This window comes from Jaculus jaculus, chromosome 8 (genome assembly GCF_020740685.1).
Source record: "Jaculus jaculus isolate mJacJac1 chromosome 8, mJacJac1.mat.Y.cur, whole genome shotgun sequence".
Taxonomy (NCBI): domain Eukaryota; kingdom Metazoa; phylum Chordata; class Mammalia; order Rodentia; family Dipodidae; genus Jaculus; species Jaculus jaculus.
In genome coordinates this window covers 89,767,682-90,216,632 of record NC_059109.1, presented here as the reverse complement: position 1 = coordinate 90,216,632, position 448,951 = coordinate 89,767,682, and the positions used below count along the sequence as shown (strand labels likewise).

General features: G+C 40.4%; 1 protein-coding gene across 10 annotated transcripts; it reads right to left on the bottom strand.

The window, feature by feature from the left end:
- Positions 1-19,897: 19,897 nt before the first annotated feature.
- Positions 19,898-429,596, bottom strand: Plcb4 (phospholipase C beta 4). 10 transcript variants are annotated; one of them, XM_045156593.1, is made up of 40 exons: positions 429,558-429,596; positions 345,145-345,214; positions 267,434-267,492; positions 180,328-180,426; positions 153,512-153,592; positions 152,419-152,478; positions 150,574-150,717; positions 127,282-127,361; positions 124,387-124,440; positions 116,883-116,964; positions 116,054-116,154; positions 115,386-115,443; positions 110,701-110,809; positions 105,065-105,275; positions 102,354-102,447; positions 98,146-98,225; positions 97,537-97,621; positions 94,731-94,821; positions 93,682-93,777; positions 89,201-89,301; positions 82,437-82,472; positions 80,265-80,406; positions 79,411-79,495; positions 78,990-79,114; positions 77,074-77,125; positions 75,728-75,830; positions 74,619-74,783; positions 66,898-67,102; positions 58,830-58,918; positions 57,428-57,578; positions 53,327-53,376; positions 53,109-53,174; positions 41,065-41,180; positions 36,563-36,638; positions 34,337-34,512; positions 31,587-31,688; positions 27,840-27,897; positions 27,320-27,406; positions 23,527-23,563; positions 19,898-21,454 (listed from the first exon to the last, which is right to left on the bottom strand). In XM_045156593.1, the coding sequence occupies exons 4-40, from the start codon at positions 180,409-180,411 to the stop codon at positions 21,366-21,368; spliced, it is 3,621 nt and encodes a 1,206-aa protein (XP_045012528.1). In that variant the 5' UTR covers positions 180,412-180,426; positions 267,434-267,492; positions 345,145-345,214; positions 429,558-429,596; the 3' UTR covers positions 19,898-21,365. The 10 variants fall into 10 exon arrangements, with proteins under 10 accessions (XP_045012528.1, XP_045012526.1, XP_045012527.1 ...); XM_045156591.1 differs by lacking the exon at positions 429,558-429,596 and adding an exon at positions 429,082-429,099 and having other exon boundaries at positions 267,434-267,493; XM_045156592.1 differs by lacking the exon at positions 429,558-429,596 and adding an exon at positions 406,837-406,854 and having other exon boundaries at positions 267,434-267,493.
- Positions 429,597-448,951: the final 19,355 nt, after the last annotated feature.

Here is a 448,951-nt window from a genome sequence, read left to right as displayed (position 1 = left end):
AGGCAAGGGTTATGAGCAAAAGAAAAGAAGGGACAAAAAGGGAAAGCGGGGCTGTAGAAATGGCTTAGTGGTTAAGGTGCTTGCCTGCGAAGCCTAAGAAGTCATGTTTGAATCTTCAAGTTCCACATAGCCAGATGCACAGTGATATAAGCACAATGCTGCAAATGTGCACAAGGGGGCATACATGTCTGGAGTTCATTTGCAGTGGCTGAAATCCCTGATATGCTCATTCTATCTCTTTCTTTCTCTCTGCCTCTTTCTTTCCCTCACAAATGAATAAATTAAAAAAGGGAGAGGTATGGCAGTCGTGGGAGTAGAGACAGGGGGCCCTCAAGTTACTGATGTGATTGGTAAGAGGGAGTCAGGCTTTTTTGTATTTTCTCTTTTTTTATTTGAGAGAGAGAGAGAGAGAGAGAGAGAGAGAAAGAGAGCAGAACCTCTTGGAAGCCTGTTATAAATTATGAGAGAGGAACAAGAGCTGACTAGAAGGAAAGAAATATCACAAGGAAATGCATATAGTATGAAAGCAGAGAGGAGAGAGGAAACTAATTTGGGGGAAGGGCAAAAGTGGGAATGGGATGGAGAACAAGGAAAGAAGGGAAACAAAAATATGTCTTTGACAACACAGTAATGAAACCTAATTCTTTGTATGTTTTTTTTTTTTTTTTTTTTAAAGAAGGCCTATTTTATTTACACTCCTGGCTAAATCAGTCTCTGGAGGCAGGGCCCAAGAATCTGTTTTAACAAGTCTTGGTGGGGGGAGGGGGCGTTCTGATGCTCATCAAGGCCAAGAGTCACTGCTTCAGACATATCACACATTTCACCACATAGAATAACATCTGGTTCTCCCAGGTTGTTGTCCTCTACTATCCCTGGCCTTTGACCATCTTGGGAACAGAGTCTGCCTCTCAGGTCTTCTAGACCCTCCCTGGAAGGCCCTCTTGAGCCAGGCTTAGGATGACACACCTTCCTCTGCTTCTGAAGAGCATGTGCCCCATTGTTTCATAACTGTTGACTTATCTTTGGGCTCCCTCTAAAAGACATGGATTTTTATCTTCCTTCACTTAACAATTTTTTGTTGTTGTTGTTGCTTTTAGAGGTAGGGTTTCACTGTAGCCCCGGCTTACCTGGAATTTACTATGTAGTCTCAGGGTGGCCTTGAACTTATGGTGATCCTCCTACCTCTGTCTCCTGAGTGCTGGGATTAAAGGCATGCATCACTATGCCCAGCTCATTTAATAAAAATTTAAATGCCTATTATGTTTCAAGACACTAAAGAATTATTTTGGAGAAAAAAGAGATTAAACAAAAAATAAGTAAATTAATGAATCTCATTGATTCAAAACCATAATATTTCTTTCCCTCTTTAACTGAGATTTAATCAAATGCTTGCAATTACTTAATTAATAGCATGTTTTGATCTTTGGTACCACATAAGCTAATAGTGTGTCTTATAACAGTATGGAATTTTTCTGTATGAAGTACAAAATTGACAAAGAGGGGACAACAGCCTCAAAGGAGTCTTGTTGTGGAGAGAGATGGTGTCATTAAGAAAGACCTCCCTGAGACTATGACATTTTAAGACAGACCTGGGGGAAGGAGGTGATACAGTCATGGAATTCCAAAGAAAAAGGTGTGGAAAGAACTTTCCAAGTAAAAGGAACAGCAAGTGCAATGTACAGGGACAAGGACAATAGCTGGCAATCCTGTTGATCAAATTAGATTTTAGAATAGCAGATCTAAGAGTATCTGTGAATTGCAGCTCACCACTGGTAATGTAAAATACTTTTAGAAATTCGTGATTTCTGAGTATTTTAACTCTGTTCATGCTAGCATTGGTGGCTTATGGAAATAAAAAGTTGTGATCGATATGTGTAAATTCAGAAAACCACTTTTGCATCTTTTCCAAGTTAAAGTGCAATGTTTTACATGATTCTAGACCTCATGATAGGTGCTATAGAGGCAGATATATATTAAATATGGTCTTTGCTCTGAAGAATTTCTCTTCCTCCACTTCTTTCTTTTTCATTGTTGTGACTTTTTTTTTATGGTGTAGGGTCTCACTCCCAGCCTCTTACTGACCTGGAATTCACTCTGTAACCCCATACTGGTCTCAAATTCCTGACAATCCTCCTACCTCTGCCTTCTGAATGCTATAATTACAGGTGTACACCACTATAGCCAGCTAAGAATTTCTTATTTAGCATGCAAAAAGAGAAAACCATAACATAATACGACAAAGGTAATTGTGTTTGTGTGTGTGTGTGTGATGTATTATTTTAGACACAAGAAGAAACAGTCTCTATGTAAAGATTTTCTTGCATTCCCATCCTGAATATGTCCTCTGGGGGTAAGGCAATTTCTGATTGTCAAATCACCTTAGATTGCAGATAACACACAGGACATTTTTAAGAAATAAGATCACCAAAGTGGGTTGATACCTTAATGTTTGCATATTTTGCTACAATTGGAATTTTTTAAGTAATAATGGAGGCCAGAAATGTAGCTCAATAGTTGGCTTGCCTTGCCTATGAGAAGTGCCTGAGTTTGATAGGATGCCTTCCAAATGCAAATTGCCACTGTGTTTCAGCCAGTGACACCTCCAAGCCCATAAAATGAATTTCATCCTCATCTTCTAAAAGGTGTGGAGGGAGTTTGGGGGACTGATGGACAGCTGGCTTTCAGTACAGCTGAGTCAGGGAGTAGATTCCCTCACTGATGGTTTCCCTCTCTCAGTTCTCAGCCTCCCTGGCATACTGAAATTACCAGAATTCCATGAAGGAAGAGCTTTGGATATATTTCTTCCAGACAAGGGTGTGCTGTAAGGAAACCTTAACAGATGTCTGTGTTGGAGCAGCAACAAAACCAAAGAAATCTAGTCAACATCCTTTCAAAACCTGATCCCGGGCTGTGAGGTGATCAAAGCACAGTACTGCATGATCAAGACTCATGTTCTAGCATGTGCTCAGCATAGTGATGATGCAGGGGGATGTCAGGGCAAGGGAAGAAAGTAGCAAGAAGCTTTTCATTTTCCCAATATGTGGAATCAAATGAGAGATTTAGCCATATTTTCTTAGGTCCGAGACAAAATAATCACTTTGCTTTGTATCAATAGTTGCCTTCTTAGTTTTTGAAATTATTTATTGATTAATTTTGATTTAAGAGAGAGAGGGGAGTGCTGTGGGAGTGCCAGGGCTTCTCGTTGGAAAGAAACTTTAGATATATATGCCACTTTATCTGACTTCACATTGCTACTGGGGAATCTGACCCAGGTCAGAAGACTTTGCAAGCAAGTACCTTTAACCACTGAGCAATCTTCCAAGCCCACCCACTTGTTCTTTAGAAGATGAGAATGAAATGTAGTACATTTTTTTTCTCAGCCTTGTGGTAGAAAGAGAGATCAGGAAGAGATAGAGAATGATGTTGACCAAAGCCAAGAAATTTTAAAAGGTGAATGTTCTGAGAATCAAAAGTTAGAGGACAACTTAGAAGAGACCAATTCAAAGTTGTAGAGTGGCTCTTGTAGTTAACTTCTCATTGTGGGATGAGGCACCCAACCAAAAGCAGCTATTTGGAGGAAAATTGTTTATTTTGGTTTATCTTTTCATGATGGCAGTGGAAATCATGGCAGGAGTATATACTAAACATCACCACTGCCATAGCAGGTGGAAGACAGCAGCAAGATAGTGGGCCAACTAACTCTAGTAAGATAGGGACCAATAAACCCCAAGGTTCACCTCCAGTAATGTACCTCCTCCAGTAAAGCTCCACCTCCAAAATTGCTACCAAGGGTTCAAGTATTCAGAACACATGAATTTATAGGGTCACCTGACTCAAACCACCACAGTCCACTCCTGGCCCTTGTAAACTGATGATCATCCATGATGCAAAATACAATGCATTCAATCTAATATTTAAAAGTCTCTCTATATTTTTTTAACCAACACCAAAGTTTCTGTAGTTTCTTTAAAAAAAAACAAAAAACAAAACATCAATCCCAATACTGTCCAAACATCCCTGTAGTCCAAGTTCTCTTAACTGTGAGCCGTAAAACAAAAGGCACATAATATCACAGAGTAAACATTCACACTACAAAAGATGACACTGGGCATAGCAAGAAAAGACTGAACCAATACAAGAACTAAAACAAACAAGGCAAGCATCAAATCCTATAGCTCCAAGTCCCACATCTGTAATCAGTGATGAAGTCTCTGGGGTTCCAATTCTTCCCATCCATATCAACTTCCATAGCCCAGGGAACAATCCATCCTGAGCTAACAGTTCTCCTTAGCAGCTATACCACAGTCATTGTTTCTTAGTAAAATCTTAGAGTCTCCACTGTAACTCCAACTCCATCCTCATAGCTCTATTAGGTCTCTACGAAGGTACTTTTGTGTCACCTAGTCCAGTGTCTGTTTCAAAAAAAAAAAAAAAAAAAAAAAACACCACACATTTCACATCCAATGACCCTCTCTTTTTTATATTTGTTATATTCCACAGTACCATATGGGCTACAAAATTGTTAATTAAGGAGAGGAATAAAGCTGACTTTGAAAAGCAGATCATTCCATCAGCATTCAGGCCCTTTACTTTCAAGAGTCAGCATTCCTTCTGCTGTCCCAGGACAGGACATCTAGCCCAGTCTTAATGGTGTTAAACTCTCAAACAATTGCAACTAAATGGGCAGTAGTTTAAGCCCAAAGATTTCATTTTATTTTTCTGTACCATATCCATCTGTTCACACTATTCTAAACTCAACCCTGTTCTCAGGACATGGGAACAATACAGTAAGCCTCTCATACAAACTGCATCTATCCCATCCAGACAAAAGTTTTTTTCCCCTTACAAGTCAAACCTCATCCACAGTGGTTACTGCATTAAGGTCTTTCAAACTCTAACAAAAATTGTCCATTAAACTCTGCTTATAGCACTGTAAGCAATGTCTTAAGCCAAGGTTTCAAAAATCCTTCTATATCCCTCTTACAAGTAAGTTCCAAAAGGCTAACAGCCAGACAATCAGCATTTTGGAAGTAATGACCCCATTCCACCGGTACCAATTTCTGTGGTAGTTGCCTTTGTTGGGACAAAAGTACCTGATTAAAAGCCGGCTCAAGCCGGGCGTGGTGGCGCACGCCTTTAATCCCAGCACTCGGGAGGCAGAGGTAGGAGGATCGCCGTGAGTTCAAGGCCACCCTGAGACTACAGAGTTAATTCCAGGTTAGCCTGGACCAGAGTGAGACCCTACCTCGAAAAAAAAAAAAAAAAAAGCCGGCTGGAGTTTTCTTGGTTGGATATGATGAAATGTAATTTTTTGGTCACTCAAACTAGTGCAGGTGCTTGTGGCTGAGTGGCCTTATTGGATGGATCTACGCTAAGCAGACACTCAAGGACTCTGGATGCCCTGTCTTGTAGTTCTGCCATCTTGTGGCTTTAGAGTCTTACTAGTGTCATGATTTTAACCCATAGTCACTTGACGTATAGCAAAGCTACTTATAGGAGCCAGGAAGGAAAAAAGGGAGAAAAAGGGGGAAAGGAAGAAGGGAGAAGAGACAGAGAAAAAGAGAGAAGAGAGTTTTCTGCTTCATTCTTGGCTGACTTTGTGCGTTGTTTTTTATAGGCCAATATAACAGACCACTAGAATATAGTAGACTAGATGCTTTGTGTTATGGTTTAGTAATATCAACTTAAAACTCTATTTTCAGGTTTTAAAAAAGCTGCTTGAGTCTGATTCTAGATAAAATGCCCGGAGGCCATGTAGAGAGGGAGTTCCTAGGCAGTCATTCCAGCTGAGGCAGATTCAAAAGTAAAGCCATGATGCACTCCTGCCCCAGCTGGATTCCCAACCAAGTGTAGTCATAGAATGAACTGTATTCTTATGAAGGACCCAGCCAAATGAAGCAGAAGAGCTGGCCAGCTGAGTCTAGCCATATCCAGAGATTATATATTTTTGTTGTTTTAAGTACTGAGCTTTGGGGTCATTTGTTATGCAACAATAAATAACTGAAACAGCAGGAGCTAGATCACATGAAGGTTATACACGTGGGAAAGGAGTCCAGTTTTTATTCTTTTTTTAATGTTTATTTATTTATTTGAAAGTGATAGGCAGAGAAAGAGGCAAAGAGAGAGAGAGAGAGAAAGGGAGAGGGAGAGAAAGGGCACGCCAGGTTCTCCAGCCACTGCAAACGAACTCCAGATGCCCCCTTGTGCATCATGCTAACGTGGGTCCTGGGGAATTGAGCCTTAATCTAGGGTCCTTAGGCTTCACAGGCAAGCGCTTAACTGCTAAGCCAACTCTCCAGCCCAAGTTTTTATTCCTAACACAGAGAAAGTTGTTATAGAAGTTTAAGCAGAGGAGTAACAATATGGTCTGATTTCTGCTCTTCTGCTACTGTGACTGAGAAAGTGAATGAAGATACAATGGGAGGTGGTAACAGTGATTAGTCATAGTAAGAGTGATAGTGGCCATACCTGGGGTGGTTATCCTAGCAGTGTTGAGATATACTAGTCCAGACATATTTTAGAGTAACAGTTGATAATACTTATTTACCAGTTGCACCAAGAAGATGAAAGAAAGTAATCAAACATTAGTATTAAAATTTCATCTCAGGACTAGAAAGATGATTATGCCATTAATAAGTAAAATAGAAGTGCATGGGCAAGTTTCCAGGAATTCCATTTTGAATAAGTTTGAAATGTGTATTCTGTATCAACAGTAACTGTTAGTATCTACCGATGAGATAGTAGAACACCACAGGCCACATGAGCTGATAAGACTAAGAACTAAAGATGCTTCTTGCCACTTCATTGTATGGTTCTGTCACTCTGCCTTGCTCCACTTTTCTAAACAAATGCAAAAACACAGTGAGCCCAAATATTAGACTTTCACATTGGGAATTAAATTTGGAAAAACACATTGCCTTTGAGACTAAGTCTCATGGGTTTCTTGGCCCCTGGCCTGCATAGCGAGTGGACTTGGTATAGTTAATGGACAAGATTGTTCATGACCTACTTAAGGTCTGTTTTGTTCATCTAAACCCTTTGAAATCTGCCTGGCTAGATTCCATTTCAACTGGAAACACTACCATCATTTTTCCTTTAAATTATAAAACAAAATAGAACAGAACCCACAAGCCAGTCAGCAGTATAGGTTTTGTTTGACTACATAGCACCTGCTTATCTTTTGTTTTATGCTCTTTTAGCTAAAATCTTCCCAATAGGAAATAAGGCTGAAGGGCTGAGCAACTCTCACTGACTTTAGCAGTCCATGTTTTTCAATGAAGAGCAACTTATTGTGGATTCAGACTTTTGTTGACTTTTACATTTCTTACCAAAACCATCCTAACAAGAGGATAGGCGCAGTGTCAGTTACTTTTTTGTGGCTATGACAAAATACCCAACCAGAAGCAGCTTAAAGAGGGAATGGGTTTATTTTAATTTGCAGTTTTGATGGGAGATCCCTCATGTTTGGGAAAGCATGGAAGTGGCAGAAGCTGGCATCACACCTTCCCATTAGCAGGGAGGAATGAGAAAACACAAGAGCACCAAGAGGGATTGTACTCTAGCACATCCAAGCCAGCACCTAGTGACAGACTTCTTCCATCAGAGCTCTACTTCCTAAAGTTTCTTCAAACTTCTCAAACAATGCCACTATGTGGGAAATCAAGTATTCAACACAGGAGTCCATGGGGGACATTCCATACCCATATCACCAAAGGAAATGATAAGGAATATTATTGATCAATAATTACTAATTTCCCTGATAAAATAATCCTTTTTGTATGGCACTGAGGAGTCTGCCATCTACACATAACTCGTACATCTGACATACCCTGGCAGATGGTGTACAATTTCGTTTTTTAAGCACAAAAGTAAAATTTTAATGTCTCCTTCCAATGCCATAAACTCTTCAAGGCTGAGGGGAAGCCAAGTATTGCAGAGACTCTTGGTACTTTGCTCATATTCCATTGTTCCTTTCTCTGGCTTAGTACACCATTCTAGTCAGAGCTGTGGCTACCTAAAGGATTTCTCTGGCTCCAAGAGCATCCTCTTCCCACAAGTCGCAGGCTACCAATGCTGTGGAAACTCTTACCTATGAGAAGAGAAAGTTGGTTGATAAATAATCCTTATTGTAATCAGGTCTATGTTGTTGGGATAAACATATATACTAGACACACTTTATGGGAGGAAGGGATTTATTTCAAGCCTATAGATACAGAGGAAGTTCCATCAAATGGCAGAAAAAGCTGGTTCCCATTCATAAATTCAAGCAGAGAGCCACCACAAAACAGCCAGCACCACAAGCAAGCAAGCACAGCCAGTGCTCAAAACCTGTCTTCATACCTTTAGGCTGGAGTTCAAATACACCCACAGTGACATGTACCCCCACCCCACCCTGTAGCAGGAGTCTTCCTGCCATGGGCTGAAGCTGCAAACTCAATTTTAACAAAACACCTAAGTCTGTGGAGGACATACATTCAAACTACCACATTTCTTGTTCTTACCTTGGATGGGATAATTCTCTGGTTTTTGTGATACTGTGCTGTATTTCACAGAGTCCCCAGTGGGACTGTGCCCTTATCCCCACACTTCAACCCCACACTGATTTCTGGGATCATTTCCTGTGGTGGTTAGAATCAGATGTCCCCCTCACGCCCATGTGCTTTGAATGTTTTGGCAATGTTGGGAGCTGGAGCCTTGCTGGAAGAGGTGTGTTGCTGGGAATAGGGTGTTATAGTCAGCTCCCCTTACCAGAACTTGGCTCACTGTCCTGCTGCTGCTTTCCTCCTGCTATGGTAGAGGTGTCCAGAGTCTGCTCTACTATCTCCCCCACCCCCACATCCGAAAGCTTCCCCTGAAGACTGCAAGGCAAAATAAATCCTTACCTCTCATTAGCTGCTTTTGGTTAGGTACTTTGTCCCAGAAATGAGTAGGTGACTATAACACTTCCCACATAAAATACTTATCCTCAGATTTGTGCCTGAGGGTCATTTTTGAAGAGCTCAGATTGAAACATTTGGAATCATGGAATTGTCTGCTTCATAACTATACAATGACACAAGAGCTGTGAAATCCTGTGTAGTGAAGGGACACCCCTTGTCTCACTCCCAAAGGTCAGCGCTGTCATTGTCCTTGCTCCACTACTGCTTGGACATTAACTTTGTGTCCAAGAAAGTCTTCTGTCTAAAGCACCATTTTCTATGAATGCTTATAAGGCAGCAGGCGCAGGATCATTAAAAGCTCCTCCCTTTTGAGGTTCTGCCACTGTCTGGACTTGGGGGTCTCAGAAGCCTGTGTCTTTAGAGTCCCCAGGAGCCTCTATTGCTCCTTTCTTCAAAAACTAGAGACCTGCTCTTAGGACTCTGCTCCTCAATTTCTATTTTCTACTTTTTTACCTTTGTCTGCTCTTTTCCTGTCAAATTGGGCTGGACGAATAGCTGGCAAATGTCTGTGTACAGGGAAAGATAATAAACGTTTTAAACTTTTCCTGCCACACCATCTTTGTTGCAACAATTTAGCCCTGCTGCCGTGGCATGAAGGGAATGAACTATTATATAGGAGTGTGGTTATGTCCCAATATAACTATTTCTTTAGCAGCTAAATAATTTTTAAGAATTTTTTTTGGGGGGGTTAAGGTAAGGTCTCACGCTAGACCAGGCTGACCTGGAATTCACTCTTTAGTCTTAGCCTGGCCTCAAACACACAGTGATCATCCTACCTCAGCCTCCTGAGTGCTGAGATTAAAGGCATGTGCCACCACACCTGGCTTAAAGAAAAATTTATTTGATTTTTATGAGTCATAAAATCTTTAAGATTTTTTCACCAATCATATAAAAATGCAAAAATTGGTCTTAGTTCATACAAAATAGGCTGCACAAAAGTAGGTAACAAGCTTGGTTTAGCGAGTGGGCCACACTGTGTTGGCCTCTTGGCTAGATTTTCAAAAATAAAGTCCTGTTTAGATTTTATTATCTTGCTGAAGTCCTTTCTCATGAGTATTATTTGAATCAAGCCTAATTAATGCTTGAAATGCAATGGTATTTATCATACTGTGATGTGTCATTAAGAAAGAAATACTCCAGGGTAGGGGTAATATTCCTCATATGATGACTTACATGAATTTATGATAGCATCAAAAGCAGGAAGCTTGTTCATTGTTCTGTACTGTGCCAAGTGCTATACTGTGGGGCTCACTCAATCATTTTGTCAGCTGAAGACATGGCAAACCTATACTAATAGGCTGCCTTGACAATTAAATGGCACTATGCCTTTAGCAAAGGCTCTTTGTTAATTGAAAAATGTCAGGTGACATTGTGGTCATGGTGTTTAGGTATAAAACAGGATGATCTCTGTCACAAAGTAGTGGTTAAGTAGAGAAATGAATTTGGATACTGGAGAATAAACAGGATTTATTTTTAAATATCTCATTATATTACCATATGTCCTTGGACTCCATGTCTGTTCAATAATGATAATGTTCTTGACTTGTATGTAATGTGGACATTGAATGAGAGTAATTGTTGTAATTGTTAAATGTTACTAACATGTAAGAGTTGCCATTTGATATCTGTGCTAGGTGTGTGTGTGTGTCTAGGCAAAAAAAATCAAAGATGGCAAAAATGGGCTCCAGTTTTCTTGTCCCTTGTACATGACTGAGTTTATATACTCTGCATAATCCCTTTCTTTTGTCTTCTGAGGTAAAGCTTCATTCTAGTAGGTGAGGCTGACCTGGAACTCACTATGTAGTTCCCGGTTGGCCTTAAACTCACAGTGATCTTCCTGCTTTTGCCTCCTGGGTGCTGGGATTAATGGTGTGAGCCACCATTACCAGACAAATCTGAAAGAATTTTTTAAGTATAATTAAAGTACCAAACTACTTAACTTTGGGTCACTTGAAAAAAGAGATTATTTTGGGTGGGCCTAACCTAATTGAGTATGTCCTTAAAAGGGACTAGACTCTTCCTGAAGGAAGGGGTAAAAACAGAAATTCAGGAGCTGATTTTAAAAAGAAGGATGCAAATCAGGCAAGGAGGTACATACCTCAAGGACAGCCTGGGATTACAGATTAAATTCCAGGTCAGCTTGAACTAAAGTGAGTGTGCCTCCAAAATAAATAAACAAATAAAAATAAATAAATAAAGGCAGAATATGGCAAGGAACCGAAGGATATTTAGGAACTAAGACCAACCTCTGTCAAATAGCCAGAAATAGGGTGGGGATGTGAGCCCTGTAACTATGAGAAACAGCTCTGCAAATGATTGAACTTGGAAGAATATCTTGAACTTCAGGTAAGAACACAGCCCAGAGGGTACTTGATTTTAACCTCATGAGACCCTAAGCAGAGAATGTTTTGTGTTGTATCCAGAATTCTGACCTGCAGAACTGTGAGCTGATGAATACCTTGTAATAGGAATGTGGTCCTTTGCTATACAGCAATAGCAGACAAATACAGTACTAACTTACTATCCAGAGTAATGAATGTTAGCCTATAAAAGGTTAGCACTAATTTCTAATAGACATGACCTGGATCACAAGTTCTGCCTCACATTTTGAGAATGATAAATTAGGGAAGGTGTGGGGCAGGGATGGAAATTTCCTGGATGACAGAGTCCTGGTTCACCAGCTCATATGAAAGGAAGCATCCTTGGAGAAGCATCTTTAACACTGAAGCATGAGAAGCTTCAGTCTCCTTATCACATGAGGCCATGGAGATAAGAAAGGAAAAAAGTCTTAAGATTGAGGCATTGATTGGTTGTGTCAAACACTGCTGAGAGGTTTGGAGGAACACGTAGAAGAGACCTTTGGGACTTGGCTGGGTGAGATGCATTCATATCCTGAACAGTGTCCAGGGGCATGAAGGAAGGTAGGCAGTAACTGTGACCCCCACACTGTAGCCCACTGATACTTGTCAAGAGTGTTTAAGCAATTCAATGGAGAAAACATTCATTTCAACACTGGTAGTGGGACAACTACCTATCATTATGAAAAAGGATGGAAGTAAAACTTTGTATCATATACAATTAAAATAAAAATGGATAAAGGTATCAAATATAAGAGTTGCAAGTAGAAAACTCTTAGAAGAAAATAGGCAAACATTTTAGAAACCTTGGATTATGTGTTTGTTAGATATGACACCAAGAGCATAAGCAACCAAGAAAAAAATTTATTGGCCTTCACCAAAAAATAAAAAAGTGTGCTTCAAAGTCTACATGATCAAGAAAGTGAGTGGACAACTGATAGAATGGGCACAATATTTTGCAAGTCACATATCTGCAAAAGGACTAGTCCCTAAAATGTATAAAGAATGCCTGCAATTTAATAATAGGATAAATATTCCTATTTAGGAGGGGAAAAGGCTCTCGATAAGACATTTCTGTAAAAACACACACAAGAAATCTATGCATATAGCTAATAAGTACATGGAACAAAGATGCTAAATACCATAATCAGCAGATCAATGTAACTCAAAACAAACATACATACATACACACACACACACACACACACACACACACACACACACACACACACTTATACACACTGCTATTATGAAAAAGGCAAATATTAACAAGTGCTGTTAAAGATGCAGGGAAATCAGAATCCCCATACACTGTTGGTGGGAATGTAAAATGATGCAGGGAAACAGGCTATTGGTTCCTCAGAGTAAAACTGAATTAACATAGGACCCATTAATTCTACTCCTAAGAGAAATAAACTCATAGTTCCATATAGAAACCTGTACATGAATGCTCACAGTAGTGATTTTGATTGGAATTCAACTCAAATGTCTGTGAGTCAATTAAATGGTGTTCCCTTTGAAGCTTGCTGTATTGAAAGAAGTGGCAATTCTCTGAAGATATCTGATGATAAACAACTTATCGAATGATCTTTCTCTACTGATTTTTAAAAAAAATTATAAAATCATGTCTTCCTATACCATACAGAAATAAAAGAGATGTGGTATGGCTTAAGATTCCTTAATGGTTTTCTGTAAATTACCTATTACTGTGAACTGCTTGGAGTTCATAGTTTTAAAACAGTCATCAATGATCTTTAAAATACCACTCACTGAGCAATTAGGAGGTTTACACTCTACACTCAGGAGCTTGTTTAACTCTCACAGCAGCTGTCTGTGGAAGATTCAAGTTCAGCGAGGGTGGTGGCAGGTCTGTGCATACAGCAAGCAATTAGCAGAGCTGGGATTGAAACCCAGATCATTGCGATCCCAAACAGACTCATTGAGGTCCTACTGATCTCTGCATGTAGGAGGTTCCATCTGTCTTCAATGATGCAGTTTTTTCATTTCCACTCCAGAGTTTCTCTTCCCTTGGGATTGTACATATCCAGTTTATTTGCTTTCTATTTCTACTGTGGCTGACAGCTGCTACCTTTTCCAAGACTTGTCCTTTACCATCAGTGTTACATTTTTTCCCATGTCAGCAGCCTCTGTTGGGCTGAGATCCTTTTCCATGGCTAACTTGGAGAGTTGTCTGGGAAGAAGCAGGGAGGGAGGAATAGAGAATGTCATCTGCAACAGCCCCTCAGCTCCTGCCTCTCTGCACAGGCTTGGTTGTTTCTAAGAGTGTTTGGAGCAGCCCCTCCACAGAGAAGCAAAGCCTGCTGATTTCATTTTGTGCTACAAAATTCCTCTAGATAATTCTGCTTCTTAGCTGGCACCCATTAAACAACAAATTTCAGAGGCAAGCTTTGAGATTTTGCATAATTCCTACTGTGTACTACATTTCTGTGTACTAAATTACATTTTTATCAATTTAGGTTGCAACATAAACATATTTCTATATCATTATTTTGAGATATATACATCTCACAAGGCACATGAATCCTGTTAGGTCCATAGCACCTTCACTATATTCAAGTCATAGCCCAGCAGTTTTCAAAATCACTAGCCTTATGACTCCTTCACACTCATACCATTTTAAGAAACTTAGTCTTTAGGACCCAAGACTCAAAACAGGAGAACCAATCCAAAAACAATTAATGAATATTAGTGTCAAGACTGCAGCATGTTATTTGATATGCCAAAGACCTCAAAAGAAGGAAGGAGATGGTTGGAACACAAAAGAAGTAACAGGTGAGGCAGTCAGGTAAAGAAAGTGACTGCCAAATGACAAAGTTAGTTTTAGAAAGTATCAAGGTTCAGTTCAGGTTCTAGGAAGACAACAACAAATGATCAAATGTTTATTTATAAAAGGAAATAAGGTTGGGTACATCGAGACACAAGAGAATGACACAAGACTGATTAATCCATGATTACCCAGTTGAAAATCCAGCTCCTTCTTTATCAGTGATTCCAGTGGTCCAGCTGAACTGTTTCCGGGAGTTTTGATGAGACTATTTTTATCCTCCTACTCTCAAGGTTTCATGGTATCAATTAGTCACTGGTGTACAACAAAATATCTCAGAACTCAGTGTGATTTCTCATGAGTTTATGGGTTAGCTGGCTGGGTCTACTCATTTGGAAAATGCTTAGCTGGTCATCTGTCTGTTCCTGCACCAGCTGTCTGCTGGTGGAATGGATGACATTACAACTCTTTTCAGCCACTAGCAGGACGCTGTTCACTTGTTCTGATAGCATTGCAGACATGGGAGGGGGGAGGAAACCATCTTTGCTTGTGTATACTTACTGCTTTCATCAGCGGTAAGTATACTCATCAGTATATATATGGTCCAGCTTCAAGTCACTGCAGAAAATCAGTACCAAAGGACATGGGATCAGGAAAGCATACGAGCACAGTGCCATGATGAAAGCCAGCTCCCACATGTTCATGGCTAAATGCTACCATTTAAAATGAGTTAAAAAAATCGTATATTACTAGTCCAAAGCCAGTTGAAAATAAAGAGAACAAGAGTGGAATTTCAATAAATACTTGATCAATGAATAGAGTTCAATGTTGAAGGCCTGCACAAAATAAACTTAATTACTAGTTACAGTAGTCAAACTCATAATACAGTGTCAAGCTTGTACAGTTCAATACACTGTGTTATAGTACCACATTTTAACAGGAATCCCCAGTTCTTTTCTAAGGAAGCACCAAGGCTGAAGTACTATACTGTGTGTAAATCTTGAACTATACTGCTAGTAAAATGGAAACAAAACTGGGCGTGGTGGCACATGCCTTTAATCCCAGCACCTGAGTGTCAGAGATAGGAGAATCGCTGTGAATTCAAGGCCACCTTCAGACTACATAGTGAATTCCAGGTCAGCCTGGGCTAGAGCAGAGAGCATTTTGATGCATCAGCATAACATCTCTTCATTTAACTTGAACATTCCCAAAGTTCACACATGACTCATGGTTATGTTCTTCCTTTCCCATTATGTTTTTTGTGTAATTTAATTCATTTATCAAATGTGCCTCTATCTCAAACATTTCTCTAAATTTTATTGTATTGTGGGGAACATTCCAAAATTTTCAGGTTAAAGCAGTTCAAGGACTGTCCTTCACCTTGAATCTCCAAGGAATGGAAAAAGTCACCAACTCATCTATTGACATAGGTACAGATGCCCTGATCTTTCCATGTAAAAGATTTATGATGACAATGAAAGTACAATTATTAATGCATGTGTTTGGAATTCTGCAGAAATTTTGGAGCATCAAAGAGAAGTTGAAAAAAGGATGGTTGTTCCTCTGTCATATATACAAAAGTTATGATGAAGGAGAAGCTATTTAGGGTTTGAAATGATGTGCCCTAAAGCAATCTCAACAATAAAATGTGGGAACCCCTCTGCTCTCTTAATGTTGATGGACTTACCTATTAGATGCCTGGTGGTCTTTGTGATGGTTGGGGTATTTCATTTTATTTATTTTTTTACAGTTCTGAATAGGGTTAAACCCTGAACATTGTACATACTAGGTAAACTTCTAACACTGATGTACTTACCCATACCTGGATTATTTTAACATGATGCTATTATGAGGGTAATTGTTTTTAGAGTTGAGATATACTGCAAAGAAACCCCACTTATTTTAGACTTTCATTAAAGTTTTTCAAGATACTTCCTACTCAAGATGTCATACAATCAGAAATTTTAATTTTTTTCCCTCCAGAAAAATAATTTAAGCAGTTCTGTGATGGTCATTGACTACACGTTCTGTGAAAACAAACTGATCTGGAATGGAAGAAAGGCTTATTCTCAAATAGAACACTTTTCAGAGTATCAACAGAACTTGTATAAAGTGGGAGGTTATTTCTTGTTTGGGAGAATAAGAGAGGCTTGAGGAGGTGGCATTTTGGGGTGCACCTCTTAAGGATTAATAGATCATTACCTAGTGGAGTCTAGAAAAAGATGTGTGCTATTTGTGAATAGAGAATAGTGATAAGTTCGAACTGACAGGAGGAAGCCTGAAGCTAGGACGTGAATGCTGTTATCTGTAACTGGAACAATGTTCTTTAGATGATATATAGGAATTCTTACTTCAAGGCAGAGTGTAAATGTGATTAGGGCTGCCATTTGGGGATATTAATCTCTGCCTGGAAGGAATTTGAAGGGAAAAAAATTTAATAGGAAGCTAACACTCCTGGATGCTAAGGAATGGGAGAAGTAGTAAGAGGAGAGAGAAGCTTCCAGGTAAGGGAGTTAGAACTCACAGGATTTGTCAGCAGCTCCGGATGGGAGCAAACACAATGCAGCAGAATGAGACTGCCCTAGGATTAGCACTGGTTACAGACTGCTAAAATAAAGAGAGCAGATGGAGGAAGGGCCTCTATCTTTTTAAAATGCATACAATGTAAACACAAACAGCCTATTTAACTCTTGACAACCTAGAAGGAAGAAACATCTTAGAAGATGAATGATTCAAGCAAAATTTACAGGTATGAGGACCATGGGAAGAAATGTATAAATTGAAGGCCAATGATTGAATGGGACTGCTAAGGAAAGATAGAAAGATTTTTGAACAGATGACAAATTATAGATTGCTTCCTTGTTTTTGAATTGCTTTTCAGGAAGCTCATTACTAAATCTGAAACCTAGTTGTAAAACTGTTCATTATGTTTTCAGATTAAAAGATTCTTTTGACCCGAGCATGGTGGTACATATCTTTAATCCCAGCACTCTGGAGACAGAGGTAGGATGATTGCTCTGAGTCCAAGACCACCCTGAGACTACATAGTGAATTTCAGGTCAGCCTGAGATAGAATGAAACCCTACATCAAAAAAAAAAACAAAAAAAACAAAACAAAACAAACAACAACAACAACAAAAGGCTCTTTTGTCCCTTCAATTTTTAAACTTTTTTTAAAGCTTGGTGTTTGAAAATTGTGGGTAACATGTTTGAAACACTGACACATCTTTCCCATGATTCTCATTATTGCTCCAAGGTAAAAGAGTGGTCTACTTAGGGGAAGGGAGTATAATGCATCATGGGTGTCCTGATTGGGCACCAATGTCCTCCAAAGAAGAACAAAAATAAGAACTGAGACACCACTCTGTTAGAAACTCTCAGATTTGACAAACATCTTCAGAAAAGCAGCAACATATGAGACCAACATAGGAAAACCAGTAGCTTTTCTACATACCAGTAATGAACACGTTGAGAAAGAAGTTACACAAATAATGATATTCATAACTCCCTCAACAGATGTACAAATAGACACACAGACAACCTAGGAATAAACCTAAGCAAGGAAGTGAAAGACCTCTGTGATGAAAACATTAAAGCACAAAAGAAGGAAACCAGAGAAGATACTAGAAGATGGAAGGGCCTCCTGTACTCATGTATAAGCAGAACTAATACTGAAAAGATGGTTATCATGCTGAATGACTTATAAACTCAATGCAATCTGCATCAAAACCTAAAATAAATAGAAAAAATGATTCTAAACATAGAATTAACATAAGCATAAATGACCCCAAATAGCCAAGGCAATTCTGAGCAAAAACAATGGTGGAGGTGTCCCAGTATCTGATTTCAAGTTATTCTTCATAGCCATGCCTTAACATTGAAAACAGCATCAAAAACAAACACAGCAATGGAACAGAACAGAGGATGCTGATATAAATTCACACTGATACATCCCTGACATTTAAAGAAAACACATTTTTATTTTTATTTATTTGAAAGAGAGAGGGGGCTAGAGAGGGGCAGATAGGGAGTGAGAGAATGGGTGCGCCAAGTCCTCCAGCCACTGCAAATGAATTACAGACATGTGTGCCACTATATGCATGTGACTTATGTTGGAACCTGGGTCCTTAGGCTTTGATTTTGCAGGCAAGTGCCTTAACTGCTAAGCCATCTCTCCAGCTACCCTCCCTAACTTAAAAAAAATAGTTTATTTATTTGAAAGGAGAGGACAGAGTGTGAATCCAGTTTCCTGGGTATGGAAGAAGCAAGATACAATAGAAAATCAAGTAGTGGAGACAACCAGTTGTGGTGGTTTCAATGTAAAATGCCCTCATTGCTTCATGTGTTTGAATGCTTAACTACTAGCTGGTGGTGCTTTGAGAACATGGTAGAGTTTGGAAGGTGAAGCCTTGCTGGAGGAAGTGTGTCACTGGAGGAAGCCCTTGGGGTTTTATAGACTAGTTACCATATCTCACTCATCCTCACTTCCTCCCTGCTGCTGATATGTGATTCTGACTTTCTGCTTTTACCATTGGGATAGCTATCTCCCCTTAAAACTGTAAGTCAAATTAACCCCTTTCCTTCCATAAGCTGCTTCTGGTCAGGTATTATGTCCCAGCAATAAGAAAGTATAAGCAGACTCTTTTCTTCCTTCCTAGGGCATAGCTCTAGAAACCATCAAGCCCCTGGGATTTCAGTCTCCACTGTATTGGAACAAGGTGCTAACACATAGTCAAAGGTTGTATCTGGATGGATGAATCTAAGCCAGCACCTCTGGTTCCCAACAGTGCTCAAAGATAAAAAAGTTTTGCCTACCACACAAGGATGCTGAAATAAACTAAGCCAAGGATGAGGACCCATCTCATCCCTGGAGGTGGAAAAGCCCACTTTGCTAGGCTGCTGGCGTGGGTGGTTAGGCCTGGTTGGACAGTGGGGAGACCAGATGCTTCTCCCAACTTGCTAGGACTCAGATCTTCCCATTTTAGCCAAATGCCACCTGTTGAAGGGCACAGGTGAGTTCCTGGATTCTGAGGACTCTAAATGGGGACAGGACATGAAGGTAATATGATGATATTCTCAGTGCTGGAAGAGATAGAAAAGTCTGAGTTATTTTACTTGACATGTTTCTTTCTTCATAAGTGAAGATGTAGATTTTAAGCACAACACACTAAGTAGAATATGTCTTTTGTTGTACATTTGAGCTCTGTCTACTTTAATCTTACTATAATGGAACCTTCAGCAGTAAATATATCTCAAATGCTGAAAGGCATCTGGATTAACAGAAAAAAAATCCTGCAAAATACAAAAAAATTATGGTATAGGAGATTTAAAATCCAATGAAGGTATGGTCAGGAAAATGGGAAAATCAGTAGCACTTCTGCAAAGCAGAGATAAAAGGCAAGTGGTTGGTTTAGTGAAGGGTTAGATAACAGACAGCTCAATAGGGCTCTTAGAAGGAGCCACTGGATTTGAGAAAGAGAATCTATCAGACTAGCTGCAAAAATGCCATCCAAATGTGGTGATATTTTATTAAATGGGATGTTCACACTGGAAATATGCAATCAGATTCGAGTTTTACCACATATAAGACAACCAAGATTTAGAGAAATTTTATAGGGGCATGTTCTAATCATAAATATGAGAAAAAGAAAAGCAACTGCCTGATTTAGTAGGTTAAGCAGAATCTGTGTCATCTAGAAGAAAAATATATTGGGAATATGAAACAAAACTCATTTTGAAAATGATGAAGAGACCATGTGTGGAAAAGGCAGACCACTTCCTTGAAAGCACTGCAGGAGTAATTACTCTGACACGTGTTGTGTGTTTTCACTTTTTATTAGAGAAGTTGGAAGTTAAATTTCAGTCTGAATTATATCTTCATTTTCTCTGCTTGTTCTGAGGAACACACAGATTCAATTTGTACAAGCATATACAACAAATCAGTTGGCATTTTGTGTCCTAAAATCAGGAATCTGATTCACTCCAGGCACCCGCTCTCCACGTGCTCCTCCCAGTTTCAGTGGTAGGAAGGAATCTCAGCGCTGCACTTCATGCGTTGTCTGCAACGCAACTACAGCAGGCTTAAAGACCATGCAGGTTATCATGGTAGCAAATCGTTTGGATATTTAACAGACATAAAAAGGTTATTTCCTGATATGAAAGTCTGAAAATCTGCATAAATATTTTTGTGTAAAATTAAATTAGTTATGTATTTTTTTCAAACTAGAACTAGAAGTATCAAGAATGCCCACATAATTCATATACACATATATATAGACTTTTTCTTTATGCTAAAAGTCTTGATAGTCAAATTATATTCTGTGCCATATATTTACTTAACTGGTATTTATTTGGTATGAGGTTAAGTAACTGTCTGAACAGGTTAGTCATAATCGGTGCTTGTGTATCATGCAAAACGTAGTTCTAGTATCCCTGTTTTCTAATCTTGTCATGTGGCGAAGCTTAGATGATTTTGCACTACAACAGTGTGAATTAAGGAGTATAAATACTTTGTACATGGTCACATTTACAAACATTTGCCAATAACCACTTCACAATCTTTACAGTGTAACAGTGAACTGTAATATCTGGAGTTTGCAGAAGCGATTCCTATAAAGCGGTGTTAGATGTAAACTTTCTGAAACGAGCCTAATGAGTCCCCTGCTTTGAGCACTGATGAGTTTTGGCACAGGTAGGTACACTCTTTGATTTCCCTACTGTTCTAATAAAATTCCACAAGTTTTTACAGAAAATAGCTTCTGATGGCATGGTAAAGACATGGCACTTACTGATGAGGTAACTTAGGTGTAGAAAACTTCTGCAAAATTATTTGTCTAGCAGACCACCACTTCTGCTAAGGAATTTGTAGACGGAGCTTCTGTTTGTCTTCTAGTGCATGCGCTTGCTATTGAATGACAATGCACTATTTTTGATGCAGCTCAAACATGTTCTAAGGCATCACAAAGCAGAGGTGTTGACACCAAGCTCATTAACTTGTGATGATATATCATAGCAAACATGTTTAAGTTGTGTTACCAGTGGTTCAACTCTGTCTCTGTGGAATAAGAGATTTTTGTGGATTCATAGCTACTTTTTGCTGGCCAATGGATGTTCAATACTCAATACTCAAATTGTTAAGCAGAAGAACCTTAGGTCATCCCAAGTCCCTGGTTTCAGGTAGCATCTTGTCTACACAGAAGAGAAATGCTAAAGGAAACAGCTTCAGCCCAGGGAGTCTCTGTCAGAAGTCAGGGTGATATAATGACATTCCGTGAGTTGCCTGCTTCAGTTTGCATTCTGGAGCTTCACACCACTGTTGTTGGTCTGCGGTCCATCTCGGCTTCCAACTTCACCATCTGCTGCATCTCCTTCGCCTAAAACATCAGAAACATGGCTTTACAAGGCTGCAGCCTTCCCCCAAAAGGCACTTTACTGAGCTGGCCTCTATTCCCACTGTGTCTGATGCTTGTTACTCCATCCTTGCTAGGACTTAGTGTGGACAGGGGACTGACAGCTTCCACATTTCCTGGGATATCCTCACAGAAATGCAGAACCTCACATTTGTCAATGACCTACTGAATTTGAATCTACATCTTTCACAAGATCCTCCAGGAAGTCCACATGAAAAGAAGTTGAGCCAGAGAAAGGCTAGCTGGACTATGTTACATCAAACCGTTGATTCAGTGTACACAGTTTGACATGTTGCTTTGGTTAAGTGTATGTATCTAAGTATGAGTGTATACTTTTCAGCATAGTGTTGCTTATTATAGTTTATTCCCCCAATAGCCCCAGGTTTAATTAAAAGTAATTACCTAAGAACCTGATGAATGATGCAGAAGATCATGGAAGCACATATATGTTACACCAATTTGGTTATAATGTCCTCTGAATAGAGAATTACAGGAGCATGTAAGATTGCAGGAATCTAATTATCTAAACTGTATTCCAGAGAGCTCTCACTTCTCTGGGATAATTAACATTTGTATATACTTCCAGGAAGTAAGCCATGGAATATTCAATCTCATGAATTAAGATGGTCACTAAGATAGCCAGTTTATTCAAGAAGTGGAAAGGGGCCCTTGGAGGGAGGTTCTGGTGAGAAGTAGCATTGGGAAAATCAAATAGTTCATTTCAACTTTTCATTTCCAGCTGATAATCTAGGTGTTTCCTCACAATCCATATGCATATACCTTTGGGAGAGATAAAAAAGCATCTCTTTTGTCAGCGATAAACCACTTTGAAATAAAGGGCAGGTAAAAATGGAAACATGGAAATACACAGATATTAACTGGGAGGATGGTTCTGTTGTACTCTGATGACATTATTCACACCTGCTTTGATATTCAGCTAAATGGAAGGACAGAGGGTTGGCTAACTTGAGATCACACTAGAAGTATCTAGTCTCCCAAATGAAGTCCCATGACAAAGTTAGTTTAACTCACAGTCCATAGAATGAGTTTCTCCTTACTTTTATGTTGTGGCTTTCAATGTAATTTTGGCAAGGATGGTTATAATAACATCAAAGAAATATATACCACTGCACAAATTTGAGATGAAGGGTACCCTCTTACCCAGAGAAGTTTTGTGTCTGATGTATAGTAATACTCATAGGAAAATGAAGAAATGGAGAAAAAATACAAACATGAAACTATGACACAAATAGTATTCCTAAGTGGTGACAGTGACACATTATCAGCATCGGAAGCTAAACACTCTGATGTTCAGTAAATAGTAATAAAAAATTCCCTACATCTCACCCACTTTTGCATTTAAAGACAATATTAAACATAATTTAAAAAGAGAAATTATATCACATGAAAAGATTATTCTGAGAGACAGGTTCTTATATGAACTGGGTGACCATTCATTTCTATTTTGCCTGGGACAATTTAGCAGATGCCCGGCTATAATGGACACTGCTCCATTTCTCAAAAGCTTCTTGTTTTTGTTTCAAACAATAAATAATATGGTCACCTTATAAGGGGTGATTAGAGCCATTGGCAGTCTGGATTTAACAGCATGAGAAAAGACACTGCACAATGTTTCTTTACACAGAGCATAACTCTCCATCATTGAATACCAACAACACACTTTTAGTGGGGTTCATTAACAATTAATTCATTGGTATTACATTATCATTGTAAATTATCTCACTCTGACCCAGGTCTTAGCTGTGGTGGTGATATGAAATTGTATATTACTATTCTTAGTGTCTGGAAATGCTAGCTGTAATTCCACCAGAAATGATTTTCTGAGGATTTGGGGTATTTCAATATAAGTAGTATGAGAAAACCAAGCATGAACTAGTCAGGTTTGTAAGTCTACACCTTTAAGATATTATTAGTTAGTCATGACCAGATGTGAGTCATCAATGGAGATCGTACCTAGAACACTGACAAAGCCAAGAAGGAAAGCAATGTCTTGCTTATCAAAATTTCAGTCCTACCTTGTGTTTGGGATACTGCATGACAGGATTTCAAAAGCTGTTTGTACAAAAATAGTAATGTCAAAATTGAGTCATACATACAAAACAAAGGATATAAATGAATATTGAAGTGAATTTGAGAAATGAATGCAAAACCATACACAAAAATCAAAAGGCTAAGAGTAAAACATGTACATACCAATTAATGACAAAATTTCCCCAAACGAAGCCCAACAGAAAACATTAAAAGAACAACCAACTGATGTCTATAAGCCCCGAGTCCACCTCACTCCTGTAAGAACCTGGTCTTCAGTTGAATCCCTTACCTCAGTTTATTAAATGATAGGACTGATGGGAAAAATCAATTTATAAGACTTAACTGTGGCAGTAATGGAGTTGTTAATGCTTGAAATGGCACATGTCAAGACAGATGAGATACTGTGTGGCTGGGAGGACTGTGGGATAAGCTGTGTAGGAAGAAAGTCTGAGCCAGTAATTGGCTGACCAAGGAGGCCAAGCCAGAAAGTATCTTTCAGGGTACACAGTCCAGCGATCAAGACTGAGTCATAGGAACCCTGGAGCTGTCTTTCCCAGTGCTCTTGACATTGGTCTAGTTGAGGAAGTAGAGTCACCCAGGCTTTGGGGTTTGTACGGCATGGCAGGGAGGAATGTAGGGTCACAAGGGAGCAGCAAGACACCACAAAAGAAAGGCTATGAAAGGACATTTAAATTAATTTATCTTGGGTCTATAAACAGGAAAGTTGTCTTAGAGTTCAATGGTTTGGAAGATTGTTCAGGAAGTCTGGGGTTTTCTGAAGATAGTGAACTGACTTTGCTAAAGAAATATTAATTGGTTATAAATGGATCTGTAGGACATGGCTCCAGTCCTGTCTCTTTCTGAACTGTGCTTACAAGACGTGTTGTATCAGCAGAATAACTCTGGATGGGGTGCTCTTTGACTTTCAAGTTCAATCTAGGATTGAATTAAATATGGAGCAAGTGATTTTTGTAAAATGATGCTTCACATAAAAGGTCAATTCTACATCTGCACCTTCCAGATCTTCTGTGATATGTTGGATTCTTTTACCTTGAATCACATTAAACTTTCAAGATTCAAGCTTTGTGATGTTCGGTGCTTTCCTAAGTCTCTGTGACTCAGAACCTCAGCTGTGGGTGGTAGGTGTTCCATATGACACATTAATAGTCATCACAGGAATTTTTAGAAAGCCAGCAGCATCCTTCCAACATGATCCAATCAACACAACTGTCATTAACCCAGGGTTTTAATGCAAGATCTCTGATGTGGTTTGAATTACTCGTGCATTAGTATAAAAGCTCAGTTATTTCTTTATTATGCCCTCAAACTAGCAACATTAGACAACTGTATTCTCCAGCTCTGATCTGCACCACTATTGTAGTGATGAGTAATTTTTAGCACATTTACATTCTTTAGTCAAATGTGTTGCTAAGCAACAAAATAATTTCTAAATAGTTTCTTAATTTAGACAGTTAACATATAACTGTCTCGTCTTTCATCATGCCCGTCTTCTAAGAAGGACATGCTACAGGCTTCTGAAAGGCATTATTACCCTTTGCTACCCTTTGAAGAGGGTTCTAAGGCTTTGGCAGATGAGCTTTATGCTTTCCCCAGCCTCATTTCCTCGCCCCCTCACCCCCAGGGACACTGTCCTCTCTGAGAAGGGCACTGAGAGAAAAACCCATAAGTTAGGAAACATGTACCAAAGCATGGTGGATCTATGAACTGGCCAAACAAACTGGACTTACTGTAATAGTCAACAGTCTTGCCTGCCTTGGGGAATCAGTGTACTATTCATGAATAGAAGCAATTAGAAGAAAAGGAAACATGGAACAATTCAAAAGTTTAAGATGACTAAAATTTCTATTCACCAGAGAGTAACAAGTTTGAAACCAGAGGCTGGCTTTGCTACCCAGTAAAGCAAAACAAAAACCAAACAAAACCACTTTATGGTTGCGTGTGACTTTCTTAAGGGGACTTTTTAATGTAATTCCTTTGTAAGTATCCTTCAGCAAGAGCTAGTTACTTTGAAAAAAAATATGCATGCCTTAGATAGGATTTCTTCCTAAATGGGAGGAAATAGAAAAGAACAATGTTGCATGAGTGCATAATTCATTGAAATTTCTTTAGTTTCTAAATTGAAGTCAATTATGGAGAAAGGACAACTCCTAAACCAGGGTGAAAATGAGCTGAGATTTAAACCTTCTTGAGCGGCTCTCGGCCATTGAGCTAAAGGCATTTCCAGCAGGCTGAAAAGGCTCAGGCAAGGCTGATAGGCCTCTGGCTGCTACTGTACTTGCAGAGTGAAAACACATTTATCTTGGCGTTGGGAGCTATGGTGCTGGTAACTAAGCAGACAGCTGATAACTAGTCAGTATGCACTTGTTTCCTTAGTGTTTTTTTTTTTCTTTTTTTAAATTTAATTTATTAGTTTTCTTTTCAGTAAATAGAGGCATTTTGGTACCATTGTTTAGGCTCATCTGTGATCTACCCCATCCCATTGGACCCTCCTTGTTGATGTAAATGGGTCGTGCATTGTGGAGTTAGCCCCCAGTTATTGGTATGATAAATGTCTCTGCAAATCATGACCCAACATGTGACTCTGACATTCTTTCCGCCCCCTCTTCCGCAAAATTTCCCTGAGCCATGTTGGGTTCATTTTTGGTCTGCTTCAGTGCTGAGGTGTTGGGGGCCTCTAAGGCTCTGGCTCTCTGATTTGGTAGGAGTTGATTTTTCTCTGCATTGGTCTCCTTCCCTTTGTGTGTACAAGCAACTCATTGTTTAACCTAATTAGCAACAAATAACCTGATGTGATGCCCACACAAGTGCAATAGTGGTACACAGCCACGGTGAGGAACCAACTGCTCTTGATTTGGCTAACTGATCCCCTCAGTGGTACTAGACCGATAGCTGGAGCTGGGAAACAAGTCAGAACCATACCCAAACACAAGCCCACTCTACAATATCAAGCTACCATCAATCACGGGGTATAAGAGGGCCTACACCTATCAAACTGTCTATCAAAAAAGTAAGTGTTATCTCAATTTTCCGGGTACTAAGTTACTCTCCATTGGAGAATCTGCTTCTCTTTTTCAGATAGATGCAGATCCTAAGGAGAGAGCTGCCCCAACATACCTCAAAAGGGGCCCAACTGAAACTAAGGACAACTGGCAAAACAAGCAAGGGTGATGTTTTCCAGTGCTTGATTTTTATTTTATTTTTTAGAAGTAGCAGAGGGAGGAGGAAGCCTGCTCACGTTGGGTTGCTGGCCGAGTTTAAGAAGATTTAGGTCCCATTCATAAACCCTAGAAAGGTTTTATGACTCCATTGTTTAGAATGAAATTGAAAACAGATGTTTCCTTTTATTCTTTTAATATAGTATCACTTGCCTGTAGGTTGCAAATTATAAAATTAAATGAAAAGGGAGAAGTGTTTTGTAACTTGTTTGTTCTTCCATTCCCTTTCAGTGAAGTCCCTCTTAGAATTCATCCCATAATATATTTAAATGAGGACTTCTCATCCCATTCCCACCTCCATAGCCATTTGCTTCTCCCACTCCTTAAAAAAAAAAAAAAAAAAAAAATTGGTATTTTCTGTTTTTTTTTTTTTTTTTTTGGAAGAAACAAAGGAACTACACTGAAACAGGCAAGTTCTTCTCTTTACCTTCCACTAGACTCTCCAGCCACTGGCCTTTTCCAAGGGTCCCTGTGGGCCAGAGCACTGACAGCCTGGTACTGCCTGCCTGCTTGTATCTTTTCAGTGCACCAGGTGACATACCTGCTCGTTCTGTTTCTCTAGGAATTCGAGGTGCTCAAGCTGGACTTTTTTTAACTGATCCATTTCTTTGGACTGCTTCATTGCAAGCTAGAAAAAAAAAAAACTATGATCAACTTTTGGTCATAAAAGTTATGGATGATGGATGCCTTAGTAAGTTCATAATGTAAATGAGAAAAATCATAAATTTTTTAAAAAGCAAGGAAAAATAGTCTAAAAGCTGGAAAAGCTTAAAGACAACACTAGGATGATTTTCCTGCCCAAATCTTAGAAAATAATAGTGTACTTATGCTTAACTGAAAATTGGCTTCATGTCCTACATAAAATGGTGTCAAATAATTACCTTAGAGAGTCTACTAAACAATTACTTTGACTTTCAGGGAGCAGATTAGCTGAAATATTTATTGTATAGGAAAGAAATCAAATCATGTTAATTCACTCAAGGGCTGGGATCCAAACACCAGTTATTGCTTATAGATTTTCCATACAAGGAAGAATGCCAGGAAAGACTTGAAATACTCACCCTCTTTCTTTCTTCTAGAAACTTTTTAGTGTTGCTGCTGTTTAACTCCCTGACTCGCCTGAGAACAATGGAGATAATAATTGGGATGACACTGAATGCAATTAAAATTATAACACTAGGAACCAGTCATATTCCTTGAATTACCTGGGTAGGATTATTGCTTCTTTTTTTCCCAACAAATTTTATTGCAATTTTTTTCTTTTTTTGCAAAATTTTTAAGCACACACGATATAGAAAAAATACAAAAATCATAAGTGTACACATCATTCAAATTAACCAATACTAATCTTTTGTTATGATCTGACTTTACAAAAATTTTTCCTTTTCTTTTTTTGGAGCAGGGTCTCACTCTGCCCAGGGTGACCTGCAACTCACAATGTAGCCCAGTCTGGGCTTAAACACACAGTGATCTTCCCACCTAAGTGTCCCAAGTGCTGAGGTTAAAGGTGTGCACCACCATGCCTGTCTTCTGTCTCATGCATTTTCTTAAAATTTCATTTATCATCCATCTATATATTTACTGAGGTTGAGAGACAGGAGAGTATGGCTGAACCAGGGTCACTTGGCCCTGCAAACAAACTCCAGATACATGTGCTATGCTGTGCATCTGGCTTTATGTGAATACTGGGGACCTGAAACCAGGCCAGCAGGCTTTACGAGCAAGTGCCTTTAATAGCTGAGCCATCTCCCTAGCCCCATGTCTCATGTTTGTAAAGAACACAAGGTACTGTAGATATAATTTGAGCTGCTTTTGCATTTTTCCCAATCCTGTTTGCTCTCTGCTTTCTCTGGAGGTACACTGTTATGACTTTGGCATGGGCTTACTTAAGCATATTTTAACAATTTTAACTACAAATGGATATATCTACATGCAACATATCTAAATGTATATCAAACTTTTATGTACATATTAAGAACCTGGAGGAGCTATCAGACACATAGAGTACCCATGTATCCCCTATAGAGTGACTTAGTGGTCTGCTGGGCCTGAGAATCTGCGTTTCTAATGAATTCCACATAATATGCTGCTGCTGCCATTATTTGGTGTGTTCTCAAATTTACCTGAATAGAAACATATTCTAGGATTGTTTCCTAAAACTTATCATTTAGTCTCAAGTTGTAGAGATGTATCTATGTTTCAAACTATTCCATTATTTTTCCTACTGTATATGGATTTTGAAATACATAAAGAGATTTATAATATCTCCATTTTGCCATCAAAAAGCACTGATACCAGGATCTGGTACCCAGGAGTTCACCAGCCCTAGCTCATTAATTTTCACATATTTTAAGAAATTCATAAATCTAAGCTATTCTTTTATCTAAAAGCCACTTTCACTATCTTCCATATATCAATATTGCATAATTTTTGCATATAATGTCATGCATGTGTATATGTATGTGAGTGTGGAAGGGGCCATGTGAAATGCTATCTTTAGTGTCATCTTCAAGAATGCTGTACACTTTTTTTTTTTGAGACAGAGTCTCTCATTCATCTAGAGCTCACTGATTAGGCTAGACTGGCTGGCCAGGGATTCTCTTGTCTCCAGCTCCCTAGAACCAGGTTTACAGGCACATGTTACCACACTTGATACTTTTGTTGTGTGTGTGTGTATGTGTGTGTGTGGCTTCTACGTGCTTTTGTATGTGTGGGAGTGCATGTGTGAAGGTGTTTATGTATGTGTGTGTGTACAATGTGAAGACCAAATATCAGGTTTTTTCCTCCATTGCTTTCTACCTTATTTTGTTTATTTATTTATTTGGGATGGAGAGAGAAAGAGAGAGAGGCAGATAGACAATGGGCACACCAGGGCTTCCAGCCATTGCAAATGAACTCCAGACGCATGTGCCACCTTGTGTATCTGGCTTTATGTTGGTCCTGGGGAATTGAACCTGGGTCCTTTGGCTTTGCAGGTAAAGCCATCTCTCCAGACCTCCACCTCATTTTTTGAGACATGATCACTCCCTGAACCTAGAACTCACCACTGGATAGACTAGCTAGCTACACAGTTAAACTCAAGGATTCCATGTCCCTACCTGCTTGACACTGGGATTACACCCAGGACTGTACTCCTGGTATTTTATGTAGGTGCTGAGGACAGAACTCAGGTTCCTACATTTGTGCAGAAAGCACTTTACCCTGATTCATCTGCTGAGCACTGCTCCAGGCATATTTACATAGGTACTGGGGTCCTCATGCTCATACTGCAAGCACATTACTGACTAAACTAGCTCCTCAGCTCTTACTATTATTAATTTAAAAACAGCAATTTGTTGATGTGTTGGAAACACATAGCATTGTATATAAAATTTCAGTGTATAAGTATAAAGAAATTTTTTTGAGGTAGGGTCTCACTCTAACTGAGGCTGACTCATTCTTTAGTTCCAGGCTGGCCTAGAAGCCACAGCAATCCTCCTACCTCGGCCACCTGAGTGCCTGGATTGGATTAAAGGTTTGCACACCACACCCAGCGGTAAAATATATTTTTAACAAAACATTGCAAATTAAGTTAGCAGCAACTTAAAATTGAAGATAATTTGAAAGCCACACCTGGTGGCTCACACTTGTCATCTCAGCACATAGGAGGCTGAGTAGCGAAGATCTCAGCAAGATGGAGGAGGCCAGCCTGGGATAACAGAGTGAGTTCCAGGATATCCAGGCCAGCCTTGGAACTTAGTGAGACCTTTTCTAAAAGAAAAACAACAACAACAGAAAGAATAATTTGATCTCAGCTGAACTGCAGTCCACTCTGAAGTACTTAAGGCAGTGTGACCCTGAGCTCCTTTACTGTTGGCACATTCACCATGCCCACTTCATTTGTCTCTTTGGACACCTTAAATCAATTCAAATGTAACAACAACACAGTCAAAAACAATTCAAGTTAATTAAAATTAACTTTTCAACCATGACTGGAATGTATGAGATTTTTATGCATGCTACTACATGTGTGTGCTGTGTATGTTGGTATGTGCATGAGTGCGTGTGTGCGCGCGCGCGCGTGTGTGTGTGTGTGTGTGTGTGTGTGTATGTGCATGTGGATGATAGAGGCTGACGGTGGTGTTTTTACCTAGTTCTTTGAGCTAGGGTCTGTCTCAAAGCTCACTGATCTGGCTAGACTACCGAGCCAGTGATCTCCAAAGATTCCTGGTTTCCACCTCCCCAGCCCTAGGATTTTAGACGTGTGACACCACAACTAGCTTTATGTGGGTGTTGGGAACCCAAACTTGGGTCATCATGCTTGTACAGAAAATCCTTTACCACTGACCCATCTTCTTGAACTCTACTGAAAGTTTCTGAGGTGAAGATCATATCATTTCCATGAATGAAGGACAGTTCAAGGCAAATCAAGGGGACAAAACAACTTGTTATTCAGAATTGTCCCTTCCAGAATAGGCAGACACCAGGCAGGACAGATACTTGTGGGGTGACCAAGTAGAATGCAAGAAGGTGGCTTTGGAATTATACTGACTAGTATATCGTGCCTTATATTTTTTGTGTGGATGTAAATTTGTTTTACTGGTAGTGGTAAACAATCAGAAAATGCTGGAAACGACTTACTATACTATGGTAACAATATATATAATATATAATATAATAATAATATAACAATATATTTCCATAGAAATTATTCTTAGAACACACCAGTATTTTCTCTCAGATTTATGTGGGTCCGTATACACACATGAATGTTGCTGAGACAGCCTCCATGTCACTGCTATGTTACTCCTCAGCATCCTAAGACTTACCTTTCTCGTTCTGCTTTATTCTTGATAGACTTATCTTGACTGATGGCTTTGCTGTTTTCCATAGAAATCTTAGCCTGGTGGGCTCGCATCTCCTTGCTTTCCCTATGGGTGAAAAACAAGAAAATGGGGAGGAAGGATGATGGAGAGTTAGTATTTAATGAGCATAGCGTTTCCCTTGGGAAAGAAAACTCTGGAAGTGGGGGGTGATAGGTAAGGAACACTGTGAATGCACTTAATGCCAAACATTTAAAAACAGTCCCTCTGATGTCATGTATATTTAAATTTTTTTTAAAAAAAGGACTGGAGGACAGGCTTAGTGGTTAAGATGCTTATCTGTGAAGCTTAAGGACCCATGTTTCTTCTTCAGGTCCTATGTAAGCCAGACACATAGTGATGCCAGTGCAATGTTGTGCAATGTGCATGCATCTGGAGGTAGACTGCAGTGGCTAGAAGTCCAGGTGTGCCAATTCTCTCTCTCTCTCTCATGAAAAAGTTAAAATATAATAAAAATGTGAAAAATACAGATTTGACATGTAACTGTATGACTAGTTTGGCTTTTCCCCATGATTCAGCTCACTGAGTCCTGTTTTACCTGGGGAAAGGAGGGAAGCTCCAGTGGCTACTCACCCTTGAAGAATAGTGGATCACCTAGAGGTGAACTGTGCGATGGCCTATGAACATTTTTCATAAACTACACACTTGTGCAGCTGTGTTCCACATGATTTGGGACTCAGTGAGATGGAAGTGACAGGATATTCTAACCTTGAATAGTAACCTTCATTACATTGCCAAAAGCCCATGGAAATGAAGGGACTAAACAATTTCAAGTAGGCACAGGAAACAGAATGAATAAATGTTCACAGGTGATTAATCTGTGTGTGATGAACACTCTTGTCTTTAGATTATTTATTTGTACAATGGAGACACACAATGGGAATACCGAACTGAACGTGAGCAGAAAGAATTACTTTTCTGGAACCTTTGGTAATCTCCTTAAACCTATCCTGTAATGGAGCAGCCAAGGAGGCGAGTTATCCAATGCCAGTGGCTTGCTCCCCATCAACAAGGTGCACAATACTACAGGGAGAGCCCTGCAGGGGGACCCTCACAGTCCCAGAAGGAGGAGGATGCAGACACTGCACTGGAGGAATCACTCTCAGATAATTCCATACCCTGGGAGGAAAGTGACTGCATCTTCATTTATTCGTCTGTTCATTCATTCAGAAAACACTTGCCAATGAATATGTCCACTGTTAAGTTTCAAAGAGCATGGCACATATAGAAGCAAAACCATCAGGCAGAGGAGAAAAAACTTCAGCACTGCTGCTGCTTGGACTTGTCTTTTAAGGTAAGTAAGCAGCTGATTGGTGGTTTCTTCCTAAATAATACAAAAATTACTTTTAAATGTCTTTCAGACAATGCTTATTATTGAAGCCTAACATTTTTTTCTTTATTTGATAACAAAGATGCGGATTAGAAAAGTGCCTTTTAACAGGTCGATTTTAGTCATGGTTGTACTCCTTTTTAATAGTTTCTTCTAGGTATTTTTACCAACCACATAAGCTGCCCTGCTCATACTTAAGAGAAGCAGTAGTGGATAATTCTAGAATATGTGCGCCACTTATATATTTTTTTCTTCAAGAATTTGAACTGGTTTCTCCATTTGAGTGAGTGGGGGCTATCTGCATTGTAATGGTCACCATGACAGTGCCAGAATTCTTATTCCTGCTGCTGAGGAGCCCCAGGGGATCCCTGGATTATTACCTTCTTCCTTAGATTCACCCAGGCAGTCCTTGGGCCTCCTAGCAGTCTTTATTTTCATGAATTAAGTTTCACTAGGCTTCTGTTCTGTGTACTGATATGGTTCTAACTCTGTTTACTGATATTAGGAAAATAAAACATTTGTATAGTTTTTACACTGTTAAAAAAAAAGTACCTTTTTCTTGGAAATATCTCTGAATAAGGCTAGGATAACTAAAATCTGATATTGTAGTCATGGTCAAAGGCAGAATGGAAAACAGACCTTTTCCATATTGAGTCAAGAGCATTCCTAAAGAAAAGACCACTCCTAACCCTGCACAACAAGGCCAAAGACCTGCAGCTGCACAGGGTGCAGGCAATGTGCCATGTTGTACTTCATTAAGTTGCTTCTAATGAGGATTGGAAACTATGGCAAAAACACAGTGTTTATTATATGCTTGTCTGTAAAGAAACTCTTCAGCTTCATATGATCCCAATGGTTGAGTGACTGTTTAAGAACTTGAGCCATTGGGGTTTTATTCAGGAAGTCCTGCTTCCTAAAGTGCATAGAAGTCCTAACAATGTACTGAAGGGAAGGGAGACTCTCTCCACGCTTTGCAATGGGTCATCAGTGACTCTAGGAACTCCATTGGCCAAGATTGCCTCCATCTGTCTTATCTTGCTATGGGAATTCAGTTCATTTTCAAAGGCTTTCTATAGAGAACCCAGAACCACTTGGAGGAGGTATTCCTCTGAGGCTGGATGGTATTTAGTGCTTGTGTAGTAGCAAGTATTATAGACATATTGTCATTTGATGTAACTTTTGTGAATGTAATATCTTACTGACACTGAGCTCTGTGATGGCAGAGACTACTTATACATTATCTTGCTTTCACACTGATGGTACAATGTGGCATACATAAGAACAGTCGGTTCCCTGTGCTCTGCTGGTGTGTGCATGCATGTGCACATGCCAACCAGGCGTTCCACTGGGCAGCTGGCTCTCCTACCTGTCGTGAGAGAGCTTCAGCTGCTGGGTTTGCTGCTCGTGAGCGTTGATGAGCAGCTTTCTCAGCAGCTCACACTGCTGACTGAGGTGCAGGTCCCGGATCTCCTGCTCCTCAGCACTGTGGGTGTTAATCATTTCTGACCACTCCTTCGTGTGCTGTGCCACAATCTCTTTGACCTGTTTGCAGGAAATGAGATGGTATCATCTGGAATCTCCCTGGGTCAGGTAAGAACTGACAACACAATACTGTCCATGCAGGCCGAAAACCTCCCAACTTACCTGAAGAATCAGTAGACACATACAACCCACAATACAGTATTTCCAGTCAACAGGAATCAGGAAGCGGCTGATCCTTAAAGTAAATCCAGCCCCACTGGTGCTATCTATCTGTCTGTGACATGTTCTTTCACTGCCTAACCCGTGCACTGGCGAGCCTCAGTTCCATCAGTCTTCCCTTCATTGCCACACATTTTAGCTTCACCAGCCTCATTTCTCTGAGGCCACAGGTCTGAGTGGAGGTGAAGTGCTCTCTTATTCCTGGGCTATGACTTATGGAGATAGAAAGTCCTCTAATCAGCCCCTCCAACTCAGTAGTCACATTCTGTGCAATGTGGCTTTGGAGATCTTCTTGTCAATGGCTAGATACTGTTTCTCCAACTCCTGGAGCCTGCTGACTTTGTGACCTTCTTTGACAATGAGACAACAGTAAATGTGCTGAAAGCAGAGGCCTGGAGAGGGCTTCCTCTGCTATTATGGGTGGTGCCCTGTGAGTGAGCCTGACTGCCCTGATGGAGTTTGACAGAACATGTAGGAAAAGACAGCCAGCAGTCAGAGTCCTACTAGACACACACAGGAGGTCAGCAACCCCAACTGACCGTAGACACAAGGTGAGTGAGCCCTGAACATCCCCAAGTTCTGCCCTGTGACATTATGAACTAATGAATGCTAGGCATTGATTTTTGGCAGTGTATTACTCAGCAAAGGTGAAACATGACTGTTGATAGTCACTACTTTTATATGTAGGAAATGCATCTAAATTTCATGGCAGAGCACAGAAAACATAAATTCTCAAACACTCTAGTTAAGAAGACATAGCATGGGGAGCATCTATCAAAGACACATGTCTTCCTGCCTGTCTGCACTTCATGCCATATCCAGTGCACAGCACGAAGAAGAGCGTCACCTAGCACAGGGAGGTGGGTCTGTGCACATAGCACAGCCCTTGTACTCGGTGATAAAGCTGCAACTGGTCACAGTTTTAGTATAGGGGAGATTTCTTCAACATTTTTTAATTTTAAATTTATTTTTGCTGGGAGAATGCTTGTGTTCCCCACTGAGTTTTTGCTTTAATTCAGGTCTTTCAAGATTTGATTAAAACTCTTTAAAAAAAACATATTTTATTTATTAATTTGAGACACAGAGGAAGAGACAGAAAGAGGGAGAATGGGCACATCAGGGCCTCTAGCCACTACATATGAACTCCAGATGCATGCACCACTTTGTGCATCTGGCTTTAGGTGGGTACTGGGGAACTGAACCTGAGTCCTACGGCACCTTAACCGTTAAGCCATCTCTCCAGCCTCAATTAACTCTTCTTTTGTTCGTTTGTTTTGTTTTTCGAGGTAGAGTCTCACTCTAGCTCAGGCTGACCTGGAAGTCACTATGTAGTCTCAGGGTGGCCTCAAACTCACAGTGATCCTCCTACCTCTGCCTCCCCAGTGCTGGGATTAAAGGGGTGCAATACCACACCCTTCAATTAACTCTTGATTTACAGAAAATGTAAGTCATTAGGCTCATCTCTTAGAATATCAACCTGTTTTGTTTTCCCACCTCAAAATTCCCAGCAAAGATGGGATAAGTAAAAATAGGTACTCAACCCATAATCTGGGTGATTTTTTGCAATATGTTTATTGCTATTCTATAGGGAAGTTGTCCTATTGTACATAGTGTTTCCTTCCCTCTTTCCTCACTGTTTTACTTGATGCCTCAGTGTCAGACTACTGCATAAATAGGGTTAATATGTTTCCCCAGACAAGATGAAAAGATGCCTCATGAAGTAGCACTTCTCAAAGGCAGAACGCTGAGGCAAACATGAACTTTGGATCATTTGTCTTCCATACAAGCCTCAGGCTATGGTTTCTGATTAATAACAAACAAGTTAATCACTCCTATAATAAGCCACAAGGTATCTCCTACAAGGCACTGTATAAAATGGGTGTTTTCTTACCTTAGATTTGTGATCTGATGTCAATGTTTGAATTTTAATTTCTGTTTCCTTTTTCATCTCCAGGCAATTACTTCCCCTGAAAATGGAAAATTGCAAATGTATGCTACAAATTAGATATCTTCCAGTTCCCTTGGGCTCTGCAACAAAGCTTTCTGATGAAAACAATATATTCATCAAATGTGGGATTTTATGGTTCGTTGGGCAGCATCAGTTTTTCTAGTAATAGATTTATACCTTACAAAATATTATCTGTGTCATGATTACCCACTTCAACCACTACACAAAGAGACACTTCCGACCTACCAATTATTTCATTGTTGGGAGTCTGTTGTCAGGGTTTCCATTTTGGTTCCTGTTTTTCTTCAAGCTATTTTCCATTTACTCAATAAAATGTTATTAGGGATGAAGTTGGGAATGTATAATCAGCCTTGAAATGAATTTCAAATTCTTACATTTTGGTTATAAAGCCAGATTTATATTTTGTCTTTGAAATGTGCCTGAGAGGAAGAAAATAGCATTTCCTGGTACCACAGGTAATTTTTGCTTCTTATCTTATTGTGAGGAGGAAGTATATGTCAGGCAACTGCCCAATCCCCCAGCAATGCATCTTTCAGTATTGTTGCTTTCCTTTTCATATCCTGGAGGAACCCAGAGCAGGCCTTAGGCTTCTGTCTTCATCATGTGTGCTCTGACTTATGATAGCTTATAGCACCTAGCTTCTCACTGCTGGGACCAATCACTTGATCTATAGAAGCTATCGGGAGGAAAAGGTTTATTTCAAGTTTATAGTTTCAAGAGGAAGCTGAATCAGTTCAGAGAAAACCACGGCAACAGGCTCACAACTTCACATCCACGCAGCAGAGACAGCAGCAAGCACATGCTTGCTCTGAACACAGTAGGCTAGACTAGCCAACCTCAAGGTCCCTTTCAGTGACATACCTCTGCCGGCAAGTTTCCACCTCCCTAAGGCTCCACCAGCTGGGGACTAAGTAGGAAGCTTAATCATAAACATCTGAAGCAATGATTTTAAATTCAAACCATCATAGAGCCCAAGTTAGAACATTTGATAATAATGTGTATACTCTAAGATTATGGTGTCTCTCATCAAATCCATGACTTTTTAATGATTGGCATGGAGTATGTCTCTTCTCTTCTCTACTATTTGGTGGGCCTGGAACATTGCTAAAACATTTCTCTGCCTAATTTCTAGACATTCTTCATAGAAAATGCAGAGATAGATAGCTTTTATTCATCACACTTACTGTTTGTCGTAAGCTAAGAAACCTGAGATACTACAAATCAAGACTGCGTATTTGTTTCTCTCATATATCACCTTTTTATTAATTTTTGTCTGTGCAAAATAGTCTCTGTAATTTTGATTTACCCAACTTTAGCTTATCCTTCCTGTGTCTCCCCCATTCATCTTCTCCCTGTTACCTTAAAGACACTGAGTAGAGAACTCTGGAAGGACATAATTGTCATGCCATTATGCAACAGCTGTACAGCTCTTGAATAGCTCTTTATTTTCAACTCCAATCACCCCCTTCAGCTACAGGGTGAGTAGGAAACCTCCACAGATACTTCTTAACTTGCGATAGAGTCAAGTTTGATGAACACATGTGGAAGGTAACAGAAACCCAAAGTGCATTTTACACAACTTACCCTGCCAACCACCCTGGCTTAGCCAACACAAGTCCACTGTGCAGCACCAGCTGTTTCCCTTCATAAACATGACAAGTAGATGTAGCACAACACCACAAGATCATCCCACCATCTACCAATTACCCCAAAAAAGACCCAAGTTCATAATTGAAGTGCACTTCCTGCTGGATGCATGTGGCTTCTGCACTGCTAATCAGGCTGGAAAATGGTAAATTAGGCTATCTTAAGTGAAAGGGCGTCTGTGTCTGTTCTAGAAATGGATCCCACTATAGAAACCTCCAGAGATTGATGATGTTACCCGTTTCACAGATATTTCAGCAACTTGGAGGGAGTGCAAGACAAGGTAGCAATTTTCCTCAGATCAGGCTATCCAGAAGAAAGCATCTTATGTCAGGCTCTGAAGGAAACTTAAATGTATTGTTAAAATTTCTATTTCAAAGATTTGCAAAATGCTCTCTGCAAAGCCTGGAGGCAGTGCTGAGTTTGGCTATCTAGGCTCAGAAAGAAGTCTCTAGGCAGGCCACCTCAGTCTCATCTACACTTAGGGTAAAAAAGGGCTTCATGAGTTGAGAGGCCTCATGTCTGCTTCCTAAGCTGACTCGGGCTAAGTCACTAAGAACAGTCTGCGGAACTTTCATGACACTGTATCTTTGACACTAAAAACCATAATGTGGAACAGTAATACTTTACCCATTCTTTGATACTGGTTAAGAAAACTCATAATGTTTTCTAAAAAGCAGAACAAATGCCATGGGGAAGCCAATGGCAGACTGCATAACCAAGATGCTCCACAGTTCCTACCTTAATGTGTGTTCTTCTGGAAAATGCAACTGCAACACAGATGAAGGTGTGTCTCAAAGAGTGAATGCTCTTCTCCATCTACCCCTCTCTCTCAAATAAATATTAAAAAACATTTAAAATGCACTGGAGAGAGGGCTTAGTGGTTAAGGTACTTTCCTGAAAAGCTTAAGGACCTACATTCAATTCCTCATTACTCATGTATAACCAGATGCACAAGGTGGCACAAGCATCTGGAGTTTTCTTGCCATGGCTAGAGGCCCTAATATGCCCATTTTCACTCTCTCTCTGCCTCTCTCCCTCTCTTTCAAATATATAAATAAAAGTAAAAAAATATATATTAAAAAAGAATGAGTGCTAAGATCAGGGCAAATGTATGTAATTACCCACCACTGACTCCTCAAGCAAGTAGGGTTGGTTTCACATATCCAATTATATTTTTGAAACCAAAACATAAGTACTCCGTTCTGGGTTTGGAACCTTAGTTTTCTATGCATATCTTGACTTTATGTCAAAAAGGAAAGAAGAAAAGAAGGAAGGAAGGGAAGGAAGGAGGGAGGGAGAGAGGGAGAGAAGAAGAGAAGGAGGATGAGAGGAAAGGAAATAAAACAGGCAGGAAAAGTTATTTTCTCTTTCTGTCCATATCAAAGCTGTGGGAAAACTAGCTGATATCAGCAGAAATTTCAAAAAGGTTACAAATCAGGAATCCACTTAATGTGGACAAAGCTGGAGCAAAAACAATATCTGAGAGACATGGAATATACATATGATCTCTACAATATCATCCCCAAGATATTCCCTTATTCCAAAATGCACATTGCAGCACAAACATCTGCCTGGTTCTCCCTCAACCAGGCCAAGTAGGTCAACATTACCATCTATGAAACACATCATCACATCCCCAATGTCATGACAGAGAAGGAGGTGACATCGCTTCTGGGATGTGCTCATTAAAGATGCATAACCACCCTCTGCTCCTGAGAAAGTACCAAGGCAGGAAAATAGGCATTCTACAACATAACTGGGCAGGACTATTGCAAAGGGAAAAGGCCATGAGAGACAGGGAGAATGAGTTAACAGTCAAAGCAGTAAGCATTTCTAGATTGGATCCTAACGGAAAAGGGGCATTGTGGAGAAATGGTGAAGTCTGAAAACTCACTGCACTTTAATGACAGTACTGTATTGATGTCAGTTTCTTGGTTTGAGAATTATACTATATTTGTGTGACATTTTAATATTGACAGTATGGAGTTAAGTGTATATATAACTGTGGGCTGTTACTGATTAAAGATCCATGGGATGCATGTTCTAAGACCTCTAGTGAATGCCTAAAACCATAGATTGTACAGAGCTATTCTCTTGTTTTCTCTCTACATACATGTCTATGCTAAAGCTGAATACATACACATTAGGTACAATTGAAACAACAGCTAATAACGGAACAGTTATAACAAAGAAGATATTGTTATACAAGTTACTTAAATTTGATGAGTTGGATATTACTAAAATTTTCTATTTAATGTTTTTGGGCCATAGTTAGCTACAGATGACTGACACCTTGGAAAGTGACACTATAGATAAGGGGGGGCTAAGTGCATAACAGGAAGGGAGGGGATGAGGGAGAGATAGATAGATAGATAGATAGATAGATAGATAGATAGATAGATAGACAGACAGATAGATAGGGAGAGAGAAAATGAGTATGCCAGGGCCTTTAGCCATTGCAAATGAACTCCAGACACATGCAGCATCTTGTGCATCTGGCTTGCATGGGACCTGGAGAATTGCATCTGGGTCTTTAGGCTTTGCAGGTAAGTGCCTTTACTGCTAAGCCATCTCTCCAGCCCTGAGTATGCTTTCTAAACTGCAGCTAAGTTGGCCAGTGCCTGGCCCTGCTAGGCTGCTAGAGGGCTTCAAATGAATGGGGCTCTTATTTTCTCAGAGTAATTTCTAATGACGAATACTGAACTGGCCCTAAGTTCTTCCTTGGCCTACACAAACTGCAAAAAGGATTAAAAAAATCTTCAAAATCTTAGTCTTACCCCTTCTTCTTCATTGCCTTCTCAAGTGTTTTCTCATGAGTTGACTTCTCCTTGTCATACTGCGCCACGATCTTGTCAACTTGTGTGCAGTGTAGCTTCTGCATGGTGCTGTGCTCCTGAGTGAGAGGGATTTGCAGTTAAGAGCTGACATTTACACTGCTGGGCTGAATTCACCTTTCATAAGCTGTCCACATGTCTTTGCTCAGAAAGTCAAGAAATATTGCAGTCTGTGGAGTAGGCAGACTTTTGTTTCTCACTCCAGTAGGAGTTTCCAGCTTAAAGTGTCCCACTATAGAAACCCAGCCTCACCCCCAACACCTCAGCACTGAAGCAGACCAAAAATGAACCCAACATGGCTCAGGGAAATCTTGTGGAAGAGGGGGCGGAAAGAATGTCAGAGTTACATGTTGGGTCATGATTTGCAGAGACATTTATCATACTAATAACTGGGGGCTAACTCCACAATGCACGACCCATTTTCATTAACAAGGAGGGTTTTATGGGAGGGGGTAGAACACAGATGAGCCTAAATAATGGTACCAAACTGCCTGTATTCACTGAAAAGAAAACTAATAACTTAAATTAAAAAAGAAACCCAGCCTCAGTCTATGAGCATGCTCACTCACAAGGTATCCCTCCTCACAAGTGGTGTGCCCATCAACTTAGAGCCCTCTAGTGTGTGCATATCTTAGTATAAACCCCTTTCATTCATTTATCTTTGGAAGTTTTAATCTTACTATATTATTCAGGATGGTCTCAAAATTCTAGACACAGGTAATTTGCCTGCCTCAACCTCTTACGTATGTGGTGCATGCTACCATTTGCAATTTACTTATTCATCTTTATTCTAGTATACTGTTGCTTCTACACAGTGGTTCTCAAACCACCAAGGTCAGCTGCCATATTTCTTCTTTTTGGTTAAGTTTAACTGTCATATGGCATGTTTTCTAAATTCCTAGCACATTTTGGAATATCTTAAATACTGTCATTACACAATGAGAATTGTCAACTGTGGCTGTCACCATCAGCTAGACTTCACATTACGAGAAATTGTCACTGACTTCTTCTTCCAGATGCAATCACAGAAATGACAAGTGTTCCCTGGTCTTCTGTTATACAGACATTTAAAATATTTTCTGATTTGTTTCATTAACTACTGAAACTAAAGTTTAAAGACTTGGAAAGTAACTCCCTGTAAGTATTCTTTTCTTCTGAGCAACAGAAAAGGGATCTGGTATAGCCAGTGGCTCTTAGATTCCAGAGCAGAAAGGAAATGAGAACACCAGGAATGCCCACATGTAAGTGACATGTGATGGTGTCACCTAGCCTCGCTCTTGAGAAACAGGCAAGTGGGAGTGACATGTGATGGTGTCACCTAGCCTCGCTCTTGAGAAACAGGCAAGTGGGAGAGAATTTGTGCTGGGAATGGGTTGACACCGTTCAAGTTACATAAATGCTTTCATGGTAACTCTCTCTTTAAAGCAAGTGACTCAATTTTAAACCAATTCTCTAAGGCAGGCCTGACTTTAAAAAATCTAATTCATGAGCATTCTTGAAAGATTTCATGACATATGAAGGATAAAGGATTTTTAAACTTTAATAAGACTTACTTATTATCCCAGATCTGTTAGTAAATTGTTACCATAGATTTAATCTATACTCTGCTTATGTACAAATTCTTCAGAAATACACTGACAGACAAGGCCTTGGCATTTTTGTCTCTGGGAGAGAGTCAAAGATGGTAATGCCAGGAAGAGAAAGGAAGTCAGAACAAGAGTGATGCCACCTTGTTTTGGATTTAGGTTTAGTGAGTCATGTTTAACACTGAAGGTTAATTTGTAGTTTGAACACCAATAAATATACTGGTATTGCCAATATGAATACCTGTGTGTTATGAACACATTCCAATCACAGCTTCAACAAAGTGGCACTGGGTCAAGAATAGAATTCTGCAGTGTCAAGCTCTACAGCAGGTCTGTCATTTTATAATTGGTATGGTAATACATCATGGGGGTATCTGGGTAAAAGCAAATCTAATAAAAGTAATATTTCAATTACCTTTTATACCTCATTCAATATGCAGTGACAAAAGGATCTATTTTCACTACTCAATACCCATGGTATTGAGAATCGAGAATGACTTGGAAATCAGATTAATTAAATCGTAAACCCTTTGTTCAAGCTTAGCCTACTGTTCTTGGAATGGAATAACTCATCAACGTATAAATGAATATGTTTACTATTCTTTCAGTGTCTTGAGGTAGGGAAACCCTTGCTAGAATATGCTAGTCTTCAAGATTTGGAAGTCATCACAGTTGCCCAGCACATGTGCTCATTTTTCTACTTCAGCAAATTTCAGGTGTGTGTGTGTGTGTGTGTGTGTGTGTGTGTGTGTGTATCTGTGATGTGCATGCATGTTGGCATGCACATGGAGACCAGATGCTGATATCTGCTGTCTTCCTCTATTGCTCTCCACTGTATTTACTGAAGCAAGGTCTCCTACTTGGACCCTGGGGCTGCTGATTCAGCTTTACTAGCTAGCTTTCTCTGGGGATCCCCTACCTCTGCTTCCTAAACTCTAGGAGGAATTTTATGTGAGTTCTGGGGATCTGAACACTGATCCTCACACCTGTGCTGCAATCATTATCCAGTGAACCACCTCCCCTGCTCAGGTAAGAGGCTTTCGGCAAGATTCCAGACATACTGAAGGAGACACATCCCTGTATCTTGCAAATGCCACTGATGGGAGGCTTCAGACAACTGGTAATAAAATCTTTAATGACTTTCTATGAGAGGAAAAGCTGAGGATGTGAGGCTGGAAATAAACTAACAGAGATAAAATATTCTGATGAACCTTATTAACGAAATTCAATGTGCAGGGTGAGTTTGTGCCATGGAGTTGTTCACAAGGAATTCAATTCTATTAGATAATACTCCACTATGGGCAGGGTAAAACTCTGTGTACCAGTCTACCAGTGTCTAAAGCCAGGTGCTAAGTAGGTATTTTACAAATATGTAAAGATTTATAGCATAAATAAAAATTAGCATTGAGAAATACCAAGCAGACATTGAGTTCTGGTCTCATCTCCGTTAATCATTAGCCAAGTGGTCTTATATAATACACATAAATCCTTCCAGGTCTCAATTTAGTTATTAGAAAACTGTAGAGGAAGTCTTTGATAGCCTCATTCCTGGGTTACTTTAGAGTTGCAAAGCTACCTAATATATGTAGAAATAACTTGAAAATGTAGAAGTATGATATATGATGGTTAATTCTGACAAGCAACTTGATTGAATCCTGAATCACCTAGGAAACAAATCTCTGTGAGGGAGTTTCTAGAGCAAGTTAATTGAGGTAACAAGACCCACCCTAACTGTAGGTGACTCCATTCCATGGTTAGAGTTGTGGAGGACTGAATTAAAATAAGAAAGCAAGCTGAGCACCAACATTCATTGCTCCCTGCTTCCTGATTGTGAATGCAACGTGACTGACAGCTTCATGATCCTGCCACCATGTCTTTTCCACCACAACGGACCTTGACCTATAAAAAGAAATAACCCTTCTTCCTTTACATTGCTTCTTTTCAGCTATTTTGTCACAGCAATGCTAAAAGTAACACACAGATTGAATTTAAATGATTATAGTTAATTCAAATAAAAAAGATGTCCTGAACTATTGTATGTGTACTTCACTGTATACCAGGAACTCCATCCTCCTGTGGTAGTCAAGGAGGACTGAAATACTTCGGGATGATCTGGTTCCCAGACTCTGCCCCACTCAGAAGGGAAGTAGATCCTAATTATTGGTTCATACTATACTCTGCTCAGGCTACAGCTTTGGTTCTATAGAACTAAGGACTTGCTCGGGAAATGCTCTTAAAGCCCATTTAATTTTTTTATTTTTAATTTTTTTTTTGAGGTAGAGTCTTAGTCTAGCCCAGGCTGACCTGGAATTCACTATGTAGACTTAGGGCAGCCTGAAACTTATGGCCATCCTCCCATCTATGCCTCCCAAGTGCTGAGATTAAAAGTGTGCATGACCATGCCCAGCTGAAGCACATTTTAGTTCAAATATGTCAATCACTGATTTGAGTCTTTAGGAACTTAATGAAATCAAGAGAATATCAAAGAAACATGTTCATGCATTCAAGTCAAAAGGACATAATCAAATATGATGACTTAAAGTCACTTTTCATTGGGACACTATCAGGGGCATGAAAAATGTAATGAAAAACTTTTAGCATAATTTTTGTTTCTCATCCAAGACAATAACAATATAGTCAAGAGCTTGGTTATGTCACTCAGTGGTAGAGCACTTGCCTCAGTTGCCCAAGGCCCTGGGTTTAGTCCCCAGAACTAAAAAACAAAATTAAACAGATAACTAAAAATTAAACAAAAAATAGTAAGCTCAAATTGACCCTCTTTTGGAGAAACAGCTGCTTTGTATCACACTGTGACATGTGACTACAAGTATGAATTAACACTCCACAGATGGTGCTGATAATCTGAGTAAATCCTGCTGGTTTAGCAAGTAGCCCAGATTACTCAAAGGCTGACAGTGGTGGCCGCTGGTCACTGCCCCCTTCAACTTCTTAGCAGAGTTAAAGTTCTGTTCCTGAGGTCTCAGCATGGATTCCAAGTGCTGAATTTAGCAGTAGTCTCGGAGTTACAAACTATATTGCTTTCATTGCAATGAACAGATTTTCCATCACTTTAGCAGAATGCTAGATTTTAGTAGGTGTGATGGTTTGTGTCCGATGTTGCCTTTAAAAATCATGTGCATTGAATGATTGGTTACAAGGTGATGGCATTTGGGGGAAGGAGCCTTGCTGGAGGAAGTGTGTTTCTGGGACCAGGATTAGAAGTATTGTAGCCAGTTCCCCCTCGTCAGAGTTTGGCTTACTCTCCTGTTGCTGTTTTCCACCTGCTGTGTCAGAAGTGATGTCCAGCCTCTGCTCATACCAACCTTTCTTTTGCCATCATGAAGCTTCCCCTCAAAACTGTCAACAAAAATGAAAACTTTTCTCCCATCAGCTGCTTTTTGTCCTAGCAATGAGAACATAGCTACAATACTTCTGAGACTTTTTATTTTACTCATCTACTATCTATGCCATCTACCCACGGAATGTAACACCCTCCCCATAACCTCTCTTTGCTGGGAGGCCTACCTGTTAAAAAAGATTGAACTAGAGGCAAATATTATGAGGACATAAAATTTGCTTCAGATTTAAGGTTTTATGATTCTTCTCTACAGAACCCAGATGGCCCTCACACTCTGGAGCAATAGGAACAGTTTCACTTGCCCTTAGACAGGAATGAGTGTTCACCATTTTCTGGAGTCTAGACCTAGCCAACTTCCCTCACTTAGTTTCCCCTCAGCCACTACATGAATTTGAATGGCAATTGTTCTTAGACATACAGCACTGGAACTCCCAACTAAGCCCTCTTCTAAGGCACTTTACTGGCAGCTGGATTATTTATCTAATTTTAGATTTAAGAATTTCTGCTTTAAGGATGTGGCCAGCTTGGACAACTGAAAAGCGTGTCTGTCTTAAGGACAGAAGCCCCAGGTCTGGACCTCAGTGACTCATGTGCTAGGGTGGAACTTTGTTTGTTTGTTTAGTACTAGTTTTTCTGTCTGATCTAATGGACTGTTGAGAACCATTACCCTAGTTTCCACTTCAAACTAAGGAGAGGTTTCCAGGAGTCTAATTACCTGCTACATTCAGAGTGTCAAAGGAAAATGACCACTAACACATTCGCAAAACTGGGCATTTTATGAGCACCTAGATCTCACTGGGAGCCCCAATGGCCATCACCCCTATATTTTCTTCTCAGTAGGATCTTCTTAATAGATCACTTACTGTGGAGGTTTGAATGTAAAATGCCCCTCACACTCTCATGTATTTGTTATTAAGTCTCATATTTATTTCCCAGTGGGCAGAATCTTTGAGGTGGAGCTGTGCTGGGGAATGTATGTTACTAGAGGTGGGCTTTGGGGTGTTATAGCTCAGCCCCACAGAGTTCAGACTCCCTCTCCTGCCCCGCTGCTGAGAGGCAATAAGATGCTCTTCTGTCTGCTCCTGCCATGCTTTCCCTGCCAGGATATTTCCCATTGAAACTGTAAGCCAAAAGTGAACCCTATTCTTCCACAAGCTGCTTCTGCCTGTGTGTTTTGTACTGATGAAAATGTCATGATGCATGCATATATTTCCTTGGTTCTCTTTTGCAAATGGCAGAGTCTCTTGTTCATACTATATTCCTTTTTCATCCTATATCCAATTTTCATGTTTGGACATAAAATGTCTTTTAAACCATTTCTTTCTTAAACCTAGGATTCAGTTCATGGGTCCCCTTCTTCTCTTAGGGCTAAGAAGGAGTAGAATTATCTATCTTGTAGTTGAAAGGGATCATCCTAGGCCACCTTCACTCTTACGTCACTGTATTAATAATGAAGGTTTGAGAGGCATGTCATAGTCCCATTTTAGTCAGTTTCCAAACTGTGCAAAAAGAGCTGTTGATTATTTTGTTTGTGAAAGGCTGGGAGGATTTGTTTTAACTGCTGAGTGATAAGAGGGTGAAGACTGTTTACTAAAAGAGGCCTGATCTGTATCTTGCAGAATATTAGTGTTCCAGTATGGCTGAGGGACAGAACAGAACAGTAACATTCCTAAAGAAAGGCTTAGGTGAGACTGTGTTCAAAATGCATTTTCCACAACTTGCTTGGACACTGTAACTAACTGTCAACTGGTACAAGAATATGCATCTTTGTGAAACCTCTAGCTCCTGGCCCAATAATCCTATGTTGAAAAACCAGGCCAACTTCGTGAGACCTTGCCTCAAAATTAAAGGTAAAAGGAAGGATAGGGAAACATTTGAATGTTATAGCACTTGGATAACATGAGTTTAATCCCCAGAACCACACAAATGCTAGTTCCAAGATGTCAAGACAGCGTGCTCTTGAAGTCTCACAATTACTGTGAAAACTTGTTCTTTAGCCCATGCAGAAGATGATATGTGGAAAGAGAAGCTAGTGCGGGACAATTCAGAGGCAGCTGGGTAAAGTGGCTAAGCTCCTGCATTCTCAAGTCATATTTGGTTCCAATCCTGCTTCTACAATTCAAATAGTAGGTGATTTAATGGGAAAGTGTGGGGGTGGGGAGGGAGGGAATTACCATGGGATATATTTTATAATCATGGAAAATGTTAATAAAAATTAAAAAAAAAAGAAATCAAATGACAAAAAAATAAAAATAAAATAAAAAAAATAGTAGGTGATTTAGGCAAGTTTTTCACTCTTACTGCATGGATGATGTCATCTTTACTGTGGGTTGAGTCATGTCTGCAAACATGGTCTCAATGACTTCCCTCTCTATATCTACCCTGCTTAGTAATGTGACTTTGTCACCTCTCAAGAGAAAAGTCTTTATCCCTCTAAGTGAGGAGGGAGTGAAGGTATGGTAGGGCTGAGCTGATGTCTCAGGAAACCTAACGTGGTCTGCTTGGTCTTCTGTTACCTGTACCATTGGAACCAAGTCGGAACTATCCTGTAGGAAGATGAGTGACATATGACAGAGTCAAGAAATACTCTGACATAGAAGACTGTCAGCCAGATCACTAACTTTCCACTGCTTGCCAGGCTGGCAGACACAGCAAATACATGTGTGAGTTGGCTGAGACCAGTAGTGTCCCCAGCTGAAGCCAATCCCTATTGTTGGCCCACAAAACTGCAAGCTAAATAGATGAGCTGTAAGTGCATTTCAGGATTGTTAATCAGAAAAAACTAACTGGTACAAATTAATGAACTACAGCATTCCATTATGTGTTTTTCATAAGAATACCTAAGAATAAGTGCTTAAGTAAACATCAGTATATATTAGCTAGTATTAGCATTTAAAAGAATGTTGTCAGGGAAGGAAATTGGTAATGGTTAAATAAAGTCAATTAGCGATCAAATACCAAATTTATCCAGTGGTAACAGGTTCAGTGCATCCTCTCATTGTCTTCATTAGTTTTCACTTTTCCATGTTAAAGAAAAGCATATTTTCAGACTAAACTTCAGTATACATAGACAAGTAAATACTCATATATATTCTTCATCTTTGAAGTTGGCTGAGATGAAGCAGTAGGAAAATAATATAGTCTGAGAAACTATAGAATGTCTATAGACAAGGTATGGTTTATTAGAACAATGTTCTTTCTAAAGATCTAATGTTCTTTGGATAGCTCAAATATCAAAAACGTGTGTGTGAATATGTGTGCATGTGTGTGACATGTATGTACAGGGTGTGTAAATAGACATGTCCCATAAACATGTATGCAAAGGCCAGAAGAGAATGTTGTGGGATGTCCTCCTCTTATTGCTCATCTGCCTAGTTCTTTGAGAGGGAGTCCTTCCCTCAACCTGCCACTGCTGTCCATCAGGGAACCCCAGCTATCCAGTAACCCTGCAGCCTCCACCCCCTCAGTGGACTGGGGTATACCAGCTTTTTTTTAATTGTATAAGAGAGAAAGAGGGAGAGAGAGAAGGGGGGGCAGAGAAAGAGAAAATGTGCACACCAGGGCCTTTAGCCCCTGTAAACCAACTCCAGACGCATGTGCCACCATGTGCATCTGGTTTATGTGGGTCCTGGGGAGTTGAACCCAGGTCCTTTGGCTTCTCAGGCAAGTGCCTTAACCACTAAGCCATCTCTTCAGCCCCCATATTTATTTTTTCCTTCCTTCCTTCCTTCTCTCCTTCCTTCCTTCCTTCCTTCCTTCCTTCCTTCCTTCCTTCCTTCCTTCCTTCCTTCCTTCCTTCCTTCCTCCCTCCCTCCCTCCCTCCCTCCCTCCCTCCCTCCCTCCCTCCCTCCCTCCCTTCCTTCCTTCCTTCCTTCCTTCCTTCCTTCCTTCCTTCCCTCTCTCTCTCTTTTCTGAGAAAAAGAGGCAGAGAGAGAGAGAGAGATAGGGAGAATGGGAGCACAAAGGCCACCAGGCACTGCAAAAGAACTGCAGATACATGTGCCACTTCATGCATCAAGCTTACATGGGTCCTGGGGTATTGAACTGAGGTCCTTTGGCTTTGTAGGCAAGTGTCTTAACTGCTAAGCCATCTCTCCAGCCCTACACCAGATTGTTATGTGGGTTCTGGGGAGTTCAATTTGGCAGTCTCCAGCCCAAGGGACCCTCATGCTTAAGTGGCAAGTGCTCTTAGCCACTGAGCTATCTCTTCAACCCTTGAAACATTTTCTATATGAATAATGTGGCAAATAGTAAGATATGGGTATTAAAAGCAGGCCAACAGGACTGGTAGCTAATATAAAACTAGTTACATTACTCTCAGCAAAGAATGTTCCTTCTCTGAATTTCATGTCCCTAAAAGGTTTGGGGATATGTAAAGATGTGAAAATGTATACATCCAATGCATGAAACTGAAGTGGCACACTATAAATATTAGCCTTATTTTCAGCAGTAGTTTATAGAGAAGACTCTAGAATCCATATTTCCTATACTGTACTATCACTGCAGGCTGAGTAACACAGTATATTTAAGGTGGAAAAAGGGATCTGTTACTTTTTTTTAAAAGAATTTTGCAAGTTAATTCTCCTCTGCAAATTGCATAACGCCATTACAAAAGTCCACCCAACTTTGGATAGTAGGTTTCAGGGAGATTTAACATTTTTGTTTATGTCCTACTACATACAACATGGGGGCTTCAAGAACATTCTGGTTATTTTATGCAAGTGAAGGTAACTTCAGAGGCATGGATTCATCCACATATAAGTGATTAACTGATTAATGAGTGACTGGACATTATTTTTTCCTGCCAAGCTGAGAAGAAAATAGATGGCATAAAGCCTAGGGCATCTTGAAATGGAGGGTTATCTACTAATGTCACTCAGTCTCAGAGAAAAGCAATTTCAATTCTTTTTTATTTTTTTTAAGGTACGGTCTTGCTCTAGCAAAGACAGAGAAGAGAGTCAATGCTTGCTCACTTGATTTAGCATGTAGATCTAGTTCCAGAGAACTGAGAAGCATCCTTCTGAGGTAACTAGCTATTGCACTGACACTGTCTAAGGTAGCTGGAGAATGTCCTTAATGTGTTATCACTGTATTTGATCCATGGAGGAGACACTTGTTAACCATCCAGTATCCTATGTGAATAACGCAGTCAGAGTACTGGCTCTAGATTCCAAGGATTTGGGCTCAATTATCAGCTCTGCAGCTCCCAATGTGAGGACATTAATTAAATGGCTTAACTTCACTAATCCTTAAATTTTTCATGCACACCTTACAGAGTAGAGAGTGGTGAGACAATACATGTAAAACAGTAAACATGGTGTCTGGAAAATATAGAACATGAGAAACTTCTAGTAGAGAGTGGTGAGACAATACATGTAAAACAGTAAACATGGTGTCTGGGAAAAATGGAGCATGAGAAACCTGTAGCAGCTGTTCCTATTTTTGTTGTTATTATTATTATTATCAGTCACAGCAAATTTCCTGGTTAGGCCTTAAGGGTTTGTTAAATGAGGCCAAAAAATATTTATGTTTTTGCCTAACTCAATGGCCATTAAGAGGTCTGTGCAATGACAGAAATTCAATTAAATGCAAGGAAAATTTGTTGCATAAATCTGTGGCATATGGACACCAACTCCATTCCTAATGATTAAAGTCAGTTAAGTCACATCCTTTTTTATTTCCTCTAAGTTCCCTTTATGTTGCCTTTTCCATAGTCGAAATTATTGTAAACAAGCAACAAACTTTAAATCTAAACTTTAACTATCTCAGCTTCTAACAGACTTACATGTACAAAAATCTGTGTTATTTTCCCATTAAACCAGGAATGGAATCTCACCAAATGGGATTACTTATAAAACTTGAAGAGCTTTATGCATTGTGGGAACAGCAGTTATTTTTGGGTGGAGAAAAACAGAATGGGGGCAGGGATGAAGGAAAAGAGGGGACCAATACATGATGTATAACAATAAACATATAAACAAAATGAAACAAAACAAACCTAAGGTACCTGTGTGTCAGAAAACATGTTTAACCATCAATTTATCAGCACAAGGAACACAGGCCAGGATGAAGCCTGTCCTCTCAAAGGAGCATGATGCGCAGAGAAATGACAAGCTTCCTGGCCATGCCCTTTGCACCTCAGCATCTGGAATGAGTCACCGGTCATTCCCAAAGGAAGAAGTGTCTGGGTGCAAGGCTAGAGTAGGAAGAAGTGGGGATGTGAGATCTATTTGAAAGAGCTCAAAAGTCATTTCAAATTAAGAAAGGAAGTTTCTCCTGGTTTCATTGCCTTTCAGGGCAAGGACACACATATTCTTGCCAGAGGGAGCAGCAGTTGTTAGAAACCTAGGAGGGAGGGAGTTTGACCTTGTTCTCTTCTCCACAGGAAAGAATGGAGGGATGCTTGAGAGCTGAGAATCTTTTCAACCTACTGGAGAATTCTTTGGACCACCTTTTGCTCTGCTCTTATATTTGCAACTATTGTAATGTTTCTCCCAATCACCAATGTTAAAAGACTTTTTATGGGTAAAAACAGGAAAAATACATAAATGTTAGGCTTCTGGACAGGGTTCACATAGCCCAAGGGAAGATGTGAGAAGTGCCCACTCTCCATGTGTCAGGAGTGGGAATTTCAGGCTTTGCTGGGATCTTCCTCAATGACCACGTAGGGTGAACTATTTTAAAGTGGTGATGGAATTTAGACACCAACAATGAAGAGTATGATCTAGTCTTCAACAGCTGGGCTACTGTCAGTATCTCACCTAGTCATATGATTAACGGAACAATCTTTAAGTGAAAGCATCTTTATTCTTTTGAAGCAACTGTCAGAAATGCAGGCTCCGAACCAGTGACAGCCCCCTAAAGAGTCCACATTGTAATTTCCTTGCTAATAAGTTTAAGTGAAAGTCAAGCAATAAGCGGTATTCTGGGCTATGAATGATTGACTGTGACACAGAACAGAAGTAGCGGTCTTTATCACAGAGCTAACAGTAAAGCACACAGAAGCCAATAAAATGCAGGTCCATGCAAACAAGACACTATACCTTTGCGTGTTTCTTCTTCAAAGAATTTAACTCTTTCTGCTGCTTTTTTAAGTGCTTCAAGTAAGCCTGTGGGCAGAGGTATAAGAATCTAAAATAAGTTTTGTTTTATAGTCAGAATGATTATACTTGGTGAGAAAAAAAAAACATATGTATCTTATTCATGTCACTAATATGCTTAGTATAAGAACATTTATAAAGCCTCTAGGTAAATTTACTACCTTCATTTGCTTTAAATCTTCTATCCTCACTTGAGGGATAAGTTCAATACCTTAAAGAAGACAAAAATGTCATTATGCATATTAGACATAGACAGAATAGCAGAACATACAAAATTCAGTTTTAAAATCTTAAATCTTATTTAATGACTCTGAAGTAGTTTTACACATAATGTTATGGATAGAAATACCTTAAATTCCCATTACAAAGCACTTAACAGGACTGCAAAGCTTTGTGTCTTAGGTTCCCTACCAGTATAAGACAGACTCTTGGGAGAAATCCCTAAAAGAGGCCTGGCTGAAGATAGTGTGCCCCTCCAACCTCAGCCAGCCAGGAGCTCTGCAACTCTTTATCAATCCAGCTATGTTAGGAGTTGCTCTGCCTGGATGAAAGGAGAGTAGGCTTTTGTGAGTTCAGAAAAGCCAGCTAGGAGCTTCAGAGGTTTGTAAAAGCTTCCAGGGAAGGGATATCCCATGGTCTCTGAGCAACTGTGGAGAAGGAATACCTGTATTTCCCAACCAGCCAACCTTTTAGCAGTATGGGACAGGCTAAGTGGGACAGGCTAAGGGACCCCTAAAGGAGATGCGGTTGGGTACAACAATGACAGTTACAACTACCTTCATCTTTGTATTTCAAAGTTTATTGATCAACTAACTCCCAACTTAATCTTTATCACAAACAACATGTTTTTAGCTTTCTTTCCCAAATTCAATCTTGGTATTTAAGCAACATGCTATTAAGCACAGCAATGCTTTTAACACACAGGAAATAATGAAATCAAACTGCGGTTTGCCTGGAGGCAGCCACGAAAACCCAGAGCCATGAACTAAGTCAGCCTGCTGTCCTAGTGACCACTGGGCCAGGAGTTGTCATAGCAACCATGGTTGTAGAATTCCTAGCAGGATTTGTTTTGACTGCAGATTTTCATCTTAGGTACACAAAATGAATGTACACTGTGTACTATAATTGGTTTCTATTAAGATCCCACAGGCTAGGCATGATCCACTCAGAAAAGCTAGGCATGGAGCGTCAGGATCCTGTTAATTAATCTTAAGACTTGCATACCCAATGTGAGGGTGGGGAAGGCTGTAGATGGAAAGCTCTGGCTGGAGAAATCTCCATTGAGATCAGTGATACTGTAGGGTAGGGCATGAAAGGTATACAGGACTCTTTTCTGATTTCTTGCCTGATGTCACAAGCCACTGCCCCTGTCTCATGGCATACAGTGAGCAAGAGGCAGTGTGGACAGGGAGTGAATCCTGGTGTGGTCAAGGGTTTCCTATATCTAGGTCTCAGTTCTCTTATCCAAGAGAATGAACACACAGGGTCTGGGGAACTATAACGTCCTACAAATATCAAACAAAAGACTGAGGCATCTTTCTCGGCTTGTTTAGTTTTAATCAGATGTTGAGGAACAGTAGCCTGCAAAAAAAAAAACATATCCCTGTTTCAACCACATTTTGTATTGATTGGAAAAACACAAATGAAGGGTGAAAACTCATTCCTTTAAGTAATTTTTTTAGTCTATCCCCACATTATACAGAACAGGAATTGGTTATGTTCAGTTCAATATGCCTAGAGGTAGGATTGATGTATGTTTGAGGCCAGCATGAGACTACATAGAGAATTCTTGGTCACAGGAATACAGCGAGACCCTACCTCAAACAAACAAACAAAAAGATATCTCACAAGAATGGGAATGTCCTATGTGTGAGGTATCCAACTGGTATTGGTATCCACCAATACCATGTGGCTGCTGAGACCCTGAAATGTGGACAGTATGAGGAACTCAAAGCTTAATGTTTATGCTTAAGCAAAGCACACTGGAGAATCCATGTGCGGCTGCACAGCTAACTTGAGAATATGCTTATCTTCTGGCTTGTTGGTATGTAAGAGGTTAGGCAGCACATTTTTGGTTCCAAAGATTCTGGTTGAGATTTCACTATATAAAGCTTCTGGTCTCATCAACACAACTCCTTAAAGTAACTCATTTTCTCTCAAACTCCTTTGCCTGTGTTCTTTTCCAGGACAACTTGCAGCTTAACCTAGACCTTCCTTGTCACTATCATTCATTAGCCACTTTATTCCTAAGAAAAGAAACAGCTAGGTCTTCCCCAGGCTAGGTTTCAGGGACACATTGATGATAAGGATGCTTTCACCTGCATTAGCCTCTGCAATAGCCACATGCACCATGTGGAAAGGGTTAGAATACAGTCATGAGTACCAAAATTCTTAGTGGTCCTTAACAGCTGTCCCTTTCAATAAATTCTAATGCCTGTAATTGTTGCTTCCATTGCCATCTTGGAGTGATCCCAGAATTCTTTCCAGACCAGGGAATGTGAACGGCTTGCCACTACCTATTGTTAAGCCCTGGGTCACCGTTCTCTTCACCTAGCCATGTTCTGTACTGCATTCTCCTAGCATCTCTCCTTGGGCTTCTCCACCCATCTTTTCCTGGTCAAGCCAGACCTATGACTTAAGGCCCAGCTCAACGGGGATCTTATCTCTGAATCTTCTCAGGGACTCTTGCTGTAAGAAATGCCCTCTCCTCTCCTGTTCTGACTAGTCAGCCTTCATTGTACCTGCTTGGGCTCTGCTTTAAAGGAGCCTGTACTTTCCCTGGCCACAAGTTATGTGAGATGACCTCAAGGTACACAGGCAATTCTTACATAATCCAGTCCAGTGACTTTGCAAAGTCTCCCATGTCTTCTGAATAAAATAAAAAAGGAAACAACCTGTAAAACTTTTCTTGGGACATCCGAGGGAAAAGACTAGAGTGGAACTGGGAGCTGCTCAGCTCCTTCAAACCTTGTTAGGAACCAAGGATGAGGTAGCATGAAACCTAACTAAGCATAGCCTTTTCTAGATCTGAGACTGTTTTTGTCTTCTGGAAGCTGGTCATGACACACATACCACACACACACACACACACACACACACACACACATGTTTTTTTTAGGCTACTCACACTATAATTACTAATACTCTAATTCACTTATGTGTGTGGAACAGGGAATATAGCACACCTCTCTCATTTTCCACTGCTTAGCTCTCTGGGAGTGGTGGTGTTAACACTAACCAAGGCTGGAATGGAATGCCTTAGCCTGTGTCATTACCTTGCTCCATGTTCTTCTCAGAGACAAACAGCTGCAGGGCCAGAACAAACTGGGATACTTTGTGCAGTCTCATTTTCTAATTTGTTTCACAAAGCTCAATGCACACTTAGTTTCCTGCTAAATTACTAGGCTGCTTCAGTTGGGAACGATCTTAAATTGCAATACTGTATGTACTCATGTGAATGAACAACTTAATTTACTATACCAAGGACATTAAACTCACTTGTGAATACTAACTACATAAGCACTGAGGAAGAGAGAACAAGAAATTCTTACTAAAGTTAGAAGAGCAAGTTAAGTAAACTATTCAAAGTCAAGGAGAATATTTAAAATATATAACTGTGACTATGAGAGGGGTACCCTCCAATCAGCATGAATGCCTGCGCAGCTTGAATGGAAGCCAGCTTTAACTACATAGCACAGTGACTTCCCCTCCATGGGGTATGCACTACCACAGAGGACGTATGATGCTATGTGATGATGCTTCTCACAATCTTTTGTTTCATACACAGACATCCCCATGAAAATAGCCATTAAATTCCCACCTGATCATTTCATAAAAATAAACAATAGGGCTAAATACCTATGTATGGGAAAAATTATCCATGATAGTTGGTTCATGAGTCCATTCTATCCTTGTAAGGTCGCACCACTATCTGAAAGATGTTGGTAATGTGTTAGCTATCAGGATCACTCTGCGAAGTTATCTCCCCTGAGCACCAAATTTAAACACTGAGAAAAACTATGGATAATTTTTCCTGTCTAACTAAGGAGCCATGACTCTAGCAGATGAAACACAAATGTTAATTCATTATTAAGAACCCAGAGAAGGAAATTAAGTAGATTGTCCCAACCATAAGAGAATATGCTGCCTTTGGGACTTAGGACATGAAAACTGGTAGAAGTGACAATGCTCATGAAGTGTTCATGAAGAGGCTAAATCTGCAAGGGAGATAAGGAGTCTGAAAGCCCCCCTCCTCCCCTCACCTTTCCTGGTTTCTTGGCTAGAGCCCAGGGCAGCTGCGGTGGTCGGTCTGAGCTCGGAGCTACTCTGAGGGGTCACATTTGCTTTGGCCGGGTTGGCTTTGCCTTTCTTGTCATTTTTAGAAGTGTCGCTGGGCACATCAGCTATGTCACTCTGGAACAGAAACATTCAGACTGAGTGAAATGAACGTCACTCAAGGCACATCTTTACTTTATTGGAGCCAGTTGGAAGTCCTCAGTGTCTCTGTTGCCCTTTCCACACTTCTATTCTCTTGCTTGCCTGGAGTAGAGACTATGGTTTTCCTAGGCTAGAGAAAAGTATAAAATAGAGGTAAGAAGATCTAACTCCTTTCCAAAGAAGGTATTCTGCTCCTGCAGACATGCTGGCTTGGCTCAACCAAAGAGTCTAGAAAGGCCACATTTAACAACAAAGAAACAAACAGAGGTGTGTTGGAATGAAAGATAGTTGGGGTGAAAGGATGAAAACAGTATCTAGTAATAAATGTCATTTCCACCTGTCCACTAAAATCCTTTAGTTGAAATTTCAATGTTACAAGGTATCCAATATTTAACATCCTGATGTGGGGTGGTTTGAGTGTAAACTGTTCCCCCTAGATTCATGTGTATCTGATTAAGCTTTTAATCCTCAACTGGTGAAAATATGGGTAGGTGGAACCTTACTGAAAGAAGTATATCTCTGGGGGAGGGCCTTGGGATATTACAGCTCAGCCTCACTTGCCACACTGATCTCAGTCTTTCTACTTCCTCTCTGCTGATACAGAGATGTGACATCCAGGTGTCTTCTCCTGCCATCATTAAATTTCCCCTCAGAACTACAAGTTAAAATAAACCCTTTCCTTACATAAGCTTCTGGGTGTTTTTTGTTTGTTTGTTTCTTTCTTTCTTTCTAGCAATAAGAAGATACAAATGGATTCCATTTCACTTCTTTAAAAAATATTTTATTTATTTATTTATTTATTTGAGAGGGGGGGGGCAGAGAGAAACTAAGAGGGGAGGATGGGCGCACCAGGGCCTGCAGCCACTGCAAACAAACTCCATACCCTGTACGCCCCCTTGTGCATCTGGCTTACATGGGTCCTGGAGAGTCAAACCGGGATCCTTTGACTTTGCAGGCAAATGCCTTAACAGGTAAGCCATCACTCCAGCCCTCCACTTAACTTCTAATGGAACACATATCTGAGAAGTGCTAAGCCACTTATATTGAAGTGTTTTTTTTAATGGTGGCCACATTTTATTAACCATCCTACATTCTTGTAAACCTGTCAAACTAATGTTGAGTTGACCTTTAAACTTGCTATTAATTTATTGCTTTATCTTGTTTTTATAACTGCCTGATAACCAATTTCCCCTACCTGGCTGTCCAAAATCAACCATTTCTACTTACAGTTTCAATGCCCATAGCTCTCATTTGGTCTGCTCTCTTTTCTGTGATTGAAAGAAATTTCTTGGGATCTGATAAAGCATCCACAATATCTGAAACAAACAAACAAACAAACAAACAAACAGCTGTTAATTCTCTGTTTTACTGAAAATACCAAGAAAATATAGCCAAATTCTTGAGAAATAGTTATGAAAGCACAACTAGTTGCAGATAAGAAACAAGGAAAGTCAAAGGAATCAAAGGCTAGGAAACTTTCTTTTCACTCTTTAGCTTACCTCTGAATAATGAGGTAGAGTAGCAGAGCAAACATAGTGGATTACCGAGGAACTCGTTACTTTCTTTAAGACAAGGTCTCACTCTATAGCCCAGACTAATCCAGAACTCATTGTATGGCTCTGGTTGGCTTTGAGTCCATGTTGATCCCTCTACCACAGTCTTCTAAGTATTAGGATCAAACACAATTTCTATGAGTTCTTGACTGAATATTTATTTGCATTGCTTTGAGCCCATTGATCAATGTCCCTATCCTTAGTTTTTCCATCTAAAAATTAATGCTTATACTAACTACCTGGGGTTATTGTGTCAACTCACGGAGATCATGAACTCAGATTAGAATGGGTCCTAAATTCAATGACTAGCATCTTTACAAGAATAGGAAGCATCCAGAAATAAAGAGAAGGCCCTGTGATGACAAAGGCAGACACTGGAGTGGTATAGCTACAAGCCAAGAACTTCTGGGGAGCACCAGCTGGAGAAGAGGCAAAGGTGGATTCTGCCATTCACACTGAGAGTGCAGCCCACCGACTCATTGGATTTATACTTCTGACCTCTAGAAGTGTAAGGAATAAATATCCAGTGCTTCAAATCACTCAGTCATTTGTTATAGTGGTCCAAAGATGGCAAGGAAAACCATTCTAAATGTGATTGCCAATAGTGACTGAATAAAACAATTTTGTATCTTAAATTTGTGTGCATGGATCTTTCACACAAATGTGCTTAAACTTCCCAGACAGACTTCATTAACAGGGAGATACCCATACTTCCCAACTCCCTGCTTCCTGTCAGGAATGGATCTTAGGGACCCATTCTAGAATCTTAGTGGTTTTCTCCCTGTGCACTACAGCTTGGAATAAACTTGCAGAGCTGATTTGATACCATGCTGACTTATTTGACCTCACATTTTGTTGACCTCACATTTTGTCAGTTTCTCATAGGCAAGCTGACTGAGGTGTTCTCATCAGCGACTTGCTGAAGAGTTATAACCTTATTGCTTAGATTACACATAAAGTCGGTCTGGTGATGTGGCACGGTGGTTAAATGCACTTGTTTGCAATCCTGCAGATCCAAGTTCAATTTCCTAGCCACCAACATAAAGCTGAATTCAAAAAGTGGTGCAAGTGTCTGCAAGGCCAAAAGACATTAGCACCACTCCCCTAACACATAAACAAACAAATTAGTTAAAATACAGAAAGTACACATAAAAAGATAGTGCAGATTTATTCATTTGTTGTGCAAATATTATTAAATGCATTGTGAATTGTCAATATTAACAATTCTAGAAACTATTGGAATTTCTGCCACCAGAACCTGAACTCTTGCCTTATTTGAGCCTTTTTTTTCTTTTTGAAATGTCTTATTTGCAGCTATACATTGCCTTTAAAGATATATAGTAGGCTAGGCTAGGGAGACGGCTGAGTCAGTGAAGCACATGCATGAGGACCTGAGTTAGGAACCCTAGTACCCAAGAAAAATGCTCAGTACATAGCTATAATCCCAGTGCTGGGGTCACGGAGACAAAGGATCCCCAAGACATGAGGCTAGCTACTCTAGATGAATTGGCTGACTTCAGGTTTGAGGAGACATTGCTGCAAAAAATAAGATGGACAGTGATGGAGTCACCTGACTTTGGCCTCTGTCCTTCACTTGTACTACACTCTTGTTCATGCACAACTCCCACACACTGATGCACCCACACACACACACACATACACATTCACACATTGAACACACACATATGCAAAACTAAAATATCATGGAATAAAACATAACAGTATTCCTGACCCAACTGCAACTAAGGTGTACAAAGTATGATTCAGGTTTGTTCAAATGAACTTACATGAGACAAAGGAGGAGATCCCAAAAAGATTAAAAGCCTATACAAGCTAACGTTGTCAGATTATTTGAGATGGGTGCTTTATTCCTGGCAATGTCAAATCACAAACTGGATCCTTGGAGGATGTGTAATTTGCCATGTGGCAGCAGTGGCCCACTCTGAAGCCAGAGTTACAGATCATGGGAGAAGGTAGGAATTTAATTCTCAGGGAAGTTCCATTCACATGTTTCAACAAAGAGCAAAAGGCTCAACATTAGGGAATGAAGGCATGTCCTGGCCCATTGTAACTCAGTTTCTCCTTGTAACAGAGACATATACAATGAGCACACAGATGGCCACATATCAAAAACTGAAATCAACTTTTAATAGCCATATTATAAAATAGCACAGAGAAGGAGAAGTTAGACATCAGGCACTTTTTCTTTACCATAGTAAAGAAGAGCAACTTGAGGAAATGTCTGAACAAGCCTGAGAATTAGCTTGTTGGTGTCTTCTGCTGAATCCAGTACAACACTGAGCTTGCTTCCTTTAGTAGGGGACAGTGTCTAGGTCTATCCCATTAATTAGGTGTGTTGCCAGACAAAAAAACTAAACACTGATCAGTGTTCATCAGTAAGTGAGCAGAGCTGTCTAGACTGGCCACACTGAATCTCCAGCAGCACAGAGCTGCTCACACACTAACTACTGACCTCTCAGAACGCATGAGCTAATAATATACTTCAGGGATTCAAGGCTACAGCAGGAGCTTCAGAACTTTCCCTTTAAAAATGAAACCCATTTGCTTGATCTCATCTGTATATTTCTTCTAGATTGAGGTAATGATATATTTGTTAATATATTTTAAGATTACCATCTATTTCTGGGTTTAGTGCCATTTCCAAAAGACTGGTGTCTCCTAGTGATGACTCCACACAGACCATTTGCCTCCTCCGTCCCTCCACCCATCCTCCCTCTCTTCTATGTAGAGTTGAAAGCATCAATTTAGGCATTCAAAAGAACTAAAGGGAAAAGAACAATTCATAAGTATAGACTTCCACATTCAAGCTTCTGAGGAAAATACAGGTTTTTTATTTGTTGGTTTGTGTGTTAGTTAACTATTGCTCTTTGAGATGTTTTGATGTGTTGGTGCTTAGAACAACTTTCAGCCCCTCTTCACTGCTGAGTATGCCCCAGGTTCCCTCAGAGTCCCCCACTTCATTATTCCTGTTATCAAAAAAGAGGCAGCAGCAGAACACATGGTCCCCTGTAAGCTTCAAACTGGTGGTAATGAAGATAACCAAGCTCTCAACTATGACTCAAACTAGCTCTGTTAGCTTCTGCCAAAGGATGAGCAGGCCATCATAGGCTGTAAAGTCTGGAAGACTACACTGCGCAGGTGCTCAGGGCAATGGTTTGAGACCACCAGGAAATGTGTATGCTTCCCTACATCATCACACTCACAGGACAGGTTAGGGCAGTATGTAATAAGGAGCCTACTTTGTGCAAGTTATAAATTTCCAGTATTTTCTTTGTGATTTGTTTATGGTGCTGAGGACTAAACAGGCCTTGTACGCTGTACCACTGAGCTCCTTCCCCCACTTCTGGCTTCCACCCCACTGCACTGCCCCCATCCAATTCCATTCCCTTCCCTTCCAGAGCTGTTCTTCTTGCTCTTTCTACATACAAGAAAAGGTTATTCACCCTGGGTTCAACACCTAGCACCTCCTAAAACAATATTAATTATATTATGCGATTTGAATTTTTAACAAATATTTAATAGACTGTAACATTTTAGCTTCTATAAGGGAGATTTTTTTTGAGGTAAGCCCATGGACAGATCTCTCCTTTTTATGTGTGTGAGAGAGGCAGGGCATGGGGTAGAATTGGTATGGTAGGACTTCCAGCTACTGCATTTGAACTTCAGATGTGGGTGACCCCTTGTGTGCATGTGTGAGCTTGCGTCACTTTGTGCATCTGGCTTATGAGGGACCTGGAGAGTAGAACATGAGTCATTAGGCTTCACAGGCAAGTGCCTTAACCACTAAGCCCTTCTACATGATTTTTAGCTGTATTTTAATTTGCAATCATGACATGTGGGTGAAATTCCTTTTATAGAAACAAGAAAAGTGTACTTCAGGCTTCTCCAAGGTAGAACAGTTCCTTAGGAAAGGCATTTCCAGAAGCTTCTGGCCATCTATGTATTGGAGTTCCACTCTGCGAAGTCACCACAGATGACAGCTTGGCTTGCAGTTGTTCAGACCCTAGTCTGGTGCTTCTTAGAGCGTTTGAGCTCCACGTAAAGCCAGAAACACATGCATTTGGAGTTCATTTGCAGTGGCTGGAGGCCCTGGGATGCCTATTCCGTTTGTCTATCTCTGTCTCTCTGTCTCTCTCTGTCTCTCTCTGCTTGTAAATAAATAAAAATATTTTTTATACAAAATCAACAAAACAAATACAAAAACTAAGAGTAGTGAGCAGGTTGCCCAGTGGTATAATTCTTGTCTATCATGTGTGACATTTGGTTCAATCCGCAGTAGTATAAATAAAGAAATAAATAAGAAAGATGAGAGGTAAATAGAAGTTCACTCTAGACAGAGGATTTATAGGCAACCCTTCTTTGTGCTATAAGAATCTCTGTATGGCTGGGCATGGTGGCACACACCTTTAATCCCAGCACTTGGGAGACAGGGGTAGGAGGATTGTCATGAGTTCAAGGCTACCTGAGACTACATAGTGAATTCCAGGAGAGCCTGAGCTAGTGTGAAACCCTACCTCAAAAACCAAAAAAAAAAAAAAAAGAATTTCTCTATGATTTTATATTCCTAGCTACCTTATCTTTTATGGACAAACTTGCCACCCACCCACCCACACACGCACACATACACACACCTTTGTGGGATGAACTAATGACGCCACTTAAACTTTTTTATCCAAATGACGTTCTATGGATACATATGGGCAATTTGCTTTGGTTGGTTTTTATTCCTAGAAAATGTTGGAGTATGATAGTACAGTGTCATTTTGAACTTGTATGCAGTCAGTGAGAATATAAATATACTAGGGGACATAGATTACAGATGTTCTTTTCTACTGGTTGAACAGGTAAACTTTCAGGTTTGACTGTGGAAGAGTAACTAAACAATAAGATATGGGCATGTTGTTTAAGTTCAGATATTGTAAAGATAAGGAATTAGAAAAGTAAGAGTTCTCATATTCTTCATTCATTATCTTCAGGTAAAACCTCTAAAATTCATGTCTTCCCTTAGTTTCTTCACATATAAAAGAAATGACCAGAGAGTTCCAAGTAAACTGTCTTTAAATCAAGTCTGAGGCTAAGACATCTAGAGCAGAATTTCAGTAGAGAGCTCCTAATGCTTTGGTAGAAAGGAAACAGTCAGAAGGTACTTGCAGGACTGTCATTAAAGATATTCATTTGCATCAGGTTGAATGTTGAGATCAACAGATGTGCATTACATTACAAATACACATGCTTCCTCAGCACACACCTACATATGCCCAATCATGCCAGAACCATTTCATGTTTTGGGACTCTCTTTATACAAGCTTAACACAAAGTAGGAGCTGAGCAAATGATTTCTTTCCTCTTTCTGAAATGGCTCATTTCCCAGGAGAATTGTTTCATTTGAAATTTAACCCATTGCAGAAGCACAACTTAAAGAAATTTCCAACAGATGTGTTCATATAACACATCATAACATGCAGTAGGGATTAATTACACTGTCTCTGCTTTCTTTCCTGTAGACTATGACTTCTTTCTGACCCTTCAGGCCATGGCCATGCTTACACCAGGTGCTTTCTGGGGCTTGATGTGAAGGGGAAAATGGCTCCACCTTACAGGCCTCCTGATTCCTTCTTGGGCCCACCCACTCAGCCCTAGGCACCACGTTCCAGCCACTTTTATAGGTTCTTACATCTGTTACTCTATGCTGTGGATTCTACTAGCTTCCTTTCTCATTTTTAAGAATATTTTGTTTTTATTTATTTATTTGACAGACAAAGAGAGGGAGAGAGAGAGAAAGAGAGAGAGAGGGAGGGAGAGAGGGAGGAAGAGAGAGAGAATGGGTGTGCCAGGGCCTCTAAGCCACTGCAAAGGAACTCCAGACACATGTGCCCCCTTGTGCATCTGGCTAATGTGGGTCCTGGAGAATCAAACCTGGGTCCTTTGGCTTTGCAGGCAAATGCCTTAACCACTAAGTCATCTCTTCAACCTTTAATTTTTATTTTATTTTTTATTTATTTATTTTTAAACATATATATATGCATATATATTATTTTTAAACACACACACACAAACACACACACACACACACATATGCACACATACATACATACATATATATTTGAGAGAAAGAGGCAGAGAGAGAGAGAATGGGCATGCCAGGGCCTCCAGCCTCTGCAAATGAACTCCAGATGCATGCACCCACTTGTGCATCTGGCTTACATGGGTACTGGGGAATAGAACCAAGATCCTTTGGCTTTGCAGGCAAATGCCTTAACTGCTACGCCATCTCTCCAGCCCCTCATTTTTATTTTTAAAAATATGTTTGCTGATTTATTTGCATGCTGAGAGAGATAGACAGACAGACAGACAAGGAGAGAAAGAATGGGCACTCCAGGGCTTCTACCAAACTATCTCCAGATGCACACACTACTTTGGGCATCTGGCGTGACATGAGCACTAGGGGATCGAACCCAGCTTGTTAGGCTTTGCAGGCAAGTGCCTTAACCACTGAGCAATCTCTCCAGCCCCCCTTTTATTTTTTAAAAGTATTTTTATTTATCTTCAAGCACACACACAGAGAGAGGCTGAATGAATTAATGAATGTATAAGGGTGTGCCAGGACCTCTTGCTACTTTAAACCAACTCCAGAAACATGTACCACTTTGTTCATTGGCTTTATTTGAATACTGGGGAACAGAACCCAGGTCATCTCTCCAGCCTGTTCCTTTTTTTGAATGAAAAACATAAATGGGGATAGGATGGAGTCATAATACACTCTATGACTAAAACACCTTCATGAGTTAATTTACTTTTTGAAGCTCTAATCACATTGCTAAAAGTTGTGGGTTAACTGCAGAAAAGCTGCTGCCCAGAGAAATGTGCACTATTAAAAATAACCATTTAACCTCAAACTCTCCCAACAAACCAGTGATGTGTTCCAATATGGTAAGGGGATCTCACTTAGCTATGAAAACACGCCATGTGCATGCACACTCCCGGTCCTTACTATGCTGGACAGTGTCCTGTTAGGATGAGAACTTAACCCAGAGGTTAACAAGGAGATGGTCACTGCCTTCACATTGCCCAGCAAGGGACTTAAACCGTGGCTAATGTGATAGAGTCATCCTACTCTAGTGCTTCCTTGTGGTTCATAAACACTGTGACAAAGAAAACTTTGCTTTTTTAAAAACATTATTAGCTCATTGGAGGACACAAAGCAGCCATCGATTTGGTTGTAGTGAAATCCTATGTCTTGATCTAGTTTGGGTTCACTGATTCTCTTAGTAAAGCCAAGATGGACTGATGGCAGATTTTTTTTTTTTTTTTTTTTTTACTAAACTCTCCTGTGGATTGGGAAGAAAATTCAGACATGTTGGTAACTGAATTTAATTTAAAAATTTTAGAATACTGATGTATAATATATGCTTTCTTATGATTTTTTGTCATTTTAATTGTGAGTATAAATATATCCTTCAAAAACCATTTATAAAATGTTACCCAACATAAAAATATGATACTTTAGAATAAGACTTTAAGATACTCAAGCCTTGTCCTTTCATTTCTTAGTGAGAAGCCTGGGGTTACTATTTACTCTGGGTTTCATCAATGCCACCAGGGTTCCCAGCATTGGCAGAACAGTTATCATTATTACTACTGGTTTTAGGCACAGGCAAACTGTTCCACAGTCTTACAATGCAGGACTCCATCTATATCGAATTCTATTTCTAAATGCTTACCTCCAAATCCATCAGGCACATATGTTTTAAGAACAATATTGCAGAAAATTGTTGGCAGTGATAACGGTTTGTTTCCTTCATTTCTCAGGGAAATGTGTCTGTATCCCGCTTGGAGGCCATCCAGGGGCAGGATCCTCTGGCCAATCAGCTTGTTGTTGTCGTCATATACTGCTATTCTCAAGACAGCCAAATCTGGCAGGATCACCTGCAAACAAAAGCAAGAGAACATTTGCTCTGGGGAGCTGACTCAGTGGGTGGAACACTTTTTGCAGCACAGCTCTGAATACCAGTGTCTGGATCCCCCAACTTCGTGGAAAAGTTGGAGGCTGCAGTGGGCTTCTGTCATCCCAGTATGCCTACTGTGGGAAGGGAGGCAGAGACAAAACCACCCTGAAGCCCATGGACTGGCTAGCTTGGTGAATGGAGCAGTGAATAATGAGACCCTACTTCAAATGAGGTCGAAGGCAAGGACCAACATGAAAGTTGTCCTCTAGTGTGCTGTGGCTGCACACCTATAATAACACACATACACACACACCCCTATATAAATATTTTTAAATGATAGTTTAAATTTAATTTAATTTAATTGTAATGCAGCTCCCAGGATCCATGACTAGGAATTTAGACCAAGTCAATTTTGCTTTTAAATATCCTTTTACTGTGCAAACATTCCAATGACTCATTTCCATTCCTAAAGTATGCTGTGTGAGCTCTTGATGTCCAAGACAACTGGAACAGGTCTTCTTGGAAGTCATCTCTTCCAACAACTTAAATAGATGGATGACGAATATTGCAACTTCAATGCCTGGCTTTTCCTTCATCTACCCAAGTCACAGGGGAGAAAAATGTGACCTCAATAAACAAAGTGACTTTTCTTGTTCTCAGAGATTATGAGTGACACAGTGGAGCCTGGGAGCTGGGCTCTTGAAATTTAATCCTCTGATCTGTCTATGATCAATCTGTCATGAGTTGCTTCTGACATTCAACACAGCCTGTTTTTCACAGTATGGAAAGAATTTCTAAGGAAATACTTTCTGTATAAGACAATTTATTTGTCAAGTTAAGTACTCCTTGTTTCTTGCACTTTAATTTCTGGTCATATTTTATGATATTAAATAGCATAATGTAGCAAAACTAAAATACATTAATATACACTGATTCTAAGAAACATTAATATATTCTGATTCTATCCCTATCACATCTAAACCAAATAGAAGGATCTAAATCTTATCTGGCAAAAATCCCTAAGATACAAAGTACTAGAGAGGGAATTACACAAAAACTAACAAGGATCAGTTCCATAGACACCATTATTCAGTCCTGACAGAAGCGGTAAAGCTTAACCTTAAAACCATGGACTGTGGCCAACCCATCCTAGGCCTGGAATTGGGTCCTCCCCCATGCCTCACACACACAACAGCGAACTGTTGGCCTGGGAGACCCATGAGGTCCACAAAACAATGCAGACCATTGCCCCAAACACTTAATTACCTGCCAGAACTAAAAGGTAAGACCCTATCTCTAAAGCCTCCACAGGCTGTGGTCACAGGACACTAGAATGTCATGATGGAACCTAATGGGAAACTAGCCCCCTGCTGGCTATCCCACATTGTGCTGGAAAGCACTATGGGAGCTTTGAGAAGAAAATGTTCACCAGCAACTTCAATAAGCAGGGACCATGCAGACTGTGAGATCAACCAGCCAGACAAGAAGTACACCCTTGTACAATAGTGGCATGCAGCCCCCCCTGCTGGTAACCAACTATTCTCTGACTGGACTTGAAGCCTGCTCAGTGGGAAAGAATTTGTGTCTGGTACTGGGAACCAAGTCAGAATCTCATGGCCAGGAAACTCAAGACTTCAGAAAGAAGCCCTCACTGCTCTCTTAAACAACTTTACATAACCCCTTTAACCCAAGCTTTTCTCACCATGGTTGGTGTGGTGGTTTGAATAAAATAGATGGCCCCCAATATATTCAGTTCTTTATTGTTTGTAGTTTGCATCTGCTGTCTACCTGGCTGGAGACAAATGTCACTGGGTGGATCTTAAATTGTGGTGGTGGGTTTCAGATTTCAATCTAAAGATATACAAAGTGTGCCTAGCTGGAGTTCCTGAAGTGTGCTGTGGCTTTTGACCTTTTGGCTTGTGCTTCTCTCTCTCTGCTTGGTCCTGTGAAGGCAAGCCAGCTTCTTCTGCCATTTATGGAACTTCCACTGGATCTGTAAGCTTCAATAAATATCCCTTCCTCCACAACTGTGTCTGGCCTGAAAGTTCATCTCAGTGAACCTGAAGCTGTCTGTTACAGTTGGAGAATCTGCTTTTTATTATATAGATGCCAGAGAAAATGGAGAACCAAATTCACTGATAAGACAAGAAGACAGCTGACTATCCACCATAAGATGTGCTGCCAGGGCCCAGGAGAAACTGCAGAGGAAGTGGCGAAATGAATACTGCTCTTAATGCTAGCCTGACAACCAATTCCAGGGTGATAGTGACAGACAAACTGATTAATCAAAACCTACCAAAGCAGAAATCCAGAGGCTGCAGTGAATGCAACACTAAATCAGACTGCCAATAGGCCTTCCATGGCTCAGGGAACATCCCAGAAGGGAATGGGAAGATCAAAAGAGCTAGAGAGTAGATAGAAATATCCCAAGACACTGTCCCCCTACTACCCCACAGGGACTGAGTGAGGTTTCAATGACTCCAGAGTGAATACAATAACCCCAATGGAGAAAGCCCCCAGAGTAACAGGTGCAGAGATGAAGGGATAAAAGATATATATATATATATATATATATCTCAAATAAATAAATTTTAAAAAAATTTTAAAAATTTTTAAAAAAATAAATGCAAATAATTTTTTTAAAAAAGAGAAAAAACATACAAACTAGAAGCATTACAAAAGAAAATGTGATGAGTTTAATGAATAATGCCTCCTTATTGGCTAAAAGCAGCGAGGACATCTTGGATGATCTGGCCACCATGTCTGAAGCCAGACTATAGGTTGCTTGTCTGATACAATCTATAGGATATAATTTAATCATAACTGTACACAGGAGAAATCATGCTAAACTTCAGCCAATCTCTTTCACTCTTGATTCTCATGTGGTAACTGGGGGAGGAAGGGCTTATGGTTTTCTATTCTTGCCTTGTTATAATAATGCAAGAAGCAAAACAAAAAAAAAAAAATAGAAAGAAATAAGACAAATTAAAGAGCTGAATATCAGTAAAAGGCAATTAACATCTCAATAAAAGCAAATGTTCCAGAGCTGGCATCATGTTTCTGGAGCCAGAAATAGAACATATAAAAACCAAGTTGAAACATAACCAAACTGTTTTTATGAAGCCATTATTATCCTGATACCAAAAGCAGATAAAAGAAAATTAGAGACCAATTTTCCTGATAAATATAGATGCAAGATTTCTCAATTAAATACTGGCAAACCAAAGTCAAGAATATATACAATGATCAAGTTGGCTTTATTTTAGCGATTGGGGATATTTCAACATATGCAAATAAATGTAATATACCACATATATGGATCCAAGGACAGAAATCATGTTATTGTCTCAATAAATGAAGAAAAGGCTTTTGATAAAATTTAACATTCCCTTCATGATAAAAGTACTAAAGAAACTAGGAACAGAAGGAACATATCTCAGTATCATAAAGGCTATATGTAGAAAGCCTATAGCCAATATTCTACTAGAGGGTTTGAAAGTGTCAAAAAATTGCCAGTAAAATCAGGAGCAAGACCAAGGTATCTATTTCTTGCACTCTAATTCAATAAAGTGTTATAAATTTCAGCTAGAGCAAATGTCAAGAGAAGTGAATAAAAGTTAGGGTTACACAGGTAGGACAAGAAGAAATCAAATTCTCTTTACTTGTAGATGATACTTTATAATTAACAGACTCTAAAGAATAGAGAACTTTTAGAACTGATGAACATATGTAAAAAATAGTAGTTTTCCTAAGTACCAATAACAAACATAGTGAAGAAGACACCAGGAAATTAGCCCACTTACTATTGTCTTAAAAATATTAAATATCTCAGAATAAACCTAATCAAGAAAGTAAAAGGCTACTACAAGGAAAAATTTTAAACACTCCAGAAAGAAACTTAAGAAGGCACTAGAAGACAGAAAGACCTCCCATGCTCATGGCTTAGAAGAATATTATTAAAATTGCTATTTTACCAAAAGCAATCAAGAGATTTTATACAATCTCCATTAAAATTTCAATGCCTCTCTTTACAGAAATTTAAAAAAAGGAATCTTAAAATTCATATGGAAGGACAAAGACCTGGGATAGCAAAATATAACCTAAGCAAAATAATGCCAGAGGTATCACTATAGCTGACATCAAGTTATATCATACAGCCATAGTAACAAAAGCAGAATGATACTATCACAACAGCAGAATGAATAGAAAAGAAAAAGAGAAGAGAAGAAATAATAGAGAACACAGATATAAATCCATGCTTCTACAGTCACCTGATTTTTGATGAAAAATATCAAAAATATGTATTGGAGAAAATACCCTTTTCAACAAATGGTGCTGGAAAACCTAGATATTTGCATGTAAAATAATGATACTAGAGCCTTATCTCCTTCTGCACAAAAAATCAAGTCCAAATGAATAAAAGATCTTAACATTAGATCCAAAATTCTGAAATTTTTAGAGGAAAAAGTAGGCGAAGCACTTCATGATTTAGGGATGGGGGTGGGGAAGGTTCAGTTAAAGGCGCTTGCTTGCAAGATTGCTGGACCCATATTTGATTCTCTCCAATAGCCACATAAAGCCAGTTGCAAAGAGGTGTGCGTGCTTCTGTGATCCCAATATGCCTACAATAATGGGAGTTGGAGACAGAATCTTGAAGCTAGAAAGCCAGTAAGTCTGGCACACACACTGGCAAAACAGGAGACCCTGTCTCAAAGAAGATGGACCTTGAGGTTATCCTCTGATCCCTACATACGCTTTGTGGCATGTGTGCACTCATACATATACATACATACATACACACAATAAAAATAAAAGATATATATAGATATAGGTAAAGGCTTCCTGAGTAGGACTCTTGTTGTTTAGGAAATGATGCCATCAAACAACAAATGAGATCTTATTAAATTAAAAAAATACAAATAAAATCCCAGCACTTGGGAGGCAGAGGTAGAAGGATCACCGAGAGTTCGAGGCCACTCTGAGACTACATAGTGAATTCCAGGTCAGCCTGAGCCAGAGCGAGACCCTACCTCAAAAAACCAAAAATAAATAAATAAATAAATAAAAATAAGTAAATAAATAAAATCTTCTGGGCTGGAGAGATGGTCCAGCGGTTAAGGCACTGTAATGCGCCATACCCCGTACCCATGTAAAGCTAGAAGCACGAAGTCGTACATGCATCTGGAGCTCATTTGCAGTGGCTAGACATCCTGGCACACCCATTCTCTCTCTTTTCTTGCAAATAAATAATATTCAAGCAAAAAAAAAAAAAAACCAAAAAACCTTCTGTGTAGAAAAAAACACAACACAGTAAATGGAGCGAAGAGTAGGTCCATGAATATGAGAAAATCCAGCCAGAATATACAAATAAAACAAAACAAAACAAAAACACCTTACAAAACAGCCCAATCAACGGATAAGCCAATGAAATTAACAATAAATTTAAAAAGATGGAACACAAATGGCTTAGATGTAAAAACATGTCTAGGGCTGGAGAGATGGCTTAGCGGTTAAGCGCTCGCCTATGAAGCCTATGGACCCCGGTTCGAGGCTCGGTTCCCCAGGTCCCACGTTAGCCAGATGCACAAGGGGGCGCACGCGTCTGGAGTTCGTTTGCAGTGGCTGGAAGCCCTGGCGCGCCCATTCTCTCTCTCTCCCTCTATCTGTCTTTCTCTCTGTGTCTGTTACTCTCAAATAAATAAATAAAAAATATTTTTTAAAAAAAACATGTCCAACCTCACTATTCACCAGAGAGACACAAATTAAAACTACATTTGAGATTCCAACTCAAATGGCAGCTGTGAAGAAAAGCCACAGATGCTGGGATGATGCAAGAGCAACATGGCCAAACTTCTAGGGGATGGAAAGTGGTCCGGCTACTACAGAGTCTCCTCACAAAACTAGATCTGCCATATGTCCCAGATACATCACTCCTGGGTATTTCTCTAAAAGTCTCTAAATGGACACATCACAGAAATTCTTGCACATCAGTTTACTGAAGCACTATTCACAACAGCTACATTATGGAAACAGTCTGGATATCCAACAGAAGAATGGGTGAGGAAAATATGGTATACATACACAGTGCAATTTTGTTTCATACACAGACATACACAAAATAAAATATCTGGGTCTATGCAGAAGAAAAGTTATGTCATTTGCAGGAAAATGGATGCAAGTGAAAATAATCATATAAAGTGGGTTAAGCCAGTTTCAGAAAGGCAAACGTATATTATCTCTCACTTGTAATTTAATTTTACATTGTTACATAGAGCCACATTTGTATCCGCAATACAAAACTGTCTAGAGACTGACAGGAAAGGTGCCAGGGAAAAAGGGAAGAGTAGGGGGACATGCGGGGTATACTCAATACACATCATCAACTTGTATACAAATGGCCTCGTGTGACACAGTACCATATACAATGAATGCAAACACAATAAAAACATTTTTAAAAAGGTATAAAAACCAAGTTAGGTATGTACTTATTTATCTAAAGAAAGTATGATGGGGAGAGATGCTTGATGCCTGAGAAAACATTCTGAATCTGTACAAATGTGTATAAGAACTATTTATTTTGTCAAAGAACAGTGTTTCATACCAGAAACAGATAACACTACACAACTGAAAAAACTAGGGAACCAAAAAAGACTTCAGTGATAACTTAGACCACATCCTGTCAGGAACAGAGAGGGTAACAATGCAGGAGGTGGGTAATCACACTCACCTCACAGTGGGGAACCAAAGTTTGAAAGTGGCCTGTTTTGTCAAACCCACTTTGGTTTCTCTAAAAGGGGTGACTCTGTCCTGAAATAAACAGTTGCTATTTTGTTAAGATCAGAGCCTGATTCTCTGTGTTGAATGACAAACAGATGGGGCAGAAGCACCTACAAATCCTGTGCCTGAAAACACAAGAAATCACCGTGGCCAGGGCAACAGACCCAGCGAGGAGGAAAGCAGGCATCATGGAGTAGGCACTGTCCACGGGTGGACTTTTCAATGCATCTTTCAGCTGACAAGACAAGGGGGTGATGGGTGATGAGAAGATGAAGAACGGTATTAGAGGGGACAACCGCTTTTTCTTAGGACCCAGAAGATGGAAGTGGGAGAAGCGAAGCCCGAGAAGCAGACACCTCACTCCTGAATGGACAGTACTGCACTTGTGACCCACATTATGACATTTTTTTGCTTTGGTTTTGCCTGAAGCTTCCTGCCTGACCTCTTAACTAACAGCAGAGTCACTAGCAGGGAAACCCTTGAAGGCACAATGGTGGTCACCAGTGAGGACATAACTGATGCAGACTGCACACTTGGAGGTAGGCACTGCCACATGGGAGGTGGGCATGGATAACCACTATGTAATAGTGATAGAAGGGGCCTACTCATAGAAGGGAAAAGGTAGACATGTGGGGTGAATCATACATCATGTAGGGTCTATGCACAAACTCAAGACCCCAAATCTTTCCAGTGACTGTGGCATATTGATAAAGCCTTACCTTCCGGAATACAAATGATTCTTCATTGTAAACTGGGTTGAGTCCATTGTTCATAACCATGCGGGTTCGGAATTCCTTCCGAATGGTGTCGGTGGGCAACCCATACATATCTACCTCCACATACGTCCCAATCTTCTTATCTGATAAGAACTGCCCTGATATAACCTGTAATAACAGACATAGGTGGAAGAAAAGGTGACTGTGGCATTGGTGGCAATGAATACAGAGGAAAGATGAAATCCTGTTGGTAAGGGAGGTATTTCAATTAAACACAGAAGTTCTAACTTTTAAAACTACCCCCCCCCCAAAAAAGAAGGAAAACAAGCATGATAATACATTATAAAGACCCAGGAATGGAAGTGATGCATTTGGGTACACCCTGAGATCTCCTAGCATCTCCCAACTTCATCAGGCTGTCCTCATAACTGAATTCTTTAAAAAGTCTTGAAAAGGGACATACAGCAGGAAAATTGTTGCTAGATTTTGTCCATTATTCTTTACAAATATTAACAGTGGTCAGCTGTGAGAGTGTTATTTACCTGTAAAGACCAATATTAAATTTCATCTGCTATTAAGTTACTATGTAACTTTTTTATTTACTTTCCAAATAGATATAGCCATTTATTTGCTTTGCTTTTACATTATCTAACAGCTAGTAATTTTGAAAACTTTTTAGAAGTTTAGTGTGCAATGGACTATACATATAATTACACAATTAGATCAGCTTTGACAGTGAATACATCTGTGAATCCAGTTAAAATAATAAGCATTTCTATCATCTCAAAAAGTTCCTTGGAGCCCTTTTGTAGTTCATCACTTCTTCCCTTTGCATCTAGGAAAATCTACTGTTTTACTTTCTGTGGCTATTGAACATATTTTCTGGACTCTTATATAAATGTAATCACATATTAAATACATTTTTAATGGTGTTTTCACTTATAATAACACAATTTTACTACTGGAATTAGGTGTTTCAGAAAAAAAAAACAGAAATATTGAGAGCAACATAAGATCTTACAACATGACATCGGCTATTTTAGCTGGTTTCTTTCTAGGCACATTTGCCTATACATGCACAATCATATAACCAGTAATGCACTGGCTCTTACCTGCACTGAGCAAGTGGCTGCAATCACCCCATCAACAGGGGTTTCAGAGAAGGGATCAAATGTCCGATCAGGCCGCCTCATGAAATCTGGTTTGAGAAGGTACCTGACAGAACAGAAGCAGAGCAGGGAATTTTCCTGGGAACTTGTACAAAGACTAAAACACTGTTGAAACACTAGAGGCATCCTTTTCCCTGCTGTAGCTTAGGAGCTAGGCTTTCCCACAAAGGACCTAAGGATTGCAGACAACAACCTTGTTCTTCTGGAAAATACTGAAGATCATCAGATAATAAACACGGGGCACATAGGGTTCAAAGGAAATAAAAATGTCTCTTTCCTTGAACAAGGGGAAGAGGGCATGATAACAGCTCAGTTTTGACCCAAAACTCAGATCCTGAATCTTTTCACTTGGCTGACTTTCTCCCTTCTCCTCTTATCCTGGAGAATCTAGGCTGAGCAAGAACCCTGACAATAGTGGTTAACATGGGCTTGTGTCAGACAGGCACAGAGACAGAATGTACACACTGAAGTCATTCCTACTGCACAACTACTGAAAAACTGAATCTGCCCTTGTTGTTTACAGTAATGAAGGTTAAGAAATCCTGGTAGGGCCAGACCTAGAGAAAAGTGTCCCTGTGGGAAAGGGAAGCACTCCAGGGAAGGGGATTTATGGGAGAGATCTTTGGGTCATGGTCTGGGGTTACTCAAAGTGCTGCTTAGGGATGCAGGTCAGGGCAACAAAGGACATTGAGTTTTGTTATCTTTATAGAACTGTTCCTTCAAATTTTTGTTTCAACTTTCAGTGTTTCAACAGAATTAACATTTCCTCATTTGCTTCTTGGCTTGTGGGTTTTAAGCAGGCTACTTAAGTAAACTAGAACACATTCATAGTATTATATAACTGCTAGTTATAACACATGCAAAAGAATCAAGGGAGGACAAGGGCTATTACCAACTGAATTAAGTTCAACTTGATACCCACAGCTTCATTTGATATGAAATTAACTTCACTTCCATATTTATCATCAGTAAAAATGCACGTATTTAATGTCTGTGTCCAAATGAGTGGTGATCATTCATTCACCTGCCTCCACTATTGAATTTAAAATAAAAGGATTAAACTCTACAGTGTGTATGCTGAACTGCTTAACTTGTAGTTCAAAGAAAAATAAGTAAAAAAAATGTGTATTCGTGAATATAATCTATCTAGGTACTTCATTTACTTCTGCCCTGTCTGCGCTCACCCCTCACTCACACCCAACTGCCCCTAATTAAGAATGGCATGGTCTCATTACAGCTGCAGTACAGAAGGCTGAAGCAAGGTGACAATGGCTTATCCCATTACTCACCCGCACGATCCATTATACTCAAATTTTCCCTGATTCAATTGCATCGCTAAATCTGTCAAGAGACAAAAATAATTTAGTATGTCATCTCCCTGGACAAAGAAGATCCTGATGTGGAGACTAAACCAATACAATTCAAATTGCTTCCAGTCCCACAGGCCCAACTCCACCATCCTTAACTCCATACAGCACTGCCAGCTATGTTTTGGGTGCATGACTCTCTTTCATATTAAAATGACCTTGGGTTTAATTAAAATTAAACAGAGTATTTTCATAAAGGCCATTACAGAAGTGCATATGATGGTCACAGGGAGCAGGGAGAAAGGGGTTATCAAGGAATGACAGATGCACAAAAAGTAGAAAAGATCCCCCAGGTAGGCATATATTTGGGAGTATGCTCTTACAGCAAAATGGTTCTATTTTATTTTGTGGTTCCCCCCCCCGCCCGCCAGATTTGTAATTGTGTGTAGTGTGCCTATTTCTGTGTATATGTAGGGGGCATGTGCATGTACACAGGTAATTGTGTGGAAGCCAGAGGTTGACACTGGGTGTCTTCCTCAATTGCTCTCCACCTTGTTTTTGAGACAGTATCTCTCTCTGAACCTGGAACTCACTGAATTGGATAGATTAGCTAACAAGCAAGCCCCAGAGGTGCTCTGTTTCTGCCTCCAGAGCACAGGGATTTACATGCATGCATTGCTATGCTTAGTTTTTACATGGTACCTGGGGATCTGAACTCAGCTCCTCATGTATGTTACTAAATACTTTACCAACCAATTCCATCTCCCCATCCTAGTTTGAGTTTATTTTGCCAATATTAAAAGTCATGAAGAAGAATATCATATATTATTTATTTGTATTATTTATTTGATCTATTCAATTTTTATTTCTGACTATAATACTGTGATCAGAGGGCCTTAAGCAAACTGCTGTTATATGTGCACTTATACAAATTTACTCCTTTTAGAGAAAAAACAATCAGTATACATAGGAAACCTATCTTTTGGTATACTTTATGCAGAACCACATTATAGATTAGTACCTCTAAAAATATCTAACTTCTTATATACCATCTTACAGAATTTATGCTGCAATATTATATTCTTCTAGGGGAAGTACTATTGTGTCATTGGTGTTTGCTAAATGGCCAGAAGTTGGGGTATGTGGTAATTTGAATGTTTGTCCCCAAAGACTCAGGTGTTTTATTAAAGCTTGTAATGTGGGTCTCCAGCTGTCTGGCTGAAGGAGGTATCACTGGGGTGGATGTTGGGGTCCAGCCAAAAAGTGTGTCTGTGGGAGTATCTGCATTCCAGCTCACAGGTGAGCAGACAGGTCTGAACTTGGGCGTTTTGTATGCTTGCTGGCTGCTAGTGGTCTTTCTCTCTCTGCTTGGATTCATGAATGGGAGCTAGCTTCTTTCACCACTGAAGGAACTTCCCTTGGATATGGTAGCTGAAATAAACCCTGTTTCTCCCATGAACTGCATATAGCTGGATATTTGTCCCAGCAATATTGAAGCTATCTACTACAGGGTGATTCCCAAAAGAGGAAGGAGGCTTAGTTACTCTACAAAGATATTCAATTCATCTCACTCAGTTCTGCCTTTGGAAACTAAGACAACAATATTGCTCCAAAAGGAAAATGAGAAATTTGTTAAAATAAGGGAGATCTATTTAGCAGAACAGTCATGGGACTTATGAAAAGAACTAAAACCAAAACATCATATCTTACTATTGCTTCATTGCTTCCTTTTGGGATTTTGCGATATCACTCACCATTAGATAAAGCCAAAATAGCATTATTTTGCCATCTGTCTATATACTTTAAAAAATACCCTAAGGAAATGAATGACAACTGTCAATGCCACCCTGTCCAGTTGTTCTCATGGAATTCAGGGGTCATTGGACATCAGCTCCTACCTGGGGTTTGGTAGTTCAGTGAAACCATCTGGCAGCCAGCGTTCCAGAAAATCTGAGGCATGTAATTACTAGAATCCACTCGGCCTCCCTTGGGATAAATGCGGCTCATTTGCCGTTTATTGTAACTGGGAAACTTATTAAGGAAATCCAAAAGCAGTCTGTACAAAAACAACAAAGCACTAAAGCCATGAGTGTGCAGGACAACAGTGACAGACATGTCAACAACGCAGAGCAATCGTATTCAGAAAATCCAGTCACAGCGTGGACCCTAGGAAACCATCATATCTGGCTAGGTCACCACAGATGTCATGGTCTTTCTCATACAGTATTTTATCAGTTCTAAAATCAAAATTATGAATTAGCTGTGGATCTATTTTTACCCAATAGAATGCCACCTACTTCATTCAGAGAATAAGGATACTTTACAAATTCAATCGCATGTGTCTTCAAGTAGCCAAGACCAACAGATTCGTTAAAAGAAGACATGTTATAATGAATATTGCGTTCTGCAAAAGAAAAGCAAAGAAGCACTCAGAAACTGTCTTCACACCCTCACAGAAAAAACAACCATAAATATAGAGTCACATCCCGAATCAGGAAGCGTGCATGGCCCATGCTATGTGATCTTGTCAGTTGTTCTGAGTTTCACTAACATTCTGTGGATGTGCTGAATTAACTTTGGAATCATTAAACAAATAAACAAATTACATATAACCTGATTGTCACAGTCCCTCCTGAAATATGCTGCTTTGATGATAATGAGTTTTCCAGGCCAGAAACTATTGTAAAAATATTTTTATCTGGTTTGTATGTTGTGGGAAACCAGCTTTTGATTAAGTCTTGTGCCACAGAAGAGCAGGACTTATTTCTTCTAATTAAATGAGCCCAAACTTCTGCCCACTCTCTGCTAACCACAGATTACCTGATGCATCCACAGATAAAGATAGATATTGCTCCCAATAAAGATTATAAATGCTATTTGTCAATCCATCAAAAAGTAAATTAGTTCTGTTTTAAAAAGACTACACCATGAAAGCACATGGAACACAGCAGGCTGTCACAGTCTCCCTTGGCCACCTTGTGGATGATGTAGAGAAAGACAGCACATGATCACACCCTATGCCAGGGACAACTGGCTCTCTGCGAATCAAAAGTAAGATGAGGTGGAGCAATTCCGGGCCCACAGGAGAAAATGACAGTAAGTCAGATCCGAGCTCACCAGCATAATAAAAGAGAAGCAGACAGAAAGCTACTGAGTTTAACCTATGCAGTTACCTTCAGCAACATGGAAACCTTGGAACTTCACAGGTTGTGCGTAGTTGATCATTGTAGACAAGTATGGATGAATGTTTGTGGTAGCACCTACGTATTTATAAGATGCCATCCATGCCTGCTCATCTTCTACTGTAACCAGACCCTGTGAAGTACAAGGACAAGATCATATTAGCTGGTAGCTTCAGTGGGATTCAAAGATTCACGCTGCAGGCTTTCTTCTAAAAAGAATTTGCATATACACCAGTTCAAAGGTAAGAGATCTTTTTGTGCTTCAACTTTGTTAAAAATTAATGTCTGTTACAGCTCCAACTAATGCATAAGGAGGTAATCTGAAAATACTCATATTAAGGCAATGTCAGATTTTCAAAGGACGTTAAAATATCCAAGAAACTACATTGGCACCTCATTCCCATGCTGATAATGATAGCAATATCATAACTTAATTTGGTAAAAAAATTTCAAAAGCACTGACTCAGCACTGGTGCATATCAGAACTACCCAAAGGGCTTGCTAAGCAGAAATTTTGGCCCCACAGGCTGAGGAGAGGAGAAGTCACAGGATTTGCAACATTACTGCTAATTTTCTGGCACTGAGGGTGGGCTGGCCTGGAGACCACACTTTATAGTAGCACTCTTCTGCGATGTTAGGCACATAAGTAAATGGTTTAGGTATTTTTACCAAAAGTTTTATTATTAAAATAGTTTGGTAACTTGTTATGCAAAACATGTTGAAAGTGCATATTACTTTACACAGAGGAAAACCAACCTCAAATTATTTTATTTACAAAACCACAACAAAACTAACACAATCAACAACAAAATATAATGCCTTCATAAGTAACCAACCAACATCTTGTTGAGAACTGGTCTAAATTATTTTCCTCAAAGAGATGAACCCAGGTAGAGAAACTGCCCTGTCACATGATGATTGAAATGATGGTTAGCTGGGTCAGCTGCTTATTGTCACTGACATGGAACCTTTGAGATCAGCTTGCTTTCAACAATCAAAGCCTAAGGTAAGCAATCTAGAAATGTAACTTGCTTTGGTTTCCATTCTTTTATTTGTCCTAAGCTCCAATCACCACCCCAAACATGGGCAGGGGCTCATCTCTTCCTTGTGGTGTGTTTCCTGCTAATAAGAACACCAATGCTGAGAATCACGATGAAGTCTTGCCTGGGTAACAGTGTTACTGTCATGCTGGTCACTGGACAAGACTGAGTTCTTGAAGAACTGAAATCATCCTACTAATACATGGTGGAGACCAATATCAGTCAGTCTGTGCACTGTTCACTCCATGACCTTGTGAAATTCCAGTCTGTGCAGAGGGTCCTCATGCAAACTTGGAGAGCACTGGCATCGGATTTAAATGATAAGAAGAGAGGGTTTCACCCCAAATACAATAGGACCCCACACACAGCCAGACAGTATTCTCTTTAGCTCTGAAGTATGAGAATCCAGGGACAAGGCAAGTTTCTGCCTGTGACTGTCATCAATCATAATATATATCAGAAGACACACATATATGTTATAAATATAAATATATATATATATATATATATATATATATATATATATATACACACACACACACACACACACACACTATATACATACATACATACAAGAAAATTTGATCAGCACAAAGTACTTTGAAGAGGATAAAAGAAGATCAAAATGTAATCTGCCTTTTTCACAATAAAGCCAATGTTGAACAGCATTGACAAAGAACCCTAGGAGGTATGCAGTGTGAAGTCAATTAATGGTCTTTTATAGCATCAACATGGTCACAACCAAGATCACTTTTGCACTACATTATTATATTCTTCTAATGATGTAGTAGGTCATTTTTATTTTCAAATTCAATGTGCTAATGATCTCTGTATCTGTCTCCTAGGACTGAAAACTCTCATTCCATGACAGAAAACAACTTATTGTATTAAACACCTATTTTTTAAGGAAATTATCTGCTCTAGTTTTGTGATTTTTTAAATTCAGATTTAATCACTTTATCACTATGATATTTTTCGTTTGATGACTGAAAGAGTTTGGTGAATCAGACCCATGAATATTACACCTGTAAACACTAAACCTGGATAAAATGTTCATTATTAGAGGGTCGCATGAGAGTGTCTTCTAAGGAAAGCAAAATGCTTGAGATAATTATTTTGTTACCTTTTTGCTGTTTTCATGTTCAGGGTCATCTGGTGTCTAAATTAGAGAAAGAAAATGATTTGTTTACCTCTCTAAAGGGCAAATTCTAAATTCATTAGTCGTATCCAAGTAAAGATCTAAGTATACATATGTAACCTTGTTATTGGTTTTGGTATTGGTATTGGTTCACATGGTCAATTATTGATGACACAAAGCCATCCACAAAAACAAGATTGTTGATCTCACTGCTCTGTATCCTAGAAGTGCTCACCTTCTGACAATCTTCACATACTCAGGGGCTGCACTACCAAACTTTCACTAGTGATTTAGTCATGAGGCTGGGAAAATGGGTAATCAATGTGGCCACGTTTCCTGATATGTAAAGGGGAACATGAATGTAACTCTTCAGTAAGCCAACATTCATATCTGAGTATCTTCTATAGACTCAGTGACTATCCCCACCAAATTGACTTGGTTGAAACTAATTCCTAATGTGATGTATTGATGATGGTCCCCAACTTAATGATGGCTTGATTTATGGGTTTTTGGTTTCATGAAGGTATGAAAGTGATATGCATTCAGGTGAAGCTGTGTTTCCATTTTGATCTTTCCTTGGCTAATGATGTATTTCACAATGTCCTCTTGCGACACTGGGAAGAGACACATATCAGCCATGCGATCGTGGGTAGACAACCTGTATGTACATAATACTGTGTCGCTATGCTATGATGGTCAGCAGGTTAGGTGTATTAAATGCATGTTCAAATTACACTATTTCAACTTTAAATAAGTTACATTTTCATACAGGTATATATTGAATTTGAGCATATTTCCTACCCCACACATTCCCCCTGTCTTCCCTTTTTACCCTATGTCCCCTTATTCCCTTAGACAGTTTGGCTTCTACTGTCACATTTTACATGTGTGTGTGTGTGTGTGTGTGTGTGTGTGTGACTTTATGTCACTATATAAAATCTAGGAACAACAAATGAGAGACAACCTGAGTTTGTTTATTTGCTTTCTGAGACTAGCTTTATTTGCTAAATATGATTATTACCAGACACATCAATTTTCCTACATATCTTCATTCTTTATGACTGACAAAAATTTCACTGTGTGTATATGCCCCATGTTCCTCATCCATTCCTCTGTTGTTGGACACATAAGCTGGTTTCATAACTTAGTTACTGTAAGTAACTAAGAAGCTGTCTTTTCTCCGAAGTGTCATTTTGGCATCTTTGTTACAAATCAGGTGGCTGTAGAAATGTGGGTTTATATGTAGATTTTCTATTCTGTTTCAGTGAGCTTTGTGTCTGGTTTTGTGCTAGTATTATGTGTGTTTTTTCTTACTATGGCTCTGTAATAGAACTTGAAATCAGATACAGTGATGCCTCCCGTGTTATTCATTTTGCATGTGATTGCTTTGGCTATCCAAGGTCTTTTGAGTTTCCACATGAATTTTGAGTTGTGTTTCTATTTCTGTGAAGAATAACACTGGACTTTTGATGCACAGTGAATTATATTCGTATGTGGAAGGATAGCCACATTCATGATATTGATTTTTCCAATCTGTGAGCATGGGAGGTCTTCTCGTATTGGTATCTTCTTCAATTTCTTTCATAAGTGTTTCAAACTTTTCATTATAGAGGTTTTTCACTCTGTTAGTCAGATTTATTCTGAGATATTTAATTTTTTTGAGTCAAGTGTGAATGGAGTTGTTTCCCTGATTACATCCTTGCTATATTTGTTATGGTATATAAGAAGGCTACCATTTTTGTGTTAATTTTGTATTCTGCCATTTCCTGAAACTGTGTATCAGTTCAAAAAGTTCTCTAGTGGACTATTTAGTGCCTTATGTATAGAATACTGTCATTTGCAAATGAGGATACTTTGACCTTTTCTTTTCCCACCTGGGTCCTTTTTAGTGGCTTCTCTTGTTTTATTGCTCCAGCTAAGACTTCCACTACTGTATTCATAAGCGACCAAGGTAAACTCCCTGGTTGTGTTCCTGACTGTACTGCAGACACTTTGACACTTCGATCATTAATATAATATTGCCTATAGATTTGTCAGATACTGCCTTTATGATATTGAGGAGTGGCAGAAGCCTTTGTCAGTAGCCTTTCTGTATGTGAGATGATCATGTAACTTCTGTTCTTGACTTCATTTATGTGAGGTATTGCATTTACTGATTTGTGTATACTGAAACATCCTTGCATCTCTGGGATATAGCCAACTTGATCATAATACATGATATTTGCAATATGTTCTGGAATTTGGTTGCAAATATTTTCTGGAGGATTTTTGCATCAATGTTTATTAGGGAGCTTGTTCTATAATCTTTGTTTGTTGTTCTGTCTTTATCTATGTGTAATAGCAGGATAATATTGGATTCACAGAAGAGTTTGAGAAGCAACAGTATCATTTCTTTTTAGAAAGCCTCATAGAATTTAACAGAGAATTCATCTTGGCCTGGACTTTTTTAGTCATGGTTTTTTAAAATATACTGTTTCAAACTTTTTGTTTACTATAGATCTATTTAAGTGACTCTAAGAAACACACCTCACCATTAAAGACAGGCTTATTTTATTTATTTCTTTAAGAGACAAAGAAAGAGGGAGAAAGTGAGAGAAGGAGGGAGAAGATGGACAAGCCATGGCCTTCAGCCATTACAAACCAACTCCAGATACATGTGCCATATTGTGCATCTGGCTTATGTGAGTCCTGGGGAATCAAACTTGGCAATTTGGCTTTGCAGGCAAGTGCAGTAACCACTAAGCAATCTCCACAGCGGCCCCCTTTAAATATGACCAGCTAGTCTATGCTATGTGTGAATTTTGCCATTCTTTTGATTTTGTAGTGTTGGGCCTTCCTATTTGTCTTTTACTTACCCATTATTTAACCAAAATTTATTCTTGTTGATGGTCTCATGGATGTGTTTCTCTTTCCATCAGTCCAAAAGATCACTTAAAGTATTTTCTGTGTATCTGGCATAGTTGATAATATCGTTCAATCTATATTTATTGTGAAGTTTTTCTTTCTCCTTCAATTATGACATAGTTATGCTTATTATAGTAGTCAGTTTAGGTTGGCAGTTGTCTTTCCGAACTTGATATGCACCATCTTAATCTCTCCTAGCTTTTAAGTTTCTGTTAAGAAATCTGTCATCATTTTGATGGAGCTGTCTTTACATGGGCTTATTTTTCTCTTGCTGATTTCAATTCTTTTTTCTATATATTTAGTGGTTTAAATATAATAACATAATGTGTGAATGTCTTTCTCGGTGTAGTCTTTTTGGTGTTCTTAATGTCTCCTCTATCTGAATTGGCTTTTATTTCTCTAAATTATGGATATTTTCTGTTATAATTTTGTTGAAAATGTTTTCTATGCCTTTAGAATACATTTTTCTTCTATGCTCAAGATTCTCAGATTTGGCTAACCCCACAGTGCATGACCCATTTACATCAACAAGGAGGGTCTAATGGGAGGGGGTAGATCATAGATGAGCCTAAACAATGGTACCAAACTGCCTGTATTTGATGAAAAAACTAATAAATCAATGTTAAAATTTAAAAAAAAAGATTCTCAGATTTTGTCTTTTCTTAGTGTGCCATACATCTCAAAAGCCCTGCCTATATTTTCCTGTTAATTGTTTGAATTTTCTCATCCCTCTATTTTGTCTTCAAAGTGCTGTCTGTCCAGACCTTGATCCACTCAACTGGTGAGGCTTTGTATAGAATTTTTTTTTTTTTTTTTTTTGAGGTAGGGTCTCACACTGGCCCAGGATGACCTGGAATTTACTTTGTAGTCTCAGGGTGGCCCTGAACTCATGGCAATCCTCCTACCCCTGCCTCCCGAGTGCTGGGATTAAAAGTGTAAGCCATCATGCCCAGCTTTGTACAGAACTTTTGATTTTTGACTTATTGTGTTTTTCATTTCTGGTATCTCAATTTATTTTGTTTTTAGTATTTCAATCTCCTCTTTATTGAATTTAATTTTCATTAAATTATTTGGAGACTCTGGCACTTTGTGCCCAGGTATCATCCACCACCTTGTCTGCTCCTTTCACAATGGGTTTATCACAAACCTATTGTAAGTCGAGGAGCACTGATTCTTGGACATGGGTACTTTGGGCAGCCATTAGGTCTGAAAGTGAAGTCCTCAGGATGAGATTTTAGCTCTTATGTGGAAAAATTAAAAAAGGAACTTGCCTTTCCATTTTCTTTTCACCATGGGAAAGAAAAGAGAGCTTTCAGTAGAAACTCATTGGCTGGCACCTTAATCTTGGACGTGCCAGACTCCAGAACACTGAGAAAAAAATTTTCGTTATTTAAAGTAGTTGGCCTATCATGTTGGTGTTATAGCCACCTAAACTAAGACAGTACTGATGCATACTTTATGTAGTACAATGTCTTAACTCTTTTTATGATCAGAACTTCTCAAAATACCCACAATTCCCTATATCACAAAAGGTAGGGAACAATGACAACATTTGACTCCACTTATCAGGCAAATCCTCTCTTATCTTCCTACCACCAAGTCCTTCTACCTGAATTTTCATCCATTGTCTTTATAGAACAAGCATTTCTGCTTCCATCAAAGACTACAGCCTCATATCTCCACCCCCTGTCACATCTCATCTATTCTCATCTTCTAAGAGGTTGCCCTGGCAGTTAGACTCCTCTCTCATGGAAGCCGAGCTCTCCCTTACCCACGTACTCTTTCCAGCAGTGTGCCAGCATCCTCTAGCCTCATTCATCCTAAAAGCAACCTTTTCATTTCGAAGGCACTAACCATTATTTGCTCCTTTCACAGCAAAGCTCTCAAAGCACAGTACCTACTCATTAATCTCTATGAAACCCTGTCTCCTCAACAGGCATCACCAAAGTTTCTCTTCACAGTCACTGTGGCCTCCATCTACTAGAGGCTCCAGTCTTTATACCCAGTCACTCAGTAGCACTTGGCAGTTGATGGCTTGGTCCTCTGACAATAGCTTTTGTATTTTCGTTTTTGTCATTGCCTGATTGCCCTTATGCTTCTCTGACAATCTCTTCCTCTTCTTTCCTGGCTCCTCTCCTGTGAACTCACTTTTAACTACGGGTCCAGTTTGGCCTTCTTTCCTGTCTCTACCCATGTATCATCTCAGCTATTTACACGACTTCAAACACCATATCTTGAACTAATATCTCTTGCTCAATGTCCTTTTGTAGATCCAGGTGATGATTATATTAGTGATGATGATAATGACCATGAAGATGAAATAGGGAACAGCAGTGTCACCATGTGCCAGGCTCTATTGTTGCTAATTGATTTTTTGGTAAATACAAGACAAAATAGCTATTATTACCTTTATTTTGCAAGTGAGGAATCCATGGAAAAGAGAGGTTAAGAAACTTACCCAAAGTGAGACAGAGAGTGAAGCCAGAGAATTAGATGTCAATGACGTACAAATTCCTCCTTAACACTTCCTCTGAAACAGCTCACAGGCATCTCTGATTGCCCATCTCCCCTGAAACTTGAGTCATTTCTCATCCTGTCTTCCTTTCTCCATTAAATAATATCACTGCCTACCCTGTTCTTCCAACAGAGATTTTGGTTGGGGGGGGAGCTGTTATTTTGCCTATTTCCCTCATCCATCATATTTAATCCATTAGTAAGCATTCCCATGTTTCTTCCTCAGTACATCTTGGGCCACTCTCTCCTTCTATTGTCTAGTTTAACCACCACGGGTTCTTTCTAACAGTCCTCAATGATTTTCCTGTATTTACCCTTATTTACTTTTAAAGGAAGCTTCACATGGGAACTCTATTAGTATTCTAAAATTCTAACCAGGCTACATTGCCCTCTTTCTTTAAATGTTGTCCACTGGCTTCATATTTCACCTAAGGTTTGGGTTTCTCATAGGTGCTTCCAAAATTCTATTGAATCTAGTTCCTACCTCCCATCCCTTCTCATCTTGCTTCTGTCTACACTAATTCCATCCATTTTTGTAGCTATTAGTTTGTTCCCTCTATGTAAAAAGTTATCCTTCAAGTTGTCTGCATGACAAATTCTCCTTTTTCCTCTTTTGTTTTTGTTTTCTTATTTCTGTCCCTTCATTTTATCACTATTCTCAAGTTCAGCACTTGTTTTTATTTTTGTAATACTACATGCTACAAACTGAACTGTGTCATTCCTTGACTTTTACATATGCCATTTCCCATCTCTTTCCCTAAACTGTACGAGACCTACAAAAGTCACTAAAGGGATAAGTTCTAGTATGTTTTAATACTTTTAGGATACTATGGCCCAGGAGGGGCTGTACTTGACCAACAGCATGTACCTAATAAGTCTTTTTGTGTTGTTTTTGGCTGAATGGCTTGAAATCTTCTCAGGCTTACTCCATATTAGGACTCCTCCTAATCTCCTCCTAATCTCACCAGCAGGCTTGGTTCTGTACTGAAGCTGGGTTTATAATGTACATGAGTCATTCTCCTGATGATACTCCATAGGATTACCTTTGGTCCTAGGATGCTATCTTCCTAACCAGTAGTACAATAAGTGGTAAAATTGAAAGGAGAATGACCAATTTGGTAGTGATCATTATTAGGCACATTTTATAAATTAAATGTCCTCCTAAACTTAATATTGTGTGTGAGTGTTACGTTCATACCCAGCAGATTCTGTGCATCTAGAAGGGTAAGCTTTGGTTACCTGATGCTCCTCTACTTCTCACATTTCCTCAACTTCATAATAGCTGCTACGCTTTAAAAGTTATGAAAAAGCAGGGAAACAAAGACTCTGACCTTCTTGACACTGTTTACAACAGTTTCCTTATGACCATAGTCATCAGCAGAAAGTTCATTTCCAAATTTGTATTCGGGATGAGCTTCCTCCTCTTGGTCAGCTGTTTGAAAGACAAAAGGAAAATCCATGAAGCCATTTTACTGCCAGTCAGACCTCACTCCTAATCTTGGGTGAACATGACAGAATGTTTCTATGACTTATATGAAACCAGTATTTGGAAACTACTTATCATCCCACTGGATCATTCTTAACTTGAAAATCTGAAAACCAAAGTGTTCCAAACTCCTAAACTTTTTGAGCATCACATCAGCAACCAAAATGTTTTGTATTTTACAACATTTTGAATTGCACATGTTTTTTTGTGTTCAAATGAAAAAAAAGTATATGGAAAATACTTCAAAATCTGAAAATCTGTTCTTGGTGTTGTGGCCTGGGAGTGGTTCTTGAAAGACTAAAGCAGGAAGGTCATGAGTTGGAGACCAAACCCTTGTTTTTTAAAAAATGATTAAGTAACTAAAATTAAAAAAAAAAATTGAATGCCCATGAGACCTGAAACACTTGTGCCAAACAGTTTGGATAATGGCTACTAACACTATGTATACTACCATATGCTGATAGACATATAATGATGATATTTTGGGGGATTTTAAAATTTAGTATTTTATTTATTGGAGAAAGAGGTAGTTAGAGAGAAAAAAGGGAGAATGGGCATGCCAGGGTCCCTAGCCACGGTAAATGAATTCCACATGCATGTGCCACTTTGTGAATCTGGCTTTACATGGGTACTGGGGAATGTTAGCTTTGCAGGAAAGCACCTTAACTGCTGAGCCATATCTCCAACCCAACAATATTATTGTTCTTTTGAGGCAAGCCCAACAGACTGGACGAGAGAGAGAGAGAGAGAGAGAGAGAGAGAGAGAGGGGTTGTGCCAGGGCCTCTAGCTACTGTAATCAAATTCCAAACACATGCACCACCTTGTATACATGTGTGACCTTGTATGTCTGGCTTACATGGGATTTGGGGAGTCAAACATGGGTCCTTAGGGTTAGCAGGCAAGCACCTTAATTGCTAAACCATCTTTCCAGTCGCCCCAATAACAATATTTTCAAAGTTACATGTGAATACATGTTATCATTTCTTGAGCATACACAGGTGTACATGCACACCCAAAGCTATATATAGTTTTGGTATTGCATACTGGTTCCCTCCTGAGAGCTATTAGTCCTTGTGAGTCTCCATCCCACCTGCTGTTGGGACACGTGTTTTCTCTGAGAACTTTTCCTATTTCCTAAATCCTCCAGGCAGAGCTTTTCTCTTTGCTCATGCTTGATTTCCTTTGCCTATATTGCTTATGTATTTCAATCAGAGACTACAGTCACCATGCATAGCAGGATTACACTATGATACAAGGTAGTTATAGCTAGCTGGTTGACCAGAATTTAGGCTAGCTGTTGCAGTTACTTTCTTGTTGCTGGAATAAACACCCAACCAGAAGCAGCCTATGGGAGGAAAGAGTTTATTCTAGACTTACAGACTCCACGGGAAGCACCAGCAATGGTAGAAGAAGCTGACTCACCTCCATAGATGCATGGTAGAGAGACACGATCAAACAGCCAACAAACAACTAAAGTTAGAGCTCAAACACTCTGAAGACACCTTAGAGCTGGACTTATGATCTGCCCCCAGTGACACCCCTTCCAGCATGTTGCAGGAGACTTAAGTAGGAACCTTCATCAAAAATACCTGAAGCTGGGCTGGAGAGATGGCTTAGTGGTTAAGCGCTTGCCTGTGAAGCCTAAGGACCCCGGTTCGAGGCTCGGTTCCCCAGGTCCCATGTTAGCCAGATGCACAAGGGGGCGCATGCGTCTGGAGTTCGTTTGCAGAGGCTGAAAGCCCTGGTGCGCCCATTCTCTCTCTCTCCCTCTATCTGTCTTTCTCTCTGTCTCTGCCGCTCTCAAATAAATAAATAAATAAAAATTTTAAAAAAATACCTTAAGATACTGGGGGTATAAATCACATTTAAACCACCACAGCAGCTATTACTGAAAGAAACTAAAAACCACGTACATAACATGGACAGAAGGATTTCTGTGTCCTTAATGAGACATTTAGTAGATGAGTTTGTATTTTCAGGAATGTTCCTACTGGTACCGCATTCCATATGCTACTTTCTCTGAAAAAGTTAACAAGATCTCAAGTGTATTCTGGAATAACATGGAGTCACTAGGGGAATTTTTTTCTTGTCCAGAGGAATAATGGAAATATGTGTATAGAAAGTATGGGAAAGTGTTCTTACAAAATGATAGAAACACACTGATCCTCATTTTAGATTACTAAGATGTACTGGGGAAATACTATACCTGATTTTGATCAGTATATTCTTTTCCTTAAAACATTTTAACAACTACTTTGTACATTTGTATTTGTGTATTCTTCAGAGTCCTTTATAGTAAAAAGGCAGTATTATAAGATACAAAATGTTTTGACTCTGGAGTCCCCCATTTCTGGTACATTTCTTGGTACCACTGCCTCCAAACTATGGGGATAATGTGTGAAATATGTGCCCTCTTTAAGCTTCATATGCACAGAACAATGAGTGTGAAAAGGCTATTTCATTGGTGTATAGGAAGACTTGATAAGGCAAAGTTTGGTATATGCTGTCTGGTCCACACTGATACAACAATGGAAGTAGTTATGGTTATTTTTTCTTATTAATTAATTCTATTATTTCTGGTTTGTCTCACTGGCTTAAAGTATCAATGCCTTATATACTTTTGGTTACTATCAATGAAAACCTAAACTAAGGAGCTGATTTTGTTTAATATTAATATTTTCATTTTAGGAGTATTTTGTTGATCTTTTGACATATACATATGTTCTAATATTTTATTCTTAAATATCGTTATTAACTTAAACATGAGAAAGAAACAAATGACAGTGTTTGAAAGATAACTGCACTGATACTTAATCTTGGTCATTCATCTGCCCTCCTGAACTTGGGAAGACCTAAGACTGCTTGGATGAATAAAGTAGCATGGAAGTATGGCTGAGTCGATCCATGAACAACTCTTACATAATTTAGCAGCTCTTACTGTTTCCATCTTATAGCCAGGCTCTTGGATGATCCAACCAAGGACTTAAGAGTCACTGTGTTGTGAGAGATCTAATCACACAGAGGCCACAAGGGGGTGCTGTGTTCAGCCAGCTGGGCTGAGCTCAGCAGACAGTGTGCATCAACAGCTAGCCGGGTGTGAGAGGCACTTTAGCTAACCTGTCCATCAAGCCTCAAATGACACCTTCCAGGAACTATGTGAGTAAACCAAAGGAGACCCAGAGCAATGATCCCACCTGACCCAAAACACTATGAGAAGTAATTATAGCTGCTGTTTTAGGCTGTCACTTTTGGAGGTGGTAGGTTGCACAGTGAGCGTTAATCATTGCAGGGATCAATCAAATAGCGTGAGATATCCTTGCTCTCTCTTATCCTGCCTGCCACATAAAACTGTCATTTTTCTTTGACAAAGGAGTCAAACCCATGGTTTAGATATGCAAGCGACTCACCTGCAGTCTCTTCCACAAGAAGGGGTCTTTACTTAGGAATGACACATATGATTAGTTAATTCTCACAGCTCTTAGGTTATTAATCTGTGTGGTCTAAGCTCTCCTAAAACCATAATTCAAATGTATGGATAGTAAAAGAGTTTCTACAAGTATTTCTAAATTGTTTAGCCTTAAACCAGTATACAACCCATTATCTGAATCATAATCACTTTCTGAAAACATTTCCAAGTTCTTAAATGACCCTTGTATTATCATTAATTATTGTTATCATCATCATCATCAGTAGTAGTGGTGTTTGTGGTGGTAGTATTTTCCAGTGCTCATGTTAGCAAACATTTTGACTGAGTTATATACCTAAAATGAATTTTAAACAAAATGTCATGGTCATGACTATATGGGAAAAGCAAAGTAAGTAATAGCAAGTATTCAAATAGTTTAACTAAGGCTGAAACAACATTTTAATACAGGGTTTTCTTTTGAGTTTCAAGTTCATTTTGTGCACATAAAATAATGGCAGGTCATCTCACCCTACATTCTTTTCCTTACTACTATCACTAACAAGACTGAAGTTTATGCTTTTACTTACAGGAAGGGATTATAAAATTTACATTGTTTCCAACCTTTACATGATGTAGCAAGTGTCTCATGGCTAAATATTTGGCTGGGAATTTCTGTTGAATAGATGAATGTATACAAGAAGGGAGATGACTAAGCCCCTAACATCTAACACCCAGATAAATTGGAAGTAATAATATTAAAAAACTAAGCAGATTAGGGCTGATCCAATAATACATTTTCTGTTTGTTAAGCAAGATAATGTCAACAATATGTAAAGGGGTCCATTGAGAGAAGCTCATGTTTTCTTACTTGTAATATAAATATATTTTTTGTAACATGTAACTAGAAATGCAAACTCACCGCTTTCTATTTCCTCTTCATTGTCATCCTCTAGGATGCTAGCAGGGGCAGCAGATTCTCCAGCTTCCATCATACTTTTCAAAGCTTCGAGTTGTTCTGTTAGTGAAGAAAACAAGATGACAACAGCCACTACATCATTAAAAAAACCTGGCGTTTAAGTTCCTCCCCAAGAAGACACAAGCGGAATGCCACAATTTACACAGGAGTCTACAACCCATGCTCCTGAGACCCAGTGGTAGCCATGGCTGCATCTGTTCCTAATGTGGTTGGTCTTGTGAGGAATGTACAACCAATGGATAACACACACATGAGGGAAAACTAATGCACAAAGAGTGAATTTCCCCTCATTTCCAGTTACCAGGTCTGAGAGGAGAGCTCAGGATACAAAGCCAGGTAACAAATGTTCATAATTTGGAAAGTCTGTTCTAGACTAAGACTGATGAGCAATGATGGGACATGGTAGAAAACTGACATACCCACTGGAGATGAACAGTTCTCCAGGAAGACAATACTTGCAACTCACATAATCAAGGTTGGTACAAGTTAAGAGGTGTTTAAGTCAGCAAAGTCAAGTGGTGACTTTTTTAGAGATGGGGAAACACACAGGGACAAACTATGATATACAATTAAATTAGTTATCAGAAACACAAACAATATATTATTTTCTCATTTTCTACAAGGCTTGTATCCCCAGCATTGGAAACACTGCTGGGAAACATTTTCTCATGTATCACCAAAAGCAAGTGTGAGTACCTTTCTGAAAGAAAGTATAACAAGATATATCATAATGTAAGTAGTATTTCTACTTCTCATTTTTCCTTGGGATACCTCCAAATTCTGCAACAGAACTATACAAATATGATTTTTGCAAGTCAGGAAGCAGTCAAGGAAACTAAACTTAGAAGGAAATGTGGAGACTCTGCTCTGAAAAGCATACGTAACACAAACATTCTACGCTTCCTCTCTAGCGTCTACCCTCCATTTCATCTGGAAGGCTGCACTGCCCAAATACGTGTGCATTGTTTCATTTCTGTGTGCAGTCAACTTACTTTTTTCAACTTCAGGTTTTAGCCTTTTATTTTTGATGAGTATTTTTCTTTTGAGATCATTGGGGGAAGGCAAGGGCCTGCCTGGTTCAAGCTAGAGATACACAGAAAGAATCAAATTAGTGACTTCTCCAGTAATCCTCCATTCTCATTCCCAGCACAGGATTCCCTGAATCAGCACAGGAGTCATACATGCCAATGTCCACTAGATGTCAGTCATCAGGCAGGGTGTCTTCATGCTCCAGCCCCATCAGTTCACTGAATTAAATTACACTGAGGACCTGGAATTTACTCTACAGAAATGTACAGTCTGGGTCCAGTTTCCCCAGTATGGCAGTGCTCTGACCTATGGGTTAAGGTGGTGGGGTAGGAAATTCTGCTTTAATTCAGACTTCTGACCTTTTAGGTTCTTCATAAAGTACTGAGGATCACTGTGTCTACTGGGACTAGAACTGATTTTACTGGGGAAAGGCTTCCCCAGTCTTCCCTCTACCCCTGTGTCAAGCTGTAAGACTGGGTCTGTCTGCTCACTAGGCTTATTCAGCTACATGTTTGCAATTATGGCTAGGTGGGTTCACTAAGGGAATCAGAATGGAGGTGATCCTAATTATTGGAATCTGAACTCTCCTCCATTTGCTTATATTTTTATCTGCATAGGAAGTGTGTCTCTTTAGGCTACTGTCCATGTTCTGTGGAACTCCCCTATTGGTAGTTATCCACTCCTCATTCCTCACCTCTCCATCGATACCCTTATTTATCTACCTTCCCACATATCCATTTACTTTCACACATCCTAAGTGGCAATCACACCCCTAGACCAGTGAGCCACTCCACCCATTCACTTTCCAAACTCATTTTTATGCTATATATGACAAGCAAATCTCTGTGCTGTTTTGCCTCAAGTGAAACCTTTTAATGGAACGGTGCCTCCTACAGGCATCTAGAGGAACTGACCCATTCCTCAGGGATCTCTAGTTCCCTAGCACTTCTCCAGCAAATATTCAGCATAACAGAAAGTGACACTCCCTTTTTATACATTTGTTTTTGTGTCTGGTTCTCACCTCTATCAAGACTAAAGGTTCTTTACAGCTTTATGTGTGTATTACCCAAGATTCCCAGAGCCCTTCTCATTTATGAGTACATCTTCATTAAAGATACAACAGCCTGGGCTGGAGAGATGGCTTAGCAGTTAAGAGATGCTTGCCTGTGAAGCCTCAAGACCCAGGTTCAATTCCCCAGCACCCATGTAAGCCAGATGTACAAGGGGGATATGCATCTGGAGTGCATTTGCAATGGCTAAAGGCCCTGGCATATCCATCCCCCCCCCTCCCATTCTCTCTCTCTCTCTCAAATAAATAAATAAATAAATAATAAATATATAAATGGAATACAACAACCTTTCCACAATAGAAGACCTCTTCCATTAACCAAGAAGATAGGCACATGGCCAAGGTTAAGAAAATGATAGTAACAGTTTGTATTCTCTTGGAATTAGCCTCTTAGGTAAAGTTTAATCCACCAGAAAAGTATTTAGGAGGTGGCCCCAGAAGACTCCAACAGAGAGTGGAAAGTGAGGGGTAGAAAAGTCAGACAGCCAATCAAGGATGCCTTATCTCTAAGTCATCACTGTAGATAGTTGAGGTGTGATTCTGCTGGGGAGCCCTGAGGACAGAGGAGAACAGGCCAGTGTCAGCCCTTGGAAGTGATGGAGCAGGAGGCTAGGTGTTCATTCTTCGGCTTGTCTTCAAAAGACATGTGTGGGCAGTGACCAGAGGTCAAGCTCTAGTAAAAAATTATGACACTGATAGCAGCCAGTCAGGCTAGGGTGCAGGGGAAGAGGGGGAGCGCTGGAAGGACCGGGCAGCACCTGCCAAGATGCTTCAGCAGGCTGCAGAGAATCAGGTGGGGAGCAAAGGATGTAGCCTTGTCTCCCACGGCTTCCAGTTCCCATACACACTTCTGGAAAAAAGTCATGGTTAAACCAGCAGGATTACTCACAAACAGTGTAAGTGTTCTCAGTTACTGTCCTGTTTCTCTCTCACTGCTTTATACTACCATGCCAGTAGGAGGTTGCATATTACACTAAAGTACTTTAATTTTAATTAAGCTTTGTTTCCCATAACCTCTTAGAGGTCATAGAGTCTTATGAAAATGTAATAAACTCTCTGGAATGATTGTGTATGCATTCAGATCCCATAAAGCTCATCTATTGGCCCCAGGTTGATAATTTTTGCTTTATGAAGTAATTGGCATTTATAAAATGAAATTATCAAAAATGCCCATCTGACACTGCCCAAGGATTTATTTGGGGGTTGAGAACCTGAACTTCAGGTTCTGTGATATCAGTTTGGGATACTTCCCAAAGCAGCAAACTCTCATGAGTTCTGAACCATGGGAATACAACCCCTTCCCCATGCAGAGCTTTAAAAATATATCTGCTAGTGCTGGAACCAGGGACAATTATGCCATCCTGTGCAGTTCCTTAGCACAGGTGTTGTTGTAGTTGTCCTCAGTGATTCTAACATGTAACTATCACTGGGAAGCACTATGGAACCTTGGCTCTTGGCCTGGAAGCTTTATGAAAAGTTAAAGCATGAGATCCTGTGAGTGTGCACATTAAATTGAATCATATGTTTATTTTATATCAACATCCTTCTTGACATTGTTCGCAAGCATGATAAAAGCTTTCTGTACTGAAGAATTTAAATAAATATAAAAATCTTTAGGATCTGTCCTCTTGTGCTACTTGACCTCTGAAAAACGAATTTCAAAACAAATCCATGCTAGAAATATGGCTAAAAATACATACTGGATGTGATTCAAGTGCTTGTTTCAACAGGAGGTCCCCAAATAGATCTTCACAATATTTGGACATCTTGTACTGTTGATATTTGCTGAAGAGAAAGAAATGGCATTTGTAAATTCAATACCCATTAACCATCCAAGAGTAATGTCCATTCCTAAGCAATTAAAGACTCCTACCCTGCAAAATGCAATATTGTCTTCATCACATTAACAGAGATACATGTTTGAAGGCCACATACTTTCACCGATACAATTTTAAAAAGAAGTCCTTAAACCAAAAACTGGTAAAAAGAAATTAAAAAGTCTTTCAAGTTATTGACACGTCTTCCAGCATAAAGGAACTTTAAGGCAGGTGTTGTGGTCTCTCACTTTTGTTTCCAACAAGCACTGCTGAGCCCCATAAGAAGTGCCATCTTTGGAAGAGGGAGCTTGACACCCTCCATGTCTTCCATGGAAGATTATTTGTGAGAAGGAGTTTGAATGACTACGTGTCCCCCATGGAGGACTGTTTGCTACACACAACACTCAGTAATTTCAACAAATACACAGCAGGATGTGGGGCTAGGGGCAGGAAACAATGCCAAGAGGGACATGAGGAGAATGAATCATATACCTGCAATGGTTTTCAAAGGAGAGAATCACAGGATATTCAGATGTGACAAATGCAGTTTCCTTGATGGCCTGAATTACATCCTTTAAAGGCAAAGAATGTTAAATGAGAGAAAAGTGCAAAAAGATTTAAGGCATGCCACGACACTATTTATAATTTCAGAATGTCAACTATAGCAATTTTGACCTGGAAAACCCATTTACCTTGATACGTCTCCAGGGTACCCTGGGTGTAACTAGCATTTCTCAAAGCTTTTTATTATTTCTCCACAACTATGGTACCATTGAGTTGTAAGAGATTGCATCTGTGGCCTGCCAGTTATTTGACAGTATGCCAAGCCAGTTTATCATTCTCTCTCCTTTTTTAAAATTATCTTTTCTTTTATTTTCTTTCTCCCTTCCTTCCTCTCTTCTCTCTTTCTGTTTTACTGGGAACCCAGGGCCTTTTGCATATTAGGCAAGTGCTCTAATCCAAAGCCACATCCCCCACCCTCAGCATCCTTTTTTTTTTTTTTTTAAATTTTTTTTTAAAATTTTATTTATTTGAGAGCGACAGACACAGAGAGAAAGACAGATAGAGGGAGAGAGAGAGAGAATGGGCGCGCCAGGGCTTCCAGCCACTGCAAATGAACTCCAGATGCGTGCGCCCCCCTGTGCATCTGGCTAATGTGGGACCTGGGGAACCGAGCCTCGAACCGGGGTCCTTAGGCTTCACAGGCAAGCGCTTAACCGCTAAGCCATCTCTCCAGCCCTCAGAATCCTCCTTGACAGGCATGTAAGTAAGCCCAGACACAGAGATTTTCATGGCAGACTACTCTTCATTTCCTCCCACATCTAGAGAATTGTGTTAATAACCTTCGGGTTGACCGAAGCTTCTGTTTGGGAACTGTAATTGGCTATATTTCTTCAATTTATTGTAGATGGCTATGTACTCATGTGACAATCTCAACATTATCATAGTGAAAAGGGGGTTCCCTTCTGTGGTAAAACAGGAGAAGTTCTGTGCTCACTTTGCACTTAAAACAACTTTAGAGTAAGCTGACCACACCCATCCCCACCTGACCATTTATGAAACAGAAAAGGCTGCAGCTGATGGTTGGCCCAGGTCTCTGTTTTAGGAGGAAAAGATTTCAAACCCACATTTCTATGATCATAACATCACACTCCATAAAAGCCATAAATTTTTACTCGTACATAGCTAAATACAGGGTGAATCTCAACAAATCAAAAACTATTTCAGAAACTTTATTTAGGAAACAGCATTTGATATGGCAATGTTTAATGTTAGATAATTGTGTGTGTGTGTGTGTGTGTGTGTGTGTGTGTGTGCACATACGTGCACTTGTATGTATGGTTTTTCAAGGTAGGGGCTCGCTGTAACTCAGGCTGACCTTGAATTCACTACATAGTCTCAAACTTCCTGAAACTCACAGTGAGCCTCCTACTTCTGCCTCCTGAGAGCTGGGATTAAAGGTGCACGGGCCCATGCCCAGCATCTTGGAGTATTTTGTTAAGGATTTCTTGGTCTCATTCAAGGCTGAGGTGGTCATTTATTTACTCTTGCTGTCACTTGAATGTCCACTCAAGAATTGCCCTAGAGAAGAACCGGCTTGGCCTGTGGCTTCTGCTCTGCTTCCTGACTAGGCAGGCGCCTTGATCCTCTGAAGAAGACAGTACTCTTTGCCAGGTGTTTGGCTGTATAAATCCATGGCTTCCCAAGGCTCATACACTCTTGGTTCTGCTCAGGAAGCCTGAGCTCGAACAGATGCTCATCAAAACTCACCAACATCTTAAAGAGAAATAGTATGTGTGGGAGATTTTGGGTAGAGGGCCGAGGCATCTGTGCTTGTGAAGCTATCTCTGGTGATTTCACTTTTAGGCATAGTTGGAAAATCACTGCTTCTGATGTTGTAATATCTACCCTGACCTATGCACACCAAAAGGCACTGTCTAACCAACCACAGGTTCTTTATTTTGATCTGCCATACATGGGCACATGGAATACTCTAAGTAATCCTTCAAATTGCACTATGAGATCAGCAAAAGATCACCTGAAATGCCTGGCCATAAACTACATCTTCCTCTTGATGAGGGACCCTGTGGAGAATCTTCTTGCTGGCGTTGGTATTGGAATGACTGTGCTTCTCATTTATGGGTCCTGGGAAGCACAGGTTTTTCCTTGACATGAATTCTACAATGTGTGGAGCCCAACGGTGGTATGGCCTCCAAGAAGATTTCTTGACAAGCATTCATTGATGCTAACTTCATTATCTTATTCCTATAGGCTCTCTGTGTTATCTTTTTATGCCACCTTGAAGTCCTTCAGGAATTAATATAAAGTAAGTAAGCAAATTAGTAGATATGAACATGAAATCATTTTGTTTATTTTGTTGAGACAAGGCCTCATTATGTGGCTGCCATATGTTATATTAGTAAACTGCCACATGCTGTTATAGCTTGTTGAGAGCTGCTGATTCCGGGAGCCAAAAGCCCCTCTCCCCCTTATCAGACCCAAGAATGCTTGAAGCCCAAGGGTTGAAAACTCTGTACCCTTGAGAAAAGTTAGAAGGTAAACTATTTCCCAGGCTGTCTGGCACCTCTCCTAAATATTCAGGCTTGAGGAAAGATCACTATTGTTTATCCCATGGCATAAAAATGCTTCTTGGGGGAACTTGTTAATTGGAAGCCTCACTGAGGGAGCAGACCTCGGCTTGGGACTTGTGAGGGATCAGGAACACATGGACTCCTGCAGGGCCTCTCTGGTCCTTTCTGCTGGGTGCTGTAAACACTGGATCTGATGGTCTCTTATTTATCTATTGTTTTCCACTTGGGTTTTCCACTTTTCAGGGATTACTCAAGTCACTTCTGCTGGCTGCTCTTCCGTGCCCAGATTGCTGTTCTGTTCTTTACCTACCACTTGCTGTTTCTTCTTTGACTTTTCCTTGCAATGTTCCTAATAAACTCACTCATTTGAAACCCAAAGTAAGGCTCCGGTAGATCATTTTCCTGCACAAAACAGTTGTACATGCTGTCACTGAAATCCTGGACTCAAGCAATCATGCTGCTTCAGTCTCTGAAGTAGCTGGAAGTGGAGGCCCACCCCATTGTAGTCTCAGCTTTGGTAAATAGCACAGTTCCACCTATCCCTGCTTTTGATAAGATTGTAGGGAGCCATTTTGGCTGGACTTGTATCCATGGCTCTGGGCTTCTGGCAGCAAGACATTAGCAAAACTATAGCAGCCTTCCTATAAGCAAGATTATGTATCTTCAGTGTTGGGAAGCCATCTGGCAGCAAGACATTAGCAAAACTATAGCAGCCTACCTATAAGCAAGATTATGTATATTCAGCCATTTGGCTGGTCTTTTGTACTGAGAAGTGATTGAAATGCAAAAACTCTGTAACAGGAAGGTTTTTTGGTAGGAACTTGTAAAGATCATAAAATCTTTGTCCATGGAAAAAGTGTATGTAAAAAGATATAAAAAGGAATACTGTGAAATAAACCATGTCTTCAGTCCTGGCTTGAGGCCTTGCTTCAGCCCTGGACTGGAGTCCATGCTTTCACTCTTTCTTCTGTCTTAATCCTGACTCCCCATCAGGCTGGAACACTTTCAGCTGGCAGGCTCCGGCATAAGATTAAAAAACTAAGATGCAGGGCTGGAGAGATGGCTTAGCGGTTAAGCGCTTGCCTGTGAAGCCTAAGGACCCCGGTTTGAGGCTCGGTTCCCCAGGTCCCACGTTAGCCAGATGCACAAGGGGGCGCACGCATCTGGAGTTCGTTTGCAGTGGCTGGAGGCCCTGGCCGCCAGTTCTCAATTTCTCTCTCTCTGTCTCTTTCTCTCTCTGTCACTCTCAAATAAATAAATAAATAATGAACAACAACAAAAAAAGAAAAACCAACCAAACAAAAAATATTTGAAATAATGAGACAAAGCAAGCAGGAGTTAAAACTGCTCTTTAAAAAAAAAAAACTAAGATGCTGAAACAAAGAAACCTCACCATGTAAGTTAGTCACTATTTGAAATTGGGACAATCCCATGATGGGATATTAAATGATCACAACATTTGTCTTGAATTTCTTCCCAAAATGGGGAAAAAGGAAATATGAAGTTACCATGTTAGCGAAAATAAAAACTTTTCTTGTTTCTGTCTTCTTAATTCCTACATTTTCACAATAGCCTGAAAAAGTTATGAGATGCCATTCTGAAACATACCTTAAACAGGATATCTGTACACATCGCTTTCCCATGAGTTATTATTGGTTCTTGGTCTTCACCTTTCCCATCCCAACAGTCAAGTTCAACACACCTAGGAGTACAGTGAAATTATAGTAGTGAATTGTTACAATTAAAGTGTGGGTACAAATTTAAAGATTCAAAATAAGCTGCTTTCTCATAGGTTAGAAAACCAAATGAATAATATGGCTCTCTTATGCCACCTACAGGTCAAAGCCACACTCCAATTCTCAGCACAATGGTAGTATCCAAACAGGACTGTGTTGGTGAGGGGGTAAGACTCAATGAGCAACACCAAAACATAGTTCTGGATGAACTCTTATTTGGGACAAAGGTGTAATAAAAAATAATTTGAGAACAAGCAGAAAATTTGCATGAGGGCTGGGTTTGGATGACTTTAACATTTATTTAAAATTGTATTTGGGGGCTGGAGAGATGGCTTAGCGGTTAAGCGCTTGCCTGTGAAGCCTAAGGACCCCGGTTGGAGGCTCGGTTCCCCAGGTCCCACGTTAGCCAGATGCACAAGGGGGCGCACGCGTCTGGAGTTCGTTTGCAGAGGCTGGAAGCCCTGGCGCGCCCATTCTCTCTCTCTCTCCCTCTATCTGTCTTTCTCTCTGTGTCTGTCACTCTCAAATAAATAAATAAATAATGAACAAAAAATATTTAAAAAAAAAAGAATCATTTCTTCAAGTAGACCTATTCTAAAAAAAAAAAATTGTATTTGGTAAAATAATGTTATGTTTACCATATTAAAAAATGTTCTTGAGCTGGTGGTCAACCAAGCTTGTAATCTCAGCTACTTGGGAGGCTGAGGCTCAAGGATTAAAGTTCAAGATTAGCTTAGTCTGTAGAATGAGTTCAAGAACAGGTTGAACAATTTAGTGAGAGCCAATCTCAAAATAAAGAAGCAAGCAGGGGCCGCAGCTATAACTAAAGCAGTAGGGCCCTTGCCCAGCACACATGAGGCTGTCAGTTCAATTTCTAGAACCAAATCAGAAATGTTCATGTTATTTTAGTGATTCATCCTCAAGCATTCTGGGAGAGTTTGTGAATGGAGTTGTGTAGTTAATTCCTCTTACAGTACTGCCACACTCAAAAAAGTAGTGAGGTAAAAACATAAATGAATCCAAGAAGAAATCATAATGTAAATACATTTTCTCATTTTTTACTTTTAACAATTTTGTTATATTTAAACTTCAAAATTTGTTTGTCCCTGTGAAACAAAAACAATTTTTTTTTCTTTTTTTGTCTTTTTGTTGAAATAAAAGTAATTTTTAGAAACCTCAGAGAACAACAATTTTTGAACTCCTAACATTAAAAAAGTACTTATTTAGGGCTGGAAAGATGGCTCAGCGATTAAGGCACTTGCTTGCAAAGCCTAAGAATTCATGTTTGAATCTCCAGGTTCCACATAATCCAGATGCAGTGATGCAAATACGCAAGGTCGCAAGTACACAAGGGGCACATGCATCTGGGGTTTGTCTGCAGTGGCTAAAAGCCCTAGCATGCCTACTCTCTCTCTCTCTTCCTCCTTCCCTTTCTCTTTCAAACAAAATTTGAAAAACCTATTAAAAAATATCAATTTAGATAATCTTTTTAAGGGAGAAGTGTTGAAGATTGAACCCAAGGACACATGCAAGCTAGGCAAATACTCTACTATTGGCCTATATTTCCATCCCTTTTTGTAACATTAAATACAATTAAATTTGCAAGTATTCATAACTAGTATAAAACATAACATGACTTCTTGAAGTTGGGGAGCATATTTTAAAATTGAGAAAAAACACATCCTTTGAACCACAATACGACTATACACTTTCCTAAGAGATACTCTCCAAGATAAATGTCTAATGGAATCCTTTAAAGAAAAGAACATATGCCCCCTTTACTCTTATTACTATTTCCTATTCAAAAGAAAAGCATATTACAATAGTTCTTCCTCATCCATGGCTCAGTTTCCTATGGTCAACAGTAGTCTGAAAATACAAAATGGAAAATTCTAGAAATACCTCCTATTTTTTTTTTTCTGAGATAGGGTCTCACTCTATCCCAGACTGACCTGAAATTCATTATGGAGTTTCAGGGTGGCCTCGAACTCACAGTAATCCTCTTACCTCTGCCTCCCGAGTGCTGGCGAGTGCTGGGATTAAAGGCGTGTGCCACCACGCCCAGTGGCCTAAGTTTTAAATCACACATCCTTGTAAGTAGGGTGATGATATCATTCACTGGCAAGGTGTCCTTCCTGGGGTGTGAGTCACCCCAGTGACTAGCACATCACTTTATACATGCTTCAGCCTTAATGGCTCTCAGGCACCTTAATCTTCATGCTGGCTATCAGACCAATCACTGTATCACAGTGTCATGCTTTAGGAAATTTCATAACACTGGCCCTAAGCACAAAGGTAGTGATGGTCACAATGTTATGATAATGTATTGTTATTATAACTGCTTTATTTCTATTGCTAATCTCTTTTGTGACTGACTTGAAAATTAAACTTTATCATAGGCATTTATATATAAGAAAAAAGCACAGCATATATAGAGTTAGGTATAATCAATCCACTGTGTCATGTGTCCATTAGGAGTCTTGAAACACTGGGCCCAGTGGATAACAGAGGGAATAATTGTATATCTAAGTGCATAATATACAAAAAGAAAAACCCCCAAAAATGGCATATTGAGTTTCTGACCTGCAACCAGACAGAAGAACTTGTCTGTACATTTCTACCGAAGATTTCCCCCCGAACTGCCGGCCTGTGAGATAGGTATTGTGGGAAGAACTGATGAAATAGTGAGCCAAAGGGTGGTCCATTTCCTGGTAAAGTTCTAAGCGATCTAGGAAGACTGGGGCATTTTCATCTGACATCAGGTATCTGCAAAACCCATCACTTGATATGAGTCCTAGAGAAAAAAAGAACATCTTAGTAGCATTTCTGGCTCTGAAGTTGTACAACTTATGTTTTATGGAGCAAGATGAGACCACTTTAGACAGTATGAGTAAAAACAATACAGTCTTTTCTGAGAACCTTCCCTTTCCAGGCTTGAATAGATCATAGAGCTGCATATCATAGGAACCTAAGCGTTCTATAAGCAGGCAATATTCTTCCTTCAGAGCCGTGATGGCAGAAGTTCACAATTCCCCAAGGAACTCAGTGCTGTGAAATGTGGTGATGAGGGGTCAAGGCCAGTTTCTGTAGCTCTGCTTCTGCCATTCTCTCCTATACTACTTGTCTCCTGGCTTCTATTCTGGTGAGTGTAGAAATACTGACCCACCTGCCTTCTAGGACATTATGAATCCTAAATGGGAATACCTATGAGATGTGCTGCATTTTTTTTTGTGTGTGTATGTGTGGTGTGCATGAGTGTATGCACATCTGTATACATGTGGAGGTCAGGAGTTGACATGAGGTGTCTTTCTTATTCAATTTCTACTTTATTTACTGAGGCAGGGTCTCCCACTTGAACCTATAGTTCACCATTTCAGCTGGTCGCCTCATGAACACTGTGCCCCTACCAATCACTACCCTCTGAGCACTGGGATTACAAGTGGGCCACCATGCTCACCTGGCATTTACCTGGGTGCTCTGGAACACAAAGCACTGGACCTCACACTTGTGTTTCAAGTGCTTCCTCTGCTGAACCATCGTCCTAATCCCAGTGCTTGGCACTAATTGTAAAGTACTGCTATTCTCACTCAGCTGGATGAGGGATTATTTTTTCCTTCTTTCTTTCCTTTTATTTAATTTATTTATTTATTTATTTATTTTCTTTTTTGGGCTTTTCAAGGTAGGGTCTCCCTCTAGCCCAGGCTGACCTGGAATTCACTATGTAGTCTCAGGGTGGCCTCAAACTCAGGGCACTCCTCCTACATCTGCCTCCCAAATGCTGGGATTAAAGGATGCGCCACCACACCCGGTGAGGGATTATTATGGGAGCTGGTGGCCTCTCCAAATTTAAACAATTTTGTAAGAGCTTCTTTTTTAATTTTTATTTATTTATTTATTTGAGAGACAGACACAGAAAGACAGATAGAGGGGGAGAGAGAGAATGGGCGCACCAGGGCTTCCAGCCTCTGCAAACGAACTCCAGACGTGTGCGCCCCCTTGTGCATCTGGCTAACGTGGGACCTGGGGAACCGAGCCTCAAACCGGGGTCCTTAGGCTTCACAGGCAAGCGCTTAACCGCTAAGCCATCTCTCTAGCCCAAATTTAAACAATTTTAATTTTCATAACTTATCTAAGAGGTAAGGGGTCTGGAGCTATGGAGAAGAGTCAATGAAACATAGTGCCAAGAACTACTGCTCATTTCAGACACTCTCTTCTGGAGTAGGGCAGGGTCCTTATCACCTGGAATCAGTACTTACACATCTGCTAGCCTAATGACCTTTGGCAGGCCTTACCTTATTTATTTATTTAACCAGTTGTAAGTAATACAACAGTTTCATGCTCACAGGAGAAGCACAGGTGACAGCAAAGTACATAGCCAGGAACCCAGGCACAGCTCTGTCAGGCATTCACACTTTGCTTTACTGCCTTGACCTTGATAAAGGGAGTCCTTACTAACAACGGCATTGCAGTGCCTGGCTCCACAGCTCTATTTTCCTACTGCCTGGCACTAACCACCATCCTCATTCTTGTGAGTCCTGCACTTTTACTACATGTGGTCCTACAACACACCATTTTGAGTGTTTTCAAATTTATACAAAGGCTATCAAACTGTGCATTAGAAATTGCTATTGTTAATATACATATTTTGGGAGTTATCCAATGGAGATAGGGTTAGGGTTATATATAGTTCATTTATTTTTTTCAGTGAATATATGTATGGCAGTCAATATGGGAATATATCAGAACCCATTATTATGTTCACAGTTATTTAGGCTACTTGTAATTGCAGTGGGAATATTTAAATAGATGTTTCTATACCTTTCTTCTTGGGCACACTCATTCATTTTAATAGCAAGTACTTTTGAGGCATTGAGACAGATGCAGTGATTTAAAAAAAAAAAAAAGGAAACATGCCCAACTTTTACAAACCTCATGTATTATGGGTAAAAGTGATAGGTAAATAAACATAAACATGTCATGAAAGTGCCTGAGGGACAAGGAAAGGTGATTCAGAGGGGTGGAATTCTGAGTGAGACTTGTGACCAGTGAAGGCCTTTTGAGATCACATATAAGCATGGGAGCAGAGGCAAGCCACACACACATCTGGTGGGGAAGGAGGCTTCCAGCAGATCAGCAAGTACAAAAACCTTGACAGAGCAGTATTGTGTCAGGCCCACTTAACGACAGCAAGGTGGCATAAGCAACCTCTGGGAAAAGGGGTGGGGGTGGAGCTAGAGAGGGAACAAAGCACCCATCAGCTGGGCACCTATTCCAGTTAGGTCCTGGGGATTTTATTCTAAGTGTGAAGAAACTCTGAAGAGTAGGATGACAGCTGTGAATATGTTTTTAAAAGGTTTGCTCTGGCTGCCGTGTGGTGCACATGCTGAGTAGACAGGAAACAAGGAGTCATGTCTTCTTTGGTACCATAGCCCTTGCAAGGAGAAAGGATGGAGGCTTGATTAGTCTGGGAGGGTAGAGCTATAGAGAAATAATTTATGTTGATGCTGGATCTTGCAAACTTCTTTTTTTTATGATGGGCCATATGTGATGAATTAAAGAATTAAACAAGTTCAAGCTGAGTGACTAATAGTTAGGACCACTTTATAAGCTTGGGAAGGGACAGAGCTGGAGATGGGAAATCCAATCATGTTGCACATATGAATGGGTAATGCCCATTCAACATTCAGATGGTCAGGGCCACCACAGGCCCATAGTATAAATTAGAGGTTAGGACCTGAACAATTCTATGTCTACAGAAGAAACTTATAGCCACTGGAGTGGGCATGGACAGAGCTGAGGAAGCATCTGTAAGGTGCACACTGTGAATTCAAAATGCTGAGCTGTCAGACAGGTGTATTTTCTATATTGCCAAGAATCCCAAGCTGGTTGTACCTACTTATATTCCCAGCAGAAGCTTACAAAAATGCTTTTTGTATTGCGTCCTCACACTCACTGAACAGATTTTAAACTTTCAGTCCTTTGTGAAATGGAGAAGCTATATTGTTACATGGTGTCAGTGGTAACTGAAGAGTTTTAAGAGTTGGGAGGACTTTAGAAATAACAAAGAGACAAATTTATCATAACATCTATCACATAGCCAAGGAGCTGTTGTTGTGTATCTTTTCTCTGCAAAGATCACAACTTCCTCCAAGGAAGTTCTGTATTCCCAGTATTAAAGCTTGAATATGCAAGGTTGTAATGTGTTGGACCACCTAATCCTCAGCTTGCAACACTGTTTTGGGAGTTTACAGAACCTCTAGGAGATGGGGTCTGACTGGTGTGGGTAAGTTGATGGGGACGGGTCTTGGGTGGTATAGCCCAGCCCTGACTCCTGTGTGGCTCTCTCTGCTTCCTGGTCTTGGCATGGTATGACTAGATGCCTCACACTCCTATCAACATGCTTTCCTCTGTGATGGGCCAAAATCTTCTGAAAAGTGTTCAATGAAAATAAATCCTTCTTCACTTAAGTTATGCTCTTTTATTGTTATGTTATTGTTTTGGTGACAGTGACAACAAAAGCATAGTGCTTAGAACCCTAGTCAGCCCATCACAATTAAAAAATAATGTCACTGGGGCTTTGTAGTGTAGCTTAGTGGCACAACATATGTTTAGTATGCACAAGGCCCTGGATTCAATTTCCAGCTCCACAAAAGATGAAGTAGAGAAGAGAACCACTAACAAATGACTGCATGAGTCCTACTATCATAGAAGCAGAGAAACGGAGCTCTAGCAGGCTATTTCTTTGCCTGAAGTCATAAAACAACAGTGCAGTGACAGGAATTTCATCACCTTCTACTGCTGCTCCACCCTCTGCTTTCACATGATGTGGAAAGAAATGACAGCATTCAGACCATTGATGGAACAGTAAGTAATGAAACACTTGCTGAACACAGACTGACTCTATGGCCTCAACATAAGAAATCAATGTTTGACTTTACCAAGGAGAACTTGTCAGGTCTCTAGAAGACCATGTATAACCAAACAGATTACTTCTGGAAACATGTCAACCTGAGCCACCTTTATTGGCAGTTGAAACAAAGAAGAAATTTCTTAAAAGATAAAATTGAGGCCTCAGGAGCCATGAGGCTGGCAGCCTGGCAGAACTTCAGCATTAGTTCCCCCATGTTCTCCTGTGGTATAAACCTCCACATCTTCTCCCTGCCTCCCCTTTGACCCATATTTGGATAACACACTGTTCCCACTAGGAGGAGCCAAAGTCAAGACAACCAACAATTTGCTAAAGTGATACTTGCTTAATTTCATATCCAGTTGGGTGTGGCAGCATATGTCTTTAATATCTGCACTTGGGCACAGAAGTAGGAGGATCAACATGAGTTTGAGGCCATCCTGAGACTACACAGTGAATTCCAGGTCAGCCTGGGCTAGAGTGAGACCTACCTCAAAAAACAAAATTCATATCCACTATTTTTATCTTCCATTCTAGAGGTCAAATGAGAGGTGAGAGGGGATATTAGATCATGTGTTCAATTTATTTGGTTTGGCAAAAGGAAAGGGAGAAACAGAAGACATAGACTTTTATGTGGCAGAAATTGTTTTCAAAGATTAAAAAAATAGAAACTGGCTTTGGTATTTTTATATTCTAAGCAGTATTTAAAACTAAAACAATATGAGCACAGGGGGAAATATCACTACAATGTGTGTAACAGCACAATACAAGAAGCATCATTCTTCAGACAGCATGGACTCATTTTGGTGGTATATAGAATCACAGTAACAACAGCAGGAGAACAATACAACAGTAACTACTCTCTAGATCTTCACAGCTCCAAAGCATTTCATGTATGTTTAGTGGGCTGGGGTGTGGCTCTCTCGGTGAATCACTTACTGCTCAATTGTGAAGTTGTAAATTCAGATGAGCACCCATGTAAAATGATGGTCCTAGCCATGCACACCAGTAGTCCCAGCACTGGGCAGGCAGAGAAAGGAAATCCTTGGGGGCCATTGGCTAGCAAATTTAGCCAAATCAGTGTGTTCTAGGTATAGAAAGAGACCTTGTCTCAAAGAATAAGGTAGGGAGCAACTGAGGATGACACTTGATGAATGAACACACATGCACACACACATGTACACCACACACACACACACACACACACACACACACACGAGATACTTTCAATTGTAATTCAAGGGGTTTAAATGCTGTAAATTTTCTCATTTAATGCCAAAAATTTAATTAATTATATTTTAATTTATATTACCTTTTTTCTTCAAATCTTCATCAGGCTCATACATCTCAATGATCTGCATTGCCCTTTTAGCATCATAAAATGGGAATAAAATTTCATTCAGCCGTGGGTCTCGCTGATGCTGTGATGAGAAAGCAGCTCATTTAGGCTGACCTTTCTTGCCCTTGAGGCCCTTTCATGCTCCCCAGTGTACAACTTCTAGAACAAGATTCATCTAGACTAATATAGTTATAATGACAAAGATCAGACTTAGCTGCCTTCCTGCCTGTCTTCCTGAAGCCTATGCCAAAAAGTTCAAATTTGAGAGTTCTCACTTGGTTCCTCATGTTTAACAGCACAGAGAAAATGGGGTTCTCCCTTTAAAAGTAGAATGATGCATGGCAGTATGTATGTTAACTGTACTACCTTCCAGTTCCAGGGCACACATAATAGATTTACTAGTGATGTCTATAAAAATGAGGTAAGAAAATCTTAAAAGTTTAATGTTAAGACTAGTTGGTAAAAGTAAAAACTAAAAAAAAAAAAAAAAAAAAAAAAAAAACCCAAATCAAACAAATACCCAGGTCATATAAAGTGGTCAAAACCGCCAAAGGAGTAACAAAAACCCTAATGTTAGACAAGTAAACATTATACATATTTCATTCTAATGTGAGTTTTTTCTATTAATTAGCACTTTGAGTACCCTGAAAACTTCCTTTCCTTGAATTTATTGCCTCCAGAATGAACTAACTGGGTGATAAAATTAATCAGCACAAGGATACTTACAGCTATAAACCATGCAAAAATTTAAATTTAAATATCAGTCGTTCAGAGCATGTTTCACTATGAAATTGAACTCACTTTGCCCTAAGACAATTCCTCAGGCAGAGTATAAGGAGGAAGGCATTTGGGGAAATTGGTGACATAATCTTTTCAAATTGGCACCTAAGATGCTCCTGGTACTGTGGGAAACACCAGGAACAATGTGCTTCCTGTAGTGATGTCATCCTGACTTCCTGGGATAGTGAGAAGTTTATTAACTAGGTAACTCAGTGTGTGTGTGTGTGTGTGTGTGTGTGTGTGTGTACACACATATATACATATACACACATATATATGTGTGTGTGTGTGTGTGTATGTGTGTATACACACATACACACAGGGGGGAGTGTGTGTAGAGGCAGTGGGCCCATTAACCTTCCTTATCGTTCACCATGTATGACAGAATTGCACTGTATCTCTGGTCAGCTCTCAAATGGATAACTAAATAAAGCAAACTTCCATGTAATAATAACAATCAGATGTCAGACTTGGTCAACAAGTAACATCTTGCAGTGAGTAGCAATAATGCTGTAACCAAATATATGCACATATTCTGAAAATATTGCAAATTATATGTTTAAGAAGCAACTGCTAAAAGTTCATATGGATTTCCCTGCACCACTTGTTTTGAGATAATCATGTAAAGAGAATGTGATATAGAATGGAGACTTTTGGCCAATGGGACCTTTTGCTTCATTTCCTAAAATGTTGATAGCTCTAGATTTTTCTGTCCTCTCCTGTTTAGTTAAGAGTATTAAAGTATTTGGAACCAGTATCTTTGTGACAGTTTATCCGGTTAAAACATTCTTCTCTTATAATCTAGGGAGTTATAATTACAACTGTGCTAGACATGCTAAAGTGTAAACTTATACCAGTAACAGGCCTTGACACCATCAAGAGCACAAGTGATAGGCTATTTAGGGAAAGAGAAAGTGACATGGGCTAAGTGGGTAAAGGTATGCTTCACCATACAGAGGAAGTGATGCCACCATGAACTATAGCTGAGTGTTCAAGGGAGCCAAGGACTCCACTCTGGATGAGGATGAATTGCTTGAAAAGCGAATGAATAAATGAAATTAAAAAAAAAAAAAAAACAGTTCCTAGGCACATCTTTTTTCCCCCCATAAACAATATTATGGAAGAAGATGGATAATGGAAGGAAAGCATCTATTTTAGACTCGCCACATAGTTATATTCATAACTAGGTTTCTCTTGTCTAGTAAAGTCTTTCAACTTTTGTTTTTACATCTACTCTGCCACATCACATAATCTTTTGCTTCCCCTGAAATTTTTCATTTTCACAAGGCAGCAGAGCACCATCTGAAGAACCTAGAGGCAAGAAAGCAAAGCTGAAGCTTGCTGGGTGAAACGACAACATCATATCTAGGCAATCTCAGAGCAACAGGGTATAGAGGTGTAGAGCAGATACCAAACAGTGAAGCTAGCTGCTCACTGCTCCGAGGCACCATCAATCTCACTCAGATAAACAACATGCTCAGTAGAGTCACCTTCTGGAATAAGTGCTTTCTAAAGTGAGGTTCTAAATATCTTCCAAAAGTAAGTCACAGAAAAATGTGCCCAAGTAACTGATAAGATAGATAACAGTACCTAGAAGTCTGTCCTGCCTTACTGCAAGAAAGCACCCACTGACTTCAATAAGTAGCACTGGGAAAGATGGGCATAAGTAATAGTCAAAAAAGACATACAATGAGAAAGAAATAATTGGTAACTTTACTCATACAATGCAAACAATCTCCTCTACTTTGTGTGTTCATTAAAGAGTAAATATTCCTTAAAAGCCCTTCCACCAAGACAAGGCCCTTCAAAGGTTAGGCCTAGCCTTACTGTTCAAGATAAGCTAAAGAGGAGATAATGTAAAGAACAAAAGGGTATTATTGTCCATGCAAGAGAAGGATAAAGGCTTGCCTCATAATAGAAAACAGGAATGGCAGAGCAAGAAGGTATGAGGGGAATATTTTTGTTAAGTGCTTTTAATTGTTTAAAATGTAAAAGCTTAAAAGTTCAAAATTAAAAAGAAAACAATCTTTCAGGAATTACTAGAGTGATTGCTGTGTAAGCCAATAAAAATAACAGAGAGAGAGAGAGAGAGAGAGAGAGAAAGAGAGAGACCCACCAGACAAGAGCATGTGATGGTAACACCTAGCCTCAGAACTGCTTCTGAAACAGGACAGCAAAATCCAGTACAAAGAGCACTTCTTAATAGATGGCTGAGGGCCAGCTTCACCCCAAATTTTGGCACAGAGACCTTATTGTAGGAAGTGATGAATCAATGATGGGATATTCTCCTCACTACCAAACCATCTTTCTGTTAGTAAGAAGCTGGATTTCTGCCTATTTCATCAAATTTAAAATTAATAACCAAAGTGCACGAAGAGGCTAAGGGAAATAGCCAAACAGATAACAAATGGAAGAAGGGGGAAAAGAGTAAGGAAATGGAGCAAGGCACCTCAACTTCCGTGTACATGCAGCACAAGGATGTGGATGGTATCTGGATAAAGATTATGAACACAGTCTGTGCAAGACTAAGATCTAGTGGAGTGGAAGAACTTGAGATGTTTTTCAAGTAAAATAAACATGGCTTTGTACTGAAAGGATTAGTTAAAAGTGGAGGTATCTGTGTGGATGCATGGAATCTTTCTTTCTTGCCCCAGTGCTTTTAAGCTTTGGTTACCACTGTTTCTCAAGTATAACCCTGTAATTGTAAGCCACTGGATGAGGGAAGGGAAGACTTTTGACAGACATGTGTTTGTTTCTACAAAGTGGCAAATCGTGGACTACCTGTTCCCTTTTATTATTTTATTATTTATGTGTGCCTGTGTCTTTTTTTCTCTCCTTTTCTTCTCTCTCTCTCTCTCTCTCTCTCTCTCTCTCTCTCTTTCTCTCTCTCTCTCTTGATGCTGGGTTTCAGACAAAGGGTTTGTGCATGCAAAATGTACTCTAAATGTACTCTACCATTGAGCAACACCATCAACCCCAATCCTGTCATCTCAAATATTTTCCTTTATGTAGTATGATTGTTAATTGTGAAGAAAAATATGGCATCTATTCCTCAACCAAGTCTTCTAACATGTGTTGGGGAAAAAAAGTGAATTAGCCTTTGCAGATTATAAAGAGCCTGGTGTGTTTTGCTGAAAACACTTTTTAGTACATGTAAAGAAAAAAAAGGTTTATTTTAGTTATACTAGAAGTCACAACTTTTAGTTTTCTAAAATACTTTTCCCTTGTGCGTAGGCAAATATTTTTAAGCCAGTTTTTTTAATTGTTATGTTGTTCAAAATTTAGCTCTGAGCTTGTTTTAAAAATAAAAAACTAAAAAATTTACTTCAATACAATTGGTCTAATACTATTTTTTTTCACCTAGGAGCTCAAGTGTTTTGTTATCAAAATATTCCATTTGAACCTCCATATTTTTTTACATGCAATCTATTAAAAGACAGAAAAAAAAAACCCAAACAACAACAAAAAAACTTCCAGTCCATGCAATTTATGAGATTGAGTTAGCAATGGAGAATCCAACTACAGTGTGATAAATTCAAGTTTCTTTCTACATATTAGATCAGAAAAATATCTTAAATAATATCTTGCAAAAACATAGATACATTAATTAAGTAAATATATTACAAATTTCACACATACACGCAGAACCAGAGCGAGAAACCGACAGAAAGTGGTGAGCAGAGCCAGCGTGGAGTAAGCATACAGACACAGGCAGCAGCTGACTTTTGCACCTGGTAAAGCCGTCATGGAAAGAGGAGCAGGTCAGAAGCTAAGCAGTGAGGGGAGAGGGGCAGGACGCAATGCAGGCATGCTGTGAGGACGGAGGAGGCAAGCCACTGCACACAGACTTTATGGAGTTAATGTATGAAAAAGCTTACTTCATTTAGAAAGCTCACTAATTGGTCTACCGTTAAATAATCAGTTTTGTCTCCATTGCTGAAAAGAAATTTATTAGAAAAAGTAAGTTTTTGTATATGATGCTACAGCAGGTACGATTTACATGTTGACATTTGTGAATGATAATTCTAAACTCATTTTCTAACCCTAAAGTATCATAAATTCTTTAAGTGCCAGAGACTATAAAAACCCATCAACAATGACAAAGGAGAGAGAACATTCCCACAAGGGCACAGAACATGTCTGAATTTCTTAGCATTATCAGAAGATACTCTTTCAGAAACAACATGTAAGTCATCCATTTGAAATAACTGGAATGAGTGAACTTTTCAACCACATACTAACATTCCAAATTGACTAGTTAGTTCACATAATGGGTTAATACCTAAAGGAGCAGGTTAAAATTGTAGGTCGTTAGTAAAGCCAATGCCAGGGGGAAACGTTCCAGGTGCTTTAATTCATTTTATGTCAAAGAATCTCAAAGTGGACTTTTACACCATTAGACTAAGGGGTGAAAATGTAACTCTGACTAGATTTTCCTAGACTATCAACATACTATATTAAAATATTATTGTAAAAACAACTGTTACAAAATCTCAACAGATGGCAAAACACTTCCAAAGTACGCTTTCTAGCCTCTAGAACTTACATTTTTTTGAAAAGATCTTCTATGTCTGTCCGAGGACATATCTTCTGTGTGAGTTCATAGAACTTCTCATAGGTGAACGCAGCGGGCTCAATTTCATCGTTCTATGGAAAATAAATGAATATCATGATGAATGAAATTATTTTCCCTCCTTACAGGGTGGGGGTCTACAGTATCTGGAAGCAAAGTGACCAACTTTCAGGCCACACTGTTTGATCACAGTAGGTAAATGAGTATCTAGTTAAGAGGACGTGAAGAAATCAAGCCCAATATTTAATTATGCTTATTTTATGAATTTTTATAAGGATGCACACAGAGGCGCTTAGGATGATCACATAAGATTTTACTTCAGTAATTTTCAATAGGACTTGTATAGGTAGTCACAAGCTTCAATATTTATTTCAGTTCATAATTTTAATAACTTAAATCTGGAGGTCCATGAACACAATGATCAGTGTGGGGAGAAATGGCTTAATAGTGCAAAATCACCTTAATGAACACCATAGGACCACTAATTATTCATGCTGATGCTGTGCTTGGTTAAGGCCATGTGGCCAGGTGTCTCTAAAATAAACTCCTTAAACTGTGCAAAGAACTGCCTGGCTTTCATTTTCTGATCTTAATAAAGTTGATAAAAGTTATTTGGAAGTAAGCTAGTTAAATTTTAAAACACCTAGGATAAAATATTAATAGAGAAAGAGAAGAGAAAGATTAACTGTACTATGTATCACTGAATCTCATTGAAATTGGTATAATATAAACAATCCAGCTTACCACATATGTAAGCACAAGTAAACATGGCTTTAGAAGCATGCTAGTAATAAAAGAATACCTTTCCACTGGGAAGACCTAATTCCTTGAGAGCTTGAAAGATCACCTTTTCTGTTTTCCCCGATGCAAAGGTTCTGGTAATACTAGGACAAAAAAGAAAAGAGAAAGAAAAAGAAAGAAAGAAAGAGAGAGAGAGAGAGAGAGAGAGAGAGAGAGAGAGAGAGAGAGAGAGAGAGAGAGAGAGAGAGAGAAAGAAAGAAAGAAAGAAAGAAAGAAAGAAAGAAAGAAAGAAAGAAAGAAAGAAAGAAAGATCCAAGTTATTGTTTATTCTGCTTTCTCTGATGCAAAGATCCAGATATTCTTAGGAATAGTGGGACTGGGGAAAAGGAAAAGGAGAATAAAACTATGCTGTTATTTGTAGGTTCAATTCCCCAAATAGCTCTACCTTTTATCCCTCTGGTTACCAGGGTGGATTCTGCCACTGATACAACTTGATTCTGAGACAAGTGGTTCCCCTGGCAGTTTGTGAACAAGGAGGACAGATGTATGCTCTTAGACAAAAGCCGTGATACATTTTGATCCAGGGAAATGATGTCCTTAGGACAAAGGCATGAAGCAGATGGCACAGCAGCTCTCAAGGCACTTAGGGAAAGCCCCAGGCCACTAGGAAGGCCAGGCAGCCAGGCCTGGGATTGCTGCTATTCTGGTTTTCACGTTCACATACATCATCAGACAGACTTTGACTTCATTTTCACACTAAGCACTCTTGAGTCACTCTTCCATGCAAGCTGCCCAAGGATACCATTTTGAACGCAATGGGGAGGGAGCAATTCTTTAATGTTCCCACAGAATCTTGGCACTGCCTGAGATATGGTGTTTCTGAGAAGTTTGTAGGGAGCACAAGGAGCATTGAGGCTGGTCTAACATGTAATACTTAAATGAACATATTTCCTGTAAGTATGAAGAAGAGACCCCCTCATTATAAGTACATTGGAGACTCTTAGAAGGAATGGTATCAAGGGGAGGTGTGATACCCTAGAACCTCACCCTTGGCTCTCAGCTGTGCTTTTGCCATTCAAGAAACCTTTATTTAGTCCCTGACTAAAAGCCCAGGTCATATGTTACCATGATCATAGAAAGTTAAATTCAGAATGGCAGTCTTGACTTAAAGATGGTATGTGTGTATATGGGGGGGGTGTCTTTCACCCATGAAGTGAGGCTTTGGAACAGAGCACCTGCACATCCCGCCCATTCCTCACAGCACTGCTGGCTGCTGGTGTGCAGTGAGCATGAGCACCTACAGCCAGTCCTGTGAGTGGGGAATGCAGCACTGCTCTCCCAACACAGACCCAGAGGAAAGAGGTTTCGGTAAATGAGTTCCTTCAGACAGTGACTGTTTCACACTATGTCCAAGAACACTTCAAGTGCATCTATAAGAATGTTACAGGGCTGAGGATGTGACTCAGTTAGTAAAGTGCTTGCCTAACATGCATGGGACTCTGGATTTAGTCGTTAGCACCCAAAGAAACTGGCTGTAGTGATGCATGCCTATAATCCCAGTACTGAGGAGTTAGGAGTAGGAGGATCAGAAGCTCAAGGTCTCGTACAGGGCTAACCAACTGCTCTGTGATCAGACTGGAGGCATGTTCCACAAAGGTGAATTCATGCCTGGTACTGAAAACCTAGTTAAAAGCCTATGGCTGGGAAGGTCATTGCTCTAGGCCTTATGGGTTAATGGGTTAAGGTTAATACTGCTGTTTGGCTAAATGCATATATCATACCCACCAAATTGCTCTCTAAATATTTAAGTTTATATCCATATATTAGCACTGCCCTCACTTTTGGCTATAGAAGCTTCTCTTTTCAGATGAAAATAAACGCTGGGAAGACACAAAGCTCATCAAAGTGCTGAGAAGTGACACTTGTGTGTTCAGTACTATCATGTAACTACACAGAAACATCTCTATCACACCCGCTGAGGCTCAAGGACCACTGCAGAAAAAGCGTAAGAGCCAAAGGATGGGGAGGCGTGCTTTAGGAACTCTTCCAGACACAAACTGGTGGTGGCACTTATGCTGTCACAGAAGCTGGCTGACCTTATCTGCATATATTGTCATGGAGGACCCAGGAAGACAAAAAAATACGACATCAAAATAGAAGAAGGGACTAGTTGGAAAGAAGAGCTTCAGTGGAAGAACGGTTAAGGGGAGGGCAGAACAAGGGGGGGGGGGCGGTGCTGGGAGAGGATTATGATCCGGGCATACTGTGTGTATGTATGGCGGGTGTTAAGATATAGAAAAATAGAGTACAGGGGATAGAAGTGTTTGCAATAAATAAATGAATTTAAATTAAATTTTAAAAAGTCCAAGGTTTTATCCTTCAATTCACAGTAAGTTTGAGGACAGCTTGGGCTAAATGAGACCCTGCTTAAGGCAGATGCAAAAAAATTGTTTGAGATAGTTGTATAACCATATAAGGAGGCCTGGTAGGATGGAACACTGGTATGTTGTAGCACTCAGTACACTGGTTAACAGATTTCTGGTATAGAGTTCCATGTCTGTACTTTCTTATGTCTTGAGAGTTCATGAAACTTTTAGACACTGAATTGGGGTAAATGCACTTTACCTAGCAATTTCAACTTATGTAAAAGTGGCCATTCAGGCCATCTTTCTTGACAAAAGTATGTGTTGAGCTAAGAAATACTGACTGTAAGACCAGGGACTTTTATTTAGGAGGAAAATGTTGTGCATAGCAATCTCTGTAGCATATGCTAGCCACCTCAAGGCTGCCAGGTTAGATAGGTCTGGATGTAACATGGTGAGAACTGACTACCACACCATGCAAAGGTAGGTAAGGAGCAGAGCTTGGGCACCATGAGGTGTGAGGAGTGCAGGGGTGATCTTATGGGGAATGTGTGGCTGGTTGCTGAGAAAGAGCACATCTAACAAGACTGGGGAACAAGGAGAGAAGAGAGGGACTAACTTTTTGAGTCCATCTATGCACACAGAGGCTCAGGCTGAGTACCACACAGATTCGCTCACATAACCTATAAAATAATAAACCCTGGGTGGAAGATAGGAGTGGGGAAGTCAAATAGACCCTTTCCCTGGAGTTATGCCTCTTCCCTTTATTCCGGCACCTGACTGACAAGTCTGACAATAGATTCACAGGGGTATGGAGGCCATGGAGTGAAAGCAAATTATTGAGGTTTCCAGAAAGATGGCCTTTAACCAGTGTTCTGAAAAACATACTTATCATAGCTGGTGACATTTTTGACAACATCATGGCAATACAGCATGCTTATAGAGTGCTGGTAAAGTGTCTGTGACTTTAGTCAACTCTTTGTAGACAGCCTCATGGTCACAGAGGTCAGCTGAGTGTTTCATAGAGACTCAAGTAGAATTCATGAGCTGGAGGAATGGCTTAGTGGTTAAGGCATTATTCGTTACCACAAAAGAAACTGTCACCCCTTCCCTAAAAGAAAATATACTTGAGTGGTACCCAGTTTTCCCGAGTTCAGGTTAAATTCTGTGTTCCAGGGGATCTTGCAAATGACTAAGAGAACAATGATCCTAGAAACTAAGAGAATCCCACCTGCTGGCACAGTGGTACAGGCTTTGCAGTTTCCTGAGGTTGTGTGTGTGTGTGTGTGTGTGTGTGTGTGTGTGTGTGTGTGTATGAGAGAGAAAGAAAGAGAGAGAGAGAGGCAAAAATGCAGATAGAGAATGGGTATGCCAGGGCTTGTAGCCACTGAAAATGAACTCCAGAAGCATGTGCCACCTGGTGCAACTGGCTTACATGGGTACTGGGAAATTGAACCTGGGCCTTAGGCTTCACAGACAACTGTCTTAACCACTAAGCCATCTCTCCTGGCCTGTCCCGATGGTTTTAACAGTCAGGTTTGACTCCTGGAGTACAAGAGCGGCGAGTCCTGCTCCTCACAGACCACTGCTGTCTCAGGGCTTGAGTGCTGCGTACAGACTGGGCTACTGGGAACAGACTGGAGGCTCCTGGCCATTTTTGGTGCAACTGCCTTCTTCAGCCATTATCAACAACCACTGCATGGCTGCCCATCACTCAGTTTTCTAGTTTTTTTTAGTTTAGTTTATGTGTTTTTTTTTCTTTTTTTTTTTTTTTTGTATGGTTTCACTGTAACCAAAGCTGATCTTGAACTCACTCTGTAGCTTAGACTAGCCTTGAACCCATGGTCCTCCTACCTCAGCTTCCCAAGTGCTGGGATTCAAGATGTGAGCCACCACTCCCTGAGTCATAACTCACTTCTCTAGCCATTGAGCCCCACTCCAGGTTACAGGGGATGGGAGAGAGCTCTGGTGTAGGTGGGAGGATAAACTGTATGTGAGTTTACAAATTTGAGAGAAACGAAGATTTACAAGATTACTTACCTGAAAAGAAAAGACAGACATGAGGAGGAAGGCATTCTGCAACAGTTATTCATGTAATTTCCTCAATGTTATACTTTTTTGTTTGTTTGTTTGTTTGCTTGCTTTTTTGTTTTTAGAAGTAGGGCCTCACTCTAGCTCAGGCTGACCTGGAATTCACTCTGTTGTCTCAGGGTGGCCTCAAACTCACAGCAATCCTCCTACCGCTGCCTCTCAAGTGCTGGGATTAAAGGCGTGTGTGCACCACCACGCCTGGCTTCGATGTTAAACTTTGGTTTAATGCTTAAGCAGGGGCCTTTCCCAAGCTATGCACTGTCTAGGAAGCCAGGTCCCTTTTAACATGATGTACCCTATTTTAATAGTTTCCATTTTTAAATCTGTAGTATGATAGTGATGAAGTGACATTTTAAAAGTGTTTACTCTTCTTATCCATTAAAACCTTCAGAACAATTTCCACCTAACTCTTGGCAGTTCATCTACCAGGAAAGTGATCTGCTTTTCACTGGCATGGTATCAATTCTCCATAAATTCTAATAAACTGCCCCCAAGTCACAGATGTCTCATGTCAGACACCTGTGAGAACTGGCAAGCACCAAAGAATGGACGTCAAAGAGAGCTAAAGAAGATGCCAAAATACTTAGGCTATTTCTGTCAAAAAAGTAGTAATAGTTTTGTATCCAACATGCTGCGCTGAGGCCCATGGAATGAGAAGAGGCTCCCACACTTTTGAAGCCAGGGCTTGATGGGTGACAAGCATGCAGATGAAACCGTGCCAGTAGAAGCACTCTGATCATAATCTATGTGATTCTACTTTGTACAGTTCCTGAAATTGTCATGGAAGAAAAAGCAGGATAGGAAGACATAACAAACAGACCTAACTTACACTTCTGCTCATCTTATCACCATCTATACTTTCTAAACTTTGGACTTCTTTCCTTCAATAATAGTTTCAAATAAAATAGATGCCCTACCTACAAGACAGCAGCTATAGGGTTGCTGGAATGCACGGAAGTAACTGCCCTGCTGTTGCTCAACTGAACAGAGTTTTCAATAAAATCAGGGCTGGTGTGAAAGGCCTTTGCCAAAAACCAGGAGGCAAGGGTGCTGATCGGGCCTTTGCAAACTTCTAAGTTTAGTAATCTGCTAGTAAGTCAGTAAATAAGAATCAGTGACTTGTATGGAAAGACTTGTCAGGCACCACAAATGCAAGAAGCTGGTGATGTGTTCAGTCCTCATGAAAGGGTGGCTACACAGAATGCTGCACAAGGTCATCTTCACAGTTTCTACGCATCCCAGGTTTTCTCGTAGGCATTTCAGCCATGCCACTTGGTACTTAACTTCATTATTCCTATTGTGGTGGTTTGAATGTAAAATGTCCCCCAAAGCCTCATGTGTTTGTGATCAAACCTCATACTTAGTCCCCAGCTGGTGGAACCTTTGGGAAGTGGGGGTCTTTTGAAGGAGGTATGACACGTGGTGAAGAAACTGAGGCTTGTTGGTTGGGCCCCACTACCCTGCTGATGTGGAGTTGTGACTCCCTTGCCTGCTCTTGCAAGTTTTTCTCCTTCATAATGAACCTTCCTCCTTAAAACTGTAAGCCAAAATAGATTCTTCCCCTCCATAAACTGCTTCTGGTTGGGTATTCTGTCACAGCATCCAGAAGTTAACTGCTACAGTATGGACTTGAGAAAAATGATCTCACCTAGGATGATTCTGCTCAATGTCATAAGAATAACACGTGGTAAAGGAGAGCAGGGTGGCAGCTCTGAGGAGAATGAAGAGGCTGGGCAGGGGACAAAAGAAGAAGAGCTGGGAATGGCTGAGATGAGCAGCAGGCAGCTGCTAAACTTCACCCAGTCATCTACTATGTGCTTAGGGCCCTGTTTGTCTAATGGGAGAAAGAAAGGTGATGTCTATGACTGTATTCTGTGCAGGTGTTGTGGGTTTCATGGTTTTGCCAGTCTATTGCTTTGCTAAAAGAGGTATCCTGAGAATACATCAACATGAACTTGAGTCTGGAGAGCCTGGGAAGAGTTGGTACATGAGGACCAGGTGTCTGCTTCAGGTTCGTGTCCCCAAGTGCCTCCTAACTTCACATGGATAGCTAATGCTCTGGGATCAGACCCAGCTTCTGATGTCCGTGCATGATTACATAAACACCAAGCAAAATGGTCCTGGAACATTTACTAAAGAATTCCCACTGCTTCCTTTACAAGTACTTCTAACTATACACACAGACGATTAGCAAAGCCCAAATTGTAAGAGGAAGTGAGAAGCAGAAAAGAGGGATGCATGGGGTTCCTCAGAAGATGAAATATGTCAGAACTCCTACAGCACACATGAGGAGGATGTGCCTGGTTTGTGAACTCTTCCTTTTGGCTTCGGTTCTTTGCACTGGTAAGTAGGGCGGAGTGAGGGAGGGCGCAGCAGCTCTGAAGTGTGTGTGTTGGGGGGGTGGGGAGAAATTCGGATACCCATGTGATGGTATTGGGGGCTGGGACCACTGGTTGGTGGTTTCTTCAAGGGAGGTGGGGACTCTCAGGAGTGGGATTAGTGTGCATATGAAAGAGACCTCAGAGAACTCTCTATCCTTTCCCCAGATGAGGACACGGCCATGAGACAGCGATCTGCAGCCTGGAAGGTCTTCAACAGAACTGGACTGTGGTGGCACTCTGACCTTGGATTTCCAGCCTCCCAAGCCGTGAGATATGAGCTTTTTGCTATATGGAAGTCAAAGTTGACTACTTCATCGGGGTGGCCAGAACAAAGGCAGAACCCCACTTTCTCTGCAGATGAGCAGAAAGTCTGCTGTCCTGAGGCAATGGTTCATCCACTACCACTGCCAAAGCCCCACAGGGATTCTTTAATCATAGCAGTGGCTGCTCAGGCAAGTGGGGAAATCCTAATGCTCTACTTATTTTAAGGTTTGAAAATGATGCCATATTTCAGATGTTTGTTATTAGCGCTAATGCCACCTGGTCAGGGGAAGTTGCAACTTTACTTCCATATGCCATTTTTATAAACTGAACACAAAATGATAGAAATTAAGCTTCTAGAAATATCTTAAAGACACAGGGCACGAACAACTTGTAACAGGCTGTGTTTGGTTTGGAATGGTGAAGGCTCATGCTGGGCAGGAAGCATAACCAAAAATGACTGACTTACCTCCTCACTGGAATTTTACCAGTTGTGTTGGTCAGAAATGCTAGTTTCATCCAGCTGGAAAACAAGAGCAAGACCATGTGAGTTCCTTAGAAGGACCTGATTTATGCTCATTAAGAACTGTGAAAGGAAGAATGTTCAAAAATGAAACATTTGGGCTGGAAAGATGGATTAGTGGTTAAGGTACTTGGCAGCAGAGCCAAAGGACCTAGGTTCAATTCCCCAATATCTATGTAAAGCTGAATACACAAGGTAGTGCATTCATCTGTTGTTTGTTTGCAATGGCTAGAGGTCCTGGCATGCCCATGTTCTTTCCATCTTCTTCTCCCTCTCTCAAATAAATAAGTAAAATGTTAAAAAAAAAAAAAAAAAAAAAAAAAAACAGGGCTGGGGAAATGGCTCAGCGGTTAAGGCATTTGTGTACGACGCCCGAGGACTCCAATTCCCCATGACCCACATAAGCCAGATGCACAAGGGGGTGCATGCGTCTGGAGTTTGTTTGCTGGAGGCCCTGGCATGCCCATTCTCTTTCTATCTGCCTCTCTCTCTCTGATAAATAAATAAATAATAAAAAGAAACTGATTTGTGAGGAGAGCACAAAGATACTCAAAAGAGCAACAAAAACAACCAAAAAAGCACAAAACATTCACTCTAAAACTCAAGAGATAATTATGCTGTATGAAATTTATTTAGGTCTCAGATTTAATAAATAAAATTATAGTACTCTCAGATAAATTGAGTCTAAGACAGGCAATATATTTTAGTGTGTTCTGTGTAATGTTTAGAACATAGTTACAATAAAACATTATCTGTTACTTATCTGAAATTTAAATTTAACTGAAAGTGTTCTATTTTAAAAATTACAGCCTTGGCAAATCAGAGTCACATGTAACTGGGGGCTAACTCCACAATGCATGACCCATTTACATCAACAAGGAGGGTCCAATGGGAGGGGGTAGATCACAGATGAGCCTAAACAATGGTACCAAACTGCCTGTATTTACTGAAAAGAAAACTAATAAGTTAAATTTAAAAAAATAAAAAAGATTAAAAAAAATTACAGCCTTGGTTGAGCTAGGAACTGGGTCTTGCACTGAGCAGACCCCCACGCCAGCCTTGTTTGTGTTTGACGCTGCTCGAGTGGCACTCGGGAGGTACGAGGTAGGCCCGTTCTGAAGATGCAGTGGGTTTGCTGCTCCCAGCCTTCAGCAAGAAGTGGAGAGTAAATGGGAACTTGCACAATCTTCACTTGTCAGCAACAGTGCTCATAAGGTTGGGTAACTCTTTGCCTATCCTGGTTCAGGACACATGGGGACTAGTTAGATCATGGAACTAGGAACCATTCTGAACTAATGCCTCCCATTCTCTTTGTTTCCAGTCACAACAGTCTGACAATCTGCAGAACATTGTGACTTAGTAAACTTTTTGTCTAAAGTCTGAGAAACCCAAGTCACCATTTGGTCAAGAGATGAATGTAAGACAATGGGGAAAATGAGGCAGATTCATAGTGAAAATGCTTAAACAAACTAGTGGCTTCAACAAGATTTTAGTGTGATCTTATGGGATATGCACTCGCTTCAGTGGCACAGGGTTTGGTTTTGTGGACCCTTTCAGCCTTTCACTGACTATGCGTTTCTTAAAGGAAGAGACAGTACAATAGAACAGGCTTGGGGGCTCCCATTTAACTGACTGGAGAAGTGGTCACATCTGCACCCTTGGTGGGCCATCAATGGCTGGATGAACAAACAACTGTCCCTTTGCTTTAAGCTCTAGTGTCTGGTCAGCATTCATGTATAACTGAGCCTTCCACAAGTCTTTGGTCCCTTAAGACTCAAATCACCCAAAGCAAAATGCAAAATTCACTAGGGTTCTCTCTAAGAATATGCCAAAGGCATTGCTAAGGAAAAACAAATGCAGCTACACAGTAAAGTGGGATCTACAGGCTTGAGTAACCTCTCTCCACTGAGAGGATGGAAAGGAAGTTAGAGGGAGACTATAAAATACAGCAACTAGTACTGCACAGAGAAATACTGGGAGCCCAGCAGTGGGTTAAGGTCTTTCCAATTCATCTACATGGTAATTTTTATTCAGATATGGACAGTGAGGCTAAGAATTTGCCTGAAGTGGCAAAGCGAAGATCCACAGGCCAGAGTTCCTACTGTTAAGTACCTGCCACATGACCAGGAAGCAAGGGTAGAGGGTGTCTACAGGTCTGACCTGCTTGGCAACAAGTCAAAGAATCACATTCTTAGTACCAGGGCCTAATTTTAAGAGATGCAAGCTTATACCACAATTTGTCCATGAGTACCTTTGCCACCCCACAGCTGCCTGCCACTAGAATATACTTTCAGCTGAACCTAACAGGCTGTTTTGACTGAGGCTAAAATCTACCAGTGTAATTCTTCAATGGATTTTAGACCAAGTGAGCTGCAGCAATATGTTATAAGGTACTTAGCAGAACATTTGACTCTTATCACATACTAAATAAGAAGCATTATACTTGGGGTCAAGATGACCAGTTTGACCTCAGCAATGCTACTTTACCAAATGTTTCTTCTGATTCTAAGTTTCATGCAGTGGAGGCTTGAGCTACTGCAGTGCCCAGCTATGCCTCCAAGCACACACAAGTAACTATCCGTAAGACTTAATGTGGTGATAGGAGTCTGAGTGGCCAGTAGCTTTTAAACATCAAACTTCCATTTGATATGGATGTGGGATTGTGGATTCATTGTATAACAGTACAGGTGTGCGTTTGGACCAATTTCTTCTCCAAAGTCAGGAGTATGGACTGAAGGGCAGAGTAGAAGGGCAAACATGCATATAAATGATACAGCTTTAATCTCGTAGGTTCCCTTGCTTGGTTTCCAAGAACAAAGGGCAATGCAAGGGAAAACTCACTGTTTCTTGAGGCATGTCATTGGACTGACGTTGTTTGCCCTGAAGTTGTGTATGATTGATCTCAGCCCTTCTATCCATTGCTGAAAAAGAGAAAAAAAAAATGTTCTCAGTGAACAAAAATGCTGCAGCCAAATATGGTGATTTTTTTTATTAGACAACTTGCATTCAGTTTATATAATAAAACTATAAACACTCCTCTTATCCCCTTACTGACACAACCGTCTACATTTTGTGTGCTAATATTTTATTCTTTAAAGGGCAGCTTCCTTTCTTTCCATGAAGATAAATGTGGCATCTATGGTATTGCAAAGTCTATAAAATACTTGGTTGCCTTGAAGGAATGCTGCCCCTCTGATTGGCTCATTAAGCTTTCTATTTGTAGCCTGTCTAAAGGCAAGCCCTCTAATAGCTGGTAACCTCAGTTCTTTTGCTGATCTACTTACCTGTTCCCATTTTAGAGGATGGAGGCGGAGGAGTGTTTCATTGCATTCTGTGACTCTTTCAGTCTGCATTTCTTATATATCTTACCTGTGTTTGACTCTGTTTCCACTAAACCCTTAAAAAAGTAAGACTCCTTGACTGCGAGGGTAGCCAGGACAGGCAGCCATGTGCTCACATGTTTGTACAAGTACTTGGACCTCACTGTTCATGCCATCACTCCATGGATTTACAGGGCAAAGAAGAGAAGGCAGACTGAACAGGGAAATGAGGGAATTTGGGCCTGTACAGGGCATTTTACTAGAAAAGGCTGGCCCATGAATTAAGGGAGGCTCTGCTCTTGGATGCACTAACCGATGCCAATGAATGTCATAAAAGAATGCTGCCTCAGCAGCAGACTTTGTACCAAACTGATAAGATAGGATGTGAGCAGGGTGTCATGCATAGCTGACTCCTCACCTTGTCAGGTGGACAGCCTGGCCACTTCGGCTCATGACTAGTGCTGAAAAGGGGAAAATACTTGGGAGTAGACAGCAATGTGGACATCAGCTCTATTGGCACTGTAAAATTCAGATTGAGTTAATGTAAAATTGAGTGTCTCGGCTACATACTTGAGCACTCCAAAGCCAGCACGGGGCTGACAGGCAGTGCACTGCAGAGTACAGGACTGGGAACACTTCTATCATCAAAGACGTTTCTGTTGAGCAGCAAGACATCAATACTTCCAGGGTTAATGCACATGGGTCAAAAGATTTAATATCGTTGGGTGTGGTAACAGACACTTTTAATCTCAGCACTTGGGAGGCTGAAGTAGAGAATCACTGTGAGTTCCAGGCCAGGCTGAGACTGCATAGTGAATTCCAGGTCAACCTGGTCTAGAGCGAGACTCTATCTGCAAAACAAGGGGGGAGGGGCTGGAGAAATGGCTTAGTGGCGAAGGCACTTGCCTACAAAGCCAAAAGACCCAACTTCAATTCCCCAGGATCCACATAAGCCAGATGCACAAGGGGGCACACACATCTGGAGTTTATTTGTAGTGGCTAGAAGCCCTGGCATGCCCATTCTCTCTCTCACTGACTATTTCTCTCTCTCTCAAATAAATAAAAAAAATTAAAAAAATTTAAAGCTGGGTGTGGTGATGGCACATGCCATTAATCCCAGCACTTGGGAGGGAGAGGCTCAAGGCCACCCTGAGACTACATGGGGAATTCCAGGTCAGCCTGGGTTAGTGCAAAACCCTACCTCAAACAAACACAAAAAAAGAATAAATTTTAAAAAATAATGTCTGCAAGGATCAGAAGCAGTGGCTGGGTTATAAAGATGCACTTTTGGTTTTCCTATTTAATTTCTTTTCATTTCAGTTGTGATAAAATACACAGAGCATAAAATGTGCCATCTTAACCACTTTCAAGTATAAGTGCACTGAGCGTGTTATGTGGCCATCACTACCACGTACCTGTACAGCTGTTTACATCCTACAAAACTGAGCCTATACCCATCAAACAGTAATTCCCCAGCTGACTTCCAGCCTTTCCCTCTGCAAGTAGTAGTCTACATTCTGCCTTTTGATTTTGATTATGGGTATCATACAAGTGGTATCACACAAGATTTATCCTTTTTGGGCTGGTTTATTTCATTTGGCATAGTGGCATCAAGGTTCATCTATATTTTCAAATGTGTTAGAATTCCTTATCTTTCAAAGGGTAAATACTATTTCCTTTTTTGTGCATACCACATTTCATGCATCTAGTCCTCTGTCAATGGGCACTTGCTTCCCCTCTTAGGCTACTGTGAATAATTCTATGAGTGATTTTGGATTGTACCTATTTATTTACAGATATTTTTTTTTGTGTGTGTATGTGTGTGTGTGTATATTATATACACATACACATATATATATATATGGGGAGAGAGAGAGAGAGAGAGAGAGAGAGAGAGAAAATGAGGAGTATACCAGGGCCACTAGCTGCTGCAAACTCCAGATGCATGTGCCACTTTTTGCACCTGGCTTTATGTTGGTACTGAGGAATTGAACCTGGGTTGTTAGGTTCTGCACACAAGTGCCTAAACCACAGATCCATCTCTCCAGCCCAGTTGTATGACTGATTCTGAATAAACACCTACAGATGGGCTGGAAGGATGACATGGTAATAAGACTACTGCCATTTCACATATCTACTGATAATACATGAATGGTCTAAATTTTCCGTATCTTCACCAGCAAAGAATATTTCTTAATAGAAGCCATGCTGATGGGTGTGATGGCCTTTACTTTCCGGTGTGTTCCAGTCACTCCTAATAGCTCTCTAAAGAAAGTCTGAGAGCTTTAAGAGCAACATTTCCTTTTGCAAGTAGCAAAGGCCATTGTTCTGAGAACTGTAAATAACCTCAAAAACTTTAGCAAATATGATGGTGAGATGGGGCTGCGAGGGAGAAGGAAGAAATGAAAGAGGAGCATTAAAGAATGCCTTATTTTTCATCACCAGACCTCTCTTCCTGTCAGGCTAAATATGGACTTAACTCCCAGGAGATTATCAAATATCCTGTTATTGGCCTAACAAACCACAGGCCCACACAGAATTTCCCAAGACCAGACAGAAAAAGCACAAATAATTTGGTTGGCATTAACTGGGAAAGCGTCCTTTCAACCTGAAGGTTTGTGGTGTGTTCCAAAACAAAACAAAGTCTGCAGTTTTGGGGGGCACGAAAGTGGACAATTCACTAAGAATGTCACTGGTTTTTTCTGACCACGCTAATTCAGTTGTTTCTAGAAATAAGTTGCAGAGGTTGAGAGGGCTTAAGTAGCCTTCATCTATCTTCGGAAAACAGCACGGGAGAAGAAATTTGTTTACTAGAATGGAAAGGTCATGGAAAGTGACCTCTGAGGTTACCACTCAAGTGACAGGGCCCACAATTTAGTTAGTAGTAAATGCCACCAGAGTCCTCAGAGGCCTCATCAGACCCTGAGAGGGGAGGCTAAGTGGTTTTCTCCTTCGAATGAAGAAAGCAAGGTCAAGTGCTTTGCCCAAGGGTAGCCCTTCATGTTAGGATCACCTTCCTTCAAGACCCTGTCCACCCCTCTCCCTGTCACAAAGAAAGACTCTTTCTTCCTTGTTCAGGTGAAACATACCAAGTACAAGGGGACTCAAAGACTGGGAAAAAATGGAAATGCTTGTCTTGTTTTGCTGTTCTTCTGAAACATCAAATAGATGCAAAGCCAGCAGGTGTCAGTAGAGTCCTAGAGTTTCCCTGGAAAGTTTTGCCAGGAGAAAGCCTATCAATTCTTTGATCACTTCCAGATTAACAGGTACAAAAAAGTGATAATTTTCTTTTTGAACTGGAAAAAATAAGCATGTATATGTTATCCACATAACACATGTGAAGGTGCCTCTGCGAGCCTTTGGGATGAGCACATTGACTGGGTGGGGATAGCCTCATGCTAGGTCTCTGCCACACTGACACTTTTTTTCTGGCCTAGTTGTTGAGTGCACAGAGTGCTGGGTGCTGCTGAACCCAGCCATGGCAGGAAGATGCACCTGATGTCAGGAGGGGCATGGCTTTCCCACTTCCCCACCAGGCTGTACTATTACTGATTCCTTACATCATACTATTATCTCAAACTATGGTGTTTTACAGAATTTTATTAAGTACTTTATATGTGGGACTTCTTGCAGCTGCAAACAAACTACAGATGCACGCACCACTTTGAGCATCTGGCTTTAGGTGAGTACTGGGGAATTGAACCCAGGCCAGCAAGCACGTTTAGCTGCTGAGCCATCTCCTCAGCCCTGTTTGACAGCATTTTTTTCAAGTAACTTGAGATTTATTGTTGTCCTTAGGAAAATGGGACAAGGGAGAGGGGTCGATCCTATTGTGAAGAATTTTGCAGGGCATTTTAGGAAGGGAGAGACAGGAGCTACTTCTAATTCCCAGGAATGCTCGATATCTCTTCCAGGACACTTAGACTTATTTTTACCATGCTGACAGCATCCAGCCTCCTGGCAAGTGTCTGAGCCTTCTCACGACTTGCCTTAGTGTTGTCTAAACACTAGGACTGTCACAAGCAGACAGCATCCCTTTCCCATTAAAAGAATAACTGGGTGTGGTGGTGCATGCCTTTAACCCCAGCAGTCAGGAGGGAGAGGTAAGAGGATCACTGTGAGTTTGAAGCCAGCGTGAGACTACAGAGTAAACTCCAGGTCAGCCTGGGCTAGAGTGAGATCCCACCTTGAAAAACAAGCAAAAACAAACAAAGAAACAAACAAAGAATATAAAAAGCCATAAGTAACAACTAAACACACCAACTTATAGTGGGTATAAACATCAGTGCTTTCCTTGAAAGACATTAGTTGCAGCAAAGGCAGAAGGACTACAAGTTCTAGGCTGGCCTGGTGTACATAGCAAGTTCTAGGGCAGCCAGGGCTGTAGTTCAGGTTTGCCATGCCCTTGACAAAAATATAAAGCAAAGACTAAAACAGAAAAAAAAAAAAAGCATCAATCCAAAATATCCTTATGCACAAAAGAAACATCCAAGAGCATTTTTGTTTTTTTCCCTATACTCTATACAGATAGGCTTGTACTCTGACGATAACCTGACCCTCAAACAATCAGTCCCAGCCCTGTATACTTTAGGCAGAATGCTCTTTCTTCACCTTGGTCTTATCTGCAAACTTTCTTCCACAATTACCCCTTTTAGCCTTCAGTCAAAGAAGTGAATTAAGGAGGGGAATAAGAACAGAAGCACTCTCCAAGTCTGCCCTGTAGTATCCTCCAAAGGGACAGTCTAAAGTGGGTTCTGGGGAACTGAACCTGGCTCCTTAGGCCTTAACCACTAAGCCATCTCTCTAGCCTTCTTGTTTGTATTTTATCCCACACAATCTGTCCTAAGCAAATCGGTGTTTTCTGAAAAAGAACAACTAACTTGTATGTTGAGGGGACTCAATTTAACATTTCTTGCTGGTAGAAACAAGATTCTGTCAGCATTCACTTCACCTTCTCTGATATAGGAGAATACTTGATAGTAGGGTTGTGATAGTTTGAATATTAGTGACCCTCTGACAGGCTCATATATTAAATATTTAGAACCCAGATGGTGGCACTTTTTTGGGAGGTTCTGGAAACTATAATAGTTGAGTGTAGTTAGAGCAGATAAATCACTGGGGTTGGGTCCTGTGAGGTATGTTAGCTGTGGTTTGATTCAGGTGTTCCCCATAAACTTATGTGTTCTGTATGCTAGGTCCCCAGGTGATGGCAATTTGAGAATTGGAGCCGCCTGGAGGAGGTGGGCTTATGAGTGTTATATCCAGCTTTCCCTTGTTAGTGTTCGGCATACTCTCCTGCTGTTGTTGTCCACCTATGTTGGCCAGGAGGTGATGTCTACCCTCTGCTCATGCCATTATTTTCCCCTGCCTTCAAGGAGCTTCCCCTCAAGCCCTTAGGCCAAAATAAACCTTTTCTTCCCACAAACTGCTCTTGGTCGGGTGTATTCTACAAGCAATGTAAACCTGACTGCAACAGTTAAAACTTGTACTGAGAAGTGGGGTCATTGCTGCTAGAAACATGACTATGTGGCTTTTGGCCTTTTGGAACCAATTTGAAGGAGGAAAGTAGATGGATTTGAAATCTTAGCCTAAGAGATGCCTTGCAGTGCTGTAAGTACATTCTTGTAAGAGTTGAAAGACCAGAATGCAATAAGAACTATGAACTATGAGGTTTGGCTTATGAAGGGGAGAAAAAAATTGTCAAGACTGGTTGGTCTAGAAGTAATTTGTGTGACAGACTTGCTACATTCTGCCTGCCTGTTTCCTGTAAACTTGTGCAGGGTTTGATTATATAGAAATGGACTAGTGTAATCAGAGAGATATGGCACAGGAAAAAAGGAAATCTTGGGGCTGAAACTTCTGCCCATTCAGCTGCAACTGTTTGAGAGATTACAACCATCAAGATTAGGCTGGCTGATATGTATTGGGACAACAGGAAATAGGATTCTTTTGAAAGTCAGGGCCTGAATGCTGAAGGACTGTCCAATTCTTCAAACTCTGCTTTGTCCCCCGCACCCAAACCCGGATTAAAAAACTGGTAGCTCACCTGGTCCTATGGAGTGTAACAAATGCAGGAAAGGGCAGGTCATTGAATTTGCAGCATGGTTTTGTTTTTCAAAATGACCATAGGCAGTATAAAGCAGGCTTGTTGAATTACCTGTGTGGAGGCCAATGGAGCCATGTGGATGGATGAACCATGGGTTGCAGTGAAAACTCAGTGGCAATGCCAGGACTATGGGATGTCTGCCAAGCTGAACTGCTGGTACACAATAAAGTTTTCCAGGACTGTGAGTAACCTAGCTGGACAGGGTGGAATTGGTACTCCAGAGACTTGTCACTGGATAGAATTATCAAACTCGGAGACTTGTCACTGACTAGAGTTATGGGACTCAGAGCCACAGAGTTTGATGTTTTCCCTGTTTGTTTTAAATCTTGTATTGGTTGGCTATTTCTTTGCTATGCCAAATGCCATATTTTGCAGTGTGAATGTTTATTATGTGCCATTAAGGTTTATTATTATTATTATTATTACTGCTTAGTTAAAAGACCATGGACTGTAGGACTGATAAAAATTATGGGGACTTTTAAAGTTGGACTGAATGCATTTCATTTTATATAATAAATGGTTATCAGTTTATACAGGCCAGAGGCAGAATGTGGTGGTTTGATTCAGATGTCACCCATAAACTGATGTGTTCTGAATGCCAGCTGATGGCAATTTGAGAATTGGAGCCTCCTGGAGTAAGTTTATTATTGGGGGCATGCTTATGGGTGTTATAGCCAGCTTTCCCTTGTCAGTGTTTGGCACATTCTCCTGCTGATGTTGTCTACCTTATGTAGGCCAGGAAGTGATGTCCTGCCTCTGCTCATGCCATCATTTTCCCCTGCCACCATGGAGCATCTCCTCAAGTCTGTAAACCAAAATAAACTCTTTCTTCCCACAAGCTGCTCTTGGTTGAGTGTTTTTTTTTTTTTTTTTTTGCCAGCAACATGAACCTAACTGCAACACTAGCCGCCTTGTCTTTCGCTGTCTGTTTCCTCTCCCATGATGTGAAGAACTCTTCTGTCCTGGGAGCCTAACACCACAATATTATGCTCAATGAAGGGACTAAGCCACCAGGAACTGAATCCTCTGAAATCATAAGTCAAAACAAATCTTCCCTTCCTTTAAGTTGTTCTCAAGTATTTTAGTCAGTGCCACAAAAGTAACTAATACAGGAGCTATGTGAAATATTTAAAACCTATTTCAATTTGCTGTTCATTATGTGTCCAAGTATTGTATTAATTCAATTTCATATGATCAAATAAAGTCAGAAATTTATAACTTAAAAATACAGCTTTTAGCCGGCATGGTGGCACACACCTTTAATCCCAGCACTCGGGAGGCAGAGGTAGGAGGATTGCGATGAGTTTGAGGCTATCCCATGACTACACAGTGAATTCCAGATCAGCCTGGGCCAGAGTGAGACCCTACTTCAACCCCCCCCCCCAAAAAAATTACAGCTTTTAAACCCTTTGTAGTGAGATCTGCTGAGATTAAAGGACACCAAAGGATAAGAAGACTCAGTTCCTGGTACTTGGTGCAAACTGGAAGTTTTCTGAACAAAGAATTCCAGAAAGTATGATATTCTCAAAAATAAGATTCTTTACAAAGTGCTTAGGATGTGTGATCACAACATGTCATTGGGCTGCAGGTGAGTACTATTCAGTGGAATAGATATATCTTTATATTACACACTAGAAACTTGGCTTCAGAAAACATTTAAGCTATACACAAGCCAATAGCTCTGATTCTAACATGAAAAGACTACAGATACAATGCCAACACAGTTCCTCTTTTAAGTCTATAAAAGCATGGTGATAGAAATTGCTTCATTTAAACCAGATGAAGGTATTAGTTAGCATTAAATTTTTAGTATTTAACTTTGGGGAAGGCTAAAGCTGGCACATTGTTAAAAGAAAACCCTAGGAACAGACTAGATTAGTCATTCCCAGATCTCTTCATTAGCATTACCTAAGGAGCTTGAGATATTTTGGAACCCCAGTTCCATGCTTGGAGATTCTGGTGAACAAGAGTATGTCTGGGCCATCAACCTATGTTTTAAACTCTATAGGTAATTCTAATGTGAACCTGTAATTAAGAAACACTGAACTAGATGATGTGAGTTAAATTTGGTTCAAGGTGTTTTAAGAACTTTCTTGTGCACTGGGGTCACCTGGAGATTTGGTTGACCTATCTGGATTCAAAAGGTCTGGTACTTGCACTGACTTCTGCATTTCCTAACAAGTTTCCAAGAAATGTTACTTAAGGTATGTTCGATTCTTGTGAAGTGTTCATGTGAGAGCAATAAGCCTTGTATGTTATTTCTAGACAAACTGTACATGCTGAATACCATGAATAAGTCCATAAAGGAAAGGGTAGTTCTATCTCTTGCAGGCCAGGTCTTATGGCTTGAACATGACATGTCCCTGTCAGGCTCTTGTGTTGAAGGCTCGGTCCCCAGCTGTTACTTTTATTCCATGAAGTACTGGAACCTTTAGGAGGTAGGGTCGAGCTGGAGGAAATAGTTCATGGGGGTGAGTCCTTGGGGGCTGTATCATGTCCTGGGTCCCTGAGTCCATCTGCCTCAGCTTCTTGTGTTCCCTGAGGTGAAAAATACCCTCTGTCATATGTTCCCATTGCCATGACATTTTGCCAAGCCACCATGGACTGAACCTTCTGAAGCCATGAGCCAACATAAATAATTCCTCCCTCTGAGTGGTTTTCTCAGGTTTTATGGGCACAGGAAAGGGAACTAATACATCAATGATTCTTTGGGAGGTTCTCCAATCAGTAGTTGGAGCACCACATAGGAGCTTACCATAAGTATCTTTTCTGGACCTAATGAATCGGCAGTTACGCAGATGAGGCCACTGATTTGCACACTCACAACTCTGCAGGTGGCTTTAGTGCAGGAGTATGTGCTGGCATCAGAGTAACTGGTGCTAAAAAGAAACCAGGATAACTGGAGAATGAGAATGTCTTAGGAGATCAGTGCCTCATCCATGGGTGCTGGGTTGAGGAGTCTGTCTCATTTTATTTTTGCATGTGTATGTGTGGGGGTGCATCTATGTGTGTGTAACAGTGTCCTTTTCAATCTATAGAATCTTATCCTTGTAACTCTATCTACCTCTAAAAATAGACTGATATATACAAGGATGAAAAGTGCACAGCAGTATCTTTTGCTTGTATGTGCTGCTTTCAGATAAAGAACAGAAGGCAGTCGGATGTGGTTGTGTACACCTTTAATCCTGCTCTAGGGAGGCAGAGGTAGGAGGATAGTTGTGAGTTTGAGGCCAGCTTTAGACTACATAGGAAATTCCAGATCAGCTGGGGCTAGGCAAGAGCCTACCTCGAACCAACCCCCCCTCAAAAAAATCCACACCACCACCAACAAAAAATACAAACAGGGATGTTACTTGGTGCCTTAGTCCACAGAGGAGTACCTATGTCCCTACAAACTCCTGCCATCATTCAAAAGGAAAAGGAGGTATTACATTTATCTTATGTAACACTTGACATTCCTATGGAAAGCTCTAAAATAATCAAAGAACTTCAGAAATTCTAAGAAAACCAAAAGCATCAATCTTCATATTTCAGAAACTAGCAGCTTTTTGTAATATTCAGATTTTGTTGACTGTCAGTTCTACATAATCCTAGCAGTGAGGAATAGTAAATAGATGGTACACGAAAAGAGTTGATGCACATGCATCTTTGGTTGATGGCTGAATTTACTATGTCCTAGGTCACCTTCTTACTGACATGTGCCAACTGGCACTGTTGGAAATTGACTTCAGGCCAAGATAAATAGTATTTCAACCCACAAATCACCTTAGCTGCTGAGTCTCTGTGATATTCAAAATCAGCCAAGGGGTCTCTGACCTACTCTAGTCTAGGCGGTGTCAACCTGTTTAGTGTAAAAATATCAAATCTGTAAGGTGATCCTATAAACCAAAAAGGATTCTCAACAGAAGAGGTATTAAAAATTATAAATTAAATCTGGGCGTGGTGGCACACGACTTTAATCCCAGCACTTGGGAGGCAGAGGTAGGAAGATCACCAGGAGTTTGAGGCCACCCTGAGAATACATAGTGAATTCCAGGTCAGCCTGGGCCAGAGTGAAACCCTACCTCAAAAAAAGAAAAAAATTATAAATTAGTGGGCTGTAGTTTTATTACCTAACATTCTGATTCTGTCTTTTGGGCAAGGTCCCTCTACATAAACATCCAATAAAGGGAAAAGAGGGTCAGCAACACAAACCCTAGGACAATAAACAGAATATTTATAGTGCCTCACTGTTTCATTACTTGTCTAGCTGAAGAATGCTTCTATGACATCATGTACTGACTTGACCTGTACAGCAACAGTCCTGAAGGATTTTAATAGGTGTCTCCCTTTCTAACTGGTAAAAAGCTACAGGAAACAGGTATTACCCTCCTTTATGCTAAGATGTACCCTGGGGTAATAAACCTTCTGAAGATGTTAGGGTCAGGAAACAGGGCTAGACAAGGCTTTCCTTGCTTGCTTGATCACACAGCCCATCAAATGAGTTTGTCTATCCATACTATTATGTGTGTTATACATTTCTTATTTACATAGCTGAAAAGTACTTTTATAGAGTATTTTTACTGAACCAATATCTTTACTGACATGCCATGTGAGGTCAGTTATGAAATTTCATAGCTCTTAAGACTCATGTTTATGATAAAAAATTTTTACATAGTGGAATATTTTCCAATTTATAATTCTAGGATTGAGGATGTTCAACTTGTATTACTGTTAGGACCAGAAAACTTCTTAAAAAATGAGAAAATTTTAGCTTTGGGGACCACATGTGTTCTTCAGCACATGTAAAAATTTATGCCAGGATATATACTAAGGGCTATACATGAAACCCCTGGATTATGATTAAATTACTTGTTCCAGGCAATAAGCTCAGAGGAAACTTAGGTACATGTAGAGTGAATTGGTTACCCACCCTCTCATTCCAGATTTTTTTTTCTTTTGTTTAGTTTTTTGGGTTAGGTTCTCATTCTAGAATTCACTATGTAGTCTCAGGCTGGACTCAAACTCAAGACAATCCTCCTACCTCTGTCTCCCAAGTGTTGGGATTAAAGGTGTGCATCACGTTGACTGCCTTTGTTTTTTTAATTTCTTTATTTCTTTGTTTATTTATTTATTTGAAAGAGAAAGAGAGAGAATGAATATGACAGGGCCTTTAGCCACTATAAATGAACTCCAGACATAAGTGCCATCCTGTGCATCTGGCTTATGTGGGTACTAGGAAATCAAATCTTGGTCCTTAGGTTCCACATGCAAGTGCCTTAACCACTAAGCCATCTCTCTAGCCCACATTCTAGTTTTCAGTTATATCATAAGAATTAAAATATACAAGCACATGTGTATCCATGTTATACACATGAAATGTTCCCAACAGCAATTTTTACTAGCCATGAAAACTGGAGCTGTATGAAAAATGGAGAAATGATATAAAACTAGTGACATTTTTCTCTCCCAGAAGCCAAAAGGCAAAATCCTAACTTCCCATTATGCTTCTGATGTGAATAGAGTGCTATATCCCCTGGTGGAGCTTTTGGTCACCTGCAGTTAGGACAACGTGAGCTGCTCTGGTTTGGTCTAGATGCCATTCTTCAACTGTTCAAGCTTTGAAATACGAGAGAGTGGTTCTAGCAATGAAATGCATGGCCCCAATGAGCACCTCAGCATTTCAAACAGAACTGCCCAGGAGGCTGAATACTTTATGCAGAAAAATGGGCTAATCATACCAAGAAAATCCCTCTCAAAGATCAGGGGGATTTATAGTGACATTAAAGTGTAATACAAAAATTTAAAGACTAAGAAAATGCATGTGATAACCCTGTAAGTTATAAAATAAAATATATTAAAGTCTATAAATAGTTAGAGACTAAGTTGATATGAGAGAGAACTGCATGTGCATAAAAAGGCACATTAGGATGGCTGCCAGGGGTTGCGGCAGGGGGAATGCAGCTCCCTTTGGAGTGATGAAAGTGTTTGGAACTAGGTAGCAGTACTTGCAGAGCACTGCAGAGTACTAAATGGCATGGAATTTGTTCATATCAAAATGCTTAATTTTATATTACATGCATTTCACTGCAGTTAAAGAGAAAGGTGGGAGCTTGAGGAAGACATTTTAAGCTTTCTTGTTACTCTGCTGCACTCTCTATATAGAACATGGGGCAACTGATGCTTCACCATGATCCGTGTTCCTTCTGCACTCAGAAAATGGAGGCCAAAAATGCAATCTACGTCTGTGGCTGAGGAGATGGCTCAGCGGTCATAGTACTTGCCTGCAAAGCATAATGACCTGGTTCGATTTCCAAGTACCCAGGTAAAGCCAGATGCACAAAGTGGTATATGCACCTGGAGTTCATTTGTAGCAGCTGGTAGCCCTGGTGTGCCCATTGTCACTGTCTCGCTCTCTTCTCTCTCTGCTTGCAAATAAAGAAATAAAAACATTTTTAAAAATGTAATCTTGGGCTGGAGGGATGGCTTAGCAGTCAAGGTGCTTGCCTGCAAAACCAAAGGACCCAGGATAGATTCCCCAGGGCCCATATAAGCCAGATGCACGAGGTGGAGCAGGCGTTTGGAGTTTGTTTGCAGTGGCTGGAGGACCTGACATGCCCATTCTCTCTCTCTGTCTACCTCTTTCCCTCTTTCAAATAAATAAATAATAAATAAAATGTAAATGATTAAAAATGATTTGGCCACTAAGTTTAGTGAATGGACCACAGGGAATTAAGGCTGGGTACAAGGCTTCTTTTTCATTTTGCTATGCTCACTGCCCAAGGAAACTTCAGTGATGCTAGCGATAAAACTCCATGAAGAAGCCGGGCATGGTGGCATAAGCCTTTAATTCTAGCACTCGGGAGGCAGAGGTAGGAGGATCGCCCAGAGTTCAGGGTCACCCTGAGATTACATAGTGAATTCCAGGTCAGCCTCGGCTACAGACAACAGCAAAACTTTCACTAGTGCCAGTGTCCCTGTCCCTGGACAGGTATTTTGACAAGAACCTTTGCTTTTAAGTAGTCTGGAACTAAGAATGACAGTTAAGGGCTTTTAGACGAAAACAAAGATTGTATGTTTTTCACCATATCGAAGGGTTAGAGGTGCAGAGCACAGCTTTGGCCTCACCAGCTCTGTGCTCTTTCTTCCTCTCTATAATGTGGGTGAAGCCAAGAATGGCTGATTTTCTCAAGTTCTGCCCCTGGACCTTGAAAACCTTAATGTGCATAGGGAGCACTGGGCATCTGGCTGTAGTGCAGGTTCAGTTCAGCAAGCTGGGATTGGGTACTAGCTGATGATAGGATCCTTGATCGTATTCTGGGCAGCAGAGCTCTCAGCCCCATGTTGTCTCCATGCAGTACTCCTCATATAAGGCAAAGCTCCTGTAGAGTTACTCCTTCAACACATGTCAAGATCTTCCAGAACCTCCACAGACTCTTCAGGGCAGATTCGGTAAGAAGCTTACTTGGTGGTGGTCAAAACTGGCCACAGTCTGCCAAACGTTTTAAGCACATACAATGTTCACTCTGGCATTCTCACTAGATCCTACATGGTGAGCTGTGCACTCCTCTGATTCTGTCTTTGTTCATGTCCCACCTGTGCAGATAGGGATTTGAGCATGACAAATCTAAATTCAACGTAGGAAAAAAAATTAACAATAAGATAGGTCATTTTTGAGAATGCATGTCCAGTCATTTACGTCAGGCGTCTTCTAATGTCCCTCATTGAATTGTTTTCATGGAGAGGAAAATAAGCAAGAAAATGGCAACTCTCAGTCTTTAGGGGCATGAAGCACATGTTTACTTGAACCTCAAAAATCTGTGAGGCAATGTGTTGAGATGTGGTGAGTATTCTGGGGTGGGTGAGTGGGTGGTTGGGTTGGATAGTGGACAGGAAATTCAGATTCGCAGGGCAGCTACTTAAAGGCAAGCTCAGGAGATTCTGGCAGTAGACCAGCAAGATAATGTGAGCCCTCCCAGGCTTCTTCAAGACAGGCAGGCTATCAAGGCTAGTGGTGGAATGTTTCCACACAGCTCTAGTTTTTCACACATGAGTGTGCATCACAATCACCTAGAAAGCTAGTTAGATAAAAGAACATGGGTTTCTGACTCAGTAAGGCTGGGCTGGCCTGTATTTCTAATGCTCCCCACTACTGCTGGGGCTTCTAGAAGTCTAGAAACCACCAGCCTATATGCTAAAATTAAAAATGCATGTTAAGGGGTGGAGAGATGGCTTAGTGGTTAGGTGCATGCCTGGGCAGCCTAAGGACCCAGGTTTGATTCTCCAGGTCCCATGTAAGCCAGATACACATACATGGTGGTGCATGTGTCTGTAGTTTATTTGCAGTGGCTGGAGGCCCTGGCATGCCCATTCTCACTCTCTCTCTTGCCCTCTCTCTCTGACTCTAATAAATAAAAAAAATAAAAATAAAGGAAAAAATGCATGTTAATGGGGGCTGGAGAAATGGTTTAGAAGTTAAGGAACTTGCCAGCAAAGCCAAAGGACTCAGATTTGATTCCCCAGTACCTATATAAAGCCAGATGCACAATGGCTAGAGGCCCTGGTGTTCCCATTCTCATTCTCTCTATGCCTCTTTCTCTCTCCCACATAAATAAGATACTTTTTAAAAATGTATGTTAAGAAGGAGTGGTGGCAGGCGTGGTGGCGCACACCTTTAATCCCAGCACTCAGGAGGCAGAGGTAGGAGGATCACTGTGAGTTCGAGGCCACCCCGAGACTACATAGTGAATTCCAGGTCAGCCTGAGGTAGAGTGAGACCCTACCATGAAAAACCAAAAAAATAAGGAGTGCAAGCACAGCACATGCCTTTAATTTCAGCACTTGGGGGCCAGAGGTAGGAGGACCACTGTGAGTTTAAGGCCAGCCTGAGACTATAGACTAAATTCCAGGTCAGCCTGGGCTATAGCAAGACCCTACCTTAAGAAACCAGGAAAAAAATAAAAAAAGAAAGAAAGAAAGAAGGAAAAGAAGTAGTGGCATTCTGAGGTTTGGAGGTGGTGTAACTCAGTGGTATAGCATAGAAAAACAAAACAACACAAATAACTTAAAAGATTACTTTAAGAACAAGATTTTAACATGGGGAACATTAAAAACAAATATTTCTAGACATATAGAAACTGTTTCACCTCAATGTTCCATCCCTGTTCTTCCTTGAAAGGTTCTAATCGATGTCTGAGCTGATGGAACAGGTAGCTCCACTAGGTTAACTGAATGCTGCAGTCAATTTGATGAAAACGTGTTTGGGTTCAAAACTAGAGATTTGGGGTCTAAATCTACTTGTATCCTAATGCAATGGGCTCAAACATCTCTTTCTATTAGGTTACCTGGGAGGCTTGGTCAAACATTACTAAGCTCTACCCATGAGTGTCAGATTTATTAGTCTGCGCTGGGGCCAGAGAATCTGCATTTTTCAGAAGCCTTTTTTCGATATCCACACAGGAACTAGCTGGAAGCAGAGAGGCTCTGCAGTAGGAAACCTGACTTTTTTTCCCAATAAAACAAAGACTCAACTCCTTCTCTCGAATCTGCTGAAGTAGGCCTTCCAGTCAACATAAATCAAGTTCAACCAGAGTGATTTTAACATTCAACTCAGTTTGTTAAAACAATATTTATCACCTGTAACAAATCACCCTCCTGGATTTTTCATTTTTATACACAAAAAGAACATATACTATTTTTCATAACTTGATTTCTATAGTAGTTATTCATGTGCTTGTTTGGCATAAAGTATAATTTATGAAGTTCACCAAATATTTACAACCTGCAGAAAGCATAATGAGCAGTGTGGAAATTGTCTCAACTCAGTCCCAATCTTTGCATTTGGAACCTCATAATAACAGCTTATTTTTGTAATCAAAGGAAAATTCAAGTTGGTATAAAATAACTGACTTATTTGTGGAAATGTTAAATGTGGGATGCATTTACTCTTGTGACTAATTTCAGTCTGCTATGCAGCACCAGCTGTAACTTAATGAAAGAAATCTAACCCCCTTCCACTTGCTGGAGACTGAAATCCTTCTGAGCTGGTACCATTCTGAGAGCACAAAAACGAAAAAAAAAAAAAGAGTGAAACCCGAGCAGGTTTTCTAACTAAGTAAGTTGTTATAATGCTTGCTATTAAGTAATTTACCTAGTTAATGTAAAATAATGGGCAAAGAGATGAATATGATTCAGAAGGGAAAATGAACTTTATTACAGTTTAGAAAAAGATGGGGCAATGCCTTCACCATGTGGTGCCTTTACTCTCAAGTGTTTTAAGCTTCAGGACATTTGAGACACACTGGGTGTGGGGTAAAAGTGGTAGCAACTGGTAATTCTTTTCAGTAGCAGGCTTTTCAAGACAGGAAATGAAAGCTAAAGTTTCCTGACTAGAAGGCCAGGAAGGATTTAGGTAAGCAGGATATAATGATGGAGGCTGGGAAGAGGCCAAAACCTCAGGGTCAAAACCTTTAGCTTGTTGTGGGTGCTGCAGTAATCCCATTACATCCTGAAAAATGACTCGAAAAATAGTACTTTGGGATTACAGAGCTTTTTGTTGCAGACTGTCATCAAATCACATTCTTTCAGTCTTCTTGTCAAAAGACCATTTTCTTGGGCTAGAGAGATGGCATAGCAGTTAAGGCAATTGACTGCAAAGCCTAAGGACCCAATTTCAATTCCTCAGTGCCCACGTAAACCAGCTCTACAAAGTAGCACATGTGTCTAGGGTTCGTTTGCAGTGGCTAGAGGTCCTGGTATTTGCCCAGCCTCTTTTCTCTCAAATCAATAGAAAATAAATAAAAACAAAAGACCATTTTCCTAACTTTTTCTAACCTAATCTGTACAAAATCAAAGTATAGTAGCACTAAAGTGATATAGTAACTCCCTTTAGCCAGTGACACTTAATGGTGTTAGATACCCATGGTCCAAAACAGTAGATGAAAATCTGCAGAATTAAGCTACTTATAAGTCACAACCTGCACATCTTTCTCTGTAGCAGAAGGAAACCGCAGGTTCTTTCATTCTGTCCTACCTAGGGTCTGAATCAGTCCTCTGCTCTGTAGGCCACAGTGTAGGCACTACCTTCTTGATAGACATGTGCTAGCTACCTCTGTTGTCAGATCAAATGCCAGAGTACCACAGTGCTTACGTTCAAGTGGTTCTTATTTTACTTAATAATGGTCCCCAAGCACAGTGTAGAGATGCTGGCAAATTTATTGCAGTGAATAGTCAAATGGTTTCTCTTTTATTATTAGGTATCACTACTCTTTTTTATAAATTAAACTTTATCAGAGACCTGTTAAGGAAAAAAAGAACTTATATAGATATCAGTCACCATCCATGGTTTTAAGAATTCACTTGGGTGTCTTGGAATCTATTCTCCACTAATAGCAGAGAGATTACTATCCATATTTACCACCTGGGTTACAATTTGTTCACTTAGAAAACATAAATATCTCCAGAAAATAAGTAATGATAACTTACTAAGCACTTTCTAAATAATGCTTGATACTGGTTTCCGGCTGCTAAAGAGACAGAAGTGAATATAAAAGTCACCCTCCTGTGGACACAGGAAGAGAATAAACATACATATGAAAAGACATGGTATGTGAACAGTGCTGGCTCTTTGAAGTTACAGCAAGCAGGCAGAGTGGGGCTCAAGGGTACAAGAAACAGAGCTGCTGTTGAGTGACATTCCAGCAGGGATCGGAGGAAGACAAGGGAGAAAGTTCCACATGTAAGTGGGCAAAAAGAGATATTGTCCCACCCAGGGGATCACCCAGCACAGATTCCCAAAGGCAGGAAAGAAAAGTGACTGAAGAAAGGGAGATAGGGGTAGAACAGGGCTGGGTCTTACATAAACTTGGCATCCTTGGAGGATACTGGGTAATCAAGGTCCCTGGCCTGAGTTCCATATTAAAAAAATGTCCTGGTGTTATTATGAGAATGGACCACAAGGGGCAAGACTATAGTACAAAACCTCTTAGATCAGAAGAGGGAGCAGACAAGATGTGGAGGGTGGCGATGGTAAAGCAGGTAGACTCCAGGTAGTGAGGAGTTGGAACTAGAGTATTAGGTAAGGGACACAGACATGGCATGAGAGGAACGTGTTCGTGGTCTCAGGACAGAACTGGTAAGATGAGGACCACTGCACAAGGAGTAAGAAAAGCAAGTGAAAGGTTTGGTTTGATACTTAAATTTGGAATAGCACTCGGTGGAGGAGAAAGGTAAGTCAAATTTGTTTATCCAGTACTGAGAGTAGCTGAAGGAATTACTAGCTGAGCTACAGTGATGTCTTTTATAATGCCTTCATTGTTGACTGATAAATTGACAATCATTTTCAGAGACATATGACTAAAAAACATTAGATACTAATTTGAAATGTCAACTTTGAGAAACTCAAATCATCTGGATCTTATTGACTCTAAAAGGAGAAGTGAAGGGGTAGAAAAATAACTGAGACTCTTTAGGAAGTAGAACAAAAACAGTAGAGATTTGCTCCAAGTCAGAAAATGTTTCCTGTGTGAAAGCTGGCCCTCCATGTAGCCTCTACTAAGATCCAACATGGCCTCTTTGTTTGGGCTAAATGTTTGGGGAGGTGAGTTCTTCCTAACAGTGAGAATGTCAAGGTAATAACAGCCCAGGAATTTGGACCCGCCTGAAGAACTATGGGGTAGACAGACGCTTGCTCCTAAGTACATGCTGTGCTAGAAGCTCTCCGAAGTTATACCTCACTGGTCAGAGCATGACTCACTTGAATGTTCCTAAGGTAGACAAAACACACTGAATGCGCAGGAATGCTGAGCTCTCTGGTAGGAAGTACTTGCTAATGTATCAAGTCCTTTTGCCCTCACCTTACACACTCAACATGAATTACTTGTATTTATTTCCAAACCTTTTGTTCCACTTGTAATAAGAAATTACATTTAACCAATGAAATATTCTAGTGAAAAGAAAAAAGGTTGTTGACTCTCTAGTGAAATATTCATTCTGGAAAGATTTCCTTAAGGTCAAATTGCAATATGTGTGTGTGTTTTTCCTTTTCAAGTACTATGTGGACAAGACAAGTACTGTACCAGAGAAAGAAGTCACTCAACTATAGGAAATTTCACTTAGACACCTTCTGCACCATGCACATCCTTAATGTCTCACTTCCACTTTAAAGAAACCAGATTAGGTATCTGAGGTAATGCATTAGTGGTGAGCTGTAGACAATAAACCTCCCATTATATTCTGTATTTACAGAAAAGTCTGTAGATCTCATATCAAAAGCTCTGACCTTAATGGCCAACAGCTAGCTGAAGAACAAAGCTATCATAGTTGAGGTACATAATGCCTGTGTGTGTGTGTGTGTGTGTGTGTGTGTGTGTGTGTGTTATGTGTAGCACATAAACATGTGGGTACATATGCATATACCCCATGCACACTGTGTGTGGAGACCAAAGAAGAATGTGGAGTCCTCCTCTGTTTTCTTCCAAATTGTTTCCTTAAGATTCTCAGAGTCTCTCAGAGAACATAGAACTACCATTTTCTTGGTCAAACAGGTTGACCAGTGAGCCCCAGGGACCCTGCTGTCCCTCATGGGAATGCGGTTACAGGCATGCATGGCCAAGCCTTTGTACATAGGTATTGGGGGTTGAACTCAGGCCCTCATCTGTGTGCAATAAATCCTCACCCACTAAGTTATCTTCCAGTAATGCTAAGTTTAAAAGTGATTTGCATGATTGTGGGTGGAAGGTTGTGTACTATGGAAAGTAGCTACACTACTCCGTGAACCTGATTCTCCTGTCTCAGCAACCATTAGCTACTCGGGAGACCTGGTGTTTCATATCTACTTCTCCCATCAAGGGTGAAGTACTGGCAGGCTCAATTTTACATTGGAAACCACAGCTGCTGCTATGACTTCTTGACATAACAGCCATCTTACATCCAGAAGACAGTGTTTCTCAACCTTTCTGTCCATCCTTCTGCTCTTACATTGCTTCTGCCCCTTTTCTGTGAGGTTCCCTGGGTCTCAGGAAAGGTTTGTGGTAGTTTGAATAGATAGCCCCCAATATATTCAGTGTTTTATTAGTTTGTAGTTTGTATCTGCACCCACCTGGCTGGAGGCAGTGTCATTGGGTGGATGGATCTTAAGATGTGGTGGTGGGTTTCAGATTCCAATCTAAAGATATGCAAAGTGTGCCTAGCAGGAGTTCCTGAAGTGTGCTATGCAGTGTGACTTTTGGTTTATAGGTTGTGCTTCTCCCTCTGTATTTGGTCCTATGAAGTCAGGCCAGCTTCTTGTGCCATTCTGGAGCTTCCCCTGGATCTGTAAGCTTTAATAAATATCCCTTCCTCCATAACTGTGCCTAGTTTGGAAGTTCATCTCAGCAAACATGAAGCTGTCTCCTACAAGGTGGTTTAGATGTCCGGTTTTGAGGCTGAGCACACAGTACTCATTTATTCTTGGCAAACTTGTCAGCTGTGCATCTCTGCACTAATCACTGCCCACTGTAGTAAGACACTTCTGTGGTTGAGGCCCAAGCAGTGGTAATCTATGGGAATAAATACATTCAGAAGGCAGTTTGACACATCTCTGTTATCAGTATATCAGTATCTATATATCATGTAAACAACCCTAATTTAATTCAGTGAGCTTTTTTTTAAAGTGTGAAAATAAGAGAAATAATAGGGAAGAAGGGTGTTAGGGGATAAGAGAAATTGGGGGGAATAAGATTAAAAATACATTATATACATGTACAAAATTTCAAAACTTGGGCTGGGGAGATAACTCAGTGGTAAAAGTACTTGCTTGCAAGGCCTGCTGGCTCAGTTTCATTTATCCAGAACCTGCATAAAAGCTACAGGTACTGGTCCACTTATGTGCTTCTCCATCTCTAATAAATACACAAAGTATTTTTAAAAGAAAATGTCATGGTGGCACATGCCAGAATCCTCCATCAGGAGGATGAAGTTTCTAAGTTCAAGGTCAGCCTGAGACAATATAGCAAATTCCAGGTCAGCCTGGGCTAGAGTGAGATCCTACATCAAAAACTGTGTGTCATAAAATGTGTGTGTGTGTGTGTGTGTGTGTGTGTGTGTGTGTGTGTGTTGTCAAAAACTGAAAAAAAAGTTAAAATTTAGAACAGTGATTCTTTGCTTCTAACTGTCTTTTGAAATAAATTGTCCAGAAAGACATCTTTCCATTCTGTGGGCCAGGAGGGTAGCTGGCCGATTATATGCCCATAATTCTAGGGTTTTTTGTTATACTAGCACTTGAGTGGTACCATCGAGTCTCCACATGCCTCTCCAGGTACAAGGGAGGGTTCTACTTTTCTGAATGTCCTGATTTGATCTATGAATTCCACCATGGTTTTGACTTGAGCACATCTGTATATATTTCATATAAATACTCTCACTTTCATGGCTTTGTATTTTGTTAGAGGTGGTAACATATGTAGGAATAAAATAGTGATAGAGTCAATGCAATCAATACTGGAGGCTGTAAATAAACTAATCTGGATTAATAACAGTTTTTCAAGTTTTGAAATCAGGTCATAGGTGGTATTATCCACATACGTGTGTGGTAAAATTTAGTTAAAAAGTCATTATATTACGTGTCGTAAGGACAAATGAAGTATTTAATGCTGTCATTGAGTGTTCATCAACCAAACAAATATGAATTAATAGGCTGTCCAGTCTGAATAATGAGGTTTAAGTTTATATATGGTATCATTAATAAAATACAAACTTCTAAGGAATAATTCTAGCAAACTTAAATGTATTGAGTCTGAATTTATAAATCAGCACTAGATTATTTTATATCTTTACTTGTTTGGCTACCTGCCTATAAGTTTCAATTAAAATCCTACTTAGGGGAAAACTATTTTTTAAGTCTGCTACTCACTCTGTTTCCAGCCATACATAACCCAGTCATGAATGTTTGTCCCAGAACATGCTTCTTAAACACAATAAGTCCAAGTTACAGAAAGCAAAAAACATATGAGGTTACTTATGTGAGCCTTTTCCCAGGACTCAGGGCCTACGGTGGTATAGCCAGCAGCAGGTAAGGCAGCAAACAGCCTGGGGGCTAGCCTGCACTCTGCCCGCCCTGCTGTGTGGTCTTAGAGATCCTTTATATACATGACTCAGTTTCCTCATCTGAAAAATGGGGCAATGGGACACCCATCCTGAGCTCCCTTCCCAGCTCTCACGCTCAGACTTTGGGATCTGAACAGCTCACAGGAGAATGACCTTGAGCATTTTCCATGGCATTAATCCCTGTTAACCCTCATTATTCCTATGGTAGGGACTTTGTACAGTTATCACTTTATAGAAGAAAATGGGGCCCAGAGAGGTAAGTTTCATTCTATGTTACATAGCTGGTAAATCCAGGCCATCTGGCCCCTAAACATGGATTTTTGTACTGAGATGGTGTCATACTGTATATGACTTGACAATGTCAGGTGAAAAAAGCCCAGAAACACAACTGTACAAAACTTTTTTGCAAAATTTCAAGTGGTTTTCCCAACATTCCACTCTAGGACCTCAGACTATTGGCCTACATGAGTGACATCTAGATGAATATCATGCTTGCTGAATGTTCTACAAATATGCTAGCAATGCAATGAAATTTTTAAAAAAATTAAATGATCATATGATTATAAAATCTGTATGAAAACTATATTGACCATAAAATCATGCAGGCACATATAATATGGGAGAGCGAGACTGTCTGGGGGCTACCTTCGTTACTTCTGCATTTTCAGCCACCATGTATGTGAAACCAATGTTCACCAGATCTGTTCCACTGCAGACACAAACTATCCGTCCTTCCAGATCATTTTCAGATTTTCCTACAGCTTCAAGGGCAGCAAGAATTTTGGGATCCTGTAAATGTATAAAAATAGGAAAAAATATGTTATATTGGGATCCTGTAAATGTATAAAAATAGGAAAAAATATGTTATATCACAAAGCATGAAGGAAATCATGGTAAAAATAAACCACATTTGAAATAAAAAATAAGCTAAAGGGAAATGGTTACCACTGACCCCCTTATATAAAATGCCTAGTGGGCTGGCACTATTCCCAAACCAGGAAAGGTGAAATTCTAATACTTCCCCTTTAGAAGGGTTTACACAGTTTTTGCTTTAGACAACTAGAATGGAGGGGTCTTTGTTTATATGGTTTTGTAAGACATGATTGGAAGATCTGGGATTTGGCAATGGAACAAGAAACACTGATTGGGATGTGACTGTGTCTATGTCACAAAGATCCAAGGGGCTCTCACCACACAATAGTCACAGGTTTTCCATGAAAAAAAATTGGCCTTGTCACAGCCAGTTCCCGTAGGTTATTCTTAAAAACTGAAGTTAAATCTTTCCAGTAGCCTGGATACAAAGACTGAATGTTTTCATCTCTACATCCTTATTTAAAGTGAAAGCTGTAAAAGTTTACCCCAATTCCTAAATAAAATACTGTCTTTGTTCTCCAAAATAACCAAGGAAGAAATGCCAACATGTAGTTATATCAGAATTTTAGCTCACATGAGAGAGGAAGGCTGAAATAAAAATAGCACAGTTAGGAATGGGATCTTGCTTTGGATGTCTTAGAAGAATTCAGGACTATTTACAGAAAAGGGATTATGCATGGGGAATACAAAGTGAATGCAGAGAATGATCTTTTTATTTTTTTTAAATTTTATTTATTTATTTATTTATTTATTTATTTGAGAGTGACAGACACAGAGAGAAAGACAGATAGAGGGAGAGAGAGTGAATGGGCGCGCCAGGGCTTCCAGCCTCTGCAAACGAACTCCAGACGCGTGCGCCCCCTTATGCATCTGGCTAACGTGGGACCTGGGGAACCGAGCCTCGAAGCGGGGTCCTTAGGCTTCACAGGCAAGCGCTTAACCGCTAAGCCATCTCTCCAGCCCGAGAATGATCTTTGTAATTGCTAGTGCCACCATGCAGATATCTACTCACTCAAATCACTAACTGTGAAGAACATTGACTTCTGTGCTCTGCGTGAGCACTTGTCCTGTCAAAGCCAAGCTGAGCTTCTGGGGGAGCCAAAGCAAGTGCAGGGCATCAAAGGAGCTAGTGCAGCCACTTACACTCCCACATCAGCCCCAGGGGAAAAGGGAATTGCTGTTTGATACTAAGGAAACAGGTTTTTTTTTTTTTTTTTGAGGGAGGGTCTTACTGTAGCCCAGGCTGACCTGGAACTCTCTCTGCAGTCCTAGGCTGACCTGGAACTCACAGCAATCCTCCTAACTCTGCCTCCTGAATGCTGGGATTAAAGGCATGTGCTACCACATCCAGCTAATGATGGCTTTTAAAATTAATTTATAAGCCAAAGGCCCTGTCTCTTTGATGTGGATATCATACAAGGGGCTTAGACAGCTCTAACACAATTCAATTCAAAGCACCCAAATTTTAGCTGAGATTTGTAAACTTGGTCCATTCTTAATTCACAGCTGGCATTTAGGGGTCAATAACAACTGAAGTTGTATCCTAGAGACCATTTTCCAAGCATTACACATCTATGGTTAACAACAACAAAAATAGCAAATACTAAACACAAGTACCTTTGGTACAGCTCCCAGCCGAATACTGTTGATGAGGGAGCATTCCAGAACTTGTCCTTCCTGAAGAGAGAGTACACAACCCAGCAATAATCTTAAATTTCACAGACCCATGGCAACAAGGGATTAACAAATATTTCTGATGATAAATTAAATGTGACCAAAGAAGAAATGCAAACCAATAAACAACAATGATTATTCTTTAAAATCAGATATAAAACCCCAAATTTCAAATATATACAGGTATAGATATATAAATGTAACTGTGAAAGACATTTTATAAATCTCTATTTATGTGCTATTACATTTATATATATATATATATATATATATACATATATATACATATATATATATATATATAATGTTGTGATTAATGATAATTAAACATAAAGTTTTACACAAAATATTAAGTGGGATAATGGTAACTTTAAAAAATATATATTTTATTTATTTGAGAGAGACAGAGAGAGAGAGAGAGAGAGAGAGAGAGAGAATGGGCATACCAGGGCCTCCAGCCACTGCAAATGAACTCCAGATGCATATGCCCCCTGGTGCATCTGGTTTATGTGGATCGTTGGCTTTGCAGGCAAATGTCTTAACTGCTAAGCCATCACTCCAGCCCAATGCTAACTTTTATATAATTCCAATTCTATCTTTCTTAGTTTTAGCTGAAATGGTCATTAAAAGTGAACACTGTGCCCTATGTCACATTAAGTGCCAGGGCATAATGAGATGAACATTCATTTAGTGCATCTTTTAAATTTCAGTTTGAAATTCCTTTTCTGGGAAATCTTCCTAACTTCCAAGATTAAATCAGACCTGAAAAAATGTAAACTTCTCCTTTATAACCCTCAGTGATTTGTCATTCTCTTAAAATGTCTGACTTTGCTCCTACACTAGAATACCTTGAGAATTAGCATAAGGTCCTTGATGCCCACTCTGACTCCAATGCCCAATACATGAATGCATGTTTAAAGGTGGTAAATGGAGGATTAAGAACAGGGTCCATCCCTCAAAACCACTTGGTCTACTTGTTAAGAAATGAAATTAATTCACCCAGAGAGCAAGAACACTTGCTATTGTTATGCCATACCTTGCCTTCACTTTTCCATGTCAGAAAGAAGCCAAATTCGTCGACTTTGAAGAGGCAGTTGGGTTCAAACACAAAGGATTCCTGTTAAAAAGAAGTGAAATGATTTTCAAAATGTAAAATATTTTGAATCTAATACAAATGCAAATATCTTTGTACTTCCAAATAGGGAAATGAAAATCTACCCTTTTGCATCTATGTACTAATAACTCCATTTCCTTTGATATTTTGGAATGTTTTCATTTTGAAAATTCTGCATTCTTTTTCTATATTGACAGGCTGTTCAATTAAACAGAGTCTCTTCATTTAGAACAGTCTAGAACAGGTTTGAAATTAAATGATACTGATGTCCTGAAATTCACACAGCAGAGCATTTCCCCTAGATCTCAGACAAAGAGTTCCTGGAGGGAAAGACACCCAGATACAGCTCTTGTCTCCCATGCAAGGTAACCTGTTGCCTGTGTCCAACACAATGTTAAGCCAGGACCAGTGACGTGCTCCTATACCCCTCCCTTCCAGGGGTCCTGATGCCCACTGAAGCTTGAGAACCATAGCCATGCATGTTGAAACTGTGAAAACTAGACTCAAAATTTAACTAGAAAGGTGTTCACCAAACAGGGGCACCAGAGCAGCTCTGCCCTGTTTGCCAATGGGCTCCTGATCTTTAGTAAGAAAGCACCACTGTGTTGAAGAAAATCTGTACAACTCTATGTTAATAAGAGAAAAAGAGTGACCAGGAAATGAACTCAAATGCCCTGTGCTCTTTGTTTGCATTACACAAACACTTGTCACCATGCTTCAATAACCCATACACTCCTTTCATAATCAAACTTGTCTTCTTAAATCATTGTAATGCCAGCAATTGGAAACCAATCCAATCAGTGGAGGGTGGGGGAGGAGGTGATCAAGGCAGTAAATAAATAAATAGCAATTATAGGATTAACATTTTAAGGACATTTTTTTTTAAATTATTTATTTATTTATTTGAGAGCGACAGACACAGAGAGAAAGACAGATAGAGGGAGAGAGAATGGGCGCGCCAGGGCTTCCAGCCTCTGCAAACGAACTCCAGACGCGTGCGCCCCCTTGTGCATCTGGCTAACGTGGGACCTGGGGAACCAAGCCTCGAACCGGGGTCCTTAGGCTTCACAGGCAAGCGCCTAACCGCTAAGCCATCTCTCCAGCCCTTTAAGGACATTTTAAACTCTTAGTTTCACTCATCAGAATTTATCTTCATAAATTGTAAGAAAAGAGCATGCATCAAGGCTAATACAATGTCAAGAGTCTGAGCCACCATTATGTGGCAGAATTTAGAATCCTGGGCCATGAGAAGAGTTAGCCTTCAATCTATTCGGGTAGTTTTCTGCCAAAGAACTGCCTCATGTGCCACAACTCTGTATCAAGCACATAGTGAGCACCACAGACAGAGCACTGAATAAGAGGCAAAATCCAATTCCACATTTTCTCTTTACCTTCTCCTAGAAAGACCACTTGTGTCTCAGAATCTTGACTCCTGGAAGTGTTTACCCCACACTGTGAGTGTGGCATTAAAATGAGACAAGGGACACACTGATACAGCAGAATTGCAGCTCAGCCAGCAACAGCATCATTGGCAATGCACAGTTCAGAAGTGCAACTGTGGCAAATTACTAACAATATGAAACTGTCTCCTCAAAATAACATTTTTGGGTAGCTCAATCTTTTTTGAAAAAGCTTAACATAGAAGCTGATACTTTGGGTAGGTCTCTCCATGCCAGGCAGAGAAAGTGATATTTGTAGATATGTCATCATCATCTGATACCACAGAGGGACTTCAGGGGAGTTTTGCATAAGAATGTGATAGGGACAGAGATAGGATACTTATGTAAGAGTTAGGTCACTGCACAGCTCTTCTATGTCACAGAAAAGGCACTAGACTTTATCAAATGGCCATGGCAGTCTTATACTGCTACTAATAAAATGAGAATTACCAGCAAAGCAAGACACAAGACTTGACTTTAGAATACTTTGTAAGTAATACCCTTGTGACAATGATGAGTTCAGGCTCAGTGTTCAAAAGTATGCCTTAAAATGTGTTTATATAATAAAGCTATGATGAATCAGTTACTAGTATTACGTATATGGATACTATCACCTAATTTCAGTATTTGAGATGACCCATACAACATTTACAACTTGTAAATGTAAATAAAGTAGATGGTTTTTCAGCTGAGTTTGAAGCTAAGCTTTCACTTCCTTCACCTTGTATGTAATGATTTCTTCCTTCTTCTCCTGTGTATGCCCCAGCTTGGTATCACTGCTGGAGATTCTGATTGCTAGCATCTCACACTTAAGTGCTTTGATCTACAGGCCTTCCATTCCTGTACTTGGCTCCACATACTCCTATTCATTCTTCCTACTGGTCTCTCACCATCCATTGGACTCCTCCTCCTTTTCCTACCACCTTTACCTAGGTTGTGGCCATGGTCAATGACCACAATCATTCCTTCACAGATGTTAGCATCTCCAACATCTCATGACGTTTTATTGACCAAAAATATCAAGTCCATCCTAGTCATGCGGTACCACTGAAGTTGATTAGGATCAAAATATCCAATAGTCTGGCTTTGGTTTATATTTAAGATGGTCAGCATCAAAAAAATCAATGACTACTTTCTATTGCATTGACAATTTTCATACATGTACAGTGAGTATTTTAATCATAATCGCTTTTGATGGCTTCTTTCAATGTTATTTCTTTTTCAGTAGCTTACCCCTCTGTGAAACTCAGTTATCTCCAGTCAATTAAAATGCTTCACTGTATAAGAAGGCATCAAATGGAAACCTTCATCTAGCCGAGGTGCCCACTCTTGCTCTAGGTTTATCATTTTCCTTGTGCACTTGGGCACAAGGGCACACTTGGGTGTTTCTCCACCCAACACACAGTTGGTTGTTTTGTTCTAGTTGTTCCTACGTCTGCTCCCACGTGCGACCCATGTCTCTTCTCCCCCTCATAGCTCAGTGTCTTGATAAATACGGCAGTCTTCACAGGTCCCATGGCACCCTTGATCAGATCTATTTGGCTTCCTTTTGTAGCATCTTCTAAGACTTCTCTGGCCAGCCCACAAGCTGTCCAGTGCAGTGCACAGATGTGATATATTCGCTATTCCTTTCCTTTTAAAACACTCTCCACCCGAGATGTTGGTAGTGCTCCATACCCTTAGTCTCATGTCTTGCTTTTTTCTTATACACCCAAATTCTACATGTTCCCTAGGACACAGATGTGGGAATTCTTATTCACACTGTGATCCTAGGTTTCCTTAAATCCTATGCCTTCAACATCAACTTATTACTGATGTCTCTAAAATTTAAAATAGAACCCAAAACTCTTCAAGTCTCAGTTCAGATAATTAACTTTCTATTTGGCATCCCAACTTGAATGTCTCAAAATTAACATGTCCATTTCTGAATTTTTAACCCCATATCCTTTACCCAAGCTTCTCTATCACCAGCTATCCTAAGTTTAATAAATATGACTAGCATCTGCTCTGAAACTGACAGTCACCCTTGCATTTCCCTCTTCCTTTCCTTTCAGCTCTGTACTGAGTCTACTTGATCCCATCTCCACTGTTACCACCATGGTACAAATCCCTATCACTTCTCCCACAGTCTTCCCACTTCTTTATTTTTTTTACGATAGCCATATTAATTCTTCAAATTTTGAATCAGTTCACTGAAGTCATAAAAAAAGAGATTTCTATTATATTTGGGATAAAATCTCAATATCTGTAGGGTCATGTGTTCTTCATGGCTTACTTTAGTTACTTCCTGTTTGCTGACAGTCTTTTTGTTCACTACCATCAGAACCTGTTTCATTGAACCCCTCAAGTGCTTCCCAGCCTGCAGCCATCACATTCTTCCTTTCCAGAAAAGTCAAGATGTAGCCAAGAGGTTTCCAGACCAAACGTGTCCAAGCTACCCATGAAAAATTAGAGTGCAATCCCAAGGGCTAAACGACAGTGAGCTGAAAGGGACTAGAGTGAATAGGCTCTACTTAGGTTTCTCTACCTCCCACCAACAAAGCCAGGACTGAGCTCTCTCTGGTGGGAGACACATGATCTCCATTCTTCTTCCTCTAACAGTAGTTTCCCATCTACATGATACTACTCCCTGTCTCAACCAAAGCAGGGACATCTTAAGAGGTACAGTCAGGGACATTCTCCCCATCTCACACTGCAGGAAACCTTGTGAAAGGAAGCTAGGCTTTGTCTCTTTTGCAAATCTGTTCCTTTTCAGCTGATAGTAACAGAACCTTCTGGGAAGGAAACAAACCACACTGGTATTTGTTTCAGACAGCCCAGGTTTTCAGTACTCATGACTTCACAGTCAGCTACTAAACTCAAGGACCCATTTGGTTATCCAGCCCAATGGTTTCCTTAGGTCACAGGAAGGCAAAAGGCCAGACACTCTTGTGAAAATACTGGACAAGTGGTAGCCAGAGGCCATACTGCTAAACAGAGGCAGAAGTACCCCTCTCACTGGCAAGCCACTGTTAAAATCTATTTCTGGCACCAGGATCTCTGCTCAGAAGGGGCAGTGCCATGGCAGGTTTCTGGAGACACTGCCCATCTCAGAAAGCACAGAGTATATGTTTAAGCTGGATGCTATTTTTTTTAAATATACTTTGTCAGCATGAACTATTTCTCATTATTTAATACCACAGCCTATCAAATGACTCAAATTACTTTCGAATTGATTTAGATTGAGAATATTTTTCCATTCTTTCAATTTCAAAAGATATTCTATCAAATAAAATTTAATACCTTTTCTTCTTGGAATGAATGGTGGGGGACTCAGTAGACTACATTTTCTGATTAAAGAGGACGTAGTGTTTGGCAGGGTATCTGGAAAATAGGCATCTGATTTTGTTTTTTCTGTGACCCGTGGTTCTTCTTCCTCTTGCTGTCCTGCCCCTTCTCTGACCATGGTTGCCCTAGTTAACTGCAAATATCTATATCTTTCTACTGTGGGGCTTGAATCATAAAACAAGGTATAGTTGCCAGGTGTGGTGGTGCACGCCTTTAATCCTAGCACTTAGGAGACAGAGGTAGGAGGATTGCAGTGAGTTTGAGGCCACCCTGAGACTATATTGTGAATTCCAGGTAAGCCTGGGCTAGAGCAAGACCTTACCTCGAAATACCAAAATAATAAAAATAATAAATAAGGCACAGTCAACAGAAGGCATTACTTCATTAGGGCTCATGACCAAACTGTCCTGTAAGCACTTTTAAAAATGTTTATATCCAAATATTAATGCTACTCTCACTTCTGGTTAGAGAAGCTTCTCTTTTAAGATGGTGGTGACCACTGGAGTGAGTCAAAAGTCACCATGGTTCTCAGAAGAAGTGACAGAGGAGTGTTTATCACTAAGACATCTCTATTACACCTTCAAGGCTCATGGTCCACTGCAGAAGAGGTGGCAGAAAGAATGTAAGAGCCAAAGAAAGTGTTGGACTGCTTATAATGCAATCTTCTAGACACAAAAAGGCCTGGATGTTCATGTCCTCTCAGTGCCTGAAACTACTTACACAAGATCACCACAATAGAAGGAAAAGTTGATACCAATGAACAAGAGACTAATTGGAAGGGGGAAGCTTTCCGTAGAAGGTGAATTTGAAAAGAGGGAGAATGGGAGTAAAGGGAAGGAATTATGGTTTTGTTGTCTATACTTATGGAACTTGTCAATATAAGGTGAAAACATATAAGGTACAGTCAAGTCTTATTTACAATTTTAAGTGGTTAATAAAAGGTTTAACTGGAGTGTATTTAATGAGTTGCCCTGGGGTTCCTCTTTGGTAGTTGTGATTAAATGGGGAAATTAGGGCACAGGAGCAAAAGGGGGTGAGGGCTTCAGTATTCTATCACAAATCTTCTGTTTCCTGAGAAAGAGCACCTTCAAAGGGGGTGGCATGTCACTGTGACTTGGGGGCCCAAGTCACCATACCAGGCACCCGCTGGACTGTCTTGGCAGCGGCTCAGTTTTTCTATGTGAAAATTGGGAAAATGGACACCAAACTCACAGGGCTTTCAAAGAACTAAACATAAGGAAGTCTAAATAGTTGATACAAGGTGGATACAGAGTAAACCACGACGGCAGACTTTACGGCTGGTACACAAGACATGTCATAAATACTGTAGTGCCCAGCATATGTAAGACCTCTGCAGGCTTTAGAATAGATAACTGTCCAACAGATTTGCCATAATGATGCAAATGGGCCAGGTGATCACCATGAAGTGCTTGAAATGTGGATGTGCAGCAGAGGTGCAGTTCTTTTAAATCAACAGGCACATGTGGCTACTGACTACCATACTGGTCAATGCGGCTTTAGAGAGTGGGGGAGAAGAAATGTTTATAGGAGAGAAAATTCTTCAAAGAAATAGAAGATAAATAACAAATCTGGACTTTGAACTAACTTCTCTGATTCCAAAGCCCAACAGTTTGTGAGACAGACAATAAATGAATACTACACAGGTAGATATCACCTGGTGTACACATGGGGCCCACTCTATTTCCTGGTTTGATAAGAACTGGGTGGAATCAAAGAAGACTTTGCCAGAGTTGGAGGGAAACAAGAAGTCTGAGGAAAAGGCCACAGAAAATCTGACCCAATTTTATCACTATGTAAATTAACTACTACCTCCAAAGAGACTTCATCAAAGTCCTGGATCTTCAGTCTATGAGTGCAGACAGGCTTTTTAAGGGGGTGGTGTTGGTCATTATGCCAAATACTTTCTAAGAATTTTCTTTCATATACTAGTACCAGGAGAACTCCCCCCCACCCCCCGCACCCCTCATAACATACTGCTTTGCTTGCAATGTCATGGACAGTGACTTTTGACCATTTCCTCCTGGCACTGCTCAGGAGAACCAGGGGCAAATCCACAGCCCATGACCATCAACTTAACAGAATATTTTTGCTGCCTACAGAGTGGATACCCTTGTCTTGGTATCTTTTCCATTGTTTTATCTAGTGGTATAATTTTAGCATAATAGCTTACTTTGGACAGTAACACAGTCACATAATATACAAAACCTTTCATAAGTACTAGAAATGGCTGGGCATATGATATCGCTGTTAGAATGGGGTCTGGTTTAAATATGGTAGGTAGACACTACTTCCTCAGCACTAAAATGAGAGACAATAACATCACTATAGTACACATTTCACAGGTTTCCTTAGGCATTAAAGAGTTCCACACATAATCAGAACCAAAACCAGGCTCTGTGGTACACACCTCTAATCCTCGCACTGGAAAGGCTACAGTGGGAGGATTGCAAGTGTGTGGGCAACCTGAGATGACCTAGTTAAGAGTCTTCACTCATAAGAACAAAACGTGGTGATGCTTGGTGACTCATGCATTTAATCCCATCAATCAAGAGGCTGAGTTAGGGCTGCAGAGATGGCTTAGCAGTTAAGACATCTGTCTGCAAAGCCTAAAGATCCAGGTTTGATTCCCTAGTACCCATGTAAAGCCAGATGTACAAGGTGGTGCATGCATCTGGAGTTTGTTTGTAGTAGCTAAAGCTGCTGGCATACCCATTCTCTATTATCTTTCTCTCTCTCTCTAAGAAATAAAAATAAAATATTTTTTAAAAAGAGGCTGAGGTAGACTGTCATGAGTTCAAAGTCAGCCTGAGCTACAGAGTGAGTTTGAGGTCAGCTAAGGCTAAAGTGAGACCTGGCTTCAGAAAACAAACAGCAGTGAGGAGATGGCTCAGCAGTTGAAGGTAATTTCTTGCAAAGTCTCCTGGCCCAGGTCCAATCATCCCCAGCCACTCAAGGAAAACTGGACATAAAAGTGGCACAAGTGCCGGACATTCATTTGCAGTGGTGAGACCCTAGAGCATACACGCAAGCACACAGCATGCAAATAAGTGAAATTTAAAAAACTAAACAAAACTTTAAACAAGTAAATGTTGCTCATATCAACCATCAAATAAACAAATAATATAAATATCACTGTTTCTACCTCAGAGGAGGAAATTGATCTTAACTGAGGTCAGGCCAGCTCCCCCAAAGGGCACAGCTCTTACAGAACATGAGGATGAGCTATGCTGTGTTTCCACAAAGAATCCATTTCTATTTGGTGGATCTTACAAAGAGCAACAGTTTTTGTTTCCACTGACCTAGTCACCAGTTCCCAGGAGCCCCAAATTTACAATTAATGTTGAATTAGCCTCAGTGAATGTTTGGTTTCTAATGGAGAGAGGAGTTTGGGATTGTTCTTCTCTGCCTCAGCCACCTCAGCTAAACCTACCTCAGTCAACATTCCCATCTAGAGACAGCTGGCACAGTCAATGAGCGGTTCATGGACAATGTTGTGCCACTGCTTCCTCCAGGCTGGACATGACCACTGCCATCTTGAATGCTAGTAACATTTCCTCATGGGACAGGAAGGCTCAAGTGGTTCTGGAGCCTCATAAGATCCTCAGATGGACTTAACCCTCCTTGCAGTTATCAAAAAGATGAAGGATTGATTGGAGTGGGACTCTTCATTAGTATAGCTGTCCTTAGGTTATATAGGAGACTCTCTGATGGTCTAATTGCCTTTATGTAATCCATGCCCCTTTAAGTCAACCCACAATTGTCTGCCAGTGTCTGCCTATCTGGGATGAATAGACATGTCTTTATGTGTCCTCAGGAACAGGCATTGATAGAGGTTTGAGTGCCCCCTCCTTTCACAGGCTTGTTGGGGACAGTTAGAAAGAGAGATCACTCATGGTGGGGAGCCCTACCCCATGTCCCTGGACATAGTGATCACAGATCATACTTAGGGAGGAGGACAGTCTTGCTTTAACTTCATCAGCAAGTTTAAAGTTGAGAATAAAGAGCTTAAGTTTTTGTGACTGAATGTGTGAGGCCAGCCAGTCTGAACTGCCAAACTCTGTGTTTGCTCTCTGCAGGGCCTGAGATATGGGTGTTTCGAAGAAAAAGGATGCTTGGATTCCCAGAGGGCCCATGGGCTATACTGGAACATGAGGTGGGTGTTGTAGGGGGACATGAGGTTGGTACAGTCTCTAATTATTCACAGAGTATGTAATAAAAAAAAAAACTATTTCTAAAGTATCCAACAACTTTGCCTTCACATACAGAACAACAAACATATCTTCAAGGGGAGCAAGAAGTCACTCGAAGTAACTTTGGGGTAGGGCAGGAAAAGTGTCATATTAGGCGAAACATTTGCCTTAGCAAATAAAATAAGAAAAAAGAGAAGGGGATCAAGCAAATCAAGCAAATAAATAAGATTTATTAATAAATATTATTAATTATATAAAATTATAGAAACATATTTATTATGAAAGATTAATAGCAGCTATCAAAAATATACGTCACTGCCCCCACCTCTCCGGACCCTCCAAATTCTAAGAACAGGAGAGGTGTTCCAAACATGATGTCCTTCAAGCATGATGATAGGTTGATAAAATCCTTGTTAGTAACTTTTTCTAATTGAAATAAGATTCATTCCAGTATAATAAATCACACCAAGTCATTAAGTACAGAGAGGAAACCATGCATCTGAAACTGCAGGTCTAGGGAAGAACATTTTAAAGTATGATTCTACGGACATGACAATGATGAACAGGGTCTTGAAAAGAGAGGATTTTTATGACTTCAGTGGGACTACCCTTGAATGAATGCATTTCTGTTCATAAGAACGCAGCTTTGGAAAATGTTCTTCACAGCAATCCCATAGTACGTCTCTTTATTTTTTATTTATTTTTTTGCTTCTCTGCATATAATGTGGTGTGGTATGGTGTGTGTGTGGTGTACTATGTATGAGGTATGTATGAAGTATGGACTTGTAGGTGTCCTTGCAGTGTCCCATGTGCTTGCCTGTGGCAGGGGGTGTTTATGTGCAAGTGGACAGAGCAAAGTATCAGGTGTCCTGCTCCATTTCTCATCTTCCTGCTCTTATCAGAGCTGGATTCTCATACTGACACCAGAGCTCTCTGTTTTTCACAATGGGGTGATTCCTTGGTCTCTATTCCCCTTTAGGGAACTTGGATTACAAGCACATGTGACTACACCCATCTGTTTATGTGGAATCTGGCCCTCATGCTTGTACCCTTAGGAGGTACAATGAGCTGTTGAGTAATCTCTCCAGCCCCAAGAGGTGCTTCTTAAACTGTCAGTAAGTGGTGAATGAACTTCCTACTCAAAAAATAGCAATAAGTAGAGATAAAGTCTTTGCTGTCAAGCCCTATGTGTTACCTAGATTTTGCCAATGAATAAAAAACAAACAAACAAATAAATAAATGTGAAGATAAAAAAAATTCCAAGGCAGTCATAGTGATTCATGTCTTTAATCCTACCACTGAGGGAGGTTGAGGTAGGAGAACTGCTATAAATTCGAGGCCAGCCTGGACTACACAGTAAGGTTCCAGGTCTGTGTGGGCTAGAGAGACCCTACCTAAAAATAAAAATTTACAAAAAGGCCTCTTGGGGGTTGGAGAGATGGCTCAGCAGTTAAGGCATCTGCAAAGCCTAATGACCCAGGTTCGATTCCCTAGTACCCATGTAAAGCCAAATGCACAAAGTGGGACATACATCTGGAGTTTATTTGCAGCTGCTGGAGGCTCTAGAGGCTCTGTCTTTTCCTCTTCACTGTATCTCTCTCTGCTTGCAAATAAAGAAATAATTTTTCTTTAAAAAGCCCCTTGGAGAAAGTAAGAATAAGCATGAAGTAAACCAGGATGACTGATGGGAGGGAGGGAAGGATTCCAGAGAAGGAGAGGCAAGTACAAAGGCCCTGAGGTCAGAGTATGCCTGGTATGATCATGGAGCAATGACCGAGCAGTAAAGCCTTGGGTCATGGAAAGGACACACAAGCCACAAAAGGAACTTGGAAGTAATTCGTAATTATGTGGGAGACTACTGAAGGTAGAGGAGAGGCATGCTATGACTTTTATCTTACCCATTCCTCATAAAGGAAACCCAAGGTAGGCATTTTCATTCCCATTTTCAAATAAGGAACTATGTGCCTAGTGGGTTTAGGATAGATTCAAAGTCACATCTCTTAGTAGCCAAGCCAGAACCGAGCCTACTTCTGTTCAGCTTTAAGTCCATCCTTTTAACCAACTATATTTTAAACTTTGGGAAGGATCTCTATGGCCAAGGCATTGGTCATGCCACTTAACAAAAGAACCATTCTTTATTTGTAAATTGCATTCTGGCTGCTTGATTCTGTTGAGCACTGACAGCAAATATTATAAGGGTCACTCTCTCCTTGGGGCACGTGTTAGAAAAAGGAGAAGCAGAAAAGGGTGGAGTGACTTCAGTGCTGCTCGTGGGTGACAGAAGGTCAGCCCAGTGTCCCCGGAGGCTGTACCATCTCTAACCAAACACTCCCATACCTCATTCCACAAAGCATCGTTTCAGGGTAACTGCTTCTCAGGGCTTTAAGAGAAAGAAGCTTGAGATACATGTACTCTTGAAAATTATTAGCACAAATATCAAGTATTAAAAAGACAGGCTTTCCTACTTTTATCTTGTGTCTGTTTTCATCAACTAAAAGGAAATACCATGTTCTTTTAATAAGGTACATTTTGCCTAACTTTTCCTCTGCAAAATAATTAGCCACTGAAAAATCTCTAGTTAACACTTTTCTATCATTGATTTTTCTTGATCATTAGGGGTTCTGTTATTGCTGCTTGGGGCAATTATGGACAATTATATGAAAAATAAATTCTTTCCATTCTCATTTTCCTAAAAGAATTAGAGTAAGAATGTTATGGTATAATCATCATTGTCTACAATAGTTAAAGCAATAGTGAATAAAAAGTGAGACAGGCCATTGGAGACTGGGATGTCAATAAAAGCTTGGAACTTGCCTGGTATGAGTGCAGTGAGTTCCATTCCTAGCACCAAACATTAAATAAGTGTGCACACAAGCAGATATGTGATTGTAACTTCCACTGCTGAATTTTAGGAAGACTGCTGTGAGTTATTGATTTCTTGCATTCATATTTAATGTTCAAAATATGTTTTTTCTATGGGCAGCCATTTGGTGTTGTAAGGCCAGTACATTCTCCTCAACTTGTCCATTCTGGTGCCTGACTCCACGTATTATGTACTAGCTAGCAGGCAATTCCTTAGATGACCTAAGCTCCACTTTCCTCACCTCTAACCTATGAAAAATAAGATCATTTAATCCACAAGCACCTAAGGGTTTCAGGAAACGAATGTCAAATGCATTTCCTGGCACACAGAAGAGCTCAGTAGAATCTCTATGCCCAGCCTTTCATTCAATAGCTATACTTTCTTTAATCACACTGCTTGAGGAAGATCAGCTGCAAATAATTTCAAATGCATTGAATTCGTTCCCACTCCCAAGCAAATCTAAACTCCCTACCTAGCCTGGTGCCCAGTGGTGCTCAAACTCCTGCGGCATGGCCAGAATGGCTGGGAGGGCTCCTGACACACAGACTGCTGGCAGCCCATCTTTGTCCTCTGAATTTACGATTCTGGAGGTCAAGAGTTGGCCCAACAAAATCTGCATTTCTTTCCTTTTAAAATTTTTGTTATTGCTTTTATTTATTTATTTGGAAGACAGAAACAAAGAGAAAGAGAGAGAGAATGGGCACGCCAGGGCCTCTAGCCACTGCAAACAAATTCCAGACTCATGTGTCACCTTGTGCATGGGGCTTTATGTAGACCACATGGAGCACCACAGGAGACAGGTGTTATAGAATCTGTGTTCAACCCATGACCATCCTAGATAACCTTAAGCAAGGACTTTTTAGCCATTTAATGTCCCTGGTTTGTAGAGCATATAATGATGAGTGAAAAACAAAGCTACCTAACAAGGTTGTTATGAAATTTAAATAAAGTAATGTTATATGCTTTTTACAGAGTACAAAGTCTAGCACTTAGTGAGTACTGAGCACTCACAACAGTGTATTTCTACTGACATAGTTGAAAAGCAATACACTCACCAAGGTTAATTTACACATTTACTTGTCTGGGCCAGGGGATGCCTAGAGAACTGATAAAGTATGTCTTTGTGGTATGTGTGTGTGGGAGTGACTAGCATTTGCTGATAGCCCCAGTAAAAATGTTGGGCCAGCACAAGTGCATGGGGTGTGATCAAATTCCTAGAAGGCAGAAATAGCAAATGGTGAGGAAGGGTCAAAACACCCCCTCCTTTGCTGGAGCTGGGGTGGCTGTATCACACTCTGGGCTTTTTGTGCTCCAACTCTCAGCCTTGTGGTTTGGATCAACACTCAAAGCTCCCTGCTCCCAGACCTTCTGGTTTGGACTTTGCTGGGCCTCAATTTATACATGGAAATCCATGGACTTTTCAGCCTCTGTATTCACATGCGTAAACTCATCATAACTAATCACTACCTGTCTCTGCATCTATCCGTTCATTCCTTCTGGAGAAAGTGAACAACGCAGTGCCTTCTCTAAAGCCATCAAGTAACAATAATAAAAAGCACTTGAGGACTTCCAGTTAAGATGCTGGCATAGGCACCGCCCCAAAACAGCCTAGGGGGGAAAAAGACCAAAAAAAAAAAAAAAAAAAAAAAACCCAGCAAGCTACACACTTTTACTAAAAAGTGAGGTGTATAGGAAATTGAAACAGCAGCGGAGAAGTAGAAGAGATCCAGAGCATCCAGAGCCCGCAAAGGCCAGCAAAAGCGGCCCTGGCAAGTCCGCAGACCACGGTAGCAGCGGCACACCAGAAAGCCGCCAGGCTCGGCTTGAGCCGCGGGAAAATCCAGGTGAGGGGAGCTTCCACTCACACCAGAGTGCTCCGCAAACTCCAGAAACATGAAGGGAGAGCAGAAGTGAACAACAGAGGAGTGGATCACAAGGTAGAAGAACACGTGGAACGGTGAGAGAACTAGAGCAGCATAGATTCCCTCCCCTCCCCCACCACCTGTGCCCAGTTCCAGTGAACAGAGCAGCGGTCACGCCAACTTGAGCCGACAGCGGGATCCAAGCAGGAGCAGAGTCCAGCAGCAACATCAGCGGCTCCAGCACCAGCAATAGCAGACCCAGCGGTAGCAGATCCAGCAGCGGCAGCTTCAACGGCAGCAGTGGCCGTTACAGCAGCGGCAGCTTCAGAGGCAGCAGTGGTGGATATAGCAGTGGCAGCTACAGCAGCAGCAGCAGCAGCAGCGGTGGTGGTGGATCCAGCAGTGGCAGCTTTAGCAGCAGCAGAGACAGATCCACCAGCAGCACCTTCAGCAGCAACAGTGGTGGTTCCAGCAGCGGGGGTGCCAATCTGCAGGGCCACAGTTGCCAGGCTTGGTTTGCCCCGCAGGAAAAGCCAGTGCCCAGCTCCAGAAATCAGAACAGCAGCCCAACGACCCAGCCAGCAACTTGATTGAGACCAAAATCATCCATAAAGGTAATTGGGATTGCACCAGGGAAGGGTCTCACTTGGTCATAAGCTGACTTGGATCCCTCAACAGACCAGAAATCTTAACCTCTTTGTTGATAGAGGATCTGGTTGTTATAATACCTACTGATGCATAAATACTCAGTGATATTTTTAATTGAATGTGTACAATGTCTAGTTAAATTTTAGATGATGAGAATCAGGTAGTACAGAGTTGATCCTACACACATTAAGATTTCTGGTCTGTTGAGGGATCCAAGTCAGCTTATGATCCACACAGCAAATGTCATATACTTAGCTAGGAAGGCAACAAACTATAGTGCCAAGTGGAAAATGTAGACTTGCAAACATTTTCAAAGCTGCTTGTTTTTTAAATCAAATACAAAAATGTATTTATTTACTAAATAAGACATGATGTATTGAAATTTCTCTAGAAAAACAGATACTAGAATATTTATACATAATGAAAGAGCTTTATTAAGAAGACTTTACTACAATAAATTCTGACTAAATAGAACTGAAGCACTATGCATATGTGTTTTGCTATATACTTTTGGTTACCAAGGTAGATAACACATATGGATCAAATTGGGCATTCATAAAAACCTAGAAAATACTAAGAAAAGAGTTTCAAGAACAAAAACAATATTTTCATTCAATTATGCATGCTCTCACTGGGTAAGATTTGTGTCTCCTATAAAATTGATCCATGGGCTGGAGAGATGGCTTAGTGGTTAGGCGCTTGCCTGTGAAGCCTAAGGATCCCGGTTCGAGGGTTGATTCCCCAGGTTCCATGTTAGCCAGATGCACAAGGGGGCACATGTGTCTGGAGTTCGTGTGCAGTGGCCGGAGGCCCTGGCGTGCCCATTCTTTCTCTCTCTATCTGCCTCTTTCTCTCTCTGTCTGTTGCTCTCAAATAAACAAATAAAAATAAATGAGCACTCGGGAGGCAGAGGTAGGAGGATTGCTGAGAGTTCGAGGCCACCCTGAGACTACATAGTGAATTCCAGGTCAGCCTGAGCCAGAGTGAGACCCTACCTCAAAAAACCAAAAAAAAAAAAAAAAACCCAAATAAATAAATAAATAAAAATAAATGAAAAAAATAAAATAAAATTGATCCATATTCTAAGAGAATATTTTCATTTGTCTTGGTGTATTTTGGTTTTTCTTTTACATTGCATTATCTGCTCTATTTTGGTGCAGGGTCTGCAGTTTTATGACTAAGCTTTGTAGTGATTTTCAGAGTCAAAAATGTTGATTCAATCATCCAGTCCTTTTAAACCCTGTCTCTTCACAGTCCTAACACATTCCCTTTTGTCCCTTTAGACCCCATCACCAGATTAGAGGTCAGGCTCCATAGTTGGAAGGAAAACCACGCTTCCTCCTGTCCTCTGCCACCTCTAAGGCTGAGGCTTTCCCCTGTAGTTGCTAAAGCGTGAGGTGGTTGTTTCTCCTTAGGGAACCAGGTTCACTTCATTGCAGGCATTGTGGATCCCTTCTGGCACCAAATTCTAGGAGGTGAAGCCCTGTAACCTTGCTGTGACTCTCATTTAACAAGTATAGTCTCTTGCCCCAACCAAGATATACCTTTGTTTTTTATCAAAAGTGCTTCTTCGTCTCTCTAGCTCACAGACAGAGGCAGCTTTGAATGGAAGATGGTGTAACAGAGTGTTAGGGGTTCAAGAAAGTCCTTGAACCCCAAGCCCTAAGCTTGTGTCTAATTTTAATCAAAGAATTGAATCAATTAAGATTGAGAAGGATAATTGTTAAATTACTATATTTATTTATGGAAGTACAGAACCAAGGGAAGAAGATGAATACATCCACATGGCATGAGAGCCCATGTGGGTGGCCTGGCAAAACCATAGAGAGGACAGCAAAGACAATACAAAGAGCTGTTGCCATGTGGAGGGCAAGAGAGGACGAAGAGCCCATGTGGAAAGTAGGGGCAAGGAGGTTCTCCCCTGAAGCATAGGAGAAACTCGCCAGGAGTGATGAATGAGCTGTCAAGAAAAAAGAGGTGTATCCTCTCACACACATCTATTTATAACCTTATGGTAGTAGGCCCTACCATCTGGCTCAGGTGAGCCAGATAGACAGTGATTGGTCTAGGCTAGAGGCTATCTCTGGAACAGGACAGATAAGACACCAAGTCCTGGCGGATGAACTTGATCATCCACAATGTTAGGGCTAGATTTAAATTCTGGGAGAGACTTCCCTCCAGGAGGGGCCCAGGTTATTTGTGGAAAACAGACCTAGGGAAGAGGTAAGAAATCATATTTTGATCTCTAGCAAAATGGAAACTGCAAGGATAGGCCCAAAGACATTCCTGTTTCTTACTTTCTGGGGTTCAGTTACCCTAACTGCCTTACAAAGCTACCTGACTCCCTCTCAGTGTAGCCAGAAACTTAAGGATTTGAAATGGCTATGCCAACCTTGTCCACATGTAAAGTAGCACATGTACCTCAGGAATCTACATAGCAAGCCACAGTTACTTTGGACTGCTGCTAACCAAAGCCCCATTCTGAGCATGAGCAGTCAAAAATGGTCAAAGTTAGGTTGGAGAGATGGCTTTGTGGTTAAGGCACTTGCCTGCAATTCCTAAGAACCCAGGTTTTATTTCCCAGTGCCCATGTAAGCCAGATGCACAAGGTGGTTCATGCATCTAGAGTTTATTTGCAGTGGCTGGAGGATGGAGGATCTGGTGTGCTCACTTGTGGCCTCCCCCCCCCCCCCGCCTCTTTCTCTCAAATAAATAAACAAAATACTTTTAAAAAAATGGTCAAAGCTATGAAAAGTCAAAAGTTATTTAGTACCAGAAACTTCAGAGTTTGGTTATCAGGAATCTGCTCAGTAAGAGCAGGCCAGTAACTGCTTTCAGTCTGTAACCATGATCACTGACTCCTTGCCTGGGTGTCTTGTTGACCCTGGAAAAGAACTTGGAACAAAAAACTGGAGAAAGTTTCTACCATGATGGAGTCTTCATTCTGAAGAGGCGTCTCCACACACTGAGAGCCTCCTCTCCTCACAGGACATTCTGATATCCAGGTGCTATCTGCATTTCCTCAGACAAGTGAAAGGAGTTACTCAAGGCCTTACTGGTAAATGTCAGGGTTATGGCTCATACCAAAGTCCTTTGTCTTCAGGTCCACTTACTTTCCAGAACTTTCCAAATTACATGACCCTTTCATTAAGCATCATATGCTTGAATGACAATGAGTTCTGAGCTCTGGGAGTAGGAAAGCCTAGATAACATTATCAACACTGTCATTTCAAAGGCTGGTCTAGAGGAAGGAACTAACCTGCGTGTTTTTGCAAAAGCTTGGCAGACAGTAAGTCTTGCATTACTGGGTTCTTTCAGCATTGGGGCCAAGCAATGCAATGCCTAGTTACTTGGGCATAGCCTTTTGATCTCATGAAGGTTGGGGCTGTAATGAAGAAAACTGACTGAAGGCAGGTGGTGTAAAATCAGAATTATCACATTAAAAACATGATGTTTTCAGACATACCTATCATACAACCCCTATTTTCTACCAAAGCAATGTTCAGAAAGTTGCTTGTGGTGGCTAGAATATAGCTCAGTGTTAGTGCTCAAGGTTCTGGAGCTGGGGATGGTGACATGTGCCCGTAATTCAGGAGGTTGGGGCAGGTACATCACTTGAGTCTAGGACTTTGAGCCTAGTTTGAGTAGCACGATGAGATTCAGCCTTAAATAAAACAAGCAAATAACAAGCAAATAAGCAAACAGGAAATTGCCAGTAGAGCTGTAACCAGTAAGAGGGAGGGTTAAGAATCAAGTTCACTGCCCTTAAAGTGCAGATGACCCCCAACCACAGACCCCTATTATGGTATGTGCTCACTGGCTTATTGCCTATCTCCCATTGGCATGTAGAGTCCTCAAGGCCTGACTGTTGCTTTTTCACTGATTACTGCATGGGGGGATAAAAGCAGGTATCATGTTTAAGTGTCACTGGCAATGGCTTAAAAAAAGTGCCATTTATGTTTTCTAACCCACTATAAATTTCATCTAAGAAAATGTTCATTTCTTCTCTCAGAACCTTATAATGACAGCAGATGTAAGTAACAGAAACTCTGCTTAAACAAAGTACATTTCTGAATTACTTAAGGCTCATGTGCACCCTACACTGTTTAACTCTGATGCATGGTAATGGAGATTGTCATGGCCCAATGAATGGGTGATACATACATAAAATATATGTTATATACAATAGAGTATTCTAGTCATGAAAGTTTTCTTTTTCAAATCATCCTTGATAAACAGGCTCTTGAGTCAGTCTGGTGAATCCTCAACAACAATAATTTACTCTGAGATCATCATCCAATGGAATAGCATCAGTAAAGTTCCAAAAAATTTACCCTTCAGGCAGTGTGGTCCTCAATGTGAGCCATATACTAGACTCACCTACACAGACTGATTTTCAGTTTTAATGCCTCAGCCTTTAGCCAGTGGGACGTTTCAGCATATCTTGGGAGAGAGTGGGCATCAGAGTTTGTGAAAAGCTCTCCAAGTGATTGCAATAGACTGATAGGTGGAGGCCAAACTTCAGGAGACTAATTGTGGTTAACACTTAGCCTCCAGATACCCAAATTCATCTCATATCATTCCCATCATATACAGAAGGTGAGAGAACCATGCTAAAAATCTAGTTATGCCACTCTATAATAATTATTTGGCAGAAAATATCTATCATTAACAGAATGTTTCAGCTATGCATGGTGTTGCACGACTTTAATCCAAGAACTCAGGACCCAATGATAGGAGTATCACCATGGCTTTGTGACCACCCTGAGACTATATAATAAATCCCAGCATAGGCTAGAGTGAGACCCTACTTGTAAAAAATCAAAATAAATAAATAAATGAAAGAATGTTCCAATATTTAAAAGAAAACATTCCTGTCCCCTGGAAACAGCGCCATGCACCACAAAGGCTGTGTGGAGGAAGCTCTCTAGGGTCCCAATCTGAAATGCTGCAAGGATGCCAACCATCACCCTAGGAGGAAGGTAAATGCAGACATTTCCTCATTCTCTTAGGTGTTTTAGTTTTTTTCAGTTTCCTTTATGCTCAACTTATTTTTGACTACTACTTGTAAGTCCTTCTTAGCCATTGAAGACGATATAGTGAAAAATTCATTGGTGTTAGTTTCTCCCACTTCAGAGATTAAAAACACTAAGTGTATCCATAAAGGTACCATTCTCCTATAGTCTCTCTCTGCCTCATATCACAGCTGCCCAACTCTGTGTGTCAGAAACCAACCTCCTTTTCCTCTTACATTTTCCATATACAAGGTTAGAAAATCCTCTCCTATTTCTCAATATGCCTGATCAACTGCCCATTCAGTCCTTCAACCCCACCTTTACCCTTCCAGACTGCTGCCATAGGAAACTGGTCACACACCCTTTGCAAGTATCATCCAGCCCCTTTTGTTTCCCTGACAACATGCCAAAGGTTCCCTGTTGCTTTCAGAATCTAATGCTGGAAAACAAAGACATTTATGGTGTGCACAGTGCCCATCTGTAACTTCACCTCTGTTCCCCACCACCCTGAGCCAGGCGAGGCTGAATAAGCCTTGTCCCCTAGTGTAACTGTAGCCACCCTAGACCTCTGCACAAGTTCAGATCTAATCTTAACTGTTGCCAGATGGGTTCATTGACTTGTCAGTCAGAACTCAATCTGAATGAGGCCCCTTTCCCCACTGCCCCTTCTTTTCTACAAATTATACCACCTTCCTCTTAGCATGACTCCTGGGAGAAGTGGAACAGAGAGGGAAGAGGAATATCAGGGGCTACTTGTGAGGGCCTGAAGGGTCACACTGAGAACCCTTTACATGTAGGTGGCTAATAACGTGACATGAAGACCTTTTCTTTTTAAATGATCAATTATAGTAGGGACTGGAGACTGAAAAATGCAGAGCTCATGGAAAGGTATCCAGTAACTGAACAAATTATCTCCCAGGTGCCTGGAATCATGGGCTTGAGATAAAAATACAGAAATTTAAATCCATTCCACTATTTTCCTACTTTTTCTCCCCATCCTGTAGTTTTGAAATTATATTATTCTTTACTTTGTGATTGGCTAATTTTGCTCCCTTCTGCACTTTAAAAATAGACCTTTACTTCATGTATTCTCAACCATCAGCTGTATCTCCCACTGAGGATATAAACTTCATGCATTCTCTTTCCAAACTGTGTATGAACCCAGTTGTTTTGTTGTTGGTGGTGATGATGTTCTGTTTGGTCAAAAGAATTAAACAGTACTTTTTAGTTGATCCTGAAAGTTGACAAACTAGCCAGGCGTATTACATCCACCATGCTGGCACTGTTAAGTATTCTTCAGTATAAATACACGGTGCCACAATCTTTACCCCTTAAGCCCAATATCTTGAACTTGTAGGTATAAGCTAAACTAGCCCAAACTAGGAAATAAGATTAAAAGATTGCTCTGTATTTTCTTAGTGCCACATGAAAACATGTTTAAGAGGCTCTCCCCAGAAAAATGATTTACTTCTACAAAGGTATTTATTGTTGTTTGATGGGCCATGTACCACTCTTTAGGGCCAGATATTTTTGACATTAAATAGCTAAGTGACAAGAACAGGCTTTCTGGATTTTTGTTTGGTTGACTGGTTTTTGGTTATATCATGTGAATTGCTTCTAAGAGTCAAAGAAGACCCCATGATAGGTTATGGTTTTATTGCTCTCCATGGTATTAACCTGTTCAGTATCTAACTGATAAATCCCATGTCAGCCTTCCTTTCTTTTCTGCCTCTCTGTAACTGTCTTCCTCCAGTACTCTCTTCTTCCAGTACTCCTGTGACTACAGTCACCATCATGTGCTTATTCCTACTAAGGAGTTACATGTAAATCAAAATACTTTACATGGAAGTCGTGTGTTCAGATTTCTGGAAGCTCTGTTTGGAAAGGCTCTGCCTCACTGATGAGCAGCTGGTAGGGGCAGGTTGCCAGGCCTTTTCTAGATTTCATGCTGTGGCAAAAATTTGATTGCAGAACTGCCTTGGGAGGCAGCTGAAGGCAGTTGGTCTCACCTGCCTACTTTTCCCCTGCTTCTGGCCCCGGTGTCTGCAACAGATTCCATTTTCCAGGTAGCAGTTGTGACCACTGACAGCCTCTGCTATGTGTGTACAGGGGAGAGGCCTAGAACAGGGTGGGGATGCTACGTACAGACCAATACTTTGCCAGTGTTAGGAGAGCATCACTTATCTCTTATTCCGGCCCTAATAGGCAAGAAATCACAACAGAGTCACTCAGCCTAAAGACATCTTACCAAAGGAAACTGCCTTTAGGAAAGGGAGTAATAGCCAACTCTCCCAACCAGGCCAGTTTCTGCCTTAATCCACGCACAGAAAAGGTAACCTGAAGTAACATGATGCGGCCGTTGTTTCTAGTGTGATGTCTCCCTGCCCTTGCTTTACAAGGAAATATGTCATTTTGGTAGCTTCTGCTTTCTTTAGCCTTCTTCTTTACATAAAACCAGTCTTCTCTGGGTTTAGTGGAACACTTAATTTATCTTTTGGAATGAGGTATTTCCTGATTCTAGAATCAAAACTAAAACCCTACCAGGAGGATAGCTCAGTGCTAGAGAGCTTTTATAGGGTATGTGAAGAGAGAAAGAAAGATATCAAATCAAGCAAAGCCGTTATAAATTTTGTTGACTGACACCACACAAAGGGACTAGGCATCTTGATACAAGAAATCCCAAGAATGAGAGTTGCAGATTTGTGATGTGGGCAGGGGGCTGGTGCTGTGATGAATCTATAAAACGTTTTAACCTCTGATCTGGCTGCCACTAAGAAAGATATATATGCTGTGTCCAGACTTAGAGATCCTGATGAAGGAAACTGCTTTGGGAGATAACTGGGTATCCATAGACCTGGTTGCAGTTTGAGATGATTGTTTGCAGCATCCAATAAGAGTCATTATCTAGAGGAAGGTAGCTATGCAAGTATAGATTGACTAAAATGAGATAAAATGAAACCCAGATTATCATTCCCACTAGCCACAAGCCCCAAAGAATGTGGCCACGTGGCTGCTGTCATGGGCGACACAGAAAGAAGTTCTGCTGAGGAATGCTTGGTGAAGGCACAGCCATCTTAAGAACAACACTCCTTTTTAAACTGTGTTAAAGTGTTGGTTTTAAGCAATGCATTGCCCTATAAGCAAGATAAAGAGTACCTGAGAGTGTGCAAGCAAAACCCAAAGGTTTAAAGAGCAAATATATGAGCAGGAACCTGAATTTTCTTCCCTGACTTGGTATGAAGAATTTACTTTTTAAAAAGAAATCTATACATTTATTTAAAAGAGAGAAAAGGAGAGAGAGAAGGAGAAGGAGCATGGGTATGCCAAATCTTCTTGCTGCCACAAATGAAGTCCAGACTCACATACCACTTTGTGTATCTGGCTTTACATGGGTACTGGGGAATCAAACCCAGACTGTCAGGCTTTGCTAAGCAAGTTACTTTAACCACTGAACCATTTCCAGAGCCCAAGAATTTACTTTTCTTTTTAAGTAGTTGGGGAATAAATCTGGAACAGAGGAAGAGAGTAAACTGGGAAAGAACTCTGGGGAGTAAAAGGAAGATGGAACATGCAGGCTGGTCAAGGCCTGGGGTGAAAGAAGACAGCAAGAGGTACCTGCAGGTAGAGCACTGGCTAACTGAATGTCTTCCACCAGAGCTCTGGGGGTTAATTTTAAAGTGTATCAGTGAGCTGTAATTCTCCCCAACAGCCTCCACATCTTCAACCAATCACATAACATCGATGTGTTACTCGATTTGATGATATAATGCATTTTAGGAGCAAGTCAATTTGCAGGAGCAACAAGGATGGAACTGAGAGAGAAGATGGCACTGGAGGACAGGAGATATCACCCAGAAAGCATGAGCACCTAGGAATGCTAGGACAGGCAGGAGAACACAAATCTGCCAGGAACAGAGCCATAGTTGTGTGGCATGAGTACTAAAGAGAAGGCAGGAGACTGGTCCAGTGAGATACGTGGGGTGCAAGTGTTTGCAGAAGCGCTATTCTCCTGTCCTCTACAAGAGAACATCCACTATTCTGGAGACTTAACATTAAGCATTTCTTAGTAAGCAAAATGCACTTTCATGTAAGTAACTTAAAAACTAACTAGAGTTAGGAAAGAAGGGTTTTAAAACTAATGTACCAGCAAAATCTGTAATATTTGGTGTCTGAAATTTTGGCTGCCTTAAAAGAACTCCTCAGTAATTCAGAAATTATAAAATAAATGCTAAAATGTAAAACATATATAGCTTACTTTTTTTTTAAAAAAAAAGTAGCTATTAAGCATATTTCTTCCTGACCTGGTGAGTTCTCATCCACTACTGAAAATATTTCCTTTGTCATGAGAATTCTAGGATGCCTGGGTTTTGCTTTCCCTAATTTTTGTTCAACCTACTGGCTGTCAGCTATCATCTCTCAGAGTTGTTTACACCTAAACTGGAGAAACAAGCCTTTTCTGCTTAATTTTTTTCAAGAGTATTTTAATGGCTGTGTTTTGAAATAATTGCATCTTATAGAATGGAAGTGATGTAAAGAACTGGCTGTCATCAGTGTGAAAAGTTATTTGGCTTTTGGGTTTGATATGTTGTTAGGGAGGATATGCTTTCATCATAAGTGTAAACTCTTGCTTTAAGTGCTCATGAAACAGTGCTCCACAAAGGTGAAGCTCAAGCCAATCATCACACTGAATCTCTTCTAAGCAGCACTCTCAGAAGACACAGGACTTTTACTGTAACCTGTCCCAGGGTTTAGAAAAGTGTCAATCTTCTGGGTCACTCTACTCTGGCAGGAGTTATGCTTCATACAAGCTCACACTACAGGACAATGTCACTGACAGGGTTTAGGATAGACCACTCCAAAATGACTTGTGAGATGACACTGCAGGTAGGAAGGTCACTTTCCTCTTTTCTTGTCTATGTCTGTGAAGTAAACCTATCTGACCTCTCCTAAAAGTCAAAGGATCATCCTTCCAGCAGGATTCTCCCTAACCCCAGAGAAAGAAACAATCTTATCACCAACAAAGAGTTTTAGCAACCAAAGCTTGCTGGCTAAGTCTTCCCTCCTTATTTATTGTTAGTCCATCCTGCACCCTGTCTGATCACTTCTGCCTGACTGTCGGCTCTCCATGATGCCCAAGCATAGGCCTGCACACATTTCTCTGCTTCCCTGAGTCTTTGTGAGGCTCCCATATTATACAAACATATTAAATACATGTTCATGTTTTTTTTTTCCTAAATGTCTTTTTTTATGAGGTCTTGGCTATTGCCTATCAATGACTGAGACAAAGATAATACATTTTGTCACCTACGCTGTCATCCTGAATACAGTGGTATCCAATGTGGACCAGCTTACCTGGAAGAAAGACTTGAATTTTCTTCTAGGTTAGTCCTTGACCTTCTTTGCCATGTTGTGTGATGTGAATATAAGTGGCCAATTGTAGCCACTAACTTTGTACATAAAACAGTTGATAATGCTGATATGCTACCTAAAAGGAAGTATTTCCTATGGTTTATCCTAAGAATTTTTTCTCCTGTAGAATACCAGATCACCACATGGGTCTCAGGAATTATCAAGTCCTCTCACCATTTCAGTTATGAGGAAACAACCAATCAGGAGTCAAGTTTGATGGTAGTTTGTGTGGCAGGCACATATGAAACCCCAGGACCCACTGCCAGCACCAATCAGAGGAAGGTAGGGAGAAAAAGAGGGAAGGAAAAAAGGTGGGAGAGAACACAACCAGATTGGGTTGTTTGTAAAACAAAACTAATGCTAATATCTATAATAATCTTGACAGTTATGACCATTCAGCCCATAACTGGAGGGTAAAAATTAAGTGAAATATGGTCCATGACTTCAAGAAGCTCAACCTACTACAATAGAGACAGAAACATTAAATGAAATGTGAGGGAAGTGTAACATATAAAGATAGAGCAGTGGTAGTGCAAAGGAATTAGTGCTTCCTGAATGGGTCAAGGAAAATTTGTAAGTGCAGCCTCTAGTCTGAGCTCTGAGAGATGAGGAGGTTTACCCGTCACTCAGACTGGAAGAAGCACTTCTCAGGAAGAGAGCCCAAAAGAGTTTATGTGGGACTTTTAAGTGGCTTTTTATGGTTAACATGGAGAATATATATAGAAAACTTGTGAGAAATGAGGCTGTAGTAGTTAGGGAGAAACAGAATTATAGAATATTTTTACATTTTATTCTTTTTTATAAATTCCTTAACAGTACTGAAACCATGACTAATTTAATTCTGAAAAGAATATTCTAAGATCTCAGCCACAGAAAAGGAAGAAAACTAACAATAATAAAAAGACTAGAAGAAAACTGCCAATTAAACAGTAGTGTTTCTGGTGGTGGAGTTTCACTTCATCTTATCATGGAAGATAGATAGCTGTTACTTCCTAGTGTAGCACAGTTTCAGACATGTGAATTACCTTTTACTTCAGTAACTGAACACAAGTTGTAACTACATTTTAGTTCAACATTTGCCTTTTGAAATTCATTTACTGAAAAAGTGACTCTCTCATAAATCTAGGTATTATAATACATGCAGGAAAGGGTCAAATCAACAAGTACTAAGTCTTCTCACAGGTAGCTGCTACACTTGCAGTCACACCTTGCAGGGAGGCTGGCTAGTCAGTCACCACTTCTTTCCTTTTCTTTTCCCTTTCCTTTCTTTTTCTTTTCTAACAAAGGAACCAACTTTGGCTCTAGGTGCAGCATTACCATTTTATTTCCCTCAAAGACAACACTGATTTCATCACAGAACCCTCCCTAGGTCATTTTAAATTCAATTATTCAAGGTGAGTCTTCACCTTACCTTACCAACCCTTTCAGCAGATTATTGGTGGAAAGCCAGGCTCTAGAGGAAGCCTAGAACCATTACCACTTTGAAAAGCAGCCAACAATAAATGACAGAAACAGAGGCACACAAAGCTATAGTCCCCATGTGCCCATACAAATGAACCTAGAGGAACAAATTGCTAACACCAATCCAATCACCATGACATTTATAACAAACGGGAAGGTTTATGAGGGAGAAACTGTTACTACAGAAAACCCACCTGTAAAACCACAACAATATGAACAACAGCTTTATAGGAAGGTTTTTGGGAAAAATGCAACAATTCACATAAAGTTCTCATAAAATAGTTGGATACATGGATACACTAAGTAAATAACACCATCATTCTCATTCTTTCACCTGGCACACAATGAGCATAATTATTCTGATAACTTACCTCTCTCTAATCATACCAACTGTTATACCACAAAGATTTTACTTTTGTCAAAGAATATTCACTCAGTGTTGTAATGAAAATTAGACAATCATTAGAATATCTTGAGAGAAAAGACTAAAAACACTTTGTTACCTCTTCATATCTGTCAAAAACTGCTCCTTCTTGCAAAAAAGAAGGGACTTCCTTTTGCCAGTTAAATTCATAAGGTTTGGCCATGGTGATATTCAAGACCTAAGAATAAAAACGAATATCCCATTAGTATACAAAATTAAAGCAAGTAACTTTCAAAGGTTAGCCACTTTGTATTAATGTATTTGCAAAAGATTGCTTCCAAATGTGGGGAAAAAAATCCATATATTATCTCCTTTTTTAATTCCTCCCTTCATCTGTTCCCAGCATTTCTCCTTTTTGCTAAACTTGGGGAGAGATTTTCAACCCTGCCTTTTATACTGTGAAACAGGTATGCACAGAAAATCAATCCAGTGGAACTTCTACAATGCCCTGTGGGAAGCTACTGGCAGCAGTACAGGTTAAAGAGCAAGAGAGCAATGGAGTAGGGGTTGGGGCTCAGCATGTGTGAGGCCCTGGATTTAATCTCAAGGAAGGTAGGAGAGAGGGTGGCGGGGGAGAAAGTTGAGTGGAAGGGAGACAAGGGGAAAAGAGGGAGAAGAGAGGAGAAAGGAGAGGGGAGGGGAGGAAAGGTAATGTATGTCTTACAGTCCAACTGAAGGTGGAGAAAACCCATGGCAAAAATTTACTTTCTTTTTGTGCATGAGTGCATGTCTGAGAGCATGTGTGGTATAGTGTGGTGAGTGACATACATATGTGTGCCTAGATGCACACCATATGGGCAGATATGTGGAGGCAGGAGGAGAATGTTAAGTGCCTTCCTTTGTAGCTCACTGGCTTATTTCCTTGAGCTGAGTCTCTCCATCAACCCCAGAAGTGCTGAACTTCATCAGTGAGCCCAACAATTCCTGTCTCTACCACTGGGGTTACAGAGGTATATGACCATGCCAAACTTTTTACAAGAATGTGAGGGAAATAAACGGCGGTGGTCTCGGGCTCTTGTGTTTAAGAGGCAAGTGTTCTTACCTGTTAAGCCATCTCCTCAGGCCCACAAAAGGCAGGGACGGGGGATGAGCTGCTGCATGCTTTTCGCAATCATCTCAAGTCCCCACCACAGCTAAACCACTCTCATGGTGCCGTGCCAAAGGTTCCTCCACCTAAATTCTCAAGTTTGGTGGAAATCCTGGCCTACAGTGGACGTGAAGATTCAACTGTCTCCTTCCCTTCTTCTATCTTACAACACAGAGCCCAAGGAAAGAAAGCACTTGTCTTGAAGGGGACAGGGAAGTACAGAGGAATTACACAGTCATGGCGACTAGACAAAGAAGCACCCTCTCCAGGGCAAACACCCTGGGAAGCTTCTAGAGGGAAGCCAGCTGGCTCTCATATGGGCCTGTTGTCTATACAGCTGATCAGAGTTGCTGTTGCATGCCAGTGGAGGAAAACCTCCTTGTGGCAGGGAGGGGACAAGACAGAAGGGAGTCCTAAGTGGCCTGGCTTCATAAGAGCAGACATAAATCGCTCCTTCTACAGAGCATGGTGAGGAGCTGGGAGTCAGCAGAAGCTCACAAAGGACTGGGGGGTGGGTGCTGCAGCCAGACAATCAAGAACACACACACTGCCCATGAAGACAGCCAGCCATCAATGAGGTGAACCAAGGACAAGGACCATTTTGCTTTGGTTTTCATTTTATCATTTGTTGTTTGCTTATTCTGCAATGTATCTTTAAATCTGTTGTCTTGTTGGGAAGGCAAGGTGATTTTAAAATGTGCTAGACCACCAAAGTGATCTTCGAGACTTACTAGATTGCTGAAAAAGCCATACCCATGTCAAAGATTCTGCAGATTACAAGAGCTGAGATGGGGCAGAGACAAAATTATTTTGGGCTACCTCTAATCTCTTTAATAGTCATCTAATCACCCTCCTCTGTATCTGATCCAACATCCCCTGGGAATTTATTATGAGCACATCACTACCTTTCATCAACTCACAAGCTAGGAATGTCATCAGACAGCATTTGAAGCATCTAACAAGATTTTATCAGTACTGTATCCCACCTACCTGCTGTCCTTACCAATGTATTTTGTAAATGCATTGATTTATGACTGGCTTTCATGCTGTGATTCAATCACTTTCAAGGTAGGATTCAAAGCAAACTGAATTCATGTTTCCTGGCCACTGTCACTTACATTTAGCTCAGAATAAACTATTTCTTTCTCTTTTTGGAGTGATCCTGGTATCTTCCATTGACATTGCCTATCCTAAATAAACAAATTGGCTATAAAAACAATACTGCTCACCCTCCCCATTTCAATGTCGTAGGACAGTTTGGATCAAGATATTGGCAAATGGGGTTGGAGGGATGGCTTAGCAGTTAAGGCATTTGCCTGTAAAGCCAAAGGACCCAGGTTCTATTCCCCAGGACCCATGTTAGCTAGATGCACAAAGGGGTGCACACGTCTGGAGTTCATCTGCAGTAGTTGAAGGCCCTGGTGCGCCCATTCTCTCTCTCCCTCTCTCTCTCTTTCTCTGTCAAATAAATAAAAATAAAATATTTTTTAAAAGATATTGGCAAACAATATCTTGTTTCTGGAGACATCTCATTTATAGCTATAGAAAGGAGAGATAGTATGTGAAATCAGTATATTTAGGGCACCTGGGAATGCTAGGCTGTAATAATGTCCCAACACATATTCTATTTGTTGTGAATGACACCCTACAGAGCAAAGAAGGGCTCTGTAGATGTGATTGGAAGATCTTAAAATGGAAAGATGATTTCTCTATCACTCACATGGTCCTAAGGAAAAGTGCCCTCTAAGAGGGACATAAGACAAGGGCAGAAGAGGATGAATCCAGGTAACTGTGGAGGCTGTAGTGATATGGCCACAAGTCAAGCACTGTTTGTGGATACCTAAAGGTGGAAGAGGACAGGAAAGCACTTCTTCCTAGAGGCTGGGAGAATTTGGTCCTGAAGACACCTTGATTTCACACTCTGACTTCCAGAACTCTAAGAGGAAAACACTTGTTGGTCTCAGCTAGTAGTCCATGGTGATTCTTTCAGCAGCCCTAAGAAATGTACTGGGCCTCTAGAAGATGTGTATTATTTCTAAATAACTTTAAAGTTTCCAGATCATAGCTGGGTGTGGTGGCATACACCTTTAATCCCAGCGTTCAGGAGAGTGTGGTAGGACGATCACCATGACTGCGAGGCCAGCCTGGGACTACATAGTAAATTTCAGATCAGCCTAGGATAGAACAAAATCCTACCTCAAAAAACAAAAGTTTCCAAATCAATTTGGAATAAAGTAAAGATGGCAGGAATTGGCATACAGCATATAACATGCATTTGTTCCTCAGAATCAAAGGAAGATGGAAATAAAAGTGGAGAGAAAATAGAACCTAGAAACAAATCCAGAAAACATCATGCTTCTATATCCAAACCCCAATGAATAGTCAAGATATTTCTGTTTTCAATTTTTAATATTTTTTTTTAATTTTTATTTATTTATTTGAGAGCGACAGACACAGAGAGAAAGACAGATAGAGGGGAGAGAGAGAATGGGCGTGCCAGGGCTTCCAGCCACTGCAAACGAACTCCAGACGCGTGCGCCCACTTGTGCATCTGGCTAACGTGGGACCTGGGGAACCGAGCCTCGAACCGGGGTCCTTAGGCTTCACAGGCAAGCGCTTAACCGCTAAGCCATCTCTCCAGCCCAATTTTTAATATTTTTTATTTGTTTGTAAGCAGACAGACAAAGAATGAGAGAGAGAATGGGCATGCCAAGGCCTCTAGCCACTGCAAACAAACTTCAGATGCATGAGCCACTTTGCATATCTGCCTTGACATGGGAATCCAACCAAGAACTGTTTTGCAAGCAAGAGCCTTTAACTGCTGAGCCATGTCTCCAAGATTTTAAATCTCTTTAGACAACTTTGTATTTCTGCAATAGATAAAAATTTTAAATAAACCCTGAAGCTTCCCCCAACCTACTCAAGACATTTCCCATTCTTCTTCTTCTTTTTTTTTTTTTGGTTTCTATTTGTAATCAAAGAAATGCATTTGCAAATTGCTTCCACATGAATAGCATGTACCATGCTGCAGATATGAATTTGATTAAGGGTAACTTATCTTTCATAATTTACCTTTAACCATATGACAAAGATATTCCATGAGGAATTAATAACCCCTTCCCCATCATCCAGCCTCACGAATCTCAGTCACACAAATAACATTTGACCTTAAATGACTCCATGATAAAAACATCCAAGATAATTTTTCAGATAAGAGAAATTCAGATAAAATTTCTAAAGACCCAAAGTTAATTTGTTGTTTATGCTTCAACCTTTAAATAAGAAATTCTTATATTTTAAAAACAGATTGACAGCTTTGCATCAGGTCATCCCAACATTTTTAATAGATGGCTCTACTTCAAGTAAGAATGTAATTTGATACGGACATATTGTATTTTTAGTGATAACTTCCTCCATTTCTAAAAATTCCTTTTTCATCAAGGTATTAAATAACTTTTACAAAAATCATATAAAAATATAAGACTAAAAAGAACAATAATAGGTAATACTGTTGAAGGTTGAGTATGAGGGTGTTACAGATCCTGGTGAAATAGGATCTTGCAATACATTTCTGAACCCTGAAACATGTCTCAGATGTCTTGGGGGAAGCTGTGAGGCTTGAGATACAAAGTTTCTTAAGAAGATTTGTTACTCAATACGAATTTACCACAGAACTATCTTTATTGTTCAATGAGTTTTAGAGTTTTAGGAGAAGGATGATATTATCTGTCTATGACTTAATAATTTTATAACTAGGATTTGCCCAAGTAAATATGTGTAAGACCTATGTATGTACCAAGAAACTATTGTGCTGTTTATGGTAAAAAAAAAAAAAAAAGAAAAAAAAGAATGAGCTTAACTAAACAAGTGCTTAAATATACTATCCATTTAATGGCCCTGTGGATTATAAAATAGTGCTATAAACTAGTAGTTGTTTGCTTAACAATGGAAAATTTGGAAGGGTTCTTAAAATATTCACATTCGCCAAGCAAGTATAAATATTCTCAACATATGAAGCAAATAAAAAAAATAAGCATGATCCAAATTATTATATGCTTTTGTTACAGTTTAAATCTTAAATGTTCCTCAAAGGTCATGTGTTTAAGGTTTAGATCCCAATGTGACATTACTAGTGGGGGATGGGGTTTGGAGGAAAATTGATTGTGAGGCCTCTGACCTCATGAATGGATCAAGACATTTATGGATTCATAGCTTGGTGGGACTAGAGGAGGGGGTTGTTATAAAATGACCTCTTTCTGCTTCCCCACTGCCATGAGATGAGTGTCTACTTCACCATGATGTTTTGCCCAGCCCCGGGCCCAGCAATGGAGTCAGGTAACTATGAACTGAAACTGTGAAATTGCAAGACAAAACTATTTCCCTCTCTAAGCTGTTTGGTTTTGTTTATTTGTTTGTTTTCAGGTATTTTCTCACAGCAATGGAAAGCTAACACAGTATATAAGGAGATACACCAAAACATACACAGCAGTAGGTACATTTGGTGATTAAAATTTGAAGTGATTTTTATTTTTGTAAATACTTATCTATGTTTTAAAATATAGAAAATTACAGTGACCACAACTTTCAGGTTCTTGGAAAACTTAAGTAAAATAAGGATAACATTCAACAAATTATTTCTTTTCACAAAAATTAGTTTTAAAAGTCTGTATTTTCCATCATAACTCCTGGTAAGAACAAATAGCAAGAAAACAGAAATAGAACTGTAAAACAATTTTTTTTTCCTCTTCTAGGACTTCTTGGCTGACCACTGTACACCTTCACACAAAATGTGTACAAGTGGTTCTTATTCACTGCTTAGCAAGGAGTTACTCAGTAACACTGGCACGATTTGCATATTAGCTTGGAAGCCTCTGTTATCCTTGTAGTACTTGGAAATAAAACTGATTACTTTGATGGTGTAATTAGTCTTTCATGAATTCAAAACTACCAAAATACCTATGGCCTTTGCTACAATTAATCTACCATAAAGCACAAGCTGAATTCAAAATAATTTCTGAGAATTTATTAACAACTTACAAATCATATGGGAATAAAATGAGAACAGAAAGTAAACAACCATCTCATGATTAACAATAATTAAGAGACAAATACAGCTTTCTTTAACTGGGATAATTAAAAAATTAGATGAATAAAAATAAAGAATTGTCCTTATATTAGGTGATATTTATAGTCATATTACAGGCTTCATTATATTAGAGCCTTACAAAATATGTCTAACACATGCTTAGCTATTTGAGGCAGCCAGAGAACCTGCTTAATTTGAATATAATGATATCCATTAGCATAGAATACGGAAGCAACAGGAATAATCTTCCTTACCCATCACAACCAACACCCCTATGGCAAAAGACAGATTTTACTGAGAGCATGTTTGCATGAAATGGAATCCTTCAGAAATGTCAAAGAAATGGAAGACCCTTTGGCTTTTAAGCTTAGACTTCATGGAAAGTGAATAGTCATGTAGAAGTTATAAACTGGAGGAGACACAGCAAGCTAACTCTTTTTGACACTCTGTTGATGATTTTCCTTTCTTCTGGGTAGGTGGCAGGACATAAGCCACATGAGGGGCTCTCAGGGGAAAAGAAAGAAGAAAGGTCAGAGAATGACCTTGTTTGTACAGATTCCCTCAGCCTAAGACACACGTACACCAAATACGAGTGTTTGGACATGTTCTAAGCCCAGCGGTAGAATTCAGTCTCTGATGAACAGTTTTCAAAGAAGTAAAATACAATGTAAGGCAATTGCTTCTCAAGGACTGATATGTTACAAAATATTGGATGCTGGCCATTTGGGTGAAGCCATCCTCATGTAGATGACATCTGACTTTATTTGCTGGCCTTCTATGATCTTCTGAAACATGTTAAGTGGCTGCAATTGTCTGAAAAGGAGTTGTCCGTGAGTAAGGTTTGCAGGCATGATAATCCACTGTTATTCACCTCTTGCTTGGAAGATCAGACTCTTTGAAAAGTGCAGTAAAGCTTCCATGAGGGATGCATGGCAGTGAGGGAGGAGGCTATGTGTAAGCTGAGGAGTATCCACAGCATACTAGGTGCAATGTCTTCTGAGGGTCCGTGCTTAGTGGGACTATCCCTGGCTTAACAACAGAAGTTGTGATTTGCATATTAATCCTCTTAATAGCAATGAATTACAGAAGTGACTCCTATAAATTAATTTTTAGGAGGATATAAGCAAAGATATATCAATTATTAGAGGAAACATAGTCATTCACCTTAAGATTTTCTTTGGTTAATGATGGGCCATGTATGCAGGATGTTCCCGTCACAGTGCAATGGAATGGAAAAAAATCCTGTCACTTAGTGACAACATAGTCATCATAATAAGACAGCACCACATCATCAGTCACTCATGTTTGAAGTGATGCTGGAAGAAACAAACCTACTACAACGTCATCAGAAATTGGGAGGATGAAGGAGAGGGAGCATGTTATGTATCTAGCTGGGCAGCTGATTCTCAGGTAAACTAAAGATCGAGAACATATGCTTAGAATCCTCACCACAAAGGATGGGGAGGTTGCCTATTAATCTTCAGACCTGACTGGTAGGGAGACACTAGCTAGGCACTGGGGACAAAAGCACAGGTAAGTAACAAATGGTCTCCAAACATTTCTTTCAAGCCTCATCCTTTAGGGTTAGTCTGAAGACACTAGTTAAAGATGGAAGGAAATGCAAAGAGAGAAAACTGAAAAAGATGGAACCAGAACCAAACATTCAACCAACACAGCAACTGTTTAATATGCAACTCAATTGGTGCTGTCTCTCAAAAGTCATTTCAAAGAGGTCTCTACTTCTGGCCCAGTCTTTATGGTGCCTGTGAACTAGAAGCTGGGAATGTTAATATTTCTGCTAAGATTTCAGGTGGGACATACTGGAGAAATAAGATTCAATCAGTTTAAGGAGTTGCAATTATCAAGTAAGCCGAACTGAAATTTGCATATACACCCATCCTCTCATTTGTACTGGAAAGCAGAGGCGTCTCTCATGGTTCTCCACTGGGATGGCCACACTTGGTTCCTTGACCCCAGTCTGAGCTGTGTACACATTTCTCATGCTTCTCATTCCTGAGTATGCTAACTACTGGTTACCCACACTTAGGGCCCCTCCCTCACATTTACATAGCAGTATGTAAGAATCCCCCCACCATACACTGTAAACAGCCTCTATCTTTACTACCTGAACCTTGGCTGCATCAATATCAATATATCAGGAATAAGTAAATAGTGAATGAATGAAATTAAAAAATGAGTGACTATCTTGCTTTGTGGAGGAGCTCCCAGCCAACCCTAAAAATAAATCAGAACAGAGGATAATAAATGCTTCTCCTGCTGTCGCATCTTTGTGTGTGCCTCCTCTTCCTTGATCCCCCCACCCAAACCCCATACAGTCTTCAAATGATGTCCCAGAGCTTTGTTCTCAAAACCACAAAGCCTGCCACCTGCTGGAACCCATTCTACAGAACAAGTTTCCACGCTCTATTATTGCTCTGCCTCTGCTTGGACCTAGGAATAACTGTAGCCTGGGTGTAGCATTTGCAGGTCTCTGAAGGCCTGTCCCTATATCCATACCACAGTGCAGTGATGGCCAGTGATGACTGCTCAGACTGCCACTTGGGCCATCTAAAGTGGAGCTGTACCTTGCACACATCAGCATGGAATGTATGGCTTTCTTATACCCTTTGAAAGGTGACTTCAAGCCATGTATGAGGCGATTCAGGTCTATAATATTAACACTCTGAAGACTGAAGTAGTAGAAGCACAGCAAGTTCAAGGCCAGCTTTGGCTACAAAATGAGTTCCAGATCAGCCTGGGCTACAGAATCACCACGCCTACTAACTAACTAGAAGGGGACTTCAAAGGCCGCTGGGAAGGTCCTCCTCTTGTGTCTGTCCCTCTGTACTGTGCCCTTTATTTGCCTTTGGACTGAGTCTGCCACATTTAATAGGCAAAGACATCACCCACACTAATCAAACTTGTCAAGAGAAAAAACTTCTTGACTTCATAGGCTCAACTTTTGCCTTAATTATCTGACTATTTCAAAGGAAAGATTTTTATTTTGTATTTGCTTGAATAATCTTTCTGAGAAGTGCCTCAGGCATAAGTGTGCACTAAGTCTGAGGACTGCAAGACAGGACTTCACAAAACAGGGAGGCAGCTTTGGATGGGCACAGGCACAATTTCAAGGATCCAAAGGGTCTTTTGTTCTAAAAACTATTTTCTTACTAAAATAAACATGCACACAATGGGCTATTAAACTTAATCAAGATTCCTTATGGTTCAACGCCGGCAAAGCTGGTTTATAAATAGGTCATTATTGCTATTATTCAGGAGTCCTAAGCAGAGGATCAAGCATAGGAAAGACTAGACTTATGGGAACTGATTCTAGACCATATACGGAGAAAATAAAATATCTGGAGCTAAAGGGTTTTGAAAAGAAAGAGTTTTCTAGTGGTAAAGAAAAATGAAGTTATGAAATTTGCAGAAAAAAATGGATGGATCTGGAAAGGATTATACTAAGTGAGGTAACCCAGGCCAAGCGCCACATGTTCTCCCTCATATGTGGATCCTAGCTACAGATTGGGCTTCTGCATGAGAAAGAAGGAAAAAACTCAGTATCAGAGGCCAGTAAGTTAAAAAGGAGATATAAAGGGAAGAGAAAGGAAGGGAGGAGGGCACTTAATAGGTTGGTATTGTATATATGTAAATAGAATGATTGAGATGGGGAGGGGATATGATGGAGAATGGAATTTCAAAGGGAAAAGCAGAGGGGAGGGAGGGTATTACTATGGGATATTATTTATAATCATGGAAAATATTAATAAAAGTTGAGAAAAACAAAAGAAAAGAAAAGAAAGGAAAGGAAAGGAAAAGAAAGGAAAAGAGTTTTCATGTGTTCATACATACCAAGGTACTCCCCATGTCTTAAAAACCAGTTTAGGTCAAAGAAAAATAACTTAAATAGAGAAAAATAATCCCAATAAATGATTAGTTAACCCTTAAAAATCAAGATATTTTCACCACAAATGCTTAAATGAGGTATAGCAAAGCATTCAATGCCATAGACAGTGAGAAAGTAGTACATGAAAGTTAAGGTTTAGAGAAGCAGACTTTATTTTTTATTTTAGCTTTTATTTATTTATTTATTTATTTATTTATTTGACAGAGAAACAGGGAGAGAGACAATGGGCATGCCAGGGCCTCCAGCCACTGCATATGAACTCCAGACATGTGCGCCCCCTTGTGCATCTGGCTAATGTGGGTCCTGGAGAAATGAACCTGGGTCCTTTGTCTTTGCAGAAAAATGACTTAACCACTAAACCATCCCTCCAGCCCAGACTGTATTTTTATAATCTATGCAAATATTCTTTTAAAAATATCAAGCCTTTCTTCCTATTTATTTAAAAACGCAAATTCCTCTCCATTCTTTTAAGAAGTGCTATCTTCCCAAGTTTCCTTCCTCTGGGTTTGGCATATTTATCTAGTTCCTGTTTCAAATGAGGCTGGCTCACTCACTTTAGAACCGGTGTATGTAAATAAGAGAACAAAATTAATAATGTTTCATCTCAAAATATGCTGAATTGACATCTTGAGTATTAAGCTGAAATCACTAATGAACTTATAATTACAGAAAGAAATTACACAGTCTGTCTTCTTCCACATAAAGACTCTGGAGGGGATGTTCTTCACATTCCAAGATGGAAACAGTCTTGGTCACTAGAGACTAGGATGACCCAAGAAAACTCTCTAGAGTAGCTCTTATTTTCCACTAGTTTTTATACCCGCCCCAAGGTATTTCTTAGTGAACAATCCCTAGACCCATTTATCCTACTATTTCTTCCCAAGTTTATTGTTGTTGATGCTAGTTGTTGTTGTTATTGTTGTTTTTGCCTAAAAAGTATAAAAGTTTCTTACACTTGGTCACTTCTTCCAGTTTAATTCCCTGGGGAAGATCCCTGTGCACAAGTGAGATATGAAAACTGCATGCTTTTTTCTAGTTGATAAGCCCTATGTTGATTAGATTTCAAGGACAAGCCAAACAGATGACATGAGAGATAAGGGAAGCTAGCAGGGGCCTCCTCTTCTACATGAGAGCAGGTAAAAAAAAAAAAAAAAACAAGGTGTGGTTCAGTGGTAGAAAATGTACTTGACATGGTCAAGTCCCCAGGTTCCTACCCCAGTATTGCAAAAAAGAGCAAAGCTCTAGGTATTTTCAGTAGATACTGTCCTTGGCTACATGTGAAAGACTAACCAGGAGAGTGAAACCAAGTCCTTATCTGCTTCAGATATGCTAGCACCCATGCTTACATAATGTGAGGCACAACTTCCAATAGGATATCAGAATACATACACTGGATAGTTCTATAAGTAATTTGGCCACACTTTAAAAATATATCTGACTATAATTTCATATTACACTGTCTTCACAATTAACATTAGTTTAATATGATCTTTGCTGCCTCCTGAAATGGAAACAGAGGGACAATCAGAGATAGGTGGCCTGAATTCCCACCTCAGCTCTGTCCCAAATAGGTGTCTCTTCTTGAGAGAACCCCTTAAAATGAAGGGTGATACAGAGATTCTTCTGATCCTTTCTAGTTTAGATTAGTTAGATTAAACATTAGGCAATAATAGTAAAGTGAGTTATAATTTGTAAAGTAGATAATATTTAAGAACCTACATGCCCTTCTTGGAACGTATTTTATTTTAGGAAATGAAAGTCACACTGAGTCAGGTCCAAGTAAGATGCCAAACAATGTGTTGCTATTGTGTATTGAAGAGTAGTCAACACAGTAATGACAAGGTGACATTTCTAGAACAACCTTTCAATATCAAAGCACACTTATAAGATGCCAAACTCTTGCCCAACCCTTGTGAGGTCAACAATCTTCAAATAATTGCCCCTTTCATAAGATGTGTGCTTTTACTGGACTGCTTTAAAATGTGTTTGCGTCCCTGGCTTCCACAGAAACTGAAAAACATCCCTTATTCTAGCCAAGCCCAAAGGCAATGGGAGGATATCAGAGGTCAGAGAGTCACATGTGAAGACATCCCTTATTCCAGCAAAGCCCAGAGGCAATGGGAGGATATCAGAGGGCAGAGGTCAGAGAACCATACACGAAGACATTCTAAGAGTGTGCATCCCACACTATTTCAGCAAATTTCGGTGGCATTTAATTTAAACCAGGCAAGGAAAAGAGCAATTTCTGAGTTGCTTTAACTAAATTGGCTGCCCCTTGGAGGACTGGTACATGGTTTCCCCAGGTGTCCTCACTAATAAGCAATATTTCTGGAAATTACTTTGGTTCTTGTGTCTACTACCAATTTTATTGTTTCTTAAGGGGAAAAGCTTGACCCAGCATATTCTAAGGCTACCAAAGCCATGCCAACTCTGAAAGACACTCCAGAAACAGTCAAAAGCCTGACTGGAGCCCAGGAGAATGGTATTGTCATTAGGCAATTGAAACCAGCTTCCTGCTGCTGGGAGGAAGAACAAACCCAAAGTACCAGGGCATTCTCACCCCTGTGCCTCACGCATGCATATGGAGCACTGACCCAGGCTTTCAAAGTTCTCCAAAGAAGCACACCCAGCATGGACTCACAGTCTTGATTTACCATGTCTTTTTCCATAATCCACTAGTATTAGAAATCACCACACAACTACTAAGAAGTGGAAAACAAAGCTTCGAGGTACCTGAGGACTAAAACTGAAACCTGAGGTAACTCCCACCCTCATGGGCTGACAGTGGTCCACAAAACCAAAGTTCCTAAAACACAGTACAACTCTGAAGACATGCCTCTGAACAAAATGAAGGAAGGTTTTACCTTCCTGCAATTACCTTTAAGCTGCTTGATAACATGGAACTGAACCAAAACTAAACATTGTTTTACTGGAAGATGCCTATGATTAATACCTTCCAATTTCTTACCTCAGCATTACCTCCAGACAGACCTTTGCAACTTGAACATCAAAACCAGGAAACAGTTCATTTCTCCAAAAGAAATAGGAAGTTTCTTTTATTTTAATGCCCTCATAAAATAAACGCTCACTTTTCAAACCACTGTCATTCTTGTTTTGCTTTAGAGTATTTTAAATGTGATAAAAGATAATGTTTGTTTCTTTTTAAGCAGGAATTATCCATCTGTTCCACTGCATTAACGAGCCTTACAACAAACACTATTTGAGGTACACTTGTAGCGGACATGGTAACAAAATTAATGTTATTGCCTACACTTAATATTGGTAAAATCACAGGTGTTCTTATGTGTATTTTTATCTTTATTCCTCTATTTTTACAGCTAACCTCCAAGGTAAAAGGGGAAAGGAAATGACTTTCAATCTGACTATAACATGAGTGAATCAAGTTTTTTAGATTAGACCCCTACTGCCATTAAATTGTTTAAAAGAAGACTTTGTAACTAAAGTATATTTTGACCACTGATGCCACATCTCCTGTAGTCAAATTTCTTTGAAAAAGAAAAGGTTTGCTTTTTGTACAAAACACATTTTATTTTTATTTATTTATTTATTTGACAGAGAAAGGGGGAGAGAGAGAGAATGGGCATGCCAGGGCCTCCAGACACTGCAAACGAACTCCAGATGCATGAGCCCCCTTGTGCATCTGGCTACCGTGGGTCCTGGGGAATCAAACCTGGGTCCTTTGGCTTTGCAAGCAAATGCCTTAACCACTAAGCCATCCCCTCAGCCTAGGTTTGCTTTTGATACTGCCAATTCTTAACTACTGACTTACTATATATGTCTTAAAATAATCAGCTTCTTTTTACCAGGAACCACAGAGGACAAAAGACAGCTGGGGTGGGGGTGGGGTTGACACACGCAACATAATAAAAGAATGTTTTTATAAAACGAGGCCTATGTGAGGTGGATGTGTTGACTTGCATGAGCGTGATAATAATTTCACAATGTATATATATATCAATAGACTGTATACCTTGATATGTGTGATTCTGCCAATTAGCCTTTAATAAACTTCAATAATGCTAGAAGAATGTAGAATCCACTTCAAATGTTTAGTTCAAAATGCTTTTGTGAGCAACTGGACCTTTTAATCTCCAAACTCCATGGGTGTCCTCCTATATTCTCCCTTTGCCTCCCTAGAACTCAACTCTCACCTTTTGTTCTACTCTAAGTCCTCAAATGATTGTTATCTTGGTATAATCTTCCTCAGGCTCCCTAAAATTTAGCTCTCACCTTCCTGTCTACTTGATGGGCTTCCCTTCTTCACCAGGTGCCAGCTCTCCATTTGCCTTTGATCTTAGCTCCTTCCATGGAAATACTGAGCTATCACCATTTCCTCTCCTTTCCGTAACTTAACATCTTCATTTCTAGCAGACCCCTGGGATATATCTACAACTGTTCCTTCCCTAGATGTCAGGTGCCCAGAAGTGCCCTGAGCTAAACTCACTGTTCCTAAAGGATTCCTGAGAAGAACTCCAGTCAGTTGCGTGAGCATTAAGAAGCTCCTCATGGATGTCACTATGGTTTGGATAAATGTATTCCTAAGGTCCATGTGCTAAAAGGCATAGTCCCCAGACCACATAATCTTTGGAAGTGAACCTTTAAGAAGTGGGTCCTGATGACAGGTCTCCAGGTCAATGGGTACATGCTCTTGAAGAGGATAGTGGAACCCCAGTCCCTGCTCCTTTCTTTCCAGGAGCTTTTATTTCTGCCATGTAATTACATGCAGCCTATCACAAAGCACTACCATTAACTAACCATGAACTTAAGCCTCCCAACCCATGAATCAAAATTACTTTTTGTCTTTATAATTTTATCATTACATGTGTGTGTGTGTGTGTGTGTGTGTGTGTGTGTGTGTGTGTGTGTAACAGAAAGCTAATGCATACGTTTCAAATAAAAATAGAAAAGTACAGGACAAAGAAAACTGACCTCTCTGTATAATAAACATCTAAAACTTTTGGTGAACTCAAACCTTGTGATCTGATTGTAAAGCATTCCTCATAGGCTCATGTGTTTTAATACTTGGGCCCCAGCTGGTTATCTTTTTGGAAGATTGTGGAACCTTTAAGAAATGGAACCTTGCAGGAGGAAATGAGTCACTGTAGTTATGTCTTGAGCCTATTTTTACTTCTTATATATCTCATGCTTCCTGACTGAGATGGGACAAGCTAGCTTCCTGCTCCTGCCACCATGCCTTCACTTCTATGCTGCAATGCAGTCCCTGAAACTGAAAGTCAGATTAAATCCTTTCCTTCCTTAAACTGCAGATATAGGGTCGCAAGCCTTAATGAGCTAATGGTGAAGAGCTCGTTGCCTAGACCTTCATGCCGTCATACGGAGGGACTGACTAAAGGACACAACAATCTCAGGGAACCTTTACTTCCCACCATGGCTTAGAGTATTTTGTGTCTCTCTGTGTCACATGTTAAGAAGTCTAGCAACAGAATAGGGGGCTAATGGAGAAAATGAATTTAAGCTATACTGAGTATGAAGATCCTAAGGATTTCAGAGTTCATCAGAACTCTTCCTGAGGCCAAGAAACTTTTGGCAAGCAGGGCATGGTTCTACAACATCCTTGAATTGCTGGTCTACAATTCACCCCTCTCTATCCTGACTCACAGGCCAGAGAAAGAGAAATGCCTTGTTTGAAAATAGTCCATATGGATGAAGGAGTAAAGTGAAAGGAAAAATTCAGCACAGGGGGAGCTAACTACACTTTGGTATGAGTTTTTTCCCCTGTGTTCAGTCTATGGTTTCAAGATGTTTGCTTGCTTGCTTGCTTGCTTGCTTGTTTGTTTGTTTGTTTGTTTGTTTGTTTGTTTGTTTATTTATTTATTTATTTATTTATTTATTTATTTATTTATTTATTTATTTATTGATGTCTTGCATATGCCAGGTAAGTGTTCTACCTGTGAGCCACATTTTCATCCAGGAATGCAGATTTTAAAAAATATTTTATTTTTTACTTTTATTCATTTACTTAAGCGGGGGAGACTAATATAGATAGATAAGAGAGAGAGACAGAAAGAGCGAGAAAAAGAGAATGGGCATGTCAGGTCCCCTAGCCACTGCAAACAAACTCTAGACACATCCTACCATGTGCTTATGTAGGTACTGAATAATTGAACCTGAATCCTTAGCCTTTAGCCTTTGCAGGCAAGTGCCTTAACTGCTAAGCTATCTCTCCAGCTCAGATTTTAAACAATCAGGAAACCAAGAACGACTTTATAATTTAATGAGCTGCATCAGAGTAGATCTCATTCTAATCACTTAAAGGTAGTTGATATTTTCTGTTTTTAGAGGATACCAAAGGTTTGCTGTGGTGGGTGAGTGATGGGATCATATGATCCTCTGCTGTCTTCCCAAAAATAACAATGAGCCAGTGCATGTCATCGGGACAATGCAGGCTGCTTCCAAATTCCTCTAAATTGAAGTGTGGCCATGTTCTCACTGCAGAAATGCAGTGAGACATGCTCTGGTAGAGATTCTGATGAGAGCACTGAGTACAGCTTGGGTGGCATGTAGTTAGCTGCAGAATAATGACAGTTTGGATACCTGTGCAAGTGTCCATTAGGAAATGGTTTTAGAGCTCATACAAAGAACTGCTTGCCACTCTTTAAACAGCTCCTATCTCCTTCTGTTTTGCAGACTTGAGAGGGACTCTTCAAACTGCCAAGTCATCAAGAAGGCCACAAAGGGCCACTGAGAAAGCTGTGCTTCTCAGTGGCTACACTTCCTAAGGCTCTCCACCCTAAAATGGCACTGAAAACTATGAGGATGTTGAAGCCATAGGCTTCACATTTGATCATCTGTATGTTAGGCTGTAGAAAACAAAGAATTCTAATTTCAGGATCCTAGCCAACATGTGAATTTTGGGAAGTTGCAGTTTGTCTGCCAAACACTCATTTTGTATCATAAACTGGATATGGTATCCTGAATTAACACTTGTCAGAAACCATTATACATTTCTGCTTTATGCTCCTCTCCCCCCAAATGTTATTTTTAAATTAAATACCATAAGCTTACTGGTGAAATTTTTGGTCTCATTAACTTCTTTCTAACAGTGTGGAGACAGTTAAAGTCATCAAGGCAACGGCCCGTGCCGGCAGCAGACAAGTGAGCTGGGCTAAGGGAAAACGTGCCTGTGAAAACTCTGCACTACAGCTTTAAATTATGGAAATTACTATTGTTTGTCTTAAGGGAAAGAAACATAAAAGATCTGAAGAAATGAGACATAAGATGAACCACAAAATAAAGATAAATCACACATGTTTTTATTCAAGTCAGTTCTCATCGCTTTGATGGTGTATGTCACAGAGTACTTTTATTACAGCTTTACGGAAAGGTCACCACTGCATTTCTACAATATTAAAATCTATTTTAGCATTCATAAATCTCCAAAGCATCTGAAATATTAGTTCAAGCCTAAGTTTATTAGGAATTTGGCTTGATTCAATATTAACTTTCTCCATAGATTACAACCATTTTCACATCAAATAAGCAGTATGAGATAAAACTGTGGCTCATAAAATTAAAGTCAGAAAACAGCTTCACTGCATATTAGTTCTAAGAGAGTAGCTTAAAAACATTCTAAAATTATGAGGCAGCTAATCAAAACAGAAACTAGTGGAAACATGGCTTAGATCTCAGCAAGTACCAAATAAACTAATATTCTTAAGGCAAAGCTGAAAACAAGTGTCAGTAACAGCATCATCTTTACAGCCCCTCCTATCTTCTGAGCCCTTTTTGGTGAGCTGAATGATGCCTGGCATGTAGGTCCCTGAGCCTGCAACCATACTATCTTAAGTCTGCTAAATCATATATTCCAGGAAAGGAGTCAAGCTTATCTGCTTTGATAAAGTTGACAATGTGTGACTTTTAAAAAACTTTTTATTCATTTATTTACTGAGAGAGAGGGGGAGGGGCACAACAAGGCCAAGGCCTCTAGGCACCTCAATTGAAGTCCATGGGGCTTATGTTTGTACTGGGGAATCGAACCTGGGTCCTTATGCTTCATAGGCAAGTGCCTTAACAGCTAAACCATCTCTCTAGCCCAATGTGTGATTTTCTAAAAAATAAAATAAAATACCCAACAAACACGTAGGTTTGAAAAAGATACTACCTAAAGTTTACAGAGCACCCTCCATCTCAACACATCCTCCACAAAGGTGCCTTTCTTTGATGTATAGATAGGCCACTTGGCAAGAGAATGAAGAGCTAGGACTATGGTCCACGGGCAGGTGTCGAGGAAGAAGGCTACAGAAGCCTTCCTGGTTAGGGCCATAGAGACGGGAGAAGATGCAAAGTTTATACCCAGATGTCCTTGGGAATGCATGTCTTCTCCTGGCTACAGGAACAAAAGGAACACAGGCCTGAGGAAACATTATATGGATACAAATGAGAAGCTGAAGAGGCTTCCTGTTTAGTATCTTACACATTTAAACTAAATCTATGTCACCCATCATAACTATTTCCTCAGCAAAGTATTTACAAATACCTCAGGTCTTATTACTGGGGACATCCCATAACAGTGCTTATTATATTTTTAGTGCCTTTGATTATTAATAAATTACCCAAATATAGGCATTGATGTCCAAGCAATGAAAAGTAGATGTGGGGAAACCCTGATTATAATAACCCCAGGCTAATTTCAAACACCCACCAATGCACAAGGTATCTCAATTTCATGAGAAACATGGCACCCCTTAGTGGCAAAAGTGTACTCTGGAGATTGGGGACATGGCTCAGTGAGAAAAATGCTTGCTGGACAAGAGTTCATATCTCCAGCACTCATGTAAAATTTCAGGTATAGTGGGGGAAACAGAAGGGCCTCTAGATAAGAAAGGCTTGCAGTCTGTCTTATCTAGCACAATCAGTGAATTCCATTTTTAGTGAAAGATCCTGTCTCCAACAGTAAGGTGAAGAATTACTGCATAAGACACCCAGCACTGATCTCCAGCCTTTACTTACATGTACACATAAGTGCATGCACATACACATATGCACACACAATATAAGAACACACACTCATGGACAGACACACACACACACACATGCATTCCAAGTGGGAACTACTGTTATCAGACCTAATTCAAATGATGCAAAATCAAAGAAAATTCCACCAAAGAATAACAGAAACCCACATAGCTAAAAGTATATGTGTCTAAATATCACACTAAAGAAGGTTCCAAAGGTAGAAGGGAAAATGAACATAGAAATATTCCCAGGGTAGAAGGGATGACACCAAACATGGAAATATTCTCAGAACAAGAGCTTCCTACACACTAACAGACATGGTCCATTCATAATAGACATAAATGTTATCAGCTGCAAAGTATGTCAACCTTTGCAAGTCAGCAACAGGCTTGGCCTTGACCTTGACCTTCATCTTGACATTGTACATGCTCAGGCACTGAACTTGTCTGCTGACTCACTGGTTCCAACAGCCACACTTATTCCAGTCTTCAGCCCCCCAATCTGTGAAAAGGATTAGAAGAGACATTCCACAAGCCCTTTCAGAACCTAAAACTAATGCCTTTGTTCCTCATATTCTTTTCATGTTTGGGGATGGCAAACTGGCTAGTGAGCCACTCAGAGAAGCAGGGCATCTGTGACCCTAACTTAAATACTTTGCTGACAAAGAGGAAACTCTGAATGAAACCAGGCCTCCACTACAGCAGTAAGTATGTATGCAAGTGAATCAACTTCAGGTGTTTGCCCAAATGGGCTTCCAGACTGTTTATGAATTCTAGTACTAGCACAACTACACTGTGTCAAGGAGGTGGGACCAGCCTGCATTTCCTGAGGGTTACAGCAAGTAAAAATGATTACTTAATCCTGTCTTTGATTCAACAGTGCATAACATACTCTAACATTACTCATATAAAACAGTCAACTGCAATCAAATAATCATGAAAATATACAAATGTCTTCATAATATGTCTGGCAGGCCTGGTTTGTAATAATGCCATTATGAACTGATTATAATTACATTTTCTTAAGACACTGAAATTGTCTAAATTTTTTGTACTTATTATGTTAGCTTTGTAATATCTTTTTGAAAGTTACTCCTACCACATAACCAGAAAGCCTCTAGTTCTTCACAGAAAATGCACTAAAAGGCTTGAGAGGTGGCTTAGCAGTAAAACTGCTTGCCTGTGAGACCTAAGGACCCAATTTCTATTCCCCTGTACCCACATAAGCCAGATGCACAAAGTGGCACATGCATGTGGAGCTCCTTTGCAGTGGCTAGAGGCCCTGGCAAGGCCCATTCTCTCCCTCCCTCCCTCCCTCTCTCTCTCTCTCTCTCTCTCTCTGTGTGTGTGTGTGTGTGTGTGTGTGTCTGTTTCTCTCTCTCTCTCTCAACTAACTAAATAAAGTATTTTTAAAAATATGTTGGAGAAGGAGCAGAAGGAAGAGGGGGCAGGGATGGGGAGGAAGAAGAGGAGGAAGGGGACAGGAAAGGAAGAGGAGAAGGAGAATGAGAAGGGAAAGAAGGGGAGGAAAAAGGAGGAGGGATAGGAAGAGGTGGAAGAAGGGAAAATAAAATAAAATAAAATAAAATAAAATAAAATAAAATAAAATAAAATAAACAAAAAACTGACTAGAGAATCTTTGGGTCAGTGAGTAACTAGATAAGTGAATGAAGAAGCAATTAATGGCCATCATTCCATGTGATAACAAGGTTGTATGTGCTAAATTTATTCTAGATTCCGTTTGATGTCAGGGTTTGCTTTCTCCCAAATTCTCACTTCTGGTTTCGCTTCTCTTACCAGAGCACTGGTAAGGCTCTGAATGAGGGCATATGGATTTTATAACAACATGCTGTAGCAGGAAAGGTTCATTTCTAGATGTTTTAGTTTTTGTTTGAGTGCGTGACATTAGTAAATCAGTTCTTTATAAATAGCATAATCACTTAGTTATTGAAATTTTAGTATGCTAATGCTTTAATATCACTATTTTTCAATTAAACTAAATAAGAAGGAAAGATATCCACTACCTGACCATGGACAATTTTTCATGGAGTCTGACATCCCCAGTTTAATTTTGCAAAACATTTGACTTGATGTTTTACAATAAATACTGTTTTAAGCATAAGAGCCTATACTTTTGTGGGAATTTAGGTAATAAAATATCATGTGATAAACATGGGAGTAAGATATCCAACAGTTTAATTAATTCTGGAGAAACTTTTGAAACAGCATGTATTATGTAAAATGTGGTACACCTCTTTTTGTCCCATGGAACATGTTTCTTTGGCCTAAGTGAAGAGTCTCCTTCCTGTCTCTTTCCTTTGCTGAACTGTGCCATGGGCCGCCAGGCATGTGACTGAGAACACATGCACAGCCCAGGGAGCCCCTTGGCCCGGCACTACCTTCTGTGGGGCTCACAGCTGATGTAGGGCTGAATTTCCTGCAGGGTGCTCAGTGAAGACCTGTGTTTCCTTCCAGTTTGTTCTCTTTTCTTACAGTGAAAGTTCATGAAGACAGAGGAGGACAAGGATAAGAAGAACCAGTGCAAAGTGGACCAGACTCACAACATGCCAGGAGCAAGTCACAAGTATGAGTTTGTGTAACACTAGGAACCCAAGCATATCAGTGCTTCTTGCCATTTTCTTTTTGCTTTTTTCTAAATCCCAGGGAGAATGAAGGTCTGGCTGGTTGCTGATTACAACTGAGATGGGATGAAAAACCCACTGACACGAGGTCAGATTTCCATCTCCCTCTCTACCTCTACCAGCTTTCAGGGAAAGTGGTAGTAGAGTGTCTTTGCCTCTCATAGGGCTTCCTGCTTCTTCCTCAACTAGGAGATGAAAGCTGAAGACCCAGCCTCGTGCCCTGTCCTAGGGATTCAGAATTTCCTGGGAATTGAACAAGCCAGAACATTGACAGTAGTACATTGAACTACTCAAGACACATGACCTAGGTTGCTCATCAATTGCCCCCCAGAAGAGCCACAATCCCCTCCTGTGGGCACTGCTTTTGTGCACCTGTCTCATGGCTTCTCCTGATGCAGACTGTCACACTGTGGAATCCATTGCACAGTGACCATGAAAAACTTGAGTACATGGTAATATTGAGAAAAAATGTGGAAAAGCCTCAATGTGTCAGGGCAAGCATGCTTAGAATGTCAACCTGCATTCAAAGAGGAGAAAGAGGAAATAAAAAGGAACGTTATGCTTTTTCAGTTAGAGCTCAGAGAAGCGGGCAGGCTCAGCAGGGAAGGTCTGGAGTAGGTGTACCAGGGAGAGGCTGCTGTGGTGCAGCACATTACCTCATTGAGGACATGATGATCCCGCCACCTCCTCATCATGTCATGAAAGGAGGGACGGTCTCCGGACTGACAGGCTCCACTCCTTCACTCTTAAAGGAGATGACATATTCTCCACCCAGGGCCAGAGGACTTTTGCTCCTCTAGTGAGGAGAAAGTGATTGCTTCCTGTCAAAGGGCATTTAAATTTCTATGGAAGGGTGATTGTAATGCTTCTATTTCTAATGTTACCAGGGAAACAGGAGGTAGGATTCAATCTTCCCTGACCTCCAAGTCTACTGTCTGCCTACCTGCAATAGCCCTGGCTTTGAAAACAAGATCATTCTCATCTTAGCTGCTCCAAGGGCCTTGGCTCTGTCAACGGAAAATACAAAGGGTTAGCTGGCCAAGTAGGTAGCCAGTCTACTTACAGAAGCAAAAATATGGACTACTCCAAACCTCCCAAAGGACAGAGTAAAGTCAACTGTGACAAGTCACAGGATGAGCAGGCCCAGGGCCATGAAACACAATACCTTCAGGGAGCTTCTCACAGCATGGGTCAATGCTTGTCAGTTTATTTTAAATGAAATATATGATGAAATTTATGTAATTCATGATATTAACTATTCAGAAAGATGCACAGAAACAAAATGCAAGAGAGTTTAAAGAAATATTCCAACACTAGCCATGGGTTTTCTTTAGGATATGGTTTCTTGCCAGTTTATTTTTTTTAATGTGCTTTCTGGATTTGTTTTTTAGAAATTACTTTTGGTTGACTCACCTACCCATATTTATGAGGGTACAAGATGATGTTAATTCATGTACAGTTTTTTTAAATGATATTTGATTTGGATTTTAAAACTCTATTTTCATAAGAGATTACTATAATAATGATGAATTCCTTGAAAATTACGTAAAAAGTCAACTGTTAGTATTTCTGAAGGACTGTTCATATCTCCATTTTCTGCTAAAGTTTTGCTAGTCACTCTTCTCCATTTAACCTACTGTTCTCTCAGCCTAAGAGAAATTCCCTCCAAACCCCATGCATCTCCCCATCTGATGGTCCTACCTACCCTTTGAAGTTTGCCTCAAATATCACTTCCCTTTTGATTTTCTCTTAAATCCAACAGCACTTCACATATACGTTTCCAGGGCAAAGAACATTTCTACCTACTACAGTCATTGTTCCAAGCCCATGTGCAAGTCTGAAAAAATTTTTACATGCATACTAAAGTGAGCTCACTTTTATATATTGTATATAATACTATATATGCAAAGCATCCAATATATACTTATAGATAAAGGAATAAATTAAGAACTGAATTATTTAATTATAGGTTTAATTTTTGTAATCCAACCTTACAGGTTTTGCTATTTTGAACTAAACGACATATTTCAAAATTTAGCCAGTTTCATAAAGTTATAAGCCACCTTTCTTATTAGGTATCAAGTGAGTGAGAGAACCTGTGGACATCGGGTCAGGGTATGTAAGGACAATGTTCACTTTGCATGTCAGCTGCCATCTGGTACTCATGGTGGTGATTGCTCAATTACTGGAAGAGACAACAGTGGAATTCCAGTGATCACACAAGCTATCAGTGAATACTCTGCAGCTTCCACAAGCTGTAAGCTTGATAAACACCTGTTAGAGTGATGTTAGGTGACAGGTAATACTGCATGCAGAGGTCTGAGCACGGTGTCCAGTAGCATAAAGTGTGTCATGGGTGGAATAACCATGAGTGAATTACTAAGCACTTACCTTTGCTTGAAACCTTTACTCAAAATGTAAGTTTACAACTACATGACTCATTTTCTTTGCCTCTCTTCAGTAACAGTACTTGGAAAAAATGAGATTCTGTATGTCCTAATTGATGCTCACTTTCATGGGTCAATGCCGTTATAAATCAAATCAAGCTGGAAACCCTACATTGAAATGTCAATATAAACTCATTCCCAACTTGAATGGAATCAAACACACCTGCATAAAATCACAAATCCTCTCCTTGATTTACAGAGCACTTAAGATTGTAGTAGGCACTGATAATGTCTTTCAGCTCACAAGCTCCCTCCACTCCCGTGGGCTGGTGAACAGAGTTGCACACTGGGCAGTCTGTAGAACTGTAATTGTTTGTTCTGACTTGAAGTTTCTGTTCTCAGTGTTCAAATATTCCAGAAAGCAAGATGGAAACATGTGTTCTGAGTGGCTGCTAAGATTTAATTGAATAAAAATAGCATGTGGTGACCTTCTAAGGCAGTGGGCATGTGGTAGGTACACAGGGTCACATGCTGGACCTGACATGCTGTTCCTGATTTGTTTATCTTACAGAAATATCACACAAAGAGTGAGACGAATGAGAGAAAATCTTTCGGAAGACAGCTGGTCGATTTCAAACAGTAGTCTGTGTGTCCCTTGGCCTGGGGGCTTTGGGCTCATTCATTGGCGACAGCAAGGCTTGCCAAGGCTGTCTACATCATGTGCCATGGTGTTTGGAACCTTTGGTAATTATTCCTCCTGGCTCCTTGCCAGTGATGGTGCCCCAAGCAAGCTATCATCATGAGACTCACAGGGGAATTGCTGTCCCCAGAGAAAGGCCCTCCCTGACACTCATAACTATTGAGTCTCTATGGAGCAGTGGCAGCCAGGGCAAGGTTAACAGCTGACAGGCTGGTAATTGGTCTGCTGTGGGGCATTTGAAATTGGAGGTCAGATTGGTGGATAATGTGTATCTTTAATCTGTTTGCTGTATGTCTATAGTCCAAAAAGGAAAGTGTGCAGGCTGAGGATAAGAATGCAGCATTCTTGCATTCTCAGGGAAGGAAACAAAGCTGTTCTTTTCAGAAAATCAAAGCATTGTCCACAAACCAAACCAGCAAAGATCTCTTTTTCCTGTACTTTGCGTAGGGCTGTTTGGCTTATCTATGGAAACAGCTCATGTTTTTCAAAAAGTGGGCCAAAGCAACCTTTCAATGTTATGTTGCTAAGTAGTCCTTCCTAGATTTAATATGTTTACTATTCATCAAAGCTGAAAGTTGACAGGAGTTATAACCCTGGGTAGATAGCATTCAGATGATACAATTCTACATGTATGAGAGGAAGGCAACAGTCACACAACTGAATCAGAGTGAGAACCTGGCTTCTAGGAATCTAGTCCACAGTGTTTCAAACTTTACCATGGGATTACCAGAGACCCTGTTTAAAAAAAAAAAAATGCCAGTCTGGACAGATTGCTTAGTGGTTAAGGCACTTGCCTACAAAGTCTAATGACCTAGGTTCAAACTCCCCAGTATTCACATAAAGCCAGATACACAAAGTAGCACATACACTTGGAGTTTGTTTGTAGCCACTGGAGGGCATTTGCATTCTCTCTGTCATCCTTATATGTCTGTCTGTCTCTCTCTCTCTCCTTGCAAATAAATATATATATATATATATATATTTTAAAGACCATTGTCACTTGACAGGTCTCAGGTAGAGGCTGAAGTGGCATATTTATAACATGCTCCCTATGATATCAAGGTGTCATCCATGGCCTCATTTGAGTACAACAGAACTATTTGGAATGTGAGTCTTACTTCCTGTAATCAAAGGTTGGGTGTGATTGGGACACTGAGCTAGAGACAGAGACAGAGACCATGAAATGATGGAAGAAAGAGTAAAGCTGAAAATGGCCACATGGCTTCAGGGAATGCTCAAGTGTCAACGTTTTGCTTTGTAAAAGAAGACAACAATCCCTGTCTTACAGGAGACTATCAGGTGCAACTACATCCACAGAGACATGATTCTAATAGGAGCTTATGGTCTAGTGTTGCCTGACAGTTATTTCCATCTTTTGAGGCCATACCTTGGCCTCAGAAATTTAAGAGGAAGTCTTCTTTGTCACTCTTTGTGATTTTCTTTTTTTTTTTAAGAAAAAATATTTTTATTTATCTGTTTGAAAAGCAGAGAGAGGTGGCAAGAAGAGGGACAGACAGAGATAATGGGCATGTCAGGGCCTCCAGCTACTGCAAATGAACTTCAGATGCATGCACCACTTTGTGCATCTGGCTTTACATGGATACTGGGGAATCAAACTCGGGTCGTTAGGCTTTACAGACAAGCACTTTAACCACTGAGCTTTCTCTCCAGTCCTATGATTTACTTCCTTAGAATTCACCCCTAGCTGAACATGGGAACTGCATGCTAAGTATGACATCACTCCCACTAGCTTGGATCCCTGAATAGCTGAACATAGGTGTCAGCCCCACCAACCCTTTCTACTGCCAGTGTAGTCAGATGAACAAAAATTAAATATGAACTATACTTGAGCCATTAACTCTACACTCTGCAGCTAACCTGTCAATACATTTCCCATCCATTTCCTTTCCTCCTCAGTCTTCCCACCTCTCTACTTATGTGCTCTCCCAGTATACATTCTAAACCATAGAACAAATGGACCTTGCCTGTGTCAACACAGACCATCTCTTTATTTTGATGATAGGCTCATTATGAAATTTGTCATGACTATACACTTTCAGCCACAGAATACACTCAACAACCCTTTGATTCACAGCCGCAAGGACAAAACTTCTACAGATATTGGCTCTGCATAGAAACCCCAAGCAAGTACCATACATGCCACCAGAGAGAAAGTATAAAGCAACACTGCCTAGGTTTTCTTTCCAAGTGGCAGGAAACAAGGGGGTTCTAAGGAGAAAGGGAGATGGGAAGAGAGCTAGACCCTTGACAGTCCAAGTTGGAGACCTGGAGCTATTATAACAGTGTGTTGAACACTGGTGTTGCCACATCTTTGGACTGCATACTGCCAGCCAGCATCCTCATTAGCAAGACATTTTTCATGTCTACTGAAGAACTTGTAATGTTTTAAGGATAAAACCTTAATCTGATTTAATTTCATGAAAATATTTTTAAATGACATAAGAGAACCCTACTGTAAGAAAGTTTTATGTTAAAAAAAAACTTCTGCATATGTCAGTTCAAATTACATTCATTGCTTTAAAATTTAGTAAGTCCACATTCTAAGGAGCCCCAACCAATGCAGTTAGCCTACAATGACTTCTGACTCTGAGCACCAGCAGGATAAAGAATTATAGTGCATTTGCTATGTTTGCAATCTCTCTTGAAAACAGCTCAGAGTTTTTGATTAGCAATCTCACTGGTCCATGAAACATTTTATTATTTTTCCAAATCTCACATTATTCAGGAACAATTTCTGGAATTATGTAATCTGGATGCACAGAAATAGTCCTGATTATCAGAACCTCTGAGATATGGAAGCACATGGGTACACAAAACAGCCCTGATATTCAATGTCTCTCTGCATAGGCAGAGCTAATGCTCATGGTCACAAGCACAGACTTTGTTCCTAGATGGCTCTGGGACCAGAAGTTCTCCACAAATGAACAACGTGAATCTTGGGAAAGGTACCTAGCTTCTTTCAACTTCAGATTCCTTCAGTTTGATGCTGGTGACGCACTATATCTGACCTGGCTGGGAGACAGCCACCACAGTGCCAGACACCCAGGCAACAATCAGCAGACGTAAGTGTGGTGACTGCTTCACCCCTGATGGTTCAGCTGAGCCTGAGAAAGCACAGGCTGTCAGAGATTAGCTTTCAACAAAGATGGCAATTGTACACCCAGCAACCTGAGTTAGACACCACCACAGAATCTTAGGGAGTGAGAGTCCCCAGATTTTCCCAATAAGAAACCAGGACCCTGAGTAACTTGACTATTTCTCTCTCTGTCTCTGTTTCTGTCTCTCTAGTGATTAGCTATTAGTGCTTTCTTCTACAGTAAATGATAAACCAATTTTTATGATGGGCATTCAAAATTTTGTGATTTAAAAAAAACTTGCTGAAATTCATCTAAGAGAATTTCTAGGTAAAGAAAGCCAAAAAGGTCTTTTTTAAGAACAACAACAACAACAAAAATATGACAATCTTAGTGGCCTTCACTAACCCATTAGGTCTAATCTGGAATCAGTCAATAATATTTATAAATCCATTACGGATCTCTTTTGGAAACTCCTGGAGGGTAAAGAGGAGCACCTGGTGTGCTCTAGGCAGCACACAGTCTAAGAATAGAGAGAGTCCATGATAAGCTTTATCTAATTATCAGCTTCTACTCAAGAGTCTTAGTTAGATTACAAACCTCATGAATCATCAGTAATGAACATGGACTCCACAGTCGCCCAGGAAAGGGAAGACACTTGTCTTCTTCACTAAAAAATTCATGAGCAGGAGACATCACAGAAATCATAATGTCCATGTTAATTAAAAATATATGTGGAAGAGTTGGGAGTGTAGCTCAATGGTCTAGCACTTGCCTAGCATGTGTGAAGTCCTAGGTTCAATCCCTATCACAATAGAGTATGTGAACTTGCATGCATGCATGTGTGGGAGGGGTGAGATTTTCAACAGAAGGAAATAAATAACGTCCCCACAAATCATTGGCATATACCTAAAATGAGGAACTGCTCATGAAGAAGATATGCAATTCTAGTTCATTTAACGAGAAAGATGAAACTCAAACATATTGCAGTAATGTCAGCCTCAGTGCATGCTGTGTAATTCCCTTTATATGATAATCTAGATGAGCCAAAGCTAGTGGTGACAGAGAACAGAGCAGCAGTTGCCAGGAAGATGAATGAGGAGAAAATTTGGTAGGAAGTGGGAAGGTTTTACAGTGAAGGACTATTCTGCATACTAAATGTGTCAAGGGTTGCAAGGATACAACAAATGTGTCAAAACATATGCTTTACTAGCTACAAATTTAAAAGTAAAGTTTAAAAAGGTAAATGGGATTCACTGTTTAATAGGCTTTAATGTTAAACTTGTTTTAAGCTGCCACAGACATGTGGTTTCTCTTGAATTGAAAAGAGAATTGTTAAAACACTCAGGAAAACCACATTTTAATACTACAGTATGCACAGTGAAGTGGCTCCACACACCTCCATTCCAGTCCTCAGGGTGGCCAGAAAGCGAAACATCCAATCATTAGCCATCTTTGGGCTGTTAGCACTCTGGACCACCAGCTTCTGAAGGTGTGGGTTTTAGAGAAAGTAGAAGCAGCCATGGGAACAGTGCTGTTCTACAAAATCAAATGCATAGACATGGTCACTTTATTACTCTTTATCTAAGTTTTCAGGCCATTTTGTTAAGCACCTCAACCCCTATATTAATCCCTTTCTATTTGAAATACCTGGCATAGTTTCTTTTCCTGTCTTACTATCTTTTTAAAACAAAAAAGCCAGATTACTTGAAGAAAAACAAAAAAAGCTCCAGGTTGCTGGGCATAATGACTCATCTTTATAATCCTAGCATTTAGGAAGCTGTGGTACAAAAATCACCACAAGTTCAAGGCCAGACTGGACTACAAAGTAAAATCTCGGTCAGTCTTGTCTACAGTGATACAAAAGAAAGGAATGAAGGGAGGGAGGGGGGAAAAGAAAGCAAGAGCCCATGCCATACTTCCCAAAGACAGAATAATTCAGAAGTATAGTATCATTCGATTTAAATACAGCCATCTCATAGACAAAGTGGCACAACGTTTTGATTTATTAGATTTATCAGAGTCACTCAGTCCCTGATCACCACCTTGGGCTTGTGTCGTATGTCAGTTTAACAAACAAGTTCTTACAGCTGGCAGCACAAGGCGCACCCTCAGCATAAGAAAGACTACTTCCCAGGTTGCTCAGCAAGGTCTCAGGACTGAACTTGTAAAAGGTACTGGGCAGATCTGGGTATTCTGTTCATTCCTGACCCAAAGAGCCTCCATCCCTAGGTCACAGCCCAGGTCACTTCCATCACTGACAGAACATAAAGCCTTTGACCCGCTGGACAGCTATCAGCTTGTTCTCCATGGATTCTTTGCTGCTCATCATGTGGGGGTTTAAATGTACGTTTCCTTCTCTGTTAACAATTAACTAGTTAGCTAAACTTAAAATAAGTACTGCAGACTTGTTTAAAGAAAAACTTCCCAGGAGGGTTGGCAAATGTAGCCTGAAGTGTTCAGAATAAGCCTCACTCTGGCATGCCGAGGGACTGAGCTGACTGCATTGTTAGATCTCCTGGGAGAATCTAGGCGCAAATTCAACACAATTACCCACCCTGCTCAAATGCTAAGACAAGCAGAGCATTTTGCACAAGAAACCCAACTGGTTTTACAGGAGAGAAGTACCAGTGCAGTTAGGGTTTGAAGTCCAGGGCTGGGACATCTTGTACAATATGTGCTGATGCTCTCTTGAGAGAAGGGCAGAGATTTGAATGTAGTAAGTTCTGCATGCACTTGGTTGCCCTTGGCTAGATTTCTCTACCTGTAAAGCAGGGGCTGCTTATGGCAGCTAAGTTTGCCCTTAAACCATTTTCTTAGGACAAGACTGTCCCCTTGTTTGTGTTGAAAGCCCACCTCCTCCTGCTGTCAGGCTCTGAGTCCCAAAGGCAAGCTGGTGACCACAGCCACAGAAGGGGTCAGAATACTGTTTTGAGACTTTGTTGAATGTTCTTGGGAAGAAAAGGCCTTTCGCAAGAGTCAGTGTTATGGGCTACCAGCATGGAGCTGTCGGGGGGAAGTTCAAAATTACTGATTGCTAGAAAGGTGACTAGTTCACATAAAGGATGAAGTGATTAAAAACACTATTTCAAACCTGTAATATAGAAACACACATACTATGCAACATAAGAATTCATACATGGCATGGAACACAGAAATACACATAGCATGTAACAGAAGAAACATATACAGCATGTAACATAGAAACACACATAGCATGTTAACAGAGAAACGCACAGTAGTAACACATAACACACACAGCATGCATATGGGAATGCACATACAACATGTAACACAGGAATATATGCGACATGTAACACGGGAACTCACACATGTAACAGTACACCCAGCATGAAATTCAGGAACACACAGAGAACATGTTACTTGGGAACACACAGAACATGCTTGACCCAGCTCAGTGGCATCACAGAAATGTTCCTGTCTGTCTACTGAAGTCACAGGCCGCCAGCATCTCCCTGGCATGATGGGTGCACAGGCTAGTTCTTCACTGCTACTGCAGGGTCCTTAACAAATTTTTCCCTCTTAAAAAGGAATTTTGCAATTTAATACAAATCTAATTTATAATTTCTTGCACTTTAATGTTAGTCTTCTAATTTATATTTTATTGTGATCCAGTTTATATCAGGTTACATTTATGTCCTATTTTCAACATATTTTAAATAAATAAACCAGGAGTGGAAATTATCTGGCCACCTTTAAATTTTTCCTCACCCAAGAGTTAAGAATGCTTTATGTTTGTGTTATTAAAACCTATGATCTATTTGGGTTAACCAATATTTGTGTTGCAAGGGTCTTGATTTAAAAGTTTGTAATTCTGGGAGGTTGAAGAGATTATTCAGTGGTTAAGACACTTACATGCAAAGCCTAATGATGCAGGTTCGATTCCCTAGTTTTCATGTAAAACAAGATGCACAAAGTGGTACATGTATCTGGAGTTCATTTGCAGCAGCTAGAAGCCCTTGTGCGCCCATTCTCTCCTTTCTTCCCTCCTTCCCTCCTTCTCTCTCTCTCCCCTTGCAAATAAAAAAATAAAAACCTTTAAAAGTTTATAATTATGCTTTTTTACAAATACTGCTTCAATATAAATCAACTTCTCCAAATGTCTACAGTCTTACATCTTTCTAGAAAATAGTGTCAAAATTTCATGTTTAGCAGGGATTTCCTCTTGACCATAGGCAAGAAGAATTCTCCTCAAAATGGGGCACACATCGGTCACTGTGAAGGCTAATAAAAAGAAGTTGCTGAGTGTTGCCCTAAATATTCAGACAGGAAGTCAGTGGTGGGGCCCTGGGAGCCCACGCCTCTAACCACCTCATGGTGACGCCAGGACAGCCATGGTCACCGTCATGGCAGCTTCCCTCAGAACTGAGGCAAACACAAAGTCAGCATCTGAGATCCATGGAGATGTGGAGCTTCAAAGGCCTTGAACCGACTCATTTCCAAGGTTCTCATTTTAGAGATGGAGGGCTTGGTTCATCTAGGGTCACAGAACCAATAGGAACAGAACAGTGCTTCACTTGATGCTATCCAAGCAGACCTGCCTATGTCACACAGCTCTCATTGTTACCAAGAACACCAGGGTCACTTCCTTACGAGACCCTAGTTATCTAACATTGAACCCATTTTAGTAATACCAGTCACTACTTTGTGTGTGTGTGTGTGTGTGTGTGTGTGTGTGTGTGTGTGTGCGCGCGCGCACGTGTGTAGAAAATAACTTCTAAGACAAGGCTTCTGAGTATGCGCCAAAGGCATACTGGGGTGTGATCTTGCTTAAATATTCAGGTTCTTTAAATTGTCCCAACTTTGCTGAATCATTCTTTTCAGGAGGTCTGCGGAAACCTGTATTTCTATAGACAAACCTAACTACCCTAGACCTACTTACTGTAATTACTTGACCATAGCACAATATAATGATGATGTTCCACGTTGGCTGGACATCAGAATCGCTGGCAATGGGAAGGGTCAAGAAGTTCCATGCTGAGGCTATAACCAGAGCACTGTAGCCTGTGGGGGTCCCATCAGGACTTTTCAAAGTTCCCCAGGTGGTTGTAATGTTCAGGCATTATTGAGGGTCCACCTCCAGATTTCCAAATACTTTCAAAGTTTTATCCAATAAAAGGATATCATAGCTCCAGACCTAGTGATACTTTGTTTTACAAATATATAAATTTTGTCATACAGAGTACCAAGTACATAGAGCTCCTGGTTCCAGCAATCCCAGCTCAGCCAGGGAGCCTTCAGCAACGCTGCATGAGCAGCAGCCTCACCGCCGCTCTGCGCTGCTGTCAGAAGGGCCTCAGTGAGGCGCAGCCTCCTGCTCACCCACAGAATCAGAAATGCTCGCTGCTGCCACTAGGTCCTTTCTCAGGGTTACTGAGTAAGGATCTTTTTCAGAAAATGACTGTATGGATTTTTTTTTTAGTGTAGTTGCCAAATTATAATAAAGGCTCCTGCAGATGAGCAGACTTCATTCATAGTAGCATCAGATTATAGTAACACACTTCATTGCCAGAGCTTGTTAGGAAATAAACAAGAAAACCTGAGAGAGGACACACTTCCCATAGTGTCAGAGCCTTTTAGACTTTAGCCTCTGAAATCCAAAACCATGATGGTTTCCATTTCTGAATTGCCACCTTGGATGTGTGTTCTATCTGCTCACATTTATTTTTTGGGGGGGTGTGGTTTCAAGGTAGGGTCTCACTCTAGCCCAGTCTGGCATGAAGTTCACTATATGTAGTCTCAGCATGGCTTCAAACTCATGACAATCCTCCTACCTCTGCCTCCTGAGTGCTGGGATTAAAGGCATGCGCCACCACACGTGGCTTATCTGCTGATTTTTCTTGAGAGAATCTGGTTAGCTACACAGATTATCTAGTAATGTCTCCTATCATGAGAAGTTCTTACTTTCACTTGCACTGTTACATAAGACTGTCAAAACCTGCAGAGACAGCTGTGAAAATGGAAGTAACAGTGATGTAATACCTAAGTGGCTTCAAGATAATGACTGTCCAATTAAAGGTGCCATCCTGATGCTTGTATTTTTTGCCACAGCAACACCATTACTGCTTTTCTCTTTTGTCTTTTCATCCTATTGATCACTCATGTGTACTAGCATAGAATAAAACCCAGCCATGGGAGAAGCCATGGCACCAGCTATTACCCGTGACTGGTTCCTGACCTCTCCTTCCCTCTATCCGCATTGCTCAGACATTAGTGCTTTGCTACTGCCAAGGGTCTTGTGACCCTCAAGCTGCAGATTCAACAGGTACATGGGAAGCCTGGGATTTTACATTTTCCCAAGCTCGTGAGTAATGCAAGCATTTTCAGTCATCTGACCACAATTTCAATAGCAAAAACCCTCATAGTATTCTTGCTGGAAAACAAAACACTTAAGAGATAGCAAAGGTCAAGTTTAGAGCACTCATCAGGCATAAAAATTCCTTCTTTTACACCCACTATCAGACCCTGCTAAAGTTTGAATCTAGAATGTTCCCCAAAGGCCCTTGTGTTACAGACTTGGTTCATACATTGAAGCTGTTGGGGGGAGGTGAGAAGTTTAAGAGGTGAGGCTTAGTGTAAGGTCTTAGGTCACTGGAGAAGTGTTCTCAAAGGGCACTGTGTCATACCCAACCTTTCCTCTGCTTGCTGTCTACAAGGAGGTGAGAGGATGTCCTCCCTCCCTTATGTCCTGCCATGCCCCAGGCTTGTGTGCAAGCAACTACTGACTAAAACTTCTAAAACTCCCAGCCTTAAAAATACTTTCCTTTTTGCAAATTGATAATCCTTAGCATTTTGTTACAGTAATGCAAAGCTAACAAACACATATAACATACAAGCACAGACCCCTATCCACAAGGGCTCATGACACCCATATTAGTTGAGGGGAGGCCTGTGGCCAGAGCTAGCTCAGCAAGGATGGGCATGTGCTTAAAGCTGAGCAAACTGGTATTTTCCTCTTGAAGGTTTGGACTTCAGGGATGTTAGTGATGAGTTGCTTGAATAAGGGATGGAAATATTTGAGGCCATCATCCCATGTCATGTGAAAAGAAAAAAATGGACCACGAAAAAACAGCATCAGAGGAGTGGAGAGAAAAGGAGCACCTGAAGTCAACTGAGCTGTGGCTCGGTTCAGAAACATGCCCCTCACAATGCTGAGACTTGTGGGGCGAGCCCCTGCATTCTCCCAGAAAATGTCCTCTTTTTTCTTGATTAAACTAGCTTGACAAAGCATATGCAAATTCCAGTGCAGAGAAAACACAGTTTGGCTTTGCACCACACAACCCATTAGTATGTCAGGTCAGATGCTCAAAAACACCTGCCCCAGATATCAGAATCCACAGAAATAGTTTAGGTTCAAATCCCAATATGGCAGGCACTTTCATGGGGTTCCTAGGCAAAAGAAAAAAAAAAATGTGTGACCTTCTGCAAGTCATTTAACAAGGTTTCTTTTCCTCATGGAATGCCAGATGGTGCCAGCTTTCCAAGCTGCTCTAATAATAAGACAACTCACTTTAACCTGCTTCCTCCTTCCTTTCTTCAACTTATTATCCTTATATGTCACATGAAATTAAACACTGTCTCGTCTTCCATCTCTCCTCCTATGCAGGTGGCTCGCACCCTTCCCCAGGGGGAGAGACAAGTGGCTGGTCCACAGCTGTCCAAGAGGTGGGAGCCAAGATCTTTAATTACTTTTGTTTGTTTGTTTGTTTTTGAGGCAGGATCACTGTAGTGCAAACTGATCAGGAACTTACTCTGCAACTCCAGGCTGGCCTCAAATTTATGGCAATGTTCCTACCTCAGCCTCTTAAGTGCTGGGATTAAAGGTATGTGCCACTATGCCTGGCCACTGAGAATTTTATACATTCTCCCACTCACTCATTCACTCACTCAATTACCTACCTGTTCTTCAGCAAGGTAGGGTCTTCCTGTAGCCCAGGCTGACCTGCAATTCACTATATACTCTCAGGGTGGCCTCTAACTCATGGCAATTTTTCTACCTCAGCCTCCTAAGTGCTAGGATTAAAGGAGTGTGCCACCATGCCCAGCTTTTACCTAGCTTTTAAAACCTCTCATTGTACTCTTTCTTATTATATTTGCATCTATTTACAATCGTCCACTTTAAAATGTGTGGTGGAGAGTAAAGAGATGGCTAAGTGGTTAAGGCACTTGCCTTCAAAGCCTAAAAAGTGCGAGTCCCCAGGACCCACATAAGCCAGATGAACAAGGTGGAACATGCACCTGGAGTTCATTTGCAGTGCTGGTATCCACTGCCCTATGGACTATCATGTTCATCCATGAAAATAGGAGTGCAAATGATCCCTTTCCAGACTGGACAACACATCCTATTTTTCGTGGCATGCCTGAGAATATCGCAGCTGGTTTAAGCAAGTCAGTCCTTAAAGACAAACAACTCATCAAAGAGGAAACTGTGCCTCTGCCTATCAGACACAGACAGATCATAGATCCATCTATATCTGAACATACAAAGAAGCTGCTCCATGTCACTTTGCATGAATGAAGTTTCTGCCTTTTCAACATCAGTAAGCACTGAGTCCCTGAATAGTCTGTTCCCATGCAAGATGTGCCTGGCGTTGGGTATGTTTCCATATCCACAGGGAAGGCAGGTCACCTAATATTCAGAGCTTAGGAAAGTACCATTTATTATGACAAGGTCAGTATCTCATTATCTTCTACTTACAGGATCCATTAAGCACTCAGCATCCAGTACACGAACAGATGTGTGCAACTCTAGTCACAATCAAAATACCCCCAGTTTAAACTCATAAAATATTTTAATTTGTTTCTCCAACATTACTTATTGCAAAGTCTTTATAATTATGCTTATGAAGAATATTCAAAATCATGAAAGGACATTCACAATAGAATGTGTGAAAAAAAAACAGGATATACATGCCCACTATGTGTTCTGAGCTTAGAAAGTGGTTATAGAGATATCTAAAAAAAATTTTTATTAGTGCTTCTGAACAGATTACAGAATTACTTTATTAATTTTTTGTGATTTTCGGTTTTCCTAATGCTTTTCAAAACATGTGTCCAGAAGTGATTAGTGAAATAACATTTCCAGCCAGGATTCTCATTCTACTTTCAGTTCATGAAGAACAGCTCATGGGCTGGAGAGATGGCTTAGTGGTTAAGCACTTGCCTGTGAAGCCTAAGGATCCCGGTTCAAGGCTCGGTTCCCCAGGTCCCACGTTAGCCAGATGCACAAGGGGGCGCACGCATCTGGAGTTCATTTGCAGAGGCTGGAAGCCATGGCGTGCCCATTCTCTCTCTCTCCCTCTATCTGTCTTTCTCTCTGTGTCTGTTGCTCTCAAATAAATAAATAAATAATTTAAAAAAAAAATAAAAAGAACAGCTCATGACTCTCCTTGCTGCCTGCCTGAAGTAGTTTGGCGCTTCAGTATGATTTGCTCCCATGCTTCAGAAGCTCTGTACTGGGAGTGCAGCACACAAGAGAAGATTGTTGGATTCTTTAAAAGCACCTCCACACCAGTGTGGTAGTTTGAATTTATGTCCCCTAATAGAATTAAACGTTTTATTAAAGCTGTCACTTGGATTTCCAGTTGCCTGGCTGGAAGAGGGGTCACTGTAGGTGGATCTAGGGTTCAGCCCTAAGATATTACTGGGAGTAGATTGATTTTTAGTCTAATGCTATTCAGCATGCTTGAGCTCTGTGTGTGGTTCTCAGAGTGTGTTTTCTTCTGTAGTGATGGTGATGGTATTTCCCTCTATGTGGATCTGTGTTCAGAGTGCTAGGTTCTTTTGTCATTATGGAGCTTTCCCTGGATCTGTAAGCCAGAAATAAATCTTGTCCCTCCCCTAAACTGTGTCTGGTTTGAAAGTTTATCCCAGTAACAGAAGTTGGTACCAGAAGTGGGGTGTTGCTGCACAATGACTTTGACCATGTAGATTTCGGTCTTTTGGAACTTTTGTTTTGGAGAAATGGGCATGAACTTACTACTTGCAACTGAAGGTGTCTTCCAGAGTAGTAAGCCAAGTTTTATGGACTATTCTGGCAAGTGGTTGAAAGTGTTAGGTGCAGAGAAAATTGTATTTGGAGCCATGTTTTAAAATTTTCTAAGGGAAAGGAATATTGCAGAAAGCTTTGTTAGAACTGGGCTACTGGCATGTGCTCTGGTGCCCATGCCTAGAGAGTTTGATCAAAGGTGAATTTAAAAGTAATGATGTATTTAATAGAAGATATAAAATTGAGATATTTAAGATTTAAAGTTAGAAAAATTCAAACAAGTTTAAAATTTGCAGAGACACACAAAAAAATTGAGGTTATTAAAGCTGCAATTGTCAAACACATTGGCAATCTTAAGGAAGATGACCAAAAAACTTTACATCAAAAGAATAAAAAAGTTACCTGAAGTGATTCCACACCAGAAAGACTAAAAGGTAGGAATGCAAACATTTTAAAAGGGAGGAATCTGTTCTTTAAGATCATGATTTATTTTGTCCCTATATTAAGAATATGCTAACCTGTTTATTGGTTTTAAAAGCACATAAAAATGTGCTGAGTAGGTCATAAGGTACTCATGGTTTCAAGAGTTGCTATTGAGACCATGATGAGCTTAGCTTATATATATTTTAAAGTGGTGTCTTGCTCTAGAAACTCAGGCTGACCTGGAATTCACTATGGAGTCTCAGGGTAGTCTTGAACTCCTACTTATGCCTCCTGAGTGCTAGGATTAAAGGCAAGCACCACCACACCTGGCTCAGTCTCTCCTTTTAATGCCTTACTACAATAAAAATGTTTAATCTAAGCCGGGCGTGGTGGCGCACGCCTTTAATCCCAGCACTCGGGAGGCAGAGGTGGGAGGATTGCCGTGAGTTCGAGGCCACCCTGAGACTCCATAGTGAATTCCAGGTCAGCCTGGGATACCATGAGACCCAACCTCGAAAAACCAAAAAAAAAAAAAAAAATGTTTAATCTATGTTTGAAATATCTAATCTGTCATGATTGTATAGGACTCACAGCTAAGGGACTATCTTAAATCTCATATGAGACTTGGGACTTTGGAAATATCTTAAATTGGTAAAGATTGTGGAGACCTTTCAAGTTAGAGTAAATACAACTTATGATGTGAGATGGTTCTAAGTCTATTATTAGATGCAAAGATTTTATTAAAGTTGTAACAACTTGGATTTCTAGCCACATTGCTGGTAGAGGTGTCACTGTGGGCAGATCTGGGATCCAGCCCTGAGGTGTTAGTAGGGGCAGATCTGAACTCCAGCTTCATGCATGTAGAGTGCTTGAGCTCTGCCTGGGGTTCTCACAGTGTGCTTGCTTGTGGTGTTTTTCTATGTGGATCTGTGTAAAGGAGGCCAGCTTCCTCCACCATTATGGAACTTCCTCTGGATCTGTAAGCCTGAAATAAATCCAGTTTCACCCATAAACTGTGCCTGGTTTAGGTTTATTCCAGTATCATGTAGCTGACTATGGCAAACAAGTATGGAATGGATTGTAGGATTGCTTTCAAAGTGGTAACACTGACTTCTTTCACTAATAAATTTAGGGGGAAGAGAAGAAAAATGATGTCTTTAATATTTCCCTGGAAATTTATCTTTTTTCTTCTAAAAATTAAAAAGAAAACATTGCTTTTCACCTTCTAAGGCAACGTGTTCTGTTCTAAGAAAATCAAACTGTTAGGACATATTTCAAGACCTATTTTTATCTCCTTAAGGCATTTTTATTTGTAAAACACACAAAAAATAATTAAAGAAAAACCTAAGGAAATAAAATCAATTCTATGATCATATATCTATAAAAACTTATTCAGTAAGAATATGAAGTTCCCTCCCTTTGCTTTCCCAATCTGACTTCTGAGAGGTAAGCAAAGGAATGTACACACGTTTATATGTACAAGTGCATATATCACATGTTGTATGACAATGACTGCATGCATGGATATATGTACAGTATAAAGACATAAAGAGAAAGCTGAGTGTTGTGGCACATGCCTTTATTTTCAGCACTCAGGAGGCTGAAATATGAGGATCGCCTTGAGTTTGAGGTCCTAAGACTACATAGTGAATTCCAGGTCAGCCTGGACTGCCACATACATACATGTATCCATCCATTCATGCACACATATATATGACAGTTTTCATATTCCAGAACAAACAGGACATATTTCTTAAAGGGAAGTATTACATAAATGGTATACACATTCTAAGAATCAATACGGCCCAACACAACCAAAACAAACTAAAAAACATGCAAGATATCTTCCACTACGCAATTTTCTTAAAGTGTGGTGCTTTCATTATTAAAATGATAGCAGTCCAGTAGACTGGAGCAGGAGAGAGAAATGCATTAGAAGTCAAAGGTATTTTCATTTTTCTTTTAGCTCAGCGGTGATCAGGGTGTGTGTTGCCAAATTATTCTTTGTGTTCTGCATCTATTTTATGGATATTCTTTTGAGTCATCTCGATATTGAATAAAATAGTTTCCTAAAACAAATAAAAGACAAACTGAAAAGCTTTTTTCCATGGTATCTCAGACTACCTCTATACTGATATAAATAAATAATCTCTGATTTCATTTGTGCTCATGAATCTCCATATCTCTAGATCAGGGATTGTTCAGTAGAAGTATATTGTGAGCCACAAGTTTAACTTAAACTCTTCTGGTAGTCATACTGAGAACAAAAAGGATTGGGAGCACAGTTTAGTAGTCCAGCATTTGCTTAGCCTAAGGAATGCCTTGGGTTTAATCCCTAATAAACAGGAAAAGGAAAAAGACAGAAAAAGAAAAGAAAATGGTAAAAGTTAAAACTATTGTCAGCAAATATATATTATTGAACCAAATGAATTTAAAATGGTGTATAATATTGTACAATAGGTACTCAGTATAATAACTGAATTATTTTGCATTCTTTTTTCATATGAAATGTGGTATGTAACTTGGCCTACTATATTTTAATGGCCACACATCCAAACATGACTCGGACACGATGTTGGAAAGGTCACCTCTAGAAAATATGCTAAATACCTCCTTGTTCATTTGTCAACTTAAGAATTATCCTGACTCTTTGCTATGCTGCTGCCTCTCCTGCTCTGCCACTCTGTCCACATTACTGCAATATTAAGTCATTCAAAGGCCTCAGTTTAAACCTCTTTCTTGGCTCACAAAGCTGAAATGGTCTTTTATAAGTTTTCCTCTCTGTGAGGCAATCTCTTCTTTCTTCCCATCTTACCTCTCACCCCTTCGCGAGTGGACTATTGCTTTCACACAAAATTCTTATGTACCCTGCCTTTCACACTGCATGTTTGGTACACGTGGACATTTAAAATTAGAAAATAACACTCACATACAAAATTATCTAATACCTTTAGGGATTAATAATAGCTGAGTCAGTTGTACAGTGTTTGCCTAGCAAGTTCAAAGCTCTGGATTCAATTCCTTGCATCAGAAATAAAAAATACTTAGAGCCAAAAAGGATATACTAATCTTGGATAGAAACCAGCAATACATAGGAATGTGAAAAGAAAGGCATAGAACCCTGGCACTAAACTCATATTGCACATGGGATACAAAGAAACACAGAGAAGGAGCTCTACCCAAATACTCTCGCGGCTTCTGCTCCCCACCAACATTCATTTTCACCACACTTTCCACATACAGAAAAGTCCTTTGCCTTCAGATATTTTAGACTTATATAGAAATCTATTTCAACAGTGACAGCTTACAAAAAGAGAGAGAGAGATTGGACCAATAGCTGTTGTCTTGGAACCTCTTCTGGCCCTGCTCCTAGAAGCCCCTTGTCTTCTTTGCTGTGCTTCTACTGCATTCATTCCGTTAGGCATGGTCTTAAACTGAACAAATGTTTCACTTCTTTTGACTCTGAAAATATTTTTGTTTTTTCTTCCTACTAAATTTGCAGCTTAGCTGGGAACAGAATTACAAGCTTAAAATAATTTTCTTTCCAAACAGTGAAGAATGTTCTCCAGTCATCTAGAAATTATCACTGTCACCAAGTCCCACTCTACTCCCACTCTGCATTCTTTCAGTGCCCTCTCATTCTCCTTGGTGATGGACATCTCACAAGAATGCGTCTGGGGCTGGAGAGATGGATTAGCGGTTAAACACTTGCCTGTGAAGCCTAAGGACCCCAGTTCTAGGCTCAATTCCCCAGGACCCACATTAGCCTGATGCACAAGAGGGCGCAAGTGTCTGGAGTTCGTTTGCAGTAGCTGGAGGCCCTGGCGTGCCCGTTCTCCCTCTCTCTCTCTATCTGCCTGCCCCCCCCACAGACACACACATACTCTCTCTCTGTTGCTCTCAAATAAATAAATAAGAATGTGTTTGGCTACTGGTCTATATGAACATTTGAATTCTTATTCTTATTTGGCCTATTTTGTTGCTTAAGAGTTCTATGGAGGGTTGATAACAAAGATTTTTTTTTAATTTAATATGGGTATCTGTGTGTCTTTAATTATTTTATCCATTCTGTTTTGTTTTGTTTGTTTTTTTTTTCTTTGAGACAGGGTCTCATTTTGTAGTCCAAGCTGGTCTCACTCTTTCTGACTTCCTACTTCTGTCTCCCCAGTGCTGGGGTGTCAGGTGTAAATTCCCAGCTCCTTCTGCTTCCTTTCCATTTTCCTTTCTAGATGCTCTAAGATAAAGATAGATCACTTGGAATCATCCCCTAATGCCTCAATTTTTCCACTCATATTTTCTAACTCTTGTGCCATTTTAGGATATCCTACCAAGACAAAAACACAATTTACCCTGTTTAGGTAGCCTCATCCTTCTTTATTATGTAAGTCTATATAGCAGAGTGAAAGGTGAGCATGCTGCTTCCCAAAGGAGAAGAGATACTGCCTCACAGGAAGGAAAATAACCTTAGGGTCACCAAGCAAGAACTGAAATGGCCTCAGTGTGCCTACTTAACTCTTTTCCTCCCAAACTTTAATCAAACCAATAATTTTTATTAGCAACCTCCCTCCACATATATACACAATGTGCCCCATCATAATCTCTCACCACCCACCTTTACCACCCTGTCCCTCCTCCACTGAACCCTTTCTTCTTTTTTTTTTTAAATTTTTTTGTTCATTTATTTATTTATTTATTTGAGAGTGACAGAGAGAGAAAGAGGCAGATAGAGAGAGAGCAAGAGAGAATGGGTGTGCCAGGGCCTCCAGCCACTGCAAACGAATTCCAGATGCATGCGCCCCCTGGTGCATCTGGCTGACGTGGGTCCTGGAGAATCGAGCCTCGAACCACGGTCCTTAGGCTTCATAGGCAAGCACTTAACCGCTAAGCCATCTCTCCAGCCCCCCTTTCTTCTTGTATCAGACTACATTTTAAGAAAGTCAGGGGGCTGGAGAGATGGCTTAGCAGTTAAGCACTTGCTTGTGAAGCCTAAGGACCCCGGTTCGAGGCTCAATTCCCCAGGACCCACATTAGCCAGATGCACAAGGGGCGCACGCATCTGGAGTTTGTTTGCAGTGGCTGGAGGCCCTGGCACACCCATTCTCTCTCTCTTTCTCTCTCTGACTCTTTCTCTCTTTTCCTGTATCACTAAAGTAAGTAAATAAAAATAAAATAAACAAAAAAATTTTAAAAAAAGAAATTCAGGAACTGTTTCTTCTTACAATATTCTGAGTTCATCAAGCATCACCTTGCTTCCAGTGTACAGTCATAACACAGGAGAAAAGATGTGCCCTGGAATGCAACATGTAAATGGACAGCGTCCCTCTGATTTCAACTTTACTCTCCCCAAACTTTGCTAACCACATACTGAGAGTCATATCTAAACAAAGACCTAAACTGAAAATTCTCAGGAAAATAGATTTCTGAAGTATATTCTCAAGTAATTATGCATGCATATTATATAAATTTACATAAAAATGTGAATAATGTTATTTAATTTTCTAACTCAGAGGAAAACAAGCTGCTAATGTTGGAGATAGTTAAAAAGATATGTTACTCAAGGGAGATGATGATACAATGGTAAATATCTGTAATGAAATATAAAAGCCACCAAACCAAGAACAGATGCCTCAGCAGATGGTATGCAATTTGGCCATCCAAGATTCTTGCTCCTAATTTCAGAGGGTGATAACAAAGAACGCAACTAAAAATACTTGCTTCCTAAGGCTTCCTTCCTAGTGTGACCCTGTTTAATCCAACACAAAGATTGTTGCAATATGGGGGGAGGAGTCTAAATTTCCAAGGTAATGTAGTTCTCCCTGCTTCCTTTTTCTGCTGGAAGTGTGCATGTGGTTTCTGGAGGTGCATCTCCTATCTTGACCATCAGAATAAAGGCTTACCAACGCAGAGAGTTGATATGAGAATAAACAAGAATCAATGAGCATACGAATGGAGGGGAGATCTCTGAGAGAATCATCTAAGTCTTGCACCAGTGCATGACCCATCTCTGCCTTGTTGTGTGGGACAGATATGAAACTATGATGTGCTTTTACACTGTGTTACGGAACCCTGTCCCCCAACCAATGCTCTAGTAGTATCTGAACTGTATTGTTTCTTCAGCCATGTGTATACAAGGATGACAATGTGGGAGCCTAATGATGTCTTCCTTACAAATTTTAAAAATGAGCCCATGATCTCTTACCAAATACCGCTGAGGTGTGACATGTTTTAAAGTGCAGAAAGGTAACATATTGCTCAGTTCATCATGAAATGGTCCTCAGAGATCTGAGCATCAGCCTTTTGTCCAGGGGTTGGTAAACTCTAGCCAGTGGGCCAAATCTAGGCTGACATTTTTTTTTGTTTTTTTGTTTTTTGAGGTAGGGTTGCACTCTAGTCCAGGATGACCTGGAAATTACTATGTAGTATCAGAGTGGCCTCAAACTCATGGCAATTCACCTACCTATTCCTCCAGAGTGCTGGGATTAAAGGTACGCACCACCATGCCCAGCTTGTCATGTGTTTTTGAAAGTAACATTCTATTGGAACTTTACCACAACTTTAGTTACATATTATCTAGGGCCATTCTAGTTATATAGGAGCAGAGGTGGGTGACCACAACAGACAGTATAAATTAACAACCTGGTCAATTACAGAAACAAAATTGCTGACTATCAAGTACATAACAGCATATATAAGTTTTGCCTCCTAGATCCAAGGCTGATTTAAGTGAGCAGACTTTATGCCTAACTCAAGTGAGCAAAGCATCAAAAACACAGGCAAAATACCACAAACAAAGCATGGCAGTTATGAGCACCTGAGGGTAGGGTGCACTCTGGAAGAAGGAACACTAGGAAATAGGCACAATGAGTGGAACATGAATGGCTGTGTTATCCACAAATAACAAGGCAACAAGGAAGACAGAAGATAGCACTGGGGTCACAGTAGGGATTAACGGCTTAGCGCTGCAAAGAACCTGGCTGGCAGAGCTGGCTGATGGCCTCCTGGTCAACCCTGTTCATCCTGACCTCAAGCCCTATCTGTCAGCAACACGAGGCAAGAAGGTGAGAATGGGAAGCTGGGATAGGAAGGAAGTGGATGGAGACTGATCAGCAATGTGCAACCCCAGCAAGCAGAGCAGAAGCCTTACACTGCAGGAAACTGCCAATGGCCTAAAGGAAGCAAGTTTGAGAGCTACTGTTGGTTACTTCTCCAGTAGCAGCTCCTGCAATACTGTTTGGTGTGCACCACGTCCAAGTGTGAGCTCAAAAACCAGTAGGCCAGTGGTTCTCAAACTTAGCTGCTATGTCAGTCAGGCGTTTCTAGACAAAGAGAACTGGCTGGATGTGTACATACTGAAAGAGATTTACTGTGAGGGTTTAGCTCACCCAACTATCAAAGTTGAGAAGGTCCAAAGGCTGTGGTCTGCAAGCTGGGACCCATGAGAACTGGTTCAAATCAGAAGGCCTGAGAACCAGGACAGCCAGTGGTATCTGAATCCCAATCTAAGTTCAAAGGCCTGGGAAGCAGCAGACTCGTGTCCAAGGACAGAAGACAGATGCCCTAGCTCAGCACATGCAAGCTTCATCCACCTTTTCATCTATTTGAACCCTCAAGGCATGCTCAGAAATTGTTGTTTTGCCAGCTACCTAGACAATCAATCAATCAGCAAATAAAATAACCTTGCTCCTCAGAAGCTAATTTGGATGGATTACAGTACACGGAACTGTGGCCACAGTCTCCCATTATAAGGAGAGCTTACATAAATAAAGAGACACCCTACTTTCAAATTTTTTGTTACATAAAAAAAGTATCCTTATGACTTCAGTCAGGGCTTCTTAAAAGTTTTAGCTCATACAAATAACCTGAGAATCTTGTTAAGAATAGATTGCCTTGTAGCACATCTAAGGTGGTGCCTAAGGTTCTGAACTTTTAAACAAGTTCCAGGTAATGTCTACACAAATGATCCAAAACCACATGTTCATGAGCAAGAGCTCCCGCTAGAATCATTTAGGTATTATAGTGCATGGTGCTGAAAGCATTCCTAACAGACATAGGAAGCAACACCATCCCCTCCCCGGTGTAGCTTCACCATTATCGCAAGGATGGGAGCTTAATCACAAATAGCCAAGTATGGATTTAGGACCCAGAAAACTGTCCCTCTCTCAAAAGATGACAGCCACAAGAGCAAAATAACAGAAAGAAGAAGGCTTCTATGCTTCTATGCGCTTGTCTGAAAATAACACCAGTGTTTCAAAAAGTGAAAATGCCTTTCTCTACTGTTCAACAGGAACAGTCCCTTCAATGCTAGAATACCCTTTAATCCTAAAAGTACTGGGCTGAAGGTATGCCCAGTGGAGAGAACTTAGCTGGCATGCATGAGGGCCCTGGCTTTGATCTCCAGTGCTATAAATCATTATCAAAATATTGTGGATTGAAAATTTTATTACAAAATACTTTCTTTTACAGATAATAGCATTGGATCAGTGTGTCTTGGGACATTTTGGGGAAACACTGTGCACTGTATGTATCATGTGTAAATAGAAAACATCACGGACTGCAAGTCATGATGCCAAAGGAATGCATTTGTGTGGTACAAAACAGGCCAGATGCAAAGAGCCTGGGGTGGAGTTGCTCAGATTCAAATTGTCCATCATGCTACACAGAGCACATGCTGGCTGTGTGGGCTGGAAAAGCCACTTACACTGTATGGTATAATAATAATGAGTAAACAATGGCTGCCTGTGTCACAGAACTATGCTAAGAATATGTATTCTCTTGAGCTGGAGAGATTGCTTAGTGGTTAAGGCACTTGCCTGCAAATCCAAAGGATCCATGTTCAATTCTCCAGGACCCACATAACCCAGATGCACAGGTGGCACGTGCATCTGGAGTTCATCTGCAGCAGCTGACGGCCTGGTGTGCCCATTCTCTCCCTTTCTCTCTCAAATAAATAAATAAATAAGATCTTTTTTAAAAAAGGATAATTAAAGAAAAGAATATGGAGCCGGGCATGGTGGCACACGCCTATAATCCCAGTCCTTGGGAGGCAGGGGTAGGAGCATCGCCATAAGTTCAAGGCCACCCTGAGACTCCATAGTAAATTCCAGGTCTGCCTGGGCTAGAGTGAGACCCTACCTCAAAAAAAAAAAAAAAAAAAGAATATGGACTTTCATATCTCCAAGGAAAACTTGGATATGCAAGAGTTAAACTTTTAAATATATGTTTAGGACTACACAGATGTCTTGTAAAGCATAATAGATAGCCAGTGTGGTGGCACACGCTGTTAATCCAGCATTTAGGAGGCAGAAGGAGGATCATTGTGAGTTTGAGGCCAGCCTGGAACTAGAGAGTTACAAGTCAGCCTGGGCTACAGTGAGACCCTCCCTACCTTGACCAAACAAACAAGGTAAAATGTATAACACATGTGACTTTTTTTTGTTTGTTTGTTTTGTTTTGTTTTGTTTTACGAGGTAGGGTCTCACTTTAGCTCAGGCTGACCTGGAATTCTCTATGCAGTCTCAGGGTGGCCTCGAACTCACAGTGATCCTCCTACCTCTGCCTCCTGAGTGCTGAGATTAAAGGTGTGCACCACCTCACCCAGCTACATGTGATTCTTAATACTTAGGGAGACCAGTTGTAGATGTTTGAACATCTTAGGAAAGTCATTCATTTTCCTCTGTCTAAAGGAAACTTCATAGAAATGCATGTCTGCAAGTGCTTCCAGCAGTGACTTCCAGCAGAGCTTCAGGAAGTGTTGTGAGCACCATGTGGCAAGAACAGGCTATCTGGCAAGCAGGTCCCCTATAGGGGTATGGACATCACATACCAGAAGGTATGTATGAGTTCAGATATTAAAACACCCAAGAGATTCTAAGGCTTTGTGGAACTGATTCATGCAAGGTCGACAAGATTTGAATAATTTTTAAATGCTAAAATATTGATAGTGATAAATTTTCAGGTGATGCTTAGGTAGATCTAATTTGTTGACAGTAAGGCTATTCACTGTTTAGAGACAATGCTGCCCAAGGAAGAACTATTCTCTGTGGATAGTGCTGGTAAATGTCTGTCAATTTTTGCTCATTTCCTTTTTCATATATCTCTACAGTTGAATTTCTTCCTTCTATTTTTGGATACAGCATTATACAAAATCAGTCATTTGCTCAAAAATATATACTTAGTTCTTTCTGTATTGCTATAAACTGGAAGAAAATAAATAGGGCAGGGACACTGCTTACTTTTCCATAGTTTATTATTTTATTTGTTTGCTTAAGTTCTGGCCACTGAACAGAAGGCTTCACACATGCTGGAGCAGTGCTCCACCCTCAACCCTTTTGCCATAGCTTACAATATAAGGGGGAAATACAGCAAGTCTGTGTGAATCATAGCACGTTAAGACCGAGTTTCACTAGAAGCTCAGACAGACACGTGGATCCCTCGGGCTCTGCAAAAATGCCCATTTGCCAGAGCTTAGAACCTGCAGTATTTCATCAGCTACACAGTAAAGGATGTCAGGTTAAAGGTGGCAGTAAGACTGCAAAATCAGCTGCCCTTGAAATAAAGGGATTATTTTGGATTACCCAGCAAGCCTCAGCTTAAGCACACAGGTCCTTAAATGGGGAAGGAAGAGGAAAAAGGGCAAGGAGAGCTGACTTTGGAAGGAGGATGGCTTCACAGATGGGAGGGAGTCACAGGCCAGGGAACGCAAGGAGCTTTGGAGTCAGGAAGAGGGAGGAAAATCAAGCCCCACAGAGCCCTCAGGAAGGAAGGCAGTTAGCAACCGTGTAGACCCCAGGATTATAGCCTAGACAGACCCACATCCAAAGTTAGAGTTGAATAACTGAAATTTTCTACATTTGTGTTGTCAATCACTTTGTGGCAACTGTCTACAACAGCAACAGGATGTTAATACAGTGGTCAGAGCAAATACAAAGGAGTCACTCCAGAAGCTAGGCCTTAAGGAATTTGAAGATATAACTATGAAACTTGATGAATTCAAAATAAATTCATCTACCTCAATGCCAAGCATTCACTAGGACTGATTGTTTTTCATTCAGTGAAACAAAACAATAAGAACTCTTACATAATTTTACCAAGTTAATTCCACATAAAAGGCAGCTAGCCCTGTTTATACCCTCTCATGTGTAAGAGGTGCCAAGATTAATAATCAAAAAACTATGTACTGCCACATTTATTCCTAATCTTCCCAAGTATTCCTTTATACCATATCCAAAACTATCCAAGTTAACCTGGTATATTAAAATACTTCCAAATTTGGCATTAGTTTCAACCAAACCACAGTGCTTCAGAGTCAAGAGGCCTCAGATGACTGAATTGCAAGCATGTAAAACGCCATACCACAGTTCAAAAGAATATAATTGTATGGGAGTTATAATCACAGCACACACTCATGTCCTTGCACACACTGTAATGGATAGAGCTATACACTCCAGGCCCCATCTTATTTTCATGATTGATAGAGCTAGGTACTTCCCATAGTACTACTGTTCTCAGGGTCCCTAGAACCAACACATTGATTGTGCTTGACTAAAATATCATGCATTGCAGACCAATGGTTTATATAACAAAGAAATCAGTTGTATTTCTTTCTAATAAAAATAACAAAGGAAGTGTTACAGTTTGGATCTTAAATGCCCCACCATAGGTTTATATGTTAAAGGCATCGTACCCCGCACATTATGAAATGGGGCTTAGTGGGAAGCCTCTGGTCATTAGAGGCAAGTACTTGAGAGGTATTCTGCCTCACTTTTGCCTCCCATCCACAAGGTAAGCAGTTTTTCTCTAATAACACTCCAGTCATGACATACTGCCTCATGGTAGCTCCAAAGCAACAGTGCCAACCAATGAACCTACTGAAACCCTTAAAGCCTGAGGGAAAATAAACCTTTTCTCATTTTAAGATGTTTATCTCAGGTACTTTCTTATGGTGACAGAAAATTAACAGAGTTAATAAAAATATTTTTGTCTAGCTCCTACTAATAGGCACTAGAGGCTGCATTCACAAGACGCTTCACATTTTCATCTCAGCCTACAGAAACCAGGGCAGAGTGTAGTGTCCAGGAGTGGAAATCAGGCCATCAAGTGCCCATAGCACCTGAGTCCTCAAGCCCTCCAGAAGCAATGGCATGTCTTTGTTCATAATGACTTATTCTTCAGTTTGCTTCAAATCACAAGGTGCCTCCAACCCCTTTAAAGTAGACATTTAAAAAAGCTGGACAAATACATTATGATGATTATTCACAGACTTGATAGAATATTTAAGTATCCTATGAATTCAGTGCCAATTAGGGAAATGGTTCAAATAGGCAATGTAGCTTAAAGAACTCCACAGGAGATTCAAACCAGAAAGGTGTCTGAATGGGTAGTCACGAGCCTTGCTTTCCAAAACAGAGTTACAAAAGACATTTTACCTTCTACTTACACTTGAACAAGATGGGCTAACATTCAAAAATCTTAGCCTTAGTCTTCCATATCTTAGGTACTATGAACTACTATGGAATTTCTTGCCTATGTATAACTTCAATTATTGCTCTAAAATACTTAAACTAGACTATCTAGTTATGCAATGACAACTATACAGCAAAGTGACTTGTGTTAAAGCTATTTCTAAAGTTATATTTTGTCCTCCAACCTGGAACTCAGAAAAATTAGGTGGCCTACACATAAACTAAGATAAGAACAAGGTTCTGCCTTTGTTTACACTCATCCTGCCTTAAAATCTACTAGAGTTTTCTGCATTATGGGCATACACAACCAACCACAATTCTAATAGGATCTGTGATTCAGCAGAAAGCACAGATATTTCAGCACCATTATGTACTCTCATGGCCTGTGGTTGTGTTTTGTGTTCACATCATTTTGATGAAATGCGGCAAACTAAACTTGCTGCTAGATATTAGTGTTTTATGCCTTAATATAAAGATGTGAATATCCTACTATACCACAATCCATAATACTTTGGTGGTTGTGGTTAAGATTATTTTTTGAAAATTATATTTATTCATTAATACATATTATTCTACAAAGGTTCTACACAGATAGCAATGGCACAAAAGTATTAAGATACTTCCTAGGCTAGAAAAGTCAACTCACCTAACATATTCCAAATTCAGCTGAGTGAGTAATCACAGATAACAAAGACATTTCCCTCTCTCATATAACAATACCAGCGTAAACCTATTCAACTTCAAATCACTCTGCAGATGACATTAAGGCACAAAGTGGAGAAATCTTTTCTGTCCTCAAAGAGCCTCGAGCTCAAGAAGAGAACTATGCATACAACTTCACTACAAAGATACTAAGTGCTGTCTTAAAGAAACCCAAGAGTCACAATTGAACATTAGTGAAAATTTCTGGGACAGTGTGACTGGAAGTCAGCTTTTCTTTGGAAGACTGATCTGGTAAAGCAGTTGACATACTTGCTGTAGGGAGACTAAGGTCACCCACTAATACATATAGTAGTACAAAAAGAGAGAGCATGAGTCTGATTGAGGCAAGTGGCTTTGGAGAAATCAAATGGTGACCCAAGATATACACTATAGTGTCTCATGAACTGGGCTCCATATAAAATATTTAACTACAATAACTTAATGTATATCATAACTGTAAATAATTATTAACATATTATTTTCAACAGTGTTGTAATAGCATGGAGAAATGTTTCACCACATTCTATGACAACAGAGTGTGTAAAATTACAACCATTTGTAAGTGAATGAGTGCACATAGGTTTTCAATTCTTTTTTACTTCCTGTATCCATACTTGTATTAGTTTCTTGGGGCTACCATAGCAAATTATCACAAGCTGGGTAATTTGAAAATTGCAGAAACTGATTTTCTCAATGTTCTGGAAGCCAGAACATTAAGACCTGAGTCACAGAGGTTCTGGGAAGATGCCACTCCCTGCCTTCCCAGCTCCCGACCTGGGAGACTCCTTGTCTTGAAGTCCTATCAGGCTAGTCTCTGTCCCCATTTCCACTCACCTTTCTCTCTTCCATGGGTTCTCTGAATTCCATTGGCCCCTTCTTATATGGACAAAGGTGACTTGTCCTTGGGCATTAAGAGCCCAAGGAAAGCTCTTGTTCTAAAAATCCTTAACTTAGAACATGCTTTGTCATATAGATTCTAAGGATCTGATATGGATTTAGGAAACCATTTTTTAGTCAGCCATACTACCTCTCATCACATGAGCCTATGATTCCTCTCAAGAAATGAAGTTGGGGGTTGGAGAGATGGCTTAGCGGTTAAGCGCTTGCCTGTGAAGCCTAAGGACCCCGGTTCGAGGCTCGGTTCCCCAGGTCCCACGTTAGCCAGATGCACAAGGGGGCACATGTGTCTGGAGTTCGTTTGCAGGGGCTGGAAGCCCTGGCACGCCCATTCTCTCTCTCTCCCTCTACCTGTCTTTCTCTCTGTGTCTGTCACTCTCAAATAAATAAATAAAAAATGAACAAAAAAAATATTTAAAAAAAAAAAAGAAATGAAGTTGGTACTAGCAGAGGCCAGTAAGTTAAAAAGGAGATATAAAGGGAAGAGAAAGGAAGGGAGGAGGGTACTTAATATGTTGGTATTATATATATGTAAGTACAATGAGATGGGGAGGTAATATGATGGAGAATGGAATTTTAAAGGGGAAAGGGGGGTATTACCATGGGATTTTTTTTATAATCATGGAAAATGTTAATAAAAATTTAAAAAAGAAAACTAGGAGGTTCATTAAAACTTATCTGTATTTATTTGTTAGCAGAAAAAGAAAGAGGAAGTATGGGCACACCAGAGACTTATGGCCAATGCAAAGGAACTCCAACTACATGTACCACTTTGTTCATCTGATTTTATATAGGTCCACCAAGTTGTAAAGATGGATGTTTTTAACCTGACAATTGTACTACAGGTGAACTGTCAAATTGAGCACAGTGAATTGATAGCTTGTGCTTGTTTTGTTTAATGTATAATTTTCATTGACAACTTCTATACTTACAGACAATAAGCAATGATAATTCCCTCCCCTCCCCTACTTTCCCCTTCACAACTCCATTCTCTATCATATCCCCCTCCTTCTCTCCATTAGTCTCTTTCCTTTTGATGTCATTTCTTTTTCTGTGCTGTTTTTTAATTAAATCAACCCTTGATTCGAAAAAAAAAAAAATGAAGTTGATTTCCTTACTGCCTAATCTAGACTAACTCTGAGACATGCTTTAGCCACTATAATGCAGCAGAAATAACCCTGTACCAATTCTTAGCCTTAATCACTTGGTTTGTCTCAAAAGAATCCATTTCCCATCTCTCTTTCATTCTTGTAATCTTGTTTCTACTATATGAACAGCCTGGATGAGTTTTCTGGGTGATCTGAGAAACATGGGCCAGTTACTCCAAGCTACAATTTGTCAAATCCCTAGGTATGCAGGACATGGCTGTTACTAACAAAGCATCCAACCAGCCAATGAACCAATTGACAAAGACATGACAGTGAGCCAGGTTGGATCACTCCAGCTTGGTACACTTGCTCAGAACTTCTCAGAGCTGTCATAGATACATGAGTAATAATAAATGCTTAATGTTCAAAGCCACTGATATGTCATGTTGTATATTTTTATATTAAAAGAAAATAACATCACCAATTACTATAAGATTTCAATTACTATAAGACTGAATACACATCATTTTACAGATTAAAAAGGCAAGATTTCATTTGATAAATCTGAACTTTTTAACAAAGCAACAGAAAGAAATCAAACTAGCTAAACATTTTTTATTTTACTAATCATCATATAAATTCAAAAGATCTTAACATAATGAACTAAACTGATATTCTACTAGGAACTTGGGGCTTATCAAATGAGGCTCCAGTAGAGCATAGGCAGAAACTATGCATTATTTTTGTTCTACCAGGATGGAAAATCCTTTGATTTTCATCATTATAATTTAAAAGTATCTAAACTCAGTTGGATTCACAAGTTATGACTAAAACTACTTGCGAAGATAGAATTTTTCCATGATTGTATCTTTGTCCTTACTAGCAGAACTAAGTGGATTTAAAGTTCATGTTCTTCAAAAAATATTTTGGAAATGTCATTATGTGCTCTGAAACATTATATGCCATTCTTTTATAGCATTTTAATTGAATTCAATTTGCAATGGGAAATGAATCCCAAGTCTCTTGGGGGTTTCTGGAAGATGTGGGAAACTCAGAAGAAAAAAAAAAGAACAATTCATGACTAAGATGCAGTGAGGGCATCAAGAACATCTTTGTGAGGTTGAAACACCGCAAGATGAAGGGTCACACAGGGACAAAACATTATTGCTCACAGGGGACAACTCTTCTTCCATACATGGCAATGAGCTGCCACTCATTGCCAGTTTATGACTACAACAACCTGAATGTCTTGAATGTTAAGTCTTTAATAATATAAAATAACATTTACTAGAAACTCCTGTTTTATGGATGAGAAAGTTAAGGTACAAACTTGCCTAAGGTCACACAGTTAGAAATGGCAAAGCTTGGATTTGAACGCATGTAGTTTTACAGCATTCTCTTAACTGCTTTGCCTCCTAAAGATCAATTATCTAGACAAACTCAACCTTGAAAATTATTCAAAATACTATGAACTTTAAAAAAAAAAGGATGTAAGTATTACATATTCAAGTTATCTTGGAGAAGTCATAATAGTCCTTGAGAAATTATCTGTACCAACTGGGAAATGTCTCTCTCAGCTTCACAAAAGAAGCCTGGAAGATGAGCTACATTATCATCATGTGAAATTTCCAAATACATCTGATCATCTGATTACCTTTGAGAATTACCAAATGGCTCTGAAACCCCACTAGAGTCATCTACTGGCAGGAAGTCTTACCTTGTCCCTTAAGAGAAATTGTTTTTGGGTTAGTTTGAGCAGTCATAAAGATCAACCAGAAGCATTCATTCACATTATAAAAAAATGTCTAGCCTATTAATCCCACCAATGTGCTCCTCTTTGGGCTCAGCTCAAGTCAGTGTATAACCTTTCTTTCTAGAAGGTCTATTTTGTTAATGATACTGATTGTTCTTATAAGCTTTTGCAATTTTTCTTTAACTTGCTGTCTAGTAGCAACATAAAATCCTTACCATTAAATTTCATGTTCATATCAACAAATATATCTCAACTACTATAAGAGATATACATACTTACACCAACAAGTCATTCACTGATATTATAACTTCACATATAATCTGATGTCTTGCATTTTTGTCTGCTATTCTACTATTTAAAGTTGTCTACCTCTACCCCCACCACAATCTTAATTTAATCCTCTCTGAATGGAGCATGCAGCATCAGAATTACCCACAGGTTATCTACAACCCACTCCTGGGTCCCACCTCCTGAATTTCTGATTCTGTGTGTGTGAGGTGGGCTTGAGAATTTGCATTTGCAACAGGTGATACTGGCCAGGGCTCACTTGGAGACTCCATTTTAGCAAGCACTACTCTAATTTTCTCTGACTCTTGACTGGAGCACAGCATAGAAAAGAAGTATGTGCAAATTTAAAAATAAATAATAAATAAATACAGCTAAACTGACCAAACCAAGAGAACAGAACAGCAGTCTAATCTGTGTCTACTAAGAAATCAAGCCTCATTATCTCAAAAAATGCCACAACTTTATAATGGCCAGCCATTGTGAATACTGGATCAGATTTCCCCCAATGGATAAGTCGTCTTTAAGGAAAAATGAATTATCACCTTGCAGCAAACTTGGCATGGGAGCCATGACTCATCCCTTTATTTTCATTTTTCTGGAATAACCTGATCCTCATCCTTGGGGAGAAGTGTGGGATTCCCCTTCCTTAAAGCTGGTCTCCTCTTCATGCTGATTAACGTTCTATGCTGTGAATTGTCTCCAATTTGTAAACCCTGGCAAGTCTCCAAGGGACAGACTCATTAGTCTGACAATGTAAATGCTAAATTCCCTGGGCACAATATGGGGTACAAAAGCCTGTAGCATGTCTGCTATCTTCAAAACATCCCTTGTCCTCTGTGTTGTAAGCTAAGACTCTTCCCATCGAAACTGGTATTGGTCACCAGAATGAAGAAGAGGCCTTACACACTTCTGTCCCTTTGCTTATAACCTTGTGCTGATGCCATGAACAAGCCCATTCTAACCTGACAGAACAGGAGAGACCACATGGGATAGAGCCGAGTCATTGCAACTGAAGCTACCCCAACTGGCCAGCCCCAACAAACCCCTTAGCTTATCACAAATGCATAAGGAAGCCCACGTGAGCTGAGTCAAAAGTAGCAAAAATGACCCATATATTTATGACAAATCAGGGTTCTTGAAGGATGTCGATTATGGCATCATTGAGATCATAGGTAAATGGTTCAGTCCTGGCATTCCAGCCATGCATCAGCACAACTATCTGACTCTAATGATTCTGTCAAGGCTCCCTCTTGGCTGGCTCCTTTCAAGACCTGCTCTCTAGGAAAGGAACAGAGTCTTTTTGATTTCTTCAGGATACACCCTTGTCTTAAATCTGTGCCTATGGCTCAGTCCTTGAATGCACCTGTTGATTCATCCCCCAACTATCCTAGTTTGGACAATAATATTCAGTTATTCCTTTCATTTTCTTCTCTTTTATGCTTTTCCAGTTTTATTCCTCGGTTTTCTTTTGGCTTGGTGATTTCTCTTAAATGTTTTTGAGTTACGTGTCTGTAGTTACTGTTTTCAATGAGAAAAATAAAAGCATGACTGACAGACTGACTTCCCAATTCCAGCTAGTATGACAGCAGGAAGTACAAAGGAGATACGTGGCATGGCAGACAAACAGGAACAGGGAAGAGAGGTGACTGTATTTATTGCAGTCATAAAATAATTACTGGTATCAAAGAAATCTGAGAAGTCTGAGTTAAAGAAGTAATTCCTTGGAAGTTATATAATTAAGCCATCAGAAAGTTTTCCTACTTAATTTTTCATTTATTTCCTATTTTGCTTATATTTCAATGAAAATAAAGTCTAATCTTTTTATAAGTATTATCTTTCATTCCACAACCTTAAGAGAAAAAGGATATAAACCCCTGATTCAGTGGGTTCTCTCAATCCAATAATACTTTGCATGTAGGAGGAACAGTAGTAACAGCATTGTGATGTTTAACAGTCTAGTCACCTCAGTGGCTGGGGTATAGAACCTATATTTCTGCCACTCTTCCTCTTACTTCTTTCACTCTGTAGGATCTCAGTGAAATAACAGATAAATGGAATAATAGAGAGAAGTGACAAGGTAAAAAAAGAGAGTCAGTAACAAACAAAAACAGACACTTGACACAGATGGTGGGGATGAGTGTTACAGAGATCTCTGCAGAGAAACACTGGTCACAATAGGTGGAGTTGGCTCAGAGCTGGCAAGAAAAAAAACAAGCTTAGAGACAGTGGGGAATACTTAATTATGCTTATGAAACTTCAATTGCTAAGATATATGTAGGCATGCCTCAGCTCCATACTCAGATTCTGTTGGAAGGTAAGAGACAGAATGCAAGGACCAACAGGAACAGAAGAGCAGAGAGCAATGGTTTTCTTGAGGAAATTATGAGACACACTGTTACAAAATACCTTACTTGAAGTCATGAGGTCTTTAGGTCACTTTCTGGCCTTCCCCCACTTGTTTTCCTACAGATGGTCATAGGAAGTTCTCTGACCTATGTTTCTAAGAGGAAGCTAAACAAACTGACAGGCTGAGCTCCCCAGGCTCATTAAATATAACTTTCATTCTCCATCCATACTTCTGTGCTCATTTCAGTGTTCATGAAACACTGTTCTCTCTGCCCTCTAGGTCTTCATTTTTGGAGCCACTCACCATGAAAACTTGAGATCAGTAGATTTGTTAATATTACATTCTCTTGTCAACCTAGAATTTGAAGGTTTTTCCTCTCTATTCTATGCATCCATTAAAATCCAGTGTGTAGAGATGGAGAGATGGCTTAGCAGTTAAGGCACTTTCCTGCAAAGTCACAGGACACAGGTTCAATTCCTCAAGACCCATGTAAGCCAGTGCAAACAAAGCCAGATGCACAAGGTGGCACATGCATCTGGAATTCATTTGCAGAGGCTAGAGGCCCTGGTGTGCCCATTCTCTCTCCCTCTCTCAAATAAATAAATAAATATAAAAAATCCAGTGTGTATTAAATCCATGATATGAAAAATCTATCATGATATATGTCATCAAAAAGGAGGTACTGAGGAGATGGATTTATCAGTGAATAAACCTCTCTTAACTCAAGCCTGAAAACATGAGGTTGATCCCCAGACCCTAAGTAAAAAACTAGAAGCTAAGGCAGCTTCCAGTAATCCCAGCTTGCTGACAGTTACATGGGAGAAAGGCAAAGACAGAAGATTTTCTGGGAGACTGTGGCAAGCACAGTATACAAAAGGGGAATGCCTGCCTCAAATGAGGTCTAGTGGGAGAGACTGACCTGAAAGCTGTCATCGGACATCCATATGTGTGCTGGGGCACAGGTATGCCCACAGTCACACAAACACATATACACACATACACAACTAAAAGATAAAGCTTTTAAAAAATGTTAAGTATTGGGGCTGGGGATATGGCTTAGCAGGCTCAGCAGTTAAAGGTACTTCTTTGCAAAGCCTGGTAGTCCAGGTTCAATTCCCCAGTTCCCATGTAAAAGCAGATACACAAAGTGGTACGTGTTTCTGGAATTTGTTTTCAGTGGCAAGAGCTCTTTGGTGCACCCATCCTCCCTCTCCTTACCCCCATTTCAAATTAAGTAATTAAATTTTGTAATGTTAGGAATATATCAAAAAGAAATGCAGAAATATGTGGGTTTGGGAAAGCTGAACTTGGGTCGCCAGACTTGCACAGCAAGTGCTTTACCAAGTGAGACATCTCCCCAGACCTGCCCACCTCATTAGTTCTCTCTAAAGAGATGAATTGTTAATCACATTTTGGGGACATAGTAAATGTATCATTAAAATGATACTTAGGAAAGTCACTAGAATAAAAACTGTCTCATAAGTGTCAGGACGACCCATGTGGGATAACACATAACATCAATTTGTATGCTATTGGTCAAATAGAACAATTTCATTTGTCTATTCTGTAAAAAAAGAAAATGAACTCACTCATTGGTTTCTTCTAGGATGGCTTTTATTCAACATCATACAACCTAAGCAGCCTTTGAAAGAAACGGCATTCAGTGGTTGATCTCATCTGAAATTGTTAGTTTCCATAGAATGCTGCTACTTGTCAGGAATGAATGCTTTTCCCGTCAATTGAAATCAAATCCAGGAACCCCCTGCCTGGGTGTCTGACATCTCCCAGCCCTGCTCTGTTTCAAGGACAGGGGAACACTGAAGTCCACATCTGCTACTGTCACCAAAAGGACCATGTCCATCACACACACATATAACTGAAAGATTAAACACTGCCTTGAGCAATTAGCTCCAGTCTAAGTAGGTAGCACCCTTCAGAACTCTTGTTATAAATGTGCCTGAAAATCAGATCTGAAAAGCTAAATGAAAACAAAAGAGAGGGATGAGCCTAGATATAAGAAAAAGCACCTGTGTTCTATCAACTTATATTATTATGTAATTATCAGCAGCCTTCAAAAGTAATGCAGTTGCTTATGCTGGAAGGTTCTTCCCTGCTTGGGAGGGAAATGGCAGTAAGAACTAAATTCAGCCCTCAGAGGCCCCATGGACCTATAGGTCATTTAAATGTTCTATATTTTGACTATGCTAGTGTGCCTGTCCACCATACTATGTAAGACATCAAGAGGTAAATGATTCTATAACATGCAAAGTCAGAAGAGAAGTTATATACACCCTGTAAATGATTGGGTCCAAAATATTATTCCCCACAGGCTGTTTTTTTTTTTTTTAATGCTCCATCCCCAGCTTAGAGCACCATTCTGAAGGCTGTGGATGCTTTGGGAGGTTCCTGGCTGGTAGAAGCAGGTAACTAAGCATGAACATTTGGAAATTATAAACCAGCTCTTAGTTTCCACCATCCTCTGCTTCCAGGTCCACTGCCCTGTACAGACACTCTGCCATATAACCCCTCCACCAGAAACTCCACCAGGCCTTCCCTACCGTCATGCTACTGGAAACTTTGAAACTATAAACCTAAATAATATATTTTGTTTTGTTTCTTCCATGTACTGGATTACAGCAACACTACAGGTAAAACATCCTTACAGAAGGGACAGAAGCACATGAGATCATGAAGCTCCTGGGGTCCTGTTTCATCAACAGGTTACCTGAGGGCAATCACTTCTTGAAAATCCAAGGAGATATCCACTTACAACCTGTGCAATTTTCTAAATATTAACTATACTTCAATAAAGAGATTTTATATACAAACAAGAGATAAGCCAAAGCACCTAGGGAACAGAGATATCTGGCATGGAGCGATAAAGACACTCCAATCCCAGCCTGTTAGAGTCCCTCTGAACTCAACTGAGAAGGTAGTTAACAAAAGATCCAGGCCACTCATGAAAGATGCCAAAAGCAATGATTGGGAATTTAAACCACATCATTCTTCCTCAGGAAGAAGTACTTATTAAGTGAATCTTTCCTAAGCTTTTCTTACTCATGGCATGACAAGCCTGCTGATATTTGTAAGGGCCATCGATGGGATTATATGCACAACAACCCACCTCTATAGCCAGCAATCCTACCAGCCAAGGCTAAGTGATCCCTTGACTCGCCTAGGCTTTGCAGTCAATGCTAGGGTGTTTATTGTCTTCCCAAGGATTTTTGGAAAGCAAGATTGGGAAAAAGAACAGTCTTTCTAGATGTCCACAGCAAAATATGGACAGTTCATCATTGGCTGTTGAGAACTAGGTTTTTCACTACAGGGGGAAGTCTGATCCACAAAATCAGAGTCAGGTTATATTATACAGGTAAAGGGATGGATCTCAGATATTGTTGGATATTCTCTATCATATTATGGGCCTATATATTTTTGCATGTATGGCCTTAAGAAAAACAAGGATTAGATCAAGACCTTTGACTTTGTACCCTCTTGTGGTAGCTTTGTCTCCTCAACTTCGTCAGTCATGCCTATGTGCATGTGGCTGATGTTATAACCAGCAAGCACACTCCCTTTAAAAATCACATCCTTTCCATACCAAGTCATCATTATCTTTTGTTACTGGTATATTGTCCTGTTTCCAAATGCTTAGAACCAGAGTGTTTTAGAGTTTCAATTTCTTTTTCAGATTTTGTAATATTTGCATATACATGTGGTATCTAGGGGTAGGAACTCAAATCTTAGAAGATTTATTTATGTTTCATATATACCTTGTGCAGAAAGCCTGTGTATAGCTTATATATATTAGCTCTAATACACCTCTATTTTGACTGTAACTTATCACTTCAAGTCAGGTATGAAATTTTCTAGTTGTGAATCTAAACCTGTATTATTAGCACTCCAAGCACAACAATAATCAATGTTACTCAAACATGTATCCATGGACCCTTACTGCTCTTAAAAAAATTATTTATTTGCAAGTTGTGGGGGAGGATAGAGAGTAAATATGAGAATGGGCATTCCAGGGCTTCTTGCCAGTGCAAATGAACTCCAGATGCATACACCATTGAGCATATGGCATTACATGGGTAGTGGAGAATTGAACAGGGCCATCAGGCTTTATAAACAAGTGCCTTTAACCACTGAACCATCACTCCAGCTCACCTATTACTCTTCCACTGTGCATTATCATTCCCTGTCTGCTCTTTCCTCTCTGCTGCTCAGTTCTGCTACCAACCAGGCCTTACGACCACTCTTCCCTCCCGCTTATTTTCCCATCATACTCACTTTGATAATTCCCCACATGTGATCACACTTAAAACTGTCAACTGAGACTATAGAGTTGATCTAGGCTAAGGCAAATCTCACAGACACTCTGGTCAGCCCTCACTATAACTTGTCACCATGAACCTCAAAAGAAATCAAATACTGTCCCAAACTCCTCCTTCAGTACATTAATTCTGCTTTCTAAAATGACCATCTCTTATGGTGGCCTCAAAGCTCCAGTCTCTCCTTCCTATGCTAGTTTGAATTATAACATTGACCCTAAGTCTCCTTAGAAAATGTCAACAGACATTGGCCTGAGTTCCTCACCTCTTTATCCTCACACCACACCAATTAGAACTCTTCTTTCTTGAAGATCAAGGGCAAAAGCGACCTTCATGTTTTAAATCCAATGGTCACCTTTTTGTCTCCATCAACCAAACAACCAAACAGCATTTAACCCAATACCCTCTTCTCTCTTTCCTGATATGCTAGTTTTCTTGGTGACAGTGACTCCAGGTTCTCATAGGTGGTTTTTTTTTTTTTTTCCCCTGACTTTATCAGATAATTGTCCTCAATCTTGGCCTCTTTAGCTAAGCTAGCCTCCACGTGTTCAAGTGAGTCATTTATGTCTTTTCTCTTCATCGGTAATCAGAAGTAGTTCCAAAGCTTGGCATTCCATCTCTCTTCATCATTCCCACTTTCATCCTAGCTCTTATACAGCCAGCTGCTACAGAGTAAAATACCCAACTGCTTACTTAAATACTCAATAAAGTAAACTTTAAAGCTTAAAGCAGAACAGCTGCTTAAGAAACATACATATTTTCCCCATCTCTACAAATTTCTCTCCCCTTGTTCAATATGGCAACCTATGGGACACCTTCAGTACCTCTTTTGCACTCATCTTCCATGTTCATTTCATTTGCTTAATTCAGACTAGCTTAAAAGCCTTACCATTTTTTCTCCATCATCACCCTGAACACTCTCCTCTAAGCCTTTTCTCTTGTTAGTGCCAACAGTCTCCTAACTGGATTTTCAGCTTCAAATCTTATCTTCAGCTCCACACTCCCAATTAATTTTCCAGTGCAAGAGTGATTTACTGAAATATAAATCAGATCATGCCTAACAAATAATTCTCATTCTTAAAAACAAAAAAAAGAAAAAAAAATCAACAATAAAAAGGAGTCATTACCTAATTCTAATGGAGATCATGTGTAGCTGCTGCTGCCAACCTTTTACATTGTAGGCCCTGTTCTCCCTCCCATATGCTGGCCACTGTTACCTAAACACCGTCAGAAATTCATGGGTGCTTATAGCCTTTGTTCTAGCTCTTTCCTCTGTCAGGAAGTTCTACCCATGTTTGTCATGTACTTGGCTTTTCATCATTGTGCTCGCAGCTAAATGCTACCTGTGTAGTATGATCATACTTGACTGTACATACACATGATATCACCTACACTACATGGCCATCTATCCTGCCACTCCAGGTTCCCCCATATACTTTGTGTTTTTGAGATGTGGTCTTGCTATGTAGCCCAGACCAGCTTCAAACGCTCGCTCCTCCTGCCTCAGCCTCAGCCTCAGACTCAGGAGGGCTGGGATTATAGACATGTATCACAATGCCTGGCTTTATTTTCTTAGTTTACTCCTTCATGAAATAGTCGTGTTTTACATCTGCTTACTTTTCCCCCTAGTGGAAAAGACTCCTCTATAAAAGCCGGGACTGTCTTGCCAACTGTTCTTAGTACTTAGATTGTGGTCCTGGTACGTGACAGACAACAAGCATGTGCCAAATCAATGAATACACAAAGATGTTAAATACAAAAAGTAACTGTCTAGAAAACACTAATGAAGAGGGAAATAGATTCTTCTAGGTCAGTATCATTATTTTAACATTAATCCATTAAGAAGATCAAACCTGAAAGCCACTTCAGAGTGATCAAAATAAAACTAAACTAAGATACATTTTAGTCATTCCACATAGATGACAATTCTGCTGAGAAGCAAAAAAAAAAAAAAAAAAATCTGCTTTTCATTTAGCGCCACCAGCCTTTGACAATATAATCACTGTCTGTGGTGCTCTGGGGTATAAGTGACATCTGGGAATTCATAAACTCTTTGATGCTAGAAGAAAACTTGTTCATACTAAGTTACATCCAGCCTTGAATCCAAATAAGCACATAGCAGGGTCCCTCAGCTTGCTCTTCTAAACAACTAGGAAGCAAGCAGGACAAAATAGAGTTTTAGGACAGTAAGTCCTATACAACTAGAGTGGACACTTCCAAATAATTTTTAAGACTATTTCCCTCCTTATCTTGTCTACTTTTGTTTTATGTAGATTTCCATCAAAGAATCCTACTTGTTTGCTGGCCATCAATGACCTCTGAATCATACACTGACCTTAACTCACTCCCACACACTGCAACAAATGTTGAAAAGGATTTTGTGTCTCTACCCTAGTGTCATGACCATGGTGGGCCAAAATAATTGAAGCTTTCACACGTCTGCCAAAGAATTCTTCAAGTTTGGTTTTACTTATTTGTTTAAGAGAGAATGTGTGTGACAGAGAGGAGGAGGAGGGAGGGGAGACAATAAGGGAAGGAAAGAAGAAAATATATGGGCATACCAGGGTCACTTGCTGCTATAAATAAACTAGACCCATACATTACTTTGTGCAGCTAGCTTACATGGGTCCTAAGAAATTAAACCCAGGCCAGCTGGCACTGCCAGCAAGTGCATTAAACTACTGAGCTATTTCCTTAGCCCTCAAATATGATTTTAATAGAAAAGATATTCACCGAATTACATGAGTCAGGTCCATAGGATGACCAGAGTCTGATTTTGTAATTCTTGAATGCTATTTCTAACATTGGATAGCTAAAACTATTAAGAAAATTTCTGGCTTATAAGTAGGTTCTAGAAAGCTTTACTCTTTTTTTAACTTTATTTGTTTGAGACAGCAAGAGAAACAGGCATATACATATATGTGTGTGATATATATATGTGTATACACACACACACACACACACACACACACACACACACACACACAGAGACGGGGGGGGGCAGAGCCTTCAGTTTCTGCAAATGAATGCCAGATGCATGAGCCACCTTGTGAATCTGGCTTATGTGGGTACTGGGAAATCAAACCTTTGTCTTTTGGCTTCATAGGCAAGTGACTTAATTGCTAAGCCATCTCTCCAGCCTAGCTTTACTCTTTTTAAACTTAAGTCCCAATGTATAATAAAGGTTATTGATTGCCCCATAGTAATACTTTGTGTTCTTAGAAGTATGGATCATTCTTCCCAAATTGACAGCTGCACTAAAGTATGTTATGAATACTCATATGCACATAGTTAAGTAGCACCCCAGTCCAGATATTAGAGCCTTGTTCATCAGTTCAGAGCTCCTTTGATAACAACAACCCTTCCACCCCCACATACCATAAGTCCACTTTCACACTGTAAATTAGATTTGCCTCTTCTAAAATATTGTATAAGTAAAATGATAGAGCATTTTCACTTAGTAGGTAGTCTTTGGAATTTTATCTAAGCTGTTAGTATGAATAAGTTACTTGTTTTTATTGAAAAGTAGTTCTCCATTATAGGTGCAAATCGTAATTTACCACATAGTGGCATATATTTTTTCATTTTTAGTGTGCATTATAATGAAAGTTACTAAAATTGGCATTGTGCTACACATCTCTAATCCCAGTACCAAGAGAAAGGAGAAATCAGGAATTCCAACCTCTGTTATACAGTAAGTTCTGGGCCAGCCTGACTTATAAGAGAACCCATTTGGGAAAGAAAAAAGAGGAGAGGAGATGAGAGGAGAGGGGTGGAGAGGAGAGGAGAGTGGGGAAGGGAATGGGGTAAGGGAAAAAAGAAAGGAGAAGAAGGGAGAGGAAAAAGGAAAGAAGGATGGAGGGATGGAGGGAAGAAAACTGCTAAGAACACTTATGCACAAGTCTTTGTGGAGATACATGCTTCCATTTTCTTGGTTTTGGGGGGAATCCTAGCAGTGAAATTAATAGCCATATGTTGTTTATGTTTAACTTTATAAGAACCTGCCAAAAAGATCTTCTAGATGAATACACTAAAACTTGGGTTATTTTTGTTCTCCCAATATAAAACTTTAATAGAAAAATTTTTAATTCTACATACCAGTACCCTTTCTCCATCCTTAAGATGTTAATGTGTTCTTTTCCACCTCCATCTCCATCACTAAATTGAAATTTAGTGCACAACAGGACAAAGGAGCAGCTGGTAAACACAGCAATTTTTTAAAAATTTATTTTTTTTATTTATTTGAAAGTGAAAGAGAAAGAGAGAGAGAGAGATCGAGAATGGGCGTGCCAGGGCCTCCAGCCACTGCAAACGAACTCGAGACATATGCGCTCTCTTGTGCATCTGGCTAATGTGGGTCCTGGGGAATCAAGCCTCAAACAAGGGTCCTTAGGCTGCACAGGCAAGCACTTAACTGCTAAGCCATCTCTCCAGGCCAGAAATTTTTTTTACATGATATACTGAGTAAATGTGAGGGAGGACTCCCCTAACACAGCCCCAATGGCTAAAAAGGACAAGAAAATCTGACGAGAATGAGGTGCCTCTCTCTAAGAAAATTTGTATGCACCATAGTCTTCTGTATGTGGTGTTATGACTGAATGAACTCAAAATAGCCTATTGACACAAGATCCCACAGACTCAGTCTTCTGTCACAGCTCCAAGAGGTTCACCTCCTCGTGGTGGCCAATAGAGGCTTATAGTAAAGCCTTGAGCCCTGGAAGCCACCTTCTCCCTTATTCTGCGCTGCTCTAACAAAGAAAATGATCTTCACAGCCACTGTCTCAGAGCATTGTCCCACAGTATAGTATGACATCTGAAGTTGTAAGAATGGTCCGTTTAAACTACATATCCCAATTTGAGCACAAAGAAGGAGAATCCACAAATAAACTCACGTGGAATTCCTTTCCAGACTACTCTCTTTTGATTCATGAGTATTGGCAAAAATCTGTTATAAATATAGTATAATAGGGCCCCAAATTTTTAGAATTAAATAATCCTTGCCCTCAATAATACTTACCTGAAAGCACCCAGATCTCTACCTCCTGAGTCTGGCTGGCATATGACACACGTGAGGAAACAGAATGTAGCAGAACTACTGGTGTATTGCCTGGCATTCTCTTGCTCAGGGTTTTAATACTGCCATATAAGCAAGCCTAAACTACGTTGCTGGAAGGATAAAGAGCTGGGGAGAAATGAGTCGCCCCAAACAAGGCCATCCTAGACCAGCCAGCCCTCAGCATACTCAGCAGCTGGCCCAGGGAATAGGTGAGCTCTATGTGAATCAGCAAAGGTTCTTAGCAGAAGTCAGCCAAAACAGCCAAGCTAGGAACTGTAAGCTAAATGAATGCTTCTTGGGCTGGAGAGATGGCTTAGCGGTTAAGCGCTTGCCTGTGAAGCCTAAGGACCCCGGTTCGAGGCTCGGTTCCCCAGGTCCCACGTTAGCCAGATGCACAAGGGGGCGCACGCGTCTGGAGTTTGTTTGCAGTGGCTGGAAGCCCTGGTGCGCCCATTCTCTCTTTCTCCCTCTATCTGTCTTTCTCTCTATGTCTGTTGCTCTCAAATAAATAAATTAAAAAAATGAACAAAAAATGAATGCTTCTTGTTTTACACCACTTTATTTTATTTGTGAAAACTGATGCACTGGTCATCTAGGGGAGCAGATTCTTTTCAATAGCAGTCTAAAGAACCCCTCTATGACTTTTCCTTATCCTCATGAATCTGCTCCTCCTTACCTGTGTCTTCTTTAACACCTGCTGCCTGTTAAGCAATAGATTCTCTTTCTTCCTTCCCCTAAAACAGAGCTTTAAGCCCCAGTACTCATTATATTTGGAGACAAAGCCATTATGGAGGTGATTAGGATAGAAGAAGGCTGTTAGGTTAGGTCTTAATACAACCTGCACTTTGACTTTCTAAGAAGAGGAGATTTGGACACTGAGACATGAGGACTGTGGTGCACAAGCAGAGAAGACATTATGTGCAGACAAGAAAGCAGTCTGTGAGCCAAGGAGAGAGGCCCTAGAGGAGTCACATCTCAAACAGCCTGATCTGGAATGTCCAGAACCCCCACACTGTGTTTAAGCCACACAGCCCATAGTATTTTGTCAGCAGTCCTAGCTGATCTGTACTACCTGTGACAAAGTGATGTAATTGTTGGGTCATTGGTACAGTTCCTTTAAGAGGAAAAATGTTATATGCAGACAAAGTAGATAAGCAATTCTGCAGTTCCTTCTGACCCCAGAAACAGGGAGGGAGAAAGCTGCCAGCCTAGGCAGGAGGAGATAGAGGTCAGATTTATGACTTTGTACCTATCCTGTGCTTTCTCCTAGTGGAAAACACCAGTAACCAGCCACACCCACCCAGTCACACACCCCCCACCACACACACACAGTGTAGCAAGTCCTTATCTCTAGTTAGAGCACTTCTGCCTTGACAATCTGAGAATTTCCTTCAGCAGAGGGACTAGTATTAAAATTCAGGGGCTGGAGAGATGGCTTAGTGGTTAAGCGCTTGCCTGTGAAGCCTAAGGACCCCGGTTCGAGACTCAGTTCCCCAGGTCCCACGTTAGCCAGATGCACAAGGGGGCGCACGCATCTGGAGTTCGTTTGCAGAGGCTGGAAGCCCTGGCACACCCATTCTCTCTCTCTCCCTCTATCTGTCTTTCTCTCTGTGTCTGTCGCTCTCAAATAAATAAATAAAAAAAAATTAAAAAAAAAATTCAGTTTGGAAACCAGGCGTAGTGGTGCATACCTTTAATCCCAGGACTTGGGAGGTTGATTTAGGAGGATTACCATGAGTTTGAGGCTACCCAGAGATTACATATTGAATTCCAGGACAGCCTGGGCTAGAGTGAGACCCTACCTCAAAAATAAATAAGTAAAAGTACCCATTTTGGCTCCTCTTCCTTCAAATAGGGATATAATCATTCATTATCAGCAATATATTTCACAAGTTTTTTTTTTCCCCCTGATAATCACTCTGCTAGTTTTCCAACCTCAAAAAATTTTCAACACATTATTGTGAAAAACAAAACTCAGTGTGTCTAAGACATAAAAGTTAAAAATTAATCTCACCATTTGGGGGAAAACATTTAATAAGTTTCAGAAGTAAAGCTTTTTACCCAACATCATACTGAGAATCTCTCTTAATAGACTTGTTTCTCCTTGTGCATGTTTTTCAGTTACTCCTTTTCTTGCAGAAAAAGAAGAAGACAAATAGCAGGCTCCACAGCGCCTAAATCCTCCCTTCGAAAATTTTCTGAGTCATTTTACAAGCTGAAAATGACAGCTATTCATGTTTGCAAGTGAAAGCCTATACCTAAGAAGAGGAGTTTCTTATTGAACATGTTTAATGGGATTTTATTATTGTTAACAATTCTACTCCTATAAGAAAACACAAGTGGATAGACTGGACAGGAAGCTGTAATCTACACTTCCCCTGGAAAATCCTGGACATTGGCTCCACCATGGAGTAGTACCCTTTAAGAACTAACCTTCTGCAATATTTCATAACAATAACTGCCATTTACTGAGCATCAGCTCTTCTCTAAGAGCATGGGGTTTGCTCTACATTGTTATTTATATTCATTGAGAATCTAATCCTCAGTGCAATGTCATAAACTCCCACCCAGCCTTGGAGACCAAGCTGTTCTGACCTGAGAGGTGAGCTGCAGCTGGTCCCTCAGTTGGGCCTGGTGACATCTGTTTCCCTCAGGGATCTTATTCTTGGATTCTCCCAGCAGCCACTGAAGGGGATTCCAGGGTGGGCACACTTCCAGGTGTGCCAGGACATGCTGTCTGAGTACCAGGTGGGCTCAGAAATTCCATTCTTACTGTCCCTCAAACCTCTCTCACAGTCTAGATTCTGGGTAGGAAAATAGTTCACAAATGCCTGCATACACCAAACATCTCTGCTTCAGGCTTGCATGAGTGAGCCAGAAGTTAACCTTTGTGGATGGCCCTGGGTCTCTTGCCTCAGGCCATTTATTCAGCTCTGTTTAGTATTTGTCTATGCTGCACTGCCATTTGAACTTTTTAATGAGCACTCTAGGATCACTGTGGCAGGAGAGTTCAAACTAGGAGAGACACCAAGATTAACATGAAGGGCTAGAGAGGTGGCTCAGTGGTTAAAGGCACTTGCTTGCAAAGCCTGGAAGCCAGGGTTTGATTCACAGTTCCTACATAAAGCTAGATGCACAAAGTGGTGCATGCATCTGGAGTTCTTTTGCAGTGACAGGAAGCCCAGCTGTGCCCATTCCCTCTATATCTCTCTCAAAGAAATAAGATTAGCATATGAAGAAAACCAGTGACAGAGTCTGAAAACTGTTCCCAATCTGGGCTACAAACAACAGAACATGGGTAACAGAAGACCTTGATAGACAAACACAGGAAGGCAGGTCAGGAGACTCATGCGTTGGACTCTTCTCTGCTCACTATCCCGCTCCATTCTCGAGTGCCATTTTCTTTTTTAATAAAGTGGCTCTGTTTCTATTACCTTACCACCTGTCCCTAGGGCAATTCTTTGTCCCAGGACACGGGAACTTGGAAATCTCAGTGGGAGCCCCCTGAACTATGATCCCCACCAATAATGGCATGAATGCCAAAACCACACATGGGCATACAACACACATACTCACGTGCACGCATGCGCATACACACACACACACACACACACACACATACATGCACACACACGCACGCATGCACGCCTGCTCCTAATTGCATGTTAGTGAGGTTCAACTGAAATGTCTTTTGCTCATACCTTCACATTATCATGGTGTGCAGGAGTCAAAGCTGCTTTCTCCCATCCATCAAGAGCAATCAATCAGCTTCCATTAGGCGAGGGCTTTAAGGACCATCTGGAAATGCTTAAAGAGTAGTTACTGAGGATTCACAGCTAAAAGTTCTTTCCAAAAGGAAAATCCCACATAGTCCCTACAATCCTCAGAGGAACACAACAGAGGCCAAATACACTGGAAACAAATGTGACTCATCTTGGCAACTGATCCCAGCAACATTACTAGCCTCCTTCCTTGCTCTGGCTACACAATTCTGACTTCTTCCTGATTTTGTTGCCTGTATCACAGCTTCCATGTAGATCAGAGAAGTTTGTTTTTTTGTTTTTTTTTTTTTAAAGCTACTTGTGCAATTACAGGTGACAACCAATATAGTTAGAACATGTGCATTAATCAGAAAATGATCAAGTTATCACTGCAATGACAAGAACATACATTTTCTCTTTTCCAAATGGCTCCTAGAACCAAGGCCCCTGGAGTTCTAAGGAACAGCTTACAATTAGCAGCTAGTGCACTGTTTGCCTTTGAAAACCAGAAGCATAGTTTTCATCCAGGTTAAGCAAGAGGGTCTGTTGGGTTCCAGTATGCTTATAATGACTCACATGCACCAGGAGGCTATGCCCCTTTGCCACTGCTTTCTCCTGAGGAACCATTCCACAACTCAAGGATCATAACAGAAGAAAGCAGTGCTAGAAGCAGGAGAAGAGAAACTTAAGTAGCCAAACAACACTAGGAAAAAATAGTTGGAGGATTCACATTTTCTGGAATTCAATACTACTAAAAAGATACAATAACCAAAATAGTGTGGTATTGGAAAAAGAAAGGGGAAAATACAATGGAATACAATTGGGACACCTATATATAAATATAATTTAAGAGAGAGAAAGAGGCAGAGAAAGATAGAAAGAGAGAATGGGCACACCAGGGCCTCTAGCCACTGCAAACGAATTCCATGTGCATGTGCTCCCTTGTGTATCTGGTTTACGTGGATCCTGGAGGGCCAAACAGGGATCCTTTGGCTTTGTAGGCATATATCTTAACCACTAAGCCATGTCTCCAGCCCACCCGGTTGGTTCTTACACCAGAGTACCAAGATCAGGCTGGAGAGGTTTCTCAGTGGTTACAGTACTTGGCTGCAAAGCCTAATGACCTAGGTTTGAGTCCCTAGAACCCACACAAAGCCAAATGTACAAATTGGTACATGTAGCTATAGTTCATTTGCAGAGGCTAGAGGCCCTGGAACACCCATTCTCTCTCTCTTTCTTTCTTTCTTTCTCTGTTTTTTTCTTTCTTTCTTTCCTTCCTTCCTTCCATCCTTCCTTCTCTCCCTCCCTCCCTCCCTCTCCCCCTCTCCCCCCCTCCCCCCCCTTTATCTCTCTCTCTCTCTCCCTCCCATACATATATTTTTAATAGTACCAAGATGACTCCATGGGGGAAAAGTAGTGCCTTCAACAAATAGTCCTGGGTTAACTGAGAAGCCAAAGGCAAATGAATGAATTTGGACCCTGATCTCACATTATATCTAAAATAGATCAATGATGTAACATACCTAAATATAAGAGGTAATAGCCATAAAATTCTTGTAAAACTAGGAGCAAATCTTACAATACATCTTCAGAAGCTTAGGTTCTTAAAATATAATAATGAAACACCAGATATAAAAAATGACAAGAACCAATTAATAGAAAAAAATAAATTACAATTCATCTAAATTAAAAACTCATGTTCATCAAAAGATATTTTCATGAAAATTAAACTAAAACTTAAAAAATGGGAGAACAAGCTCTACAAATTAGATCTGATATCCAGAATATATAAACACTACTTAAATAACAAAATAGCAAACAATCCATGTCTTTAAAAATGGGCTGAGGCAAAAAAAAAAAAAAAAATGGGCTGAGGGGCTGTTCAACCTCAAGTATGTAATTTTCATAATGTGAATTTCACTTGAATTAAAAAGAGAGCAGTAAAAAGAAGAAAATGTAAAGGAAACCAGGTTTTGCAGGAAACTGGAAGCCACTGGCAGCACTGAGCCCTAGGGAAGGCTTAAGTTCTGGTGAATGTGGGAGGTGAGGTGGGAAGAAGGAAAAGTAACGTGAATGTATGAAAAGGACATAGTATGGCAAACTGACAAGGGCATCTGTACATAGTCTAGAGCCGATACAAGTCACACTTTGAAAAGTCCCATATTAATCTTTGCACAGGCTAAGCCTGGGGATACGGAAAACTCTGCACCTTGGGTGGAGTTCCCACACTAGAAATTCCTCAGCTTCCCCAAAGATTTCCTGACCAACCTAGATGAATTATCTGAGCTGATGCGAACTCATGATCTGTTTCACGCCCAGACTCCCCATAGCTTTTATCTTAAAGCCCTCAATAAAAGCTGTGAATCAAATTAGGATGGCACTCAATTCCAATCAAGTCTCCTGACTCTCCTTCAAAATTATATCTTGTGTGTTGCATGATCATTTTGTGTCCTCCCAGGTACCAGTAAATGGTACTGAGAGACCGTCATCACTAGGCCAGTGACAGGAGCACCAAGGTTTGGAAGGCAAGATCCACTGAGCTCTTCAAGGCGCTCCTGGCAGACACTTTACTCTTACTCAGGACAGACAGAGAAGAAAGAGTTGGAATTGGTAATTGGAAATCAGTCCTGAGCCTCAAGAGATAGTACGGTTTGTAGCAATACTTGTAGGGGGGGGAAAAAAAAGGAAAATGGGAATGACCATTCTGCTTTCAATGCAACAGGTGGTGTACATGTATCATTCCAAACACGGAATTCAGCGGTCCTGTAGCCATTCCACATGGAGTGGCCCCACTCTTCCTACCACTCCCTGATACAGCCAGCCAATGATGAAAAGTCACCCATTTTTCAGAACAGGAAAGTGGGTGTGAATTCTTTGATACCAAAGGTTCTATAAGAAGTCTTTCAGATGGCCCCAGTGCAAAACACATACTGTATTTCTCCAAATTTTTAAGTAAAGCATGATTATTCAGGGAGTATAAAAACATACTGCTATGGCACTAACTTCCTGTTTATGTGTCACAGAGGACTGTTTTCTCCCAGCTCCCTGAATCCTCAGTGTAAAATCACAAGTCCTCTAGACATAAGGAAGAGCAGATCACATCACACTGTCATTGGAGTTACCCTCCAACTTCTCTCTTCCTATTTCGGTGACACTTGACCCCCAGACAGACCACAAACTATGAAAAGGAAGGAAGAAACTGATCTGGCAGTTTGCAGGACAAGGTCATGGGCCAGCTCCTCTTCTGGGAGTATTTATTTCAGTTTTCAGTCCTCAGTTGTGGGCAAGCTGCCTTTTTCTCACCTAAGGACAGCAAAGATAAGGCTCTCACTCCTCTTCAGTTCAGAGAAGTAGATAAGGGCTTTTCAATTGCAACAGTTTCTGCCAAAGTTAAGCATTTTGTTGGTATGCCCCAAATAAATAAGTTAATTAAATTACCAAGAAGCTTATTTTCTTCCTCTTTAAAAAAAATGTGGTGTTGGGGATAAGCCTAGAGCCTTGCATATGCTAAGCAAGTGCTTTATCATAGACCTACAGTCCCAGCCTAAATTTGTTTGAGTTTTGAAATGCTGAGATTAAACCAGGGTCTTGTGCGTGCTAGGTAAGCGTTGTACCCATGAGTTACAGTTTGTTCATTTCCCTCCCTTTGACAGAAACAGACCAAAGGAAGGAACCATTTCAGCTACTAGTGAGGACAGGATCCCTATTTCAGGTCTAGAAAAGATTCCAATGTTAAAAGGGAGTTTGCAGAATTGGTGAGAGGACAAGTTATCCTGACTTCAGAATAAGAATGTCTCCCTGTCACAACCACAAACACCTTGAGCAATGCCATCACAATGGTTTCAGCAGCAGCATACTCACAAGCAATGAGCAAAAAGCCTGGCCAATGCTAAAGCTGAACCTTTGGAAGACTTTGCATATTACCCTGCCAAACCTTTCCCTGCTTCTGCAAAGCTTGTGGGGAAACCAAAACCGAAACAAATGATAATGCAAACACAACCTTTTACTAGATGAACTGACATGCGGGACAAGCTTTCAGCTGGGCTGTATCAGAAAGCTGACATGGTGCTTTCAAATGTATCCTGTTTGATTAATGCTTCTCTTCTCTAAGGATTTAATTTTCAACAGCAGATACGTTCTTACAGTCTATGGGCATAGCTATGTACCTAACACCTAAACTCTACAATTAAGGTTTTGGTCTCCTTGGTCTTTTGAATATGTCAGCCTTCAGCCACATTATGGTTTTAATGCATTTTACAAGTAAATCCCAGTACTTCACCTAAACTCATATACAGCTGGCATTTTAATAATTTCTAAGCAAAAGTTGTGACTTCTCAAGAGGAAGAGGAGAAGAAAAACAAGTTGACACTGTGGAAAAGCATGAAAACTCTACAAAAACCAAGAAAAGCGCCTGGCGCAATGCTGACCTTAGTTCTAGTCAAAGGCCACAGTGTTGGCCTCATGCCCTCTTCCCTCCTCATGCATGGGAAGGGCAAACCAGATGGCCAAGAAGAACAAGAAATACAGGAAGAGAAAACCACACATGGGGACAGGGAGAAGAATCCAGGCACTGGCAAAAGTGAAGGCTTCCCTCTTCTGAAAAAGACATTCTTGGGAAGGAAGAGTAAGAGGTGAGAAATTCTCCCTTTTGTTCCTGCTCTACTTTCTCCCATCTCTCAATTCCTCAACAAATCAAAAGAAGGAGACTCTTTGGGTTTGGGGTATGGCACTAGTCAGGAATACCCACGGCAAGTAGAAGGGAAGATGATGAAAGATAAATGTAGGCCTAGGGCTGGCCATTCAGGGGATAAGGAGATAGGTTTTGTTGAGGCCTGCCCATCTAGCTTACTAGAAAGGAGAAGGGGAGAGAGCCACTGTGCAGACAGATGCAGATGCCTAGGAATAAATTCTGGGGTCATGCTACAGCATTCTCACAACATGGCTCAAGGGGGCAAGATACTTACAGCAATGCAGTAGAGAGCGCTACTGGTAAGAAAGGAGGCACCATGTCCAAAGCCAAATCATAAAGTGATGTGGTGCCACCTCCACCCATCAGCTGAAAAATTCACCAGTCTATGGTCCATCTTCCCCAAAAGGGACATGCTGTGAGGAAGCCTACAGTCCTTGGTGCAGAGTGACCTCTTGAGGGAAAAAATAGGTTGTGTGGAGACAGCAAGATGTCTAGACAGTCTGGGACTCTGCCCTCTTGCTCAAATGTGTAACCCTGGCAAGAACCACACAGGGAAGCCCTTCCCAAGCTGCTGACCTTCAGAAAACAAAAGCATCAAAAAGACAACCACTGCTATTTCCACCCACTGCATTCTCCAAAAAATCTCAACACATACTGGAGCATAATGACCCCGTGAACTGGAAAATCCAAGGTTTTGAGCCTGGCATCAATCAATTTGGTCACCTTTCCTAATGCCACCTCTGTAGTCCACTCCAAGTAACCAAACTTCTAGAATCTGCCTCTAACATACATTTCACACATGCACATGCCACACACACATTTTCAAATTCTGAAAAACTGTCCTTTCTTTATTGGTCTTTCTACATTCAATTCTTCAATTCTACATTCTTCCAAAACTTAGCCCTAGAATACTTCTCTTCTAAAGGTTATCTGTTACTTGAAAAACTTGCAAAAAGAAAAGACCCCAATTCCTACCTGCAGTTCTTTCAAGCCAGGGATAATGACTCACCCAGGTAGACCAGATCACCTGTGTTAGACAAAAGTACCACCACACTTCTTTAGAAAACAGGTTCCAAGCTGGGAGAGTCCACAGCCCTACGGTTTTCTGTAACATTCTAAAGTTGTACTGTCCAAGCTGGAGGCCAGCCTGGGTCAGCATGGGCTACAATGAGACACAACCAACAAACAAAAAGACAAACAAGCAAGCAAGCAAACAGAAAACCCCACAGTGGTTGAACAAAAGGATTATATCTCAATTATGTTTATAATGACCAAATGTTGAAATTATAATAATTTGGGTGTCCTGGAAGAACTATATTATTCAAATTAGTTTCACCTGCAATTTCTGGCCTCCCAGCCTCCAATGCTGGCTGTCAGTCTGTTTCTTTTCTTTACCAAGGGTACAAGAAAACTGAGGGCTGAAAATTGGCAAGCACAGTTCATATATCACTTCACTGAGCTCACGGTTCAAGTGGACCAATGTGAACTTTCATGTCATTCTGAGAATGAAAGTACCCAAGAAAATAAATGTTGTTCCCTTTAAAAGTTTGTGAAAATTGGAAAATAATAAGGACTTCCGGTTAAGATGGCGGCATAGGTACCACGCCAAAGCAGCCTGGGGGAAAAAGACCAAAAAAACTCAGCAAAATACACACTTTTACTAAAAAGTGAGGTGTATAGGAAAATGAAGCGGAAGCGGAGAAGTACAAGAGATCCAGAGCATCCAGAGCCTGCACAGGTGGGAAAAGCGGCTCCGGCAGCTCCGCCAACCACCTCTGCCGCAACGCACCAGAAAGCCGCCAGGCTCGACTCCGGCTGCAGGAAAAGCCAGGTGCGGGAGCTTTCCCTCACACCGCGCTCTCCGCAACTCGGGAAACGTGAGGGGAGAGCGGCAGCAAGCAACGGAGGAGCAGACCGCGAGGTAGAAGAACGCTTGGAGCGCGAGAGAACCAGAGCAGCTGCGGCTCCCTCCCCTCCCCCACCACCTGAGCCCAGCTCCCGCGAACAGAGCAGCGGCCCGGGACCCGGCCACGCCAACTTGGGCTGACAGTGGGACCCAAGCAGGAGCAGAGTTCGGCAGCAACATCAGTGGCTCCAGCACCAGTAACAGCGGACCCAGCAGCAGCAGACCCAGGAGTGCCAGCAGCGGCAGACTCGGCAGCAGCAGCTTCAGGGGGAGCAGCGGCAGTGGACACAGCAGCAGCAGCTTCAGTAGCAGTGGTGGATCCAAACGTGGCAGCTATAGCAGCAGCAGAGGCAGCAGCAGTGACTCGGTTTGCCCCGCAGGAAAAGCAAGTTCTCAGCTCCAGAAATAAGAACAGCAGCCCAACGACCCAGGCAGCAACTTGACTGAGACCAAAATCATCCAAGTTAACTGGGATTGTACCAGAGAAGGGTCTCACTTGGACGCAAGCTGACTTGGATCCCTGAACAGACCAGAAATCTTAACCTCTTTGTTGATAGAGGATCTGGCCTTTATAATAACTACTCTTGCATACATACTCAGGGCTGTTTTTGATTGAATGTGTACAGTGTTTAGTTAAATTTTAGAATCTACATGTATTTTATTCCACTCAGCCTGCTTGAATACTCCTATAGCATGGAAACTCAACCCCTAAGAACATCTTTGTAGATACTCTGAGAGTCTTAAGAGCCACACCTAACACCTTAAGGTCCTACCCTGAAAACATATTACATCAAATCAATTGATACAGCTAAGAATACCCAGCTAGCTAGAAAATCCAAGCATTAACTTAATCCAAGATGCAAAAATATATACATTATAACAAAGGAACACTAAAAAGCAAGACGATATAAATCCACCTAAAAGTATTAATGCATCAGAAATGTCCTCCAGTGAGAAAGAGTTAGAAGAAATGCATGAGAAAGAGTTCAAAAGAATGATTATAAATATGTTCAAAGAGGTCAAAGAACACATCAAAACAATCAAAGAGGAAATCAAAGGAATCAAAGAAGATGCAGGACACCAATTTAATGACATAAAGAAGGCAATACAAGACATAAATAAGGAAATAGAAATAATAAAGAAAAACCAGTCAGAATTACTAACAATGAAGAACACAGTTAATGAAATAAAAAACTGTAGAAAATCTCACCAGTAGGATGGATGAGGGAAAGGACAGAATATCTAAGCTAGAAGACCAGGTGGCAGACCTAATGCAGTCCAACAATGAGAAAGACAAACTTATAGAAAAGTATGAGTGGGAATTTCAAGATATTCGGGACACTATGAAAAGATCCAATATAAGAATTCAGGGCATAGTAGAAGGAGAAGAATTCCACTCCAGAGGCATAGTAGGTGTCCTCAACAAAATCACAGAAGAAAATTTCCCCCAAATTGGGAAAGAGGTGCCAATCCACATACAGGAAGCCTTTAGAACCCCAGCCAGACAAAACCCAGAAAGAACCTCTCCTCGCCATATTATAATCAAACTTCCAAAAACACACACCAAAGAAATAATATTGAAAGCAGTTAGAGAGAAAAATCAAGTTACCTACAAAAGCAAGCCCATCAGGATTACAGCAGATTATTCAACACAAACTTTTAAAGCCAGAAAGGCTTGGAGTGATATATTCCAAGTTCTGAAAGATAACAACTGTGAACCAAGGTTACTTTATCCTGCAAAGTTATCCATTCAAATAGATGGAGAAATAAAGACATTCCATGACAAAAGCAGGTTAAAGGAGTATTTGAAGACAAAACTAGCTCTTCAGAAAATACTTGATAGAATCCTCCATGCTGAAGAAAAGGAAAAGCACACATATAAGGAACCTAGAAAAAACAAGCAATAATCAAATACTAGTTACCCGAAGAGAGCGCAGGTAGAACCAGAAACACACACACACACACACACAAAAAAAAATTGCAAACATAAATACACACCTTTCAATAATATCTCTTAATATCAACGGCCTCAATGCCCCAACAAAAAGACATAGATGTGCAGACTGGGTTAAAAAGCAGGATCCTACAATTTGTTGTCTCCAAGAAACTCAACTTTCTACAAACATTATCTTAGGGTGAAAGGTTGGATAATGGAGTTTCAAGCAAATGTGCCTAGAAAGCAAGCAAGGGTTGCTATCCTAATATCTGACAAGGTAGACTTCAGTTAAACATTAGTCAAGAAAGATAAGGAAGGTCACTTTATATTGATTAAAGGCACACTCCAACAGGAGGACATTACAATCTTAAACATATATGCACCTAACATGGGGGCTCCCAAATTCATCAAACAAACACTATTAGAACTAAGGTCACAGAAAACACCAAACACAGTGGTGGTGGGTGACTTTAACACCCCACTCTCATCAATTGACAGGTCATCCCGGGAAAGAATAAACAGAGAGGCATCTGGACTAAATGAGGTCATATAAGGAATGGACTTAACAGATATATACAGGACATTTCATCCAATGGCTGCAGAATATACATTCTTTTCAGCAGCACATGGAACATTCTCTAAAATAGACCATATATTAGGACACAAAGCAAATCTTAACAAATTCAGGAAAATTGAAATAATTCCTTGCATTCTATCTGACCACAATAGAATTAAACTACAAATCAGTAGCAAGAAATGCTATAGAGCATACACAAAATCATGGAAACTAAACAATACACTACTAACTGATGAATGGGTCAATGAAGAAATTAAAAAGGAAATCAAAAAATTTATAGAGTCAAATGATAATGAGAACACAACATACCAAAATCTCTGGGACACAATGAAGGCCGTTCTAAGAGGTAAATTTATAGCCTTAAGTGCCTATATTAAAAAATTAGAAAGGTCACAAGTAAACGACCTAATGCTTCGCCTTAAAGCCTTGGAAAAAGAAGAACAAGGCAAACCAAAAATCAGTAGACGGGAAGAAATAATAAAGACTAAGGCAGAAGTTAATGAAATAGAAACAAAAAGAACAATCCAAAGAATTAATGAAACAAAGAGTTGGTTCTTTGACAGGATAAACAAGATTGATAAACCATTAGCAAATCTGACCAAAAGAAAGAGAGAAGAGACACAAATTAATAAAATCAGAGATGAACAAGGTAACATCACAACAGATTCCAGAGAAATTCAAAAAATCACAGGGACATACTATAAAAGCATATACTCCACAAAGTATGAAAATCTGAAAGAAATGGATGATTTCCTTGATCTATATGACCTACCTAAATTAAATCAAAATGAGATTAATCACTTAAATAGACCTATAACAAACATGGAGATCCGAGCAGTTATCAATAATCTCCCAACTAAAAAAAGCCCAGGCCCGGATGGATTCACTGCTGAATTTTACCAGACTTTTAAGGAAGAGCTAACACCATTGCTTCTTAAGCTTTTCCAGGAAATAGAAAAAGAAGGAATTCTACCAAACTCCTTCTATGAGGCCAGCATCACCCTGATACAAAAACCAGGCAAAGATAGAACAAAAAAAGAAAATTACAGACCAATCTCCCTCATGAACATAGATGCAAAAATTCTCAACAAAATATTGGCAAACAGAATACAAGAGTATATCAAAAAGATCATTCACCCTGACCAAGTAGGCTTTATCCCAGAGATGCAAGGATGGTTCAACATACGCAAATCTATAAATGTAATACATTATATAAACGGGTTGAAAGACAAAAATCACATGATCATCTCACTGGACGCAGAGAAAGCATTTGACAAAATCCAACATCCCTTCATGATAAAAGTCCTACAGAGACTGGGAATAGAAGGAACATATCTTAATATAATAAAGGCTATTTATGACAAGCCTACAGCCAACATATTACTAAATGGGGAAAAACTGGAAGCTTTCCCACTAAAATCAGGAACAAGACAAGGGTGTCCACTGTCCACACTTTTATTTAATATAGTTTTGGAAGTCTTAGCCATAACAATAAGGCAAGAGACCCACATAAAAGGGATACAAATTGGAAAGGAAGAAATCAAGTTATCATTATTTGCAGATGACATGATTCTATACATAAAGGACCCTAAAGACTCTACTAGCAAGCTGTTAGAGCTGATCAAAACCTACAGCAATGTAGCAGGATACAAAATAAATACACAGAAATCAGTAGCCTTCATATATGCTAACAACAAACACACAGAGGATGAAATCAGAGAATAACTCCCGTTCACAATTGCATCAAAAAAAAAATAAAGTACCTTGGAATAAACCTAACCAAGGAAGTAAAGAATCTCTACAATGAGAACTTTAAAACACTCAAGCGAGAAATTGCAGAAGACACTAGAAAGTAGAGAAACATCCCTTGTTCCTGGATTGGAAGAACCAATATTGTGAAAATGGCAATCTTACCAAAAGCAATCTACACATTTAATGCAATCCCTATCAAAATTCCAAAGGCTTTCTTCATGGAAATAGAAAAAACAATCCAAAAATTCATTTGGAATCACAAAAAACCTCGAATATCTAAAATAATACTGAGCAACAAAAATGAGGCTGGTGGTATCACCGTACCTGATTTTAACCTACACTACAGAGCCTTAGTAACAAAAACAGCATGGTACTGGCACAAAAACAGACATGTAGATCAGTGGAACAGAATAGAGGACCCAGATGTAAGCCCAAGTAGCTATAGCCACCTGATATTCGATAAAAATGCCAAAAATACTCATTGGAGAAGAGACAGCCTCTTCAGCAAATGGTGTTTTGAAAACTGGATATATATCTGCATAAAGATGAAAATAGATTCTTCTCTCTCGCCATGCACAAGAATTAAGTCCAAATGGATTAAAGACCTTAACATCAGACCGGAAACTCTGAAACTGCTGGAGGAAAAAGTAGGGGAAACCCTTCAACATATTGGTCTTGGCCAAGATTTTCTGAGTACAACCCCAATTGCTGAGGCAATAAAACCACAGATTAACCACTGGGACCTAATGAAATTACAAAGATTTTGCACCGCAAGGGACACAGTGAAAAAAGCAAAGAGGCAACCTACAGAATGGGAAAAAATCTTCGCCAGCTATATATCTGATAGAGGTTTAATATCTAGGATATACAAAGAACTCAAAAAGTTAAATAATAAGGAATCAAACATGCCAATCAAAAAATGGGCTATGGAGCTAAATAGAGAGTTCTCAAAGGAAGAAATACGAATGGCATATAAGCATCTAAAAAAATGTTCTACATCACTAGTCATCAGAGAAATGCAGATTAAAACTACATTGAGATTCCATCTCACTCCTGTCAGATTGGCCACCATCATGAATCATAAATGTTGGCGGGGATGTGGAAAAAAAGGAACCCTTCTGCACTGCTGGTGGGAATGCAATCTGGTCCAGCCATTGTGGAAAACAGTGTGGAGGTTCCTAAAACACCTAGAGATTGATCTACCATATGACCCAGCTATAGCACTCCTAGGCATATATCCAAAGGACTCATCTCACTTCCTTAGAAGTACGTGCTCAACCATGTTTATTGCTGCTCAATTTATAATAGCTGGGAAATGGAACCAGCCTAGATGTCCCTCAACAGATGAGTGGATAATGAAGATGTGGCACATTTATACAACGGAGTTCTACTCAGCGGTAAAGAAAAATGAAGTTATGAAATTTGCAGAAAAATGGATGGACCTGGAAAGGATTATACTAAGTGAGGTAACCCAGGCCCAGAAAGCCAAGCGCCACATGTTCTCTCTCATATGTGGATCCTAGCTACAGATGACTGGGCTTCTTCGAGAGAATGAAAATATTTAGTAGCAGAGGCCAGTAAGGTAAAAAGGAGACATAAAGGGTAGAGAAAGGAAGGGAGGAGGATACTTAATAGGTTGATATTGTATATATGTAATTACAATGATTGTAATGGGGAGGTAATATGATGGAGAATGGAATTTCAAATGGGAAAGTGTGGGGGTGGGGAGGGAGGGAATTACCATGGGATATATTTTATAATCATGGAAAATGTTAATAAAAATTTAAAAAGAAAAAAAAAGTTTGTGAAAATTCTTTCAAAGGTAAAGGTAACGTATTAGGAAATAAAGGAAAGTTAAAAGAGATAAAAGCTAAAAATGTAATAAAATCAGGCTGCAGATGTAGCTCATTGGTAGAGCACATGCCTAGCATGCATGAGGCCCTAGGCTCAATTCCCAAAATAATAATAATAATAATAATAATAATAATAATAATAATACTGCTATTTAAACTTGGAAATGTTGCCATCAAGAATGATTTCCAGTCATATAATCACATGGTATCTTTGCATCTTTGTTCATGTTTCCATAGCACTGGAGTCATTACTTATAGTGGTATTCATTGAAGGAAAACTTGAAAATCTAGGTTTATCTAGCTCTAATACATATAAAAATTATATTCAATAAACACTACCTAGGCATCTTTAAACACTGTCATTATTTAAGGACTTGGGCTTCTAAAGCACTTCCTTCTCAAGGCAAAGAAATGAATTTTATATAACCTCTGAAATGCTTAAGTCATTGGAAATGACAGGAGGAGGAAGCAGGCATCACAAGTTGCTAGGAGGAGCAAATGCTCTCAGAGGCCAGGCATTGGGCCTTTTCAACCAACTTGTGAGCTCCTGCCACCTCTGGCATGCTTGGTTTCCAAGGGATGGCTCCTGAACCTTCCACCCCCACCCCTTGGAACTTAAAGGGAGGCCTCTTCTATCACCACTGGAGAGAAGCAGGACAGAGATGATGCTATAGCCAAGAACTGACAGGAGAGCTAACAAGCCAGCCTGGCTGCCTCAGTGAGACAGACTTACCCAAGCAGCTGTGCTACAGAGCTCAGATCACAAACCCTCCCCCACAGCAAGACAGAGTAATTATTCTGCTTTGTACTTCCGCTTCCCCTGCACACTCATTAGTGGCCCCTGGAACCCTGATAAATGAACCACCTGTGCAAAAACCCTCTTCTCTGCCTTGATGCATTTTTATTTTAACTATTTGTTGAGATGGAATCATGTTATGAAGCACAGTCTGGTATTGATCCTCCTGTGTCAGCTTTCTCTAATCAGGTGCCACCATGTCCAGCCTCAGTTTCAGTCTCCTAATATGTGCAATATGCTCTGAAAATGTGAAGCCACAGATTTCTGGGATTGTTGTTACTGTGTCAAAAGTAAAGACTTCCATTTACTCAAGCATTTGAAGTCACTATCATTTCTACCAACTAGTTCACGAGCAATATCTTTATTCCTACAAAACAATGCCTAATCCCTAAGAATATACACTTCAGATCCAGGAACAAAAGGAAGAGCTCATAGCTCATATAATACATATGGGTTTCCAGGTATGAGAGAAGTCAGATAGCGTACAAGTTTCTGATGTGTGTATATGGGGTAAAGAGAGGGGGTCAACATTGAAGTGTGGTGAGGGACACACCTAACGCAAATCTGGAGAGTAATCAATATTTGATGCAAACACTTCAAAACAATTCATGCTAGAACAAAGTAGTAAACATTAGTTAGAGTCATATTTCAGTAGCCTTCCACACTAAAATCCTATAGGAAAGAAATTTATGAAGAATTACTTTTTTCACCCCCAATCAAACTTGAAAATCATCTTTGTTTTGACTAAACTCTATTTGTATAGCAAAGCAGTGGTGAGGACAATTCACCCAAAAATAGTCATGTATGTAATTTTTAAAAATTGTTTATTGACGAACACTGGTAACAAGTTCAAGTTGGCATGAATCATGATCTGAAATACACTACTACTAAAACTGAAATGTGCTCTGAATGCATACTATGGCCACTAAAAGGCCTGAAAACCATGTGCAATAACCATTCCTTCAGAACTGCTCACTATTGGAATCAGGCAAAAATAAGGTAGGCAGTTAGAGACAAAACCAGAAATGTTCTGGTTCCAGACTCTAGAAAGGAAGCTATTATAGTATAAAAGATATTCTGGTTAATGTTTTTTTTTTTAATTCCCAAGTTACGATATCCAACAATTAAATGGTACTTGGATAGAGAGGAAATGTTTTTGTTTTTAGGAGAGGATGGGAGAAATAGAAAAGACTCTCTTCTAGCCAAGATTAACACAAAGATATCAACCAACAACAAGTCCAACATATGGCCCTTCGGGGTGGGGAAGAAAAGAGCCCCTACACAGCTACACATGTCTACTGCCCTAGAACAGTAAGTCTAATGAATCTAACTATATCACCCAGTATAGAACATCACCCTTGAATGTAAAACATGTGACTAACAACTTCTGCTTGTTTCCAACTCTTAAATTAATATTTACATTCATTAAGCACAAGATTCTTCCATCTGTGTCAATTATATGCAGCTTATGCCCAATGGCATATGTAAGGAAAACATGACTGCTATACAGGAAAAGGGAATAGTCCAGAAAAATATAATAAGAACTGAGTTAAAAGCAAATGACACATCTCCACTGATTTAAAGTCTAAAATTATTCAGCCCACCTCCATTCTGCTATGCCTAAGACAAGCTTTATGAGTCACCTTCGGAGAGTGGTAAAATGTAGTCCACTTGACTAAAAATAGGTAGGAACATTCAATAATAAATACACTCTTTTGATACTCATATCATTAAAGACTGGTCATTTGGAGATGCGTCAGGTTATGCAATTCTCTCTTCCCCTCACAGAGGCTGGAAGAAAACCACCCAGGGTCATTGCCAGAAGACAGCGCTGCATCCAGCAAAGCATGCTGCACAATGAAGGTTGATGTTTAAAGCTTGGGACCCTTGGTCCACCTGTCACAGGGGACAGTAATGTTGGTGGTTCATGTGATGACTGTATAATGACTTCTTGTTCCTTAAAGGAATAAAAAAGATGCATAGTATAATTTATATGTGACAGATATTATAAAACTACAATTGGGGCTGGAGAGATGGCTTAGCAGTTAAGCGCTTGCCTGTGAATCCTAAGGATCAGAAATGAAATCTTTCACACTGGCTAGAATCCTGAGACTAGCAAAAAGCACTAGAGAGTTATAGTGCTTAAACAAAACAAATTATCCACACAAATTTACTTCTGGTTCCGACTGGACATTTCATGAAGGATTAGGGGAGTGTCAAAGAACTGACTGACATCACATCACTCCACAGACAGCTTCCCAGAAGTTTAGGCTTCTCAGTGATGTTGAATGAGTACAGCCATGATTTTTCATGTTGGTGGCAATCCTCTAAACAAAATCTGCACAAGACTGAAAAGTCACTATCTTTTTCCTCAACAAGAGCTACAGTAAAGACCAGAGAGGTTAGTTCACACCTGATGCTGTTTGAATGCTGCCAACACTGCCACAAGTAGCAAGTTGTACATTAGCACAAGACACAGTGCCCCATGGAATTAGAAAATGGAACCCCTGAAATCTAAGAACATTCTGCCTGATTCCCTACCACATCAAAGAATGTGTGCAAGTCAGATTTAAGAGGCATAGGTGAGGAAATTCATTTGTCAGACCAAATGCTCTAGAATCACACCACCACAGCCCTTCTCTGTGGATCACAGAGTACTTACCAGGCAGCTCTGGACCAGGGGCAACTAACGTCTGCTTGGTCAAACACTGGGAACAGCCCCCTATAAAGCAAACACACACAGACAACCAAAATTCAATGTCAAGGGCTTTCAGTGTTCTCAGGTAGAGAGTCTTTGAACTTCAAAATCAGGATCTACTATATATCTCTTTAAAAACACATCAGGAGGGCTGGAGAGATGGCTTAGTGGTTAAGGTGTTTGCCTGTGAAGCCTAAGAACCAAATGCTTTACTCACCAGATCCCAGGTAGTGATACACATGATGGTGTATGTATCTGGAGTTCGATTGCAGTGGCTAGAAGCGCTGGTGCACCCTTTCTGTCTGTCTGTCCTTCTGTCTCTCATAAATAAATAAATAAAATATTTGTAAAACTTTAAAAAGTCAGGAATGAGAGGCATATTTTATACAACAGAGATACAGAAGTCATCAAATCAGAAATATTTACTGCTACACAGAAGGGTTTATGTGCCCCCACAATGGCACTGATCTCCCATTCCAACTCTGAATTTAGTAAAATAATTAAGCAGCACTTCAACAACAAGACTGTGTAAGATCTTCTTGAAGTAAATATAATTGTCTCTTCTCTGATTAATAGCAAAATGTCCTTAGATGAACTAGAATTACTATGAGTCTTTCCAATGTCCTTACATGAACTGTCATTTGATGAAACTTTCCAAGTAGCACATAGCTAAACAGAAAAGATTCACAGTGAAATCACATCAATCTACAAAGAGTCACATCTGTGTATGTGTTTCTATATTTCTTTTGTTAAAAAATTGCTGTTATCAAGGCAGGTGTGGTGAGGCATGCCTTTAATTCTAGCACTCAGGAGGCTGAGGTAGGAGGATCACTGGGAGTTCAAGGCCAGCCTGAGACTACACAGTAAATTCCAGGTCAGCCTAGGTGAGACCCTACCTAAAAAGAAAAAAAAAAAAATGTTGACCATATCAATTCTGGATTTGGTATTTGATTTCTTGTTTGGCTGAAATTTACACATTAAGACTATTCCTTGACCTAGGGATATATTGGCAACACGGTAGGGAAGTTCATCCATGCAGGACAAAACTATTCCATGAATGAAATAATCTAGATCTAAAGAAACAGTTACATAAAAATCCTCAGATCATTGCATTGTTAATTTTAAAAAATATTTCATTTATTTATTTGCAAGAGAAAGAGGCAAATATATATATATAGAGAGAGAGAGAGAGAGAAAGTGGGTATGCCAGGGCCTCTGGCCACTGCAGATGAGCTCCAAACACTTGTGTCGCCTTCTGCATCTGGCTTATGTAGGTACTGGGGAATCAAACCTGGGTCTTTAGGCTTTGCAGGCTATTGCCACAACTGCTCAGCCACCTCTCCAGTCCCTGCATTATTTATTTTTAAAAGGTATGGTGTATGTGTTCTATGATCCCACTGTGTTTAAACAAACCACACTGATTCATATGTAAACACAGACATAAACATTAATATAGGAAAACAAATAGTAGCAGCTGGGGAGACAGTTCAGTGGGTAACCATGCTTGCTGCACAAGCATAAAGTGTTCTGTCCCCAGTACCCACATAAAATGGTGGGCATGGCTATGCATGCCTATAGTGCCAGTGGCCAGTGGGGCAGAGACAGGAGGATCTCTGGGGCTCCCTGGGCAGTCAACCTAACCAAAAACACAGGGAAATCCAGGTTAAGTGAGATACTCTGTCATGAGGAAATTAGACAGAAGATCTATAAGAAGGATAGGTACCTGGCATTCTCTCCTGGCCTCCTCCTATGTGCACATGGGCACACCCAACATATTCACATACTGGTTAATGAATCAACAAAATGTGTTATATGCATAAAATGACATATTTTTTTTCTATTTTAAAAGCAACATTGATATGTGGCACAGTAAATAAACTTCAAAAACATTATGCTAAGTAATGTAGCCAGTGGCAAAGCCATACAGTGTAAGATTCACATATATCAAATGTCAAGAAGACACAAATCCAGAGGCAGAAAGCAGATTTAGCTTCCTAACAGCAGATGCACAGGGAAGATGAAGGTAACGGCTAGTAGATATGTGAATTCTTTTGGGGTGGTAGAACGTTCCAAGAATAGATTGTTGTGACTATTATATAATTCTGTGACTATATAACAAAAATCTCACTGAACTGGACATTTTAATTAGGCGAATTTTATGTTGGATAAATTACACTTCATTAAAGTATTCAGTGAGGTTGCCAGTGGATATTAATTAGCTGTTTAAACACAAAACAATTCACATTCTCATGGAAAGTACAGCAATGGTAAATGTTTACATTTTTTTCAAGAACTTATTATTGTAATTCTCTAAGGGATCCCTGTCATGGAGAAAAAGAAAATACGATTGTGTTTTAGCCTTCCCAAGGAGCAATGTATGGAAGCTCAGCACATCTCCACACATGATGTCATGGAGTGGAGATGCAGTCTTATTTCAGAGCAACAGAAGAAAATGCCTACAAGTATTTCACCCACACAACAGAGAAAACGGGATGACTCTTGCGGTATTCAAACCTATGATCGATGACTTCTTAAAATCCCTCCAGTGGAAGTGTAAGTTAAGAAAGGAAATGAGTGGGATAAAGCACATCATGGACCCCCAAACAGCAGCATGCTACCGTAAAACTCACCAAGCCTGAAAATCTAGTTTCAGTTAGTCTACCTCATTCAGTGTTTTCCCGTGCAGTACTGATAGGCCGATGTCTCCACAGTGTCACTCCACACATACTGAGGGGTCCACTAAGCGCCAGACAGCCTTGGGAACGCAGCACTGAAGAAAACTGACACAGCTCTGGAACTCATCAGCTCCCTCCCTCCAGCTCCTTCTGCTTCCCCAGGCCCACATACCTTCCCTCCTGAGGCTGTAAAGAAGACAGAGCCTGTCTTCTGCCTGACCTGCCCACAACCAGGCTCAGGTGACTCTACTGTGGGCTTTTAAAATTTGACTTGTTTTTTATATTAAAAAATATGAAATATTCTCTTTATTTCTCTAGTCAGTTTGGGGTTTCAGGTCTTACATTCAGGTACTTAGTACATTTGGAGTTGATTTATCCAGGGAAAGAGACAGGGTCTAGATTCATTCTTCTAAGTGTAGATATACAGTTATTCCTAACACCATTTGTTCAAAATTCTGTCTTTTCTCTAATACATGGTTTTGGTCCTTTGTCAAAAACCAGATGACTATAGGTACATGGGTTTATACCTGAATAGTATACATAATGTTATTATATATTTTATATTATATTATATCATACTATTATCTATGTGTCTGTTTTGTGACTGTATTATAGGTCAGTCATCTAACTTGAAATCAGGTGTGGTAATACCTCCAGTGGTATTCTTTCGGGTGAGGATATTTTTGGCTGCCTGGGGTCCATTCTGCTTCCATATGAATGTTGAGATTACTGTTCCTATTTCACTGAAGAATGGTATTGGAGTGTTGACTGGGATTACCTTGAATCTGTATGTGGCTTTTGCTATGGTGGCTATTTTCACAATATTAACTCTTGCAATCCACAAGCATGGGAGATCTTTCCATCTTCTGGTATCTTCCTCAATGGCTGTCATGGGTGCTTTAAAGTTTTCATGGGAGAGGTCTTTCATTTCCTTATTTAGGGATATTCCAAGATATTTAACTTTTTGTGACTATTGTGAAAGAGACTGTTTCTATGATTCCTTTCTCAGTATGTCTGCCATTACTAAACAAAAAAGCTACATACGTGTGTGTGTATGTTAGTGTTGTATCCTGCCACCTTGCTGACAGTGTCTAGCAGTTCTAGTAATTTTCTGGCAGATATTTTAGGGTCTTATATATAGAATCATATCATTTGCATATAAGGATAATTTGACTTTATCTTTTCAAATTTGTATCCCTTTTCATTTCTTTCTCTTGTTTTACCACTTGGCTAAGACTTCAAGTACTATATTAAATAAGAGTGGAGACAGTACACACCATCTTCCAGATATTAGTGGAAACACTGACAAAAATTTCTTGTACATATCTTTATTATGTTGTGGTATGTTCCCTCTATCCCTAGTCTATCCAATGTTCTTGATCATAAAGAAATGTTGGACTTTGTCCAAGGCCTTTTCTGCATCTGAGACCATCATGTGACCTGTTCCTTTAAAATCTGTGTGACATACTACATGTAATGATTTATACTTGAACTATCTTTGAATCTGTGGGATAAAGCCAACATGATCAAGGTGATCTTTTGGATCTGTTCTTGAATTTGGTTTGCAAGTATCTCAGATTATTTTGCATGTATGTTCATCAGGACTATTGATCTACAGATTTTTTTTCCCCTGTATCCCCATCTGGTTTTACTATTAGTGTAGTGCTGGCTGCATAGAAGGAGGTGAAGAGCAGTAACTGTTTTTCTATGTTGTGGAATAATTTGAGAAGCAGTGGTTTCCATTCATTACAGGTTTGATAGAATTCTGCAGTGAACCAGATGGACCTGGGCTCTTTATGGTTGGGAGATTCTTAATCATACTTTGATCTCATTGCTTATTATAGCTCTGTTAAATTATCTCATCTCAGCTTAACTTTGGTAGATCATTTTCATTGAGAAATTCATCTACTTCTTTTTAGCTTTCCAATTTGGTAAAATATAGGTTTTTGAAGTTATGTCCTCATGACCCAGTTTCATTTGAATTTGTTGTAACATCTCCTGTTTTATCTCTAACCTTATTGATTAGGGTTTTCTCTTCCTTTCTTTTTGGTTAATCTGACCAAGGCTTTGCCTCACTATGATCCTGGTAGCCCAGCAAGTATGGCAAACAATCAATATATGGGACCTCATGAAACTATTGTGCAGTTAAGAAAACCATTAACTGAGTCAAGAGACAATCTAGGAAAATGGGAGAATATCTTTGCCAGCTACATATCTGACAAAGGAAAAATGCAATTCACGGGAAAAATGGATAAACCTAAAAATATATACTAGTGTGGAAGCCCCAGTTGAGAAAGACAAATGCCACATGTTCTCTCTTGTATGTGGACCCTAACATTGAATGTTTTAAATTGGTATGTGAGTTGGAAGTAAGAATCAATAAAAATGACCAAGAAACCAAAATGAGGCCATGAGTGTAGGGCATGGGGAACTCAAGGGGAGGGAAGAGTAGATAGGTAAATAGAGGGTCAGAATACTAGGGACTGAAAGATCTAAGGGAGGCCAGAGGAAGAGGATGAAAGAGAGGAGGGGGCGGAAGGAATATTAACCAAAACTAATGTACACATAAACCATATCGAAACCTACTATATAGTCAGGTAATTTAAAATTTAAGTTTTAAAAAGAGAAAGTTTAGCCAGGCGTGGTGGCATGTGCCTTTAATCCCAGCACTCGGGAGGCAGAGGTAGGAGGATCGCCATGAGTTCCAGGCCACCCTGCGACTCCATAGTGAATTCCAGGTCAGCCTGGGCTAGAGTGAAACCCCACCTCGAAAAACCAAAAAAAAAAGAAAAAAGAGAAAGTTTAAAGTCAGGCATGGTGGCACACACCTTTAATTCCAACACTCTGGAGGGAGGCAGAGGTAGGAAGATCACCGTGAGTTCAAGGTGAATTCTAGTTCAGCCTGGGCCAGAGTGAGACCCTACCTCAAAAAACCAAAAGGAGAGAGAGAGAGACAGAGAGAAAGCTTTTGGGCAGGTAGAAGTACCCTATGGGGTGGTATAGAATGCTGTTCTCAGAAGCCATAGGTTGTTACAGGAAAATCCCAATGCCAGAGGTAGGAAAACTTCAGTGAGTTGTTGATCAGGAGTCCCAAGAAGCCCCCAAAACAATACATACTATTGCCAACGCTCTTGGTTGCCCACCAGAACTAGATGGTAAGACTGTTACTGAAGATACCACATACTTTGGATCCAGGACGCTGAGAAATCAAGCCATAACTAAACGGGAAGCCTCTTCCCTGCTGGCTAGTTGCTGTAGGCTAGAATGTGCTGTGTGGTCTTCTGGGTGGGAAAAGTCACCAACAGTCTTAACCAGCAGTGGAATCAGCCATCCAGGCAACAGGTGCCCATGTGGACAATACTGGCATGACTGCTACGGGAAACCAGCTGTTCTATGATTGGCTCTGAAGCCCACTCTACAGGAGGAAATACATACCTGGTACTGAAAACCCAGCCAAAAGCTTATGGCTGGGTAAGTCATAGACCCAAGGAGGGAAGCTACTACTGATGTTTGGCTAAATAAATACCTGTGCCCATCAAATTACCCTCTAAATATTTATGTTTATGTGCATAGACTAATGATGCACTTATCTTTAGTGAGGTAACATTCTTTTAGCAGATGACAATGATGACTGGGGAAGACTCAAAACTCCTCAAAGTGCTGAGAAGTGATAGTTAAGTGCTTAGCCCTAAATGAGACATCCACCCAGGCTGGGGAAGCATCAAAGAGGAGGGAGCAGAAACAATGTAAGAGACAAAGGATAGGGAGCCATCCTTGAAGTGCTATCTTTTTGACATGACATGAGCAGTTGTCCTTATTCATATTAATACTGGGCCGGCCCACCAACAGATTCACCATGGATGACAGAGGAAGGCAAAAAAAGAAAATATGTATATATACCATGAAAGAAGACGGACTAGTTGGAAAGAAAAAAAGGTTCAATGAAAGGGTATGGGGACAAAAGAAATAGGAAAGGAGTATGATCAAAAGACAGCGTGTACAAATATGAAATCTATCAATAAAAATGTAAAAATGTGAGATTTCGTAAGTACCTACAATCTCAGCTTCTCTCAGAACTGTGGATGATTTAGTAATACTAGAACCAAAACTTTGTAGATAATTCAGCTAGCAGCCATTCAGCAACTGTCCCTTCAGAGGAAGCCTGGGCTTGCCCACCCCGAGCCCTAGGTCTTCGTGAACTTTGATTCGGCCCACTCAGTCTGTCACCTATGTTGTCCTCTCACCTAGCCTTGGAGTTAGGGTGTCCCTAAATAACAGGAATTTCCAGCCAGGTTTCTGAGCTTAGAGAAAAAGGGAATATGATTTCCTGTTCAGTAAATGCTTTTGCCACCATGCAGTAAATGCCCACCTAGAGAGCTGTCTAGCCATTAATTTGTACCTCTCTAAGTCTATTGCTCATGTGAGAAACTACTGCACACTATTTGCTCAGTGTTATGGCTCCTACATCTGTCATGACAAGAGCTAACTGCACTAAAATATGAAATGGGGAGCTCTTCATAGGAGCCATTAGGAGCCATTATATGGATGTTTCTTTATTTTTCTCAAAATAATAGTAATAACTTTGCAATTGCCAACCTACATTCTTTTGCTGGGTTTCCTTTTATGTATTCATCTTCTGTAGCTATATAACAAATTACCACACAAACAATCACTTAACAACACACATTGATTAGCTCCCAGTCTGGCTGGTCAGAAGTCAGGACAACGCTGCAATGCTCTGAGTAATAGTAATTCCTTTTCTCTCAGTATGCCTCTGCCTCTCTCTCCCCTCCCCCCCCCCCCCACTCTCTCTCTCTCTCTCTCTCTCTCTTCTCCTCCCCTTCTCTGTTATTAAGGATTAAACCCAAAGTCTCATACAAGCCAGGAAGGTATTCTACAAATGAGCTATATGCTCAGCTCTATTTACTTTTTGAAATAGTGTCTCAGGTGGCTCTGTTGCGCAATGGCTAGTGCACTGGGCTTCTAGTTCATGAAATGAAATAGTGTCTCACTATGTTGTCCAGGATGACTTTGAACTCCCTGAATAGTCTAAGCAGGCCTTGAATTTGTGATGCTCCCTTCTCAGCTGAGATTACAGGCGTGCACTGCCAGGCCTGGCTAGTAGTACCCTTCTCAGTTTTGCTTTGCTTTGACTTTTTTTGAGAAAACATCTCACTACATAGCCCAGGTGAGCATCAAACTCATGATCTTCCCTGCTTCAGCCTCCCAAATGCTATAAAAACCAGCGTGTGTCACCACACAAGGCTTTAAATTCTTCCAGTCAATTGCGTTTTGCAACATAAACTGGTCAGAGGGATAACACCGTTAACCACATCCTAAACATTATATGGATATGTCCACCAAGGCTAGGAGTCTTGAAGGCCACCTGAGAGTTCTGCCTTTGCACCCAGGTTCCTGCCAGCATGCATCTATTACCTGTGTCCCCCAGACTAGGACGGGGATCACATAACCAGAAACAGTACCTGGCCAATCGAAACACTAATCAAAGTTTAAACCCGAGGCTATATTGTGTGGTGTGGTGTGGTGTGATGTAGTGTTGTATGGTGAGGTGTGTGTGAATGAACAGTACATGCATTGTGTGTGTGCTCCCATGCACTCACAAAGGAGGCCAGGGGATTGTTGCATGTTGACCTCTATGGCTCTTTCACTTTATTTCTTTGATATGGAGTCTCTCAAGAGCCTGGGGCTTCTATGTTCAGTCACACTGGCTGACCAACAAGCCCCAGTAATTCCGCAGTCTCTCCCTCCCACAAGACTGAGATTAAGAGCATGCATGCCCAGGCTCAGCTTTTCATGTGAGTGCTGGGGATTGAGCTGAGGCGATCTCAGGTCCTCCTGCTTGTGCACTCAGCACTCTGACTCACTGAGCCATTTACATAGCCCAGAGACTGTACTTTTAGCAATTCCCTTAGAATCTCTAATAACATCTCTAAGATTCCAAGGGTAAGAATGCATGCACCCTATGACCTAAAGGGGGCATGTCCTACCAGAAGCATGCATCCCAGAATAGCTAGGAATATGACCCAACATTTGTAGATGACATTATGTGGCAATGTCAAAAGGTTGGACACCTGTAAACCTATACAAGATGTTGCTCTCTTTTGTCTTAAACCATAAAATCTTATAAAACTGGATGTTTAAAAAATTGACATTCTTTAAAAAAAATAACAGTATATAGAAAGACAAAAAAACTTGTATTTGTTTGATTTGTTTTATAAAGACAGTGTACAAATAACATAGGCTGATTTTTTTTTTAATTGAATAAGGTTGTCTTTTCTACATAGTATAAGCCAATTGAAGTGCTCCTTAAATTAGTTATTAAAAGTTGAATGAAGGTAACACATACACCACTATAAGAATAATGTAAATGTATAAAGACAATTAAAGTATCCTTTATATACCTTCTAGCCTATAGCATATCCAACACTTTATTTACTTGTTTATTTATCAATTTATGAGAGAGAAAGAGGCAGAGACAGAGAGAAAAAAAAATGAGCATGTCAGAGCCTTTAGTCTCTGCAACTGAATTCAAGATGCACATGCCACCTTCTGCATCTGGTTTACGTGGGTCCTGGGGAATTGAACCTGGGTCCTTTGGTTTTTCAGGCAAATGTCTCAACTGCTAAGCCATCTCTCCAACCCTCTAACACTTTTTTAAAAGAAAGAAAATGAGTTGGGGAGATGGGTCAACAATTAAAAGCACTGGCTATTTAAGCATGAGGCCTCTGAGGCCTGAAAACACCAAGTTTGATTCACCAGAGCACACATAAAAAGTGGGGTGTGGCCACATACATCTGTAACACCAGTCTATAGAGTCTAGAGAACACTGGGGTTTGCTGATGGACAACAGCTCCAGGTTGAGGGAAACCCAATCTAAAGAAAATACATGAATGAGCAATAAGAGAACACGTGACCTTCACATGAACATACATGGGGCATGCATGTGGGTATGCATGTACGTGTACACATACACAAACACACACATGCATATACTATACATTATGGGACTGAATAGATGGCTTGGCAGTTTAAGGTACTTGCTTGCAAAACCTGTCATCCTGGGTTCAATTCCACAGCCATGCACTGAAAGCCAGACAGGCATTTGTTTACAGTTGTTTGATGTGCCCATATATACATACATACACACACACACACACACACACACACACACGATCTAAATATTTTTAAACACCATACACCATACACACATACCACATTTACTATTTATACACAAACACACATGCAAAACAATTAAAATAAATATATAAAAAGGAGAAATAATTATCTTCAAGAAACTTCCCTTCAAATACATGTTTAGTTAGAGGATGTATAGTTTCATTTGACAAGTTAAGATGCAAAATCAATAATAATAACTACCACTCATGCCATATTCCCGTGTCCTGGCACTACTCTCGAGGTTTTATGTCTGTTACCATATTATCTCTCACAAAGTTTTTCGCAGACAAGGAGACTGAGGCACAGAGCGGCCATGTCACCTATCCAGAGTCATGTGGCAAGTAAGCAACTGAATCGAAACCCTGATGCACAAGCTCCAGGACCTTCCTCTGAAGAACTGCAATGCCTGTGTACCCATTTGTGTTTTCACACTATAAAACAGGGGTGGCATCTGCAGCTATTCTAAGAGACAAGTCGATGGCCAAGCACTCATGTGCTGACCTCAATCAGATCTGGCTCATGTCCACAGCTGAGTGGGCAGTGAGGCCCTCAGCTCTACAAAGCAATACATTTCCATGCCACACATAAATACACTGTGTCATCAGCAGCCTCATTCAGAAAAGCCTATGAAGTCCTCTAAAAGAAAATAGTGCTGGCATTCCTCGAACCCCTATGACTTCTTTTGGAAGGGGAGAGAAGAAATGTATAGTTGATTCCATCCTTTTCATTTTTCTCACCTAAAACCTCTTTTATTATGCCTTATGTAGAAATTGACAGGTTGAGGAAAAACTGAGATCAGAGTAAAAGCTAATCTCAGAAGGAAGACACAAAAGCCACTGGGTCCCCATACTCTACAGAACAGGGTCCTCCTCTAGGTAAAGAGAAAAGAAGACCCACAGTCATTCATCTCAAATCTTTCCATCAGCGAACCCAACCATAGCAGAGACAGCCTGTGCCCAGAGACCAGGCACCACAGATCCCAAGGAGCCCATGCTCAGCAGTTATAGTACTGAGTCACTGTAGGAGCAGGGTGTGGAGCACAGTATTAAAGCTTGACATTGGAAGTGGATTCGCTTTCAGTAACTCATTTCTACAACTAAGTTGGGCAAGTCTGCAAGTCAGGTGGCATTAACACAGTGATTTTCCTGGTCCTTCTAAGACACTAACCAAGGACTATTATCTACTGTGTCAGGGCAATCTGCACATGGAGATGTGAGCTACCACTCTATTTTAGTCAGGCCTCTTTACTGTCCCTTCTATTTAGTCCCAGTGGCTATGTTCTTGTGGTTAGTAGCAGAGATCACAGAAATGTAAATGTGTTTATTTTTTTCAAAGAAACCTCTCAAATCTGATGCACTGGGATACTGCTTGTTTGAGGTCTTAAGTTTTTATAGGATTTTGTTGGAACATCTCATACTAAATAATTGGATTTAAAACAGGCACACTGTCCAGCCAGACATTGAAGTATGTCTGAGATGGCACATACACGAAGCATCCCTGGCTGCTGTAGTCCTTGGTGATCCCCTGGAAGATTCCAGCAAGTCTCAGTTTCAGAAGCCTGGATGTTTGCCAACCCAGGTAATTATCCTCTGCCTACCTAATTTCCCCAGGCAATTTTAATTGAAAATGGCTTTATCCTTTACTTCAGTTCTGAGGTGCTCTGAAGTGCCCTGTGTCCTGCTTCTTGCCTTTATCATAAGCTGGCTAAGCTGATTTCTTTTTGATATTTGAGATAGATAAAAGAAAGCTTGCAGTGCTCCTAAGGAAATATATGATAAAGATGAGTCATTTAATTAGTCTCAAACTATTATGCCAAACACCATTAGCAGGAGTTGCATGATATTCCTTCTTGCAGTTTAATAAATATTGTTTTGTGTACAGAAACATAAAGGTTTGCTTACAGAAATAACACACACATACACACACACACACAAACACACACACACACACACACACACACACAGTGGCAGAGTGGGAGGGACACAGAAATTATTTTCCTGGTGTCATTTTTAAAACAGCTTAATTTCCAAAAACTAAAAAATAAACCTGGTTTACAGTTAGCAAAACAAGTCATAGCATTTAACAGAGGTACAACTTCACAGAATATACAATAGAAATATACATTCTGTTGACTTCCAGTCAACACGCTTTTCAATCAATGCTTCACTCAATGCAAACCATAAGTGCAAGTTGTGTATGCTATGCTAAACCTCCTAGAAACACCACTAGAAAAGTGAAAAAGCATGAAATACTCAGTGTTAAAAGGAAAAAAAATTAATGATAACAATAGGGATGAATCTCAAGGGAATTTTATAAGAGAAGCTAATCACAGGGGGTTGGAGAGATGGCTCAGTAGTTAAGGCGCTTTCCTGCAAAGCCTAACAAACCAGCTTTGATTCCCCAGTACCCACATAAAGTCAGACACATAACATGGCACGTGCATCTGGAGTTTGTCTGCAGCAGCTAGAGGTACTACTGTGCCCATTCTCTCCCTCTCTCCCTTCCTCCCTCCCTCCCTCCCCCCCTCTGTCCCACTCTGCTTACAAATAAGTATTTTAAAACATTAATACATTATATAATTCCAGTTATATAGCTTGCTTGAAATGAGAAAAGTATACAGAAGAACCACAGAACTGTGATTTTCAGGGTTAGGGAAGAGAAGAGGAAGAAGGGTGGCTGTGAAAGAATCCCAGAAGAGCCATGAAGTGAAAGACATTGGGATTTTGCCTGTGGGGGTAGACTGAAGCTACAGGAAATTTAAGTGGATAGAAAAGGAATGAATACACACATAAATGCATCAAATTACAAAATCTTATAACATCAATGAATTAACATGAATTTCATAGGTGTGCTATTGTTTTGTGGATTGTTTTTTAAATTTTTGTTTCTTTGAGATATGGTCTCAATCAAGCCCAGGATAACGTGGAATTCACTATGTAGTCTCAAAGTAGCCTTGAACTCACAGCAATCCTCCTACCTCTGCCTCCTACGTGCCAGGGTTAAAAGCATATGCCACTGGCTATCTTGTGTGTTTTCTTTAATATTCATTTATTTATTTATTTATTTATTTATTTATTTATTTATTTATTTGAGAGAAAGGGGCAGACAAAGACAGTACTTACCCCAGGGCCTCCAGCCACTGCAAACAAACTCCAGACACGGGCTGGACAGATGGCTTAGTGGTTAAGGAGCTTGCCTGCGAAGCTTAAGGACCCAAGCTCAATTCACCAGGTCCTACTTAAGCCAGATGCACAAGGTGGTACATGTGTCTGGAGTTTGTTTACAGTGGCTAGAGGCCCTGGTATGCCCATTCTTTCCCTTTCTCTCTCTCTCTCTCTCTCTCTCCCTCTCTCCCTCCCTCCCCCCCCCAACCTACCTAACAAATAAATAAAGAAAAACAGATCATTAAAAGAAAACTCCATGCCACCTTGTGCTTCTGGCTTACCTGGGTCCTGGGGAAGTGAACCTAGGTCCTCCTTAGGCTTAAAAGACAAGTGCCTTAACCACCAATCTCTCCAGCCCTGTTTTGTGGGTTTTAATAGGGAAAACTGGAAAAGGATATTTGTGATTGCCCTGCATTACATTTGATAAACCACAAATGAGCCTACAGTAACCTCCAAAAGTAACCTCAAGGCAGGAAGTGGGTATGAAACTCAACTCAATACCAGAAAAACTTGCTAGCACACACAAGATTTTAGGTTCAACCTGTAATAATGCAAACAAAAAAAGAAAGGTAAAATAAAAGGCAGAGAATGTAGCTCAGAGGTAGAATGCCTACCTAGTAAGTACAAGACCCTGGGTTCAATACCCAGCCCTGAAAAAAAAAATGGAGAATTTAATCTTTAGAACATATTTTTGCCGGGCGTGGTGGCACACACCTTTAATCTCAGCACTGGAGAAGCAGAGGTAGGAGGATTGCCATGAGTTCAAGGCCAGCTTGAGAGTACATTGTAAATTCCAGGTCAGCCCAGGCTACAATAAGATCCTACCTTGAACAACCAAAAAAAAAAAAAAAAAATGTTTTTTAAGAATATATTTTAGAGCCAGGCGTGGTGGCACACGTCTTTAATCCCAGCACTTGGGAGGCAGAGGTAGGTGGATCATCATGAGCTCGAGACCACCCTGAGACTACACAATGAATTCCAGGTCAGCCTGGACTAGAGTGAAACCCTACCTCAAAAAAAAAAAACAAGAATATACTTTATTCAACTCAACTCAATAGCTACAAGACAGTTTCACACAATCCATGTATATGTAATTTATATAAAAATTGAGATATGTTGCTGGCTTTTTCTTTTTAATTCTAAGTCTTTTGAATTGGCATACACTATAAACTACATACCTCTATTCAAATTATCATCATTTCCAGCAGTCACATGTGACTTGGCTTCCAATACTGCACAAACTGCACAGCAAAAATACTTTAAGCACAGCACCCATTCCCCTAAACTCCCTAGTGACACATGTTCTGTCATGTGAAACATCTTAACCTGGAAAAAGTCTTTTATAGAACTACTTAATATAGAAAGCCTTAAAGCTTAGATGCTCACTAAAAAATGTGATTGTGCTTAAAGAAGGAATTACACCAGTAATACCAGCTTGAATATACTTTGGAATATGGTAATGATGATAGTCAGAAGAAGAGGAGTAACTAATTTCTACTAAACAGATTCAATTCTTAAAAAAATATATACAAAAAAAGTAAAATAAAATATCCAAGCAGAGTTTTGGAAACCACTAGCATTACTACTAAAATATATAAACTGAATTTAAGAACTAAGATATTAATCATTTTTTAATGTTTTACTTGTTTATTTACTTATTTGACAGAGAAAGGGGGCGAGAGAGAATGGGCACACCAGGGCCTCCAGTCACTGCAAACGAACTCCAGACGCATGTGCCCTCTTGTGCATCTGGCTAACGTGGGTTCTGGGGAATCGAACCTGGGTCCTTCGACTTTGCAGGCAAATGCCTTAACTGCTAAGCAATCCCTCCAGCCTAGTTGTTAACTATTTTTGAACCTTTGTAATTTTGTGGGGTGTTTTTACTCTCTGTTTTCTTTCTTTTGCTTTCTTCTTTCCCGTGGTAATGAGAAGCAGAATTATTATAAAATAAGAAAGCCTTAGTGGTTTGCTGTTTAGAGCCTTGAAACTTTGGGTCTCAATTTTCCTCCAAAGTAGCCATGGGGCGAAAGAAAGAAGGAATCAAGTGTGTGAAAGCAGCTTTGAAAAATATATAGAATTAGGCCAAATCTCCTGGGACTCTGAAAGTAAAACAGGATGCAACCAAGTCTGAGCAGAAGCTTCCAAGGCTCAATCTCAAAAGACCAGGGCACTCTCCACCCCCCTTGAAAGAGAGAATGAAATGAGAAAACACTATTCCCAAATGGAGCCTTGAGGAGTATAAGGAGTATAGGTATGGGAGTGAGAGAGACCTATCTTTGAGAATACAAGTCAATTAACCTCTCCTGGACCTAGTTTCCTTGTTTTCAAAGCAGCAAAATTATCTATCTTGCTCACTGTTGTGAAGTTAAATGGAATAATACACAAGAACAGCCCATCACATTCTTGTTGCCTGGAGTGGGTATTCAATTACAGTCCTCTCCCACTCCTTTATTTCTGTACTCAAATCACTACTTATGTAGAAAAAACAACCTGTGCAAATTAAACTAAGAATAGTAACATGAGAAACTCAAGAGCTACTGCTCTAGAAAAATGCCAGAAAGTGCTGCATTTTAATCTGCAATGACTCATTTCGAATCTGCTGCCAGGATGCTGTTCTCATGATCACTCTAGGTTTGTAGTTAAGACAGGGCCAAAAAAGAAACATATAAAACACGTAAGACAAAGAATCTAAAATAATCTAGAAAAACAGAAACAAAAAACCATGACCCAAAGAATCTTCATATTCTTCACAAGCTTAAAGTGTCATCTTCTAGACATTAAAAGAAAATTGGAGTATAACACAGTTTGTAAGTAATTTCCAATGCCTGAATTTCTCTTGTTTGGTATTTAGGATTTGGGGCTTTTTTTTTTTTTTGACACAGACAAGTGGTCAATTATCTGTTCTATGTTGTATTACATTATAAGTTGGCTCACTGCAGCCCAGCAGCAATGGATGAACTGAACACTGTAACCTCTTTAAAGCCTAGATCACAGCTTACAGTTCTAGATCTCTGATCTAGGTAGCACATTGAAAAGAAGGGATAAAGTATGCAGCTTAGACAGCAGACTGCCCTGATTCTGTTTCTTAGTCACTGTGAGCATCAAGTAGGCTGCTCAGCTAGATTGGTAACTTTGCACACAGCTAATAGCATCTGGAGACCAAGGGGAAGATGTCAACCACTTCTGCTTCCATAGTCAGAGTCAAAACCTCTCATGCAAATTACAGGAACATAAATTAATGATTTGAGTATATTAGCTGCCTGAAGAAAAAGTTCCAACTTTCAGCAATTATTGACACTTATTCTGCCACTGTTTATACTGTAAATTACGAAAACCAATTATATGGTTTGGAATTTTTACTGTCTTATTTTTTGTCTGCCACAGGATTGTATTTTATACAGGAATGTATTTTATACAATCCTTATCTTCTCCCATAGATAAAACAGGAAATTAAATGTCTTTCCACAAAAACATAGCTATTTCCACTCATCCAACAAATATATATTGTGTTCCTAGCAAGCTATGTAGCTAATAGCTATCAGTTTTTAAAAAAATGGCTTTGGGAATGGTGTTTCCAGGACCTGAAAGAAGCACAAAGCACAAGCTCATGGAAATCTGGAGGAAGAGGATTCCCAAAAGGGAGATGAGCAAGTGCAGAGGCCCTGAGAGGAGGTGCGTTCTGCAAGACTGGAGAGGTCAATGAAGAAGAAGATGCAATGGGGAAGAGAAAGAAGCCAGATCTTGCACTGAAAGACAGTGTCAGCATATGACTTCAGTTCACTGGAAGCAATTAGAGGACTTTCAACATACCATGATTTGACCTAAGTTTTCAAGGAATAATTTGCTGTTTGAGAACTTAATGCAGCAAGACAAGAATGAAGCTGATCAAGCAGTCGATCGACAGGCTCAACAAGAGCCTCGGTGACCAATGCTGGTGGCTTGGTCATTGCTGGTTACAGTGACAACCTGAAAATCTTCCGCTTCAGTACAGGTTCTGTACAGAGACAGCCAGACTGCCTTGTGAGGTGCATTTGTAGTGCAAGAAAAAGACATGGCTTTAAGGTTAAAAATTCACTTCCAAAAGTTAACAAAATAGCAATCACAATCAAAAAGCAATGCAGGGTTGACAAGGATCTTTAAGAAGACAGGGCACAAGCACTGAGCTGACTTGCTAGTGTCCAAGTTTTGAAATCATGATGAAGATAAGAAGCCAGATGCCATTTTCAATAACTAGCTGTTGGAACATGTAGCAGTTATGTTCTCACTGCTGCAGAAATCACCCGACCAAGAACAACTTGTCGGGGGAGAAAAGGTTTGTTTTGGTTTACAGACTCAAGGGGGAAGCTCCATGACAGCAGGGAAAACGATGGCATGAGCAGAAGTTGGACAATACCGCCTGGCCAACATCAGGTGGACAACAGGAACAGGAGAGTGTGCCAAACAATGGCAAGGGGAAACTGGCTATAACACCCACAAGCCTGCCCCCAACAATACACTGCCTCTAGGAGGCATTCATTCTCAATCTCTATCAGCTGGGAAACTAGCATTCAGAACATCTAAACTTATGGGGGACACCTGAATCAAACCACCACATTCTGCCCCTGGCCCCCATAAACTGATTGCCATACATGATATAAAATATAATGCATTCAGTTTGACTTTAAGATTCCCCATAGTTTTTATCAATCCTAATGCTGTCAAACATCTCTGTAATCCAAAGTCTTTTAACTGAGGTATATAACAAAAAACTCCCTCCAAAAAAAAACCATAGTGGCACAGCATAAACATTCATGCTGCAAAAGATGGCACTGAGCATAGCAAAGAAATACTCAACCCATACAAGATTTAAACAGGGCAAACATCAAACTCTGTAGCTCCAAGTCCAACAACTGTAGTCAGTGACAAGTCTCCAAATCCAATAATTCAAACCACCAAAAAGCCTCTGGAATTCCAATTCCACCCCTCCAGCTAGGCTACTCACAGTCCTGGAAAACTTCATCTGAGGCCAGCAGCTTCCCTTAGCAGCCATCTTGTGGTCCCGGAATCTCCACTGGGTCTCCACTGCAACCCATGGTCCATCCTCATGGCTCCATTGGGTCTCTATGCAGGCATACAGCAAACCTGTTTCACAATGCCCATGGCCATTTCCAAAACACAAGACTGCTGCAAAACCTCAATGACCCTCTCTTTCCTGCATTTCTTATACTCCATAATACCAGGTAGGGTGCCAATTTGTTAATCCAGGGGCAAATAAAGCAGACTTTGAAGAACAGGATACTATTGAGCACTCAGGCCCTCCAAACAAGTTTATGTTCTTCCTGTTGCCCTAATGCAAGTCAGCTGACCTAATCTCAAAGGTTGTAATCTCTCAAATAATTGCAGCTAAACAGACAGTAATTTCAGCCCACAGATTTCATTTCTGTGCCATACCCCTCTGCTCACACCAGTCCATTTCCACGCAATGCAACACTGTACAACTTCTCGGGACATGGGCATAACAGCAAGCCTCTCACACAATGTGTTCCTAGACCACTCTAGGCAAAGCTCTTTCTCACCTTCATTAGCCAAACTTCACAGTCCATAGTTCTTACTGCATTCATGTCTTTCAACTCTGAGCAAAATAGTCCATCAAGCTGTTATTACAGCACTATAAGGCATCTCTTAGGCCAAGGCTTCAAATCCCTCCACATTCCTCTTAAGAATCAGCTCTAAAAGGCCAAAGCCACAGTCAGGTGTCTAGCAGCAACCTCACTCTCAGTACCAACTATACTGTTGCAGTCAGGTTCACATTGCTGGCAGAAATCACCTGGCCAAGAACAGCCTGTGAGAAAAAAAAAAAGAAAAAAAAAGGTTTATTTGGGCTTACAGACGCAAGGGGAAGCTCCAGGATGGCAGGGGAAAACAATGACATGATCAGAGGTTGGACGTCACCTCATGGCCAACATCAGGTGAACAACAGGAACAGAAGAGTATGCCAAACACTGGCATGGGGAAACTGGCTATGATACCTATAAGCTCACCCACAACAATACACTGCCTTCAGGAGGCATGAATTCCTAAGTCTCCATCAGCTGGGAACCTAGCATTCAGAACACCTAAGTTTATAGGGGACACTTGAACCAAATCACCAGTCATTAGGGAGGAAGAGTCCCTGAGAATTTGGGATAAAGATCAAAATCAGAATTCTACCTTCTCTCTCTACCCTTAATGTCTTTTGTACAATATATTCCTTTCAGCTCCTGTAAGCTGAGTTTGACAGGAATCATCCAGATAAATGGAGTAACAATAAATCAATAAGCTGACTGAAATGTAAGCAGATGAAGATTAATGAGACCAAGAATTTGAATTACCATGTAAGATGAGATAACACACAAAATAAGTAAATTATAATTTTTAAAGTTTCATATAATACTTGTTGTAGAGATTTGGAAGATCTAAAGTTCAGAATGTAGACTTTTTTTTTTTTTCAGAAAACTAAGGATGCCATGAAGATTAAAATCATTTTTATGAAGACAACAGGGGGATGGCTCAGCAGTTAAAGCACTTGCTTGCAAAGCCTAACAACCCAGGTTCAATTCCCCAGTACCCATGCACTGTCCATCTGGAGTTTGTCTGCAATGACCCTATCCCTGGTGCCAATTCTCTATCTATCTATCTATCTATCTATCTATCTATCTATCTATCTATCTATTTATCTATCTCTGCTTATAAATAAATAAAATAATTTTATTAAAAAAGATAGGGGTGGGGGTAAGAGGGTGGCAAAATAAAGGATAGCAAATAATTTAAACCAGAGACTAAAACTATCCACGGTGCTAGTCAGCATTCCTTTAGGTGTCTGCATCTGTACCAACTCAGACCCAAAGTGGAGAAATACTCAGTGCATAGCTGATTCATGTCAAGACTTCTAGAAATGAGCACTAAACAAGCCAAATTAGAATCTGGTACCTAAAATCTTGTTTATTAGGCTTATTCTCAAAATTATCTTACACAATGTTTAATAAGATCACCTTGAGTGAATGAATGAATGGGAAACTGTCCACTACTGTTGGGTTGGAGTGCAGTAGTAGTAAGGCAAACACAACTGCAATTTCACATCCTGCTGTTCCCAAAGCAGGCCAATCAGCTTCTCAAAGTGTGTGTTACAATCCTAAAACGTGTAGCATTAAAAGGAATGAACCAAAAGGTGAGACTATTTTCAGATGCCTAAGAAAATTAAAGGACTTCAAAATTAAGTACCACTTACTGATACTTCCTGCCCTCCCCTCCCAATGTAAGAGATGGAGCTACCATGTCTGTGGTTTCCTATAAAACCACAGGCCACTAGATGACCTTCTCAGCTTAGAAGAAATCACTAAAGGGTGAAGGATACTCAAAATAGCCCTCAAATATTTTCAGAAATGGACTAAAGGAAAGACAACTAAACATTAAATCAACATCCAGGTGCACAGTGATTTGCTGATGTAAGAATTCCCTGCCTGGGCTTCAATTTCAATTATCGACATGCTGGCCCCTCCATCACTCATAATTAGAGTATAATGTTAATCACTCTCATCTCTAGAACTGAGATAATCTAAAGACAAATGAGCAACCAAAAATATCCCATTAATATGACTCCTCAGCCGCATCTACGTATCCATCTGAGGTTGAAAATTGCCACTCTGTTGAATAGCACAAAGCCCTCCATTTATTTGCATCTTACAAGCAATCATTTTGGAGACTGCAGCTGGCTACATCGTCTTGACCTTAATTAATTTGCCACTCTCCTTTCACATTAGTTCTGCTGCAGAAACGGGACTGTGGCTTCCTTTCATAACTGCCTGACAACTTGAAAACAGAATTAGCTTACTTTGTGATTCCCTGAACTTCAGAGGGTCAGTGATTGTAATACTTTTTATTTAATGGAAACCTACCCCACTTTCTTTTGTTTCTATAGCAGACCTTCCTTTCTTTATCCTTTGGCTTTGATAGTAAAATAAATGTTGACCAAAGGTGTGCTCTGATTTTTCTTTTGTTTCAATGTTCTTTTATTATTTGTTTTGAACAAGGGAAATGTGTGTTAAAAACAGACACTCCACAAATAAAACATTGCTTGATATTTTAAAAAATAGTTTTACTTATTTATTTGCAAAGAGAGAGAGAGACAGCAAGAACAAAGGGAGCGAGAGATAATAATATGGGCATGCCAGGGCCTCTTGTCATGGTAAATGCATGCACAACATTGTGCATTTGGCTTTACATGGATGCTGGGGAATCAAACCCAGGCCGTCAGGCTTGGCAAGCAAATGCCTTTAACTACTTAGCCATTCTCCAAACTAAATTGCTTTTTAGATAGTAGTTTTCAGATGCTGACTTAGAACAAAATTAAAAGAAAGCGGAGTATATGGGGAAGATCTAAGACATTTACCAGGGAAATTCAGTAGTTAACTTATTTATTTAGTTCTTCCTGGAAAAGTAACAGATCTCAGACCAAGGTACTTGAAGGCCAGTGTATAGTTTTGGTTTGGTTCAGTTTGTGATAGAGGAGTTTGATCCTTTATAGGAAATTTCTACAGGGTCCTTTAGACCAGGATGATCAATAGAAAGAGAATGTGAGTGACATGCATAAGTCTAACATTTTACTTGTCACATTAGAAAAACAAAACAAACAAATAAAACCACCAAGTAAATGCAATTGTAATTTTCAGTATAACCAAAGCATTAGTTCACTAATGTCACATATAAAAATCATTGAGGTATTAATCTTGATTTTTCACATTAAGCTTGAAACCTAGTGTGTATTTTACCTTGGCATCACATCTCAACTTGACTGGCCATCTACTGAGGATTAAACAGACCCATACATCAGGTAGTTCAAACAACACCCTAATGTGGGCCTAGAGAGAATCTGTAGACTTAATGACAGAGAATCAACAGTTTTGTAGGTAAGCACAGTAAAGTCTCTGTAACAAGGTGACCAGAAGAAAGAGAATTGGAAAGAGCTACAGCTCTTTCTCAGTCCTGGAAATAACCTAGGAATTCATATAGCCAGGTAAACTTACTCATTCATGATTTCAACCCTGTTCTGTAACTTTACTTCAGGGTGCTCTGTACAGAAACTCGTTATCATATTTGCAGAAAATACTAACTCAGTGTTTCTCTTTCTACTTGAGCATCTTTCCTAGAATTTTATATTCCTTCCATCTCCAGTGCTTTGCTGCTATGTACTACTGATGAAATACAAGTTTAAATTCTAGTCAGATCAGCTTTAAACTTACAATTAGATCAAGAGCTACATCTCAACATGTCTTTCTAAAGTAGCGCCTCCACCTCCAACAGTGGCACTGTTGCCCTCATTACAGTGATCTGCTCTGGTGCAGAAAGAGAGCAAGTCACAGGAGTGTTCAGGCTAGCCCTAACCTATGTCCTTCTACAGACTCTGCCCTGCTTTGCTCAAGTAACAACAGCTAATGTCCTTTGATTCCTAAACTGTCCACCCAGATGCAGAATTCTAAATACCAAGCCCTACTTTATGCTTCTGAGAAAAGAAAGCAATAGCCACCTGTCACTGTTGAGCTTACAAGGAGTAAAGGAAAACCATTTCTCCAACCAAAGACGCAGATAAAGAAATTCACTGAGTACCATCCACATTGCACAATCTTTTCACCCAGGTGTCATTTACTTAGCCAACAATCATTTTAATTGCAAATTAGAGGTCACCCCTGATAATACTGGCCCTTCTATTCCATTCACAGGCCACTTTGGTCCCCAAAGTCATTAGTGCAAACTTGTTTCAATTGCTTTTGGACCCCACCTACACACAAATTTCTCTGCAGGGACTTCTGCAATTCCAGCTTCTGCTCCCCTCAGTCTTCTGGTTAGAATACGACTCTGCCCGCCTCTGTAATTACTACTCAACATTTTCCTACAACTTCATCAGTCCCTTCTGGAACATCAAGGGGCCCTACTACTTGAACTATAACTTCTGCTTTGTGCGGAACTGAGCAAGGCTCAGCTGCTTCCATCTGAAGTCATAAACAAAAGAAACTACTGGGACAGAAAATTCACTTTTCAGGTACCTGGAAACGCTGAGGAACCTGGTATGACAATCCCAGCACTTGAGAGCTGAATTAGGAGGATCACTGAGAGTTCAAAGGCAGTCTGAGCTAGAGGGAGACTCCACCTCAAAACATGGAACAAACAAACAAACCATTGAAGAATACCTTGCTAAATCTGGGAGGACAAGCAGACTAGGAATGTCAAGAACTTTCCCCTTCTGCACAACTCTTCATTTCATAGGATTCTGGGAATACTGCCTCCCTGCAGTTCTGTGCTATGCCATGCTTATGAAAAGGATGTCTTCTGGCACATACCTATAAATCCTACAGGATGAAGAGTTCAAGGTCATCCTCAACTACACAGTGGGTTTGAGACCAGCCTGGGCCCCAGACTCAGTCTTAAAATAAGAGAGAGGGAGAAACAGAAAAGAAAATGCTATCTACATCAGAAATATGTTCAAGCTAATTTCTCTAAAACACATTCTTTCTTCCAAAGTAGTCAATCTCTCCTCTAAAATGGTTTTATACACATAGTCCTGCAAGATGATCCAAAGCAAGTTGTCCAAGACTGTATTGGGAGAGGTTCTCCAGAGAAATGGAACACAAAAGAGATCTACATATCAGAGAGAGAGGGGGAAAGAAAGAGAGAGAGCAGAGTAAAAGGAGAAAAGGAGTCTTACAAAAATTGGCTTGTATGGTTATGGCAACCAAGAAGTCCCACAATCTTCCTGCTGCAAGCTGATGTGCCAAGCAAGTTAGTGATATGATTTGATCCAAGTCCAGCGGTCTGAGACCCAGGAAGGGATGGTATAAATCTCAGTCTTGATCAGAAATCTCAAGAATCAAGAATAGTGAAGTTGGTCTGGGGGGATGGCTTAGCAGTGAAGGCACTGGCCTGCAAAGCTAAAAGACCCAGGTTCAATTCCCCAGGACCCGTGTAACCCAGATACACATAGTGGCACATGCTTCTGGAGTTTGTTTGCAGCGGCTAGTGGCTAGAGGTCCCAGCACACCCATTCTCCTTCCCTGTCTATCTGTCTGTCTGTCTGTCTGTCTGTCTCTGCTTTTCTCTATCCCTCTTTCTTTTTCAAATATAAATAAAAATAAAATATATTTTTTAAAAAAGAATCGTGAAGTCAAAGGACAGGAGAAAAGAAGTGCCCAGCTCAAGTAGACAGAGAATTTACCTCTCCTCTATCTTTCTTCTCAGGCCCTCAGTGGATTGTAGATGACAATGACTCCTACTTGCAGGAGTCAGGAGATATAGCTGGGACTCACCTTACCTATTCAAATGCTGATCACCTTCTGAAACACCCTCACCAACACACTGAGAAATGATGTTTAACAGTTCCATGGACACTATCCTTAGACCAGTCTAGTTAACATGCTCACTATTGCAGAGACCCTGAGCTTCAAAAAGCGCTATGGAGGGCTGGAGGGATGGCTTAGCAGTTAAGGCATTTACCTGCAAAGCCAAAGGACCCACGTTGGATTCCCCAGGACCCACGTTAGCCAGATGCACAAAGGGGCACACATGTCTGAAGTTTGTTTGCAGTGGCTCCAGGCCCTGGTGCACCCATTCTCTCCCTCTCTCTTCCCCTCTTTCTCTGACAAATAAATAAAAAATAAAAATAAAATGCCATGGTCCTGCAGTATTGGTAGTGTCAGAAAGCTTGTTAGAAACAGTCTGAACTGATCATGATCTCCAGGTGATTCATGTCCAAGTGCATGGGATTTTGAAACTATCAGACAGTTGATGCAAATAGCAGTTTTTCACTTAACTCTCATTATGCTTGAAGTTGTTGGGTTTTGTATTTAAATCTATTATTACTATCATAAAACTGGATGAATGCTAAGATAGTTTCCAGAAGAAAATCAGCTGTCTCTGGGTGACCCTAGAGTCCTGTGTCCCTTCACTCAGTGAAGTGAACATTCACTCTGTGTCCGCCCTGGTTCTAGCTCAGTGAGAGTGCCCACCAGCAGACATTCACAAAGAGAAAACACAAAACAAGTGCCAACAGAAAGCAAAAGAAAACTTCTCAGAAGAATAACCCAATGTATTTTCCTTTATCATCACTGAAAATTCTGTAGAATGACTTAGGCGATACACAGATTCATCAAATAACAAGTATCAATTTAAACAAAAATTAGGAAATTAGAAAAGTTTTCTAAAACTTTTATAGGAAAATGTGCATGTGCCTACATGTCCCAAGTTACCCTTCAGCCATTTCTTGGCTGGGAAACAGACTCATTTGTGGTCACTTTATCATAAAAAATTCTCAAAATTGCTCTGTTAGCATGTGAGAATCACATTTTTTTCTAGTGTGAAAATGCACATTTCTTCACCATCCTACTCCAGGCTGATGTTTCTTTACATATTCACTAAGAGTATGAAAACATACTAAACTAACAAAGAGCACACATAGAAAGCTTAATTGCTTCCACTCTTTCAAAACAAAAGTTCATGGCTAAGGATACTATTTGCCCACACTTTAAAACAGAGAATGATTTTCATTTTGAAAACATTCTAATTATTTGAGGTCTATGACTGAAAAACTTGGAATGTAGGTGACAAGGTGTCACAGTAATCAAAAATATTGTTAAGAATAACAGCAACAGGACTAGAAAGATGGCTTAAAAGTTGTACTTGTTTGAAACTTAAGGACTCTGGTTTGATTCCTCAGTAAGTCAGATGCACAAGGTGGCATTTGCATCTAGAGTTCGTTTGCAGTGGCTGGAAGCCCTGGTGCATCTATTCTCTACATTTACCTCCCTCCCTCCCCCCATAAATTAATTAATTAATATTTTAAAGGTATCAATTCTTTAAAAAAAGTATCAGCACCAAATGATCAAATACCATCTCAAAATTATTATGTTAACATGAATATGACATTTCAAAAATATCATAGTCTATCTCTAGCTTCGGGCTAGTATGTACTCTACATGGTTTTAGAATTCTATTTTTATTACAAGCTACTTCCATTCATTCTTTCTGAAAATATAACGTATGTATGCATGTGGTGTTGAGGATGGGACCTGGGACTCATCATGCTAGGCACGTGCTCTTCCACTGAACTATGTTCCTCAGCCTGCACCCATTCTTAAGAGAGAAAAAAAAAATGCAAAGGAACAGATATCTGCTCATGGGTCACCTCTCCCTAAAAGCCTCCCTTACTAACCTATCCAAATTTTTAGCTCCAACTTTTACCACTTTTTATGCCCTTGTCCTTAGTGCATACTAACCTTATGCCCACAGCTACGAAGTACTTGTAATCCTCTACCTAAGAGTGTGGTGAGGCCCAAGACCTTTGCTCATTCTTACACAGAAGAATGAGAAGCAATGTTCCTGCAAGCCTTCAACCAAAGACAGACTGGAATTGGTTTTTTAAAAAAAAAAAAAAAAAAAAACTCCCTATTTTACTACAGGACAGTTCCAACACTTTCTCTAGGCTGTTTCCTAGAAGTGCCCAAAAGGTCTGAGCCCTAGACGAACACAGTGATAATCTCTATGAAAATACATCATTTAGGATTTACTTATCTCTTTGCATCCTCTCACAGCACTCCTTTAGCACTTCCTGGAACAACCTCTCCAATAAAACCTTTTGCACTCAAATGTTTGTCATGGGTCTGTTTTTCATAGGACTCAGATTAAAATGACACCCATTCCATGACCGCAGGAGTTTTGAGCACACAGTAGGTGGTCAATAAATATTTATTCACAGAATAAAGGTACAGAGTAAAATTTCCCCTGGACAATGCCTGTCATCAAGTACAGTGAGTGTCTCACCCCAAAGCTTGTTTTACATACAGAGCAATAGCTCTTGCTTCTAGCTGGAACAAAGACCCATAGAGGGCTCTAGGATCTGCAAAGCCTCCTTTTGGGGAACAACAATAGTTATAAGAGTCATTTTTCGTCTGCTGACACCCAGATTGGGTTCCCTATCTAGAATCATGTTCCCTCACTGAACTGTTCTAACAGTGAATTTGGCATAGCATTAACCATTGCTCCTGAAAGCCCTCTAGATGCCAGATCCTTGTACTTCCCTGTGGCTTTCCCTAGACACTGAAGTCCATGATGGGGGCCAGCTCTTATGATCAAGACCAACTAATGTGCAGAGCCCAGTGTTTTTGCATGCCATGTTAAACAATGGCCCCTTCGTTATTAAGAATTTCAATCAACCACAGGGCCCTTCTGACTCCAAGACCTTGAACAGCTGTACAGGTCGCACACCCATGAAGCTGGCCCTGTCAAGAACTCAAGGATAAACGAACAAAAACCTCCTAAGACCTCTCTGTTGGCATTGGCTATTCTTAGAGCAAAGAGACAGTGCTGTTTTCTTCTATGCAAGGTTATGCCACCATGAGACTATACACTACATAGAAAAGACAAGCCTGCAGGCAGCTTTGCAGAGCTTCCCCACTCACACCAATTTCCAACTTCTCAAACGCCCACGAGATCAATCCTGGTACCCTGCTCCCTGCTGTCTCCTCAATGCTAATGATTCTGTGGCTGCAATTACCTTGTTGAGTCCCCACAGCTTAAGCACACAATTACATAACTGGAAGAGACCAAGAATGTGCTTTTAGATGCTAGAGGATATAAAAGATCTTGGGATCTATTTCAAGAAAAGTCCATTCAGGATAATGGCTCCAGGATCTGGGGAAGGGGCAGCTGAAGCTTGGAAGAATTTGGTAGAAAAATGAAGAGGAACAGAAAGTCCTGCCCGCAGCATACCTAAGCTCCGAGGAGGACATATATACTTGAGGAAGCACTCAGGCTGAAGTGATCCTGGGAACAGCCACATGAGCACACTTGTGAAAGTATGTGAGGAAATGGCTGAGTGCCATCAGACCTGTGAGATGCTAAATTCATTCACCAAGGAGCAGGAAAGGTAGTTTACAATTAGGATTGTCGATCCTGATGAGAGGGGCCCAAGATGTATGTCTAAACATGACAGACAACAGAACCACTGACTTGCTAGACCACAAGTGAGACTAGACATGAATAAGAGTCATTAAAAACACAACTCTGGGCTCACCTAAAATCCAATAAACCACAAAACCAACTTTTGACTATATGCATTTGTATGGGCTGTTGCAATAAAATACCACAGATGACTGGTGCACACCTTTTTTTAAATTTTGTAAATTTTTCAGCACTCATTCAATGCTGTATTAATTTAGTACAATGCAAGCCATGTGTAAATATAATCACATGTATAGAAATTCCATACCTATCCACATATATACACATAAAACAATAGAAACACTGTATGATTATCATTTAGATTTATCATTTGCCAGCTTTGAAAACAGTATTTAGATTACTAATCCCAACACTTGGGATGTAGAGGTAGGAGGAGCACATAGTAGAATCCAGGTCAGCCTGGGCTAGAGTGCAACATTACTCGAAAAACCAAAATAAAAATGAATACATAGATAAATAATAAAATAAAGGATGGAGAGATGGCTTAGCGGTTAAGGTGCTTGCATGAAAAGCCTAAGGACCCATGTTCTACTCTCCAGATCCCACATTAGCCAGGCACACAAAGGTGAGGCAACAATAAGTTTGCACATATCTGTAGGCGGCACAAGCATCTGTAATTCTATTTCAATGGATGAGGCCCTGGAGTGTTAATTCTCTCTCTCAATAAAAAATAAATAAATAAAAATAAAATAAGAATGAAAATAAAATAAATAAAAGAATTTATTTCTTATAGTGATAAAGGCTACATCCAAGATCAAAGTGCCAACAGATATGCCATTATTAAGGGCCTATCCTCAACTACCAAATGAGACCATGAACACTGTGTCATCACACGGTAGAAAGACCACAAAGACCATAGATACTGCTTTCACCTCTTTTATCAGGTAACTAATCTCATTCATAATCTCATTCATCAGTGCTCTGCCATTGAGACCTAACCACCTCCCAAAGTCTCCTCCGCCTCCCAATCCTTTCCCAACATGATTAAGTTTTAATATGTAAAATTTTGAAAAACATGTAGTTCAAATCATAGTGCTAATGTGTCAAGTGATTTATTTTCCTATACAGATTCCTTCTATGGCTTATGCTTACCTTCAGCCTTGCTATTACTTGTTCTGCTTTCTATAGGCTGTGTGACTTGGGCAGTTAAATAACCTCCGTGAGCTTCGACACCTTTTTAGAAATAAAGAAAGAAGAGAGTACTAGGGCTAGGGAGATGGCTCAGCAGATATCATTACGAACATGAGAGCCTGACAGGACATGAGTCTCTCTGCGTTCAATTCCCTAGAATCCACATAAACAGCTGAGCACAACCACGCACGCACACAAACACAAACACACACACACACACACACACACACACACACACACACACACACAGTCCTGAGAGGAGCAGAGCCATGAGAATCATTGGGGTCTGCATGTCAGTCTGAATGGAAATAAAATGGCAGCTCTGGGAGGTCAGTGAGAGACTGTCTCAAGGAAGCAAGCAGGTGAGGAAAACACGCAGCATCCTTCTCTGGCCTCCAAGCCATGGGCACACAACTGCACACACACATGCATACACCACACCCACACACACACACATTTGTGTGCAAAAACAAGTTGAAGAAAGTACTACAGTTGATGGTTATTGTAAGGAAGAAATCAAAACTAATTGAAGCTCTCGCATAAAACATACTCAGACCACAGTTGATGGTCCATGGAAACCTGCTCCCTGCCTAAATGCTTCCTTTCCAGTCCTATCACCATCTTGCTATTTTGCCAAGGAGTCTTTGCCACCTAGCACCTAGTCTATTAGATCCTGATGGTTCACCACTCTCAGTGTCCAGCTTGACCACCTCTAATGCCAGCCCATATGAAGTTTGTTTCTAAACGTCTTCACCTCCATCCTGACTCACTAATCATCTTCCTGCTCCTTCCTTTCTCCCCCTTTAATTTCAAATAATACTTGGCAGAGCAGCCAGAGGACATTTCTGAAAATGAAAGTAGTACTCCATATTGATTTAAATGAATGGTTCTCAACCTAGAGAGATTTTGCACTTCAGAGGGCATTTGGTAATGTCTCCAAATAATTTTACTTGTCACAAATGGGGGGGGGGTGTTACATGTGTGCCATGGTATAAATCTTTCATTCACTGCACATATTGAAAGACAGTGCCTGATGGGATGGTATAGTCAGGCAAGGTCTTTGAAGAGGACTGGCTATTGGGGCTGTGCTCTTAAAGATGGATGTTGTACTTTATTAAAGGACTAGCGAGAATTTGCTAGTCCCTTTTGCCCTTCTAGCCTGTTACATGGTATATATATGATGTGAGTGTGTATCCAAGCCTTCATAAATGAAAATTTTCTCCCCACTGTGAGTTTCTGAGAGGGTGAAAATTTATTTCAACATGGTGTTTAGAGTTGGGGCTTTGGAGGACTGACAGGATTAGATATACACAATGATTTCAATGTAAAATGTTCCCCGTAGCCTGTATGTTTGTGATTAAGTCTCATACTTAATCTCCAGCTGTAGAAGCCTTTGTGAAGTATAGCCTTGATGAAAGAGATGTGGCACTGTGGCAGACCAGCTCCACTTCCTAGTGCCAGCATTTCACTCCCTCTACTTCCTCCCTGCTGGTATGTGGAGATGTGAATCAGCTTCCTGTTCACGCCATGCTCTGCTCACCATGAAGGAAGCTCCCCTCAAAACTGTAAGCCAAAATAAACCCTTTCCTTCCATAGTCTGCTTCTGGTTAAAGGATTTGTCCTAGCAAAAAGGTGACTACTCTAATAAGGTAACCAGAGCACAAGCCCATAATTGAATACTGGTTAAAAAAAAATAAAATAAGGTGGGGGAGGACACAAGCACACATACACACAGTCCTTTGTCTTTCACCCTGCGATGCCTTGTGATACCTTAGGACTCTTGCCCATAAGCAAGTCATCACTAGACATGTCCTTTCAATAATGGACAAATAACAGCATGGTCCAAAATAAACATCTTTTACTTATAATTTGTTCATTCTGTCATACTGTGAACAATACTACTGTTAAGGCCAACAGAATGCAAACCAATTTAAGTTTCTTTTGTCCTCACATGCTAAGGTGGTATCTGTGAAGGACAGTTATCACTAAACACTGAATCAAGAGGTACCTTCCAGAACAAAGAGCACTGAGTTTGCAGTCTTTATAAATGACTCACTTGGTGGTATGTTGCTACAAGCACAATAACTAGAATAAGACATACTACCAGTGCATAATGAGATGCTACTAAACATCCTACAACATAGAGCACAGGTACCCACAACAGTGACTCCAAAATGTCAGTGGTGCTAAGGTCAATACACTGAAGTGGTCTGTAACCATGACATCATGAAGTTCCTTTCCCTCAAGTCATGCCTACAACAGGGCCTTGGGACCTCTGGATGATACACCAGGAATCCACAGAGCTTATTTCTTCACTGCCCTCAGGCCTTTACTAATCACACAGTTTTAAGTGACAGTTCCTCCCAGTTCCTGCACCCACACTCCCTGTCCTTCCCTATGTCACTTTCTCCCATCATCAGCATCACCATCTGGTATCCTTGTCACTTTGCTTTATATTCTGTCTGCTGCCAGTACCTGGATGGCAAGCTCCATGGGGGCAGAGGAGCTTCATGTAATTTGTTCATGTTATGTACCTGTCATAAACCAGAGACTCAATAAAATTTAGTGAAATAAATGCATAAATGTCTGAGTGTTATCTTCAGGACATAAATGGACTGTGCCTGAAAGCAGCTAGTTTGCATGGGAAAGAGTCAATTTAGACTTGCATTCACAACCAGTTTGATATCAGCGAGAGAGAGAGAGAGAGAGAGAGACAGAGAGAGAGAGAGAGAGAGAGAGAGAGAGAGCTGTAAAAATAATTCCCAAATGGATTCCTAACACTATCCTGAAAAATGTAGGGTAGTGAGATGAAGCTGGAGTATCCACACTTGAAACTGCTTCCAATCAGAATTCACGTGTATAAAGGGTTGAACTGCTGCATGCATGGTATTTGTCCATGGAAGCCACACTTTTCCAAGCTAAAACTCACTGTGTACTATTGGGTAAATACAACCATAACTTTCAAAAAGATAAAAGTTACAAATCCTTATTTTAAAATCAAGACCTAGTGAGACCCTACCTCAAAAAAACAACAACAAAAATAATAATAAGACCTTTCGAGAAACTCTGAATTACCTACCTTTTTTTTTTTCTTTTTTTGGATTTTTGAGGTAGGGTCTTACTCTAGTCCAGGCTGACCTGCAATTCACTCTGTATTCTCAGGGTGGCCTGGAACTCATGACGCTCCTCCTACCTCTGCCTCCCCAGTGCTGGGATTAAAGGCGTGTAGCACCACACCCAGCTATCTACCCTTTTTTGTTCCATATTCATATAAGTCTAAGAAATACTTATTGAACCCACAGCAATGTCTTATAACCTGATCAAGCATGGCAATAAAAAGACACAGTCTTTGACCTTTGAGGGTTTTGTCTAGTATGGAGACCAAGATAGTCCCATTGATCAAATCAGAATACCAGCAAGAACACAGAAGGCAAATGAGTATCAGTGTGAAAGGAGGTATACAAAGGGTGTAACAGGAGTTGTCAGCAGCAAAGTGGGGAGCAGTGGAGCAGGAGGTTCTCCTGGTGTTTCTTGAAGAGGGAACATGGGAAAGGGCATGGCTGTGTTTGGAAGTGGCAAGCCTTCCAATTTTCCTGTAACAAGAGTGACAGTAGGGAAATGGCCAGAAACAAGTAAAAGGGTCACCATGGTCATAGCACAGAGATCTGAGACCCTAAGTCACCTAGTTCAACTTTGATAGCAAAAGCAGGCAAAGGTGGGAACTCAAAGCTCTGAGACAGCAAAGATGGTTTCTCTCTGTGGCTTCCTGCCCCTCCTCAGCAGGCAGAGCAGCCCAGAAAAAAAGACAACAGGCTTCAATAAACAGGTTGGGAAGAGAAGCATCGACAGGGAAAGACTGGCAGAGATGCAAGAAGGCACTGGGCTTGGTCACCTGTAGGAATAAGCAGAAAGTCAGGGGCTTATTTGGCACACAGCAAAGTGCCTAAGCTTTCCCACACTCAGCGGACACAAGAATGATCAGATGTGAAAGCCAGAAAAGGGAATTCAATGGATGCCATGACCTCAGACTATTCAAGCCATTTAATAACATTACAATGCCAACATTTTCACTGGGTTTATCAGCTGGTTTCAGAGAAGTAGAATCAACGGTATACAATTATTTTTCCATAAATGTTAGCATGGCCCTTTCCTGAAAAAAGCCTCACCTCAATTAAAAACCTCTAAAAATCAGATGGAAGTTTCTGGAATAATTTGGCAGAGGTTAATCTGTCATTCACAGAACAAAACAATCAAAATAGGTTATGACAAACAAGCTGTTTTTCAAACTTTCTTTGCACTCTTACCTTATGAGTGGACATGTAAAATGTGAAATCTGAACTCAAAATATTATGAAACAGCTTTAAAATGTTAAATATGTTTTAAAAAACAGATGTGTGTGTCAAGGGACAATAAGAGTCTGTTTATTACCTCTGCATTAGAATTCATTTGCCCAGGGATGGCTTAGCGATTAAGGCATTTGCCTGCAAAGCTAAAGGACCCAGGTTCGATTTCCCAGGACCACATTAGCCAGATACACAAGGGGGCGCATGTGTCTGAAGTTTGTTTGCAGGGGCTGGAGGCCCTGGCGTGCCCATTCTTTCTCTGTTAAATAAATAAATAAATAAATAAATAAATAAATAAATAAATAAATAAAAATATTTTTTTAAAAGAATTAATTTGCTCAGCAGAAATTTATTAAGTGCCTATTTCACATCAAGCACTCTTCTAGCAGGCTGGGACATATAGTAAGTAAAAAAAAAAATTGTCCTACACCACACTTACAGTCTAAAAAGAGGGAATAGAAAATAACTGTTAAATACAATGAAGAAATTATATATTAATTTGAAAGATTTTAAGTGTTATAGAAAAATAAGATGGCAGGGCAATAGGGTTATAAGGATATATTTGTTATTAAGTAAAGACCTAAGGAGGTAGGGGATTAGCCATGCCCTTAAGTTCAGCAAGGGAGAGCATTACTGGGAGGAGATGAAAGACAGAAAACCTGAGGTGAGCACTTACATACTTAAGAAATAGGGAGGAGCTTGGCATGGTGGCCCTCGCCTTTAATCCCAGCACTCAGGAGGCAGAGGTAGGAGAATGGCTGTGAATCTAAGACCAACCTAAGACTACACAGTGAATATCAGGTCAGCCTGGGCTAGATCTTACTTCAAAGAAAAGAAGAAGAAGAAGAAGAGGAACAGGAGGAGGGAAAGGAAGAAGAGGAAGGAGGAGGAGGAAGAAGGAAGGAGGAGTAGGAAAAAGGAAGGAGGAAGAAAGAAGAGGGAGAGGAAGAAGAAGGCAGAAAAGGAAGAAGGAGGAGGAGGAGGAAAAGAAGAAGAGGAGGAGAAGGAAAAGAAATAGAAAGGAAGGCAGCATGACTAGAAATGAGCAGACAGAAGCCAAAATGAAGTTGAATAGCCAATAAGGAATGGACAGCACAGGCCTAGGAGACCACTCAGCAGTGTGTGTGTTACTGAGGATGAAATCCAGGGTCTCACACATTAGCTAAGGCAACTACCAAACCACACCCCAAACATGTAAATGAGTTTCAGTGGGAGTAAGATGAGGACCCACAGGAGGATTCAGGACAGAATACATAGGTTCTAACATATGCTAAGTGGGTCACTGGATGTTCAGTGGAACTGTGGGGTGCTGGATAAACCTGAAATCAAGAGTCCAGATGAAGAAGAAGACAGAACATGGCTCAGATCGGAGTGGCAGCAGGAGATGGTAGGTACATTGTGAAGGCAAAGAAAACAAAATTCTCCAACATGCCATGTATGGATGTGAGAGAAAGATAAGATTCTGAGAATTAGACTTGACCTTGCTAATTTTAGTAAAAATGACAAAATCTTCAGAAAGTGTTATCAGTTTCTATTAAGCACCTGTGACTTAACAGGAAAATAATCTCAGGGAGTTGGCAAACAAAAACCCTAAGTCATGGTTGGTAAGTTTCATATAGGTATGTGGCTCTGTCTCCATAGAAAACTAGAGTGCTTAACAACAGACAGATATTATATAAACTGGCATGTGCAACTGTCAAAGTGCTGAATTTATGAAAGACAGTAGAACCTAAGCTGAGTATTATGTGTGTACAAGAAACAATATACAAAATCAAATGACAGAACACAAATTAATGACAAAAGTCATTTTTAGACTTTTTTTAGTTTATTTGAGAGCAGGCAGATAGAGAAAGAGATGATAGGCATGTCAAGGTCTCTAGCCACTGTAAACAAACTCCACTCATGCATCACCTTGTGCATCTGGCTTACGTGAGTACTAGGGAATCCAACCTGGGTCCTTAGGCTTCACAGACAAGCACCTAAACCATTAAGCAATCTCTCCAGCATGTAAGTCATTCTGACACTCATTCATAAATTAGTTTTGTATTTTTCTGATTTTGACTTTTTTCCTGTTTTCCTGGAGCAAAACAATAAGCTAATTACCCTGAAATGGTTTCTTCTAAAACTAATTTAAATTTCAAAACACATTATTTTCTTTTTTAAAAGTCTGCGTGCAGTCATGCCCATGCCATGGAGCAGGTATGTAGACCTTAGAGGACAGCCTTGGGATGTTGGTTCTCTCTACCTTGTTTAAGCAGCATCTCTGGGAAATCCAGTCTAGCTGGTGAGCTTCCGAACTCTTCTCACTCTGACTCCCATTTGTTGTAGGCATGTTGGGAGTACAGGCACAAGTGGCCTCTTTGCATCAAACACTGTGTGTGTGCTAGGGATCAAACTCGTATTGACAGGTTTGTGGAGCAAGCACTTTTAACTTCTAAGTCATCTGTCATCTTCCCAGTCCCATATTTGATAGCTTTAAAGAGGAACCCACTAATGTTCAGTTAGCAAAACTAAGGGTATGTATCATGTGTATGTGTGTGTGTGCACGCTAAGAGTATATACCATGTTTGTATGATAAGGGTAGATAACATATGTGTATATGGTGAGGGTAAATATTATATGTATATGGTAAGCCATAAAATCATTAATTTTCAATCATTTTGACCAAAATGGCAATTTCATATAGTTCAACCAAAGATTTCTCAGTAACATAAAACAACATTCAAACTGGATAAAGATCTTATTTTTGAATAACACACATGAACATAAAAGATCTAGTTCACTAATTCCATTTTGCCTACAAATAACTTTAAATATATAATATTTCAAAGTATCTTAAAAAGTATCACTCACTTTACAACTATAACTACAAACCAAAGAAATTATAAAGTACAGAAGCCTTCTCATCTAAATAGACATCTTTAGCTTCCATACTCTCCAAAGCTTAACTTTAAGATATCATGAAATGGCATTTTATTTAGCCACACACACACAAAAAAAAAAAAATGTCATTTGCAAGAACATGGATAGAACTGGATAGCATCATGTTAAGTAAAACAACCCAGATTCAAAAACACAAATATTCATGTTTTCTCTCAAATATGGAATAACTATGGAATCTCCTCCCTCCCCCTCCCTCCCTCCCTCTCTCCCTCTCTCTCTCTACAGATCTATTTTCTTTTCTCCCCACCCCCCTCTCTCTCTTTCTCACTATATATATGTATCATGAAAGTAGAAGGTGGACTGTTGTGGAAGAGAAATGGGACTGAGGGGAGAAGGTAAGAGTGTATAATAAAGAGGTAAATAAGACCAAAATACATGATTTTCATGCAAGAAAATATCATAATGAACTGCACTGTGTACAGTGAATGTATGCATGGAAAACAATTTACCAGATCATTCATTCTTCTCTCTTATGTGTAGTCACACGGAAAAATTTATATCTTTACGTTAACCTCTGTCACAAGACTATGATCACTTGAGAAGACAGTAAACAGTCCAGGTCTATACTCAGTCAATACCACAGGGGCACTTTGTACAACAAGCCCTGGAAAACAGGCTCTCAGCACCAGGTGAGGCCCAGGGGTGGACTCGGCTCCTTCTTACCAGGCCTGACTTACTAAGGCAAGAGCAAGTCTCCTTGGGTAAATCAGCCTCTCTTAATGGTTAGTTTCCCACCAAGCCAAACTACAAGGACTTATTTTTTAAATTTATTTATTTATTTATTTATTTATTTATTTATTTATTTATTTATTTGAGAGTGACAGACACAGAGAGAAAGACAGATAGAGGGAGAGAGAGAGAATGGGCGTGCCAGGGCTTCCAGCCTCTGCAAACAAGCTCCAGACGCATGCGCCCCCTTGTGCATCTGGCTAACATGGGACCTGGGGAACCGAGCCTCGAACCGGGGTCCTTAGGCTTCACAGGCAAGCGCTTAACTGCTAAGCCATCTCTCCAGCCCCAAGGACTTATTTTAATTGTGACAGTCCTAAGTTCATGTGACTAATAGCCTACAGATGAATAAAGCATGATTAGTCCCTGACACCCTTTAAGAATAGCAAGAGCCGACAGCTAGGCACAAACGTTGAGCTCAAATGTGAACACTTTTTTTAAAAACCAAGAAAAAACAACTTTTCAACTACTAAAAAACTATCAGCTAATAATGATCAATTCAATTCATTTATACAAATGTAATGTGAGATGTTCCTCAGTCCGTGCTATGAGTTAAATGTTATAGGATAAGAGCCGTAAACATGATCGATGACCACTGCTGCTCTCATCACTGGCATTACAACCTATTGCTCATTCCCCCTTCCTTCTCCAAAAGCATTTCTGAAAGTTAGCCCAAGATCTGAAAGTAATTCTCAAATCCCTCTAATATTGATATTGATCTTGTAGTGGTTTGATAGAATAGATGGCCCCCAATATATTCAGTTCTTTGTAGTTTGTATCTGCTGGCTACCTGGGTGATCTTAAGGTGTGGTGGTGGGTTTCAGATTTCAATCTAAAGATATGCAAAGTGTGCCTAGCTGGAGGTTCTGAAATGTGCTGTGGTTTCTGACCTTTAGGCTTGTGCTTGGGCCTGTGAAGGCAGGCCAGCTTCTTCTGCCATTATGGAACTTCCCCTGGATCTGTAAGCTTCAATAAATCCCTTCCTCCATAACTGTGCCTGGTCTGAAAGTTCATCTCAGTGAACCTGAAGCTGTCTGTTACAGATCTATTTTCTTTAGCAAAAGGAAAAGAAAAAGAAGCAACTGGAGAGATGGCTCAGCAGTTAAAGGCACTTGCTTGCAAAGCCTGATGGCCTAGGTTTGGTTCCCCAGTTCTCACCTAAAGCCAGATACACTAAATGATACATGCATCTGGAGTATGTTTGCAGTGGGAAAAGGCCCTAGCATGCCCACATTCACTCATTCTCTCTTTCTCTATCTGCCTTTCTCTCTGTCTCTCTCTCTCTCTCAAATAAATAAAGTATTTTTAAAAATAAAAGAGGAATGGGCACCTTTGAAGGTATTACATTAGTATTGTTCTAAGATAGTGCAAAACAATTATTAGTTTTATTTTGTCCTAAAGATACCGCATGCCATGGGCTGAATGTTTGCATCCCCCAAAACTCCTAAATTAAAGCCCAAGTTCACAATGTGATGGCATTTGTAAGTGAGGCCTTTAGAGGTAACTGGGATTAGATTAAGTCATGAGAGTAAAGCATTACAATGTAACTCCCATCCTTGTGTACAGAGGAAGAGGAATAGAATATGTCTCTACCATCCTCATTACAACCCCAATGTCATATGAGATTTCAACAATGTGACTCTACAAACTGGGAAGAGAGCCCGCACCAGACACCAAACCTGCAGGCACCATCACCTCTAAAACTGTGAGGACAAACTGTGTTATTTACTATCCACTCTACAGTATGTTGTTACAATAGCACAAATTGACTAAGAAAGATACTCAGAAGGCATCAGGGAGGGAGGATACAGGCAAATAAACTTTGAGAAAACATTTTTTAAATTTTTGTTTATTTTCATTTATTTATTTGAGAGCGACAGACAGAGAAAGAGGCAGATAGAGAAAGAGAGAGAATGGGCGTGCTAGGTCCTCCAGCCACTACAAACAAACTCCAGACGTGTGCGCCCCCTTGTACATCTGGCTAATGTGGGTCCTGGGAATCAAGCCTTGAACTGGGGTCCTTAGACTTCACAGGCAAGCACTTAACTGCTAAGCCATCTCTCCAGCCCTAAGGAAACATTTTTGATTGACAATCATAGTCAATCTTCACTCTGAGATGCACTTTGGGTGGTGATCAATCTGACAAGAGAAAATGAAGCTTGGCAACCTAAGGTTTTTTTTTTTTTTTTTTTTTTTTTTTTTGGCAAACATACCATGACATCTGCAGTCTGCTTGCATAAATTAATTCAATTACCACTAGCATCTCTTGAAAAGACTAATGTGGTGCTGTGGAACATTAGTGAAGGAGAGCTCCATGTGACCTGTTAGGCCAAAGACATGTGATGGCCCTTAAAAAAAAAAAAAGAAGCAAACATTTGGACAATTCTGGCCTCAGTTCAAGACTTAACCTTGATCAAGTATTCAAAGCATAGTCAAGGTCTTAATTTTCAAAAGAAAAAGGAAAGAAGGGAGGGAGGGAAGGAGGGAGGGAGGGAGGGAGGGAGGGAGGGAGGGAGGGAGGGAAAAAGAAAGAAAGGAAGGAAAAGCAAGAATGCATGCCAGGCGTCCTGGAGCACATCTTTAATCCCAGTACTCGGGAGGCAGAGGTTGGAGGATTGCCATGAATTCGAGGCCACCCTGAAACTACATAATTAATTCCAGGTCAGCTTGGGCCAGAGTGAGACCCTACCTCGAAAACCAAAAAGGAAGAAAAGAGAAGGGGAGGGAAAGGGAGAGGAAGAGAGGGAAGGGGAGGGGAGGGAGTAAGGTCCACTCGTGACAAAATAAAACACAGCATATGGGCCCCACAGCTTAAGTGCCTCACCCACAGTAGACTTACTATCTTCACCAGTCTCACCTTAGCATTGGCAAGTTCATGTCTGTGTAACAAGCGCAAGGGCATTTGTTCAATTACTGCTCAAGCACTTGATTTTGTTGGAACATGATTTTCCAGGGCATCATAGCAACAGATGAGCCACATGGATGATTCACATTCCAAACTCTCTCTTAATGAGATAATTCTTAGGACATCTGTGGATATTTTTTGTGCCAAAACTGCACATCAAGTCTTTTTAAATGAGCATGAACGTAATCCCCTATTAAGGAATGGGTCAACAAGACTGGAGCGGCCTAAACAGCAATGAATGCAGTCCATCCCACAAGTGTGCATGAATGTTCACTTTTGTGTCATGCAAGAAAACTTACTCCCCTACCCACTATGCAGAAGGGATTTTCATGTGCTTCCCTGTCCATGAGAAACTGAATTTCGACAAAAGAACAGACTTCAACATGTTTTCTTCTCTACAGAGATCACACCTAATTATCCCCTGATTGGGCAGAACTCAAAACAGCAGCATCTGCTTCCCAATGGAAAACTCTTTCAAGGGATTGATTCTTCTTATGCAATTGAAATCTCTGAACAAGCTACAAGAGCTCATGAAAAATGTATTCAACAACACTCCAGATCATTCTGGGTAGTAAACCACAGTGAGACAGACAAAAGGATTCTATGACGAGTCTTCAGGCCACAGATTGTTAGAACAACTCAGGGTTCTGTTGGTGGAACAAGTCAGCATGCAAAGTTAAGGCATATGTTGGCCTATGTCTCAGCTTGAGGATGTTGGGTTCCTAAACAAGATAATTGAGCATAACAAATCATGTCTTACAGTGAATGCCACAGGTCCTCATTCACCAATGACTCTTCTGCATGGTTCTATCTTCCCCATTCCTGCCACAGAAGTGACTATATTGGGAAATAGAATGTTAGAAACTGAAGCTGAAAGGAACCTGAAATCATCTATTCTAACATCAAATTTTGTGGAAAAAGACACTAAATATGAACAAAACAAGTCAGCTCCAATAACATTCTCCTTCATAACAGCTTCCTACCATTCATTAAAGAAGCATTTACTCCACAGGAGACACTAACCCCTGACACATCTAAACATCTACTATCACAGCTAACTCATCTCCTTCCTCATTGAAAGAACTGAGGGAACCTGGGGCTGGCAGAATAGCCCGGTAGAGTATGTGCTTAGCATGAATAAAACCCTAAGTCTGATTCCAAAAGCTTTAAAAAGGAAAAGGAATCTTCTGTGAATGCTGTAACAAAAACCACAACATAGTAGCTTTAAGCAACATACATTCTTTCATTCCCTTATAGTTCTGACAGCATAAGCCTCACCAGGCTCCAATCAAGATGTCAGCAGAGCTGCTTTGCTTTCTGGAGGGTCTAACCTGTTTCCTTGCGACTCACAGCTTCGAGAGGCTGCCCACATTCCTTGGTTCTTGGCCTGTTTCCTTCATCTTCAAAGCCAGCAGTGGTAAGTCAAATCTTTGGATTTGTGTTGGATTTCTTTCTGACACCCCAGCTCATTTGCTTTCTCTGTAATCCTCCCCCTTTCTCTCCTAAAGCCATCAGCTGAGGTTCTCCACTGTTAAACACAAAGGATACTTCCCCAGGTTTTCCAGAAGACTACCATCTCCATCTGGAGGCACTTCACCTTCCCAACTTCTGAAAAGTCCTTTTTGTCTTAAGTAACATTTATAAGAAGACTCTCAACCACACTTGCCCACTCTTCTGACCTACTAAATGTCCCCAAATTCACCTGATGAACAAACCAGAATCTAAGAAACATCCCAGAATCTATCCTCTTTACTCCACTTTAGTGGCTAAATAAAAGATTACAGGTCACTGAGCTTCTTTCAAGTTTTATGCCCATAGATGCTGGTCTAACAAAAATAAAATTTTTAATCATCTATCAACTAATAATCTAAATATATCTTCAATTTTGCCATAACCAGAGCACTCTTTCATTTAAGACTTAGGATGTTCTTATACCATGCTGCCAAGATTTTGGAAAGATGAAATCCTTCCCTTCTATAACACGAAGAAAGGGCAGGTGCATCCTTTGGCAGCTCCATTACATAAAATGGTACAAAACCAGGAAGGGTGGGCGAGCCAGTAACAACCACCCATTTCCCTCCCTTGTCTCTCTGCACTCCCTTCCCCACACCAGCTTGAGACACTGAATTACATATGCTGGTTCTAAGACTATTTTCACAACCGGGAAGATCTGTCAAAAATATTTCCTCTCTTGAATACACTTTGCCCCCAGCCTGCTACTATTTTGGACACAAAAGATGAGTCACTGAAATTTATACCAGCACCTTGCTCCCAGATCAGTCTGGTCGCTGGGACTCTGCTTGCTCTGTGACATAAATTAGCAGCAGCACTTTAACCAGTCAGCATACCTTTAGGATAAAAACTGTTCCAAGAACCAACTAGCCACCTATGCGTTGTATGCCCTAGCTCCAGAAACACTGTTCATGGGCAGAGGCATTCCATAGGGATAGCGGCTTTTATGATGCCGCTCCCCTGTCCCTTACTATCTTGTTTCCGGAAGCTCTTGCAGCTTCTACACCACTGCTGGGAAGAGAACTATTCACTCTGCTCCATGCATGTTGCCTTTACCCCACCTGGTATGCTGCACTCTCCACTTACTGTCCCATGCTGTATGGCAAGCTCTGGCTTGCTACTTCCATGGGGTTGCATCCATCAGTTTCATTCCTCACTTGGTCCCTGGGTCCAGACCATTTTCTTTGAAAACCTCTCTTTTATCCCCACCACCAACTCAACCCCCAAGTCTTATTTCTCTCCCAGGCATGCTCATTTTGGATCACCATTGTGGTGTGAATACAAACTCTCTTTCATAGGCTTATGGATTTGAACACATGGTCCCCAGCTGGGGGTGGGCCCTGAAGTGGGGTCTAGCTAGAGAAAGTGGATCAATGGGAAAAAACCTTGAGGTATCTTATCCCAGCCCACTTCCTTTCCTTTTTCTGTATCATGAGTGTGGAAACCATGTGACCCATATGACTGCCTCATATTCCTGACACCATGCCTTCTCCCCAGGATGGGCTATATCCCCTAGAACTGTAGGCCAAAAGAAACCCATTTTCTGTTAAGTGATTTCTTTCTGGATATCTGGTCACAGCACAAAGAAAAATAACATACACTCAGTTTCATTCATTTGTAATCCCCTATGCCATCTCAGAGGACTACACGGTGCAAAGCAGAAACCACTGTTATAAGTCTACAGCATATATGCTAACAACTGTTTTCTCATATTACAGTTTCTGCTATTTTCCTTAGAGGTTTGATACATTATGATCAGAAATGGCCTGAACTGGCTAAAGTACATAAGTATGAGGGAAAATACAAACATCCCTTATGTTTAGCTTAAGAGTTTTATGTATTTGTCCATGTACTGGCATTTTATGATACACACAGACTAAGTCACTTGTTACTGGAAAAATTGATGTTTCTTCATGACATATGAAATATGCCTATACTTTCTATGTCTATATAAATATTCGTTTACACATGTGCATGTAATATAAATATGTACATATCTAGCATAAACATAAAATTAAGTTCTTCTTTTGTGCGTGATATCACAATATGTAAAAATGGCTGGATGCAAGTGCTCAGAAACTGCTGAGGGAAATGCAAAACAGTACTTTGAAATCTAATCAGACACTTCTTATGCACTTGAACATGATTCTACCAAATGATCCAAAGTCTTAGATATTACCTAAGAGAAATAAAAGCACATCCATATACAGACATGTATAAAGATTCTCATGGGGATCTTGCTCTTAACAGTCTGAAATTGAAATGTACAGACAAATAAGTTGTGATATATGCACAAATGGAATAATATTACTCAACAAATTTATTTTATTTTAATTTTTATGAGAGAGACATAGAGAAGGAGGGAGGGAGAGAGAACTGGTTCACCAGGGTCTTAGCCACTGAAATCTAACTCCAGACGCATGTGCTACCTTGTGCACATGCATGTGTCACCTTGGGCGTCTGGCTTACGTGGGTTCTGAGGAGTCGAACCTCAGCCCTTAGTCTTTGCAGTCAAATCCCTTAACCACGAATCCATCTCTCCAGCCCAGCAATTTTATTTTGAAAAATTGCTGAAACAGAGCTGGAGAGACGGCTTAGCAGTTAAAGGTACTTGCTTCCGAAACCTAATGGCCCATGTTTGATACCCCAGTGTCCATGTAAGGCCAGATACATAAAGTAACATATGCATCTGAAGTTTGTTTGCAGAGGTAGGAGGCCCTGGCATACCCATACTTACTCTCTCTTTCTGCTTCTTTCTCTCTGTGTCTATCTCAAATAAATAAAATTATTTTTAAAAATTACTGAAACATAAGAAACCTTAAGTATATAATGATAAAAGTAGAAAACCAGACCAAAAAAAAAAAAGAAAACCATGAATTTATTTGACTGAAGTCAAAAGAATCTAAAGGATATGGCAGCAAACTGTTGGTTACTCAGGGCCAATGAATTGGAAAGAACAGGCAGAAGGAGGGCACAATCAAGCTACAGGGGTAAAAGAAAGGTTTATATTGCGACTGTAGCAGTAGGGGCATTGGTGAGCATGTATTGTATTTCATGAAACATAAAACAAACACTAAAAGTAGATGCATATTATTGCATGTAAGTTATATTTCAACAATTTTAATGGTTCAGTGAACTTTTTGCCAGTTTTGAAGACAATGTTAGGGACTGACTCATCTGCTATGAACACTGGGTTAGATGGTCACTATGAAATCAAGTTTGAATGATTGTGGAGGAGAAAAGGCATGTTTTCTTCCATCTGGAGTACGAGTTACATATTTCAGTGAGTTGATATACCAACACTTACTGAAATGGCCATAAACTAATGAGTGAGACATGGACCTGAGATGAGTCCATATTGATGGGTTGTATACATTTACTTTGGCACAAGCAGGGTTTTAATACTGTGGGTAAACTCTTCAGTCAAGAAGAATTTTGGGTTTTTGTTGTTGTTGTTGTTTACTAATGTAAACTCAGATTACTATTTCCCAGATGAAATAAGGTGATTTTGGATAATTTGTTGGAATTAAAGTTCTTTGAGATCACTATTTGTTGGAACTGAAAATATTTGGAGAACAGAGAAAAACTGCTTATTGAAAGTGACATCCCAGGAGACTAAGAAAGCTAAAGAATACATAGAATGGTCAGAAGAATGAGACAGAAGAGGTGGACCTCCCCAGCCTCCTCACATGATACACCACATCGCTGCTTCTGTTGCTAACTATGCTCGTATCAGACCCTCCAAGGAGGCTTGTCAACACTACTGCTTTCTGGGCCCCATGCCCAGAGCTTCTGTTCTAGTAATGTGTCCTTTTAGCAACTTCCCAAGTGATACCTGTGCTGCTAATCTGGAAACCACACCTTGTAAACCAACTATGTTTCCCGGTCTTCTGGATCAATAACCCTATGTAGTATGGCCATACCCATAAACTAAGTCAAAACAAGTTTAATTAGTTTATTATACTAATTATATTCTCAGTTATAATAATAGTAAAAATGCCAAAAGAAAGTTTAATGATTCTCAGAAAACATAAACAGATTGCTCCTTCAGATACCTTTGTGTATAAATGAGTTTAGCTCAGTTCTTAGATGACTCTGCAGCTTCTGCATTCTGACATTAATTCTGTTACTCTTTTATCAGCAACAGTGAATGTTATACTATGTTCTGCTGATAAAAGACAGAGACACAAGTTCAAAATGTACATAATTTCCTATTGTCAATGACAGAGTCAATGATAAGAAAATTCTGAAGGAAAGACTAGAGGGCAAAAAGAAGAAATTACATTATAACTTTGAAAAACAAGAAAGAAGTCCACAAATCACAAGAGAATCAGAAATTGCCCAGGGGAAGGAATTAGGATTTGAAGAGATTAACAGTCATAGAACCAAGAAGACAAGAAGTGCCTTAGTGAGTTGAAAGTTAGCTCTAAGAAGAAATGAAAACCACAATATAAAAAAGGGCTTTAAGCATAAAACATTGTTCGGCAGGAGGAAGAAGGGTGTGAGAAAGGGAGAAGGAAGATGGAGAGGAGAAGAAAAAGCCAGTTAAAGCAAAAGAGAAGACCTATTTATTTTCTTTACTGTTTTAACAGAGGATTTTAAAAATCAAGATACAGCAACATGTAGTAATTTGTAAAGAGGAAGAGGGTTAGTTTTACTAACATTTCCATTTTAAGTTCTGGATAAACATCCAACTCTAAGGAAATAGAAATCAGACTCACTTCAACACTCTAGAGGTTACAGTTCACCATAGTGCAGGAAGGATTTGGCCTATAGTAACTTGAATAATGACCCTCTATTACCCTGCCCTACATATATTAATCCATAAAACCTGTGAATATGTCATCTTGCAGGACAGAAAGGGTTTTGCAACATGGTTAAATTAAAGATCTTAAAATAGGGAAGCAATTTTGGACTAACTAGGTAGGTTCAATGTACTCACAAGGATCCTGTAAAAGAAAAAAATGAAAGGGTAGGTAAGAGGTCTAGAGGAGATGTAGCAGTGGAAGTGAAGGTCGGGGTAATAAAGTCAGAAACTACAGGGTGTCAGTGGACTCCAGAATCAAGGTGAGGCAAGGAGCTGCTACACACCTTCAACCTCCAGGGAAGACATTGTCCTGCAGAACCTAGAGTAGCCTACCACACTCCAGAAATATGAGGTTATAAATTCCTGCTTTAAGACACTCAGTTTACGGCCATTTGTTGCAGTAACATATGCACATTAATACACACAGGGCTGGGGGTGTGACTCATTTGACTGTCTTTCCAGTGTGCATGAAGCCCTAAGTTTGATCTCCAGCATGCCATTTAACTGGATGTAGTAGCCCATGTCTGTAATCCCAGCACTCAGGAGAATCAGGAATTCAAGGTCATGTTCAGTTACATAAAGAGTTCAGGCCTAGTCTGTGTTACATGAGACCCTGTCACCAAAAATAAATAAATAAATAAATAAATAAAACTAATATGAGGGCCTTAGGAATGATGAATTGAGCTGGATGGTACTGAGACCTCTGTAATGGTAGAACACAGGTCTGGGCTTTGTCAGGTCTTCTGGACTAATTAAGAAAGGAGTTAAAGTCTGCATAAAGTCCACAACTAGTCACACTGAAGATCCAACAAAGCATAGCCAAATCCTTGTTGCTGTGCCTTCTGTTCTTTATTGGACTGATCGAATCACGTGACTCATACCAACTAGGGACAAAGGGTAGATAAATCAATAACATGGCCATCTTTGACTTAGTACTCCTCTGAAGACCAGTCAGGGGCTTAGCTGTGAGCAGAGGACCAATGTTCCTGGCCAGGAGGCACTGCCAAGAAATCTGGTCCATCCTCTGCTCCAAGTTTGCCAGGAAGTTGTACCTCAGGGTTAGACATTGCTTACACATTCCATTCCACCAATGATGCCAATTGGTTTATAAGTGCATTCTGGAAAATGAAATTATTCTAGAAAAACAATCTGTTTGTTACAGATGAAAAGAATTACTAATGTGCCAAATGTTAAGACTGTTTCTAAAACAAAATTAGACACATGGAAATTGTTTTTAAAAACAAAAAGAAAATTCAAAAAAAAAAAGCCTTAATAGAAATCCTTCTGTTAATTCTTTGGGCAAGAAGAGATAAGAAAGGGAAACAATAGGCTTATCACATTTGCAGAGGCAAGTGGCCTCTCTCAATGTTAAGACCATGACCAACAACTGTTACTGGATGGTGGCTATCCAAAATTCTGAACAAAGAAAGATTAGAAAACAAGGACAATGTGTAAGAAAGGGTTCTTGTATATAAGATTTTAAAAGGCAGAACTAGCATATAAAATAAAAAGTACCTACCATTCTACCTATCCTGAAGAATGACACCAAAAGGCATATGCATCAATGTAGAATCTACCAGAGAGAGCAGCAGAGATTTAACTTACAGTAGCCAGGAAACCTGAAGAAGGTTAGAATCCATGATAAACCTTAAAGACAGGTTGGATGCACACAGCAAAGGGTGAGATACACTCTCCACTCGGCCCAGCATTGGCTTGGGGAATTCTGTCTTGTCCTGTAATCTTAAATTTTTAGTCGACAGAGCTCAGTGGGTTAAGAGCACTTGCAACTTAAGCATGAGGGCCTAGGAGGACCTAGTATACATTCAGCTGCCCAGAACCCATGTAAAAAGCTGGGTGTGGCCACACATGTCTATAACCTCAGGGGTGGGGGCAGGGGGTAGGGAACAAAGATGGCACCTCTGGTTTGAGGACACAACCCCATCTTAAGAAGTACATGGATAAGCCAAAGAGAAGAGCAACTCACAGTTCTCCTCTGGCCTCCACACAAGCATGTACACAGCACACATATTCCACACATGTACACATGATCCACACACACACACATATACAATGCATGCATCCCACATACTCCACACACAAGCTTTTTTTTTTAGTTGAAGCTAACAATATCAGGCCTTCACAAATAATAGCCCTTTGTTATATGATGAATTTATAACCCACTCAAGCGTATCACATTCTGCGGGCCAAGATTAATTGGTATTTTTTTCTATTCCATATGGGGTTTGAAATAAGAAAATCAAGAGAAAACAGTCACCAGTGGCATACTACATGATTGTACAAATGAAGGCAGAAGTACATTTCCAAGGACAGCCTCAAATGAAATATGTAAAAGGCAGATGTTTGCAGCTACTATTGTAATATAATAGAAAGTTTAGATTTATAACCCAAATTTATTTTTCATAAAACATCATTTTCTGAGTTACTTTTACCCAAATGTGCTTCACCACGTATTAGTAGACACTGCTCTGTCACTTGTTCTCAAAGAAAAGTAACCATAAATTAAGTGACTTGGAAAATAAGAATAGCTATAAGGATTTTTTTTTATGCCATATAGGTAGTTAACTCAAAAGAAAGTCTCTGAATTTAAAAAGACTTTTTAAATACTTTTTATTTTTATCTATTTGTTTAAGAGAGAGAGTGTGTGTGTGGGTGTGTGAATGGGCCCTCCAGTGCCTCCAGCCACTGCAACTGAATTCCAGATGCATGTGCCACCTTGTGCATCTGGCTTAGGTGAGTCCTAGGGAATCGAACCTAGATACTTTGGCTTTGCAGGCAAGTGCTATAACCGCTAAGCCATCTCCCTCCCAACACCAAAAAAGATTTTTTTTTTTTTTTGAGGAATAAGTACTGATATTTTTAATTTGGTTTTACTCACTAATAAAGCAGAATGCATCTTTGTAGAAAGAGCTGCTAGAGTTGCTGTGTGGGTTTTCCCAAGATGAAACTCACAGTCCAAAATGCATGTTAGAAACACCCCTGATAAGGACAGAAAAATAAAACAAACTTTATGGCACTTTCACAGAAAGTAATTGGAGTAATTACAGCTCTGAACAACTTTATGGAGTTAATATAACATTCACTTTGACCACAAGTTTTCTGCTATACTAGCTTCTTCTAGATACTAAATACTGTGTCATTGTGACCAAAGAAACTGTGAGCACCTGGCTTCTCTACTATGTCACACACTGGAGAGTTGAGGGCTGACAAATCAATATGTGAACTTCAATATGACAGAAACCCCCACATACAAATGGGGGTGCCATTAGATATAACTGCCACAGGAACAGAGATTTCTGCTGGTAAAAAAGCATTGTGAGAAATCTTACATTTCAGGCTGTACCATGAGAAGACTATCCCCTTACAGAGTCTTAACAGGAAAGAGAGAGATGGTGCCTGAGTGCTTTCCTTCCATATCCACAGCAACCAACTAACAGTCATAACCACCTCTCAAAGAGAACACGGTGGCCGCACGCTCTCTGCACCTGTATGCATATTAACTCACAGACTAGCTTGTATAATGTTGCACAAAAGTCAATGGCAAGTAAAAACCAGATAGTCTAAGGTACTGTAGTTAAAAGACTTTCATTTTGATAGAAACAAAAACACCATGTAGTCTAAATGAAATGCTAAACTAATACACCATATGTATATAATAAATGGGAAAGAAACTTGCATTGAAATAAAATTGGTCAATTCTGAAGAAATAAACTGACTGCAAGTCATTTACTATGACCAACAGTCTTTCTCTGGAACATTGAGCAAGGAAGAGCGGGCATGCAGATGCATTGTCGGTTGATAGCAACATTCTATATCTTGCAGTGGACCAGCTGATCACAGTTGCATCCATTTCTCAAAGCTCAGCGTATGCACAAGCACATGTGTATTTTGTCCATATATAAAGGTCACAGTAAAAGCCAACAATGATTGAACTTTAGACAATAATAAGCAGGCTGAATGGAAACAAAATAAATGGTGCATCAAAAATAAGTCGGGCATGATGATGCACACCTTTAATCCCAGCACTCGGGAGGCTGAGGTAGGTGGATAGCTGTGAGTTCAAGGCCAGCCTAACACTACAGAGTAAACCCCAGGTCAGCCTACTTCAAAAAACAATCAAAACACAACAAAAAATAAATAAAATAAAATAAAATGGTGAGGGATAAAGAAAAGGTTAGGTGGATGGGCAGAAATGTGCTAAAAATAATTATAGTGTTAATGATAGCATCTAGGTGGTGAATATCCAGTTTGTTCACTGTTCATCTCTTCCAAATTACTATGTATCTCCCATTTACATAGGCCATGCTGGGGAGAAAATATGAGAGCTTGACTGTCACATCAACACCACACTGACCACACTTTTCTTTTCAAGAGAAAGAGCCCTGGGGGAATATTTAAACTGAAAACTCAACCTACTCATCTAACTAGCTGAGATTGAGAAGCTTTTTCATGTAGAAAGATCAACTGCCAAACACTGGTTGATTACATTGGAAAATTGTGTGTTAAGTGAGGAGAAAAATGTTGCTCCCCACAGAAAAAGTTTCTATATTTAAATGTGCAGTGAGCTGAAGTGGGCACCTGCAAGCTAGGCTGGGCAGAGGATGCCATGAAGATCCAGGTGCTAAGTACAAATCAAACCCAATGCACCAAAAAGGCTCCTGCTGGGTAGGGAGGGGATGGCGGGAGACGAGCACTCAGTAACTGCAGTGATAGCAAAGGTACACGTGTGCTGAGAGACCAGACGCAGGAGTCAACAATAATAAGTGCAGGGAAGGAGCCCTGCACTTATTATGGGAGCCCACCGGAGGTAGTAGTGCCTCCATTTCCTTCCAGAGAAAGCAGCACGTCACGCCTCATGATTGCATCACCCACGAACCGGGAAGGGGCCGTGTGAACAGCAGCCCACTCACCTCAATCCCATGCAGGCACTTGTTTACAACTGATTTCCTGGTGGGGACTAGACAATGTCTGCCAGGCGGAAACTTATCATCTGTGCAAGTACTTTTGCTGCAGGTGCAGCTCCTGGCTAGTCCAAGTGCGGTCCCTGAGCGAGCATCAGCAGTACCTGGAACCTTGTCAGAAAAGCAACATCTTGCCTCACTCTCACCTACTGTTATTCAGGTGAAGAAATCACGCATGACTCGGGTTCACATTACATTGTGAAAAGCAGAGGCCTGAAAACAAGCTTGTAGACAGAGCCTCTGTAAGAAGTCATTTCTATAGCAACTTTAAACAGGTAGGCAATAATAAGCCCTGTCCACGTGTCTCATGTAAAGATCACCCCCTGCTTCTTCCCTGAACACTGCCCTATCCTCTACCTGTGTACAAGAGCTTAGCCTGAAGTAGCAGAAGTATATAAAAACAAGTCGGGCTGAACCTGACTTGAAAATCTGCAGAAATTTCATGTACTACAATGTGTCTGGTAACAATCTAAGAATATGTAAGATCCTCCAATGTATAATATTTTCTCCAACAAGTAATTACCAAAGAAGCTCTAGGGCCACTGTCCCCTTTTAGCTGTGAAAGTTCATCTCTCAACCTTAAAAATGCCACAGAAGGCTGCATTTTATACATGCATAAAAATAATCTAAAATAACTTGACTTTGGTGATCAGTGTTATGTCAGTCATTATAATAAAGACTTTTATGATCAAATAACTATTGATAGTCAAGGCTCACACAAAACTAAAGGACTTATCTGTTCTTGTGTAATTTACATGTTTCCTAAGATAATAAGATATTCCTAACAAAAAAAGGCAAGGACACAAATATGAAATATTTTTGTAAAATAAATTGGGGAAAATTACTTTGTATGAGCTGTGATGTTCATGTTTCCACATTACTTTGTTCACAGATATATACAACTTGCATGAAAAGCAGTTTGCAGAAATGTAATTACGAAATATGAAAATCAACTTTCTAAGTTATTAATATCTACTCTCTGACTTCAGGAAGGAATTTTACACAATTGCTAACTTTCCAAGACGATATTAAGTATATTTCTGATTTTATTTCTCATTCGGGGAAAATACTATTTAAAAAAATCAATCTATTTTTAATATAGTTGGAACAATAAAGGGGCATTTGAGACAGAATATTGAAATCTGTCACATACTTTTATTAATTATGAGAAACAAAACCAAATCAGCTCTGTAAATTCCTATACAATGAAAAGACGTTTCACAACATCTATGCTTTATTGCAGTATACATAAGGACTCACAGAAAGCATTATGAAGACACTACTCAATTTTTAAAAATAGACCTCATTCCTTAGAGCAGTTTTAATTCACAACAAAATTAAGCACAAGGTACGACAATTTCCTATATGCCCCTGACCACACATACAGTTAATTTCTTTAAACATTGAAAATGTCATTGATAACCACACAAAAAACCTATCAGTTAAGCAGAGCAGACCCATAAATGGTTTTTTTGGAAAATCTGTTTGAGTTACAGTTAGGATAAGGGAAATTTAATAACAAGGGACCATAAAATAAATCTATATTGAATTAATGCCAGAATTGTCAAAAAAAATGATAGTGTCTAATACACTTTGTTGGCATTTATCATAGATTTTTCTCTTATTAGACAACTCCAAAGGCAGGGAAATAGTTATCAATCAGTAAACACTTTCTGAAGCTTGGGTGGCCCACGCAACTTAAAACAGAGAAGCATTTTGTCCTACCACAGCAGATACTTGCACCTACTTCTCTGAAGAGACATCACAAAATAGCACTGCCGTAGCTCTTCTACAAGTTACATAAGCCATAAACTTATCTGAGCTGCTTCCATATACAATCTTCCTCAACTCACAGAGCCACTTGTCTGTCTGCTTCCTTACCTGAGGAGGAGTGAGCAGAGTTTATGCTTTACCAGTCAGAAGCAGGCTTCTGAGAGCATGCCTGCCCGCAGCAGGTGCAGCACCTCTGGGCAATCACACTTCTGGAGAAGCCGACTCCCTCCACAAGGGGAGGAAGGGAAAAGGAGCCTTGGGATGAACAAGCCACCAGCCTCCCAACCAGCGACTACAACAAGGATCCTCTTTGCAGAGTCCCACCCCTCGGCCACAGAGTGAGAGGCTAGGCAAACAGTGCCCTTAGCCACGGCAAAGTATTCAGACCCAGTGACTGGGAGGGACTCTTTCAACTGTTCTAAGCAGAACAACAAATACAGCCAATTCTTTTTACAGGCTTACTGCCCAGTAACACTGCCCGGGGGTAAGTAAGAGGCCCGACAAGACAAGAAGTGCCTGCTGAGCCCAGGCTGCTGCTCATTACAGGAAGAGGAAATTTGAAAGCTGAACCTGAACTCTACCTCAAAACAAACCACTGGCTCTTCTACAGTGAAGGTGCTAAAGAAAACACATCTGAACTTATAGGAAACTAGAACTGATGGCCTACAATTGGGAAAATGGAATAGCTTGCTTATAGGCTATTCAGAAGTTCTGCTTCAATCACTCCTTTTGTCCATTTTCCACCTTTACAATGCCTTGGGAATACAAAAAAGGCCATAAAACTTTTCAGCTTTGAAACTGGTATCAGCACTGATACAAAGAAAAATAGCATGAACTAATGTTTAAAGGAAGGTCTAGAATTATCTCCCCTGCATATATAGTAAAATGTTGAGGCTTTTGTCCTATAAGTCTAGCTCCTAAGGGTTTCAATTCTTTGTCAAATTAACATGCTAAAACATCTACAAGCACTAGCATCACAATTTAAGATAGTACTATTTCCCAATGCGTCCAAATAATGCAAACTTCAAAACAACATCCAAGGGTCAAATTTGAAGGTCCACTAATGTAAGTGGAATTCTGTAAGATTTCATGGAGTGTTTGCCATTCTCAGATTCATCATGAATCTATCAGCAGAAATGTTTCACGCTTTGTTTCCCAAGTTGATTTAATCATGGCTCCCTTAACTTGAGGAACATCCAGGGAGAACTCAATTTCATGATACTGATTTGGGAAATGCTAGTAACTTTTAATTCACCAAACTGACACTGATGACAGTCCAAAGCATGAAAAAAAAAAAAAAAAATCACTGAATTGGCCTCCCCATTTATCCCAAATAGCACTCATACCTCTGGGATGACAGAGTGTCCAATATCTAGATTTCTCAATATTTCAAAGCTCAACTTATTTCTGCAGTGGAGCCATATGGTACAAATGCATACTATTACAGTCCTGACATCATGCTGGCAAGCATGACGTGTAGGATGGTGCCGTCACCCTCAAGAAGCTGGACATTCAGTGCTGAACTCTGTCCCACGACCCTCAAAAAGCTGAACATCAAATACCATAGATGGACAATGGGCTAATGTATCCAGTAGCATGGGCCCTGAGCCAAAATACTGACCTCACACTAGAAGTAACCACTGAAATCACCATCCTAACACAGTATCACTTGCATCTACATGTGCATATTTCAACCACTTCCACACAGATGGACTCAAGAGGGAAAAACTGAGTCATGGCACTTCTAGGAAGCCACTTGTAAAAGCTAACTCCAACCTCAAGAACTCCACTGAAGTCCCAGAGTCCTGCAGTCCTGATCCTCATGCATTCCCAGCTACTGTTCTCACTAAAATGAAGAAGTTAGTTTGGGCAGAACTCCAAAGAAAATACAATAGTTAAGTCCACACTGCACCCCTATCCATCTACTGGGAGATTTTTCGCAACCACTTTCCCTTAAAATTGAAATCATTAAACCAGACATAGTGGTACACACCTTTAATCCCAGTACTCAGGAGGCAGAAGGAGGAGACAGCCTGAGGCTATATACTGAATTCTAGGTCAACCTGGACTGGAGTGAGAGCCTACCTTGCAAAAAAATTGAAATCTTTAAGGGATTATAGTATAATGGTAGGTAATGTGCTTGGCAGGCACAAGACCCCAGGTTCCATCCTAGAACCATATGTTTTGGGTTTTTTTTTTTAATTTATTTATTTATTTGAGAGCAAGGGACAGAGAGAGAGGCAGATAGATAAGATAGATAGATAGATAGATGATAGACAGATAGATAGATAGATAGATAGATAGATAGATAGATAGATAGATAGATAGGGAATGGTCACGCCAGAGCCTCCAGCCACTGCAAACGAACTCCAGACATGTGCGCCCCCTTGTGCATCTGGCTAATGTGGGTCCTGGTGAATCGAGCCTCAAACCACGTCCCTTAGGCTTGAAAGGCAAGCGCTTAACCACTAAGCCATCTCTCCAGCCCCCATATGTTTAAGTCTAAAATCAATAACAAATAAGGCTACAAAGATAGCTCAACTGGTAAAGCGCTTGCCTTGGAACCATGAGGACCAGAGTTCAATCCCATGGGCCCGTAAATGTACCTGACATGGTAGCACCCACTTGTAATCCTAGTGCCAGAGGCAGACACACACTGTGGTCCACTGGCAGTCTAGACTACTTGGAACATTTCAGGCCAATGACAAATCCTATCTCAAAAAAAAAAGGTGGATTGAGTTGTCCTAAAGTTCAACACCCAAAGTTATTCTCTAGCCTCCATGCATTCACGTGTGTATGCATGGGTGCACACACACACGCACACACACAAATATTAAAGAATAAAAGACTGAAATCTTTCTAAACCCAGAAATCCTCTTCTAATCCATAAGTAAGTATGTAGTATAACTTTAAACTTATGTATTTTTTAATTTTTTGAGACAAACAATATGCTTTTACTTCATAAATATAGCTTGGAATAAACAAACAGAATCACAAATATATTATTCTATCAAAGAAAACACTCTCACATAGAGAACAGTATTTTACATAAATGATTAAGGAAGATGTAAAGTGGTATGATGTTGGGGCCAGTAGCTTAACTTTACAGAATTTTGAGAGTTTGTTTTTAATCTATAAAATAGCATATTTTATGTGTGTGTGTGTGTGTGTGTGTGTGTGTGTGTGTGTGGCTTCCCTCACAAGACTATAACAATCAAAAAAGAAAAATGTACTCTCCAAATCTTGAGATGTAAACACTACAAAGTAATGCTACATACTACACTGAGATGTTCTTTCAGCCTATGTGCTAAAGGCGCCCATGTGGCAAAAGGCAGTCACTGTTTACTACAAGAGGCAGCAGTGTCTCCTTTGACTGTAGAGAGCCTAGGATGTCTTTAAAATTCAATGTCAAAGTAACAGAGATTTATTGAAAAAGTTCAAGCCACAGAAGAGATCAGATTTAAGGTAAAAACTTCCTGCCTCTTTGTATTAGTGACAACCACGGCTGCATTTCAGTTTACTTTCCTATAATTGCTTTGTTTTAGATGACTCAATCACTAGGGTTTCCCTCTAATAAGTGAGTTTACTCCATGTTCATTGAGATTTCTAATAGCCAGGTGTTTCTACATTCTATTTTTTTCTTTTCATTCTGTTATGCTTCCTGCTTTAATGTTTTCTTTTGTTCTGGTCTTTATAGCAAAATTTAAATATGAACTGGAAACCTACGATTTATGGTATACTGTGAGTATAATGAAAACGTTATACATTGTATGCCAACATGAAAAATAAGGAACATAACCAAGAGACAGGAGGAGGAAGTAGAAATGTGCTGGTTTTTAATATTTCATAACTTGCAGTCAAAAGTTGCTTTCTAAAGCTAATAAATCCCATAGAGAGAATTTTATATTATAATTCACATTTATCATCATTTACTATCACAAAAATCTAACACACACACAAACCCAAATTATAGAGGAAAAAGGAAACAGGGAGGTTTGTGAATAATCTAAAAAACAACAAGGACTGGAGCGATGGCTCAACGGTTGAGGCTCTTACCTGCAAAGCCTAAGGACCTAAATTCAATTCCTCACTATCCATATAAATCCAGATACACAAGGTGGCACATGCATTTGGAGTTCATTAGAGGCCCTGGTGTGCCCATTCTCTCTCTCTCTCTCTCTCTCTCTCTCTCTCTCTCTATCTGTGTGTGTGTGTGTGTGTGTGTGTGTGTGTGTGCGCGCGCACGCACACACACACACGCACGCACACATAGACGCTGGGCACAGTGGTACACAGCTTTAATCCCAGCACTGGAGAGGCAGACGTAGGAGGGTCAATGTGAGTTTTGAATTCGAGGGCAGCCTGAAACTACATAATGAGTTCCAAATCAGCCTCCGCTAGAGTGAGAATGTACCTCAAAAAAAGGACCATCTTTCTTCTCGGTGAGCCATGGAGCTCTTGTACCCGGGGTTTCTGTGCCTTGCCCAGAAGCCTTAAAAAACCTCCAATGTTGAGAAGCAGAGACACATATTCCAATCATTTTTCCAGTGCTTAATTATCACTGAAAATTTGTCAGATAGTCCTGAGAGATTTTAGTGAAGAATTTTGCCCCTTGTACTTATCTTCATTTTTTTACAAAGTAGACAGTTTTCATTTAAACTCCTGTAACAAAAATCACTGTCTCCTCAGTTGTTTTCTTTCTGATTCCTTCTTTTTTTTCTTTCTTTACCTTCCTCCTTCCCTTCTCCCCTCCCTTTCTTCTTCCCTTGAGAGTTTCCTGAATACCAGCCTGGCCTGTAACTCACCTAGAACACTTGATCGCTTGCATCTACGTCCCAGGATCCGGAAGGGAGCCACCACACTCCCTCCTGCTTTTTCCCTGCCTCCCCTGTAGCACCCTGACACCTGGTCCCTTCTAATCACCTGGTACTAAGTCATTTGCTTGGCCTGCAAAGGTGAATTCTCTATGACTCTCTCAGCTCCAGCTTCAGTGACATCACACAAGCAGAATTAAAACTGGTTATGGCAGGGGTGTTTTCAGGATAGAAGTTGGCAAACAAGTCAAACCGGGCTGAAACCCCCACTCACACACAGGTCCAGCAAGGGACACATTTGGAAGCACACTGCTATAAAGGGGTGAATTAAACAAACAAAAAAACAGCTGTTTATAGAGTTGTATATAAAGTAAGGGTAATTTTTTAAATAAGAAAAGGTCTTTGAGACCTTTATAAAAATTAGTGGATATAGACTTCATATCCTTGCTAGAACACCGCCACAAGGCACACTGGGATTCCTGTAAACACTGCAGGGTCCTGAAACACCAGTGAGCTGTGTTTGAGAGTAAGTACTACCCTGTCCAGTTCTCTAGAATACGTCCATACGCCATCTTGGTCCCTAATCATTCAAAATGGTACATCTAACCAATTTTTTTAAAATTCTCATTATCAAGAAATTTAAGAAAGCATATGGATATTTACTAACTGTTGCAGTCCGGTTCACATTGTTGGTAGAAATCACCGAACCAAGAGCAGCTTCTGGGAAAAAGAGGTTTATTGGCTAAAGGCTCAAGGGGAAGCTCCACGGTGGCAGGGGAAAACAATGGCATAAGCAGAGGGTGGACATCACCCCCTGGCCAACATAAGCTGGGACACAGCAACAGGAGGGTGTGCCAAACACTGGCATGGGGAAACTAGCTATAAAGCCCATAAGCCCGCCCCCAACAATACACTCCCTCCAGGAGGCATTAATTCCCAAATATCCATCAGCTGGGGAGCTAGCATTCAGAACACCTAAATTTACGGGGGACACCTGAATCAAACCACCACACTAACTGTGACACAGTCATCACTTTGCCTCCCTCCCTTCTTGTTCCTTCCTCCCAACAACAAAAACATACCAACTTTTTCTTCTCTAACCCCAGCTGCCTATGGATTATTAACAGTGTCCTTGAGCCTTTCAGCCTTGTAAAAGGTCAAGTCTAATACTAATAATTCAGTATTCTAACCCGCTGTCCCAGGGAATAAAGGACAAATTATCAGAGAAAATTATTTTCAAGCATGATAATGACAGTCTGATTAGCACAGACAATGTGGTCAGCCTGGACCATCCACCTGATGCTGAGAAAATGAAAATTCTTCACAAAAAGAAAACTGTATGTTCCAAAGGAATATACACAATGAAGTGTCTATGTGGTGGTTTGATTCAGGTGCCCCCATAAACATAGGTGTTCTGAAAGCTAGGTTCCCAGCTGATTTGGGAATTAATGCCTCCTGGAGGGATTGTATTGTTGGGGGCCGGTTTATGGGTATTAAAGCCAGTTTCCCCTTGCCAGTGTTTAGCACACTCTCCTGTTGCTATTGTCCACCTTATGTTGGCCAGGGGGTGACATCCACCCTCTGCTCATGCCATCATTTTACCCTACCATCATGCAGCTTCCCTTCAAGTCTATAAGACAAAATTAACCACTTTTTCCCAGAAGCTGCTCTTGTTTGGGTGATTTCTACCAGCAATGCAAACAGGACTGCAACAGATATCATCTGAATAACTGTGCTCGCTCGCATTCCTCTAACCCCATGTGCTTGCTGCCTGCATATCTTTTCCCACGTCACTGGACAGCAGTATTAAGTCGATCAATATTATCATTGCTAACCTATATTTTATAATTGTCATTTAAAAGGGGGGAAAGCAGTTATCTTTGTAGTTAGAACAGAAGACACAGATCAAAGAAATTCTTCCTCAATCCTTTTATCTAAATCTTTTATTGTACTGCAAAAAAATGATGCAAAGCTCTATAGAAGCAATGATGGTGCTGTCCAGAAGTTATAGACTGATTATTATCTGCTCATTTAGAGTTGCTACATTAAAATTTGTCTTGCAGAATCCAATTTGTGAATTGGCAATACTTTCTGATGTAGGTCCAATTCTGCTATCGCCTTTTGAGCCCAGACAAACAACAGCTCCCAACTTGAAGACACAGCACAGCACCAGGTGGGAGCTTCCCGTGAGAATCACCCACCTGGCTGGGACCACAGAGCACAGTTCCTCATTGTGGCAGGAGGAGCAAAACTGGGGCTAGAGAGATGGCTCAGCAGTTAAGGCACTTGCCTGCAAACTTAACAAACTGGGTTTCATTCCCCAGTACCCACATAAAAGCCGTATGTATGTACAGTATTTAAAGTGGTGCATGCATCTGAAGTTCATTCGCAGAGGCTGAAGGCCCTGGCATGCCCTTTCCCTTTCCCCTTCTCTCTCTCTCTGTTCTCCTCCCCCACTTGTCTCTCCCCTCTCTGTCTCTCTCTGCTTGCAAATAAATAAATATTAAGAAAATCTATGAATACAACTCTGCAGACCATCTCATATACAGTAAGAGCTCAATAAACAGTGATGGCAACATACTGTCAGCCAGCATTATCACTGCTTCTGCATGTGATGCGCAGGTCTAAGTTCAGCACAGGGTGCTGTTCACAGAGCTACTCAGCAGTTGCAGCCAGAGTGTCCACATCTTTAACCTGGACACAACCACCCAGGGGATCATCAAGCATGGGGGCTGTGATAAGGCCTGAGGCTCTGCATTTGGAACAAGTTCCCAGATGCTACTGATGCTGGTCCAGGAACAGTCTAGGTATTTAGGATGTGAGCCATGGGGTCCTTCCACACTCCCAGCCCCAGCAACCATAGCCAAATGTCTCAATGTTGAGTCCATCATCCAACAGGATCTTTTGTAAAAACCATGGACACTCAGGTTGGCTGCTAAATGTAGATTATTTTCAAAAAAAAAAAAAAATCAAGGAATTTTCTTTTCTTAAAAAACAACTTAGGTTTTCAAATCCAATAGAGCTAGCCTCTCTAGCCCGTGTTTACATGGCCTAAGGTTAATCACAAGCCTTTTAAATTTTAGCTTTCATATTCATAAAATCTAAAAACTTCAAGTAAAAATACATATACTTGCGCTGGAGAGATGGCTTAGCGGTTAAGCACTTGCTGTGAAGCTTAAGGACCCCAGTTCAAGGCTCCCAGGACCCATGTTAGCCAGATGCACAAGGGGGCGCATGCATCTGGAGTTCATCTGCAGTGGCTGGAGACCTTGGCACACCCATTCTCTCCCTCTCTCTCCCTCTCTCCCCCCTCCCTCTCTCCCTCCCTCCCTCTCTCTCCCTCTCCCTCTCTCTCTCTCTCTCTCTCTCTCTTTCTCTCTCTCTCTCTCCCTCCCTCTCTCTCTGTCTGCCGCTCTCAAATAAATAAAAATAAACAAAAAATACATATACTTTAAATTGGTATGTTTGTATATTTATTTAAGACAAGGTCTTGTAACATAGCCCAATTTGGCTTACAATTTGTAATTTCTCTGCCTCTACTTCTCAAATGCTAGAATAGCTGGGTTACGCCAACAAAGTAATGAGAAATAGCTCAAAAATAATTAACATTTGTCTTCACATGCATATCAGTGACCTGAGACAGAGCTCACACTAAGAAGATGGTAGTTGCCTCTCTGCCTAAGTGTCACTGTTTTAAGTACTTGCTAATGTAACTATTATCCATTGGTGGCACTCTACATAGAGGCTCTCCTCCCCAGCAAACCTTTGAAGCCCAGTCACTGTGAGAAGTCCTTCTGATGTCATTTCAATGGGAGTTAGTAATTTCCCAAGAGAAAGAAACTCCTACTATGTTCTCTTCCTCAACATTCAAGGTCTGGGAGCAATGAGCTGTGATTCACATGGGTTTTTTGTTGCTGTTGTTGTTTTGTTTTTCTTTTCTGATGTTACAAGCTAGGCTATCTCTCCTCACAAAGAGGAAAGAAGCAGAAGTTATTTCCAACGTAACTCTTTCTAAAACAGATTGCAATGAACTTTTCAATTAGTAAACCTGTTGTGGTGGTGTGAATACAAATGTATGTCCCCTAGCCTCAGGGTTTTTTTATTATCATTATTATCAAGATTATGCTTCCTACTTTGTCACCATCAGGCTGAGCTCTGCTAAAAGAGGCATGTCACTGGGGGGCTGATCTTGAGTCCAGCTCTTCTTAAGGTGTTCTGAGCTAGGTGGAGCTCCTGTGTTCATCCTTGCTAATGTTGAGTTTTCTCTCTCTCTGCCATAGATGCTAAAGTGAGCCAACTTCCTTCACCATGGTGAAACTTTCCCTGGAATTTGAAAGCCTGAAATAAACCCTTCCCTCCCATAAGCTGTTTCTGGAGGGTGTTTGTCCAGCAACAGAAAGGTAACTGCAATACCTGTTATTTTAAGAAACTAGTTACTAACTCCAAGAGAACTCTTGGTGTTCTTTCTTATTTCCAAGAACCGAAATTGATTCTATTTGTTAAGGAACCCAAAACAACACACACACACACACACACACACACACACACTTACACACACAGGCATACACACACACACACACTTACACACACATGCACATGCATGCACGTACACACACACAGTGTTTACTCCTTTGTAAAAAAGAAATTAAAATTCCCAAAACATTATTTATGTAATTTATTCAAAACATATTTATTGGGTCTACCAGGAGCTGACACTATCCCTGGTACCAGGCATACACTAATGAGTGGACATATATGGTCCATACCCTTGATAATCTTACTATCCAGATCATCTCAAATCTCATTTCCAAAGCAAGATATACTCCCAGATTGTTCTAGTTTCTAAAACCTAGGGCCCAGAAGGACACTACAGACTACATCTAAATAAGAAACAACAGTACAGTGAGAGACGTCCACAACCACAGTTTCTGACTCATCAGATCATATACACCAGGGCAGCATCAGGTGTAATTTGCCAACAAAGCGGTCTTGCATATACAACCAAACAATGGAGGAACCAGTCCACAATACTTCCAGGCTAACATGGAGCAAGAGCCCCTTGGAGACAAAGAGCCTGTAAGAGCTACAGGGTACATAGATAGTCACTGCCTTCTTGCAATATGCCCACATAGTCGCTCTAACCACAGACTGTCAGCAGGTCTAAGACCTATCAGAAGCTTCCTGAAGTCCACCAGCACATAGTCAGGATCATCTCACCAGCTACATAAGCCACATTTAACAGCCTAATGCTTGCAACCATCATATGTAATATTAACATTTAATGCCACGTTAATAGTAATGTTTAAGACTAATGTTAATAGGGGCACAGAGCAGTATAAAGTCAGTTTTATTCATCAATCTTCAAGTCTGCTAAAATTCCCCCCCCCCTTTTTTTGAGGTAGGGTCTCACTCTAGCCCAGGTTAACCTGGAATTCACTATGTAGTCTCAGGGTGGCCTCAAATTCACAGTGATCCTCCTACATCTGCTTCCTGAGTTCTGGATTAAAGGCATATGCCACTATACCCAGTTTGTTAAAACTTTTGTCAAGTGGAGAACTGTTCACTCCTGGACTCCCCATGTACAGAAGAGCTACTGCCCACAGAATCATCTGAATAAGAATTCAGGTGAGTGACAGGAACTGAAGGACTTATAAAATGTAGAGATCAGAAAAACAGTATCAGGGGCTGGGGCTATACTTCAGTTTGTAGAGGGCTTGCCTAGCACACCGGCCTTGGGTTCCATCCACAGTAGCAAATAAATTGATAGTGTGGCACACCTGTAATCCCAGCATTCTGGAGGTGAAAGCAGAAGAATCAGAAGTTCAAGTTCATCCTAGGCTAAATAGCACGTTGGAGGCCCACCTGGGATACATGAGAACTTGTCTAAAGTATAATAGCAATCATCAGAATGAAGAGAAATTACGTGATCAATCTCTAAAACTTTAAATGCAAATTAATTCATCGTCTACATTGAGGAGTCTTGATTATATTCACAAACTGTTCCTACTCAAGCCTGGAAACAAAGAAGAATCACCTTATCACAGGGTGCCATGCTAAATCCTAATCAGTATCTCATAATCCTATATTAATCATGGATATCATGTACATATGAAGAAACACACACCAATACAGAGCTTGTCATGTTGGTGACAAAGAGAGAAACATTATTCTCAATGATCTCTACTTGCATTTGAAAGTATGCATGTAACACACTCTTGCATGTCAATCATAGTCACATGGTAGTGATCAGGCAAGGATCAACCTAAGGACTATGTAATCTGACTTAACATTCAAGAGTAACCATTAACTTCCTAGACCCTACCTTGGAAAATCCACAATCCTCTCTATGGAAATTACTGAGTCTTTTGGGGGAATAGATTAAGTAGTGAGTGGTTTTAAAGTAAAATATTCCAGCAATACCTTTCTTTGGCTTGTCTGAAGAATACAGGCTGAAATACCTCTCACCAGCTCTCACTTCACTGTCTCAGAGTCAGTTCTGAAGACAGGCCATCTTCACATTTTAGACAAATGATTTCTAAAATTTGGGAGTCATTAACATCAATAAACTGCAAAGTGATATTAGGCAATTCACAGATCTGGCATGAAAACTCCCAGACACCCCCCAAAAGGAATGTTGGACCCCTCACTGTGACCTGATTATATCACAGTCTCACAAACCCTCTTAACACCCTCCCTCCCTCTCTCCACCCTCTGCTTTGACTCAGAATGACTGGTAGGCACTTGGTCTCATGTTTTTGTTGTTTGTTTTTTTTTTACAAGATATATGCTATTTGTAGAACATAATAGCTTTCCAGTTATAGTAGTATGACTTGTCATTTAAACACATTTACTTGTGGTAATAATTAGAAAAATATTCAATGATGGGCTGGAGAGATGGCTTAATGATTAACAGCTTGACTGTGAAGCCTAAGGACCCTAGTTTGAGACTCGATTCCCCAGGACCCATGTTAGCCAGATGCACAAGGGGGCATAAACATCTGGAGTTCATTTGCAGTGGCTAGAGGCCCTGGTGCACCCATTCTTTCTCTCTATCTGCCTCTTTCTTTCTCTGTCTGTCACTTTCAAATAAATAAATAAAAATAAAAATAAATTTTTTTAAAGAAAAACATTCAGTGATAAAATTTGAGCTTAATCATGGCAAAATATATCTAGCAGGTATCTGACAGGCTGACATGTGGACAACACTAGTGAGAACACCTGTAGCGTGCACACTAAAATGGCCTAGCGTGGAATACTACTCAGGGCACTTCCTTCCTTTGTGCCCTGAGATTCCTCTGCCTCCTCAGCAATAAAGGCAGCTCTCCTCCAAAAGGTAGTTGTAAACACACATGGGTTACTGCTAGTAAGGTGCCAGAAACAGCATCCACCATGCAATAAGAATTCAATGTAAATCAATTATTACCAATCAAATTACTAGGATTGCACAAATGCATCTAGGTAAACAATCACATTTTAAAATTGGCCCTCAGGCCTTTAGGCAAAAAAAAAAAAAAAAAAAAGGAAAAAGACTTCTTCATGACTATATATAGTCATGAGTGATCTTGAATTCCATATTATAATTTCATTCCTTATCCACTGAAATGCCCCCATATTTTAATCAATTAGAGGTAAAAAGATGATATGGACTAGGGATGTAGCTCAGTGGTAGGGTACTTACCTAGGATGGGTGAAGATCTGTGTTTAATCCCTAACACTGCAATAGTTACTTGGCTGCCATTTCTTATCCATTTGATGTTTTTATGCTTTACATATAAAAGGGCCCTGAAAGCTCCTGTGTTGAAGGTTCAGTCTTCAGTTGATGGTGCTATTGAAAAATGAGTGGACCATGAGGGTGCTAAGCTCAATGGATTAATCTACTAATGAATTCATAACTGAATGAGCTTTTAATTAGGAGGTAGATGTGGTTGGAAAGTAGTTACTATGGGTATGACTTTGTATCTTGTCTTTGACCTCTCCAGCTCCCTCCTTCTCTTCATCCTTTCCTCCCTCTGTCTCTGATTCTTCGGCTTCCTCACCACCATGGAATGGACAGCCTCTTCCACTATACACTTCTCCCACCATGATATTCTGGCTCCACTCAGGCCCAAAACAACGAGCCAAAATAAACTTTCCTCCTTCATGTTGATTGCTCTCAAGAATTTTGTCACAGCAATTCAAAATTCGCTAATGCAGACACCAACCAAAATGTATTTGTGGGTCATGTGTGGTAGCGTACACCTGTAATCCCAGCACTCGGGAAGCACAGTTAGGAGGGAGGCAGAGATAGAAGGATCACAGTGATTTCGAGGCCACCCTGAGACTACATAGTGAATTTCAGGTCAGCCTGAGCTAGAGACCCTACCTCGAAAAAAGAAAAATGTATTTGCAATCAGACATGTTTCTTCTGGCATTTTAAGATTCTGCCTGATTCATGATTCAGCAACCCAAGATTTACTACTTTCTTAAACTTTACCACAATACATTTAAATTAGAGCCACGTTACATGAAGAAACTTTAACAATCTACTTGAATATATAATATAAATGGATATTTCTTAGTTTTTCTTTTCCTTCATACGATTTTTCTCTGTACCAGGTTTCCAAGGAAATTCTTCTACTTGCTCATCTTTATTAATATGATGAACTTTGTTTTTAATTATAAAGTATTTATCTCAAGAGGGAATAGAAACATGAGAGAAGAAAAGCTCACAAGTTGAGAAGGGAACCCCACTCTTGAGCTGGAAGAGGTCCCAAGGAAGACCAAAAAAGTCCCTTCATAAGACCATCTTGAGTAGGTCACAAACACACAGAGACATCACTTCACTTGAGCCCTCTGTGTCTTCTTCCTACAGCTCCATTGAATGGACATGCTGAACTAAAAGAGCAAAAGACACGAGCAACACTGTGTGGTGACATGAGCCCGGAAACCTCAAGGATCTACCAAGACCATGACCATGTGCTGTGGGTGAATACAGCTTATCAGTCCATAAACAAGGTGATCCATCTGGCCCCACTGGTTATTGGCACCCCTGGAACCACAAGAATAACAATAGTAACCAAAGCCTAGAAGCAAACAGGAAGGAAAACGCTGACCAGTGAAAGTGATTCTAATTGCAAGATTCAATTCAAGATGCTTAGAGTCCAATAATCCCTCAAAGACCAGATAATATCTGACTGCTTGTGAATGTCAAATGGGCCTGCAACAAACAGCTCTGCAGAGTACCACTGAGAGTCCATCATTAATTTCTAAAGGTAAGCCACTGTTGCCTACCCTCTCACGCTTATCAAAATGAGACTTACTCTCTGCATGTTTAAGTGATCAAGCACTCATAGCTGCAGAAGCAGTTCTTCAGCACAGGTGAGGCAGGGCAGCAGTGGAGCTGCCTAGGTGCAGATGCTGGGTCTGTGTAACGGCTACACACCACCTAATCTTTTTGTGCCTGCATTTCATCACCTCAGAATGAAATTATAAGAGCACCAACCTACAGGGCTAAGGCCATCACCAGTGTTATATGCCCATGTATCCTGCACATGATTCTCTGAGCACAGAGAGGTGGGCACATTAAGATGTGTCCATTTTATGGATGAGTAGATGCCACGCTTCTTAGGGCCATAGTAACGTCCACACTAACCCACTTATCCGCAAAGATACAACATGACCTCTGCACTGTCTGAAACAACCTGAAGAACAAACACTACAAGTGCCGCCAGGAGATGACTCAACGTCTACAGGACGAGGTCTTCTTAATAGCTAGCACAATGGTTAACAAGCACCTATAAATATGTCCTGACATTACACTATATTTATTAAGCTAACAACTTAACACACTAAGACAGGAAAACTCAACCTGTGATTAGGGAGTCTTCATCTACAATGTTTGCCTCTGGCTGGCTCAAAACGCTTCCTATGGTTCAGCAGTCTAGGTGCTTGCCTTCAAAACCTAATGACCAAGTTCAATTCTCCGGTGCACCCATAAGACCAGATACACAAAGGGGTGCATGCATCTTTGCAAATGAATAAATAAAAATATTTTTAAGTGCTTCCTCCTTATTCATGACTTACAATCAATGCCATTTTTCTTCTTAGTTTCATGGAGTCTATTCCAAACCCCAGCAGAAGTCAAGCTGTGTTCACTTTCAGCCTTAACCCTGTAGAGGTCTCAGCACTTCCTCTTTTTCTCAGACCATGGAAACACCATCAGAAAAAGCACAGGCTAGTCTAGTGCAAACCTAGCCAGCATCCAGCAACACCCAAGTGATGGAACGTGCCCAACCAAAATCAGCAGAACCATCTATCATACCACAGAAGGCCATAGACTACAGAAATAGTTAAAATGATTCCAAATAAGGCCACAAGAACCACCCAGTCAACCCATAAATTCATGAGCAAATAGTAAAAGGTTATGTTTTTACACAAAAACAGACATTTGGCACCTGGCAGTGTGATGAACACTTCCAGACTAACACTAACCACACCAGACTTATAAGAACACATTAACAGGATGCCCTTGCTCACAGGCTCTGCTCAGAGGAGGAACAACGCAAAGTAGAGGAGCTGCCCAACTACAAATATGGTGGCCTAAGCTGAACTGGCCCAAGTGAGCAATGCAAACTGGAAGACATGGAAGTAATATTTAGTATGGTGGGACAGAAACTCAAGATCCATGAAACTATGGAGTTCCTCATACCAAATAAGTGTGTTTGTGAGTGTGTGTACACATTGTTAGTGTATGTGTGCGTGTATGTGGAGGCCAGAGGTTGACATTGGCTATCTTCCTCATTTGCTCTCCGCTTTATTTTTTGAGACAAGGTCTCTCAGTGAACTTGGAGCTGACTATTCTACTAGACTAGCTGTCCAGCATACCTCCAGAAACTTCCTGTCTCTACGTTCCCCCAGCCCTGGGATTACAGGCCCATACCACCATGCCCAGATGGTGCTGGGAATCCAAACTCAGGTCCTCAAGTTTGTATGGAAAGCACTTTACTGACTGAGCCATCTCTCTAGCCCCTTACTGCAAATGCCTTTACCATGAACTTCTATCTTCTCGAGCCCCTGTTACTTTCCATGTGGCTATTATGAACAGCCTACAAAAACACTAATTCATCAAAGGCAAAGGGCTCCTCAGAACATAGCATGAGTAGTCAATCCCTGACCTTGCTCCCTAACCTTTTCTTAGTCTCTTTAGCCAATTTTGAAAAATCATTTCTCCTATAAAAAAGGAGATAGTGCTTTTATTTAGATATCAAAAAAATAGTGCTTGGTTTTTCTCTGTTCTCCAAATATCAATAATGAGCATCTACTTAGGCAAACATGACCTCGCTTGTGGAGCTGTAGCTGACTGTAGTACTCATTCCTAATGATGAGCAGGGAGCTAAAGACAGGAAGAAAAAATACAGTGAATTCTGCCTCTGCAGCCTCCCCTCCCCATCTCTTGCCAAATGAAAACATACCTGGATTCCAATTTTGAATTTTCGTCGTGGCTCTTCTTTAAACATCTAATTATGAAGAAATTTATGTGTTTAGATTTTTCCCTCCTCAGGGGAATCCAGAAATTAAATCGCTTTGCCAACAAGGCCAGGAAAACAAATCATTTGTGGGGTAGCGGAGCCATACGGCTCCTTCACAAACACCAGCAAAGCCGGCACAGCTTTGCTCTCGCAGAGCCATTTGGGGGAAGATTTTTATGGCAACAGCGGAACTGTTTCTACCAAAACAACACCTACATATTGCTAGAGATATTTTCAGAAATGGTTTCCCCTACTGCCATTTAAGTCATTCAAGTGTGTTAGTTAAAAGCACAGGCTCATGGTGAGGCTGGCTGCCTGGCAGAGAAAATTTCTGTCTCTCATCAACTAGGTGACCTGGAGGAAAAGAGAGGAGGGAAAGTTCTTACTGTAAATGATGAATTTAACCCAGCATTAAAACTGAAGTCTTTAATCACAGCACTCCACTACTGAGGGCTGAGGCAGGAGGATAACCATGAGTTCAAGGCCAGCCTGGACTAAAGAATAAGTTCCATAACAGCTTCTGCTTGCTTGCCTCAAAAAAACAAACAATACAACACCACCAACAATGGGAACATCAGCCCCTTTGAATCTTCCTAATAAAGGATAAAACAGTGCATTTTAAACATCTTAGTTACATAACTGGAGTTGGCAAAAACAATGGGAGCTGTAAGAATTTGTGGCAAATTTAATATTAATAACCTTACATTAAATGAGAACTCTGTTTTCCCTCCTCCCTCCTAGAACCCCACATTCCATAGACCACTTACAGTTTCCCCTTCTCTCTCCTCAGAACCCCATTCTCCACAGGCCACTTACTCTGTTTTCCCCCCTCTCTCTTCAGAACCCCACTCTACAGAGCACATACTGTTGTCACTTCTCTCTCAGAATCCCACTCTCCACACATCACTTACTCTGTTTCCCTCCTCCGTCCTCAGAACCCCACTATACACAAACAACTTTTACTCTATTTTCCATCCTCTGTGCTCAGACCACACTCTCCACAGAACACGAACTTTGTTTCTCCTCCTCTCTCCTCAGATCCCTACATTCCACAGACCACTTACTGCTTTCCCTTCTCTCTCCTCAGAACCCCATTCTCCACAGACCACTAGCTCTGCTTTCCCTCCTCTCTTCCCAGAACCCCACTTTGCAGAGACCACTTACTGTTGTCCCTTCTTTCTCCTCAGAACCCTAATCTCCACACAACACTTACTCTGTTTTCCCTTCTCTCTCCTCAGAACCCCACTCTCTACAGACCATTAACTCTGTTTTCCCTCCTCTCTCCTCAGAACCCCACTTTCCACAGACCACTTACTGTTTTCCCCCTCCTCCGAACCCCAATGTCCACAGACCACTTACTTTTATCCCTCTTCTGTCCTCAGAACCCGACTTTCCACAGACCGCTCATTCTGTTTTCCCTCCTCTCTCAGAACCCCACTCTCCACAGAACAGTTACTCTGTTTTCCCTCCAATGTCCTCAGAGCCCGACTCTCCCCAGGTCTTGCTGATTCAGAGCTGTCCAAGCTAAGGGACTGAGGCTTCTGTTAGGACCAACTCTCTGCTCAGATCCTCCCCCTGCTTCATCCTGTCTTTTCCTCACAGATCAGATATCAAGAACACTCACCCTGCTTGCTTACTTAAGTATGGGGTCCACTTTCCAAGAGACCCAAATTGAGACAATGAAGATGTAGTAAATACTTTCATTGTGTAGATGAAAAAGTTCCACAAATGTCAAGAAACTTGCCTTAAGTCACAAAATACAAGATTGGTGTAGAACCCAACACTGTCACCACAGAGCACTAAGCCACTATGCTCAACTCTTCCAGGACATTTCCATCTTTTTTTGGCCTAGTGTAATGGTAGCCTTTAATCCCAGCACTGAGGAGGCAGGATAAGGAGTTTAAAGCCAGCTAGAACTACACAAAAAGACCCTGTCTCAAAAACAAAGACTGTGATGCAGCTCAGTAGAGCACTTGCATTCCTTCCCCAGTACCACAAAAGGAGGGAGATGAGGCTGAGAATTTTCCATTATAAATCAGGAAAACAAATACTCCAAAAGTGTTTTTATTGTAAAAGTAGCTAGCTTATTTGATACTGCTGAAATTTATTATCAACATCTTAGTTATTTAAGCACAAATTCTTCTTCACCACTGTCAGCTAAATTAGGTGTTAATGTTCCTGCTATTTCACAAAGCCAGACCTGCCTTCAAGATGTAATCTGCTGTTTGACAAAGTAGGAGCCAGAGCATAGGTTCTTCCCTCCAGAAGTCTTCTCTTGACATCTTCATGCTGACACTCAGGAAAGGAGAAGAAGGGAAAACTGAAAACAAAAATGTATTTCCAAAGATGGCCAGCCATAGTTGAGAACCCACTCCATATCTATCCTCACACTTCATCACCTGAGACTACATAGTATATTCCAGGTCAGCCTGGGCTACAGCAAGACCCTACCTCAAAAAAAGAAAAAGAAAAAAAAAAGACAGAGAGGCATGATAGTCATGTCTATCTCTAATTCTTCGTATCTTAAAAGCTACATTACAGGGCTGAAGAGATGGCTTAGTGGTTAAGACTCCAAAGCCAAAGGGCCTTGGTTCAATTCCCCAGGACCCTCATAAGCCAGATGCACAAGGTGGCATATGCATCTGGAGTTGCAAGGGCTGGAAGCCCTGGTGTGCACTCTTTCTCTCTCACTCTCTCTCTCTCTCTCTCTCTCTCTCTCTCTCTCTCTCTCTCTCTCTCTCTCTCTGTGTGTGTGTGTGTGTGTGTGTGTGTGTGTCTATGTGTGTGTTTGCCTCTTTCCCTCTCTCAAATAAATTAAAAATTAAAAAAATAAAGCTACATTACAATCTCTGCTGAAGGAATGTGATTTATTCTTTAACAGGACTACAAATATTCCAATCCTTCCACTCTCCAACAAAACTTCTTTGAGGTCATTAAAATCCAAATGGCTAGAGAGAAGGATCTGGTACTGAGATCCAGCTTTGCTACTAGTTAGCTGTTTAGCATTAAGTAGGCCAATCATCTCTGTGCCTCTGTCTTCTCATTTCTCTTGGACATGATGTAGCAATTAGTAGATGGTATCCACAACCCTTTCAGCCCTGAATGGAATGAACCCAAAGACAACAAAAGCCATTTGTAGAACCAGACACACTGCCCAGGCATTTATCTGTGAGGTTGCTCACCGGAATACACATATAATCTGTGGCCACGACACAGTGAAATGCCTGACCTCTTTCCTCACTTAACTGTGATCTTACCTAGCATCTCCTATGTTGGGTCTGGGGTGGTATGACCACAGAAAGAGGGCAATTCCTCTACTTCTTTGTACCTACACCCATGTCACCTTTAGGTGTCATCCTCCTCTGTCACCAACCACAACTGTCTCTGGCCAGTAACAAGCATGATACAAGCCAAGGTTTTCAGAATAGTTGCCCCCTTTATGCTCCTATGCAAACGTACTAAGTCTAGCATGTTTGAATATGAAAGACACATGGAAGAGAGATCAGGCCTCACAGTCTTCCTAGCTAAAGCATACTCCATCAGCAACACACAGTTGTACCTCTAGAAATGTAGGCCAACCCAGCCAAGGCCAGCAGAGCAACCTACCCCATCCACAGGTCCCACAGGCATGGAGGCAGCTGAAGCTGGCTAAGAAGATGAAGATGGCTGAACTTCCAAACTTGTAGGAGAAATGTACTTTCTCACTAGGTTCCACCAGGAGCTCTGTGGTTACCTGTTATGCAGAACTGCTGCAGTGGTAGAGGACATATGGTAGGGTCTACTTGAACAAAACTCCTAGTGGCAAAACAAGTCTGAACATCCTGTAAACTTTAAATACATGTGAGCTTTCAAGGCTCTCAAAACCCAATGATAAAGAGGTTGACTGAATAATCTAATCTTCCATGTTGCCCACAACCCATTCTACCACAGACTTCCAAGTTTGACTATTAATCAAATTATCCCCCAGCCTTACTTCGAAGAGTAGGCTGAATCTCATGCAACCTTTTTGCTAGTTAGACCATGATTTATTTTATTTTCTCTTCCAAAATGGTTAATGGACCCTTCAGAAACAAAAATCAATACCAACAACAACAACAAAAAAAAACCTCACAAGCACTCTGACATCACAAAAGCTTATATTATTTATAATCAAAAAACAGATGAAGGACAAATGTCTCAAATATCTGAAATCTACTGTCTGATTCCAGCCTTTGTTTAAATAAACTCTCCAATTTTAGTATGCTTAAGATTGTGTCTGGGCATCATTCACAGGCCATCTATGACACAGGCACAGGTTTCTATCTCCTTTCTCCCAGACACCAACTCCCCTGTGTACATACAAGCTGTGCATCTTGAACCACTTCCAATTCCAAACAGGCTACAGTGCCTGCTCCAAGGCTTTCCAGAGGATGATCCCATGGGATATGAACCTGAATTATATATCTCCGAAATATGTGATATAAAATTATGGTTGCCACACTCACCTGAATTGACCTAAGTCCCCAGCATATTCAAATTCTTCAAAAGGAGTGTCCAAGCTGGCCAGGCCTAAGAAACTCTAAACTCTGCACAGCGGCCACAAGGTGGCACTACATAAACTGGTAAATGGAAACACCCAATATATTTAGGCAGACTCATTCTTCAATTTCAGCTGTTCTCAATTTGCAAGAACTTTAGAAATACAAACCTAATTTAAAATTTGACCCCTAGAACATGGAGTTTCCTCTGAATATGCCTCATCTCTCAGCCACATGCAAGCCTAAACACACAGAAAGTTCCTCCATCTAACTTCACTTGGCCTTCATGTATTGGTTGAGACAGTACTTCTTGCTGGAAGATTTCCCAGGAACTCTCAGGAACAGGATGGAAGACCCTCCCATGATGGAATAGACCAAACATTACTATTTTGTTACTATAAGTGCCTGTCATTCAGTGCTGACTGCATAAGAGGAGAGATCCTTGCTTACTACACTATAAGAGGCTCTTAGAAGACGATCAATGCATCCTGGATGAATGGGTGGAGTGTATGACTAGAAAGAGAAATGGACAGGTGGAAGGACATGTGAACAAATAAGACAGGTATGCAAGACAAGCATGACAGAGTTTTGCTGCGTAACATGAGGAAGCAGCAGGGGAAAGAAGACAAAGAACTCTGATCACTTATCAGCTGCACAAAATCATCACTAGGCATTTGCAACTGATGTAGAACACATTTTTAAAGTGATAGCACTTGTCAACAGTATACATAGGGGGCTGAGGAGATGGCTCAGCCATTGAGGGCACTTGCTTGCAAAGCCTGGTGGCCTGGTTCAATTGTCCAATTCCCACATAAAGCCAGACACAAAAAAATGGTGTGTGTGTTTGGCATTCATTAGCAGTGACTGAAAAGTAAAAGACCCTGGCATGTCCATGCACACACATGTGCAAATAAATAAAAAATTTTTTTTAAAATCACAAAAGACAATTGGGGGGGGGAGAGACAACAAAACATGGTAGTCTTAATCATCAAAAAATTAGATAGATGATGAATATATAGATGATAATGGCAGATGATAGATAGATAGATAGATAGATAGATAGATAGATAGATAGGTAGATAGATAGATATAGACAGACAGATAATAATCTACTTTTACTGTTTGAAGATAAACATTTTAAGCCATCTGGTGAGCACAAACGACTCAGCCCCAACCTGTACTGTCAGGAAGTATCCCTCTGAAGTGGTAGACATGCAAAGCACTTTCAGAGCTCTCTCTGGTTCCAATTTACAGCTTCACATCACAAAACTCACCAGAGAAATACTGTTCTCATCCTCTTCCACCTTGGACAGAAAGCTCCCCATTTTGGTTACCTGGGGAGCTGACATCTTTAAAAAGGACACAAACGAGTGTGAACACAAATAAGATGTGTGAAAATTGAAAAGCTGGTGTTTCTTCTCATGCATTTTCTGAGCAACATACCCAACACCCACCATACCTGGCTCGTCTCCAGGCAGAGCTGGTTAGTGGCTGGTACTGACACAAGCATCCTTCGGTGGACACCATGCAGTTGCCCATGAAACTGTGTTATGCAGCCTTTCTCTTTAGCATTCACTTTCATTTGCTCTTTCCCTTGACCCCTTAGACACTGTGTCTGAAAGTAGGACTGTATAGGATTTTCACAACATAAGAAAATCCATAGATATATCTTGGGATTGTTTTAAGTCTAAAGTTAAGCAAAAGTATAACTGGTTGTTGATGGTTTTCAGGTTTCTTTGTGTCTTACTTCCCTTCCACCTGAAATTCCTTCAAAAGCACCACGTGAAAGTATAAATCAGAACCTGGCCACCAGTGGCGTCGCCGTCACAAACATAGATGGGACAGCAGGCAGACTGGAATTAGCACTCCCCAGTATCAAGCCCTGCAGTGCAGTGTAGACCTGCTTCTCTGGGCAGCTCTGTTCTTTGGAAACGTTTAAAATGCTCCAAAATTCATTTCTGCCTCCCACAGCCTGATTTTCTGCATGCATTCTTCCAAAAGACAGCTATATCCCCTGGGAAGAAACAAAAGTAGTATTAAAAGAAAAAAAGCAATCTGTAGACAAACCTCTCAAGTGAATGCTCCCAAATAAAGTTCTTCCTCTCTCTCTTTATCTCCCCTATGAAGTTAAATCTCCAGAGGATGTTTACTATTCTCACTTACAAGCACCCTCAGATACCCAGAGTGAAATCCCTATGCAGAAGGAAGCCCAGCCAACTCATCCTCAGTACATGAACCACAGCCACTGGGACTCCACAACACACCAACACATCAGCCAGGGTTTCTTGCCAATGCTGTTCCTTAATTGGCCATGAATACAGTCAGCCCCAGCAATTGCTGCACCATGAATAGTATAATCTCCTAAAATATCAGCTGGGAGTTTAAAGTCCAAATTTTTAAATAGCATCCTATTAATAATGATAATAATAATGAACGAAATGCCAAACTGCTTCAAGAGTCCATAGTGGAAGCTTGACTAAATGAAACAAAAGTGTCCTTCTAATGACCCTTCCCTCTATCAGCTATTTCTTTATTTCTTTTTCTGTTTTTAACATTTTATGAGACTGGAATTAGCAATGTAGCTCAAGATGATCTAGAACTCATGAACTTTTTGCCTCTGCCTCCTGAGTACTAGGATTATAAGCAAGTGTAACCAGGCCCAGATCCCTCTATCATTTCCTAAATATTCCAGTTAGTAATTAAAGCTTTCTGAAACTACAAAAGGCAAAAGGCCAGGACTCTAAGCTTCAGGTTCTATGTGTAACATCTATAACACTCACTATGCTTGAGGGTAATAAGGGTAATTACTGACTGCAGGTCTGAAGTCTCATTGAACGAAGCTTTTAACAGTACTGGAGGATAACTTAGTGCCCGATACAGACAAATAACTCCCTTCTCTCATGAAGCATCTTCTATCCTGGAGGGGGAGACAGATAACAGAAAAAAGAAAATGGCCTGGATGAGAGAAAAATCCTAGACTATGAAAGAAAAAGGAGCCAAGTCACGGACAACAGCAGAAACAAGAAGGTAGGGACTGGGGAAATGGCTCAGTGGGTAAGAGTTCAATCCCCAGCACCTATGGCCTTACATGCCTATAACCCAACTGCTGAGGAGGGCAGACACAGGAGAATCTCTGTGGTTTATTCATCAACTAATAGGACTAACAAACTATCTCCAGGTTCACTAGGAGAGTCAGCCTCAAGGAAATATGGCAGAAGAGTAGAGAGGAGGACATGGGATATTTTCATCAGGCTTCTATATGTGGAATCTTGGGCATACACACACACACACACACACACACACACACACACACACCGAAACAAAAAACAAGAGAGTAAAATGAAGACTACCAACTAGCAAAGATTTCTAGAACATAAGGTGACAAATTAACTTAAAGATGCTGTGAAGAAAGCTTTCCAGGCAAAAGAATAACAGGCAAAGACCTTGGGGCAAACTACATACAGCTTGTGTGAGAATCTGCAATTGGCAATGTGGCTAACATGGAGGGAACAAGGTTGAGTAGCAACAGATAACACAAAAGGCATCATGAGAGACCCACAAGGCCCCTTAATTCTTTGGTTTGTGCTCAGAATGAGATGAGAGGGCACTGTGGGCTCAGAGCACAGTGACAATAGCTGACATATTTTCAACTCACCCAGGCTTCTTTGTTGAGAATCGACAGCAGGTGCCTGACAGCATATGCAGGGAGACTAGTCAGAAGACCCCTGTGGAATCCAGGAAAGGAGGACAGGGTTAGTCCAGAAGGCAACGTTGAATATAATCCACACTGGTAACATTTGGAACATATTTTAAATGACAGTTAAACACACAGATAAATAGGATATCAGCATTTCAAAGTAGACATTCTCTTCTTCACTTTCCTACTTAAATGCTGCTACAGTCTATACATTGACTCGTGCATTGGCTTTTGTGTTCAAGGTCTGGTCCTCAGCTTGGCACTATTGAAGATGGTGGAGCTTAGACACAGGGAGTTAGGTCATGGTGACTGTGCCACTGAAGGAGACAGTGGGACACTGCACCATCCCATTTCTCTCTTGTCCTCTCTGATGCCATGGGGTGAGCAGCTTTCTTTCCCAAACAACCCTACCACGATGCTCTACCTCTCCACAGTGGGACCAAGTGATCATGGGATAAGCCTCTGAAACTACAACCTCAAATAAAACTTGATTCCTCTTAAGTTGATAATCTCAGGAATTTTGTCCCAGTAATGGAAAGCTGACTAATAAAACTGCTCAAGAAAGCTCAAAGCTTGTATTCACTGGGCTGATTCCATCCACTATCTTGTAAAGACACTAAAGCTTCATTAACTGCCTTTAGACACACTTACTCCAGCCTTTGCATTTCAGTTAATCCAGTTATCTGCTACTGTATCTGAGGCATGCTGTCTTTCTGGCCCACTTAACTCTACCATGTCCATTTCTAACCATAACATTGGTGACTGTGGAAATTATTTTGCATTTATCCAAGTGTAAGATCCCCTTGTCTCTTCTGTTTCATCTTTACCACAGATAAGCCAAACAACAAAGGCCACCTTTCTTCCTCTGAATCCTAGTCTGTGTACTTTCTTTTCTCTTAGTTTCAATGGCCACCCCACTGGGCTGAGCATAGCCATCCCCCATGTGTTCTCAGTGGCTCTGACCTCTGCCACATCAAAATTACCTTGCCAGTTACAACAGAAACAATGGTTCAACAGTCTGATGATAGAAGAGTAGCACTCAGTCCATGCGCCCTACCCAGGAGGATCTCACACAGAGGTTGTTATAGCTCTCCACTTCCCTCCCTCACATGCCTTCACCACCCTTGAAGCACTTGAACATTCATGTGCAGGTCTCTCCCAGCCTGGAAAGCCTTCTCCTTTCTCTTGTGTGTAACTTTTCCTATATATAAACATGTGCAGACACTCAGCTCACATTCTGACCCTTCTATACAAGCCATCCTCACTGCTCCAGCCTCCATCCAGCTCCTGTGACAAGCCTGTCTTAGGACCCCATTCCATACTGCTGAATAGATGTGTCATGTACACATTCCAACTGGTTTTTCACTTTCAGGCCCTCCAGTGAGGCACAATGGAGTATACACAATTATTAAGTTTAATTACTTTAGTGAAATAAATAATTTGAAACATTGCCCATATCTTTTATCTTAGTCTCTGACTGCAAGTGGGAACTGAAAACCCCTATGAATTCACAGAAGTTTTGAATAAAATAATACCTCAGTTACTTCCTACTCCATCTTTCTGTGTTCCTTCTGCCATTTTGATTCTTCCACTAACTTTCTTTTTAAATAAACAGCAATGCCACAAAAGAATGAAAGTTCAGGTTATCGCATGAGATCGCGCTCACAGGCTTACAGGTGGATGTGGTGGTGCTTGCCTGCTATCCCAGCACTCAGGGGGCCGAGGCACCTGGGCTAAGTTTGAAACCTTTCTTGAAGCAAACAGAAACCCTATTAGAAAAAATAAAGAAAGAACAAAAGAAGAAAGAAAGAGGACAAAGGGATGAAAGAAAGGAAGGAGGTAGGAAGGAAGGCAGCCAAGTAGGAGAGAAGGATAAAGGGAAGGAGGGAGGGAGGGAGGGAAGGAAGGAGGGAGGGGGAGGAAAGGAGAGAGGAAGGAGATGGAAAGAGGAAAAAGGAAGGGAAAGAAGAAAAAATGGAGGGAGGAAGGGAAGAAGGGAGGGAGGGAGGAAAGGAAAGAAGGGAGGAAGGGAGGGAAGGAGGAAAGGAAAGAAGGGAGGGAGGGAGGGAGGGAGGGAGGGAGGGAGGGAGGAAGGAAGGAAGGAAGGAAGGAAGGAAGGGAGGAGAAACTTCAAAAAAGTAAAATAAGAGGAAACTAGAAAATGAAGAGAATGGCTCAAGAAAAAGTTAGAAGACAAAAGAAGTCAAGTGGAACTTTCTGGACAAGTGAACAAAATGCAATCTCTGTAGAACAAGCAGACATCAAAGGTTCCTTTAAACAATCCTGAGTACTAAAGGTTCCCTACTCATCTTCCATCGCCAACACTTACCCTGATTCTTTTGAGATGCCACATTCTACCTTAAGCCTCACAAAGAAAATTCTTAGTAACATAAGACGTGGTCCTACTGGTCAGTCAGGAACAAATACCAGTGTCTCTTAGGAGCATCTGAACTAAGACAGAGGATTCTAAAGTTTCCACAGTGGGGACTAAGGCTATTTTGGGCTAGGTGGGAAAACAAAAAGGAAAAGAAAAAAACAAGTGGTTGTAAATTGTGCTCTATTACTTCCTGTTCCCTTGTCAAGTCTATTTACCCCTTCTCATACCTGGCCTTATAACTGCAGTGGGATTGGTCACCAAGGTCTTCCAAGCCTCTGCCTTAGTGACTTCTGCTTTTGTACATTTGCAATGATACTTTTTTAACCTAGTCCCCATATCCACGTGGAAGGAGCAACAGAATGGAACTGAGGGGCTCAAGTGAATTTGACTGTACCCCTTGTCAGTGAGTTTCCTTGGGCATCCCAGCTCATCTGAACACCAGAGTATTGCAGTCCAGTCAATTCCCACATGGAACAGAAGAACTGCCCAGCTGAGCCTATTCAGCCCACAGGTGCATGAAGGTGCTACATAGCAACTACTGCTTCTAGCTAATGAGGTCTGGAGAGATCTGAGGACTCCAACAGAAATAGATGAGCAGAGTAGTAAATAAGAGAAGGAAAGAATAAAACAGAGACAACAATCCCTTGGGTTACAGAGAGTATTAGCTGAGGTCTATCAGATTTTGGCATTTAAGCTCCATGAGATCAGACTTGATTGACTTAGTTCTTACCCCATAACTTATGTGATCTCAAGTTTCTTTGTAATAAAATATAGACTGAAATTGGCCAACTGAAAGACTCTGTTTACAAAGTCCTTGGCAATGCTTATATACTCTAGTCACTATTGTGATCTGGCCTCTGCAGAGGACTTCTTGTTATTAATGTCCTGGATGTGCCCTGTCATCAGAAGCTCAGTCTGTTCACAGCCAAGATGATGATGACACAGTCTACAGTACAAAGCCTGCCATGAGATACAAGAACCCTGAAGTTTGGGTGACTCAGCATAACAAGAAGAAATCAGGCACACATTTCTCTTACACCAGGGCATCAGACACCTAGCATCAATCTCTGCCATCCACACATCCAGACCTGCACACACATGTACACCACATACACATGCAAAGAAAACTGCAAACTCAATCAACCATATTTCCAAGACATATCATATTTCTCTATTTTAAGTAATTTTACAGTGATAACAAGATTAGCATACACACTTAGAACCTAAGCAGAGAGCTGGAGAGATGGCTTAGTGGCTAAGGTGCATGCTGCAAATTCTAAGGACCCACGTTTGACTCTCCTGATCCCACATAAGCCAGGTGCAAAAAAGATGAAGTCTTATGTGCCCACTAGGTGGTGCAAGCACCTGGAATTCGATATCAGTGGCTAAGGCCCAGGTGTGCCAATTCTCTCTCTCTCTCTCTCTCACTCACTCTTGCTCTCGCTCTCTCTAAAGTAAATTAAAATCCTAAGCAGGGGCACACAGTAACAGAAATGCCAAGTCCATATCTTTCCTCTGAGATGCTCATGAAGTAAAAACATGGATTTCTCTATATTTAGAACATTTGCTATAAAAAGTACAGCAATATGTCCCATTTAATTCCTAAAGATTCTTAACAATATTTTCATTTTGTTTAGTACTGGTAATATTTTTAAGTGTGTACAATCCATATCACTTTAAAATACAATGAGTGCGAAGAACTCTTATTAACCATTGGTGGGAATGTTATCTAACGCAATCACTATGGAAATAAGTGTGAAAGTTTCTCAAAAAGCTGAAAATTGAACTACCACATGACCTAGCTAAACCACTCCTTGGCATATACTGAAAGGATTCTATACGCTACAACAGAGATACTTGTACAGCCATTGGCCATTGCTGCTCTAGTCACAACAGACAGGAAATGGAATCAACCTCTATGTCCATCAGCTGATGACTGGATAATGAGAATGTGGTACATACACAATGTAGTCTTGCTTAGCTGTAAAGAAAAATTAAGTTATAAAATTTGTAAGGAAAAATAGAAGGAATTGAAAATACATACTAAAGGAAGTAACTCAAGCCCAGAAAGATAACAATCTCATGTTCTCTCTCATAATGTGGATCCTAAATTTAATATTTGCAGGTATGTAAGTAAGGGGACGTGAGAGTGAGAACAGGGTATGATTCAAGATAGGAGACCATAAGAGGTGACCACATGGAGGGAAAGGACAAAGGGAAACGCAGAGAGGAGGCTATGTTGGGGAGAAGGGCACAAGATGGGAAAGAGATGAGAGGAAGAGGGGGAAAGGAAACAAAAATTTGGTTTGAAAACACCATAATTAAACCTAATCCTTTGTATACTAATAAAAAATAAGTTAATTTTTTTAAAAAAGAATTCAACTGGTATTTTATCATTGGCCCTGAGTCCAGGCACTTCTTTAAAGGTCGTGAAAATGTGACTAAATCATGTATGTCACACCATCTCAAAACTACCAGGTAGGCTGAAGAGATGGCACAGTGGTTAAAGCACTTGCCTACAAAGCTTAACAACCCAGGCCTGATTCCTCAGTACCCACGTAAAGCCAAAAGCCAAGAGTGCTGTATACATCTGGAGTTAATTTGCAGTAGCTACAGGCCCTGGTGTGCCTTGCCCCGCCTCGCCTGCCCTGCCCCACCCTGCCTGGCCTTGCCCCCCCCCCCCTCTCTCTCTCTCTCTCTCTCTCTCTCTCTCTCTCTCTCCTTGCAAATAAATAAATATATATTTTTTTAAATCATCAGTTAACTGCACATCTTCTTTCAACACACACACACATACCCTTCAACTCCCTAGCATGCCCAGTGCCATCTTTCAGGAACCAACTCAAGGTCACTCACTTTATGTTGCTTTTCCTGTCATTCATCAACCTCTCTGCCTTTTGACAGATTTAAGTATGCATGCAGCCTACTATATACCAATAATACTTTAAATTTACTGTCATAATTTCTTGTTTGTATTTCTATTTTCCCTTTTACATTGTGATTTCCCTGAAAGCATTGATCAAGTACTATTTATTATGGAGTTCATAGTGCTAAGCAAAACATCTGAGTCACAATGGTCCCTGTAAATACGCAGAGTGAATGTTCTCTATTGCTATAGTACTTTCTCATACATGCCTGAAATTCTTTTCCCAAAAGCTTAAAAAAAAAAAAAAATCTCAAAAGGTGGATTATACACTCAGGAGGCAGAAGTAAGAGGATCACCCTGAGTTCGAGGCCAGCCTGAGACTACACAATGAATTCCAGGTCAGCCTGGGCTAGAGTGATATCCTACTTTGAAAAACAAAAACAAAAAAAATGGATTATAGCCCACTGGAGGAATGAGAGAGATAAATTTGTAAGAAAAATACATGGTTGTCTAAAATTAAAACACATGAGACAAATCTGAAATTTCCAGGTGGACAAATCCATTGCACCCTTCTGTTGCACATATTTTTCTAGCATATAGAGTTAATACATGACTAGCTATACACATGGTCATAATAAGATAGTTTCTCATTTTCAGTTCACTACTCAGATTCTCATAAAGCAGAAAAGCAAACATTACCAATTACAACTGAAGGTGCTTGCTACAAAAAGTGTGTGTGTGTGTGTGTGTGTGTGTGTGTGTAATCACTTTTGGTAAGTACTCCTTTTTTCAATGCATTCTACATGTTGGGTATCCTCAGGGCTCAAGTACAGTTCTGCTTCTCTATCTTGTGTCTTCAAGTCTCTAGCTGTTCCATGTCATCCAATTTTGACTAAAAGGCAAATGACTCCAAGATGGAACCTCTCAGGGTCCCAGCAGAAAGCGGAAGGGAACTTGACTGACACGATTAAGGGAATCTAATGAGGGTTTATTTACCAAGTATAGTGGGGCTTAGGAAACCAACCAGGGTGCATGGCATGTCTGAAGGGAAGAGGACAGAGAAGAGAAGGCCACAAAGCACAGCTGTAGCTATAGTAGAAGGCTGCCCGACAGAGCCTGTAGCTTCCCGGGGGTAGACTGAGACTACTAACAGCACAATCGCAAGAAATGTGGGAGGCAAGCCCCCTAACCTCACAGCTCTCCTGTAACCAGTCATCTCTAGGATCTGCCATTGCCTAAACTCTGTCAGATGCCACAGGACCAGAAAGCCCACGGAAGAAGCAACTGCTAGTCTGGGATAAGAGCAGGCTGGATAATGTGGAATGCAGCTCTGGAGAGTCAGACGGATAATACCGTACTTGGAAAGTCAAGAATCCCATGCTTCTTTCTTAGCCCCACTCTTTTCATCCAAGAGTAGACAGAAGGCATCAAAAGGAGGCAAGGCCAGGTGTGTGACATATGGGAAGAGCACAGGCACAGCAGGAGCTCCCTCACACTCTTTTGACTTCTGAGTATGCATGCAAAAATGGATGGTGACCCACACAGGCCCCTGCATGTCCGAGTGACTCTGTTCCCAAGTATTGTAGTAACCTTCTCCTTGCTGACAGAAAGCACCTGACCAAGAGCAGCTTGTGGGAAAAAAGGGTTTGTTTTGGCTTACAGACTCAAGGGGAAGCTCCATGATGGCAAGGGAAATGATGGGATGAGCAGAGGGTGGACATCACCTCCTGGCCAACATCAGGTGGACAACAGCAGCAGGAGAGTGTGCCTAACACTGGCAAAGGGAAACTGGCTATATAACACCCATAAGCCTGCCCTCAACATTACATATCTCCAGGAGGTTCAAATTCCCAAAATGCCACCAGCTGGGGACCTAGTATTCAGAACACATAAGTTTATGAGGGACACTTGAATCGAACCACCACACCAAGCCAAGTGGAAGAAAGCTGATTTTAGCAGCCAACACTCACCTGGCAATGGGCTTTGCAGCACAAGTACTAGTGTAAAGCTTTCAGAGAAGTCCTAAGAAAGTAATTAGGGGTGACAAATACCCAACTGCCCCAGTGGACAACTCTGAAACATCCACATGTTTCCAGAAGAACCCCAGCAAGACAGGACCCTGAGCAGTCCCTGGTGGGATCAGCCTACAAGCTCTGTCCAAGGCTGCTTTTCCTTCCTTTTTTGCATTTCCCCAAGGTTCCTATGGGTGGTTCCTGGGACCTCTGCTTACATACTATTCATACTCCAAACTAGTTTGAGAAAAAGCCAATCTAAGATAATGGCTGTGAACATGCAGTGACATGGAATGACTCACAACTTCTATTTCCAGCACTTATTACTTAAAATAATGCCAAAGCTCATTTCAAGAGCTAGTCACTAACATAACCATTCTCACAGGTGGTCAAGAGTTCATCTCAGTAAGATCTGGAAACATGACAAGCAAACCAAAGTATGTGGGAGCACAAGAGAGGACATAGGACAGGGTGGATGTGGAAATGTTCAGAACGGATTCCAAAGTTTTCTCTTGTTCTCGTGTGGGTATGTAGTAAACATGGCTTGGTGGTGGTGGGAATGCATAGTGCATACACATGTGAGTGTGCGTATGCAGATGCATGCCCCATGAGCATACCTGCAGAGGCCAGAGAACGTCCAGGGTCTTCCATCACTCCTCTACTTTATTTTCTTTCTTTTTTTTAACTTTATTTTTATTTACTTATTTGACAGAGAGAGAGCCAGGCAGAGAGAGGGAAAGAGAGAATGGGCACACCAGGGCCTCCAAGCCACTGCAAACGAACTCCAGATGCATGCACCCCTTGTACTTCTGGCTTACGTGGGTCCTGGAGAGTCGAACTGGGATCCTTTGGCTTTGTAAGCAAACACCTTAACCACTAAGCCATCTCTCCAGCCTACTTTATTTTCTTGATATGGAATCTCTCACTGAAACCAGAGCTGCTGTTTTCAATCAGACTAGCTGACCAGCAAGCCCCAGAAATTCTCCAGTCTCCACCCTCCCCTCCACTTTGTCTGAGGTTACAGATGCACATGAATACTCCCCACTTTGTGTGTGTTGGGGACAAAACTCAGGCAGTCTCAGTCCCTCTTAGGTCCTCATGTATGCCCAGTAAGAGTTCTTACATGCTGAGCCATCTTCCCAGCTTCCTTCCTGGGTCCTCTTAACCTGAACACCCTTAACAAATGTGCCATCTGTGGTACCATAGAAAACCGGGAAATAATAATGAGTGTTCTGAAAGGACTGTTGGGGACCTTGCAGCTCTTCCTACTTAGTCTTGTAGGCAAAGTGCTATGGCTACTGGAAACAGGAGAGGCAGAATGGGAAGCAAGAAGAAAGTACTAATTTTGTAACTTTATGGGTTCATTATCTAAAAAATGGGTTTCCTTCCAACTTCCTCCACCATGAGGAATAGTCAGCTGTTTCTCTGTGATATTTCTTTTCAGTTTTGGGTCAAAGGATAGAGGAGCAGAAAAAAAAATATGAGGCTATACGAAGTCACTTACCAAAAATTTACATATTAAATTATCTTACTTCAGTTATAAACTTGGACAAAGGCATAAGAACTAATTTTTATGTGCATAAAAGTAATAAAATTGTTAAGCGTTAAATTACCAAGATAGAATATATTAAATTAGGGCTGGAGAGATGGCTTTGTGGTTAAGTGCTTGCCTGTGAAGCCTAAGGACCCAGGTTCAAGGCTCGATTCCCCAGGACCCACGTTAGCCAGATGCTCAAGGGGGCGCATGAGTCTGGAGTTCATTTATAGTGGCTGGAGACCCTGGTGCCCCCATTCTCTCTCTCTCTCTGCCTCTCCCCCACCCCCTTGCTCTCAAATTAATTAATTAATTAAACAAAAAATATTAAAAAACAAAATAGTAAATTACTTTGGATATAGTAGCATTAGTACCCTTGTTTTAATTATCAATATCAGTGGTTCCTAAACTTGCTTATATAATAGAATTATCTGGAAAACTTAAAAATTCCAAAAATGAGCTAGAGAGATTGCTCAGCAGTTAATGTTCTTGCCTATAAAGCCCAGTGAACCAAGTTTGATTCCCCAGTGCCCACATAAGCCAGATACAGAAGGTGGTGCATGCATCTGGAATTTGTTTGCAATAGCTAGAGGCCCTGGCATGCCCATTCTTTCTCTGTCTCTCTCTGTATGTGTCTGCATCTCTCTGCTTGCAAATAAACAAATAAAATATTTTTTAAAAATTCCAAAGAACAGGACATCACTAGACCAATTCTACCATCTCTGTGGACTGGATTACAGCAACAATGTTGTCAGAGGTGCTACTCCAAAGCCATTGATGTGCAGTCGAGATTGCCAACAACCAATCTACATTATGCTAAAGTAATGCTAACATGGCTTAGGGCAAAAGCCAGGCCCTGGACCAGTCCTCCACTTTGTAAAATCCTCCCCCACCCTGGTCTTTACACTCAGCCACCTGATCACAAGACTGTGTCTCCTGACCCCTTGTGTGCCTGAAGCTGCCCCTATAACATAGCAAGCCCCCTGGAAGTTGATGCTCATGTCTGCAAAAGACATAAGGAAGACTGAGGGAAAACCACCATAAAGTTCAGTGGCATTAAAGCCATATATAGCAGGGAGACTGGTGTCCACAATGTCTTGGCAGGAATGATTGAGCCACTAAAAAAATGCCTGAAGGTGGGCCACACACTGCTGTCAACATGCTCTGCTTTAGCCTCTTTCCCAGTTGTGGTCTCCTTCAAACATTCATCCATTTCCCTGAGTGTTTATAACCATGTATCTCAGTCCTAGATTACTACGAACACACAAGTTTGTAAGGACAACAGATGTCCAAGAGCAACTGGAAGTCAATGTCCTCAGAAACATGAAAACACAGTGCTAAGTCTCTCCCAAAGAACAACTACCTCTGGAGAGGGGGTAGCTACTCCAGACTCCAGAAACAATACAAGCAAAGACTCATGAAGGCAAAAGGTTTGTAAGCAGGAAGCTGCTTAGCACTGCATGAGAAACATCCAGGAGAGGAGTGAGACAAGAGTTCACGGGTGTGAAATTGGAAAGGGTAGCAGCGAGCAGGAGTCAGAGCCTTGCCCTAGAGCTGAGTATCCCCAGCAGTATCACTGATGTGTGGGGCTGTATAACTTCATGTGCAAGGTTGTTCTGAGCACTGTAGGGCAGTCAGCGCATCCTGGACTCTCCTCCAAGACAACAGTAGCTCCCTGTTTAAAGTCAGTACAGATTCATGTGGCCGTATCTGTGTGTACTTAAAAATGTGTCCAGAAACAAGTCAGAGGTCTGTCTTGTACAGAAAGCAAGTAGGGGGAAAACAGAACAGAGTGGTGGTATAATGCAAATGGTATATCCAACACCCATCCAAAAGAAAAGAGTTGTGTTGCCAGGCGTGGTGGTGCATGCCTTTAATCCCAGCACTCAGGAGGGAGGCAGAGGTAGGAGGATCACCATGATTTCGAGGCCACTCAGAGACTACAGAGTGAATTCCAGGTCAGCCTGAGCTAGAGTGAAACCCTACCTTGAAAAATAAAAAATAAAAAATAAAAAGAAAAGAAAAGAAAAGAAAAGAAAAGAAAAGAAAAGAAAAGAAAAGAAAAGAAAAGAAAAGAAAAGAAAAGAAAAGAAAAGAAAAGAGCTGTGTCCATGTCCATGTCCATAAACACTCTCGCAAGGATAGCAAAGTGTCTAGCTAGGCTCAGTAGAATCAAATTTATGAATCAGCACTCAAGCTTTCAGAAAAAAAGTCAAGTAAAGTTGTTTAATGCTTCCACAATATGAACATTTCCCAAAGGTGTCCTCTAGGTGAGGACCGGGTCTCTGCTTTCCTTTATGCATTTCCATATCCTCTACAATCTCAATAATAGAATAATTTCTTGTGGTGTTGGGGATTGAACCCAGGGCTTTTCACAAGCAAGACAAGTGATCTACCAGTGAGCCACAGCCCCAGCTCCAAGAGTAGTATCTTTTGAAGGTCACTTCCTAAGGCATACCTTTGTTAAAAATAAAATGGCTGGGCGTGGTGGCACATGCCTTTAATCCCAGCACTGAGGAGGCAGAGGTAGGAGGATCACCAGGAGTTCAAGGCCACCTTGAGACTACATAGTGAATTCCAGGTCAGTCTGAGCTAGAGTGAGACAAAATAAAATAAAATAACTTTTGCAAGCATGACACTCAGCAATAAAGGTGAATACAGTGCTCCCACAATTTACTGCACACACACACACACATACACATACACACACACACATATATACACATACACACACAGGGCCTTGCTCATTGTGCTTTCACATTATGATAGCATAAAATGCAATCTTCTCTGAACCACACTCTCTATACAGAACATGTTCTTTTACACAGACTTTTTGAAGCAGAACACGATTTAATATTGCTGCATAATTAACCAATGTAAAACTTAAATGACTTTAAACAACAATATAATATTCCTCAAAACTCTCTGGGCTCAGCTGGGCAGCTTGGAGCCACATAGTAGAACTAAAGTCACTGAGTAGACGATGGTGAGGAGAAAGCTTGAGCTGGTCTAGAATATTGAACATTTAGGATATATGTCCACATGGCCAATTGCTTCATGATCTAGTCTAGGTTTCACTCCAGTATCAGAGTTGTCTGCCGAAGAGGAGCCTTCCACCAGGACAAAACCAGGTTACCCATTGACCAGTCAAGTCTAAAATCAAGGAGGAGAAAATAAGCAGTGAAAGTTATGGAGGCAGACTGCACTACACGCTTCACCAAATGTAACTGCCTGACACAGTTAGAAGAGGGGTTCCTTCAAGACCACAGTCTTCTTAGAACTAGCACCAGCAGATGAAAACTCAGTGACTACAAGTATGAAACCATCCATGCCAAAGTACAACTGAGGCCACCAGGCGGCTCACTGCCTTCTCTATAGAAGACAACCATTCCTCTCATTTCCTAACCCAAAAGACAGTTCAGAGAAAAATTAATACTTTCCTAAATGAGAAATGAAATCTATATAGAGTTGCTTACGAAATATTAAGTAATAATCTGTAGATAAATCTTAAGATCTTATGACTAAAATACATTCACTTGATTATGACAACTTAATTTAAATCCTGTCAATTCCAAAATTCCTTTTTATATAAATGATTCTCTTTAATGAACTAGATAAATCTTAAATTTAATCTTTAGTTTGCATGTACTAAATTCTATGTTTAAAAAAATCAAGGCCAGGAATGGCCTTAATCCCAGCACTCAGGAGGCAGAGATAGGAGGATTGCCATGAGTTCAAGGCCACCCTGAGACTACATAGTGAATTCTAGGTCAGCCTGGGCTACAGCGAGACCCTACCTCAATACCCCCCCCCAACACACACACAAAAAAAAGCCACACACACCAGCCAGGCATATTGGTGCACACCTTTAATCTCAGCACTTGGAAGGCAAAGGTAGGAGGACATCTGTGAGTCTAAGGAAAGCCTACAACTACAGAGTGAGTTCCAAGTCAGCCTGAGCAAGAGTGAGACCTTAACTCGGAAGAAAAAAAAAAAAGAACTACACACCAGCTGTCATATGCAAAATCATAATTTGCTGTAGGGTGTAGTTGAGCACTCCTATGGTTAGTACTTGGGAAACTGAGGTAGGAGAATTGTGAGTTCAAGACTAGATTGAACTACACAGTGAGATCCTGTCTCAGAAAAAAAAATATCATTTGCTTTAAACTAATATATGTGCACTTTATGAACATTTTACTGTGTAACAATTATTGTCTCACTATTTTTAGAGATGTGGAATATGAAACACTTCCTCCCAAAGGAAAAAGACATCTTAGTTGTGACCACTTCCTAGTAGACACAACTCTCAGAATATATAGGATGCCCAGGAAAATACTGGAAGTCCATTAGATTAGGTAGTACACTGCTTTCCAACTGACTGAACTTCCGCCATAACCAATAAGCAGGTCCTTTCTAAGGGCTCACGAGATGGCTCAGTGCTTGCCTACAAAGCCTAAGGATCCAGTTTTGATTCCTCAGAACCCACGAAAGCCAGATGCACATGATGACACATGCATCTGGAGTTCATTTGCAGTGGCTAAATGCCTTGGAGCACCCATTCTTTCTCTTACTCTCTAATAAATAAATAATATTTTTTTTTAAAAAAAGGACCTTTTGAGTTCTAATGTCATAGATGAAGGACAAATACATCAGGGTGAGCTATGACTACATTGAGTTCCTCAATGAATGTGGCATGTTTCAAACAGCAGTGAGGCTGGAAGATTCCTGTGAGTAAATCAATATTCAGAAAGTGAAAGAGAGAGAGAGGTCTGAAGAGCAAGAACTAGCAGAGGACTTCTGGGGGGATGTGATACAGTAACAGCATCTGGAACTGAGCACTTGGCTCAATAGTGTTCTATGTGTTCTGGATTAAAATAGGAGGAGCAGTAAAGATGAGGAAGTGAGGTACTAAACACTGCCTTATACCTAGGGCTCTTACAAACATAAAAGTTAATTTTACTATTCTAAACTATTTATATATAAATATAGAAAAAAATTATATTATGTAGAGACTGTATGTAAATACATATCAAAGGAAAGGGAGAGAAAAGAGAAGAGAGGGAGAAGGAGGTGATAGAGAAGAAAAGAGTGGTAGGAGAGGAAGAGAAGGGAGGGAGAAGGGGAGTGGGAGAAAGGAGGGAAGGAAGGTGAAGTAAGAGAAGTGAGGGAAAGGAGGGAAAACAAAGGAGAAGGGGAAGAAAGAAGAGGGGAAAGAAAGGAAAGGGGAGTGAATGAGGAGAGGAGAAAGATACAGAGTAATTAAATAACTAAACTACTAAGGTCATGCAAGAAGAATGGCAATATTACAAGTAGAGCTCAGGTCTAGCATACAGCAGTCCTTACTGTGCAATGATTCCCTGGTTGCAAATTCAACTACTTGTTAAATCCACTTCTAATTGAACATTAATATTCACAGAACTTTTTAAATCTTTGCTGAATATGCAGCTCTCATGTTCAAAATGACAAGGGTCCTTCAGTGCCATATCTTTCACAATTTTGCATTGGGGATGGGGAGGGTGATTTGCTTTTTGAAATGGCCCCTAAAATGAGTAATGAAGTTCTGTCTCATATTCCTATGTGTGTGACGTATCTCACAGAGAAAACTCATGGATAAAATATCTAATAAGCCGGGCGTGGTGGCGTACGCCTTTAATCCCAGCACTCGGGAGGCAGAGGTAGGAGGATTGCTGTGAGTTCAAGGCCACCCTGAGACTCCATAGCGAATTCCAGGTCAGCCTGGGCTAGAGTGAGACCCTACCTCGAAAAACCAAAAAAAAAAAAAAAAAAATCTAATAAAAGTACCTCCATCACTCTGTGAAAACCTGACATTTTCTTATTCCCTATGGCATAAGTTGTCCAATTGAAAAAGAAATTTTAGCAGTTTTCATTGATTTGAATTAGCAAAGGAAAAATCACTAGTCCAATCCTCATTGCTAGGGATCAGCAAAGAGGGTAATGGACATAATCAAGGTTCCAAAATTTGATGAAAAGATGACTGCATGATTGTCTTCACAAACCTCTACCAATGTGAACTTTAGGATACCTTCCAGTAATGAATACATCAAACACAACTTGTTACTTGGTTTTCCATAAAAACTTCAGATGTTTCCATTTCACAGTAGAAATGTTGCAGATATTAAAAGATATCAGCCAGGCATGATGGTGCACGCCTTTAATCCCAACACTGGGGAGGCAGAGATAGAAGGATCTCTTTGAGTTCGAGGCCACCCTGAGACTACATAGTGAATTCCAGGTCAGCCTGAGCTATAGTGAGACCCTACCTCGAGAAAAAAAAAAAAGAAAAGAAAAAAATAGATAGCAATATGCTGACAATAATTCAAAATTAGGAGATTAAGGCTGTTTCATATGTTAATTAATCTTACGTTTATCATCATGGCACAAATTCATTTACTATTTTTAATAGCTGCATTCCCTCTGTAGTCCTGTGTCATTTTGCTATTTAAACCAGGCATGGCAGAACTTGCTGTAATTCTAGCTCTGGGGAGGTTGAGGCAAGAGGAGCAAACTGCCGTTTCCAAATATGGGAATCATGCACTATAGTAAAGGTTGACAGTGTATACGCCAATCCTTCTCTCCAGACCTGAAAAGAAGCCCATAGAGGCCCCAGCAGATTATCACAGGTACCCACAGAATCTGAATCAAGCCTCTATCCCCACAGATAGCGTGACCAAAGAATTGGAAAGGAGCTTGCTGAGACCTCACTACCAACTAGAAGCAGTCCCAAGGCCTGAAGCCTTATGATAAACATGAGCTTTTTCACTGTGCTTCACAACTATTCAATTCTAAGAGGAAAAAAATAAAAAGCTGGGATATTGAAGATAAATGGTGTGATATGAACTTATAACAGCACCTAGAACTCATGCTTAGTAGATAGCAACTTTACTATTAGTACTATTATTACTAACATTATCTACCAATAAAGATATACCCACATTTGAATCCTTGTTTCTCTCTTCTCCTGCCCATGTTCACAAAGCTCATTTTATGTTAAGGTGAATGTAACTGTATGTATTAAAGATGAAGAAAGTGACATGAGGTGGGATATCAAAGATGAAAACTTGTTCTCCAGGGAGAAAGGCAGGGGGACCATGGTAGGTGTTAGGAGGCAAGAGAGTTTGACAAGCTCAGGCCTGGGTTTGCATTCTGCTGGCTGCATGCTTGTATGCAGTTTAGTGGTTGTGTAGGATGCTTGTATACTAATGGAGAGAAACAGTGGCTCTACTCTTCTGTTTTGCACCAAACCCCTGACTGACACAGTCCTGCCATCAGTGTTGACTTTCCACCACAGTGATGCCTATCTGTTTGGAGTGGGCAACTCTGATTTTCCAAGGGAGGGCACCTGGATCTTGGGAGGGCTCCAGGGACTCATGCTTGCATTGTAAAATCTTCAGCATTTCTTCCCAGGCACATGTGCTTCTTTTGTTTATATTGATCTCAGGGCCAAGTTCTGGCAGATGATAGTAATAATAAGTACTCGTAGTAAAGTTGCTATCTATTGAGTACTAGGTACTGTTGTAAGTACCTAATCCATATCACATCATTTATCTTCAAGCAGCTCCAGGCACAATGAAACAACAAATTTCAAAGATGAAAAAAGAGAGGCCCACAATCACACAGGATCTCTGACCCCAAAGCCACTCCCTTAACCACTCACCACACTGGAGGCATGTTTTCCTGCTTCCCTTCAGCAGGTGAAGAGGTCACAGATCACGTGAGAGCTGAGCAGCGCAACCTCTACTGAAGTGGCACCTAGTTTAGATTCTCTTTGGAAGGAGTAAAGAAAGGAAAGGGAAGGAGAATGACAGATCAGTGTGTCCATCAGTTAATGAATCAACGGAAAGGTCAAAAGATGGCAAGAGAGATCAACAGCCAGAGAGAGAAGTGCTCATGCACAGGTATCTCCAGCAATGTGCCTTCAGCCCAGAGTGGGAATCAGCTATGCCTCAGTGGACCAGAAAAAGCAAGACAAGCTATCAATGAATATCATCCTTAAGTGACATCATCCCTCTACTTTAATGTCATTTCACATGGCTATGAGTCTGCCATGAGGTACACAGTCATAGTAAAGAGGCTCAGAGCATAAGCTACCCTCCTGGTAAACCCTTAGACATCCCATTCATGAAGAAGAGTTGCCTTTGTGCTCTCATCCTACACTTGCTCTTCAGCATTGTGATGGACATCAGTACAGTGCTTCTGGGTTAGTTTAGAGAAGCAATGAGCAAGTTTTCTTTGCTTGGGCTCTATATTAATTTCCCACTTATCTGACCTCACAACTTCTGTTTATCCTACTGAAAAAAAAGATTAATTTTTCCCAAAGAGTTGCCTTTGTGCAAAGTCAACAAAGATTTCCCACTTCCAACATGCAAGATCAGATAAGATAACTCCTAACCAAGGGAACAGTGCCAGCACACACATGCACCACCATTGGGGGTTGTGGAAAACAATGCAAACTCAGAAAGCATCTGCTGTGATACTCTGTCAGTGAACTGAAGGCGGAAACACTTGCAGTGACATTACAAGATTTTTTGGTGGCTGAAATTGCTCCCTACTTTGAAAGTTATTCATTTGCCAGCTAGATGACATACCAATTCAAGTAACATACCTTTTAAATTCAAAAGAGGAAGAAGCAAGCAATGGTGACATGCAGATGGCTACGTGTCTACTTCTGGTCTGGGGAGGGTGGATGTTAGCTGCAATCCTTAGAGACATACATATTCTCTTTTCAAAATCACAAGTCTAGGAATTAATGTCTGTGGTTTTGCGGTCACTGTCTTAAATGGAGTTAGCTCATGAATGGTCTAGTGAGGCACTGCATTAAAACTCTTCAAGATCACTGGAAGTTCACACCTCACTAGAAGCCAGGCTCCCACAAAGAAAGTGAAATGGAACCCTGATTTACAGTGTGGGCCTCGCTCCATTTTCATTTAAGTAGTAACACTGGTACAAGAAAGAAACTTGATCTGTTTCAAAACTCACTGCTGAAGACATCATTTTATATTAAAAATACAATACATTCAGAATGTCAGGAAAAGCCAAGAACAACAAACTAGATGAACAAAAAGCCCCAGAGGCTGTGTATGCAGCAAAAGCCAGAAACGAGCATCTATATATAGAAGATGATTATCTTAACCAACAAAAAACCTACTTGTTTACGGAAATGCTTTTTCTTCTTTCTTTGGCATCTAGCTCCATGTATGGTAATTAAATTAGGAGAAAAATTTATGGAGCTAATAAAGAGACAAAAAGCAATCTTTAAACATATCTTATTTACAAAATGTGACAAGATTTAAGTGTTGAGCTCGTGTGGGGTGAGAGGGCCCCAGCTCTGTGTTCCTCAGTATGGCTCGTGTCAGGCAGATAGGGCTCTGCGGGTAGATGGAACAGAGGAGAACACTGGTGAGACCAGGATACATGGCTACATAAAGAAGAAAGAACCAACTGCCTGCCAGGATATGGTCACCTCCACCTCATGTGCCCAGCCCAAAAGTCATTACAGAGGAAGGTGACACAAATACACAAAAATGGTGACAGACACTGTGGTCACTCAAGCCTCATAAAAAGAGACCTGGAGTCTCCAGAGGAAACAACACTAAGATGGGTAGGAATAGCCTGAGGCAGCATGTTCCCCCCACCGTGGCAGAGACCAACTGAGCCTCTCAGTCCCCACACTGAATACCAGTAACCCCACTGAAGACCCTCAGCAGAATTAGGCAGGGGAGAGGAGGTCTATGAGTACAGCCTTTTCCACAAATCAGCAATAAAAAAAAGATTTAAGTACTGGTGTGAACAAGCTTAATAGCCATGAGCATGGGGCTAAATGGGTAAAATGACAGATGTGCACAAAAACCCAAATGTCACTCCTGCTCCCTAGTAGCAGAATACCCGTAAGAGTAAGTAGTTTACAGTGTGCCTGCTCGCCTCCAAGCACACCCGAAGGCAAGATTTCAGAAAAGCTGCTTCTTGAGGAGATACTCCAGGAAATGCCAGGGAAGAAGGGTAATGAACCAGGAAAGCAACCAATATAAGTGAGATAAAGTTACTTCTAAAGACGACTGAAGTCTGACCCCACTGGAGGATGCTGGGAGACAGCGCAGCACACACTTTTCCATGTATCCCGCCCCAAAGACGAGAGATCTAGGGTGTGACACTCCAGCTCCTACCTCTGCTGGGGAGGGGAGGGTTGACTTCTCACCCCATAAATAGACAGAACAAATAGCCAAAGCAATAGATAAGGAGATACAAATGAAGGCAGTTAGATGACCATAAAAATGATCAAAGTGCCAAAGCAGCCACGCAAAGAGATACTTGCACACTCATGTTCATAACAACAGCATCATCACACATTCACAGCAATGGCTAAAAAGTCAAAGCAAGCCAGGTCTTGTCAATAGGTGAATGGAAATACAAATTGTGATCTCTACATACAATGGAGTATTATTATCCAGCCTTTAAAAGGAAGAAAGTTCTGACACATGCCAACAACATGGATGAACCTTGAAGACACAGTTCAGTGATGTAAAGCCAGTCACAGAAAGGCAAGCTATACATACTTACATGAAGTATATATACATACAAGCTATACATATACTTACATGAAGAACCTAGCCAGGTTAACAAACAAAGAGAGAGAGAGAGAGAGGAAGGAAGGGAAGGAGGAAGGGAGGGAGAGAGAGAGGAGGGAAGGAAGGAAGGAAGGAAGGAAGGAAGGAAGGAAGGAAGGAAGGAAGGAAGGAAGGAAGGAAGGAAGGAGAGAATGAAGGAGAGAAAGAAAGAAAGAAGGAAGGGAGGGAGGGAAGGAGGAAAAGGCAGTTGTTAAAGGTAAGGCAATGAATTGGGAGGATATTGTTCAAAGGATACAGTTTCAGTTTTGCAAATGGAAAAGCTCTGGAAATGAGTGGTGGAGAAGGTCACACAACATGAGCTAGGATGGACAACGATGTGCATCTTACCACAATAAACCAGGGAGGTGACAAGAGGACACGCAGTGTTTCCAAACCACTCAAAGCAAGACAGGCCCAGTGAGAGCCATCAGTAGGGAGGGCCTGACTGCCCTTAAGAAACAGATGCATTCCCTTTTTCTCTCATTATAAGACTACTAGTGCTATATATTATATACATATACTACATAGAATATTGATATATGCTCCAGTGAAAAATGAGAACACACACAGAAGTCAGGAGGGTCTCTTCTCACCTATGATGTCATGACATAGGTAATGGAGTACCAAGTGTAAAAAGAGACATCTCTGGAAATGTTCTCCCACCCCAGTGGCCAGTAGCAGGATGTGTGGCTGACAAAACAAAAGTTCCAGCTACCTCAACCCGAAAGTCAATGGCAGGCTCTATGTCCCTATTTTGGAATATCTTGCTACCCCAGTGAGTTGCCTCCAAGAGTTTTGGCTTGCACATTCCCCACACGGGACAGGCTGACTCCGAGTCCGTACTTCAACAAGATTCAAGCACCTAAGAGCTTGAGGGCTGTTTCTGAAAGGGGTTCAAGCTGCTACATCATTAATTGCCTCAGCCACGCTGACCTCCTTGCTCTCCTCAGACTTGCTCACTGGGCTCTTGCATCAGAGTCTCTTCACTTGCAGTGTCCACCATCGAGAACACTTTCAGATTCTTGTGTGACTAACCCTCTTATCATTCATGACCCTTTCAGAGGTCACCTCCTCCAAACACTTCCTTAGGAGATGCCGTGTGTGTGTGTGTGTGTGTGTGTGTGTGTGTGTGTGTGTAATAGTGTTCATGTACATTCACTTTTTAGCTGTTCTCCAATGGAAAAATAGACAAATATGATCACAATGTAGGCAAGTTTCACTAAAACAATAATTTTATTTTATTTGTTGGAACTGAAAAAAATCTATCATAAGGCAAGCTGAAGAGAATAAAATGGTTTTCTCCCAAGACTGAAAGTTGCTTTTATAATATAATTCAATATGCTTTGTTTTTTTTTCAGACCTCAGAAAAATGAAATAGCATGTCAAAACTTGTCTGAATCTCTTGTATTTCTAGGGCTGCCAGTTTGTTGAGCATAATTTCCTTTTTCCGTTGTCTCATACCAAGTTTGTGAGCAACAACAGGACCTTGTGAGCTTTTGAGCTTGCGCAGTGATGCAATCCTAACTGCACTGCCCTCTCACCCACCACAAGAGTCTGAGTGCTGGCAGCCTGCAGTGCCACCTACCTAGCTTGGAGGAAGAGTGAGGGGGTGAGGGAAGGACAACAAATTGAGTCATGAAGACAACCTATCTTTTTAACGTGCAGGCACATATAAAGAGCGTTAACACCCTGTGCTGTGTCCAACAGTTCTACTCCTAGGGCTTTATCCAGGGGATGCACAAATACGCATGGGGTCAGTGAGTGATATTAATCACTGCCTTACTTATATTGGGAATTTTTTATATTTGCATTTTAAAAGAAAAAAACATTTATAACACTGGACATCTATGTAAATACACTCATATAAAGTAGAGTATGCCATTCAGAATTGTGGAAACTATTATTACACCTGGTGGTATACGCCTATAATCCCAGCTACTTGGGAGACAGAAGGATTGAAATTTAAAAGACCTGAGAAACTTAGTGAGATGTTTGCCTCAAGGCAAAAAGCATAAAGAGAGCTGGGGGATGTAGTTCACCAGTAGTATGTAAGGTTCTAGGTTCAAGAAAATATGTAATAGTATAGATGTCCAAGGTGTGTGTGTGTGTGGGTATGTGTATACATACACACACACACACACACCATATATATATATATATATATATATATATATATATATATATATATATATGGCACAGAGAGTGAGACAGAGAGAGAATGGGCATACCAGGGCCTCTAGCCACTGCAAACAAACTCCAGACACGTGCAACCCCTTGTGCATCTGGCTTACATGGGTCCTAGAGAATCAAACCTGGGTCATTTGGCTTCACAGGCAAATGCCTTAATAGCTAAGCCATTACTCCAGCCCCACGCTATACATTTTAAACTCACATTTTTTGAGGCAGGATCTCACTATAGCCCAGGGTTCCTAGACCTAACTCTGTAGCCTAAACTAGCCTCAAACTGACAGCGATCTCCCTACCTCAGCATCCAAAGTACTAGGATTAAAGACGTGTGCCACCACACCCAGCTGTATTTTTAAATTTAAAATTGCAAGACAGTGGGTATGGTGGCACACGTCTTTAATCCCAGCACTCAGGAGGCAAAGGTAGGAGGATCGCCATGAGAACAAAGCCACCCTGAGACTACATAGTGAATTCCAGGCTAGCCTGGGCTAAGGTGAGACCCTACCTCAAAACAGAACCAAATAACAAATAAAATTGCAAGGTACACAAGTGTGGGTAGTAAAACCCCACCACTAGCCTTATATTTACACACACCACAGCACTCCTCTGTCCCCTTTCCCTTTCCTTATTGTCTTTACAATTCTCATTATGATGGCTCTATTCACCACTATGTGCCCAGTGCTTCACACTACTCAGCATTCAAAGAACATTCACAGATATAAATTGAATGAACACACAGTACACACACACACGCACACACACACATGAAACAAAATGACTGCTGGTGCTGTCTCCCAGTGGTAGAGTGCTCGCCACCTAGCTTAATGCATGAGGGCCAGGCTTGGATACTCAGAACAAGCACTTTAAAATATTTCATCAAGGACTTCCTCCAGTTACAGGCTAACCTGGGCTACATAGTCCTTTACATGGGGAAGGAGTAAAGAAAAGAAAACTGTGAGACAGATATACAGAATTTCTCTGTACCCATTATTCAAATTTTCTTTAAATTTAACATTTTGTTATGGAGAAATAAATGAACTAGAGCATCACAAGGACTGAATGTATGCCCAAACACATCTATAACCTAGAAAACTGAAGGAGCACTGGATAGTTCATGGTGGGAAAGCTACTTCCCACAGTGCCCAGAGTAGCTGAGGCTGGGTCATGAGAACATATTCACCTTTCCTTTCTCCTTATGCTGGGCTCTATTTTCCAAATTTTATTCTATGAACATCTCAAAAGAATAATATGCACACATGTAAATGTATAAATATGTACATACACATATGAATATAGATATACATGAATATATTTATATAAATATTGTGAATATATACATAATGAGCCGCACGTACTTGTTATATATTTTGCAATATATGTAAGCAGCTATATTTAGCTATCTAATGAAACATTACTCATTCCCAAACCTGTCAACTAATAATACATTGGGGGGAAAAATGAAACACTTATTCTTTATGTTAAGTGAGCAAAATAAGAGATAAAAAAAACCCACAATTAATCCATTCTTGCTTCTTACCACAAACACCTTCATAAGTTGCATACAAAGCATGAAGTTACAAGAGCATATTCCTTAATAAGCTGGTTTTCATTTTATGACATGGGTGCTGCTTTTCGCAGTTGAAGCACGAAAAGACAAGTGTCCCAGGTCTCCCAGTAGCTGCCCAGTGGCTTCACTTTCATTTTAACAAAACAAGCAAAGCTCCAGAAGACAGCAAAAGTAGATCAGAGTTCTCACTGGTCTGAAAGCAGAGTAGCCATTAGAAGACACACCTGGGTGCGAGGGAGTGGACAGAGCCAGGAGCACCAGGTGGTCAGACATCCCTTGAAGTCAGTAAGCTGCCAGCCTTAGCAGTATCATTATCAATTCATAACCCTGTACATCGTAAGCTGACCATTCTACAAGGCTTAAATTGCAATAGGTTTCCTGAGCAATGGAAAGTGCTTCCACATTATGTTCTTTTAAGTAACATTGAAAAAAAAAGAAATCACAGGCTGAAGAGATGACTTAGCAGTTAAGCACTTGCCTGTAAGGCATAAGGACCCTGGCTCAAAGTTTGATTTCCCAGGACCCACATTAGCCAGATGCACAAGGAGGCGCACACATCTGCAGTTCGTTTGCAATGGTTAGAAGCCCTGGTGCACCCATTCTCTCTCTCTATCTGCCTCTTTCTCTCTCTGTCACTCTCAACTAAATAAATAAAAATTTAATCACTAAAGTTTCCAAAATTGAACTGAGGATCTATAAAACCACAAATTATGAAGACAACACTTGTCAACAGCAAGCAAAATCTGTGTAAAATAGCCTGCAAATGATCACCATGTGAAGCAGACAGTCAGAATGGAGCAGGAACCTTCTCCTTAGAGTATGGCCAAGGGAGCTACTGGCCCAACACCATGCTCTGAGGCTCTAGCTCAACCCCACAGCAGCTCACCTGATTCTGCTTTTACTTCTCTTCTCCTAAACAGCTTTCATTCACAATCTGCAAAGTGTCAAGAGACTATCCTATAAATCATAAAAGATGGATTTTCTTTATAGATATGCCTCGTTCACCAATCCCACCATGACACTTGTGTGAGTAAGGAGTCTGTACATAGCACTTAAAATCTGTGATTTAATTTTGAAAATGATTATTTTATACTCTGCACTAGAGGTAGGAAAACTATAGCCATATGGTCAGACCTATTATCACTTTTGTAGAGCCCATAAGGAAAGATGGATTTCACACATTTAAGTGGTTTGGAAAATATCCAAAAAGAATAATACTTCATGACATATAATTATATGAAATTCAAACCTTGCTATCCATAAATATAGATTTGTGAGGACATGACCACACCCACTCACTTAAGTACTTTTTCATGGCTACCATAGGACTAAAACACTGAATAGCCAAATGAAACAGTATTGCCTACAAGGTCAAAAATACTTATTTCTGATTTGTACCAAAAGAAATGTTTTCCAATTCCCACTTGTAGTAGATACAATCAATGTGGCCAGTTGTAGGAACTCTAAATTTGTGGATTCCTGCCAAGTAGCATTATGTATATTATTTTAAAAGAAGTGAAGCAATTTATACAGAAAATTCTAATATTTGCATATTAACTTCTACCTACTTAAAGTCTGGATGACAAATTCAGAGATACCAGTTAGCAACTGACAACCACCACTGGAAGGAATGTAAGATTGAAAGAAGAGGGTGGAATTGAATAAAAGCTTTACTTTTGTTCATCTCTATTTAGTTCCAGCAAGCTAGCAGGTATTATTTTTGTTCTTGAAAATAAATATAAATAAAATTTAAGAAGACATTTTGTATGCTACTTACTACTAATAATAATAATTCCAAAAGTTTTTTAGACTGATTATTTAGAATGGGCACATTCAAAGCATGAATCTTCAACATAAAATTAAGAAATGGGGGAGGTGGCTGAAGGGATGGCTAAACAGTTAAGGCATTTGCCTGCAAAGCCAAAGGACACCGGTTCAATTGCCCAGGACCCACATTAACTAGATGCAAAAGGGGGCACACACATCTAGAGTTCATTTGCAGTGGCTGGAGGCCCTGGAGTGTCATTTTCTCTCATTCTCTCCCTCTATCCCTACTCCTACCCCTACCCCTACCCCTACCCCTCCCTCCCTCCCTCCCTCTCTCTCTCTCTCTCTCATAAATAAAAGTAAAATATTTTTAAAAATAAGAAATGGGGCTGGAGGGATGGCTTAGTCATTAAGGCACTTGCCTGCAAAGCCTAAAGTCCCAGATTTGATTCCCCAGTTCCCACATAAAGCCAGATCAGATGCACAAGATGGTATATGTGTCTGGAGTTCATTTGCAGTGGCTGAAGAACCTGGCATACCCACTCTCGCTTACTTACTTTCTCCCTCTCCCTCTCCCTCTGCCTCTTTCTCTTAAATAAATAAAAATTTAAAACTATATGAAATGGGGCAGGAGAGATGGCTTAGCAGTTAAGGTGCTTGTCTGTGAAGCCTCATGTCCCAGGTTTGATTCTCTAGTATCCACGCAAGGTAGATAATCAAGGAGGTGCATGCATCTGGAGTTAGTTTGCAGTGATTGGAGGCCCTGGCACGCCTGTTTCTCCCCCCTCCCCCATCTTTCTCTCTCTGTCTCTCTCTTTCTCTCTCTCTCTCTCAAATAAATAAACAATTTTAATACAGGAAATGTTGGGCTGGAGAAATGGCTCAGCATGTAAAGGCACTTGCTTGCAAAACCTACAAATGTGGGTAAAGTTCCCCAGTACCTACAGCCAGCTACACCAAGTAGTGCTTGAGTCTGGAATTTACAGCACCAGAGGCTCTGGCACACCCATTTTCTCATTCACTCTCTGTCTCTTGCTCTCTCTCTCTCTCTCTCTCTCTCTCTTGCAAATAAACAGGAAGTAAATTTTTTTTAAAAAGCTATGTTATGCAATGTTACTGTTATATCATGTAATATACAGCAGCAGGAGAGGACTTTACAAGTCACATGTTGTCCATCATCTAGTAATACACAGGGAATAAAGAATATGTCATTCTGATCCACTGTGGCTTCCTTGAGTCACATATAAACACCATGCACATTCAAGTTATCTTTACTTTTTATCCTGCTCACTACAAGGTATGAAATGAAACTAATTCCTTACATGTTTAGTAAAGAAATATTGGGCCACAGCTCTTGTTTTACAAATGTGTTTCCCAATCTATAAGAGCATAAAAATTGTGCAGCTCTATGTTCACATACAAGATTTTTAGTGTTTCTTATTTTTTCAACCCGTATTTATTTATTTGCATGTTAAGCAGAGGCTTAGAAATTGAATCCAGGCCAGCAGACTTTGCAAGAAAACAAATTAACCACTGAGACATCCTTCCATCCCCTAGTTTCTTATTTTTTAATGGGCACTAAAATCATTCAGAGACTAAACATTGCATCCAGACACAAGCAGGATGCAGTAGCTCTTCACTGAATCACATCCATAATTCAACTCCTATGCTTTTATAAATGTTGGCTTTTAAATATGCAAGTCCAATGGTCCCCTTAACTACCTTTACATGCACAATAACTGACAGCTCATTGCAACAAGTGATCTCAGGAAAAAGTATTAGAACCAATGGTGAGGAAATGCTGTAGTCTCAAACTTGGACCAAATCAAGGCAACTGGAGCTTATATTTTCTTCAGGTATACTTGATTTTTAAATGCTTGCATCAAGCAAAATCAATTTCCTTATTCCCAAATGTCTTACATACTACATATTGACAGAGTATACATATAATTAATCTGTTACTTTGTGAAATACACTCTGATATTACAATTCTATATATCCTCATTTTGCCGAAGAGCAGAAGTGTGTTTAAATCAATATAGTACAGATATTCAAATAGCCATTAAGATTGCATTCTTAAGTTACAACCTTCATAATTTAAAATTGGGCAACCATCAGCCATTTTTAGCTAAATTATAGACACAAAGAAGTGGACGAAGTAATCACAATACAATGGCAAGAAAACATGGCAAAAGCCTATATGCTCAATGTCCTCCCAATTTAACTTAAAAACTGACAGATATCCCAAGTTATGCATAGAGCATGTAATTGTGATTATTTGATAGGAATGAAGAAATAACAGTGACCTTTGTTTTTATGTCATCCTTATTTTTCAAAGTTGTTTATAAGTAGTACTTTATAAGAAAAATAAATAAACAAGTACAACAATATTCCTTCATCATTATTCTTAAAGGAAATATTGAAAATCATCAGAAAAAAAAATGAATTCTTAGAATATGGGTTTAGGGCTGGAGACAGAGCTCAGTTGTTAAGGTACATACCTGCAAAGCCTAACAACCTAAGTTCAATTCCCCAGTATATATGTATGCCAGATGCACAAAGTGGCATATGCATGTGAAGTATGTTTGCAGCAACTGGAGGCCCTAGCAAACCCATTCTCTGTCTGTCTCTTCTATCTCTCTCTGCTTGCAGATAAAGGTGTGTGTGTGTGTATGACTAGCCACAATCTGGGAAACCAAAGAACATGATTTATGCGTATCTTTTTTTTTTTCAATGCAAACACTGATAAACAGGAAATACTGAAATAAATAAATTTTCTATATAAAAGAATTGGAGAAACTGAATTGAAAGACATAGTACTTATAATAAACTAATATTTTGCACCTATTATTCTCAAGTTTAAGACTAAAAGACATAAATCTGGTATGAAGAATAAGCATTATCTAGCCGGGCATGATGGCACATGCCTTTAATCTAAGCACTCAGGAGAGAGAGGTAGAAGGACTGCTGTGAGTTCAAGGCTACCCTAGGACTACATAGTTAATTCCAGGTCAGCCTGGACCAAAGTGAGACCCTACCTCAAAAAACAAAAAAAGAATTTTGTTAAAAATAAGCATTATCTATGATCACCTTTATACAAGAAACTGAAAAAAAAAATCAAATAATTTCCAAACAGCATTTCTAAGTGATATCCTTTCCAGTGTTTGCCGGAGCTGCCTGTGTAGAGCATATTCCATTCAAAACTCTGCCTTAATATACTGTTTTGACTAAAGATTCACCTTTGCTTTGCCCAGTAAACAAAACAATTCTTCCAGAGGATTCTAGAATATTCGCATAGGACTCTTAACAACAGTGTGTTCAATAACTGGCCTACTTGTGCTCAGAAATGTGGTACACAATCACTTCTTGCACCAGACAAGAGCTGGTCCAGGCATGGAGAATAAGCAGGCATGATTGACGTAAAGAGAAAATAAATGGGGGCCGGAGAGATGGCTTAGTGGTTAAGATGCTTGCCTGCAAAGCTTCAGAACCCAGGTTCAATTCCCCAATACTCATGTAAGCCAGATGCACAAGATGACACCTGTCAGGAGATCGTTTGTAGTGGCTATAGAGGAACTGGTGCGCCCACTCTATCTGTCTCTGTCTCACTGTCCCTCTCTCTCTCTCTCTCAAATAAATATAAAAAATGTTTAAAAAGAAAAGAAACAGGAACTCAGATGAAACATTTCATGGAAATAAAAAATCAGGGCAAGAAATAGGAAATGGGGAAACACAAAAGAAGAGCTCTGAGCCGAGAGGGAGGGAGGGAGGGAATGGGATTTGTCCTTAGAAGATGAGCAAACAGTGGTGGGCTTGGGAAGAAAAGCAAGAAAAGATGAGGAAACAGTTAGAAAACAAAGAAAATTATGCACATCAGAATTCATATTACCCTAAAAGACTGAGCCAAGCTGGGCATAGTTGCCCATGCCTTTAATCTCAAGGGGTCATGGTAGGAGGATTACTGGTTGCTTGAGACCAGCCTGAGACTACATAGTGAATTTCAGGTCAGCCTGAGCTACAGTGAGAACCTACCTCAAAAAAAAAGAGGAAGAGGAAGAAGAAGGGGGAAAAAAGAGGGGCTAAAAAGATGGCCCAACAGTTAGTGGCCTGCAAAGCTTAACAACTTTGGAACTGGGTTTGATTCACCAGTACCCATGTAAAGACAGTTGCAAAGTGGTACATGTGTCTAGAGATCGTTTAGAGTGGCTAGAGGCCTTGTAGCTCCCATTCCCTCCCTCTCTCTTTCTCCCTCCTTCCCCTCCTTCCATCCCTCCCACCTTCCTAGTAAGTAAGTAAATAAATAAGTAAGTAAGTAAGTAAGTAAAAGAAACAAAGAGAGGGCTGGAGAGATGGCTTAGCGGTTAAGCGCTTGCCTGTGAAGCCTAAGGACCCCGGTTCGAGGCTCGGTTCCCCAGGTCCCACATTAGCCAGAAGCACAAGGGGGTGCACGCGTCTGGAGTTTGTTTGCAGAGGCTGGAAGCCCTGGCGCGCCCATTCTCTCTCTCTCCCTCTATCTGTCTTTCTCTCTGTGTCTGTAGCTCTCAAATAAATAAATAAAAAAATTAAAAAAAAAAAAAGAAAAAAGAAACAAAGAGAGAGAGAGCCAAGAGATGGAGGTGAGAGACACTCGAACTGGAATGGTGTGCCTGTGGTCATTACTTGCTACTGAAGTGGGAAACAGAGAGATGGTCAAGGTGGCTAAGGAGAGTTGAGAGAAGAAGCATGTCATGGGAGGTGAGATGAAGTGAGAGTTTAAGGGCAGTCTTCCCAGGGAGACCTGCATCCTCCACATCTGCCTTTTTGTGGGACACGGCTGCCAGCATCATCTTTCAACAGGAAAGGTTGCCCACAGTTAAGTGGTCAGAGAAGCATGACCTTCAGTCAGTGTACTCCCTCCTGACATGAAGACCAAAATAAGAAGGCTTAGGGCACTGCCCACAGCAGTGGTACTGGGCCTGGATAATTAGCACAGAAGCCAGCTGCCAATGGCCTACCAAGCCAACCACTGGAAGAGGGAGTCTGCAGATCCCTAGTATGCCTATCCAGCTGACCTCACCCATGCCCAGAAGCGATGGTGCCCACGAACACGCCATGGGTTCTTAGAGGCACATCTTCTGATATCCCCAAGAGGTGCCATGTGCTAAAGGAATTTTTTTTTAATTCATACATCACCTTAGACAGCAGTACAGTTTGTGTTTTAAAAACTAGTTCAGTGACAATGAAATCTCCTTAGGAAACATGACAAGATATGAGTTACAAAACTTACTACCCTGAGTAAACACTAGCAGATGGTAGCCAATGAATCTTTAATTATCTTCAACTCATTACGCAGACATTAACCTTGACAAATTAATAACGGTGAACTGATGAAACTTTTGGGCTTGCAAAATTTGAATCATTCCAAATCACAGCAAATGCACACTGGTGAACATGGAAGGAGTCCTTCAGACAGAAACTGCCATGGAGGGGCTAGGTACTTTTTGCATTTGCCTCTCCGTTTTCCACTGTGAAGGAAATAAAGACAGGTTCCAAGCTATTAAGCTATTTGGGATGCACAAGTTATCATCATAATTGGGGGCACACTTTCTTTTGACCTTTCATTTCCCAAATGTGACAGATAAGAAGTGCTTTTATAGTACTAATAATCATTTTTTCCTGTGGGAACTTGCCAATTATAAGTTGACCACAGAGGAACAACCACATTGGATATCATTTAGAATCTCAATACACATAAAATACAGCAGGAAAACTTAAGAATCATGCTGGGAGGATAGTTTAGGTGTTAAAAATCTAGCCGGGCGTGGTGGCGCACGCCTTTAATCCTAGCACTCAGGAGGCAGAGGTAGGAGGATTGCCATGAGTTCAAGGCCATCCTGAGATGACAGAGTTAATTCCAGGTCAGCCTGGACCAGAGTGAGACCCTACCTCAAAAAAAAAAAAAAATCTAACACAGAGCTGGAGAGATGGCTCAGCAATTAAAGCACTTGCTTGCAAAGCCTTGTGGCTCAAGTTTAATTCCCCAGTACCCACATAAAGCCAGATGCACAAAGTGGTGTGTGCATTTAAAGTTTGTTTGCAGCAGCAAGGCCCTTGCACACCCATTCCTTGACCCTTTACTTGCAAATAAGAATATTTTTTAAAATTCTAGTCTAGAAAAACAAACATTAAAAGGGTGCTAATGAAGCAAATTTATGTGTACCAATCCACATATGAGTATGACACTACATGTTCATAAAGTGTTTCATAAAATGTGACCAGAATGCCACAACTGAATATGCAGTCTGAACCTAAGTTTTTAGGTGTTAATAAAACTTAGGCTGGGGAACACTGAGCCAGATACACATAGCTGTTTTAAAACCACAATGTGCAATACAGTAAGACATCAAGCAAGGGCTTCCCACACTTCAGACACCTTTCAGTGCCTAGTACATAGGAAAGCCTTCATAACAGTGGCAACTCTATTAAAACTACTCAGGTGCCTCAAGTATTTCAGCAAAGGACATGTGCTGAACTCCTGTTTTAGTCTCGCTAATTGTGAGTCAGCCTTAGTGGGATCTTGCATTTACTCCTAATTTGACTCAGATTTTTATTACTTATACAGCCATTCCCCAGTTTTCCATGATTTGACTTTATGGTAGCTCAAAAAGAATGTGTACTCAACAGAAACTATCACGGCATGTTGAGTGTTCCTCTCTCTAGGCTACGTTACCCTATTCTAAGGCTGCAGGCTAGAAAGCAGTAACAAGCCACAGTGCACAGTGGGCACCCAGTGCTCTACGGTGCACTGTGCTGCAGGTTCCATAGGCCTGAAGTATTACAGGCATTGTGGGCCCACAGGATTTTCAAGTTAGGGTGGGTTTTTCAGGAGGTAACCCCATTATAAGTCAAAGAGCTAAAGAAATTCATTCAGTTATCCATCCATTCAGCAAGTATCTATGGATTTCTTCCAATGCCACGGCCATTGTTCTAGCACTCCACTATCCCATTTATAACAACCAATCCGTCGTGTGTGGATAGTGGATACACTTGAAATGTGGCTCATCAAAACTGAGCTGTGCTATTATGTACACTATACATGTTTTGAAGACAATCTGAGAAAAAGGGATATAAAATACTTCATGATTTTAAGTAGAAATAACATTTTAAATATACTGAATTTAAAATGTTGATATTGATTTGTCCCATATCATTTTACTTTTTAAATATGCTTTTAAAAATTGATGCATAAGAATTTAAATGAGGGCTAGAGAGATGGCATAGTGGTTAAGCGCTTGCCTGTGAAGCCAAAGGACCCCGGTTCAAGGCTCAAAATTCCCCAGGACCCACGTTAGCCAGGTGCACAAGGGGGCGCACGCATCTGGAATTCATCTGCAGTGGCTGGAAGCCCTGGCGCACCCATTCTCTCTCTCTCTCTCTCTCTCTCTCTCTCTCTGCTTCTTTCGCTGTCTGTCACTCTCAAATAAAGAAATAAAAATAAACCAAAAAATAAAAAATAAAAATAGAGAATGTACCCAAATATTTAAAAAAAAGAATTTAAATGAATCTATTTTCTAGATAGTAAACAAAGAATAAGCAATATCGCATAATGTATGATTTGTATAATAATAATGTGTAATTTGTATTATAATATATTTGTATAACAATAATATATAATTTCAGATAATGAAAATTATGTAGTGAAAACAAAATGGGGTTTAAAAAAAGAGAGAGAGAGACCCAAACTGGACATTTTGGTTAAGGTAGTGATGGAAGTCACTTCTGTGGAGGGAAAAAACATGCTGTATGACAGGAGAAGACAGAAGAATCTGGAGTGTGTTCTAGGCCAAGGATATTGCAAGTGCAAAGGCCTGGAAGTCAGAACAACAGGCGCAAGGCGATCAGTGTAGAGCACATGAAGGGGATTAGAAGGCAGAAAGTGACTGGAATCCCTAAGTCTTGGTGAGAAGTTTTGACTAAATGTTACATCTAAATGAAATTCATTGCATTGTGGGACTATGGCCAGGGGAATCATGTGACCTGACTGAAGGTATGAAGTTCTTTCCTTCTGCTATGTAAAGGATTGGTTATGCAGACAGAGGAAATGTCAGGAGGTTCCCACAGTATTCCAAGCGAGATTTCCAGAACTCAGAGATAGTGTGTAGAAGTAGCGATCTTCTCATTCATGTCTGAAAAAGGGCCCCAAGCTTTCCACAAAGCAAGGTCACAGTGCTGGGTCTGAACTACCAAAATATTTCACTCCTTTGACAGAAATTACATTACAAAATGTATTCGGATCAAATAACTGGAAAGGTGAAGAAGGAGTATGTAATAGTAATAGAACATACCAGAAAATTCCTATGTGATCAGCAACAAACTGGATGATGGCTGATATATTACAAAGGCATTAAGTGGTAAAAACAAAAACCTGGTAGCAATAAATAATTTATTTCTCTATGCAGCAAATCCAAAAACCTGGAGACAAGACATTGGAGTTAATAGGAGAGTTCAGCACCAAGCAGAAAAAGATGCAATGTTCAAAAATCAGTGCCAACTACAGCCAATAGCACACGATTTCTGCTCTCACAACTCATAACCACAGCCCTATGGTGAATACCAGCAATCCCACTGAGGAGGGCCGTCAATGGAATAGGGGCAGGGAGGAGGGAAATGATAGTCCCAACACATGATGTGTCCATACAAGTTCCTACTTAATAGAAAGAAAGAAAGAAAGAAAGAAGGGAGGGAGGGAGGGAGGGAGGGAGGGAGGGAGGGAGGTTAGGAAGGAAAGATGGAAAGATGGAAAGATGGAAAGAGGGAGGGAGGGAGGGAGGGAGGGAGGGAGGGAGGGAGGGAGGGAAGGAAGGAAGGGAGGTTGGTTGGTTATAAAAAAAAAATGGGGCTGGAGGGATGGCTTAGCAGTTAAGGGGTTTTCCTGCAAAGCCAAAGGATCCAGGTTACATTCCCCAAGACCCATGTTAGCCAGATGCACAAGGGAATACACGCATCTGGGGTTCATTTGCAGTGGCTGGAGGCCCTGGCGCACCCATTGTCTGTGTCTGTCTCTCTCTCTCTCTCTCTCTCTCTCTCTCTCTCTCTCTCTCTCTCTCTCTCTCCCTCTCCCTCTCCCTCTCCCTCTCCCTCTTTCTCTGTTAAATAAATAAATAAACCACATTCCCAACAAGACATACAGAAATATGTAGAAGGCAAGTAAGATGTCATAGAAAAATTAATGATTCTTTAGCAGGAATTAAAGACAACCTAAATTAGTGGTTAGAGCCAGCATATCCATGGGTAGACAGAATCAGTGTTAAAGGTAGCAACTATTTTCCATTTAATGTATAAGTATCATAAAATTCAAGTCAATTTCCATTCAGATATTTTTTGGCAGGTGGATTTTTTATAACTCACTTGAAAAATAAAGGTTCCAACCCTTCTGCACTGCTGGTGGGAATGCAATCTGGTCCAGCCATTGTGGAAAACAGTGTGGAGGTTCCTAAAGCAGCTAGAGATTGATCTACCATATGACCCAGCTATAGCACTCCTAGGCATATATCCAAAGGACTCATCTCATTTCCTTAGAAGTACATGCTCAACCATGTTTATTGCTGCTCAATTTATAATAGCTGGGAAATGGAACCAGCCTAGATGTCCCTCAACAGATGAGTGGATAATGAAGATGTGGTACATTTATACAATGGAGTTCTACTCAGCGGTAAAGAAAAATGAAGTTATGAAATTTGCAGAAAAATGGATGGACCTGGAAAGTATTATACTAAGTCAGGTAACCCAGGCCCAGAAAGCCAAGCGCCACATGTTCTCCCTCATATGGGGATCCTAGCTACAGATGACTGGGCTTCTGTGTGAGAATGAAAATACTTAGTAGCAGAGGCCAGTAAGTTGAAAAGGAGACATAAAGGGTGGAGAAAGGAAGGGAGGAGGATACTTAATAGGTTGATATTGTATATATGTAATTACAATGATTGTAATGGGGAGGTAATATGATTGAGAATGGAATTTCAAACGGGAAAGTGTGGGGGTGGGGAGGGAGGGAATAAAAAAAAAAAAAAAAAAGGTTCCAAGACTTCAACCTACTGAGCGCCAAGGGTTTGGATAAAGTTATGTTCAAGAGCTAATGCCTGGTAATCAAAAGAAGCTCCCAGACCCCACAGGCAGAGGCCAACACCAATTCTATGTACTGGGTCCCTGTCTAACAGTACCAAAGAAACAGAACTGAGCAGTCAGGATGATCCCAGGTATGTGAATGTTGAAAATACAGAATACTCTGTAAGCGTACATATATGCACAGTAGATATGTATACAGAAAGGCACAATACACATGTCTGTGCACATACTATGCCCTTAGAATAGCTGTAATGGGCACATACATAGGGCAAGAATACAAAAATAGAAACAGAAATGAGAAACAGAACCCTAAGAAGTGCTTCTTCTGAGGAATGAGCAGAGTGAAGAAACTAAATTGGACACTAATATATTTGTAGCTGTAAAGTTTATTTCATAAAAGAATTAAAGACAGACACAAGCATACATACAGATTCCTCTAACATGAGAAATGCTAATTTAATAATTATAAGTAATGAATGTGTATTCTAATTATAAATATGTATGGTCCATGTGGAGAATTGGAAATGCACTAAACAGTATTGGTGATTATGTTAGAATACTAAGATTATAAATGATTTCTTTTCTATTTTCCAAACCCCTACAGCACTTTAAAAGAAGTATTAAATATTTGATAGAGTAAGCATATACCAATCTCAAAAAGACCAAATGTCACTCAGGAGGCACAGGTAGGAGGATCAGCATGAGTTTGAGGCCACCCTGAGACTACATAGTAAATTCCAGGTCAGTGTGAACTAAAGTAAGACCCTACCTCAGAAAACCAGGAAAAAAAAAAAAAAAAGAACAAATGTTGACCCAAAGAACCATGATTTAGAGATGTAATTTATTAACATTAAAGAGCAACTTGTCACACACAAGTATTCCCTGGGAGGAAAGCTCATCAATAATTCAAATTAAACAAATGGGTTCATATTCATTATATCCAATTTACATTTTAATTATACTATGTGAAGTTTTAAAATATTTTGTTATTCACAGAGCACAACTGTGTAAAAGCACCTTCATAATTAAATAAGATGTAATACTTCATTTATCAAAATAAAAGTTTATTCCTTAGTTTCCACATGAACCATCAAGACTGTTCATGTTTTAATTTATTACCTGGGGATTTATAAAATAAGTAAAATTAAGACTTATGGAAATATTAACCTATAAACTCCCTGTTCTTAGTGAAGGAACAAAGTTCGCTTGTTAAAAATCAGGAAGTAGGGCTGGAGAGATGGCTCAGTGGTTAAGCTCTTCCCTATGAAGCCTAAGGACCCCGGTTCGAGGCTCGATTCCCTAGGGCCCAGGTTAGCCAGATGCCCAAGGAGGCGCATGTTGCTGGAGTTCGTTTGCAGTGGCTGGAGGCCCTGGTGCGTCCATTCATTCCCTCCCTCTCTCCCTCTCTCCCTCTCTCCCTCTCTCCCTCCCTCTCTGTCTCTCTCTCTCTCTCTCTCTCTCTCTCTCTCTCTCTCTCTCTCTCTCTCTCTCTCTTTCTTTCTCTGCCTGTCTGTTACTCTCAAATAAATAAAAAATAAACAAAAATATATTTTTTAAAAATCAGGAAGTAATTAAAAGGGAAAATATGTAATATCAAGTCATTCATCTTTGTTCAACCCAAGATGGCGTGTCAGTAGGTACTATCTGGAGAACTAGCTCCTTGGCACAGATGACAGCCAGGGGTGGAAAGAAGTGACCAGCTACACTGTGAGGTTCACGGTCACAGGCAGCTTCACAGCTCAACATGAGCCACCAAAAGCTTTTGTCTAACTCATTTTCTCCAGGGAGCAAAACAATGGCCAGGCCAGTGACCACAAGCCAAATCAAGAAGTGTCTCTTCACAGCAGTACACTTGGGACAGGAGCAATGTCAGTATACTGACATCTTAGGAAGCTGTGCTAAATTCTCCTGGGTGCCACAGAGAATTCCAGAAAACTGCTCTGAAGGTGAGGTTGAGGAAGAGACAAGTAGCCAGTGCTGTAAGTGGCTTTTCTCCTGGATGCATAAACTAACTTGGCATTCTTCCTCTGATAAAGCCTGCCTTACACTCATCACTTATTTCCTTGCTGAATATTAAATAGGAGAAAGGCAAGGGGAGTGCAAGAGGACTCAATGTTAGTATTTAACACTTCTTACTGTAGTGAGCTCAGACTCTCACTACCCTTCCTGATAGTCCACATCCACACCATCTCAGCATCCACCTGGGCTGCTTCTTTCCTCTTCCAACTTATCCTTCACAAGGTACACAAATCTGGCCACAGCCTATACCCTCAGTGTGAACACCTTGTTTCACACAATCCTCCATCAGTCTCAGATCACCTCATTAGGAATTTGGGGCTCCAAAAGAGTTAAGTCATTTTGGGTTGGCCACCCATCATATCTTGGACAAAAGTCACAGTGTGAATTTGGCCAGGAACTTCTTTTCCTACTCTGCTGCATGGAGTGCCATGCAAAGTACAGGCATGCCTGCATTATGTGTCTGACATTCCATTAGCAAGGTCACCAAAGGACTGCAACGTCAATGCTGATGATGACCTGGGGGCAGTGAACACTGTCCAGAATCATGAGCAGAGTTTATTTATGTTTCATATTATTTTAGCAATTTGGTATATTCAATTATTTAGCAATTTATCAATTTGGTTTATTAAAAAACAAATAAAATTAAGCATTTTAGCAATGTGGATTATTAGAGAACCAAAAGTCCACAAAGGTAATTAAAAGATCTCTAATAAGATGTGATTTGTCCCCCCTCCACTGCACCAATGCCCTATATTTTATATTTTAAAAGTCTATTTATTTGGATGTTCCCACCTATATAACACTACTGGAAAAGTAACAATGCAAGGCTGATACCAGACAGGGAAGACCACAAGCAGCCTTCCACCACAGAGGACACTAGCATGGCTGCGCAGGGCACAATCAGAACACCAAGTTCCCTCTCCCGCTGCCAGGGAGGTCCTCAGAGAATGTTCTCTTGGGAGCCTGCCAGTGTTTTGTATGGCTACCTAAGGAAGTGTGCTGGGAGGTGCTATGAGTTAACAGCAAAGAAGTCTAACTCTGAAACATTTCAGGCATTTAAATTTTTATTACAATTTATACTGTGTAAGCTCAGCCCTCAGGTTAAAATAAAAAGGAAATTTGCTTACCAAACTTTACTTTTGCTTAAATAAACCCATTAATTTTTCCTGAAGTATGAGTACTGGGATGACAGCTCGCAGCTTTTATGAAGTGATACCAAGCCACAGCAAAACACAGTTCCCTGTCCCACTCAAGGATGTGATTCAAATGCTACAACACCTCCCTGATACTTCTGTTGGGAGCTGGCAGGAGGTTCATCAAGCAGTAAATTCTTTTAGTGAGGCCTGCCTTTGTGGGAAGGGGAAAACACATTGAGAAGCTAAATTTAAGATAAAGAGAGAGAGAGAGGAGGAAATTGTTATAATTATAGTGAAAGCTTTTGCATGCAAAATCAGTTTTCCTTCAGGAAATTTGCATACTCTCTATAAGGAATCCCCAGGCCAAAAGTACACATTATCCCATTCAACTAATCTTTAAAGCAAAGCATTTTGCCCAGAAATTGTACTGAGGGAAAGTCTATGAATGTGTGTAAATGTGTTCCAGGCCTGGCCCAGAAATGCAGTTTATTAAAAAATGGGGGGGGGGGGGGCGCAGTTACAAAGTGTCCTGTAATATTTAAAAGTTACACTGCCTATCCCTAAGACATAGGCTAAGACACACAATAGAAGAAGGTATTTGCATCAGCAGTCTCCAAAACGTACATAAACCCTTCAGTGTTAAATGCTATTGCTTAAGGTTTTTTCCTGGGGTCTTTAACACTGCCAGACAGACAATAAACCCTGATGACAGAAATAAGGGAATAGCTGGGCATTTTGGCACTGTCTTTAATCCCACCACTTGGGACACAGAGGTAGGAGCATCCCCATGACTTCAAGGCCATCCTGAGACTATATAGTGAATTCAAGGTCAGCCTGAGCTAGAATGAGACCCTACCTCGAAAAACCAAACTAATAAAAAATGAAACAAAAAAAAGAAATAAGGGAATACAGGTCTGTGATGGAATGCTTACTTAGAAATAAGGAATGGGCAGAAGGAATATCCAAAATGAGGACCCATTTTTATTCTGATGTAAATATGAGTCAAATATGTGTTTGCAGTAGGGTCTGGTGGCTCAGGCTAGTAATCCCAGCTATCCCAGAGGCTGACACAGGAAGAAGGCAAGTTAAAAGGCCTGTCTGGCTACAAAGAAATTTCAAGGCCAGGGCTGCAGAGATGGCTCAGTGGTTAAGGCACTTGCCTATGAAGCCTAAGGACCCAGGTTCAATTCCTCAGCATCCACATAATCAAGATGCCTGAGGTAGCATATGCATCTGGGGTTCATTTGCAATGGCTAAAATGTCTGATGTGCCTATTCTACCCTTCCCCACTCAATTTGCCTTTCCCTCTCTCACACTCTCTCAAATAAATAAGATTCATGTTTTGTGGTGGTAGATACCAACCAGTATAAATGTTACTTCAATCACAACTATATTTTGCATATACTGTTCTATCATAATTTTTATTACATTTGCTTTTCTTGAAGACTTCAATGCCAAACATGGTTGAAAGCGACATTGAACAGTGCATTCATTTTCGATTCCATTTCAAATGTCCTACAAATTAATATGCAACAAAAAACAGAGTGCTGTTCAACAAAATGTCCACTCATTCACTCATAGAGAAGCTGGCAGTGTTCTCTGTTGAAATGTGTCTGTCAACCTCAACCCTGAATTCACAGAACACTAAGACCTATAAGAAAGTTTAACTTGCATCCACCTCCATCATTTCCAATTCAGAGGCAAAATGTAGTGAAGTGGCCTATTCAGGGTCACACTTCTGCTAAGGGACAACAAAAATCCAGATGACAATTTCCAAAACACTAAGATTTTACCATAACTGAAATCTCCCTGGCTTCATTCAAACAAATCCACATTCCCATCCTGGCAACAACAAAGAGGAAAGTAATACTGATGTGAGAATGCACCCACTCACTCGTTCACTCCATCTGGGCCTGGCACATCTTCGCTTCACTGAGTAAGCCCATACTGAAACTTGTTCGTTCCACCTGTGGGCCGAGGCCAGAAAACTGCTCATTAACCTCTCACAGCCCAGCTCTCCCAATCCAGTGGGTACTGGAAAATGTTTGTCATGAGTATATGAGTGAGCAACAAGTTTGCTAAGTCAATCATTTTACTCCACTGCCCAAAAAAATAAAATCAACCATTTTATTTCCAAAATTTGTTTATTAAGACTCCATATGAATTCTCTATGGGTAAAGGTAGCAAGATTTTCCTTTCTAATTAGGGAATCTGTTAAAAACCTGTTTTAACATGGTTTTTTAAATTAATATTTTCTAAAGAGACCAGGAATTAGGGTTTAGGCATCTCTGAAATAAGTGTGTGGGAAAAAAATTCATCTGGCCAAGGGAGGAACTCATATACCAACATATTTAGATTCTTTGAGCACCACCAATTTATAGACATCTGTCATTTGAGTCCCAGAGACTTGAATGAACACTTTACCCTAAAGGAGTTCATGGCATATGGGTTTAAATGTTAGGAAAACTTTTCATCTATAAAGAACAAATACATTTTCAATCTGTTCAGGGCAAAACTATTGTTAAGGCAGATATATATATATATATATATATATACACACATACATACACATATATATGTATACACACACTGGTTTTTCAAGCTAGGATCTTGCTCTATCCTAGGCTAACCTGGAATAAATACATACATACATACATACATACATACATACATACATACATATATGCACTATATATATATATGTATGTATATGTATACATATATGTATATGTATACACACATACACACACACACACTGGTTTTTCAAGGTAGGATCTTGCTCTATCCTAGGCTAACCTGGAATTCACTATATAATCTTAGGGTGGCCTCGCATATACAGCAACTCTCCTACCTCTGCCTCCCAGGGATTGGGATTAAAGGCATGTGACATCATGCCCAGCTAATTTTTTTTATTATTATTGTTTTGTTCAGGGTTCTTTGGTATCATACATTTCTGGGACTCTGTAACAGTTTAACAAGCACTTGGTTTTTCCTAAACAACAAGTACCTTTTCTTCTCCCTTTCCTACTTCTCTTCTTTTCCTGTCTTCCTCCCTCTCTCTTCCATAACCCTTCCTCTTAACTGACTGATGCTTGCTCAGTGGGCTTTTGCCCACAAATGCCATAAGTCTGGAAAAGCCATTTTTGTATCCATGGCCTTATAATTAAATTATTCCACAAGAAATGAAAAATTGCCTCTCAGTAATTTTAATTTTTCTTTCTCTCTCTCTCTCTTTCTTCTGTCTTTTTAGGCTGCTATCTCCAGTTTTAATGGCAGAGTATATGTTTGTCATTCCTGACAACAAACTAAGAACACTGTTCTTTTCAGATCCTTGAAATAATATTAGCAGTAGCAGCCCTGTAGGGAGCCAATGCAGACGCCATTACAAGATGATGCTGGCTTTCCGCCAGTCTTGAGGTAAATACTTCCTCATTTAGGCAGCAACCTCCCTTGAGGTTGTGCATGCGCTTGATGCACCTTGTCCTGAGCCTATCCCGTGGCTCCTGTGGGCGGGTGAGCCTATGGCAGCCAATCAGCAGGCGCCCCGTAGTATTCTGCCCTATAAAAGCAGCTACACTCCTGCGCCCCTCGCCCCTCGCCATCAGCTTTCCTGTTAACCAAGAGGCTCTCCAATAAAGTGTGATCGAGAAGGATCTTCGTTTGCTGGTCGTGCTTCTCCTGCGGGTCAGGGGGCTCGCCGCACAGCCCCACACTGCAGTTCACACCAACAAGAAAGGAAAGCCAGGGGCTTGAGATGGCTCAGCAGTTAAGTTCTTTCTTTTGGCTTTTCAAAGTAGGGGCTCCCTCTAGCCCACGCTGCCCTGGAATTCACTCTGTAGTCTCAGGCTGGCCTTGAACTCACAGTGATCCTTCTACCTTGGCCTCCCAAGTGTTGGGATTAAAGGCATGTGCCACCACACCTGGCCCTTTTTCTTGATATTAAATGAAATGGCCATGATCATCTTTCTGTACAGATGTAAAGGCACAGGGACAAGATGAGGAATGAGGACTCATTGAAGCCGGATGTGATTGGGAATTTTTTGTACTGTTCCTTTATTTCTGTTCATAGCTAAAAGTTTCTACAATAACAAATGTTACATACAGGGACTAGGAAGGTGGTTCAGTGTTTAAAAAAAAAAAAAAAAAAACTTGAGTACTAAGTCTGTTTGCCAGGATCCAAATCTCCAGTACCAATATAAAGCCAAATGCAAAGAGTGATGCAAGCATCTGGCATTCATTTTCAGTGGCAAGAGACCCTGGTGTGCCCATTCTCACACACACAATAATTAAATTTTAAAATGTTACATACACTCACTCATTTGACTATTTCTTATGTAAAATTCCAAATATATGTGCCACTTTTTGCAACTGGATTTACAGGGATACTGAAGAACTGAACCTCGGCCAGCAGGTTTGGCAAGGAAGCACTTTAACCGTTGAACCATCACTCCAGTTCTCATTTGGCTATTTCTAATGACTACATAGCCTTCTGCAGTCTGACCCTATCATGTGAAGCGATTCAATCAAGAGCTTACCAAAGGATATTTGGCTCCATCTTTTTCACTATCACCCAAAGTACTAAAAATAAATCATATATCACACATGCATGTATAACATTTTATTTTGTATACTTTGCATTTATGTTGGCTGGTTTATTTTTATATATTTACAAAAGTATCAGTCAAAAACAGACTGGAAGGGTTGGAGAGAAATGACTTAGCATTTAAGACACTTGCCTGTGAAGCCTAAGGACTGACGTTCAATTCCCCAGGACCCATGTAAGCCAGATACACAAGGTGGCACATGCATCTGGAATTCATCTGCAGTGACTAGAGGCCCTGAAGTGCCCATTTTCTCTCTTTTCCCCCTTCTTTATTTTTCTCTCGCGTGCGCTCTCACTCTCTCAAATAAATAAATAAAATGCTTTGAAAAAGACTGGGAAAAGTTAATCTCAACTATAGTTTGACCAAAAAAAGTGACATTTTTCACATATGCCATTATAAATCACAGAATCTTGTTTTAAACAGACGTTTTAGTCACTAAGCAAGATTATACCTTTATTGCTTTAATTGGCATTTTAACTGCTACTAGGTTTGCCCATATTCCCATTGTCACTGACCACATATTATTTTATGAACTACCTGTGTTATGTTTCCCACATAATTCTATTAAGGTGTTTAGCTAATAGACAAGACCATAAGAGCTCATTTTCTAAAAAATTCTTTGAGCTGGGGGTGGTAATGCATGCCTTTAAGCCCAGAACTCGTGAGGCAGAGGTATGAGGATTGCCATGAGGTCACCCAGAGACTACATAGTGAATTCCAGGTCAGTCTGAGCTAGACTGAGACCCTACCTTGGTGGGGGGGGCGGGGGGAAGAGACTCTTTGAACCTTACAGATTAGCAGCCTTCTATTGGCCATATAACTTGCAAATATGTTTCCAGCATATTGTATATATCTCTCAAACAACTGGGGATTGTTTCCTACTATACCAAAAATAGAAAACAAAGCTTTAAATGCTGCATGTGGCCATATTTTCAACTTTTCCCTCATGGTGTCTGCTTAGAGGTGCCCTCACTCCAGCACATCAAGTCTGTAAGAATATCTACTTTTATATTCTATCCATGTTTGTAGTTTATGGTTTTTACTTACAGATGCCCTCACTCTACCACTGAAAGTCTGTAAGAATATCCACTTCCTTTTTTTTTCTTTTTCTTTTTTCTTTTTTTTTTTTTTTTTTTTGGTTGTTTTTCAAGGTAGGGTCTCACTCTAGCCCAGGCTGACCTGGAATTCACTATGGAGTCTCAGGGTGGCCTCGAACTCACAGTGATCCTCCTATCTCTGCCTCCCAAGTGCTGGGATTAAAGGCGTGCGCCACCACGCCCAGCTAGAATATCCACTTCTATATTTTGTCCATGTTTGTAGTTTATCTGTAGCACTTTTATAGCGACAGTTTATTTATACATAGTGGATCTGCAGTATTGTCATATGTACAATATTAACACCTAGAGTTTCTTTTACATGAGTAGTAAGGTAGGAATCCTGCTTTACTTTTCCAGATGACCAGGTAAGTGTCCCTACACATTTCATTGAATAATTCATCTTTTTCCTAATGATCTGAAATACCAACCTTGTCAGGTACTAAACTAGCATATACTCATGTCTAAAAATAGACTCTCCATATTTTATTCATTAATGTAGCCTGTGTCACTACCACTGCTCATGACTGGTTTTTAATATTTTATAAATGGTGGAGGTGACAAAAACTCTGAATAAAAATATCCTATAATTTTAGAACAGTTGATGGGTTCATTCTTCCAAATTAAGGTAGGAATCACTTTGTCAAATTCCCCAGTTTTCATGTGACCTGAACTGAGTATATAATTTACTTGAACAAAGTGATATTATTTCACTGTGCTGAATCTGGCTTACCCAAAACAAGGTCTTCTCTCCACTAATTTGAAGTTTATAACCTAAAATGAAGGTCTGTATCTTCCTGTATTTAAACCCGACACAACTCTAGACAAGTTACTGACGTTTGTACCTTTGCACTGCATTGCACATTGCAGTTTTACTACAGTGTAAGGAAAAGCTCATTTTAGTAGTATTTTCTAATTTTGTGTTGGTATTTAAATTATTAATCAAAGGCTGGAGAGATGGCTTAGCAGTTAAGCACTTGCCTGAGAAGCCCAAGGAGCCCGGTTCGAGGCTCAATTCCCCAGGACCCATGTGAGTCAAATGCACAAGGGGACGCATGCATCTGGAGTTCATTTTCAGTGGCTGGAGGCCCTGGCATGCCAATTCTCTCTCTCTCTCTCTCTCTCTCTCTCTCTCTCTCTCTCTCTCCCTCTTTCTCTGTCTGTGCCTCTCTCAAATAAATAAATAAAAATAAACAAAAAATCCTGTTAAATTATTGATCAATTTTTACTTAGCTTCTAACTATGTGTACCTTAAGCAATAATCAAAATAAATCTAATAACTTTTCAAGTAAGTCTAAACATAATCTGTCTATTTTATTCATACCTTCAGTCTTGGACCTAGTACCTGTTAAATGGATCTCAAGGTATCAGTACAACTAAAGAGTAATATTTAAAATGTGGATATCTAACCTAGTAAAGTATACAAAATGTGTTCATAAATATGTACTATTGAGTAAGATAGAAACTGTGAAGTCTTTGAAAATACAGTTCAATCATAAGAGACAACAGAAGGACAAATTACATAGGAAAGGACAGCTCAATGAAGTCTTTATGGGAGAGGTGCCATTTATTTTACTTGTTGAATATTAAAACATGAGCATATTAAAGTGATAATATCACAGGGACAGAGAAACAGAACAAAAGGAGGCCACCCAAAGCTGAGGTGAAGCACAGGACATGCTCAAGGAGTCAAACATGGAGGAGAGCACTCCGAATGCACCACTACTTGCTTCCTGTTCCACAGGGAAAGGGCAGGTACACTTTAGGGAAAGGAGACAAGATGCAAACCTGAGATAGTTTTGGGAAACTGAGGCAGAAAGGACTGCAGCTTTAGAACAAGACCCTAAAATTCTTGACATTCTACCAGTTGTGGGGCAGAGTCTATGTTGCCCTGGGCTTTGTAAGTGGCATAATCCACAAATATAATGCCTGAGAAATAACACTGAGCTTGCCACCAAACCCCGACTTTACAACAAGGGTGAGTTCTTCACATCCTATGTCTTAGGATACTCAGTCCTGCAACTCAGGCATCATGCTGTGAGGAAGTCCCAAACAGCCCACAGACAGCTGGGAAGGTCCCCAGACCTGCCAGTGTAGTGTACAAGACATGTGAAGGGACCATTATCTCAGAAGTGTCTCCTCAGGCACCTGGTGAAAAGCCCTCTGGGGAGGCCCCAAGGCACAGAAGCAAGCCTGCCCTGCTGAGCTCTGCTCCACCTGTACCTGTGAGACTGCCCCGTCCTAAGCATTTGGTTTTCGGTTGCCTTTATGCACAGCACTGGTAACAGAATGACTAGAGGTGCTCGCCTCACACGTTGAGATCAAGGAGAGAACTGGATTGCAAAGCAGTGCAGGAATGGAATAACTAGTTACCTGGGAATGAAACTATGAAAGTGTAATCAACAAGAAAATTACAGCCTAAAATTCAAATTAAAATGTAGCCTCTTAGTTCTTTCTTGGAATAAGAATTAACTAAGCAGGAATAATTACTTACATATGGAATTCTACACTTTGGTATTCCATTTAATTTGAACTCCTCCTCACCACCTATCCTCACACTCTCCCTTAAACAATGGAGACTGCTCTAACACAATGATACTGAGCTTGGCCATATGACTGACCTTGTCACTAGTGTGTCAGCTGAAATGACAGGATGACAGCTTCAAGAATAGGCTTTAGGAGACACTGCAAGCTTCTGCTTGATCTTTCCCCATCTGTCACTGCAGCAAACATGCCCAATGCAAGTTCCAGAAGAGAGACATGTCAACAACCATGAACCAACCCACATCTTGGAGCCCAATGGAGCCCAGCCTACATAAGCCAAATACCAGACACCCTACAGACCCTCAGCAAGCAATAACTACTTAAAGCTGCATGCCAGTGGTTCCACACACAAAGTCTTGTGCCTGACAAACACAAGCTTCTAATTTGGTCAACTAGGTATTGCTGTTTTGTTTGTTTTGTTTTTCCCTGCAAATAGAACAAAAAGAGAAAGAAATGAGTAATAACTTAAGTAGTCATTGTTTTTCTCCTTGTGATTTCTACACAGCTACACTCAATGGATGAAAAGGGGATTTTCTGGCATTGTATTAGTTTTCCATTAATATACCAAAATACCTGAAGAATCAACTAAAAAGAAGAAAGGGGTATTTGGGCTCAATTTTGGAAGTTCCAGGCTATGGTTAGTTGGCCCCAGTAATTTTGGGCTTGTGGCACAGCAGAATGTCATTGAGGAAAACAAACAGCAGAAGAAGCCCACTACCCTATAGCTGGAACACAAAAGCAGAAGAGAAAGAGACCACAGTCCTGCAATCATCGTCAAGGACTTCAAGCACACCTATGGGACCTAAAATTTCCTACCAGGCTCCACCTTCCAACAGCAGCAAGCAGGACCAATCCTTTATCAATCTTTTACTGGGTCTCTGAGGGACATTCAACGTCCAAACTACAGCAGGACAACATGAAAAACAAAACAGTTAATGTGACAAAACTGAGAAGGCTCTAAAGATAACCTCAGAGATATTGTGCAGAGCAGTGGTTCTTAAAGTATGATGCCCGAGACCATTTTAAGTATCCAGGATGTCAAACCTCTTTTCATAATGAATTAAGACTCTCCTTGCCATTTCTCACCATGTTTAACATCTCAGTAGACTGACCACAATGGCAAATAAGAGAACCCAAGTAACTTCTACTAACAAGATATGAAAGTGAGTTGCAAAACTATAATACAGTACCACATTTCTTACTCTTATCAAATCTTAACTGTTTTGAAAAACATTATATAGTTCTCCAGTTAAAAAAAAAAATACTAGGCTGTAGAGATGGCTTAGCTGCTAAAGCACATGCTGCAAAGCCAAAGGACCTCAGGTTCAATTCCCTAGGATCCATGTAAGCCAAATGAACAAGGCAGCACATGCACTGAAGTTTGTTTGCAGTGGCTAGAGGGCTCTCTATCTCTCTCTCTCTCTCTCTCTCTCTCTCTCTCTCTCTCTCTCTGCCTCTTTATCTCTCAAATAAATAAAATAAATTAAAAAATATTATTTATGTTAACATAGAATTAGTATTATGGTTATTTTAAATTAACAAATATTTTTGTGTCCTCATTTGGCTATCTAATATGGAAAATGTTTATGATATAAACCACATAGACAGAAGCTGTCTAGGATCCTGACAAGTTCTGGTAAGAACATACAAGGGTTGCACCCTATACTGTGGCATAGATAGACACACAGTAGTGGATATGAAATCTTGTTTACATCCTCAGCCCCACAAAACTAGTATAATGGAAGAGGTTCCTACAAGGACAAGTTATGGACTTAAATGTCTTTACCAGCTTCATAGTCTAGACAGATGTGACCATCTGACTCCTTTTTGCAAAATGTTTACTGTTTTTAATAATCTTGCTGAATTATGTAGTAGGGATGGTTAAATCATCTATCACAAGTAACATAATGCTGATACCAAGATGTTCAATTTTAATTCCAGCTGCCACAGAGCCCTTATAAAATGCCCTGACATAACTAGTAGGGGGGAATGGAGTTGTATTAATATACACTGTGAACAGAAGTAGTTGTTTGTGTTAAGTATTTTTCCCCCAAAAGACTCAATACACATATTTGATATATCAGCAATCCAAAAACAAAAATCTCCATTAATAACCTCACAAACACCAAGATGTTATCTTCACATTTTAGAAGAAAATGCCATTAATTAATCCATTGTACGCTAGAAAGCAAAACATTAAATCCCTGATTTCTCATTTCTATCTAGCAACCATTTATACATCCTTGCCCAAAGAAAGATGGACATTGGGTAACATGTTGAACCACCATATTTGAGACTTAAGATCATCAAATATTTTCCTGTCTTAATCCCAAAGGGTTTCATTCTGGTATGACTTCATTCCTCTCCTCACATATTCACTGTCTGTGTCCATGGCCAATACCAAAGCCCAAGGAAGCCTTGGAAATGTCTTCTGACAAGACAGTGCAGGATTTTCTAACCATGTAAGAAGCAGTATTGTTCACTGAGCTTGGATAATTAGGTACCACATCTTTTGGTGATCTAAGAGGATTAGGAAATTGTTCAGAATAGCCAACTGTTCCCAACAAGGAATTAAGCTCTCCTCATATATAGTAACTTCTAAGTCCTAGCAGCAATAGAGAGGAAGATTTGCAAAACTTTCAAGTCTCATCATAATCATGTATAAGCTAGTGTACTGACCAGTGCAAGAAGGCTTTAGATAATGGTCAACTTAAAAATAGGAAATGTCAGCCCATAAACTGATTAGAAAACATGATGTGATTAATGTGGCCAAGTGAGGGTGTACAAGTATGACATCACTTTCTGTGACAAATGGATCTGCAAATGCGTAGTCAATATATTTGTCTCTCTGTCTTGTTCACATACTTTATAATCCATCTCCCATTTCATAGAGTTGTTACTGGGAAAGACTATAAATATGACTATCAGCACAAAGAGCCTTGAATAGAATCCCTACCACACACACATATCTATTCAAGAACATGTGGTATATCTAGGGAAGAGCTTCTGTCATACAACAATGTGGACCCAGACCCTACCAACCCTATTTGTCACCATTCACTAAGGCCTCAGAGTCATCTATAGCCATTATAAGGAAGAGGGAAAGTAGACAGAGCATAAGGTTTAAAAACCTTGCCTCAGGTTTGGCATGTTACTCTGCTCACCTGAGTTGGTGAGGCAAAGCCACATGGGTCGCAAGGGTACAGCTGCAGGCTGCTTCACAAGTCTCCCCGGCTAACAGTCTTTCTATCCACAGCTGGGTACTAGTTGTAAGGACAGCTGGCATCTGAGGTGCTGGTTCCTCAGCCAGGCAAGTACACACTATGAACAAGCCACAAGATATTTCACCTCAAGAGTGGGCAGGCAGTCTGTGCATGTCAAAAAAAAAAAAAAAAACAGATCGCACCCAAGAGAAGGAATGCCCAGTGCACCCCATAGCCTTCCATGGAAGCAGTTGCGGCACTGCATGAGGACACTGTCAGTCAGGCAGCTGCACTTGCACTAACGCAGGGGAAGAACAGACAACAGCCTAAATATAATGTGAAAAATATGTGACACTGTTTGCTCTAGAAAACAAGCAAAACAGATCAACCTTGCTAGAAGGAATCAGAACTACAGTGGCTGTTTACAGACAACAGCTTTGATTAGATTCTGAGCAGAAGAAATGAAATTATAAACATGACTCTACAAAAGAAACAACTTTCTCTCTTCCTCTATCTGTCTTTCTCTCTGTGTCTGTCACTCTCAAATAAATAAATAAATAAATAAATTTTTTAAAAAAAAGGGGGGGGGCTGGAGAGATGGCTTAGCAGTTAAGCGCTTGCCTGTGAAGCCTAAGGACCCCGGTTCGAGGCTCGGTTCCCCAGGTCCCACGTTAGCCAGATGCACAAGGGGGCGCACGCGTCTGGAGTTCGTTTGCAGAGGCTGGAAGTCCTGGTGCGCCCATTCTCTCTCTCTCCCTCTATCTGTCTTTCTCTCTGTCTCTGTCGCTCTCAAATAAATAAATAAATAAATAAATAAATAAATAAATAAATAAATAAATAAATTTTAAAAAGAAACAACTACTCCACAACTAAACCAAAGTGGGTCTGAACTTCTGATACAAGTGTTCTTTCCTTAAAGCATATTCATTTCCACACATAGAAATGTTTTTCCACAGTAATTCTCTTCTGTTCTCAACAACTGACTGCTGGCCCTGGCTACCATGGCTGGCTCCAGACACTCTACCATGCTGCTGCTGCACATGCCAATGATGGACAGACTTCTGAACCATCCTCCTCCCTGAGTCCTTACTGCACAGTCCTATCTTGGCAACATGAGATCCACCAATTGCTGCCATCCACGACTGCTGCCACCCACAGGGACAGGTCAGGGAAATCATGAAAGCATGCATGTCTGTAGGGAAGAGAAGAGCAAGGAAGCCCTCTCACCTACCCAGCATCACATGGTGCTGCTTCCAGAAGCTCCTTTCATTTTGTCAGTGCTGGGCACCAAACCAGAACACAGCCTATGAGTCCTGCTCTGCCACTGAGCTCAAATCTTGCCAGGTATTGTGCCATGTGCCTGAAATATCAGCACAGAGGAGGCAGAGGCAAGAGGATGGTGATTTAGAGGCCAGCCTAAGCTACAAAGAGAGACCTAATCTCAAATACAAACATATGTACATTCATATACACCTACATAAACATTAAGGCTAGAAAGGTGGCTCGGTTACTATAGGAGCATGCTTGCAAAACCTACTGACCTAGGTTCAAATCCCCAGCCATGCATGAAAGCCAAACAAAAAGTGGCACAAGTGTCTTGTGTTCATGTGCAGTGGTCAGAGACCCTGGCATGCCCATAAACGGGGTCATCCATTCTACAAAGTAAAAGGTATAAAATGAAAACAAAAGCAACTGTTAGGCTACATGAAACACAGTCTATAAAATTTACACAACTCTTAAAGATTCTGTGGCGATTACAAGAAGACCCCATATACCAAAGAATACCTACAACCTTGTTAGACCCAATAAAATATCAGTAAATCATAACTTGCATTCTGCTAAAATAAATTTCATGAAAAATTACAATACAGCCTGGTATAATGGTGTTTACTTAATAATTCCAGCACTCAGGAGACTGAGGCAGGATTATCACAAGTTGTAATTTATTCATGAAACAAAAAAATTCTCAGAATCTTTAAAAAAAGACACCTATCATTTTAAAGCCACCCTGAACTATATAAAGACACACCAACTCAAAAAGCTAAGAAAAAAATAATAATGAAGGTACTCAAATTTTGGCCAAAACTATTTTGTACTACAAACTGTTTCCTAGACAGATATCACTCAGAGAAAAGAGAACACATATCATCAAGATGAGCTGAAATAAACCTGTTCCAATAAAAAATTTATCCACCGAGAGCTGGGTATGGTGGCACATGCCTTTAATCCCAGCACTTGGGAGGCAGAGGTAGGAGGACTGCCATGAGTTTAAGGCCACCCTGGAATGACATAGTGAATTCCAGGTCAGCCTGAGCTAAAGAGAGACCCTACCTCAAAAAAAAAAAACTTATTACCAAGAAGCACTTCTTTATTACATGTTACACACATGTGGCCATAGACAGCAATTATTCTCTCAAAACAGTTATTCTGTTAAAATTTCTAGCAAACTCAAATAGGAAATTTAAAAATTTAAAGTTTTAATTCAGTTCACAATGGCATGTGTTAAGGGCATTAAAATTGTTTCTCAAAAAGTCTAACTTATAATTTGTTCATGAAAAGAAAAAAATATTCTCAGATTTTTTTCCAAAAGTATACATATATATTTTCATATTTTAGGCTTCCTTTATTATAGAGAAACTATCTTTTCTTTTCCTGAGAAAAAAATACTACAGGCTGTCCACTAATGGCAGTAAGTAGCAAGGGTTAATTATGGCCCATGGTCATCTAGTCATGCTGTGGCTTCATTTCCAATGTCAAACAAAGGTAAGTCTTGAAACTAAACTTAAAATATTTCTCCATAACTATTTAAAGGAAACATTTTATTGAATTCTGATTATTTGATTTCTAAGAAGCAAATAGGTAAAGTGGAAAAACATTCACAGTAAATGGAAAGTTTTCCAAAAGTGGAATTCACACATTGTTCAAACCTATCCCAATAAAACATTTTCAAACATGAAGCTTAAGCCCATGAAGAAAATGTATATGAATGGAGATACACACATATAAAAAGCCACCCATTTCTACTTTTCCAGAAGAAGATGGGTGAAGGGGCTAGGCTGGGTTGGGCTACTACAGAGAGCAAAACTAAGTTGTCACCTTCCTTCCATTCAATGAGCTCCACTTATGGATTTTATTTTTCTTAGTTAGAAGTCTTGATCAAGAGAAATATGTAAAGGAAATTAAATCAAAACAGGATATATCTGATTTTATTTTATACTTATAATAAATGATTAATGTAGAAACCTCTAGTTACTAATAAATATTAAGTACAACTTTCCATTCAAAATCACTTGTTGATATAGAATAATGTATTTTAATATTTTAACTTTAAATAGCCAAACCCAAGTAAGAAGATTAATGGTTTAGCTTAACCCATGATCCATGTTAACAATCATCTACTATAAATTGTTTACAGTCAAATCAAATTAAAATGACAGTAGAACAATGTCTACAGGCATATGATTCTAATTCAGACCCTGAGCCAGATACTCATGTTCCAGGTGTGAAGTGATTTAACTTTCGATGGAAACAGTGATGCACAAACGCAGAAACAATGTCTGTGAGTCTGACCCAAGAGAACTGAGACTGGCAATGGATCCCAATCCATCAATTCCAGGAGACAACACTCCGCAGGAAGGACCCCTCACCCATGAGCATGTGTCTGCTCCACAACCTACCTTCATTTCAGACAAAAAAAAAAAAAAAGTATCTTACTGAAGGTCCTACAACCACTACCATGTCTACAAACAGCCAACTCTGACTTGCATTTTTCATGTCCAATTTAGCCCCAGAATTCATTTACTCAAAGCCACCCCAATTCTGTATGTGGTCTTCTCAAGGTATGCTACCATCAGCAGCTTTCCTCACCTCCATTTCATTGCCTCAGATGTCAGCTGTATTACTTTGACCTACTAATGGACAATATAACACAGGCAGGGCAGTAGACTACACTGTTTTCTGAAATTACAGTTGAAAATGACCTCTCCTTCAAAAGAAGGCAAGACAGGCTGATGACTGATACAAAAGCACAAGTCATATCCTCACACTGAGAAAAACCCATGGCATCGTAGCAACTGGGATGGGACCACTTTTTATCTACAAGTGAAATTGGTCCTCAAATAGGATAATACCCAGGATTTACATGAAAACAATCCAGTTGCATTCACTACCGAGACAGAGTAATGGATGAAACTAAAGGAGTCACAAGTCTTCTGTGCTTTAATGATGGACAATTACCAGTTTGTTGTAGTTATTCTGCTTTTATGTATATTTAATTTTTCATAATAAAAGGCTTTAGAAATAGTTAAGAGTTGTTAATTTAACAGTATTTAAAAGCACCATAGAAGCAAAGCTCTGGGAATGTCTGTGAGGGACCTTCCTGATTGGGTTGCCTGGAGTGGGGAGGACACACCCTACATGGGGCAACAGCTTTTCATGGGCTGGGGTCTCAGACTGACTGAAAGGGAGAAAGAGCCCCGAGGGCTAGCATTATCACTCTGCTTCTCCACTGTGCAGTGAGCATGACCAGCTGCCTCAGGCTCCTGCCACCATGCCCTCCTCACAATGATGGACCAGGGCATTGAACTGCAGAAGAATAAACTTCTCCTTATGTTGCTTCTGGTCAGGTATTTGGTCAGAGTAATGAGAATGTAACTAATACAGAAATTTGGTAGTGAGAAATGAGGCCCTTACTGCGATAAATCCAACCATGTGGGTTCTTAGGCCTTTGGAACTAGTTCACAAGAAGAATATGGAAGATTTTGGAACTTTGGGCAAGAAAAGCCCTTGACTAGTGTAGGCAGAATTTTATGAGCCATTCTGGTGGCAACTTAGAAGACAAGAATGCTGACAGAAACAAGACAGAAGAGGCCTGGCTCAAGAGGTTTCCGAGGCGAACAAGGATTCTTTCAGGAACTAGGCCAAGGACAGCTCATGGTATATACTGTTAAAGTAGTTGACTACACTCTGCACATATCCTGAGGACTTGAGTGGCACTGACCTCAAACACAATGGTCAGTGGAAGAAATCTCAAGACAAGGCAGCATTCAAGCTGGTGCTGAAAGAACAGCTATAATAGCTAAAGAGAACAACATCACTGAAAAGAAACCTCTGGAGCTGTATGATGACAATAGGAAAAGTGTACTGAATGCAAAACCCCACCCATCAAAAGATCTATCATGTGAAAAGTCAAATCCATTTGAAAAGAGAAACTTTAAACTGAGAGGGCTCCCTGCTCAAACACAGCCACCTAGGGAAATATTTTCACCAAGCTCAACCTGGAAGGCATACCAAGGCCTCTACAGATGTGGTCCAAGGGAGCCAGGCTTTATTCCAAGCTGGCAGGAGACTTCCAGTGTCATCCAGGAGATAATGGTTTTGGAGACATGAAAGAAGTAAGACGGATGAGATTATAGAATATTTTACCATGGTTCCAGAGAGTCGCTGAAGCCAGGAAGGGTGAACCTAAGCAGCAGTTGAGGCCCCAGGATGCTGGAGATGCCAGAACCATAGGACATCTGCCAAGGAAAGCTGCGGGTTCAGAGGGGAGCTGTCCTAGGAGGAGTGCTACAGGCAGAAGAGTTGGAGAGGTCATGTTACCAAAACCCTTTGGAACGCAGATGATTTCATTACATGTGCCAAATACCAGACATGGAGCTGCACAATCCAGAGTTTGTCCCGCTGAGTTTCAGCATTTCTTTCATCTGATCTTTCCTTGCAATGTCCTAATTACTCCTTTGTGCATTAGGAATTTTTACTCTTGCCACTCTATGTTGGAAGTATATAACCTTTTTTTTTTTAAATACTGTACAATGTATAGTTAAGAGAGATTGCCTGAGTGTCAAAAGAGGCTCCACACACACATTTGAACAGTTAGGACTGTTAAAAACTCTGAGGATTTTTTCATTTTTCATTTTAAAATGACCATGAGCCTATAGGGACAAAAAGTAGGAGATTACAGTTTAAAAGTGTTATGCTCAAATGTCAAGTTGACAAAGAGCAGACATGTGATGCTAAACTCTAGTTGTTAATTTGACAGAATTTAGCATCACCATGGAAACAAATCTCTGGGAATGTCCCTGAGGGATTTTCTAGATTAGCTTAACTGAGGTGACAGGAACCACTTTACCTGTGGGCAGCGCCATAGCATGGCCTGCTGTCCCTGACTGAGCACAAAAGGAGACAGTAAGCTGAGCAGCAGCAGTCACTGCCCTCCACTTCCCCTCCCTGGGCTGAATGTCACCGACTGTCTCAAGTTCCTGCCTCCATGCCTTACTGCTATAATGGTCTGTAACCTCAAACTGTAAACTGAAGTTAATCCTTCCTTCCTTTCTTGCATTGCTTCTAGCCAGATATTTGGCCATAGCAACAGGAAAGTAACTAATATAGTCATCCAATGAAATCTAAATGAAAATATGGAGAGAAATATCAACATCTTTGTTTTCTAACATACCCTAACAAAAAAAGAGACATGTAAGAAAATGTTCCAAGAAAAAATATTAAAGATCAAATACCACACTAGGAAAAATGAACAGCTTGTATTTATGGTTTTATAAACATCATAGCAATGGCTCTAAAATTTTATTTCAATATTGCAAAAGCAAAACAGCAAGCATATGCCTACTTGCAATAAAGCTTCACTCATCATTTTGAAGAGTTCATACTTTCTGAGAAATCATGAGTAGTTAGTTCAATGTGCCTTTGATTAATATAAGTAGGGAAAGAGATTTATAATTACTGCCAATGTGATCTGTTTCATGAATAAATATCTGTAAATAAGAGATCTGAAAATAAGTGATTAAAAAAAAACCTTTATTGGTACAAGCTATGGGACTACAATAGATAGACTAATTGATTTGGAGCTTGCTATTGCTAGTTAAGTATAGCGGAAAGATGGCACTGCATAGACTTCTGGCTAAAAGTCACAGAGGACAAGAAGGGGTCAGATGAAGCTAGAACTTAGCTGTTACAAGAAGCAAAGAAGTCATATACCAAGTACAATCGTCCTTACAGTCTCAAAATTTAACTTCCTAACCCTTCTAGACACCACTACTAGAAATAGGACCCTAGACATAAAATAAAAGGCAGGATTTCTGTCAGTTTGGGGGAAGACTGTGTACAGCTGTGCCCATTCTGTTTCAAAGACAAACCAAGTTCAAGAACAAACTTAGATACCCTCTGAAGAGACTTTGCACACAACTCAAAACCGAACCCTGAGGTCAGAAGGACCTGATGATTTATGAGGGAGAATGGGAGAGTAGGTCATGCTTTTCTGTTTTCTTTTTCAACTTTTCCTGGCCTAAAACAACGTGTTTCCTTTCCAATAAAGAAACAATGCCAAACTTTGGAAAGGAAATGTGTCTAACTTAATGGTTAAACATATAAAAGCTAGAAAGGGAGGCAGTATAGACAAGCAAAATACCTCAACTTTATGAGGCAGGCTTCCAAATCTATCTATGAAAGGGCTGAGGGTCAGAGAAGGGTGTGTAGGGGTAAGAATTACAAATGAGTTACATGGCAGAGGTTAGATAAATAATCTGTAGTTATTTTCAATTTGAAAATCACACTTCCAGCAATTTATTACATGAGCTAAGAGAAACTTTCATTATTTTACATTCATACTTGGAAACTTTTCACTCATGTAGCCATAATTTAAAGTCTAGCTTTATTAAGCTGGGAATGACAGATACATCATGAGCCTTATACATTTCATTAGAACTAGTCCAATAAATAAAGCAGCAACCCATAATTGACAAACCATGAAATCTAGGACTTAAGCTATTGGAAATGACAAAAATAAAATGTTAAAGTACAACATTATGACTATTTGTCTATTTAACTTTGATTTTCTTTGAGGAAACAATAGACCAAGTCAAAAATTTGTTTCCTACCTTTCTTTTTCAGCTAGCAGTAGCCATGTGATATAGCTTTAACCAGTGAGATGCAAAAAAGAGGGATCTGAGAAAGTTTGTTCTATTGAAAGGAACATGTCCCCTTCTGTCTTCCATGGGAGGTTCAAAACCACCTCACAGCCATAAGGGCAAAAGCCAGAGCCAATAAGGAGAAGAAATAGACAATCTAGCATTGCGGAAATGTTATATCTTCCCAAATGCTTACCTTCATAATCTGCATGTCATATAAGGTATGCCAAATTCCTATGGGCCTAAGATACTAGTCCCATAATTCATTGCTAAAAGCATTCTGATAAACATCACATACCATTTATTCTTCCCCTTTCTGGGTTCTCAAAAGTTGTTTTGCCTTTTGTAATATACCATATAACTGTGAAATAACAGCTACGTCATCACTGCCAACTTCACCAATGGATTCACCTTGTCAGAAGATCATGTCTTACACTAAAAGGCCAACAAGCTTAAGAGATCAGTCACTGGAAAACTCACAAAAACACAGTCCACATGATTCTGCCCTGCTACTATGCTTGGGCCACCCATGGACCACCACTCTCATGTAGTAAGGAGGGAACAGAAAGAGGACCAAAGAAAGAGTGATGCTCTTCCAATGGCCAAAGAAATGGAGAAGCTTCTGATCTGGACAGCCTTCAAACCTTTATGTCTCAACAGAAGAAAAGACAGAATAATATCAGACATAGCTAGATTACATAGCAAAAATGAATCATCAATAAATAACAAAAGCAAGAACACAAACATACTCTTTTGAGTGCTTAAGGGCCAACCTAACACACAGGTCACTACTCTGCCAGATGCACAAAGTGGTGCATGCATCTGGAGTTTGTTTGCATTGGCTAAAGGCCCTGATTGTGCCCATTCTCATTCTCTCTCTCTCTCTCTCTTTCTCTCATAAGTGAAATATAAGTAATAATGATCTTAATGAAAAAAAATTTAAGAAAGCATACATGGGATGAGTTTCCCTTCTAACCTCAAGCATAGTTCCTGCTTGCCCATATCCTAAATCAGACATTGCTCCACCGGACCCAGATCAGGATTTTCTCTTGCTAATCTTAACAGCTGTTCAGTAAAGAAGGTTCTACACATCTATGGCATGTTCGCTAAAGAGCTGCCACACTGCACTTGTATGACCTAGACCCTCTGAAAGGACGCCTAAGTATGTAAGCCCAAAAGCAAGGTGACCAACCAGCCTCAGGGAATGAAACCTCCAAAACAGGGAGGCAGAACTGATTGCATTTCAAGTTGCTTATATCAGACTGTATTTTGTCACAGTGGCAGGAAGCTGCCAGAGTGCCCTCCCCCTGTACTATATATACAAATTCCACAATTCTCCTGGCATGTTCAAAGAACACACATCAAGACCCTAGAGACCCCAGTCTCACGAAAGCCTTATGGAATCCACTCTTTCTATACGAATCAACTCAGCAGAATGAAGTCATGGACTCACTTGAATCCAAATGAAGAAAAAAAAAATCAAATACAGAAAGTAAAATTACTAAATGCATATTGCAGTAGTCCCTAACACTTTTTTGTTGCATAAATAATACCTCTTTGAGCTTATGAAAACCTTAGTGAAAATATTTATCCAGACATCTTGGTGACATAAGCTGTTATAATTCCAAAGAAACCCAATTTAACAACTTCATCAATTCTCATGGAGAAGAAACAGATTCACCACCCCCGAAACATTTGGTAATATCCTTATACAATATGCACACATTCTACAGTGTGCATGGCTAGACAAAAACGCCGACTTCAATACATCAGCCAAAGCGGAGCACTGATGTGCGACCACTTCAGGTGAACATATCCAGCATTCTGCAACAGTAGTGAGTCTTCTCCAAAGAATCACTTCTATCAGAATACATATTAAATCCCCAGTGAGGGGACAAAATATGAAAATGAAGTCAACCTTACTTGGGTATAGTTACTAGGTGATAAGGCGTATTTTTATCTTTTCACCTTTTCTAACAGTTATGTATTACTTTAAAATTCTCTATGCACAGTTTTTTTTTAAAAAGATTTATTATAAGGGTTATGAGGTTTTTTTACCCCAATACTGACAATTTTCTTTATAAAAATAAATGTATTCTTGTTCTTTCTCTCTTGCAACCTATTTCAAGGCTTTTTTCATAATGCAAGAAGAAAAAGTGCTCTCAAATGACATCACATGGCTCAGAATCTTTCTTCCTTAAAATTATTTTCAATTGTTCAACCTTTAGCAAAGGCCATTGGTTTTAAAAAATGGGCTCCACAAAGAAAAGCAGAGGAGGAAGAAGGACTGTTTCACAAAGACAATAGCTGGTAATACAGGTGAACTCTATTCAACTTTTTAAATCTCTACCTCAGAACTCCCCAGCTTTCGAGCAAATGAGGACTCCTTTATGAATGCTTACCATGCTTAAAGTGTCCCAGAAAAATAGGCCAAAGGCAGCTATATTCCCCTTTGCATTTGACCCCACATCAGAAAGACACTGTCCCATTTATGAAATGAAATATTGAGGTCCACATGAAATTAACTGCCACACACAAGTTACAGAGCTGGAACTAAAAACAGGCATAAGTGTTAACATAATTCTTTCCTTATACATCAGCTAAACCTCCATACTTCTTTTTCTGCATCTTAAAGTAATTCTTAACAACTGACTAAGGCTCAAAAACTTATATAAACATCTAGTCCACAAATAAAGTTTTAGGAGTTATATTTGGCAGATTTCTGATTATATTGGACCCAATCTTGGTCCAGCTTCCTACATACAAAGTCTAGACATAAAAGGAATGCTTATTCGTTTTTAAAGGGAAAAAAAAAGCTAAGTGATTAAATATAGATCAAAGAAGTTCCACCATGAAAAGACCAATGTTTTATCACTCTGGAAAAAAAAAAGTATCAATAAACAAAAAGCAATGTGGTGATTCTCATCCTCACTCATAGATTATCTACTTTGATGAGATTCGGGTGTTTTTGCTTCTTCATGCTGCCCAGTTATTCTCTAGTAATTCCAGAATGATCATGTAATATTTTTATGAACTCAGGACTAGCTTTAGGAATGTTGGACACTACCAAGATGTAATTATCTTTTATTCATATAATAAATGGTACAAGTTAATACATGTTAAATGTAGTGACAATTCTGGTCAAAATTAAATTTATTTTTTAATATTTTAAACTATTTATTTGCAAGAAGAGAAAGAAAGAGAATTGGAGAGGAAATGGGTACACCAGAGCTTCCTGCCACTGCAAAGCCCAAATGCATGTTTTATTTTGTGCATTTGACTAAAGTTCTGTGGGTACGGAATTCAAACTGGGCCACTAGGCTTTGCAAGCAAGTACCTATAACAACTGAGATATCTCTCCAACACCAAAATTAAATGCATAAGTTTCAAATGACCTCTTATTATATTGTCATTGTACTGTACCCAATCCTGCTAAAAATTAAATGATTTATAGGTTTTTTTTTCTAATTCCAAATAAGCTGACTAATGAACTGATGTGTACAGTTTCTATCCATCTATTTCTGATTCACAAATTAAGAAAAGTACCTGAGTTTTGTTCAAATTTTGTCTGTGTGGTTATTATTTGTTAACTATTAAAATATGCTTGTTGTATTTGATGCTATATTGTCTGTCATCTGAAAGCTGTATTGTGACACATCTATCCAAGCATACACATATTCAAAATACATAAAAATAATAAATGCAGCCGGGCGTGGTGGCGCACGCCTTTAATCCCAGCACTCGGGAGGCAGAGGTAGGAGAATCGCCGTGAGTTCAAGGCCACCCTGAGACTACAGAGTTAATTCCAGGTCAGCCTGGACCAGAGTGAGACCCCACCTCGAAAAACCAAAAAACAATAAATAAATAAATAAATAAATGCATGTACAGTCTGCATGGTTTAGAGATTTCCAGTCGAGATGCCTGTCAATCCAGTTTCAGGTTTTATCCACCTTGACCAACCTGACCAACTAGTTTGACTGAGCTAACAAGTTTTCAGTGATTTTTTTTTCCACTTCAGTGACCTATTATTTAATTAAATCAGTAAAGACTGTTGCAGATTAGAAACTTCATTCCTCTTATGATATCATGCATCCTTACCTTCCCTAGAGATCACTATCCAGCAAGCACCATGTGTTCATTTACTGGCATTTATCTGCTGCTTAGTGTTTCTCATCAGGAGAAGAGGGAAGGTCAGTGCAGCAGCTCACAACAGTGTCACTGCAGGCTTAGAACTGACCTGTACTGCTCACTATTGAAAACCTAATCTCTATGTTCTTTCCAAGACAGGAAGAGTGGGAAATGTCCTACAATTTATTTGGGAGTTTGTTAAAGCCTCACAGCTCCAATCAAGTGAATTCTATTCACATGCACACAGTGCTTGCTACATGGCCAGACCATACTAGCTGTCTCCCATCCCCCCCCCAACAAACACACACACACACACACAAGAATGTGCATAGGGATACAGCATCTCAGCAGATGACCTTGCAAAGGCAAGTTGGTAGATCCCTTTTCTGCCTTCTCCATCACTTTGACCAAGTGCCCAAAACTATCCTCCTAAATAAGGCTCTCTGCAATGAGGGAGGTTGATGACTGGTTGCTGACCTCCACACAGAAGCTTGGGGCTGTGGGCTAGGACATGCAAAATAGAGCCCTCGCAGCTGACTGATGCTGTCCTGCAATAACAGAACAAGGCAACAGAGCCTCAGGAAAAAACAGAAATAGGCTGAAGTTTCACATCTGCCGGTGGTAAGATATAAGCTTTCCTGTGGACCAAGTAAACACCACAGAAGGTTTCAGTGGTCCTATTCTAGGCCCCAACCAAGTGAGCTTCCTGAACAATGGTCCAGGTCAATCCAGAGATGAAGTACTAAAGTACAGGAGCTGGTCATCCATAGATGGCACTGCCCACATCAAATAGTCACAGTGCCATAATCCTGCAAGGGACCTCCAGGGACTCCATGAGTTGCATATGCAGGGAGAGTTAGCCTAGAATCTCCCTTTCTTTCTTACCGCTGAACACCAAACCCAGGGTCAGACATGAAAGCTGATCAGGGAGAAGGCACACACTGAAAGTGTAATGGACAATCTGATTGACATTTCCCTATAGCTTTCTAGTATTTGAAATTAAGTCGTTCCACTATGTTATAGTGGCTCAAAACCATGTTATAGTGGCCCAACAATGTCCAAAGTGGGAGAAAAATATAGCTTATTTTGATTACAATGTATAAAATGTGACCTATTCAACAAACTAGTTGCACAACACATCTACCAATAAAATATGGTTTTCACAGTCAAGTCACAAAAATCAGAAAAGATACAGAAAATCAAAACTATAAATTCAATGTATTTCATAAACCTTATCACAAGATTATAACCATGTAAAAGTGATTTTAGGACTGGAGAGATGGCTTAGCAGTCAGAGGGTTTGTCTGCAAAGCCTAAGGATCCAGGTTCACTCCCACAGTACCTACATAGTCCAGATGCACATGGTGGCACATGTTCATTTGCAGTAGCTAGAGGCCTTGGCACATCCATTTTCTCTCTCTCTCTCTTCCTCTCAATTAAATAAATAAAATTTTTTAAAGTAATTGTAAATATAATATACTAAACATTCATTCACATGGCAAACCATGACAGAATGGTGGGGAGAGGAGGAGGATCTCAATTACATACACTCCACAAAAAGTCACAAACACACTTTAGATAGAAACACAGTTTCTAAGCATTAAAAAAAAATTATGCCAGGCAAACCATAAGCAAAGACAAGCTACTGTGGCTGTACTAATAAGACAAAATAGACTTCAATACAATGTCACTGGAGATAAAGAGACAAAACCCTTCCTGGTGATCAAAGCACAGACATCTGTAAGAGCTCTGCACACCTAAGTCCTCCACTTAAAGGATAAGAAAATTCAGGCAGGGAAGGTGACAGAAATTGTCATAGACAGTCTGCCAGGACAATGGTCAGTTACAAGTCACTTCTCCCAAATCACTTTCAGAGCCTTTTTTCATATTCCCAGGGCCTCTAGTCTGAGTTTGTTCAACAGGAAAACAACACTCTACTTGGTCAAAATCATCAGTTTGGTAGCTAGGCAACAGCAGTTTCAGAGAAGAGGGCCACAGGGAATGGGGATGAGGATGAGACCTTGAAGAGGTCTGACTCCAGTCCAACCTCGGCAACACACTGCTTCTGTGGCCTTCAACAAACTCTCTCAATGAGATTGTGTTCTTATTTGCTGAAAGAGGATATTGTCACCTGCCTCACAGGATAGACAGGAAAACTGATGAGAAGGAGGAAATCAGTGTCTTACTCAAGGTCATTCCATTTCTCAGGAGCAAATCTGGGACCCCAGGACATACATTCCTCACCATTTTTTAAACTTCCTCCCAGAAGTGAGTGCCTGCAAGTTCCTAAACTTCACAAGACACTTGAAAAATGTTGGTTTCCTTCACAGATGCTGTTCTTGAAAATAACTCCAAGAAAGTTTTTTTGTTTGTTTGTTTTTTGTTTTTCCTGAGGGAGGGTCTCATTCTAGACTAGGCTCACCTGGAAATCACTTTGGAGTCCCAGGATTGCCTTGAATGCATATGAATCCTCCTACCTCTGCCTCTTGAGTGTTGTGATTAACGACATGCCCCACAACACTTAGCTCAAGAAAGCATTTTCTTTTTTTTAACCTTTGTTTTATTGACAACTCCATAAGTATAGACAATAACCCATGGTAATTCCCTTCCTCACCCCACTTTCCCTTTTTTTTAAATATTTTTTTTCTTTCTTAATTTCATTTATTTGAGAACGAGAAAGACGGAGGGAGTAAGAGAATGGGCATACCAGGACATCCAGCCAGTGTGGACACATGCACCCCCTTGTGCATCTGGCTTACATGGGTCCTAGAGAATCGAACCATGATCCTTTGGCTTTGCAGGCAAACACCTTAACCGCTAAACCATCTCTCCAGTCCCACTTTCCCCTCTTCAACACCACCCTCCATCATACATTTTCCCCTCTAATCAGGAGGAGTACCTATTTAGCATGTATGAAACCCTGGGTTTGATACCCAGCACAGTATAATCCAGGTGAAGTGGTGCGTGCCTATAATTCTAGCACTTGGAAGGCAGAGAGATACAAGAGAATCAGAAATTAAGGGTCATCCTCAGCTACATAAGACTCTGTCTAAAGAAAGTATTTTTGAATGGGATCTTGTATGTGGATAAATGAGTTTCAGATGATCACCTTTTACTGCCATGATGGTTTTGCCTCACCACCTAAGATCAAAGTGATCAGTGAAGGCAGCCGACAATCCTAATGATAATTTAATTTGAAATACCACATATATTCTAAACTGAGCTATGCAATGGCAATGCTTTAAAAATCCCCAAACAAAATGGTTTAACCATAAACTTTCATTTAAATTTTTTTGAAAACTTGCCAGGTGTGGTGGTGCACACCTTTAATCTCAGTACTTGGGAGGCAGAGGAAGGAGGATCACTGTGAATTCGAGGCCACCCTAGACTACACAGTGAATTCTAGGTCAGCCTGGGCTAAAGTGAGGCCCTACCTCGAAAAAACAAACAAACAAAAACTAGCAGGAACTGGGAGATGGCTCAGTCAATATAATGCTTGCTTTGCAAGCATGAGGACCTGAGCTCATCTCCTCACTCCCCACATAAATATGGAGTGTGTGGCAGGTGCCTGCAATCCTAGTTCTGGGGAACAAGAGAGATGTACCCATGGAGCTCACTGGTCAGCCAACAGAGCTGTTTCCTTAGGAGACCTTATCTCAAAAAGAAGTGGACTGTATACCTGAAGATGGCATCTAAGGTTGTTGTTGGCCTTCACACACATAGACGTGTACTCACACTTACAGGAGTGTGCCCACATCTATATAAATATGCATAAACACAGGCACACATCACAAAGACATCCACACCCAAACAAAAAAGCAACAGCCACCCTCTCTTTTAAGGGTATTAAGAACCGAACAATTACATCTTCAGGTCTATATGGCCTCCTTTTGAAAGGGTCTTGAAAAACTTCTGCATTATTTACTGTGTAGCTGAGGATGTTAAAGGAATGGGTTTTTATCTTTTCAGAATATCTTCAACTATCCTAAGTATCAAGATTATGGTCAAAGCCGGGTGTGGTGGAACACACCTTTAATCCCAGCACTCAGAGGCAGGAGTAGGAGGATCGCGGTGAGTTTGAGGCCACCCTGAGACTACATAGTTAATTCCAGATCAGCTTGGACCAGAGTAAGACCCTACCCTGAAAAACAAAGCAAAACAAAAAAATTATGGTTAATGTCAACATAGTTTCAATCTAGGAAAATTAGGTACCATCAAGGTAAAGCCCATTTATACCGCCTTACATAAAACCACATGAAATGTAAGACTATGACAAAACTTGATAATTAATGTTAAAAAATGCATTGCTTAGAAACCAATTATAGAAACAGCAGGATGCATGCAAATCGAAAATAGGAAGTAAAAAAAAAAAAAAACATGAAATACGGAGAGAAGTAGAAGAACAGCATGTGGCCAGTGTCCTCATCTTACATATTAATTTTAGGACACATACGAAAGCCTACAGTGTGCTAGCTACTATACAAATCTGCTTTAAGAGCTGAAACTACATTATACCTTATTTGAAAAGGCCACAAAACTGATAAGTTATTCAAATAATCTCAAATGCTCATTATCTACTCAAATGAATTACTAAAAATATTATCATTATAAAGAAAGCTAGACATCTTATTACCCTTACCTCATTGTATGTTGTAGCTAAATCAGGTAAGGGGTAGAATTTTTTAAATAACACATGTCATACTTACACAGTCAAATCCCTCTGTGATTTAACTAACCAAAAAGTACCATAACATTTAAATGGCTTATTGAATAGTAATATTTCATGAAGAAAATTCAATGCAAACTTTAGTTATTTAAAACATATCAGCAGGACCAGAGAGATTGCTCAGCAATTAAAGGTGCTTGCCTATAAAGCCTGGTGGCCTAGGTTTAATTCTCCAGTTCCCACATAATGCACCAAATGCATCTGGAGTTCATTTGCAAGTGGCAAGAGGTCCTGGTGTGCCTATTCTCATTCTGTCTCTCTCTTTCAAATAAATAAATAAATAAATATTTTTTAAAAACATAGCAACAGATATCATTATAGTCAATCTGTATATGCAATAATATATTGAATAAAAATCACTTAGTATATGTGTTTTCTACTTTGTAACCAAAATTCCACAAACATTTTATTTCTATGTCAGTAATTTGTATAGGAATTAATAAAATACCTCATAAGAACTCAATTGTGCTCACAGGTCCCCCGCACCACCACCATGAGCACCAAATCAAGTGAAACAAAAAATGAACTTAATAAAAGTTGAAAATTTATTCTCCACAGAGAAAATCTGACAAAGAAAAAGCTCTAACTACCAAAAAAGAAATTAAGGTATATCCTATACCACTGCTAACATGCTAAGAAAGAAGAGACCCCCCCAAAAAAATACTTGTTTTAGAAAAATATTCTAGGATGTAGGTTGATAGCAGTGAAATTCAACAAGTACATTGTTGTTTGTTGTTGTTGTTGTTGCTGTTATTGTTGTTGTTGTTGTTATTATTATTATTATTATTGGATTTTGTAGCTCAGTAGCTCAGGCTGACCTGGAATTTACTGTGTAGTCTCAGGGCACCCTCGAACTCCCGGTGATCCTCCTACCTCTGCTGGGATTAAAGACATGTACCACCACGCCCAGCTAAAGTACACCTTATTTATCAAATTATATATCCAGCAACAATTCAAGTTCCTAATAGGAAACATCATGCTCGAGAAACATGATATGTTTTGATTTTCAGATTCATTAAAGTGGTATGTGGAACTCATATAAGAAAAATAGATAAAGAAATAGTTAAAAGAAATCCATGATTTATCTAATCTCTGCCTACAAAAAACTGATCTCTTATGGAAGCTCTTTGAAAGCAACTACTACTTGAGACAAAGAGTTTATGTTCAAATATCAAAATTACCATTTTGAGACAATAAAAGATCATGCATGCTTGAATTCATTAGTCTCTTTTACTGTCCTGTTGTTCTGAATAGCCAGGTACTTTCCTTTAAGTAACTTTATTCAATGAGCCAGCATAAAGCACCTACTCTTTGTCCAACAGTATGCAAGATTAATGAAGAGACAAAATAACCTTAACTTGGGGGAGCTTCAGTGGTGTGGGGGGGAGGTGTAAATGCGAGGTTATTAAATTCTAAACAAGTTAATAGAAAAAGTATAGAGTCACAGATGCTATGGGGTAGCATTCATAATAATAAATTACTTTTATTGTCTTTTCCTGCAATCTATTTATTTGGGTTTCTGTTTCAAACAGGATCCCACCATATGATGTTCTTGTGACTGCAACAACAAAACCCCACAAACTGAGTAGATTAAGCAGCAGAAATTTAATTTTCACAGTACTGAAGGCTAGAAGTCCAGGATTAAGATGCTGGCAGGCATGGCTGCTCTTGAGGTCTCTCTACTGGACATAAAGAATGTCACCTTCGTGCTGTGTCCTCCTTTTCTGTGTACTCATACATACAGATAAAGCAGTATTCAGGTTGACCTTACTCTGAAATACATCTGTATCTCAGATCAATCACATGACCTTGAATAAATGCTCTAATCACTCACTTTTCGTTATATCAAATGATGTGTAAGTATATATAACCTGTGAATTACTGAGAGAATAAAGGGACGTTACATTCATAAGGCCCCCGGCACATTGCGTAAGCCTAAAGCACTCTTGGTTCTGACCTACGTCTCAGAGGATCCTGGAAAATCTCAATATTCTAAAATACTATAAAGCCACCATTGCAATATTATGACTCTAAATTATGACTCTCAAATATTGTAAGCTTCCAAAGTAATGACTCTAAAGTAACCCAGAATTGACTCCATTTCTTTTCATGTACCCTAATGCACAATGTGGCTGAAGAACTTCTGTCTGCCACCTGAGTCTGTGTGTGTGTGTTTTCCACTCTGAGCGTCTCCCACCTTATGGGTAGATAGGAAGCAGTGGTTCAAGAGCATTGTGTTCCTAGCATCCTGTCCCTCCTATAACAAACAGGCTGTTCTCACCTCTAGCAAGAAATAGGTAGGAGTTTCTCTTAAGATATTTCAGAACAGAAATGCTTTTAAGATATGAAGTATACCTTCCAGGTAATTAATGTTATCACCCATTTAACAAAACTGGGGGCATCTTGATTTGGTACAAAGGTAAATATTTCCAGAAGGTTTTCAAAACATCTGCTCTTCATGAAAGAGTATTCCTCCTGCCTTTCAATCTCTAGGGCAACCCAATAGCCTGCCCTTTTTACAGAATTCAAACATACAAAGTAAAAATCAACACGGCACGGAAAAGCTCAGCAGAGCCTGGTACTAAGAGTCACTTGTTAACACCCAGATCATTGGCGTGTTTTAATTTCTTCCTTCCCCTCAGAAGCTGCAGGAGAAACCCCTGCATGTGTCACTTATGACAGATGGAGAGGAACTTTACCCAGCTACTTTGATTCCTTCAAAGGGAATGAAAAATGGACAGAATGAGGCCAGGCTTAGGATTCTCATGGGGCCTCAAAGGTTCAAAAAGGCTCTCAATAAAAGGAACTGCTATCATGAAGTATCTTCTGAGCAGCTGCAGTCACTAAACTAGAATCCTCCTAAATGTTGTCTCCACTGAAACTTGAATAACGCAATGTTTAATAATTCATGTACTTAACAGCATATTTGCAACACAAAGCTGTAAGGAATCTGCTAACTGAAAAAGATGCTAACTACCCCCCCCCAAAAAAAAAAGAAAAGAAAAGAAAGGAAAAGAATCCTCTTTAACATTCGTAACCCTCAAGCTGGGGTAGGGAGCTGATTAAGACTCTGAAAGCCACTCTTCAAGACAACTCAAACACAAAATGGCCTGGATCTCCATGACCTCACAGGGCCTGACATGACCTACGCAAGACCATCATAACAGAGGAAAGATCATGGCATCAAAATAAAAGAGAGACTGATTGAGAGGGGGAAGGGATATTATGGAGAATGGTGTTTCAAAGGGGAAAGTGAGGGGAGGGAGAGCATTACCATGGGATATTTTTTATAATCATGGACGATGTTAAGAAAAATTTGAAAAAAAAAATAATCCCACTTTATAAGATAATCTTACTAAATAAATTCTTCACTTAAGTTTTTGGCCAACTTTGAAATAAGGAAATTTATGACTCAATGTCATAACATACTATAAGGAAAATAAGAATAACTTGACTAAACTAACAACAGAGAAACAGCCACGTGTATGTGTGTCCACAAGACTAAACAATGAACAATCTTCAAGGAAACAAAACATCTCCCATGGATGCAGTACACTATTACCATGTCAGAGCTTTTTTATTTTTTTTAGCAGAAATGATGAACCGAGTTTTCAAATTACCGATCATCTTTCCAAAATGATCACTCTGCTACTTGTCTGCATAATCACAGAGTGCTCTTTCTTGCTATACTAAATATACATAGCTTCATGCTGACAGCCATGGCACGCCTTTTTTCTGCTATAAGAAAGGTCTAAAAGGCTCCATGCTAGTAGCCATGGCACTCTTTTGCTTGCATACCCATTGCTTTACAAATTAACCAAATCTACAGTTATTTGCAATAATGACATTTAGTGGCTTGTTCATTGAAGAGATATTGACTCGGCCTCTAAATTTCAGTGGATTTTTTTCTATTCCCTGAGTCATGCTGTGATTATAATTTACACAGTCAACAAGGACACACAGTGTGGCAGCCACTAATATGGGAACTGAAATCCAGGATGGTTTTGCAGGTATGATGGTCAGCCTGCTGTGCACAGGCTCTGAGCACCTGGCAGGATGCAGCCAGTAGAAGGAGGGAATGCGAGACAGTCAGCACATGCACCCTATGTTCTAGGGTTTAATAATACTTCCTGCAGTTGATGGAATCAAAGGAGTTAAAAACCCACTACAGACGTAAGGCCATGGATGGCTTATACTTGGTAAATTACAGAAACAGAAATTAGGACTAGAGAGATGGCTTTGCAGTTAAGGCACTTGCCTGCAACACCTAAGGACCCAGGTTCGACTCCCCAGTGCCCACATTAACCAGATGCATAAGATGGCACATGTGTTTGGAGTTCATTTGTACTGGCTAGAGCCCTGGGGTGCCCATTCTTTCTCTATCTCTCAAATAATAAATAAATAAATAAACAAATAAATAAGAAATAGAAATTAAACCTAAAAGTACTAGGGAGCCTTTGAAAGATTTCAGAAGTCATGCTACAAAACTTGTATGCAGATTTCTTAAACTGAGTGTGAAGAATGAAGTCAAGAAACAAAGGTATAACTTGTAAAGTACCTATTTCCATGTCTTGTTTTCTCCAATAAACTGTACATCCCTGAGTGAAAGAGCAGGAACTCCACTACTATAAAGAATGAGGCGTGGGGTCTGGAGAGATGCCTTAACAGTTAAGGCATTTGCCTGCAAAACCTAAGGACCCAGGTTTGATTCTCCAGTATCCACATAAGCCAAATGCACAAGATAGTGCATGTACCTGGACTTCATTAGCAGTGGCTGGAGGCCCTGGTGTGCCCTCTCTCCTTCCCATCCCCCCTCCTTTTTTCTCTCTCCTCCTCTCTCTCTCTCTCTCTCTCTCTCTCTCTCTCTCTCTCTCTCTCTCTCTCTAACAAATAAATAAGAACTTAAAACTTTTTTTTTAATTTTTGGTTTTTCGAAGTAGGGTCTCACTCTAGCCCAGGCTGACCTGAAATTCACTATGTAGTCTTGGGGTGGCCTTGAATTCATGGTGATCCTCCTACCTCTGCCTCCAGAGTGCTGGGATTAAAGGTGTGTGCCACCACGCCCGGCTTTTAAGGACTAAGCCTTTTTTTAAAAAGAATAAGGCGACTTCCAGCAAGATGGCAACCGCCTAGCTGCTTGCAAATCCCGGGGAAAGAAAGATGCAGATCCTAAGGAGAGAGCCACCCCATCATACCTCCAAAGGGCCCCGGCTGAAACTAAGGAAAATTGGCAAAACAAGCAAGGGTGCTGTTTTCCTCATGAACCGGATACCAGCACTAGGAGGAAGGACACCAACACAGAGAAAAATCAACTCCCACCAAATCAGAGAGCCAGAGCCTCAGAGGCCCCCAACACCTCAACACTGAAGCAGAACCAAAAATGAACCCAACATGGCTCAGGGAAATTTTGCAGAAGAGGGGACAGAAAGAATGTCAGAGTCACATGTTGGGTCAGGATATGCAGAGACATTTATCGTACAAATAACTGTGGGCTAACTCCACAATGCATGACCCATATACCTCAACAAGGAGGGGCCAATGAGGAGGGGGTAGGTCATGGATGAGCCTAATAATGGTACCAAACTGCCTGTATTTGCTGAATAGAAAACTAATAAAAAATAAAGAAAGAAAGAAAGAAAGAATAAGGCGTTCTTTTCCGTCCTTCTTACCCAATAAAACTTTGCGTCACAAAAAAAAAAAAAAGAATAAGGCATGGGCTAGAGAGATGGCTCAGTGGTTAAGATACTTGCCTACAAAGCCTAAGGACCTAGGTTCAGCTCCCCAGTACCCACATAAAGCTAGATATGCAAAGTGGCACATGTATCTGGAGTTAACTTGCAGAGGCAAGAGGTCCTGGAGTACCCATTCATATTCTTTCTTCCTCCCTCTCCCTCTCTCTCTCTTTCTCTCCTTGCAAAAAAATAAAAATATTGCATAAGGGAGCCAGTGCCCAAATGGAAAGCACTGCATGAACTACTAGGGGAAAGTATCCAACAATGATGTGAGCAAGCTGGGATACTCAGAAGCCACCAGCCTGACAAGAAGTATATACTATCACACCTTCCTCACCACAACAGACTGCACCATCTCAAACTATAAACCAAAATAAATCTTTCCTCCCTTCAATGGCTTCTTGTCAGGTCACAGCAAAATAAAAAAATATAAACTTAGCCAGCAGTGTCAAGAATGGAGAGACGTGTGGCTGGAGAAATGACTTAGTGGTTAAGGCACTTGCTTACAAAGCCAAAGGACCCAGGATCAATTTCTCAGGACCCGCGTAAGCCAGATGCACAGGCAGGCACATGCATCTGGAGTTCGTTTGCAGTGGCCGGAGGCCCTGGTGCACTCACTCACACTCGCATGCGCGCGCGCTCTCTCTCTTTCCCTGCCTATTTCTCTCTCGTGTTCCCTCTCTCTCTCTCTCTCTCTCTCTCTCTCTCTCTCTCTCTCTCTCTCTCTTTCTCTCTCTCTCTCTCTCTCTAAGAAAAATAAAAAATAAACAACAACAACAACAAAAAGAATGGAGAAACGTAGACAGAAATGAGAGCTGTTAACAGGGCCAATTCAACAGATGGACAAATTGTTTCACAAAGATTTAGAGATTAAGATAAAACACACATATAAAGTAAAGCTGAGAGCTTCTGTTTTGGACACTTTGGCTTGCAAACTACCATAGGATTTCAAAGTCAAGATTCCTAGCACACAAAGTGATATATGCGGAGCTCAGAGTTCCTTAGTAGGTGTCACCAGCTAATAAGTAGTTGAAATAATGGTAAAAGTAAAAAAAAAAAAAAAAAAAAAAAAAAAAAAATCATTTCATCCAGAAAAAGCTTATAGAGTAATAGAAATCCAGAGCAACAGAGAGGCCTTCAGAGAACACCATGCTAAGGGCAGGGTGGTGAAAGATATACTCATGAAGCTATACCCTAATATGTAAACAAATTTTGTGTGCAAGAAGCCAAGTAAGCCACTGAAAGCAGGGATTTCAAAGTCTGTGGTATAACAATGAAAATGAATTAATGTGGTGAATGCTTTCAGGTTGGAGGGGAGACATGGCTTCCCCAGTCACCATCTCTAGAAACTGCAGGGCGGCAGCCACTAGTAGCTAGTGTCTTGATTTCTTACACCATAAATCTTGGATGTAAGACACATAGAATTCTTTCCAGCTGTCTCATTTTATGATTGTAGTCAAATATCATGGCTTGTTCAGAAAGGACACAAACCACACAGAGTTGTCTTCCCTGCTTCAGACAGCAGAACCAAGGAAACATAAGCAAACGGGACTGATATCTCACAGTCTTCTGGCCAGCTGAACAAACAAGAAACTACGGCTCACTCATTTCTACCTAGTGATGCTAATGATTCAGCTAAATTGACTTCTTTGAAGGAAAATTACTGCTAATAACCTTAATTTTCTCCTAGGCTCTTCCCCTAGGTATCTGACATTTTAGATAAAATATTTTCATAAAATATTAAAACCAAAGGAATTATATCCTAGGTATATGCAACTCCAGTGTGACAGACATTATGAATCCCCTTTAGCTCTAGGCCTACATGTCTGGCCCATCAGATAAATACATAAAGCTTCCCATCTATGAAATTCCCAAGAAACACAATCTATTCCAAATGACACTAAAAACAATTTTCTTAAAGAAATGGGACTCTTCAGGCCACAACAAATGTGACAGAAACCACCCACATGGCATGTCCAGCATTCCAACTTTCAACTTAATCATTTGGCTGCAGTTTTCTTTATGCACAAAACAAACAACAGGCTTTCTACCCAGGTCTGGAGTCTCCCCCATATACATCTTATCCTAGAAAAGAAGGTGGGTGAGGTTTGCCATTTCCCTCCTCAGACCCATTTGCCAACTTCGTCCATTCTCCTTATTTTTGCCCTCTGGTTTTGTCTGGGGAATGAGGTAGACATAACTAACTCATTCCTGTTTTCCCTGCTGTGATAATATATGTGAGCTGTGCACCTCTACAAAGCCAAGGGTCTAAATCGGTGGTCCTTCTTGCCCCTTCCCTTGAAGCAGACATAAGTCTTCACTGTCACTGGGTCCCTTTAGTACTCAACCACACTGCGTTCCCACACCTGCACACAACTTCTAAAGGGTCCCTCTTGGAGACCTTCTCAGAAGATTTAGTTTAACATACATTTTCTTGTTAGCCCTGACAAACCCAGGGTTAAAGCAGGGGCTTTAACAGACATTATCAAAAAACAATGTAAACTGTGAGACACTGTAACATTTCCATAAGCAAAACCTAGAGACTTTCTTGAATATGCAAAGTTTCAGTGCCAAGGAAATATGAGTGAATCCTACCATATTTCTACAATTCACCGTGTGCTATAAAAATAAGCTTGCAGAAGGCACGCAATCACAATTGCAATGCCACTGCCAACCAAACCAGAATGTTCTTAAAAACAAGTATCCCAGGGCTGGAGAGATGGCTTAGCGGTTAAGTGCTTGCCTATGAAGCCTGAGGACCCCGGTTCAAGGCTCGATTCCCCAGGACCCATGTTAGCCAGATGCACAAGGGGGCGCATGTGTCTGGAGTTCCTTTGCAGTGGCTGGAAGCCCTGGCGCGCCCATTCTCCCTCTCCCTCTCTCTCTCTCTCTCTCTCTCTCTCTCTCTCTCGCTCTCGCTCTCGCTCTCGCTCTCGCTCTCTCTCTCCCTCCCTCCCTCCCTCCCTCCCTCTCTCTCTCTCTCTCTCTCTGCCTCTTTCTCTCTCTGTCTGTCACTCTCAAATAAATAAACAAAAAACATTTAAAAAAAAAAACAAGTATCTGGAGAAACAGATGAAAGAACTGAATCCGTCTTTGGAAGACAGATACAAGACTTCCATCTTCCTGCCATTTATCCATACATAATAAGACATACTAACCTTGATACTGTGCTACTGTAACACATCACAATAGGATCCTGCATAGAATGGCATCAAATTCTGAAAAGTGATAAGCCTGGTATAGTGGTGCATACCTTTAACCCCAGCATTCGAGAGGCAAAGGTAGGATCACTGTGAGTTCAAGGCCACCTTAAGACTACATAGTGAATTCCAGGTTAGCCTGGACTAGAGCAAGACCCTACCTCAAAAAACCAAAAACAAAGTATTTAATAAATGGGCCAATATGGGTAATGATTGTAACTGCCACTTTTGAAAAAGCTCAAAATCAGGCTGGAGAGATGAAAGACATTTGCCTGCAAAGCCAAAGGACCCAGGTTATATTCCACGGGATCCACGTTAGTCAGATACACAAGGGAGAGCATGTGACTGGAGTTCATTTTCAGTGACTAGAGGCCCTGGCGTGCCCATTCTCTCTCTCCCCGCCACTTCTCTGTCAAATAAATAAATAAATAAAAATATTTAAAAAATTGAAAGCTCAAAAGCAACATAGATTTTCTATATATTTTCCCAATATCTCTCTAAATGAAAATACCATGTAAATTTCTAATTTATATAGTCCTTTTTCTACAATTCATTCCTTAGGATAATGAAAATTAATTGCAGGTATCTACTAATGAAATTCAGAAATATGGCATTATTCTACCCTTCTAATTATCTACACAGAAAAGGTAAAAAGGGTTCTGGTTTCTGGATTTTTGTTGTGGTTGTCATTTGTATTTTGAAACAGGATCTTGAACTTAAGATACTAACGCCTCAGCCACTGGGTGGTGGGAGTATAACGTGCAATGCCAATAACACCTTAAAATGGATTCTCAATGATTAAGTATTGTGTTGCTTAGTATTCAAAGAGATTTAGTTCCAGAAACCCTCCAGATACTTAAGTCCCTGATATTAAATGAAGTAGTGTCTGTATATAACCCATGTATAGTATGCCTTATATGCTAAATCACATATAATGCAGATAACTTTTAATTCCCCCTACAATGCAAATAGCTGTTATGCTATATTGTTCAGGGAATAATAAAAAGGTTTAGGGCTGGGATGGAGCTCAGTGGTAGAGAAAGGCTCAGCACAAACATACTTTTTTCCCCAAACGGTTCTGATCTGCAATCATTTGGACACAGAGACTCAACTCATGTGCATGGAAGGCAGGTTTAATAGAAAGTTTAAGTCTCCATATATACCTGGACAGAATGTTTTGAGCCCCAATATTAGCTTCATTGTCCCAGGTCATCATCAAGCTGTAGTATATACTGGCCACGTAAGGCTTGACTTCTCCAACCACATTCTCAGGAGTACATAGAGCTTCCCAGCAAATAAAACTGGTCAGAAAACAGACTTTCAACCCTTGATTTCATAAAATATTTCCATATAAAGGATCTTTTTCTTGAATTAGCCCCTTAAGTGGCAAATGTTTTTTTATTAATTACTTAATGATTCAAGGAACCCAAAGGCAATGGTCTACTTCTATAGTCAGTCCTAGGGATGCAAATGAGAACTGGACTGTAACTAAATGGGTAAAACTATGTAGCAATATGGGCCATGCCTCAGCTGAAAAATATGTTCACCTGTATATCAAAGGCTCTGTAAAACGGTGATATCACGGGGACCCTTTTTTAAAGGCTATTTGACAGTGTTCTCTCCATATTTTAAATGTGTAGGTGTTTTTAACCAAATAGTCCCATTTCTTGGAATTTAGCTACAAGAAATTTTCATACATGTATATAACGACTAATAAGACCAACATTCTTTCAGTGCAACAGTGAGAACAAAAAATGGCTACCATATAGAAGGCCTATGCTATCAGATCTTGTGCAACGTTAGAAAGAATGAGATAACCAGTATACTAACTCAATGAAACCAGTATACTAACCAATAAAATCTACCTAGATAAAAGCAAAATCATAGAAAAGTATATGGGATATGACCCAGTTTATATAAGACAAAGCATCAATAGGTACAGTATGATCCAGTTTATGTAACAAGGAAAACCACGCATGTGCGTTCATGCACGTAAATGCACAAGGAAGGAAGGGAAAGGACAGTTGGAGCTGCTGCGGATGGCACTATCTGGGCACGGGCGTGGGTGGGAAAGAACACTTCGCATTTTGCTCATGTATTTTTTGCACTGTCATTTCAATGGGAATATATTAGTGCATCTCTTACATCATTTTTTAAACCAGTGAAAACAACACTTAAGTTCAAGAGAGGTCTATGGTGACCTGTCCAACAGCATCCATAGACAAAGGAGAAACCTATCAAAGGGACCACACTTTCATTTGTTCCAGTGTGAGCTCCCATTTAAGAGTGAAAAGAAACTAACTGTGCCATGACACACACACCTGCAGAAACTGAGCTACATTTTATATGTTCAAGATGACTGCCAAGCAGCAGGACAGACATTATGTGACTGGTTACATTACAAATCAGTGACACAGGCAAGAGACCCTCCACAACGCCACAGACGAAGTCACCCATTTCTCTCCACTTAGGTGATCTCATGTCCAAGGACTGCCACAAAATGTGGGAAAAAACCCTACCCTGACTCTCTCAACTGCATCCTTGCAAACACCTTGGAAAAATGGAGAAAAAAGTTGGGCAGAAATTCAGAATCCGGATGCTGTGCACACTCAAAATAAATGACCAAAAGAACCTGTAAAAGAAACTGACAAGGAGAACGGGGGAGAGAGAGGGAGCAAATAAGACTACTAACATTTTCTAGGACAATACTTCTGAGAACTTACAAATGGCTAAAATTGGAAGTTCTTAGACCAAATTCATACCACAAATATGTTTGATTTGCCCCCCCCCACCATGGATTGACACCTGTTATTTTAATTATATCCTTTTTTTTTTTTTTTTTTTTTGAGACAAGGTTTCTCTTCAACTCAGGCTGACCTGGAACTCACTCTATAGCTCAGGCTGGCCTCAAACTCATAGCCATTCTGACCTCAGCCTCTATAGTGCTGGGATTAGAGGTATTTACAGTAAAGAGCCATCACTGGCTTCCAAGTAATTCTAAATGGGGAGAGTTAACACTTCCTAAAAACCTGAATTCCATGCTTTGCTTGGAAATGTATAGGTGCTGGTACTCCTAAAGCCCAGGCCCATGTAGAAGAGCAAGTGGCAGCTACTCCTAGGAAGAGACGCAGCCAACTGCTCTCTAAGACCAGCAGCATATGTGCACGTCATTTATCTCAGAGGCACCCAAGCCCACAACAGCCTCACAGAAACGAGGAAAAACTTCACCAGGTGAAAATTGGCCCTTGAGAGTGTTCAAGTTATTTTTTAGGATTCCCCTAGGGTAAGCAGTTACTAACATCCCTATTGCAGACTTCTGGCCCATGCAATTATAGAAAAAAATGTCCCAAGAAAGAGATGAGGACATGTTTCTTTTGCCATTCTGATTCCAACTTGCAACTTCACAACAGCCTAGTCACTTAAAATAATCGCCACAGAATTTTTTAGGGTAAAATCCCTTTGTGCCACATGTTCCACCTTAAATGCAGGTGAGAAGTTGAGCCAGGCGTGGTGGCTCACGCCTTTAATCCCAGCACTCAGGAGGCAGAGGTAGGAGGATTGCCATGAATTCAAGGTTACCCTGAGACTCCATAGTGAATTCCAGGTCAGCCTGGGTTAGAGTGAGACCCTACCTGAAACAAACAAACAAACAAACATGTGAGAAGTTGTAGTTCTGGGCTAGCACTGACCTCATCTTCTGAGGCTAAAGAAAGAATATCCACAATTCAAAACCAGCTGGGGCTATACAGAGAGACCCAAAAACAAAATAAAATAAAATGAAGTTGGAATTTTGATATCAGCCTACCAACTTTAACATACTCGGGTGATTGACTGAACTTCCCCAAACATCAGTTCACCTAAATGTAAATGTAACCTAAATGTAAACTGAAGAAAAGACCGCTTCATACCAAAAACACACTGTTAGGACAGTTAAATGAAGTAGTACACTTTAAATACTCAACAAATATCTGTTGTTTTGTTTTACAATTATTATTATTACTCCATGCAGAGAAGTTCAAAGTTCCTACTGTAGTCTCATGGGAAAAGAGGAGGCATGATGTGCCCCTAAACATCAGCAGTCCCCAAATTCTTCTCATGCATGTTTTTGTCCTCCCAGGGCTAAATGGCTTAATATGGTCTTTTTTAAAGGCCTAGCTGAGAGGCACAGATGCCCTGGAGATAGCATCTGGCTCCCTGTGATACAGTTCAGAACCCCACAGTCCCAGAACTGTAAGGCTATTAGTGCTGGGTTCCTCTATCCCAATGCAGCCACAGGGTTAGGCAAGCCCAGAGAAAGACCTGGCACTACAGGGCAGCCTGCAGGGTGACGGGAACTTTCCCTGTTTGCAGGATGGTGGTGCAAGTGTCCCTGATAAGTTGTAAAGGATTCCTTCCTCCTGAGCCACATGGAAAGACAAATGTCATTTGGCCTTATGGGGGAAAGGAAGGAGGGTAGACATTAACACAGCAGCAGAAGGGGTTGCTGCAGTCATCACACAGTGCCAGGCATTTCAGGCTATGGTTTATTCTCCTATTCCACATGGGGCAAGCAAGGCTCAGAGTGAATGTCCCAGGCCACATGGTTACTAACAGGTCACTATCAGGATTCAAGCTGAGGTGTGCCTGATTTTAGCACCTTATGATCTCAGGAACTCTCAAATGCGAAAGGCAACCACTAACCCAGACAAGGAGCATTCCAAAGCCAGTGTTCTGCACCTTGTGGGGTCCTGGATCCCCTTTGTAGCTGGTGAAACTACATACTTTTCTGGACTCTCCTCAGCATACTTTAAATATACAAGAATAAATACTTATGAGTACAACATAAAATAATCATACTGAAATATACTCATACAGTAATATATGTTTCTTTTCAAATCATTAAATGCCCAAGCTCTCCCTTGCCTAATTGTCACGTGGAAATAAGTAAAAATAATAATCTGCCAGGTACATTTGTGGACTCACCAAACTGCATCCTCAGACTTTGACAGTGTGAATCTGAGGAGAGGGACCCCTCTTCTAGGAGAAAGGGAGATATCAAATAGACAATGAGTGCTCTGTGATCACCCGTCTCTGGAAGAGCTGTATACAATAAATTTGAGTTGCTCTTTTCTTCCTGTTAGTAAGGAAATGGCCAGCTACTCTAATTCATTAATGCCAAGGAGCCCACACACACCCCCATACACACACTCACACACAAAATCTTTAATTGTTCAGGAAGGAATGATTTCGAAGAGCAATGTACCCTAAAGCAATGGCTTGCCCGGCCCAAGGGTGTTTCAGTACCTAGAGGCTGGAATTCCCTAAAGGATTATGGGAGGAGAGCTGAGCAGAGAAGACTCCCAGTCAAGGAAAGAAGACAGCATTCAACATTCTCATTGAATGTTTTATAAGTACATGGGAGAGGTCTTCAGAGAAAAACCTTTTTTTGATTTATAGCTCTTTTCCAACTATTTTGATTCCATAACATAAAACAAAAAATAGAGTTCACGGGGGAGGGAGGAATTCAGCTGGTCATTCATTCCCCTGAACATAATAATCTCCCTGCTGAGGTTTGGAAGGGAGGCCATTATTTGATTTCTTCTAGAAACTTGAGCTATATCTTTAGCAGAGCAAAGCACCCAAAGGCAGGAGCATCCAGACAGACTTTCAGCAAGTGGTGTTTGCAATCAAGTGAAATGGGCTTTGCAAATAAAGACATCATGGGGTGATTTTTTTTTTTTTTTGAAAGCAGGCTCTTAAATTCAATAAAGACACCATAAACTTCTTGTTGACCCACTCACTGGTGTACTATGACCTGCCTACCTGCCTCCACACAGGTGAGGTAAACCCGTTTTCACATTTGGTAAGCTAAAGGCCAGCAGCCATGGTACATTTACAGACCAAAGCAGATGGAATAACACCATAACCTGAGGAAACATTTCTACTTTGAAGACTAGGGCTTTATCAGAAGAAAAACTATTAAACAGGAAAACAAAGAGTCACAGAAGCAAGGTTATTCTGTGCCTGAGCATGACAAGGAAATAGAAAATGGTAAAATGAACAGCACTGAGAGCTAGACAGCATCCTAGCAAACAAGATCACCATTTGAATATGAGCAGCAGAACTTCCATCGAGGATGGAAGATGTGTGTATTTCTCCATAAATAGCAGGGAAAGTCTTTGTCACTGGCACTAATATACCCTCGTTTCATTTTATAAAGTGAAAAGTAAACTATTTTAGAAACTTCAGTCTGGACATGAAATATCAACTACGATCATGAAAGCATCTCTGTGAGTCCTTGACCTCATTCTGCATATGAGATGCAGAACTTCTCGCTCGTACAGGCATTCACCATGAGAGTTTATTCAAACCTGGGTCGGCAGTGCTAGTAAAAAAAAAAGAAGAAGAAGAAGAGGAAGAAGAAAGGAAGGAAGGAAGAAAATGGTCACAAATGATAATAACTAAGTCTGAATCTGCTAAGTAATTTTAATTTTCAAAGAATACTTATACTTCCCTCCCCCCTAAAAGGAGACTTGTGGAAAACATGAGCAAAATAAAATCCTTCCATCCCATGACCATCTTCCATAACTGCCCTAATTCAAAAGATATAATTTATCCTTACATTGGACTTTAAAATTAAAAAAACCAAAGGTAGTAACCAATTAAAAACTTGTAATAGATAAAATAATTAATTCTGAAATAACTGTTTGCCAGCTAGCTGCAACTGCCGAATTGATGATGACAACTTAAGACACTGTCCCCAGAAGCTAAATTCCTTTAATCACAGCCCTTCACAACTTCCCATGCTAGTACTGGATCCCGTAAGGAAACATAATCTCGCTTGGAGAGTGGCGCAGGCATGAGTACAAGCACTTAGTAATTACAATTCCTAATAAATCAAACCTTAAAATGGATTTAGCAGCATCTGAGGAAAATACCATGTTCATTGATTTTGCCAAATGTAACTGTCCTTTGTTATCAAATCAGAGGTATACATTAATCTAGACGTCATTGGACATGTGCTTAAGAAAGAAAAAAAAACAGTGACATTACTGGTACCAACCCAATTGGTCTCTGCTGGGAATGAAATATTTCAGAAGTGATACAAATTTTCAAACTCAATTTCGGCAACAGCTCCTTGGTAACTTTCAGTCATTTTTTAATTCCCATATTTTAATATCTGATATGACCAAAGCACGCTGCCTCGGGATTCCGGCGCATGACTGGTGAGCATCACATTTTAAAGCACAAATACAAAACTTCCAGGTGAATATTTCAGAACAAAGCTCTTCTGCGTGGGTGTGCATTTGTAAAATAAAGGTAAAATTATTCTAACACATGTAAATGTGCTCTCAGTGATCAAATGGAGTCTTTGAAACTCTGTTTTGACAGTCACTTGTAGAACAGCAATCCCACACCGATTAATTCAGAGCTGGGTAGTGACACCATCAAAGCTAAGTCAAAACTGAGTTCTGATGGCTGAGTAATGAATGATACAGTGGAAAGGTAGCGTAATCACTAACCTAATGTACCGTACCTCTCCATCTGTGCTCAGAGATTACACATCAAGAAAGGGTCCTCTGGCAACAAAAATCCCATGTTCAGAAAAATGCTCAAAAAATACTATTCCATTTTTAAAAGTGAGTTTTTATGAAAACAAGTGTTCTCCCAAGACAGCGGTCATTTATTAAACTTATATAGTTAAGAAAGAAGATGACATAATAGATCAATACAGCATCTGAAAAATATGCAAGTCTGTCCGATGAAATACACAGCATGTAGATTACATAACACAAAACAGGGATTACACCACCTGCTCATACTCAGCTACATTTTTGATCTTCTGTATGATTCTCTAACTTAGGTTTGAAGAATTCAAAATATTAGGTTCTCATTCCAACCACACATTTTGTTTAAACCAACAGTCTCAAAAACACTAAAAGAATTAAACTAAAACACGTGTGCGCACATGCGCACACACGCACAGTTTTTCTACTCTTCCAATGCTTTCTTGACCTCATTGGAGAATGCCCAGCTCCAGTCACTACTTGCTGTTCCCAAGCATGTTTACTTTATGAATCTGCTCTCTGTAAGGGGGGAATTCAGTTTCTTTTGGAGATGTTATACAGTTCCCTGTGTTTGGACATGACTGCCAACCAAACCAAATTAGTCAACATATATCTCCACATAACAAATTTATAGACCATATTTATGGTTTAAAAAATGGCGACCTTCCATGAATGTTTTGCCCCAAATTAATATCAAACTCTGTGCTTTAGAATAATGGCTATAATCAATACAAGTTTAATTTTAAGTCAGTCATCTCCCAAATGCATGCATATTTGTGTAAACATATTAGGCATGTGCCTTTCCTTTTAGAAAATGTTAGTTTTATGAGTTTGTTTTTATTTTAAAGTTATTCCAATTGGAGAATTCCATATTTTCATATATCTATTCAGTCATCCACAAAGTCTAAACTCAGAAGTACTGTAGGATATAGACAGTGTTTAAGTAGTTAAGAAATAGAAATAACTTTAAAATTCTGAAAATAAGGCAACCTTTGGTATCCACCACTTACATGCTGTTAGGAGGCCCAAACACTGCCCCCAAGGAGTGCAGAGCCTGTCGGTGTAGAGTAGAAATGGCAATCATTTCTACGATTTTCCCATAAGACACTGAGGATACACGCACACACATTTACATGCGTTGCATGGTGCCAACTATTTTCAACCAAAATAATCGTATACACGTCGAGCCGAGCTATTTCCAGCGCAGAAGCGGGCGAACGTCTGGGGAGTGTGAGGAAACCCTGCAGGAGAGGACTACCGAGAGACAGGGTGGCGGGGGGGAGGGGGGGCGGTGGAGGGTCCTCTGCCTCGCGCGCGCGCGCGCGCGCGGGGCGCCTGGCACCCCGCACCTGCACCGGGTCCCCCGCCGAGCATCCGGAGGCGCGCGCACGCCTCCGGGACGCACCCGAGGAAAGCCCAGCAGCAGCCGGGAGGGTCGGGAGCGGCGGGAGCATCCTCGGGCGGGACCCGCAATGCCTTCTCCTACCTGTCACTTTGCCGGGAGCTGCTGCCAGCGGGGGATGCGGCCAGCGCGGCCGCCCGGAGCCCCGGGGTGTGTGCGCGCGTGTGTGTGCACGCGAGTGAGAGAGTGAGAGAGAGAGAGAGGGAGAGAGAGGAGGGAGAGCGGGTCGGCCGTGCGCTCTCTCCCCGCGCCCGGCGCCGCCGGCCCCCTCCCCGTCGGCCATGGAGCGCCGCCGCGAGCCCCCTCCCGGACCGCCCGGCCCCGCCCCGCCTCCGCCCGCCTCCGCCCCCCGCCTGCCTCCCGCCCGCGGGGCTCACCTCGGCCGCGGTCCCGGGGCTCGGCGCCCTTTGCCCGCCGCCCGCTCCGGCCGCCCTGCGGGCTCCGCGTGGTCCCGGCCGCGGTCCCCGCCGCCTCTCCGCGGCCGGCCGCTCGCTGCTCCCCGGCCCCGAGGCTCCCTCCTCGCTCTAGCTCGCTCGCTCCCGGCTCCGGAGCCCGAGCCGTCGCCTCGCAGCCCCAACCTGCCCGGGCTACGGAGCATGCCCAGTGCGGCGCGGCCGGCCGGGCTGGGGGTGGGCAGGGGCCGGGCGGGCCGCCTGGCGGCCGAGAGCAGCCGCCGGGGAGGGGGCGCGGCGGGGCCGGGCCGGGGCGCCGCGGGAGGCTCGGGCAGCGCCGCGGAGGTGGGTGGGGCGTCCAGCCGCGCGCGCCCCGGGGTCTCCGCAAGCCACGAGCCGCGGGCCGGGGTCGCGACGCTCTGGGTAGCGCCGGTCACACTGCCCCGCAGCGCGGGTACCCAAGCTTGGGCGGCGGGCTGCAGAGGGGTTGGGGTAGAGAGGCAGGGGCCCGGAGCCGTCGCCGGCTTGGAGACTGCTTGTTTGTTGATTGTTATTTAATAAACACGTAAAGCGTGCACACTGCGTCAGGCATTGTTCGAAACGCTTTCTATTCATTTAGTCCGAAAACATCTGCTAAAAGTACTGTGGTTTTTTTTTTTTTTTTCTCGACACTTAACACTGAGCCACACCGACAAAAAAAGTGGTTTTCAAGAGTCTTCTCCAAAGTGCAACCTGAGATGTATTTAACACCCCCCGACTTGAAACCCAGTGATGCTGAGCGCTGCTCCAGCCAGTTCTTCCCGGTCCGGCACAAGCAGTTCGGTGCCTCCAGCAGCCCCGAACACCCGAACCTAATAACACTGCTTTGCTCGCTCCAACATCACCCTTTGTGTGCACCCGCGCCACAAGCGGCTCCGGAACTCCCGGAGGGCTTCCTCCTCCCGGAGGCTACTGGGCCTCCTCCCGGCCGGCGGCCACCAAAACCCGGAGACGTGGCACCTGCGCATTGGGGACTGGGGCCAATGTTCGCAACTGAACTGGGCATGCTCAGCCGCCAGAGAAGGTCCGGCAGGTCACAAAGGGAGAAGGGGACTCAAGGCCCGAGTAGCTTAAGAAAGGGGGTTAGTGGAGTGAGGCGTTCACAAACAATCGTCCTGGCACTTAAAGGCAGGGGCAGTTGAAAATGCAAGCCTCACCCCCTTGCTACTTTTCAGCCATTTTCATGCAGGGATAGAAAAAGGATAGCTAATAAAAGTTTACCAGCCTGCCTAGGGTATGATGGCATAAGCCGGTTATCCCAAGACTTGGAAGAATGAAGGAAGAAAATTCTAAACCAACTTCAACAATACAGCGAGTGGAAGGCCATTCAGAACTTTGGCTCAGAAAGGGAGACGCTCTCAACAAGAAAATAAAAAGTTTACCAACTTAAACAGGATGGGCTGAGAGTCCACCAACCACTCCTCAGCTAAACTACGTGCTGCGATTTTAGCTGAACCATGAATGCTCAGTAGCTGAGCCTGCCTGCTTGTGACAAAGCCAAGGAAAATATCCTAGGTCAAATTTCTCTGCAAGAATTGAGAGGAAAGGAAGAATGGGGGTGGGGGTGACTCTTCACAGGTCTTTCAGGACGCATTAACAGGCCTCTGCCTGGGTGGTGAAGAGCAGTGCTTCTCAAGCTGCAGTGTGCACAGGGATTGCCCTGGCATCCTGTCACAAGTGCAGAGTGTGGGCATGGGAAGATTGCTCAGTGGTCAAAGTCACTTGTTTGCAAAGCCTGCTGCCCTGGATTAGATTGCCCAGTATCCATATAAAGCCAGTCACTTGATGCATGCATTTGGAGTTCGTTTGCAGTGGCAGGAGGTCCTGATGCACACATTCTGTCCTTGAAAATACGCACATAAATATTTTTTAAAAGTGTAGAGAACAACATGTGAGGTGGCATTTCTAACAAGCTCTCACAGTGTGCTGGTGCTGCTGGTCTTCAGTAGCAAAAACTTAGGGCCATGTTTTAGGTCAGTTCTTTCTATGTATATGAGAAAACTAAGCCTCAAAAGGCTAATTTGCTCCAGGTCTCATGGCCAATAAAGAGTGAAGCTAGATTCAAACTCAGTTTCCCAGGGCTTCCATTGTATGCTTCAATATAATTAAGTATCACTGACTGATAGATGAGCTAGAAGTTGTCATCTATGTGTCTTGATAGTTTTTAACATTAGAACTTAATACACCTGGGTCCTTAGGCTTCACAGGCAAGTGCCTTAACAGCTAAGAAATCTCTCCAGCCTCCTAAAAATAAAAATAAATTTAATACTGCATATGCTAACTAGCCCTCTATTCTGAGTTCACTCCAGGTTTTGTTGTTGTTTGTTTGGTTGGTTGGTTGGTTTGGTTTTGGTTTTTCAAGGTAGGGTCTTGCTCTAGTACAGGCTGACCTGGAATTCACTATTTAGTCTCATGCTAGCCTCAAACTCACAGCAATTCTCCTACCTCTGCTTCCCAAGTGTCAAGTTTCCAAATTTTATTAGAGTAAGATTTTTGTTTTACCTACTGATAACCAAATCACAGCAATCTTTTCATGCCAATTCTTCAGTCTAAAACTTCATTTATGAATTAATTGCTACTTGATGCAACATAAATATCAGTAATTTTTTTCTAAACCCTAAATTCTATATAATTCCATTAAAGCTCCCCTTAGTGACATCTTGGACATTTTCTTTTCATTCAACAAATATTTTTGAAATCCTTTATGTGCCAGGCACTATTCTTTGCCCAAGATGTTAATGTAAACAAAAGTCATGGTCAGGGCTGGAGAGACAGCTTAGTGGTTAAGGCACTTGCCTGTGAAACCTAGGGACCCAGGTTCAATTTTCCAGTACCAGGTAAGCCAGATGCACAAAGTGTTGCACTCACTCTCTCCTTCGGTCTCTCTATCTATGTGCCTCTCACTCCCTCCCCCCTCTTTCTCTCAAATAAAGTGTTGTTTAAAAAAAAGTCATTTTCCTTATGAGCCTTGAGACTATCAAAGGAGATACGGAATGGCATGTTAAAAATACTAGCATGGGGCTGGAGATATGGCTTAGTGGTTAAGGCATTTGCATGCAAAGTCAAAGGACCTTGATTCAACTCCCCAGGACCCATGTAAGCCAGATACACAATGTGGCACACATGTCTGGAGTTTGTTTGCAGTAGTTGGAGGCCCTGGTGCACCCATTCTCTCTCTCTCTCCCCCCCCCTCTTTATCTCTCACTCTCTCAAATAAATAAATTTAAAAAAAAAACTAGCATGGAGCAATGCTAAGAACCATAGTGCTGTAGTCAGGAGACAGGTTCTCATTGATGGCAAAAATCACCCAACCAAGAGCAGCTTATGCAAAAAAAAAGGTGGGTTTATTATAGCTTAGAGACTCAAGGGGGAAACTCCATGATGGCAGGGGAAAACGACAGCATGGGCAGAGAGAGGGTGGACCTCACTTCCTGGGCAATATCAGATGGACAAAGCAACAGTAGAGTGTGCCAAACACTGGCAAGGGGAAACTGGCTATAACACCCATAAGCCCACCTCCAACAATACATTGCCTCCAGGAGACATTAATTCCCAAATCTCCATCATCTGGGGACCTAGCATTCAGAACACCTAAGTTTGTGGAGGACACCTGAATCAAACCACCACACATAGGGATAAGAAAATGAGCTTCCTAAAGTGGGCTGGCGGGAGTACTACTTTGGATAGAAGTCAGAGATGGCCTCTCTAAGGATTCAATGTTTGAGTAGCACCTGAACAAAAAGAGAGTTGTATCTGGAGGGAACATGACCAGCAGAGGGAACAGCAAGTCCCTAGCATGAGAATGTGCATGGTCAGAAACAGGAAGGATCCAGAGAGGTCAAGCAAGGCATGAGTAAGCAGAAATGGATACAGCTTTGAGCCAGACATTGTTTCAGTACACCATAAAGGGCTTCTGGGCTCTAATCTACTTGTCCTGTGCACTGTTGGAAGATGTTGAGCAGGGTTATGGCATGAGTGATTGACAGTTTAGACATTCCCATTGAAAACACCTGTAGGAACAAGCACTAAAGAGGCAACCTAACCTATGGACCCCGCACTTTTTCAAACTAGGGCAGGCATGACAGGTGAGAACTCAGGCCAGGTTCAATCTTCAACTTCAAATCAGTTTGCACTCCAGCTCTCCCTGTCCACAAGGTGGGTCCATTTGGGTTTCTTAACTCCTTGAAGCGGAAGAACAGGATCTGACCGTTAAGCACTTTCCTGCCCACCTACCTACCCATTGCCCATTATGACCTACATCTCCACTGTATCAGAAAGAAAGGAAAAGAGTAAAATAATATGGCCATTGTGATCCCCTCTTGATCTGCTGTGGAAGAAGACCATTTTCACTCTCTGTGGCAGATGCCCGCTGCCAGTTCTCCAGGGAAGACCCTGAAGGATGCTTCTCAAACTCCACCACTGGGATCTGCTCTTTCTTTCCAACATTCCATAGCATCTAAATGCTGGGGCTGGGGCTGAAGAGAAGGCTCAGAAGCAAATGTGCTTCCCTGCAAAATCTAAGGACCGAGGTTCAGCTCCCCAGTTCCCACTAAGCCAGAGGCACAAGGTAGCACATAAATCTGGAGTTCATTTGCAGTGGCTGGAGACACTGTTGTGCCCACTCTTTCACTCTCTATCTCTCAAATAACTAAAAGAAAATATTTAAAATAAATAAATAATAAATGCTGGGACTATTAGCCAAGTAGGACACTGGATCATAAAGGTAAGCCCAGCAGCCTTCTACAGTGTCTCTGTGACGCACAGAGAAATGGGGAAAAGTGCCCATCCCAGTCAGGCTGCAGAGTTTGCAGGAAGGGAGTCAAGCAGGGAAAATGAAGCTGTACCCAATTACAAAGGTTGTCCCTAAAATATGGGTCCCTGAGCACCCCTCAGCTGCACATAATGGTCATAATCTCCTGACAACGCATTGTTGTACAAATTAATATTCACCACAAGAAAGGCCAAAGCAAATACCAGTTCCTTATTTGGATTTTTATGAAGTCTTACTAGTTCTTGTGGAGAAAGAACAACATTAAGGAGGACTGTTAGGTTAAGAGTCTGGACTAACCAAAGACCACATTGTGTCCTCTTTAGAGAAAGGGCCATGCACTTCTTGTCCCAGTTTAAAGTGACCCATTAATCATGGCTTCCACCTAACTCTTTTCACGTTGTCCTCTGGAAGTGAAGTGGTCACCACTAGCCCATTTATCCACTTTGCCTTAATTAGAGACATACATCTTTGTAGGCAGCTCACAGACAGACATGACATGAGATGTCTCCCTCCGTAACCTTGTGTCTTTCTCCACTGTGTGCCATGGAACAAAAGCATCTTGATGGTACTGAGAACCAAAGGAAATGATCATAAAGAAAATTATTTAAGGGGTGAATTTATGTCCAGTGTGATGTCAGTTGAAAGAAAAACCTAAATTTCTATTACATGAGTTGTGAGGTATCAAGAGAGAATGCAAAGAAAAGTGGAATGATAGCATAACTACATATGTGCTTAAGAAAGAAATTTCCTGTGGATAAGCCAGCCTTAGGATATAACAACACTGTCAAGATTAAAATACACCATGGAGACAGTGATGATAGTGATTACTAGTGGGGAAGTATAACATATATACAGTGAATTATGAACATCTTAGATGGGAGCACAAGGAATTTTCAGTTATTTAGATACCCATGGGGCCATCACACCTGGATCAAGACACAGAACTTGTCTATCCCCTCAGAACTTTTCTTCATGTTCTGTCCCAGTTGCTATCCCTCGTGTACAGCCACAGAATCACCATTAGCCCTTCACAGGTAAACACCATCCTAACACCATAGAATTGCTTCTTCTGGTTTTTAAACTTCATATAAACTGAATCATGAATGTGTCTGTTTTCATTCATCATGATGTCTATGATATTTACCTCTGTTGTAGCTTGTGTCTGCAGTTTCTTCCTTTTTTTATTGTCTAGTATCTCATTGTGTGAATACAATGAGATGGATTTATCCAGTTTATTGTGAGGGCCAAAAAAAAAAAAAAAAAAAATTGTAGGCCAAGAATATAGCTCAATGGTTAATGGTGTCTGATTTCAAAGCCTGTTGACCTGGATTTGATTTCCACAATACTCATGTAAAGCCAGATGTATAAAGTGACACATGCATCTAAGGCTTGTATTTAAGAGATCCTGGTATGCCAATGTATTCTCTCTCTCTCTCTCTTTCCTCTCAAACAAGTAAAAATATTTTTAAAATATATTTTATTTGTGCTGGAGAGTTGGCTTAGCAGTAAAGGCACTGGCCTGCAAAGAAGACAAAGGTTCAATTTCCCAGGACCCATGTAAGCCAGACACACAAGGTGGCACATGCATCTGGAGTTTGCACTGGCTGGAGATCCTGGAGCATCCATTTCTCTCTCTCTCTCTCTCTCTCTCTCTCTCTCTCTCTCTCTCTCTCTCTCTCTCCCTCTCTGTCTCTGTCTCTCTCTCCTTCTCTCTCTAATAAATAAATAAAAATAAAATATGTTAAAACATATTTTATTTATTTGCAAGAAGATAGAGAAGAGAGCGCAGAGACAGAGAGAGAAAGGGCACTCCAGGACCTCTAGCTGCTGCAAACTGAACTCCTGGCACATGCCCCACTTTGTGCATCTGCCTTTACATGGGTAATAGGGAATCAAACCCAAGTCATTAGGATCTACATGCAAATGTTTTAACTTCTGAGTCATCTCTCCAGCCCAATTAAAAAAAAAATTAAAATATTAGGTTTTAGCCAAGTGCGGTGGCATGCACCTTTAATCCCAGCATTCAGGAAGGAAGAGTAGGATTGCTTTGAGTTTGAGGTCACCCTGAAACTACATAGTGAATTCCAGGTCAGCCTGGCCTAAAGGAAGACCCTACCTTGAAAAACCAAATTTAAAAGAAGTTTGTATAACTGTGTGCAGGAAGGAAGAAGGTCCCTGGAGTTTGTTGCTATCTGAATTCACCACTTCTTTATATTTTCCCTACTACTAACAACTCAATACTTTTGTGAATAGATTGTTTTATGAAAACAACGTTCAATCTGTATCAAGGTAAAGTAAATCCCTATGTATTTTATGCAAAAAGGAGAAATAGATGGTGACATATAAAGCACTTCCCCAAATAAGCCAACAGACAACTAAATTATTTTTCTAATGCCAAAATACTTGTCATCATTACCTTGAAATGTGAGGGATATTTGCTTTTGGGTTTTAAATAGAAAGCCTCAAAAGTGCACATCAGCATTTAACTTACAAGATAGGATTTACAAATGAGTGTGCTATGCTTGCTTACCTGATGTTTATGGCAAGATTCCGAAACAAGAGCATATGGAAAATGCACACACTACTTAACGAGCCTGTCAACTGCTGGTCTGATCGCATGATTGTATGTTTCTCTCCATTCTTTAAACATGAACACATCAATTTTGGAAACACAATGATTTGTTCCTCCCATTTCTGTTGTACTGCAATGAGATTAGAAAAATGCATTAATTTACAATATAAATATCAACTGCACACTCCACAAGATTCAATGTTCTTTCCTTTTCTTCACTGACTGTGTGGATGGCATCACAACAAAGCTACAATTCAGTTAAATTTATTATTGCTCTCTGCCTCTGGAAGCCCAAAATCTTCACCCCCACAAAAAAAATAATTTTTTGACATTCCTTTGGCAGTCAATTTTTGTCACTATGATTCATACTGACCAAGATAAAATAATACACTTTTACAGCTTCCCACTTAGAAGTGGCTTAGAAGACCATATGATTCAACCACTCAAACTAATAAGTGGCATGTTTAAATCCCAGAGATTGTGTGGGACTCGGTCAGGTTGCCTGCCCCACTGCTGTCATGTCACACTCCATCTGTGTTTTAGAAACTGTAATCGCATCAGTTCCATATATTCTAGAACATGGAGAAAAGATTAATGGAACTGTCAATGGAGTTGTGTCCGGATTTTAGTCCATGACTTTAAAAAAATCCTCCTTGAATATTATGGGTATGTCCTCAAGAAGTTCCTGTTTCTAGCATGCTACAATGAGCTAACCCGTGCTCTAGCTCTTAACCAATAGGAATGGAGGAGTTTCAGGGATCCTCTTGATGGTCTGATACTAGAGAAAGCTTGATCTAGGATTTTGGCAAAACTGCTATGTGTGATGGGTCAAGTTGTCCACTGAACAAGGTCACCCAGCCAATGGGGCAAGTGTTGGCTGAGAGGGTCTCTCACCAGGCCTTTTGCCAAGCATCTGACTGAGTCAATCACAGACAAGTTTTACCTTTTTCTACTTTACAGGAAAACACTGCCTTGGTGACTATAGCTGTCATTCTTCCTTCAATGGTATTTTGCACCGTGTGGTCAGGTGGCACACAAGTCATTTATACTAAAAGACCTATATAAAGCTTGCACTTTTGCTCTTCTTTCAAATACTTTTAATGCAACCAGAAAGGAAGGTGTCTGTTTGGCTTGTACATAAAGGTCTTATTTCAGTCAACTTAGGACAATGGCAGAGATATCAGACTCAGCAAGCGCCAAAAGCAGAAAAGTACTTCTCACCTCTGCTTGTTTTACTAACATATCACTGCCCAGAGGAAGTTGATGATTTGGGCTCAGTGTTTAAGTATAGGGCAAAGAAAAAAAAAGTTTTCTTTTAGTTTTACACACACACACACACACACACACACACCCATCCTGAGCTGTGCTAACAGGACATGGATGGAGAGAGCACTGAATAACTGAAGTCATTTTTTTTTTTTTTTTTTTTTTTTTTTTTGGTTTTTCGAGGTAGGGTCTCACTCTGGCTCAGGCTGACCTGGAATTCACTATGTAGTTTCAGGGTTGCCTCGAACTCACAGCGATCCTCCTACCTCTGCCTCCCGAGTGCTGGGATTAAAGGCGTGCGCAACCACGCCCGGCTCTGAAGTCATTTTTTGCCATCTACCATGTCATATTGTTAGAGTTCAGCTTCTTGAGGGCAGGGACTATTGTTCATCTAACTTCTAATCTCCAGGCCTCAGCATTACACTTGGAATATGGTGAGGTCATAATAAATGTATGCTGTACTAAAAATGAATGGTGTTGGAATTGAACATGTGACTGGAAGCAGAGCCAGTGAGTCGTTTTGAACTTCTGCAGCCTCACATGACACCCTGAGACAGTTGTTAAGTAGTATTGATTGATGCCACTTTAAAATTCTCTCTTAAATTATTCTTGCCATTTGTGAGTTTCTCTAACCCTTCAGGAAGAACTGAGCTCTTATCTTCCCATTGTGTAGCTTGCCTCATTGTTTTACAGTTATCTGTTTACCTGTCTCACCTCTTAGTATAAAACTTTGGAGGGCAAAACCATGCTCTTACTTTTTTAACCTGCAAAATAAATAGCAGCAAGCATTTTAAAATAGATAACATATGAGTAAGATAGAAAATCCAAAATGCAAGAAAAGGATAGCCAGTGGAAAGGACTGTATCCCCTTCCCAGATTGTACATTCTGAAACAAAATCATGATATTCCTTTGAGTCTGAACCAGTGTATGCATAAAAATACACACAGATAAACTCTACTGATACCCTATGCACCTTTGTTTAGGATGGAAAATGAAACGTCCCTCACAGGCTCATGTAGTGAGTGATTGTCAGCTGGTGGTGCTCTTTTGGAAAGTGGTGGAAACTTTGGGAGATGAGCCCTACCTAGAAGAAGTGGGTCACCCAGGAAGTGCCTTTAATGGCTCTACTGGATCCCTTACCATCTCTTTCCTTCTTGTCTGCCATTAGGTGAATAACTCCTCCTCCACACACTCGTTCAAGCATGGTGTTCAGTACATGACTCCAAAGTGACCATGAACTGAATCCTATGAAACTAGACCAAAATAAATCTTTCCTCTTTGCAGTTGTTCTCAAAGGACTTTGGTTGCAACAATGCAAAAGTGACATTTAATATTTAATATATTTTGTAGGTATGTCTATGCACATAGAACATCATCAGCCTTTTAAATACATGCATATTATTGCATTGCATGAATGCACCATTATTATTTTTTAATTAATTAATTTTTTTTAGATGGAGTATTGCTATATCACCCAGCTTGGTCTTCAGCTTGTAGGCCCATCAATTTTCCCATCTCAAAGTCCTGGCTTTCAAATGCGCCATCATTTAAAATATCAGTAGAAACACTCCTTATTTTAATGATGTGAGAATGAAAGTAATATATTTCTATGTCCTTCTCTCTCTTGTCCTCCTCTCTACTGTCACAATTTTAGGTGCTCACATCATTGTTTTTATCGATAATCTCTGTAGCTTCAAATTTCTCCTTGCTATTAGTTGCCTTTTGAGGTTTATACATGCATCATAGATGTCTGCTTTAGAACTTAAAGCAGATCTGTAGCTTACTCTACTTTTCTACATTGTTTCTCCTTCCTTTCCTGAATGTTACTTCTATTATTCCTGTGGTTCCTGAGTTTGATTGCCATTTAGATTTGTCTTAGTCTTACAATGAATGCTTTCTGTAATGATCCATTTGCTGTATTTTTCTCCATTCATAGCTTGGTGTGCTGACATTTAACCTATCATAATTTTTTCTTAAAGGGATTAATGGGAGCTATGTTCCTTAATGATGTCATGTCAAGATGTTCGCTCACTGTGTACATAGATGATTGCTTGGCTGTGTATGAAAGGTTTGCTTTAGCCTTTCTTTCCTTGAGGATATGATATTCCTTGCTTCCAGTGTGTCATACTGCTTGAGTAGGACTGAGGCTGGCTTGGTGACTTTCCCCCTAAAGATGATTAAATTTCTTTAGCCAAGATTCCCAAAGGACTCTTCATCCTTGTGATAGCATAATGTTATTGGAATGCTTTTATATTGAGAGTATTGTTGTTGCTATTGTTTAATTATTAATTATTATATTTGCTTTTATCTGGCTTTTTCAGATACAGTTTCATTCTGTAGCCCAAACTGGCCCTGAATTCATGATAATGCACCTGCCTCAGCCTCCAGGGTGCTGAGGTTACATACATAAGCCATCACACCCTGTTTTGACAGTCTTATTCAATGGTGAGAGTTATTATGTCTTTTCACATTATATATTCAAAATTATTACAACATTAACACTTTCTCAGATCATATATTTACTTTATTTTTCTATTACTTCTACTTTCTGCTTCACTGCTTTCATTGGCCATCCACATATCACTTGGTTTTGAATCCTCCTTAACTGTAGGGTTTTTTTGTTTTGTTGTTGTTTGTTTATTTTATTTTATTTTATTTTATTTTATTTTATTTTATTTTATTTTATTTTATTTTATTTTATTTTTGAGGTAGGGTCTTGTTCTATCCCAGACTGGCTGATCTGGAATTTACTATGTATCAGGCCTCAAAATCATAACAATATTCCTACCTCTGCCTCCCAAATGCTGGGATCAAAGATGTGCACCACCATGTCCACCAATACTAATCTTTATTTTGTGTGTTTTACTCAGTTTTCTTGCATTTATCTTTCATGCCTGCCACCATCTGCCATTGAGGATGAACCGTTTTTTCTTTGGACTCTCATCGTGTTCCTCATTTGGAGGATTTTATTTTTTCTTTTCTTTTTACTTTTACCTGCACTGATTTGTCTCCACATTACATTTCATGGCATCTTTCCTGTGGTCTATGCATTTTCCTCACAAAAAGGCAGCTTTGTTGGTGTTACTCAATCAAAGTTTCTCTCTCTCTCTCTCTCTTTCTGTCTTTCTCTCTCTCCCTGCTTCATGGAGAGCCCACTTCTCACAAATATGGTATGTCTGTGTGGACCTTCACAAGCCCCTGACTCTGTCATGAACACTATGTATTGTTCTGTCACCTGAAAGTCCTCCTTCCTGTCAGTCAAAATAAGCTCACATATAAATTATGTGATCACTTAAAGAAATAAGTTGTAAAGTAGGTAGTACTGTTCTTTATAGAAATGGACTCCATTATTCATCTTAGATCTACTGAAACAGATGCCTTATCTCAACATCTTCCTGGACCATATTGAAGCTCCACTTGTGTGTGTTATATGCACATGCATGTGCCCCATGAACATGCATTCAGAGGCCAGGGGGAAACATTGGGCATCCTCCTCTATTGCTCTTCCACTTTATTTCCTTGATATATGGTCTCTAATTAAACCTAGAGCATCTGTTTGCTTCAGTCAGTATGTCTGGCCAATAAGTCTCAGCAATTCTGTCTCCACCTCCCTTTCAGTACTGAGGTTACAGGCATAACTGGCCACATCCAGCTAATTGCATAGATGTTGGGGATCAAGCTCAGATCTTCATTTTTACACAGCAAGTTCGCTTAGCTAATGGACCATCTCCTCAGCCCCTGTGGTCACCCTTTTTAGTATATTTGGCAAGAGTTATAGGCTCACCTTTCTTTCTTGCTTTCTTTTGTTTTAAGGTGATTTACAGCAAGGAAGGAGACACATTACTAAGAAATTTTAAACTAAAGAAAGGGCAGCAATACTTTCCATTTCTAGCTTAATTTTCTTTTAGTTTACAAGATCTGGAATGGTATGTACTTAAATAGTTGCTAAAACAAACAGAAAGAAAGTGTATCCATGTCCTGTTACTGCTTTAACAAATTGTCTAGAAGCTCAATGGCATAGATAAATATGTATTTATTACATCATTATTCCATAGATTGTAAGATTGCAATGAGTCTGCTGGGAATATAAAGTTCCAGCAGGGTAGCACAGCCATATGCACCCTGGAGAAGAGGCTCCTTCACCTTGGTTTTCTGATCCTTGGAGGCAAGTCTCATACTCCTTGCTCTAGTTCCATCTTCCAAGCCAATAGCCCTGTTGCAGGAAGTGCTGAGCACATGACATCACCCATCTTCCTTCCTTCCTCCTTGTCTACTTTGAAAGAAACACATGATTACCTTGGCTGACCCAGGATAACCCCCAGTATAGCAGCATCTTTTACTTAACCACATCTGCAAAGTCCTTGTTGCCATGTAAGGAAATGTATTCACAGATTCAGGAGATGATCAAAGCAATTTTCTTCCTATCAGAAGTGATGATGAAGAAAGAAGAAAGCAAATTACTTGTTCTTAGGCAGAGGCAATTCTACACTACAACACTAAGGTTTTTTTTTTTATATTAATAAGGACTTGACATTTTCACACTGCCCAAGTAGATGGCATATCAGTGAGGTAAGCGACAATCTTGTGCTTTACAGAGTGAGGTTGAAATGAAATTATGGCTCATATAAATAGACTGATTCTGTGGTTATCTTCTCTTTAGGAAGAACAAATACATCATTTAAAACTTTACTGAAATTTCTGTTGACTATTTCCCTGAAATATTGGCTATCATTTTAATACATAGTATAAGAAACTAACTATAAGTAAAAAATTAAATATGAATATGGGCCAGAGAGATTGCTCAGTGGTTAAGGCATTTGCCTGTAAAGCCTAATGGCCTAGATTTGATTTCCATAAAAAGCCAGATGCAGAAGGTAGCACATATAGCTGGAGTTTGTTTGTAGTAGCTAGTGTCCTTGGTACACCCATTTTCATTCTCTCTCTCTTTAAATAAATAAATAATTTAAAATTATTGCCAGGCGTGGTGGCACATGCCTTTAATCCCAGCACTAGGGAGGCAGAGGTAGGAGAATTTTCATGAGTTCGAGGCCACCCTGAGACTCCATAGTGAATTCGAGGTCAGCCTGGTCTATAGTGAGACCCTACCTTGAAAAAAAAATTATATAAATATAAGAGTATAACCCTTACATAAGAGTATTATAGGAGATGGAGAGATGGTTTAGCAGTTAAGGTGCTTGCCTATGAAACTTAAGCACCCAGGTTCAATTTCCCAGATCCCATGTAAGCCAGATGCACATGATATGACATTTGTCTGGAGTTCATTTGCAGTGGCTAGAGGCCCTGGTGCACCCATTCTCTCTCTATTATGTACCCTCTTTCTCTCCCTCAAATAAATAATATATTTTTAAAATGAGTATTATAGTTTCCACACATTAAGCTATACAGTATCATAGATGGAAAAAAAAGTAGAAATAAAAATGATAAACACTAAATCTTGAGAGTCAGTGAGGAAATATTTAAAATATATGGTGCTGAAATGGAATTTTAAGAATTATCCTTACTGGGCATGGTGGTGCACACCTTTAATCCCAGCCTTGAGAGGCAGAGGTAGGAAAATCAACATGAGTTCAAGGCCACCCTGAGACTACATAGTGAGTTCCAGGTCAGCCTGGGCTAAAGCGAGACCCTACCTGAAAAAAACTATATATATATCTGTCTTTTGAAATCTGAACTTATCATGGGAAATAAGATGAAATATGTAGAAAAAGTTTGATAACAGAGAAACTTATGAAAATATAAATACTAGTGATGCTTAGAATCTCTGCAAGTTGAAACATACAAAATGTAGCATGTATTTAAGGCATAAAACTGATCACAATTTGGATTGGCACCCTGACATCTTGAAGAAATAAATATAATCATTAGTTTTAAAAAAGAGAATGGATAGAACTTCAGGGAATTACCATGCATGTTATTGAAAATCTTTAGACTAATAATTTCTTTGAAACTGCTTGTAAAATGTTAAAAATATTTTTCGTTCTTATTTTTAAATTTGATTTGTTATAGTTACTTTCTTGTTGCTGGCACAAAGGCACCTGGCCAAAAGCAGCTTGTGGAAGGAAAGGGTTTATTTTGGCTTATGGGCTTAAGGGGAAGCTGCATGATGGCAGGAAAAAGGAAAGCATGAGCAGGAGGTGGACTTCACCTCTGCTACAGCAGGTGGAAAACAGCAGCGTAAGAATGAGCCAAACCTTAGCAAGAGGGAGCTGGCCATAATACCCCTAAGCCCACCTCCAACAATACCCCTCCTCCAGCAAGTTTCCACCTCCTAAATTGCCATCAGCTGGAGAGCAAGACTTCAAAAACATGAGTTAATGGGGGATACCCCATTCAAACCACCATACTAGTCATATCTTCAGTGGCTTCTCTAGTGCTTCTTTAACGTGGTTCTAGGTGCTGGGCTGCAGCACCCTGGTAGCATATTTGCCTGTTGTGTGTGTCTCAGGTTCCATCCACAGCACTGCAAAAAAAAAAAAAAAAAAAAAAGGTTCTATTGCTACTAACTTCAAAGTAAAGATGCAGAACATTGGAAATGTCACTGGGATAGATATCATCTATTACCCACTGCTCCTCACTATTTTTCATACTGTTACTAAGGAAGCATGACATTTGTTTTATCTGGTTACTGGCTCTGGGCACTTTTTTCTTTTGCCCACTTTAATTTCATTTCCATGAGAGCACAGCTTTTCAGTGAGCCAGGCCCAAATGATTATGAGAATTAAAGCTGGGTTGACTCAGCCTTTGGGCTAAATTTAGAAAAATAAAAATAAATAGACACAGAAATGACTGAACTAGAATTAAATGTACATATAGCTCACTAGTGAATGTAGTTTTTCAAGTGCAACTTCAGTAAATGTAAGTATGAGCTTCTTTCACTTCAGTTTCCTTACTGTTTTGCTAAGGTCAAGAAAAAAAATTCCTTTTATTACATGCTCAGACCAACGTTAAGCTCTATGAACATATAGAACAGGCCTCAAAGGTTTTGATCCTAAGAAGCTGGAAAAAGCTATGCTGCATGGGAGCTCCATGGGAGAGAAAGGAATCACCAGTGGAGATAAACAACAGTGGACACTGCAAGCCTTAAATTTGGCCAGCCAAGCCAAATGAACCAATGGGTGCAATAGTGGCATGTCTGTTATGGGTGAAACTAACCACTCTCTAATTGGACTGGAGGCCTACTCCATGGGAGGGAATACATCCCTGATACTGAAAACCTATGACAGAGGAAGTCATGAGCCCAAGTGGTGTAACGTCTGCTGGTGTCTGCCTAAATGTATACACTATGATCACCAAACTGCCCAGTAAGCACTTCTCATATGTACTTTTGGCTAGAGAAGCTTCTCTTTTTAGATGGCAGTGACCTTGGGATGACTCAGAAGGCACCATAGTGCTGAGAAGTGACTGACGAGTGTTCAGCACTGAAATATCTCTATCATGCCTTCCAAGTCTCAGGGTCTATTGCAGAAGAGGTGGCAGAAAGAGCCTAAGAGCCAAAGGAAGGGTAGGACTCATTACAATGTGGTCTTCCACAAACAAAATGCCCTGGATATCCATGACCTCACAGTGCCAGACACTATCTACACAAGACCATCATAATAGGAGGAAAAGATGAAGGTATCAAAATAAAGAGAGATTAATTGAGAGGGGGGAGGGGTATGATGGAGAGTGGAGTTGCAAAGGCGAAAGTGGGGGGGAGAGGGAATTATCATTTATTGTCTTTATATGATTATGGAAGTTGTCAATAAAAAATCAAAATAAATGAACAAATAAATATAAATATGTATTTTTAAAAAATTGATCCTTGTGCTAGAGAGATAACTCAGCAGTTGGTGGCACTTTCCTGTTTGCAAGGCCTGATGGCCTGGGTTTGATTCCCCAGTGAGCACGTAAAGCCAGATGCACAAAGTGTCTGAAGTTTATTTGCAGCAACACTAGGCTCTGGGGTACCCATTCTCATTCTCTCTCTGAATATATATATTCCTCCAGACAAACTTAGTTTACACATAATGTTGTCTCATTTTTCTTTTTATAATCTTATGGCAGAAGTTTGCAAAGTGTCTCTTCTATTCACACCAGTTTATATGCTAGCAGCGGCCATGGTGAGCTCTACAGGATCTCAGGAAAGATGTTATTCTAGAATCCTTGGCTCATGGAAGGTATGTTAACCCCACTGATTTCCAATCATTTTGAAAACTCTCAGGGGATTGCCCCCACCTTTTCAAATTTTTCTTTTTATCTAAATATTTTTAACTTTATTTTTATTTATTTATTTGAGAGAAAGAGGCAGAGAGAAGCAAAGAGAGAATGGGCAGGCCAGGGCCTCTAGCCACTGCAAATGAATTCCAGACATATGTGTCCCCTTATGTATCTGGCCAATGTGGGTCCTGGGGAATCAAACCAAGATCCTTTGGCTTTGCAGGCAAAGACCTCAACTGCTAAGCCATCCCTCCAGCCCTCATTTCTTTTTCATATACCCATGCAGGTAGTTCTAGAGATAGGCTCACCTGGAATCTTTCACCTAGGCAAACCTGAACCTCAGTTTACTCTTGGGAAATATGGAGTCAAGTCATGTTACTTATCTGTTAATTTGAAGATTAAATGATATAAATGTTGTATTAGTTAAGGTCACCAGAGAAATATAACCAGAGGTAGAGAGGGAGAGAGGTAAATGATGAGGAATGCATTCATGTGACTATGGAAACCAAGAAGTCCTACCAATTGCACTCAGCAATTTGCAGGTCCAGAAAAGATAATGTAAACTTCCAGTCGAAGCCAGAAACCCCAAGAACTGAAAGTAAGGAGCATAAAACTTTCAGTAGTAAAATTGCCTGGAGATTCTAGAGAGCTAGTATCTTATTAAAGTCCATAGATTAAGAAAGACTCAGGTTCCCACTCATCAGTCATAAAGGAAGAGTCCATAGGTTGAGACTCAGGTCCTTTCTCAGCAGTCAGACAGGAATTTCTATAGGTTGAGAAAGAGAGGTCTCTGCTCAGCAGTCAGACAGTAAGTTTTCATAGGCTTAGAAAGACAGGTCTCTGCTCAGCAGACAGGAAGAGTCCATAAGTCGAGGAAGACTTAGGACTCCACTCATCAGTCAGACAATAAGTTTTCATAGGTTGAGGAAGACAGGTCTATGTTCAGCAGTTAGACAGGAAGAGTCCGTAAGTAAAGGAAGACTCAGTTCTCTGCTTAGCAGTCAGGAAGTTTCCACTACTCTGTTCTCTCCAGGTCTGTAGTTGATTGAATGAGGCCCAACATTAGTTTGTCCAGAAACACCCCCACACCACACCCATGCTGACTAATACTTGGCTAAGTGTACTCACATCCCATAGCTCCTCAAATTGCCACTCAACATCAGCACTCATCCATCCATTCTTAGCACAGTGACCAGCTGGACTCATAAGTGCTTTCCAGGTTGTTTTCAGTTCTCATTCATCTGTTTCTTTCTCTGAGCTTCTGTAGCAGTTTAGTGGCAGTACTATAAAAGAATGGCTTTATATAACGCTTAGGGCACTGTAATATGTTTTATTGAGTTTATATCCATTTTGTATGCCCAGTACTAGAGAAAGTAAAAATGACTGGCATCTTCAGTTGCTGAGTCAGCAGGAAGGACCATGGCTTTTCCCTGCCTGCTCATTGGAGAACAGAGTGGAATATCGTGCCCACAAAAGATAGATGCTATGAGTAAACCACTCCTGAAGACTTAGGTTTGTCCATGAGAAAGACTGACATCTCATTAGGCATCTCGTTGAGAGACAGCTGGACACCATAACCAAGTTGTGCCATGACAATGAATGAGCTCTTGGGAGAGATTGAGATTGCGGCCTCAGGGTTACGGAGAAGGAAAAGACATTGAACGTATGTAATGCCTGCTTCTCACATGGTACTCACTTAGGTACTGATGATAACTTGGCATGCGGTGGGGAGATGAGCCTCATGGGGAGGAATGGGGTATGATGTACTGGTAACGAGATGGTGGCAGTCTTCACTGTATCCCACTTCTCTGAGATGCTCAGAGGGCACATGGCAGGGCTTCAGTAATTGCACGCTTGAGGAAGCATAAAAGACAGAAAAGGAAGTGAATTAAGCAGCCACTTCAATCGTCATAACACCCAACCTACAAAGTGAACCGCGATAAAGGAGACTGGGCTGCTTCTCCCCAAGGGTCCTTAGTGGGGCAGGTGTGGAAGAAACCGCCATCCAAATGGAGATGACCTTGGGGAGGCCACCGACATGCCCATGCTGAGGAACGCTGAGCCACCGCCCACCACCAACAGACAGCCACTGTGTTTCCTCCTCTATTCTTCGTTGCCTCCAGAGAACAAACCTTGGCATCCAGACGGAGGGCAAGGAAAGCCTCTGAAAGAAAACTACACATTTACCCCCAACCCGTTGGCCTAGAAGTCGCTGATGAG

Bases quoted from the DNA above. Each gene is read 5' to 3' on its own strand.
- Plcb4 (XM_045156593.1), bottom strand. From the start codon at position 180,411: ATGGCCAAACCTTATGAATTTAACTGGCAAAAGGAAGTCCCTTCTTTT. The intron at 94,822-97,536 runs GTATGTATTTTT...GTGTATCTCTAG, and splicing joins AAGCACTTGAATCACATCCA to CTTGAACCAGGCAGGCCCTT. The intron at 93,778-94,730 runs GTAAGTTGACTG...CTTCACTAACAG, and splicing joins AAAACCTGAAGTTGAAAAAA to AACAACTCGAAGCTTTGAAA.